Genomic DNA, 567,971 nt, shown 5'->3' on the forward strand with positions numbered 1-567,971 from the left:
AGCTCTGGATGGGAGAACGATCGAGCTGCCCAGGGGCAGGTTTCCACCCAGCATAAGGTCAGCAACCACTGATGGGATGACCAGTCCCCCTAGGGGCCACCTGAGGACCCCTGAGGACCCATGATGTCCTGCCAGGGACACTGCAGAAGGGATTCTTCCACTTTTGGGAAAAGGATGGGTTTGGAGCAGTGGTTTTTTCAACTCTCGCCCTATGAAGGTGCTTTAGGAACTGTTGGGAATGCAAGGTAGGGGGAGGGAAAGCTGACTGGTTAGAGCCTGGGTCCATTTTCTGTATTAGGGTATATTTTTAAAAATAATTCTTCCGGTGACATGGTCAAGAACTCACTGGGTGAACTGATATTAACTTAGCTCTGTTGCACCTGTGCCATGTGCTCTCTTGTGTTCTCAACCCATGTTACTCCTTTTTGTCCTCACAATAGCTGACCAGGTGTAGAGTGACCAGGTGTGCAGTTCCCATTTTCAGTTGAGGAAAAGGGCACAAGAGAGCGTGAGGACCTCGCCCAAGGCCCACAGCTGGGTTTGAAGCCTACTCTGGGCCTCTGCTCTCCCCCACCATGCTCCTGACCCTCCCCACCTCAGAGAACTATGAGGTTGTTTTGTTTTGTTTTGTTTTGCGTAAATTTCCTATTTACAGAGAAGTTACAAAAATTGTAGTACCGAGAATTTCCTATATATCCTGCATGCTATACAAGATGTGATAACTAATGTCTTGCATAATCACACAATTATCAAAACTAGGAAATTAGCCTTGGTACTATGCTATCAATGAAACCACAGAATTCATTCAGATTTCACAAAGTTTTCCACTAATGCCCTTTTCTGTTCCAGGATCCAATTGGATCCACACTGAATTCATCATCTCATGTCCTCGGTTAGACCCAGCCTGTAAGAGCTCCTCTGTCTTCCCTTGTCTTTCATGACCTCGACACTGTTGAAGAAGAGCACTGGCCAGACACTTTGGAGAATTCTTTCTCATGATTTGATTGAGGGTATGCATTATTGGGGAAGGCACCACCTCAGTGATGCACCTTCTCGGTGCATTAGGTCAGGGGCGTATGACATCCACATGTATTCCTGGAGGTGTGCACCTTGATCACTTGGTTAAGGTGGTGTCTGCCAGGATTTTCTGTGGTAAACTCACTATTTTTCTCTCTGTAATTATTAATATTTGGGAAGAAATACTTTGAGATTATGCAAACATCCTGTTTCTGCTGAGGTTTTGCTGTGGTTTGTGTTTGAAACACGTCCCTGCATTGGGCTTCCTAAGTCTGACTATCTCTGACAGCCAGCCCTGCCTGGCTACCCAGCTGAGAAAGTGCACTCACTGCCCCTTCCTTCTGTGTACTGCCCACAGGAACAAAGAAGCCACACTGTTCCCACTGTGGGTGTCATGCTGGTGCCCACCCCTCACCAAAGACCTGAGAATGCTCCAAAGATGTATCCTCTAGAAACAAGACAGCCTGGATGAAAAGGACCTAGAAGGAACTTTTTTTTTTTTTTTTTTTTTTGAGACAGAGTCTCGATTTGTTGCCCAGGCTAGAGTGAGTATCGTGGCGTCAGCCTAGTTTGCAGCAACTTCAAACTCCTGGGCTCAAGCAATCCTTCTGCCTCAGCCTCCCGAGTAGCTGGGACTACAGGCATGCACCACCATGCCTGGCTAATTTTTTCTATATATATTAGTTGGCCAATTAATTTCTTTCTATTTTTAGTAAAGACGGGGTCTCACTCTTGCTCAGGCTGGTTTCAAACTCCTGACCTTGAGCAATCCACCTGCCTTGGCCTCCGAGAGTGCTAAGATCACAGGCACGGGCCACCATGCCTGGCTTAGAAAGAACTTTAAATATGAAGACAAGCTAAATAAGTCAGTCTTCTGCAACCTGGGTAAGCTGGGGTTGGGTATGATAGGGTAAACATGAACTTGTTTGCTTCCTTAAATGCTGGTAAACTGGGGCACAGCGTGGGATAAGGAGAGCTTGAAGCTTGAAGGAACTCAATTTAAAAGTCAAGACAAGATGGGAGGTTCGCTTGAGCCCAGGAGTTTGAGACCAGCCTGGGCAACATAATGAGACCCCATCTCTAAAAAAATCATAAAAAAAGTCAAGCCAAGAAAGTTTGATCCTCTACCGCAGGAAAGACACATATGGAATTTGTTACTCAAGAGGCTACATGTCTGGAGTGTGCTCTGAAGCTCTGCATGCATATCTGAATGGGACCCAGAGTGGGGCAGGCCAGTGTCACACAAACCCAGTGGCCACTCTGTCCAGCAGCAAGGGGGCCAGTATGTATGCTAAACATATGTATGGCCTGGAAGGTCCAAGGGTCCAAGCCAGACCAGTGGTCCTCAAGGATTTGTACGAAGGTGATTGGGACACTGCCAGACTGCCAGATTTGGAAATCTACTGTTCACCCTCCTTGAAACCCTTAGGGAAGGTATCAGAACCACCAACCTGGGCCTGCCTGGTCTTGGCTGTCTGTAGCTGCCATAGCGAATTCCCTACCCCCACGCCACACCCAGCTACGGGCCCATCCAGTCACCCCTTGAGCTCCCATTTTTCATCTTTCCAGGGCTGAATGAAATTAAGGACTCACCCAGCAAGAAATAATTCTATCTCAGGACCAGATTCAGTCTGAAATCTGGTGCCTGTTATTAATTAGCTCCTGGCTGTCTCTAAACTATTTGTGCTTTAGGTGCTTGCCTGCCACGACCACCACAATCTTGTGGCCCATCCCAGCTCTGCTTTGACCTGTGGTTACCTCGCACCTGAAAAGTGATTTCTAGCCCTGATCCCCTGCTTTTTGCCCTGTTTGTGACCATGGAGAACATAGCCTCCCTTAAATTAAACTAATTTGGCCTGAGGATGCTTCCGTACTAGCCTGTAAACTAACCGAAAGCCTAACATACGACTACACTCTTGTAACAAATAACCGAGTTTCAGCCAATCACAGCAGCCAAGCTTCAGTCAATCACAGGCAGCCAAATGATCCGACCATGTTCAAGTGAGGCAAACGCCCCGCACAGCCAATCCAGATATTTCGGTACTTCACTTCCATTTTCTGTCCGTAGATGCTGCCTGCACACACTGGAATGGCGTTCTCTGAACCACTGCTGGCACCGCCGATTTGTGAACTGTCCTTTGCTCAGTTAAACTCTGCTAAATTGAATTTGTGCAAAGTTTATATTAGGTCATTAAATATGATATGTCCGATTTTGAATCAAAAGTTTAGTTTATTACATCTCAAACAAGAAGCAGTACAATTAATCAAAGTTGTGCCTAAACTATCAACGCACTTTTGCCATTTTAGCAGTAGCTCGCTGACGCCAGCAGTGAAGAACCCTGGAGCATGAGTGGTGATGAACAGAATTCTCTGTTGAGAATTGAATACTTCTCCTTGCAAGAAGTGGTCCAAAGCCTGGAAGAAGTGGTTGTCAGTTGGTGCAAGGTCTGGGTGAATACGGTGGATGACAGAGAGTTTCCAAGTCCAGCTTCTGTAGTTTGAGCAGTGTTTGTTTTTGCAACATGTGGTCTTAAAAGAAGATTGGCCTGTCTCTATGAACCAATCTTGGCTGCTTAATCGCAAGCACCCTCATCATTTTGTCCAATGGTTGCAGTAGACACCTGCAATAATCAATTGCCCAGGTTTCATGAAGCTGTAGTGGATAATACCAGTGCTGGACCATCAGACAGACATCTTTAGCTTTTTTTTGATGAATATTTGGTTTTAGACTGTGTTTTGGCACTTCAATTTTATCCAACCATTGTGCCAAATGCTTGCAATTGTCAAAAAGAATTTATTTTCATCACATATAACAATACAGTGTAGAAATGGTTCTCCTTTATGTCATGACAGCAAAGAAAGGCAAGCTTTGAGATAATTTCTCTTCTGATGCTTGTTTAATTCATGTGGAACCCATCTATCCAGCTTCTTTACCTTGCCTATTTGTTTCAAATGCTGCAATATTATTGGAATAGTAACATCAAACCTTGCTGCTAATTCAAACATAGGTTGAAATGGATTCACTTCCACTATAGCTTTCAGCTCATCATTATCCACCTTGGTCTCAAGTCACCCACATGGCTCATTTTCAAGATTAAAATCACTAGAATGGAATTTCTTAAACCATCTATGTATTGTGCATTCATTAGCTGTATCCTTCCCAAACACTTCGTTGATATTTCAAGCTGCATTGGTTTCAGGATGGAACTCATATTCAAAAATAACACAAATTTTTTACTTATCCGTGGTTTCACAAAAATTGCTCTTAAAAAAATAAATTTGAAAGATAATCACAAGCCAAAGTGTGCGTTCAAAAGAATAAGGATGTGCTTTCACGATAAGAAAAACAAAAAACAAAACAAAATTTTAAAAATCCCAAGAAGTGTCAAAGTGAAATGTCAGAGATATCAATTGTCAAACTTAGTACTTAAGGAATTTGGACATTCCATACTTAATAACCTAATGTTATTAATAACTCAGTGTTTTTTGTTTTTGTCCTACCTCATAGGGGTTTGTGAGACATCATTGAAATGGTGCTTACAAAGTGCTAAAAGGCAGGTGGGGAGGGGAGAAGGGAACACAGAGTCAGGACATAGTAGGGACGTGTCCACACGGGGCCTTGGAAGTTGTCTTTGAGAGCTCAACTTTGAGTCTACAGCTTCAGTCTTCCCAAGAATTCTGTAAGTTATTTATTATTTCACTGATGTGATTTTCTTTCTGCTTACACTAGTTATAGGAACTCTTTTTCTGCAACTGAACCCTGATGAGTGCAAGTGAAATACAGAAATGACCAAGGAAGAAAGGAAAGGCATATAATCATAGCTAAAAAGGTATTTTTAAAATCATAAGGAATATGTACAACACTATGCTAATACATTTCAAAAAAAACTGATACATCTAATAGCATCTCAGAATATATAAGGTATTCAAATTTACAGAAAAAGAAAAAGAAACACAAAGAGACAAATAACAATGGAAAGCTTGAAAATGTTATCCAAGAATTACCCTCTGGACATGCACTAGACCCAGATAATTTTATGAGAAAATGATTTCGGAAATAGGATATTTTACTTCACATTAACAGATGTATTCTTCATTAAAATAACTCCCACTTTCTCCTGGTTGCCCAGCAGCCCATTGTTCTCGAAGGCATTCATGGCTCTAAGGATATGGCAGGTCCCGGGTGGAACAAGCTGTCATAGCTTAGCTTGGAGTTTCGAAGCAGGTTGTGCCTTATTGGAGAGACAAAGACTGGATGCCGAAAATCACTTGATTTTCAGGAGCCAGATATTTGAGAAAGAGGTTATTTTTATTTTTGTTTTATATTCTAAATGATTTGACAAATTAAGGGCCACAGACAAAAGCACTGAGAACACAGGGTGTATGGTCAATCACAAAAGGACAGTTTTCTCACCCCAAAATGAAGGAGAGTGACGGGCTGGCAGGAAGAAAGGGGGTTTCAAGGTGATGTTGATAGACCTAAGACAAAGAGTCTCTGAAGAGTGCTCAGCAACTTGACTCTCTCCTGGTGCACACCAAAGGGCAAGACAAGAGATGCTCCTGTAACTTTATGAAGTCCTAGAGCAGAGCCACAGGCTGGCTTTTCATAGCCCAGCAAGTCTTGGTGGGCAGAAAACAAGGATGTTAAAATGGAAATGGTTGAGGGGAACAGCTGGGTAGATGGAATCCTCACCTGCTCCTATGCACCCCTGGACAGTTGAGGGGTAGCAGCCAAGCTCTAGTGGCGCGTGAAAGTGATAGGTGGGCAGGTGATCAAATCTGGAGATTCCTGTCATCAGGACAAAGACATTCAGTGCTCATGGGCCCATTGCAAACTAGAGGCTGGGCTGGGCCCATCTGCCACAGTGCTCTGCAACCTCAAAATCCTGGGCCCAAGTGATCCTCTTGCCTCAACTTCCCAAGTAGCTGGGACTACAGGTGCGCCATCATGCCTGGCTAAGAAATTTTTTGAAAGAGAAAGTTAATGGAGTATAGAGGGGGTGAAAGATCATGCCCTATTAGTAGTTTTCTTGTAAAGCTACACTAATTAAAACATTGTGGGTCAAGTGTGGTGGCTCACGCCTGTAATCCTAGCACTCTGGGAGGCCGAGGCGGGCGAATTGTTTGAGCTCAGGAGTTCAAGACCATCCTGAGCAAGAGCGAGACCTCGTCTCTACCAAAAATAGAAAAAATTAGCAGGGCATGGTGGCGCATGCCTGTAGTCCCAGCTACTCAGGAGGCTGAGGCAGAAGGATCACCTGAGCCCAGGAATTTGAGGTTGCTGTGAGCTAGGCTGACACCACAGCACTCGAGCCTGGGCAACAGAAAAAGACTCTGTCTCAAAAAAAAAAAGTATGGTCTGTCACAACAATAAACCACTCAATGAAACATAATTGAAAGTCTAGGAACAAACCAAGGATGAGTAAATATTTAATATATGATAAAAATGTGATTAATTTAGGGAAGTAAAGATGCTGGGACAATTGAGTATCCAGAAAAAAAAATAAATCCCAGGTAGTTCAAAGAGTTAAACATGAAATATAAAACTATATTTAGCTGTCTATTCTTTCCCATAAAGAAAAAATGAAATTATAAAACAATAAGAAAAATAATATATTTGTATGCTATCAGAGAGAGAAAGATCTTTCTAAGAATAAAAGCATAGACACCAAAAATGAAAAACGGATATATTTTAAGAGACAAAAATCTGAAATGATTGAATGCCAAAAACTGTATGAAAGTCAAGCAATGAACTAAGAAATAATAATAAAAAAAGGTGACAAAAGATTAATAATAATAATATATTAAAACAGCCATTATAAACCAATAAGAAAAAAGTAGCTTTCCACTAGAAAAATGGGTAAAGGTCATGAACCAGCAATCCAGAAAAGAAATAAAAATATGACTAAAACAATATTCCCTCTCACTAGCACTCAAAGAATGCAAATTGACACTAGATACACAGTAGGCCTTCTGGGGCACACAGCAGGGCAGAGAAGGTAGAGTGCAGGGCACACAGAAGACATCTGGCAGAACGATACAAAGTTAAACAATGTAAACAATATCTATAATGTGATGCTCAGCCAGGCACCATGGCTCATGCCTGTAATCCTAGCACTCTGGGAGGCTGAAGCGGGCGGACTGCATGAGGTCAGGAGTTCGAAACCAGCCTAAGCAAGAGTGAGACCCCATCTCTACTATAAATAGAAAGAAACTAATTGGCCAACGAAGATATATAGAAAAAATTAGCCTGGGCATGATGGCGCATGCCTGTAGTCCCAGCCACTCGGGAGGCTGAGGCAGGAGGATTGCTTGAGCCCAGGAGTTGGAGGTTGCTGTGAGCTAGGCTGACGCCACAGTGCTCACTCTAGTCTGGGCAACAAAGCGAGACTCTGTCTCAAAAAGAATAATAATAATAATAATAATGTGATGCTCATTTCTTATACATAGTAGTATACTGGGTTGTAATATTACAGTATGGTTGATTTTTACATAGTGTTTGCCTTTATGTATTTCTTAAACTTCACAGAATAAATATCATTAAAAAATAAAATAAGAATCCCCCCCAATTAGGACATACCAGGGATGGGTCCCAGAAGAAAGACCATGGGAGGACAGAGTGAGCAGGCAGCCGTCTGCAAGCCAAGGAGAGAGACCTCAAGAGAAATCAAACCTGCCAACAACTTGATCCTGGACTCCTAGCCTCCAGAGCTGTGAAATAAATTTCTGTTGTTTAAGTTTTTTAATCCCCCATCTCTCTGTACATATATAGGTTATAGCTTTAAGAAGGTGAAATAAAAAGCCTGGATGGAAAAAAAGTCGCAATATTTACAGGGGTTGCTTTTGGCAGTGAAGCCGTGAGTGGGTTAATTTGGGGGAGCAGTGGTTGTAGCTCTGTCTTTTTGTTTGCCTCTTAATTCTTTTCTTTCTTTCAAAAGGTTCTAAAATAAACACATCTTGTTATCCTAAATCAGAAGATATTAAATAAGTAGACTGAGAGAAGGGAGAGTCGATAGGTACAAAATGCAGAGAAAAGATAAGACTCTTCCCACAGGGCCACAAAGTCCTTCATGGGAGCTGATGTCCCCAGCCCACATATGTATATTTATTTGCAGGTTCTATTCAAGTGTGTCAATTTATATTATGGTTTCTCAAGCTCCTTTTGCTCCAAAATTCCTTTCAAGGAAGAAACACAATTCTTATCTTTCAGACCTTACACTATTTGGTAATAGTTTCGAGACAAGGTAGGCAAACACATGACTTAAGTATGCAAAGTACAAACACATGGCAGCGGAGTTGGGGAGGTCACTTTCCTGCAGGCACCATCATGGCCACTGACGTCTAAAGGTTCCTCTTCCAGCCTCGGGACACGCTGCCCTCTCTGTCTCCTTGTCACTGCCATCTGTTGGCCTCTTGGTCACACCTCTTCATTCCCTGATGCCCTTGGACCTGACTCACTGTCTTCTCCTTTCAGGTCTTAACAGCCTAGGTGGACTCAGCATCCAACAAATCTGAGCCACCCAACACCATGGCTTCTTGGTTCTTTGACTGCCTCACCTGTTAAGAGCTTCACGTCCCCTCCGTCTTTATCACCTGCTCCCCAGGGCACAGCCTAACGTGGACCATCTCCCAGAACCGCTCCACTGCTGCATCTGAATCTCACGCCCCCTCTCAGCCCCACCCCTCCAGCCTCTCCTTCATTCACTTCTTCCCACTACAACCCTGTCTCGACCTCATCAAACCCACCAGTCCTGTACTCTGTGTTCTCCTCTCCTCACTTCCTTCCTTCCAGCCTCGACTCCTCACTCCATCATTTCAACCACCAGCTTAGCACTGTCTTTCGCCTTTGCCCGCATGTCTTTCCTTTAGGAAGTGCCCGAGAGAGCCCCAGCCTGGAAAAAATCCAACTTCTAGCCCCGTCTGTCTCTACACCCGGGCTGTTGAGCTCTGCAGGAGAAAACACACAACTCCACAGATGGCTGCCGCTAAAATGTGGCAGTCTCCACCTTGAATTGGGTCCTCAATGATGTCCAGGTTGATTTATAATTTTCTAGTCATTTGCTGTCTCTAGGAATTAGCTGGCCTTTGGGAGGGGCAGTCTCTCCAGAATCCACAAAGCCCCAGGTGTCAAAGCATCAGAGAACACAGAAAATAGAAAGGGACGATGAGTACATGGGGGTGAAGGCCCAGACTCCTTGCCTTGATCCTGGGACAACTTTGAAGGACCATGCTAGCTCCACAGCTCCCAGAAGGCTCTGCTGAGACCTTCCTTATCACATCATAGCCCGGCTCCTCCCATGGCCCCTCGGGCCTCTCCCACTCTGGAGCGCACCCCAAGAAGCTCCCTGCCTGCAAACGTCCATCTCAGCATGTCTCCCCGGAACCGACCCCACTAACCACCACCCATCCCTCTCCTTTCCTTCGCAGCCAAACCTCTTGGAAGAGCAACCCACACTCACCGCCTCCTCTTCTAGTACAGATGGACTTCTACACCCCACCTGCTCTGAAGGGGCCAGGCCCACACCGCCTTGTTCATCGGGCACTGAAGCCAAAGGACACACTCCACTGCCATGTCCTGGGCTCCTCTGCAGAATTGGACACTGCTGACTGCTCTCCCCTCGAAATGCTCACCTACACTTTTGGGGTTTTCCTTCCACCTCCCTGGTTATTCCTTCCTTTAAATGTCATCGTCCCTCAGGTTTCACCCACTGGATTCTCATTCTCTTACTTCCCACCAGGATGATTTCAGCTCTTCCCTTGCTTCAGCTACCCGCTGTCATGGCAACAACTTGCACATCTGGATCTAAGCTGCGAACCCTGTTATCCAGCTGCCTCTTGGACATCTCCATTTGGATGCTCCTCAGGCACCACAGAATAGATGGTCTCATCGCCGTCAGTGACTCTGCGCCTCCTCTGTATTCTCAGTCTTCACCCAGGCCCCCCGAGCCCAGGTGCTGGCCATTAGCCATGACACCCTCCCTCCTTCCACCCCCGTCCACTCAGGGGCCACATGCCATTGAGCCTGTAGCCTGGGTGTTCAGAGATGACTCATCCACTAGGCACAGCACTAAGGGTTCACGACAAATCGAAGGGCCCACAAAAAATATTTTCATTTCTCTTAAAACCAAAAGAAAAAAATTAACATCGTCCAGCCTGGAGTATATTTCTATTTATAGCAATGCAGTTATCACACATAATTTTTTTTTGAGACAGAGTCTCGCTTTGTTGCCCAGGCATGAGTGCCATGGCATCAGCCTAGCTCACAGCAACCTCAAACTCCTGGGCTCAAGCGATCCTGCTGCCTCAGCCTCCCAAGTAGCTGGGACTATAGGCATGTGCCACCATGCCCGGCTAATTTTTTCTATATATATTAGTTGGCCAATTAATTTCTTTCTATTTTTGGTAGAGACGGGGTCTCGCTCTTGCTCAGGCTGGTTTCAAACTCCTGACCTCGAGCAATCCGCCTGCCTCAGCCTCCCAGAATGCTAGGATTACAGGCGTGCGCCACTGCACGTGGCCTAATTTTTTTTATATATATATTTTTTATGGAGGAAGTGGCTCACAAAGTCAAAAGTGCCCAGAGCCCACCAAAGTCATCTCTGGGCCCTGCAAACATTTCTCGCATCTGGTACTTTGCTCCTTCCCCACTCCCACCACCATGGGTCCTCCCCAGGGCTCTGGGTGCTGCTACACACTCTTCCTGCTCAGCTTGCAGTGTCTCCAAACCTCCAAACCATTTCCACCCCACAACCAGAGAGAGCTTTCTAAGGTGCCCATGCACTTCTCCAGCATAAAAGCCTTTTGCGCAGTGAATCTCAAACATTAGCTTGTCTCAGAGTTGCTTGGAGGGGCTTGTGAAGACACAGATGGCTGGACACCCCCCCTCAGTGTTTCTGAGTCAGCAGATCTGGGGGGGGGTGCGACATGTGCTCTTCTACTCTGCTCCCCGCTGACCGTGCTTTGAGAACCCCCTGCTCTGGCAGCCCTGCAGTTCTGTCGGGATGAAGTCCACACTTCCTTGCAAGGTCCCTCCCCATGTGGCTTCTGTTTACCTTCCCAGCCCCACCCTCATCCTGCCTTTCTGAGTTTGTCACGCAGCCGTTCTGTGACAGTGGTGGCTTCCCAAGGAGCCATGCCCTCCACCTGGCCCCTGGGCCTTTGCACAGGCCATGTTTTCTCTGTCTGGAACCTCTACAGCTCTTACTCGTTTCCCATGGCCTGGCAGGCTCTCTCTGACCTTCCTGTCTGTTCTCAGAAGTCACTTCTTCAGGAAAGGCATCTAGATTGTCCACCTGTCCCCAAGACAGTGCCCCTGCCAGTGGTTTCCACCCCACCGGTGCTGCCTCTCAGGGCCTTCATTACCCTGACCTCTGACTCCCTGCTTACTTTGCTCTCCCCCTTTCTAAACCATGTGACCCTGGGGGGCATGCAGTGGGTCTCACTCCCAGCTGCATCTGCAGTGCCCAGCTCAGGGCCTGGCGCTCCCTGGGCAACCCTGATGAAGGGACAGCTAAATGCATGGGGAAATGAGTAGGGAGGGAGGCCAAATCCCCCTCCTTGCAGAGGCCATAGTGGGTAATATTAGGCCACGGGACCCTCGTTGGGGGACAAGTGGGAAGAGGCAGTGTCTGCAGGAGGAGGGACAGCACAGAGGTGCCCTCCTCCCCAGGCCTCCTCTAGCCCCAAACACCATAGCAGCTCCTGCAGCATGTCCTCAGCCCCCTCGGCCCACCGCCCTCTCCGCCCCCCACGCCCACCACTTGGGTCAGAGGAAACCCACCCCAGGCACCAGCCCTTCCAGAGAGTCACCTGACCACTTCTGGGGCTCCCAGCCAGCTCTGGCAGGAGTCATGTGATCACTTAGGTATGCATGACCAGCTCCCCAGAGGGAGGCTTTGAGGGGTGACCTTGCCGCCCAGAACAGACCCAGCTCCTTCCTTCCCAGTTTGCTGATGTGTGGATGGGCTGATTCCTGGGTCGGGGTGGGGGGACAGCTGGGGAAGAGCAGGGGGGCAGGGGCAGGGACAGGGGCAGGGGCAGACTGGCTTATTCTTTGCAGATATCTGGCCCCGATTGTCAAGCCCGGGTTACATAACACCTGGGAACTAGGCTCCTGTCACCCACACCTTTTCCCTTTCTGTGGAGCATTTCACAACTGCAGCTGCTTCTCAGAGAAGGTCTATTTTGGGAGCTGTTTTCATTTGACCTATATTAAGCACAGTCACAAGGCAGAGGCAAGGTGCGGGGTGCAGGGTGGCCTGCTGGCTCTTTGTGCCTTTTTTAGTGTCTCGGGTGAGAAAACCAGACATGCTGGGGCCCTTGGCCTGGGAGCTGACTTGGGCGGCCTACCTGTAACCATGCAGGCCCGGGACTCTGCCCCATTTCACCATTCTGATTTTCCTCTCCCTAAGGCCCTGCTAAAAGATCATACTTTAGTCGCTGCAGCACTGGTCAGGGAGAAATTTAGGTTCCTTGAAGGCCTAGAAGCTAGAAGGCCAGGCCAGGCCAGGTTGAGTCCTGGGCCTGCAAAATGCGGTTAGTAGAAACAGCTGTAATCCGCTGCCCAGCCCCTCCACTGGGCACTCCCTTACCTGAGCTAATAATTAAATCCCATGACCAGCAGGGGGCAAGCAAGGGCTGCCCGGAGCCACGTGGCTTGGGTATTGTGCCCAAGCAGGTGTAGGGGCAGAGTTCCCACTCTGCACACTGTCAGGGCCGTGAGTAAAATGATAATGGAAATGACTCACTAAATGCCCCTTTTGCCCCTCTTTGGGGTGTCTCCCGGATCGCCACTTTGTCCCTTGAATCCCCTAGACATGGATATCCCTTTCCAGGGTCTAAACGTCTGCCCCACTCATGCTGCTGACCCCAAACCTACATCTCTGGCTCCTCTTCTGTCCTCCTGAGAGTCAAGCCCAAATCTCCAAACAGTTGTCCCTCTGATGCATCACATTCAAAAATCTCAAAACTGAACAGTGTGCTTCCTACACGCTTAAATCAGCCCCCTGCCCTGGGATGCTGCTGTTGGCTGGGCCGGTCCCTCTTCTCCACCCTATTTCTACCTTAGTATAGCAGAACAGGGACTTTTCTTATCAGCTAGGGAGATCCGGCAGTCGCATTCCCTTAGAGCTGCCAGAAAAGACTGCAGGCGTAGGAGACACGCTTTGGTGGGTGGGGCTCGTTGAGTTTGTCCTGCGCCATCATCCCCTGACTCCCACCAGAGCTGGCTGCAAGCACCCCAGGAAGTGTGTTACAGAAGGAATGGCCTGGAAAAATAACAAAAATATTTTCTGTCTCCTTAAAACATTCTCCACTCCTTTCTGAGAACCAAAACCTGCATCCCCATCTCGGGCCAGTGGTTGGGAGGAGCAGGGTAATGTCTTTTGTTCTTTGTGCTACAGGACAGGCTCAGGGCAACTGCCACCCACCTAGACCAGGTGATCCTGAAAGTCCAGGTAGGCCTCCTGGGTGGGCAGAAGTCAGGGGATTGTCTTAGGCGGAGATGGGACGAGATGGGACCATCAGAACCATCAAGTTGCTGTAGTTGAACAGCAGTTGCCTGAAGCGGAATGGCCTCCCTTTAAAAGCTCTGTATTTCTGCTTATTATTAGGACAATGGCATTTTTAGACAGTAGTCTCCATCTTCCTCATTTGCCAGCAAATTAATACACTCCTCTTTCCTTTTCCTCAAACCACTCGAGAGGTGACTCCCCTGGGAATTGGTGCTTGGGGTGGTTTCATATGACAAAAGTGCTGGTGGCTGAGGGGACAAGGTAATGGGAACTAAATGCATAGGTGAGAAGAGATAAAAAGCACTAGAAAACATTAGAGCTAGGCTTGATCTTGAGGGTGGTAATGACCTTGGGGGAGAGGATGGGTAGTGCCTTCTAGGCAGAGACAAAGTTCCCAGGTAAGATTGGGAAAAACATGCCACGTGGGATCCGTAGGGTGGAGGTGGGGAGCATGCCACATGGGTTCTGTGGGGTGCTCGAGAGGGCAACAGTCTTGCAGGAGCAAAAGGTGGGTTAGGAGAGAAAGGTGGAACCAACACCAGGAGGTTTGAATTCAAACCTGTCTTTCCAGCTGGGTGGCCCCTTCCCTTCTGTCTCTTTTCCTATTAGTCACTAAAGACCCAGACTGCAGGGGACTCCCAGGGAGGAGGGCAAGGGTCAAGACTGTAAAATTCTTTCTTTAGGCTGAGATTAGGAGACCCTCTCACTGAAGCAGAGGGCTGAGAATAGCTCAGAGGGTCTCACAGTCTAAGAACAGCTGTCTCCCAGAACTTCCTACTTTTCTCCTGGGAAGTGGGGAAACCCAGACAAAAGAAACTTGAAAGTAGAGCCAAGCAAAGAACTTGAGGGATGTGGGAAGAAAAGTCCTCTTTGGTCTTCAAGGAATAAAGAAAAGGCAGTATCTTTTTTTTTCTCCTTGATGGAGTGCCAACAAGGAAAATGAATGAAGCAATTCTAACATAGGGAGTATTGCCATTTTCAGTTGGGGTAAATGTCAGAGCATTGTTTCTGCTGACATAACATAACCTATAGAACAATTTTTTAAATAATAATATACAAATCAAGAAGCAAGCTCCCACTATTTGACTCAGTTTCCCATTTTAGCTAATTTAGAAATGTTTCAATAAAGAAAAACTGGTCCCTTGTGCACGGACCACATGCTGCACAAAGACAGGGACGATGACTTGAAAGTCACCCTATACTTCTCGGCACCCAGCACTTTGCTGGAACAAGGTGGGAGCTCAACAAATATTTGTTGAAAGAACAAATTTGCAAAGAAACTCCCTGACCATGGCAAACACATTAAATGGTACAATCTAGGAGAATTGGTTAATTCCATCATGGACTAGCCATTGATGGTAATGTTAGGCAACTGTTAAAAAGGTATGAATATTTGGGGACAATTTGGGAAATATGACTATCAACAGAGAAGTAGGTAATATTGAGGCATTTTTATTAATTGTTATTCTTAAGTGTGATGGTGGTTTTGTGGTTATGTAGGAGAGTGCATGTTAAAGTATTTAGGATTAAAGTTACCATGACATCTACAAGGTATTTTGAAAAGTTTAGGCCAACAAAAAAATAAGCATATAAGAAAAACTTAACAATTGTGAATTCTTAAGTCTAGGTAATGGGAATATGGATATTCATTATACTATTTTTTTTAAGTTTTTCTGTATGTTTTGTAAATATCTACAATAAAAATTTAGAAAATATAATGTATTCCATGCAACAGGAAGCTGGAAGAAAGAAAAGGAAAATGTAATCTCTTTTAACATTATAAATTACAAAGTAAAAAAACGTATAGAAGATGTATAACACACAAATAGAAGAACTGAAAATAACTGGCATTCACATGTTGAAATCAAGGAAAATATTTTTATTTTATTTTATTTCAGAGTATTACAGGGGTAAAAATGTTTTGGTTACATAAATTGCTTTTGTACGGTTTGAGTCAAAGTTATAAGTGTGCCCATCACCCAAAGACTATGCATTGTACCCGTTAGGTGTGAATTCACTCATCACCCTCCTCCTAAACTCATGGAAAATATTTTTTACTTAACTTCCTATTAGGTTTATCATTGAAAAGTATGTTTAAAAGTTATTTACAAAGAGCAATTCACTGCCTAACTTCCTTTATGCTATATATTGCCATGATATATGTATATAAAATACATATATGTATATCTTTATTAGAGTCTTTTATAAACCAAGTTATTTAACATATAAAGTTGGAGCTTTGTTTTTCAACGTGGTTACTTTTATCACTGACCTATGGGATGCAATACAACAATTAAAATACCGTTTGTAGGCTTGGTGGCTCACTCCTATAATCCTAGCACTATGGGAGGACAGGTGGTGGAATTGCTTGAGGCTAAGAGTTGGCTACCAGCCTGAGCAAGAATGAGACCCTGTTTCTACAAAATAGAAAAATTAGCCAGGCAAGGTGGCATGCGCCTGTGGTCCTAGCTATGGGGGAGGCTGAGACAGGGGGATCACTTGAACCCAGGACCTTGAGGTTGCAGTGAGCTATGATGTTGTGCCTGCACTCTAGCCAGGGTAACAGAGCAAGACTCTGTCTCAAAAAAAAACTTTGTACCGTAAGAAAAAAATCCATCCACATATGTTGCTTTAATGACATTTTACAACTGGAGACCTGGCAAAATGTTTTTCTTCCTTCTTTCTTTCCTTTCAAAATAATGAATTTGTTTATCATTTTGATAAATAAGTAAATTTGTTCTCCCTTCGATTTAAAGATATTGTATACTTATTGTAAAACTCTGGAAAATATAAAAAATATACAGAAAGAAGAAAATTCAAAGACCCATAATTTCACAATCTAGAGATAACCACTGTTTATATTTTGCAACATTTCTATCTTTTTTCTCATATGTAAATTTTTCTTTAATATTGAGATCATACTGGTAACCGTGTACCCCGCGTGTGCAGTGTGTGTGCGTGCATGCATGTGCCCCACGTATTGCATCTTATGGATGTGCCATTATTTATTTAAAGGGATCCTCAAACTTTTAAAACAGGTGGCCGGTTCACTCTCCCTCAGACCATTGGTGAGTGCGCACTGTGGGCCCGGGACGAGTAGGCTGCTAAGCAGGACAGGCAGCAGCAGCAAAAACACCTGGTGGTCTGTAGTTTGAGAATGCCTGATTTAAACTTTCGCCTATTGTCGGCCAATTTATTTTTGTCTTCATTTTCCCTTCATTATTACTAGTGTTGTGAATATCCTGTATATGAAGCTTTTCCTGATTTCTGATTATTTCCTTTGATTTTGTCATTAGAATTTTCTTGGATTAAAGTATGGAAATTCTTTTATGCCTCCTAACATATATGTAGAGGAGCAAAAAAGACAATTTTTCCTTTACCTTAGTACCTGAAGCCTGTGAATTAAACTGATAAGAGGTTAGCAGGAGAAAAAAAAGATTTATTTGTGTGCACATGTGAGCTGACAAAAGTAGTTGGCTCACTACTACTACTAGTAGTTTGATCATTAAATGGTCAGAGTTAAAAGATCAAATAATCTTTATGCCAACTCTGGATTCCCAGTGGGTCCCCACATATGTCATATGGTTATTTTCCAGATATGTTTAATAAGCATGTTTATAAATAAATATGTTTATTTATACTACCACCAAGCAGAGGGAGTATTATCATTTAAAAAAATCTTTACTGATTTGATAGATTAAAAATTAATCTAATTTTCACCTGTCTTATTACTAAGTAAAATCTTTTAAAAATGTTTGTTTGCATATTTATTTCCTTTTTAATGAATTGTATCTGCATATTCTTTGTCTTTTTTATTTGCTAAAAATAATTTACTAGTATATTAAAATCCTTCTGATTTTAAATGCTCAATTGCTATATTAGAATATTTATGAGGATAAACAGTGAAAAACGTGTATATTTATCTTACCAGTGTGAAGAGAATAAGAATTCATTTAATCACCAAATTCCTTAATAATTTTGAAAAACAAAAGGGTTAGTTCTTTTAATCCCGACAATTTTGATTGTTATGCTAGCGATCTTCAAAGTGAAATTTTGAACTGATGTCCAATACCAAGTTTTTTTAAAAAACAAAGTCTGGATATTTAAAATTAGAGCCCTAAAGTCCAAGGAATCTAATCTTCTAACATCTTTGCATGATGTCCCAAATACTTTAGAAATCCCAATTAAACAACTTTTGTGTTTTAACTTGATTACATTAAATGCAACTCATCCCATAGCTGTGACCTCAAAATAATATTTTTTAATGTGCTCAAATCTCCTATATTTTACTTTCTCTTTCAGCCATAGCTAATCAAAAGAAAATACTAAATTGCTGAGTGCTGTTTCTTCTTCCAAGTGTGATACTTATCTGTGGAGACGAAAGTGAAAGAATTTGCTCACTTTTCCACTTTTAAACCACCGATTTGTCTCTGAAATTTACACATGTATATTTCAGAATTCTACTTCAGTATATACATATATAAAAGTTCTGCTTGTCAGATTACATTTTCTTTTCTTACGATCTCATTGCCTGTTGTAAAGCAAATTGTCAGTGCCTGGCAGGGGGGCCTGCCAGAACTGGTCCATAAATGCTTCCTGGCTGGAGTTGATTCAACCACGACCAGTAAAAGCAAAATGTCTCCTTAACTCTGTTGTGGCAATCATTTTTAAACCTAGGCTAAATTTTATCCCTGATTGACAAAAGAGACCTCTGTGAGTCTGGGGGAGCTAGCCTCACTCAGCTCATTCTTGGTGTGGGACACCCCCGCCCCCACCATAGCCGGGCCCCTACTCTGTTTTGATGAAACCACATTCTCTCACTAGGGCAAGCCCCTGGAGACTTTTCCAAGTAGGCTGGTTTTGAGAGCTGAGTCTTTTGCCAACCAGATTTGTGTGAATAAGCCACCAGGTCCCTGCTGTGCTCTGGAATTCAGGAATTTGCAGCTAGGCTAGTGCAGGCATCTTCTGCAGTGGAGGAGGGCAGGGTCGGAGAAGGGGGCGGGATTCGGAAAGGGGACAGAAGTGGGCATAGTGGGCTGCCCTTTCCTCCTCCTACCTGCCCCTGAAGAACTCAGTCTGCTCTCTGGGGGTTGCAGCAGGAGCAAGACGCCATCTCCCAGCTGGCGCGCTCTTGCAGCAACGTGCCATGGGCCTCGGCTTGGCCCTGAGCCCAGTCAGCTGAGCACAGCTGCAGTGGCGTCTTGCTGCTGCAGCCCAGGCAGCCCCATGTCCGGACCACTTTACACTCAGCTGCAGCTGGCCCCTCTGCCCACCCACCCTTGGTCCCCAGACCTCCTCCCCTGGGATCTCAAAGCCCCCGATGTATAAATGGAGGTGACTGTCACCGGGAGGCTAAGCGCTGGGACCTGCCTGGGTTTCCTGCAGTAGACTAGAAGAGAGAAGCCTCTCTTGTTCGGATGCTCTCCAGCTCTGTCCTCCCACCATTGCAGCTCACCTGAGTGCAGGAAGACTAGGGGGCTACCAGCCCAGGGCCAGCATCCCTATGCCCTCAGGCAGGCCAAGGAGGGCTCTGGGCAAGATAGTGGTGTCTGTTTGGGAACCTCTCCCCCAGACTCCTGGCCTGTCCACCTGTTGTTGGGAGGCTGCTGCTCTGCTATCTCCTTCCAATCACCCACTGTACCCTCTGGCCACTCCTCATGCTCAAGTCTTTCTTTTAAATAGAGATCAGGTCTCCTCTTGCTCAAGCTGGTCTTGAACTCCTGAGCTCAAGTGATCCTCTTGCCTCCACCTCCCAGAATGCTAGGATTACAGGTGTGAGCCACCGTGCCCGGCCCAGAGAAAGTTTTCTTAATCAAGATGTAAAATTTACTAGCCATGAAAGAAAACTTGATAAAAAAAAACTCAACTGCAATATAATTAACAGTTTATGCCCATCAAAAGATACCACAAAGAAAGTCATGTAACAAGCCACATTTCTAGAGAAAATAGTTGTCACAAAAGAGTAGTTCCAGAATATGTAAACAAATCCATATCAGTGATGATTAAGAAAATTAACATCTTACAGAAACAAAGTTTACATCTGAAAAACCAAGTGGAGACATGAATACATGAATGTGCTTTTTTCTTTTTTTTTTTTGAGACAGAGTCTCACTCTGTTGCCTGGGCTAGAGTACCATGGCGTCAGCCTAGCTCACAGCAACCTCAATCTCCTGGGCTCAAGCGATCCTCCTGCCTCAGCCTCCCTATTAGTTGGGACTACAGCCATGTGCCACCATGCCCGGCTAATTTTTTTTTTTACATATATATATATTTTTTAGTTGTCCAGCTAATTTCTTTCTATTTTTTCAGTAGAGACAGAGTCTCGCTCTTGCTCAGGATGGTGCGAATGTACTTTTATAAACTGCTGGTGTTTTAGCTGCTTTGCAAAATACCCGGGCATTCTCCTGTGCAGTTGAGCAGGCGCATACCCTATAATCCTGCAATAACAATTCTAGATATTTACCCAGCGAGGAAATGCTGGAGCGTGTGTACTTGAAGACAAGCACAAGAATGTTCAAAGAGTCCGTTTCCATAATAGCAAAAAAACTGGACAGGAGAATGCTATGCTGTAGCTGTGGGCTCTTCCACTGCAGTGAAAATAAAGCAACTACAGTTACACACATCGGTGTGACCAGATGTTGGTAACATAAGGCTGACTGAAACAAGCCAGTCCAAAAAGATGTTGTACATATCGTATAATACAATTTCTTGAAACTTAAAAACAAGCAAACCTAAACAGTATATTATTTTAGGGTGTCCACATATGTGATTCAAAATATGGTATATCATCAAAAAATGGCAAGCATCGAATACAGAATAGGAGAGGTTGGAGGCAGGGGTAGGACATTATGCAGGTGTAGCTTCAACCATGAAGTACATTTTTTTGTGTTATGCTTTCAAAGTTTCGTAGTTGTCTGGGTCCTAATTATGTTTTATAACTTGGGTATGTGTAATATTATTATGTACCATATATTGTATCATTTTAAAATGTTAATGACTACAGAAGGAAACATGAGGCATATCTAAAACCCGTAAGTGGAACACATTCAGTTTGCACCCAGACAGTCTGACTCGGATTCCAGACTCTTAAACCACGTCATCAGGCTGCAGTGATGTCATTTGAAAAAATTACCCAGTATAGTCATCAGCCTGGGTGTAGAGGCCTAGACCCATTTCCTTACCCCCAAGCCTTACACCTTTGCATCTTCCCAAATGATCATGGTCCCCTGAATGTGGTTGGGAGAGAGGAGAGGTGACATGGAATGCTGAAGGCACACCCTTCCCAGACAGATCTACTCAACCAGAAAGTAGGGTTAGGGTTAGGGTTAGGGTTAGGGTTGGGGTTAGGGGTAGGGGGAGGGGTAGGGCTAGGATTAGGGGTTAGGGTTAGGGTGATATAGACCTGAGGGAGTGTTTTCACAGATGTGCCAACTCGCTTGACCTGGCCAGCAGTTCCTCGCCAGGAAACACTCTGTGGCTGGACTTATAGGGTAAGGGCTTTGTTTCCAGAATCTACTCAGGATCTCCCCTGGCCTTCCTTACCAGTGCACCCACAGGGGCAGCCCAGCAGGGGCTTCAATGCTCAACACAGAGGCTGGAAGATGCAGGAGGAGTCTGGGAGTCCCACAGCCTGGGACACCAGGAGGAAGGAAGAGGTCAAAACAGTTAGGAGAGTGGAGGGAAAGGCAGTGGTCTTCTGGAAGAGTGAGGGTGGGGCAGAACCAGGGGAGCCTCTGTCAGCTACTGGGGGGACCATCAGAGATCCACAGGAGATGCTGCTGTAAGGGGTTTGGGGTCCTCTCTCATTTGATGAGGTACCTGGTAAGTGAAGCCCAAGGTGGCAAATCCAGGTCTTTATCCCAGCCTGGTGCATTGTTATGACAATTTTCCTTCTCCAGAACTCCACCCAGGGCCAGGCAACCGCTCAGAGTATTCTAAATGGGAAGGTAACAGTTCCAGCCAATTGAAGTGCTAGGAGAGACATCCTTAGCATGCAAAATCAGGGGCTACCAACCCTTTAAGACTCAAAAAAGGATAAACTGAGGTCCAGAAATCCATTTCAAGAAGCACAGTGGCCAGTCTAGGTTTTACACCCAGTCGGTCTATCTCCTCGTGTTTCCTGGCCAGCCAGCCAGGGACGTGTGGCCACTACAAGCTGATAGCTGTCCCGTCATTTGTTTTCTACCTGTTTGCAAGTGAGCAGAAGGTGGAACAAAGTCTCTTCCCATTGTCAACCAGCAGCCACCCCACCTTGCCCTCCACTGCCCTCCCTCTCCCCAGCCTCTACGGCTTCTAGCTCAGGTAGCCAGGATTGATAACCGGTGGGGTTGAAGCCGCAGCACTGTTCCCTGGCTCCAGGCCAGAGTCTCAGGATGTGCGTCAGAAAACCCCTGTGAGTGAAATTCCAAAGCAGCATGAGTCACCAGGAGCTCAGAAGGAGGACAGGCTGGGACCTAAGTCGGAATAAAAGCCTGACCGGAGGCAGATCAAAACACGGCCCCAGGGCCAGGGGCTGGGTCAGGAACCAAGAATGCTGACCTGTCCAGAGATGGGACAGGACCTCCTGTCCCCATGGCTTATCTCCCCGGGCTCTGCACAGTCCTGGAGGAGGAGGGCACTGAGCTGGAGGCTGGCCTTCTGGTCACACCCCTGGGTACAGTAACCACGTCCCTCACCTGGCTCCCAGTCCTCCCACTGACCTGGCCCAGGACGCAGCTTCAGGACAGGGAACGGTGACAGGCCAGCCAGGCCTCAGAGAAGAGGCAGCGGGTAAGTCTGCAGTCCCTGGGCCCTTGCTCTGTGCCCAGGGAAGAGAGAAATCTCCAACTCTGGCTGCTCTACCTGTCTCCACCTGGTCACTCCCAGCACTCCGTACAATGTGCAGGTCTCAGAATGAGGGCTCTTCTTGAAGGCAGGATGGGGTGGTGGAGGCATTAAGGAATCAGGAGTCTTACCATCAGGGCCCAGAGCAGATGACATATCACCGCCCCGCACCCCACCAGCCCATTGAATCCTTATCCATCAAATAGGCCACTGGCCGGGATAGAGCGCAGCAACAGTTTAGGGTGCTGGGCCCCCATGCCTGCTATCTCCTGCCCTCCCCATCTCCTGCCCCTAGTCTGAAGGGCCCTTGCCAGCACCTGACTTCTACCAGGGATGCTCTGCTCTCCTGTGTCTCTGTCATCCTGAACTCCACCTCCACCGCCAGACCTTGGATGGCCCTGGGTGGTCCCTTCTTAGCACCTCCTCACGCTGGGAGCTCCCTGATCCTTCAGGCTGTGGGATCTTTCTATCAAAAAAGAAATTGAACAACAGATCCCTAATCCTAATTCTCTCCCTCTCTTGCCTTCAACTCTCACATTTTGTTCCTTTCTCTAGCCATGCCTGGCCAGGGGCGTTCAGACTTGCTGGAGGAATTCCTTCTAGGGCAGCGGGAGCTTCCAACCCCACCCCGCCCCCAGGCTGCTGTCACTTCCTCGCAAATTTGAATGGGGGGCCTCCATGGCTTTAGGAACGGACAAGGGGCTGAAGCTGAGAGATGGGCACAGGCCTTGCAGAGGTGTGGCCAGGCTGGGATGGGCTGAGGTGGGCTCTCGGATGCTCACATTTAAGGATGTTAGGATGTGAACATCTGCTGCCCTTGTTTAGTTAACCTTTGATCTGGGCTCTAAGTTAAAGAATTTTATATCTTTTGCATCTTCCCCCACCTTGAGGGCAAATTTCCTAATCTGCAACTGTTAAGGCCTGTCAGTTCCTCTGATGGCCATCTATATAAATAGGTATATACATTCCTTTAATTGAGTTAAAAGCCTTATGCCCGATGTAGGAAAACACTTCCACATTCTTGACTCCCTGCAGGGCCAGGATTGCAATGGCGCCCTGGGGAGGGCTCTGAGGCTAGCTTCAGTGGGGCCATTCCTGCTTCTCCTCCACTTTCTGCCTCCCAACGGCTGCTGAGCTCCTGTGGACCATACAGTGAGGATTCCAACAAACCTGCCTAGATTCATGCACTCGAAACTGAAGGCCAGAGATAAAATCTTACATCAGGGTCACAGCGCTGGGTCTGACACAGCCACAAACTAGCTATGTGACTTTGCATAAGCTTCAGTTTTCTCACCTATAAGATAAAGAGGGTTATTCTGACTTGAATTAAGAACTCATGAGGGGTGAGGTGGCTCATACTTGTAATCCTAGCACTCTTGGAGGCCAAGATGAGAGGGAGGATCACCTGAGCTCAGGAATGCCAGACCAGCCTGAGCAAGAGCGAGACCCATCTCTACTAAAAGTAGAAAAAATTAGCCAGGCATGGTGATGCCCACCTGTAGTCCCAGCTACTCGGGAGGCTGAGGCAGGAGGATCACTTGAGCCCAGGAGTTTGAGGTTGCTGTAAGCTGGGCTGATCCCACGGCACTCTAGCCTGGGCAACAGAGAGAGACTCTGTCTCAAAAATATAAATAAATGAAAAAGAACTCATGGGAGCCAGGTTTGGTGGCTCATGCCTATAATCCCAGCACTTTGGGAGGCCAAGGTGGGTGGGATTGTTTGAGGCCAGGAGTTTGAGACCAGCCTGGGCAACATAGTGACACCCCATTTCTGAAAAAAACTTTTTTTAATTAGCCAGACTTTCACGCCTGCAGTCCCAGCTACTTGGGAGGCTGAGGTGGGAGGATTCCTTGGTCCCAGGAGTTCGAAGTTACAGTGAGCTATGACCGCACCACTGCACTCCAGGACAGAGCTAGACCCTGTCTCTAAAAAAAAAAAAAACAAAACCAAAAACAAAACAAAACTCATGCTAGGGCAAGAGGCTGGATGGGCCGGAGGCTGTGCGTCTCCCCTGGATGCTCTGAGCCTGCTGCCTGGTGGGAATCCTCACCCACGGGTCTGCTTTGCGACCCTGGCAGGTTATGTCCCCTCTCAAAGTGTCAGTTCCCTCCTCTGCTAAATGGGGAAAAATCCTCTTCACAGGATTGTTTTGAAATTTAAATGAACTAGCAAGTATAGCACAATCCCAGGCATGTCATAAACACTCAACAAATTTTTATTATTATTATTATTGTCATTACACTTAAGCTCCTTGGTGACATGGACAGCATCTTCATAACTCTCTAATCCTCACCATCTCTAGCACAGTGTCGGCACTAGTAGGAACTTAACATGCATTTGATGAAAGAAAAAAAGAATAAATGAAAGAAAGAAGAAATGACCAAATAAGGCCCATGTTTTTGAGAGAAAAGTGAGAGCCGGTCTAAGCAAGGTGACTTAAGTTGCCTGAGCAGGTCAGGTGCCTTCGGCCTGGCGGGCTGTTAGTGCCCTGTGCCACCTCTGCTCCTGACACTGCCACCTCGGGTCAGGACAGCTGGACTACACCTTGGGCTCTGATACGCCCTAGCCTCCCACTCCCATCCTCAGCTCTGCCCTGTAGCGTGTTGGCTGCTCTGAGGCTTCCCTGTCGGGGTGTGGAGATGGCAGTGTGTGAATGTCCTTTCAGAGGCTCTTGGCTTGCACTGATGGTTCAGCTGATGGTTCAGCTCCCCAGAAGGAGGAGGAAGAGGGTAGGTTGGGAGGAAGGTTGTGTGACCCAGAGTGAACTTTGCAGAGCGTGTGGTGAGGCCCGGGCCACCAGACAAAGTTGAGGCATGTGTTTGGTGGCCTTTGGGGCACTGTGTGTCCAGTGGGCACCTCACAGCAGCCTGCGGCCCCGGCCACTGTGCCTGGGCACCTGCATCACAGGCCACCTGGGAATACGCCCACCTGTCCCATGGAAAGCTTCCAACTCAGCACTGCCTCCTTTCCCCCTGGGACCCTGTGTCTGCCCCCTTGTCATTCGTCTGACCTGCCTGCCTTCTCCCCCACTCACTTCATGCCTTGCAGGAGGTGGGGGTGTTAACAAAGCAAACTGGGGTCCTCACCGGGTGGGGTCTCTGCTCCATCTCAGCGGGGTGCTGGGAATGACCACGGCCTGCAGAGCAATGCTTTGTCTGTGACCAGTCGCAGTGGATTCTCGGCATTCTCTGCCAGACCTTCCCCTCCCCTTAGCTTGGAAACCTTCACCCTGGGAGGAGTGGGACTTCTCTGGGTAGCTGGGTGACCACAGAGATGGCTGCTGACTCTGGCTGGCTGGGGCCTGAGAGAGGGTTAGGGGGTCCAGAGAAAGCCAGAGACAAGGCAGCACCTGGTTGGTCCCTCATCACTGCCATCAGCTGGCGACATTCTGGCCAGTGTTCCCTGCCCTCATCCACCCGAGGACCACCTGGGGTTGAGGACTGCCCATCAGGGTCCCTGGTGTCCCTGCTGTTCCCCAACCTGCTCATCTTGTAAGCCGTCCAAGCCAGGGCCATGTGCACTTACTTATTTTTATAGAAATCTCTACTCAGGAAGTCGGGGAAGGATAGGGCAGGCAAACAAGAGTGAGGAGGAGAGGGAAGGAGGGGAAACACACAGGAACCTGTGGGGGGGGTGGAGTGGGTCTTCCCTGGATCCCCGACCTGGGGGGAACATGGAGCTCTGGAGAGCTGGGTGGGGGGAGGTTTTCTACAGACAATAGCAAGTCAGGGCAAGGCTGATCCAAGTGCAGTGCTGTTTACAACAATCGATCACAACCAGTTACAGATTTCTTTGTTCCTTCTCTACTCCCACTGCTTCACACTTGACTAGCCTTTAAAAAAGAAATGAAAAAATTTAGCCGGGTGTGGTGGTTCATGCCTGTAATCCTAGCACTCCGCGAGGCCAAAGTGGGAGAATTGCTTGAGGTCAGGATTTTGAGACCAGCCTGGGCAAAAGCAAGACCCCGTCTCTACTAAAAATAGAAAAATTAGCCAGGCACGGTAGCACGTGCTCATAGTCCCAGCTACTCAGGAGGTTAAGACAGGAGGGTCACTTGAGCCCACGAGTTTGAGGTTGCAGTGAGCTCAACCTTAAGCTAAGATGACGCCACTGCACTCTACCCAGGGTAACAGAGCAAGACTGTCTCAAAAAAAGAAAAAATAAATAAATAAATAAATGAAAAAAGTCAGGTATCATCCAGGCTAACCACCTGTTTTGGGGGATGGGATCCAGTTCCTGACTCCGCTCCAGGGCGTTTTACACCATTCCCCTACTGGCATTATTTGAGGTCTGGGTACCAAGCAGGCTCCCAGGACTGGGCAAAGGGTGCAGGGACGGCTCTGTGGGATGCAGCATGGAGCTCTCCAAGGCACAGGTGAGGATCTCTCAGGGCACAGGTGAGGATCAGATCTCTTCCTGGGTAGCCCCCAACAATCCTTTAATCCCCTGGGTCAGATGCAGCTATAATGTCAAACTCATGTCTGGTTACTGACATCCACAATGCCCAAGGTGGGGTCCAAGTTCAGCTTAAGCTGACCTTGGCAAGAACGCTGAGTCTTCCAAGTGTTTACTGCACAAACCCTGTCCTCCGAGTAGGGCAGCCTGTTTGAAACCAGCCTCCTTGCAATGAGATCGTATGTTAAGATGCCCTCCTCCTCTCTGCCACGCATTCCTTTATCTGGGAGCAGTAAACAAGAGCACACATTCACAGTGGACCAATTCCAAAAGTCAGCCCAAACCTTTCCCATCCCTGACATTGACCAGGATCCCTGTGAGCTCTAGCAGAACCCACTACTGAAGGAGAAAAGTGGGTCGGAGGAGAAGAGACCTGGCTCCTGGACACACACCTGCCCTGCCCCCCTCTAAACACAGCAGCCACGTGAAAACCTGTGGGGAACAGTTGGGGCTTTTTATAATCTTTATTTGTTAACAGTTCAGGCTATTTTTTTTCCATGCTGCAAGAGATGCCAATGCCTCATGAAAAAGTTGTGAAAAAAAACAAGTCTATTTTGGGGTGATCGGCTTCCTCAGAGCTTCTCACTCCCAGCTCTGCAGGGCTCAAGGAACAGGGCCTGCCCTCTCTCAGGAGGTCTGCAGCTTGGGCAGAGCAGAGGATTCTTGGGCCTGGAAGCACAGGCTGCGGTGTGCATTTTTGTGCCCTTTTGTCTTGTACTTCTCTGCTTGTACAACAGGGCAGAAGTGACACCGTCTAGCTTCTTTCTGCTGCAGGCCAGCCTGATGGTGGCTTTGGGACACTGTCCTGAGAAATCAACATCCCAAGAGACTTGGGGTGGATCAGCAACCACCGCTGTGTGTCACACATTCCCTTTGCATGCTGCGTATCATGGCGTTGGTGGTAGCACTTGCAGCTCTTCAAAGATGAAAACCAACAAGAACCCAAATTTCTTTTTCTTGTTTTTGAGACAGAGTCTCCCTCTGTTGCACAGGCTAGAGTGCAGTGGCGTCAGCCTGGCTCACAGCAACCTCAAACTCCTGGGCTCAAGCGATCCTCCTGCCTCAGCCTCCCGAGTAGCTGGGACTACAGGTGCATGTCACCACTCCCAGCTAAATTTTTCTATTTTTAGTAGAGATGGGGTTTCACTCTTGCTCAGTCTGGTCTTGAACTCCTGAGCTCAAGCAATCCTCCCACCTCAGCCTCTCCCCGTGCTAGGATTACAGGTGTGAGCCATCACTCCTGGCCAAGATTTCTCTGCTGAACAAAGAGCTGCTTCAGAGACAACAGTAAATGTTCTTGGAGGCCTCGGCCAGCCATGGTTTCCTGAGAGTTAGGGCCAGGATAGAGGATTGGAAAGTGGGCAAAGGGGTCTGTGTGCCCAGACCCCCACCAGTGGGGACTGGCCGTAGCCTGGCCAGGCCAGACTGGGGGTGGATTCTTCAGCTCATGCTTCGAGCAGCCACGCCAGCTGCACAGCGTGGTTGTAGGGTGGCTGAAAAGGGCTGGCTGGCCTTGCAGATCCTGAGAAAATCTCTCACTCATGTTCCCTGTCCTGTCTCCCGACCTCTTCTTCATTTTCTCAGGACACCCACGAGGCACCAGGGCCATGGTGGGCAAGGGATTTTCCAACTCTGGTGGATGAGATTGTCAGAACTCACCCCCTTGCCCTCTGGGCTGTCTGCTCTCCACATGTGGCCCAGATGGCAGAGGGACAAATGGGAGTTGGGTCCCCCTTTACTTGGGGTGATAGGGCACAGGTCTGCGGGGGAGATGACAGAAGTGGAGGGAGTCAGAGGGATCTCAGTGCTGGAAGGGACAGTGAGAAGGTCACCCAGCCATCCTCTGTCTTCGAGCATGTGATAATGTTCTCCCCAGTAGGAGACCAGAGAAGTTAAGTTTCTTGCCCAAAGTCACACACAGCCAGTTCTGTGATTGGCACCATGGACTGGCACTGTAGCTGCTCCTCTGCTTTGGTTTCTCTTCACTCTGGGGAGCTTCCTCTTCTCTAGTCCTTTTCCTGCCTCGTGGCCCCCCTGCCCCTGGGGGGTTGCCATGGAGATGCCCCTCCATTCTCCCTTAACAACACAGCTGCTTCCAGAGCTGTCTGGTGATCAATTCTTCCTTGATCACTTCCAATCTCTCCTGAAATTCTAGAATTTTCTTTGGCTAAATTGGTGCCGAGATTGTGACTGACCATTTAAGGAAGCTGAAGGTGGAGATGATTGCAAAATTAGATTCTCTTTCTGTCTCTTACCATGTGTCTAATCCTCACTCTCTCTCCAAAAAATACCTCCTCCTTCTTTTCTCAGCCATGGCGGCCATCAGCTGATATTCTGCCGAGTCCCAGTTTGGTTTGGGAGCCGCTCCAAAGAAAAGGACGACCGATAAAATCCACCCCTTCCGCGCTAGGCACCCATGTAGAATATGGGTGCCGGAATGAGGCTTGGAGGTCACCTGACCTGGCCCTTGTCCATGAGAAAGTAATGCCCAGGGAGAAGAGGGAATTGTCCCATGTCACACAGCTTCCCGAGGACAGAATCCAGGCCTCCCGATGGACGACTGATTGCCTTTTTCCAAATTGCCAAACCGGTTCAGAAGGTGCAAATGCTTGCAGGATGGGATGGACCAGGACCGCAGTTTCTGCCTCTCATCTAGTCCCTTGACTCCCTGGGGTGGCCTCTGTCTTGATCCCAGGTTGGGGTCTGAGCCCACTGGGCCTGGACAGCAGGGCCACTCCCCTGCCCTGAGTAAGGCCCTTCGTTGGCGATGACCAACTTTTAGGTAACTTGAAGTGTGCTCACTCCTTTTTTCCCCCACTGCATCCCTGTTCTTGTCTTTCTCAACCAGGAGCCCAGAGGGACACGGCAATGCAAGCCTGAAGAAAAGGCCAGTACAGCCCATGGACGATCCCTCTGAATAGCATGTGAGTAGCCGCCGTGCGGTGTCGTCTTCCTCCCTCTCCACGTCCCCTCAAACATTCATTCATCCATCCAGCATTTATTGAGCATCTATTGAGTGCCTATTGGTGCACTACACTACAGGCACTAGACCAGCATGAAAAATACCCTTTTGAATAAGCATCGCTCCTTCCCTAAGGGAGTTCTCAGTATGGCCTGGGAGAGAGACAGACCCAATTATGGAGTGCTGTGATCGGTGCTATCAGGGGAGCACAGGGGAAGAACAGGAAACCCAGACTTGACAGGGGTGTCCATGGAAGGCTTCCTGGAGGAAGTGGTATCTAGGCTGCCAGATGAAGGATGAATATGCATTTTCCTAGTGAAGAGGGTTGAAAGAGGAAGAATGTTTCAGGCTGAAGGAACTGCCTATGCAAAGTACTAGAAGTTTCCCATCTCCTTGTGGGGACCCAGTGGTCCCCCTAACTTGCAGGCAGGGAGGCCAAGGGACTCTAAGCGTCCCAGATTTGGCTCCTTCACCCTGCCTGGGCTCTGCATCTTGAAATGCCTCTGCTTTTGCACATGGCTGGTTCTGAACTTTGCCCCAAGTACAGGGTGGGGATGCCATGTGCCCCAGACTGCACACTGCTGGGGGCGGGGTGCTGGAGCTATTGTCACGTTGCTCACGGCATGGGCTCAGCACAGGCTCTTATATTCCAGGAGAGGGGTGCAGTGAAAGAGCCCTTTGTAGCCTGCAAAGAGTTGAGGGGCAAACAAAGCTGCCTGGGGAGGAAAGGGAATATGCAGGTTGGAGGAGGGGCTGAGAAGGGTTTGCACAGGTTGGACAGCCACTGCAGAGGGACTCTCAGAGCCGTGGCAAGAGGAGGGTTGGCGAGACTGGCCCGGGAGCCTGCTGTGTGTGTCTTTCCTAAGAACCAGGATGGGGTTTCTCCTTCCCCAGACTGAGCCTCCCGCTGGCAGGCCAGGCATCTGCCCGGCTTCAGGAAAACAGCAGCCTCACATTGGCCTGCAGGAGGGTGGTCATGGGGACGGATGGAGGCGCTGTTTTTCAGGCATTCTGGAATGGAACCTGTCTCCATGCTGCCAGGAGGTCCTCAGGCTGTGCACGCGGCAGGGCACGTGGCAGGGCATCGCCCACATGCACTAGCGGAAGGGTGGCGTGGAAGCCCAGCTAGCTTGTGGTGAGGGGCTCGGTGGTGGGTTCTGAACCATTCCTCAGAATCACGCCAGCGGTTCCAAGCTGCAGCACGCGGGCAGAGGGCTGGTGCATCTTGAGAAGTCACCTAAAGCAAGGAAAACCACTGGGGGGGGGGCTGGGGTGGGAGGGCGCGGTGAGGGGGAGTGGGAGGCTCCCTGTGCCGTGAGGTACTGCCGCTAAGCGCTAAGCCTTGAGAGCTGGGGACAGGGATGGGTGTGGAGCAGGCTACCACCAGCTCCTTGCTTGCAGGTGGGGGAACCTAGCCTTGGGGAGCAGCCCTGTTTTCTGGGGTCTGGCATTGGAGGGCTGGGCAAAGCTGAGGTGAATGGGGTAACAAGTGCTTGGCCCAGAAGCCAGGGGCTTGGGGCTGTCTTGGGTGGCAGGAAGGGTGGAGTGGAGGGCCCAGGGACAGTTTTGGCCAGGGTTGGAGGGGAGAAGCCTGGCATCAGTCACATTGGCCTGGAGGAGGGTGGGGTGGGGAGAAAGCTGGGAGCTGCTGCAGGGGAGTGCAGAGCCACAGGGCTGCCTGACTTGAGGTCTGCAGAAGCCCCCAGAGAGCCAAGGGTACAAGCCTGGGGTGGCTTGACAGTGACAAAGGGTCTGAGGAGGACGGGGTGGGCCCACCGGTTTCTGAGGAGGTGGGGACTTGGAGGCACTCTGCTGCCCCAGAGGACTGAGTGGGGCTCTGACTGGGAAAGCCTGAGAGGTGATCAGGAAGACTTTAGTTTAGAGAAAAGCGGAAAGAGGGAACTGTGCGCAGAAAGCAGGGCTGGCAGTGGAGGCCACCGCCTAGCAAAGCACTGGCTCTGCCTGAAACGGTCTACTGAGAGCTGTTGTGCAACTTCATTCCACACCTGCATCAGTCCAACAAACCCCCACCCCAAACCCTACACCTTGGAATTCCCACAGTCCAGCCTGGCTGGTTAAGCTTTCCAGGCTGAGCCAGCTTTTTCTCCAAAAAGGGAAAGGGCATTGGCTCCATAGTTACAGGCCCAGTAGCTGCCCTTACCCCAACTTCAGGTGGAGAGGGGTTCTGTTTTCCTATTCCATGCTGCACTGGGGCTGTGCCTGCGGCCAGGACGTGTTAAAGGTAATGCCAACAGGCATCTGGCACGCAGGTGGCTCTCTGCAGGTGGGTGGAGGGAACAGGGTGTCTGTGGAGAGGCATGCAGAGATCTCATGCTGTGCTTTTCTCTGGTGCAGTGACTCAGGTACACAGAGTATGGGGTGAGGCTTTTCAATGCACGGTTTAGTTTCTTTCCTAAATATGTATTCAAACCAGTACTTTGTTTTATGGAGGGTGAATTCGAACCAGAAGTGTGAAGTAAGTGCACCTCAGTTATTGTTAACCCCTTTCCCAGCTCTAGGTAGATTCAGAAGGAGGCTGGGGAAAGCATCCTCCAACCAAGTGCTTACTGTGCATCCACCAGGCCAGAAAGCACGGTTATCCCGAACACCTCAATGAGCAACTCAAATTATATGCATTAATAGATGAGAAGCATGCTTTAGAAAAAAAAACTAATTTGTATTTGGCTATTTTGGGCACTAAATTTCTCTTCCTAGTCATATTTTGGATGAACTAATAGTAGAGTGGATTTTCATTCTCAAAGCATGGGTTCAAAGGTTAGGTGGGGGCATGCCAGTACGGGCTTTAAAAATTGTCCAGAGGCCAAGCATGACGGCTGATGCCTATAATCCCAGCACTTTGGGAAGTCAAGATGGGAGGATTGTTTGAGACCAGGAGTTCAAGATCAGCCTGAGCAACATTTCGAGACCCTGTCTCCACAAATAATATAATGAAAAAAAAAAAAATAGCCAGGCGTGGTGGCACATGCTCATAGTCCCATCTACTTAGGAAGTTGAGGCAGGAGGATGGCTTGAGCTCAGGACTCTGAGGTTGCAGTGAGCTGTGATCACAACACTGCACTACAGCCTGGGTGACAGCAAGACCTGTCTCAAAAAAAGAAATTGTCCTGAGGTAACTAACAAGATGGATAAAAACAGACTGAGCCATAATTATTATACTAGCAGGCAAGATCATCACAATAAAACTAGACTTGAATACGGAAACTTCCTTCTGAGGATCACTCACAGTATATGTAGATGCTACCCTTACAATCTCCCTATTTTACAGAAGGGTAAATTGAGACAGAGAGCCCAAAGAGGCCTTAGGGACTGTTTCTGTGGCTAGTGTCTTCAGGGGATTTCTTTGAGTCAGAAGACATTAATTAGTGAGCTTCAGGTGGCAAAAGGATGGGGCTGGGATGGAGGCGGGAGGGCCTAGGTAGGGGGTAGGTAAGGGGGCACAGAAGCTCACTGGGGGCCGTGGCAGTCGGAGGCACAGGCCGTCGCTGCAGGGCTGATCTGGAGGGACGAAAGCCCTCAAGTGCCCAGAGAACTCCCGAGGGGGCAGGGGCAGAGGGCTAGCTCGGAAACGCGTGCTCCCCCAGCGGTGGGGGTCTGGGTTTAAGGGGAAAGACAAGGAAAAGACCTGGCGCCCTCCTCTAACTTAGCGCCTCCCTTCTAGGGCGCCCAGGGATGCCTTTCAGAGTGCCTTCCCAGCCTCCCGAAGGAAAGGGGCAAAGCCCGCGGGAGTCCAGGGAGGTTTTGCGCCTTGCCAGACGGAGGGGCCGGAGCGGGCTGCGGGCTCGCGACCCTCCCCGCGGCTTCCCTCCGGCCTGGGCGAGCGGGGCGGGGCGCAGGGGGCGGAGCGGAGGAGGGGGCGGGCCTAGAAGGGGCGGCCGGGGGCGCTGCGGGGCGGGGCCTCTGGGGCGCCCAATCCCCTTCCTTCCCCGCCCCCCGGCCGCCGTCCACCAACGGGGCGCCGCGGTGGGCGGGGCCCGTCACGGCAGCGGTCGCGGGTGCAGTTTTTTTCTCCCTTTCTTTTTTTTTTTCTCCCCTTTCCATTTTTTGTGAATGAAAAAAGGAGGTCGCGAGCGGCGCCCGGGACTGCAGCGCCAGTCGCCTTCGCCGCGGGCCGAGCGCGTCGCGGCGGCGGCCTCGCCCCTCGCCCCGAGCGCCGCCCGCACCTCCGCCGCCCGAGCCCCGCGGCCCAGGCGCCCGGTCGGGGCGGCCGCGCGCAGCCCGGCCCGGCGCGCCTCCGTGACATTGGGCGCCCGGGGCGCGGGGCGATGCTGATCCAGAAGAGCCAGCGGCCGCAGTGTCGCGCGCGCCGCCGCTCCGGGCCCGCCGTCCGGCCTGGGCTGCTCCGCCCGAGTTTCTGATCCGGCGCGACCCGCCCGCGAGGCCGGAGCCCCGGCGGCGCCGCGGCGCCCCAACTTGCAGGCGCGGAGGGACCCCAGACATTGCACTAAAATGAACGTGCTCAGCAGGAAGAGATGTGCTCCTTACGCTAGAAATCACCCCGTCACATGTGGTGGTGTAAGTAAACGACCGATTTCGGAGATGGCCGGGTCCTCTGCACACGCGCCGCGGCGCCCTCCCGGGCCCTGTCGCGCCCCTGCCAGCGTCCCCTCGGCTGCGCGCTGCCCTCGGCTCCTGCTCGGCCCCTGGCTGCCGAGGGGCGGGGGACTAACCTTTTCCGGGTTTTTCTAGGGAAAGGAAGATGACTCGATTGCCTTGGCGTGTCGTGCCCCTCCCCCGTCCCTATATATTTTTTTCCTGGGTGGCACAGACGGGCTTTTTAGCACATTTAGCCGCGAGCGTCGACCGTGGGGCACCACGGAGGACGGGTGCTTCCCCTCCCCTACTTTGATTTTTGATTTCTATTTTGTGTGTGTGCAGAGCAGCGTATAAGGAAAGAAAAAAAAAAACGGTCCAGAGTGGTGAAAGTGTTTCCGCTTAAAAAAAAAAAAAAAGAGAGAGAAATTGGGTGTTTTGCTCGTGGTTCTGGGGATGTTTCTTTGAACTCAACTCTGTTGCAGTCTGGGCACCTGAGTTCTGACAAAGTACTGGCAGAAATCTTTGGCAGTGTTTGTTGATGTTTCCACATTTTGGGTTGGAGAAGGCTTATCCTGTGTTTAGGCTGGCATTTTTGTTTTTTTTGTTTTTGTTTTTTTTCCACCTAGACATGTCAGCAATAGGCTGGCATTTTTGTTAATATGACCATTCAGGATCCCTTTGGGCCTTGCTTTCCGTCGGATCTGCAAGGACTGATCTCTCCGCCTTCCCGCATATTACAGTGTCAGCGACCCCGGTGGGAGCCTACTTCAATCCGAGTCCACCCTTTCTTTGTTCTTCTCCTCCGGATTCTCCCTTCCTATCTATTGTCTTTGCTTTTTACCTTCATTTTCAGGATTTTCCTCCCTTTCGCGTTTTGTAAGATGTAGGATGTGGGATATTGGTTGCTAGGAGACAAGCCAGGCTCCCAGGGAGATTCTGTTGTTTCCTTGACAACCAGACTAGGGCAGCTACAGATGAACAAGCCTCCTATCAGCTGTGGGAGGGAAAAGGGGCCTTTTCTGAGCCCTGCAAAGAGTGTGTAGGGGTGTGGGGGTGGGAACGGGTGTGTGTGAGATTTGTAGCTAATCTGAGCACACCTTGGGTTTTGGCCTGGACTTTGTAACCCAGAGCTGGGAGAGCAGCGGGCTGTTTTGGGAGATGGGGACAGGGGTCGTGGGACAGGGGTGCAGGGAACACATATCAGTGACTTTGGGGTTATTGTTGGAGTGGAGCAAATTGGGGATTGTGATACCCAGTGCAGGGTGGCAAGGAAGCTGTAGTTTATGGAGGTTAGTTGGAAAGGGAATGAGGCAATTGTGAAGAAAGTCTAGAGTCATTGAAGGAGAGAGTGCCAGAGGGAGAGGGGAAGTTGAGAAGCTCACTGAGTGGGTTGTATCATCATACCTCAGCAGTGATACAGTAAAATAGAAATATTCTAGGGCAAAAATGGTATTACTGTTGGCTCGATCTCTCCAGGACAGGATTCTCATTTGAGACAGCCTCATTAGACTAAAAGTTCTGCTGGCTTAATTGGGCCAGTCTGTATCTTAAAGAGAGATATAATTACACATATAGATATGCAATCTGGCATTATATAATACCACATTACATAAGAAGACAAATACCTCCTTTTAGCCCAGGCTTCCTTGGCATGGATTAACCAAGATTCAGAAGACTTTCTTCCAATGCCTTATACCCATTTTCCAGAGGGGGAGACTGATGCCCAGAAAAGTGAAGCAATTTGCCCTTTCCTAGATTGGACAATGAAGGTTGCCAGTCAGGCAGTTGAGAGAGGGTGGAAGAGTGAGAATGATAAAAATGAGGCACTTGAAGGACAAACAGGGGAAGTGGAAGGGACAGGGGATGGAGGGGCAGGGGTGTTCAGCTTAGGCAGCAATCCAGCAGGTCTGGTGTCTAAACTCACCACACAGTTTGTGGCTCTCCTACTTGTTGGTTGGCTGTCCCACACTTAAACCTAGAGATGACATAACACGAGGTGTGCATGAGTGTTTTAATCATAAAGTAGCTGAACCTGGACCAGCACTGCTCTGCTGATATCTGGGCATTATCCTCACTATGGAGATGCTCCTGGATTTAAGAGCTGACACCTCTGGACCATGCCTCATTCCACCCTTGCAGAGCCACATCTTGCTAGAATTGAAACTTGACAAAGAAGTTCTGTTGGCTAGTGGGATTTGATCTTTATCCTGCAGCTGCATGTGTTTTGTATTTGGGATTCTGTTTTGTTATTCAGTCAATAAAACAGAAACCACAACCCAGATGACTCCTCTTGGGGCCAACACATTCCGCAGCTGGAGACCAGGATCTGTCAAAGTGGGGTTCCCAGTCCTCAGCTCAAGAGAGAGAAGGGGGAGGAGGAAGCTGGTGGTTAGAATAACAGTTCCCTGCTGGGCTGGGGAAGGGCGGGGGAGAGAGAAGGAATGATGCAGACAGTTGCCCTGGAAACCAGGGAGGGAACTGCATGGAGACCCCTTGTTGTTGAAGGGTCTAGATCCTGTAAAATTCCAAGGAGGAGGAGGAGGAGGTTGTCTCATTGAAAAGTCCTTGCTGCACTTTTTGCTTAGCTTGCCGAGATGCATCCACTTGCGCAAATCCCAGTTGCCATCGTTACTTGGATATTTCGGTTCTGCATTCCTGCATGCTGGCATCCAGTTACAGCGGCAGGAATGGAGCCTCTCTGTTGCTGCTGGTGGCATGACTCTCGGCTGGATGGCTCAGCAGCCAGGTTGCCTGGGCAGCCTCCAGGACACCTCTGAGCTCAGCCTTCCTTGGCCTAGGGGGGGTGGTTCCGGGTTGCTCGAACCCTCGGACAACTTTGCATGCACACAGGGAATGTGAGCAGGGCAGGCTGATGACCCTGGAGAAACTAAGCTTCCTAATAACATGTGCCCCACCCCTACTCCCTGCCCATCTCTCTACACCTTCAGGAGCACAGATGCCAACTGGAGGCTGCCAGTGAAAGCCCCCTCGAGCCCAAGGCCTCCTAGTGACAGCTTTTTAAACACTGACATGACATTTTAACTACAGAAGGGCCTTCTGTTTGTTCGTTGGAGCCATCCCTCTCTGTGGGTGGCTTTGCTACTTCTCTCTGCCCAACACTGAGGGCAACTGAGGGAAGCATTTGCACAGAAATTCAGACCCTGGTTTCTGACCCTCTGTTTACTGCAGCAACCCCATCACCGGTGTAGCTAGTGTAGCGAGTATCTCCCAGGAGTGCCAGCTGTTTGGGGTCTTCCAGCCTGAGAATCCTCCCTAGGAATGGGAAGGGCAGAAGAGGGTGGATCTCACTCTCTCTGAGACTGGCTGCAGGATGCTGGGAGGACAGTACCATTGCAGGCCCGTGGTTGCACCCACCCTCAAAGCTGGGCCCGTGGCTGAGCAAGACAGAGCAGAGCAGGGGAGGCCCATGGTCTGTCAGGTGCATCCAGAAGCCTCCCTGTCCCAGAGAGGCTGGGAGAAAAAACTCTGGCATCTGTATAAAGGGGTTGGGGTCTGGGGTTGAAAGACAGACTCAGGCGGGCTGGGACTTGGAAATGCACCACCAAGGAGGGCCAGGGGAAAGGGCGGAGGCCAGGAGAGCTGCCGACTAGGCCTGACAGGTCTATTAAATTTTAAAGTGGCCCTGCCCTGAGGCCTGCTGGGAAGGGGTGGGGACCTGGCTGACTCTGCTTCTCTCAGCTGTTTGTTGTTCTGCTGCCACTGCCCTGCTGGGGAAGGAGGAGGAGAGTGATGATGAGTGCGCTGCCCAGGCAGACTCTTCTCTCTCTGGAGAGTGGGGATAGGGCAGGTCCTGGGCGGGCTCTGCCTGGATTTCTCAAAGGTCTCCTCCATCCACACGCCCAGTTGGATGGCCCATCTGGTGGCACTGCTCCTCTCAGCCTGACCAGGCTCCTGACTCGTCGGGCCCTTGCGGAGCTCTCTGCCAGAACGTTGCCCACTCCCTTCTCCTCCTGTCGGCTCCAGAGCTTGAAGTGGGGGCAGCCCCGCCGAGGAGCTGCGGGCGCTGGCCCTGGCCCGCAGGGAGCTGGCATGCCAGGTCGTCCTGAGCACTTCCCTCCTCTCCTGCAGGTCCCATTTAATGGATTCTGACATGGATTATGAAAGGCCAAACGTAGAGACCATCAAGTGCGTTGTGGTGGGGGACAACGCCGTGGGCAAGACCAGGCTCATCTGTGCCCGTGCCTGCAATGCCACCCTCACCCAGTACCAGCTGCTGGCCACCCACGTGCCCACAGTGTGGGCCATCGACCAGTACCGTGTGTGCCAGGAGGTAAGGCTGGGGGTCCAGCTGCACATCTGGACTTGGGGGGCTTCTTCCCAAGCCACAGCTTGGGGTCTCCAGAGGCCCCTGGGGTTGGAGGGGCAGCTGAAGAGGAAGGAGCCCCTGGAGAGAGGTCTGAAGCTAGCCCACCCTGGGGGGGGTTTCTCTGACCGTTTTTTTATTTCACTGGGGACCCCAGCTGTGTCTTGGGTACTACACCTTGTGCAATCCTAGCCCCAAGTAACAGGGAGCAGTGCGTGGGGCTGGGGCTTGGGAGAGCAAAAGAAGGAAGCTGGCAGCTAATACTAAAAGACCAGAGGCTCGTAAACATCCAATTTGCAGGGAAAGCTGGGAACAAGAGTAGGCTCCGGAAGAGGTCCCTTGCACCCCGTAACCATCTACTCTCTTAGGGTCTCTTTCACTTCCGGTCAGCTTGGAAGCAGCCTTTGTTGATGCTATAGAGATTTCCCGTGGATGAGATGTTGTGTGAGGCACGCAGTGGGCTGCCACGCAGGGGACCCAGGAACTGTTGTGCTTCATTCTCCAGGTGCTGGAACGCTCCCGAGACGTGGTAGATGATGTCAGCGTCTCCCTGCGCCTCTGGGACACCTTTGGAGACCACCATAAAGATCGTCGCTTTGCTTATGGGAGGTAGGGAAGGTCTCCGGCTACCTGCAGGGAACCAGGTGGGTGGGTTTTCCCTACCTTCCCAAGAACTGAGCAACCTTGTGAAATTTCAGTGGGGAGGAAGGAGTGGAGAAAACAGCTCTGGTCCACACTTGCAGGGGCTGGGGCAGCCTGGGGTGGTGAAAGGAGCCAGGGCTCCGTGCCAGGAGGTCTGGTTCAAGTCCCAGCTCTGCCGCCTGATATGATTTTTCTTAGCTGTAAGATGGTAAAAATGGTAATTTCTAATTCACAAGTTAGCTGTAAGTCCAAAAGGAGCCTTTAAGCTCTAAATGCTACATGAATTGGAGGTACTATTATTAGACGTTTTGCGTAAGAGCACATGAAGAGATACCTAAGCCAGGTGTGGGGCTGTAGTGGGGGTTGGGGGAGTGCATGCATGCTGTCCCTTGTTTCAGGGACAGGTGACCTACTGCTAGCCTTCTCTACCCATAACCTTCCTCTCCACCCCCAGATCCGATGTGGTGGTTCTGTGCTTCTCCATTGCCAACCCCAATTCCCTCCACCATGTTAAGACCATGTGGTACCCAGAAATCAAGCACTTCTGTCCCCGAGCACCTGTCATCCTGGTGGGCTGCCAGCTGGACCTGCGCTACGCTGACCTGGAGGCCGTCAATAGGGCCAGGCGACCCTTGGCTAGGTAGGGGGTGCTGGTGCCGAGGGAGGGGCTCCCTCCGTTTGCAGCAAGCTCACGTTGGTAGCCGACCGAATGCTCATCCATTCCTTCCTTCATTCAAGTGTCTATTGCACACTTACTGTGTGGGCAGTGGTGTGCTAATAAGCATCACGAGAAAAGACAGGGAGGAGGAAATGGTGTTTGCACGAAAAGGTCTTGCAGTTTTGCCAAGAGATAAACTAAATATATGAGCAGGTTAAATGCCAGTGTGAAACACTGCATGGTCATTGCCAGAGAGGTAGCTAGTGCTGTCACTTATTTGAACTGGGGAGGTCACTTGGGGCTTGGCATACATAGATAAGTCTTCCTGGAAGAAGAGGGGGTTGGAGGTGGATCTTGAAGGAGCTTGACAGGATTGGCCAGACAGAGGAGAAAGAGCAGGGCAGGGGTGGGGCCGAGGATGCAGATCCCTAGCAGAGTCCCTCCAGCCACCAACGCAAGCTTGGTTTCCCTTCTTGAACGCCCCCAGGCCCATCAAGCCCAACGAGATCCTTCCCCCAGAGAAGGGTCGAGAGGTGGCCAAGGAGCTGGGGATCCCATACTATGAGACCAGCGTGGTGGCCCAGTTTGGCATCAAGGACGTCTTTGACAACGCCATCCGGGCCGCACTCATCTCCCGCCGCCACCTGCAGTTCTGGAAGTCCCACCTCCGCAACGTGCAGCGGCCTCTGCTGCAGGCGCCCTTTCTGCCCCCCAAGCCACCACCCCCCATCATCGTGGTGCCCGACCCCCCCTCCAGCAGCGAGGAGTGCCCCGCCCACCTCCTGGAGGACCCGCTCTGCGCGGACGTCATCTTGGTGCTGCAGGAGCGGGTGCGCATCTTTGCCCACAAGATCTACCTCTCCACCTCCTCCTCCAAGTTCTACGACCTGTTCCTCATGGACCTGAGTGAGGGGGAGCTGGGGGGCCCCTCGGGGCCAGGGGGCACCCGCCCAGAGGACCACCAGGGCCACCCCGACCAACACAGCCACCATCACCACCACCACCACGGGCGGGACTTCCTGCTGCGGGCAGCCAGCTTTGACGTGTGCGAGAGCGTGGACGAGGTGGGGGGCTCTGGTCCCGCTGGCCTCCGTGCCTCGACCAGCGACGGGATCTTACGGGGCAACGGAACGGGGTACCTGCCAGGCAGGGGTCGTGTGCTGTCTTCCTGGAGCCGAGCTTTTGTGAGCATTCAGGAAGAGATGGCAGAAGACCCCCTGACCTACAAATCCCGGCTGATGGTGGTGGTAAAGATGGACAACTCCATCCAGCCGGGGCCCTTCCGGGCTGTTCTCAAGTACCTGTACACGGGGGAGCTGGACGAGAACGAGCGGGACCTCATGCACATCGCCCACATCGCCGAGCTGCTGGAGGTCTTCGATCTGCGCATGATGGTGGCCAACATTCTCAACAACGAGGCCTTCATGAACCAGGAGATCACCAAGGCCTTCCACGTCCGCCGGACCAACCGGGTTAAGGAGTGCTTGGCCAAGGGCACGTTCTCAGGTATGGAGCATGCTTAGAGCAGCTTTCTGCGGAGTCTGGGTGGGTCCCCTTAGCATTCCGAGTCGCTCTCAGCCCTGGCGTCCTGGAATGCGCCCCCCCTGCTCCTGAAGCCTGCTCTCCCCAGGCTGAGAGCTGGGTTGTTCAGTGCGTGGGATGTTTAGTGCTTCCTGTTGTAGTGCTAGAAGGAAGCAGGGCTGTCTGGGCCCCCTGACTCCCCCTGGGGCTGGTTGGCCCGTGTTCCTTCACCACATCCTCCTGTGATGCCTCTTCTCCTCCCGGACAGATGTGACCTTCATCCTGGATGATGGCGCCATCAGCGCCCACAAGCCCCTGCTGATTTCCAGCTGTGACTGGATGGCTGCCATGTTTGGGGGGCCGTTTGTGGAGAGTTCCACCCGGGAGGTGAGGATGAGGATGGAAAGGGGGCGGGGAGGAGAGAGACGCGTACGCCCCTTGCATCTGAGGCACCCACTGTTGAATGGTATTTTCTTCAGCATTGACTATGTGCTGGGCCCAAGAGAACTTTATGAGATGGTTCCTAAACCTTTTACAACATACTAGCAGAGGGAATTGTAGTAAGATCTTAACTTTAGAGTTTGGAAATCACTTTGGATACATTATCCCATTGAAGTCACACGTGACCCTGACACACAGCGCAGCACTCGCAGGGCATGCCTAGCGGAGGGAGCCCTGAGAAGTTAAGTGACTTGTACAAACTTGTGTAAGTAGAAAGGAGAGGTTAGGACTTGAACTCAGGACTTTGATTCCTTAGCTCTTTTCATTATACCCTGCTGCCTCCCTGACTTGAAACAACTAGAAATTTCAGTGTGTCCCAGGCTGAATTTGTCACTGTTTTAAAAGGTAGGTTCCACTATTATTGAGATATGGTGAGGCCAACAGATCAGGACACAACTAGCATTGAGAAGATGGTTTGTTACTCACAGATCCAGGCGGAGGGGGCCATGCACACCACCACGAGGGACCTCATGGAGAAGCACCAGCCCGGGTCAGGAGGCAGAGGGTTTCTGTGGGAAGGAATGGGTGAGGCAGGGTGAGCAGGATCAGCTGGTTCGAATAATTTCAGCAGGTCCTGGGAGGATAAAGGCAGGGAAAGATTGGCCAGGAGTGTGAGAGCTGGACAGCGAGGTGCTGCTGGGGCTGTGGGCTCTGGATGGGTCTGGTTGCATACGAAAGGCAAGCTTGCAGGCGACTCCTTTACTGTCTCTAGGAACTGACTAGCCCTGGGAGAGGCAGTCCCTCTAGGGCCAGCAAGCCTCTAGGTGTCAAAGCATCAAAATACAGAAAATGAAGAGGTTTGCTTAGTACAGTCACCTCTGCCTCTAATCAGCACTCCTCCCATTCACCTGTTCTCTCACTGACACCCCCACTTTCTCAAGCACTCAGACTGGAAGCTTAGGGCTGGAAGGGGTGTGTCAATGAGTCCTTAGAAATATTCTCTTAAGTTTGTTCTCTCTTTTCCATCCCCCCAGCCAAGCAGAGTAGCCCAGGCAATGGTCCTCATTGTTCTCTATCTTCTCTGAATACCTGGTACTTTATTTGCCCATTGCCCAGCCTTGGAGTTAATGAGACACTACTTTGTGCAGATGCTTAAAGTTCTGAGTGTCTACGTGCGGTTTTTCCGACTGTTCTGTAACTGCTTCTGAGTACAGGGACTACTAGGTCTTTGATTTCTCCCAAGTATTCCCCTCTGTGCCCGTCTCTTAGTTAAGTGCTCACCAAACAACTGAATGAAAAACCAAACCAGGAATAATGCTGCATCACGTCCTGCGATGCAGAGTGACTTTCATAAGGCTTCTGGGAAGGGAGTAGTACTGCAAGGCTAAGTGGAAGGGCTGGGATTTGAGCTGGTCTCTGAAGTGGGAACAGGATTTGGATAGACAAAGTGTGAGATTAGGAACTCTCGGAAGCCCCAGGGGCCTACTAGCCCTGAGCACTTCTCAGTACCAGAGATGCCAGCTCTAAAGCACTAACTGATTCCCAGTGCAGCCTGGAGAGCCCGATGAGAAAGCAGTTTTTGTGGTAACGCTGCTCTGAACGGATCCCAGAGGCCCAAAGCAGTGGCCTGAACAGCCAGAGAGAGGCCAGCTGGTGTTCGCTTAGCTCCTTCTAGATCCCACTTCTGCTGCTCCCTGCAGGGACAGGAGGGGATGGGGTGTAGGTTGAGGGACCAAAAGGACTCCTTCTAGCATCCTGTGAGCCAGAGTGGCTTCCAAAGAATGCCAGGTCCCTTTAAAAGTTCTTAGAGCTCGGCCGGGCGCGGTGGCTCACGCCTGTAATCCTAGCTCTCTGGGAGGCCGAGGCGGGCGGATTGTTCGAGGTCAGGAGTTCGAAACCAGCCTGAGCAAGAGCGAGACCCCGTCTCTACTATAAATAGAAACAAATTAATTGGCCAACTAATATATATATAAAAAATTAGCCGGGCATGGTGGTGCATGCCTATAGTCTCAGCTACTTGGGAGGCTGAGGCAGCAGGAATGCTTGAGCCTAGGAGTTTGAGGTTGCTGTGAGCTAGGCTGACGCCACGGCACTCACTCTAGCCTGGGCAACAAAACGAGACTCTGTCTCAAAAAAAAAAAAAAAAAAAAAGTTCTTAGAGCTATTCCCTGGTGCTGCTGGCAGGCTGGGGCCGAGTGCAGGTTGTGGCTCTGGGGGCCAGGCCTTGGCATCTTCCCAGCAAACACGGGCACAGCACAGGGAAGGCTGCGGCCTTGGGGAGACCGGCCGTGGGGGCCAGGGCCTTTTCAGTATCTCAGCGCCGAGATCCTCTTTTCCGCGGCTGGACTTCATTGCTCACTCCTCCCCACCCCAGGTGGTGTTTCCTTACACAAGCAAGAGCTGCATGAGGGCGGTGCTGGAATACCTCTACACTGGCATGTTCACCTCCAGTCCCGACCTGGACGACATGAAGCTCATCATCCTGGCAAACCGCCTCTGCCTGCCACACCTGGTCGCCCTCACAGGTAACCAGCGCGGTGCTCTGGGACCTCCCTGGAGAAGGAGTCAGGGAAGCCCCAAGGAGTGATTATGCGTTCTTCTCGCATCTCCCTCTTCCTGGGGGACAGGTGGTAGCACCAAGGGAATAAGCTTACATCAAATGAAACCTGTCAACACGTACTGAGTTCTGGATGAGGATATAGATGTGAAAGTGTGTGAGAGGCATCCGATGGGGTCACCCGGGAGGCTCTCTCCAAAGGCCCAACAGCATGGTCTCCAGCAGATGACAGTGCTTTGTGTCCTTAGCATGGCTTTACGCAGGCAAGCTTAAGAAGTCAAAAAAGAATAGAACACAATTCCACAATTCTTTCTCCTCTGCCTTTTTTCCCCTTCTCCTTCTTCTCTTGTTCTACCTTTTCTTAAATTTTTCTTTATTATTTTATTGTTTATTATTTTTTAAAGCCAAATTTAGCAGTGGGGGGTTGTCTTCTACTTTTTATTTATTTATTTTTTTTAATATTTTATTCTTTTATTCAATTCTCTTTTCTCTCTCTCTTTTTTTTTTTGTTTCATCTAATAATGCAGAGGAATGTCTTCTTCTACTTTTGATTTCTCCTCTTCCTTCTTCTAAAAACAGAAAGCAAACATTGACCTGCCACTCCTAATTCTCCAATCTCAGGGGCCCTCTGGGGTAGACAAGAACTGGGGTAGCAGTCCAAAGGGCCTGGGGGACAGAAATGGTGCTGCTGGGGTCAGGGGAGTCTGGGGCCAGAGACCTGGGCAGGCAGCTGGCTCCCGTTCACACTGGAGTTGGCAATTGTGTTGTTGTTGGTGGTGTTGGCACTGGTACCAGTGCTGGTGTTGCTATCCAGGTTAACATTCTTGGGCAGCTCAGAGGGGCAGAGAGCAGATCCTCAGATACTGAATTGAGGTTTAGAGAAGGACCCAGTATCAGAGCTTCTGAGGCCCTAGGCAGATGATCAAGATTGGGGCTCAGATATGAGGGAAAACAGCAATCTCACAAAGACAAATGAATTATAAGAGGGGACTTGGTCATGGGAAGAAGGTGGAAATCATTGATCAGATGTAAATCATTGATCAATATCAGGTAGAAATCATTGATCAATATTGGCTGGGCGCGGTGGCTCACGCCTGTAATCCTAGCACTCTGGGAGGCCAAGGCAGGAGGATCGCTCAAGGTCAGGAGTTCGAAACCAGCCTGAGCAAGAGTGAGACCCCATCTGTACTATAAATAGAAGGAAATTAATTGGTCAACTAAAAATATATAGAAAAAAATGAGCTGGCCATGGTGGCACATGCCTGTAGTCCCAGCTACTTGGGAGGCTGAGGCAGAAGGATTGCTTGAGCCCAGGAGTTTGAGGTTGCTGTGAGCTAGAATGATGCCACAGCACTCTACCCCAGGCAGAGACTCTGTCTCAAAAAAAAAAAACAAAAAACACTGGAATATTAAGAGCTGAGCCTGCATAGGGAGTCCAGGCCCCAGCTGGGGGCAAAGGGGACTGTGGGCAGGGAGAAAGAGAGGGTTCTGGAGATGACAGCTATCACAGTACGTCATCCTTTGCTGTCCATGGAAAATGGTGGGGTCTTCCCAGAGCACATAAAACTTCAAATTCTTAGCTGGAATCATTCCACTTTTAAAAGATTTTCTCCAAAGAAATGACCCAAAGGGGAAAAAATATGTACAGGTATAAGTTCATTTCATCATGAAAGGCAATTGGAAGCAACTCAAAGTAGTACCACTGGTTAAGCACACATAGGTAATTTTCACGTGGCAGTCATTAAAAACGTTAAACTGCACTGCTGCATGGGAAGGCTTATAGAGAATTACGCTGGATAATGTTTTCCATGAAATAGTTCATGTGCACCAGAAAACGTGTACAAAAATGTATATATCTACCTTGATAAGGATCAGTGGATGATGCCAAGTTTTGTATAATTGGTGATGCCTTACGTTTTGCAGGATATGCTTCCTATGAAGCTATTAATTCAAATTTAAATTTAAAGTTACCTGTACATAAATACATAAAAGTTAACTATACACAAATACATAAAAGTGCATGAAACAGATGTTCAGTTTAATGAGTTATTATAAAGCAAAATGCCTTTCTACTCATGACTCATGTCAGGAGCTGGAACCTTGCCAGCATCTAGAAGTCATCCACCTCTCGCTGCTCCCTAAGAGGAACCGCTCTGCCCAGCACTCCTTTTTAATGGTACTTTTAATGGACTGACTTCCTTACTCTTACTATAAAACTTAATCGTTTTATCATCCAAGTGTACATCCTCAAACACTACAGCATGGTTTTATTTTTTATATATCTTTTAAGTTTCTTAAACTTAAGTTTCTTTTCCTTGTCCATTAAAACCATTTTTGCTCATGCAATTCATTTGTTGATAAAAAGCCAAACACTGACCCTTTGCTCCTGTAGAGCTGTCCATGATCTAGATATCTGCTGATTGCATTTCTGTAATGCAGTTCAACATATCCCTCTGTCTGCCCTATTTCCTGTAAACCGGTAGTTGGATCTAGAAGCTAGATCAGATGCACATTCAGTTTTCTTTTGGCAAGACAACTTCATGGGTTGTTTCTCTTCTTCATCAAAAGGTATATATAGATTGTCTATTTTTCTTTCTTTTGTGATATTAGCAAACGTTGAGTAGCACTGCCTGGATCCATCAATTTATTAGATATTATAAAATGAAATATTCTAATTCATTCATTCCTTATTTGCATATCTACTGGAATACTTCCAAAAAGAGAGAAACTTCCCCTCATCTACTGTTAGGCTACCCAGTGGCATAGTTCATGTAGGGAAAGGCAGGCAGGTGAATGCTTCTTTTCTTTTTTTTTTTAAATCAGTTTTTAAGATAAATTTGTTTCCTATCATCCTTTGAGGGTGACCCATTAGGTTGGATTGTTTTTTTTTTTGAGACAGAGTCTCACTCTGTTGTCAGGGCTAGAGTGCCACGGCATCAGCCTAGCTCACAGCAACCTCAAACTCCTGGGCTTTAGCAATCCTCCCTCCTCAGCCTCCCAAGTAGCTGGGACTACAGGCATGCGCCATCATGCCCGGGGAATTTTTTCTAAATATTTTTAGTTGGCCAATTAATTCTATTTATAGTAGAAATGGGGTCTCGCTTTTGCTCAGGCTGGTTTTGAACTCCTGACCTTGAGGATTACAGGCGGGAGCCACCCCACCCGGCCTGGATTTTTTTTTTTTTAAGTAGTATTATGAACTCTTAGATTTGAACATACTTGATTGGTTTCAACAAATTGCAGTTATCCTTACTGAAGCTCAAATACTGTACTCTTAGCCAGTAGGAGTCTCTGCAGGCTGCACCGGAGTCTTTGGGCTTCCTTGCTTTCTGGGATGATGCGATGTTCTAGGTCCCTCTTGTATATTTCGTGACCCAGACGTGGAATCAGCTATGTTTCCAAGAAGTCCTGGTTTCTCATAGCTTGAAATGAAAATGGTATTTCTGTGCACTAGGAATGCTCATTGCTCCTGCAATGATTATTGTCTCTAGGTCTCTTCTGTGGACAGAGCTGGGAAACATATTTATCTTTTTAAAGATAAATACCTCATGAGTTTATGCTGATATTTCTAATTGAAATTCAGAACCAAGGGTAGTCTTCAATATAAAAGTTGTAACATAAAATGCAAGGTTAGTACACAATTTGTTACAGAATTTAAATTAAAACAAATAACTATGTTTAACCCATAAACTCACAGTTCTTAGCTTTGTTTCCAAACAATGTGAGGCTTAATCACCCTCTTCCATCTGTATCAATGACTCGATTGAGGACTTCCATCCTGCGTATATCAGACTAAGTGATGGGACACATGCAGTTTGAAAAATCTCAGCTGATTCTAATGTCCTCCTTCACTTCCCATCCACACCCCTCTGAGAAAGTCTTGCTCGCCTCCTGGTCTCCCCCTGGCGGGAGCAGACTGAAATCACCTGCGGCCTTTCCTGGCCTGTCCGGACTTGCCTCTGGCCCTGATTTCTCTGCCCTGCAGTGAGCCCCTGCTGGGGTGTGAGTGCAGGTCCGTTCATGTGATTCTTAAGCTGATTGCTGGCTGTGTGTGTCACAGAGCAGTACACAGTGACCGGGCTGATGGAAGCAACCCAGATGATGGTGGACATCGATGGGGACGTCCTTGTGTTCCTGGAACTAGCTCAGGTATCACGGCAGGGGAAGGAATCTACAGCAGTCCCAACTTTAGGCTCTGCCTGCCCATTGGCGCCAAATGGGGAGGGCTGGGAGGTGGAGGATAGGAAGGGAACCTGCTGTCAGACGCAGATCCCTGACTGGGCAGAGCCTATCTCACCCTCCACGCCAGGAAGCAGCGAGAGAACTCCCTGACATGCCCAGAGGAGAGCTGGCCCTGGGAGGAAAGGGCTGAGACTTCAGGCAACCAGAGGGCTGGGGAGGGAACTCCAGTCTCAGGCCTAGATATTGCTGCCTGCCTGAAGTCATGTAGTAGCAATGAGGACTCTCAATCTGAAGTTAAGTGCCTGGCCCCTCATCCCAAACAGCAAACTCTCCCACACTGACTCCCTCAGTGCCAGAAATACAACCACCAATGATTAGTTTGCAAAGTTAAAGCATAGCTGAGTCAAAGCTTGCAGACACACCTGGGAAAGTCAGCTCTCTGCTCCTGCCTGTCCACACCTCAATGTGGATGGCTTTGGCCCCTGATGGGAAGGGACAGGGTGTCATGCAGGTTAGGGTCTGAGGAGGGCAGATGCAGTAGGAAGCCACCACATAGGGCTCTGGATGTCTGCAGCTGGGGGGACGGTGGGCAGCTGCAGGTGTCCATGCAGACTCCCACCCCTGGGTCCCAAGACAGACACCCTTCCATTCTGCCCGCAGTTCCACTGTGCGTACCAGCTGGCTGACTGGTGTCTCCATCACATCTGCACCAACTACAACAACGTGTGCCGCAAGTTCCCCCGAGACATGAAGGCCATGTCCCCAGGTGAGCGTCTGGGGCCAGCCCTGGCAGCTTTTGCTGCTCTCCTCTTCACGCTCAAGGGGTCTCAACTTGGGTCCACATCTTGGATTTAACCCTACTTTGACCTGGGGGGTGGGGTCAGCCTGCAGAAGAGCCTCCAGCTCAGCAGAGGGCACCCCAGGAAAAGCACTGGCCTGGCGAGAAGCTCGTTCTGCCTCTCTGGGCTTCCATCTCTCAGGGCTATAGAGAGGACGCTGGACTAGAGTTGGTAGTTTTCAGACTTTTCTGGACAGGGCACCACAATAAGAAATACGTTTTATTCTGTGACCCAGTACACACATAGAACAGTACATACTTTTAAAAAAAGGCTGTTCATGACCCACTAAATTGATCTCATAGCCCAGGCATGAGCGTAGTGCACAGCAAGGACCACCCAGCTGGACTCAAAGGGCTCCTGTGGCTGGGTCTCTTCTTAATAATATTTCTCAGGTCTTTGAGCCAGTGGAACTGCATGGGCTCCAGAGAGAGGTGTCTCTGGCAGCCGCAAGGGTCTTCACTGGGCTCCTCCCACTCTGCTGTGACCCTCCTCCCCGCTTCCTCCAGGCTGCAGCACCCTACTCCTCCTCCCACCCAGTTCTCTCCAACCTTTCACGTTGTTACATCCCTTCTAGCATTTTCTTTCTAAAGCACAAGTCCAACTACATCACCTACCTGGTTCCAAGCCTTCTGTGTCTCCCCACACCCTCCAGAATGAGGCCGGCCTTCCCCCAACCCCCAGCCTGACCCGCGTCCTGCCGTGGCCCGACCTCCCGAGTCTGATCGGAACCCTAACCTGGCCGAGCGAGTACCTTCGGCCCACAGCCCAGCTTACCTGTCCGTCCCTGTGCTTCCTCTCTGCCTGTTTTATTCCCAGCACACAGGAAGCCCCGTCTAGGGTTCCCCTCCAGGTCTCCCCTCCGTCTTTCAGGAAGCCACAACCGGAAGGGCCCTTCCTGGTGCTTACTGTCGCCCCTGCTCCCTGGGCACATCTCGACAGTTAGGGGCACCATGGGCCACGGGTGTGGGCGTGGGGGCGGGGCTGGGCGGGGCTCCCACCACAAGGCCACGTGGCAGGGCGGGGCTGGCACCTTCTGGGCACCGCGCAGGTCCTGGGCTCCCCTTGTCCCTCTACTGTCTTTCTAACGGAGCCCCACTGCGCTCCGCTCCAGAAAACCAGGAGTATTTCGAGAAGCACCGGTGGCCGCCCGTCTGGTACCTGAAGGAGGAGGATCACTACCAGCGGGCGCGGAAGGAGCGAGAGAAGGAGGACTACCTGCACCTGAAACGGCAGCCCAAGCGGCGGTGGCTGTTCTGGAACAGTCCCTCCTCTCCGTCCTCCTCGGCGGCCTCCTCAGCATCTCCATCCTCCTCCTCGGCTGTGGTCTGAGATGCTGCCACCCTCCTTTGACCCTGCAGCTGTTGTCCCCACCGCCCAGCCCCTCTGTCCTTCTGCATCTCCCCTCCACCTTACGGGGACAAGGGGATCAAGGGGATCGGCGGGACCAGGACCTTACTAAGGGCGGCGCTGTCCTCACCAGCCAGAGAGTAGCCTCGCCCTGGGGATCAGAACAAGAACCACCTGCAGAGGTCCCCAGATCCGAAGCAGGGTGGAGACAATTGCTGGGGGTGGGACAGGGGAGGAGCTGCAAGCTCTGGCATGTTATCTGGGTCCCAGCACCTTGAAGTCAAAGGGAAAAGCCTCCCCACGTTGGGTCTCTGCTCCGGCCAGGGAGGCAGCTGCCCTCTTGAGCAGAAGTGAGCCGCGAGGGTCCTGCCTCTCTTGGCCATCAATGTCTTTGCCACCAATGGACTTGAGGGGTTGCACATGTTTTGTGGCCATTTCCACATGGAGCTTACTCAAATCCTCACTGGAGAAGTCAGGGTAGAAACGAAGCCTTCGGAGCCCAGCTCAGGGCTTTACATCCTGGGGTGCAGCTGCAAGAGGCCACCAGTGGAAAGGCCTGTGTCCTGCCAGCGTCCCTCCGTCCCAGGGCTGCACCAGTGCAGGCTGATGACAGGGCCAGAGGTTGCTTGGCGTTCCCCAGGGGGGCCGGGAGCAGCACCTCTTGATGCGCTGAGAAACTCCTCCCCCGCCCCTCCTTCACCCCTCAGGTTTGGAGACGGGAACCACAGGCAACAGCTGGGGTAGGCGGAGAAGGGCAGGGTCTGTCCATTCCGTGCTCCTCCGTCCCCTCCTCCTGCCTCTGGGTAGCACTGCTTTTTATAGGGTGGGGCAAAATTAGCAAAAAACAAAACCCAAACGGAAAAGGAAACAAAACAAAATCACCACCAACAAAAACACTCTGTCCTCTGTCCCTTCAAAGAATGAAAACCCGAAAAAGACCCTGCATAGCTTACATTTTTATAAAACCAGAGGCCCCTGTGATGATGAGATGAAGGTTTAGGGTGTAGAATCAACTCCAATGCCTTTCAGGAAAGGACTTGTCACCTTCTCAGACTGAGGATGCCGGGATACTGCTGGCTGGCTCTCAGGACAGCACAGGGTCCCGGCCCTCGAAGTTGGGGCTGGTGGCAGGGAGGGATTTGGTCTCAGCGCTCAGACAGCACTGGGCTCTTGCCTTTGCTCATCTGGAGATTGCAAGCACTCACCCTCACCTTTTAAGGCCCCCCACACCCCCTGCAGGCTCTGCTGTGTGTTGGGTGGGCAGGATAGGAGAGCAGGAGCCCCTGTAATGAAGGGTCACAGGACATAGAGCCTTAGTGCTCGTTTGGGACATAGTGAATTCAACAGGAGATTGTAAGGTTAGTCTAGAGAGGAGGATGCGACTGAGGATTGTGGGGGTTAAAACAGTAGCTCGCAGCCCCCATGGGGCAAAAGCTGGGCCATGGCTGACCCTTTCCTGTTTTCTAACCCTGACCCTGTATTTCATCACCCCACACCCTTTTTAGGTTTAAAAGATGGGGTCCCACTGAGAAGGGGTAGGTCCAGGAGGCCCCTCACCTAAGAAAGATGCTCAGCTGAGAGGGGACCGACTAGGTCCCAGGGACCTGGTTGGGCTCCCCAGCAAAATGCTGGTTGGGTCTGGGATAGAGCACAGGCAGCCTCTGCAGCGGGTGGGTGGTGCCAACTCCTGGAGATCTGAAGTTAAATCCTCATCAACACCTGGAGATCTGAGGTTAAATCCTCATCAACACCTGGAGATCTGAGGTTAAATCCTCATCAACACCTGGAGATCTGAGGTTAAATCCTCATCAAGAGGAAGAACAGGCAGTGGAAGGACAAGCGGGTCTAACAATGGAGTGAATCCATGTTGTCCAAGGCCAGGAGAGTCTGGCTGCCAGGTCCTCTAGGGTGGCTGGCTGGGAAGCCAGGCGTGGACTGCCCTCTACAGGCTGGTTGTCCTTGCAGCTGAGCTCTGGCCAGGGCTTCAAGCGAGGTTGAGGAGGGCAGGGGCAGGAGGGAAGCTTTAGGGGGACAGCCCAGTGCATCCTGCACCTTCCCCTCCGATGAGGGGCACAGTGTGGGCGTGCCTGGACCTCCAGGAACCGTAGGAGAGAGGGACTGTTGGGTCCTCAAGTGCAAGGGCAAGGGGAAATGTTTCTCCCAGGCGCTTGCAGGACTGAGCAAGCTGGGTCTACTGATGAGAATGTCAGCTGAGGGTTGGAGGAGCCCACAGGGGAGTGGCTACAGGACTTCCCCAGCAGCCAGGGCCAGCTCACCCCTCAGGTACCCACCTCCCCTCCCAACAGCTCTCTCAGAGCCAGTGAGCAGTACTCAGCAGCCCCAAGTGCAGCCCAGAGAACCACTCTTGGGGGCCATGGGTGAGGCAGGCCAGCACAGCTGTCTGTCCCTGTGCCCAGAGGGAAGGGCAGGCGGGAGACAGAAGGGAAGGAAGGGCTTTGTTCCAGTCCCCATGAACCTGGCAGTTTAAAACCCAGGGAGTCAGAAGCAGGAAACACCCCTGTGCAGGGCAAAGCCTGAAGGCACAGAGGGGAGGAAAATAGTGAGACACAGTAAGAACGCCCCCTGGACCCATGTCCCCAGGAGCGGATTCAGAGAATGGGGGGATGGGGGCAAAAAAACCCCAAATCAACAGCAAAAACCACACCTCTTTTTATATAAGGTTTCATATTTAATTTGGTCATGAATTCATAAATACATTAATATTTTGTATCTAAATGGCTCCTTTGTATTGCTTAGTTGTCACCAGCACAGATTCCAATGGGGACCTTCTGCCAAGCAGTAGCAGCAAAGGACACCCAACCGCAAAGGAAACACTGTGAAGCGCCTCTCCCGTGGCATGTGCTATTTGGCCTGGGTATTAAACAAAACCAAACCAACAAACAAAAGACCCCAAACGATTTCATGTAGTCACAGTTTATTTTAAAAGGATAAAAAGTATTATAAACACTGATAAAATTAATAAGGAAGTCCTACGAGAAAGGGACCGGGGCTGAAAGCTGGGTGGCTCCCTGAGATATGAGGGCATAGCAGTCTGCACAGAAGGACCCATAAAGCCAAAGACCAGGAGGTGGGACTATCCGATACCTTCCGGTAGTGGGCAGCACATGGAACCCTGGGCGGACGTGGGAGAGGGTTGTGAATGAGAAGCCCAGGGGGGCCACCCTTTCCAAAAATTCCACAGGTTCGATACCCTGAAATGTGCCTACATCTTCAGGCAGTTCCAGCTTGGGCCCTGCCACTGCAGCCCTGGAACAAACATGCAAGGCTTTGAGATGGAAAAGACCAAAACCCCTGAGAACTACAGCCTCCATAAATAGTGCTTCCATGGCTGCAAGACTATGGAGAAGAGTTTGCTGGAAAGAGGACTGAAATGGTTGCTGAGGTTTTTTATAAAAAAGAGAAAGTGGGCCAGGCACACTTGTAATCCTAACACTCTGGGAGGCTGAGGGAGGCAGATCGTTTGAGGTCAGGAGTTCGAGACCAGCCTGAGCAAGAGCGAGTCGCCATCTCTAGTAAAAATAGAAAGAAATTATCTGGACAACTAAAAATACATATAGAAAAAAAAATTATCCGGGCATGGTGGCACATGCCTGTAGTCCCAGCTACTCGGGAGGCTGAGGCAGAAGGATCGCTTGAGCCTAGGAGTTTCAGAATGCCCCAGCATTCTAGCCTGGGCAATAGAGTGAGACTCTGTCTCAAAAAAAAAAAAAAAAAAGAGGGAGAGAGAAAGTGACACAAGGAGAAAGCCTGGGTGTGTCAGCTGTTTTAGGCCCTGTTGCCACAGTGGTAAGAATTGGCATTTCTGTGCTAAGTATTTTATACAGAAGTCAGATGCTTACAGAGGGGCTGAGCTCCTCAAATAGGAATCTGCACCTCAAAATGCAGCTCCAGGGCTCAGTGTCACAGGCCACCAGAAGTCAGAGGGACCAAGGAGTCCTGAGTTGGCAAACATTTCACACTATTCCTGAACACCATCCACGCTTCCTGCCTGGGACCATTGCAGACATTGACAGATCCTTGTCCTCTCTCTCCTAAACCCAAATAAAGCTCAAAGTCACTGCCATTCCCTGGTAATGGGACATGACATAGAACCTATTTGCCACATCTGATCTAACTCATATGCCATCCTTCCCACAAGGGGGATCCAAACATGACTTCCCAGGACATGGGCCAACTCCACATATGGATCCACATGGATATAGTTCTCCTTGAGTCTTTACTCACATCCATAACCTATAAATAAATAAATATTTATCATATAAAACACTACTATATAATATAAAACATTACATAAGTAAATACCTACATACTATTAATAACATGTATGGGTCTTAAAATATAAGATGAGTAAAAAAGTGCAATTTGAAATGAAAAAGTGAAAAAGTGCCATAAGCAGGCCTAGAGTGTTAGCTCACGCCTGTAATCCTACCACTCTGGGAGGTTGAGGCGGGAGGTCGCTTGAAGTCAGGAGTTCGAGACCAGCCTGAGCAAGAGCGAGACCCCATCTCTACTAAAAAAAAAATAGAAAGAAATTAGCTATACAACTAAAAATCTACATATAGAAAAAATTAGCCAGGCATGGTGGCACATGCCTGTAGTCCCAGCTACTCGGGAGGCTGAGGCAGGAGAATTGCTTGAGCCAGGAGTTTAAGGTTGCTGTGAGCTAGGCTGACGCCACGGCACTCTAGCCTGTAGAGGCAAAAAAGGAAGACTCTGTCTGAAAAAAAAAAAAAGTGTCATAAGCAGAAGAAGAATGACATACTTAAATAATACACAACACACACAAACCTAGAACTGTACAAAACAAAGAATTGCTGAAAAAGTTCTAGGACATGAGAGTTTCTTTAAGCACCAATCATGTGAAATTTTGTCTGCTTGCCGTAGGCTTGTTGTCCAACGGTGCTTAAGAAGAAAATGTAAACTAGGGAAGCTCCGGAGAGCTTCTAAGAGAGTCTTTCACAATTAGGACAGAGCAGGGCCTGCCTCATCTTCTAGATAGATGAACTGCCCGGAGTTCACCAGGTGGGCCTCGATGGTCTCCCTTGCAAGTTTTTCTCCCAGACTGCCCAAGGCCTCCAGCAGGGTGTTCACCGAGGCCTTCCGCCCCATCATCCTGAGCCACCGCATGAGCATTTCGTGCAAGGTCTCCTCCGGGCAGGATGCAGAAACTCTGGCCATTTCCATGTCAAGTTCCGTCAGTCGCAGCCGCCTCATGAACCGGTTCCAGGAGTGAAAGGGCACATGTGTGAAGTAGTCGAAGGACTGCCTCAGAGCTAGGTGGAGAAAAGCCACAGAGATAGTCAGGTGAGTGGAGACTCAGTCCAGGAAGGGCAGAGGATCCTGCATCAGGCCTAGAACCCTAGAACTTCCTGAGCTCCCCTGTGGGGGGACCTGCTGCTCCAATGTCCCGACCTGCTCCCCATCCACAAAAACCTCACCTACCCAGCTGGGGCCCCACTTGCACCCAAGGTGCTGGGAGGGGGGGGAATTCAAGGTCACCAGAGAATCCTGCCCTCGGGCAGGGCTGCAGCCCCCTGGGGAGGATGGAGGGACACTGTGGAGGCGTGGGGTACGAGCGGAGGGCGGGGCAGACAGTGGGTGCAGCAGCGACTCAGAGGAGGGAAGCTGCTGGGCTGCACATGTCACGGGAGCTGGTCCCAGGGTGACCGAGCCTGCACCTGCAAAAAGCCCAGGGCCAAGCAGGGCGACAGACTCTAGCAAAAAGTCAACCTTAGAACAAAGCAACCCCACCCAGCCCAAGCCTGTGTGGGGATAATCGAGATATGTGTGCAGAGGCGCTGCACACCGCCGTGTTTTCTAACAGTCTCATTTAAAGGAAATGAAAATAAATAAGTGATATTATTTTAATGTAAGGTACTGACTCAATATATATAAAATATAATTTTAAAATGCAATTAATGTATAAAAATGATCAGTGAGATATTTTCCTTTTTTTTTTTTTGGCATCAAATCTTTGAAATCCCGTCTGCAATTTATACCACTGCAGCTCAGCAAACTGGGCCTGGACACAGGTCGAGTGCTCAGTCACCTCCTGGGGCCAGTGGGTGCTGTGCAGTGCAGCCCTTGGGGGGCTGAACCAGCCCTTGAACAAGGGAGGAGGGAGGAGGCAGGCGAGGGCACAGACAGAGTTGTTAGGGTCCTCCTTAGGGTGCAGAGAGGGTGGGATAGAGTGGGGGTTAGAAGATGTGGCAGAGGGGCATTTAGGGTCCAGTGACAATAGCAAAGGCTCCCCTGCTTCCAGCCTTGAATGCTCTGCAAGAGCCCTATCAGCTGTGGGGACGGCAGTTGGGACACTGTCCCTTTTCCCCGTCCTCCTGCTGCATCACCAGGAACAGAACACTTACCGTCAGTGGGGTCGGCGCCGTTTGCTGGAACCAGCAGCCTCTGCCTGTGAGAACCTTCAGCTCCTGCCTGTCCCGGGAACAGGCTGTGGGGACACCCTGGGTTGGAGTCAGGAATCCTGGGTTCCAGCTCCGCCTGACAGCCAGCCGGCTGTGCCACCAGCAACTTGTCATTTTCAGGGCAAGCATCGTTCTGAAAGTTCTGGCATCAAGACAGGAAAGAAAATCAAGACAGCAAAACTCTTAGAAGAGCCCAACACAATAATCCTTATGTTAGATAGGACTGCATATTTTAAAAAGCCCCAAGGTTTAAACAGCAATACTTAAAAATCTATATGTCCAGATGAACATTAAAACACATAGTAGACACAATAAATTAGAAAATGGAATTACAAAAAGACCCAAAATACAAAGAAACTTTGACAAGGACTAGGAGTGTTTATCTGAAAAAAAAAAAAATTCAAAAATCTTGACTAAGTCATAATACAACACTTGACCTCAAATACTATCTTCTTTGATAAGAGAACTATTAAATATTGAAAAGCTGTCAATCTTCCCTAGATTAATTTATTAAGGTAATATTTTAAAAGTCCAGTGATTTTTTTTGGAGGTGTTGGAGAAAATCTTATAAAATAATTCTAAATTTTCTCTGTGTCAAAATAATTAATTCTGAAAAAGTAAGAAAGGGGTCTTTGCTCTCTTAGGTATTAATACATACTAGAAAGTTTCATTAGGTATTGTATGTGATATACCCTTTTCATGTCAATAAAGCACATGGATATACATCTGCATGTATGTATATAGATGGTATTTGCATAAAAAGTTTGCTCAAGAATCACAGAAAATTGTCTATTGTAGTTACCTGAAATAAAAAAGTCGGGAGCTACAGGAAGAGTTCGGGGGAATCTCGCTATGACAAGTCCCTTTCTGTCCTATGGTGGAAGTGTGGCTATGCTATAACCAATTTTAAAAAATGTTCAAAATAATTAATCCATATGGAAGAATTAATTGCATTTTTTGTTTGTTTCCTTTTTTATATCTCCTCTTTTATATAAAAGCAGTCCTCGCGTTATGGATGAGATATGTTCCTGAGAATGTCTCTGGGTTGGAATTGTCTGTAACTCAGATGCCTTAATACCAGCACATTCTTGATAATAATACTAATAACATTACTATAATGGCTCATATGTGGTAATAATAATGCACTGTAATGCTGTAGTAATAATAATATTAATAATACCCCTGGATGGTAATATTAATAATAAGTTACAGAAACTATTGTGCTTTTTCTTTTAATTCCTAGGCTAATAGGAATTTCATTCTCATTTAGGTCTTCTCACCAAATCAATAATAACCTTTCCACTTCAGTAATTAATCCACTATGCTGTGTAGCAATAACTGATGCTTTCGCTGGGGCACTGCCTTTCACACGTCCCATCATTCTCACTTTATAATTGTCCCAATAGTCTAGCAATGGAAGCCTAATTCTTTCCCTATGAATGATGGTGTCTTGGCCTTGCTCCAAAACGTAATTATTTCTACTTTTGTTTCTGTCGTCATCACCTTTCTCTTTCCTGCAGGCTCACCTGTACTTGCAGTGAGCTTTTGCTTTGGAGCCGTGGGCATCGGGGTAAACAAAGACTCACAAAATCAAGTTAAAAAGACGAAAGAGACGCTGTGCATAGGTGACCAGGTACATAAGACCAGCTGCTATTGTAAAGAGCTGCACCAATGGGCCGCTCATGCCATGCGGGTCTGACATGCGTGGAAGAAACTAGTTCTTCAATTATTAATTTAATTATTTTAATTAAGTTCGTAAGTAAGGAACGCTGTACGACAGGTCATCCCTACCCCAGGGACTGCCTCTATACATATATATTTTCTTTTCTATGGACTTGCATAGAAAAGTAATACCTTCTCTTTATTTAACAAAGAATGCGGTATAGACCCAAGGGAGGAACAGAAAGAAACCGCCTGGGTGGAAGAGATCATGGTCCATGTACACATTTGACAAGCAGCAAGGGAGGCTCCAAAGGCAGAGGGAAATGGAAGAGTCAGTTGCTCAGTGGACTTGGAGCAAGGAGACAGACACTCAGAACAACTTACCACTTCATATCGGATCAAAAACCAAATTCCATCCATTTCCATTGCTTCATGCCAAAAATAAAATTATTAAAAAACAAAACTGTAAGAAACTAGATAATCTCATTTTATGTTGGACGGATTTTCTAAGCTTAAGAAAAATGAAAACTTAAATGTATATACACTGCTTTAACTACTACTCAATATCACATCAAGACTGATGAATTGATATGAACAATAATTGGATGTGTGTGCGTAAGTGTATACAATAAAAAAGCACTTCCAGGAGGGACATGGGAGCTCGTGCCTATAATCCTAGCACTTTGGGAGGCTGAGGCAGGAGGATTGCTTGAGCCTGAGAGTTTGAGAACAGCCTAAGCAAGAGATCCCTTCTCTAGAAAAATAGAAAAAGTAGCCAGGCATGGTGGCTAACAGTCTATAGTCCCCACTACTCAGTAGGGTGAGGCAGGAGGATCACTTGAGCCCAGGAGTTTGAGGTAGCAGAGAGCTATGATGACGCCACTGCACCCTAGCCCAGGGTGACAGAGACTCAAAAAGAAAACAAAAACAAAAAAGAAAGAAAAAGGCACTTCCACACATTGACTCAGAAATTCTACTTCTTGCAAGCCTCCCTACAAACATGATCAGAAATCTGGAAAATAATTTACTTTCAAATACGTTCAATGTATTAATACTCTTGGAGGCAATTTAACACTTCTGCTGTCAGGAGCAAGGGCTCCCCGAGTCTGCTAGGAGCACACGGCTGAGATCAGGCCGCCCTTACTTACTCAGTCATCGACAAACCCCGGGCACCCTTGCTGCCTGCACTGCTCCAGGCTCTGGGGACACAGTCAGAACAGGACAGGGACTTAGAAGAAGGCCCCGCAGAGTGGGTGGTCACCATGTTGGGGCAGCTGCTCTGGCCCATGCTCCCTGTTGCCTACAGTCCCTCTGTCCCTAAGGCTCCGCTTTACCCTGGGTCAGGACAGCCGAGGCACCGTCCTCGCCCTGTACCTACAAAGTCCTGAGCCAGCAGCAGGACTGGGACACAGCACAGCCGACCCCACTCACCAGCAGACGCTCTGACTGCCCTGGAGATGTTACGGGGACACCTGCCCGCACTTCTGGCTCCTCGATTTCCATTTTCTGCTGAGAGTCGATGGAGGAATAAGAGTCTCTGTTGCTCAGCATCTCGTTGTGGGCATTGTCCTCAGCCCCAGGCCCTCCTGGGGACCTCCCGCAGCAGAAGAACTTGGGAGGCAAAGAGCAAACACAGGATTCCACTCAGGGCCCCCACAGCTCCCCCAGAGCACTGCTGATCCTGCCGTCCCCACCCCTCCCAGTGGGGTCGCCCCAGGTGGGCAGAGGCTGAGCACATCCAGCATGTGCTGCTGGCACCACGCCCCTGGTCATACCCATCCCCAGGGAGCAGAGCTGCGGGGTGGGGGTGTCACCCACGCTGCAGGAAGGACAGGGCTGCAGCACGGCCCACTGGGCTGTGGGGTGCCCAAAGCAGCCATGTGCCCTCACGGTCAGCCAGAGCCCCGGCCACTGCAGAGAGCCAGCACAGCGTGCAGGACAGTGGGGACGCCCCACCCAGGGCTCCGTGTGGGCAGGAAGCAGCTCCTGACCACCCGGTACCCCCAGGTCCTGGAGAAACCAACTTACTCTGGCCATGCTCTTGGGGTTCTTGTAGCCACCTGGAAGAGAAGGGGGGTCCCCTTAGCAAGCGGGGAGGGACCCATGCAGCACCCCCTCCCTGAGGGCAGTGTCCGGGCAGGGCTGGGTTGGGGGCTGAGACGCTGGACAAGCAGCCCCGGCCTGGGACAGGAATGGGGCCTTTCCAACTCTGGGGCACCCTCAGGAGGGGCAGGAGGAGAAAATAGAGTAAAAATAAACACATGTGAAATCTCTGTGTGGTTCCATGCTGACCAAAGCCGTATGAACCCCCTGGGCACGTCTGGTCCTGACCCTGGTCCCCAGTGGAGGAGCAGATGCCCTCTCTGCCCTGGCTGGCACTGAAGATGGAAGGGGGAGGGGCCGCCCCGCCCTCCAGACTTGGGAGGGGAGGGCTCCCCAGCCCCGGGAAAGGGACTGATGACATCCTGGTCCTGGGCAGGGCAGGGTGCCCATCAGGTGGGAGATGGAGTGATCACCACAGGGTGACAAGGACTTGGGGGACAGGGGAGGTTGATTCTGCCTGTGGAGCAGGGTGGGGGAGGGGCAGACAGTACCCAGCAGCCCCTCCCTCAGCCAGCACGTACCTGTGCGGGTGCACCAGCAGTAAAGAAGTGCCCCCAGTATGATAACCGCGAGGACAATCAATATCACTATCAAGATGAGGCTTATGTCTGAGGAAGGGAGAAGACAAGTGGAATTCCCCTGGCTGGCAGTCACTGGCCTTCCAGGACTCGGGGCTTCCCCAGACGTCTTAGTACCTGATCCTTTGGGGACACACACAAGGTCACTCCAGGGTGTACAAGTTCTATTCTCGACCATGCCATCAGGGCACCTGGGTACACACAGGGAGGAGACGTGGGATTCCATGAGGGAAAGCTGGCCAGAGGGGATGAAAGAGAAGCCACTCTCCCGCCCACTGTCCCTGAACAGGTGACAGAGGAAGGACAGGCTTCTCGTGTCTCTGGGGGCCCGCTCTCCCTTGCTGAGTCCAGGGAAAGATCTGAGCATGTGAACTTCAGTCTCTTGGGCTCCCTGCTCCGTGGTCAGGGCTGTGGCCGCCAGGAGCCTCCTCTGCTCCGCACACCTGGGGCTTCTCTGGGCTGCAGGGGGCAGGGGCTGAGTTAGCAGGAACCCCCCTCCAGGGCAGGGGGGACACCCTTGTGGCCACAAGCTGAGCCACATCCTCCAGCCAACCCTGATACCACTGAGCTCCCATTCCCCCACCTGTCTGCACGTCCCTCCCCGTCACAGCGAGCAATGGGGTCAGAGAAGAGTCATCACTCTCCATCCCTGAAACCCCAAATAGGAACAAGACAGGTCTTGAGGGACAAGAGGCAGGGTGAGGACAGCTTATTTGGCTCAGGTCAGAGGAATCTAGAAGGAGCTACATCCATGGCCTTATTGGTCTTTGCTTGGATAAAAAAATTATTAAAAATTGCATTGTAGGACTGAATTGGTTTAAGGATAAATATTAATACATCGCAGGCTGGATCCTTCCCACTTATGATTTAAAAAAACATATTTCGTGGGTCCCTAAGGATATCATGGGCCCTAAGTCGTGGGCTCCTGTGCCCAATGGGACACGTGCTGGCGAGGTGGGGGAAGGGGCTGCGGCAGGGGGCTGGGGTGGGGACAGACAGATGGGCCAGGAGGGGCCACTGTAGGCTCAGGACACACCACAGGGTCAGGGATGCCCCAAGAGGGTCGAGACCTCATGGAGTTCAGGGGACAGAAAAGGCACAAGGAAACTCGGGTCTTCTAGGGTCAAGCCTGTCTCACCGAGTGCGGCACTTCTGGCAGAACTCAGGGGAATCTTCTCCCCGGAAGGTGCCTGCTTTGCACTGACACTCTCTGTTTGCGGTCATGGTGCAGGGACTGCTCTCCTCTTCATCTGCAGACAAAGGAAAAGTCTTTGGGGATACGTTTCCTTGGCGTGTCCCTCACCCCTTCCTCACTACCCTGACCCCTTCCCACTCAGCTCAGCTCAGGTCACCAGGGAGCTCTGAGGACCAGTTTCTGTGCCAACCCACTCTGAGCACACAGAGGACAGCCACCCTTCAGCTGTTACCAATAGTCAAAGTCGTACAAAAAGGGACCAACATTCATTATCTCTTACATCAGATTAGGGGAAAAGAATCATTTCAATAACATGGTCAGTAGGTAGCAAGGGACATGCAGGGGTAGAACCTGAGAGACCCTGGCGGGAGAGGAGCCCTTGGGTGATTTCTCCAAAGTCTGGCCCTGCTGGCCAGGAGTAAGGGGCCTGAGGACATGAGGCTGAGAGAGGTGGAGCAGCTGCCTAGAGTCCAAGCTGGGTGGGGCCCGGTTCAGGGCCAGACCTATGTCCTGGCTGAAACCCAGCTCTTTCCCCTGGGCCACGCCTTCCCCATGCTGTAAGTTACTCCCCACGCCCTTGCAACCTATAGTATAAAAGATTTCCCTCCCAGGTGGCATGCATTATAAAAATCATTTCTGTTTTATGTATTTAATGACCCAAATATATAATCATGGAACAATGGGATATAAAGACCAGTGAGACTGGAATCCTGGTTTCATTTATGCTACAAATTCCTATCATGCTGTGTTGAATCTTCAGGCTCTGAGTCCACGTGTACCTGAATTACAAACGGAACAGGGTAGGCAGGAAGGGAGAGCATTCCAATGAGTGGTGTAGTCCACTCCATAACTGCAGGAGGGACAATCTCTACTATCTTCTGACATATGGGTTCCTGGGAGAGGAGACAAAAAGCTGGTAAATGAATCTTCACAGGATTCTTAGAGGCTGGAGTACCTTTTCAGCCATCAGTGGAACCCAAACAGGGAAATCCACTGTACCTGGCTTGGTCAGTTCATCAGTTCTGCATTTATTACATACCTTAGATCAGCAATGCTAACAGAAATATAATACAAGCCACAAATTAAATTTGAATTCATACTCACCACATCAAAAAAGTGAAAGAGGTGAATTCATTTTAATAATGCATTTTAACTTCATATACCCAAACTAATATCACTTAAGTACATAATCAGCGTAAAACATGGAGATATTTTACACTTTTTTAGTATGTTTCAAATCATAGTGTGCATTTCTCACTCTTTGCATGTCTCAGTGTACAGCTGCATATTTCAAGTGATGGACAGTCACATGGGTCTACTGACTACCAACATTGGACAGCACCATCGTACACCCTGGAAACTCACACAAGGACGTCCCAATACCTGTCCTCAGTGAGCTCTCAGTTAGTGGAAAATATAAACAGGAGCAGAAGTAATATGATAATGGGAAAAGCCTTCAAAATTAAAGCTCATGTCATCAGTCATGGAAGGAAAATGGAAGGAAAACATGGGTCTTACTTCTAGAAAGTCAAAGAATGACCCAAATAAATGGAAGCCAAAGCTACCCCAGAAGTGAGAAGCATTTTTGAAATTGGATAGTGTGAGTCCCCCAACTTTGGTTTTCTTTTACAAGATTGTTTTGGTTGATTTCGTTTGTTTTAAATTTCGTATGATTTTGGGGATGGGTTTTTTCATTTTTGAAATAACACTGTTAGGATTTTGATAAGAATTACATCTGTATATCGCTTTGGTTAATTTGTCATCGTCACACTCTTAAGTCTTCCAGTCCATAAACACAGTGTCTCTCTGTTTATTTAGGTTTTTTTTTTTTCATTTCTTTCAGCAATGTTTTATAATTTTCAGTGTAAAAGTCTTTCAGTAGCAAAGAACAGTCCAAAAATGAAATTAAGAAAACAATTTCATTCACTGTGGGTCAAAAAGAATAGAACATTTAGGAATAGATTTAACAAAGAGGCACAAGACTTTTGAAAAAGACTTGTCTACACATCCAAGAAGATAAACAATCTTTAAGCAGGCTAAATTCAAAGAAAATCATAACAAGACACATTAAAGTCAAATGGACAGAAGCCAAACACAAACAGAAAATCTTGAAAGCAGCCAGTAGCCCACTTGGTATGTACTAGGGAACCTCTATGAGGTTATCAACTGATTTCTCATCACAAACCATACTGGCCATGATACAGTAAGTGATGTATTTAAAGTATTGAATAAAAATGTCTTTCAACCAATGAAGTCTACTTACATTATGGGGATATTCTGCTGTATTCAAAGTCTATGATTTAAATATTAATCTTTCTAAATAATATCTCCACAGAAAGGCCTAGAATAATGTTTGACCAAGTATCTGGGTATGGTGGCCTAACCAAGTTGTCACATACAATTAACCATCACAAGTCTCCCCTTGTCAACTCCATATCATACACATGTCCTTAAGATTCATGTAAATGGTCACACAAGGTACAAAGAAGAGGGAAATCAAAACAGTGCACACCAAGAAAACAAGAAAACAACTAAATATATATATTTTTATATATAGGCCGTAATGGAAGAATTGAGGAACAAGATACATATCAGACATAAAGAAAACAAATAACTAAAGAGCAGAAATGAGTCCTTCCTTCTCAGTAATGATGTTAAGCAAAAAATGGTTTGTTTTATTTATTTATTTTTTAAGCGTAACAAACTAGGTTCTTTATTTGAAAAAAAAATTTTTTTTTTTGGTTTTAAAAGGAAAAGCATTAGTTTCAAGATGGGTTTGGTCTCAGATATAGTCGGACAATAACATGAGACAAAAACATAACTTGTTGCCAAAGTCACAAAATGGCATTGTTGAGTATATATTTTTTCCACTTTTTTTTTATGTGTGTGGAAAAAAAAAGCCCTCAGTAATCAATGCTGGAGAAAATATTTTCGAAGAGTAACAGAATATTCATATTGGGGGAAAAATTTTTTTTAGCATATTGCTATGATCTTCAGAAAATATAAAATTACATTTACAAAAAACTGGAAGACCAAGTATAAGCAGTCTGATATTTGCTTCAGTGTCCAGCACTAGAATAATGATCTCGAGCATAAAAGCAAGAAGTTTGGCCGGGCGCGGTGGCTCACGCCTGTAATCCTAGCTCTCTGGGAGGCCGAGGCGGGCGGATTGCTCGAGGTCAGGAGTTCGAAACCAGCCTGAGCAAGAGCGAGACCTCGTCTCTACTATAAAATAGAAAGAAATTAATTGGCCAACTAATATATATACAAAAAATTAGCCGGGCATGGTGGCGAATGCCTGTAGTCCCAGCTACTCGGGAGGCTGAGGCAGGAGGATTGCTTGAGCCAGGAGTTTGAGGTTGCTGTGAGCTAGGCTGACGCCACGGCACTCACTCTAGCCTGGGCAACAAAGCGAGACTCTGTCTCAAAAAAAAATAAAAATAAAAAAATAAATAAATAAAATAAAAGCAAGAAGTTCATGGATCTCAAGTATCTTCAATAACTGCCATTACAACTGTAACTACTGTCCTGGCTTCTTTGAGAGATACCTTTCCCAATATTTGTGATTTAGCTCCAAAAAGTCATCTAATTTTGCTATTTCCTTGAGGCACTGAGTTAATTTTAAAAGTTCTTTGTCTTTATCTCGATTTAAGTGTGCTTTCATAAAAGGTCTTATCTTTAATCCATTCTGCGGGTTCATTAGAAAATTTCTTCCTATATCATCAAACATAATGGTGGGTTTTTTGCTGTAAAACTCCGAAAACTTTCCCCATAGAACACCAAGAGGTTTGACATCTATTAATCCTCTCCTTGGGGTATGCACTGTTATCATAGCAGCACTGTCCAACATGAAGGTAATCTTATAATTTGCATTTGTGCTCACTCCCAGCTCTTTCATTTTAGCTTCAATCCACTTCATATTTGTTGCAGACCAAATAACAATGTCATAATCTTCCTGTGCAGATGTTAGGAATTCATGAAGATATGGCTGCATTAATTCTACCCCAGTCTCTGCACAAGACCTGTGGTCAAATAATGTATAATCAACATCTAGTACCAAAAGCTTTTTCCCTTCCCTGGGAGGATTCAAAATGTCCACTTTGTACTCTTTTACTCTGCGAGAAATTTTCAGTAGGTTCTCTTCCCTATTTTCTACTTCAACTACTTCGTCTTCAATATCAAAGTCGTTAACAACATCATCATTGTCAGGGGGTGGACCTAAGACATCTTCCAAGCTCTCCTCATGAGTTCCCATCATTATGATTTTAGTATTTGGTTTCAATTTGACAGCTCCAAGCTTAACATCATTTTCTGCAGGTTTGCCTTGAACTTTGAGTCCAAGTAACTTCTGGCGTTCTGGCAGCACTCCCGTAAGGGTCTTAAGAAATTGAGATCTAGCACAGTATCATCTTCTGAAAGTGTGGTCATTGAATATTCCTGTCCACCCCACTTTACGATGATAGGGAGAGCCATTCTTGAAGCATAAAAGGATACAGCTTTCCTTCAGAGAAAAATACCTGGAGCGCTGAGTAACCAGCAGCAGCGGACGTCCCCAAAAATGGTTTAAACTCTACAATTGGCCAGGCGTGGTGGCTCACGCCTGAAATCCTAGCACTCTGGGAAGCCAAGGCAGGAGGCTTGCTGAGCCCAGGAGTTGGAGGTTACAGTGAGCTATGATGACACCACTGCATGGTACCCGGGACACAAAGCAAGACTTTGTCTCAAAAAAAACATAGAGCGAAGAAAATCTAACAGAAACAACATACAAATGACATCTGCCTCATGAACAGATGCTCGATCTCATTCACTCTAAGTGAAATGCAAATCTGGAGGCGTATTGGTGTCTGGGTGCTTAGCATGGGCCGTGGTGCCCACTCTCTGCAGAAGGAAGCATCTGCCGCTTCCAGATGCAAGTCACACGGACAGTTCCTTCCCAGCCCTTTCGCTGACCTGTCCCCGGGCCTAGCGTCCCCATGTCCGGTGCCTTGTGCCCCATCCTCTTCAGAACCTACAGTTTCCTTCTCATGAGACTGAGGCTTCACGAGAATCACCTATGTGCTGGGGTCCCCAAATGTGTACTGCTGGCCCTGCCACACACTGTCCCCTCAGAGACTCAATTCCCCCTGAGAAGTTGGGTTTCGTGCCTCACTTGTCCTCGCTCCCTGCATAGAATCCATCCTCGAGTGCCGACAGCAAACCCCAAATAATCCTAAGTCTTCCCTACTGCTTCAGCTCAACCCTGGACTGCAGCGACAGGCACGTTGACAGTTCAGCCTTTGTGAACTTTGGCCTGGGCTCCTCCTTCTCCATGTTCTACCCCTAGACAAGCCCTCCTGCGCACTGAGGGTTTGCCCTCCTGGAAGGGAGGGGCAGCCTCTCCTGTGGTGCCCCGTAATGAAATGCAAATCTGTAACTGGTTTCCAAAAATCACTGCATGCTACTCTTGCCACCTGCAGAAGCCCTTGTGTAGCAGGTGATGTATTTCCACCTCCCATGTGTGTGGAAACAAGTGTGAGACAAACACAGCGGTCAAGCAGCCCTGACAGGCTCAGAGGATGCCATGGAGCTGAGACACCCACCATGTAGCATGCCCAGGGAGCGCCCCCACGAGGCCCTCCACCTGTGTCCTGTCTTGCCTGCCCCCTTCCTTCCAGGAGTGAGCACTAAAAATATGAATGGGATCCTGGCAGCCCTTTGCTGAAACTTTTTGTGAATCGCCCACAAACTAAAACCCAACTCCCTCCATGTGTGATCTGCCCCAACTTGTCCCCTGCCCTCTCCTCCCTCCACTCACCCCAGCTCCTGTCCCCTGAGCACTCACTGCTGTGGGGCCCTCTCAGGAGTGCTCTTCCAGGCTCTAGGCACTGCTGGTCCTGCCAACTTTGAGATGCCCCCCGCTGTCACCATCTCTGGGAGGCATCACCGACCCCATCTCTGCCCCACTCAATGATTCCTGAAGGTTATTCCCAGGCCTCTCTGACCATCACATTCATCCCAGCCCAGAAGGAAGGCTCCAAAGCACATGGCCTCCTGGCCGCACTACACAGCGCCTGACTCACAGAAGGCATCCCATAAACTCCTGTGCAATAACGAGCCAGGAGTTCAGGAGGCAGAGCCTAGAAGCTCGTGGAGGCAGGAGAAGAGGAGAAAGGATCAGAGAATGTACCTGGTGGACACAAACCATCTTCAGGGCTGTGCCTCCATCGCTGGGGGACAGGTATCAGCTGGGGAACCCCGTCCTGCTTGGTGGTGGCAGAGTCAGCTAGGACCTGTGGAGTCAAAGCAGGGACAGACATGAGTGGCTTCCAGACTCTCACCCCTCCCAGGATCCATCTCATCTTCCCTTCACCCCAGGTGCCCAGACTAAACAGAACCTCTGTCTTTCTTGAGCTCTGAACTCTCCAACATTCTTTTGTATTTATGTTTGTCCCTTTACATCTTGGGGTTAGCCATGTAACCTATACTTGCAAAGCTCTTCTTTATCCTTATCTCTCTCTCTTTTTTTTTTTTTTTTTTTTGAGACAGAGTCTCACTCTGTTGCCCAGGCTAGAGTGCCATGGCATCAGCCTAGCTCTCAGCAACTTTAAACTCCTGGGCTCAAGTGATCCTCCTGCCTCAGCCTCTCAAGTAGCTGGGAATACAGGCATATGCCACTATGCCTGGCTAATTTTTTCTATATATTTTTAGTTGTCCAGATAATTTCTTTCTGTTTTTAGTAGAGACAGGGTCTCCCTCTTGCTCAGGCTAGTCTCAAACTTCTGACCTGGAGCAATCCTTCTGCCTCGGCCTGCCAGAGTGCTAGGTCCTTATCTCTTTTTTTTTTGTTTTGAGACAGAATCTGCTTTGTTGCCCAGGCTAGAGTGAGTGCCGTGGCATCAGCCTAGCTCACAGCAACCTCAAACTTCTGGGCTCAAGCAATTCTCCTGCCTCAGCCTCCAGAGTAGCTGGGACTACAGGCGTGCGCCAACATGCCCCGCTAATTTTTTCTATATATATGTTAGTTGGCCAATTAATTTCTTTCTATTTATAGTAGAGACAGGGTCTCGCTCTTGCTCAGACTGGTTTCGAACTCCTGATTTGAGCAATCCGCCCACCTCGGCCTCCCAGAGTGCTAGGATTACAGGCGTGAGCCAGTGCGCCCAGCCCCTTATCTCTTATTATAAAAGAAAACATGTTTATTACAGAAAATGTCCAAGTGAAGCTTCTAGAACAATACAAAAACCACATGTGATATTCTGAACTAGAGATACTAATAGCTTCCATTAATATTTTGTTTCATGTAGTGCCACTGTTTGACCATCTACATGAATAGCCTCCCTTTCTCTCTCTATCTCCAACATACACACAGACACACACATTTTTAAAAGTGAGAGTTCACTGTATGCAAACTTTAAAAAAATTGGGATCTAGGATCAAAAACTAAATAATGAACTTCTGATTTTAAAAAAGGTGCCTGACATGTAAACCAATGGAATAGAAAAGAGGAGCCCAGAAATGGATGTTCACACACAGTCATATCTTGCTTACAGACAGGGACATGCTATGAGAAATGAATCCTTAGGCAATTTTGTGCTTGTGCAAACGTCACAGAGTGCACTTATACAAACCTAGAGGGTATAGCCCTCACACACTGAGGCTATATGGTATAGCCTGTTGCTCCCAGGCTACAAAGTGGTGCAGCATGTAACTGTTCTAAAGACTGTAGACAATTATAACACAACAGTAAGTATATGGGCATCTAAACATAGAAAAGGTACAGTAAAATTATGGCACTATCTTCATATAAGGCCACCATTATATATGTGATCTGTCATTGACCAAAACATGTTGTTATGTGGTGCATGACTGTATATGGTCAAATGATACAACTGTATCATCTTTTTGACAAAGGTACAAAAGCCATTTAATGGGGAAAGGACAATCTTTTCAAATAATCATTTTGGGAAATCCAGATATCGACTCATAAGAAAACAGTAACCTTGTATCCTTGCCTTACATATGTAAAACAATTAACTCAATATTAACTCAAAATGGATAAGAAATCTAAAATAACAGTGAAAACTATAAAACTCTTACAAGAAAACATAGCAATTTTTCATAACCTTGTATTTGGCAATGATTTCTTGACATGACATCAAAAACATAGGCAACATAAAAAAATAGATAAATTGGACTATGTAAAAATACTGAGCATCAAATGACAATCCCCAGAGTGAGAGGGAAACTCACAGAATGGAAAAGACATTGGCAGATTATACACATGATAAAGGTTTATTATCTAGAATATATAACAGATTCCATCTCATCCATCACAATAACAAAAATCAAACAACCTGATTAAAAAATGGGCAAAGGACTTGAATAGACAAGCTTCTGAATGACCAGTGAATTAATGAACAAAATTAAATGGGAAATATTATAAGATCTTAAGAAAATGAAAATGGAAACACAGCATACCAAAACTTATAGGATGCAGCAAAACAAGTTTTAAGAGAAAACTGCAATAAAAGCCTATATTCACCCACATTATCACAGGCATCAATATTTCATCCCTTTTTATTACTGAGCTGTATTGTAGAATTAATATTATAATATTAATGTAAAATATAAAGGACTTGAAATAACAATTATCCATTCATCACCACCACCCACTCTTCTGCTATAATTGTCTTAGGCAGGTGCATGTGTTACAAACCCCACAATGACTATTATATTATTCAATATTGGATATTTTCAAGAAATAAAGAGGAAATAATAGTTCTTTATCTGTGCCTTCGTATTTTCTATTTCTAACAGTATTTCTTCCTTCAGTAAGATTCATGTTTCCATTTTGTGTTATCTCTATTCAGACTGAAATCATCAGTTAGCCTTTTGTGCACCACAGGTCTGCTGGCAAAGACAAGTCCATACTGTCTCCGAAATCACACTCAGATTCCAGATTCCTAATTCTTTTTCTTTTTCTTTCTTTCTTTCTTTCTTTCTTTCTTTCTTTCTTTCTTTCTTTCTTTCTTTCTTTCTTTCTTTCTTTCTTTCTTTCTTTTTTTTTTTGAGACAGAGTCTTGCTCTGTTGTGCTGGCTAGAGTGCAGTGGCATCATCATAGCTCACTGCAGACAAAAACTCCTGGGCTCACGTGATCCTCCTGCTTCAGCCTCCCACATAGCTGGGACTACACGTCCAAACCACTTTGCCCAGTTAATTTTTCTATTTTTTGTAGAGTTTGCTCCAGCTGGTCAGTAACTCCTGAGCTCAAGTTATCCTCCCTTCTTGGCCTCCCAGATTGCTAGGGGTACAGGCAAGAGCACATGGCCCAGATTTTTAATTCTTAAAGCCATTTTATGCCCATTTACTCTTTCTTTTTTGTTAATGGACTCAGACAACTCTCAGATTAGGAAAACTAGAATCTACCCTGAATTGCTTTTCCTCTTCTTGCCAAATCCATTGCATCACCTGCCTGTTTCACCATAATCACTGCCTTCAGACCCATGTTGGCTGCGGCTTCCTTTTTTAGGATGGTGTAAACTGACCACACAACCTAACCACTAGCACACATCGCTGGTGCTGCCCAGGCCACTGCTGAGGTCACCCATCTAATCCACTACACACTGGGCAACCAACTGTCTTTGAAGTACTGATTGGGTCAGGGATGTCCCTGGGGACTCTGGGCCTGGACTGTCCTCGGCATCCTATTCACATCCTCTGCTCCCTCCTCAACCCGCCTGGCATACTTTCCACGTCTCCCATTAAACACACCCTGTGACCGCGATGAGTGACATCTGCCTTAGTGCAGGCCTCCTGGAATCCAAGTTAATCATTCACTAAGGAAGGCACATCTGACATCAGGTGACCACACTGTGCAAGGAATCCTGGAAGATCAGGGACAAGACTCCGCCTTGCCTTTCCTTAGGGCCGTTCCAGTTCCCAGGGAGGTGAGGCCAAAAATCACCTCAAAGTCGATGAAGGCGCAATGAGTCTAGAGGGGCTGCCCAGGAAGAGGTGACAGATGCCAGTGATGGCAGGGGACTGGTGGACATAGAGGGAAAAGGCCACACAGAAAGGGCCCCCAGAGGGATGTGAAGCCAGAGTTGTGGGACAGGGGGGGTGAAGGCAAGTGAGGCTGGACGAGGCTCTGTAGTCTGTGGGCGTCTCTGACTGAGGGAGACTGAGGCTGCAGCCAGAGAGGTGAGGTCGCGTCAGTCCACAGACCTGGCTCAGGGTGGGGTTTCAGAGTGGTTAAGAGATAAGGAAAATGAGACTGGGAAGAACAGAGGCTTATTCCAGTTCTTGTCCTGCCTGGACTCTAAAAAACCTGTCCCCTCCCGGTCCCCAGCAATAGTCATTGACAGGTAAGTTTCCTTGTTGGGTGACTGCCGTATTTGGGCCTCCGCTGTTCTATTCCATCAGTCTGTCCTTCTTTGGTGACTCACCCACCTTTGACTCACGCATAGCTGGTCAGGAACGCCTGAGCAAGATGGAGATCCTGTTCTACAAAGACAGAAAACTTAGCCATGCGTGGCAGCATGCACCTGTAGTCCCAGTTATGTGAGAGGCTGAAGCAAGAGAATTGCGTGAGCCCAGGAGTTGGAGGTTGCAGTGAGCTGTGACCATGCCACTGCACTCTAGCTGGAGCAACAGAGCAAGACTCTGTCTCAAATAACTGAAACAAAACATATTAAAAAAGCGGGCATGGTGGCACATGCCTGTAGTCCCAGCTACTCGGGAAGCTGAGGCAGGAGGATTGCTTGAGCCCAAGAGTCTGAGGTTGCTGTGAGCTAGGCTGACGCTAGGGCACTCTAGCCAGGGCAACAGAGTGAAACTTTGTCTCACAAACAAACAAACAAACAAAAAAACATACCAAAAAAGAAAAAACCGAAGCAATCCCTTTTTTCTTCTATAGATCACCCACACACTCTTACAGCTGCCCTGGATAGTCAAAATTCCTACATAGTCAGGTTGTTGTGAGAATTACATGTGTTAATATGTGTGTGAAGTGCTGAGAACAGGGCGAGAGAAGCACGTGCAGAGATTTGGCACAATCATGGCTCCCAGTGATATTATAACCAGCCACACCTTCCCGGCCAACAGTAACATAACCTGGCGCCTGGAAAGCACACATGCTCCCCTCTGCCAGAGTCAAAAATGGAGGAAGGACATCCCTGGAGTCGTCACAGCCTCTCTGGAGTTGGGGGGAGGCAGGGTGGTGGGATCTCCTGCCTCCTGATTTCATTTAGGTCCCTGGTGTCACCTCCTCCACCAGCTGTGGGCTCCCAGGAAGCAGAATTCCCACAGGGCTCATTTGTCCTCCCCCCACCCCAGGCACAGACTCTCCCAGAGCCAAGGGCTCATCCTCAACTTCACCGGTGAACAACTGTCCCCCAGGACACATGAGGTGAGATGGTGGTAGCCTCAGCTCACAGCCTGAAGACGGGCTCCAGGCTGCAGCACAGGGAGGGGACCACAGGCAGGAGCTCCCAGGGGCGAGTGCAGGACAGAGCCCTGGAGAAGCAGTGGCACAGAGGACTCAGGAGCCCTGCAGAGGGCTCACCCAGTGTCTGCTGAGACCCCTGTGTGCCTGAGAGGAGCCACCAGCGAGGGGAGCCGTCAGACATTAGGGGATGAGTCAGCATCACTGCCCATCCAGGGCTGGGAATTGCTCAAGTTCCCTCACACCTGATGACAGGGTGCTGCCCAGTTGTCATCAGAAGGGAACCACCCTTAGTGGTTTACTAAATTAGTCCCCGAATAAAGCAATGAAGATAAGACAGTGAGTTACAAGTTACTATCAGATGAGCAAACTGATCCCAGTACGCAATACACTTTAAAAGGCAAAAGATTTATATGGCTTAAAGAGAAACCAGAGTATTGTAAAAGAGCACAACTAGGTCAGGTGTGGTGGCTCTTACACCTGTAATCCTAGCACTCTGGGAGACAGAGGTGGGAAGGTTCACTTGAGGTCAGGAGTTCGAGATCAGTCTGAGCAAGAGTTAGATCCTGTCTCTACTAAAAGTAGAAAAATTAGCTGGGCATGGTGGGCGTTGCCTATAGTCTCAGCTACTTCGGAGGATCACTTGTGCCCAGGAGTGTGAGGGAGGTGCTGTGAGTTACAATGACGTCACTGTTCTGTTGCCAGTAATGGTGGCAGGCGAGGAGGGGAGAGGGAGGGGGAATGGGGAGAGGGAGAGGGGGAGGGGGAAGGGGGAGAGGGAGAGGGAGGAGAGGGGGAGAGGGGAAGGAAAGGGGGGAGGGAGGGGGAGAGGGCGAGTTTGTCTCAAAAACAAAACCAAACCACAACTAAAATGCACATGGTGGGGGGGGGCAGGGACAGAGGGATGGAGAGGCGAAGGAGCAGAGGGAGAAAGAGTGGAGACGGGGCAGACCCCCAGGCCGCGGGTCCTGGTGACGTGCTGGGCAGTTCCCGCTGGGCCCAAGGGACCCTCTGTCCTGGAATTCACAGCAAGTCCCGCCCAGACCTCGCTTTTCCTTGGCCGCCCCGCGCCGGACCTGGGCGTCCCGCCCGGACTTGCCCAGCCACAGGTGCCCGGCCAGGCACCCCTCTTTGTGCCCTAATCCCCTGACCCCTTGTAGACCAGGCTTGCTCTGCTCGAGCAACGGACCGCGGCGGGGACTCACCGACAGGACACCGACCACGACGAGCATAGTGGTCTTGAGGTTGCGGAGCAGTGACCCGGGTCCTGGGCCGCGCCCTTCTGGGGCCAGTCCCATGGCGAGAGGGAGCGCTCTTGTCGCGCGCGCGCTGCGAGGACGAACCCCGAAGTAGATGAAACCGTGTTGGCGCTGATTACTGTCCTGGGAGCGGTGCTTCTGCGGACTGAAAGTTCGTGTTCGGGGTAGCGTCTGCGGTGGCAGAGCCAGTGCGGAAATTCCCCAACACTTGGATCAATAAAAGAGCGAGCGAATGAAACACGCCCCAGGGGCGGGGAGGAGGGACAGGGCTCAGCCAGTGGTGCGTCTTGGTTTCTGCGTACTGAGGGCGCGGGACGGGCACCGACGGAAACCGGGGGCGAGTAGCTGGGCGGGGAGTGTGGGGCGAGGGGAGGTGACGCCCCCCCGCCCCCCCGCGGGGTTGCGGCATTGCGGCATTGCAAATGCAACCCAATCCAGACACCTTTACGCCGCAGCTGCTCCTCCTGTTCGCAACCCTGAACTGCTCTGGGACTTCTACCCAAATCTCAGCTTGTCCTGCTCGCCTCTTCTCCCGCCTTCTCAGCGGTGCCAGGAAGTCCCTGCTTCCTGTTCCTTCGCAGCACAGCGATCTGGCAGGGGCTCAGCCCCAGCGGCGCATGTTTTCTTCTCCAGGTTAGATGTCAGTTAAATGTCATTTCCCCTCCACTGCGCCTCCTGTCAGGCAAGCCACAGAAGCCCAATTCAGCCTTTCTTCTGGATTTCCCTTCCACGTTAGATTCTTGAAAGCCGTCGAGAGGCAAGACAGTGTGAGACTACTTGGCACAGGAAACTGAATGGCCCTCGGTGAGGAACCCATGTGGGTCAGGCCTCTCCACGCCCCTCCCCACCCAGCGCCGTGCCAGGCACAGAGTGTAGAGACCCAGCATCCCAAAGGCCACTCGAGTCAAGTTCCTGCCTTCGTGGTGGACACAGGGTGAATTAGGGGCTGTAGAGGGGGTAGGAAAGAAGGGATCCTGGGGTGCCTTTGGTGGTCACCTCACCCGCACCCCAGCAGTTTTGCAGGCCGTCACAGGTGAGGGGGACTGACCTCGTGGGTGCTGGTATTGAGGCCCAGTGAAGGGAAGGAGGCTTGGGAGCGGCTTCCAGAGCTGACCACAGCTCTCTGGACTAACCTGGACCAATTGTCTCACCTTGGGCAACTCCCACCCTTCTCCACAAGGCTTGAACTTGGTTGACCTTGCTGAGTTATTGCCTGCAGCACCCCAAAAGGTTGGAACTGGAGAAGAGGACTGTATGTGACAGTGTGTTGCTGAATGCTGGTGGGACAGGAGATGGGAGAATGCGACATGTGAAGAATCGTCTAGTGTTAAAGCACAACTGTCAGGGCCTGCACACGTCGTTTATGTCACCCTAGAATGCTGTGGCCCTGGGTAGAGGGCAGTGGCATAATCCTAGCTCACTGCAGCTTCAAACTCCTGGGCACAGCAATTCTCCTGCCTCAGCTTTCTGGGTAGCTGGGACTACAGGCACACACCACAATGCCTGGCTAATTTTTTCTATATTTAGTAGAGATGGGGTCTTGCCCTTGCTCGGGCTGGTCTTGAACTCTTGAGCTCAAGCGATCCTCCTGCCTTGGCCTCCCAGAGTGCTAGGATTACAGGTGTGAGTCCCCATGCCTGACCTGACACAGAGAATGTTTTGCAGAGGACCTGCAACCTGGCCTGGGACAGAGTCAGTGCCCAGGGCACACTGTATGCAATGAATTGTCTAGTCACCTACCCTGGGCAGGGACACCCCTTTAACCCTGCCATGCAAGCTCTGAAGAATCTCCAGGCCAAGGTCCAAGTTGAGTATATTTGTTCTAAGCCTACAATCTTCTTCTGCAGACAAAACATATATGACTTTTATTTTTTTTTCATTTTTTAAAAATTTTTGCATATTATAGGGGTACAAGTGTTAAGGTTACGTATATTGCCCATGCCCTCCCCCCTACATATGACATTTAAATATATTCTAAAACCCAGGCCGGGTGCCGTGGCTCACACCTGTAATCCTAGCACTTTGGGAGGGCAAGGCAGGAAGATTGCTTGAGCTTGGTAGTTCAAGACCAGCCAGAGCAAGAGTGAGACCCGGTCTCTACTATAAATAGGAAGAAATTAGCCAAACAACTAAAAATAGAAAAAATTAGCCAGGCCTGGTGGTGAGTGCCTGTAGTCCCAACTTCTCGGGAGGCTGAGGCAGGAGGATTGCTTGAGCCCAGGAGTTTGAGGTTGCTGTGAGCTAGGCTGACGCCACAGCACTCTGGCCCAGGCAACAGAGTGAGACTCTGTCTCAAAATAAAATAAAATAAAATAAAATAAAATAAAATAACCCCCCAGAGCTCTGAAATCTACAACATGTATACTCCATATTCCAACCTGCCCCTCATAATTTAAGTTATTCCAGAATGTTCTCTCAGTATATAGTACAAATGCCTAGAAGACATAAAAAAGGATGGATTCACAGTCATTAAATTTATACTTCAAATTCTTAGCTTTCTTTATTTCACAAAATACCTTGAATACTTTTTCCTGTTTCTCCTTGGAATTCTCTCTAACCCTTGTTAACAGTTGCTCATATTTTCTTCCTGCTGGTTTGGGCTGGGAAAACCTGCAATGGGAGGTTGGGGAGAGACTCAGAAGGGAGAGCTGGTGTTCTCACTGGTAGGTGGCTGTGTCGTGTGGGGCCCCTCTCTCTGGCTCTGTTCTTCATGGCAGACCTGCCCCAGGAAAGGCAGAGATTTTTTAGATATCACCTCACACACCCCCCCCCCTCGCCAAAATAAAGCCATAGGCAAAAAAAAGCAAAAATAGACAATGGGATTATATGGAACTAGAAAGCTTATGAAAAATAAAGGACACAATAACCAGAGGGAAGAGACTATTTACAGGATGGGAGAAAATATTTTTAAACCATACATCAGACAATAGGTTGATTTCCAAAATACAGACGTACCTCAAAGATATTGCAGATTCAGTTCCAAACAACCACGATCTAGTAAATATTAAAATTAAGTGAATCACACATACTTTTGGGTTTCCCAGTGCATGTAAAAGTTATGGGTACACTATAATGTAATTTCTTAAGAACGTAATAGTATTATATCTAAAACATGTATATACCTTAATTTAAAAATACTTTTTTGGTATAAAATGCTAACAATCATCTGACTCTTCAGAGAGTCATAATGTTTTTGCTGGTCGAGGATCTTGCCTCTCAAGTTTCATTCTTCTAACTGTCTGTTTTCAATGTCATACTCTTGTCTCACCTGGGCCTGGTGAGGACGGGACAGTGGGGCCCACCGGTAAGCACAGGCGGTTGAGCCCATCACCAGGCAGGAGCCTTTTGTCTTATTCAGACACCAGCTCACCCTGCCAGTAAGTAAGCCACTTCATGGAATCTTACTGCTGGGGTCACTAGGTGGCACCCCTCCAGGCACAAGGGGAGCTGTGGTTACCTGCCATGGTTGGAGGCCAGTTGCCTGAGGTTAGACAAGTGGTCCGGGTTAACCCCCAGAGTTGGGCTAAGCAGTGAAAGCCACTCTGGGCTCCTCCTTCCCTCCACTGGGCCTCAGTACTACTCCCCATGAGGTCAGCCCAGGAACACCTGTCCCCCGCCAGGCAAAATGATACCAGGGCTATGAGTGGATGCGTCCTGGGGTTCCCTTCCCTCCTACCTGTCCCCTCTACATTCATCCTGTGAGCACCACTAAGGCAAGACTATGGCTTTGGGGACGCTGGATCCCTGAGCCCCGGTCCTGGCACAGCACGGGGTGTGTACGATGGGCTGGAAGAACTTGACCCAAGTTGGGACCCAAGATGGGCCAAGGCCCATCCAGTGTCACGTGCCAGATACTTTCCCACACTTCTGAATCTTAAGAACTTTCAAGCATCTAAGAGGGAAGGAAAATCCAGGTGAAAGGCTGATTTGGGTTCAAAGGGCTTGCTTAACCCCTGGGACCAGTGGGGGGGATGACATTTAACTGGCATCAAATGACTCCAAAAGATGGATGACTCACTTGCAAGGTGGTGATGGCAGGGGTGGGATTGAGTGACCCTATTTTCAGACCCTCCAGTTTGCTGTGTGAGACTGCAGGGTTGAGATGGCCGGGGCTGCTGTGCTCCTGTCCTGCCCTGTGACCCTGCTGTGGCCCCCCGCTCCTTCCTGTAGGACAGGGAGGGGATGAAAGTCTGCAGGGGCTCTGTGCAAACTGCAGTGGGCTGTGCTGGGAGACGTGTGAAGTCGTGCGGGAGGACAGATCTCACCGGCAGGGCTGGAGTCAGCGCTCTGGACTGGGGGCCACAGGGCACATGCTCTGCACCCAGCAGCAGCTGCACCTGCTCCACCTGCGCCTCAGTGCCGGCTCCCTGGGGTAGAGGCAGGAGCTTCTGGATAATGGGGCAGAGAGCCATGGGGAGTAGCCAAATTCCAAATGAGGAAAGCGATGGCACTGCAGGGCCACAGGCCTGGCAAGTGTGCCACCCTTTCAGTTGTCCTTCTGGTGGGTGCCTGGCCCAGGTTGCAGTTTGAAGAATGAGCAGGAAATCGCCCCATCCGTGTGGCTGCAGATGGCAGGTCACCCGGCCTCTGCTGAGAGTCTGCAGTCCCAGTCCTGGTCCTCTGTGCCACACCCAGGTCAGGGGTCGGGAGAGTGGGGCGGTGCCATGCCCTGACCTCCTGCTATTGGGCAGCGGGTGTCCTGCTCTTAGCCAGAGCCATTGCATCTGTGGTTCAGAGCATTTTCCTAACAACCGGGAGATACAAGGGTTGCTTTCCCTGTTGTACAAGTGGAGAAAATCAGGTTTGGCAGGAGTAAGTCTGTGGCATTTTGATTCCGACCTGCTTTGTAATAGCAGCTGCCTTCTGGTCTGGGAAGAGCATCTCCTGCCATTCCTACTCGGGTATTTGTGCTAATGGGGGGAAAGGATCCACCTGGCGGGGAACAGCACGGTGTGCTCAGCGTCTCTCCAACACCTGGGACCATGGCGGGCAGGTGAGAGAATTTCATTATACAGACCAGGAGGCTGCAGCTTGGGGACAGGGGGTGTCTGGGGCAGGACCAAACTCAAGTCTGTACAGAGGGGCTCGTAGGGAGAGGGGAAACTAGGGGCACCTGCTATTAAAAGTAACATGAAGACAATTACAGAGTTAAACTGGAAGAATTTTACTGTCAGTCATGAGAGTTTAGTGGTGATATTATGCAATGCCTGAGATTGAGTTTCTATGTCCCTCGTTCTCCTCTGCCGCCATATTCGTCCTTGGTCTCAGCAGAGAGGAGGGAGGGCACAGCAGTGTCTTCCCAATGTGACATGTGCTTCCTCTCCGTGGAGCAGCCACATGCCACCTGTGTCTAGGCAGCCACACAGCTCCCGTCCCCCAGGAAATTGTCTTGATGAAATATAAAGTCTTTGTTTTTACATAGATCATTTAAAAGGTCAAGAAAAATATTTCATATTTTTTTCATTAAAGCAGGCCAATACTCCCCCAAAAAACTACTTTGTCCTTTTAACAGAGAAAGCCAAATTCTTGTTTTGTATCATCTTAATCTCTATATTAAGGCTCATTTTAAAAATCCTTATAATAGATTCATTCTTTTTTTTTTTTTTTTTTTTTTTTGAGACAGAGTCTCGCTTTGTTGTCCAGGCTAGAGTGAGTGCCGTGGCGTCAGCCTAGCTCACAGCAACCTCAAACTCCTGGGCTGCAGTGATCCTTCTGCCTCAGCCTCCCGAGTAGCTGGGACTACAGGCATGCGCCACCATGCCCGGCTAATTTTTTATATATATATCAGTTGGCCAATTAATTTCTTTCTATTTATAGTAGAGACGGGGTCTCGCTCTTGCTCAGGCTGGTTTTGAACTCCTGACCTTGAGCAATCCACCCGCCTCGGCCTCCCAAGAGCTAGGATTACAGGCGTGAGCCACAGCGCCCGGCCGATTCATTCGTTTTAATCAAAGTGACCACACAGGATTCTCTCTTTTGTTTTCTGTCTTTCAGCTTTTTATTTCTGCTATGGTTTGAACGTGTCCCCCAGAGTTCATGAGTTGGAAAGTGAATACTCAATGCAACAGTGCTGAGAAGGGGGAACCTGAAGAGGTGATTAGTTCATTAGTTGATTTGGGCTCTTCCCTCGTGAATGGATTAATGTCACTATTTCTGGAGTGGATGCCTCATTGCAGAATTGGCTTTGTTAAAACAGGGAATTTGGCATCCTCTTGCACCCTGAGCCCTTACCTGGTCTCTGGCCCTTCCACTTTCTGCCAAGGGATGATGCAGCAAGAAGACCCTCACCACATGCAGGCTTTTTGACCTTGAACTTCCAAGACTTCACAGCAATAAGCAACAAATCTCTATATATTACCAAGTCTCAGGTATATTGTTACAGTAGCACAAAACAGACTACGACAATAGCCATTTGGTCTTTTCTTTATTTAATGATTCATTCAGAAACAATTGAATAACTTTCAAACTAAAACAAAATTACTGTTTAGTTCCAACAAAAGCCATCTTTTACATCTCATTGATAGTATTTTTAAATAAGAAACACATCTTTTTCTCATATTCTGCGCGTACAGAATGGTCCCCTTTGTCTGTTAAACTGTGACACCGTAAATGCATGTTAAACAACTTTAAGAAGGCTTTCATGGGAGATAACAGCATCTCACTGAGAAGGCCAAGAAGGACGCAGACGGGTGGTGACACCTACGGAACAATAACATCTTTATCCCCAACGAAACAGCATACTCCATTGTCTCCCGACATCACAACCTGACTCACTTAGGGAAAACAGCCCTCGCGCAGCTACTCGCCCGGTACTACTATATCGCCAAACTTCCGTCCAGCGCTGCAGCCATCAGCGCTCGCCGCCAGACCTGTGCTAAAAACCTCGCCGCCAGACCTGTGCTAAAAACCTCGCCGCCAGACCTGTGCTAAAAACCTCGCCGCCAGACCTGTGCTAAAAACCTCGCCGCCAGACCTGTGCTAAAAACCTCGCCGCCAGACCTGTGCTAAGAACCACTCCCTGGGGTGCGTCAGGCTGAGACGCACCCCAGGGAGTCAGTACACCAGAACCTCTCCTTTCGAGGATGTAGAAATTGATTTCACAGAAGTAAAACCATGCCGAGGCTATAAATACCTGCCGGTAGTGATATGCACCTTCTCAGGCTGGGTCGAGGCAGTCCCTACCCAGACCACAAAGGCTAGGGAAGTGGCAAAGCTTCTATTGAGACAAAAAATTCCCCCAAGTATGGTCTGCCACTCCTCTTTGGCAGGGACAACAGACCAAGCTTCACTTCGGAGGTCATGCAAACCCTCACCAACACACTAGGAATCAAATAAAAACTATATACAGCCTACAGGCCACAGAGCTCAGGGAAAATAGAACACACGAACTGGAATCTCAAGACCGCTCTAATGAAGCTATGTCAGGAAACACGATTACCCTGGGTAGACAGGCTAAACCTAGCCCTCTTCAGAATCAGGTACACACTGGGGCCCAAGGATATTAACCCTTTGAAATTCTGTTTGGTAGATCTCCCCCACTCATCAAGTGATTAAGGGGAGACATTAGACAACTAGGAAAATTAAATATAAACACACACCTCCAACCCTTAGCCAAAACCATGCGCCATATCCACTACACCATCCTAGAAAAAACTCCTATTGCCCTGGGTCTCCCTGTCTACCCTCACCAACCTAGGGGATCCAGTCTAGGTAAAGGACTAGAAGAGAACACCCCTAGAGCCCACCTGGAAGGGTCCCCATACTGTGATGCTAGTTACTCCCACTGCTGTTAAAGTTGCAGGTATCACTCCGTGGATTCATCACTCTCGGGTGAAAAAGGCTAAACCAGACAACGAAACTGATCTCTAGACTATACATCAGGACCAACAAAATCCACTAAAGATCCAGCTTAACCATCTCCCAATGAGGACAGCCACACCCAGGACGAAACAGGAGTGAATAAGACCACTGGCCCCGGCCCTCATTGGGATTATAGTGACTTTACTGGTGACTCTTCGCAGAGGCTCTGGGAGATTGGACCAGAGTGCAGAGGGCGTCTCTAACTGTGGTATTTTGGCTCATTATAGAATATGTATTCCTGCCTCAGCCCCTACCCTCCTCCTGGTTGGGGCACTCGCCCTAACAACGATGACAGATAAACCCTGCCCTGAGGCTTGTTATGCTAGGTCTTGGATTCCCCCCACTAACGGGATTACTCGAGAATTCTAGGCCATGGGAGGTTTCACAGTCCGCACCTACATGCCAAAGATGTGCTATAGTTAGGCTCAGGTGTGCCACGGTGGGAGAAAAAAAATACTGGACTGGCACCACTACAGGTGATATTCGAATCAGTATAGCCCCAAGGGGCAAAGCAGCTTGTTGGACTTACTACACCCACTGGGAGATGTCTGACAGGGGAGGAGTCCAAGATCAGACTAAAATCCAACAGGCTGAAGACACGAATGCTCAGCTAATTAAGATAGCCTCAGTAACAGAGTCAACTTATAAAAGGCCAGATCTCACTGGCAAATGAAAGATCACTGAAACCCTGGGAACCTCACCCCTAATAACCTGGTTCCTCAATATAACCCTCCAGGCCCTACCCAACCATATTTCATGTGGGGTCTGTTTACCCCTCAAAAAACGAATCTATATTGGGGTCCCTGTGCCTTCAGGCTGAAACTCCAGCACCTTGATCCCAGGCCCCAACAAAACACCCAGTAACACACAATGTCTACTTAGTTGTAACTTCCCACCTAAATATCATTACATTACTAATGCAGAAAAAAATAAAATATTGGGATTCATACTGGGTAAACTATACACAGAAAACCAAACCCTACCCAGTAATACCACTGCCACCTGCTCCTGGGATGACATATTCTTTCTTTGTGGAGACACTGCCTACCTCTGACTCCCAGGAAACTGGACCGGGACTTGCACCCAGGTCTTCCTCACCCCAGATGTTTCCATCTTTAAAACCCAACAACTGAAAGCCACATTAAGCCCCCACCCAAAACCCAGAAAAGACAGGCCTTACTAACATTGATCCTCATAGTGGGAGAAATTGCTGCTGAGATAGGAGCAGGAATAGGTGGCCTAAAAACATCCCTGAACACCCCCCACAAATTATCCCCAAAACTAAATAAACACATAGAACAAATAAGAGATTCCCTACTGTCCCTCCAGAGTCGACTAAACTCACTACCAACAATAACCTTACAAACTAGACAGGCCCCGTATATTTCTAGGAAAAGAGTGCTACTATGTAAACCACTACTTCATTGAGCTAAAAAATAAAAAAAAAAAAAAAAAAAAAAAGAGTGCTACTACTATATAAACCAGGCAGAAATAACAACTACAAAAGTCAGAGAACTACCAAAAAAAAAAAAAAAAAAACCCCAAACAACTAAGACAAACATGGCGTTTCGACTTAAGACAATACACTTCATGGCTACTACCTCTAGCTGGGCAACTGAAAACTATTCTCTTCCTTGTCACTATAGGCCCCTGGATGCTGAGCACAATGATAAAATACAGACAGCTGTAACCCAGAGAGCAACAGCTCACATAATGGCCTTACAAGACTATCACCCACTGGGAAATGATGCCCTATAGTAGACAGATAAGGGCATCAAAGGGGGGATGATAACAAAAACCCCCATCTATTACTTTGCACATCAGCTGCCTGAGACCCCCTACCCCTCGCACCACCCCAACTTAATACTCTTGAGCCTGCCGGCGAATAAACGTTGATTCTCTAACTCTCCAGGCGCCTCCTCTGGCTGTCCCCGGAACCACCCACTGTAACACTTGCTGTAACAACATCACAATTAGATTAATTAATTAATTAGAATTGTGAACTCTTAGTAACTTCAAGTTCCAGCACATACTGGAAAGTAAGAAATCATGAACTGTTTTCTACAAATTCATAAATACATTACTTCATAATTTCTAGAAATATATGCTCCCTCATAGCACAATTCTCCAATGTGGCACAAATCACATTTATTGATAGACCCAAGTATCTTTTGGTGCTCTGGAATAAGAAGCCATAAGTAGATAAGCCTCAACTTAAGTTTGGCAATTAAGGTTTCAGTATTATATCTTTTTTTTTTTTTTTTTTTTTTTTTTTGAGACAGAGTCTCGCTTTGTTGCCCAGGCTAGAGTGAGTGCCATGGCGTCAGCCTAGCTCACAGCAACCTCAAACTCCTGGGCTCGAGTGATCCTTCTGCCTCAGCCTCCCGGGTAGCTGGGACTACAGGCATGCGCCACCATGCCCGGCTAATTTTTTATATATATATCAGTTGGCCAATTAATTTGTTTCTATTTATAGTAGAGACGGGGTCTCGCTCTTGCTCAGGCTGGTTTTGAACTCCTGACCTTGAGCAATCCACCCGCCTCGGCCTCCCAAGAGCTAGGATTACAGGCGTGAGCCACAGCGCCCGGCCTATATCTTTTTTAGAAATTATCTTGACATTCAGGCCAGGCGCAGTGGCTCACACCTGTAATTGTAGCACTCTGGGAGGCCAAGGTGGGAGGATCACTTGAGCTCAGGAATTCGAAAACAGGCTGAGCAAAAGCAAGACCCTGCCTGTACTAAAAATTGTAAAATTAGTTGGCTGTGGTGGCGTGTGCCTGTAGTCCCAGCTACTCAGGAGGTAGAGGAGGCAGGAGGATCGCTTGAGCCCAGGAGACTGAGGTTGCTATGAGCTAGGCTGATGCCATGGCACTCTTGTCCAGGCAACAGAGCAAGACTCTATCTCAAAAAAATAAAAATACAAAAAGGAACAATCTAGATATTCAAAAACTATTGTTGTGTTTCACCTGAAACTCATTTTGAACCTTAGTTGCCAAAGTAACAGTAGTAAGAGGGGGGAGGCGGACAGTAGGACATGATTTGGTCCTAAGGAATTTTCCCGCAAGAACGAATGAACCACTCATGGATGAATGGGTCACCATGGGAGTGGGTTCCTTATCACAAGAGTAAGTTTGTTATAAGAGCCTGTTAGGCTCTCATGTGCCCTCTCCACCAAATGACCCCCTATGCCACCTCAGGATGCTGCAGACAGTCCCCATCAGCAAGAAGGCCCTGACCAGATGGATCATTAAGGCCTCGGACGTCCCAGTATCCAGAACTATAACAAATAAGTTCCTTTTCTTTGTAAATTACCCAGTCTGAGGTATTCAGTTATAGCAACAATAGTAGCCTAAGACAAATATCCATAATTTCATTTACTTAATATAACTTAAAGATTTTAACTTACTAACAAATGAAATATTAACTATAACTTACTTAAAAACAGATCTAAAAATCGTATCAAAAAAGACATATAAAAAAAGACATAAAAAGACCTATAACGTTGACTCCAGTGACAAAGCAGAGCCTGCCCCCCCATCTGGATAGGTAAACTTCCCAGAGCCCACCAGGTGGTCCTCGATGGTCTCTTTTGAGTATCTTTCTCCCAGACTGTCCAGGGCCTCAAGCAGGGTGCGCACCAAGGCCTCCTGCCCGATCCTGCTCACACATGGCAGGAGTGTTTCGTACAAGGAATCTTCCGGGTCCTCGGCACAGGGTCTGGCCATGGGGATGTCACTGTCCATCTGGTTCATCGGATTCTAGGAGTTAAAGGGAAGACATGTGGGAAGTAGTCAAAGAACAGCATCAGAGCTCGGTGGAGAAAAGCCACAGAGACAGTCAGGTGAGCAGGGACTCAGTCCAGTCTCTGTAAAACATGATCAGAAATCTGGACAAAGATTTATGTCCAATATGGTCAATGTAATAATATTTTTGGAGGAAATTTAACATTCCTGCTGTTAAGAGCAAGGGCTCCCTGAGTTCTGTTAGGAGCACATGGTGGAGATCAAGCCACCCCTATTTAGTCATCAGTGGGGCCAATGGAGCCCGGCACTACAGTTCCTCCATCCCCCCAGTCCTCCCGTCCCCACAGTCCCTCTGTCCCCGGCAGTCCATCTGCTCCCTCAGGCTCCACTTTCCCCTGGGTCAGGACAGCCGAGGCGGCACCCTCATACTCTGTCTACAAAGTCCTGGGCGAGCAGCAGGACCAGGACATGGCATGGCCAACCTGACTCACCAGATGCTCTGACTCCCCTGGGGACGTTACAGTGACACGTGTCAGCACTGCCAGCTCGTGACATTCCATTGTCTTCTGAGAGTCCAGGGTGAAACAAGAGTCTATGTTGTTCTGGATCTCATTGCGGGCGTTGTCCTCAGCCTCAAGCCCTCGTGGAGAACTCCGAAACCAGGAGAACTTCAGAGGCAAAGAGCAGACTCAGGAGTCCACTCAGGGCCCCCACAGCTCCCCCGGGCACTGCTGATCCTGCCGTCCCCACCCCTCCCAGTGGGGTCGCCCCAGGTGGGCAGAGGCTGAGCACACCCATCATCTGCTGCTGGCACCACGCCCCTGGTCACACCCATCCCCAGGGAGCAGAGCTGTGGGGTGGGGGTGTCACCTACACTGCAGGAAGGACAGGGCTGCAGCACGGCCCACTGGCCTGTGGGGTGCTTAAAGCAGCCATGTGCCCTCACGGTCAGCCAGAGCCCTGGCCACTGCAGAGAGCCAGCACAGCGTGTAGGACAGTGGGGACGCCCCACCCAGGGCTCTGTGTGGGCAGGAAGCAGCTCCTGAGCACCCGGTACCCCCAGGTCCTGGAGAAACCAACTTACTCTCACCTTGCTCTTGAGGGCCTTGTAGCCACCTGGAAGAGAAGGGGATCCCCTTAGCAAGTGGGGAGGGACCCATGTAGCACCCCCTCCCTGAGGGCAGTGTCCGGGCAGGGCTGGGTTGGGGGCTGAGACACTGGACAAGCAGCCCCAGCCTGGGGACAGGGATGGGGCCTTTCCAACTCTGGGGCACCCTCAGGAGGGGCAGGAGGAGAAAATAGGGTAAAAATAAACACATGTGAAATCTGTGTGGTTCCGTGCTGACCAAAGCCATATGAACCCCCTGGGCACGTCTGGTCCTGACCCTGGTCCCCAGTGGAGGAGCCGACGCCCTCTCTGCCCTGGCTGGCGCTGAAGATGGAAGGGGGAGGGGGCCGCCCCGCTCTCCAGACTTGGGAGGGGAGGGCTCCCCAGCCCCGGGAGAGGGACTGGTGACATCCTGGTCCTGGACATGGCGAGGATGGATGTGAGGTAGGAGACAGAGTGACCACCCCAGGGTGACAAGGACTTGGGAGACGGGGGAGGGCACTTCTGCCTGTGGAGCAGGCCAGGGGAGGAGCAGCGAATGCCCAGCGGCCCCTCCCTCAGCCAGCACTTACCTCTGTGGATGCACAGGTAGTAAAGAAGTGCCCCCAGTAGTAACAAAACTCCGAGGACAATTAACACCTTCTCTAGGAGCCCATTGTTGGAGGAAGGGAGAGGAGAGGTGGAATTGCCTGGGCTAGTGGTCACTGTCCCTCCAGGAGCCAGGGCTTCCCCAGACACATTAGTACCTGATCCTTTGCGGACAGGCCTAAGGTCACTCCAGGGCATACAAGACATGTTCTTGAAGATCCCATCGGAGCACCTGGGTACAAGCAGGGAGGAGACGTGGGAGTCAGTGAGGGAAAGCTGGCCAGATGGGATCAAAGAAGAGCGACTCTCCCGCCCACTGTCCCGGAGCAGGTGACAGAAGAAGGACGGGCTTCTCGTGTCTCTGGGGGCCCGCTCTCCCTTGCTGAGTCCGGGGAAGGATCTGAGCACGTGAACTGCAGCCCCTCGGGCTCCCTGCTCCGGGGTCAGGGCTGCGGCCTCCAGGAGCCTCCTCTGCTCGGGGCACTCGGGGCTTCCCTGGGCTGCAGGGGGGGCGCCTGAGTTAGCAGGAACCTCCCTCCAGGGCAGGGGGAGGCCCATGTGGCCACAAGCTGAGCCACATCCTCCAGCCAACCCTGATAGCACTGAGCTCCTGTTCCCTCCTGTCTGCCCGTCCCTCCCCGTCACAGCGAGCACTGGGGTCAGAGAAGAGTCATAACTGTCGGCCCCTAAAACCCCAAATAGGGACAAAACAGGTCTTGGGGAAAAGGGGCAGGGTGAGGACAGCTGAGTTGGCTCAGGTCAGGGGAATCTACAGGGAGCTACACCCATGGCCTTACTGTGACCTCTGTGTGTCATGGGCACTTTTGTCTGCATGTAACCTCCTTGGATAAAATAATTACTATAAATTACACTTTAGGACTCAATCAAATTAAGGATAAATATTAATATATCCCAGGCTGGATTGTTTGCACTTATGATTTCAAAAAAATATATTTCTGGGTTCCGAAGAATATCATGGGCCCTAAGTCGTGGCCTCCTGTGCCCAGTGGGACACATGCTGGGGAGGTGGGGGAAGGGGCTGCTGCAGGGGGCTGGGGTGGGGACAGGAAGATAGGCCAGGAGGTGCCACTGCAGGCTGAGGACACCCCAGTGGGTCAGGGATGCTCTAACAGGGTTGAGGCCCCATGGAGTTCAGGGGACAGAAAAGGGCACAAGGAAATTCCGGTTGCTGGGGGTTCCTTTGAACTGCAGGGAGCGTCATGCCTCTCATGTCTCACCCAGCGCGGCACTTCCAGTAGAAGTCAGAGTAATATACTTTGCACCAACCGTGTGTTTTTGTGGTCCTATTGCTCCCCTCTTCATCTGCAGCAAAGGAAACGTTTTTGGGGATACGTTTGCTTGGCGTGTCCCACACCCCTTCCTCACCACCCTGACCCCTTCCCACTCAGCTCAGCTCAGGTCACCAAGGAGCTCTGAGGACCAGATTCTGCACCAGCCCTCGGGGCACACAGATGATAGCCAGCCTTCAGCTGTCACCAATAGTCAAAGTCATACAAAACGGACCAACATTCATGACCTCTTCCATTAGATTATGGGAAAAGAATCATTTAGATAACACGGTCGATACTAAGGGAGGCGCAGGGGTCGAACCTGAGAGACCCTGGCAGGAGAGGAGCCCTTGGGTGACTTCCCCAGAGCCTGGCCCTGCTGGTGAGGAGGGAGGGGCCTGAGGACATGAGGATGAGAGAGGCGGAGTCACTGCCAGGAGCCCAGAGCTGGGTTGAGCCAGGCCCAGGACCAGAACTTGGTCATGGCTGAAACCCAGCACTTTGCCCTGGGCCACGCCTTCCCCATGCTGTAAGTTACCCTCCACCCCCTTCCAACTGGTAGTATAAAAGATTTTCCTGCCAGGGGGCATGCATTATAAAAATAATTGGCCTGTATTTTATATTATTGACCTCATACATAATCATGGAACAGGACATGATAAAAACCAAGTGGGACTAGAACTTGGTTCCCAGACTCATGTGGGCTACCACCCCCGCCTTCCCACGCTGCACTGCATCTCTGGGTTGGGTGAGCGTGTTCTATATGTGATTTACAAGACTTACATGGTAAGCAGTGAGGCAGATCGTTCACATGACTGGTGTTATCCTCACCAGGTATACGTTCAAAACAAGTGAAGACAGAGGGGAAACCTGGATGGGAGAGAAAAGCCAGTGAATGAATCACCACAGAATTCCCAGGGGCTGGCAGTGGTGATAGGAAATTTCTCCTTTGGCCATCAGTGGAATCTAAACAGGGAAATCCACCTACCCAGTTTGCTCTGGTCATCGATTTTGCATCTGCTGTACAGCTCCAACCTGCGCAACTGACATATATGTACCAGGAGCCATGCACGACATTTAGATTCATAGTATCCATATGGACACAGAGAAGAGAATGAGGTCAAATTACTTTTAACACTGTATTGGTTGTTCCTAAATATCCACAACATCATCATATCTACATGTAAGCAATAGAAAGCATTGAGATATTTTACTTTATTTTTAATACTAGTCCAGCGTATTTCTCACTCACAACATCTCAATTCAGAATGGATGTGTTTGAAGGATCAATAACCACATGGGCCTAGAGGCCAACACGACATCACCTAGGGCCTCAGACTCACAGGAGAAAGTCCTAATCCTTGCGCCCTGTCCTTGCGCCCAGTGTGCTCCTGGACAGTGAAGACACAAACGGGCACAGAAGTAACACACTAATGAAGGGAAGGCCTTCAGCGACAGCTCACGCCACCCGCCATGGGAAGACTTGGAATGCAAAATGGGTGCTACCTCTGTAGGGTCCAAGAATAATCCAAAGAAAGGGGCCACCTAATGCTGCCCTGGAATGCAGAGGCTGTCTCCAGGTATGGGGAGAAGACCTGCACCAGCCGTTGCTACTGGGGGTTCTGAGCCAAGTTCTGAAGCTTGACCTTCACCTTCAGGTGACCTCACTCTCCCCTACAGGGTCTATTTCTCCCTCCTCTTTGATTCATATTCATCTATATTGAAAGATACTTTTAGAAAACCAAACTTAAATAAAATCCACTTTGCAAAATAATGTGTTCTTGTTGGCAGCCTCTGAGTGGAGGTTGTTCCAGCTTCTTGGTTATTGTTGGGGAAAAGACATTTAGTAAGCAACGTGAACAAAGCAAGCGGCAGCTTTTTTTATTGAAAGGGAAAGTACACTGTCCGGAGCAAGAGAGAGCGGATAAGCTGGAAAAGAACAGCTTCCTGGGAGGAAGTGGTTTTTGGACTTTTGAAATCCTACTAATTGAGGGGAGGAACATTCAAGCCTAAGGGCTTGGCTTTTTTTACTAAGAGTTTAGGTAGTAACTAAGAGAATTGGGCTCCCTCCTGTTTTTGTACAATATACAGTGGTCTCCGAAGTGACGTGGTGATTTCAAGGATGGACGCATTTTTAAACTGTAGTGCAAATGACACTGTAATTAGCCAAAGTTCACGCAAGGTGACAGAGGTAGCTGACAAGCAGTTCCTTGCCTGTGGTTATCAGCCCCTCCACTTAGCTTCTGTCTGAGAGTCGTTTACTTTCACACCTGCATCCACTCTGCAAATCCTGCATCAGGTCTCAGCCCTGTCTCCTGGTCTCCTACTCCTATAGTAGGATGATGACACTTGTTATCAATGATAGAATAAAAATGTGATTATTCTATAATGGTGCTGGGGCAGCTAAGGTGACTGCTGACAAATCATAAAGTTTCTTCGCTATGCTTTCCTTATAAGATAATAAGACAGGTAAATCAACAAGTTAATTGTAAAATATGAAACCACACAAGTAGTACAAAAGCACATGAGACATTTGTTTTATTAATTTGGAGAGGAGAAGGACCTTCACAGTAGGACAAGGAACCATAAAACTTGCATTAAGTTCACAATGTAAAAATTAGAAAGAAATAATTAGCAAGACAAAAACAAACTAGAAGAAAATACTTGCAACACAAATCACACTGAAAAGCATAATTTTCTTTACCTATAGGAATTCATACAAGAAATAGAAAGAAAGATCAATAAGGAAATAGTAGACTCGAACAACACTGTAAACCAACTAGACCTAACAGACATTTATTGAACACTCTACCCAACCACGACAAAATGTATGTCTTTTGGAAGTGCACATAGAACACTCTCCAGAATAAGCCATATGCTAGGCCGCCACAAAGCTTAGTATACTAAAATGAATACAAATAAAACAAAGTATATTCCCCCATTACAAAGAAATCAAGAGAAGGAAGAAATTAGGGAATCTCACAGTTATTTAAAGATTAAAAAACACACTCCTAAATAACCAATTGGTCCAAGAAGAAATCAAAAGAGAAATCAGAAAATACTTTGAGATGAATGAAAATAAAGACACAACATAACAAAACGTATAGGATTCAGCTAAAGTAGCTGAAGTGTACAGGGATATTTATAGCTGTCAAAGCATATATTGAGGGAGTAGGACCACGGGTATTGATAACATAACTTTCCCCCTTAAGATACTGGAAAGAGAATTGATAACATAACTTTCAATCGATAACATAACTTTGATATGTTAACATAACTCTCCCCTTTAAGATACTGGAAAGAGAAAAGCAAACTAAAGATAAAGCACACAGAAGGAAGAAAATTATACAGATTAGAGCAGAAATTAATGAAAGAGAGAATAGAGAAACAATAGAGAAAATTAATGAAACCAAAATCTAGCTCTTTAATAATATCAACAAGTTCAAAACATCTAATTGACCAGAAAAAAAAATTACAGTCATGCACTCCATAACACTGTTCCAGTCAACAATGACCTGCATATATCATGGTGGTCCCATAAGAGTTTAATGGAGCTGAAACATTCCCATTGTCTAGTGACGTCATAACACAATGCATACTCACACATCTGTGGCTACGATGGTGACACCAGCTGCGCTGCCAGTCACATGAAAGCATAGCACATACAGTTATGTTGAGTACATGATACTTGAAAATGAAGTATATGACCATGTGACTGACTTACGTATTTACTATACTATACTTTGTATTGTTATTAATATTTTAGACGATACTCCCTCTACTTACAAATAAAAAGGTAACTAAAGCAGCGTCAGGCAGTTTTCTAGAAGAAGGCATTGTTATCACAGGAGATGACAGCTCCATGCCTGTTAAACTGCTCCTGAAGGCCTTCCTGTGGAATGAGTCGTGGATGTGGAAGACACTGGTATTGATGATCCTGACCCTGTGTAGGACTAGGCTCATGTGCATGTTTGTGTCTTCATTTTTAAGAAAAAAGACAAAATTAAAAAAATATTTTCAAAACCTTGTGGAATAAGGATATAGAGAAAAAATATTTTGCATAGCTATACAATTAGTTTGTGTTTTAAGCTAGGTGTTATTACAAGAGTCAAAATGTTTAGGCAGGGCATCGTGGCTCACCCCTGTAATCCTAGCACTCTGGGAGGCAAAGGCGGGAGGATCGTTTGAGCAAGAGTGAGACCCATCTCTACTAAAAATAGAAAGCAATTAGCTGGACAACTAAAAATATAGAGAAAATTAACTGGGCATGGTGGCGCATGCCTGTAGTCTCAGCTACTCGGGAGGCTGAGGCAGGAGGATGGATTGAGCCCAGGAGTTTGAGGTTGCTGGGAGCTAGGCTGACACCATGGCACTGTAACCTAGGCAATTCAGTAAGACTCTGCCTCAAAGAAACCCCCCCAAAACCAGAAAGAGTCAAAAAGTTAAAAAAAAAAACAACCTATAATGTTTATAAAGTAAAAAACTTACAGCAAGCTAAGGTTCATTTATTACTGAAGAAAATTTAAAAATAAATTTAGTGTAGCCTAAGAGTACAGTGTTTACATAGTCTGCACTAGTGTACGGTACTGTCCTAGGCCTTCACATCCCCTCACTCACTCACTCGCTCATCCAGAGCAAATTCTACTCTGCAAGTTCCATTTATGGTAAGTGTTCTAGACAGATCTTTTGTACTGCTATGCTATATTCTTGTTGTGCCTTTTCTATGTTCATGTATGTTTAGGTATCCAAATATTTCCCATTGTGCTATACTTGTCTACAATATTTAATAACATGCTGTACAGGTGTGTAGCCTAGGTGGGTAGCCTGGGTGTGTGTAAGGCCCCTCCATGATGTTTGCACAACGACACGTTTCTCAGAACATGTTCCCATCATGAGGCAATGGATGACTATTTTAGAATCAGAAATCAGAGAAGGGATATTACTACTGACTCACAGAAATAAAAAGGACTATAAAAGAATACTGTGGTGGCTCACGCCTGTAATCCCAGCACTCTGGGAGACCGAGGCGGGCGGATTGCTCGAGGTCAGGAGTTCGAAACCAGCCTGAGCAAGAGCAAGACCCCGTCTCTACTATAAATAGAAAGAAATTAATTGGCCAACTAATATATATAGAAAAAATTAGCCGGGCATGGTGGCACATGCCTGTAGTCCCAGCTACTCGGGAGGCTGAGGGAGCAGTAGAATTGCTTGAGCCCAAGAGTTTGAGGTTGCTGTGAGCTAGGCTAACACCATGGCACTCACTCTAGCCTGGGCAACAAAGTGAGACTCTGTCTCCAAAAAAAAAAAAAAAAAAAAAGAAAAAGAAAAGAAAAGAAAAAGAAAAAAGAATACTGTGAACCTCTATAGGCCAACAAATTAGGTAACTTAGATGAAAGGTACAAATTACTAGAAAGACACAAACTCCTGAACCTGACTCAAAATGAAATAGACAATATGAATAGACCTAGAACATGTAACGATATTGACTGAGTAGTAAGAATCACCCAAAAAGAAAACCCCAGGCACCGATGGCTTCACCACTGAATTCTACCAAACATTTCAAGAAGAATTAATACCAATTAATCACAAACTTTATAAAAATAGCAGGGGAGGGAGCACATTCCAATTCAATATATGAGGACAGTATTACCTCAATAGGAAAATCAGAATATGACGTCACAAGGAAAGAAAACATGATAAAGAGCATCTACAAAAACCCACAGCTAACATCATACTTACGGTGGAAGACTGAGGATTTTCTCAAAAAAGATGTTTGTTTTCATGCTTTTGTTCAACATTGTACTGCAGGCTCTAGCCAGGGTAATTAGGCAAGAAAAAGAACTAAAAGACATCCAGATTGAACTTGAAGAGGTAAAATTATGTCTGTATGTAAATGACATCATCTTATATAGAGAAAATTCTACTGAAAAAGCATTATGAATGATAAATAAGTCCAACAATGTTATAGAATACAAGATCAATGTACAAAAATCAATTTCATTGTATTTTTATACTCTCACAATAAATCCAAAAATGAAAGTAAGAAAAATAATTCATTTACAATAGCATTAAAAAGCATTAAATATTTAGGAATAAATTTCACAAAATAAATGCAAGATTTGTAGTCTAAAACTATAAGGCATTATTTTGAAATTTAAATATGATCTAAGTGCATAGCAAAACATCTCCTGCTTATGGATGAAAAGACTGAACATTGTTAAGAGAACAGTATTCTCCAGCCTGAGATACAGGTTCAAAATAATCCCAATCAGAAACTCAGCTGTCTTCTTCCTAGAAATTGACAAGCTGATTCTAAAATTCATATGGAATTTCAAGGGACCCATGATAAAATAATTCCAGAAAATGAAAACAAAGTAGGCAAACTCACACACTTCCTGATTTCAAAACTCACTACAAAGCGACAATATTCAAGACAGTGTGGTACTGGCAAGAGGACAGACACAGATCACTGGAATAGAATTAGGATTCCAAAAGTAAACCCATATATGATGGTCAGCTGATTTCCGACAAGGCTGCCGAGGCCATTCAATGCAAAACAATAGTATTTTCAGCCAGTGGTGCTGGGACAACTGCAGCTGGATAGCCACGTGCAAAAGAATCATGTTCGATCCTTATCTGACACCGTATACAACAACTGATTCAAAATAGATCAAATACCTAAATTTAAGAGCTAAAACTACAAAACTCTTAGCAGAAAACATAGGGATATAACGTCAAGACCTCAGATTTAGCAAAGGATCAATAAGTATCTGCAGAATAAAAGAATTAGGAATTGCAGGAACCAGGAGACTGGAAGAACATGGAGACAGGTGGTATGAACGGTTAGAGATCAGTGTTAGAACATACCTGCTAGACATGGCCTTCTTTTGGGGGTGCCCTGGGTGGCAGCTGACCAACACAGTAATGTGATATTTCTGGCTGAGCAAGCTAGGACCTGTGGGGACAAGGCAGGGACTGGCATGAATGGCTTCCAGATCTTATCCATCACAAAATGAATCTCATATTTCTTTGCCTCCAGCCTCCCAAACTAAATAGAACTTTGATCTTTATCCCACTTTTAAAATCATTCATATATGTCTCTTTGCCCCTGTCTCCCCAGCCCTTGGCAAACCACCATTTTAGTTTCTGTTTCCGTGAATTTGACTACTCTAGGAGTCTCGTGTAAGTGGCCCCATATAGTATTTGTCTTTTTTCCATGTGACTGGTATATTTCACTTTGTGTAATATCCTCACGATTCATCCATGTTGTACTGTGTGTTAGAATTTCCTTCCTTTTTTAAGGCTGTTTCATATCCTACTGTATGTATACGACACATTGTGTCTATACATTCATGTATTGATGGACACGTGGGTTGCTTCCACCTTTTAGCTATTGTGAATAATGGTGCTAGAACATGGATGTACAAAATCTCTTTGCAACCCTGCTTTCAATTCTTTAGAATATACCCAGAAGTGAAACGGTTAGATCACCTGGCAATCCTATTTTTAGTTTTTGAAGAACTGGCATACTGTGTTCCATAGTGTCTACACTATTTTATATATCCACTGACTGGGTATAAGGGTCCCAATTTCTCCACATCCTCATTAACACTTACCTTTTCTTTGGCTACAGGTTAAGTGCAATCCCCTAACCTGTAGGATTACAAAATCCCACTGCTAGGATTATAGGTTTGAGCCACCATGCCTGCCCAATATTTTAACGGATGTTAGCTGGAGCGTTTTATACCTCCAGATAAAATGCTAGAGCATTTTATCAGATTGAGGAAGTTCTCTGCCGTTTCTAATATAATGAGAATTTTTATCATGAATGGGTGTCAAATTTTGTCAAATGCTCTTTCTGCTTCAATTAACATATTCATATAGTTTTTCCTTTACCCTGTTAATATCATGAATAACAATGATTAATTTTCAGATATTAATCCAACTCTATTCTTGAAATAGACCCCACTTGCTCATAGGATATTATCTTCCTGCTAAATTCAATTGGCTATTGTTTAAGGATTTTTACATTTATATTCATAACGAACATTGACCAGTATTTTTCTTTTTTTGTAATGTCCATCAGATTTTCGTATCAGGGTCATGCTGGCCTTATAAAACAGTAGAGTAGTGTTCACTCCTTTTGAAACAATTTGTTTAGGATTGGTGTTATTTCCTCTATAAATACTTATAAAATTTGTCAGCCAAATGATAAGGGCCTTCATTCTTGTAAGCTTTTAAATGAATTTCAAATTCATAAATACCTATAGAGTAATTCAAATTATCTGGACATCTTGCGGCTATTTTGCTAAGCATAATGGTATATTTGAAGAAATTTGAGCCAGGCGTGATGGCTCATGACTGTAATCCTAGCACTCTGTGAGGCCAAGGCAGGTGGATCGTTTGAGCTTAGGAGTTCCAGACCAGCCTGAGCAAGAGCGAGACTCCGTTTCTACTAAAAATAGAAATAAATTATATGGACAACTGGAAATATATATATATAAAATTAGCTGGGCATGGTGGCGCATGCCTGTAGTCCCAGCTACTCAGGAGGCTGAGGCAGGAGGATTGCTTGAGCCCAGGAGTTTGAGGTTGCTGTGAGCTAGGCTGATGTCCTGGCACTCTAGCCCAGGCAACAGAGTGAGACTCTGTCTCAAAAAAAAAAAAAATCTGTCCATTTTATCCAAGCTCTCAAATTTATTGCCATAAAGCTTCATAAGATCCCACAATTATCCTTTTAATGGCTGTAGAAGGTGTAATAATATCTCATCATTAATTCCTAATATTGGCATTATGTGTTCTTATTTTTTTTTCTTTTGAAATTTGATTTAATTGCATTTTCTTGATTTTGTTGATCATTTCTGAAAACCAACTCCTGGTTTGTTGATTCCTTTCATTGTTTGTATTTTATTTTATAGATTTCTACTCATTCTTCCCTGTTATTTCCTCTGAGTTTATTTCACACTTATTTTATGGTTGATTAATGTGGACCTTCAGGTCACACATTTTTATACCTTTTTCTTTTTTTCCTCAAGAAGGCTACTGAGATGTAATTCACATATCATAAAATTCACTACTTTAAAGTGAACAACTCAGTGGTTACTAATCTGTTCATAGAGGTGTACAACCAACATTAAAATCAATTTTGGGACATGTTCATCATCACCCCAAAAAGAAACTCCACACCCACTAATAGTCTTAACCATTTTCCCCCAAACCACTATTCTTTTAATAGAAGCATTAAAAGTTGGAATCTCACTCTAAGGACTGGTTTAGCAGCTTCCCACATATGTCCATGTGTTAGATAATGAACATTTATTTTGAAATATTTTTTAATTTCCTTTTGATTTCATCTATGAACCATGAATTATATATATAATGATGTTCTTAGTATCCAAATTTTGGGGTCTTTCTAGATGTTGTTTTTGATTAACAATTTAATTTCATTGACATCAGAGAACATAATCTATATGATTCATTCCTTTCGGGTGCATTCAGATTTGTTTTCTAGACCACACTGTGGTCTATGTTGGTGAAAGTGCCACCCTCACTGGAAGAAAATGGGTCTTCACTAGATGTTGCCTGTGTGCCCTAAATGTCAGCTGGGTCAGGAGGGTTGAGAGTGTTCAGCTGTCATTCCTTTACCATGTTGTCATCTGATTGTTCTGTCAACTGCTGAGAAAGGGGTGGAATGATCCAGTTTTGAACATTTTGATCTTTGTCTCATGTAATATAACGTTCTATTATTAGGAACATATACATTTAGGATTATCATAACTTCTGATGAGTTGGTACTTTTAACACTCTAAATCAGGGGTCCTCAAACTCTGGCCCACCGTCCACATGTGGCCGGCCAAGGACATTTATCCAGCCCGCCAGGTGTTTTTGCCGCCGACTTGTCCTGGGCCCACAGTGTGCACTCTCCAACTGCCTGAGGGACAGTGAACTGGCCCCCTGTTTATCTTATTTTATTTTATTTTTGAGACAGAGTCTCACTTTGTTGCCTGGGCTAGAGTGCCATGGGGTCAGCCTAGCTCACAGCAACCTCAGACTCCTGGGATTAAGCAATCCTTCTGCCTCAGCCTTCCGAGTATCTGGGACTACAAGCATGTGCCACCATGGCCAGCTAATTTTTTACTATATATTTTTGGTTGGCCAATTAATTTCTTTCTATTTTTAGTAGAGACGGAGTCTCGCTCTTGCTTAGGCTGGTTTTGAACTCCTGACCTTGAGCAATCCGCCCGCTTCAGCCTCCCAGAGTCTGGGCCAAACTTCAAAAAGTTTGAAGACACCTGCTCTAAATGGTGCCTTTAAAAAACCTCTCTGGTAACATCTAGTGAAAACTTGACACCTGGCTCCTGGTGACTCTGGATGGGGCAGTTCCTCAGCATTGTCTTTAGACACCTCTGTGCTTGCCCCTCTCACATGAAACACTCTCTGTGACCAGGATGGGGACAGGATATCAGCGCTAGCGTGCACATCCTAGAATCCAAGTTATTCATTCACCCAGGAAGAGCATATCCGGCCTCTGGTGACCACACTGCGCCAGGAATCAAGGAGGGTCAGGGACAGGGCATGGCCCTTCCTTTCTGTAGGACAGTTCCCGTTCACAGGGAGCTCAGGCACAGGCAAAAATAAGTTCAAAGCCGATGAAGGTGCAAAGAGCCTGGCTGCCCAGATGAGGCAACAAATGCCATTGGTGGCAGGGAGACTGGTGGACATAGAGGGAAAAGTCCAAACAGAGGGGACTCCAGGGAGCTGTGAAGTCGGAGAGGGGAATAAAGGCAAGTGAGGCTTGATGAGGCTCTGTAGTCTGTGGGCGTCTCTGATCAAGGGAGACTGAGGCTGCAGCCTGAGAGGTGAGGTCATGTCGGTCCCCAGACCTGGGCTCATGAATGTAGGAAGTAGACAGAGAGACACAGAGACAGAGAGACACAGAGACAGAGAGCAGTGCTTGTTCCAGGTCTTGTCTGCTCAGACTCTGCAAACTCTGCCTCCTCCCCAGTGAGTCATTAACTAGGCAGCAGTCTCCAACATTTTGGGCACCAGGGACTGGTTTCATGGAAGACAACTTTGCCATGGAAGGGGACAGTGCGGTGGGAATCTGACAGGAGGCGGAGCTCGGGCGGTGATGCGAGCCATGGGGAGTGGCTGTAAATACAGATGAGGCTTCCCTCCCTCACCTGCAGCCAGCTCACCTCCGGCTATGCAGCCCGGCTCCTAACACTGGAACCAGTCCTCGGGTTGGGGACCACAGGACTAGGGGATCCCCTTGCTTTGCTTCCCCCACAAGTGCTGCAAGTGTTGGACTGTTTCAGAGCCACGTTTGATACTCAAACCACAATCTCCAAGGCACACAAACGCTAAAAACTGTCTTATTGATCTTCAACTGAGCAGGTGTGATCTCAGTTTTAAAAGACTTGTTCTCAACGTCTTCCTGAAGTCTGAAATTAGCTTCTCAGGTTTTTTTTGTTTTTGTTTGTTGTTTCAGTATAAAATGACTCCTGCATTAAGATTCAAGCCATATTTTTGTCATCTAGGGCCAGCCCCTAAATAGCTTCATGGTTCCGGGGAAGCCACTCCTGTCATCTCTAAATATGTTTTTTTTTTTTTTTTTTTTTTTTTTGAGACAGAGTCACAGTTTGTTGCCTGGGCTAGAGTACCCTGGCATCAGACTAGCTCACAGCAACCTCAAACTCCCAGGCTCAGGCGTTCATCCTGCCTCAGCCTCCCAGGTAGCACAGTTGATCTGAATGTCCCCACATCCTCCTGCCCAACAGTAACATAACCTGGCTCCTCCCAAGCACACAGGCTCCCCTCTGCCAGAGTCAAATTGGAAGAAGGACGTCCCTGGAGTTGTCACAGCCTCTCTGGAGGAGGGGGAGGCAGGGTGGTGGGATCTCCTGCCTCCTGATTTCATTTAGGTCCCTGGTGTCACCTCCTCCACCAGCTGTGGGCTCCCAGGAAGCAGAATTCCCACAGGGCTCATTCGTCCTCCCCCCACCCCAGGCACAGACTCTCCCAGAGCCAAGGGCTCATCCTCAACTTCATGGGTGAACAACTGTCCCCCAGGACACATGAGGTGAGATGGTGGTGACCTCAGCTCACGGCCTGAGGACAGGCTCCAGCACAGGGAGGGGACCACAGGCAGGAGCTCCCAGGGGCGAGTGCAGGGCAGAGCCCTGGAGAAGCAGTGGCACAGAGGACTCAGGAGCCCTGCAGAGGGTTCACCCAGTGTCTGCTGAGACCCCTGTGTGCCTGAGAGGAGCCACCAGGGAGGGGAGATGTCAGACATTAGGGGATGAGTCAGCATCACTGCCCACCCAGGGCTGGGAAGTGCTCAAGTTCCCTTTCCCGTGGTGGACACACCTGATGACAGGGGTGCTGCCCAGTTGCCATCAGAAGGGAACCACTGTACCCTTAGTGTATTACTAAATTAGGCCTTGAATAAGGCAATGAGGATAAGATGAAGTTAAAAGTATGAGATGATCAAACTTATCCCAGTGCACAATACACTTTAAAAGAGCACAACTAGGGTGAGGCACGGTGGCTCCTGCCTGGAATCCTAGCACTCTGGGAGACCCAGGCAGGAAGATGGTTCCAGGGCAGGAGTTCAAGACCAGCCTGACCAGGAAGGAAACCCCCCAATCTACTAAAAAGAGAAAAACTGCCTGGGCTTCCTGGCCCTTGTCTGTAGTCCCAGCTGTGCGGGAGGGTCGCTTGAGCCCAGGACTGTGAGGTTGCAGTGAGCTGGATGACTCACTGTCTTATAGTTTGTCTTGGTGCCAGGGGGTGGGAGGGGCGGTCAGGTGGGGGTGACAGGTAGGTGGGCGTTGGAGAGCTAGCGGGGGAGGAGTCAGTGGCGGCAGGGTGGGAGAAACAAAAACACAACTAAATTAAATATCCAACAAAGTAAAATGCACGGGGGGACTGAGGAAGGAAGAAAGGGACAGAGGGATGGAGAGACGAAAGTGCAGGGGTAAGAAAATGGAGAGACGGGGCAGAACCCCAGGCCACAGGTCCTGGTGACGCGCTCTGTAGTTCCCGCTGGGCCCCGGGACCCTCCCTCGGTCCTGGAATTCGGTGCTAGTCTACCCCGCCCCACCAGAGCGCGCTTCTCCCCGGAGGCCCAGCTCTTCCCCCGACTCTGCCAACAGGTTCGTCCCCCCACCCCACACCCGGACTTGCCCAGCCACAGGTGCCGGGCCAGGCACCCCTCTTTGTGCCCTAATCGCCTGTCTCCTTCTAGCAGGAGGCGCGCCCTGCTCCAGCAAGGGACCGCGGTGGCAACTCAACCTACGGGACACTGAAGACAACAAGGACTAGGGACAACGAACATAGAGGACTTGAGGTTCCGGAGCAGTGACCCGGCTCCTGGGACCCGCCCTGCCGCAGCCAGACCCCTGGCGAGAGGGAGCGCTCCTGTCCCACACCCCGCGGACTGAAACTCCAAAGTGGATCCAAACTTCCCGCGGCGGCCTAAGGCACGGGATTACAAATCTAAGCCGCCAGATTTCTCTGCAGGCTGTGGTGCTCTCGGACACACCCCGCATCGCGTCATCCTGTGGCGGAGGCAGTAAATACCGTGTTTCCCCAAAAATAAGACCTACCGAAAAAATAAGCCCTAGCAGGATGTCTAAGCATTTGCACAATAAAAGCTCTAACCCGAAAATAAGACCTAGCGATGGACGTGGCATCTGCACAACCCATGCATTTCGGCGCAGAGCGGTAAAGACTACGAGCATCTCTTCTCATCTGCCCCATCGTGACAGCCACTATCCCAGAGGTGACAGGAAAGGTGCGGGCAGCCCCACCAACAAGGTCGGCTCCCCCTGTCAGGTCCCGGCCATCCTGTGCGTGCTGCAAGCTGAGGCTTTGAGGGGAAAATACATCTCTGAAAATAAGCCCTAGGGTGTCTTCTTGAGGAAAAATAAATATAAAGACCCTGTCTTATTTTCAGGAAAACACGGTAGATGCCGCCACAGGCGGGAAGTCCAAAAGCAGAAAAGAGAGGGAAATACGGTCTGGGTGCCCCTCCGCCAGGGCCCGGGAGGGGAGGGACAGGCGCTAAGCGGCTGCGCAGCTGGGCACGTGGTTGGTTTCTGTTCTATCCGCACCAGGACCCCACGGACGGAAACTGGGGACCACTGAGGTGGGGCAGGAAGTGGGGGGGACGGGAGGTGTCGCCCACCTGGATTTGGTCCTGCGCTGTGAACAGGGCAGTAGTTCAGAGCCGGGATTGCAGGAGCTGTGGGATCCCACCATGTTCCCACCGCGCCTGTCCCTCCTGTTCTTCAAGCCCGAACTGCTTCCCCTCCTGACTCAGGAATTCTTTTTCTGAGACAGAGTCTCACTCTGTTGATGGGCAACCTCAACTTCTGAGCTCAGGCGATCCTGCTGCCTCAGCCTCCCGAACAGCTAACTACAGGCATGCGCAACCATGCCCGGCGGATTTTTTCTATATATTTTAGTTGGCCAATTAATTTATTTCTTTCCATATTTAGTACAGACGGGTCTCGCTCTTGCTCAGGCTGGTTTCAAAATCGCCCGGCCCACAATACACTTTTAAAAACCACAACTTGGGTCAGGGACAGAGAGTGGCTCCTGTCTGGAATCCTAGCACTCCGGGAAGCCAAGGCAGGAGGACTGCTCCGGGCAGGAGTTCAAGACCAGCCTGACCAGGAAAGAAACCCCCAATCTACTAAAAAGAGAAAAACTGCCTGGGCTTCCTGACCCTTGTCTGTAGTCCCAGCTGTGCGGGAGGGTCGCTTGAGCCCAGGACTGTGAGGTTGCAGTGAGCTGGATGACTCACTGTCTTATAGATTGGCATGGTGCCAGGGGGTGGAGGGGCGGTCAGGCTGGGGTGGGAGGTAGGTGGGGGTTGGAGAGCAAGCGGTGGCTGTGGCGATGGGGGTGGCGGGAGAGGGGGGTGGCGGTGGGGGTGGCGGGGGGCAGAGGCAGCGGGGCAGGAGGAAGAAAACCTCAACTAAATTCAATATCCAAGAAAGTAAAATGCACAGAGGGGACGGAGGGAGGCAGAAAGGGCAGAGGGACCAAGTGGCAAAGGGGCACAAGGCCAGGCCGCAGGTCCTGGTGACGCGCTGGGCAGTTCCGGCTGGGCCGCGGGACCCTCGGTCCTGGAATTCGGTGCAAGTCCCCCCCCTTCCCCCAGAGCGCGCTTCTCCCCGGCGGCCCCGCGCGGGGTCCCCGCTCTTCCCCCGACTCCGCCGACAGGTGCGCCCCGCCCGACTTGCCCAGCCACAGGTGCCCGGCCAGGCACCGCTCTTTGTGCCCGAATCCTCTGTCCCCTTAGAACACCGGGCACGCTCTGCTCGAGCAACGGACCGCGGCGGGGACTCACCAACTGGCCACAGACGACGACGAAGAACATAAGGGTCTGGGGGTTTCCGAGCAGTGACCCGGGTCCTCGGATGCGCCCTGCGCCGGCCAGTCCCATGGCGAGAGGGAGCGGTCCGCTTCCGTAGCGCGCGCCGCGAAATCCAACTCCAAAGTGGATCCAAACTTCCCGCGGCGGCTTAAATACGTCCTCACGTGATTATTTCCGGGGCGGAGCCAGATTATACATTCCGCCACAGGCGGGAATTCCAACCGGAAAAGAGAGGGAAACGCGGTCGGGGAGCGCCTCTGCCACCGGCGGGGAGGGCAGGGACAGGCGCTAGCGGGGCTGCGCCGCTGGGCGCGTGGTTGGTTTCTGGGTCTTGTCCGCGCCAGGACCGGCACGGACCGAAACCCGGACGAGTGAGATTGGGGAAGCTGCGCCATCCCACCATGTTCACACCGCGCCTGTCCCTCCTGTTCTCTAATCTCCAACAGCTTCCCCTCCTGACTCAGGACTTTTTTCTTCTCTCACGCTTTCTTTCTTTTCTTTTCTTTTCTCTTCTTTTCTTTTCTTTTCTTTTCTTTTCTTTTCTTTTCTTTTCTTTTCTTTTCTTTTCTTTTCTTTCTTCTTTCTCTCTCTTTCTTTCTTCTTTCTTTCTTCCTCCCTCCCTCCTTTCGTTCTTTCTTTCTTTCTTCTTTCTTTCTCTTCTTTCTTTCTTTTCTTTCTCTCTCTATCTCTCTTTTCTTTTTCTTTCTTTCTTTTTCTTTCTTTCTTTCTTTCTTTCTTTCTTTCTTTCTTTCTTTCTTTCTTTCTTTCTTTCTTTCTTTCTTTCTTTCTTTCTTTCTTCTTTCCTTTCTTTCGAGTCTCACTCTGTCACCAAGGCTAGAGTGCCGCTGTGTCAGCCTAGCTCACAGCAACCTCCAACTTCTGGGCTCAAGGGATCCTCCTGTCTCAGCCTTCCAAGTAGCTGGGACTACAGGCATGCGCCACCATACCCGGCTAATTTTTTTTCTATATATTTTTAGTTGTCCGGCTAATTTGTTTCTATTTTTAGTATAGACAGGGTCTTGCACTTGCTCAGGCTGTTCTGGAACTCCTGAGTTCAAACCATCTTCCTGCCTCTGCCTTCAGAGTGCTAGGATTACAGGCATGAGTCACTGCCAGGCATTCTTTTTTTTTTTTTTTTTTCCTGTTTTTCTGTGTGAAGACTCAGGACATCTGCCCAAATCTCAGCTTCTCTTCGCCACCGCCTCCCAGGCCTCATGAGCAGCGGCAGAAAGTCCCTGTTTCCTGTTCTTTTGCTGGGGAAGCATCCTGGCAGGGGCTCAGCCCCAGCAGCTCATGTTTTCTTCTCTAGGTTTGATGTCAGTTAAATGGCATTTCCCCTCCACTGGGCCTCCTGTCAGGCAAGCCACAGAAACCCAATTCAGCCTTTCTTCTGGATTTCCCTTCCACGTTAGATTCTTGAAAGCCCTTGGGAGGCAGGACGGTGGGAGGCTACTAGGCACAGGAAACTGAATGGCCCTCGGTGAGGAACCCATGTGGGTCAGGCCTCTCCAGCCGCCCCTCCCCACCCAGCGCCGTGCCAGGCACAGGGTACAGGGACCCAGAATCCCAAAGGCCACTCGAGTCAAGTTCCTGCCTTCGTGGTGGACACAGGGTGAATTAGGGGCTGTAGAGTGGGTAAGAAAGAAGGGATCCTGGGGTGCCTTTGGTGATCACCTTACCCCCACCCCAGCAGTTTTGCAGGCCCGGCACAGGTGAGGGGGACTGACCTTGTGGGTGCTGGTATTGAGGCCCAGTGAAGGGAAGGAGGCTTGGGAGCGGCTTCCAGAGCTGAGCACAGCTCTCTGGGCTAATCAATTGTCTCACCTTGGGCAACTCCCACCCTTCTCCACAAGGCTTGAACTTGGTTGACCTTGCTGAGTTTTTGCCTGCAGCACCCCAAAAGGTTGGAACTGGAGAAGAGGACTGCATGTGTGGGTGTGTTGCTGAATGCAGGTGGGACAGGAGATGGGAGCATGTGATCTTTGAGGAAAAATCCTCTAGTGTTAAAGCACAACTGTCAGGCCATGCACACATCGTTTATGTCACCCTAGGATGCCGTGGCCCTGGGTACAGTGCAATGGCATCAGCCTAGCTCACTGCAGCCTCAAACTCCTGGGCTCAAGCGATCCTGCTGCCTCAGCTTCCCGGGTAGCTGGGTCTACAGGTGCCTGCCGCCAAACCTGCCTAATTTTTTCTATTTTTACTAGAGATACGGTCTTGCTTTTGCTCAAGCTGGTCTTGAAATCTTGGGCTTAAGCGATCCTCCTGCCTTGGCTTCCTGCAGTGCTAGGATTACAGGTGTGAGTCCCCATGCCTGGCCTGACACGGAGAATGTTTTGCAGAGCACCTGCAGCCTGGCCTGGGACAGAGTCAGTGCCCAGGGCATGCTGTATGCAGTGAATTGTCTAGTCACCTACCCTGGGCAGGGACGCCCCTTTAACCCTGGCAAGCAAGCTCTGAAGAATCTCCAGGCCAAGGTTCAAATTGAGTATATTTGTTTTAGGCCTACAGTCTTCTTCTGTAGACAAAGTGCATATGTTTAAATAAACATATTCTAAAACCCAGAGCTCTGAAATTTACAACATGTATACTCCATATTCTAACCTGCCCCTCATAATTTAAGTTCTTCCAGAATGTTCTCTCAGCATATGATACAAATGCCTAGAAGACACAAAAAAAGATGGATTGACAGTCATTAAATTTGTACTTCAACTTCTTAGCTTTCTTTATTTCACAAAATACCTTGAATACTTTTTCCTGTTTCTCCTTGGAATTCTCTGTAATTCCTGTTAACAGTTGCACAGATTTTTTCCTGCTGGGATAGGCTGAGAAAAGCCTGCAATGGGAGGTTTGGGGAGAGATTCAGAAGAGAGAGCTGGTGTTCTCACTGGTGGGAGGCTGTATCGTGTGGGGCCCCTCTCCCTGGCTCTGCTCTTTGTGGCTGACCTGGCCCAGGAAAGGCAAAGATTTTTTAGATATAACTCCTCCCCCCAAAAAACCCCACAAAGAACAAAAGCAAAAACAAACAATGAGTTTACATCAAACTAAAAAGCTTATAAAAAACAAAGGACACCATAAATAGAGGGAAGAGACAATTTACAGGATGGGAGAAAATATTTTTGAACCATACATCAGATAAGGCAGTGATTTCAGAAATACAGGCAAACCTTGAAGATATTGCAGATTCAGTTCCAACTACCACAATCTAGTAAATATTACAATTAAGAGGATCACACATATTTTGGGGCTTCCCAGTGCATGTAAAAGTTATGGGTACACTATACTATAGTCTTTTAAGAATGCAATAGTATCATGCCTAAAAAATGTACATACCTTAATTTAAAAATACTTTATTTATTTTTTGCATTTTGTACAAAGCAGACCAGGTATATCCAATAAAAATACTTTATTGCTATAAAATGCTAATGATCATCTGAGACTTCAGAGAGTCATAATCTTTTTGCTGGTGGAGGCTCTTGCCTCGATGTTGGAATTCATCAAAGTGGTGGTTGCTGAAGGTTGGGGTGGCTGTGGCAATTTCTGAAAATGCTGCAATGAATTTTGCCACACCAATGGACTCTTCCTTTCACAGAAGGTTTCCCTGTAGCACGTGTTGCTATTTGATAGCCTTTTACCCACAGTAGAATCTCTTTCAAAACTGGAGTGAATCCTCTCAAACCCTGCCACTGCTTTATCCATTAAGTTTCTGTAATATTTTAAATCCTTTGTTGTCATTTCCCTGATGTTTGTAGCATTTTAACCAGAATAAAACTCCATCTCAAGAAATCAAGTTCCTTGCTCATGCATAAGAAGCAATTCCTCATTGTTCAAGTTTTATCACAAGACTGTAGCTATTTAGTCATATCTTCAGGCTCTACTTCCAGTTCTAGCTCTCTTGTGCTGTCTCCTCATCTGGAGTTACTTCCTTCACTGAAGTCTTGAACTCCTCCATGTCATCCATATGTCCGAGCAGACAGCTTACCCCACTTTCCAAATATAGCGGGACCCAGGGAAATCAATGTGGCCAGGCTATGATAATGTAGTGCAAATAATTTATCTTACAGATAAGTAACTTAAATCCTGTTTTAGCCTCATGATTCTCTGTTGTTTCATGGCAACAAGGCATGGATTTTATAACCTAAGGATAACATCCATGCAGCAATGCCATACTAATTGTCACCAGACTCAGGGACACTTGTTGAAGTCACCCTGGACTGCCCCATCTCCTTCTGTGTTAGAAGCCAGTGGTTAGCAACTCCTGTCCATCCTACTCCTCACCGTTCCCTGCATCTTCCTCTACTTTCTTTTTTCTTTTCTTTTCTTTTTTTTTTTTTTGAGACAGAGTCTCACTCTGTTGCCCAGGCTAGAGTGAGTGCCGTGGCATCAGCCTAGCTCACAGCAACCTCAAACTCCTGGGCTCAAGCATTCCTTCTGCCTCAGCCTCTCGAGTAGCTGGGACTACAGGCATGCACCACCATGCCCGGCTAATTTTTTCTATATATATTAGTTGGCCAATTAATTTCTTTCTATTTATAGTAGAGACAGGGTCATGCTCTTGCTCAGGCTGGTTTTGAACTCCTGACCTCGAGCAATCCGCCTGCCTCAGCCTCCCAGAATGCTAGGATTACAGGCGTGAGCCACCGCGCCCAGCCCTCTACTTTCTACTGTATCTGCTATATCTAGGTTGGGCCTGGATATCCGAGTGCTGTTCCAACATGTCCCATGTTACCCACGTCCCTCCTCCTTCCCCAGGGAAGGACAGTGGGAAGCAGCCTGTCCAGTGACAGGAACAAACATGGCCAGTGGCTCTCAGAGGGAAAGGCTGGATCCGCCAGTGGCAGCTTCCAAGATGCTGGGCTTTGTGTCCCGCAGAGTGTGTGAGAATGTGACGATACAATGTATGTACAAATACTTTGTTTAAAAAGCTCTGCCAAGAATCTGTTACAGTGCATTTCAGTTTGAGGATGCAAAATCAAAAGAAACTTTATTACTAAAGACTTTTCCATTGAAAGCAAAAATCTATTAGCTAGTGAGCCTGTTTCCCCTGCAGGAATGTTGTCTGGCAGAGACCCTCTTCCAATGTCACCAAAGCAACTGAAAGGGTGCATCTGGTGCCCTGCGTGCTGGGCAGGCGGATGTGTGTTCAACACATGGGGAAGGGGACAGAACAACAGAAAGATGAAGAGGAGAGCTGAGAAACGAACGACTCACAATGAGAGAAAGTGAAACCTGAGTGTGATGCGTCAAAGAAAAAGTTCAAAGAGGACTCTGGACTGAGGTTGACACAATGTCACCTACCACTGTTGCAGCAAATCTATTCAGAAAATGTACTGGAAAGACCAGGATGTGTCCAATCTCAAGATATGGTGAGTTGTCAGTAGAACTCAAAAAAATTTTATAAACGTTTAATGACATCGTTACAGTGGGCGTTTTACATGCAGGCCGTGCAGCCCTAGGCACCCCCACTGTCCCCTTTGCTGCCCGGGCAGCTGTTGGCCTCCCTGACCCTCAGATGTCCTGTCACAAAGTGGCATGGTCATCCATTTTAGCCATGCTTAGTGCTGTGGGGTGAGCTAGGACTGGCTCCTGGCACACGCCAGCTGTCATAGTCCCAGCTGTCTTTCCTGAATGCTGTTCCCACATTCTCAGAGGGAGTTCTGGTTGTCATTCCATAGCCTGGCCTCTTCTGTCACACTGGCTCACTGTAAGGGCACCAAGAGGCTGGTGGCCACACAGTCTGGATCCGTACTGGACTGAAGGGTGGGGTCTGAGACATCGTGTGATCCGTCCATGTACTGGGTGACTGCACCGTCTTCCTTCCTTCCTCTCTCCTTCCCTCCCTCCTTTTCTTCTATTTTTCTTTTTCATATATATATATATATATATATATATATATATATATATATATTTTTTTTTTTTTTTTTTTTAGACAGAGTCTCACTTTGTTGCCTGGGCTAGAGTGCTATGGCATCAGCCTAGCTCACAGCAACCTCAAACTCCTGGGCTCAAGCGATCCTCCTGCCTCAGCCTCCCACATAGCTGGGACTACAGGCATGTGCCACCATGCCTGGCTAAATTTTTATATATATTTCAGTTGTCCAGCTAATTTATTTCTAATTTTAGTAGAGACAGGGTCTCGCTCTTGCTCAGGCTGATCTCAAACTCCTGAGCTCAAATGATCCTCCTCCCTCTGCCTCCCAGAGTGCTAGGATTACAGGCATGAGCCACCACGCCCAGCCGTTATTTTTGTTTGTAGCTTGTAGTTTTCTTTAGACATACCAAAAGGTACAAAAAATAACACAGTGTACTTTAATGTCTTCATCATCTTGCTTAAGAAGTTCAATAAAATAATTACAAATGAAAACACACACATATGTCAATCAGGCTTCCCTTCCTGTAGCTAATGCTTGTGCACTGATGACCTCTCTCGTTTCGGGAGGGAACGAGAATGGTTCCTTGATCAAAGGTAGCAGCACACAGAAGCAGAGCACATGGCACATTTCTAACACCGTATCATTCTTTATATTATGGTAAAGCCGGCACTTCCTGGTCTGTCCTTGAAGACCCTCCTGTGGTCTGATCTCTGCCAGCCCCTCCCATTATACCTTTTCCTTTCCTGTTGCACCAAGACCCTCTCCTAGCTGCCTGTCACACTGGTGCAGCTATTGTTTCTGGCCCATCCCATGACATCTGCTTGTTGCCACCTTCATTATGACCCAGACCTCACTCTCAAAGTGACCATCCTGTTTTATCGCCTCCACTTTTCTTATTGCAGTTACCGTAGGCTACATTCCTTTGTTGATTTCATCCCAAGGTTTCTCCCTCCTTGGAAATACGGCAACTATTACCCCCACTCCTCACTGAACACCAGCATTCAGCACCTTCTATTCTATTTTTGTCTTCAGTTGGCTGACTGTGTATGTTCTCATTTGACAATTCTGTTCAAGTGATAACTTGCTTTTTGGTTTTTGTTTCTTGGTTTGTTTATTTATTATTTTTTTTGGAGACAGACTCTCATGCTGTTGCCTATGATAGAGTGCCGTGGCATCATCGTAGCTCACTGCAGCCTCTAACTCCTGGGCTCAAGTCATCCTCCTGCCTCAGCCCCCCAAGTGACTGGAACTATAGGGACTATCGGTGCTTGCCATGGCCTGTTTTCTTTTACCCATCCTCCTCCTCTTCCTCCTCCTCCTCTTCTTGTTTTTGTCCCTCAAATGTGTCTCCATTTTCCCCATTGTCTTGTGTACATTGTCTAACAGAAAGACTTGCTCAATCATTGTTGTAGATGTTGATCTCATGCAGACACAAGCTTGGCCCTATTTAGTATTTCTTTTCCTGGGATGATGCGACCTTCTCAAATGGCCATGTTATTTCTGGTTGTTGTGGTCCTGATGAAGGTGGCCAAGGCACTGGTGGAGGAGGAGATGGGCTAGCTCTTTCCAGGACAAGCCAGTCCATCATCTTCCTATTTGTTTCTGACAGTCTGACTCACATCCTCCTCTGGTTCCTCCTTTAGGCTATTTGAATGTGAGCCAGGGAGGGTGGTCATCATGTATGGCCAATGTCCTCTACTTTTCTCCTCCTGTTTGAGAAAAGCCGTGATCAATTTCTGACTACCTTTGAAGCTACCTGGGTCCAGGCAACCTGGTGGCCCACAGTAGGGCTAAGGAGGGCTGCCCAATGCCTGTCCTTCTTGGCTGCATCTGACTTGAGTCAGGTTGAAAATCCCTGCCACCCTCGCTCTCTACATGCACATGCCAATAGCGGTGCTGCCACAGGAAGCCATTGAGGGCCTTGGAAAGTCCGCCGTTGGCTTTGTTATTGCCACCTTCTGACCAAGTACCTTGCCTGGAAGGCCACACCCTGAGGACCTGCTGCCCAGGCATCTGTGTAGCAGGGCAGCTCCATCCACACCGTCAAAAGGGATTCTCAGTGTTCTCAGTCCCAGTGGACAGAGCCCAGAACCCCCTGTGACATTGTCTGTGTGTTTTGCTTAGGAATATTCAAAATACTAATGCCTAGAGGCATATAGGCAAAAGATATGCAGTCTGTGCCATAGACTTAGGGATCCAGGTTCTACTGGGTGCCTAATGTTAACCAGACACGGATTTAGAAGCTTTGCATTTATTGTCATATTTAATTCTTACAACAGATCTGGGCAGGGGCATTAGCAGCCAGTTACTGCAGATGAGGGTTCCTGATGCCCTGGAGCCAATGCAGTGTGCCCAAGTAAGGTCCCTTCCTGGCTTTAAACGCTGCAGCTCCACCTGGAACGTCTCCTGTCTGCTTCCAGATTAAGCCCTCCCCGCCTGTCCTCCTGGACAGTGTCAGGCAAGAGGCCATCAGGGCTCCCTTGTGCTCGTTTTCTGGGTCACCAAGACCGTTCTCACCCTAACAACCGTCATGTTCTACCTGTTCGCCTAAGGACATAATCGGATTAGGGAAACATTTATGTACAAAAATGTTACCGGCTTCATTATTTACGATGTCAAAAATGACAAAAGAAATAAAATGTCTCCAACAAAATGCCTAATCAGGAAACATTGGTATGTTCCTTTGCTGTAATATTAGGGATTAATTAAAAGAAATGTAGCAAATGATGAATGACATGGAGACTCCCTCTGTTGTAGTCACCTGTCTAATGAAATGCATGAATATACTGAGGGTGATATATGTAAACGACAGGAAAACCATGGAACACACGCATCCTTGAGAAAAGAATTCTATATGGATTCCTGAGGAAGCAATCACTTAATAGACATTCAGAGCAATTGTTATTCAGCAATAAAGGAATTAATTTATTCAATATTACCATGGACTAAGCATCCTCAAACATCACTTCGATCCTCATATCATACTCTGGTAGGAATTAAGATTAAACCATTGCTGTTTTTACCAGCCCATGAACTTGCCTTGCTCTGCTTCAAAAACAAAACAAAACAAAACAGTAATTTCTGGAGTTTTGCTTTCCTTTATTTTAAAAGAATTGCATGATCATCCATCCCAGCCCCCTGGGTGCTGATGGCATTCATAGGTGAAGGTCACAAAGTATAGCAAACTTGGCTTTAGTCAAAGCACCTGATTTGATTTTCAAGTGTCAATCAGCAGTAAAATGTAAATGTTCTGCTACATTCTGTGGACCTGTCAGAAGCAGGGGATTCCTGATTGCATACTGAAATTCCTAAAAGGCATTTCATTAAAAGGTACGATCTCCCTGGCAGGGAACAGCACAGTGTGCTCAGCACCTCTACAACACCTGGGACCATGTCTGGCAGGTGAGAGAATTTCATTTCACAGACCAGGAGGCAGGAGTCTGGGGCAGGACCAAACTCAAGTCTGTACAGAGGGGCTGGTAGGGAGAGGGGAAACTAGGAGCAACTGCTTTTAAAAGTAACATGAAGACAATTGCAGAGTTAAACTGGAAGAATTTTACTGTCAATCATGGGAGTTTAGTAGCGATATTGTGCACTGCTTGAGAGCGAGTTTCTATGTCCCTCTGCCTCCTCTGCCTGCCATGTTCCTCCTTGGTCTCAGCACTGAGAGGAGGGAGGGCACAGCAGTGTCTTCCCAATGTGACATTGGCTTCCTCTCCATGGAGCAGGCATGCACCACCTATGTCTAGGCAGCCACGCTGCTCCTGTCTCCCAGGAAATTATCTTGATGAAACACAAATCTTTGTTTTTACATAGATCATTTAAAATGTAAAGAAAAATATTTCATAATTTGTTTTTATTAAAGCAGCCAATACTACCTGCCAAAATTTACTTTTTTTTTTTTTTTTTTTGAGACAGAGTCTCGCTTTGTTGTCCAGGCTAGAGTGAGTGCCGTGGCGTCAGCCTCGCTCACAGCAACCTCAAACTCCTGGGCTCAAGCGATCCTCCTGCCTCAGCCTCCCCAAGTAGCTGGGACTACAGGCATGCGCCACCATGCCCGGCTAATTTTTTCTATATATATTAGTTGGCCAATTAATTTCTTTGTATTTATAATAGAGACGGGGTCTCGCTCTTGCTCAGGCTGGTTTCGAACTCCCGACCTCGAGCAATCCGCCCGCCTCAGCCTCCCAGAGAGCTAGGATTACAGGCGTGAGCCACCGCGCCCGGCTCAAAATTTACTTTGTCCTTTTAACAGAGAAGGCCAAATTCTACTTTTGTATCATCTTAATCTCCATATAAGGCTCATTTTAAAAATCCTTAAAATAAATTCATTTTATTTTAATCAAAGTGACCACACAGGATTCACTCTTTTGTTTTCTGTCTTTCAGCTTTTTATTTCTACTATGGTTTGAACGTGTCCCCCAGAGTTCATGAGTTAGAAAGTGAATACCCAATGCAACAGTGTTGACAGGGGGGGATCTTGAAGACATGATTAGTTTATTAGTTCATTTGGGCTCTTCCCTCGTGAATGGATTAATGTCACTATTTCTGGAGTGGATGCCTCATCTCAGAATTGGATTTGTGAACCCTTATCAACTTCAATTTTCCAGCAAACACTGGAAAGTAAGAAATCATGAACTATTTTTTACAAATTTATGAATTCATTATTTCATAATTTCTAGAAATATATGCTTCTTCATGGCACAATTTTCGAATGTGGCACAAATCATGTTTATTGATAGACTCAAATGCCTTTTGTTGCTCTGGAATAAGACAATGTAGATGAGCCTAAACTTACGTTTAGCAATTAATGATTCCATATTATATTCTATTGAGAAATGATCTAGACATTCAAGAAACATTGCTGGCTGGGCGCGGTGGCTCATGCCTGTAATTCTAGCACTCTGGGAGGCTGAGGCGGGTGGATTGCTCGAGGTCAGGAGTTCGAAACTAGCCTGAGCAAGAGCGAGGCCCCATCTCTACTATAAATAGAAAGAAGTTAATTGGCCAACTAATATATATAGAAAAAATTAGCCTGGCATCGTGGTGCATGCCTGTAGTCCCAGCTACTTGGGAGGCTGAGGCAGGAGGACTGCTTGAGCCCAGGAGTTTGAGGTTGCTGTGAGCTAGGCTGATACCACGGCACTCACTCTAGCCTGGGCAACAAAGTGAGACTCTGTTTAAAAAAAAAAAAAAAAGAAAGAAACATTTCCATGGTTTGAATATCTGTTCCCTCTGAAACTCATTTTGAACCTTAATTGCCAAAGTAACAGTAGTAAGGGGTGGGGCCATTAAGACATGATTGGGTCCCAGGGCTCTTCCTGCAAGAAGGAGGAACCACTCATGGATGAATGGGTCACTGTGGGAGTGGGTTCCTCATCACAATAGTAAGTTTGCTAGAACAGCCTGTTTGGCTCTCAGTGTGCCCTTTCCACCAGAGGACCCCCTGTGCCACCTCAGGATGCTTCAGACAGTCCCCATCAGCAAGAAGCCCCTGACCAGATGGATCATTAAGGCCTTAGACTTCCCAGTCTCCAGAACAGCAAAAAATACATTTCTTTTCTTCATAGATTACCCAGTCTCAGGTATTCAGTTACAGGAACAAAAAGAAACTGAGATAAATATGTATAATTTAATTTAACTTAATATAACTTAAAGATTTTAAGTTATCAAAAAGTTAAATATTAACTATAACTTACTTAGATTAAATATAAAAATCAGATCAAAAATTATCTATAAAAATGGCATTAAAAGGCCAGGCGTGGTGGCTCATGTTTGTAATCCTATCACTCTGGGAGGCCGAGGCGGGAGGATTGCTCAAGGTCAGGAATTCAAAACCAGCCTGAGCAAGATCGAGACCCTGTCTCTACTAAAAATAGAAAGAAATTAATTGGCCAACTAAAAACATATAGAAAAAATTAGGTGGGCATAGTGGTGCATGCCTGTAGTCCCAGCTACTCAGGAGGCTGAGGCAGGAGGATTGCTTGAGCCCAGGAGTTTGAGGCTGCTGTCAGCTAGGCTGATGCCACGGCACTCTATCCTGGGTGAGAAAGTGAGACTCTGACTCAAAAAAAAAAAAAAAAAGCATTAACAAGACATATAAAAAAGACATAGAGGCCGGTGCATTGGCTCATGCCTGTAATCCTAACACTCTGAGAGGCTGAGGCAGGAGGATTGCTTCAGCTCAGGAGTTTGAGACCAGCCTGAGCAAGAGTTAGACCCTGTCTCTACTAAAAATAGAAAGAAATTAGCTGGACAACTAAAAATATATAGAAAAATTAGCTGGGCATGGTGGCGTGTGCCTATAGTCCCAGCTACTTGAGAGGTTGAGAGGCAGAAGGATCGCTTGAGCCCAGGAGTCTGAGGTTGCTGTGAGCTAGGCTGATGCCATTGCACTCTAGCCCGGGCAACAGAGTGACAATCTGTCTCCAAAAAAAATTAAATAAATAAATAAAAAAATAAACAGACATAGAAGTATAGAAGTACCTATATCTTTCACACCAATGACATAGCAGACCCTGCATCTAGACAGATGAATGTCCCGGAGCCCACCAGGTGGGCCTCGATGGTCTCCTTTGCATGTCTTTGTCCCAGACTGTCTGAGGCCTCCCGCCCCGTCCTGCTGATACGTCTCACCAGCATTTCATACAAGGTGTCCTCCGGGCACACAGTGCAGGCTCTGCTCACGCGAATGTCATTATTCGTCAGCCTCCTCAGCTTCAGCAGCAGCTTCGGGATCAGGTTCAGGATCAGGTTCAGGAGCAGGTTCGGGAGCAGGTTCGGGAGCAGGTTCAGGAGCAGGTTCGGGAGCAGGTTCGGGAGCAGGTTCGGGAGCAGGTTCAGGAACAGGTTCAGGAACAGGTTCAGCAGCGGGTTCTGGGACTTAAAGGACAAGACATTTGGGAAGTAGTCAAAGAACTGCCTCAGAGCTAGGTGGAGAAGAGCCACAGAGACAGTCAGGTGAGTTGGGACTCAGTTCAGAAAGACAGAGCATCCTGCATCAGGCCTAGAACCCTAGAACCTAGTGAGCTCTCCTGCATGGAGACCTGCCGCTCCAGCGCCCCGACCTGCTCCCCATCCACAGAGCCCCAGCACACACTGCCGGGGCCCCACCTGCAGCCAAGTTGCTCCGGGAGAGTCAAGGTCACCAGAGAATCCTGCCCTCGGGCAGGGCTGCAGCCCCCTGGGGAGGATGGAGGGACACTGTGGAGGCAGACAGCAACGTGGGGTACGAGCCGGAGGGAAGGGCAGACAGTGGGTGCAGCAGCGACTCAGAGGAGGGAAGCTGCTGGGCTGCACATGTCACGGGGGCTGGTCCCAGGGTGACCGAGACTACACCTGCAGAAAGGCCAGGGCCAAGCAGGGTGACAGACTCTAGCAAAAAGTCAACCTTAAAACGGAGGAACCCTACCCAGCCCACCATACTGCGAATGGATTAAATGAGATATGTGCGACGTGCTGCACAGTGCTGTCCTTAGGGACAGAGAATAGCCAGGAACATGAGACTGTGTTTTCTAACAGTCACATTTAAAGAAAATGAAAAGAAGCAAGTAACACTCATTTTAGTAATATATATTACCTAAGTTATGATATGCAAAATATTATTATTCTATCATGTAATCAATATACAAAATATTATTAATGAGACAATTTTGCATTAAGTCTTTTTGCATTAAGTCTTAGGAATACTGTCTGCAGTTTATACTACAGCTCAGCATTTGGGCCAAGTGAGTGCCATGCAGGACAGCCCAGTCTCTCTGGAGGCTCTTGGCCAGGCTGCAGCAGGCCAATATTCTGAACAAGGGAGGATGGAGGAGGTGGGCGAGGGCACGGACAGAGTTGTTAGGGTCCTTGTTAGGGTGCAGAGAAGGTCACGTAGAGTGGGGATTAGAAGAAGTGGGAGAGGGGCATTTAGGGTCCAGTGACAATAGCATAGGCTCCTCTGCTTCCAGCATCGAATGCTCTGGTAGAACCATATCAGCTGTAGGGGATGGCAGTTAGGACACTGTCTCTTTTCCCTGTCCTCCTGCTTCATCACCGGGAACAAAACACTTACCATCAGTGGGCTCAGCGCTCTTGGGAGACCCTTCAGCTTCTGCCTGTGCCTGGAACACATAGTGGGGACACCCTGGGTCAGAGTCAGGAATCTAAGATTCCACTGTGGCCTGACAGCCATCCATCCAGCTATGATAGCTTCGACATATCACTTCCCCTCTGGGTCTCTATGGAGATGAATATAAACCTTCCTTCCTGCGTAGCTCACAGGCTCTGTGTGCTGGTTACTCATTTACTTTCAATAAATGCTCACTTCCTAAGTGTTCCATTCCACGTAGTCACCTGTATGACCATCACCCAACTAAACAGAATATTCAAACCAACTATGAAGTCTCCTTCTGGTCAATTCCCATCCAAACCCAAGAGGAGACAACCAGTCCTCACAGGCTCTATAGGTGGCTCATTAGAGTCTACATATAAGGGCACTTTGCAGTAAGAATTGTCCCATGCAGGCATCCTATGTGCTCTGTCCTTGGTGCAGCCTGCCCTGCCTCCTTGCCTGCGGTCATGGCTGCCCTGGTCCATGTGCATGTGTGCTGCACCCCATGGGCTTGCTCCATCCCCCCCAGGCTCCATGCCCAACAGGCCTGCTCTGCCCTGTGGGCTTATTCCACCCAGCCTGTGTGCAGTGTTCTGTGGGCCTGCCACACCCTGCACAGTGTCACACTCCACATGTGTCTCACCCCACTTGTGTGGCTGGCATTCAGGCTGCCCAGGCCCACATGCATGTACACCAAACTCAGCATACCTGCTCCATCCCAAGTGCATGCCCCATCCTGTGGGCCAGCCCCATGTCCCTTGTGCACCTTGCACCACAGGTTTGTCTTACCACAATGGCCCTGTGACAACCACTGGGGAACCAAGGGGGTGCAGCAGAGCAGCAATGTTAAAGGTTCACAGTGCATCTGCTCCTCTCCTGCCTGCTGAAGTATCCAAGTGGGACCCAAGCACACCATACGGGGACCGTCCCTATCTTCACTGAGCAACAGAGGGTCAAGCAGAGGAGAACAGATGGACCATGTCTACTGTCTGTTTTGAGCTGAGAGAAGAGGCCCCAGATGAGAAGAAACAAGGATAAAAATTCTGGCAACATGAGAAAACAGGTTGTCTCAACACCCCCAAAGGGGCACAATTGCTCTCCATCAATAAACTCCAAACAAAAGGAAATGGCTGAAACGACAGATATGAAATTCAGATTATGGATGTCAAATAAGATGAAAGGAATTGAAGAGATAGTAGAATGCCACCTTAAACAAAGCAAAAAAGAAAAAGAAAAATGAAGACATGGAAGAAAAATCCACTTAAGAGATAGATAACATTACAAAAGAGATAACAGAATTTAAAGAATTGAAACAGTCATTAGGGAATTTGAAAACACAGCAGAAAGCTTTAACAAAGACTAAACCAAGTAGAAGAAATAGTTTCAGGGCTGGAAGATAAGGATTTTGAGGTAACCCAGTCAGTAGAAATTATAGTAAAAACCACAAAGAACGCTAAACAATCACGGAGAGAAGTATGGAATTATGCAAAGTGAGCTAATATGAGAATGATAGGTATCCCTGAGGGAGAAGAAGAAACAAAATAAAAAAAGCATGGAAAACCTATTTCAGAGAATAATTGAGGAAAATTCCCTGGCATGACTAGAGATTTAGCTATCCAGGTAGGTAAGATGTCATCTTCTGGGAATAAAAAAATATTGAATATTAACAAGATTCCAATTCTTCCTAGATTACTTTTTAACATATAAGGTAAATTCCATACAAATTCAAATGATTATTTACAACATGGAGAAAATGTTATGAAACAATTCTAACTTTATCGAAGTAAAATGGTAATTTTGTAAAATTAAGGAGGTATTTGCTCTACTGGATTTTGAAACATATTAGAAAATTGCATTATGTGGAAGTGTATTACATACAATAAAATATCTTTCACATACAGATACACTTATGCTTCAAGATTTGGACAAAGAATCACAAGAGATTATCTCTCAGAGTCATCCCAGGAAAAAGATCCGGGGTTTGGTGTGCAGGGGGGGATTGGAGAATGTTTTCTTCACTCACTCAGTATCTTTCTATACTGTTTAAGTTTTCTCACTGTAAACAGGTATTAACCTCTTTTGAAAAATGTCAAAGCTCTTAATTAAGCAAGAGAGATTAATGACTTTCTAAAAATGTTTTTCATTTTCTATACATTTTCTTTGTTAAATAACAAATGGGTGCTGATGTTAGAAAGGAAGGGTCTAGGTGGCAGTACATCATTGTCTATATTAACATGTCACCAGTTATTAAGGACAGACTGAAAGCAAAAGGAAACCAGAGAATTAGTGGCTAAAGGCAGTTGGAAAAACCAAATAGTAACTGGAACAATTCAGGAAGGACCTCAATTCATATCAAATCACAAAATACATTCCATTTAGATTATAAAGTTCTCTGCAAAAATCAAATCATTGCAAAAATATCTCCATTAGAAATTAGAGACATTCAGCATATGTTGGAGAATGATCTTTCTAAAGCTATAAGCAATGCAAAAGTAAATGTATCTACAGAATTCACTAGTTAAAATTAAAATATGTACACATGAAAATATTAGACCAAAGGAAAGGACAGCAAGAAGTTAGGGATCCATATCTATGACTGAGACAGTGGACAGGAAGGAGAGCACATCTTCTTACAACACTCTGATAGACAAGATGCTGGTCACGTGCAAAAATAGTCAAAACAAAGAAATTCACCTTTAAAACAATGACTGTCTTTCTATAGCAAAAAGAGAGAAGGAACAGCACTCATTTTCACATCAAAATGTATGAACTGATAGAAACCAAAACCAGGTGTGTCTGTGTGTGTACAGTAAACAGCACTTCCACACATTGACTCAAAAATTGTACTGCCAAGATGTCTCTGTAAAGCATGATGAGAAATCTGGACAGAGATTTCTGTCCAATATGTTCAATGTAATAATACTTTTGGAGTAAATTTAACACTCCTGAAGTTCTGAGGAAGGGCTCCCTGAGTTCTGTTAGGAGTACATGGCAGAGATTGAGCCACCCTTAGTCAGTAATCACTGGGGCCCATGGAGCCCCATCCCCTGCAGTGCCTTCCTCCCTCCAGTCCCCTGCCCACTCCCCTTTGTCCTGAAGTCCCTCTGTCCCTGGCAGTCCCTCTGTTCCTGAGGCTCCACCTTCCCCTGGGCCAGGACAGCCGAGGCACAGGCCTCACTCTCTATCAACAAAGTCCTCGACAGGGCAGAACTGACCACACTCACCAGCAGAGGCTGTGTCTCCCCTTGGGATGTTATGTTGACACTGGATTGCACTGGCAGCACCTGGCGTTTTATTGTCTGCTGTCTCTGTCTCTAAATAAATAAATTAATTAATTAAATTACATAAAATTGAAGACATAGCAGAAAAATTCACTTAAGAGATAGATAACATTACAAAAGAGATAACAGAACTTAAGGAAATGAAATAGCCATTAGGGAATTTGAAAACACAGCAGAAAGCTTTAACAACAGACTAAACCAAGCAGAAGAAATAGTTTCAGGGCTGGAAGATAAGGATTTTGAGGTATCACTGTCAGGAGAAAATGTAGTAAAAAGAACAAAGAAGACTGAACAATCACGGAGAGAAGTATGGAATTATGCAAAGTGAGCTAATATGAGAATGATAGGTATCCCTGAGGGAAAAGAAGAAACAAAAACAAAAAAATCATGGAAAACCTATTTGAAAGAATAACTGAGGAAAATTCCCTGGCATGACTAGAGATTTAGCTATCCAGGTAGGTAAAGATGTCATCTTCTGGGAATAAAAAAATATTGAATATTAACAAGATTCCAATTCTTCCTAGATTACTTTTTAACATTTAAGGTAAATTCCATACAAATTTGAATGATTATTTAGGACATGGAGAAAATGTTATGAAACAATTATAACTTTTATCTAAGTAAAATGGTAATTTTGTAAAATTAAGGAGGAGGTATTTGCTCTACTGGATTTTGAAATATATTAGAAAATTAATTGCATTATGTGGAAGTATATTATATACAATAAAATATCTTTCACATACAGATACACTTATGCTTCAAGATTTGGACAAAGAATCACAAGAAATTATCTTTCAGAGTCACCCCAGAAAAAAGATCCAGGGTTCAGGGTGCGGGGGAGTGGAGGATGTTTTCTTCACTCACTTAGTACCTTTCTATACTGTTTAAGTTTTCTCACTTTAACCACTTTGGTACGGTGCTCACCGGCCGCAAAACCTTGCCCATAGCTGGCACTCATATTTGCACAATAGTTTGTGCTGTGCATTGACGACGAATCTGTTTTGCTCTTGTGTGATGAGGAAAGCTTTATTTGTAATGTAAATCAGAATAGATAACATATACATATATGTTTTTATTACGTTATTTTTAAATGTTCACAATTTTATTTTGATAAATGAAAAATTAGAAAAGTCAAGTTTTGTTACTAAGGCTGAAGTTGACGCTCGGCTGTGCACCTTTATATCACGGCTGTTGGCTATAGTCGACACTCAGCTGTGCGTGTTCATCTGTGGCTATCGACTATAGTCGATGCTCATGCTGAAGTGGTTAAGTGAGTATTAACCTCTTTTGAAAAATGCCAAAGCCCCTAATCAAGTGGGAGGGATTAATGACTTTCTAAAAATGTTTTTCTTTGTGTTTACATTTTCTTTGTTAAATAACAAATGGGTGCTGATGTTAGAAAGGAAGGGTCTAGGTGGCAGTACATCATTGTCTATATTAACATGTCACCAGTTATTAAGGACAGACTGAAAGCAAAAGGAAACCAGAGAATTAGTGGCTAAAGGCAGTTGGAAAAACCAAATAGTAACTGGAACAATTCAGGAAGGACCTCAATTCATATCAAATCACAAAATACATTCCATTTAGATTATAAAGTTCTCTGCAAAAATCAAATTATTGCAAAATATCTCTATAAGAAATTAGAGATGTTCAGCATATGTTGGAGAATGATCTTTCTGAAGCTATAAGCAATGCAAAAGTAAATGTATCTACAGAATTCATTAGTTAAAAATAAAAACATGTACACATGAAAATATTAGACCAAAGGAAAGGACAGCAAGAAGTTAGGGATCCATATCTGTGACTGAGACAGTGGACAGGAAGGAGAGCACATCTTATAACACTCTGATAGACAAGATGCTGGTCACATGCAAAAATAGTCAGAACAAAGAAATTCACCTTTAAAACAATGACTGTCTTTCTATAGCAAAAACAGAGAAGGAATAGCACTCACGTTCAGAGCAAAATGTATGAACTGACAGAAACCAAAACCAGGGGTGTGTGTGTGCGTGTGTGTACAATAAACAGCACTTCCACACATTGGCTCAAAAATTCCACTGCTAAGATGTCTCTGATGATCAGAAATCTGGACAAAGATTTACATCCAGCATGTCCTATGTAATAATACTTCTGCAGTAAATTTAATATTCCTGCTGTTATGAGGAAGGGCTCCCTGAGTTCTGTTAGGAGTACATGGCAGAGATCAAGCCACCCTTATTCAGTAAGCAGTGAGGCCCATGGAGCCCCATTCCCTGCAGTCCCTCAATCCCTCCGATGCGCCGCCCATCCCCCACACCCCTTCTCTTGCAGTCCCTCTGACCCAGGCAGTCCCTCTGTTCCCTCAGGCTCCACCTTCCCCTGGGCCATGACAGCCAAGGCAGTGACCTTGTTCTCTATCAACAAAGTCCTGGACACAGCAGAGCTGACCACACTTACCAGCAGAGGCTCTGTCTCCCATGAGGATGTTACACTGACACCTGTCAGCAATGGCAGCTCCTGGCTTTCCATTCTCTGCTCAGAGTCCAGGGTGGAATAAGAGGAGCCTGTGATGTCCCGGATCTCTTTACGGGCATTGTCCTTAGCCTCAGGCCATTGTGGGGACCCACACCACCAGGAAATGACCTTGGGGAGGCAAAGAGCTGACTCAGGAGTCCATTCAGGGCCCCCACAGCTCGCCCGGGCACTGCTGATCCTGCCATCCCCACCCCTCCCAGTGGGGTCGCCCCAGGTGGGCAGAGGCTGAGCACATCCAGCATGTGCTGCTGGCACCACGCCCCTGGTCACACCCATCCCCAGGGAGCAGAGCTGCGGGGTGGGGGTGTCACCCACGCTGCAGGAAGGACAGGGCTGCAGCACGGCCCACTGGCCTGTGGGGTGCTTAAAGCAGCCATGTGCCCTCACAGTCAGCCAGAGCCCCGGCCACTGCAGAGAGCGAGCACAGTGTGCAGGACAGTGGGGACACCCCACCCAGGGCTCCGTGTGGGCAGGAAGCAGCTCATGAGCACTTGGTGCCCCCAGGTCCTGGAGAAACCAACTTACTCTCACCTTGCTCTTAAGGGCCTTGCAGCATTCTGGAAGAGAAGGGGGTCCCCTTAGCAAGTGGGGAGGGGCCCATGCAGCATCCCCTCCCTGAGGGCAGTGTCCAGGCAGGGCTGGGCTGGGGGCTGAGACGCTGGACAAGCAGCCCCGGCCTGGGGACAGGGATGGGGCCTTTCCAACTCTGGGGTACCCTCAGGGGGGGCAGGAGGAGAAAACACAGTAAAAATAAACACATGTGAAATCTCTGTGTGGTTCCGTGCTGACCAAAGCCGTATGAACCCCCTGGGCATGTCTGGTCCTGACCCTGGTCCCCAGTGGAGGAGCCGACGTCCTCTCTGCCCTGGCTGGCCCTGAAGATGGAAGGGGGAGGGGCCGCCCCGCCCTCCAGACCTGGGAGGGGAGGGCTCCCCAGCCCCGGGAGAGGGACTGGTGACATCCTGGTCCTGGGTGGAGCAGGGTGCCCATCAGGTGGGAAATGGAGTGACCACCACAGGGTGACAAGGACTTGGGGGACAGGGGAGGTTGATTCTGCCTGTGGAGCAGGGTGAGGGAGGGGCAACGAGTACCCAGCGGTCTCTCCCTCAGCCAGCACATACCTGTGCGGGTGCACCAGCAAGAAAGACATATCAGCAACAGTAGGAATGTGAAAGGCCCGAAGATACCCAACATCACCTTCACCAGGATCTCATCGTCTGAGGAAGGGTGGTGAGAGGTGGTATTCCCCGGGCCACTGGTCACTAACACTCGAGGAGCCGGGACTGTCACAGATGCCTTAGTAGGTGGTCTTTTGGAAAGGGACGCATTGTAACTCTCAAGAGTACAAGACACGTTATTCAGTATCTCATGGGAGCACCTGGAGGAGACGTGGGATTCTGTGAGGGAAAGCTGGCCAGATGGGATGAAAGAGGAGCCACTCTCCTGCCCACTGTCCCTGAGTAGGTGACAGGGAAAGAAGGGCTTCTCCTGTCTCTGGGGCCCGCTCTCCCTTGCTAAGTCCGGGGAAGGATCTGAGCACGTGAACTGCAGCCCCTCGGGCTCCCTGCTCCGTGGTCAGGGCTGCGGCCTCCAGGAGCCTCCTCTGCTCGGGGCACTCGGGGCTTCCCTGGGCTGCGGGGAAACCCCTAAGTTAGCAGGAACCTCCCTCCAGGGTAGGGGGGAGGCCCATGTGGCCACAAGCTGAGCCACATCCTCCAGCCAACCCCAATAGCCCTGAGCTCCCGTCCCCACCTGTCTGCCCATCCCTCCCCGTCACAGCGAGCACTGGGATCAGAGAAGAGTCATCACTCTCCATCCCTGAAACCCCAAAGAGGGACAAGAAGATCTTGAGGGACCAGGACCTGAGTGAAGATGCCATTGGCTCAGGTTGTCATGGGACTCTAGAAGGAGCTACACCCATGGCCTTATTGTGAACTCTGTGTGTCATGGACACTTTTGTCTGCATGGAACCTTCTTGGATAAAATAATCACTAAAAATTACATTTTAGGACTCTATCAGTTTAAGGATAAATATTAATATATCCCAGGCTGGATTATTTGTCTTGTGATTTCAAAATAAAATATTTCGTGAGTTCCGAAGAATATCATGGGCCCTAAGTCATGGCCTCCTGTGCCCAGTGGGACACGTGCTGGGGAGGTGGGGGAAGGGGCTGCGGCAGGGGCTGGGGTGGGGACAGGAAGATAGGCCAGGAGGTGCCACTGCAGGCTGAGGACACCCCAGTGGGTCAGGGATGCCCTAACAGGGTTGAGGCCCCATGGAGTTCAGGGGACAGAAAAGGGCACAAGGAAACTCTGGTTGCTGGGGGTTCCTTTGAACTGCAGGGAGCGTCATGCCTCTCATGTCTCACCCAGCGCGGCACTTCCAGTAGAAGTCAGAGGAATCTACTTTGCACCAACCGTGTGTTTTTGTGGTCCTATTGCAGAGATTTCTCTCCTCTTCATCTACAGCAAAGGAAAAGTTTTTGGGGATACGTTTGCTTGGCGTGTCCCTCACCCCTTCCTCACCACCCTAACCCCTTCCCACTCAGCTCAGCTCAGGTCACCAAGGAGCTCTGAGGGCCAGATTCTACACCAGCCCACTCGGGGCACACAGAGGACAGCCACCCTTCAGCTGTCACCAATAGTCAAAGTCATATAAAACGGACCAACATTCATGACCTCTTCCATTAGATTATGGGAAAAGAATCATTTAGATAACACGGTCGATACTAAGGGAGGCGCAGGGGTCGAACCTGAGAGACCCTGGCAGGAGAGGAGCCCTTGGGTGACTTCCCCAGAGCCTGGCCCTGCTGGTGAGGAGGGAGGGGCCTGAGGACATGAGGATGAGAGTGGCGGAATCACTGCCAGGAGCCCAGAGCTGGGTTGAGCCAGGCCCAGGACCAGAACTTGGTCATGGCTGAAACCCAGCACTTTGCCCTGGGCCACGCCTTCCCCATGCTGTAAGTTACCCTCCACCCCCTTCCAACTGGTAGTATAAAAGATTTTCCTGCCAGGGGGCATGCATTATAAAAATAATTGGCCTGTATTTTATATTATTGACCTCATACATAATCATGGAACAGGACATGATAAAAACCAAGTGGGACTAGAACTTGGTTCCCAGACTCATGTGGGCTACAACCCCCGCCTTCCCACGCTGCACTGCATCTCTGGGTTGGGTGAGCGTGTTCTATATGTGATTTACAAGACTTACATGGTAAGCAGTGAGGCAGATCGTTCACATGACTGGTGTTATCCTCACCAGGTATATGGTCAAAACAAGTGAAGACAGAGGGGAAATCTGGATGGGAGAGAAAAGCCAGTGAATGAATCACCACAGAATTTCCAGGGGCTGGCAGTGGTGATAGGAAATTTCTCCTTTGGCCATCAGTGGAATCTAAACAGGGAAATCCACCTACCCAGTTTGCTCTGGTCATCGATTTTGCATCTGCTGTACAGCTCCAACCTGCGCTACTGACATATATGTACCAGGAGCCATGCACGACATTTAGATTCATAGTATCCATATGGACACAGAGAAGAGAATGAGGTCAAATTACTTTTAACACTGTATTGGTTGTTCCTAAATATCCACAACATCATCATATCTACATGTAAGCAATAGAAAGCATTGAGATATTTTACTTTATTTTTAATACTAGTCCAGCGTATTTCTCACTCACAACATCTCAATTCAGAATGGATGTGTTTGAAGGATCAATAACCACATGGGCCTAGAGGCCAACACGACATCACCTAGGGCCTCAGACTCACAGGAGAAAGTCCTAATCCTTGCGCCCAATGTGCTCCTGGACAGTAGAAGACACAAATGGGCACAGAAGTAACACACTAATGAAGGGAAGGCCTTCAGCGACAGCTCACGCCACCCGCCATGGGAAGACTTGGAATGCAAAATGGGTGCTACCTCTGTAGGGTCCAAGAATAATCCAAAGAAAGGGGCCACCTAATGCTGCCCTGGAATGCAGAGGCTGTCTCCAGGTATGGGGAGAAGACCTGCACCAGCCGTTGCTACTGGGGGTTCTGAGCCAAGTTCTGAAGCTTGACCTTCACCTTCAGGTGACCTCACTCTCCCCTACAGGGTCTATTTCTCCCTCCTCTTTGATTCATATTCATCTATATTGAAAGATACTTTTAGAAAACCAAACTTAAATAAAATCCACTTTGCAGGCCGGGCGCGGTGGCTCACGCCTGTAATCCTAGCTCTTGGGAGGCCGAGGCGGGTGGATTGCTCAAGGTCAGGAGTTCAAAACCAGCCTGAGCAAGAGCGAGACCCCGTCTCTACTATAAATAGAAATAAATTAATTGGCCAACTGATATATATATAAAAAATTAGCCGGGCATGGTGGCGCATGCCTGTAGTACCAGCTACTCGGGAGGCTGAGGCAGAAGGATCCTTCGAGCCCAGGAGTTTGAGGTTGCTGTGAGCTAGGCTGACGCCACGGCACTCACTCTAGCCTGGACAACAAAGCGAGACTCTGTCTCAAAAAAAAAAAAAAAAAAAAAAAAAATCCACTTTGCAAAATAATGTGTTCTTATTGGCAGCCTCTGAGTGGAGGTTGTTCCAGCTTCTTGGTTATTGTTGGGGAAAAGACATTTAGTAAGCAACATGAACAAAGCAAGCGGCAGCTTTTTTTATTGAAAGGGAAAGTACACTGTCCGGAGCAAGAGAGAGCGGATAAGCTGGAAAAGAACAGCTTCCTGGGAGGAAGTGGTTTTTGGACTTTTGAAATCCTACTAATTGAGGGGAGGAACATTCAAGCCTAAGGGCTTGGCTTTTTTTCACTAAGAATTTAGGTAGTAACTAAAAGAATGGGGCTCCCTCCTGTTTTTGTACATTATACAGTGGTCTCCGAAATGACGTGGTGATTTCAAGGATGGACACATTTTTAAACTGTAGTGCAAATGACACTGTAATTAGCCAAAGTTCATGCAAGGTGACAGAGGTAGCTGACAAGCAGTTCCTTGCCTGTGGTTATCAGACCCTCCACTTAGCTTCTGTCTGAGAGTCATTTACTTTCACACCTGCATCCACTCTGCAAATCCTGCATCAGGTCTCAGCCCTGTCTCCTGGTCTCCTACTCCTATAGTAGGATGATGACACTTGGTATCAATGATAGAATAAAAATGTGATTATTCTATAATGGTGCTGGGGCAGCTAAGGTTACTGCTGACAAATCATAAAGTTTCTTTGTTATGCTTTCCTTATAAGATAATAAGACAGGTAAATCAACAAGTTAATTGTAAAATATGAAACCACACAAGTAGTACAAAAGCACATGAGACATTTGTTTTATTGATTTGGAGAGGAGAAGGACCTTCACAGTAGGACAAGGAACCATAAAACTTGCATTAAGTTCACAATGTAAAAATTAGAAAGAAATCATTAGCAAGACAAAAACAAACTAGAAGAAAATACTTGCAACACAAATCACACTGAAAAGCATAATTTTCTTTACCTATAGGAATTCATACAAGAAATAGAAAGAAAGATCAATAAGGAAATAGTAGACTCGAACAACACTATAAACCAACTAGACCTAACAGACATTTATTGAACACTCTACCCAACCACGACAAAATGTATGTCTTTTGGAAGTGCACATAGAACACTCTCCAGAATAAGCCATATGCTAGGCCGCCACAAAGCTTAGTATACTAAAAAGAATAGAAATAAAACAAAGTATATTCCCCCATTACAAAGAAATCAAGAGAAGGAAGAAATTAGGGAACCTCACAGCTATTTAAAGATTAAAAAACACACTCCTAAATAACCAATTGGTCCAAGAAGAAATCAAAAGAGAAATCAGAAAATACTTTGAGATGAATGAAAATGAAGACACAACATAACAAAACGTATAGGATTCAGCTAAAGTAGCTGAAGTGTACAGGGATATTTATAGCTGTCAAAGCGTATATTGAGGGAGTAGGACCACGGGTATTGATAACATAACTTTCCCCCTTAAGGTACTGAAAAGAGAATTGATAACATAACTTTGATATGTTAACATAACTCTCCCCTTTAAGATACTGGAAAGAGAAAAGCAAACTAAAGATAAAGCACACAGAAGGAAGAAAATTATACAGATTAGAGCAGAAATTAATGAAAGAGAGAATAGAGGCAGGGCGCGGTGGCTCACGCCTGTAATCCTAGCTCTTGGGAGGCCGAGGCGGGCGGATTGCTCAAGGTCAGGAGTTCAAAACCAGCCTGAGCAAGAGCGAGACCCCGTCTCTACTATAAAAATAGGAAGAAATTAATTGGCCAACTAATATATATATATAAAAAAATTAGCTGGGCATGGTGGCGCGTGCCTGTAGTCCCAGCTACATGGGAGGCTGAGACAGAAGGATCGCTTGAGCCCAGGAGATTGAGGTTGCTGTGAGCTAGGCTGACGCCACGGCACTCACTCTAGCCTAGGCAACAAAGCGAGACTCTGTCTCAAAAAAAAAAAAAAAAAAAAAAAAAAAAAAAGAGAGAATAGAGAAACAATAGAGAAAATTAATGAAACCAAAATCTGGCTCTTTAATAATATCAACAAGTTCACAACATCTAATTGACCAGAAAAAAAAATTATAGTCATGCACTCCATAACACTGTTCCAGTCAACAATGACCTGCATATATCATGGTGGTCCCATAAGAGTTTAATGGAGCTGAAACATTCCCATTGTCTAGTGACGTCATAACACAATGCATACTCACACATCTGTGGCTACGATGGTGACACCAGCTGCGCTGCCAGTCGCATGAAAGCATAGCTCATACAGTTATGTTGAGTACATGATACTTGAAAATGAAGTATATGACCATGTGACTGACTTACGTATTTACTATACTATACTTTGTATTGTTATTAATATTTTAGACGATACTCCCTCTACTTACAAATAAAAAGGAAACTAAAGCAGCGTCAGGCAGTTTTCTAGAAGAAGGCATTGTTATCACAGGAGATGACAGCTCCATGCCTGTTAAACTGCTCCTGAAGGCCTTCCTGTGGAATGAGTCGTGGATGTGGAAGACACTGGTATTGATGATCCTGACCCTGTGTAGGACTAGGCTCATGTGCGTGTTTGTGTCTTCATTTTTAAGAAAAAAGACAAAATTAAAAAAATATTTTCAAAACCTTGTGGAATAAGGATATAGAGAAAAAATATTTTGCATAGCTATACAATTAGTTTGTGTTTTAAGCTAGGTGTATTTACAAGAGTCAAAATGTTTAGGCAGGGCATCGTGGCTCACCCCTGTAATCCTAGCACTCTGGGAGGCAAAGGCGGGAGGATCGTTTGAGCAAGAGTGAGACCCATCTCTACTAAAAATAGAAAGCAATTAGCTGGACAACTAAAAATATAGAGAAAATTAACTGGGCATGGTGGCGCATGCCTGTAGTCTCAGCTACTCGGGAGGCTGAGGCAGGAGGATGGATTGAGCCCAGGATTTTGAGGTTGCTGGGAGCTAGGCTGACACCATGGCACTGTAACCTAGGCAATTCAGTAAGACTCTGCCTCAAAGAAACCCCCCCAAAACCAGAAAGAGTCAAAAAGTTAAAAAAAAACACAACAACCTATAATGTTTATAAAGTAAAAAACTTACAGCAAGCTAAGGTTCATTTATTACTGAAGAAAATTTAAAAATAAATTTAGTGTAGCCTAAGAGTACAGCGTTTACACAGTCTGCACTAGTGTACGGTACTGCCTAGGCCTTCACATCCCCTCACTCACTCACTCGCTCATCCAGAGCAAATTCTACTCTGCAAGTTCCATTTATGGTAAGTGTTCTAGACAGATCTTTTGTACTGCTATGCTATATTCTTGTTGTGCCTTTTCTATGTTCATGTATGTTTAGGTATCCAAATATTTCCCATTGTGCTATACTTGTCTACAATATTTAATAACATGCTGTACAGGTGTGTAGCCTAGGTGGGTAGCCTGGGTGTGTGTAAGGCCCCTCCATGATGTTTGCACAACAACACGTTTCTCAGAACATGTTCCCATCATGAGGCAATGGATGACTATTTTAGAATCAGAAATCAGAGAAGGGATATTGCTACTGACTCACAGAAATAAAAAGGACTATAAAAGAATACTGTGGTGGCTCACGCCTGTAATCCCAGAACTCTGGGAGGCCGAGGCGGGCGGATTGCTCGAGGTCAGGAGTTCAAAACCAGCCTGAGCAAGAGCAAGACCCCGTCTCTACTATAAATAGAAAGAAATTAATTGGCCAACTAATATATATAGAAAAAATTAGCCGGGCATGGTGGCACATGCCTGTAGTCCCAGCTACTCGGGAGGCTGAGGGAGCAGTAGAATTGCTTGAGCCCAAGAGTTTGAGGTTGCTGTGAGCTAGGCTAACACCATGGCACTCACTCTAGCCTGGGCAACAAAGTGAGACTCTGTCTCAAAAAAAAAAAAAAAGAAAAAGAAAAAGAAAAGAAAAAGAAAAAAGAATACTGTGAACCTCTATAGGCCAACAAATTAGGTAACTTAGATGAAAGGTACAAATTACTAGAAAGACACAAACTCCTGAACCTGACTCAAAATGAAATAGACAATATGAATAGACCTAGAACATGTAACGATATTGACTGAGTAGTAAGAATCACCCAAAAAGAAAACCCCAGGCACCGATGGCTTCACCACTGAATTCTACCAAACATTTCAAGAAGAATTAATACCAATTAATCACAAACTTTATAAAAATAGCAGGGGAGGGAGCACATTCCAATTCAATATATGAGGACAGTATTACCTCAATAGGAAAATCAGAATATGACGTCACAAGGAAAGAAAACATGATAAAGAGCATCTACAAAAACCCACAGCTAACATCATACTTACGGTGGAAGACTGAGGATTTTCTCAAAAAAGATGTTTGTTTTCACGCTTTTGTTCAACATTGTACTGCAGGCTCTAGCCAGGGTAATTAGGCAAGAAAAAGAACTAAAAGACATCCAGATTGAACTTGAAGAGGTAAAATTATGTCTGTATGTAAATGACATCATCTTATATAGAGAAAATTCTACTGAAAAAGCATTATGAATGATAAATAAGTCCAACAATGTTATAGAATACAAGATCAATGTACAAAAATCAATTTCATTGTATTTTTATACCCTCACAATAAATCCAAAAATGAAAGTAAGAAAAATAATTCATTTACAATAGCATTAAAAAGCATTAAATATTTAGGAATAAATTTCACAAAATAAATGCAAGATTTGTAGTCTAAAACTATAAGGCATTATTTTGAAATTTAAATATGATCTAAGTGCATAGCAAAACATCTCCTGCTTATGGATGAAAAGACTGTACATTGTTAAGAGAACAGTATTCTCCAGCTTGAGATACAGGTTCAAAATAATCCCAATCAGAAACTCAGCTGTCTTCTTCCTAGAAATTGACAAGCTGATTCTAAAATTCATAGGGAATTTCAAGGGACCCATGATAAAATAATTCCAGAAAATGAAAACAAAGTAGGCAAACTCACACAGTTCCTGATTTCAAAACTCACTACAAAGCGACAATATTCAAGACAGTGTGGTACTGGCAAGAGGACAGACACAGATCACTGGAATAGAATTAGGATTCCAAAAGTAAACCCATATATGATGGTCAGCTGATTTCCGACAAGGCTGCCGAGGCCATTCAATGCAAAACAATAGTATTTTCAGCCAGTGGTGCTGGGACAACTGCAGCTGGATAGCCACGTGCAAAAGAATCATGTTCGATCCTTATCTGACACTGTATACAACAACTGATTCAAAATAGATCAAATACCTAAATTTAAGAGCTAAAACTACAAAACTCTTAGAAGAAAACATAGGGATATAACGTCAAGACCTCAGATTTAGCAAAGGATCAATAGGTATCTGCAGAATAAAAGAATTAGGAATTGCAGGAACCAGGAGACTGGAAGAACATGGAGACAGGTGGTATGAACGGTTAGAGATCAGTGTTAGAACATACCTGCTGGACATGGCCTTCTTTTGGGGGTGTCCTGGGTGGCAGCTGACCGATACGGTAATGTGATATTTCCGGCTGAGCGAGCTAGGACCTGTGGGGACAAGGCAGGGACTGGCATGAATGGCTTCCAGATCTTATCCATCACAAAATGTATCTCATATTTCTTTGCCTCCAGCCTCCCAAACTAAATAGAACTTTGATCTTTATCCCACTTTTAAAATCATTCATATATGTCTCTTTGCCCCTGTCTCCCCAGCGCTTGGCAAACCACCATTTTAGTTTCTGTTTCCGTGAATTTGACTACTCTAGGAGTCTCGTGTAAGTGGCCCCATATAGTATTTGTCTTTTTTCCATGTGACTGGTATATTTCACTTTGTGTAATATCCTCACGATTCATCCATGTTGTACTGTGTGTTAGAATTTCCTTCCTTTTTAAGGCTGTTTCATATCCTACTGTATGTATACGACACATTGTGTCTATACATTCATGTATTGATGGACACGTGGGTTGCTTCCACCTTTTAGCTATTGTGAATAATGGTGCTAGAACATGGATGTACAAAATCTCTTTGCAACCCTGCTTTCAATTCTTTAGAATATACCCAGAAGTGAAACAGTTAGATCACCTGGCAATCCTATTTTTAGTTTTTGAAGAACTGGCATACTGTGTTCCATAGTGTCTACACTATTTTATATATCCACTGACTGGGTATAAGGGTCCCAATTTCTCCACATCCTCATTAACACTTACCTTTTCTTTGGCTACAGGTTAAGTGCAATCCCCTAACCTGTAGGATTACAAAATCCCACTGCTAGGATTATAGGTGTGAGCCACCATGCCTGTCCAATATTTTAACGGATGTTAGCTGGAGCGTTTTATACCTCCAGATAAAATGCTAGAGCATTTTATCAGATTAAGGAAGTTCTCTGCCGTTTCTAATATAATGAGAATTTTTATCATGAATGGGTGTCAAATTTTGTCAAATGCTCTTTCTGCTTCAATTAACATATTCATATAGTTTTTCCTTCATCCTGTTAATATCATGAATAACAATGATTAATTTTCAGATATTAATCCAACTCTCTTCTTGAAATAGACCCCACTTGCTCATAGGATATTATCTTCCTGCTAAATTCAACTGGCTATTGTTTAAGGATTTTACATTTATATTCATAACGAACATTGACCAGTATTTTTCTTTTTTTGTAATGTCCATCAGATTTTCGTATCAGGGTCATGCTGGCCTTATAAAACAGTAGAGTAGTGTTCACTCCTTTTGAAACAATTTGTTTAGGATTGGTGTTATTTCCTCTATAAATACTTATAAAATTCATCAGCCAAATGATAAGGGCCTTCATTCTTGTAAGCTTTTAAATGAATTTCAAATTCATAAATACCTATAGAGTAATTCAAATTATCTGGACATCTTGCGGCTATTTTGCTAAGCATAATGGTATATTTGAAGAAATTTGAGCCAGGCGTGATGGCTCATGACTGTAATCCTAGCACTCTGTGAGGCCAAGGCAGGTGGATCGTTTGAGCTTAGGAGTTCCAGACCAGCCTGAGCAAGAGCGAGACTCCGTTTCTACTAAAAATAGAAATAAATTATATGGACAACTGGAAATATATATATATAAAATTAGCTGGGCATGGTGGCGCATGCCTGTAGTCCCAGCTACTCAGGAGGCTGAGGCAGGAGGATTGCTTGAGCCCAGGAGTTTGAGGTTGCTGTGAGCTAGGCTGATGTCCTGGCACTCTAGCCCAGGCAACAGAGTGAGACTCTGTCTCAAAAAAAAAAAAATCTGTCCATTTTATCCAAGCTCTCAAATTTATTGCCATAAAGCTTCATAAGATCCCACAATTATCCTTTTAATGGCTGTAGAAGTTGTAATAATATCTCATCATTAATTCCTAATATTGGCATTATGTGTTCTTATTTTTTTTTCTTTTGAAATTTGATTTAATTGCATTTTCTTAATTTTGTTGACCATTTCTGAAAACCAACTCCTGGTTTGTTGATTCCTTTCATTGTTTGTATTTTATTTTATAGATTTCTACTCATTTTTCCCTGTTATTTCCTCTGAGTTTATTTCACACTTATTTTATGGTTGATTAATGTGGACCTTCAGGTCACACATTTTTATACCTTTTTCTTTTTTTCCTCAAGAAGGCTACTGAGATGTAATTCACATATCATAAAATTCACTACTTTAAAGTGAACAACTCAGTGGTTACTAATATGTTCATAGAGGTGTACAACCAACATTAAAATCAATTTTGGGACATGTTCATCATCACCCCAAAAAGAAACTCCATACCCACTAATAGTCTTAACCATTTTCCCCCAAACCACTATTCTTTTAATAGAAGCATTAAAAGTTGGAATCTCACTCTAAGGACTGATTTAGCAGCTTCCCACATATGTCCATGTGTTAGATAATGAACATTTATTTTGAAATATTTTTGAATTTCCTTTTGATTTCATCTATGAACCATGAATTATATATATAATGATGTTCTTAGTATCCAAATTTTGGGGTCTTTCTAGATATTGTTTTTGATTAACAATTTAATTTCATTGACATCAGAGAACATAATCTATATGATTCATTCCTTTTGGGTGCATTCAGATTTGTTTTCTAGACCACACTGTGGTCTATGTTGGTGAAAGTGCCACCCTCACTGGAAGAAAATGGGTCTTCACTAGATGTTGCCTGTGTGCTCTAAATGTCAGCTGGGTCAGGAGGGTTGAGAGTGTTCAGCTGTCATTCCTTTACCATGTTGTCATCTGATTGTTCTGTCAACTGCTGAGAAAAGGGTGAAATGATCCAGTTTTGAACATTTTGATCTTTGCCTCATGTAATATAACATTCTATTATTAGGAACATATACATTTAGGATTATCATAACTTCTGATGAGTTGGTACTTTTAACACTCTAAATCAGGGGTCCTTAAACTCTGGCCCGCCGGCCACATGTGGTCAGCCAAGGACATTTATCCAGCCCGCCAGGTGTTTTTGCCGCCGACTTGTCCTGGGCCCACAGTGTGCACTCTCCAACTGCCTGAGGGACAGTGAACTGGCCCCCTGTTTATCTTATTTTATTTTATTTTTGAGACAGAGTCTCACTTTGTTGCCTGGGCTAGAGTGCCATGGCGTCAGCCTAGCTCACAGCAACCTCAGACTCCTGGGCTCATGCAATCCTTCTGCCTCAGCCTCCCGAGTATCTGGGACTACAAGCATGTGCCACCATGGCCGGCTAATTTTTTTCTATATATTTTTGGTTGGCCAATTAATTTCTTTCTATTTTTAGTAGAGACGGAATCTCGCTCTTGCTTAGGCTGGTTTTGAACTCCTGACCTTGAGCGATCCGCCCGCTTCAGCCTCCCAGAGTCTGGGCCAAACTTAAAAAAGTTTGAAGACACCTGCTCTAAATGGTGCCTTTAAAAAACCTCTCTGGTAACATCTAGTGAAAACTTGACACCTGGCTCCTGGTGACTCTGGATGGGGCAGTTCCTCAGCATTGTCTTTAGACACCTCTGTGCTTGCCCCTCTCACATGAAACACTCTCTGTGACCAGGATGGGGACGGGATATCAGCGCTAGCGTGCACATCCTAGAATCCAAGTTATTCATTCACCCAGGAAGAGCATATCCGGCCACTGGTGACCACACTGCGCCAGGAATCGAGGAGGGTCAGGGACAGGGCATGGCCCTTCCTTTCTGTAGGACAGTTCCCGTTCATAGGGAGCTCAGGCACAGGCAAAAATAAGCTCAAAGCCGATGAAGGTGCAAAGAGCCTGGCTGCCCAGGAGGTGATAAATGCCATCGGTGGCAGGGAGACTGGTGGACATAGAGGGAAAAGTCCACACAGAGGGGACCCCAGGGAGCTGTGAAGTCAGAGTCATGGGACAGAGGAGTAAAGGCAAGTGAGGCTGGATGAGGCTCTGTAGTCTGTGGGCGTCTCTGATCAAGGGAGACTGAGGCTGCAGCCTGAGAGGTGAGGTCATGTCGGTCCCCAGACCTGGGCTCATGAATGTAGGAGGTAGACAGAGAGACACAGAGACAGAGAGTAGCGCTTGTTCCAGGTCTTGTCCACTCAGACTCTGCAAACCCTGCCCCCTCCCCAGTGAGTCATTAACTAGGCAGTGGTCCCCAACACTTTGGGCACCAGGGACTGGTTTCATGGAAGACAACTTTGCCATGGAAGGGGGCAGTGCGGTGGGATGTGGATCTGACAGGAGGAGCTCAGGCGGTGATGCGAGCCATGGGGAGTGGCTGTAAATACAGATGAGGCTTCCCTCACTCACCTGCAGCCAGCTCACCTCCTGCTATGCAGCCCGGCTCCTAACACTGGTACCAGTCCACGGCCCAGGGTTGGGGACCATAGAACTAGGGGATCCCCTTGCCTTGCTTCCCCCACAAGTGCGGCAAGTGTTAGACTGTTTCAGAGCCACGTTTGATACTCAAACCACAATCTCCAAGGCACACAAACGCTAAAAACTGTCTTATTGATCTTCAACTGAGCAGGTGTGATCTCAGTTTTAAAAGACTTGTTCTCAACGTCTTCCTGAGGTCTGAAATCAGCTTGTTTCTATTTTTAGTAGAGAAAGGGTCTCGCTCTTGCTCAGGCTGGTTTGGAACTCCTGACCTCCAGAGATGCTTCTGCCTTGGCCTCCCAGAGTGCTAGGATCACAGGCATGAGCCACTGCACCCTGTCTCTAAATGTGTTTGACATCTTGAAATAAGAAGTAGCATCAAATAACCTCTCAGAGACACCCCCAGCTGTGATCTTGCTCTAGCTGAGTGAGGGCCTCACAGAGGAGCACTGAATACTCATGGGGAAATGTCAGCAGAACCCCGTGAGCCAGTCCCCAGGCTCCCTCACCCCCGCCCAGCCCTTCCACTGAGTGAATTCTCTGCATCTCTTATTGCTCATCTAAAACAAGGCCAGGGAGGGGCCCTGCACAGTCTGCCTGTTATGAGAATCACATGTGCTAGTATGTAGAAAGTGCTGAGCACAGAGCTTGGCACTGGGCAAGAGCTGCAGTGAGCACATGTTCTGACCAGTACAATCACTATCCTCACAAGTGATCTGAATGTCCCCACATCCTCCTGCCCAACAATAACATAACCTGGCTCCTCCCAAGCACACAGGCTCCCCTCTCCCAGAGTCAAATTGGAGGCAGGATGTCACTGGAGTCGTCACAGCCTCTCTGGAGGAGGGGGAGGCAGGGTGGTGGGATCTCCTACCTCCTGATTTCATTTAGGTCCCTGGTGTCACCTCCTCCACCAGCTGTGGGCTCCCAGGAAGCAGAATTCCCACAGGGCTTATTTGTCCTCCCCCCACCCCAGGCACAGACTCTCCCAGAGCCAAGGGCTCATTGTCAACTTCATGGGTGAACAACTGTCCCCCAGGACACATGAGGTGAGATGGTGGTGGCCTCAGCTCACGGCCTGAGGACAGGCTCCAGGCTGCAGCACAGGGAGGGGACCACAGACAGGAGCTCCCAGGGGCGAGTGCAGGGCAGAGCCCTGGAGAAGCAGTGGCACAGAGGACTCAGGAGCCCTGCAGAGGGCTCACCCAGTGTCTGCTGAGACCCCTGTGTGCCTGAGAGTAGCCACCAGCGAGGGGAGACGTCAGACATTAGAGGATGGGTCAGCCTTGAGGCCCACCCAGGGCTGGGAAGTGCTCAAGTTCCCTTTCCCGTGGTGGACACACCTGATGACAGGGTGCTGCCCAGTTGTCATCAGAAGGGAACCACTGTACCCTTAGTGTATTACTAAATTAGGCCTTTAATAAGGCAATGAGGATAAGACAAAGTTAAAAGTATGAGATGATCAAACTGATCCCAGTGCACAATACACTTTAAAAGAGCACAACTAAGGGTCAGGCATGGGGGCTCCTGCCTGGAATCCTAGCACTCTGGGAGACCCAGGCAGGAAGATTGTTCCAGGGCAGGAGTTCAAGACCAGCCTGACCAGAAGGCAAACGCCCCTCTCTACTAAAAGGAGAAAAATTGGCTGGGCTTGGTGGCCCTTGTCTATAGTCCCGGCTATACTGGAGGATCCCTTGAGCCCAGGACAGTGAGGATGCAATGAGCTAGGATGACGTCACTGTCCTGAACCCCAGCAAGGTAGGGAGGACCGGGTGGGAGGGGCGGGTGGAGAGAAGGCGGCAGAGGGCGGAGGAGGCGTGGCTGCTAGAAGGGGCAGCTGGGGGAGGGGCGGGGAAAGGGTGGCAGTGGAGAGTGGGGAAAAAACCACAACTAAATTCAATATCCAAGAAAGTAAAATGCACAGGGGAGACGGAGGGAGGAAGAAACGGACACAAGGACCAAGTGGCAAAGGGGCACAAGGCCAGGCCGCAGGTCCTGGTGACCCGCTGGGCAGTTCCCACTGGGCCCCCGGGACCCTCGGTCCTGGAATTCGATGCAAGTCCCCCCAGAGCGCGCTTCTCACCGGCCGCCCCGCACTGGGTCCCCGCTCTTCCCGGGACTCCGCCCACAGGTTCGTCCCCCCGAACTTGCCCAGCGACAGGTGCCCGGCCAGGCACCGCTCTTTATGCCCTAATGCCCTGTCCCCTTCTAGACCAGGCGCGCTCTGCTCGAGCAACGGACCGCGGCGCCGACTCACCGACGGGACACCGAGGACCACGAGGACGACGAACATAGAGGACTTGAGGCTCCGGAGCAGCGAGCCGGGTCCTGGGACGCGCCCTGCCGGGGCCAGTCCCATGGCGAGAGGGAGCGCTCCTGTCGCATGTGCAGCGGACTCAAACTCCAACGCGGGTCCAAACACAGTCGGAGGCAGATGTCTCCGCCGGCAGCGCCGCTCTCGGACACACCCCGGATTGCGTCACAAAGGGGCGGAGCCAGGGTGCACAATCCGCCGCACGTGGAAGTCCAAAACCGAAAACGGAGAAACGCGGTCTGGGAGCACCCCCGCCACCCGCGGGGAGGGGAAGCACAGGCGCTGACGGGGCTGCGCCGCTGGGCGCGTGGTTGGTTTCTGGGTCCTGTCCCCTCCGGGACCAGCACGGACGGAAATGGGGGACGAGGGAGCTGGGGCGGGAGTGGGGGCAGGGGGGGAAGACGCCCCCGGGATTGCGTCCTGCGCTGTGAACAGGGCTGTTGTGCAGAGTCAGGATTGCAGGAGTTTCGGGATCCCACCATGTTCTCACCGCGCCTGTCCCTCCTGTTCTTCAACCACTAACGGCTTCCCCTCCCGACTCAGGACTTTTAATTTATTTATTTTTTGAGATAGAGTCTCTGTTGCCCGGGGTAGAGTGCCGCGGCGTCAGCCTAGCTCACAGCAACCTCAGACTCCTGGGCTCAGGTGATCCTCCTGCCTCAGCCTCCCGAGGAGCTGGGACTACAGGCATGCGCCACCATGCCTGGCTAATTTTTTCTATATATATATTTTTAGTTGTCTGGCTAATTTCTTTCTAATTTTAGTAGAGAAAGAGTCTCCCTCTTGCTGAGGCAGGTCTCCAAATCCTGACCTCGAGTGATCCACCCACCCGGGCCTCCCAGAGTGCTAGGATTACAGGTGTGAGCCACCGCGCCCGGCCTCTAAACATGGGGGGAGGTCGAGCGTGGGAGGTGGTGGATGAGCAGTGGCGGGGCGAACGAAACCACAACTAAATTCAATATCCAAGAAAGTAAAATGCACAGGGGGGACGGAGGGAGGAAGAAAGGGACAGACGGACGGAGAGGCGAAGTGGCAGGAGGAGGAAAATGGAAAGACTGGGCACATGGCCAGGCCCCGGTCCTGGTGACGCGCTTGGCAGTTCCCACGGGACTTCGGTCCTGGAATTCGGTGCACGTCCTGCCCGCAGAGCGTTTCTCCTCCGCGGCTCTGCGCGGGGACCCCGCTCTTTCCCCAACTCCGCCGACCGGTTCGTCCCGCCCGGACTTGCCCAGCCACAGGTGCCCGGCCAGGCACCCCTCTTTGTGCCCTAATCCCCTCCCCCCTTCTAGCACGCGGCGTGCTCTGCTCCAGCAACGGACCGCGGTGGGGACTCAACGACAGGACACTGACTACAAGGAACATAAGGGTCTGGAGGTTCCGGAGCAGTGACCCGGGTCCTGGGACATGCCCTGCCGCGACAGTCCCATGGCGGGAGGGAGCGCTGCGGAATCAAACTCCCAAGCGGATCCAAACTTCCCGAGGTGGCCTAAGCGGAGTCGCCACCTGATTTCTCTCCTGGCGACGGGATGCGGGGCGGAGCCTGGATATGGATTCCGCCACTGGCGGGAACTGACCGAAATGGGGGATGAGTGAGCTGGGGCGGGGCGGGGGTGGCGAGGGGAGGTGACGCCCCCGAGATTCCGTCCTGCGCTGTGACAAGGCGGTAGTTCAGAGTCGGGATTCCAGGAGCTGCCAGATCCCACCATGTTCCCACGGTGCCTGTCCCTCCTGTTCTTCAACCGGGAACTGCTTCCCCTCCTGATTCAGTACATTTTTTTTTTTTTTTTTTTGAGACAGAGTCTCACTTTGTTGTCCAGGCTAGAGTGAGTGCCGTGGCGTCAGCCTAGCTCACAGCAACCTCAAACTCCTGGGCTCGAAGGATCCTTCTGCCTCAGCCTCCCGAGTAGCTGGGACTACAGGCATGCGCCACCATGCCCGGCTAATTTTTTATATATATATATCAGTTGGCCAATTAATTTCTTTCTATTTATAGTAGAGACGGGGTCTCGCTCTTGCTCAGGCTGGTTTTGAACTCCTGACCTCGAGCAATCCGCCCGCCTCGGCCTCCCAAGAGCTAGGATTACAGGCGTGAGCCACAGCGCCCGGCCTTTTTTTTTTTTTTTTTTTTTTTTTTTTTTTTTTTTGAGACAGCCTCTCACTCTGTTGGTTGGGCTAGAGTGCCGTGGCGTCAGCCTAGCTCACAGCAACCTCAAACTCCTGGGCTCAAGCGATCCTCCTGCCTCAGCCTTGAAGTAGCTGGGACTACAGGCATGCGTCACCATGCCCGGCTAAGTTTTTCTATATATTTTTAGTTGTCGGGCTAATTTGTTTCTATTTTTAGTATAGGCAGGGTCTCTCTCTTGCTCAGTCAGGGTGGTCTGGACCGCCTGAGCTCAAACCACCCTCCTGCCTTGGCCTCTAGAGTGCTAGGATTACAGGCATGAGTCACCTGTGGCACCCTTTTCTTGGTTTTGTTTTTCTGTTGTTTTTTTGTGTGATGACACAGGACTTCTGAGTCAAATCTCAGCTTCTCCTCCTCACCGCCTCCCAGGCCTCATCAACGGTACCACCAAGTCCCTGCTTCATGTTGCTTTGCAGGGAAGCATTCTGGCAGGGGCTCAGCCCCAGCAGCTCACGTTTTCTTCTCCAGGTTAGATGTCCGTTAAATGTCATTTCCCCTCCACTGCACCTGGTGTCAGGCAAGGCAAAGGAACCCAATCCAACCTTTCTTCTGGATTTTTCTTCCCTGTTGGATTCTTGAAAGCCCTTGGGAGGCAAGACAGTGTGAGCCTACTTGGCACAGGAAACTGAATGGCCCTTGGTGAGGAACCCATGTGGGTCAGGCCTCTCCACGCCCCTCCCCACCCAGCACCGTGCCAGGCACAGGGTGCAGGGACCCAGCATCCCAACGGCCACTGGAGTCAAGTTCCTGCCTTCATGGTGGTCACAGGGTGAATTAGGGGCTGTAGAGTGGGTAGGAAAGAAGGGATCCTGGGGTGCCTTTGGTGGTCACCTCACCCGCACCCCAGCAGTTTTGCAGGCCCGGCACAGGTGAGGGGGACTGACCTCGTGGGTGCTGGTATTGAGGCCCAGTGAAGGGAAGGAGGCTTGGGAGCGGCTTCCAGAGCTGAGCACAGCGCAGGATGGAATCCCTGGGCGTCATCTCCCCCTTGCCCCCACTCCCTGCCCCAGCTCACTGGTCCCCCATTTCGGTCAGTTCCCCACCGGTGGTGGAGGTGCTCCCAGACCGTACTTCCCTCTCTTTTCTGGTTTGGACTTCCTGCCTGTGGCGGAATCCATATCTAGGCTCTGCCCTGCATGAACCAATTGTCTCACCTTTGGCAACTCCTACCCTTCTCCGCAAGGCTTGAACTGGTTGATCTTGCTGAGTTTTTGCCTGTAGCACCTCAGAAGGTTGGAACCCCAGAGGAGGACTGCATGTGAGGGTGGGTTGCTGAATGCTGCTGGGCAGGAGATGTGAGAATGTGATCTTTGAGGAGATATCCTCTAGTGTTAAAGCAGAACTGCCAGGGCTTGCACACATGGTTTGTGTCACCCTAGGATGCCGTGGGCCTGGGTACAGTGCAATGGCATCAGCCTAGCTCACTGCAGCCTCAAACTCCTGGGCACATGCGTTTCTCCTGCCTCAGTTTCACAAGTAGCTGGGACTATAGCTGTGTGCTGCCAAGCCTAGCTCATTTTTTCTATTTTTAGTAGAGACGGAGTCTTGCCCTTGCTCAAGCTGGCTTCGAACTCTTGAGCTCAAGGGATCCTCCTGCCTTGGCCTGCCAGAGGGCTGGGAGTACAGGTGTGAATCCTCATGCCTGGCCTGACACAGGGAATGTTTCGCAGAGCACCTGCAGCCTGGCCTGGGACAGAGTCAGTGCCCAGGGCACGCTGTATGCAGTGAATTGTCTAGTCACCTACCCTGGGCAGGGACGCCCCTTTAACCCTGGCAAGCAAGCTCTGAAGAACCTCCAGGCCCGGGTTCAAGTTCAGTATATTTGTTCTAAGCCTACAGTCTTCTTCTGTAGACGAAGTGCATATGTTTTTATAAACATATTCTAAAACCCTGAGCTCTGAAATGTACAACAAGAATATCCCATAGTTTAACCTGACCCTGATAATTTAAGTTCTTCCAGAATGTTCTCTCAGTATATACTACAAATGCCTAGAAGACACGAAAAAGAATGGATTCGCATTCATGGAATTTATACTTCAAATTGTTAGTTTTTTTTATTTCACAAAATACCTTGAATAAGTTTTCCTGTTTCTCCTTGTAATTCTCTGAAACTCTTGTTAACAGTTGCACAGATTTTCTTCCTGCTGGTTTGGGCTGAGAAAAGCCTGCCATGGGAGGTTGGGGAGAGACTCAGAAGGGAGAGCTGGTTCTCACTAGTGGGAGGCTATGTCATGTGGGGCCCCTCTCCCTGGCTCTGTTCTTCATGGCAGACCTGGCCCAGGAAAGGCAAGCATTTTTTAGATATAACTCCCCCCAAATACCCTAGAGGGAACAAAAGCAAAAAATAGACAATGGGATTACATCCTGCAAGAGCGAGGAACCACTCGTGGATGAATGGGTCACCGTGGGAGTGGATTCCTCATTACAAGAGTAAGTTTGCTAGGACAGCCAGTTTGGCTCTCAGTGTGCCCTTTCCACCAGAGGACCCCCTGTGCCACCTCAGGACGCTACAGACAGTCCCCATCAGCAAGAAGACCCTCACAGGATGGATGGTTGAGGCCTTGGACTTTCTAGTCTCCAGAACAGTAACAAATACATTTCTTTTCTTTATAGATTACCCAGTCGCAGGTATTCAGTTACAGCAACAAAAGTAGACTGAGACAAATATCTATTATTTAATTTAATATAACTTTAAGATTTTTAAGTTATGAAAAGGTTAAATATTAAATGTAACTTACTTAAATATAGTATAAATATCAAACCAAAAATGATCTATAAAAACAAAATTAAAAAGACACATAAAACAGACATATAAGCAACTACATTGTTAATAATTAGGCCACAGCAGAGCCTTCCCCACCATCTAGATAGATCAATGTCCTGGAACCCGCCAGGTGGTCCTCGATGGTCTCCTTTTCGTATCTTTGCTCAGACTGTCCATGGCCTCCAGCAGGCTGCACCAAGGCCTTCCGCCCCATCATGCTGACACATCACACCAGCATTTCATACAAGGCATCCTCCAGGCCCACTGCACAGCCTCTGCCCACATGGATGCCATTGTCCGTCAGTCCCATGAGCCTCATCAGCAGGTTCTAAGAGTTAAAGGGAAGACATGTGGGAAGTAGTGAAAGAACAGCCTCAGAGCTAGGTGGAGAAAAGCCACGGAGATAGGTGAGTGGGCACTCGGTCCAGGGGATGCAGAGGATACTGCATCAGGCCTAGAACCCTAGAACCTAGAGAGCTCCCCTGCGGGGTGACCTACTGCTCCAGTGTCCCGACCTGCTCCCCATCCACAGAGACCCAGTGCACACTGTGTGGACCCAACCTGCACCCAAGGTACTATGGGGGCGTCAAGGTCACCAGAGAATCCAGTACTCGGGAAGGGCTGCAGCCCCCTGGGGAGGATGGAGAAACACTGTGGAGGCAGAAAGCAACGTGGGGTATGAGCTGGAGGGTGGGGCAGACAGTGGGTGCAGCAGTGACTCAGACTAGGGAAGCTACTTGGCTGCACTTGTCACAGGGGGCAAGTCCCAGGGTGGCCACGCCTGCACCTGCAGAAAGCCCAGGGCCTGGGCTGGGAGGGTGTCTAGTTCACACCCAGCTCTGGCTCATTCCCAGGGCCAAGTGAGACGACAGAGTCTAGCAAAAAGTCAACTTTAACATGGAGCAACACCACCCAGGCCAAGCCTGTGTGTGCAGAGGTGCTGCACACTGCTGACCTTAGGGACAGAAGGCAGCCAGAAAACACAGCATCATATTCCTAACAGTCTCATTTAAAGGAAATGAAAGGAAATAAGTGATATTATTTTAATGTAAGGTACTAACTCAGTATATATAAAATATAATTTTGATATGCAATTAATGTATAAAAATGATCACTGAGATATTTTCCTTTCTTTCTTTTTATTTTTTTTTCCATCAAATCTTTGAAATCCTGTCTGCAATTTACACCACTGCAGCTCAGCAAACTGGGCCTGGACACATGTCGAGTGCTTAGTCACCTCCTGGGGCCAGTGGGTGCTGTGCAGGGCAGCCCTTGAACAAGGGAGGAGGGAGGAGGTGGCCGAGGGCGAGGACAGAGTGGTTAGGGTCCTCGTTAGGGTGCAGAGATGGTGGGGTAGAAGATGTGGGAGGGGGCATTTAGGGTCCAGTGACGATAGCAAAGGCTCCCCTGCTTCCAGTGACAATAGCAAAGGCTCCCCTGCTTCCAGCCTTGAATGCTCTGCAAGAGCCCTATCAGCTGTGGGGACGGCAGTTGGGACACTGTCCCTTTTCCCCGTCCTCCTACTGCATCACCAGGAACAGAACACTTACCGTCAGTGGGGTCGGCGCTGTCTGCTGGAACCAGCAGCCTCTGCCTGTGAGAACCTTCAGCTCCTGCCTGTCCCGGGAACAGGCTGTGGGGACACCCTGGGTCGGAGTCAGGAATCCTGGGATCCAGCGCGGCCTGACAGCCAGCCGGCTGTGCCACCTGCAGCATGTCACTTTCAGGGCAAGCATCGTTCTGAAAGTTCTGGCATCAAGACAGGAAAGAAAATCAAGACAGCAAGACTCTTAGAAGAGCCCAACACAATAATCCTTATGTTAGATAGGACTGCATATTTTAAAAAGCCCCAAGGTTTAAACAGCAATACTTAAAAATCACTACATCTAGATGAACATTGAAACACATAGTAGACACAATAAATTAGAAAATGGAATCACAAAAAGACCCAAAATACAAAGAAACTTTGACAGGGACTAGGAATGTTTATCTGAAAAAGAAAATCAAAAATCTTGACTAAGTCATAATACAGCACTTGACTTCAAATACTATCTTCTTTAATAAGAGAACTATTGAATATTGAAAAGCTCTCAATCCTTCTTAGATTAATTTATTAAGGTAATATTTCAAAAGTCCAGTGATTTTTTTTTATTGGAGGTGTTGGAGAAAACCTTATAAAATAATTCTAAATTTTATCTGCACAAAAATAATTAATTCTGAAACAGTAAGAAAGGGATCTTTGCTCTCTTAGATATTAAACCATACTAGAAAGTTTCATTTGTGATATATCCTTTTCATGTCAAGAAAGCACATGGATATACATCTGCATGTATGTATATAGATGGTATTTGCATAAAAAGTTTACCCAAGAATCAAAGGAAATTGTCTATTGGAGTTAGCTGAAATAAAAAAGGTTGGGGGCAGAGGAGGGGATGGGTATATACAAACACAATGAGTGAGATGTGCAACATCTGGGGGATGGTCACACTTGAAGCTCTGACTCGAGGGGGGAGGGGGCATGGGCAATGCATGTAACCTTAACATTTATACCTCCATAATATGCTGAAATAAAAAAAAAGGTCGGGGGCTACAGGAAGAGTTCAGGGGGCTCTCGCTATGACAAGTAACTTTCTGTCCTATGGAGGAAGTGTGGTTATGCTGTAACCACTTTAAAAAGATGTTCTAAGTAATTAATCATCAGGGGAGAATTAGTTGCATTTTTTGTTTGTTTCCTTGTTTATATTGTCTTTTTTATATACAAGCAGTCCTTGGGTTATGGATTTGTTCCTGAGAATGTCTCTAGGTTGGAATTGTCTGTAACTCAGATCCTTGAATACCAGCACATACTCAGTAATAATACTAATAACATTACTATAATGGCTCATTTGTGGTACCGTGTTTCCCCGAAAATAAGACCTATCCATAAAATAAGCCCTAGCAGGATTTCTAAGCATTTGCGCAATAGAAGCCCCACCTTGAAAATAAGACCTAGTGATGGGCGTGGCTGCGCAGAGCATCTGCACAACCCATGCATTTTGTTTCGGAGCAATAAAGAAGGCAAGCAGCCCTTCTTATTTGTCCCATTGTGACAGCTACTATCCCAGAGGTGACCAGAAAGGTGCAAGCAGCCCCACCAACAAGTTCGGCTCCCCTGTCAGGTCCCGGCCATCCTGTGCGTGCTGCAAGCTGAGGCTTTGAGGGCAAAGTCTCCTCAGTGAAGTGAGGAGTGGGACGCTCTGCTTTAGGTATTGTGTGTCCCCAGGGGGAAGAAGGAAAGCTGTGGCTGCCATCTTACTCAGCACTGTGGGCCTCTCTCACCCCCCACAAACACCAGGGGTTAGGGGAAAAGCTAGCAAGCAGTCTCCTACTGAGCCCAGAGATATCATTTCTGCTCCACTGTGCAGATTGGACCCAGTGCTCACTGGATCTCTGATAAATAAACCAGCCCTTACACATCAGCTTTGCTGGCCTATCTATGCTTTTCCTGAGTATCTGTATCCCCAGACAAGATGAGTGCAAAAAGAAAGAGCTATTCTGTTGAGTACAAGAAAGAAATTGTGGAGGTCTGCAAGGGCAAGAATCTTACAGCTTTCTGCAAAGAGAAGGTGGATATCCAAATGGTCCAAAAATGGCGGGCAGAATATGATAACCTCAGTCTACATGTGGATAGAGGAAATGCTAAGAAGCACAAGTGTGGTTCAGGTCGGCAACCTTTATTTCCCGAGCTAGAAGACATGATTGGTGAATGGATTGCTGACAGGAGAGCAAAGGCTTTGGTTGTGCGCAGGGCTGATATTCAAAGATTTGCCCTTGCAATGGCAATTAGAAATATCCCCAGAAGATTTCAAAGCATCACAACACTAGCTGGATGCCTTCCTTCAGCGATATGAACTGTCTCTAAGAAAATCGACGACACTGTTTAATTTGGAAGATGCTGAAGTTATTAAGCAAGCACTTGCATTCAAGTCCTTTGTTGATAGCATCGACTTTTCTAAATACCAACTTTGCAACATGATTGCTACGGATGAAACTGAAGTGTTTATGGGTCAAGGAGCCCAAACAACAATTGAACAGAGGGGTGCCTCCTCAATCTACGTTCCCTCCATTGGTCATGAAACTTCACGCGTTACCTGTATTTTGGCAATCCGTATGGATGGAAAGAAAGTCACACATCTTGTCATCACTAAGGGCAAGAAAGATAAGATTGAACGTGTTTCCAACACGTTCTGTTCCAACACGTTATGTTCTTGAAACCGAAAAAGGCTGGTGCACACAAGCAGTTATGAGGAAGTGGCTTGATTTAATGCTGCCACTTGTTTTGCAAGGTGGCCAAAGATGTCTGCTAGTCTAGGATTCAGCCAGCACTCACTGTTCAAAAGACATGAAGAACTTCCTTGCAGAGAGAAGAATAGATCAAATAATGATTCCTGCGGGAATGACTGCCTATCTGCAGACCCTTGATATTGCAATAAACAAGTCATTCAAAGACCATTTGCGCATGGAAATTAATGACTACATTGAAAATAGAATGACAAGAAATCAGTGTGGAAACTTTGTGAAGCCTAGCCTGCAAGAGGTCTTGATTTAGGTGAAGAAGTCATGGGATAAAATCACTGATAGTGTTGTTACCAACGCACTCCGAGCAGGTTACATGGATAAGAGCTGCTCATTTACTGAAAGCTCTATTGCTCGACATGAGAGATTGGGGCCAATGGTTCTAAAGGAAATAGAGTCGAAAGAAATTCAGGATGGTAGAAGTAATTTAAAATGTTCAAAAAATAAAAAAAAAATAAAAAAATAAAAAGAAATTCAGGATGGAATTTGGGGTTTGGAGAGTTATGATGATGTTCCAGAAGACGACAACCCAACTATATTTGAATAAATGTAGATGGTTGTACCGTACTTAAAAAAAAATAACACATCCCTGAAAATAAGCCCTAGGGTGTCTTCTTGAGGAAAAAGAAATATAAGACCCTGTCTTATCTTCAGGGAAAAATGGTAGTAATAATGCACTGTAATACTGTAGTAATAATAATGTTAATAGTACCCCTGTATGGTAATATTAATAATAAGTTACAGAAACTGTTGTGCTCTTTCTTTTAATTCCTAGGCTAATAGGAATGTTACTCTTATTTTAGTCTTCTCACCAAATCAATAATAACCTTTCCACTTCAGTAATTAATCCACTATGCTGTGTAGCAATAACTGATGCTTTCACTGGGGCACTGCCTTTCACACGTCCCATCATTCTCACTTTATCCTTTATAATTGTCCCGATAGTCTAGTGACGGAAGCCTAATGCTTTCCCTAATAAATGATGGTGTCTTGGCCTTGCTCCGAACACTTAATTATTTCTACTTTCATTTCTGTTGTCATTACATATCTCTTCCCTGCAGCCTCACCTGGACTTGCAGTGAGCTTTTGCTTTGGAGCCGTGGGCATCGAGGTAAACAAAGACTCACAAAATCAAATTGAAAAGTTAAGACGAAAGAGACGCTATGCGTACATGACTGTGTACATAAGACCAGCTACTACTGTAAAGAGCTGCACCAACGGGCTGGTTATGCCCCATGTGGGTCTGACATGCGTGGAGGACACTAGTTCCTGAATTATTAATTTAATTATTTTAATTAAATTCATAAGTAAGGAACACTGTACGTTGGGTTGTCCCTACCCCAGGCACTGCTTCTATACATATATATTTTCTTTTCTATGGACTTGCATAGAAAACCTTCTCTTTATTTAACAAAGAATGCGGTATAGACCCAAGGGAGGAACAGAAAGAAACCGCCTGGGTGGAAGAGATCATGGTCCACGTACACATTTGACATGTGGCAAGGGAGGTTACAAAGGCAGAGGGACATGGAAGAGTCAGTTGCTTGGTGGGCTTGGAACAAAGAGACATACACTCAGAACAATTCCTCACTTCATATTGGATCAAAAAACAAATTCCATTTCTATTGCTCCATGCCAAAAATCAAATCGTTAAAAAGTAAAACTGTAAGAAACTAGATAATCTCATTTTATGTTGGACGGAAAGACTTTCTAAGCTTAAGAAAAATGAAAACTTAAATGTATACACTGCTTTAACTACTACTACTCAATATCACATCAAAACTGATTAATTGGTATGAACAGTAATTGGATGTGTGTGCATATGTGTATATAATAAAAAAGGACTTCCAGGCTGGGCACAGGAGTCACACCTATAATCCTAGCACATTGGGAGGCTGGGGCAAGAGGATTGCTTGAGCCTGGGAGTTCGAGACCAGCCTGAGCAAGAGTGAAACCCTTTCTCTAAAAAATTTAGCCAGGCGTGGTGGCTAACAGTCTATAGTCCAAGCTACTCAGTAGGGTGAGGCAGGAGGATCACTTGAGCCCAGGAGTTTGAGGTTGCAGAGAGCTATGATGACACCACTGCACCCTAGCCCAGGGTGACAGAGACTCAAAAAGAAAACAAAAACAAAAAAGAAAGAAAAAGGCACTTCCACACATTGACTCAGAAATTCTACTTCCTTTTGGAAGCCTCCCTACAAACATGATTAGAAATCTGGAAAAGGATTTACTTTCAAATATGTTCAATGTACTAATACTCTTGGAGGAAATTTAATGCTTCTGCTGTCAGGAGCAAGGGCTCCCTAGGTTCTGCTAGGAGCACACGGCTGAGATCAGGCCGCCCTTACTCAGCCATCGACAAACCCTGGGCACCCTCTCTGCCTGCACCGCTCCAGGCTCTGGGGACACAGTCAGCACAGGATAGGGATTAGAAGAAGGCCCCGCAGAGTGGGTGGTCACCATGTTGGGGCAGCTGCTCTGGCCCATGCTCCCTGTTGCCTACAGTCCCTCTGTCCCTAAGGCTCCACTTTACCCTGGGTCAGGACAGCCGAGGCACCGTCCTCGCCCTGTACCTACAAAGTCCTGAGCCAGAAGCAGGACCGGGACACGGAATGGCTGACCCCACTCACCAGCAGACCCTCTGACTTCCCTGGAGATGTTACAATGACACCTGCCAGCACTTCTGGCTCCTGGCATTCCATTGTCTGCTGAGAGTCCATGGTGGAACAAGAGTCTCTGTTGCTCAGGATCTCGTTGCAGGAATTGTCCTCATCCTCAGCCCCTCCTGGGGACCTCCCGTAGCAGGAGAACTTGGGGAGGCAAAGAGCAGACTCAGGAGTCCACTCAGGGCCCCCACAGCTCCCCCGGGCACTGCTGCTTCTGCCGTCCCTACCCCTCCCAGTGGGGTCACCCCAGGTGGGCAGAGGCTGAGCACATCCAGCATGTGCTGCTGGCACCACGCCGCTGGTCACACCCATCCCCAGGGAGCAGAGCTGCGGGGTGGGGGTGTCACCCACGCTGCAGGAAGGACAGGGCTGCAGCACGGCCCACTGGGCTGTGGGGTGCCCAAAGCAGCCATGTGCCCTCACGGTCAGCCAGAGCCCCGGCCACTGCAGAGAGCCAGCACAGCATGCAGGACAGTGGGGACACCCCACCCAGGGCTCCGTGTGGGCAGGAAGCAGCTCCTGAGCACCCGGTACCCCCAGGTCCTAGAGAAACCAACTCACTCTCACCTTCCTCTTGAGGGCCTTGCAGCATCCTGGAAGAGAAAAGGGGTCTCCTAGCAAGGGGGAGGGGCCCATGTAGCACCCCCTCCCTGAGGGCAGTGTCCGGGCAGGGCTGGGCTAGTGGCTGAGACACTGGACAAGCAGCCCCGGCCTGGGGACAGGGATGGGACCTTTCCAACTCTGGGGCACCCTCAGGAGGGGCAGGAGGAGAAAATAGAGTAAAAATAAACACATGTGAAATCTGTGTGGTTCCGCGCTGACCAAAGCCTTATGAACCCCCTGGGCACGTCTGGTCCTGACCCTGGTCCCCAGTGGAGGAGCCGACGTCCTCTCTGCCCTGGCTGGCCCTGAGATGGAAGGGGGAGGGGCCGCCCCGCCCTCCAGACTTGGAAGAGGAGGGCTCCCCAGCCCCGGGAGAGGGACTGATGACATCCTGGTCTTGGATGGGGCGGGGGTGCACATCAGGTGGGAGACAGAGGGACCACCACAGGGTGACAAGGACTTGGGGGACAGGGGAGGATGCTTCTGCCTGTGAAGCAGAGTGGGGGAGGGGCAAAGAGTACCTAGCAGCCCCTCCCTCAGCCAGCACATACCTGTGCAGGTGCACCAGCAAGAAAGACCTATCAGCACCAGCGATAACACCAAAACTCCGACCACAATAACAATAGCTTCGCTCTTTCCTGGCTGGAGCCCACTGCCTGAGGAAGAGAAGGGAGAGGTGGAATTGTCCGAGCTGGTGGTCACTGACCCTCTAGGACTCGGGGCTTCCCCAGACGTCTTAGTACCTGATCCTTTGGGGACACACACAAGGTCACTCCAGGGTGTACAAGTTCTATTCTCGACCATGCCATCAGGGCACCTGGGTACACACAGGGAGGAGACGTGGGATTCCATGAGGGAAAGCTGGCCAGATGAGATGAAAGAGGAGCCACTCTGCCATCCACTGTCCTTGAGCAGATGACAGAGATAAGACGGGCTTCTCCTGTCTCTGGGATCCCCCTCTCCCTTGCTGAGTCCAGGGAAAAAGCTGAGCACGTGAACTGCAGCCCCTCAGGCTCACTGCTCCGTGGTCAGGGCTGCGGCCTCCAGGAGCCTCCTCTGCTTGGCACACTCGGGGCTTCCCTGGGCCGCAGCGGGCGGGGGGTCCTGAGTTAGCAGGACCCTCCCTCCAGGGCAGGGGGAGGCCCGCGTGGCCACAAGCTGAGCCACATCCTTCAGCCAACCCTAATACCACTGAGCTCCCGTCCCTACCTGTCTGCACGTCCCTCCCAGTCACAGCAAACACTGGGGTCAGAGAAGAGTCATAACTGTTGGCCCCTAAAGCCCCAAATAGGGACAAGACAGTTCTTGAGGGACAAGGGGCAGGGTGAGGACAGCTCAGTTGGCTCAGGTCAGGGAAATCTAGAAGGAGCTACACCCATGGCCTTATTATGAACTCTGTGGGCCACTGGCACTTTTGTCTGCATGATCCCTGCTTGGATAAAATAATTATTAAAAATTGCATTTTAGGACTGAATTGGTTTAAGGATAAATATTAATACATCCCAGGCTGGATCCTTTGTACGTAAGATTTCAAAATAAAATATTTCATAGACCCCTAAGGATATCATAGGCCCTAAGTCGTGCCCTCCTGTGCCCAGTGGGACACGTGCCAGGGAAGTGTGGGCAGGGGCTGCGGCAGCGGGCTGGGGTGGGGACAGGCAGATGGGCCAGGATGGGCCACTTCAGTCTCAGGACACACCACAGGGTCAGGGATGCCCCAAGAGGGTCAAGACCCCATGGAGTTCAGGGGACAGAAAAGGCTACAGGGAAATGGGTCTTTTGGGGTCAAGCCTGCCTGTCCTGTCTCACCGAGTGTGGCACTTCTGGCAGAACTCAGGGGAATCTTCTCCCCGGAAGGTGCCTGCTTTGCACTGACACTCTCTGTTTGCGGTCATGGTGCAGGGACTGCTCTCCTCTTCATCTGCAGACAAAGGAAAAGTCTTTGGGGATACGTTTCCTTGCTGTGTCCCTCACCCCTTCCTCACCACCCTGACCCCTTTCCACTCAGCTCAGCTCAGGTCACCAAGGAGCTCTGAGGGCCAGTTTCTGCACCAATGCACTCGGGGCACACAGAGGACAGCCACCCTTCAGCTGTCACCAATAGTCAAAGTCATACAAAAGGCATCAACATTCATTATCTCTTGCATCAGGTTAGGGGAAAAAATTGTTTAGATAATATGGTCCGTAGGTAATAAGGGACATGCAGGTATGGAACCTGAGAGACCCTGGCAGGACAGGAGCCCTTGGGTGACTTCCCTAAAGCCTGGCCCGTTGGTGAGGAGGAAGGGGCCTGAGGAGATGAGGTTGAAAGAGGCGGAGCCACCTCCAGGAGCCAGGAGCTGGGTGGAGGCCCGCCCAGGGCCATAATTTGGTCATGGCTGAAACCCAGCCCTTTCCCCTGGGCCACATCTTCCCCATGCTTTAAGTTACCCTTCGCCCTCTTGCAAGGGTAAAAGACTTCCCTCCCAGGTGGCATGCATCATAAAAATAATTTCTGTTTTATGTATTTAATGACCCAAAGATATAATCATGGAACAACTGGGTATGAAGACCAAGTGGGACTGGAATCCAGGTCTCCTGGTTTATTTATGCTACAAATTTCTTATCATCCTGCTGCGTTCCATGTTCAGGCTTGGGGTCTACATCTACCTGAATTACAAATGGAACAAAGTAGGCAGGAAGGGAGGGCATTCCGATGAGTGGTGTAGTCTACTCCATAAATGCAGGAGGGACAATCTCTACTATCTTCCGACATATGGGTTCCTGGGAGGGGAGAGAAAAAGCTGATGAATGAATCTTGACAGTTCAGCCTTTGTGAACTTTGGCCTGGGCTCCTCCTTCTCCGTGTTCTACCCCTAGACAAGCCCTCCTGAGCACTGAGGGTTTGCCCTCTTGAAAGGGAGGGGCAGCCCCTCCTGTGGTGCCCCGTAATGAAATCCAAATCTATAAATGGTTCTAAAAATCACTGCATGCTACTCTTGCCACCTGTAGAAGCCCTTGGGCAGCAGGCGATGTATTTCCATCTCCCACTGTGTAGAAACAAGTGTGAGACAAACAGTACTCAAGCAGCCTGGACAGGCACAGCTGCCACTCCTGGGGCTAGAGGACCCCACAGAGCTGAGACACCCGCTGCCTTCATAGCATGCCTAGGGAGTGCCCCCATAAGGTCTTCCATCTGTGTCCTGTCTTGCCTGCCCCCTTCCATGAAGGAGTGAGCACTAAAAATACCAATTGGTTCTTGGCAACCCTTTGCTGAAAACTTCCAACAATATGAATCACCCACAAAATAAAACCCAACTCCCTCCATGTGTAATCTGCCCAAACTTGTTCCCTGCCCTCTCCTCCCTCCACTCACCCCAGCTCCTGTCCCCTGAGCACTCACTGCTGTCGGGCCCTCTCAGGAGTGCTCTTCCAGGCTCTAGGCACTGCTGGTCCTACCAACTTTGAGATGCCAGCTCAGTGTCACCATCCCTGGGAGGCCTCACCAACCCCATCTCTGCCCCACTCAATGAATCCTCAAGGTTCCTGCCAGGCCTCTCTGACTGTCATGTTCATCCCTTCCCAGAAGGGATCCCATCCTCCTGGCCGCACTACACAGCGCTTGACTCACCGAAAGCATCCCATAAACCCCTGTGCAATAACGAGCCAGGAGTTCAGGAGGCAGAGCCTGGAAGCTTGTGGAGCAGGAGAAGAGGAGAAAGGATCATAGAATGTACCTGGTGGACACAAACCGTCCTCGGGGCTGTGCCTCCATCGCTGGGGGGCAGGTGTCAGCTGGGGAACCCCATCCTGCTTGGTGGTGGCAGAGTCAGCTAGGACCTGTGGGGTCAAAGCAGGGACAGACATGAGTGGCTTCCAGACTCTCACCCCTCCCAGGATCCATCTCACCTTCCCTTCACCCCAGGTGCACAAACTAAACAGAACCTCTGTCTTTCTTGAGCTCTGAACTCTCCAACATTCTTTTATATTTATGTTTGTCCCTTCACATCCCAGGACTGGCCACATAACCTCCACTAGCAAAGCTCTTCTTTATCCTTATCTCTTATTATAATAGAAAACATGTTTATTCCAGAAAATGTGCAAGTAAAGTTTTTAGAATAATACAAAAACCACAAGTGAGATTCTCAACTAGAGCTATTAATAGCATCAATATTTTATGTCATGTAGTTCCACTGTTTGACCATCTATATCAATAGGCTCCCTCTTTCTCTCATTCTCCAACATACACACACACACAAACACACACATGTTCTTAAAACTGGAGGTTCACTGTATGCAAACTTAAAAAAAATTGGGATCTAGGATCAAATATTAAATAGTGAGCTTCTGATTTTAAAAAAAGCACCTAACATATAGAGCAGTGGAATAGAACAGAGGAACCCAGAAAGAATGCTCACACACAGTCATATATTGCTTACAGACAGGGACATGCTATGAGAAATGAATCCTTAAGCAATTTTGTCCTTGTGCAAATGTTATAGCGTGCACTTACACAAACCTAGAGGGTATAGCCTGCTATACACTGAGGCTATATGGTATAGCCTGTAGCTCCCAGGTTACAAAGTGGTGCAGCATTGTCACTGTCCTGAAGACTGTAGACAATTATAATACAACGGTAAGTATATGGGCATCTAAACATAGAAAAGGTACAGTAAAATTATGGCATTATATTCATAAAAGGCCACCATTATATATGTGATCCGTCATTGACCAAAACATGTTGTTATGTGATGCATGACTGTATATGGTCAAATTATACCTTTGTATTAACTTTTTGACAAAGGTACAAAAGTCATTTAATGGGGAAAGGACAATCTTTTCAAATAATCATTTTGGGAAATCCGGATATTGACTCATAAGAAAACAGTAAGCTTGTATCTTTGCCTTACATATATACAACAATTAACTCAAAATTAACTCAAAATGGATCAAAAATCTAACTATAACAGTGAAAACTATAAAACTCTTAGAAGAAAACACAGGCAATTCTTCATGACCTTCGATTTGGCGATGATTTTTTTGAATATTACATCAAAAACATAGGCAACATAAGAAAAAAATAGATAAATTCGGACTATGTAAAAATATAAAAATTTTGGGCATCAAATGACAATCACCAGAGTGAAAGGGAAACCCACAGAATGGGAAAGACATTGGCAGATTATATATCTGATAAGGGTTTATTATCTAGAATATATAACGGATTCCATCTCATCCATCACAACAAAAATCAAACAATCTGATTAAAAAATGGGCAAAGGACTTGAATAGACAAGCTTCTGAATGACCGATGAGTCAAGAACAAAATTAAATGGGAAATTGTAAAATATCTTAAGAAAATGAAAATGAAAACACAGCATACCAAAACTTATAGGATGCAGCAAAACAAGTTTTAAGAGAAAACTGCAATAAAAGCCTATATTCACCCACATTATCACAGGTATCAATATTTCATCCCTTTTTATTACTGAGCTGTATTGTGGAATTAGTATTATAATATTAATGTAAAATATAAAGTACTTGAAATAATAAATATCCATTCATCACCACCACCCACTCTTCTGCTGTAATTGCCTTAGGTACGTGAATGTGTTACAAACCCCACAAGCACTGTTATATTATTTGACAATGTATCTTTTCAAGAAATAAGGAGGAAATAATACTTCTTTATCTGTGCTTTCATATTTCTATTTCTAACAATATTCCTCCCTTCCATAAGATTCATGTTTCCATTTTGTGTTATCTCTATTTAGACTGAAATCATCACTTAGCCTTTTGTGCACCGCAGGTCTGCTGGCAACGAAAAGTCCATACCGTCTCAGAAATCACACTCAGATTTCAGATTCCTAATGCTTCTTATTTTTGTATTTTTTTTGAGACAGGGCCTTGCTCTGCTGCTGCAGCTAGAGTAGAGTGGCATCATCATGGCTCACTGCAACCTCAAACTCCTGGGCTTAGCCTCCACATAGCTGGGACTACAGGTGCATGCCACTTGGCCCAGCTAATTTTTCTATTTTTTGCAGAGATGGGATCTTGCTCTTGCTCAGGCTGGTCAGGAATTCCTGAACTCAAGCCATCCTCCCTTCTTGGCCTCCCAGATTGCTAGGGGTACAGGCAATAGACACTGCACATGGCCCAGATTTTTAATTCTTAATTCCATTTTATGCCCATTTACTCTTTTTTGTTAATGACCTGAGACAACTCTCAGATTAGGAAAACTAGAATCCACCCTGAATTGCTTTTCCTCTGGCCAAATCCATTGCATCACTTGCCTGTTTTACCATGATCGCTGCCCCCAGACCCATGTTGGCTGCGGCTTCCTCCTTCAGGATGGTGTAAACTGACCACACAACCTAACCACTAGCACACATCGCTGGTGCTGCCCGGGCCACTGCTGAGGTCACCCATCTAATCCACTACACACTGGGCAACCAACTGTCTTTGAAGTACTGATTGGGTCAGGGATGTCCCTGGGGACTCTGGGTCTGGACTGTCCTCAGCATCCTATTCACATCCTCTGCTCCCTCCTCAACCCGCCTGGCATACTTTCCACCTCTCCCATTAAACACACCCTGTGACCGCGATGAGTGACATCTGCCTTAGTGCAGGCCTCCTGGAATCCAAGTTAATCATTCACTAAGGAAGGCACATCTGACATCTGGTGACCACACTGTGCAAGGAATCCTGGAAGATCAGGGACAAGACTCCGCCTTGCCTTTCCTTAGGGCTGTTCCAGTTCCCAGGGAGGTGAGGCCAAAAATCACCTCAAAGTCGATGAAGGCGCAATGAGTCTAGAGGGGCTGCCCAGGAAGAGGTGACAGATGCCAGTGATGGCAGGGGACTGGTGGACATAGAGGGAAAAGGCCACACAGAAAGGGCCCCAGAGGAATGTGAAGCCAGAGTTGTGGGACGGGGGGGTGAAGGCAAGTGAGGCTGGACGAGGCTCTGTAGTCTGTGGGCGTCTCTGACTGAGGGAGACTGAGGCTGCAGCCAGAGAGGTGAGGTCGCGTCAGTCCACAGACCTGGCTCAGGGTGGGGTTTCAGAGTGGTTAAGAGATAAGGAAAATGAGACTGGGAAGAACAGAGGCTTATTCCAGTTCTTGTCCTGCCTGGACTCTAGAAAACCTGTCCCCTCCCGGTCCCCGGCAATAGTAATTGACAGGTAAGTTTCCTTGTTGGGTGACTGCCGTAGTTGGGCCTCCGCTGTTCTATTCCATCGGTCTGTCCTTCTTTGGTGACTCACCCACTTATGACTCACGCATGACTGGTCAGGAACGCCGAAGCAAAATGGAGACCCCATCTCTACAAAAATAGAACACTTAGCCAGGCATAGTGGCACACACCTATAGTCCCAGTTATGTGGGAGGCTGAAGCAAGAGGATCTCGTGAGCCCAGGAGTTGGAGGTTGCAGTGAGCTATGACCATGCTGCTGCACTCCAGCTGGGGCAACAGAGAGAGACTCTATCTCAAAAAACCCAAACAAAACAAAACAAAAACCAAAAAACCGAAGTAATCTCTTTTTTCTTCTCTAGATCATCCACACACTCTTATAGCTGCCCTGGATGGTCAAAGTTCCTACATAGTCAGGTTGTTGTGAGAATTATATGTGTTAATATGTGTGTAAAGTGCTGAGAACAGGGCACGAGAAGCACGTGCAGTGATTAGGCACAATCATGGCTCCCAATGATATTATAATCAGCCACACCCTCCTGGCCAACAGTAACATAACCTGGCGCCTGGAAAGCACACAGGCTCCCCTCTGCCAGAGTCAAAATGGAGGAAGGACATCCCTGGAGTCGTCATAGCCTCTCTGGAGGTAAGGGGAGGCAGGGTGGTGGGATTTCCTGCCTCCTGATTCATTTAGGTCCCTGGTGGGCCTGGCGTGGTGGCTCACACCTGTAATCCTAGCACTCTGGGAGGCCGGCGGATTGCTCGAGGTCAGGAGTTCAAAACCAGCCTGAGCAAGAGTGAGACCCTGTCTCTACTATAAATAGAAAGAAATTAATTGGCCAACTAATATATATAGAAAAAAAATTCGCCGTGCATGGTGGCGCATGCCTGTAGTCCCAGCTACTCAGGAGGCTGAAGCAGGAAGATTGCTTGAGCCCAGGAGTTTGAGGTTGCTGTGAGCTAGGCTGATGCCACGACACTCTAGCATGGGCAACAAAGCAAGACTCTGTCTCAAAAAAAAAAAAAAAAATAGGTCCCTGGTGTCACCTCCTCCACCAGCTGTGGGCCCCCAGAAAGCAGAATTCCCACAGGGTTCATTTGTCCTCCCCCCACCCCAGGCACAGACTCTCCCAGAGCCAAGGGCTCATCCTCAACTTCATGGGTGAACAACTGTCCCTCAGGAAACATGAGGTGAGACTGGTGGTGGCCTCAGTTCATGGCCTAATGACAGGCTCCAGGCTGCAGCACAGGGAGGGGACCACAGACAGGAGCTCCCAGAGGTGAGTGCAGGGCAGAGCCCTGGAGAAGCAGCAGCACAGAGGACTCAGGAGCCCTGCAGAGGGCTCACCCAGTGCCTGCTGAGACCCCTGTGTGCCTGAGGGGAGCCAGAAGGCGGGCAGAGACATCAGACATTAGGGGATGGCCAGCATGGAGGCTCACCCAGGGCTGGGAAGTGCTCAAGTTCCCTTTCCCGTGGTGGACACACCTGATGACAGGGTGCTGCCCAGTTGCCATCAGAAGGGAACCACTGTACCCTTAGTGGTTTACTAAATTAGTCCCTGAATAAGGCAATGAAGATAAGACAGTAAGTTACAAGTTACTATCAGATGATCAAACTGATCCCAGTACGCAATACACTTTAAAAGGCAAAAGATCTATACGGTTTAAATAGAAACCAGAGTATTTTAAAAGAACACAACTAGGCTCAGGTGTGGTGGCTCACAGCTGTAATCCTAGCACTCTGGGAGACCAAGGTGGGAGGATGGCTTGAGCTCAGGAGTGGGAGACCAGCCTGAGTATGAAACCCTCCCCCGCTAAAAATAGAAATATTAGCTGGGCCTGGTGGGCCTTGAGTGTGAGTGAGGTTGCAGCGAGCTGTGATGACAGTTACTGTACTCCAGCCCGGTGCAGTGGCAGCGGTGGGGAGGCTCCAGGTGTGTGTGTGTGGGGGGGGCAGCGATAGTTTGTAAACAAAATAAAAACGTAGCTAAATTCAATACCCAAGAAGTAAAATAATGCAGGGGTGGGGGAGCGTAGGGAAGAAAGAGAGAAAGGAACGGAGAGGTGAAGGAGCAGAGGGAGCAAAAATGGAGTGAAGAGGCAGACCCCCAGGCTGCGGGTCCTGGTGACATGCTGGGCAGTTCCCACTGGGCCAACAGAAACCTGGGTCCTGAATTCACTGCAAGCTCGCTTCTTCCTGGCGCGCGGGACTTGGCGCTTCCACGGACTCCGCCAACAGGTTCGTCCCGCCCGGACTTGCCCAGCCACATGTGCTCGAGCAGCACCCCTCTTTTTGCCCTCATCCTCTGTCCCCTTCTAGCACCAGGCGCGCTCTATTCCAGCAACGAACCCCGGTGGGGACTCACCGATGGGACACCGACGACCAGGAGGACAAACATAAGGGTCTTGAGGTTCCAGAGCAGTGACCCGGGTTCTGGGACGCGCCCTGCCCGGGCCAGTCCCATGGCGAGAAGGAGCTCTCCCGTCGCGCGCGCAAGCGCTGCAAGGAGGAACTCCGAAGTGATGGAAGCTGTGTTGGCGCTGATTACTGTCCTCCCGGCATTGCATCTCAGGACTGTACGTTCACACAGCCGTGATGTTCACCCGGACTGAGACAAAGCGAAAATTTCCCAACACTTGGATGCCAATAGAGAGAGAGAGCGCGCGAATGAAACACGCCCAGGGGCGGGGAGGGGAGGGACAGGCAATCTTCATTTTTAACAAAAATGTTTTAACAAAAAAGAAAAAAACAAAATAAAAAATATAAAAATATTTAGAATCCCTTATAGAATAAGAATATAAAGAAAGAAAATATTTTGTACAGCTGTACAATGAGTTTGTGTTTTTAGCTAGGTGCTATTATAAGAGTCAAAAAGTTAAGGCCTGGAGGGGTGGCTCATTCCTGTAATCCTAGCACTCTGGGAAGCCCAGGAGGGAGGATCCTTTGATATACAGATATAGATAGATAGATAGATGATAGATAGATAGATAGATAGATAGATAGATAGATAGATAGATAGATAGATTAGCCGGGCATAGTGGCGCATGCCTGTAGTCCCAGCTACTCAGGAGGCTGAGGCAGGAGGATCACTTGAGCCCAGGAGTTTGAGGTTTCTATGAGCTGGGCTGATGCCACGGCACTCTACTGTAGGCAACAGAGCGAGACTCTGTATTTTTACAGCAACATGAAATGGACTAAGACAGTGTCACATTCCCAAAATCATCAAATTCAGATTTCTGACCTTGTCAACACAGGTGACCCCTTCCTTCACCTGGAGATACACTGACCTGACAAACATAAGCTATTTAATAAGCTTACTAAAAATAAGCAGCATTAAACGCGGGTCCACCTAATATTACATAAACTGTTGTTTAAAAAATTAATTCTGTAATTATTTTGAGATGACAAAATGTTACTGGTTTCCTGAGTTTAGTATTAATTTGTTAAATGAAAACACTTAAAATTGCATGACACCTGTAATATCAATTTGTCCCTTGGGTATTTGGCGCTTTTTTCCCCTTATGGTATAAAGAAACTAGAAGGCTTTCCCCCCTCTTACCACATAAGGAAAGTATCATAATAATAGAAGAGTACAATTGGCAGGAGCCTCAATCAACTCAGAAAACTGGCAGCACTTTTTTTTTCCATGCTGAGTTACCACTTCAGAAGCACCCTTCCTGAGGGAAAGGCGAGCCCGTCCCAGCTAGGCCCTTCCTAGCTGCGCGATTCATTTCTACACAGCCCTGAACCTGTTGATTCGCAAGCGACTGGCAGGAAACTGCTCCCAGGCGACACTCAGGAGAGAGGAGCTCAAAGGAACAGACAACAGCGGAGGGCAAGTTACTTTTCGCTGGCTGCGTGTTTAATCGATTTGGTTAAGACAAGAAGGAAGGAGTGGGAGAGGAGATGAGGGAGGGAGGAGGAGAGTGGTGTGGGGTGGAGAGAGGAAAATACTCCCCTCCGGCTCCCTCGCCATCGCTCCCCTGCAGCGAATCAGTGTGGCTCCCGGAGTTTAGCCCCAAGCCTGCTCCCCAGTGTCGTGCCATAATCCTGAGAAGTAGAGAGGAGAGTGCCGCGACATTGAAGTCCCCGCTCCGTCCCCTGAGCCCAAGGCTTCTGTCCCTCGCGGCCCCGTCGGTCCTGCGGGGGCCAGGGAACCCCAGTCTCCTCCCGACTCCGACGACGGGTTCGTCCTGCCCGGACATGCTCAGTTGCAGGTGACGCAGGTCAGGTGCCCCCTTTATCCCCTATTCCCCTCGCCCCCTCCCGGACTCAGGTGCGCTCGCTCGGAGCCCGGGACTGCGGCGGAGACTCACCGATGGCAGGACACCAACAATGACGAACACAGGGAACATAAGTGTCTCGGGGACCTGGAGACCAGGCCTGGCTCCCCGCGCCAGCCTGGAGTCTGGGGCGCACCCTGCTAGGGCCCCCGAGCCTGCCGGTGAGCTCTGTTTCTGCTGTCCCATGGCGTTAGGGAGCGCTTCTGTCCTCGGCCCCCGCAGGGCCAATCCTCAGCGCAGAAACGTCCCTGCACTTTGCCGGGTGTGTGGCACTTGTGCCCCGCACGCTGCTCTTGTGTTCCCACGCGCTGCTCTACCGGAATTCGTTGTGATTGCCCAGCATTCGAGGTCTCGCCTACTTTCTCTTTTTTTTTTTCTTCCGTAAATGACGGTCCTCGAGTCCGCCCAGTTTTGCACCAAGAGTTGCGCAATCCGCAAGGGTGCAATTCTGAACAGCTCGCGCTCTGTCATAAACAGGAAAACTAGGTTCAAGAGGCAGTATTCGAGGCGCGACCTCATCCCGTCCCCTTTTCGGGGCACCTTCTGCTCCTGTTCAGGAAACTAAATTGTCTTGCCTCCTCTCTCGCTGCCTCCCACCCCCTCCCAGCTTTTGTTTCCCCCCTTCCTCAATGACCCGGTACTGGGTAAAGTCACTGTGTTTGGAGTCGCTTTGCCACTCTGGTCCCGCGCAAGACTTCCGGGGCAGGCGTTGATTTTAGCATCTCAGTAGCCGGATGCTGGCACTGAGCAGGGGCTCAAAGAACGAATGGGTGGATGGAAGAAGGACGCAGAGGCCGTGACCGCGAGGTCTGAACCCAGAGTCACTCAGACTCCCACGCCCTACTGCCATCACCACCTTGCGAGTAAATCATCTTGCTTTTGGTTTCAGGTTTTTGTTCATTTGTTTGTGACAGTGTGTTGTTCTGCCTCCCGCGCTAGAGTGCAGGGGCATGATCATAGCTCACCGCAATCTCCAACTCCTGGGCTCAAGTGATCTGTCTCAGCCTCCCTAGTAGTTGAAACTACAGGCGCTTGCTACTACACCGGGCTAATTTTTCTATTTTTTGTAGAGAAGGGGTCTCAACTTGCTCTAATGCAGGCTGGTCTCGAACTCCTGGCCTCAGGGTTCCCAGAGTGCTAGGATTGCAGGCATGAGCCAGAGGGTCCCGCCTGGTTTCAGGTTTTTAGGTCAATTCAATGTCACTTCAACCCTACTATCCTGGTGTCAGGCAAGCCCAAAGAACCCAATTCTATATTTCTTCTGGACTTTCCATCCACTTAGATCCTTGAAAGCCCAGTAGCAAGAGAACTGCGGGAGACAATCTGACTCATGACAGGCACAGGTCCCCACATGGGTCAGTCCTTCCAGCGGCCCCTCCACACCCAGTACTGTTCCAGGCCCAGGGCGCATGAAATCCAGCCTCTCGAAAGCCACTCCAGGCTAGGTCCTGCCTTGGTGATGCTCACAGGGCAATTTAGGGGGTGGGGAGTGGGTAGGAGGGAAGGGAACCCCAGGGCGCCTCCAGCCTCAAACTTTTTATCAGCTTTGCCTTATATGGGTTGAGGGTCATTTTTTCCATATTTTATAGTTGTTTGGATATCATTTGTTGCACAGACTTTCTTTCTGCACTGAACAGCCTTACCGCATTTGTTGAAATTCAATCGTCCATATACACATGTGGGTCCATTTCTGGACTCTTCTGTTGATTTTTATAAATATTTGTCTATTCTCATGCCAATAGCACATTGTCTAGATGACTGTAGTTTTATAGTCGGTCTTGAAATTAGGCAGTTTAAGTCCTCCCACTGTTTCCCCCTCCCCAAAATAGTTTGTATTTTCACATACACTTTGTATAGAATAAAATTTTCAATTAAAAAAAAAAACTTGCTGGGATTTTCACTAGGATTGCACTGAATGTATTGATCAATGGGAAAAATTGACATTTTAACAATATCGTGTCTTCTGATCCATGAAATGATTTATATATTTAGATCTTTACTTAAACTTGACAATATTTGTCAAGGTTTCAGCATACAGATCTTGCACATCTCCTGTAAATATATTTATAAATATTTTTGATGCTATTGTTAGTGGAATTGGTTTAGATTCTTTTATTTTCAAGTTGTGTATTGCTTCTACATAGGAATACAATTGATTTGGGGACATTGGCCTTGTATACTATGATACTGCTTGTCGTGGCCCATTTGCAGGACGGAGGATGAACACAGAACATAAAACGCAAATGCGCAGAACACAGAGAAAAACACAGACACACGTACAAACGGTTGACTAGAGTAATAATACACCAGGTCCGTTTTATTTTTATACTCTAAAAGATTAAAGTTAGTTCCTTGTACATAACCGCCCAGGCATTGCAGCAATGGCCATAAATTCTGGAATACATAGCCTTAGGGAAGCAGATATCCCCTGGCTCAAGGTTTCCAGGTGGTTGCTCTAGGCACTAGGCATAGATAAAGGACTGAGATTAGCAAGGATGGGCAAGGTGAGCCACAGGGGGCATTTCTCATCTCCAGCTTCTCTTAAGGTAACCCCCTAAGATCTTCGGCTGAACCCTGGCGACTGTGCCTGGCTTAGGTCACCCCTCCCTTGAGGAGTCTTACCCGTCATTGACTAACCAGCCATCTTATGGGGTGTACGTAGCAATCACAGGGATAATATGTTTATTGTGTGGCCTCCAGATCCCCAATGCCATGGGGTGGGGCCGCTCTTGCTACTCCCAGCTCAGGTCCTTTGTTATGCCTCTAGACAACACCTTTGTTTATCACAGGGAGCCTGTCTGGAACAGATTACTTTCAAATACTCTGGGCAGAACACTTACATTACTCACTAACTTTAATTCTTAAACTAGGAAAATATATGTCAGTTCCCTACAACTGCTAAATTTATATAATATTTCTAGCTGCTATTTTATAGATTATTTGGGATTTTCTATGTAAGCGATCATATTGTCTGTAACTAAAAACAGTCTTTGTTCTTCCTTTCCAATCTTTATGCCTTTTATTCATCTTTCTTGCTTATTCACCCCATCTAGGACTTCCATTACAGTGCTAAATAGAAAGCAGACATGCTTGCCTTATTCCCTGTCTTAGAGGAAAAGCATCCAATGTATCACCCTTTGATATGATGTTAGTTGTAGTTTCTTCAGAGATGCCTGCTCTGGTTTGAATGTTCCCTCCAAAACTCATGTTCAAATTTAATTGCCAGTGTAAGGGTATTGGGAAGTGGGGCCTTTAAGAAGTGATTAGGTTATGAAGGCTCAATCCTCATGAAAGAATCAATGCCTGTTACGTTAGGGTTATGGTGGGTTAATTATCATGGGAGGGTGCTTAATAAAAAGAATATGTTTTGGCTGGGTGTGGCAGCTCACACCTGTAATTCTAGCACTTTGGAAGGCTGAGTTGGGAGCATCGCTTGAGGCCAAGAGTTCAAGACCAGCCTGAGCAACATAAAGAGACCCTGTCTCTACCAAAAACAGAAAAATTAGCTGAGCATGGTGGTGTTCACCTGTTGTCCTACCTAAATGGAAGGCTGAAGCAGGAGGATCACTTGAGCCCAGGACTTGGAGGTGGAAGTGAGCTATAATGACACCACTGCACTCCAGCCTGGGCAATAGACCGAGATCTTATCTCAACAAACAATAATGATAAATTAAAAAGAATGAGTTTGGCTTCATTTCCTCTCTGTTACCTGAGTTAGAAACACCTGCCTTTCTGTCACGGGATGACTGTCACCAGATGCTGGCTCCATGCTCTTGTACTTTCCAGTCTCCAGAACTGTCAAAAATAAATTTCTTTTCTTTATAAATGATGCAGTCTGTGGTATTCTGTTAAAGCAGCAAGAAATAGAAAAAAAAGGAATGCACTTTATGAAATTCATTTCTATTCCTAGTTTGCTGTGAATATTTATCATAATGGATGTAGAAATTTGTCAATGATAGTTTTGGCATCTACTGAGATTATTATGTGGTTTTTCTCCTTTATGCTATTAAAATGATTAATCAAATTGACTTTCAAATGTCACACCTACCTTGAATTCCTGGGCTGAATTTCACTTGTCATAATTTATTACCTTTTTTACATATTGCTAGATTTGGTTTGCTAATACTTTCTTAAGGATATTTTTGTCTCTATATTCATAAGGGGTATTGGTCTGTCATTTTCTTTTTCTGTTATGTTTTCATAAGTTTTGACAATATAATAGTGTGGGGAAAAAATACTTAGGAATGAACTTCACCAAGGAAGCAAAAGACTTATATACTGAAAACTACAAAATATTTAAAGAAATTAAAGAAAACATCAATAAATGGAAGTATATCCTTTGTTCATGAAATGGAAAACTTAAGATTGTTAAGATGTCAGTAATACTCAAAGCAATCTATAGATTCAATTTGATTGCTATCACAGTTCCAAGAATGATTCTTTGCAGAACTAGAAAAACTCATCCTAAAATTTATATGGAATCTCAAAAATTCCAAATAGCCAAAACAACCCAAAAAAGAACAAAGTTGGAGGACTCATACTTCCTGGTTTTTAAACTTACTACAAAGCTACAGAAATCAAACTAGTGTGGTACTGGTAGAGAGACACACATAAACCAATGGAATAGTATGAAGAGCCCCAAAGTAAACCCTCCCATATATGGTCAAATGATTTTTGACCCACGGTCCCATGACCATTCAATGGGGAAAGGATAGTCTTTTCAACAAATGGTAGGGGGAATACTGGATATTGGATATCCACTTGCTAAAGAATAAAGTTGGACTGTTAATTTATACCATACACAAAAATTAATTCTAAATGGGTCAAAGACTTAAGTGTAAGAACTAAAACTGTAACACTTTTATAAAAAAAAAAAAAACAGGCAAAAATCTTTATGGCATTCGATTCGATGACAATTTCTTGGTTATGACACCAAGAACACAGATGACAAAAGAGAAATAGGTAAATTGGGCTTCATCATAATTAAAAACTTTTGTGCAACAAAGGACACTATCAACAGAATGAAACTGCAGTCCACAGAATGGGAGAAAATATTTTCAAACCATATATCTGGTAAGGGGTTAATAGAGTGCAAGGAACTCCTACAACTCACTGTGGTGCCTGAACAGAATATAAACACACTGGGCTTCTTCCCCTATAGTTGCCATAGACTATGAATAATGTAATTTTGTCATTCCTCTTTTAGCTAAGTCCTAAAGGCTGTGAATCCTAGAGATAAATACTAGAAATAACTAGATAAGACAACAGGGCTTGCATATCTCTACAAAAATGATGAGGCATCCTGAATAAGCAGGAAAGACGACTTGGAGCATCAGTACAGAGGTGTCAGTGTTTGACACCACTGTGACGTCTGCAGATTATGGCTAGAGTGCGGTGTTTGGGTGTCTAACCAAAAACATATTGGAGCATCAGTAAACAAATATCACTGCCACAGTATGGTGACATTTAGGTGAAATTTTGTTCTTCAGGCACACTGGAACTATTAACAAAAACCTTTTGTAATCACTCCCACTTCTATAGATACTACATTTAGAATCAGGAAGTGTATGTTAGGAAAAGCCCTCAAGATCACAGCTTGACGCACCTATAATTCACAGAAGAGGAATCTGAGAGGAAACCTACTTGCCTGAGATCATACAGCTATTTACCAACAGAGATGAAACCAGAATGCAGGTCTAGGTAATTTCTTTATTTATTCATTTAAAAAATATTGAATGATATCTAAATGTCAGGCTCTGTACTGGATACAAGAGTACAAATTATATACTCACTGATACTTTCCTACTGTCCTCTCACCTGACCCCCTGCCCAAATATTATATAGTTTTACCCACAAATACTTTAGCTGGATCTCCAAATATAAATATTTTTAATAAAACATAACCATCATATCATTGCCCTGAAAATAATTCACTAATATCATTAAGCACCCAGTTAATACTGAAATTATCTAATTGTCTCATAGATGAGGGTTTTTTGTTTGTTTGTTTGTTTTGAGACAGGGTCTTGCTCTGTCGCCCCAGCTAGAGTGCAGTGGCATCATCATAGCTCACTGCAAACTCAAACTCCTGAGCTCAACCTCGAACTCCTGCCTCAGCTTCCTGAGTAGCTGGGACTACAGGTGTGCACCACCATGACTGGCTAATTTTTCTAGTTTTTGTAGAGATAGAGTCTCACTATGTTGCTTAAGCTGGTTTTCAACTCCTAAATTCCCAAAGTGCTAGGCTTATAGGCATGAGCCAATGGGCCCTGCCTCATAGATGAGTTTTTATGATTCATTATGCAAATAGGATCCAATAAGGTACACAATTTCACATTAAAAGTCTCTTTGTTGGCCCCGCATAGTGGCTTATACCCGTAATACTAGCACTCTAGGAGGCTGAGGCGGGAGGATTGCTTGAGCTCAAGAGGTGGAGATCAGCCTACACAAGAGCAATATTACCATCTCTACTAAAAATATAAAAAAAAAAAATAGCAGGGCAAAATTGCATGCGCCTGTAGTCCCATTTGTCCCAGTTACTCAGGAGGCTGAGGTAGAAGGATTGCTTGAGCCTGAGACATGGAGGTTGCAGTGAGCTATGATGATGTCACTGAACTCTACCCAGGGCGACAGAGCAAGACACTGTCTAAAAAAAAAAAAAAAGTCTTTTTTGTTGACAAGGCCATTATTAAGTAGTATTTCCCACAGTCTGGATGTTGCTGACTGCAACTTCAGTTTTCACTTACCATGTTCCTCTACCTTCTGATTTTTTTACCCCCATGAATTAGTACTTAGGTCTAGTGGCTTCATCAGATTCAATTTTTTGACAAAATACTTCATAGGTGGTTCTGTGTACTTCCTGTGGTATTACTTCAGGAGGCACATAAATGTCTTGTTGTCATTCTTTTTGCAATATTAAGATTAATCAGCAGGTGTTGTCAAACTGACCCATCTGTTCTAACATCCCAAGGGTGCTATTTTAGATAAGATGTTCAACAAGGCTTTTCTGAGTAGGTGATATTTAAACTGTGAACTAAAGGATAAAAACAAGCCAGTCATGCAGAGTGGAGGAAGAGTATAGTGGGTGGAAGCCCTGAGGTGAGAAAGAACTTGCCAGATGCCCCATATCCCTTCTTAGGATTAGCAGAGCTTTATCCATTCCCTGTCACTCCCAGGAACTCTTTCAGTCTCCAAAAGGTGAAAGTGGAGAGCTTTCTGCCTGGATGTCTCAGGAAACAGTGGCTCTTTCAGGCCCAGGCAGCCTCAGGTACATAACTTTACTCTCCTGAAATATGCTTAGGTGCAGGACTCATCAGACCCAGAGACCAAGGTAAGAAAACAACCTAGTCTCTCTTATGACATGAACCAACCAGCCATTTTATTGGACATGACAGCATGTCAGAATTGTGCTTTTTAGAGTACAACTTCTTTGCTCACATCCTATACTATTCTTTCCTAGAATGTTCTCCACCGGACTTAAAATAGTTGTGCTTCAAATTTCTCTTCTGTAAAATGGAGACAGAAACAACACTTTACAGAGTTGTTATGAGTATTAAATGAGTACTGACTGTGAAAGTGCTTGGAGAAATCTGACAGAATACACACGTATCGGTGAATATGCATATTTGTATACCCAATCATATATCTCTTTTCCTCCTTCAAAATGCTCATTAAAATTCTTTCTTACCCTGAGTTCCAACTACTATACACCATGAAACTCAGTAATAATGCCTAGTAGACTATGTGCTTTTACACACACTTTACACACAATCATAACATTTCCTTCAAACAACCCTATTTGGAAATATTATTTCACATAAGAGGAAACAGGCTCAGAAAGGTGAGGTACTTGATCAAGGTTGAGTGGCAGAGGCCAGGTGCATATTTAACGGTGGCAATTGTTACTTGGTTTCATCAAACAGGAAACTCCTTTCACTTTATAAATGGGTGAGTTAAGAAGAAAATCAATTTACTCCCAACACACCAGACAGCTTCACTGCTCCTAAAATTCTTTGTGAGAATCTCATCTATATGAGCTCATTTCACCTGCCCTTAAGGAAGGAGGGAAGGCACAGAAGACAGAATAGTAAATGCTAAACTCTGTAGTCCAAGAGAGAGATTAACAATGAGTCAGTCAGTCGAAGAAGGTTTTAGGGAAAAGTTATTTAGAATCGCGCCGGGCCTTAAAGGATCAGTAGGATATTCAGACTCAGAAGGAAACACATCAGGGCAGAAGGTGCGGAGCAAGAGTAGTAGAAGCTTATATATCTCTAAAAATAAGCGTGTGCACTGTCACCAAGCTTGAGTGACGGACTGTTCTTTTTATCGGCTGACATTATCTTAAAAGAAAGATATCTTGGAAGTTTAAATGTCTGAAGTAAGGACGTCTGGTCTAGGAGCGGTAAACCTTGAGAGAAGACCCCTCAGGGAGGTTCTGGAGCTGCTCGAGCCCCTTAGTGGGGACTTTCCAGTCCCACGGTCTGAAACCACAAATTAGAGGCGTAACCGTTTGCCTTTCTACAATGCTTTGCCGGACTCTATGATTCCTACAGGGGCGCAATGTGCATCTACCTGCTGAGCACGCGCGAAGCTCTTCTTTCCTCACAAAGACCGTGGGAGGAGGGGTCGCTCTGAAACAACGTCATCATTCCGCCTCCTGGTAAGGCAAACGCAGTTGACGCATGCGTCTTGAGGACTTCCAGGATTTATTTCACGCTGAGGGTGGCGGTGACGTGATGACAGAGAAGGAGGTGGTCCGGGAACGGAAGCCGGGAGGGAACTAGGGCGGAAGAGGACCAGGGCCAGGGTTGTGTTCGGGTCCTTGCCGGGGCTGGGGTTCCGATGTGGTCCCCGGAGCGGGAGGCCGAGGCCCTGGCCGGGGCAGACTCGGCAGGCCTACTGCCCCCCGAGTGGGAGGAGGATGAGGAGCGCATGTCCTTCCTGTTCTCCGCCTTCAAGAGGAGTCGCGAGGTGAACAGCACCGACTGGGACAGCAAGATGGGCTTCTGGGCGCCGTTGGTGCTGAGCCACAGCCGCCGCCAGGGGGTGGTGCGCCTGCGTCTGCGGGACTTGCAGGAGGCCTTTCAGCGCAAGGGTAGCGTCCCGCTGGGGCTGGCCACCGTGCTGCAGGACCTGCTGCGGTGAGGGGCGGGCCGGGGCCGGGCGGGTGGGGCGGGACCCGGTCCTGTTCCTTGACCGTGCACTGCGCCCAGCCCAGGAGTCTGGGTCAGAGTAGGCGTCCAGTGTTCGTTCAGTGAGCGAAAAAGGAAGAAGATAAGAAAGAGGCTGGGGGACAGAGGGGGGACCTGGGAGGAGATTGAGGGCCAGGATAGTCCGATCAGATGTATTCCGGACAGTGAAATGAGAAGCCAGCCTGGCAGAGGTGAGAATGATTTGTCTGAACTAGAATCCCGTTATGTAGTTATTTGTAAGGGCCTCCAAATTTGAATTACTCTTGGAGCAGAAGGTCTACTAGATAGGATTTAGTGAACTAAGGAAGGTCAGAGCTAGGAAGAGGACAGTCGTAGGGAAGAGGCTTGTGAGCTCTTGCATCAACCCATGGCACAGGTCATGCGTCTGGCTTGTCCTTGGCACAGGCTGTTTGGAGCACAGAGGACATGAAGGGGAGGAGGAAAGCTTTACTGAGTATCTTGGTGCCTTAAAAAGGTCTGTAGGTGGTATCGTGTGCTACAGGTGCAGTGTTTTGGAGGTACCTAAGGAGGTAACATTGATATCTAATATTTGTACACACTTCACAGTATGCAGATACCTTGCATACACCATTGTGTCTAACCCTCTCAGTACCTTATGGAGAGGTTATAGAGTTATCCTCAGCAGACAGAAGAGGAAACTGAATCTCAGAGAGGTCAAGTGACTTACTCAGGGTTACACAGCTAGTTAGAGGTAATGCCAGGACTGGACCACTGGCCCTCAGATTCTAAGTCATTTGCACTTCACACTGTACATTATCACTGAGATCAGCTTAGCCTGGTACCTCCCTCAGTGAAGGAAGGAGAAAATCGACTCTGATGTGTTTTTTTGTTTTTTGTTTTCGCTTGCCGCTCTTGCTGATTAAGAGGTCTACCTTCTCTACTTTTGTTCCCAGTACTTTTTCATTGTTTGACATTGATGTGACAAGCCTTTCTGAACTTCTCCTTTCTGAGAAAGTGTACTGTGGAAAAAGTTTTAATTCATGCCTGAAGTGGGGGGCAGGGGAAACAGTAGCTGAAGAAGTCAGTAAGGGACAAGACCAGAATGAGCCTCCTTATTGCAGAAGGAGATCGTCTTCCATTCCCAATCCAGAGACCTGCAACTGCTCTATATCTCCTCTCCTGACTGCTGGCACTCTACTGAAGCTTCCTGGTGCTGGCCTGGATCTGGCACCTGAAGGGTTTATTATATGGGGAGATATTTCTCCATGGAAGCAGCAGAGCATCATGGTTAATAGCTTTCTTGGTGGCCAACCAGCCTGGAACCAAAACTTGGCTCTGCCATTTGCTAAATTATGTGGGCCTGGACAAATTGTATGCTGTCTTTAATAAGCCTCAGTTTGACTAATTATAAAATGGTGATAATTGAACCTAGGTTTATTGTGAAGATTTGAAGAGATATTCCTTATATAGCCCTTAGCATAGTGACTGGCCCGTGGTAAAAGCAGTTAATAAGTTTAGCTGCTATTTTTACTACTGTGCAAAACTTAAATCTCATCCCCACCCTAGCTTAGGAATAGCAGAGAGCCCTTCCTCTGTATGTCTCTGTATCTTTCTTATGTTTTATACTTGACAATGATCCATTATTTTCTCTTTATTGTTTTGAGCTCCGTTTTTCAAAGGAAATCTCAATGTGGGTCTGGTAGCCTCCTGTGCCTCTGTACAGTCTGAGTGGAGCGCTTGTATTTTGCAGCCTGGCAAATCCTGGTTTAGATTTGGCCTCTCTCCTTCCTTTCTCAGTCCCTCAGTTGTCTCATTAGTTAAAATGCTGATAACACCACCTATCTTACAGAAAGAATTATTGTGAGGCTTAAGGCTATAGTATAAACCATGCTGTGTATCATATAGCTGGCACAGCGTAGGTTCCTAATAAATAATAGTGATGATGATGGTGATGGTAAAATTCCTCTCTTGGAGTTGGGAGGTGGGGTGGGGGAGGGGGCTAGAATGGGACATTGCATTAAGTGCTGCTAGATGCCCTTTTCTTTCTTTCCCCCGCAGCCGAGGAGAGCTGCAGCGGGAGTCAGACTTCATGGCCAGTGTAGACAGCAGCTGGATCTCCTGGGGGGTTGGGGTCTTCCTGCTGAAGCCTCTCAAGTGGACTCTTTCTAACGTGCTGGGGGAGAATAAGGTCCCAGCTGAGGAGGTGCTTGTGGCTGTGGAGCTGCTCAAGGTGGGTGCTCAGAAGGGGGTGTCGGGGTGTGTTCTGGTGTGATAGCAAGGCCCTTCACGTTCCTGTGTACATTTTTAGAAAAAGACTATCTCTTTTACATAGTGACATAGTTGATACCTGAGTTTATCTGACCTCTCTTCTACTATGCTTTGTTGCATTATTTACTTGTTAGACTTTGACATTTCAAGGGGGATCCTTTGTCTGGGAATTGTCAGTAACAAGCAATTAATTATTTGCTAGTATTTGTTGGGATTAATGATAAGCTATAGTTGAGGAAGTGCATTGCCTTCTGTGGTTTACTGATAAAAATTTTGCAGGATTTCTGAGGACCTTGTGGCTTTCAGCTTTGCCTGCCCCTAAATCAGCAAACTGGGCCCAGCTTTCTACTTTCTGACTATACACTTTCTGCTTCCAGCTTACTGATGGCCTGCCTGCCACTGTCCTTGCTCTTCTGCCTTGAAGAGGCCACCAGGGCCTTGGTCCCTTCATACTGTGCTGGTCAGTCAGCTTCCTCCTGGCCTGGCCTCCCCTTCCCGCCCAGCCCAGATTGCTTGGCCCATTGCTTGGCTGACTTTCCTTCACATGTCCCTTGGTTGATGCCAGGAGATGCCCAGCAGATCCACAGCCTTAGATCAGCTGCACGGTCTGCCATCCCTGCTGGAGAAAATCACCGTCACCCAGACTGAGGCCCCCTTGGTGGCCCCCAACTGTAGAAGACCCTGAGAGCCACTCAGCAGCCCAGCTTTCTTGTCCTCTCCCGTTCCTACACACTTGTTCCATTCTTTGTCCTCTTTACTGCCTGTGGGCACTTCACAGAGAGGGTAGACTCTCCTGAGTCAGGCCTGCAGTTTTCTATCGCTCACCCAGCCTAACCTCCTCCGCCCCCCTCCCCCACACTCAGGTTGCCTGTCCTTTGTCCCATCAGCTTGCCTCTGCCCTGCCTGTCAATCTCCCTCTCTTGATGCCCTCCTTCTTCAGCCTCCAAACCCACCCAAGCTTTTCCTATCACACATTGTCTCCTGCAGTACCTGGGCCCTGCCTGGTATCTGCTATCACCTTATTGATCAAGCTTTGTCGTCACTGCTTCCTCACCTCCGATTCACTCTGTCACCCGGTGCAGACCTGCTTCAGCCACCATTGCACCAAAACCGCTACAGCTGGGGTTGTGGGAACCTTTCTGTGTGTGTGTGTTTACGACATGGACTGAACACTGAGTGGCAGAAGTGTATTGTAGACTCACAGACCGAGCCTGACCTCAGGGCCCTTGCATAGCCCCAAAAGCTTCCACATGGCTGGACCAGTTCATGATTCCCACCCCCACCCCAAGAAAAGCACTGGTTTCTCCTCACCTCGACAGACCCCAGCACACTCTGCCTCAGATTAAAGCGACCATTCTCTCTCTGTCCCCCAGGATGTTTGAACAGACCACATTTTCATCAGGGAGACCCCCTTCTTCCCATCTACACTCCATCTCCCCACACAGGTGGTTAGTCCCCCTACCCAGTACCCGGAGCTCCGGGGCTCAGTCAGGGTCCCCGCAGAGACTGCAGTGTGGTTTGCGTGGTTCTGGGCCAAGCTCAGGTCCTCTTTTGCAGTCCTTTTGCAGCATTTGCAGTATTGCCCATGGGCGGAGAAACAGAGCAGGCAGAATTGGGAGGGAATTCAAATGCCATCTCATCTACCCTCCTTGGTTTGTGACAGGGTTACTTAGGACCAGTGGTGGTGACTGGTCGCATTGGCCAGGCTGGAAATCAGGCCTTATCTCTAGCTCACAGCTCCTTCTGCTACACCTGCAGTTCCTTGGGGAACCAAGGCCAGGGAGAGGTAGAAACGTGAAGTCCCAGATCAAAGTGCAAGCTAAGAGCCGGCTAGCTCCCCACGAGTCACGTGCCTCGTTTCATACACAATCACTCAACTTTCCTCCAAGGTTTTAAAAAACATAAGTCCTTTTTCTTTTTTAAAAAGCCACTACTTTAGGGAGGTTGGGGTCAGTGTGTCCCTGCTCTTACCTTGTGTGATCACAGTTTTGAAGCTCAGGGTCAGGGCTCAGTGTGTCCCACGGTGGTGACCAGGGCCCGTAAGCCTATTTTGCCTCTCCTGCAGGAAAAGGCGGAGGAGGTGTATCGTCTGTATCAGAGCTCCCCTCTCTCCTCCCACCCTGTGGTGGCCCTTTCGGAGCTGAGCGCCCTCTGTGCCAACTCCTGCCCAGACGAGAGGACCTTCTACTTGGTGTTGCTGCAGCTGCAGAAGGAGAAGAGAGTCACGGTCCTGGAGCAGAATGGGGAGAAGGTATGGAAGTTCATCTGTTCATTCACTGACTCAGTAGTGACTTATTAAGTGTATACAGTAGTCCCCCCTTGGCCAAGGTTTTGCTTTCCAAGATTTCAGTTATCTGTGGTCAACCACAGTCCAAAAATATTAAATGGTAAATTCCAAACATAAACATAAGATTTCAATTGCATATCATTCTGAGTAACAGGATGAAATCTCACAATATCCTGCTCTATCTTGCCCAGGACATGAATTGTCCCTTTGTCCATTGTATCCACGCTGTAGACACTCTCTGCCCAAGAGTTACTTAGTGGCTGTCTTGGTTATCAGATCAACTGTCTTGGAATCACAGTGCTTATGTTTAAATAACCCTTATTATATGAGTAATGGCCCCAAGGCACAAGAGTAGTGATGCTGGCAGTTTGGATATGCCAAAGAGAAGCCAGAAAGTGCTTCTTTTAAATGAAAATGTGAAAGTTCTCGACCTAATAACAAAAGAAAAAGAATCACATGCTGAGCTTGCTAAAATCTATGGTAAGAACGAATCTTCTACTGGAAAAATTGTGAAGAAGGAAAAAAAAAACCTCATGCATAATATGTATATATAGAATTCAGTCCTATCTGAGGTTTCAGGCATCTGCCGGGAGTCTTGGGATGTGTCCCCCACAAATAAGCGGAGACAGTTGTACCTACATGCCCACCAGCACTCTTGCTTGGAAATTTCTCAGCTTTTATGGTAGGGACAGCAGTAATTTGTCCCTGTCCCTCAGATTGTGAAGTTTGCCCGGGGCCCACATGCCAAGGTGTCTCCTGTCAACGACGTGGATGTCGGGGTGTACCAGCTGATGCAGAGTGAGCAGATTCTCTCGCGCAAAGTGGAGTCCTTATCCCAGGAGGCAGAGAGGTAACTTTTACCCCTGTGCTGGGCCCCCCACCCCCCACCTTACCTGGCCCTCAGAGCCAGCAAAACATTGGTTATCTGTAGACTCTTAAAAAAAAAAAAAGGTTGTTGTTAGTAGTAAAAGTATTAACTGTTCAATGCAGAAATCATGGAAAACACAATATCACAAAGGACAAAAAAATGAGTCTTAATGCCCCCCCAATGAGATTACGACTGTGTGTTATGTTTATGCTCTTCTGTGCCAGTATTCATTGGACCATCAGCCAGGCATTGTCTCTGGGACTCAGGGTACAACAGTGAACAAGACAGGTCTCTGCCTTCACAAGTCTTTGTGGGGACTCCTCTTCCCTTCAGGTGACTGTACCAGGGATCCCTGTCAGGGCGCACGAACACTCGGAAAGGAAGACGTAGACACTGGATTAGAAAGTGTTCACTCTATCTTAAAATGGGAGAGATCCAGCTTAGTTGGAAGGCAAAGGGATATGTCCAAGGTCATTGTTAGTGTTAGCAATCGATTTCCTGTCTCCCAAAATGCGAAAATGTATGTGAGGTGCCCTGTTTTCGTGTTCTCTCCCTGTGGATTGAAACAGCTCCTCCTTAGTCGGTTTGCCTTCCCTCAAGCCTGAGCCGTGTCTTGACTTGCTGCAAGAGTTTGGCAGTGGGCTGATGGGCATCATTTCCCTTGCTGTTGGCTAGAGTGGGTTTGGTCTTCAGATTTCAAACCACCTTAACTAAGTGCTGTTCTCAGGGACCCTTGAGGACCCTGCCACTCCCATCCTGTGGCACTGTCATCTCCATCTGTCCCTTTGTTTCACAGGTGTAAAGAAGAAGCCCGCCGGGCATGCCGAGAAGGAAAGAAGCAACTGGTGAGTTCTCGTCCCCTCCGCCATGTAGCAGTGTCTTGGGCCGCAGGGAGAGGTGCCCAGCAGTTCAGAGAGCAGCCTGCAGCGGGCTCGAGGGGACAGAGTCTGCAGGTGGTCCAGGCACCCCAGCTGATTTTACAAATGAGAGGGTAGGAGGCGTGGGGTGGACTTACTGTCTGGGAAGGGCTGTCTTCCTTTTGCCCTCTGGCTTGTGCAATCCAGCCCTGACCTAAGTCTCCATGCCCCCTAGGCACTGAGGTCTCTCAAGGCCAAGCAACGGACGGAGAAGCGCATTGAGGCCCTGCATGCCAAGCTGGACACTGTTCAAGGCATTCTGGACCGGATCTGCGCCTCCCAGACAGATCAGATGGTAGCTGCTCCCTCCCCTCCAGCATGGGCTGGTCTCTCCAGCATACACCGCTCAGCCCTATGACTGTGGCTTTGCTGTTTGGAGGGCACCTGGGTTCTTTCAGGATGTGGTGGGGTTGCCTTTGCCTTTCCTGGTGGGAAGTTTGGCCCCAGTGCTCGTGGGGTGAATTGAACTTCGGTTACAGAAAAACCCCAAAGCTATCTGTTGGAGCTGAAACTATATATATATATATAAAATCTCCAAGCGTTTATAGCCAAATGTTTGTCATTTGCACTAATAACTTTGCTTTCTCTTTAGGTATTTAATGCCTACCAGGCTGGGGTAGGAGCACTCAAACTCTCCATGAAGGATGTCACAGTGGAGAAGGCAGAGAGCCTTGTGGATCAGATCCAAGAGGTACAGGAAGGAGCCAGGGAGGGGCACACACAGAAGGAAGTTATAGGGGACAGATTTGACTTTGTTACATGTCCTCTTTTCCCAAACTTGACATGTTACCTTGTGAACTGAGGGAAGCTTTCCTTGATTCTCAGATGGGGCGGTCTTGCTTTGTAACCCTAGACATTGAGATGCTCGGAGCCCCCATTCCTAGTTCCAGGGCTTGTACTTGTCTCTTACAGCTCTGTGACACCCAGGATGAAGTTTCTCAGACTCTGGCTGGTGGGGTAACCAATGGCTTAGGTGAGTGAGTTGATGAGATAGATGATGCTCGCTCTCTTTCTTCCTTTCTTTCTAAGAGGACATCGCTTCCCTGTTCTGTGGTTTCATCATGGATTTGCTTCTCCTGGTGCAGGGAGGCTCCTCCCGGCAGAGCTGACCAGGGGCTTTTCTGTAGGAGCAGTAGGAGGGAATTGCCATTTCCTCCTCAAGAGGCTGTGCTAGTGACTCCGGGGTTTCTTATTCACAAGGCTTCTGACCAGAAGATCCTTCTTGAAGGGCGAGGGGAGGCAGTGTCCGTTCCATGGGGTTAGCAGAGCACACCTCCTTGATGACTTAGCTCTATAAGGAAAAAGAGTATCTGCTTGAAGGCACCCTCTGTCTCCTGACTTGCATGATATTCTTAACCTGCAAGGACGCTTGGCATTTTTTGTAAAGCTCAGTGGATTTGGTAACCTTAGTCTTGGACTCATTAATGCGTTTCCTCCTGGAGTTTGTGTGTTCTGATGTCATCTCTTCTATCCAGATTTTGACAGTGAGGAACTGGAGAAGGAGTTGGACATCCTCCTTCAGGACACCACCAAAGAACCTTTGGATCTGCCCGACAACCCCCATCAGACGTTTTATACCAACAGTGTGCCTAACCCTAGGATCTCAGATGCTGAACTTGAAGCTGAACTTGAGAAGCTGTCTTTATCAGAAGGAGGTATGGAGCTGCTTTCCACGGTTGCCGGTGTGCAGGTGGCCTTCTAGCTAACAGAGCCTGTGGGTCCCAGCCCAATGACTCGATTTGCTGGGGTACCAAAGCCCTGTAAGGGAATTGGGGGTTTGTTACTTATTTTAAAACTCAGTCCCTTAAACACTAGGATGCTTTCATCTTAAAGATTTTCTTGTTGTAGTGTTCAGTCATTTCTTCTTTCTGCAGGTTCCATCCCAAGCAGTAAATCTCCGAAAAGGCAATTGGAACCGACTCTCTAAAGCCATTGTAGGGACCCTCATGTGAAGGACCCTCATGTAAAAGAAAGACCAGGCTTGTGTGTGTATATAGTCATTTAAATGAGAAGCTCTTCACAGTTCGTGGGGAAGAGGAGGAAGGAGAACCACTCTGATTTATCTGGATGCTACTACCACCTACTACAGGACAGATAGGATCTCTGGAAGCGTTGCCCCGCAGGCGTGCTCCCAGCTGGTGTCATGGACCTGCCTTCTCATCTTACTAGTGCCACACTTTATACAGTTGTGTGTTTGACCCGTCGTCTCTCATAGCCTGCAGTTCTTGTCATTGGCTCAGTTAGGTTTGTCTTCACCCACCAGCTTTGTTCCAGCCCACGAAGGTGAAAGATTTGCAGCTTTGTCAAATCAAAATCAGTCCCCCTACCAGCAACCCCCATGGTCTTTTAGAGGGGTTTATTCTGTCCGTAATGTCAGTTAAATTACTTACTCCTGTCCCACCTGATTTATACTGGTAATGAGAAGAATGAGACTCAAATACTTAAAAGTTTTGTTTGAGGGGACTTAATAGCTGCTATTTTATGGAGAAACATACAATGTAAAAGATTTTTCTCTAGGGTTACCAAAATCTCCAAGTGTTCAGAAAAAAAGGTCACCCAGAGTGGCTCAGAGGTGTGACAGCTGGGAGGGGGCTCACGTGGTTGGTGGACACCGCCTCTTCCATCTTATGCAGAATGAGATCTGCTGATGGGGAAGGGGTTATTCTGGGTCTTTTGCACTTGGGTGGGGAGAGGCCCAGGTGACTCTAGGGCCCCCAAGATGTCCAAATCCTATATGCTTTTTTAAAGAGGCGAAATTTTTGCCTTGGCCCCATCATGAGTAACTTAAATTTAAAAGTATGTATTTATTTTCCAGAATGAGCCACACAACACTACACCTCCCCTTCTTGAGCCTGGCACACAACAACAGGATCTTGGTTTGAATCTAGAAAACATTTTGCTTTTAGCCCACTGCTCAGGGCAGGGGGTCTGCGCCAGGATGTGCAATAGACCGGGAGGTCGTGCCCTTCTGCAGGGTCCGCGTGTGCTTCCCCTGCCGGCTGTGCACCGCCCCTGCCTCCTGCAGTCCCACCTTTCTGCTTCCTTTGAGGAACTGGGGAGAGTATGGTGGGAGGACAGGCAGTAGAGGGTCATGACAGCCACACTGCCACTCTGCCGCCCAGGAGCAAGGATATCTGCCTGGAGCCCTTTGCCCTGTCCCTCCCTCCTACCCCAGGTGGGTAGAGCAGAGGAGAAGAATTTGCTCCAGGCCAGGAGCACAAATCACCGGTCTGGTCAATGAATTTCTCTCCCACTGGACCTTGGGAAACGGAAATGTTGGGGGTGAAGAGAAACAATCACTATTTTTTCTTTTTTACCTGGTAAATAATTAAATGAAAAAAAAAAAAACAAACCAAAAACCGAGCACTTGTCCTTGTCTCTTCTTTAGGTTAGGATTAGTTTCTTGTTCCTTCGTGCCTTTCCCTACCTCAACCTCCAGCTTATAAACTCCTTGGTTCTTTCTCTTAAGGCCACAGGAGAATGGAGAAAATATCTCCAGATCTTTTCTACATTTACGTACAATCCATAATATAGTTTCACAGTATATAAATTAAAGATAGAATACAAAGAGAAATTGACAAATCACAATAACAGTGGGGAATTTTAATACATTGTATTCTAATAGTGTGATATCAACTCATAGATCAAGTAGACCAAAAATTAGAAGGATATGGAAGACTTGAACCACATAATTAACAAACTTGATTCTCCCTGAAATATCTTCAACTCTCTAACAGACTAGTCACTTTTTTTTTTTTTTTTTTTGTGCAGCATGAACTAGTTTACAGACTAGTCACTTTTTAAGCATATATAAAATAATTACAAAAGTTGGCCACGTATAATACTAGGACACAAGGCAAGTCTCAACAAATACTAAAAGATTAATAATTGTGTTATGCATGTTCTTTGGTCATCATTCAATTAAGCTAGAGACTACAGGAATGGGGTAACAAACAAAACGTTTGGAATTATAAAAACAATTCTAAATTACTTGGGTCTGTCTCAAAAAAAAAGGGCAAATTTATATCCTTACATGCTACTATAAAAAAAAAGAGGGGGGATAGATTGAAAATTAATATGCTATTAAAAATTTTAGGAAACCTATTAGCAAAGTAAAAATTTTTTTTTGAGACAGTCTCATTCTGTTGCCCGGGCTAGAGTGCCATGGCATCAGCCTAGCTCACAGCAACCTCAAACTCCTGGGCTCAAGCAATCTTCCTGCCTCAGCCTCCCAAGTAGCTGGGACTACAGGCATATGCCACCATGCTCGGCTAATTTTTTTTTCTTTTTTTTTAAACAGCCCACAATTTTATTACTATCACACGAATTGACTGATTTGTCATAGGATCTGGAAATCACCAGTATCAGCATCAAGGTCGCTGTCCTCAAACTGTAATTTTTTTTTCTATATAGTTTTAGTTGGCCAATTAATTTCTTTCTATTTTTAGTAGAGACAGGGTCTTACTCTTGCTCAGGCTGGTGTTGAACTCATGACCTTGAGCGATCCACCTGCCTCAACCTCCCAGCGTGCTGGGATTACAGGCGTGAGCCACCACGCCTGGCAGCAAAGTATCTTTTTAAGTAATTCCTGCATTATCAAGTTTGGTTTATCCTTGTTTATCCAGGGTGGTTTAATATCAGAAAATCCCCTCATGTCATTGACAACCAAGCCACCAGCTACGGTCATGTGGGTTGTCAGCTGAGCTGCCAGGTGTCAAGGTCGTCCATTAAGACAAGGAGCCAGGCTGGGAGGAGCAGTGGAGTCTTCACTTTCTCAGGGCAGTAGCATAGGCAAGAGACTGCACAAGAAAGGATGCCAGCTCCCCACTGTCCCATTCTCCCCCATGGAACCGCTCAGTGAGGGGCAGATGAGCCAGCCAAGAGGAGGAAGAATCCTGAACAAAAAGCTCTTATGGGCTCTCGATGTGGACCTGTGGGCCTCGGGGAAGGGGCTGAAGGCTTAGAGGTGGTAAAGTACTAAGTGGGATTGGAGAGAAGTGTTTTTAATTCCCACCCCTATCCCCACCAGTGATCTCAGAAGAACCTTCCTTCCCCATAAGCAGCCTTGTGAATAGAGGAGCCCTGGCCAGGAATTCAGATGCTGCTGGTACTCGGGAGAGCATGGCCAGGCGGGGCTTCGGCTGAGCCCTTGCCAGCCCGCAACTCCCCCAGACTGTAGCTGCTGGCTGTGTGTCCAGTCTCCTGCAGGGAGGGCAGCCTCCACCGCCAGGGCTGCCGGGCAAAGCCTTTGTAATTGCCTCTGGTCAGGCCTGGAAAATCCACACATGGGGTTTTGGCCTAGAGCCAGACTCCTCGCAAATTCTAACACATTCTAATTTCACAGATTCTAACCTGCATATGGGCATCTTGCTAAAGGATTGCATGGGACTGAAATCCAATTCAAGTTTTGCTGCCAAGCTGTGGACCCTGGCACGGGGCTGCGTCTGCCTGGAGGAAGGAACGCTTTTGTCTAATTTCACACAAAGGTACCGTGTGGGCTGCCGATGGCCCTGTTCACATCAACAGATGAAAGAATAACTATCTTACCCAGTCCTCGATCAGTGCAGAAGAGCATTGATAAAATTCAATGCCCATTATGGTTTAATAAGAGAAATCAATAAACTAGGTCTAGAAGAGAATCTTAACCTAATAAAGCATATCTAATATAAATCTCCAGCAAACACCATAAAGAAGAGACAAGGCTTAATGTTCATTTTTTTTTTTGAGACAGAGTCTCACTCTGTTGCCCAGGCTAGAGTGCCATAGCGTCAGCCTAGCTCACAGCAACCTCAAACTCCTGGGCTCAAGCAATCCTTTTGACTCAGCCTCCCGAGTAGCTGGGACTACAGGCATGCACTACCATGCCCGGCTAATTTTTTCTATATATTTTTAGTTGGCCAATTAATTTCTTTTCTATTTTTAGTAGACATGGAGTCTCACTCTTGCTCAGGCTGGTTTTGAACTCCTGACCTTGAGCAATCCCACCTCGGCCTCTCAGAGTGCTAGGATTACAGGTGTGAGCCACCATGCCCGGCCTTAATGTTCATTTTTAATCATTTTCCCTCTGGCCCCTTAGACCCCACTGGGGCCACAGGCTGTCATTTGCGGTTGGCACTTGAACTTGGGAAATAAAATCTGGGTTTGGAGGTAGCGTCCAAATGCCTGCAAAGTCATGTCGCTGTAAGGGGACATTGGTGGAAGCCTGGGAGCTGAGATGAGGACAGTCCTGAGCCCCGAAGCCCATTGGGGAGACCCCGCTCACCCAATCTGGGTTCCCAATGCTCTGGCCCTTTAAGAAGGGCTAGAACTCGGGAGGGGCTGGGGCCCTGGTCTCCTGGGAACTGAGGGACAACAAAAGCAGCAGAGATTTGGGGAGTGTGGTGGGGACCCTCCCCAGCTGGGGTGACACACAAGACAACGACTAAGGCCAATCAGGTACAGCAGAGGCTGGGATGGATGGCACAGTCCCCTCTTAATGGCCTGGCCACCTCTGTCACCTCCCCTTCTCTCTTTTCTTGGCCCCGCTCTGCTCTCTGCCACTCCCGCCACCTTGGCTCCACTTATGGACACGGTTCTTGCTTATAAGGGTTTCTTAGTTGATTTCCTTGACTTTGTGGGTTAAAAAACAAATCAAATATTCTGCAAACAATGATAATTTGATCTCATCAAATTTCTAAGCTTTCCAGATTTTATGTCTTTTGGTCAACTGGCTTTTGCTAAAACCTCTAGAAAAATCGCACATGCTAGAGGTGCTGGGAGATAGCCTTGTCTCTTCCTGAATATAATGTGGGACATCTTCTTCGACCATGAATGTCAAAGCATAACCCAGAAACAGTTAGTTCGTGGGGTAACCAACTCACAAGTACCCTAAGGAGGCAGCCATTCAATTCTTATCAAGGAAACAGGCAAAAATCAATCAATCAATCAACTAATCAATCAATCAAGGAGGGAAGGAGGGAGGGAGGATTTATAGGGGGAAAGGGTGCCAGCCTAGGAAGACTGAATGTTGGTTTTCTAATTAAGGTGATTAGTTGGAGGCTGTCAAAGAGGCCAATCTGGGCAATTTGTTCTGGAATAGATTGACTAGATCATTAGAGGGGGGAAAATTCAGTTATATATGGATTTTACAGTCTTGAGAGTGCAGGACACATGACAGGCTGGCTCCAAACAGTGGCTGTCAGTCCAACACTTGGCATCTCCCCCCCAGGATCACCCATTTGTCTGGGCAGAATTTCTATGAGAGATAGACTTCCATTGTCACTGCTAGTTTGAGAATATTTATCATTGCCATTACAGTTTATAGAATTTTCTTGTCTTAACATTTGCCCTTTAGGATTCTACAGATATTGTTCCATTGTCTCCTGGCATTGAGTTGCTAGGAAATTCTGCAAGATACATAATTTTTTCCCTTTGTATTCTGCCTAAATAATGATAGTAGTCTTTTTTTTTTTTTAATCCCTGGGGAAAATAAGCTTACCATAATCTGTATCTGCCTTTTATTTATTTATTTATCTTCTAGAACACCATTTTACTTTGCTAAGCCATTCTAATCTGTAGGTTCACATTTTCTTTTGTGGCATTTTAATTTTTTTTTCCTGTTCCAACAATTTTGTTTTCCGCCTCAGGTATACCAATTATCCATATATTAGATCTCCAATGCAGGTTTCTGTATTTATATTTTTCTTGAACTGCTTCAATCTCTCTGGCTTTTAAAAGAAATTCCATGTAAGGCCGGGTGCGGTGGCTCACACCTGTAATCCTAGCACTCTGGGAGGCCGAGGCGGAAGGATTACTCAAGGTCAGGAGATTGAAACCAGCCTGAGCAAGATTGAGACCCCATCTCTACTAAAAAAAAAATAGAAAGAAATTAATTGGCTAACTAAAAATATATAGAAAAAATTAGCGGGCATGGTGGCGCATGCCTGTAGTCCCAGCTACTCGGGAGGCTGAGGCAGGAGGATCGCTTGAGCCGAGGAGCTTGAGGTTGCTGTGAGCTAGGCTGATGCCATGGCACTCTAGCTTGGGCAACAAAGTGAGATTCTGTCTCAAAGAAAAGAAGCTCCATGTAGTTTTCTATGTGGAGTTTTTCATGTCTGAGAGTAGCTTTTATTCACAAATGACTTCTTATAGTTATTTAGATGTTGTTGTTTTATAAAAATAATAAATTTAAATACCTAATTTTCATTAGGTTTTACATTTCAATGTATAAATATTATGCTTTTGTTTATATATAATATATTATATATTATTATATTATCTATATATTATATATAAATTATGTATTAGATATATATTATATATAAATGAGTACAACTTAGGTAAACTCAAGATGATAGAGCAAATTTTACTTAAACATTTGGTCCCAGTTTTATTTATATTTAGTAAGTTATTAAACATTTCACCTGCACTTATAAATTTCATATATCTGATTTTCTTTTTTTTTTGAGACATAGTCTCAGTCTGTTGCCCAGGCTAGAGTGCTGTGGCATCAGCCTAGCTCTCAGCAACCTCAAACTCCTGGGCTCAAGCAATCCTGCTGCCTCAGCCTCCCGAGTAGCTGGGACTGCAGGCATGCGCCACCATGCCTGGCTAATTTTTTCTATATATATTAGTTGGCCAATTAATGTCTTTCTATTTATAGTAGAGACGGGGTCTTGCTTTTGCTCAGGCTGGGTTCGAACTCCTGACCTTGAGCGATCTGCCTGCCTCGGCCTCTCAGAGTGCTAGAATTACAGGCGTGAGCCACTGCACCCCGCCTGATATTCCTTTTTTTAATTGAAATTTTTATTGAGAAAGTTATAGGGCCCCCTGCAATTGTGAGAAATAACATGGAGAGATCCCGTGTACACTTTACCCGGTTTCCCCCAAAGGTAACATCCTGCAAGCTGTAGTACAATATCACAACCTAGAATCGACATTAGTACAATCTACTAATCTTAATCAAATGTTTCCAGTTTTACTTACACTCGTGTGTGTGCATATCTAGTTCAATATAATTTTATCCCATTTGTAGGTTCATGTGTCAACCACTGCTATTTAAGATACTGAACACAAGGATCTTTCCCAACTCTTTTAGTCACCTTCCCACCCCTCCTTCCTTTGGCATCTGAAGTGGGAGCTCCTCCTTTCTGCGGGGTGGGGGAAGAGTTCTGGGTCCCCAAGAGACCTCTGCAGACATTGTCCTGGCTGGGAGGGGAGGAAGTGCCCAGTGGCTGCTCCTAGTGTTTCATGGATACCAGTGCTTCATGGATACCAGGAGGATGGAGTGGCCTCACCATCTCTAGGTGGGGTGAAAACCCTGCTGTCCACGAGGCCTCCTCTGACACCACCCCCATAGAGAAGGGGAGGGGGTGCCTCTTTAACGCCAGGGACAGGTGCAAGTCCAGGTTCCCCATGGGTCTCTACTGACATCGCAAGGAAGGGGGCTCCTTACTGCCTAGAGGGACAGACCTCCAGCTTCCTGCTTGGCCTTCTCTGACATCATCTTGGCGGAAAGGTTGCAGTGCTCGCTACAACCTGGTGAGGGCGACAGTCTAGGCGTCCCTCTTGGCCTTTGCCTGTGTGGGTGAGGACGCTGTGTGTTTGGGGTACGGCAGTCATTGTTGCAATGTCTTCTGTCCTGCTAGGCTGCCCCTTTCCTGGCTCTCTGCCTAGAGAAAAAGGGATTTTGTTGGAGTTTTGCTTTTTTTTGTGGTTTTGTGGTTTTTTTTTTTTTTTATTATTTCGGCATATTATGGGGGTACAGATTTTAAGGTTTCAATAAATGCCCATTTCCCCCCCCCAGTTTTGTGGGTTTTTGTAAGTCCATATCTCTTGGTGTTGATGAGTTTGTGGCTTTAAGTTCCAGGTCTGGGGGTCTGAGGCATAAAAAACCTAGGGGACTTCGCATTTTGTCGTTCCTTGGATGCTGAGGGCCCTAGCTGGACTGCTTTCTTTCAGGATCTTATGTTTGTTTTATATATAACATCCAGGATTTTAGTTGTATTAAGTGGAAAGCATAGAAAAAGCATGTTTACTTCATCTTCCCAGAAGTCCTGATTTTCTTTTTAAGCACATCAAACGAATCACCCAGCAGCTTTGAAGCAAAACCTTCCTACGTGCTGTACTAATAAACAACTGTCATTGATCTAAAATATTGTAAAACCAGTTCTCTTTAATATTATAACACTGTTTACAAACTTAGTCCAGTTCTCTTACATCTGCCCATTTAAAATTGTAAGTCTGATATCCATTTTACCTTTTTTTTTTTTAAGACAGAGTCTCACTTTGACACCCGGGATAGAGTGCTGTGGCATCAGCCTAGTTCACAGCAACCTCAAACTCCTGGGCTCAAGCGATCTTACTGCCTCAGCCTCCCGAGTAGCTGGGACTACAGGCATGCGCCACCATGCCCAGCTAATTTTTTCTATATATTTTTAGTTGGCCAATTAATTTCTTTTCTATTTTTAGTAGAGACGGGGGCCGGGGGGGTTCTCACTCTTGCTCAGGCTGGTTTCAAAATCCTGACCTTGAACGATCCTCCTGCCTCAGCCTCCCAGATTGTTAGGATTACAGGTGTGAACCACCGTGCCCGGCCATTTTACCTTTTAAATTAACCTAATGCTTTAGAGCAGGCATCCTCAAACTACGGTCTGCGGGTGTTTTTGCCCATTTGTTTTTTACTTCAAAATAAGATATGTGCAGTGTGCATAAGAATTTGTTCCTAGTATTTTTTAAACTATAGTCCGGCCCTCCAATGGTCTAAGGGACAGTGAACTGGCCCCCTGTTTAAAAAGTTTGAGGACCCCTGCATTAGAGTCTCTAATATGCCAAAACCACGTGAACATTACAATGACTTTAAATAACAAACATAAATGGGACATTCTTAAGCTTTACCCTTCTGGGATGGAAAGACGCTTAAACATGAAGAGAACAATTGTCATCTCAAGCAAGCTGAGGTTATTGGGCAGACAATTCAATCCTGTATTACCTTCTCTGGTGGGTTACAGCTGCTTAGAGTGAGATGTGAGACCAGGACACAGACTCTAAGGATGCAGTTGCCCAAGGTGATCTTGCGCATGGCAAAGAGAGTTGCACTCGGTCGTTATTTAGGGTCACTGGCTGCAGGGAACTCCAGGTCTACCCCTTCAGCTGGGACTGTTTGCAACCCCACATCCCCTGGCTTCAGTGCTTTCACCATCTTTCAATCACGCCTCCCATTCTGGGTGATATTCAATAGCACACATCCGGGCTGCTTTTCCCCCAATTGGCTCCAACTAATTTATTTAATTCCTGACTTCTGTGTCTGGCTATTAACCATGGGATTTTTTTTTTTTTTTGAGACAGAGTCTCACTCTGTTGCCCAGGCTACAGTGAGTGCCATGGCATCAGCCTAGTTCACAGCAACCCCAGACTCCCTGGGCTCAAGCGATCCTCCTGCCTCAGCCTCCCGAGTAGCTGGGACTACAGACATGCGCCATCATGCCTGGCTAATTTTTTCTATCTATTTTTAGTTGGCCAATTAATATCTTTCTAGAGATGAGGTCTCGCTCTTGCTCAGGCTGGTCTCGAACTCCTGAGCTCAAACGATCCGCCCACCTCGGCCTCCCAGAGTGCTAGGATTACAGGCGTGAGCCACCACTCCTGGCCTGGCCACGGGATTAAGACAATTCTAATGACATTCTACAGATAGAGAGTCTTAATCTCATTTCAGAGCAGGGGCTGCCTGGCAGTCAGATTAGGGTCCCAACCCTACACTTCTTAGCTGGGCGACCCGGGGCCAAACCTCATTTTATCTCCCTACAACATGGGCAATAATTTTCATCTGAAAGGGCTGCTGCCAAGATGAAAATGCAGTTTGTTTGGCAAGCTTTATGCAAATAGTAATTATCTTGGTTTTCGTAAGCCTTTACTCCGTGTGGCTGATATGTTCTCAGCATTGTTGGCGCTAGTTTTTGCTGTTCCCGTGATTGCTTCTTTCACGACTTTCCTGACAGTTCCCTTTCATCTCAACCCATTATCTATCCATTGAACATGGAAATCAGGCTTTCTTTGACTTCTTTGAGAGTGTGAAGCACTTGTTAACTGAAATTTTCTTCTGTTTTCTCAACAGTCTTCCAAGATATTCTTATCCTGTGTCTTTTTTCCTGATGTGCTCTTTCTTCTTCTTTTCTGTAGCAATTCTGCCTGTCCTCTATATTGCTTTTGTTGTGTCTACTTGCCTTTTAATTGGGACCATTCTACCCCCACCTGCTATTTACCCCCAAATAATGTGGACAGATGTGCTTCTAATTCCTTCCCCCCATTTACCTGGCATCCCTAGATAACCTTCATCCACCGCGTGGGCCTGGGTGCTGGAACCTTTTTATCCTGTTTGGCCTCTGAGTTACCTAAAGAGGGTGTGGCAGAAACTAGATTCCTGGGCAGCCTTCCTGTGAGGGCTCATCTCTCTGAATTTGCCGAACACCTGTATGTTGAACCAGCTCTCAAGAGGCAGGGGCTTGGATTTTCTTCCTGGGTTTTGGGTTTGTTCCTCCATTTTGGGGAGAAACAGTCACTCTGTTACCAAAGCTGGGCCTTTGTTTTCTGGGCCAGCATGTGTTTTTCTCCCAGGTCATATCTGGTCATCTCTGGCCCATAGGTGCTAAGTGGACTTGCCTCTCAACCTCCTACCTCCGAGCAAGGGAGCCTGGTCAGATAAAACAATGCCACTGCGCCAGCCCCCACTTCCATTCAGCCAGCGTGGGGAGCGGGTGGGGCTGGCAAAATGTGTCTTATCTTTTTCTCCATTTCTCTGTCCCCAGTTGACTTTTTGAGGGACAGCCCTTCCTCCCTCATCCTGCCTGTGTCTTACTGCTGGACCCACTGAGACTGCCCCGCCCCTGTACCAAAACCTGTGTCGTAAGTGCCCTTAGCTCAGGGCCCGGCTTTGCTGTGAGCTGCTCTGGGCTTCTGGATTCAGGATGGCCAAAGGCTTACATTTAACATTTTTCAGGGAACAGGAGAATTTCAGCCATGGTCTCCTAGAGTACACATAATATCCCACCCAACAGACTGTCCGATGGCAAGAATTTCAGGCTCCATTTAAGGTGGATGCTGGCATTATCCCATGACAGTGCCTGCCTGACCCAGTTACCCACAAGCCATCACACCTTGTCAGTGACCTTGCCGTGTGAACTAAGACGTCTTTACAGGCTCCATCAGTGAGGGAGGAAGGAAGAAGGAAGGGCAGTGATGGGCAGAGGGTGCCGAATACTTGGTGTTTGGAAACTTCCTTCCTCCTCATTCCTCTGTTAAGTCCCTGGGGAGGTGAGTGGGAAAATCTAGCACTGCCACTACCTAGCATGTAGTATTTAATGGCTGCTCAGAAGTGCTTGCTTAACTTAAATGATCCTAGAAGACAGTGTGCCGTCACTGGGGGAAAAACGCAGAGCTGACCTTGGAATCCGACGCACCTTTGCTCAAAGCAAGACTCTAGAATTTAGTATCTATGCAACTTTGGACAAGTTATTTCACCTTTCTGGGGCTTGGTTTTGCAGGGAATGTAATACCTAGTCGCGTCGCTGTGGGAGAAGCGGTGACGTTTGTGTTAGTGGCAGGTGCACCCAACCCCCCTCCACCCCCATAGATGACAAGCACGCGCCCCTCTCCCGTTTCTGCAATAACTCCCCCAGGCCGCGCGGTGGCGCTGTGCCTCGCAGAGCCCCGGGCCTCTCTCGGGCGCGCTGGCCCCCGGGGACCCTGCGGGCGGCTGCGACGCGCAGGCGGCCGCGGTGAGCGCGGCGGGCTTGGGGCGCTCGCCTGGGCCCCTGGCTCCCGGCTGGGGAGGGGCGGCTGGGCGGCGCAGGGCAGGTCCCCGAGAGCCCGTGGGCGCCGGGGCGGGTGCGAGGCCACCCCCCGCGGCACTTCCCCGGGCGGGTCGCTGAGTAGGAGCCCCCGGGCCATCGACTGGCGGGGGGCCCGGGCACGTCACTTCCCCGCCGCGGAGCCTGCCTCCTCACTTGCCAAAGGAGGGACCTTGGACCAAGAGGTCTCCAGGGCCCTTTCGGCACCGGCTTGCGGGGTCATGGCGGGTGCAGGGTCTGTGCCCTGATCTGCGGCCCTGCCCGCCTCCCCTGCAGGCTCTCCCACCTGTCACCCTGGCCCTTCTCTGCCTGGACGGTGTCTTCCTCTCCTCAGCCGAGAATGACTTTGTCCACGGGATCCAGGAGGAGTTGGACCGCTTCCTGCTGCAGAAGCAGCTGTCGAAGTAGGCTGGTGTGAGGGCGCCCGCCCTGCTGGGAGGGGCAGGGTCTCTGGAGCCACCTGTGCCCCTCCCCCTGGTAGTGCATCCCAGGGAACTGGCTGGCAGCTGGCCCTGACCTTGCTGCATCTTTCCTTTGTAATTCCCAGCACCCCCCCCCCCACCCCAGATGGAGGGGCCCGACTTGGGGATGGGGATGAACCAGTGGCTCCCTGTGACCACTCTTGCCCAGCTCTTCTGCAGTCCACCCGGGACCCAACGGGGCAGGAGGAGCCTGCTGTTAAGCCACAATTAACCTGGGAGTGGACCTGGTAGAAGTCCGGCCTCAGGGGCTAGACCCGGACCCCGGCTCAGCGCTCCTTCCCATCCCTTCCCAGGGTTCTTCTTTTTCCCCCACTCTCCAGTCGCCTCCGGTACCTGATCCACAGAACAGCAGAGAATTTTGATCTCCTGAGCAGCTTCTCTGTTGGGGAGGGCTGGAAGAGGAGGACGGTCATCTGTCACCTCGACATCAGGTGTGTAGCCTACCGCCATGGATGGCCCTCAGCAGGTGCGTGTGGCTGGTTGGGCCAGCTGGTCAGCCCCTGGGAGGGCAGAGCTTGGCAGGAACCAGGGCTGATGCCTCTGTCCCCAGCCCCAGCTGCCTAAAGTCAATGCTGCCCTTTGCTTCCGCAGTGGCGTAGACAGACATTGTGGTACTCGCTCGGCAAACTCAGCTATACGTATTGGGCCAAAAGAGAGAAAGAGAGCAGTTTCAGTCAGGGGAGGGGGGGCGTCTGCCCAGCAATCCCAGAGAGATCAGGGCAGCGGAGAATCCCCTGCTGGGCGTTTAGTCATCTCTGTTCCCATGTGCGTCTCTCAGGATGAGCATCTTATGGCAATGACTTGGATTATAGTGCTTAAAGTTACTTGTTTTTCTAATAGCATAGCTCCTACCTGCAAGTATTTACCTCATCACCTGGTGCGTGACCGGAGGTCTAGCCATCTCTAATTGGGGTTACAGAGATGGCATTCAGCCTCCACCATGACGCCTGCCTAAGGGATTTTTGAGGATCCTTTGGGCTTTGGCTTCTGCCTAATGCTGACTTGAGTGTCACACCTGAATAACAGGTGGCTCCAGTAAACCATTTTCCTTGGGTCTCCAACACACTCTGACCACCTCTTTCTGTTCCTGCTCCAGGGTACCCAGTTCAGATGGCCTCTCTGGCCCCTGCCGCCCTCTTGCGTCCCACCCTGGCAAGTACCGTGGTCCTCGGCCTACCTCAAACCAGGGAGTGACTGCTGGTGCCCGCGGTGCACGGGCTGGCCGGTGGCATGGACGCAGGCCGGACCAGCCTTTGTATGTGCCCCGCGTGCTGCGCAGACAAGAAGACTGGGCGCTGAGCTCTACCCCGGGGCTCAAGGGAGAGCCCCCAGCTGGTGGGGTCCCAGAAGAGCCTAGAGAAGTTGGTGCTGGGGACCCCAACTCTGATCAGGGACTCCCTGTGTTGGTGACTCAGGGAACAGAGGACTTAAAGGGCCCAGGCCAAAGTTGCAAGAATGAGCCACGGCTGGACCTGGTTGGTCCTGAGCCGCCAGGGTATAAGAGTCCCTCAGGGAAGGGAGACATGGTGGAGAAGGCCACACAGCTTGTGTCCAGCCTGCAGCTGGGCCTGGAAGCAGGACAAGAGAGTCAGCTGGAGAAGACTATGGTGGCAGAGGAGGGAGAGGAAGAAGAAGTGGAAGAGGAGGGGCCTGGCAGCTGCTCGGAGGACGATCACAGTGAGCTGCTGCAGGAGGTGATGGTGCTCTTGAGCCCAGAAAAGGGAGGGCGGAAGTGAGGTGGGTGTGGCCATGGGCGGACGGGCACCAAGGGAGGGTGGGGTTGGGGTGCAGGGCTGGGTGTTGGGTGATAGGGTCCCTTAGGAAACATGGGGGTGTGGATTTGGGTCTCAGCTCGAGTGTTTAGGAGCTGGTTGACCCTGGGCAAGTCATTTTGCTTTCCTTAGTCTCAGTTTCCTCGTCTGGAAACAAACATGATAATACATGTTTCTTGAGGTAACATAGATAGAATGTGCAACTGCTTAGTCACGTGCAAAAATTGGTCACAGAAATTACTCTTCTGCTGGAAGCCTTGTCTTACAAATCTTCTTTCCTTGGAACCATGTGTCTGCCCCTCAGACTGGCTGTAGATTTGGTTGGGAGGGTGGGCATCTTTTATTGTCATTTTATTTGTGAAGAACGCAGACTAGAAAGACTTGCTCAATATCACTTCGTTCACCAGGGAAGGGAACATCTCGGACTTGCCCAGCTCTGTCTCTTACTGACTGTGCAACTTTGGCCAAAATTGCTTAACTCTTGGACCTTAGTTTCTCCATCTGTAAAGCAGGGATATAGAATATAGTTTTCAGGATTATATGAAACATGTGTGTAAATGCCGGTCACCCAGTGGGGACTGCATATTAAGTAAGTGGCCTCCCCTGAAACCCAGGCTTCTTGACCTTCCAGCCCAGACTCCCTGCGGAGCTCAGAGTGTGGTTTAGTTGCTTGGAGTGCTGTGTGTCAGGGTCCCTTGCTAAAAGGTCTGATCTCTGCAGATCATGGACAACCTGACTGAGAAGGAGATTCAGATAGAGAAGGTCCACGTGGACCTGTCCTCCTTCGTGGAGGAGCTGCCCGTAGAGAAGGACTTTGCCCACGTGGTGGAGATCTACGACTTTGAGCCAGCACTCAAGACTGAGGACCTGCTGGCCACATTTTCTGAGTTCCAGTGAGTGGTGGCCGGGGAGGCGGGGTGCTTAGGTTTTGGGGAGGAGCAGAAACGGGGTGTGTTGCCTGGACGCTGTACTCCTGGGCAGCCTGCTGTCCTGACTGGGGAGGGGAAAGCTGCATTTTTGGTTATAGACACATTGTGGAGGCCCTAGACCTGGGCCGGTCCCCCTGCACGGCCACATGCCTGCCAGGACCCCGTGAGACCCTCCGTCAGTCTCAAGGGACAGGGCAGCCCACTCGCCTCCCCGAGCCCCACCTCCTTGCAGGCTGTGGGCCAGCTCGGTGCAGGGACGGATTCTGGGATGACCTGAGCCACCCTGCAGGGCGGCGTGGAGGTCAGGATGGAGGCCAGAGGGCCGTGTTGAGACCGACTTCCCTTGTCTTCAGCATCCCCAGATTCCTTTGGCTCCGCCTTCCTGTCTTCTCTCCTTTTTTCTTTTGCTTTTTTAAAAATTCTCATTTTCCTTTCTCCACTTTCCCTTTCTTTTCCTGCTTTGGCTTTTTAAACTCTCTTTCTGCATCCTGACCCTGTTTCCCAAAACCCTCCCTTATACTCCGTGCCTGAGCTGGAGGGAAGCCGGGGGCAGCCAGGTGGGGCATGGCTTGCTCTTCTGTGGCTGAGCCAGGCCCCGGTGACTTCCTCAGCCAGGGTGGCCAGTGCCGCCATAGCAACTGGGTGGGCCCACACTGTCTTTAGCTTCTAACAGGCCCCGGGGTCTTTGACGTGCTTACTTGAAGTTCTGTCCCCGTCCCTGACCACAGAGACTCCTGCATCCCCAGCCTCAGACCCCACGCCTTTGGCCTGCCTGTGACCGGGCCCGTGGGGACCCGCCTAACACATTAACAGGGGTGCCTTTGTCTTTCTGAAGCTGACCACATGGGCTCCAGAGAAAGTTTGCTGTGAATGGTTGTCTCCTTCCCAGGGGAAATGGGACCCGGCCTTGGGCTCCTGGTGCTTGAGGACAGGAGGTGGGAGGGGACTTGCCTGTAGGATTCGGAGGGGAAAGGGTTTGACCACTTGCTTTCCTAAGTGCTCTGTCGCCTCCCCACACAGAGAGAAGGGGTTCAAGATTCAGTGGGTGGATGACACGCACGCTCTCGGCATCTTTCCCTGCCTGGCCTCAGGTAATGCAGCTCTCAGTGGGCTCGGCCCTTTTGCTTTTTCCTGTTGGGAGGGGAAGGACCCCTGGTTCCCCAGGTGGAGGTCACCTGTCTCACAGGTGCAGGCCTGAGCCAGTGGACTCCCAGGCGCTGCTTTCAACCAGTCCAGCCCAAAGTCCTGGGGAGCCGAGGGGACCTGGCCCAGAAGGTCTGTAGTGACGTCTTAAGTAACAAGCCTCCTTCTTGTGTTAGTGCTTCCTGTTGTGTTAGTGCTTTCAATGCAAAGGCTTCAGACTCAGGTAACATTTACTGCACAGGTGTTGCAGGCCAAGGCCTAGGGACGTTCCCATATTAAATGAAACCATAGAAAAGTACTGTTTTATAGATCAGAAGTATGCAAATACTGGTAATTTCATATGTTCATGCAGGTGCATTCTCATTTGGTTTTCACTTCAGCCTTAAGGTGTAGGTTGGGTTTACTTCCAATTTCTAGAGGGGGAGACTGAGGGTCCGAGAACATCAGGGCCCACTCCAGGTCACAGAGCCTCCACGTTAAAGCTGGGGATGCCACGCAGCCTCCTGGCTGTGGCTCCGGTGCGCCTGTCCCCCTCAGCCACTTTCCTTCACTGCCCTACCAGCACTGCTCACTCTGGGTGTGATGTATAAGTAGCCAACACCCCCTACCCAGGCTGGGTATCCCAGACTAAGGCCTTCTGAACGCCAGCGCTGTCGCTGGCGGGGCCCAGTCCTCACGAGAGCCTGAATGGTCAGGGAGGGGCGGTGTTCAGGGAGGGGACGGAGTGGGGTGAGGACTCCAACTCCAAGGAGGGAGCTGCTGAGAGGAAGGGAGGCAGGGCGGGAGGCTGAGAGGCCGCCGGTGCCATGGAAGGATGAGCTCTGGCTGGGGATGTCTGTGGCCATCTTTTGGATTCTGCCACAAACTGTGTGGCATAAGCAGGTCGTGTCCTGGCCTCAGTTTCCTCATCTATAGAATAGTGGGCAGCTCGGACCCGGAGCCCTCCCAGCTCTGGCCTGCTGTGCTCTGTAAATATCCGGGGGGGCTCCATGGCCAGGCCTGACTTGGGGCAATGTGTGCATGTTCCCAGGAGGGTCTTAGTTGTGTAAAGGACTGTTTTAATCGCCAGGCAGGAATCTGCCTCTCTGACATCAGGATCACAGCCTCACTGGGGTGGCTCCTGACCGGCCGGGGTGTCCTCTGCATGTGGGCGTCCCCGTGCAGGCCTGCAGGTCTGGGGGACAAGACAAGCAGGTGGCAGTTGTCTCCTGCCCAGCCAGGATGGTGTCATAGCAGCCCTGCCCTGGGCTTTGAAGGGCTGCACGGTGCTCCTGCAGCAGCTCCAGGCGCTGCTGGGTCATGGGGCCTCTCCCGGGGGGGTGGGGTGGCTCCAGATGTGCTTTCCTTCCACAGCTGCCGAAGCCCTGACCAGGGAGTTCTCAGCGCTCAAGATCCGGCCCCTCACGCAGGGAACCAAGCAGTCCAAACTCAAAGCCTTACAGAGGCCAAGTAAGGAAGTGGCTGACCTTGGCGGGAAGCTGCGGGGGCGAGTGCGAGTGGCTGGGGCGGGGTGGGGGCTTCCCCTCTGTTCCTTCCCCTGCCTTCACTTCTCTGCTCCTTAGCAGCCCCGGGCTAAGACAGCTAGTGGAGCTGTGCCCCCCTCCCCAGAGGGTGCCGAGGGCGGGAGACCCCCTCTGAGTGGCATCTTCTGCTCCCCCGGGGAAAACTTGGTCTTCCTTCTGGAGGGAAACCATGTCCTGCAGGGGAAACAGGAGCCTGGGCTCTGAGGTCAGCCCTGGGTGTGATCCCAGCTCTGTTACTTATTTGAGTTGACCTTGAGCAAATCACTTGATGTGTGAGTTGGTTTCTTCTCTGTAAAGGAAGCTGATCATGCCTGGAGCCCTAAAGGCACACAGAAGGTGCCAAATAGGTGTTAGTTCCTCCACTTCCCTTTTCTCTCCAAAAAGCTTGGGGGTGTTTAGAGGCCAGTTTTCCATGACTGGGAAGTAATAAACAGGCTGGGGAGAGGCCTGCTGAGGCCACCCCTGCTCTCTGGGCTGGTTACCTGGCCCCTGTCCCCGGCTTCTTGAAACAACCAATATCCTGTCTGTGGGTCCAAGAGCTCCAAGTGTCCCATCTGGACTTGCTTTCCCTCGCAAAGGGCCCTGTAAAGCAAGGAGGTGGCAGTGTTAACTCTCCCACCCTACTGTAGACATAGAGAAACAAGGGGGCCAGAGGTGACAGGTTGGGTCGGGACCCCTCAGGGAGCCCTACGCAGGCCCCTCGTGTGAGCATCTGGCCACTGTGGGCACAGCTGGCCCCAGCCAGGGGACATTAGAGGTTGGCTCAGGTGGCCTGAGGCTGCTGTCGCTGGGGGAGAGGTGGCCTTGAGTTCAGCTCCCCACCGTGGGGCTTCCCTTCTAGAACTCCTGCGTCTGGCGAAGGAGAGGCCACAGACAAACACGGCCGTGGCCCGGAGGCTGGTGGCCCGGGCCCTGGGGCTCCAACACAAGAAGAAAGAGCGGCCTACTGTCCAGACTCTCCTGTCGCCCTGAGGCCCCAGAGGCCCAGCCGGACTGGATCCCGCTGGGGCTGAGCTGGGCCCCAACACCACAAGCCTTTACAGACACCGGAGCAGCCCAGCGTCACCGTGGGAGCCTCCCCATGGGGCGTGGTGGGCTTTAGCTTCGTCTAGTCCCAGAAATTGAGAAAAAATAAAAACTTAAGTTGTTCTAGTGCAATTGCTTCAAAATGTAATGGTCCACGGTGTGACACTAGGGGGTGCTGTCCTGCTTCCCACCGCAGGCCGTGGCTGCTGAAAGAAGAGGCCACTCAGGAACCTGGCCCGGAGGATCCCAGCTGGCCTCGAGGGCCATTGTGCATAGTTGGCCTGTTTTGGAGCGTGGGTTGCACCTGCCCTGTGATACCTGCCCAGATCCCCCAACAATTCAGGTGTCCCAGCCCGCCGGCGTGTGCTGCAGGGCAGCTCTGGGACACCTGGGCTGGCCCCAGTGGTGCCTGTCGCTGTGGGTTACACCAAGCACTTGCAGAAATAAACACCAAGCCAGGCGGTGAGATGAGCCCGTGCCAAGTTTGCCTGCTGGGAACGGGTGTGAGGCATCTTTGTCAGGGTGGCGCCCTCATTTCTTCTGGTTTGGGTGGAGGTGGTGCCAAGGTGCCCCTACCTGGACCTTTGAGGTCACTGTGGACGCTCTGACTTGCCAGGCCCCAGCGTGCTGGCAACACAAGCGGGAGACCCGTGTCAGGGTGAGAGGAGTCTGGGGCCGACCACCCCACTGCCGCCAGCCAGGAAGAGCTTGGAGCCCCCGGTCTGCTGACTGTTTCAGTCTAGGTGTCCCATCTGCTGCTCACACTACGGGACCACCTGGCAATTTCCAGTACAAAACAGCAGGAGTTCAAGAAAGGTTACAACTCGTGTTCTTATTGATTTTTGTGATCTCCTTAGACTGCAGCTCCCAGAGGTTGCACCTTTTCTACCGAAGGAAGCCACGCAGCCACACAGGACTGCAGGGCACGTGGGAACCCATCTCCATGGGAGGGAAACTGGAAATGTATCCAAGCTCCGTTTTGGGCAAGTGAACACAGGAATTCTGCTAATCAGGGCCCTGTGCAGTAGTTCAAATGAAACACGCGTATCATATATACATCATACATTTTTTTTTTTTTTGGAGACAGTCTTGCTCTGTTGCATGGGCTAGAGTGAGTGCCGTGGCATCAGCCTAGCTCACAGCAGCCTCAAACTCCTGGGCTCAAGTGATCCTCCTGCCTCAGCTTCCCGAGTAGCTGGGACTACAGGCATGTGCCACCATGCCTGGCTAATTCTTTTATTTTTAGTGGAGACAGGGTCTCACTCTTGTTCAGCCTGGTCTCAAACTCCTAACCTCAAGCCATCCTCCCACCTCGGCCTCTCAGAGTGCTAGGATTACAGGCATGAGCCACTGCACGCAGCCTATTATACATGTTTTATTGCAATTTTCAAGTATGTGTAAGTGTCGCTGATGACAGATGGTGTTCGGTGAGCGTCCTGTCACCCAGCACCCTGGGGATAGCACCGCTGAATCAACAACCAACAGAACTGGAACAGTAGAAACAGGAGTCACTTACACAGGTGGGCTGGTTTTTCTTCTGAGCTGTATTTCCAAAAGTCCAGATGCCTACTATTAAATGCCACTAAATTTCTTTGTGTTTCAAAGTCTGTGAAAATATAATAATGGTATCTTGAAAAATATAAGGTGGTGGAGAGAAAAGCATCAACAATGAGCTCATGTAATCAGGAAGCATGGCGGCATCATTTATATATGTGACAATGCGAGAGAAGCACCAGCTCTGAGCTCATTTAACACATTGACTGCCATGTGAGTTGTATTTAACTCAGGCTAGTTTTGACCTGAGTGTCATGAAGCAAAACCCTACAGCTGGCTCCTGAAAATCTTACTTATTGATGTTCTTATTGTTACTACTAATATGGTAACAATATGCTTCAAATAATATTGCAACAATGTTTTGATAATTTTGCAACAATGAATGTTGCAAATAATACTATAATTTGATTCTAAAAACATGGATTGCATTACATAATAACTCATGCACAGAAAACAGTAAAAATTAACAAACTAGAAAGGATCATTTTGTTTTAATAAAACACCGTGGCTCCAGGGGAAAAAATTTTTTTTCTAGTACGGCAGTCAAGGTGTCAGTCAGAAAGTGTGGCTGCATGATGTATATATGTGTGTATATAATAACAGGCTAAGTAGAGGCAGTTGGTTTAGTTGGAAGAGAGGTCCAGGTATTCAAGTTTGCTGGAAATAACTTAGGAGACATGGAGTTCAGCCTGTTCACCTCTAGGGTTGATAAGCTCACATCTTCCCACAGGTAACTTGAGAACTGCCCCGTGTTACCTGTGTTGAGCGGGGTGGCTGCGCTGGGACAGGCTGGTGGCCGCCTGTGTGTGGGCCTGGGGTCCTGGGCAAGGCTGGCTCTTGGTGCTGCTCCCATAGCCTGTGGACAAGCCCCAGGCCCCGAGGCCTCCCCAGGCCTTACAGGTCAGGCAGCAGCCCCGGTGGATGATGGGACTGTCCTCTTCTTCCTGAGCCTCCTCGGGGTCTGGATGGGGCGACTGGTCGGACTTAGTTGTTGGGAGGAGTCCCAGGGAAGATGTGGTGTGGCCCGAAGACAGGAGCTGACCATGGAGGCTGCTTTTCTTTTCACTCTTTCTCTTTCCTTTTTTTTTTTTTTTTGAGACAGGGTCTTGCTCTGGGCACAAGTGATCCTTCTGCTTCAGCCTCCTAAGCAGCTGGGACCACACACTGCTAATTTTTTTAAAAAATATTTTTGTAGAGATGAGGTCTTGCTGTTGCCCAGGCTGGTCTCGAACTTGTGGCCTCAAGTGATGCTCCCGTCTTGACCTCCCAAAGTGCTGGGATCACAGGCGTGAGCCAGAACCCAGCCCACAGTGGCGTCTTTACTGTGGGGAGAGCTGGTTATTTATGAGTCCGCTGAAATGCTCAAACTTCTTTTCTGTCTCTTCGCTGAAGGAGCCGCCTGCAGAGCAGGAATTGGAGAAAGAGTTGGTGCAAATCAGAAGCTTGGCCCTCTCCTGAGCAGGGAGTTGGCCCCGGGGCTCTGCTGGGCCACCTCTGTGACCCCACGGGGGCAGGGACTGGGTGCCAGCCATCTCCAGGAGCAGGCACGTAGCAGGTGCTGTGTCATGGCTGAGTGAATGCACACAGTGCCTTTACTTTTTACCTTCACCAAGAGTGAGGGCTGTCACTTTTCCTGCAGAGGAGAAAGCTCTTTCCCTCTCCTTCCCTAAGTCTCATGATCCAGGGAAACTGTCTTTATTGGACACGAGAAGTGACAGTGGTTTGCTGGCTTCTAGTTCGTGATTGGGAAACCTGATACACAGAGCCCACAAATTGCTACACCCACATTTTTGAGGCCACGTGCATAATGAGTTAGTGGCCTCAGCTCCAGCCCTTAAATAGCCTTGGGGTCTGCCCTGGGCTGGCCTGGTTCGGTGCCACCCTTCCTCTGTGGCCAGAGCTGGCTGTAAAAGCTCAGTCTCCACCCAGGCCTATGTGTCTATGGCATCCTTCCTGAGCGTGGACATGTGACACCGGCTCTATGCCCCAAGCTCTTTTCCCAAATTAGGAAGCTGCCTCTGCTTCCTCAAGAAAGTAGGGCAGCGCTGGCCTGTTTCCCCGAGGGTGGGCCGACAGCCCTGGGCAGGGAGGGGCGGCCGGGGCTTACCTATGTGGCAGTTGTACATCCAGATTCGGTGGCCGTCGTAGCGGCTCCTGCACTTCATGATGTTGTTGGAGTAATCGGACTCCGCAACCTCGAAGTTGGGGTTAATGACAACCTGGAGGAGAAGGCAGAGGAAGCCGTTGGTCCCCCGCTTGGCCATTTCCACCCCAGGCCTGGGGCCCTGCAAGACCAGCCTGGTGGCTAGAGCTGGTGACCTCAGGGAAGGGCAGGTGCTGGGATCCAAGAGCCGAGGGAGAGACAGCCCAGACGGGTCTGTGGGTTCTGGCAGAGCCCTTGGGGCAGAGATGAGCTCAGGGAGGCAGAGGGAGTGTGGCCTGGAGGAGGGAGACCTCACGCCCCTCTGTCTTTCTCAGTTTTGAGTCACACTTACCCCCCTCCACCAAGGCCGTCAGAAAGGGGTCACCCCCTCCTGGAGCTCTGGGAGATGCCGCAGAGCAAGACACTGGAAAGGCATAGAAGGGTGAAGGTGCCAAGATGGGTGGGGAGCAGGGAGATGGGACGAGTCCCAGCTGCGTGACTGTGGACACGTCCCTTCCTCTCTCTGGGCCTTGGCCGGCTCTGCAGAGCAGTGGGTTGGGCTAGGCCATCGAGCCCCTGCCTGCCCTGCGGGTCCAGGGCCTGTGCTGGGGCTGCTGGTGGAGACTGGCCCCCGCCCCCGTCCCTCCACGTCTCCCCAGCTCAGCGGACATAGCCCAGAGAGCAGGAATAGGAAGGGCTGTCATTCCAAGAGCGGGCTGTGACAAGCCAGAAAAGGGGAGATCTGGGGTGAGGAACTGAGGAGAAAAGAGCAAGAGGAGGGCGGTGGAGGGTCACGGGGCAAAAGCTGTGCCTGGCACAGTGGATGAAGGTGCATAGGACTAGAGGGTCCTGCATATTGGAGGGCTGTGACCTCGGCGGGCAGGTTGCTTGCTAAGGAACATTCTCTAGATTTGGGGCCCCAGAAGGGCCAGGACAGACCGCTGGGACTGCCCAAAGGGATGCGGTGGAAACCAAGGTCAGCACGGCACCCACCCGTGTCCCGGCCCCGGGTGGGGAGACCTTTCTGTCCTACACAGCAGGTGCTGCGTCCAGCGGCTCCCCAGGCCGGGGCTTTCCATGCCTGAGCTCCGTGTTGGTCCCAAGGGACATTTTCTTTTTGATGAATCCATATTACCATGCCCCTAACGAGCCCATTTGCTAAGTGCATAGTTTGGGGATGGACAACACTAAATACAGAGCAGGTGTGCCCGAGTCCGCCTGCCTGGGACATGAGCACAGTAGCGATGCCCCTTCCTTGGTGAAGAAATGAGACAAGTCATTTGCCAGGTCTGGGCAATCGATAGCAGTCATTAAATAGATGGCATCTGTCAGAATACATGACGGTACGCAGTCACTTGGCAGAGTGACAGCAAACCTCAAAGCCACGCCGACAGGCGCCACACTGGATACGTGCACGTAGCCACAGACAATCATATTTTAAGTAAACAGCGCTCTGCTCTTTGGCTGGGCCTCTCCTCGCCTGTGCTCTGGGCTCGTGGGCGGAAAGTGCTTGGCTGTCTGATTCCAGCCTCAGAAACTGCCCTGGAAACCTCTCAAAGCCCCTCTGTGGTCACCTCTCTGCAGGTGTTGTTTCTGTGAGGGCCGTCTGTCGGCCCTGGGCTGGCGGAATGCCCCCTCGGGAACGCTTTCAAGGCAGAATGACACATTGCTGGTCATCAGCTTTGCCACCCGCAGGAACGCGAGACGGGTGGAGTCATGGGAGGGAAAGAGCGGGTGGACGGACACCAGAGGGAGGCGCTGGGATACAGCCCCGTCTGCCCCACTGGCGAGGGGCCTGGTCAGAGCTTAGGGCTCTTTGCAGGGAAGTGGGGGGCCAAGGCCCCTGGTTCCTCCTCAGGGCTGGCCTTCCACCTGGGCAGAGTCCCCACAAAACAGTGCCCTGGCCGGCTGTATCCAGTGTTTGACAATCTACTATTATAGATTCATTTCTTTGCATTGAGAACGGCCCCTCTGCAGATCTTCTTTCATGAGGCAGATGTTTCTGGGAGAGGGAAGTCATATGCACTTGAGAGGCTGCTTTCCGCCTCGACAGCAGGGGCCGAGGCAGGGTTAGGGCACTGGGACGGAGGGGAGGGTATCTCAGTAGGACGTGAGGGTTAGAGTCTGGGGGACAGATCCCGGCCTGCAGACACATTTTGGTTGGCAAGCACCAGGCGCTGACTACATCTGATTTGAGTGTCTCGGGCATCTCTGGTCCCCAGCCCCTGCACGTGCCCTTTTCCCCAAGCCCTCGGGCTTTCCATGCTTGGGTTACCCAAGGACTATGATGGCCTCTGGGTGTTGGTCACATCCTACAGTTTAGACACCCTGGCCTGCACGCAGCCTCCCTTCCTGCCCCGAGCAAGGCTGGAACCCTTTCCCGCCGGGCTCACCTGGAACAGGTAATCTCCAGGGGGTACATCGGTAATGTCGATCCACTGGCAGTCGATGTCATGGCGGTACATGTCCCAGCAGCCCATGGTGATGCCCTGCTCGCCAAAGTTGGCACACTCATAGCTCTTCTGGATGTCTGCAGGCGGGGCGGAGAGGGACCTGTCACCAGGCACACATGGCCTGTGGCTGCACCTCTCTTCCTGGCCCCAATCCCCCACCATGTGGGCTCAGGGTCCCTGCCCCACTCTATGGGTTTCTGATCTGTTCTCATTTCTGTGAACCTCCCACTCAATTCCCTCCCACATCCCACCCCTCCCTTCAGGCCAGGCTCAAGGCCTCCTCCTCCACGAAGCCCTCCCTGGCCACTCTGGTTCACTCTGGCCTTTCTGTGAATCCCTCAGCCTAGGGGTGGATGGCATGTTTGTCAGGGAAATCTCTGGGATTCACTGTTGAGCTTAATGTAGGGGTAGTCTTGTCTCTCCCCACTTGAGTGTCAGTGATGCAGGTGCAGGTGCAGCTACGGATGCCTCTCTGACCCTTACGTGTTGTCTGCACGTGGCAGGTGCTCAAAACCTGTTTGCTGGGAGAGTCCCCGTCATGCCGGTGGCAGACTGCTTCAATGAGTAGCGAATGACACACTGTCTTTGAAGAGGCCACCATGTCTGGAGACTACTCTAGGCAGCAGGTTGAGTGGGAAGAACTGACGAGTCTCACCATGAAGAGCCCCGAGGGGGCAGGTGCACTAACGGGCAATCACAGGGCAGGTGTGGTGACTCAGGGGCAGGAGCAGAGTGCTGCCCTGGCTGGGGGAGGCAGGGGGACCTCAGAGGGGGTTGTTTGAGCTTGGACATGAAGGGTGAGAGCCTGGTGGGGTGGGGGTGCTTGGTGTTGGGGCACATGGGAAGAAAGGTTTGTGGCAGCCAGAGTGGGCATGTGGGTCCAGGCCCAAAGGTCTGGACCTTGCCCGGGAGGCCCTGTGGACCTACCAGTGCCCATTGGCACAGACATGGGGGGGGAGGTCCAGGTGCCTTTGGAGCCAGGTCCTGCCCATGCTCCTTAGCACCACGCTGCAGCCAAAGGCCCAGGCTGGAGAAAGGCAGCAGGGGTGAGGGTGACACAGGGTCTAGTGTCCAGCCTGGGCTCCTGCCTAGTGGCTGTGGGGGTGGGAGCATTCAGGACCCCCAGAAACCCCCACCTGCCCCCACATAAAGGTACCTCCTTCGCATTCTGTGTCCTCCAAGCAGAAGCTGGCCTTGTGGCCCTCTGCCACCTTGGTGCCATTGAGATTCAGCAGGTCATAGTGGGTGAACACCTCCATGCTGTGGTAGTGCCTGCAAGTGAGAGAGGGGCCAGGAGATCAGTTTCTGGGGCAGCTGCTGCCTGCGAGCAGAGGCCCAGCTGGCGACCTGGCTTTGGGAATGCCCCACAGCACGGTCCACGGGGTGGCTGGGCTGGACGACACATGGGTGACAGGGACACAGGAAGGAAGACAGAAGAGCGAGCCAGGAATCGTGGTGCTTCAGAGAGAGCCTGAGGGCTCTGGAGTAGACAACCCGGCGGCCTTGCCGAGCCTCGGTCCTCATGTCAGCTAAAGGGGGTCACAGTGTGCGGCTCACGCTCGGCACAGCCCGGCACAGGCTGCGCTCTGTCACGTACGGTATCGGTTTTAACAAGCAGGGGCCTTCCTGAGCACTCCACTGGCTCTCACAGCCCATTCCTTTTCGGTGCACATTCTCTAGACTGAGAAAAAAAATCCCATTTTGATGTCTTTTGAAAACTTTTGAAAGTAGGAATACGGTAGGGAGGGAAAGAATGAAAGAGGGGAGGGTAGTGAGTCAGGGGAGAGGTGGCAAAGAAGAGGCACTAAGAAGTAGGACGTGTGTCCTACATGGGACATGATCGTGCCCAGTGACATGAGTACTTCAGACCAGGAGGGGCGGGCCTGCGGCCCTGCCTGGGGCCATGGGGACGTCAGCTGCAGCAATCTGGGCTCCTTGCATGGAGCAGATGAAACAAGGAGGGGAAGGAAGACAGCCGGGGGGGCCTGTGGGAAGGGGGCAGGGGAAGAGCTTGTCCCCTGGGCTGACAGTTTACATGACGACTTCCTTCTGTCCACTTGGGAGTGATTGAGAACAGATGCGGCGTGTTGGGAAGTGATGTGCTTGGTTCAGAAGAAACACGGGAGACATGGCTGCCGCGTGCTGCCGGGGCCTTCCTGACGCCCTCGCTGCCCGGCTGTCACCATCCCGACCCCAACACACAACGGTGCATCATTGCACACACCTGCAACTATGCCCATACGCCTGTCTCTGCCATTACAGGGACATTTGGAAAATTGGGAAACTAAGGACTGAGGTGCCCGGGCACGGGGAGCAGAGTTACTCGCTTCATCTGACCCGAGGGAGGGATGACCTTACCCACTCTCTGGGCTGGCGTTGGGACTGAATCAGGTAACTGTTGTAAAATGCCCAGCACGAGGCTGGTAACAGGTGAGCACCCAGCACCTGTTGGCTTCTCATGGTTCCTCCTACTGTAGCTGCATCGCCATTGCCACCCTGTCACTCCCTGTCACTCCTGTCACTGCAGGCTAACAGGGGCTGGCCTCAGGTTCCCTCCGCCATGTAGGGACAGAGGAGGGCAGACAGCAATGAAAAGGGTGGGTTTTCTGAGAGGAAATGGGAGGCTCCTTTTCCCTTCCTCCTGCGTTTGCTTGTGCTAAAAATAATGTCCGGAGTTGCTAAGTCGGTCTTCCTGGTCACTCTCGCTCCGGGGCACGGCGGTGCTGAGCTGGGGGCCCGAGGAGAACATGCACAAGGACGCGTTCTGTGGCGGCTGCAGCGATGACTTTGAAAGAGTCTATTTTGGCTTCCTGAGGGAGCAGGATGAGACATGAGGTCTGACTCACTGCCTAAAAAATGTCTGCGTCGCTCAGAGAGGGGCTTATGTGCCCATGTTTACCGGGCTGGAAAGACTGAGGAGAAGGAGTTTATGTTCCGTTGTCTAAACAGAATTCAGACAGAGTCCACAGACGGACTCTTGTAAGGCTGACCCCGCCGGCCCGCTCCGCGGCTTCCTGCAGACTTGATTTAAGAGGCTTCCCCAGCTGCAGTTTCTCCCCTGCAGACACTCGGCAGGGAGCGCTGGTTTCGCAGCCTACCAGCGAGGGCTGGCTCTGTCCTGGAGCATCTCTGCTTTACCTGTCGGCGTACGTGTGCATCCCTCCCCCGCCCCGGGCCACGTCACCCTGCCAGCTGCCTGGAGTACAGTCTAGAACACTCCCCACTATTCCGCCCTACTCCCAGGAGACACAGAGCGGGACACGGGGCAGGTGGAGGGCGAGGAAGGCTCTCTTCCTCTTTCCAGGTTGAGCTGTCAAGACCCTTGGACCTCTAGGAGGAGCCTGATCCCTGGGGTAGAGATAGGGACACGCAGACTTGGAAGGAAATTCTAGAACTCTAAGAGAGGGAACAGCCTGATGCCTGATGGAGGTCATTGCGGTCTGGACAAAAGGAAGGACAGCCTTCCACGTCACACTCCAGAGCTCAGGGTTTTAAGACGTGGAACTAGTTGGGGCAGGAGGTGCTGGATGAATGAATACATGGATGACACATAAAGCTGGTTCAGAGAAAGGCGGGAGGTTCGGCTACGTTCTTCGATATTCTAGGTTGTTGGTGGCCCCAGTAAAACTCTATCAGAGCCTCGGTGCAGATGTTTGAACTCTGTGGCTCTTCCCAGGCCAGCCATGTGCCCTTGGCACCTGCAGAATGGACAGTCCTGGTGGTTCCCTCCCACGGTTGGGGCAATGCTCCTGTCCTCATCTCATGAACACGGAGGGTGTTTCCCAGTCCCAGGAGGTGCTGCCACAAAGGCTCGTCCCACCTCGCCATCCCCATGTGCCAGGTAGCCCCGCAGGTGTGATGAGGGCCTGAGACTGGCCCCTAGAGGCCACGTCACCTTTGAGGACTTTGTCCCTCTGTGGGGGAGGCAGTGAACAGAAGTGTCCCCTTTGCAGCAAAGCCACCCATGACCCGAAGGGCTGGCACCTGTGCTGGGGGAACATACGCTGAGCCAGCACGTCCTTCCCTCTTCTCCCTCCCAAACCATTGACGGGAACATCTGCAGGCAAAGACATAAAACAGACCACAAGAAAACGGGGGCAGTCTGAGTTCCCAGGGCTCCAGATCAGAAGAACACTTCCAGGATGTTACCATGGGATTATTCTTAGAGACCGATTCCTTGCAGAGTAAGTATACGGCGCAGAGACTCCTGCCACGTAACCTCTGGGCGGGCCGCCATATGCAGGGCTGGGATGCAATTACCGTCCACTTATAGACCCATAGGCAGCGGCAGTCCCCGCTGCCCAGGCCTCCCACCCACATGTTCCCTGAAGGAGACCAGGCACCGAGACTGTCATGACTTTAGCTCTCCCCTTTCACTTCCACCCTGGAGAACGCTGACATGCTTCTGTACAGAGACCAGAAATTCTTTGGCTAATTGGCAGAGTGCAAGCTTTGGAATGAGACAGCCTCGAGCTGGGACCCTTGCTCTCTGCTTCATCTTGAGCAAGAGACATAACTCCGAGCCTCTGTTTTCATACCTATGAGAATGAGGAATCAGGGGGCCTGGCCCTTAAAAGGGGACCAGTACATGCTAGTCCTCCTCTCCCATCAGTGATCACACATAGAGCCGGGAGGCAGCCTCAGCCTCATGTAGACAAGGGCTTCCCATTCTCCGGTGTGCGCACTGTCACCTGGGAGTCCTGTTAAACCCAGATTCTGACACGTGGGTCCAAGACTCTCAGGTGGTGGCAGATACTGCTGGTCCAGGGACCTCCCTGCGAGAATCAGGGCTCTAGTGCAAAGGCTTTGTTTCGTAGACGAGATATCTGGGCATCGAGAAGGGCAATGACAAGGCCAAAGTCTGGAGCCCTCAAGGGGGTCCCTGCTGTGTTGGGTGGCTGAGGCCTCCCTCCCTCCCTTGTCAGTAGTGCACTTGCTCCTGTTCCTTCTACCTGCCCAGCTCGGATCTGAGCAGGGAAATCCCCGGACAAGCAGGTTCTGGAGTAGATTAAGAGCCAATGTGAAAAAAGAAATAAAGAGAGAAAAGAAAGAGAGAGAGAGAGAGAGAGAGAGAGAGAGAGAGAGAGAGAGAAGAGAGAGAGAGAGAGAGAGAGAGAGAGAGAGAGAGAAAGAAAGAAAGAAAGAAAGAAAGAAAGAAAGAAAGAAAGAAAGAAAGAAAGAAAGAAAGGCAAGGCAGGAGGAAGAACAGGTGGCTTCTGTGGGCCCCAGCGAGGGCTGGCTGTAGGATTTCACCCTATTCTGTTCTCGCCTGGGATTTATAGCACTGCAGACAAACAGAGCTGAAAGGGACATCCCAGGCGATATGGCCCAGCTGGCCCAGCTGGCCCGACATCATGCAGCTGGTCGGAGGCTTGGCTGGGTTTAGAGGCCAAGTCTAGTGACACCTGGACCTAGAACTCTCGCCTCCACACCCACTGTCTTCCTCGAGATATTAAAAGTATCCACCAGTATGTGCAATATATTTCTAGAGCCCATTTCTGGAGCTCAGAGTCCAACGATGCAGAGCGCAGAGCACCCTGCAGCGCACAGGCCTGCCGTGGGCACGCATGGAAACCACAACTGACGGCCAAGGAAGAGGGCGCGGCCACTCAGACATCTGCGTCCTGCAGATGTCAGCCGAGCAGCTTGGCAGGGAGGGAGGAGAGAGCCCACCTGTGGCAGTCGTGCCAGATCCACGCGTGGCGGCCCTTCTTGGGCCGGAAGTCAGCCTGGCCGTTGTTGTGGATCTGGGAGGAGAAGCGCAGGAGCCGGCGGTAGCCCGTGGTGGGGTCGGTCTTGGCCGCCGAGGCCGAGAGGCAGTTCTCCTCCATGGCGCACTGGAGCATGAACATGGGCCGGTCCTCCAGGTAGGTGGTCTGCTGCACTATCTCAGCGTTGAGCACCAGGTCAGGCGCGGCTGGGGAGGAGGACACCGTGGTCACCAAGACAAGAGACCCCTCCCCGAGGGTTCCACTTCTGACTCCTGAGCTGGGACAAACCCCTACCGCTACCTGCCACTGCCTTCTGGGATGGGCACAAGGACTCCCCAAGGTTACCTGCCTTGTTTAAGAAGACCCCAAATTATTGCTGCCCTCTGCTAAGAGTTCTCTTTGGCATCCCTTTGGTTATCAGGGCACTAGGGCAAGATGTTGATAAGTGTTGAATCTGGGCACATGAGGGTTCATTATATTATTCTACTTCCAAGTGGCTTTAAATTTTCCATAATAAAAAGCAAGAAACAATAATGATGTGATTGTACTACAGAGAGAAAATGCTGCTAATCACTTGGTCTGATTTTTCTGGGAATGACATATTTTCCAATGTGTATAATGTTATGTGTAGATTTATAGTCTGCTGATATACTCCTCCCTTTAAAATACATCTTGAGATATTTCCATGTTAATACATATCCATTGCAACATTCATTTCATGATCACATAATAGTTAATTCATAACCCTATCTATCTCATATTTTTAGATACATTGGTTGTTTTGAATTTTTCAGTTAAAAGCTGTGCTAAACATCCTGTAGTAAATCTATGCATATAACTTTAATATATTTCTGTAAGTGAACTCTCTGGGAGAAAGGTTCGCCTATTTTTGAGGCTGACGTGGATTGCCAAATTGCCTTCGGTTTCCATCCGTATACACTGCTGTCCCCAGGTGCCTGTCTTCTAAAAAAGCTTAATGAGTGCACTGCACATAGCAGGTGTTAAAAGAATGACCGATGGCTACAATCTAGTTAACTAAACAATTGTGTTAGGAAGCTTAGCTTCTTTGCCAATGGATTCACTGTCAATTTCCCCTTAAAAGTGAGCTTTCAGGGAGCATTTCTAAGTACACTTCAATTCAGAAAAATGTCACCCATGAATTATTTATGAGAACCTGCCATCTTTTATTTTGACAAGTTGCTTGTAAATTTCTCTAGCGAGTGTAGTCTGTGAGCCTTGCGTCCCTCAAGTTCACCAGCACCTGGGGGGCGTGGGGAGGGCTGTGTCTCCCCCTCCCACCACCCCCCAACCAGGTACTACAGGCTTTCAGTAAACACAGAACTCACTGGCGCCCTCTAGAGAGCAGATCCACCTGCAAGCATTGGATGTGGAACTGAGGGGCGGTGAAAGGGGCAGGAAGACAGGATGGGGTGGGTAGAGGATGGAAGACATTAATCAGGAGGCTCCCCTTTGCTGACGAGTGTTTGCTCTTGGAGGGTGTGCGGGGATGCAGCATTCCTCAGCCCTGAGTCTTCTGGGCACATTAATTTTTATAATAGTGTTGCATGAGTCTCTTATTAGTTGCTGGCACCCACTGGGTAGCCCCTCTGCAACCCTCTGAGCTGAGCATGGGCTGTGCTGTGGGAGTGGCCTGAAAGGAGGCTGGACAACTGGAGCCCTGAGCCGGCTCCTTGGTTCTCGAGAGTGTGGTGGGAGTCTTGTGTGAGATTTGAGCAGCGGAGGTGTGAGTGGGAGGTGGCTTTGGCTCTGGCCTGGGGAGGGGGAGCCATTGTGGGGCCACATGTCCCAGTGGGGACCCCAGAGAGTGGCCTCTGCAGTGATGCAGTGTGCAAGATTGTCATGGATGCAGGCAGTGACAGTGGGAAGGAAGGGCAGGGAGGGAGTCAAGAACATCAGGAGGGACTGGACATGGGGCATGGTAGGAAGAGAGCTATTGAGGCGTGCAGATTTCAGGTGTGTGTAATTGGTTGGATGAAAAAAAGTAGTCATAAAGGGTTGCCTGGAGAATTGCTTTCTTTTCCTAAATATTCTAATTTGCATTTAGCCAGACCAGCCAAGACCTATGTTCCTGGTCCAAACGGCTGTTGCGCCCCCTGCAGACACACTCTGAGTGATGCCTTCAGCCTCAGCTGAGGAACTCTGTGAGCAGTAGACCTATGAAACTCATTTTGGAATATCCTATGAGGATATTAAAAGCATTATTCATCTCCTAATACCCAGTTGTCATAGAAATTCCCTTTAATCTCAGTACAGTATCTAGAGTTGTGGGCTTCTCTTGACTCATGGGTTTGTTTCCATCTCATACATACTGTAAATTATATTAATGACCAGTTTTCTCTCTTTTCTTTGGCTGCTAGAAAGCTCACTGTGAAATTAATGACCTGCTCATAGTAAGCGTATAGAACTCCATAGTACAGCTTTTAAAAAAATAATTATCCTCTCTTCTGGCTCCATTTTGAGCTGCTACCTTTTTGACAGCACCTGTCTTTCATCTGTTTCATCACATCTGTGATGTATGCCCAGAGAAACTCACATTGGAGGCTGAGCATCCTGTTTTACAAGGGTTAGAAGATGCCTGTGAGTCTACCAGGGGTTGGTGGGCGTATGTAACTATGGAGCTCAGGTTTACTCTGCTCCCTCATCCTCTGTGATGGTGTAAAATGACAGTGCCTCGTTAATTAAGCATGTGCATACATTCATTGTCACATTGGAGTTCCAATTTCTAGGAACAACAAAACAACTGCAGATCACAGTGGTTAACTAACTTTGCAAAGTTCAGATAATAAGGCAGGGTCTGGTCCCAAGTTCTCTAGCCAGTTCCACGCATGGGTTTATAAGGCCAGCATGGGGACAGCGGGCTTGGGCTCAGGAGAACAAGTTGCCACAGGCTGGTCCTCTCCATCTCGGTGTGCAAGGGAGCCTTCAGGATCTGGGTCATTCCAAATTCTGGCTGGGGTCCCCTTCCATATGCCTAATCTCTCTAGGACTCCCGGGAGTCACCAGGTAGCTAAGTTACCTCCAGGGTCTGCAAACATGAAATGACCTACAGAGGAGGTGGAAAGAAGGAAGATGTTCTCATTTAACCTGAATGAACAGGAGCCCCTGGTTGGTGATCTGCCCCAGGTCACTGAAACAGTCGGCAGTGGCCCTGCAATTTGAACCCACGGCTACCAGACTCCCAAGTCCCTCCCTCAAATGTTCCTCTCCTCTATGTCATGGGCAAGGATCTGCAGTTGGGGTACAACCCCCAGGAGCTCTCACTTTCTGAGCAGGCGACTCCTGCCCCGTACTGCACCCCGCCCTGGGGGCAGGTCACGTACTCCTCGTCATCGTGGTGGCAGTGCGCCAGGGACAGCTCCGTTCCCGAGCACTTTACTCCACTCATGACCACTTTGTTGTCGAAGACATTTCCGTGCCAATACCAGGTCTCCTGGATGAATCAACAAAAGAAACGGCCAGTGTGTCACCTCCAATTTCACTTTCTCATATTCTATCCACTTGCAGCCTCACAACAGCCCCCGGGTTTTAAAAAATCTCACTTTTCACAGGGAGACAGCAGAGGCACAGAGAGCCACTTACCCCAGCCACGCAGTTGGTTGGTGGCAGAGCGAGTGAGGATCGAGGTCTCCTGATCCTAGCACTTGAGTTCCATCACTCTCCCCCTCAGGAGATTAAGGTTGAGTAAAACATCTTTTACTCAATGAGCTAAGGTTGCAGTAAAACATTTGTGCAATGGTGCATGTCACGAATGGCAGGTGCCTGCAACTCCTGGTGCCCACTCCCTACCCCAGAGCCAGGGCAGACATTGCTAATCAATCACAGCACTCTCTCCTCTAAGCCGAAATGTGATCTCAGAAGACAAGACCAATTGATGGGCATCGGCAAATGTCAATAATGAGATTTGTCATAAAGACTAACTTCTGGATTTAGAATTTTCCCTGGTTTAAAAAGTAATTAATAGAGTAGTTCTGCAAAGAGGTTGAGGATACCCCGGGTTTATGATGCTGAGATTTACTGGGCCCCATTGCTCTCTGGGGCTTTAAAGTACTGTTAGGATGTACTCTCACATTTCAGACAAGTTCCCAGCAGGGAAAAATGAGGAACTGAAGGGGACAGTCAGGCGCAAAGCTGGGATGGAGACACAAGGGCCTGTGTCTCTTGGGCTTGAAGTCTGAAGCAGGGTTAGGGTTCAGGGCAGTCTTCTCTGGGTCCTCAGAGAGAGAGAGACCACCAAGACAGGAAGGGCCTTGGAAGTATCGCATCTGAACCCTCCTGTGATGGCTAACTTTATATGTCAACCTGGCTAGGTCACAGTACCCAGATGTTTGGTCAAATACTATTCTAGATGTTTCTGTGTAGTAGTTTTAGATGAGATTAACATTTAAATCAGTAGACTTTGAGTAAAGCAGATTACCCCCTATAATGTGGGGGCCTCATCCCATCAGCTGAAGATCTTAAGAGGTCAAAAGACTGAGGTCCCCAAGGAAGAGGGAATTCTGACAGCACACTGCCTCATCTGGGAGTTGCACACTAGCGCCTCCCTGGTCTCCACCTGCTGGTCTACACTACAGATTTCAGACTTGCCAGACTCCATAATCATGTGAACCCATTCCTTAAAATAAGCCTCCTTCCCTACACACACACACACACACACACACACACACACACACACACACACACACACACTCATACATTCTACTGGCTCTGTTTCTCCAGAGAACCTGACCAATAACCCCCTCATTCTCCAGATGAGAAAACTGAGGCCTTACCAAGAGACAGGGCTTGGAGTTGGTGGCAGATTTGGGACTGAGGTCAGGCCCAGGCCTGTCTCACGACCCCAGCTGAGGCCTAGGTGTCTTAGGAATGAGTTGATGGGAAACAAAAGTCGCTGGACAGTGGCTCTGTTGAAATGTGGCCGTTTTCCCACTCTCCTTGGAGAACTGCCCGTTTCTGTGCCCTGGCTTGTCGGGAATGTTATCAGCAGAAACACCGCACTGCCCTGGGAAGCCGAGCCCCCAGAGGGCGTGGGCAGCTGTATCGGAGAACTGTCCCTTCTGGGTGCTGGGGTGACGAGCCACAGGGCAGGGACCAGGGCAGCTGCTCAGGGCTCAGCACCTCCTGTCAGAGCCACCGGGGCCCTGGCCAGCCTGTGGGGGCAGGCTCAGCCAGGACACTGGCGTCTTCCTCTTCCCTCCCTAAGAAACCCCTTTCTAAGGCCCCAAGAAGGGCCACTTGGGAAGGAGAGCTGAAGTCACAGTTAACAAAACAGGATGAGGATCTCAGCATTTTCCTGTTGTGTAAATGCTTCATGAAAATGTTTAGAGCCAGGTTACGGGGAGGACACTGAGGCATGGGAGGGTGGCTGCTTTGCCACAGACCGTTCATATCGCCGGGAGAACTCGGGAGGCTGGGACGACAGCTGGGAAATGTTTTGGTCAGAGTGGGCTTTCACGGGAGCAAGCGAGGGGACGTGGGGGCTGGGCCTTGGGCTGTGGGGGTCATCACTGCCCTGGGGAACTGAGTTGCTTCCTTCTGCAAAAGGCACATCAGGGCCCTGCCCGGGACCAGCCGTCAGCCCAGGGTGAACCCCAGCGTGCAGAGGGAAAGCCCCCACAGAAACACAGCCCAGCCCCCTCGGTCTGCAGCAGGGAGACAGGGGCAGAGGCTGAGAGTGACCTGCCCAGGGACTCAGGGCTGTAAGGGGCAGGGTGCCGTTTCCTGCCTCTGTCCGGGTCCAGTGTCCTTTGCCCCGTCCCTCCCGTTCAGCGGGGGAAGGTTTGAAGCAGAGGGGTGCGGAAGGCAGGTGGGCACGTCAGATCGCACGGGGGGCGGAGGTGGGTCTGCGGCCAGGGCTTCTCACCTGGAAGGCGTTGCTGGCGAAGCCCAGGCCCAGCTGCCGGCAAACCACCATGGCCTCCACGATGCCCCAGTTCTCACCGCACACCGTCCCCCAGACCAGGGACCCGTTCCTCTCCACCAGCACCTCCACCCGGCCCTCGTAGGGATTGCGGCCTCCACTCAGGCGCACCTGTGGAGAAGAAGGCATGGTCACCAAGGGGGACAGAGGGGAGCTTCCCCACCATGCTGCCATCGGCCCCAATTTCCCCAACCCCGAAGCCAGGTGGTCTTGCCCAGGACACGCCCAGACTCAGCAGCATCCGAGACAGCCCCCTGTGTGGGGGTGGCGGGGACAGCTTGGTCTTCAGCGAGGTCCCCACCCCAGGCTTCCTGGGGCCCTAGAGGCCTCAGCAGCTGGGGGCCCACTGACCCCCACGGAGCACCATGGCAGCCACTGATGCTGCTCCCAGGAGCTATTGGTGGGGGCTGCTCTCCCATGCAGGCATCTGGAAGGATGCGCTCAAGGGGCCTTGAAGTGTCACAGTTCTCTGAGGCCCCTCCCTGGCCCCTTTCTCCTCGCCACAGCGCCTGCCTGGCTGGGTCCAGCTCCCGCTCTCGGCTTGTCCTGAGGCTCCCGGCTGAGACCCTCCCAGCTGCCTGTTTGACAGTTCTACTTGGCATCTGGGAGGAGATCCCAAATCCAAACTTGTCATCTTTTCCCTCTCCCCATAAATGACTGGGCATGGCTATGTTTGTTCCAATAAAACTTTATTTACAAAGACAGGCCTAAGGGATAGATTTGGCTTGCAGGCTGTAGCTTGCTGGGGTCCTGAATCTATCCTGTTATTCAAGCCAGAAATGGAGGAACAACCCTCGACACCCCGTCCTCTTCCCTCTAGTCCTCCTCATGCTCCCTCGCCTCTTGCCTGGGCCTCCTGCCGTCACAGATCCATTCTCTACTCAGAGGCCAGAGTCATGTTTTAGAGACACCTGCTCATGCTCTCCTCCCGCTTGCTTGCAGTTTCCATGGCTGCCAGACTTTCTCGGCTGTGTCACATGGTAAGCGACACATTTCATGGTGGAGCCCACTGCACACACGTGCCCTTCGGCCTGGCTGCTCTCTGTTCCTCTTTCAGACTCCACACCAGTGAGACCTCCCTCCGACCAGGGTCAGCCCCTAGCTACGCACCCTGTGACTCCCTACAGGTCTCCTTCCCAGCACCCATGGCAATTCTGATCAAGCTAATGTACAAGTAGTTTAACATCGGTCCCCAGTGGCAGCAGCTGGGACAGACGGCTCCCTTCCCCACCCCTGACATCTGCCACTGCCTCACAAAAACTGACTTCACTTTGTCACCCCAGGTCAGTGGAAGATGAGGGTGGAGGAGCCTGGAGGACCCCCATTCTCATGGTGGCTAAGTCTGTGTGACGGCTCCTGTCTCTAGGGCTCTCTCCCCTTGTCCACTGCCACCTGTGTGGCCCTCCCCCGAGTTGGCTGGCCGGGGAGCAGTGTCCTTGTCCTAGGTCCTGAAGCCAAGGCAAGTCCCAGATGCTCTGGCTGCATGCAAAATGTGGCTGGCTGCCACAGTGACTCTGGGGCCAGGAAAACGTGGTCACCAAGGGCACTTGCCAAGGCTCCAAGATGTTGCCGTGGTTCTCCAAGGTTGACCAGGCCTGGAGAGGCCTGTGTGACAGGGAGCAGGCTTCAGTTGTTCTAGAAGTCATCTGGGCACTTCATGCATGGTGACGGATTGGGGGTGGGGGGTTTCTTATTTTCTAGAGAAGACCAGAATGCACAGAGTGGCTGGCCGTGAGGCTCAAACTTGGCACAAGACACGTCTCACCATTCCCAGGGGCCCAACCCAGGCACCGGCGTCACCCAGCTTCCTGACGAAGGTGGTCTGACCTCGCCAGTGACAATGGAATCCCGAGAGGCCTGGGGTCAGCGGGAGCCTCTGGCCTCACCCGTCCACCTCGCCACCCAATGAGGGTGCCTGGGAAGGTCAATCCTTACAGTCTCTTAAAATAGTCTGGCCTTTCCCTTTTCCTGTTCCTTTGGTCCTTAGTGGTAGCAGCGTGGGCTTTTAGAGATGGGAGGTGCAGGGAGCTCAATTTTTCCGCGCACAGACAGACAAACAGACAAAACAGCATCTCCAGCCAGGGGAGGGCGGCAGGGCTGTGGGTGTTTTGATAATGTGTGGCTGGCTGCCCGCACCTATTTCTGGAGGGGTGGGGCAGAGGAGAGGTAACACGACCCAGATGTTGGCACGGAAGGGGGCAGGGGCCTTTCCGACTCACATTCCACACAAGGGCTCCGGCCTGGCAGGCCGAGGTTCAGAGGTGAACTGGAGGCCATCGAGGGTGTGGCCTTGGATGGATTAGCTCACCGCAAACCCACCTGCCACTCCCAGGCCTCCCGCCTCGGCACCGCTCCAGGCGAGGAAGGAAATGGCTTGGCTGGGAGAGTAAGACCACTTGGTTTCAAGTCTGCCGCCTTTACGGGCCACTCAGGAGAAAAGCCCAGCTCCTGCCGACCCAGGTCAGGGCGACCCTCACCTATTCCAGTGGAGACTGAAGACCCCTTCAGGGGATTAATTAGCTAATCAACCAGTGAGTGAGTGTCATGGACTGAACTGGGTCCCCCTCCCCAATCCCTAAGTTGAAGCCCGAACCCCGCTGCCGCTATATTTGGAGCTAAGGCCTTCAAAGAGGTGATCCAGGTCAGACGAGATCGGAAGGGGGAGCCCTAATCTAATCTGATCTTGGTGTCCTCTAAATAGAGGAAGACACCAGGATGCACATGCACAGAGGAGAGACCCTGTGAGGGCACAGCAGGAAGGTGGCGGCTGCCGCAAGCCTGGGAGAAACCCACCCTGCCGACACCTTCGTCTTGGACTTCCAGCCTCTAGAACCTCGAGGAAACAAATTTCTCCTGCCTAAGCCACCCAGGCTGTGGCATGTAGTTAAGAGACCAGGTTTTGGTGCTGCCCAGTGCCGATATCCTCTGTGGCACCACGCAGAAGCTGGCCGCCACCGCCGCAGGACAACTGGTGCAGCCCCACAGGAGTGCCTTTCATGGGTGGCTTTCCCCATTTCCTTCCCGGGGAATAGAGTCCACAAATCCAGATGTAAAAGCCCTCCCATCCTATGCTTGAGCACACTGAACACCTCCTGGAGCCTGGAGCCCCGGGGAAGGGCGAAGGTGGTTTGTGTTGGGAGGGTGGCATTTCTGCGGCAGGACAGGGTGCCTGGCCCGGCTCAGCTCTACCGACCATCAAACAGTTCTGGGAAACGTCACTTTCTTTGGCCGAGGTATTTCATTCAGTTCAACTTGGCTCTGTCGGAAGTGCAGAGTCCCCAGCGTACTGGGGCTCGTGTCGTCACAGCAAAGGCACAGCTCAGCCGAGTGCTGCTGGGGGACGAATCGCGCGAGACATACTGCGGCCGACTGGTTCAGTGGCGCCTTTGGCTTGCTGGTGCCACGGTCAAGAACTGCTGTCAGAGCAGGGGCTCCGTGGGGAGCCATCCTGAACCCTGTGTGTCCTCATTTGCTTATTTTAAAGACAAGCCTGCAGCGTGCCAGCCCTGTGCCGGATGTCGCACAGATTCGACCAAATTCGTAGTGCAGGGAAGAGCATTCAGTAGGAGCATGAAGCACTTGTTGGGCCTGTGTGTAGGACTTGACAGACCTCACACACAGCAAGAAGACTCCGTCTTGTTGGCTGTCCCTGTGGGCAAGGTCACCCCAGCCAGGACACAGAGTGTGGGCTTTTAGATCCCCTGTTTCAGGGAGGGAGGTGTGTGTCTATGGTCTTAATGCTGCTAGGATTTCCTTCTCCTTCCCTCTGGTTACCGAACACTCCTGTATTGTGCTCACGTCTGCATTCCTCTGGGAAAGGGTCCGCACACCCCCAACCCAGGGCCCTGTGTCATAGGTACTACGGACTTAGCATCGCCCACAGAAATGACCGAGTTGCCATCACTACGTATGTCCAGTCCCAGAGCAGGGCACAGCACACAGCGAGTACCCAGCATCTGCCACCTAGGAGGGTGGTACTTACATGGATGTGTCCTCACTGGGCACATTTGCAAATGCTATCATTGGTGACAGTGCCATCAGCATGCGCACACTCTCTGAGTCCCTCTCAGAGCCTAATATCCTCTTTAGACTCCTTCGGAGTGAGGCCGGCTGGTCCGCACTTCCTGGGCCCTCAGCGCCAGTCCCCTCCAGGCGTCCGGACTCACCTTTTTCTGAAAGCCCATGGCCGGGATGTTACATCTCACGCCAGCGTCTTCCTCGTGGTTGCAGCCCTGAGACTCGGCATTGAATTTGCAGTCTATGAGGGACTTCTCGTTCCCTGTGCACTCGATCTCGTTCAGGTGGATGGGGCCCATCCCTGGTGGGGGAACAGACACGTGCTATGAAAGCTTCTGAAGGTTTTCTCCAATTGGAAAGAAAGTCCTGGACAGTAAGAACATGCCTCTCCCAGTCTCAAAACTCTCCCAACCACCTCTCAAAGTCAGCTTGGTGACCTAGGCCTCTTCCCCCTGAGAGCACACTGCTAATTGTCTTGGGGTTCACTTCTCCCAAAAGAGCCTAAGTGTGTTACTCACTTGCTGTGTGACCCTGGCCAGATCCCTCAGCCTCTCTGAATACTGGTTTTCTTACATAAATAAAGCAGTTGGACTAGAAGATGTCTAAGTTTCCCTCCCCACTTGAATATTCTGTGCCTTTATGAATCTGAAAGGGGTGACCATTTCTCTATCAGTCCGGGTCTTTGCAGGAAACAGCTAGCATAAACAAATTAGACGATCTGAGTTAGGAGAAGGGGATTATAAAGTAAAGGCATGGATAGAACATAGGGAAATCACAAAGGATAGTCTAGTACCGAGGGCTGTTAACACTGGGGCGCAGATGCCACCCCTGCGAGTGAGGAGAAGCAACCAGAACCGACCCAGGAGAGGCAAAGAGCTGTCACCCCTGGTGGGGGGCACAGCACCTGTGGGGACCCCGCAGGGTGAATAAACACACTGGCCCCTTTCCTCTGCCCATTCCCGCCGGTGCTCCTTGTTGGCCAAGCCCCACCCTGTCTTGGGAGCCCTGGACACTGTGGGCCAGACGGAACAACGACATCCAACACATGATGGTGACAGTGTCAGGAGGCCTCGCTACAGGCACTGAGAAGGCGAGAGGGAGCCTCCCGCTGCGGGCGAGAGCAGCCAGGCTGCCCCGCTGTCTTTCACTCCAGCTCACGAAGCTAACTCTGCTCCGTCCAGTCCGTCAGGGGGGGAGGGTCCAGTCCTGCCTGGGGGCTCTGGGGTGCGTCCACTGCCACCTCTGGGCCTCCACTCGGCCGCTGATGGCCCTGCTCTGCTGGTCCTCCCCGTCCTCCTCCTGCTGGGTCCTGACCTTCCACACCCCAACACGCTCCAAAACCCCCACCCTTACCATGTCCCACCCTTGACCACCCCCTTTCCCTTTTAGGGTGAACTTGTTGGAAGAGGCACCCGCTTTTGTTCTCCTTCCAGGGCCAGCAGTGGGATCTCTCCAGTCTGTTCTCTGCCAGCCCACCCTATCTCAGGAAAGGGCACCTCTGACCCCCCCCCCCAATCTGTTTTTCTTACCAAAACTCTGGGACCACCTCTTCCCTCCCGACAACCAGCCCAACCCCATGTTCTGCTCACTCCCCCCAAATCTGGGTGCTTTCCCCCCATTTCTCCACGACACTAACTATCAGTTCCCACTTGGACTAAGGCGGCAGCCTGGGTCCCCTGCCCTTCCTTATGTGTGTGCCAATCTATTCACCCCACAACGGCCCAGATCTTTAATGCCTATTGAATCTCGTCACTGCCCATCTGAAAACCCTCCCATGGCTTCTCACTGCACGCCGGGAAAAGTGCATGGGACCTACTATTGCCAGATGGCCCCAGGGCCCTGCGTGGTCAGTCTCTGCCCGGCCCTGCCCGCTCCTCCCACCTCAGCCACACAGGGCTCCTTTGGCTCCTCCGTTGAGCCACGCTGCCCCCTCCGCCTGGACTCTCTCCCTCCCTGCTCCCTGTGCACCCTGCAGGGACCCCGCCCCAGTCTCAGCTGGGCTCCCTCATGGTGGGGGCTATTTGTGGAATGTCTGTCTCCCCCCACTGGGCTGGAGGACCCTGTCTGCACGTGGTAGACAGGAAATGACCACGTGGGATGCTGCGAAATGACCACGTGAAATGACCATGTGAAATGACCACACGGATGCTGGCGACTTCCTGAGCACCTTTGGAGGGTCAGCCTCCATGCTAGGTGCTGGGGACCCAAGGTGGGCAAGGCAGGCCCTGCCCTGAGGAGCTTCCAGGCCCTGGGGAGGCAGAACTTACACAAAGACTTGTCAATAATAAAGGTGATAGTCACAGCAGGTGCTTTGGAGCCCAGAGGAGGGGCCCTCAGCCCTGTTGGGGGCTCTGGAGACAGCCAACATGTTGGCTTACTGAGGTAAGTTAAAATTAACTTCTGAGAGAGCACCGAATCCTAACCACTAGACCACCAGGGAAGGTTAAAAATTAACTTCTGGATCAACCCATATGAGGAAGTTAAGAGCCAAGTTTCTATTTCCTTGGAAATTCATAAATGATGAAGCTTCCAATTCCTTGGAATTTTATAAAATGGATAAAAACACATCAGTGACGATGGCTGGAAGTAACCAAGGACTAAGAGTGGAAAGGCTGGGAAAAAGTCCAGATCCTAAACAGGGCCCTGGAAGCCAGCCAGGACCTCTGCTCGTGGGTCACAGAACCAGGCAGCAACCTGGGGCCCAGTCAGATCAGGAGCTTGTCTGGTGACTGCGAGGATGATGATGATAACTCTCACTTAATTGAGCACTTACTATGTACTGGATTCTGCCCTAAGCACTTGCTTATATTAACTCATTTAATCATCACAGCAACCCCCCCCCAAAAAAAATGAGGGACCAAAGATTAAGTGGCCCAATGGGGGAACCAGGATTCAAACCAGGCAGGCTGCCCCAGCACATGACCTTGCTAAGTTTCTGAGGCCCATTCAGGAGAGAAAACCGTATGTTGGAAAAGAAGGTTTTGCCTGGGAAAGAGCTGGGCTGACCTGGTCCAAACGCCCATGTGCTCCCTCCTCTGGGGAAGCTCTTCCTGTCCCTGCCTCATGTCTAACAAGCCTGGCTTCAAGGAAAACCTCAAATCTGTCCTCCGAGGTGTGATCTGAATGACCTCACCCCATCCAAACCTACTTGGCATTTACTTTTCACACCTCTTACTCAGTGGGCACTGAGCCGGGCAGTCAGCCTGAGACTGGAGTCAGTCTCACGACTGAAGACTGTGGGCGACGCATCCTTAGGAAGCGATGAAACCTTTCCGAAGTCCACTTTCCTCATCCACGGAGGGAAACTGTAATCTCTGTTTTGCAGGGTCGGGATTGTGAGGAATGAGACTGAGTATGTCAGGTGACCACAGACCCAGTAGGTGGTGGGCATTAAATCAGCATTATTTCTTATTCCTCATCACCTATGTGTTCGTGTACATTGCCCTTGAGCCAGGGTACTGCTTGTTTCTCCCACTTGAAGTGAGCCCCTGCCATGCAGAAACCAGAACCATCCACACTTTTGAAATCAATGAATTCTTCCATCCTCAGATCCAGCCCCAAAGCACTCAATCAGCGTTTGTGGATTGTGAGATCACAGCGCAGGACAGGACATGACAGGACAGGACAGGGTAACCCAAGTGCTTAACATGGTTTTAAAGATTTTAAAGGAGCTGCTCTGTGCAATACAGTAGCCACCAGCCACATGTGTCTAGCGAGCCTTGAAATGCAGCCAGTCCAAACCGAGATGTCTGTAGGTGTAAAATACATGCTGGATTTCAAAGATTGAGCACAAAAAATGCAAACAGTCCCATTAATAGCATTTATACTGATTGCATGTTGAAATCACAATATTTTGGACGTACTGGGAAAATGTATTATTAAAATTAATTTCACCTGTTTCTTTTTTTTTTTTAATGTGGCTACTAGAAAATGCAAAATGGCACATGTGGCTCATGCAATCTTTCTATTGGACAGCACTGGTCTAGCATTGGAACTTCTTCACCAAGTGCTCATTTAGCTGACCCTACTTATTCAACTGGGATGCATTCATTCATTCATTTCTTCCTTCTTTACAATATGAACATCTCTGGAGCACTATGTGCTGGGCAGACTTGGCACTGAGGACACAGAGATAAAAGACACAATGGCTTTTGGTCTTGGGGGGCGAATGATGTGCCACCAGGCAGCTGAGCCCTGGTGAGACTGCAGCCAGATAGAACCTCGGGCACCATTAATCCAGCCACCTCATTTTACAGTGAAGAACTGAGGCCCAGAAGGTTGCTCAAGGTGACCAAGCAAGTAGGAGGCCCCGTCAGGCCAAGGACTCAGATTGCCTGACGCCCAGCCCTTGCCCTTTCCCTCTCCCTGGCTGTGAGTGTGGTCACTTGGTCCGTCAGCGGGAGCCAGGACGGAAGGCCTGACCCTGTCTGCTCTGTGACCCGACAGTGAATGTGTTACTTTTCCCTTCCTGCCCACTGCAGTTGGTCCTGCCCAGTATGGCAGCAGGCAGCTGCAGTTCTTTCAAGGACAGCATCAAAAATGCCAAATGCCTCTTTCTCCCAGAGTTCCGTGGGCCCTTGGAAACCTTTGGCTGCTCTGGGCAGTGAAATAATTAGGTCACACAGCACACACCCATGATAAATGGAATGTCTATGTCATCGAGGGCTTGTTTATCCCGCAGAGTGAGTGGTCTTTGTCCTGCAGGCCTTGAGAGAACACAGCCACACGTCGGTCTATCAGTAAAATGGATTTGGGGACCCTGAGGAGCTTGGTGACCAGGGGAAGAAGACAGCCCTGTGGCATAATGGAAGCTGCCAGGTGACACTAATGTCTACTCCTGAGCCCCACACTTGAGTGCACACCCAGGAAGCTTGCACGGATTAGAGAACGGAGGTAGAGAGACATTCTGGTGTCAACAGGACTGGGCCAAGCTGGGTCCAAGGAAGAAGCCCAAATCTAAGAGTCGGAAGACAGGTTTCAGTCTTAGACTGCCACCAACTATTGGGGTGACCTCAGACTTGTTCTCCTGAGCCTCAAATTCTTCATCTGTTGGACTAAGGACCTGAGGTCCTCCCTGGAAGCACCATCTAGGATTCCAGGACTCTCTCTCCAGGCTACAGGAAAGCCAGACTCCTTCCAACCTCAGGAGCCATTTAAGAGCTACCCTGCTGTGGGCTGGGGCATGGGTGTGGGAGAGGAAGAGCCAACCAATGGCACTAGACCGATGAGCTCCACTTCTAGACGTGTGAGAGCTCCAGGCTCTTCAGTTCAACTGGGGGTTAAGTTCAACACAGGATCCTGGAGTCTTGCACAAGGAAACCATTGCATGGGGTATCAGGCCCTGGGCGACTGAGGACTATTATTTCCTCCAGGCTGTGATTGGTGACCTCACCACATTCCTTTCTGTGGGGTGATGGCCCCATGTCTGACAGTGTGGAAACCTCCCCTCCCCACAGGATACACACCCACCCGTCCGCAGCCCATTCTCCTCCCCGCCCCCTCCCAGCCACAGCCCACGCTCCCCATGTCCGCAGTGGCCTCCCTGCTGGTCTGTGCTGAAAAGATTCCAGGAAATGACTACGGCTTCCCTTGCCCAAACCAAACCACAGCTCTCCAGGGGAGGGCTGGGCTCTCACTGCATTGCAGAGTCTGTTTGGGGCGGAGACTCCTCCTCCTCCTGCAGGGCTTGCAAGTGGGAGAGGTCTTCGTGGGGCTCACCGGGGAAGGGAAGCGATCTATTCTGTGTCTCGTGGTCACAACCCTGCTTTCAACAAAGTGACCCACTTGAAAGCCCCCTGTGCTTCTGTTCTTTGTGCACATGAGAGATTTGTTCAGGACACTTAATGAGAACCAGGCCCTTTCTCAATTAGTGTCTGATGACATCCTGTTCCCTCTCTCTGCTGTCAGGCAGAGGGTGTTTGCAGGGTTGCACCAGGATGGAAAAGGAAGATGATATTTGGGTCCGTGTCCAGGGTGGTTTAGCCTCAGATCCTCCTCTGGAGAAAGGGCCTGAGACCCCTGGCTTTCCCTGGGGCAGCAGACAGCATGGGGTTAAGAGCCGGGGCACCTATGTTGGAGTATTCATTGGCTGCTACTATGTTGTCCCACCTTGGCCATTTTCTCCCTTCTCTGGGCCTCTGCTTCCAAATCCATAAAAACGAGGATTCAGTGTTCTCTAAGGCCCCTTCCAGCTCTGGCTGTCTGGCGAGAGGCCTGGGATTCTCGCCCCGGCAGCAGCTGCTGAAGGGAGGAGGGACAGCAGAAAGAGCCCTGGGTGCTCACGGCACCCTCCAGGGCTGGGCTCATGGCGCTGAGCTCCCCGTGACAAGAGGCCACCAACAGCCTCCTCGTTCCTTACCTTGCCCCAGCCGGGAGCCAGTGACGGCCTCTTTGGCACTCCCAAAGCCCAGCTCTCTGCAGACCACACTGGCTGTCACCAGGTCCCACTTGTCGTCACAGACGGTTCCCCATTCTCCGTTCTTCAGCACCTCCACGCGGCCCTCCCCGATGCTGGCGCCGCCTCGCAGTCGCACCAGGGGTTGCTGAAGAGACACACGGTCCTGCTGAGTGCAGAAGCTGATGCACATTCAGCTGGCATTGTCACTGTGCCCCCGTCCCTTCCCCACCACCCCACCCCAGGCCAGGCACTCGGTCTGGGAGCTGAGCTGTGCTTGCCTGGCACTTGTCTGTGGGGTCAGCGGGGGCTCTACTGAGTCAGCTCTGGTGCGAGCTCCCTTTGCAGCCCCCACGTGGAGATTTTGTCCTGGACTGCTGGGAAGCCCATGAGGGGCCCTCAGCACCCATCACCCCAAGCCATGCTTGGCTCAAAGATCCTACATAGCACTTCCCTCCACCCCTCACTCCAGAGCTTCCAGCCTTACTTAGAGCTGCAGAAAGAAGCTCCTTCCCCACAAAGCCTGCAGATTCCAAATGGCTCATAACTCTCCCTTGTGTATGCAGAGCGCTGCAGTCTAATGCTGCAGGGAGACCCCACAGCGCTAAGCAGACCACACTGCGGTGGCTCTGTGGGACACAGCAAAGAGAGGAGGGGGGAGCAGACAGGAGAACGGGAGGCCAGGGAGCTGGACAGCCAGCCCTAACATGGCCGTGACTCAGAGGACAGATGCCGTAGGGAGGGGAGCCTCACTCTGGTCTGTCCCAGAGCTAGGTGCACGCCCAGCCACCCCCGGATTCTTCCAAGTCCAAACTGGCTGACTCTTGAGAAGATACAGCCCCACCAGATGTGCAGAGAGGGTGGAATATTACAATTTTGATACCCCTAATGCCCACACATGGCCTGGAAGCCTTAATCTCCTTATGGCGTGTGCTGAAGTCCACAGGAGTAAGACCCCAGTGGATCGTGTCTTGCAAGATGGGAGCTGGATCACTTGACTCCATTTGTCCACATTCCCAAGTTTGCATCAGTTTTTGTGCATGTCTGCATGCATGTGTGCACATGCGTGTGCGTGTGCGTGTGCGTGTGTGTGTGTGTGTGTGTGTGTGTTGGTGTAGGCCCAGAAGCTTGTAAGGCTTTGAGTTGTTGCCGACCCTCATTCAACTCCATACCGAGGGAGTGAGGGCGACTGTGCAACTTTTCTACGTGTGCTGGATCAGACCAGAGTCACTGCCTACGCTGGCCTGGCTGTCCTCAGCCCACGGCTCCCTTTACCCCACCGCCGATGGCCAGGACAAGGCGGTGTTTTCAAGCACTCATGTCCACTGGCCACACAAGGCGTCAAACGAGAGCCCATCTCTCCACCCTCAGCCAATCTCCCTCCCCCACCACCTGCACTTTGGGAAGGCCACGGCAGGACGAGGTGCTGGGACAGCACCCTGATGCACAGATCCCAGGGGCTGCTCTGACCCTGGCACTAGGGAGAGCAGCGGGTGCAACACCCAGTGGCTGCAGGAACTTTTAGTCTAGCTTGAAAACAAAATGAGTAAAACTGTTGGCTGCGGCCTCTGGTTTTGTAGAACTGTGACCTCTCTTCGCAAGCTGTCTAGCCGATGCCAGGGCCCCTTCCCATGGAGCTGACTGTCCATGACCCAGCTTAACGTAGGCGGAGTGTCAAATAGCCTTGCCCCAGCCCAGCAGTGGCCAGGCAGAGTCAGCTGGCCCCGGGGGAAGACAGAAACCAAAGGAAAATGTGACGTAAGGCAGGCTCGCTCTTTTCTAACTGGTTTGGTATGAACTTGATTGCTTTGCTCTAAACCGCACAGTAGAGGAATTCCAAAACAGTAGGTCTCGTATTCTGGATGACACATGAGGGAAGCTCAGAGGCCCAGGCTAGGCTGCAGAGAGGATGTGGCCATCAGATCACACGGCAGGGGGCAAGCGAGGGTGTGCTGGCGGGGCAGAGGCTGGTTAATAGAGGGCCCGGAAGTGGCGCTGGCCAGGCATGCCCTGTGTACACAAGTATGAAGGTATGGTCATCTCCGTGCACTTGGGAGGCCCCTGAGGGGACTGAGGAGGGTCGGCCTTGCCAGGAAGTCTCTCCAAATAGTTCTCACATCCTCTGGTTGAGGAAGGCTGGGTTCAAGGCATCCATTTCACTCCTTTCACTTAAGGCTTTGACTTGTGTCCAAATACACCCCAGCCTGGGAAGGGGCACCCAGTGTGGCTTATCTGGTGCTCGCCCTAGTTCCATTTTCTCACGGGAGGACTGTGATGACACCTTGTCCAAGAGCAGGTCTGCAGGTTGGTGGGAGGGGAGATTGGGGAGGGCAGAGGGTTAAGATGGGAGGGGAGGAAGGAAGGGGGACACAAGGGGTGGCTGGTGGGGATGGGCAGCTCAGCCCCTGCTACTTCTGCCCCACTGCCTGGACCTGGCCGGTATGCCAGGCTAGCACACCTGGCTGGCACACACCTGCCCCAGGGCCATTCTCCCTCCTCCGCTCCCTCTCACCCGTGACTTGGTTGGGGTGACAGCCGACTTAGAACGCACTCCTGCCAAGGTGAGGATTACTAAGTACTGAGGTTTTAGTGGTGGGCTACCTTTCCTACCTCTCCCCTCCTCTTCCCACACGCTGTTCCCCCCCACGGGCTGGATGTTAGCAGTTTCCAGAACATACAGATCCCAGAGAGCTTTTGGTGGATATATGAAAAAAGAGGCATATATAGAAAAAGAAAAGCTAAGCGAGGGAGGACAGAATAGGGTGTTTTGTCTTTTTCAGAGGGTGGGCCAAGCCTGCTGTGGTTGGGATAATTCCTTTGTCTGAAGACATCAGTCAGTTGAAATGTACATCTAAGTCTCTCCACACACTCCTCCTCCACTCCTACACCTCCACGCACACGCACGGGGTGCTGGTTTATATACATACAATGTGACTAATGTACCAAAGACTTAGACATGATAATGGCAGGTTTTCTACATTGGTAAAAATTTTTAAAAATTGTCCTGTTGCAAAAGAAACCCAAACGTATTTGAAGACTTTCGTAGCTGATCTCCTGTGCTTTTGACCGTTGCACTGCATTTCCAAGTGTCCTTCGGGAATTGTGCAGGGGCATGAGGGCCCTGTCCCGCCACCCCTGAGTCATCTGCTCATGCGGGGTCAGCAGACAGTGCACGAAGAGCCCGTGATGACGGATAACCGGCGCCTCTCCCCTCGGCGTTCCTCCCCCACAGAGTGACTCTGGTGTCAGAGTGGAGCAGCGAGGGTGGCCTCAGCTGGGCTGGCTCTCCTCACTCTCCTGGGGGGCCCTGATTGCTCATTCACTACCCTGTCACCCACAACAGGTGCCAAGTGGCCACACCTGCCCCGTCCTCACCTCTGGCTTGTAGGCTTTCCGGAATCTCGATGGTCCATCCTGGCTGAAGACCTGGCCAGGCACACAACTCACCACAGCCGGCAGCCCGTTCGCACAGGTGCTGTTCTTCATGGGGCCCTGCGACACCGGGGGGCCCAGCTTGCAGCTGGAGATGTGGGCTTCCGTGCCCGTGCAGTCCATGGAGTACCGCCAGTAGCGCTGCTTCTTCCGAGAGGCGTACATCCTGCAGAGGGCGGGAGGGGACAGCTGACCAGGGCATCCTGGCACCCGCCCCTGATTCCTGCTGCAATGAGGCAGGGCAAGACGGACTGTCCCTGCTCCTGGAGCTCAGCCCTGCCTCACAGGCGAGGACCCTGCTGGGCACCACGCCGGGCACTGGGGAAGGACCCCCGGCGTGGCCATGGCCTCCTGCCTTCAGGCAGCTTCCATTCCGGGAGAGAAAAGATGACCTCAGTGTCATGAAATAATGACATCTATAAATACAAAATGCAAAAAGGGATCTCTGGTCCCAGAAAACCTGTAAGTCCCTGGCAAACCAGAATGGTTGGTCACCCTGATCTTCAAATAATTTCAACACGGTTTGCTGTTATCTGGTAGCTCTATTTCCTTTGTCAATGAGCAGTACGAGTTGATGGCTAACCTCTCCCAATGAGATATGCACAAGATTAAAGGTGTAAATACAACAAGAAGCCATGAGAACAGTCGCAAATGACTCTACCTGCTGAATCAAAGTACCGTTTGCTGAGTGGTGGGAACTACCACAGTAACGAAACTCTGGCCCAGACCCTGGCACCTGGAAAATCAATGAGTTTGGGGTTGTCGCCAAAGTACTTCCTAGGGAAACTCTTAGCCTGTATTTCTGGCACTTGCAAAGCATTCCTTTTGATGTTTGTTTGTTTTTTTTTTCCTCAAGGCAGAATATAGATCAAGGTAATGCAAAGTTTGTTTTTTGTTTGTAAAACAATAACCAACCAATAAGTAATACATCAATTAACGGGAAGGTTACTGTGCCTCAGTTTCCTCAGGCCCAAATCAGAGGCAGTTACAGTGTCTACTTCGTAAGATGACACTGTCCCCAGACAGGGCAGGCGCAGTGTTTCGACCCTGCTGCTCGGGCAGCCCTGGGTTCTCGGATCCAATAGGATGTGAACACAGAGAAGAGACTAATGCTACAGACGCCACCGTCACCTTTCCTTAGCCCAAAACTGGACACTTAAAAGGATTCTTGTGTCCCTGGGATTGCAGGGGGTGCGTGTTCACCATGGTGGCAGCCCGGAGCAGAGAACTGCACAGGAGGACTATTAACAATTCCAGGAGCCACTGCCGGCCCTCCCCACTTCTTGCAAGGCCCCTGAACTGGGAAATCCAAAGCTTGTTCCCCTCGATGTCCCCACATGGATCCGGACATCGATCGGGAGAACACGCTGGGGGAACATTGGCTGCCTGAGGATTGGTCAGACCTTCTGCCTGCCTTGGCTCAGGAAAACCCTTCTGCTTCCAGCTGTCAATGAATGCCACCCCCTCTCCAGGAACAGACGTACTGCGCTCTGAATAGAAAGCACAGCGCCCACAGCAAACACAGGCTCCGGGCCTGCCGTCCCCAGGCTGCCAGGACCTCTCTTACATCAGCCCCCAGGAATGTGCTACAGCCCACCCACCCCCATCCCATCGAGATCCAGGGCTGTCTACTGCCCTCTGCAGACCCGGACATTAGAGGGATGACCCAAGTTAGGGAAGCCTGCTTGCTAGAGGTGTCAAGGCCTGCAGCTGGGCAGCAGGAAGAATGCTGAGCTGGACTCATTCAACTGAGAATGCAAAGTCCTGCTGGCTCTCCCCCAGCCACGGCCAGATTTTGTGGGATATTGCCAGCTGCTGAGTACGCCTATTCCCAAGATGATCTCCCGAACTGGGGAGATCACCACAGGATGGGTTTGGGGACCCACTGGGCCCACTGTGAAATGGACGTGAACTAAAACTCCACAAGTCCCTGCCCTGACGGTGGGCTACAGTGATGTTTTGGGTCTCCTGGAATTAGGCTGTGCCCCGGCTGAGCCCGCTGCCCTCCAGGTCTTGTCTCCTCCTGTGTAGCCCCAGGGCCTGGGCTGGTGGCCTCTGAGCCTGGTCACACCTGGGAGTCCTGGCTCTTTGCTGCCAGATCCCTCCTGCTCGCTGCCACCTTGGCCCCTGGCAGCTCCACCAAGGCATGAATGTCTTCCTAGCACCTTTCTCTCTGGGGCACATGTAGGCCCAACTGTCAACTGGGTCGCAGAGACCACCCCAAAACTACAGGGACAAGGCAAGGAGGCTTCCCACTCTCCTGCCCCTGTGCCAGGCAGGCAGCCCCTTGTCTCCAGCTAGAGGTCTGCAGGAGGGGCTGGTTTCTAGCAGCTTCTGCCGATCATCTCCCCTCTCACAAAGAGCCCCACCCATGACCAGCGCTGTGGCTGCCTCCCATCCGTGGGAGCTTTTTCCTCCCCACATTTGAAAAGTCAAAACCACAGATATGGGGCCTGGGGGAGCGGGTGTTCAAATCCAGCGGGTGAGAGGATTAGCCAGGGCTCAGCTGCCCAAACTGGCCTGAGATCACCCCCTTAAAGGCAGAGAAGGACTCTGCATGGGCCAATGCTACTGGAAGCCACCGATGGCTTTCAAATGCCATCTGAACAGGTGTGTGGTGCGGCCAGGAGGGGGACACCAGTGGGGCCAGCCAGGTGGGAAGCATGACAGGGGAGGGCTTTGTTTCTCTTGGCTCCAATTGGTAGGAAAAGCTAAGAAGGTGTCCCCAGGGAGGGAGTTAGCTGGTGGGACTTCCCCGAAGTACTCAGTGGACAGGGACTCCTGGTGCCAGCAGGCAGGTCAAGTCTGTGCCATGTTTGGGGGTGGTGGGGTGACAATCACCATGGAGGTCACCCCAGAGGTGTTGCGATCCCACCAGCTGGGCAGCTCTGTGGCCACACTCACCTCCCCCCCCCCCCCCCCCGGGATGGGCTGAAGGCTTGGACCAACATATGGCCCACCTTGGCCAAACCAGGCCCAGGGAGGACGCGGACTGAGGCTTGCAGCCAGCCTCCTGACTCGGAAGCCACCTCTCTCTTTTCTCTGATTTGGAAGGAACAAGGCAGTGTGTGAGTCTATACCCTGTAGGAGTGTAGACCCTCTAGCTAGACATTGTCCTGGAGGCCTGGACCTGCTACTTCCTACTTTATTACCTTTCTTCAGCTTCCTCAACTCAAAACCAGGCCTCGATTTCCCAGTGGTGTTGCAAAGATTAAATGACCAAGAAGAGTGCCCGGCAGGTAGGAAGCACTCAGTAAGCAGAAGCTGGTATTCCCACCATGATGAAGGGAGACAGAAAGCCCCCACTACCAGTCAAGCACACCCCAGCCACCAGCTTTCAGGGTGCCAGAATCCTTTCACTGGACACCCCTCAGGCCAGATGTCTTAAGTCCCCCTCACTGTCTACTTCTTTTCCCTGGGAGATATTAACCTTACAGACCATAAAAGCATCATTAGATTTAACTGGGATTGGATGACGTGAACTGAATGAATCAGTTTATCAATTATCTAACAGTTGCTGCAGTTTGCAGATTTCTCAGAATAATCGTTTGCTCAGGGCAAGTAAACACATCTTCTTAAGTTGGTGTTGTCTTTGTGCCCTGCCTGGGTGCTGCGGGCCCTTGTTCGGCCCACATGGTCCCTGAACTGGGCGTCAGCACCCAAGGTGGGGTGTCCTGGGCAGGGAGCACCTCGCGCCTCATTTCTCTTGCAAACCTCCCCCCCACCCCCGCATGCTCCAGGGTTTAGGTCTGTCTTCTGCAGGAGTGTGAGGTCCCCAAAGGTAAGGATGGCACATGGTACCCTTGAACTCAGGCCTGGCCCAGCACAGGGGCTCCGCGCAGGCTCGCCGACAGGCCACCACCAAGGCTGACTCTTTTGACAAGGCAGCGGGGACAGGGGCCCAGGAAGCCACCCGCCTGGCGTGGTGCCCTTACTTGTACACTTTGGCGTTGTACGTCTTCTCGGCGGGGAAGCCGAACATGCCGCAGACCACGCGGGAGTTCTTCGCTGTCCAGTGCTTGTCGCAGAGCTGCTTCCAGTGCTTGCCGTCCTTCACCTCCACGTAGCCCTCCGTCACCGGGGCTCGGTTGCGGAAGGCCGAGAGGATGGCGCGGATGCGGATGTCCTCCACCTGGATGTTCAGGCTCTGGGAAGAAGGAGGAGGCACAGGAGAGGGTTACCTTCCTGGGCTGGCCTTGGGGAGGTGCCAGGCAACCAGTCCTCCTTGGGTGACTGCAGGCCAGGCACCCTGCTGTCCTGCCTCCACCCCAGGCTCTGCCATAGGCTAAGGGCACTCCTGGGGGCTTGGCCCAGGCACAGTTATAAAGCGCTAGGCATGGGAGGAAGTGAGGCTGCAGTGGCCCGAAGTGGGAGCACGGTGACCTGAAAGAGTCAGAAAAGACTTGGAGGACCCCAGGAGCCCCTCCCGCAGCCTGCAGAAGAGCCCAGAGAATGGGAGGCAGCAGCCTCCTCCCACACACAGCTCAAAATAAAAGCACGAGAGAGAAAGTGTTCTTTGAATTCAGTTTGCATCTTACTTCTGAGCATGTGCGTGCCTGAGTGTGTCTCTCCCACTAATCGTTCAGTAAAACTGGAGTTTCAGACAGATGAACCCCAGATAGTCTGGAGCAGGCGGTGCCACCTTGCGTACTAGTTCATACCCCAGCAGTCGGCGTTCATCTGCTCCAAAGTCCCCAGAGAGGCCAGGGAGAAGGGGCAGGGCTTGGAGAGAAAGGAGGCGAGGCTCCCAGTGTTGAGCACGTGTGCAGGCACATGCACCTGCCTAGCAGCTGACGGTGGCTTGGGGACCAGGGAGAGAGGGAGGGGGACAACTATTTGGCTGTGGCAAGGAAATAACAGTTTCCAAGCACCTTGAGCCTCTTGGAAAGCCCCCTTCCCACACCCACGCCACCCCTGTTTCTGTGGCAGTGAGCAGTGAGGGAAGGAGACGTGAGTGTCAGGACTCACAGGCGGGACCCCTGGGAAGTGCAGGAAGGCTGGGGGAGTTGGTGGAAGGGAGGAAGGCCCAGCCTCCCTGCCATGTGAGCTCTCTTCCTCCCTCAGCAGGGGGCTGGAATGTCCCTGAGTCCCTGGGTTTGGCAGGAGAGGGGGCCTCAAGAGGCCTAGCTGGGCAAGAGAGACAGGGAGTGTGTGGGGGGGTCCCTGGAGTTACAGCGACACTTCCTGTGCTTTCCTATGCCACGCCACAGCAGTCTCCAAGTATCTGGATGCTCCCTCCGGAATCTCTCACACCAGCCCTTCCTCTTTCTGCCCCTGTCCCTGCCCGAGTGGGGCCATTACCAGCTCTTGCAACGGTCCCAGACGGAGTCCCTGCCGCCATCCATCGGCCGCAGGGCCAGCCACCCGAGAGCTCTTTCTGCAACACAGATCCACCCTGTCCCTTGTCTGCTTCCTCGCTGCCTGTGTAACAGCCAGTACTTAGTGAGATGCCCCCGCCCTGCAGGACCGATTCCACCTGTGCTCCCGCCCCCTTGCCGTCCCCAGCTTGAAGTGGACCCTCGGACACCCTGTGCTGCAGAGTGAGATAGTGACAGTTGCCGCAGAGCATTACCAGGTGCCGAGGCTGTGCAAAGTGCCTTCTGTCCGTCTCTAACTTACTCCTCAAATGCTCTACTGCGGTGGTTTATGGCTACTGTCATCCCCATTTTACAGATGAGAAAACCAGTTGACTCCAGTTTCCTCCTGGGGACCACCGTGCGGTGCAGTAGGAGACACACTCTGAGCTGGGCCAGGCAGGGGCCCAGCAGGGCTGGAGGGAGGAGCCCAGCGACCGGAGTGGCCTGTCCCTGTCCAGCCAGGATGCAAATGAACCACCAGGTTGAACAGAGCCATTCTTTGGGAGCCCAGGGATTCACACCTCTTCGCCACTGGCTTCAGGGTCCCACGCCAGGCACCGCCTCACAAGCCCTGCCAGGCGGTGGAAAGTATGTGGCCTGGAGGGCTGGCATCTGGCTCCACTTCCTTTCCACGCAGGGCAAAAGGAAAGCTGCCAATGGCAGGATTATGTCTTCCAGCCTGGATCCTGGATCCTTGACAGCCCTCATTCAGGCCGCAGGACTCGTGCCACCAAGGCACGTGGACATGGACGAGCCAAGAAGGGGCCTGAGGTCTCGGCCCGGCCCATGGCCAGCCCCCTCCTGCCCCTCTCCACCTCGGGAGCCGGGCTGGGCTCCAGCCCTCGACTGTAATGCCAGAGGAATGCAGCCACCGCAGCACCGGCCACGCGGCTTCACAGGCGAGCAGGTTCCCCGACCTTGTTCATTCGCAGACCCTGCCCCTGCTGGGGGGCGGCAGTGCAGGCTCACTAAAGAGGGGAGGTGACCTCGGCTCCTGCTGCCACAGAAGGAGCAAGGCCCAGCTGGGGGTGCTCAGCAGACCCGGCAGAGAAAGGCCACATTGACCACGGGGCCTGAGGCCAACCTGATGGCCAAAGGAGCCTGATGCGGGACAGGCCCCTCAGCAGAAATATGACAAGGGGGCTCCAGGGTGGGGGCAATGCAGCCTGGAAAAGAGAAAGGGCTAGAGCCAGGTGTCACTGTCTGCATTCCTCCACTGATTCAGTGTGTGTGTGTGTGTGTGTGTGTGTTCGCGCCCGCGCGCGATGGTGTGTGTATGTGCATCTCTGTTTCTGTATGTGTGCATGGTGGTGTGTGCATGATGGTGTGTGTTTGTGTCTATGTGTCATGTGAGCTTCTGTATGTATCTATATATGTATGTGCGTCTCTGGGATTGTGTGTCTTGCATGTACTTGTGTACATGGCGATGTGTGTGCATGTATGTCATCTGGGTCTCTGTGTATGTGTCTGTGTGTTTGTGCATGGTGGTGTGTGTGTCTGTCTATGTCTCTACATCCTATGGGTATGAATGGAGTGTATGTTTATGTCAGTGTGTGTCTGTGTGTGTCAGTGTGTATCTCTGTAAGTGTGTGTCTGTGGGAGTGTGTGTCTGTACAGTGTGTGTCTGTGGGAATGTGTGTCTGTAGTGTGTGTGTCTATAGAGTGCGTGTCCGTGGCAGTGTGTGTCTGTACAGTGTGTGTCTGGGGGAGTATGTGTCTGTAGAGTGTGTGTCCGTGGGAGTGTGTGCCTGTAGAGTGTGTGTCCGTGGGAGTGTGTGTCTGTACAGTGTGTGTCTGTACAGTGTGTGTCGGGGGGAGTATGTGTCTGTAGAGTGTGTGTCCCTGGGAGTGTGTGTCTGTAGAGTGTGTGTCCGTGGAAGTGTGTATCTGTAAAGTGTGTGTCTGTAGAGTGTGTGTCCGTGGGAGTGTGTGTCTGTAGAGTGTGTGTCCGTGGGAGTGTGTGTCTGTAGAGTGTGTGTCTGTAGAGAGTGTGTAAGTGGGAGTGTGTGTCTGTACAGTGTATGTCCGTGGGAGTGTGTGTCTGTAGAGTGTGTGTCCGTGGGAGTGTGTGTCTGTAGAGTGTGTGTCCGTGGGAGTGTGTGTCTGTAGAGTGTGTGTCTGTAGAGTGTGTGTCCGTGGGAGTGTGTGTCCGTGGAAGTGTGTGTCTGTAGAGTGTGTGTCTGTAGAGTGTGTGTCCGTGGGAGTGTGTGTCTGTAGAGTGTGTGTCCGTGGGAGTGTGTGTCCGTGGAAGTGTGTGTCTGTAGAGTGTGTGTCCGTGGGAGTGTGTGTCTATAGAGTGTGTATCTGTAGAGTGTGTGTCCGTGGGAGTGTGTCTTGTAGTGGAGGAAACATCAAAAGGGTCTTGTTTCCTCCAACGCCTTAAGAAATCTGTCAGGACAGGCTTTGCTCTTGTTCTTTCTAACTGGAATTTCTCGTCTTCTCCCTCTAAGGAACCAACTCCTTCCCAGTCTGTAAGGCTTGAATCCACCTCGTACATCATTCATTCAACAACATACAGCCCCCATGGACCTTGCTGGCTTCCTCCCCACACCCAACCATAGCGCCGGTCTCCTCTTTGAATAATGCCCACGATGCATGTCACCCACTAAATACCAATTCGCTGCCCGCTTGGTTCCGTGCACAGAGCTCCACGTCCATTCCCTCCCTCACTTTCCGCGAGGACCTTCACGACGGCAAATGTTATACCATTTATGGTGAAAGCACGAGACAGCTTGGCGAGCTTTTGCAACGTATCCTCATGCACACAGCCAAAGGGTAGCTAAGGAAGGACGAAAACTGGGTTCTGACTCCCAGCCTGTGCTCCAGGCGCACAGTGGCCACTGGTCTGCGGGCAGCTCCTGCCCTCACACTGTGCCCCATACACTGCCTGGTACTGGGGGTGACCCACAGGGGGCAGGACCTGGCGCCGTGCACACCGGACGTCCAGGGCCCCACCCCAGGGAGCCGCGAGTGAGACGGGATTGTGTACGTGAGGGGAGCCGGGCTCCCAGCGCTCTTGTCCTCAGGCCAGCTGGCGCGGGCACGGAAACCCTCCCGGGCACACATCCAGCGCTCACGCCAGAGACCCAGCGCAGAGGCTGCTCGGAGACCTCTCGGAAAACACATGCGTGCAGGCATAATTCCTCCCTTACTTCACTGCTGTGGAATCCCTTCCATAACCACAAGCCTTCGGAGTTTTTTCCCAGGAGTTTAGTCCCGAAAGAGAAGAGAAGGTTTGAAATGCTAAAGTATACGCGTTCTTCTTTTTTAACAAGCGGCTCTCTAGGCTTGCTAGTTTAATATTCCAGAAGCTGGCCGAGCGTCCTACACATTTTAAAATTCAAACTTAAACCTGAATGTTGTCCCTCTCGCCAGAGACAACAGTGCACCCAGGCCGTCAGAGGGCTTCCCTCCAAGGGAGTCACAGACACCCCTAGACATGTGGTCCTCTCAGAACTCATCCCGCCCTAAGGGGGGCCTGAGGTCCTGGGAGTGACTGCCACCCGCTTCTAGAAGGGCAAACAGAAGGACTTGCCCACGTCAGCCCATAGGCTGCTAGGGGACAGAGCACGGGGCTCGGACTCCCAGGCTTATGCCTGGATGACATTTAATATCTGCAGCATCTGCCAGTGACTTGTAAATCCCAGAATGTGATAGTCTGGGGCTGTGGCCAGTAAGGAAAAAAACCACCCGTTTGGAAAGTCCAGCTGGACGTTGCATCAGGAAAGATGCAAAGACGCGCGAGGCAGGCGAGCCGGCAGGAATCGCCTCACACTCGTTCACTAGCTCTGCACTGGGCCTACTGCCTCCCGGAAGGCACCTTGGCAAGGCCAGATCTTAGCCCAATTAGTTCCTTCCTTCCCTCTCTTCTAGAAGTCATAGTTTAATATCAGCCCAGACCTTCCCACCTGAGCAGTCATCTTCGGGGTGGCATTGGGTGGGAGCGCCACGTTGGGGAGACGCACCATCACACCAATGTCCCAGCTAAACCGGTCAGCTCTAGGCCAGCTCTGCTCACCGAGCGAGCTGCCTCCTGCTCCCACTAACCAGCTCCTGCATCTTGCTCTCACAGCCCTCAGCTTTCTTTATTTGGCTATTTAAAAACAAACCAAAAAAACAGTGGCCTTCCAGATAACAGACCCAGTTCTCAACTGCAAGCTTGGCCCCTTCCTCAGCACCAAACCAAACACGCCCAAGATGCCCTCAACTCTTCCTCCTTGCACGGAGCCATTGAGGGGGCTCCTGCCCTCCAGCTCTGCAGACCGCAAGCCTGCAAGCCTGCCTCGCTCCCTCTCTTCCCGATCTCGAAGCCCACTGGGCTGCAGCAATACCTTTTCTGCCTTCCATTCCTGTTACTTCTATTTCCCAGCCCGGTGTGCAGTGAGAATCATGCAAACATAAGAAGGGCTTTATAATTCTGTCATCTCACTCAGGCACTTTTCGCTGTCCTCAGCTCTGGTTTCATTGCAGATCTAATCCTCTGACACCTTCATCCACTTTACCATCGGTGTCCTGCTCAGATCTTCCTGGTTCCCCATCCTGTGCCGTAGGCTGGAGCCACTCCCAGCCACTCTCTGTCCTTTCCCCCTACCTGTCAGATCCCTGCCAACCCTCAGGGACAATGTTAATCATTCTTTCATTCAGAAATATTAGGCGGGGTGCAGTGGCTCATGCCTGTAATCCCAGCACTCTGAGGCTCGAGGATCGTTAGAGTTCAAGAGCTTCCTGAGCAAGAGCGGGACGCCGGCTCTACTAAAAATAGAAAAATTAGCTGGGCACAATGGTGTGTGCCTGTAGTTCCAGCTAACTGGGGGGGCTGAGGCGGGAGGATCGCTTGAGCCCAGCAGTTTGAGGTTGCTGTGAGCTACGCTGATGCCACGGCACTCTACTCAGGGCAATAGGGTAAGACTCTGTCTCAAAAAAAATTTTTTTTTTGTTAAGTGCTACTATGTCCCTGCTGAGCACTGCATGCGACCCTGGGACACACAGGTAAACCAGATAGGCCAGGTCCTTGCTGTCACGAGGTTCCTAATCCAGAGGGGAAGAGACAGCACCACTGTCTCCATAAAGCCCCCTCCCCTGCCCCGAATATCTCATCCACATACATTTGATTTCTTCTTTATTCCTCTAACGTTTGCGTTCTGAGTGACTAATTTAGTTCTTGGCTCCCACTAGTACTTCTTCCTGGACATTTTTGCCACTCAGTTGGACTGTGAATCCTCCCCACACCCCCAAGAGCAAAGCTGTGCGATGTTCATTTTTGTATTGCCCACAGCTCCCAGTGCCAGACACATAGTGGGTCCTCAAACATTTTTGGAATGAGCCAGTAATAACTTTCAAAAAATCTAACGACAGGAGTTCAGCTTAGCTAGACATGCTCGGTGCCCAAGCCAAAAAATTTTATTAAAGACTCCCTTTATCCTTTGTTTAATGCAAAATAAATAGCTAGTCTGTCCTTGCCTCTCTTATGTAAACACTACCGGTGTGGCTCATGGATAGACGTGGAGAACATCTGCATTTTGTCAGGTCTCTCTCTTGTCACCTGAGCTCTTCTCCCTTGAGATCTGATACTAATGAATAGTTACAGGACTGAGCCAAAAGCCGATCTGATCCTTAGCACACGGTTTGCAGGGTTAGCTCATGCACACGGCATGAGGCATGCTGTATTAGCGGAGTCTGGCTACACTGTAATTATCCCCTTTGATGATCCAATCGGGAATCCTTAGTTTAAGAAGCTGCCCAAACATTCTCTACCCGGTGACTTCCGACTGGAGGGAAGGCATCACAGTGATTTCTATTCCTCAGCTCTAGACGCTGGAGGCCAGTGGGGGTGGGGCAGGCGACAGGGAGGGGGTGGCGTGGAGAGCTGAAGTCAACCTGACACCACCACAGGAGCAAAAACCCTGCAGTCCGTCCGTTAGGGCCCTCCTCCTATAACTCAAGAGTGTTGCAATGCTGCTGGAAAATTGAATGCTCTCGGCTTCACTTTCCAAGCTGGAAGCACTTGGGTGCGTAACAGAGGCTGCTTCTCTGGAGAACAGGCAAGCCCTGCTGCCCAGCTTCCTGCGGGACATCTGCCCCAGCAGTTCCTTTGGCCCCCGCGGGGGAGGTGAGAGGGGCCGAGAGGCCACAAACCAGGCAATCCTGGGCGGTGCCAGACCACTGTCCACCTCACACCTGAACCTGGGGGTTCTCCTCTCAGCACCACCACCATGGTAACACAGTAATGATGCTTGACCTCGTCTTTCTCCACTGCTGGATGGTAAGATCAGAGCAGGCAAGATGGTCCATTTCATCAGCCCCTTTATTCTCATGCTTAGCACAGGGTCTGGTGCTGAATTAAGGTGTTTATCAAGTGAATGAACGGACACATCCTTGGCACTAGCCTCCTGGGCATGGGGTGGAGGATTCCTTGGCATGGACCACCCAGCCTGGCTGAGGTGACTCAAATAAGCCCATAGCAGAGCAAGGCTGGACACTGGCCACACCGCCCTATCATGTCACCAGACTGCCCTGCACAGCGGATCTGCTCAACCGGGCCAGGAAGAGGCTTCCTCTCGCCTGGCTTGAGGGTCCGACTCCTCCAGGCAGCAGTTCTTCCACTGGTCTCTCCTCACGCATCTTTCTCTTCTCCAAACTGCCACACAATTTCCCATCCACACTGTTCCAAGTTTGAGTACATACTGATCATCCATTTATTTCATCTAAAACAAATTATAAGGTTCTTCATTCATTTGTATAATCTAACAACTCAGTATAATGTTACTTGTTTGTTTCATCTCACAAATAATTACAACAGTATTTGCACTTTTCAAAGGGTTGTAAGTGTAATCCAGGTTCCTGGATTTGTTGGGATGTGCACAAGTTCAAATAATTTGTTCTGTTATCCACATAAGCGCCCTTTTGCATTTCAGATGCTGCGACCTATTTTTAGTTGGGAAAATAGGTCATCTTGGAGCTACTTCTCTGTCCCTTGTGGTGGCTGGCAGGCCCTGGTCACACACAGGCTCTCAGCAAACAGAATCACAGAATGTGAACACGGACAGAGTCTCACACATCCTACTGCCCAGGCTCCCTGTGAAGTGGGAGAGACGAAATCCAAGAGAGCTACGTCTGACTGCTCAGCCAGACAGTTCGGCAAGATGGGGATCAGAGGCTGTGGGCTTCCCTGTGGCTCTTCCCTCCCTTGCCGAACAGTCTGGTACAAACTGCCTGCTTGCTACCATTTCACTTCCTACCACAGAGGGAGGCCCCTTTCCAGAGAAAAGGGGTCTATATTTAGGCTTGGAGGGACCACCACCTACCTTCTAAGCTGCACAGAGATGAAAACAGACTCCCTTTCTTTCCTAAGCCACCCAGTGCGACCGGTCCCATCTACTCCCTATTGAGGGAAGTGTAGGGGAGGTACAAGACTCCTGGCTAGGAAGTGCTCAGACTTTTCTGGAAGTCTTTCTAGAGACCTTTCCCTTTTGGGCTCCAGGCCTCCGCCCCCTGGGGCCCCCAGATGACACAGATAAAGTTGTTGCTAAGAGGCAATGGCTGAAATATTTGGCAGCTGACCGTAACTAATAAAAACCTGGACTCCTGGAATTTAAAAAATTCACAGCAGTCACAGTCCCTGTTGGTTAAGAGGCGGAAAAAAAGGATTTTTTCAGGTCTCAGCATCCTGGCAGGAGAATGTGAGCCAGCAGAGGGCAAGGGACCAGATTCTCCCCTCTGCTGAATACGAATGGCCTTCTCCTGGCTCTGTCCTTGTCATCCCTCTGTTGGCCCCTCCGAAGTCCCCTAGGGGATAGACAGCACTGAAGTCTAACGGCCTGGGGATTTCTAACCAAGTCTGGTAAATCAATTGCTTTTTGCAAAACAGCCTTTAAAATCGAGTAGGGAAGAAGATGAGGCTGGGGGTGGGTGAAGAAAAGAGACCCGAATGCTCCCTGATCTAACAACACGTGGCCCTGGCCACGCACGAGCCTCCCAGGAGCACATGACAGAGCAACGTGCGGAGCTGCCGGGGAGCAGAGGTTTGCTGAGCAGGGCGTCTGGATTTGTCATCTCTCCTTATCGAATGGTTTTTCCAACTTGTCCACCCGGCACAGACAGGAAACACAGCCTCTCGATTTAAGAGCCTCTGAACTCCTGGGAGGTTTGTTTAGGGCTCCGCTTTCTGGGTTTAAAAGAGATTTATTGGTTCATTTGGAACCAACAGTATTTCATATTTCATTATTTGCTCCCACTTACCTCCTTTGCTTTCTATGCAGCCAAACTTCTGTTTTACAGCTTGGTGTCCAGCAACTCAAGAAGGGTCGGTCACTGGAGACACATAGCTGCAAGTTCCAGTGTCCGGTGGGACTGGAACCCAGGGGCCCTGCCTTCACTTCTGGGGTCCAAAACTGAGAATACACAGCAAGATATGGCAGAAAAGGGGAGAGCCGAGACTCTGCTGGGTGAATTTCCTGGATGAAATGAACCAAGGTTGGTGAATCAGTGGTAGGGCTAACCTAGCGCAGCACTTCATAGTCTGTGAAGCACTTTTACAGAAATCATCTGATTTTTTTTTAAAAGCACTTTTATAGAAATCATCTGTTTTTCTCCCCTACAGAATTTCTAAGACGACCTTATAAATGACGAGTGCAGGTTGTGTCATTCTGATGGAGAAACCATCGCTACTGCGGATTACAGACTGTCATAGCTGGAAAGGATTGAATTCAACCCGCTCAACTCTTGCCCAGTTTAATTCAGCACTTGCCCAGTGTTCTGGCTGCTGCTTTACAGGGAGCTTAGGGGCCCAGCCTGCGAACTTTCCTTGGTTTTTGTGAAGAAGGTGCGATTCTTTCCCTCGTCAAGAGGGGAATTTACAAAGTGCCAAGGAGCCCCCCAGGGATACCCCGAGCAGATGTAGAAGGCTTCCGGAAAGCACAGTTAGCTCATTAAGTGAAATTCCATCAGCCAGGCTCCAGGGCTTAGTGACTCACACCTTTGGCATCCCAGAGTAGGATGAACTTGGTCTAGACTGATGCCATTTTCTTCCCCTCTCTGCTTAGAGAATTCCAGTGTGCTCTGGAGGAGGCACAAGCCTGGGAGGGCTATCTGCAATGGTCTGTGATCTGTCTCTAATCTCCAGGAGTCAATAAGGGTGAATGTTATACAGCTCGGCCACAGCCCGGCAGAGCAGGCATGGGAAGGGGCAGCAATGTCCTCATCCCTTTTATCAGCCTGGTGGCTTACAGCTGGCGTCACAGGACACGGAGAGAGCATTCACTGACACTTCCTTCCTGGCTCCTTTGAACTCGCAGACCCCAGACCGGGGGAAGTCAAGGGAGAGCTTTAACTCTCATACTTTGGTGTGGAAGAATGAAGGGCGCAAAGCCTGCATCTGGTTTCAAGGCCAAGGTCATGAGGGGCCAGAGAAGAGGCAGAGAGAGAGCCCGAGCACACAACACACGCGCCAGCAGGCATCCCCCTTCTCCGTGTGTGTGTGTGTGTGTGTGTGTGTGTGTGTGTGTGTGTGAGATGCCAATTTATTCACTGGCAGTGGTGCACACTGCCAATATCCAAATAGGGCTCACCCACTACAGGGATGATGCATTTTCATAGGCACGAGGGATCTTAGAATTTGGCAATCACTTTAATCCCACTTCCTTTCCCTTGTAGGCACCAGACCACAATATTCTGGCAGGAGGCTGTCCAGGTCCTTCTTGAACTCCTCCAGTGACGAGGCGCTCACTACCTGTTGTGGGCTTCCACTGAGCTGAGATCTACTTCCTATTACTTTCCCCTCTGTCTTAGCTCTGGGAGTTGGAATAAATGATAAACACTCTTCTGCACAATAGTGCCTCAAATAGTTGAAGAGAACCACCACATCTCCCCCCATATCTCTTTTCTTGATGGACAGTCTTCAATTCCTCATATGACGTGGTTTCCAGACATGCCTCCATCCTGCCGGCCCCTCCTCTGGGTGACGTGGTTAAGAGCTGGACCCAGAACTGAATCCTGCACTCAGTCAGGCATTAGTCCAAAAAGCAGAATTTAGGGAAAGAATTCCATCAGGAAAGCAGTTTGTATTCACTTTCTTAGCAGCCACACCATACTCTTGGCTTATATGGAGCTTTTAGTCAATCATTGCCCTCTCAGAGATTTGGGTGTGGTTTTTTTTTCAATAATCAATGATTTTTTAAGTCACTTTCCATAAAACCTGAACTCTGTGGCTGATTTTTTTCCCCATGAACATTGATCTAGGACCTTATATTCATCCCTAATATGTTACAGCTTGGGCCTATTATTTCAGCCTACTGCAGTTTTTCCGAATCTTGATTCTATGATTTTTTATTCCAGCAATTCCTACTGGTTTTGTATATCTTATAAATGTTATCAGCATGCATTTTAATCTCCATGAAAATTCCTGATAATGGGGAGGCAGGAGCAGGGCCCCAGGGCCCACTATTAGAGGCCATCCTCCGTGTTTGCACTCGTTAGTCACCAATTCGCCCTGCGGTGCCACCACTCAGCATGCTGTGACTCGTCTAACTGCACGTCCACCAAGGCTGCGTCTCTTCCTCTTGTCCACAAAAACTTAATAGGCAGCATTTCTTGAGCTGAGCGGAATGATTCCGTGACTTCAGCTACTGACACAGCCTATTCCATGAGGTATTTCGGAGAAATGTCTCCGTATCCCACAAACAACCCCTGTAGGTGGTCTGGGCGGCTCCCTGCCCATCAGCCCAGCACTGCCAGGAAGCATGAGCCTTAGCCGCAGAGCCCTGAATGCAAGAACCTTCTGGCAACTCACAAAGGTTCTCCTTAGACATCTTGTGGTCTAGGCCCTTTCATGACCTACTTTTAGCAGCTACCAAAGGGAAGAAGTGACAGGGCACCAATCATCAATGAGAGTTCCTCAGTGTCTGTGGTTGGGCAAGAAAGCTCCACCCTGGCTTGTGGGAACCAGTCTGATCTGTGGGACAGCAAGAGGGAGGGAGGCCTTCTAGGAAAATGCAGAGTATGGAAGGTCCTTTAAACCAGACATCTCTCACGCTGCCCTATTTTGGGTTTCTGTAAATCCACCAGGGAACATGCTCCTTGCCTTGGTATGATCTCCTCACTCCACCCCACTATCCCCAAGGCAAACATCTTGTCTTTGCACGTTCTGAGGTCTGGAGAACAAGGGCCATGTTTTCCATATCCCAGACCACGGTGCGTGTGCAGCAGGCACTCAACAAACATCCAGAATAAAGGTAGATGCTAAGCTTTCCTATCACGGAATCCCAGCCTTTCCAGGTAAGAAAGTTCTCTCCAACATAGATTCTTCAGCCTTGTCTATGCTTATTCCACCCGCTTAAGGTCCTGCTTTTGACATGACCCATCTTATATCCCCTTCAAATGCGAAGCGTTGGAACTGGTGCATAGTAGGTACTCAATAAACATTTATCTAGTGAAATGCCACTCCCAGAGTCCTTTTTCCAAAAATCACTTTTTTTTCTAGTGGTAAATGAGTCTTCTCATTTTCTCAGCCTAAAACCCAAAACTAGCGTTTTGGCCCTCCTTCCTTTTACTCAAGCCATTAATGACTCTCTTGTGCCAAGAAGCTGGCGTATTCACTTGATACTCCAAGTGGATTACCCTGAGGTTCTGTGTTGAACAGAAGTCCATGAAAGATGTTGTAATTAAGCTCCTTGTCCTATGAGGCAGAACAATGCTATGAAGGAATGATTTACTCCTATGTGCTTTTCATTGCTGTTTAGTTTAATATTTTATCCTGGGAGATTCTCCACCTAAGAGGATAATGACCTCTGGTTTGCATTTCTGGAGAGAAGAAAATCTTAGAGCTGGAGATATTGTTCCTACTAGGTCCCTACAGTTTATCTATTAGATAAAATGATGGATAAGGTATAGCCCCTGCCTACTCTCCAGGAGCTTCCAATCTCATGGGAGAGATGAGATACATACAAGAGGGTGCTAATTATTCTATTATATGAGATTAAAAAGAGTTGGAGATAGGAAGTTTTGTAAAACTGGGTTGGACAAGCCCACCCTCTAAATCATAAACTTTGTGGTCAAGCAAAGCTGTCATCAGTGATTAGAACACTAAATGAAGTCCATCGACTGTATAACAATCTCTCTAGTGATCACCAATAAAATAGCTGATTTGAATATTTCAACCAGAAGTGGTCTTATCCTTTCAGCTGAGCTAAGGCTGGAAAGCCGTTCCATGCTATAATTAATGCAGGCGCGGACGAGTTCCCAGCATGCTTGCTGTGCTCTGGGAGCATATGAGAAAAGAGCAGGACAGTGTGAGTCACGAGAGTAAAGACCACAGTCTGGGCAGAACTTCCTCTGCAGCCCAGGTAGGGCAATTTCAAGTCACCTTTCCTCCCTCGGAGCTGGGGTCACCTGGAGGCCAAATCACAGTGTTAGCTCTGGGCCTGGCTTCTTAGCAGATCCTGCAGTCACTTGGGGTGACACCCAGCATGTTCCTTGAGGACTGGAGTCTCGTCTGCTGAGTCCTCCTGCCCTGAGACCCACATGTTTTGCACATAAGAGTAGTGCAATAAGTGCTTATTAATGTAGTTGTTTGGGCAAAGAAAAGCTAAACCTCAGATTTAGCCATAAATGTAGAAGAAGAGTCATTGGATTGGGATCATCTGGGAAAGTTTAAGAAAAATAATCTCGCCCCCTAACAGAATATTCTGAGTCAGCAGGTCAAGGGTGAGGCCCCAGAACCTGCATTTTTAAAGTGATTCTGATCCCCAGCTAGATTTGGAAACTGTCCAGTGGTAGCCACCTTCCAAGATGACTCCCAGCAACCCCACGTTCTGTATTCACACCCTTGAGTGCTCTCCTCCCACACCTTAGCAGGGCTGGTCTGTGTGATCAGTAGAATACAGCAGAAATGAGGGTGTATCACTTTCAAGCTTAGGTTACGAAACACTGTGGCTTCCATCTCATGTTCTTTCTTTCACTCTTCTTTGTACCACTCACTCTAGGGGAAGACAACCACCGTGTCTTGAGGCCCCTCACGTAGCCCAGAGAGAGGCCATGCAGAGAGGGATGGGGGCTCCAGTCTGCAGCCAGCAAAACTAAAGCCTGATGGGTCGGCGCGGGAGAGACTCCTCCAGCCCTTGCGACGGCCTGACCACAACTAGCAGAACCAAGGAGCTCAGCTGCTCCTTGGTTCCCAACCTTCAGAAACTATGTGACCATTATAAATGTTCATTGTTTTAAGCTACAAAATCTGGGGGGAAATTTGTTACGCAACAATTGATAACTGCTACATTTTCCCAGCCCAAAGGGCAAGCTCCTGAACATGGCACAAAAGGTGTTTCATGCCTGTCTTTCTAGCTTCAGTTCACACTCTCTGCTTAACCCCAGCCTGCACCCTCACATCTCTGTGCCTTTGCCCAAGCTGTTCCCCATGCCTGGAATGCCCTTTCCCCACTGGTGGGATCGTGTTTTCCAGAAACCCTTCCCTAAACTGCCCTTCCACCAAATCCTGTTGAATTGGGTCCCTCTCCTTAGTGTTCACACACACTTCTTGCAATCAGTAGGCAAGAAGTACGTTCCATGGAAGAAGAAAAATGCCCACATGAAGTGGTCATCAAGAGAATATGACTTACCTCTACTTGGTTGATCAATGAATTATCAAATTTGAACCCAGGAATCCTTTTTTCACTGCACACAACACCGACATCTTCCGTGTGCTTGCAGTCGGTGACGCCCCAGCCGTTGGAGGAGCAGGCCGCGAGGGTCGCCTCCTTGCCGGTGCAGTGGATGTTGTCCAACCAGATGGGCCCTGAAGGAAGCAGAGAAGAGAGAAACCAAGCGCCACATCAGTGTAGGTTTGAGTCTTTGGGGTACCAGGTTCTTACATGGAAAGAGAATTCTTTTCTAATTTAGGCAGCCGTGTGTGGCCATCAATTGATTTTTTATTATGTTATGGTATCCCATATAATTCCAGACCATCTGGATCCCCTTGCCAGAGTAAGCAGCTGATATGATTTGAGGATTGGTAGACTGAACACGATTAGGACAGGAATCAAACGTAAGCCTGCAAGTCACACGGCACAGTGCAACAAGCTTTTGGCTTTGGGTATAAGCTTGGTTCTACCACTTAGCCATATGACCTTGGTCAAAGCCCTTTTTTTCATCAGTAAAGTAGGTTAACCCTTTGAACTCTTGAACTGCAGAGGTGTGTGCAGATTAGAGATGATGCGTGGCATGTGTCTTGCTTATTGCTGGCCATAATACTCAAACATGGTAACGATGATGATGATGATGATTTAGTGACGTGACTACGGCATAAGCCAGCCTCATTCCCACCTATAGCAGAGGCTGAACTCTGACACCTCAGGGAAAAGCTAAGCTATTCTGCAATTGAGGATTTGAAGTTACAAAGGCATTTTCACGTGCTACCTCCTTGCTCTTTCCATCCATCAGGGAAGAGGACGAGATGGCGTGATCATTCCCATCACCCCCTAAGCACAGAAGCTGGATCTTTGCTGCCCGTCCATTGCTCTTCTCACTGCCTGGCATTTCCCAGCGCTGATTCAGAGACAGCCTAGCTGGGCTCACCCACATGGCCACTTCTTCATGTCCCCAAAGGCCGCCATGCAACTCGACTCCCTTCCTGTTCTTTTACCTCACTTACATGAAGTAGAAGATTCAGTGTGCAAAGGCTAGAGGATTAACCACAATGAGGTATCACTTCATACCCTTTGAATGTCTACTATAAAAAAAAAAAAACCAGAAAATAACAGTGCTGGCGAAGATGTGGAGAAACTAGAACTCTTGTGCACTGCTGGTGGGAATGTAAAATGCGCAGCTGCTATGGAAAATAGTATGGCGCCTCCTCAAAAAAATTAAAACTCAAATCACCATATGAGCTGGAAATTCCACTTCTGGCTATATATATACCCAAAAGAATCAAAAGCAGGGTCTCTGAAAGATGTTTGCACACCCTTGTTCCTGGCAGCATTATTCACAATAGCCAAATGGTGGAAGCAACTCAAGTATCCATGGACAAATTGTGTTCTCTCCAGGCAATGGAATATCATTCAGCCTTAGAAAGGAAGAAAACTCTGACACATACTACAGCACAGATGAAGTGTAAAGACATTATGCTAAGTGAAATAAGCCAGTCACAAAAGACAAATACTGCAGTAATCAAACCACGAAAGCAAAAGTTAGAATGGTGCAGCCAGGGCCTGGGGTGAGAGGGAAATGGGGAGTAGTTGCTTAATGAGGACAGAGTTTCAGTTGTGCAAGATGAAAAAGTTCTGGAGACGGATGGTGGTGACGGCTGTACAGCAATGTAAGTGTACTTAACCCCACTCAACTGTGCACTTGAAAATGGTTAAGGTGGTAAACTTTATGTTATGTGTATTTTGCAATAATTAAAAATAAAAATTTTATAAAGTGGCCGGGCGCTGTGGCTCACGCCTGTAATCCTAGCTCTTGGGAGGCCGAGGCGGGCGGATTGCTCAAGGTCAGGAGTTCAAAACCAGCCTGAGCGAGACCCCGTCTCTACTATAAATAGAAAGAAATTAATTGGCCAACTGATATATATATAAAAAATTAGCCGGGCATGGTGGCGCATGCCTGTAGTCCCAGCTACTCGGGAGGCTGAGGCAGAAGGATCACTCGAGCCCAGGAGTTTGAGGTTGCTGTGAGCTAGGCTGACGCCACGGCACTCACTCTAGCCTGGACAACAAAGCGAGACTCTGTCTCAAAAAAAAAAAAAAAAAAATTTTATAAAGTGCTAGAGGGTTTTCAAGTCGTGATTTTGTTATAAGTGCCACTCCAAAATGAAAGAAAACAAAAGCAAACCTCTCATTCTTTTAGCAGCTCCTGTTAGGAGTCTGTAGACTCCTAGCAGAATCTAACAGACCTGGGCTCAAATTGCCTCTGCTTAACCAAGGCTGGTTCCCATTTCCAGCCATGATGTCCAACAAACGGGTTGCCACGGAGGAAAGTAATGTATGTGCCCAGCACACTTTCAACCTCCTTGTCCCCTTCCTTTTTCCAGATGGTCAGAAAAGCGCTGAATTCTGCTTCCAGGACGCAAGGAAGAAGCAGATAAAAACACTCCCATTGTAGAGATTAGAAAACCAAGGAGAGAAACCGAGGCTCTTCGAGGTCAGGGAGGACACGCGTCCGGTATCCTGACTTCCAGGCCCTGCTGAAACGTGTCTGCTCCAAGGGCTGCTGGTCGGGGCTCCAACGAGAGCTCCTCGGACGCTTTGTGAGGAACAAAGAGCTGATTGAAAACATCTGGGCTGAGGCTTTCCAACTGGTTTCTCAGTTTGGCCAGGTCTCCAAGCCGTCAAGCTCCACTGAAACATATGCTCCCTAATCGATTGGTGTCTCAACAACAAACCGATGTTTGTTTTGCTAAGTACTAGCAACGGAAAAGACCCTCCGCCTCTTTAAGCAGGGCCTCTTCCTTGGAACATTCTGCAGTTAAGCTGCTGAAGCCACAGAGATGGTGAGAGACAGCAGCACGCTGTTCCCTCTGCAATGAGAGATGCCCCCTCACTAAGGCCTGGAAGCAGCCAGCCCACAGTTAGAGATACCACAGGGCCTGCCCCAAAGAGCTGCTCTCTTACCATGGGCCCCCAGTAATCTACCCTCTGCACATGCTTGGTCAAGGATTTTCTTCTTAGACGGCAGATAAACTCAGGAGTTTTTTTTACAGAAGACAGGAAATGGGCCCTGAAGCCCATCATGTGCTAACTCATCTTTGACGATCTGTCTCTCATTGCTGCCGTAGAACCCAGAGTGAGCTTCAGAGAACATTTGACTGACCCTGCGTGCAGCCTCTTGATCCGGTTACTTCAAAAGGAAATGTTCAATTGTGGAGGGGAGAGGTGCATGAGATGCATGACAGTTGTCAATTTCAGCGACCCCCAAACCTGGCACCATATGCAATCCCTTTCTCGGCTTCCGAAAGCCACAGAGCCTAGGGTTCCAGCCCTGACCTTTTAAACCAGGTTATCATGGGTTGAGAGCTGAGATAGTCTGTGTTTTTAAGCCCTCTCTTAAGGTGATTCTTAAGCAGTCAGTGTGGCATTAACCCTTTTGTCCAGGATGGGGGTGTGGGCAGCTCTGCTTCAGTCTGGCGGCCAGGCCCAAGCTGGGGCCTGTGCCGGGGCTCAGCCAGGTGCAGTAGCTGCCTTGGCTTCACCAGCCTGGGGATGGGGAATTCTTAGCTCCTGGAAAAAAATTAAAAAAAAAAATAATAATGCCCTTCACTCTCATCTGCTTTCCTGTTTGGGAATATGGACTATCAGAGTTTCAAGTATTCTTAGAGACCCCAACTTCTAGATAGGGAAACTGAGGCAAAAGTGGCTGTGTGTCTTTCTGCAAAGCATATGGTTAGTTGGGTCAGCACCATGACTGAGTTCAGGCTTGGGGCTCCAAGACCCACCTTCCTCAAGGTGCCTAGAATTGAATAAATAAATGGATTCGAACCTAACAAGGGAGGGAAGAATAACCCGTCCAGAGGTGAAAACCCAAAGCAACTCTGTTCCAGTCATTCCCGAGCCCACAACAGCATGTGAGGATTAAAACGATGAACTCGCCGGGGGCAGGAAGGTGGGAGAGGCAGGGAACTCCCATGCCAGCGAGTGGGAGCCCCTGTGAGGAAGACCCGGAGGCTCTCCTTCGAGGGAGGGATTTTGGAGTGAGGCGCAACCTCAGCTGGGCGGGGCCTGTGCCTTGGAGAGAGAAGCACAGGCTGGTCTCACCCCCAACCTCAGGCCACCCGTCACCCTAGTTTGCCGGGGACTGGGAGGCTTTTTTTTTTAAGACGTGAGACTTTCCATGCTAAAACCAGGACAGTCCCAGGCCAATCGGGATGGTCACTCCACCCGTCCCCACACCTCCCTCCCACCGCCTTCCTGCAGGGCACAGCCTATGTGGGCACAGGAGGGTGGCACCCCCAGGTGGCATTTACGCTTCCTGGTGATTACAGGCCCTTCACTAGGCTGACCTCACAGAAGGCTGCTCCCCGGCCCTGCTGGGTGACGCGGCACTCGGTTCCCAAGCGCAGAGCAGCTCACCTTCCCCCTTGCCGTAGGAGGCGCTGGCAGTCCAGGACTTGGCCTCCACGTAGCCCAGCTCCCGGCACACGACGTGGGCGGCGTGGATGGAGAAGTCGTCGTCGCACACGGTGCCCCACTGGCCGTCGTAGTACACCTCCACGCGGCCCTCGTTGTGCTTCCTCTTCTGCCCAGCTAGGCGCAGCTGGATCTTCACCACGTCGGCAGGCACCTGAGGCTGGTGGTACTCGGGGGCCGGCTGCTGGAAGTACTCGGGGTAGTAGGGCCAGCCGTCATACTGTGCCAGGCTCGGGCAGGGCAGGAGGGCCAGCACAGCCACACACAGGCACAGGCCGGAGCCCAGAAGCTTCTTCATCCTGTCTCAGCCGAGGATGCCACCAGGGCAGTGAGGAAGGGCAGGTGAGGCCAGGCAGCAGGAGTGTCCTGGAAGAGAGGGGAGATGCGGGAGGGTCAGACATAGGGTGACAGGGGCCTGAGAAACACCCAGTCTTCTTCCAGTCCTTGGCTTCACACCAAAAGGTCTTCCGTTCTGGACGCCATCCCAGCTCTGCCCCACCTCGTGTTTCCACTGTACAAGTCCAGGAGGACTTTCTTAGAAAGACCATGGAGATGCAAGCAGAATTCAGGGGATCTAACAAAGGCCAGTGTCACACCCCAGGGCTGGCAACACAGGGGAGCTGTGTTGGGGACCTGAAGGGCCCCCCTCCAGAGGAAGGAGTGGGTACCAGAACCAGCTTTGGGGGCCACCTCTTAGGGGCTGTGGTCGTCACTGGAGGGTCTCAGCACCAACCCACAGCAACTGTAGGGGAAGGGGAGGTAGAGTAAGTACCTGACTCACTCTCCTCCTGGCCTCGAATTTCTTCCTGGAGCCGCCTACTGGGCAAACCTAACCACAGCCAACCTGAAGCCACAGGTGAGAGGACCCACATTGAGGGACCCACGTGGGCCAGCCTCCTGGGGCACAGGGGCCGGTGGGGGAGGGCAGCAGGTCTAAATGGGTGGGCACAGGATGTTGGGTTTAGGTCAGCGGCAGAGACCCCTTACACAGCTCTCGGACAGGGCTGGTCTTCAGTGGAGCTGTGTTTCTGCAGGCGGCAGCCTCAGAGAGCCAGCTGTGTCTCACCCTCAGAGAAGCCAAGGATGTCCTGGTGACAATTCTTTTCCTTCTCATGGTGTCTGTCCCTGAGGGGTGCCAGGCGCTGAGACCAGCCTGCTGGCTGCTCGAGAGTGGCCTAGCAGCCAGTCATCAGGCCAGGGAGGGTAGGCCAGCAGAGTGGGGATAGTCTGAGTTTGGATCCTCATTCTGTGCACTATCTGTGCACCTCTGGGAAATATACTTAACTTCTCTGTGCTACCATCAAGGGAGACTGGATAACTTTCTCATAGTCAGAGCTGTCCTGGGCTGCCCATAGAGGGATGATCTGCCTTGGACAGAGGCAGTCCCATGTCCACCAGGTGATCATCAGTGCCCACTGCCCCAAGGTAGATGCTGGGGTGGAGGTGCCAACGTGTGGGGGACAGTGGGAACCAAGGTCTTTGGAAGGCTCATCACCGGAGAGCCAGCCATCCTCATCCTGTGACTTACAAGCAAGGCCAGAAAGTGGTGGGGGAGTCCAGCCATAGCTCCCTCCAGACTACAGACTGACCAACCAGCAACGTGGCTCTGCAGGGAAACAGTGTCCCGGCCACATTCACTCCCATCAAAGCACCTGTGCATCCACAAGCTCAGCTATGTCTCACTAGAGCCTTGGTGGGTAGAGGCAGGTGTGATTAGGATTCCTAATTTGCAAGGGAGAAAGTCACGACCCAGAGAGGATTAGGGACTTTGCCAGAGTTGCACAGTTAGTGCGGGCAGTGCCAGAGCGGGTCACTCCCAACTACCATCGCACGTGAAAACCATGCACCTTCAGTCTGGGATACAAAAGCCTTTGCAAAGTGTCACACACCTACATCGTCGGCTTCAGTCCCAGTGACGGCATCTCCCTTCCCTCACCCCAGGCCTCCCACAGCACACGTCCAATCCTATCAGCCTTTGCTGGGCTTCAGTTTCCCCACCTACAGCAATGTTCCTCCCTCCAAATGGCATTGGTCACAGTCCTTCGCAGGTTCTCCTAATCATATCGAATGTTTTCTGATTCCCTTTCAAATCGCATTCTGCTCATGCTTCACACTGTTGTCATGCCTGGCTCTGCCACCAGACCCCCAGCCCCAAGGGACAGAAATCATCTCTTTGTCATTTCTGCACAGCGACGCATCTGTTTCTGGGTATGGCCGACTAGCTTGTATCAGGTAAGGCTTCCTGCCAAGAACGGCTAGTAAAGGTAGATAAAATACTAGAAACAAGTTTGAACACGTGGGAAACCTCTGAGGCAGCAGGGACTCAAGGAGCCAAGAATTCAAAGTCACGGCAGGGCATGGGGGAGAGGGAGGGGGAGGGCTCACACTTGTCTCTGCACGTGCCCATTCCCTCGCAGTCAGTGGTCAGCAGGCTGAGCGCTGAGCAAAGCTTTAGGCAGCCTCCAGGGACTGAGGCCACCCGAATTGTAGTTCAAAGCCTGCTAAGCCTGCTAAGGATGAAGGGACCTGTTAAACAAACAGCCCCAAGCCTTCCTGTGGGTCCCTGAAGGCTACGGTCCAGAAGTCAGGGCAGGGAGTTGTTAGAAGGTCTGACATCCACATAACTGGAATCCCAAGAGAGGATATGCAGAAGGAATATTTGAAGAACTAATGGCCAAGAATTTTCCAGAACTGAAAAAGATAGCAAGCCCAAGCAGTATAGTTTACAAAGAAAACCACATCTGGGCACATCGAAATCCAACTGTGAAGAATCCAAGACAAAAAGAAAATCTTAAATGCAGCCAAAACGTAAAAAGCGCATTGCCTTCGAAAGCAACAGAAAGACGAACAGCTGGCTTTGCAACAACCATAAGGAGAGGAGAGGATAACGGAGTAACATTTTCAGAGGGCTGAAAAAAACAACAGTCAGCCTAGAATCTGTACCCACTGAACAGAGTGAAGGTGAAACGAGGACAATTCAGACAAACAAAAATGGAGAGAGTTTGTCCCTAGAAGATCCACAAGATGGAAATACTAAAGGGTGTTCTTCAGGCTAAAGGAAAAATAATCCCAGATGTTAGCATGGAGGTTTGGGAAGGAATGAGCGCATAGAACAGGAGGCTGTAGGTAAATCTAAATGAAGATCAACGTGTAAAACAATAACAGTGTCTTGTGGCTTTCAAATACATGCATTATTAAAATGCAAAGCACAATGGCACAAAGGGCAAGAGGGGATTAAATGGAGTTAAAGTGTTTTAAGATTCTTGTGTTGTCTGGGAGTGGTAAGAGTATCATATACTATCTTCTGCTAGACTTCAGCAAGTCTAATAGATGCATGTTGTCACCTAATTTACAGTAATCACTATACAAACAATAAACAAACAATGAAAAATAGTACAACCAACAGGTTAATAAAGGGGGAAAATGATGGACTTATAAAAAAATATGTTATTAGTCCAAAATTGAAGCAATAAAGCAACAAAGAACCATTGTCACAAATAGGAAAAAACAGTAAAAGGGTGGATTTAAATTCTATCAATAATTACATTAGAAGACATAAATATTCTAATAAAAAGGCAAACATCATCAGAACGGATTTAACAAAACCACCCAGCGTTATGTTTCTTACACGAGACACAAAGGTTTAGTGTAAGAAGATGGGAAAAGATACAGCGTGCACACATCAGTTACAAGAAAACTGGTACAATGTCAGATCATGTCGACTTTGGGACAAGAAACATTACTAGAGACAGAAAGGGACTGTTTATGATAATGAAAGTGTCAGTCCACCAGGAAGACATAACTCTTCTAAATTTGTACAAATAGACTCAATGTGTACAAAATAAAATATTGACAGAACTACAAGGAAAAAATACACAAATCCATAACCATAGTGGGAGATTTTATATGCCTGTCAGTAACTAATAGAAGACAGAAACAAAAAAATCCTGGCCCCAAAGATGTGAATGACATGATTAACAAACTTGACCCAATTCACAGGTTTCCATAAACTGTCCTCAACTACTATAGAAGACAGGTTTGCTTCGAGGACACATGGACCTTAATTTGGGTTATAAATCTAGTCTCAACACATTCAATGACATCATACAAAACGTGTTGTCTACCCACAGTAGAATTAAGCCAACAATAAAAGAATGGCTAGAACATCCGCAAATATTTGGAAATGATGGATAAGGAAATAAATCTATTATGACTAATCTCCATCTAGCTCACAGTACCAAATTGATTACTCATTCAACAAGCGTTCCCTGAGATACTACTACACATCAGGTCCTACTGGGAGTGGAACAGAAGTGCTCTTTCCCTTGCGTTGACGGGAAGCTGGCAGTCTAGCTGGGGTTCACCTACTGGACGTCATGGATGGGACTACCTGCGCCTAGGCGACCTGGCTTTGGATTCAGGAAGGTCTTCCTCTTCTACACCACCTCTTTGTCCTCATCTCACAGAAATTAAAGACAGAAAGAAAGTCAATGACTTGCCAAAGGTCACACACGGTGATTCACAAACAGCAAATATTATAAAGCACGCCCTGTGTGCGGGCACTGTTCCCAATACAGTGCTCTAGTGTTCTAATCCCCTTGATGCGGTAGGCACTGTTGTTATCCTCAGGAGGAAACTGAGGCACAGAGAGGTTCAGTAAGTTGGCTAAGGCTGCACGGATGGTAAGTGCAAGCCAGGATCTGAATGTGGGTGGCAGGTGATGCTCTGCTGTGTCCTCTACCACATTGCTCTGCTGCTCCAGCCCAAGCACTTGCCTACCTTTCCCTCCTCCCATCCCCCCTCACAAGGGCTTCAGAGTCTTCTAGAGCCTCTAATCCTGTCCCAGAAAGAAAGAAAAGAAAAAGTGCAGTCTTGAAAAATTTTTTAATCTTAATCTCTGGATTTGTATATCTATAAACTATTCCACCCATCTTCCTGGCTTCTCCAAACTGTGGGAATGGCCAGTGTTCAACTCTTAAATCTTTCCTAGAGAAGACCTCCTGAATTTTTTTACTTCTTTTGTGGGGCCTTCTACTCTGTCCTCTGGGAGATTGTAACATATTAAACTCAGCTGCTTCTCTCTCTTTTTAAAAATAACTTTTAAGGTTTTTATATCCCTTATTGCAAAAGCTATGCAAGCAGATGATAAAAGTCAGGAAAATGCAAACAAATACAAGGAAGAAAATAACTTGCAATACCACCATCCAGAGTAACCATCATCAAAATCGTGTTGTATATCCCTGCTGTCTTTTCTGTGCACATATTTCCTTTTAAAAAATTAAATCATTTTCTACATATTGCTTTGTAAACTGCTTTTTACATTGAACAGTATACTGCAAACGTTATGCCTCACTAAGTATTCTTTTATAATATTTTTATTATTTACTTAATAGTCAATCTTATGGATAAACAATAATCACAATTCTAAATTTTTGACTGCTACTAAACATTGTTAAAATGAATACTCTTGCAGCTGAGATTTTGCACAATGTTGGGCTAATTGTGAAATTGCTGGGCCAAAGGCTATATAAAAAGTGGACACTTTTCCAAAACTGTATTAACTACCTCCCAGAAAGATGGAGCCTATTTGTACCTTTGCCAGCAGTACGTAGGTTTCCCCCAAATCTAAAAAATTCTGTCTATGACCATGTTTTCAAGCTTTCCTCCAACTGATAAGCAAAAAAGGGTATTTTGTTTGAATGAACATTCCTTTTGCTACAAGAGAGGTCAAAGCTCCTCCCTTCCCCCATGCTTACTGGCCATGGTATTACTTTCCTTTTGGAGATTATGACTTCCTGCCTTTTACCCTTTTTTCTATTAAGGTTTTTCCATATTGCTTTGGAAGATTCATTGTTCACATTGGTATCCACTCAACCTCAGGAGGGAAAAACTGCCAAGCATTCTGGGTGACCAGACCCCACACAGCTGGGACCACTCTGCCTCACTGGCCTCAGCTTTCCTGCCCAGCCCCAGCCTGAAGGTCAGGAAGGGGCCGGAGAGGCTGTGCCAGGCTTCCTGGCAGCTGAAGTCTCCTCTCTGTTCTGCTCACATTGCTCACACGGAGAGGGATGCTCTAGGTGAATGGGCACCCAACTGAGCTCCCAAGTCTAGCACAGTGCCTGGCCCATATTAGGTGCTTATTTAAAACAGGCAGGATAATAAGAGAGTCAGAGAAGACCCCTCATTCCTGGGCAAGGCCCAATTGATGGTGGATAGAGCCACAGTGTTATTTCTAAACTGAGAGCTCACAGAGGCACCAGAAAGGAGTACCAGGCAGGAGTTCTGAGGTTATAGTTCAGTTGGCACAATGGGTGGGCTCTATTACAGCCAGAAAATCATTTTCCCCTTCTTTGGCTTTTGTCTCTATGGAATAGACACTTCCATTCTGACCTGCGTTAAATGTAAGTGGCGAATGAAAACAAAGCCGAGGAGAAACTTTATGACCCTATGCGAAGTCCCGTCTTGGCCCGTGCTGGCTTCATCATACAGAGCAATCACTTGGATCTGCTGTGGGGGCCTTGTGTCACCGCTCAGTTGTGAGAGTTCAGAGAGGAGAAGGGGCAATGGTCTGTCGCCAGAGCTCAAACAAGAGAGAAACCATAACACTAAATGGTTATGGTTTAAATAAACATTATGGTTTAAACCATATGGTTTAAACCAAATATTTAAACCATATGGTTTAAATACCCAAACAATAAATAAAGATAAAGTTATCTGCTTTTGCCATAACACTAAATAATGTGCTGTTTTATACACTGCTTTTTCCAGGAAGGATCCTCTTAAGACAGTCTAAAGAGGATGAAAGATGACATTTTTTTCATTGAACAATTGCAGGGTTGTTGACCAGATTTTGGTTGCCCCTAGGATAAAAGTTCCCTCTGTGGATTTAGCTTCCCAGGAAGCGCAGTGGAGAGGGAACTTCGGCTCCCTCATCTTTCATGGTGTGGACCCTCCTGCCCCTTGAGACCCTCCTGGTAATTATTGGCACTTCTGCTTCCCTGGAGAGGTGATGTGGGTGTCTCAGAAACAGAACACAGGGTCTGAATCCGCCTTCCCCACTTCCTAGCTCTATTAATTTGGGAGCAATTTCCTGCTAGAGCCTTGATTTCATCTTCTGAATATGGAAATAATCTTCATTACCCGGGTATGTGTGATGATTAAATGAGATGACATGAAAATCCACAGCATACTGCATAGACTCATTCATGTGATTAATAGTTTTCTTCTTTCCTTCCTTGGAACCCAGAACCTCTGGTTGTGGGGGGTCTGTGCTTTGTACCCTGTAAATATTTACTCAGCGAATAAACATAAATTTCTATTCAAATCTTCACATCCTACCAAAACTGCCTTTTTCCTCTGACCTAATTGGAAAGCAAGCTGATAAATCCCCTCCAAGTGAATTTATTAAGAAATTTAAGGCATTAAGGAATAAATTAGTTATTTTTAAGGAGAGGGCACTTTTACATTTTCAACAAGGAACTTCCAGATAGGAATTTCCACTGGTGGAATTTGAACTGTTGTGCAATGCTGGGAGTAAGGATGACGGGATTTTTCCTGAGTAGGCGGACCTTTCCCACGCCCTTCAAGTCAGCTTGCCTAGGTGTCTGCTGGCCTCGGAAAATCACTCTAAGTAGCAAAGGTGGTAAGGGGATGTTGGGGTAATTTATGGGAAACCAAGATCTCCCGGATCAGAAAATCTCACCCCAGCAGATAATCTGGGTTTGTGTCCAGATGAGAATCATAGGTTGTAAGTTTGGACCTACGAGAGGCAGAGCAAGATACCACTGGTTTCCAAGGAAACGTGCCAACTCAGCTGCACACACCTGTTTGCCCTGAAGGGAACCCACTCTTAAACACGTGCTGGCACTGACATCTCTTAAGAGGCTGTCAAGGCTGGAGACAGCGAACACTGCTGACATTCAGAGGAGCGAACAGGGAGCCTGCGATTGCTTCTGCAAGGCCCACGGGGAACAGCAATTTCTCCAAGAAGTCCACTAGGCTTACCTCCAACAACACCTGTGTCTGGGCTCAGGAGGCTTTAGGGGGTCAGGCATCATCTCCTGTTCTAAGAGTAGCAGGCACCCCAAGCATACTCCATTTCCAAACTGGGGCCTCAGGAATGCAGAAGGAAGGAGTAACAGAACAGGCTCCAGTTTTCATTATGAACAGTATATTAGAAGGTACTGAGAGGCAATGTGTTAAATTTAACCTTTAGAGGTCTGGTAATTTTATCATGCAAAGATTGGACTGAGCACTCCTGCAGTAGTTCCCCCAGCTATAAATATAAAGACCTTCTTATTCTCTGACTATTTTATGTATTTATTTACTGCCCACTGTTTTAAAAAGATGACATCTACTTTTATACAGCAACCTAGACACCATGTGGGCTGGTGTTGACAGTGGGATTGTCTTAAAGAGCAAGTTGGATTTTAAAAAAGAAAACAAAACCAATATTTATTGATTACCCATCAATATCAATCTGTATTTGGTCAGTATCAATCCCCATGTGAAATGTGTTTGACAGGTATTAATTCATTTCCTCCTACAGTCCAGATGAGCACTGCCCAGTAGAAACATGATGTGAACCATAGGTGTAATTTTAAACTTTCTAGTAACCACATACAAAAAGTACAATGAAACAGGTGAGATTGATGTTAATGATACATTTTATTTGATGCAATATATCTCTAATATTATCATTTCAATATGCAATCAATATAAAAATTATTAACGAGAAATTTTAAATTTTTTTATATAAAGTCTGTCTAGCACATTGCAAGTGCTTGGTGGCCCCATGTGGTGGTGGCTGCCATATTGCAAAACACAGCTTCATGGCCGGGCGCTGTGGCTCACGCCTGTAATCCTAGCTCTTGGGAGGCCGAGGCGGGCGGATTGCTCAAGGTCAGGAGTTCAAAACCAGCCTGAGCAAGAGCGAGACCCCCGTCTCTACTATAAACAGAAAGAAATTAATTGGCCAACTGATATATATATATAAAAAAAAAATTAGCCGGGCATAGTGGCGCATGCCTGTAGTCCCAGCTACTCGGGAGGCTGAGGCAGAAGGATCACTCGAGCCCAGGAGTTTGAGGTTGCTGTGAGCTAGGCTGACGCCACGGCACTCACTCTAGCCTGGACAACAAAGTGAGACTCTGTCTCAAAAAAAAAAAAAAAAACAAAAACAAAAAAAAAAACACAGCTTCAGACAGCCCTCTGAGCACAGAACCATAGCATCCCTATTTCCTTGAGGAAAAAGCAAGGGACAGAAAGGTACATGATTTTCCTATGGTCACAGGGCTAAAAAGTGTGCAGCCAGCCAGCCAACAGGGCAGACACCTTTTTTCATCAATCATTATTACCCTGTCCCTGAGACAAGTGCACTCCGTATTGAGCATTGCCCAGCAGCCAATTTACCTGAAAAGGTTGCCTTGGGTTAAAAGATTTGAACTTCACTAAGAAATTTACTAGGATCCAAATGATTAAAAACAAAGATTGAATTTTAATTTGAATAAAACAAAAGAAAGAAAACAAAACAGAAATGCTATATGTCTCTTACCTTTTCTAATGCCTAAACATAAACAAATATGATACGTTCTCTATCTACCCTTCCAGACATTTTACGATGTTTAGAGTGATGGAAGACACATTTCTCTTTTTCATACCTGCTCTATCTCAAGTCGATCAGAGATCTTTATTTCAGAAAAGGAATACAAAAGCCTGGTAAGACACCTCTCTGATCCCATAGTTGGGAGAGTTTTTAGATGATGACAGGAAGATCTATTCTTGGCATTCACCTTGGAAGACCTCCAAGGGTGTCTCAACATCGGCAGCCCAAGAAGAGTCTATACCAGCAAGGTTGCATCAGCACACATGGAAATTTCGGGAACATCCTCTACCCTGAATCCAGGCAGAAAGCAGTCTGCTAGCTAGATCAGTGGGAACAAAGGGGACATATGCCGAGAATTTCAGTGGCTCACGTCACACATACCAAACCAGGCTCAGGTTTCACAGGCACCAGGGGCATGGTCTGCAAGAGGAAGGCCCACCTTAGAGAGTACTATGTTCAAATCTCATCCGAGTGAAGTCTGGGAATTGTTGTAGCAGATGGTCTTAATTATTCACACAGTTGAGCCCAGGAGTGGGTTATAATCAGAGAACCCAGGGCAAGGTGCCTATTTGACACAAAGGAAAGCCACAAAGGAGTGCCAGAAAGGAGTTGGCTGCGACTGGCCCATCAGAAAGGGGGAAATTATTTTCCCAATATTTTCTCACTAGGCTTTTGACTAAGTGGCTGAGGACATTCTTACATTCAATTCAATGCATTTAAGGATACAATGTTGACACGGTTGATACTAGTATAAGCTTTGCTAACAAGATGTACTCTGTCTGAGACCGATGAGGAAAGACACTTCGATGGCATCACTGGGACTCAGGGTCTGAGGTATTCCTGACAAACACCAGCTGGGATCAGCTCACCTTGCCCAGGGCCTTGAGCAGTGATCCATGCAGACAACCACATACGCTTCCTCCAAGAACAGGCTGAATGCTCTGCCGCCTTGCCGCTGAAGTAAGCAGCATGGACCAGTGGCTTCAAGTCACGCAGAACTGGATTCAATCTCATTTCTACCACTTAGTAGCTCTGTGACCTCAAGCCCATTGAGATTTTCTAAGTCTCAGTATTTCATCTATAAAATAGAAAACTTTAAAAACAACCCTCTTAAGGAAAACCAGAGAACATCTGCTTTTCAGGACTGCTGTAAAACTCAAAGATCATGTTTATTAAGTTCCTGGCCCATAGCAGGTGGTCAAAAAAATATCAGCTAATGTATCTTTGTTCAAAAAGACGCTGCCTGCTAGATTTGGGTGAAGTTATTCAAGTGCCAACTACAGTTCTGATTGATACTAAGCTGCATATTGCAGTTGGTTGGATTTGATTTTGATCTTCAACGTCCCCAAGTGTTATTTGGGTAACTGGGCACTCCCCAAGACCAAGCCTAGGTGGTTCCTTCTGGGTCCTGCTCCTTACAACAACGTACTTGAAAACTAGAAATGTACATTTGCTCCAAAGAATACACAATATTGGCAAAAAACTTCTTTTCACATGTGCTGCATAAACTAGGTAGATGCAAAATTGTGCCAGGTCTGCAAATAAGACTTTCGAGCAGGGCTCCTGTCAACCAATGCTCACTGGTCTTTGCTGGGAGTTGGGGAGCAGGGTCTGGTCAGAGGGAGAGAAAGAGGTTCTAAACCTTGATCTTGCTCAAGGTTCTGAGTGGATCATGAACAGTGCTATTTCTGTTGTCCAACACACATCACTCGTTGGAGGACCTCTTTAAGCCCTGAAGCATCCTGTCACCCTAGAAACTTTCCAGCACATTCCAGAATCCCTGATTTCTATGATTCTAGGAGTGGTGCTGTACTGATAGTGGATGAGTATTTGAAAATCTTTTATGATGATTACTTAATTTTGCTCCAACAGAGCTATAGGAGGAAAAGGATATAACATAAAACTGGAATTTCCGGGGTCCTTTCCTTAGGCCACTGTCCTGACAGCGTGTGAAGCAGTGTGCCCAGGAAGGAATGTGAAAGGCCTACTCCATACAACACACTGAGTATCAGGGTCTTCCTGGAGGCTACTCAAATTTTTTTCTTCCTCCAAAAGCAGTCCCTTCCGAATCACTTCATCAACTACCCAAACAATGCATTCTGTGTTGCAGAACTCACCTGCCTACTGACACTTTCTGAAGTGGCCATGGGCTTCCTTAGCGCATTCTTAAACAACAGGACAAACCGAAACCATGGCCTCTGATCACTGACACCTAACGCTGTGGCACTCAGTCCAATAATGCCCCATGTGAGCAAATGATTCCTAGTCACTAGCAATAATAATTCCTAGTCACACACAGGTAAGGGGCAAAACACATTGGAAGAATTATACACTGTATTTGGACATCGTACTTTCAGTTCTTCAAACTGCCCTACACAACCGGATCCTCATAATTGTGCCTCCCCCAACATGAACATCTGGCTGGCAGAGGACTCTCCTAATGCAGGCTTCCATCGGGCCCACTTTGCATGACTGGCCCAGCTGCTACCAAGGCCCCCGGTAGGTGGGGAAATGATTCATCCCATCCCAGCACTTGCTCCACATCTTATGTCCCGGAGCTCCCAGCGACAGCCCTGTCTGCCCCAAATGTCCAAATGTGAAGCATCACGCAGACAACCTTACCCTTCCCTGCCAGGAGCAGTGGCCCACACTGCCAAGGGCACTTGCTTAAGGCAGTACAGCCCAGAGCTCAGCTGAATTTTTTTACCCAGAAAGAATGCTCCGCTTGACATCTTTGTCAGATGTCTGCATTCAGATTTGGGGTCAGAGAATGGGGTGGGGGCTCTTTCCTCCATGGGACTCCCCCTCCCCCACCCTTCCAGCCTGAGATTCCCGCTGGGACCAACAGGAGTGATGAATGGTCCTCATTCATGGCCCGGAGTGCCTGCAGGGTGGTGATCCCAGCTGTGGTCCCAGCTGTGGTCTCGGTGCTGCTTCTGGCCCCACATGGAACACATTCCTTTGTGCGAAGAGGCTATTTTGGGAATGGGGTGTGCTTAAAGAATGAGAGGAGTGGGTGGGGGGACCAGGGGACCCTTTCAAATCACCTTAGAGAAGAATGGAGACTTTGACACCAGGCTTGGCCAGGGCTGGCTGGTCTATTTGGCCCCTGGCCAAAGATTCTATTTCTGGCTACGGAGCAGGAATGTTGAGGGCACAGCGAGATGGGGAGAAGGTAAGCAAACACAACGGAATCTTTTCCAGCCTCCAAAAAGAGGCCTTTGTCGGCATAATTTGTTGTGACCAATTGGGGTCCCCCACAGTCCACCGCTGGCTCCCGGTGGAATCTCATTTTGACTAGGCTGTTTCCTGGGGAGGTGAAGGCACAGTTTCAGACACTTAAAAATGTGCCTACTGGAGACTCTCAGATTGGATCGGAGTAAAAGGTGAATAAATATATGGTATCTATATGAGGCACATGTCATCTCTTTAGCATAGCCTGTAAAAAAGAGCAGGGAAAAAATGCAAAATTGATGATTCTGATTAAAGGCAATTTGGAAACTGATTGAGACAGGGGTACCCACTGGGTTCAAATTGTCCAACCCCTACTCTCTAAAAAAATGCAGATATGGTTTGACTGCAGGATGCGCATAATAATTGGAAGAACATGGTACCAGCACCCGAGTGGTCCTGCATTCAAATATGGCCTCTGCCAATGGAGAAGAGTCTTAGGATCTTGACAAGACGAATAAGAAGTAAAGAGTGCCCAATGCAGTGACCGGTTCATAGTCAATGCTCAGTGATTATAATCATAAAATCAGCAACCATCTGCACAAAATCCAAGAGGGGTATCACTGCGCCCATCATCCTCTCTTAAAATGCCACTTGGGGAATAGGTTTTCACCATCCTCCACCCACCCTCACACTGTCAGACACCAGAGCTAATAATCTATAGCCAAATTGGTCATTTCCCTGCCACTTTGAGGGAGATGTTAAAGTCCACAGCAGGCAGGCAGGGGAGGAGAACAGAAGGCAGATCCAGAATGGCATGCGACCTTGGTAAGCAATCCAATCCTGCAAATGAGTCCGGGCTTTCCAGGGATGGAGTCCACTGCACGCACATTCCCAGAGGGGGAGTGCTGAGGTCGGGAGGGGCCCAGACTGCTGGAGATAAGAAGAGTGCACTGGATGAAAGATGGTGGGAGCCCTGGGCTAGAAAGAGTGCGCAAGCCACTTTTTCTCAGAGATGACCCATCAAAAGTGGTCAGGAAGGCACTTCCTGAGCTCAGTCCCCAAGTGACATTCTCCCCAAACCCTCCCTGTTTAGCTGGCTGTGGGCTCCTTGAGGCAGGCCCCGCCCTTGGCTTCGTGCACCTTTTGTATCTCCAGAAGCTGCCAGGCCACGCTCATCCAAGCAATGCAACCTGGGCCAAGAGTCAATGCTCCAGGCCTGTGCTTGTCCCATGGCAGCCAAACCCAGGGAGCCCAGTGAAGGAGGGGGCAGCTGGTACAGAGATCACAACCACATCTTCAGGTTGTCTGGAAGTGCCTGGTGACATCGGGGTGTCAGGTAGGAGTGCGGTTCTAAAGTTCATTAAGAGCCCATGCTCTGGGACTTCACCGCCTGTCCCAGCACTGGCTCCCACCCAGGAGCCCAGGGAGCATAACCCCAGGCACCAACTGCCACATCTTGGAGACTGGCCAGGCCCGGCTGCACAGTGCCAGCTGGCGCTGGGTCACCAGTGAGCATGCATCAAGGTAATGGCATCCACAGCGTAGTGCCATATACACAGAGACCTGCAAGTTCTTGCTCTTACTGAAGGGCATAGACTTTCTTAGTTACCTTTGGAGCTGATCAGTGCCATTGGTGCTGATCACAAGCCTCTTCTGGACCTCCTCCTAAGAATGATTCTAATATTCTCATTGCACCTGCAGATGCAGTTCCCACTACCAGCTACGAGAGGCTGCCATTCTCTTTAGCATGACACGAATTAGCTTCCTGAGTTCTAGCCACACTGACCTGTGTGGACGTGGTTCCATTGCTTTCACACCTCCCTACCTTTGGACTTGCCACTCCCTATTCTAGAACACCACATATCCACCTTATAGACACTTGGTAATGTACAGCCGGGTTCCTAACGCCTGGGCTCAAACAATCCTCCCACCTCAGCCTCCCAAGTAGATAGGATTACAGGTACATGCTGCCAAACCCAGCTGATTTTTAAATTTTTTGTAGAGATAGGGTCTCACTATGTTGCCCAGGCTGGTCTTGAATTCCTGTCCTCAAGCGATTCTCCCACCTCAGCCTCCCAAAGTGCTGTCATTACAGGCACCACACCCGTCCCTATGTATGCTATTCTTGAAAAAAAAAAGCTTACTTTAAAGATGTGCTTTACTCAAGTTTACATTTGTATTTGTTTTAGAAAGATATTTAGAAAAATATCTTTCTTACTAGATGTTAGCACCATGCAAGAACTCTGAAAACCTGTGATGTGTTTACTCTGGTATACCAGTGGTATGTCAGGACAAGGCTAGGGGGCAGAAGAAGTTCATGGATCCAAGTTCAAGAAGGATATTATAAAGAACTTGCAAATGAAGCTGTTCACAAGTCATCAATGTAAGTTATCTTGCCACAAAGTGTATATTTTATAGGCTAGCAGCATTTTTTTTTGCAGGAAATCCTCTTAGCATTATGTTGACTTCAAGGGGACATATAAGAACCGTTGCTACAGGACATCCACAGGACCAGCTGAATCTGTTTGTCTGACATGGATTACAGCAATAGAAAAACTAAAAAGAAAACATCAGCCGGGAGCAGTGGCTCACGCCTATAATCCCCGTATTTTGGAAGGCTGAAGTAGGAAGATCACTTGAGGCCAGGAGTTTGAGACCAGCCTGGGCAACATAGTGAGACCTGCCTCCATCTCTACAAAAAAGAAAAAAAAGAAAATATTGCCATTTTGCATATAATAATTAAATCTAATACTAAAAGTATCCCAAGTGAAGGGATCAAAAAGCCCTGAACAAGAAGCACTTACTGATCATATCCTCATTATCTGCTGAGTTCTTGCTCTAACATCCTCATCTCCTATACACACCACTTGCCTGGTAATACTGTTTCTGCCAAGGAAAGTGCAAAAGATTTTTTAAAACTCTGGATAGAAATCTTACCTAACCTGGCCCTATCATGCTCTATCAGCCTCGCACAAGAAGCTATGCTAAAAAGGGGGTCCTGCTGCCTAGAGGCTTCTCTGACACAGGCCATGGGAAAAGGAGAGCCCACACGTTTGGCCAGGTCGTAGTACTTGCTGAACACATGTTGTACTCCACAGCAGGGGTGCCTCAGTGGAATTACTTGGGCAAGACATTTCTGAAGACTCACTTCCAACTGGACAAGGCTGAAGACTTAGAAGATCCAGTTGTGTATTACAGCCCCTGCATCTCCGTGGCTAGCTTCGTGGCTCTACCTTTTCTAGCCCACAACTGCTAGTTTTGCTGGTTCCGTGTGCCTGGAGCGGGGTAGGCTCCGGCCACTTCATCTGAGGCCTCATGGCCCACCCAGGGTGGGACCACCAGACAGACTGACCATGAAGGCCTTTCTCCAGAGAGAAATGAACAATGGTAATTACAAGCTGCTCTTCTAAAGCCAGGCAGCCCCTAGGAATGGGGAACAATGTCACCTGCTGTGGCATGAATATTTATCCCCTCCAAAACTCATGTTGAAATTTAATCCCCATGGTAAAGGCAGTATTGAGAGGTGAGGCCTTTAAGAGGTGATTAAGCCTTGGGGGCTCTGCCCTCATAAGTGGATTAATCCATTCATGGGAGGGGAACTGGTGGCTTTATAAGAAGAGGAAGAGACCTGAGGTAGCACAATCAGCCTTCTTGCCATGTGATGCCCTGTGCCACCTGGGGACTCTGCAGAGAGTCCCCACTAACAAGAAGGCTTTCACCATATGTAACCCCTCAACCTTGGACTTCTCTGCCTTCATAACTGTAAAGAAACAAATTCCTTTTCTTTATAAATTACCCAGTTTCCAGGATTCTGTTACAAGTAACAGAAAATGGACCAAGGTAGCTCCTAAGTCTTCCCAAACTGTAAATGAAGGAAGCAATCATGCTTTTGCAACTGCAACTGCTGCCATGGAATCACCTGGAAATGCTACCCCTATGGAGATAGCCTATTAGTCAAAGAAGAATTTGTGGCTGCCAGAAGACTCTGTGGTTTAAGGTTAATGTTTTGCCCCTTTTGAGTTCCTCCAGTTGAATAATGGGATTGGATCAACCAGGTTCTCTGCCCCTAACTGGCTTCTTTAGGGAAGGTCTGTTTATTCCCTGTCTATGTCAGATCAATGGACACAACAGCAGAAAACCTAGGAGTCCAGCAACAAGAGATTCCTTCTCCTCACATGGCCTACTTAAGAAGGAGAATTCCAACTCATGAGTCTCATTAATAAGGTATAAACATTTCTTCATTATCCCATTTCAAAAGCAAATAGACATAAGTAATGAAAATGCTAATAGCCAAAAAGCTCTGCTATTGTAGATCTTCATCAGATACAGGTAGGACTTCAGTGGGAAGCCTATCTACTCCTGCCCCTCTTCTCTGTTAGAAGATTTAGGGGTTCCAGCATGAAGGTGCCAGCTGCCAAATACTCAGGTGATAATCAAAGATGGGTGGCTATTCCCTATCAGATTTCCTTCTGGGCACTGTTTCTTCCAGGAATTCCAGCTACATTCATTTCACTCATTCTACTTTCAGACCTAGAAACCAGAGAATGAGGAAGCGTAATGCTCTCTAGATCAGCAAGGGCAGCCCTGAGCCCTTGTGAGGTAAGTTGCTTTCTGACAGCTTTACAATAAACTAGGAAACAAACCCATGCTTCCTGTCTTTGAACTTCATTTATCTTAGTCAAGCACCAAGTAGTCAATTACTAAATATATATAGCAGGTGTATAGGAAGTGATCGGCCCAGGATGAAGCCTGAGCCAAGATGACCTCCTCAGAGAGCAACTGATATTCCACGAGCAGCAGGAGGGAACTAGGACCACAGGTCCCAGCAGTGAGGAGCCTGGGTGCGGCCCTGGCTCCACCCATTTCCAGCTGTGCCATCTGGACAGCTCATCTGTTTGCCAGTTTCCTCAGCCATAAAATGAATCGTAAAATACCCACCCCACTCTTTAGTGGGACTTTGTTAAGAATCAAATGACATGGTAGATAGAAAAGTGGTTTGAAAGGAGTAACATACAACAGGAATGTAACAAGTTATACAAATAACAGAACTCAGATCAACTATTAAAAAAAACATTCTGGGGAAAACTGGGAATGTTTTAATACAGACTGGGTATTAGATGATGCCAAAGAATTTTTGTTAGTTTTCTTAGTAATGATGGCATCATAGGTACTTAATATCTTCAGAGATCACACTGAAATATGGAGGGATAAAATGACATGATGTCTGGGATTTGCTTTAAAATACTTCAATTAAAAAAAGGAAAAAGGGACAGAGGAAGTATGTGTGGCAAGATGTTGGCAACTGTCAGAGCTCAGTGAGAAGCATATGAGGCTTCAATATACCCTTCTCTCTACTTTTGTGCATATTTCTCAGAATAAAAACATTTAAAATAAACAATGCAGAATTCTCTGGGACATTAGAAAACTTTGCTGATGGTTATGGCCAGAACACAGAAAATCTGCTTCCTTTACAAGGCCCTTCCACATCCAGAGGTCAGAGGACAAGGACTTGGGAAGGGGGGGGGGAGGCAAGGAGCACAGCTGGAAATGAGGTCATAAGAAGTATCTTTGCAGAATCTGTCTGATGCCAAAATGTCAGCCAGCCAATGTGTAAAGTCAACTGCAAGTTTTGTCTTCAGACCGGAGTTTCATACTCAGCTTTGCTACTCAATGGCCAAGAGACTTTAAACCAAGTCATTTTTTAACACAAAGTCCAATGGAAACAAACAGATGCACAGACACTCCCATACACAGACTTCTGTGACCCAGTTCCTTTAGGGGGAGCCCTGAAAGCCACCAGGTTGTGCACAATTTGTCGTGGGTTTGATGGTCAGTTAAGGGGCAGAAACTAGGGACCAGGAAGAGGAGCAGGACAAAGGTGAAGTGGGAGATTATTAATTTGGACAAGGCAGGGTCCCATGCTGCGGTCCTCAACCGGCGGCAGAACTCCGCCCTTCCCCCACCCCACCCCCCAGCCCCTGTCTTTGGAAAACTGTATTCCATGAAACCGGTCCCTGGTGCGGAAAAACGTTGGGGACTGTTCCAGCGAGTCAGTCATTTATCTGGAAACTGACCAAGAAAATTAACTCTTTCATCTTCCTGGCCCAGCCCCATTCCTGCCCATTAAGTGCACAATACACTATAAATAACTAATTCCACTAAAGATGACAAATGGGCTTTTGGGTTTCCCGGGCAGACAGGCCAGCGGCGGTGTAGGGGAGGGGCCTGGAGTAAGAGGTATGGGTTTCAGTCCCTAAACGGACTAACTCATCGGCCTTGATTTCAGCACGTCTCCTCTTTTGAAAATCGGAACAACTCTACCGCTTTTAAGATCTCCACAGTTCCAAGATTTTAGGGGATGGAACTAATGTGGGCATGTTTCTGTCATGCAGATCTTTCCTCTCATCAGGATTTGGGGTCTCCTGCCTCGCGGCGTGCCGCACCCGAACTCCTGCTGTTTTTTGGCGGTCTTTCCCTGGCCGCGGTGGGAGTGATGGAGAGGAAGGAACCTCGCTTGTTTCTTACGATTACTTCTATTCTGGTGCTGATTACAGCGACATCTGGGGCAAGCAGCTACTCTCGGAGGGATCCCAGATTTTGGCTGGGTAGTGTGGGGAGCGCCGTGGGCAAAGCGCCTGCGTAAAAGTTGTAAGCACTGAGGACCGCGGGCCTAACCGCGCAAAATTGGGATCAGCTCTACCCGTAGGTTCGCGGTGCCGGTTCTTTCCCACTCTAGGGTCTCTCGTTGATAACAGCGGGAGAGGTTCCCCGTCCCCGGAGAGCCACGGTGACTTGGGAGTGAATACTTGAGGTGGGACCTCACCTCTCCTCCCGCTGAGCCCAGGGCGCTCCCCCGAGCCTTTCTGGCGGACTCGAAAAGAACCCAATTCCAGGCAGTGGGCGCTGAAGGTCTGGGCGCAGCCCCAGTGGTCCCCAGCCCCGTGCGCTCCACATCCCCAAGACACAGTTCCCGGGGCACTCCCTGGTGTCTGCGCGCCCCACTCCTCAAAAGCCAAGAATTCCGGCCACAGGCACAGCCCCCATGTGCTCGGTGCCCAGCTGCACCCTCCAAGACACAGCGCGCACTCAGGCTCGACTGGCACTGTCCCGCCCGGCCACGGGCGCTCCGAGCGAGTAAGGGACCAAGGGACTGAGCGCCCTGCTCCCCGCGCGCGCCGGCTGCAGCGCCTCGCCCCGCCGGGACGAGATGGGGCTGAGCTGGGCCGCCCGAGGCTGCAGGGGGACTTGTCAGCCGGCACGTCTCCGCATCGCGCCCAGCGGGAAGCCTTCGGGAACCCCCAGCGTGGCCAGAGGCCAGCCCACCGAGGGCGAAGCCTGCAGCCCCAACTCTCCCGCTTTCCCGCGGCGGGCAGGGGTGGCGCTCTTACTTGGCAGCAGGGGTCCGCAGTATCTGGGCTGGGACCCGGCTCTCCACGGTCGCCCCTCTCCGCGCCTGTCGCCGCTCCTTCCCGGAGCAGAAGGAGCGGCCGAGTTCTCCAATCGTTCAAGAAAACCCGAAGTTTAGGAAGCCGCGCACCGGAGTGGCCGGTTCATTCTTTTCTCCTTACTTTTAAGAGAGTCAGACGGCAAACTCCTCCCCAGACCCACCCCTTCCCTGAGCCTCCTGCCCCCTTTTGTTGTAATTGGAGAGGGGCCGCTCCCTTGCCCGGCAGAGGGGCTCCGCGGGGTGGCGGCCGCGGGGCAGTCCCTCCAGAGCTCCGGAAACCGCTGGAGGCCGGCGAAACCCGGGAGGGAACTTTTCTTCCGGGAGACTCCTCTACCCGCTCCCCGCAGCGCTCCCAGAATTTAACCCTTCGGTGTACTTGGCCGCCAGCCCTGGGGGCCGTGCGAGTCCATCTCCGCATTCCGAAAACCCTAGCCCTGCCTGGCGCACAGTAGACGCTCAATAAAAATTGACAAATCAAAGAGTTCAGAAACATGCATCCTTGTCGCCTGGGTTTCGCCTTCCTTCTGTGGGGGCGAAGCAGATCCTGAACATGAGAACAAACACAGCCCCCTTTCCCCTTGGCCAAGCCTCCCGGCCCCCCGCACCCCCCCCCCCCCCCCCGCCGAGAGGACCAGTTATCTCCTTTGTAAATTAAATGCTTTGCATTCCATGACCTCTGGGGTCCCTCTGGGATTAAGGAGCCCTGAATCCCTGCAAAGGCGTGGGCATTGTGCAGGACTTTCCCTGTCTGGCTCTGAGGCGCGCAAAACAAAGCGGCCTGGCTGGGTGGGGTGGGAGAGCTCTTGTGCAGAAGCGGACTGTCAACTAACTGCTCTTGGGCAAGCAAGCCCCAAACTTAACACCCCATCTCACAGCCCACCCCAAATCCTTGTGATCTCTCCCAGGCAGAAACAGGGTCTTCTGGGGGGGGGGCCCAATCCTCCCCACTGGATCAATTACTGGCTCTGTTGGGCAGTGGCACCCAGGGGAGAGATCCTTGTGGTGTTGGAACCATTCCATACCCTGAGTGTGGTGGTGGGTACAAGAAACTACACAGGTGACAAAATTGCATAGAACTTAAGACACGCCAGAAAAATTCAATTGAAAAGAAAAATCCTGAAGTGGCCCCAGGGACCTCAGAATAGTACTCTGAACCCCCTTGACAAAGCTGACAGGGCCCAACAGGGCATCCAGCCTGCCCATCTCCCAGCTCCTTTCCTCCCCTCCCCTCCCCTCCCTTCCCCTTCCCTCCCCTCCTCCGTAGGCCTCCCTTGCCCTTTTCCTATGTGGCCAGAACCTTTGAACATGCCATTCCTTTGCCTTATCTGCCCAGTAATACCTCATTTTTTGAGATCTCACTCAGTCATCACAGTAAGCCCCTTATACAGTGCCTGGACATAGCAGATGTTTAATAAACTCGGCTGAAACTGAGCCCTTCTCTTCCCTCTCCTCTTTCTACCTCCCCTGTTTCTCTGCTTCTAGTCCCAGTCACTCCTGCTACAGCATTAGCCAAAAAGGTAGAAAATAAAAGGAAGCCCACTTTGTAAACAATGTTTTTCTTTGGTTATGAAGAAAAGCAAAATTTTGATCATTCAGAAAGTAGGAAAAAGTATAATTAAGAAATTGTCACCCTGTTGTCCTAACACTCACAGATTAACACTTAATATTTTGGAGTATTTCCTTCAGGATATTTTTTTCAACCAAATTGTAGATTCAGTTTTTGTATTCTGATTTTTCCTTTACTATATCATTTTGTGTTAATTTTTCAATGTAATTTTTAATGGCTTTAGACAATTCTAGTGTCTAAAACTATCATGTCGTGGAGCCATTTCTCCATTATCAGACATTAAGTTGTTCACAGCTTTGTGCTAGTATAAATGATACCATGACAATTATCTTTATGAAAGTGGTATTTATTGAGCAGCTGCAAATGTGGTTCCTGCTAATTGTCACAGATGTGAATGCCCAGGCTCAGAGCAGAGAAGTTATTTTCCCATAGTCACAGAGCCAGTGAGCTGGGAGAATTAAAGGGTGCCTGACCCCTCCCGTGAGTACTAAGTGGCCCACCCTGGAGGTAGTTAAGTCCATTTCTACCTTGCCATGCTGCCACTCCCAAGAGAACATGAGTATTTGAAGCACACACAGAATGGTTTATTGATGCACTTTTGTTGAATCAAAATCAAGACCTGGGAGACCATTTCCAGGTGGCAGTAGACCCTTGTTCTCAATGAAACAAAATGATGACTGGTGCCTTCTGTCTGTCCGGGTGCACCACCCTGCCCGCACCCCCACCCCCAGGTCCTGTAGGGCTGCAGAGGCAGAGCCATACAATGGATTCGGGGCACAAACAAACAAACGCTGGTCCAGCATTTGGGAACATAATTTAGAAATATGATCACGTGCTACATAATGACGTTTCAGTCAATGACCGGCTGCATATACAATGGGGTCCCATGAGATTATAATGGAGCTGAAAAGTTCCTATTGCATATTGATGTCATAGCTGTTGTGATGTCATAGTGAGGCGAATTACTCATATTTGTAATGACACTGGCATAAACAAACCTACTGCACTGCCAGTCACTTAAAAGTATAGCACATTATGTACAGTACATAATAATTGATAATGGCAATAAACAACTATGTTACTGGTTTCTGTCTTTACTGTGCTTTTTATTGTTACTTTAGAGTGTACTACTTCTACTTATTTTTTTTTTTTTAAGTTAACTGTAAAACGACCTCAGGCAGGTCCTCCAAGACGTCTTGCAGAAGAAGGCATTGTCACCACAGGAGATGACAGCTCTCCGAGTGTTATTACATCTCACACAGCAAGGAGCGCCTGCTCTCTTCAGGACCAAGTTATAAAAATACAGGATTTTAGCGCCACCAGGATATTTAAGAGAATTTATGGTTCAAGAATCTCATGTACAGACACAAAGCCAGAGGCCCAGGGAGCTGTCAACCTAAGCATGGTGCCAGGGGACAGTTTAGCAGCAGAACTAAGACCAGAGCCAGACCCAGGTCAGTTAAGCCCCACGGAGCCCCAAATCTTAAAAATCACAACTGTAAACTGCACCACGTGTGTACCCACGAGTGATTAGGAGGCATCCACCTTTCCTAGAGGAAATACAATGCTTTTACATTGAAAAGTGTAATTTCATGTATATAATAATCCTATTTTCTAGGATGTGAGATCATTCTTGGTCACACACTGTGGACCAAACTTCCTCCATCTCTTTTCTTTGCTTAGCTTATTATTAACAATCATCATTAACAGCATGTTTGAGAGTACAAAACAGTTGACTTGGAGAGCTTCAAGCTTTGCATAGCCTTCTCTAATGAAGAAAGCAAGGCAGGCCAATCCTGCGTTATTTAGCAAGGAAGGAAATTAAGTCAGGGAAAGAGAAGCCTTCCGTGAGTTCGGGTTCCATGACTAACCTGCCCTTTCCATCCTGAGCTCGGGCTGGCAGCAATTCGGCTCCTCCGGTGACTCCCTGTGCTTGGAGCCCATCTGGGGTCCAGCTCAGTCTGAGGTCACCTAGTGCCTCCCCTGCTTTGAAGATAGACCATGGTAAGTACAATTCAATCAGCCTGGGAAGGTCCCACTCCTAAATAAAGGTGTGTTTTCCTCTCCAGGGGATCATCATATCTGAAATCCTGCCAATTAGAAATTAGTTCCTTTGAGTGAACTGATACACGCGACAGTGTCTTAGTCCATTTTATGTTGCTATAAGAGAATACCGTCCACTAGGTAATTTATAATGTCTAGAAATGTATTTAGCTGTGGTTTTGGAGGCTGGGAAGTCCAGGAGCATGGCGATGGCATCTGATGAGGGCCTTTGTCACTCCCACAACAACTAACCCACTCCCACGATAATGACATTAATTCATCCATGAGGGCAAATCCCTCACACCCTCGTCTCCTCCTATTGGGCCTCGCTTCTCAACACTGTTGCAGTGGGGATGAAGGTTCCAACTGTGAACTTTGAGGGACGCATTCAAACCAGGACACATAGCAAACAGGATGGATGAGTCTCAAAAATATTAGGCTGAGCCCCCTGCCCCTCCAAAAAAGGCCAGCCACAAAGCAGTGACCTATTATATGATTCCATTCATAAGAAGCTCTGGAAAAGCCAAAACTAAACTGTCATGAGTGAAAGCAGATCTGTGGTGGCCTGAGCCGGGGTGGAGGGGGCGTGGCCTGGGAAGGAGCAGGAGGGAACTTTCTGGGGTGATGGAAATGCCTGTTTCTTGACTGTGGTGGTGTTTATAGTAGTAGATGTGTTTGTCCAAAATTCATGAAACTGAACACTCAAAATGGGTGATTTTATTTTAGGTGAATTATTCCATGGTACAGTTGATTTTTAAAAAATTAGTCCTTTTGTAGGCCATCCCTCAACCCCCTCCCCACCTACCCTGTATATTTTCTTTTAAAATGAAAAGTTTGGGGAAGAGTAACACAGAGTAAAGTGTAGTTAAGGCACAGTAGCCAGAGCCCTGCAAACTAAAATAAAATCTTAAGCCCCCCAGCTGACTGAATGGGCCCCCTCTTGGCTGAGGGGGGCCATGAGGAGCAGAGATGTCAGACATGCCTAGTTGTGCCCTGTGCCTTTTGGAGTTATTCCTTGTAACAATAAGATACATTAACAGGCTTGAGGTCATGTAAGACAAAGGTTAAACCACACCAGCAGCTTATCAATTTACTTAACAGATCACTTGAATCTCGTTCTGGTGGCCTGTCTCTGATGAAAAGACTTCCTTATCTTAACTTAAAACATTCCAAGCCTTTAGACAAAGCTTCATTTCTTTAATCAATTGCAAATCAAAGAATCTTTAAATCCACCTATAACCTATAAGGCCATGAGTCTAGATGTCCTGCTGTTTTGGGCCAAACCAAGTTACACCTTCCGTGTATTGATTTATGACTGTGTAATTCCTGTCTCCCTAAAATATATAAAACCAAACTGTCACCAAACCATGACAAGACCACTTGCTCTAGGCTTCTTGGGTGTAGTCCTCTTTGGGCTGTTGTTGAACAGCTTCCACTCAGAATAAACCTCTTTAAATTATTTTATAGAGTTTGGGTTGTTAACCGTTGACACCATGCTGCCTGGGTTTGAATCCTAGCTCCACTATTTACTAGCCACATGAACTGAGCGACCCATTTAACTTCTCTGGGCCTAAATTACCTCACCTGTAAAATGGGGAAATAACTCACAGGATTCTTGTAAGGCTGAAATGAGTTCATACATGTGAAGTGCTTAGAGCCCAGTATCTGGCATCCGGCAAGTGACATTAGGTTTTAAACTAATTTACATGGATGTAACTTGTTAGACATAGACTCACTTCACACTGACAGCTTTTTATCTGGTTATGATTCCTTTTAATTTTGTAGAGCAGTTTTACAGAAAAACTAGCAGATTACAGAGAGCTGTCATATACCCCCTTTTATACAGCAAGTTTCCCCTGTTATTTACATTTTGCATGTGGGTGGTGCATTTGCATTAGTTATAATTGATGAACAAATGTTGACACATTGTTATTAACTAAATCCCATAGTTTACTTTATGGCTCATTCTTTGTGTTGCACAATGAGTTTTGACAAATGTACAATGTATCCATCAGAGCATCCTGCAGAGAAGTTTCAGTGCCCTAAAAATCCTCCGTGCTGTACCCATTCATTCTTCTCTCACCCCTAACCCTGGCAGCCACTGACTTTTATCACTCTCGATAGTTTTGCCTTCTCCAGAATGTCATATAGTTGGACTCACACAGTATGTAGCTTTTCTGGAGTGGCTTCTTTCATGTAGTAATATGCATTTAAAATTCTTCCATGCCTTTCATGGCTTGGTAACTGTTTTTTTTTCCTGAATAATATTCCATTCTCTGGATGTAGCACAGTTTATCCATTCACCTATTGAAATGCATCTTGGTTGCTTCCAAGTTTTTGGTGGTTATAAAGATTTTTTTTTTTTTTTTTTTTTTTTTTTTAGAGACAGGGTCTGGCTCTATTGCCCAGGCTGGAGTGAAGTGGTGTGATCATATCTCACTGCAACCTCAACCTCCTGGGCTCAAGTGATCCTCCTCCCTTCAGTCTCCCCAGTAGCTGGAACTACAGGTGTGAACCACCATGCCTGGCTGAATAAAGCTATTATAAACATTCACATGCAGGGTTTTGTGTGGACCTAAGTTTTTAACTCCTGTAAGAAAATGCCAAGGAGCACAATTACTGGATCTTGTGGGAAAAGTATGTTTTGTTTTGTAAGAAACTGCCCAACTGTCTGCTGAAGTGACTATCATTTTGCATTCCCACCTGCAATGGATTAGAGTTCCTGTTACTCCACACCTTTGCTGGCATTTGTTGTTGTCACTGTTTCAGATTTAGCCACGGTAACAGATGTGCAGTGGCATCCCATGGCTGGTTTAATCTGCAATTCTGATGACATATACTGCAGAGTACCTTTCTGATATGTATTTATAAGTATTTGCCATCGGTGTGTCTTCTTTGGTGAGGTGTCTGTTCAGATCTTTGTCCATTCTTTTTTTTTTAATTGGGTGTTGAGTTTCAAGAGTTCTTTGTATATTTTGGACACAAGGCCTTTATTAGATATGTGTTTTGCAGAATTTTCTCTTAATCTGTGGCTTGTCTTTTCATTCCCCAAAGCACCCAGAATGCCATTGCACCTCCCTGTCTGGGGTGGGGGAGGGGTGTGTAGGGCCAGATGGGCAACATTTGGAAGTGGGAGGGTCTTAGGCATGAATAGCACTTGGTACAGTCCTCAAGGGGCTTACTTCTGATTTGGGAGAGAAGATTACATAGATACTAAATAACAAGAAAAAGCAATATGAGATTCAGTGCAAAATGCCTGGCACCCTTCAGGGAAGGGAGAGTGGGGAGTGAGTCTGAGAGGGGTGTGCACGTGCAGGGGAGAGGACTGACAAGAGCATAGGAAGTAGACAGCCTGGGAAAAAGGGGCAATGCATGCCAGGCTGGGGTGGATGGTGGATGGCATGATAGAGACACAGACCTGGGAAACCAGCTTTATCCTTCCTCCTAGAGGCGGCTCAGGACAGCTGGGAAACAGGGCAAATGGGCTGGGGATAGAGTGGACCCTGGCACTCTCTTTGGAAAAGGCACAGAACATGGCGTGACAGGTTCTGAAGACAAGTGTGGCCAACGTCATAATTTTCCTGCTCCACCTAACTTCCCACTTGCCCCCTCCACAAAGAAAGTTTCCTGCTAGGAGAAGAGGGAGACTGTCACCTAGTACAGTCATTGAGAAGAAAAAAAAGTGGAAAAAAAAAGTCTCATTCCCAGACACCTGGCTTCTGCCAACTCTGACCACCTTGTCTTGAAGATGCAGCTGAAGCAGGGGAGGGAGCGCCAGACACAAACAGCGGCCTTGCTGCAGAGAGATAGGCTGGTACTTGGCGAGGTCCACGCTCTGGGCTGCAGTCCACCAAAAACCTTGCAGGTCTTGGAGAAAGCATCCCAGTTGCCTGCCCAGGTCGCTCAGGGTTGGCTGAGGACACAGCCTGACTCTTCCATTCCAGCCACTGGTATTTAGGAGGCTCCTGGGAGCCCAGGTCTGCACAATAGGGGAGGTAGGCGTGGGGCAGATCCTGCTTCCTGCTGGGGATGGGGAAGGCTCTATAAACCCACTCGCAGCTGGAAAGGATGGGAGGTTCAAAGGAAGGGAAAAGGCCCCCAAACTTCAACAGCGTTGGTCACCGAAATAGTAGTAACACTGCCATGGACTAAATGGCAATGGGATGCTATTTGGTGATGGGGCTTTAGGGAGGTGATTAGGGTTAGACAGATCATGAGGAGGGGCCCTTGTGATGGAATTAGGAGCTTCACCGCAAAGAGACAGTGAAAAAATGGCTGTCTATGATCAAAGATGTGGTCCCTTACCAGGAAACGAATGGGCTGGCACCTTGACCTTGGTCTTACTTTTTAGTCTCCGGAATTGTGAGAAATCACTGTCTGTTGTTTTAGCCACTCAGTCTGGGGTGTTTTGCTACACAGCTGAGCTGACGCAGACACACGAGAGCTGCTCCCTTCCCAACCTCCAGCCACAGCCAGCTGTGGACAGTATTGTGGCCCTAGGAACTTTGCTTCTCTGCCCACTACCCTCTACAGCTTACCTCACCCCCTTGCTTTTGTGCTAACGGGAGATCTCAAAGTGTGGTCCAGGACCACTGGGAGTCACCAAGACCCTTTCAGGGGGTCCACTGGGTCAAACTATTTTTGTAATAAAACTAAGATCTTATTTGCCTTTTTATTCTCCTTCTCTGGAGAGAGATGGCCACGTGTCAGGAGCAGCCAGAGCCACTTCCTCCAGACTGATGGACCAGATAGTGTTCTCCCTGGGAAGAGCCCCAGGGATATTAGGCAACTTGGATTCCAGTCCCAGGGTTTCCCCTGAGGAAACAAGGAGTTGATTTAGATAACAAAGTTTCCCCCTAGCTATGGAAATGGCATTGTTCTATTTTCTCTGAATCCTGGTTTTCTTTTCTGTAGATTGAAAATCATTTTCTCTCCCCCACACACCTCACAGAGTTGTTATAAGAATGCCAAAACAAATTAAATGTCAATGTGTTCTAAAGAGGGGAAACTGCTCCTTGGTTATGACGTATGATTGCTAAGAGAGGAAAAATCAGCAGTTGGCACCCAGTCTAGTCAGGGGCCCGACCCCGCTACACCTCCCTTTGTTGCTAGGAGACATCAAGGGATCCTCCATCCAATGCAGCATCAGTCTTTGAACACTGTCCCCCTCTTCCATGCACTTTCAGGTTGGGAATTGGGATCATTTTCCCTTAAAGAACCCCTGAAGGGCCCTGAGCTGTAGTTAATAATTAATATAAAAATAAAGCAATGACAATGCAGCTTCCTGTGGGCCAACATAAATAGTTTCTGGCAATTCAGTCTCATTTTCCTAGTTGTCTCCCTTTCAAAATTAGGAAATATAACCTACATATACAAAAAGCAAATAAAACATAAACATAAGCATCATGGACTAATATCAAATACCCACAAAATTACCAACCAGCCCAAAAACTAGAATATTACAGGCATGCCATAGACACTCTCACAACCCACATTCTCCTTCCCCAAATTGCCTCCCTGCCCTGAAGGTAAACTTTTTTTTTTTTTTTAATGGCAATGAATTCCTTGTTTTTTCTCTCCTTGACCTCTTAATGTCTGGGGCTCCAGGGCTCAAGGCTGGGTGATCTCATCCTGGCTCCTGGCTCTAAATACTTCCTAAATGCTGCCAATTCCCAAATGTATATCTCCAGCCTGGGCCTCTCTAAAAGCCTTCAGACTCCTGTATCCAACTTGAGGCTTAACCTTGTCCTTGTGTTATGTCTGAAACTACATGCCAGATCCTCTGCCCCAGTCTGCCTCACTGCACTCTCCCTGTGGGGAAAGCGAAGGCATCCTTCCTCCTGCTTGATTCCTTGACTTTTAACCCCTCAGTTCCACTCCACATAGCATCTCTGGAATCCCACTGCTCCCCTCCTGGCTTATCCTCTCTCACCTGGATGATTGAAATCGCCCAACTGATCATGTTGCTTCTTCCTGGGCCCCAACAGTCAATTTCAGGACCATAGCCGAGTAATTCTTTTAAAATAGCTGTTGGATGATGTCACTCCTCTGGTGGCCTGGGAAACCCTGGGCTTGCAGCTGGTGTCTAAAGTAGGGCAGTCATGGGGTTGGGAGGGGACACTGTGCCCTTCACCTGCAAAGTGTGGCCTAATTCTAGGAAATTGGTGCCAGAATTGCATTGCAAGAGAGGTGTGAAGGGGGACCTCTGTAGTCATCAGTGTTTTCTCAATTGAAAGTGCAAATCACACAAGCTCACCAACTTGAGCAAAAGAGAGTATCCTGACTCATGAAACGGGGGAGGCCATGGGTGGACTGAATTGAAGCATGGATGGATCTAGGGACTCAAATGACGTGGCGAGGCAGGGCTGCCCACTGCACAGCCTTGGGGGTACTGCTGATGTAGAATACCTTATCAGCTCTGCTTCCTCTGGGTTGGCTTCTCTTCCAGAGTCTTCTGCACGAGTCTAGGGAAGATAGCTCCTGGAAGTTCCAACCTAATATGATCCCAGCTCAGCAAATCCAACTGAAAGAGCACCTCTCTCCCCAGCATCTTCATCAACTCCAGGGAGGACCAGAATTGGCTTGGCTTGACTTGCAGCCCTATCCCTGAGCTAGCCATTGTGGCCAAAAAATGAGATTCTCTGATTGGCTAGACTCAACATATGCCTACCCTGTGGCCCAGAAGAAGGGGAACGGGAAGATATGAAGGACAAGCCAAAAGGAAACCCTGCCTGGCACTGCTGCAGGCACCCTGAGTGATTCATCCAGGTCATGCATTTCTTGGGTGCATCCTTTTTGTGATCCTGTACTTGGATTTTCTCATCAGGTTAAGGAACCAAGGAGGTTGGACAGATCCAAGGTCCCCTCTAGTTTAGACATATATGAGTCTATAAATCAAAACCTAGAACAAAGCCCAGGGCTGTTGATCATGGTGCTTTGTCTAGTTGTTGAGTTTATTTTTTATGGGTATTTTGAAACTGACCAGAGGGGGGAGTCCTGCAGGCCAGGCACAGAGGTGACCCAGAGGAATGACTGGTCATATTACCACTTCTCCATAGCTACCCTCAAACAGGTGAGCTGAAGTGAGAGGTGGCAGAAAGCTTCATATTTATAGGTTCCATCACTTTGTACAGTTCACCCAACATATCTGGACTTCCAGCTATAAAATGAGTACTTTTAGCTTGTGACTACAGTGCAAAAGATGCATGGGCAGTTCACGGTCTCAGGGAGGTCGGGAGGGGCCACCAGGTGGCGATGTCTCTCTGTGGCAGGCAGTGGGCTGCCCTCAACCAGGTTTGGGCTTGCTGGCTGGTCCCCGGCCAGACTCTGAGGGGAAGCGTCTAGACAAGAGGACCGAGGCTGTGGGTGAGCCTCAGAGTCAGGGAACATGGGCTGGGAAATAAAACCCAGGGCTGGAAAAGAATGAATACACTACCCCTACATGCACTGATGGCCGTCTGTGGCTCTGAAGAGCATTCATCACACACATTAGCTTATTTGAGCCCCTCAACCCCTCTGTGAGGAACATATGATGGCAGATTTTATTCACATTTTATAGGAGAGGAAACTGAAGTCCAGAAAAGTAAAATGGCTCATTGGAGGTCACATTTGAAGTGACAGAGGCGGGTCTGCGAGGGGCCTTCTGAGCGCTAAGCTTCTTTTGCCAGACGCTTAACTACAAATGATGCAGGATGTGGGGCCATGGGGACACGGGAATAAGAAGGACCCGTGCTCCCTGCGCTTAAAGAGCTCACAGTCTTGCAGGTGGGATAGAGGGTGGGATAACGAGCATGTAAACAGATGCATCCAATGACGAGTACTGTGAAAAGATGCCAGGGGGCAGAGAGAATGGCCTGAACTCAGCCACACAAGACTTCCAATTCAGGTGCCAACTCTGACACTTCTGAACGTGACCGTGTTTGGATATAGCATCTTTGCTAATGTAATCACGTTGAATTATGAGGACGGATCCCAATCCAGCATGACACGTAGTCCTTACAAGAAGAGGAAAATGCCACGTGAGCAGAGAGGCAGAGATGGAAGTGATGCAGCCGCAAGCCAAGGATCGCCAAGGATCGATGGCCACCACAGGACACTAGGAGGATTCTACAGTCTCACAGTGGGTGTGGCCCTGCCGACACCTTGATTCCAGACTTCTAGTCTGCACAACTGTGAGAGAATAAACTTCTGTAGTTTTAAGCCACCTAGCTTGTGGTCCTTTGTTACGATGGCCCCAAGAAAGAAATATACATCCCAAAACAGGTAACACTTGAGCTAAATGTTAAAGGCTGAGTAGCTTTCTGAGTGGACCATGTAGGAAAAACACTGGAAGCCAAAGTAACAGCCTTAATACACCTGGCAAAGCACAGCGCATGCAGGAACCCCCAATAACTGAGTATGGCTGGACAAAGGTGAGGGTGCGTGTGTGGCTGCAGAGGCAGGGAAACGATCAGACTACAAGGGGCTGCCATAAAGGAGTTCTTGTTATGCAGGTCAGTGTCACAGTAACAGTCCTCAGGGAGAGCAGGTGGTAAATGTTTTTATTCAGACCCTTATGGGTGTTAGACTCTTAGCAAACCTTTCTCAGATCTAACAGGCAGGGCCTGGCTGCATGTAAACAGCACCCCCCTGGCTTACCCCCCAAAATAATGTAGCATTATTCCTGTTTGCCCACAGCCATCTCAAATATGTCAAAGAAATGTATTCTGGGGTAAAATACTTCTGATTTCTTTCAGCCCTAAAAAAAAAAAACCCTTCAAGATATACAGCCCCTATAAAACAAGTGCATGTCAATTATAATCATAGGACTGTAGCCCAAATAAACTCTTAAATGTCGATCAGGAGTTTATCTTCACAGATGCAAACCAAGGACAGGATAAGATCAATCACACTTCCACCCACCCCAAGAAGATCACAACATTGACTATTTCCTCTATCCCCTTTTTGATTGTTCATCTTATGTAGATTTACTGAGCATGGAATAGAACTTCACAAGAATGCCACTAGCTGTCTCACTGCTCACCTCCTTCATCACTCCCACATTTTTCTGTATTCTTTTTTTCCTTTTAATGTGAAATCCTTAAACCCTTTTGCAGAGATCCCAGGCCACAACAGTTGCTTTGTGGGCTGTGCTTTTCCAGGGTCTGTCCTCACATCTTGGCTTCATAAACTTCAATTGAGTGTGACTCTCATTTTTTTTTAGTCACTTACTATTTAAATTAACACTACCTAATTCTGGTAATTCTGGGATTTCTTTTTCCTTTTTGCGAGTCCAGACAGGTAAGAAGGAAGGAAACCACTTGAAGTAAATTTGGTTTGCATAAGTTTTTCTAAATACAGCTTTACAATGCCACACTCCCTTAGCAAACTTTGTGGTGGAGGGAAGTGAACAGATGGCTAAGAAAGCCTGTGGTTCCATCTCACCCTCCACAGCACATTGCAGACGGTTTTAAAACCATACAAAACTCTGCAATCTGCAAAGAACAACAAAGATGGAGAATAAGAGATTTTTTAAAGATTTATTTTACAGATTCTAGAAACCTAAAGGTGATTTGACCAAGAAACTAGATTTTTTTTTTCCTTTTTGAGACAGAGGCTCACTCTGTTGCCCGGGCGAGAGTGCCATGGCGTCAGCCTAGCTCACAGCAACCTCAAACTTCTGTGATCAAGTGATCCTTCTGCCTCAGCCTCCCGAGTAGCTGGGACTACAGGCACGTGCCACCATGCCCGGCTTATTTTTTCTATATATTTTTAGTTGTCCAGATAATTTTTCTATTTTTAGTAGAGATGGGGGCCTCGCTCTTACTGAGGCTGGTCTCAAGCTCCTGACCTCAAGTGATCCTCCCACCTCGGCCTCCCAAAGTGCTGGGATTACAGACGTGAGCCACCACGCCCAGCTTAAGAAACCAGATTTTGATTAGATTACAAATATTTATGAAACACTACGTACAAGTTGTTTTATTTAGTTATAAATACAGAAATGAAGCAAGTAGACACAGGACCCATCACGACCCTTGTTTGAGGAAGTTCAGGGATGAAGCCAATGCACTGAGGAACAATAGCACCATGGAAGGCTGAAGAGAATTTTTTAAGAGTAATTTAAACATTATAAAGAATGAGGAAGTTCCAAAAAATTCTATTGTGCTGCCATGACCAGAATAAAAGGACTTTACAAAGCTGAGCAGAATCTGTTAAAACGTTTAAGTGTCTCAACCTCTTAAAATCTAAAATCTGTGCCAGATGGAGAAGGTGAAATCTAGAGAGAACAAAGTGCTGTGCGTGGCTCCTCGAGTTTCAGTCCTGTGTCAGCAGAGGCAAGAACAGGATGGTCACTCTTTCCAGAACTGCCCACTTGGAACGCTGGTTAGCACGAAGGCAACAAAGGGTGAGAGGTGGAATTCACACTACCAGGTATGGACCTGAGAGGACAGCAAGATCCCGCACGGGTACTTTTCAGAAACTACACAATCAAAATTAGTCTCATGCTGGAATGGGAAAGGTGCTCCTTTTTCTCTGGGGACCTTGCTACAGACTGACTTCTCCCCTTCCACTCAAACAGGGGCCAATGAAATCCCAGTCCCCCCGCCCACCACTCCCAGACAAAACAACACAAGATGCCTGAGATGTTTATTTGATGATTTAACAGGAGGAAAAAAAAAATCTCTTCTTGCTTCCATTTACTGAAGTTATGTGTATACAGAAGCCTGTCTATGTGCCTATCCCCTTAGGTCCTGTGATGAGCTTTCAGTACTTTTCTCAGGGCAGACAAGCCAAGGCCCGGTCTTCTTGTCTGGGTCTCGTACACACAACAGACTCAGGCTGTTGACAGAAATGTTTAAGTGGCTGTGAAGTCTGGAGCCCGGATGTCATTCACCTGCCAAACAGGATCAAGGGTGAAGGGCAAAGATCTAAGGCCAAAGTGCCCACTGGTTTCCCCTGCAGCAGGTCTTTCTCAACCTTAATGGATGCATTAATAGAAAGAGGCAAGACTACACAGGGGAGGGGAACTAACCTTGCTAAAAGCAAAAGAAAACACATCAACAGATAAACTCTTCGCCTGTTAAGAGGAGCTGGGGTCAGGAGCTGAGGTCAACAGGCTCCCAGACAAGGTGGGGCCCAGTCTGCCAAGATGTGTTTGGGGTTAGCAGGCATCCCTTTGTGTCTTGATGACCTTTCCAAAAGAAGACAGTCTGACACTAGCAGAGGTGACCTGCACTTCTCTGTCCTCAGACCAGTGTGGGGCAGCCTACAGCAACCCCCTCTGTATAAACCATTAGCATTTCAGGATCTCAAAGGAAAAAAAGAAAAAACACCCAGAGTGCATTCCAAATTCATGAGACAGATGGAAACAAACTAAAAACAAACACAAAACCAGAACCAGGCCTTTCGGATCTGCTGTTGGAAATAAGGACGCACTTCTCTTCCACCAAGTGGAATAAACATTTAGATGTCTTCTGCCATCTTAATGTACTGTCCTCAGGCAAAAAGACCTGTATTTATTGCACTGCCTCAAAAATCATTTAAGAAAGTTCTATGTTAAAATTATTAACCTGTTCTTCTGGTGGGCAATGGCTTTAGCACCTCACTTTATTTTTTTGTTGTTCCTAACAGCTGGTCCCCTTCCCTTTCCATCTGTCATCTACTTTCAGGTATGGCTAAGGCCTACCTTCCTCTCTAGGACAACCACTATATATTCTTGAACAGCTGAAAAGGTGCCTTGCTTCTAATTTGATCTTCTCTATCAGTTACTAGTAACATTCATAATGAGATTCATAATTCTCTGGAAATAAGCCAAAGGCTTTAAGCTTAGCTCGAACTGCAAGTGGTGTAGTTTAAAGTCAGCATTTGCTGTTATTATTTCTAAGAGTAAATACATAAAAGTTGGTTAATTTTCTTATTCTTGTCTATACATAAATAGGTACTCTAAAATGACCTTATAAATAGCTGTCTCAGTTTGGCAATTATTGTTGATGAATGTCACAGGTTGGCCAATATTTCTCCTTGTGAAATATTTGGTTCCTGTGCTGCGGAGTGCACAGACTCCTCCCTCTACAACCCGCACAGCTGTGCTTCAGAGCATATACATCCAATGCAACAAATGCAAACAGAGTGGGCAGTCAGACTCAATTTATTTTACTGAATTTAGACTCAAGTTCAACTAATCAATCTAATGAGTAAGAAGATCCAAACACCAGAGAGAAATCTATCTAAATCACAAGCAAGCAAGCTCACACATCCCCAGGCCATCAGATGAACTTTCATTTTATTGATTTTCAACAACCACCCGTGTGCAAATGTAGCAATGTGAGGCTGCCACATACAGAAAGTGACAGGCACCACAATGACCTTTCAAGAGAATCATTCTTATTTCCAGTTGGAAACATCACTTAAACAAAAAAATTTTCAATGCTCCCTTAGTTCTTGTCATTCCTAACTGTAAAATACAATTTTAGCAACAGAACGAAGAATTCTCCTTGAATGATCACATCATTCATTATTCAAAGGGAAACTTAATGTCATAAGAAACAAAATACTGAAATAAATAATTTACTTTAAGGTAATTCTGCTGCATTGCACATTACTGCACAGAATTCTAAAGCTGATGTTTTTTTAAAGCTTGGAAAACTCATCGGCCTCTTTTAGTTTCTTGCTAAGTGACACATGCTCGTTATAAGGAAGACTGTTCCATGTTGGCCTGAGTTTAAGATGTAAATATCTGTGCACTGAGACTTGGTCACTCTAGAGTGCACAGGTGTGGAAAAAGGTGGTGAAAGAGTGCTCGGCTTTCAGGTTGGCCAGGCAGAGTCCCCAGGTCACTGGTCTTGGCCACCAGCAGCATCCTCACTCTACCTCCAGGCCGGGAAGCACTGCCTAACACTAGCAGTACAGGGGTGAAAGCAGGCAAAAACTACTGGTACAAATCCAGGTGTCTGTCTTTCCCTGTAATGTCCCTAAAGGAACTGTGACATCTTTGAGAATATTCCCTGGAGGTTTAAAAAGGAGAAGTACATGATATGCCTAAAGAACATAAGAATTTACTGTTGGATTATTTCTACTGAGATTTAACACAGAATGTTTTGCTTTGACAATGCTTTCAGCAAGTTCCCAGTCCTATTTCTCTTGCTTTTTATTATAAGTACACAGAGTTTACCGCCTCTGTGGTCAGCGCTAGAGATGAATCCTTTTCCTCTCGAATTAAGCTCCTCCCTGCCTGTCTCTCGCCCACCTCTGCATCACTCGGAGACAGCACCTGGCCACCTTCCCCTGTGTGGCATGTACAGAGCTCTGAGAAATTACACAGACCTTCTTTGGAACGTGATATGCTGTGACTGCAGACATCTCAATACAACATAATGAGCTCCCTTAAATAATAGCACTTTTAAAATTTTACTTTGAGGAGGCCAGGTCTCCTGGTTAGAAAACTCATCTTGAAAATCATCTAGAATCAAAAATAAGAGGTGAAATTCTGCTGCATAAACAAATATTTTAAGGTTGAAGTTTGGTTACTTCTCTTGCCCATCTTTTTGTGTCCACAAATGGTAATTGCGTTCTTGAATTAAGAGGATGTTATTGTCTATATTCTTTCTTGAACTGGATTGCTCTTGCAGGGCCAGTGAACTTTTTCTGTAATATTTTAAGCTTTATAGGCCACATACGGTGTTTCTTGCAAATTCTTCAACTTTTCTTTAAAACTGGAAAATCTACCACTCCCTCTCAGCTGAAGCAGTGAGGTTTTTCTCAGCCCATTTCAGGACCTTGATGTGTGTGCTTTGAGACTTCTTTATGCCCAGACCCAGAAGAGGTGTTCCCTCCCAACTCCTTTGGGTCCCCATCTGCCCTCTCTGCCCCTTTGCAGCCCCTTTCTTTCCTTCCTTCTATCCTGCTGCTGGCCTCTTGTGGTTTGGTCCCCAGCTCCCTGCAGTATCTGCCAAAGAGCCATGGCTCCAGCTGGGAATGGGGGGAGTTGGGTGGCCAAGATCAACTTGTTATGGAGCCAGAAGCTCACCCCCTTTCTTACGACTTGGACCGTGAGGTGCAAATATGATGCAAATGAGATCAAACAGGCAGAACCCACCCTTCAAGGAGACTGATAACCTGTACGATCACAAGGTCCTGCAGCTCTCCAAGGCATTACTTGAGAAGAACTGGCTCTGGCTGGACTACTTTGCCTGTGACAAGTCTCTGCCTGGGACCCTTGGCTGTTCACAATGTCTGCTGAAATCTAGGTGGAGGGAGTCATGCCCCCACAGCTCTTGTCTGCAGAAGCAGGAGCCTTAGACACCACCAAGCTTTATGACTTGTACCTTCTGAAGTGGCAGGTCAAGCTGCACCTGGGGCAGACGTCCCCTAGTCTTTTCTTCTGAGCCCTCACCAGAATCACTCTTAACAATCAGTTCACAGCAAAACAGGCTTTTTCCAGCCTGTGCATTCACACTCTTCTTGTCTCTGCCCATTGCCTGGTTCCAAAGCTGCTTCCACAGTTTCTAGGTATCTGTTATAGCAGTGACCCCACTTCTGGGTACTAATTTGGTACCAAGTATGTGAATTTAATTGCTTTGGAGTTAGGAAATAGCACATGTATACATACATGTGCACACACGCAGACACATGCAAAGAACTTCATCTAAAAAAAACTATGTATGAGAATCACCAAAACTTCTAAACTAAATGAATAGGTGAAAAACAACCAATCTCACATATGCCAATTCAGTAGTTCTTTTCAGTTTTTTGCTGAAAATGTCAGATTTGTTTTCTTCAAAATGTGAGTTTATTTCTTATATTAGATTCAGACTCTTCCCTTAGTCTGGATTAAGAGAGGCACTGCCAGCCACAGCCTCGGCTATAGTAGTAATAAAGAGAACTTGCTAAGCTACGCATGGGGTCTCCCAAATGAAACTGCTGAGACAACATTTAATCAAGAGGCCGGGGGAGATGGAATACCACTTGGAAGTTGGGAGAGATTGGCGCACAGTTAAACAAGCAAAAATGTACTGCTAAGAAACTGTGAAGTGACTGGGAGTACCAACCAGCTCTAGTTCTAATAAAATCAGTGAGACTTGATGCATTTTCCAATTCTTTCAAAAACAAAGTAGTCTAAGGCCACTGAAATATGGGATAACATAAGTAATTACCTGTGGTCAGGAAAAGATGACAAGACAGTAACAAGGATTTTTCTAAATACAATGAAATAGTAAATTCTGAAGTGTGTTTTTAAAGGAACCAGCACTGTATTCCCTCATTCAGGTTCATTAGCATTCCGCCCCCACATCAACACACAAAGCTCTAGTCAATAGTTCACATTTTTCACATCTCTTCACTATAAATTTTTAAAATGGTTACCTCTGGGTGCCTGTATTTCTTTATTTTGGAAATAAATGGTTTTAAATTTTTAAAACTGCAAAGAAAACATATACAGTGATAAACATGAACAATAAATAAAAATTAAACATCAACCTCTTTAGAGTTTTCAAGATAGAGGAAAAAATTATAATTTCAGTCAATATGTTTTTTGGTTCTCTTAAAAGTATCACTCTTCTGTTCTGTCGCCACAGACAGATCGCACCATTTCCATGTCCCTCCAATATCAAAGTGCATTATTTAAAATGTAACATACCTTAAAGAAAACCCCCAAATCATGTTAGTTTTTGGCAGATGTCCCACGCAGCAAAAATCAAGTGAATTTCCCTTTTCCCTGTTCCTCAATTTAAAGCTGTAATGGACAGCAAGGCTTACAAACACTGGATTTTGCTTTTGTTTTAAGGAACAAAAAGGGAAAGGAAAAACAGAACCGTAGGAAAATAAAGAGGAGAAACCCTGAGGCAAAAATGGCTTTTCCTTGAGAGTCTTCCTGGAGCATCTAACAGTGGTTCATAAGGTGCCCGCAGCCTTCTGGGAGGGGAGGCCTTCCTCCATCCAGAGTGCCGCAGCGGAGCTGGGGCGCAGAGTGCGCCTGTGGATGCGCCGGAGCCGCAGCAGGTAGAGCAGGATGGCCAGCAGGACCACCAGGAAGCAGCCAGAGAACAGGTAGTGATTGTACACAAAGGAGACGCCCCGCCAGTGAGCGTGACTGGCCCGGAAAGCCTCCTGCTGGATGTCTCTGCCCATGTGGAGACCAAACAACAGAAACAAACGGCACAGGTGAGTGAGGGAATGGCGGAAACAGTGTATAGAGGATGGGGTGAGAGGGCCTGGTGTGTGGGTCCCCCCTCTGCGGACTGAAACCTGACCCTGGTGGCTGAGACTCATTTTCCTTACTTGTGGAGGACAGTATAGCCCCATGTGGGGTACCTGTAAGTATTAAGGCAGTCACACGTGAAACTGTACTCAGAAGTCCACAGCAGGTACCATCACTATAACCTGGTTAGCAAAAACCAGAGAAATCTAGAAGCACTGTGAGGGTTTCTAATACACAGGAGTCAGTGTAGAATCAAACCACAAATCTGTGACCTGTAGTACCCACTCTCACAATTTTTATAGTTAGCCTGGCTGGAGAAGAGCTAATTATGGCATTTATCAGTTAACCAGGGTCCTTGGCACAGGGTCAATTGGCAGCCAGGTCTGCAGACTCGAATGGTGAACTTGAAAGGTCTTTATTTAACCAGTCTCTCACTGAAATTTAGCATTTTGTTTGATTGTAAACATAGGCACTGCAGTACTGACAGGACATGTGACTCAGTTCCTAACTAAAACCACGGATTGTTCACATCACACATGGTGTCATCGAAACCTCCACGTGTCATTCATTACTACACTGCACTCACAAAGAGTGCTAGTTCTGCTGTCAGATCTTGCTACTTAATGTGTTAATAAAGAACATAAAAGACTGTGTACCACACATTAGTTTTCTGTAGTACTTTGATAAATGCATCGCAACACAATGTTTCCTCTGTAATCCTACGTACTCATACATTTAAAAACAGTATTATGAGAAGGGGTTCAAAGCCGCAAAGGTTAAAGACCCCTGAATTAACCCTCATGCAGGGTTGGGAAGCAGACAGTTGAAAATAATCAAACATAGGACAGCAGCACAAAGGTGCTACTGTAGTATGGGATGGGCAGGGTGGGTAGGAAGTGCTTGTGGGAAAATGTGGAGACCGGAGGCAAGCGCAGCTGACTTCTCCATTCTGCCACCAAGGCAGGTCTCACACCAAGAACCCAAATACCCACAAGCCCTAGTCGCCGTGAGGCACTGTCACTGCAGAAAAGCAGCTTTTTTTTTTTGAGACAGAGTCTCACTTTGTTGCCCAGGCTAGAGTGCCGTGGCATCAGCCTAGCTCATAGCAACCTCAAACTCCTGGGCTTAAGCAATCCTTCTGCCTCAGCCTCCCGAGTAGCTGGGACTACAGGCATGAACCACCATGCCTGGCTAATTTTTTCTGTATATTTTTAAAAGAAGCTTTTTGATTCTCATTACCAAACTCATAGCCCTACCTTAAGGGTAAAAAGCGGGTCCTGTAAAGGATGGCTCCCAGGGTCCACTGAACCTCCTTGTCGTAAACTTGCAAGGCGGTCTTTAAGTTTTTATAGTTGACAGGAAACGAAAAACCCCTATGGAACACCTCAAACATCCAGGCGGATTTGAAGCACTGATACCTACGAACAGCAAGCACAAACACACGTCAGGCTGAGTCACTTGTCCAAAAGGCACCATGGAGATGGTCTTTCCCTCTGTGACCAGCGCTGGTGCACAGGCTTCCTTAGGCCAGCTCTGCAGGCAGCCACACCAACTGTGTGTGCTTCACACTGATGTACTCGGTGCGTGTCCCCCGTCCCACCACACCAAGCAGTTCACCTGCCTAAATCAATGAGCTCACGAAATTTGGTCTTGGTATAATTTAGTATGTTACCATGACAGATTTTCCCCCTCAGGCATTCTGTCATTTCTTCACTGAATAAATACTAAGCAAGTCCCAACCTCTTTGTACTGCAGTTTCTTTGTTATATAAAATGAGAAGGTATGAAGGTCCTTTTCAGCTCTGATATTATACGATTCTAAATATTTATTAGGGGCTTATTTTTTTACAAAGCATTGTGTTAAGCAAATAATAAGTACAATAATTTACAAGATACAGTCTCTACACTTAAGTGACTTATAATATCAGGGATTTTTAAAAAGCAGCAAATAACTATAAAACAAAGCAGAACATGATAAATGCAGGAGAGAGGGGTATGAGTGCTCTAGAGACTCAAAGAAAGAGGGGTGGAGTCTGGGCAGAGGAAGACTGGAAAAGGGCAGCTTGACCTGCCTGATGTCGGGATGTCTGGACAGGACTTGAACAAGCAAAGGTATCAACTCATGAATTTCAGGGGTAAGGGACAGCAAAAGTGAGGAGGGGGGAAAAGAAGGTTATGTCTGGGCACAAGTATTTGTCCCATTGGAAAGGAGCAAAGGTACATGAGATGGAACAGTGACAAGGGAGGATAAGGAGGTAGACTGAGGCCAGGGCGTGGCAAGCTAATAGTGAATTAATGTTTTCTTAGGAACACCCAGGCCTTGGCCTTGTAGTACTTACTTAAGCCTATGGAGGTCAGCGTGAGAGGCATACAGTCCTCGGTCAAAGCGTTCCCGCAAGATTGACCACTTTGTTGCACAATAATCCTGAAAGAATTTCCAATACCAAAATACATCATTAGTAAAAGATTAATAAAAACTTTTCAACTTATAAATCGTTTACCAAACTCATATTCATAACAAGTACATCCTTCCAATTCAGAAACACATAGGCTTAACTTATATAATGAATGCAAGACAAAGAGATATGCTCAGTGAATACTTACTGATTAGCAAATACAATGCTGTTCTTTACCTTAAAATTACGCCGAGGGTATTGTTAAAGAGCACTTCACTGCCCACAACCAACCTCTCCAAAACTGTTTAGGTTCTCCCTCCGTGATTGCCTGGTACAGGCATGAAGTTTTGGAAAAGTGAAGCAGTATTTTAGCTAGTTGAACCTAAGTACCTATGTCTGTGGAGGACGCTGTGCAAAGTACTGGGAAGACAGTGATGATTACGAAAGGCTTTGTCTTTAAGAGAAGGGGAAGATGTGCCACCTTTTCCTGAAGATGTGTGTAATAATATTAATAGCTAGTATTTACTGAGCATTGTGTAAGTGCTTCTGAATGTAATACCAAACTCCTCGGCATGGCTACTGTCCTGACCTCTATTTAAAGGATGAAGAAACTGAGGCTAAAAGAGCAGTGAAACTTGCCCGGGTGTGCGACAGGGATACAAGGGAACATGGTGCAGCTGTGGTGAGGGGTCAGCACAGGCATTTCAGGCAGAGGACACACCATGAACCAAGATACAGACAAGAAGTAGCAAAGAATGTGAGGGAAACTAACAGCTGCTTGATATGATTGGAGTATAAAGCGCTCTAGACTCTGAGGTGGGTTTGAAACATATTTGTGAGATAAACTATCACGCTTGAGGATGGATTATAAGGGGGTATATAGGGAGGGAAGAATGAGAGACAGGGAGAAGTGCATAAATCCTAGGTTCCAGGCAGAGGGACTGGATGGTTGATAATGCCATTAACCAAGACAGCACAATGGGAACAGAATGGGGAGAAATGGGGAGTTTGCTTGGAGTGTGAAATCCAGCAGGCAACTGGGCAGGGTGAGGCCTGGAGCTGCTTCTTGAGAGGCAGTGGCAAAGCACGAACATGGGTGACATCACCCAAGAACTGAAGATCAGGGGCCAAGGGTGCGAGTCTGACATCCGCAAGGCTTAAGGGTTATCAGGAAGGCAGACAGAATAAGAGAACAGGAGTGTCCTGGCAGCTCGGGATGTGGAAATGCAGCAGGAGCTGTCAGATGCAATGAAGCAGAACGACAACAGGAAAGACTATAATCTGGAGGTCACAGGTAACCACAGTAGCTAAGGCAGTGGTGGGCACAAGTGAGCTGACAGTACATTTTTCACTTCTGCTAAGACCATTTAACTTCCTCTCAACCAAAGGGAACATGCTCTGAATGTGGAGGACATAGCTGTCACCATCCACACTGGTCCCTCAAAAGCATGCAGTAGCAGATGGTTTCTTTGAAGGTTACCTTTGCAGCTTTAGTAAATTTAGCAGCATTGTAGTCTCCGCCCATGCGTAGCACATCCTCGGTGCAGTAGTAGAATTCAGAAAAGCCATAGAATTCACTGTTCTGGAAGTGAATTGGGGGCTGGTAGACCCCATTGAGGGAAGTCTGTGTCTCATTTGTTTTATTCATGAATGGCTGGATAGTTTCTCGACAAAGGTCAAAGTCTCCAGTCCCTCGTAGGTATATGGTCTGTCCATTTTGCTGGATTTCATCTTTAATGTCTAGGGGTAGGCAGGGGTCCAGGTATGGAGCATCAGGCGTCAGACCAGTCTGTTTACCCAGGAGCCTATGGCACAAAGAGAGACTTTATCATGAATCCTACAGGAAACTGTTCCAAAGAAGTGGCTGCAAGCCAGTGTTTAAGTCTGTTCTGTGGATCACAAGTCCTGCAGGGAACACACAAGCATTCCAGGATAATTAAGTTAGGAAAATACACTATTGCATGTACTAGAGGCTCTGAGAAGTACTGTAGAGAAGAAACATTAACTTTGCTCACTGAAATTCACCAGGCTTATTACTTCCAGTGAAATTTCTGGGAATTAATATCTGTCATCTCACTGTGTGTACATACTTTCAAGCAACTGAGAAACATAAAAGAGCTTACAAAAACTGAAATGATGTTGGTGTTGGATACCATAAAGTCACATGGGCCTAAGAGGTGTTTAACTGCTAGAGTTATATCGCCAGAATTCTAGATGCATCACTGACAGTAAGTCAGGTTTTTACTTTCCACTCAACTGACAACTCGTATATTCCTCAGGGTTACTCATAATGCACTTAGATGTAATAAATTAAGGTCTTTACCATAAAATGTTTGTTTAACTTAAAAAAATCAATCACCACCATGAATGGCAAGGAAATAAATTGCATTTCAAGGGTCGATTCATGATGTATGAAACATTTATAATTATTATAAAAGTCCAAGAGTAGTCAAAGATATACTTCATGCAACTATTTTTACTTATCTTACATCTAAATTAAGAAGTACCACTGAACTGTTCAGTATACAAAGCTTTTTGACATTAAAACCAATTAGTAAAAATCAGGGTTTCAAAAGAAGGTGTTCCATGAATACCTTCTTCCACCTTCTGAAAAAATGATTAAAATGTCATTTATAAAATATCTCTATTTTATAACTATTATAAAACTATTATAAAAGGTATTATTAAGATTATATTGATCAAGGAAATATACCATCATTTCACTCTATGAATTAGTATTTTTCTCCTCAGAACTGTTTCATCAAAACACATAAAACAGTCACGAATAGGATTATCTTTCACAACCCTAGATTCAGATTCTTTTATTCATCCAAATAGCTCTTCTGTTCTTATGGACTAATCGCAAATAAATAATTGCTATATACTTAAACTTATAAATTTAAACTGCTTTTGTTTTACATATTTTCTATCCCAGAATTCTGTATATGCTTGTTTCTTAAAGTTTCACTTCTAAAAATATTTAAAAACCACTAACTCTGACTTCTTGCTCTTGTAACTCCCTTCACCAAGGTTCCTATCTACTGTATAGCGGCACGGGCTGGTTATCTGCAGAGTCTCCAGAACATGACATATTTCAGTCTTCTCAGCAATGACAACTGCACAGGCTAGCTGCAGGACACCAGTAGTGCCCCACATACTGAGTTTCCCAAGGACTCTGCAATCATGAACAGCATTATCCAGGGCTCAAAACTATTCTACAGTCTGATGGTGAGATTCCTAATTCATCAGGTAAGATGCACGTCTGAGAGAAATAGAGAGAGCAAGACTCCTTTAGAGCATGGCAGGACGGAGCACAGGAAGCAGGACCCGGTGTGCTCTCATTCCTTCTCCCTGCTCAGCCAGTGGGGAATAAAAAGCTCACAGTGCCAACACGTGTTTGCTGACTGAGTTCTCCCTGCTGTGCCCGGATTTGTTTTTACAAGGAGAGATCTAGGTTTGCAAGTGACTGTTGAGCAGTGGAAGGCGCTTTACCTGTTCTTTTGAATTGTGTTGGCAAATATTCTGTCTTCGTACCTCTGCCGAGCAGCGTTGCCACCAAACCCAAGGAATGTGGCCACATAGACTCGGTACACATGCTCAGTTTGGTGAACATCACATCCCAAGTTAAATTCGGCTAGCAAGTTCTTAGCTACTTCCTCCTGCAGACATATGGATAACAAACTTTAATATTTTAAGCAACTTTAAACCTCCTGTTAAAAAGAAGGGTCTAAAAAAAGTCTCATCTAAGAGGGGCAAAAATTTCTGTTTTTCATTTCCTCAAGGATCATTCTAAACATCTTTCATAACAATATGACAATTCTGACTTAGGAAATTTCGGATGTCCTGCACATTTGTAAAACCGTTATGATTTTCAGAAAAGGAATTCAGCAATATAGTTCATAACATTTGACCTAGTAAATCTATTTATGGGCTCTTATGCTATGGACATAAACCTAAACACAGAAAAGTATCTATATACAAAGATGTCCTTTGTAATTCTATGACATAAAAACCTGGATGTCATGTAAATACCAAAGTTTAAGTTAATTATGGTAATCAATAAGGAACATGCTCACGTACTATTAAAGGACATAAAATCATATAAAAGTAAAATTATAACAACTATATTTTTAAAAACTATAATTAAAAAAGAACGAAAAGAAATTCACCAAAACACTAACAATGGTTTTTATGGATGAGTCCATGGAGATTTTTAATTTGGCTATATTGGTCTTTCCCAAACATCTTTCATGTATTTATTTTTATTTTATGTTGAAGGGGGAAAACATAATGTTTTACAAAGAGTATAATAGTTTCTAGAGGCATGTCTGGAATGGGAAGTAGGAAACAAAAATTGTAATACTTGAATTTACAATGCATTTTTCCAAGAAGCTTAATTAAGGCCTCAATAATACTTACTACCAGGACATTAGATATAGTATATGCATTGCCTCACTTAAACCTTATAATAACCCATGTTGTAGGTATATTCATTCAGATTCACAGATGAAGCAACTGGCTCACAGAAGTTCCGTGATTTGCATAAGGTCCCACAACTAGTAAGGACAGGAAAATGATGCAACCTAGGGTTGTTCAGGTCCAGGGCCTCACTTGTAACCATCACATGACACTGCCTCCCCAACTTCTGGGGAAAATGCAGGGGGCAGGGCATTGGTGTTAATTTATGGCTGAACAGAAACAGAGTAATACAGACATGTAGCAGTGCAGGAACCCAACTGGAAGCTGTGCTGTGGTTCTCTGGATAGGGCCACCCAGCCTACTGAGAAACTTCCAGGCAGCGACTGAGAGAGCAGTGAAGGAGTGGAGAAAATATCGAGAGAACCACAAGTTCAGAAACATGGAGGGAGTGGACACAGAACCTTAATCCTCCCCAGGAAAGTTCAAAAGCTGTCTGAGCCATTAAACAAAGGACTGTCCCCAATTATAACTTCAAAAATCTGATGCTATTATATTACGATTTATAAAACCTGTTGAGAAAAGAAGTGATTCAAGGGAAAATATAAACAAAAACGCGAGCATGTGACTACATATATACCAAAGGAAACCTCTTAAGTACAGCAAACAAACCAGCTGATCTCAATGAACAAACACAACAGCTCAGCTGAGGTCTGCCTTGTTCCTCCTGTCTTTCTCCTGAGCTGAGAAGGTGGAGCCTCAGCAAGCACAGGAAAGGTGTGTTCAGACTCAGAAAACAAAACAAAAACGGATGGAGACATGTTAAATGAAAACCAAACCAAACAGAAGGAAATTTGTACAGATAATGACCTGCTGTGAGGAGGCAAAGCTTACAGTTTTGGGGACTTCGTACGCTATCTGAGTTGACACGCCTCCCATGTCAAGAATGCCCGCTGTTCTTTTACGGACAATGGCTTCGCTGCTTTCACTACCAGGAATGTTAACTTCCACAACTGCCTCATCGTCTGGAAACAACAGAAAATGTTTACTGGAATAGAACAAAGCCAGAGAACTGGGATCTTCTCAAGAGTCACCTTGTTTTCATGGTATTATACATTTCAGGCATTTTTAGGCAAACCCAGCCTATTCCTCCCAACTGAAACCAAGTTTAACTGTGTTAAACTGCAGCATCTCTCATTCTACTCCCACACGCTCAGCAGTGTCACAAAACTTAGTTCCTTTTTCAGCCTTGGGATTAAACAGAAAAGTCCTAATTTCCAGTTAGACACATTAGTTGGAAACATGACACTTACCATCTTCAATATGTTCAAATCGTCCAAGTACAAAATTAATGCCAATCCAAGCATAGACACCTATAGGCATTTCACAGGGTGAAGAGAAGAATAAAGTTTTAAGATATTTTATGTAACTCTTATTAATGCACTCTGTGCAAACATCTCATTTATTTTACTCCTCTATGAAATCATCTTAACATATATCTACTGATGTTTTTTATCTTTTCTTAATGCTTTACCAAGAACTCTCAACTTTTGACATAGTTTTATATCATTTACATAGGTTGAAATATAATTCCCCAGGTGCTAGTTTTCCTTTGAAATTTATGGGTTATTTCAAAATACCAGAATTAACTTTTTATAAAGTTAAACCCATTGACCACAAGGTTTTTTAAAATTCAAGGTATTCATTTAAGGTATTCATTCATTCAAGGTATTCATTTCATTTATTCTTCTCATTCATTCAGTTGCCAAAACTGATTCTATTTTCTAATCATTTCCTACCTCCTATCTTTACCCAGTTTCATCACCACTTAAATTAAAGCCATTACAGAGGGAAGTGGTGACGGCCCATCCACTTCATCTTCCTGCCTGTTCCTCCCCTGCAGCCTGCTCTGTCTCCTGCTACTGCTCTCAACTACAGTGTTGTGTAGTTGTCAGTCCACACCCCTGGACTGACAATTCAAGACCCATTCAACTTTTAACATTACTACCGCCTTTCAAAAGAGCCATCATCCAATCAAACTAAAACATTTTTTGTTCCTCTGTCCACAGTGCGTCCTTTCCAACCTGTCTTGACTCAAATCCTTTCTTGTGGTTGGAATGTGTTTCGTATCCCTCCCCCAGAGCACTCCCCTTAGCGTGCTAAAGCCTGTTCTATTTAGAACTATCCTTTGAGGCATGGTTCAAATGTTACTTTCCCCATGAGAACCCTAGCTGGAAAAAAAAAAATGCCTCTTTTGAACTCCTGTGATATTTTTTCTTTATCTTTCTCTAGCATCCAAAGCTACCTCGTACAGCAGCAAATTGTGTATCTCACTTATCTGTAAGCAGCTCTATGGCAACATGTGAGTTTCACCCAGTTTTGTACTCTACAGCACCTTTCACCTAAGAAGTATAAGCTGAAATGATAGGTGACTTTGAAATAAATACTTTTTTTTGGTCTCCGTTTCTAAGCCCAAATTGTTTCACTGACTTGTCATTTCATTCTTAACTAGAATAATTTATTTGAAAATAGAACAAATACTTTAAGTGCATCAAAGTCAAGAAGAATTTCCCCTTCCTAGCAAGTAAATCAGGAGGTTCCAACAGCTCAATAATTCTCATAATGCTAGGCAAGGAACACAAATCTTTTCTATCAAAATGAGTTCCAAATATGTTTCCTAAATGTGGTGAAGACAAACTGAGATAGTTTTTAATGGTTTAACATTTGGGTAATAGAGACCAGTCATGTAAGAAACTTATATTCAGTCATTTAAAAATTATGATATTTCAAGGCTATGATTTCCAAAATTTGAAGATATTAGGAGTAATTTAATAAAGTGTACACTGGGGAAAAATGGGGAGGACTTAAAGGAACAGCTTCAAGATTTAAGTTGAAGACCAATATACTAACCTTCTTGTTTCCCTGAAATTACTTCTGCATGAGAATCAGAAAACAGGAAGTCAAAGTGCACAGGGATATCGGTCAGAAGATCTTCCAGAATGGCCTTCTGCTGGCTGTAAGGCAACCCAAACATTTACATTATCAAAATATTACAGCCTGAATTTTTCCGTTTTGAAAAGAAAAAACTCCATGACTCTGGTATATCCTATATGAAACAGTTAATTTTAAAACCAAAGCAATTTGTTGAAAACATTGTTTATTTTAGGAAAGCTTTCTCAAAATGAACAAGTTATGTGAATTATGTGATTCCTAGATGTAAAATTACCACTGTGAACATTCCTTAAGTAAATTAAATAGATTAGTTTTTTAAAAATGACAGCTTTAGAGTTAACTATTTATAGTCATAAGCAAGTAAATTAAAAGATATTTGGTGGGTTCTGGCTAAGGGAATACTTCAGATACTACTCAAGATTTGAAGAATTTTGAATGTCTTCCTTTTGATGATGATGATGAAGGAGGAAGGAGGAAGCAGGGAGGAAAGAGAACCACCCCCCTCAACAAGCGCCCTCCACCCCCCCAGAGCAGGATCACCTTTCCGGAAGGATTCTCATTCCGGCTGTGCAGAGAATGTAGAGTGGTGTCTCTTTGTGTTTTGCCCGTGGCACATGCTCCGCAGCAAAGTTCAAAAGTGGAGAAATGTAATCACTGACTTTCTCTGGAGAGGTAGCAAATTCTGAAATGCCTAGAGAAATAGGACACTCCAGTTAACAAGTGGATATTTTAGGTAACATGTTTCCTCCATGTAGCTAATTTTAGAGAAATCCAAGCTATGCACTATACTCTTTAGTCTTCCCTATCCCTCTAGTAACTGCTTCTGTCTCTCTCTACCTTATATGTTGGTGGCACTAAATATTCAGTTCTGTGCCCTCTTCTCCATCATCAAAGCACACAGACCTGATGGAGCATCTGCTATGTGCCAGTGCCACACACAAGGGCTCATTTCTGCCCTCGAGAAACACAGTCCCCCTTCCTCGGGCCAGCTCACACACTCCCACAGCTGCCATCACCATCAACACGGAGCCCACATCATATCAGCAACCACCCCAGCTTGTCACGGTCTCCAGGTCAGTGTGTGGTGACTGTCCCCTGGACATTGCCCTTGTCTTTGGCCACCCCAAATGCAGCAGGTCCAGATCTGAACTCCACTGTCACTACCAGCCTGTCCCTAATGCCTGTTACCTCCCTTGGTGACCATCAGCACTAGGCAGCCAGCGGCCCAAGCCAGTATCCTGGATTAAATCCGTCTCTCTCATGCTGGTTTCGTGCACCCTGGTTTCAAAGATCACGTTTCCTTGATTCCTATCAAGGAATCAATTTGGGGAAGCCAAATGCTATTTCAATGGCCACCAAGGCCCAAACTAGCCAGAATCTATTAAAGAAATTTCGAGAATCTTCCTGTATGCTACACATGGGGGACCATGCTTTAAGAGAAGTGCTATAAAAAGGTATTTTGATTTCCATTTCAAACACTTTGTATGGAGTGAGAGAGAAACATGTTAAACCTGATTTTAGTAAGATATACTATCTGGTATATACTGTGGGATAATGTTGTAGCTGTCCCTTCATTCTCAAAGGACAACTCCAAGGCATGGTAGTTTCATATTATTCAAAAAAACCAGCTTAATCACTGACAGAACCTGGTATGTTAAGCCAGACAAAATGTGAAGTGCTTTATTCTTTTATTTTGTAGCCTTCTTGTGAATTTTTTATTTGATCAATATTACTTTAACCCTGAAAATGTTTCTAAAATTAGGGACACATAAAAATTTAATGAGTAGGAAAATAGAAAACTAAAATTTAAAAGGCATTCACTAAGATTTAAAGAAAAATTAACCTTTGTTCATGGAAATGTACTCTAACAACAAAATAATGCTTATATATAGACTCAGATTAGGTTCTCTCTCTTTGAACTGAAAAATAAGGTAGAGATTTTGAATTTTTTGGGTAATATGCTAGTAGTAGTCAGCTGCAAACATGAAAGAGCAATCAATCAGCTTGTTGAGGGTTGCCTAAAGAAGGAGGTGGGGTCTGAACTACTCAGTGAAGAATGATAGGCTCAAGGAGTCCACATTTCATGTCGTTTTATGAAGACATTTATTTGATCATGTTAAACTGAATATCCCTTTTACTCGTGTTTCTGAAATGGGGATAATAAACTATGAGAATTATTATTTATCAGTATTATCTAATATTTTAAAAGATAAATTTCTTGTATTATTTGGATTTAATATTTTACTATTTAATACATTAGTAAAATGAAATTAAATTGCTGTATCTCTATTAAGATCTATGGTACACTGATTGAAATCAGTGATTACCAACTATCAAGATATATGAAGCTTGTGTCAAGGTGCTCCTGGTATCTTCCGTTCCCAATGCTCCTGTGATGATACAGAAAGAGGCTGAGAACCACTACTTTAAGCTATCTACTGGGGAAGCCAAATCTCAATTCATACATCACACACTGACTTAGAAATTGTAACAGCTTTATAAACTGGAATAATTATCTTAGCTGTAGGTTCTAGGATCACCCTTATTAAATAATCTATATGATTAGAAATATATTTGGGCAGCAATTTTTAAAAATTACTCCCAATATATCAAAGTACAGATTTTCAGGGGTTATCTGAAATTACCTCGGCATTAAAAAGAGACCAGTGGCTACTAAACAGGAAAATCTCTCCCTGCTGAAGGTCACCTAGCAAACACTTGAGTAAGGCACTATGACAAATGCTATCAGAGACAAAAAGATAAGGTTTCTGGATGTTTTATCAAGGTGCTAGTCACCCTATGCCAAACAGACAGAAAAGGGAAAAGAAAGTGACACAAGGAGATCCAACAGGTCATGGCCTGAGCTTGAAGGAGAGTGATGACAATGATGAAGGAGAAGGGTGTGTAGGACACCACAGAGAGTGACAGGACACAGCCTAGTCACAGGCAGATGTTCTCATTTACATACCGGGTTTTATTTTCATGACCACTGGCTTTCGGTTTTTATCCCTCATTTGCCTGATATCCAGCAGATCATGTGGATTGCCGTTATGCCTGGGCCAGCAGTAGACAAATATTCGAGACCCACTGCTACCACAGTCTACCACAATCCCGTAGTTTACATTGGGGTTATTGGTGTCTGTAGCTTCAATGTCAGTAACTCGTGCCAGGTACCTTGTGTGGAAAAACATATATGTTTTTATTTAGAGAATATCATCCTAAATCTAACAGAGATAATTCAATAAACAAATAACAAATCAGTGATTTCTAAGCTGTGTGGTAGCAACACTATAACATTTTTTTTTTTTTTTGAGACAGAGTCTCGCTTTGTTGCCCAGGCTAGAGTGAGTGCCGTGGCGTCAGCCTAGCTCACAGCAACCTCAAACTCCTGGCTCAAGCAATCCTCCTGCCTCAGCCTCCCAAGTAGCTGGGACTACAGGCATTCGCCACCATGCCCAGCTAATTTTTTGTATATATTAGTTGGCCAATTAATTTCTTTCTATTTATAGTAGAGACGGGGTCTCGCTCTTGCTCAGGCTGGTTTCGAACTCTTGACCTCGAGCAATCCGCCCACCTCGGCCTCCCAGAGAGCTAGGATTACAGGCGTGAGCCACCGCGCCCGGCCTATAACATTTTTATAACTGCCAAATGAATAAAGAGTCAAAAGAACACAAAACAAATGATGGTGATAAGGTTCATCTTCAGATACATACACACTTGTTATTCATTTACAGAAGTTCAGACAAGTTCCAAAAAGCAAACCTCTATTTCCAAACTACCAATATTAACTAAAAATCAGCTTAAAACATATTACGGGAGAAGCTTATGTGTAAATAATTATTCCAGAGCCTCTTATGATATGAATTTGGTGGTCAGTAGTTAACTAGTTTGAAACAGTTAAATTTTTCATGCCATGTTGCACACAGTACAGAATCCAGTTCCTACAGTCACATGCTCCTTAAATTCCAACTTGGCCCTAAATGTCTTGAAGCCATCAAAGGAAAGTACTCTGGTCTGAAAGTTTGTGTCCCTCCAAAAATCACTGTTGAGGATGTAATCACCTATGTGATGCTATTAGGAGGTGAGGGCCTCTGGGGTTGATTAGATTGTGAGGACAGAGACTTCAGAGAGCTTCCTCGCACCTTTCCAGCCAGTGAGGACACAGTGAAAAAGATGCCATCTATGAAACAGGAAACAGGCCCTCACCAGACACAAAATCTTGCCAGCACTTGACTTCCCAACCTCTAGAACTGTGAGAAATAAATTTCTATTGTTTATAAGCCACTCAGTCTATGGTATTCTGTTATAGCAGCCTGAATCAGATAAATCAGAAGGTATGGCATCTCATCTAGAAAAGAAATGTTTTTATTTCTTACCTTTGAAATTTCTTGTCTCTGGATAGCCGCCCATACTTATTTCGGATTATGACAACAGAAAAGTATAAAAGTGAAACAGCAGCAGCCAGAACACTAATGACAATAATTTGGCGTAAATTGGTATTCAGAATTCGAGGACACCCCACTGGAGAGATGCTAAAATGCCAAGAAGCAGGAAAAAGACACGAGATGCCGATCCTGAAATTCCAAAAAAACAGATTTTTAAAGCGATCTGTTCCAAAGAGGCCTCCCCTCACCTAAACTGATCCTATAATAAGATATTCAGCTGGAGCTACCCCTATTCCCTCCCTATAAGTATTTGTATACCAGCATCTTTCATATTACACTACTTATTTTGCTACAGAATCCATTATTATAAAATTATATGAATGAGAATTAGGCCCTGATGGCTAGGGCACTCCTGTGTTTTCTAGTTTTCCTGAGAGCATTATGTAGATTTTTATTTTACCCTGCTTTGTCCTAAAAAGAATTATTTTTTTATTTTTTATTTTTTTATTTTTTATTTATTTATTTATTTTTTATTAATCAAAGGAGAATGCATAGAATTAGAGACAGCTTATGAGAATAAGTTCAATAAGGTAAATATATAAATTGATAATAAAATCAGGTTTAAGAATGATGAAACCAAAAGAAAACTTGGTATGTGGAAATGCATGCTGAAAAGTAGGCTTGCAAATACCATTGAGCACCATGGAGGCTAAAACATTGTCTATCACTTTAGAAACCTATGAAGAGCTCAGGACGAGTAAATCTTCCTAACACTGAATTCCAAGGTACATTTCTTCCAGACAACAGGAGAAAATAGTATCTTTAACAACATCTCCATAACAAAGTCAATAAATGCATTTAGTATTAGTATGTTGTGTTTTTTAGAAATATTCCTATGAAATATTTTTTACAAATAACAGAAATCTTTCTTTTGTTTATGTCAAGAATGGGAGGCTCATTCTAGAACTATTATTAGGCTTTTAAAAAAAACCTTAATGCCTTTGGGATGAATTTTATTGTTTTATAGTTAACTTCTAGAGTGCTTCCTAGACTAAAATACTTCACCAAAGGTGAAGGTATCTTGCTAACTCAATGGAAAATTCTACTTGTAGTTTCTAGCCTCCATAGGGGTTCTTAAACCATTCCACATGGCATTTAGGCATTTATGCTCCTCCTCCCCACACCTCAGAGACTACCATTATTCTGTGCTTAATATAACCGCCCTGCAGAACCCAGCATGCATGCCTTCACTATAAACTACACTAACCCCTGAAGAAACCCCTGGGCCCTGGCAGAATAAAAGTGTTAAACAGAAGTGTAGTACAACTTCAAACACTTTTCCCTTGGGAGTTAGATTTCTTTTTCCTCCCAAGATCTGTTTTTGCAGCACCAAATCTCAGGTTTTACCATGCCAGTGACTGGGCTCATCACTCACCTCCCCATACTGAAAGGTCAGGGACCAAGCAATGTCCTGGGAGTCAGTCCTTCTCACACACAATTACAGAAACAATGCAGGGGTCCTCAAGGAGTTAGAGTCCTCCTGTTTCAGTGAGAAAAATCACAAAGTGAGAAAAATCTCAAAGACAGCACAAAGAAAATGTCTATCTTCTTTTTTATTTGAGACAGCATTTTACTCAGGCTAGAGTGCAGTAGTATCATCACAGCTCACTGCAACCTCCAACTCCTGGACTCAAGCAATCCTCCTGCCTCAGCCTCCCAGAGTCCCACCTGTAGCTGGGACTACAGGTGTGCACCATGAAGCCTGGCTAAGTTATCTATTTTCAGTTGAGATGGAGTCTCACTCTTGCTCAGCCTGGCCTCGAACTCCTGAGTTCAAGTGATCCTCCTGCCTTGGCCTCCCACAGTGCTGGGATTACAGGCGTGAGCCACCACACCTGGCCAACTGTTCTATTTTTTTGTAGAGATGGGGTCTATGTTCCCAGGCTGGTCTCAAACTCCTGGCCTCAAGCAATCCTCCCAAAGTGCTAGGATTATAGGCATGAGCCACTGCCACTGCCTGGCCAATGTTATCAAGTGTGCTTGCTTAAACCCACCCACACAATCTGGTACATGATCCTTGTGCTGAAACTGTTGGAAGAGTTTATTTTGAGCAACACACTTGTAAGTTAACTTCATGCTGTCAGAGATATAGACCTAAATCAAAAGAGATGATAATAGTCCGGCACTAGTTAGTGCTCTCCAACCAAAAGCATATCAGTGATCCCAAAATATCAGGATGTCAAACAGGCCTTAGATGCATTATGGTACAGGGAAGATTTAGAGTGGAGGTCAGAGGCAGACAGAATGATTAGCTGAATGGGAATTTTAAATACCCATGCATTTGACAAATACCTACTGGACTTCTCTTTTATATTCAAAATATCATGCAAAGCCCTATGTCTCTAGTTAGTTCTCTGTCCCCTTCACCATTATCGCTCCTCTTCCAGCCTCCAGACCTCAAATCTTGGAGAAGACAGAGGCCCTACAACCAGGAACTGCTTCATTTTCTTTTTTTCTGAGACACAGTCTCGCTTTGTTGCCCAGGCTAGATTGAGTGCCGTGTGGCATCAGCTTAGCTCACAGCAACCTCAAACTCCTGAGCTCAAGCAATCCTGCTGCCTCAGCCTCCCGAGTACCTGGGACTACAGGCACGCGCCACCATGCCCGGTTAATTTTTTTCTATATATGTTAGTTGGCCAATTAATTTCTTTCTATTTATAGTAGACACGGGCTCACTCTTGCTCAGGCTGGTTTCGAACTCCTGATCTCAAGCAATCCGCCTGCTTTGGCCTCCCAGAGTGCTAGGATTACAGGTGTGAGCCACCGCGTCCGGCCCAGGAACTGCTTCTGACCTGCCAGAGCCAAAGGATGAATGGTCTCTCTCTTTCCCAGGTCTCGGGAGCTGCTTTACCTCTCAAGACAGCTGTCGCCTCTAGTCTTCTTATTCGCTCAGGAACTACTCCTCTCAGAATCCTTTGAGACTCCTTGCTCTCTGCCAACCCCAACTGCTCGTATGTTCTCTCTGTCGAGGCTCATTCCCTCTAAGTGCAGTCACTGTTTCTGGTCAGCCTCATTACTGTGTCCATTAACAGATAACTCAAAAACTTCTTTCCCCACCCCAGGCTTCTGAGCTACAATGTGCATTTTCAACCGCCTATGAGATATTCTCCATCTGGATGTTACGTAGGACCATGAGAAACATTTCTAAAACTGAACTCCTAAGCTGCAACCCTCACCTGCTCTTCTCCCAGCCTGCTCCCCTGCAGTCCCAATCTGGATTCCACAAAGCAGCTCAAATCAGAAACTAGAGTCATGCCTGACTCCTCCTGTAATCTTCCATAGCCAATTTCTTAGGATTTCTTCTATATTTGTTGAACCTTGGCTTACTTATCTAAAAGCTGTCCCTTTCTTTCTCATCTTTGTCTAAGGTCAGGTTCTTATTTCTTGCCTGCTTTATCAAAACAGCAGCCTAACCAGTCTTCTTCCTATAGTCTCAACCCAATGCTCCCTCCACCACCCACAGGCACAGACTCTTCCTGGGAAGTTGCCACCCACCACCTCCCCACTCGGGACCCTGACTGCATTACTCCTGCAAGCAAAACCCTCCAAAGGCTCCACTCTGACCTACGCAGTCCTATAGGATTTGGCACCTGTTAAGTTTCCAACCTCACTGTCTACTCTACACTTTCATGGCACTCCAGCCACACTGACATCCCTCGTGGTCCTCAAACATGCCAGGTACTCTCTGGTCTCAGGGTCTCTGAGCTTGCTGCTCCCTCTCCCTGGAAGTAATCTGTATGGCTCCCTTTTTCATTCCCTTAGGTCTTTACTCAAGTGTCACCTTGTCTGGCCACCCAATCAATTGCAAAGATCCCCTTTCTATAGCACCCTTCCCTGAGTTATTTTCTCTCCTTGGCATTTACTTTTTTAAATTAAATACTTATAGAGTGTTCATTATATGCCAGGCCCCAAATGCTTTACAAATAATTAGTTCTCCTAACAACCTACTATGTAGGTACTATTATCATAACACTTTACAGATGAGGCAGAGAGGTTAAGCAACCTGTCTAAGGTCACACAGCTAATAAAGGGTAAAGATGGGATTCAAACATGAGAATCCACGCTCTTATCCTTGCCTTCTAACATACTGGGTGTGTTTGTATTTCACTAGTGTGTCTCTTCCTCCAGGACATGAGCTCCAAGAGGCTCACTGGCATTGCAGACCCAGGAAAGGGGCTGGCAAGAAGTCAAGTTTCAGAATTCTGGGTGGGACCCCAAAGGTTAAGAACCTCTATCTTAGAGTGATCTGCCCAAAACAAACAGGAGTCATGGCAACTCCCCACTCCCAATCTTCCTCTTTTACTCAGGAAAAAGCTCTAACTACTCAGGATGTAAAAGAGGTCCCCCATAATCCAGTCCTGAACTGTGCAGTGTGGTAGCCATCTGCCACATGTGGCTATTTAAAGTAGTTAAAATTAAATAAAATTAGGCTGGGCACAGTGGCTCACACATATAATTCCAGCACTTTGGGAGGCCAAGGCAGGAGGAGTGCTTGCAGCCAGGAGTTTGAGACCAGCCTGGGCAACATAGTGAGACCCTGTCTCTATAAAAAATAAAAAATTAACCAGGTATGGTGGTGCGCACCTATAGTCCCAGCTACTTGGAAGACTGAGGCAGGAGGATCGCTTGAGCCCGGGAGTTTGAGGCTATAGTGAGCTGTGATCACATCACTGCACTCCAGCCTGGGCAACAGAGAGAGAACCTGTCTCAAAAAAATAAATAAATAAATAAATAAAATTAAACATTGAATTCCTTGGTTGCACTGGCCACATTTCAAGTGTTCAACTACTACATGTAGCTTCTGCATTAACCAGTGCAGACATTAACACTGACAACATCACAGAAAGTTCTCTGGACAGCATTGATCTAGTGCCTATTCTTCTAGTCTCATCCCATGATAGAGCCCTATATATACTCTGAGCTCCAGACATACTAAACACAAGATGCAGACTGCTGAAACGCCTTGCATTCCTCAGCATTTGCAGAATGAACCTCCCTCCGAGGGGTCCACTGGTTGTATTCCCAAGTATTCCTTGTGACACAGATGAAGCATGAGTCCTCAGTGAAAGCTTCCCCAATGCTCATATCCCCAGATCATTTGCTTATCACAGCAGTGGGCTGCAGTATATACTGTGATTCACTTTTTCCTTACATGGCCAGCCCCACAGGGCAGGAACAGCCTCTTATCCTTCTGTCTCCCTACCGACCAGTGCCTGCCACAAAAGTGATAAGCAACCACTGTTTATTTCACAGATGGCTAGAAATGGGGGATATGAAGATGAACCAGATATGGACCAGCCCTTAAAGAATTTATAATCCAGCAGAGGGAATAAAACACACACACAAAGAAATTATACATTAAAAAGTATTAGTAATGCCTACCTGAAAAGGGGGGAAAATCACTTTAATTAGTTCAAGTTTTAATATGGTGTCCATATTATAACAAAATGTTAACAGTGATTTTTTATTTCTGAGTAATGAGGTTATAGACCATCTTTATTTTCTTGCCTAGACATGCCTATATTTTTCAAAGGGCAGTTATTAATTTTATTGTCAGAAGAAATAATTAGAACTACTGTTAACAAGCTACGTTTGTAGTTTTTTGTTTTTTTTTTTTTTTGAGACAGAGTCTCACTTTGTTGCCTTGGCTAGAGTGCCATGGCGTCAGCCTAGCTCACAGCAACCTCAAACTCCTGGGCTCAAGCAATCTTTCTGCCTCAGCCTCTCAAGTTTCTGGGACCAAAGGAATGCGCCACCATGCTCGGCTAATTTTTTTCTATTCATTTTTAGCTGTCTAATTAACATCTTACTATTTTTGGTAGAGACGGAGTCTCGCTCCTGCTCAGGCTGATCTCGAACTCCTGACCTCGAACAGTCCACTTGCCTCGGCCTCCCAGAGTGCTAGGATTACAGGCGTGAGCCACCACATCTGGCCAACAAGCCACCTTAGACTGATGATATCTTCAATTTCCAGCATCAAATCCTCTTCTGGATATATTGAGAAAGCCTAATTTAAAAACTCATGACACAGGAATTCCAATCCGAACACTTAAAAGAATCAACGATAGTTATGTGATAGCTGAACTTATCACCAAAGAAAAGAAAGTTTTAGTAAATGGCTTAAAGTCACTGTTAAAGGCAAACTTGTCCTTGGAGAAGAAAGGCTTTTAAAATGATTCAGTGATCAGTACTATGAAGATGACAGAAGGAATAACAAAAGCCCAACTCCAAATGTCATGGAGTTTGCCAATTGCTAGAGAGAAGATATTAATACTAATACCTAGGAAACAGTCAAGAGAATAACTAAAGGCACTGTTAAATTACCTGGACTCATGCTGCAAGAGCTCAGAGAAGAGTACAGTGAAGGCTGGCATTAACAGGAAAAGATTCCTGGAAGGGGGAGGTGGACTTCAGGACAAGGGTGAGAAAGAAGGTGAGAAAGATCACAACACACTTAGTAAACTTTACTTCATCTGGTGTTTGTTTCAGGATTTTTGAGATCTGTGAGGATTTTGACCAAAAGGATAATAAATATTAGTATAAGTGACAAAACTTTTGTTTAAAGGCAAGGAGAAAAACAGGAGAGCATGTAAATTCCTGAAGCATTGTAATTATTTTTACTTCTGATGAAAGTATGGCCAATTATTGCCCAGCAGTCAACGACACAGTAATTTGATCTTAAAATGTAAACTCCAATTGTCCTTGAGGCTAAGACTCTTGGCACCAGAGCTCTGGGAGGCAAATTCAGTACTACACAAAACTGCCACATTTTTAAAAGGCCTAAATTGTATTAGATCTATCACCAGAGAGATGCATTAACTCTGACGATTTCAGCTAGCAGGGCCCTCCTTGGCAGAACATTCTTTAGTGGAGTAAAAGCCCATGTGGTCATGGGTCAATGTCTTTGTCAGTCTCTCACCGCAGTCCTAAGGACAACAGTGAAAACGATGCAAATCAACCACAAAGGGAAATGGTTCCTCTGGTGAAAAAAGCAGGATTCAAGCAAACAGACATTAGTGAACTGGAGAATCACATGCAGACAAAAATCATAGACAAGTGAGGACTCTGAATAAGAAAAGGTAAAATGATCTAAAGGGCACTTCAGAAAAAAATGATTTGAATATCAAAGGACTACAAAGAGGACCTGAAAAAACTAGAGATGCCCTCAACCACGCTGGTAGAGGTTTATAAGAAATGACTGTTCTTCTGAGAGGGAAAGGGAGAGGTGAAGTCTGCTACGTGGCACAATTACTCATTCAGCTGTGGCAAGACACATTAAAATAACTTGATTCTTTCTTTGTTTTAAGATGGATGCATGTAGTGGCATTTATGATCTACATTTTTTAAATATTTATTTAAAAATTTTAAATTTTATTTTTCAGTATCAATCTTTTTCCCACCTCTCACTATTCATTTTGCAAAATTCTGGTCCCCATTTTAAATGGTTTTTTTTCCTGGTCATTTTTCTCGCATCACCTATGCAGTCTCCCAAATCTCCAACTCTCACTTTCCTCAAGGTCCAGTCCCACATCCTGAGCTTATCGAAACCCTGTTAGCACAAGCTCAAAGAGTACAAGTCTGGGGTTGCAATCTTTTGATGCAAACGAACAGCACCTTCCAAATTCTTCAGGTCTCAGAGGGGTGTCACCAATCACTGTTCACCAGGATTACCTGGTTCTCAGCTTTTTTTACCTCCTCCTGTGCTGACATATTCTCTCACTCATCAAGTCCTGTCAATGCTTCCCCAAATATCCCACACATCTAAGATGACCACAGCAGACATTACCAGCTCAAAACAGATCTCCTGATGGCTCACCCACCTCCTGCCTTCTCTGTGCACATCACTGCAAACACCTCTTTGTAAAACATGGCTTTCAAAATACGACCAGCTGAAGAGCCTTTTGGACACCTATGGATCAAAACCAACTTTCCTGTGTGGCACCTGAAACCTTACATCCACCAACTGGTGCCACCTTATCTCACCAGCCTGTTCTCTCATCAGTCCCAGATAACATCTTTTCGCTCCAGTGCCGTGGGTCTCCTTCCTCTCTCCCACCCAAGCTGTCCTCATGCCTTTACTAATGTCACCTCCTCCTACCAGGACATCCTTCTCTCAACAGCACACTTCTTTCAAGGTACTGGTTAATATTTTTCTTTGTCAAGGTTTAACCTGTTATACACCCTAATGTTTGAATCTTCTCTTTTTCATGGGTAGTCTATATTAAAATAAACATGCTGAATAAATAATGCAGAGAATATAAATCGTAAGATCAACTTTCATTTTTGTCTCTCCTTCTTAGATGATACACACAAGGGCTGAGATCATACATTTCCCATTAGGGCTAGAAAAATGTAAACCACAGATTCAACATGCAACAAATACAAGTGGCAAATCAATGTTAAGGTAAATAGAGGAATAATTAAACTACTTGTACAAATGAGTATTCCATTTTACAACTCTGCTAGCATCACACAGAAGTATTAATAACAAAGACAAGATAACATGAAATGTAAGATAACACAAAGAATATGATTCTAAATTCTAGGTCTCTCCAACGCTGGTCAGTTAGGTATTTTCATCACACACAAAGCAGAAGACAATAAAAACTGCAGTGTGAAATTAAACTGGGATTTGAGTCTCTAATTTAGAATTCTTTAGTAACCTCTAGTTTACCCTCCGGCATGAAAGTGAGTTATAAAGCATCTCTTTTGCCTCCTTCATGACAAATGTTCTCTGAAAATGCTCTGCATCAGTGTTCACCTAAATGGGGTCTGGGGACCCTTGCGCATTCTGGGGCATATTCTAAATAATAAGAGAATTGTCCCTTTAGAAGGAGACTGTGCATTGCTCAAGTTGAGAAACACGGCTGTCTGTGATCATCACTTTATCGCCCAACTAGCTCCATTTTTTTCAAGGGGAAATCTACCATGAAACTTGGGAGAAGCAGAGCGATGCAAAGATGATGCTGAACGTGTCAGTGTCATAATTTAAAGCGGCAGCAGGCCCAGCGGGGTCCTGGATGTAGCAGCCCTTCTCCGCGGCCCGGTTCCGCCCACACCGCGAGCTGCAGGGAAAATCTAGCGCGGTCACTGGAGGAGGCGAGACAGCAGGACCGCCAGGTTTTTCCTGCCGGGGGCTCGGGAACGAACACCTGTCACCCCGGGTCACAGAGGCGAGCACCTGCCACCCCGGGTCACAGGAGCCGACCGCGGGGCTCCCGGATGTCGCCGCAAGGCCCGGGCGGCTGGGAACGGTCCGCGCGCGAGGCCGAGCGGGCAGCGGCGGAGGCCGGGTCGCGCGGAGGGTCCCCGGGCGAGTCTGCGGGAGCCCGGGCAGGTGCGCCGGTCTGCGGCCCGCTCGCTACCCCCGGGTCCCCCACGCCTCAACTGTCCCCGCCGGCACCGGCCGCCCGCCACCCCTCGCCCGCGACGGAAGGCGGCCTCACCTGCTCGGCAGGCTGGGGCTCCCGGGAGCGGGGCGCCGCGAGCGGGCGGCATCCCGGCCACGGCGGCGAGGCGGCGAGGGGTCCCCCGGCTTCCTGGAGGTTCCGCTCCTTTCCGGGAGCCGCATCCGCGCCCGGCCCCCGCCGGCGTCGCGTCTCAGCCCGGAGCGCGCACGCTGGTGTCGGGAGCGCGCACGGCGAGGGGCGGGGCCTTGCCAAAATGATTGGCGTTCCATGGCTGGGCTCCTCCGCCCGCCCACCCGGGCACCGCTCAGCCTCAGGGTCGCGAGCTGTGGAAGTGGCGTAGCCAGAGTACCCCGTACTGTGTCGTGTTTCCCGCTGGCCCGAGCCCGTCTGCTTGACAGCGAGCCTCAGCGTGCGTATGATACCTCAGTTTATCTTTCCGTCGTGCGCCTGAGGGTGATGGAAAAGAACACTTGAAAACCTGACAAGGACGAGGCGTTGTTGCTCGGCTCTTGACAGAATTACAACTTTGCCAGTAACTATCCCTATTTCACAGATGAGGAAGGGGAAGCTCGAACTTATTCAGTGACTGTTGAAGTGAACATAATTCGCGAGAGAAAGACAGGATTTCATTCTCGCCCCCAAATTGCATGTATTAGAGACTATTCTGAGGAAAACAGCGTTGCCGTCGCCCCCAGACACACACGCAACGATTATGAGAAGAAATAACGTGAGGAGCCCAGTTCCCGAGATTGACCCCATGGCCTGCACTGAGCTCAAGGCCCCTCTCTCTAGCTTAGCAGTGAACCGCCTTGTAGTCACAGCTTTGTACGCTAGACAGCCGAAGGGACCTTGGGAATCGCAGATCTCGTCCTTCTCTGTTTTATATAGGTGAGTACACTGTGGCCCAGCGATCGGAAGTGACCAGCTCCTTTTTAAAACAAGATCCCAAGAAGCATCTACTCCATTCCATCTGCCAAGTAAATCAAGCTCAGATAGAACTGGCAGTTCTACATTTTAAGGCAGAATCCTTCTTGGTCCAGCACCAACGTGACCTCCTCCTCCTGCTACTGCTACACCCCTGGATTCAGCTATGGTTCATGCAAGAAATTGTGAAGCCACAGAAGGTTAGAGCCAAAGAGACGGTAGAAACTGTCTCGTCCCAAGGACCCGCTTTTACAGTTAGGGAGCCTGGAACCCGGAGAGGTTGAGTGACCTGGTCAAGACCCTCTGGAGACAGAGGGGGGAGCAGAACCAGAGTTTCTGACTTGTACATCAGGACTCTGTTTTGGAAATCCGTTGCTACAAAAGAAAAATACCAGTTTGGATAATTTACACATTAAAAAACCCTGTGACCCAAGGCCACCATTGAGAAGCATAATTGGCCTTGACATGCTGTGATTTGGGGGCCAGGCTTCCTCAAAATTATCTGTCTGTCAAAATCCTCACTATTTGAGATACTGGTTTGGATCATGGTAGTCTCTTTTAAGGAAGCCTCTAGTAAAATGCTAGACTAGTATGTGTTATTCTGCCACCCATTTTCCTGATAATTCATGTGTAATAATTTTCTGATAAGAGCTAGGAAAGAAAAATACAGGAACATATGAAAACATGCAGCATGATGTATTAGTTTCTTAGAGCTGCTGTAACAATTTTCCTAAACGAGGTGGCTTAAAGCAAGAGAAATGTATTGCCTTCCAGTTGTATAGTTTAGAAGCCTGAAGTCAAGGTGCCAGAGGGCCATGCTCTCCCTAAAGACTCTAGGGAAGGAGACTTCTTTGTCTCTTCTTAGCTTCTAGTGGTTGCCAGCAATCCTTGGCCTTCCTCGGCTTGTAGGTGCATCACTGTAATCTCTGCCTCTGTTGTCTCATGATGTTATCTCTGTGTGTCTGTGTGTCTGTGCCCACATTTCTCTCTTTTTATAAGAACATCAGTCATATTGGATTTAAGGCCCATCCTAATCCAGTATGATCGGCTCTTAACTTGATTACATCTGCAAAGACCCTATTTCTAGATAAGGTCACAGTCACAGGTTCTGGTTAGACATGAACTTTTAGGGGACACTATTCAACCCAGTACATGAAGAGGACCATCCTGGTCTGTGTCATTAGGGAAAGCTTCTTTGAGGAAGTGATGGATAAAATAGGATAAATGGGAATTTACTAGAAGGATGAAATCTGGGCTTCTATGAAGGAGAAATTTCAGTCAGTGGGAACAACAAAGAGGCTATGAAGGGACTACATTCACTTATGAATGAGAGAAGCAAAAACCAGAGCTAACAGGAGGTAACACTTACTATGTACTCTATGTCAGCCATAGCTCTAAGAGTATTAGAAAACATTTCAAACAGAATGATGATGAAAATACATAAAAACTTGTGGAATGCAGCTAAAGTACTTAGCAAGAAATGTATAGCTTTAAAAGCTTATTTTAGTAAAGGAAAAAGATTTAAAATAAGTTATCTAAATTTCTACTTTACAAAATTAGAATAAGAAAGCAAATTAAAGCCAAAGTGAAGAAAAAATAATAAAAAGTAATGTTAGACAACAATAACAAAGCCACAAGTTTGTTCTTTGAAAATATTAATAAAATTGATAAAACTGCTAGTGAGATCAGTCAGGAAAAAAGAAAACACAAATAACTAAATATCAAGAATAAAAGAGGAACACCCTTACAGATTTATGTAAGTTGAAAGAGTAATAAGAAAACATATTGAACAATTTTATGCTGATAATTTCAATAATTTATATGAAATGGAAAAAATCCTTAAAATACAACTTCCCTGGAACAAGAGGAAATAAAACATCAGAATAGCCCCATATCTTTAAGGTCCCAAAATGAAAACTCGAGGCCCAGGTGGCTTCACTAGTAAACCTCTGCAATCATTTAAGAAAGAAATAATATCAATCACACATAAACTCTTTAGGAGAAACGAAGGATAAAGGAACACTTTCAAATTCATGATATAAAGTCAGAATAAGCTTGATACCATGAAATTAAAAGAAAAAAACCCACATGCCAACATTCCTTACGAACACAAATGCAAAATTTCTAACAAAATATAGGCAGATCAAATCCAGTAATTTTTTTCTTTTGAGAAATGCAATGTCATTCACTACATAAACAGAATAAAGGAGAAAATTCATATGATTCATATGATCTCAGGCAATGCAGAAAAGACATTTGGAAAAATTCAACATCCATTCATAATTTTTTTAAAGCCTTCATCAACTATAAAAGAGAATAATCTTCCTTAGTTTGATAAGGTATCTACAAAAGAACTCTAGCTAACTAACATGGTTGCAAGATCAAAGTACCTCATCACAGGTCTGGGACTTGAAAATGAAATATTGCAAAAGGTTGTAACAGCTGGAACTACAGAAGCTGTCTTGCAACCATGAGGCAACAGTCACAGAGATACATGCCAACTTTAAATATGATGGAATAGAAAGATAAGAGTTGTTTGAGTCCATCATGGTATCATGAAACCACTGAATTAACACCAGTTACTGTGCTTAACTTCTTGTTATGAGAGAAAAATAAATGTTTGCGCAAACATTTATAAAAATAAATGTTTGTGTAGCAAACATTTATTATTTAAAATTTAAATTGTCTGTTTAAATTTAAAATGTCTGTTTAAATTTCTTTTGGATGGATATTTCATTACTTATTTTTAGGTCTTTAAAAATATGTGTTGGCTAGTTGAGTGACTTGCACAAGATCATAAAACCAAATGGGAATCAGGATGATTGAATGTGAAAAGAATCAAACTAGGAAGCAGGAAACCTGAATCCTAGCATCTGTTATGCTACTAATTGACAGTGTAAGCTTAGAAAATGCAGTTTACCTCACTGGTCCTCACCACCCATCTATAATTTTTAAAAGGAAGAGGGGTGGGGAGAGGTGGTTAAGCTGAACTCTAAGGTCCAACCAAGGTTTAAAATCCATGATTCCTAAGAGGCAAAAGATTAGACTGGAAACAAATTCCTCTGCTTTCTCTCTCCTTCATTCCCTCTCTTCTGTAGTCTGAATGTGTCCCTCAGAATTCATGTGTGGAAACTTAATGGCCAGTGTGATAGTATTGAGAAGTGGGCCTTTTAGGAGGTGACTGAGTCATGAGGATGAAGCACTCGTTGATGGGATTAGGGCCCTTCTCAAAGAGCTGGAGGGAGTGGGTTCACTCTCCTGCTCTTCCACATGTGAGGACAGAGCATCCGTCCCCTTTGTGCCCTTCCGCCCCTTCTGCCATGGCGCCATCTATGAGGAGCAAGCCTTCACCACACACCAGATCTGCTGGCACCTTGATCTTGGACTTCCCAGCCTCCAAAATTGTTGGAAAATAAATTTACGTTCTTTACTAATTATCCAGCCAGGCACGGTGGCTCATACCTAATCCTAGCACTTTGGGAGGCCGAGGCAAGAAGATGGCTTGAGGCCAGGATTTTGAGACCCCCTGTATCTGCAAAAAATAGAACAATTACCTGGGTATGGTGCATACACCTGTAGCCCCAGCTACTCAGGAGGCTGAGGCAGGAGGATCACTTGAACCTAGGGGCTTGAGGTTCAATGAACTATGATAATGCCACTGCAATCTAGCCCAAGTGAAACTTTGTTTCAAAAAAAAAAAATTACCCAGACTGTGCTATTTTGTTATAGTAGCATAGACAGACCAAGACACTCTCCTCTTCCTCCTTCTTTTTATAAAACCAAACATAAGATAGAAAAGCCCTTTCCTTTTTATACTGAACTCTAGGTTTCTTTAAAATGGTGTATGTGGGAACCTCAATGAATGTATTAGAGCAAATGAGCCATCATCAATATTTAAAACCCAAACATGACTTCTTTTGAATTATCTTTCTGGAAAACTCTCCAACATGGCAATTGCTTGGAATTCTGCTCCCCAAATGTTTTAACTTATCACTCCAGGGAGCCTAACCTGACTGAATTGTCCTTGCTAGCAGTGTTCGAGTGCTGGGAGGAGGTAACCGTGAGTTGCCAGAAGTTTTGAAACAAAGAAATCATGTGGCCCTTGGAAATGACGAGTCCTGTTGCCCTTCCTCAGCCCTGTTTGTCTTCCAATGCATTCATGCACAGACTAGTTTTGAGTGGCTTGGCTCATAATCCTATATATTTATACGGCATTTGTCTTTAGGGAGATCATAGCATTTTATGGATGTGATCTCATTTATGAGCCCAGCATTCCTAAGGCAGGGAATGGCCAAGAGAATTTTTCTTATTTTATGGTGTTTTGTTATGGAGAGGAAGCACTTGAGATCCAAAATGAGAAAGAGACTTGTTCAAAGCAACATGAAAATCCAGGGTTTTCTTCAAACTTTTCTCATAAGAGCAAAGTGATCAAGCTGACCTATAAAGGAATCACATAAGACATGAAGTATTAATATTAAACATTCTTATTATGGGATTAATCAGGACCTTTAAAAGCTCTGTATTTCTGCTCAGAGGCAGAACATTGGTACTTTGAGACAGGAGTCTATCAACCTCCTCATTTGCCAGCATATTAATAAACTACTTTTTCCTTCTCCTTAAACCACTTGTTCTCATTCGTCTAATGTGGCCAGGGGGACAAGTACTGAACTTTCAGTAACAGAATTTGGCATCCCTGGGTGGACGTTCTGCTTCTGAGCAGAAATACAGAACTTTTAAAGGGGATGGTTGTGACTAATCCCTTCTTAGGCCAAGACAATCTCGTGAACTCCACCCAGACAATTCCCTTGAGCCTTTTCCTCTGGCACCAAGAACAAAGGACACTCTTCAGCCCTTTCCAACCACTGGCCTGAAGGAGGGATATAGTTTTTAGTTCTCAAAAAGGGAAAGGGAGTTTTGAAGAGACAGAAAACATTTTTACCCCTTTTAGTCCATGTTCTCTGATACAACAGGATGGCCTCACACTCACCTCCTTAGCATGACACCCCAAGGCCTTGACTAAGCCATTTTCAACTTTCAAGCCCCATGTTCTTTGCCTGTGTTCTAACCTGTTTAACATCTCACTTGTTCCCAGATTGTGAATTATTGTCATGCCTCTGTGCATTTACACATGTTTCCCATGACTGGAATAAATTCCCCTCCTCCAGCTGTCTAGAAAACTCCTCCTCATCCTTCAATTGCCCCTTAGAAGCTGTACTATCCACAGCTGTACTATCCTAACCTCTCCAGGCAAGAAAGTCTGTCTCCTTTATCTCTATCTCTAGCCTGGAGCAAACATGAGTCCAACAAACATGTTTTGTGTGCCTGGGCTGTGTTGCTTCCATGCCCTGCAGGACTCAAAACACTCTAGCTCCCTCACCCTGCACAGGCAGGCATAGGTTTCACTCTTCTGCAGAGATCCTTCTACTTTTGTCCTGTCTCCAAACTACTTCCTGCTTGAAATCCATGTTGTATTTTTTAGCATAGAGGCTCAATAATGTCTACTTGAACTGAATTGAATTGAATTATATTTTGTCTTGTTCAAGTGAAGCTAGTAGCCTCATCTGTCAGAGTCTTTGGAATTTATATTTCATTATCCAGCAAACTCATTATCCTTCTTAGCTTTGAATAAGAGTTATTGGTGTACATCTTACCTCCCTTATCATCTCTCCCTTTAGACTCTAAGTTCTCTCTTTGAAACAGGGACTATGTATTCAACTCTGTACCCTCCACAGTGCTTAGCACAAAGGTTGGCAGATAGGAGGTACTTGGAGCATGTTTGCTAAGTGATTGGTAAATGAATGAATGAATGAATGAATGAATGAATGATATTACTTTCTTTTTGGATCAGAGGGAGATTTCTATGAAGATTGATGGAGCTTGGTGAAAGAAGTCATTTCCTGGCTTCCTCCACCCTTCAAAGCCACTGAAAATTGGGAACAGAAAAGGGAGAGAAAGCAGTGGGAGATCCAGAGGTAAGCTTTATCTTTCCTCACAATATTCTGATCCCAAGTGACTTGTGTGACTAGCAGGAAATACTTGAGAGTTTTTCGAATTGGCCGGCACATTTTCCACATGGATACTGCAGGTTGAACCTTATTTTTGCGTTTTCCCGTCATTTCAGTTAGAATTGGGGAAGGGGGAGTCCAATGTGGCCTCTCCATACAACATCTTTCTCTGTGATATCTTCTGTGATCCCCACTTGTTTAAAATCGCAAGCTGTCCCCTTTGATCCCAAACCATAGGCACATTCTCTGGGTCTGGGCCCCATTCTATGCTTTGTTTTTTCCCTGTATTGCATATCACCATCTTACATACTATATATTTTACTTATTTAGTTAGTTTACTGTTTGTTCCAAGACCGTGCATTACTTTCATACCTGTGTGCATTGACACATCAGTTGGGAGGCAAACAGCCTATAGGTTATTTGAACAGGGAAAATTTAATTTGAAGACTTGTTAACTAGTAGAAGTAAAAGCAGTAAAAGAGTTTCACTAAGGGGTTTAGAAGAAGCAGGTGCAGGAAAGCAGCTGCTACCCCAGGGTGCGGGAGAGGAGACCTGAAGAGACTGAGGACCGGGAGAGCATCCCTCAACCCCGTCCTGCCCCACCCCCAGCCTGAGACTCACACATCTCCCAAGAGTACATGACTACCTAGGACCAGCTACACAACTTGCCGGCTCAGTGCAAAACGAAAACTTGAGACTCCCTGTTCAAAAATTATTGAGAATTTCAAGACAGTAACAGCAGAGTACTAAACCAAACACGGGGCTTTTCTAAATGCCAGCCATCTGTGATGGCTGTGCAGGTCCTGTGCCCTTGAAGCAGCCATGTAGCTACTGCAAGAATGGTGGCCTTGACCTGTGGAAGCCTCTGCTGTGGCTTGATGGTGTGGGCTGGCCCCAGAGCTCAGTAGAAAAGGCTAGAGGTGAGGTGGTGGTGGTGGTGGAGAGTGTGGCTTAAGGACAGAGAGCTTTAGGGACTAGCAAACTCAGACTTCCCTTGTTAACACAGGAAAATGGGGGCCCAGTGTATGTGGCTCGCCCATACAGGCAGCAGCATCATAACAATGAGTGTAATGCATCTGCTTTCACAGTTAACCTCTCAGTGCCTGGGGAGACAGGTAGAGACAGGTGTTGCTGTCCCTCAGGGCAATGTTTAGCCCAGTGACAGTTTACAAATACACAGTGGGTGTTAGTTTAGGCTCAAAAGTGGCCTCCCAAACTGACCCTACCTGGGAGTGACCTGTGTGTACAGCTGGCTTCCTGCTCCCTGCTAGGGAAGTGGCTGTTGTTGGTCATGTTTCTAAACAATACATTCAGTCCCTGCTTCCTTAGCAAGGAGACTGCTGCCACCTGTTCTGTCTCATGACTTGGATCAAGAGGTTTATGTTTCTTCCTGCTCTATACTTTCTAAGTGAAAAGGTAAGAAAGTTAAGTGGAATATTTATCATGCCCTAACAAAACGACTTGCTTCTTTTTTTGGTATATCACCTACTACATGAATAGATCAATTTACATTTTTGCCATCACAGACAGCGGGTCTATCTATTTTGGCACACTTGCATCACTTGGTGCTTAATACAATACCTGATATGTAGCATGTGGGCAATAAATGATTATCAATTGAATGCTATTTTATAATATGCTGTTTTCTTTTAGCATAATAGGAACATTTCTCTATGTTTCCATAGGATAAACAATGGTATTTTTTAATGTTTCTATAAAGGCACAGAATCATAATTTATTAAAAATTTCCTTTAGTTGGATTTTGACTGTTGCTTTGTTGTTTTTATTGTTGTAGGTAATATTATCATAAAAATGTCCATGCATATGTCAATTAGCACCTTTGCAATTAGTTTCTTAGAATAACTTCCCAAGAATGAAATTACTGCATTAAGTAGGTGTGGGTAACTTTATGGTTCAGTGTGTATTTCTTAGGGGTGTGCCCTTTCTGCACAACATATTCATGCATCTCTCTCTTCAATGTGTCCACATTAATCATAAGGGGCATAGAAGCTGTCTCCAAAAGCCTAAGGGCTCAGAACTCTTTGAAGAGCCTAAAGATATGCATTGGTGGCCAGAGAACTACAACTAACCCCATTAGATCAACAGAGTAGGTCTTTTGGTTTCTGACATAACTTATTCTGGTGACCAGTGCACTGAAAGCCCTGACTTCAGTATGACACAATTTATAAACTAACAAAAAATACTTGTACCCCCTAAATTTTTTGGAAAAAAATAAGCAAAATAAATTATTAGCAGAAACTATGCCTTTCCTCCAGGTCCTGAAACAAAAAAATATGACCCCTATCAGAATGCAGTCTTTGAATCTAGGCAGTTCTTGCTTTGATGTTAAATGAGACTTTGTGATCTTAAAGCCTAAGGGAGACCTCTATTAATAGCTTTTATTGCATCTCTAACAAACTGTTGCAGATTTATTGCCTTAAAGCAATGCAAATTTATTATCTTCCAGTTCTGTAGACATGGTCCTACTATGGTCTCACTAGTAATAGAGCTGCATTCTTTTCTAAAAGCTCTTGGGGTGGGAGGATCTGTTTCCTTGACACTTTTAGCTTTCAGAGGCCACCCACATTTCTTGGTTCATGCATAGCCCCCCCCCCAAAGCCACCAATATCAAATCTCTCTTTGACCAGAGTCTGATGTTAAAGGACTAATGTGATTACATCAGGCCCACCTGGATAATCCAAGCTAATCTGGCCATCTCAAGGTCCTTAACCTTAATCCCATCTGTAAAATCCCTTTTGCTATATAAGGTAACGTATTCACAGATTGCAGGGAAAAGGACATGGACATCTTTGGGGGTGAATAGAAGGATTATTCTGGCTCCCACAAACCCTAAAATGGAAATATATTTTTAATTAAAAGTATGTGTATCCACAGAATAGATAATGAATGACTTATATAATGAATGACTTAATTGGGTGACTCAAGTACAAAAAGTCAGTATGAGCTCGGAGAACTCTTCAGCCTGCAGTTGTATTCAGAGAAGGTTCTCTGGGATGCTATGCAGGCTCTCTGTCACCTCTGACCCTGAAGCCCAGCCTGCATTTCTGGACTGTGGAAGCCACCTGCTTCCCTTCTTCCACTTCTGCACAACTGCCTGCTGCTGTTGGAAGGTGGGGCCAGAGGTGTGACAGGTGGTGGCACCAGGCAAAGAGAGAGGGAGGAGAGCTGGAGGGAGGCCCTAAAGGTGGACCTTGAACCCCCTGAAACTGCTAAGGATGCCCCCGTGTCCTAGGCTCTGTTTGTAGGCCTTCCTTTTGCAAGGAGAGCATTTTTCTCCTTGGTGACCCTCCCCACTTGCCTTCCCAGGATGTTGGATTTTGCCCACTTAGATCTTGTATTTAGGAGAAGTTCCCCTGGAGAGGCTCTGTAATGAATGACCCTACCAATAGATGTGGGGTGTGTGTGTGTTGGAGCTGCAAGATTTGATTCGGTGAGGTTTTTTTTTTTTTTTTTCCCTCCACTTGTAACTAACATGAATGGAAATACAAAAGAGAGTAAGGAGGGGCATTCAAGTATCTCCTGGAAGTATGGAAGGTGAGGAGATAGGCTGAGAGAGGCCACTGAGCTCAGGGATAGGGATCTGAGGGCAACACGGATGGCAAGTGAATGTCTTTTGGGATGCTATGATGGTTCTGGCCTGGGATTCAGAACGCACTGCATCTGACTCTGAATCCTGGGTCTCTGTGGATCATGAAGGCATGCTGCCACCAAATCATTTTTGAACCCTGTTGTAAAGCTGGAGATATGCCACTAGATGGCGTCTGAGCTTGTGGCTCTCCACCACAGCACAGCAAGGTGGGCCACAAGCTGTCCAGAGGCACCTCTGTGGGGTTGGTCCTATTTCACATCTGGACAGGGATGTGACTTAGACAGAGTTCTACCTGATAAGACACAACCACTCCTGCCTTAGTTTTGCCTAATTCCATTGTGGTATCCACCAGGACTAAACTAGGGAGTTTTTGCTCTATTCTCTGAATTAATCATAAGGGAAAACATCATCCTTTTGTTCTGAGGACTCCCAAAAGGACAAGTGTATCTTCTCCAATGAAAACTGACTTGTTTTGTAATTGTATTTTGTTTACTTGTTTATAGGCAAAATGGGGGCAGAAAGATTGGGTTTGAGTTTCGGCTTTTATTTTCTAGGGAAAGGCCTCTCTGGGCCTAAGTTTTCTTATAAAATGAAACTAATAATCCTTACCTTATAGGATTGTCTGGGAGTAAAATGCAATAATGATGAAATGTGTGTAGCACAGTTTTTGGTCCTTAGTAGGTGCTCTCTATCTCCTTTCTATTCCACATGGATCAGGGTTCTATTTATTAACTTTCGTGCCCTGTCAGCTATCATAGTGCCTGGCACACAGACATCCTTTCTACCTGGAACAAAGTGGTCCACCAATGGAGCTTGTGCACATTGATCTTAATCAACTATTTTTCTATTACTGAAATACTAAATTTTGTAAAGGAAACAAAAAAATATATCATAAAACTCCTACCTGCGGGTTTTAACAATCTGATTGAAGGAGATGAGGTTAATTAAGATACATTTAAGAGTGAACATAACCAGCCTGAGCAAGAGCGAACCCTGTCTCTACAAATAATAGCAAAAACGTTGGCCGGGCGTGGTGGTGCACACCTGTGGTCCCAGCTACTTGGGAGGCTGAGGCAGGAGGATCACTTGAGCCCAGGGAGCTTGAGTTTGCAGTGAGCTATGATGATGGCCTTGCACTCTAGCCTGGGTGACACAGTGAGACTCAAGTAAAAAAAAAAGGAGTGAACACAGAAGGTAATGAAGAATGATTTAAAATGTATGATACAGACTATCTATAATTAAATGTATACTTCCTCAAACAAGGGTCAATTTCTCAAATTCTGACATTCAAAGATGAGTTCACATCTAGATTGTTTGTTGATAGTAGACTGTTTGTCAGATCCTGGAAATTTTGATGGGGAAGAAGAGGATTAATTTTGCAGCAGGGATATTATGTCTGGAAGGCAGACCTGGGAACCAGTTGGTGTCATGAAGCATCGAGCTCCAGGGATAGGATGGAAGCGCCTGGAATAAAAAAAGGAGTCAAAAAAGGGAAGTGAGAGGACATCACAGATGACATTTAGCTGCTGCACCAATTGGCTGATGATGTATTCCTCTTTCAGGGTGAGGATAAAGGCACAGAATTTAAACTACCTTAAACGTAGCTTTGATTTCACACCCAATAAGGGGATTTTTATAAAATATCTCCAATCAGAGGCATCCAAATCACAGCTTTTAAAGACTTTTAGGGACAGGAACTCACTACCTTGGAAGAAAGCCCACTTCTTAATGAGAACGTTCTAACTGTAATTATTAACCCAAAAGTTTCTTCCAGCTTCCACACATTGGAGTTGGTTCTGTGAGTTTGATCCTTCTTTCAGAGGTCAGTTCTTCAAATTTCCAAGAGCTGGTTTCATATCTTCCTTAACTTTTTCTCCCCAAACTGCTCCACTACCTTCAAACATTTGCCAAATCACTTCTTGCCTCTCTTAGGCCACCAACCAGGCTGGAGCCAAAGGAGTGCTTTATGGCAGCTGCCCTGTGCTGTGGCCTCTGGGCTGTGTCATGACACGGCAGTAGATGGCGCTATGGCCACCACTCCATTCTGGTGTTCCAGGTACTCGGCACTAACTTGAAGATCGGCCATGTCTCCTATGAAGCTGTCAGTGCCGACCTCATCATGCCTCATATCCTGTTTTCCTTAGTGACCACCAGAAGCCCAAATCCAGCCTCTGGAGTGATTCAGTATCCCCCCAACCCTCATCCCCGCCCTGCTCTGTGTGTGTCTGATGTGGACATCTAATGTCATTCCTATCCAGTACTTGCCCTCCTCTTGATGGCAGCAAAGCAGTTTTCCTTTGAAGAACCACTTCCCGACTTGCCAACATGTGGTTCTACGCACCAGGGGTGGCCACTTAGAGGTGTTTCTACACTGATCACAGTGATGGCTCAGGCTGGGATTTCACAGGTGCAATAAGGGAGAGGCAGGCCTGAGGACCAGGCACTCCTGGAGCTGTAGGGCAGCACCTCCTGCTGTGTGGGGAGAGGTTGCCCAAAAGTGTGGCCAGCACAGATGAGAAAAGAGCAGGGAGATGGGAGGAGAGCCCCCTGAGAACATGGTAGGGTCCCTGAGCTGATTGGCACTGAAGCCAGCAGCCCCACTAGACTTCTAGGTAGATGAGCAAATTCTCTTTTCTTTTGCTGAATCTAGTTAGAGTTGAATTTCTGACATTTGAAACTGAAAAACCTAATGTAATCCCTAACCTGACGCTACCTCCCACACCTCCCAGTGTGGGCAGGGGGGTGATTTCATTGTGCCCTCTTGGAACACTTGCAGAGTGACCGGCACATGGTCTTGTCTTCTCATGCTCCTCCCTGAATACACCTTTCACCTCCTTTCATTACCTGAATTCTGCTCTCCCATTAGCACACTGGTTCCCCTGCAGCTCTCTCAGAAGATGGTTGACTTTTTCCCCCATCACCTTCAGGTACCGCAGGGCCAAGCTCTCTCCACCCATTCTCACTGCAGTATTGACAATGTGTTGGTCACTGTCCCATGCTCCCTGAAGACTTCAGCACGAGGCTGACTGACTTGCTCTGTGCCCAGTCCTAGCCACTGTTCTCAGCTGCTTAAACATCCACAGGGATGATTCTCCCAACACCCTGGTTTCCCTCACCTCAGCTGCCTTCACTTCTTACCATAGGCTACGACATCACATCCAAGATCTTGCATGCAAACATTCCACTTTCTGACCATCATCTGTTATCTTGGCAGCTTGCCTACTCTACCACCCCAAGAGCAGCAGTTCTTTGACTTTGAGATTACCAATGTATGTGATCTCTACATTCTGCATCCTCTGGTCCCTCATTATAGTCACTCCCCTGAAAATACCATACATTTCTTTTGTCTGTAGTTTTCTCCATTATATAATACTCACCATGCCATGTTTTCCTGTTGATTTATTTACCCTGGGAACTATATTTCCCAGATCCCTTTGTCTGAATGGTTCAGGGTTAGCCTTGGCCAAAAGTGAAGTTGTGCAAGATTTGGGAGGCAAAGTACAACACATGCCCATTCGTTCTCCAGTGTGGGGCTGGTTGGTGGCTTTTCTCTGATCCTTCCTCTCCATGTTTGGACTTTTACCTCCCCAGCTCCTGCTACGATTGTGTAAGGTCTAATTACTAAAAAGAGCTCCTTATTCCACAGTACTCACCCAGTTCAATCTTAATGATACACTTTCTTTGAGCTTGCTCCAGAGAGGCTGAACATTGCTGGAGAAAACACAACCCTGCTGACTGATTACACTTTAATTCATGACTACATGGGGGTCATCTGATTTTGTCTTTCCAGAATATTTTTCCTTTCCTTTGAGTAATAGCATCCCCATTTTGCTGATGGGGATGAAGTGTCCATACCCCACTGAACACAGTCTTGGTGAGACTTTCAATCAAATCATTTTCCTCATTTGGCTCAATCTGGCCAAGAGGATGCTCTCTCCTTGGTATCTGTGTGTGGAGGGATGCAACTCATTCACCCCAGTGGCTGCAGTCTCAGACTGCTGTCCATGAGTTCCTGCTGCTGAGATCTCTGGTCCTTCAGCTTTTTCTGTGATCACGTGAACCACTCTCCATTCTTCCAATAGATTTATTGTTTAATTTAGCCAGAGCCGAAGTCTATAGCTTTCCTGCCTTGTCCATTGTCATCAAAATGCTGGGCAGGACAGAGTCAAGGGTAGAGACCTGGGACACACCAATAAAGACCTTCCCTTCCCTCAGGCTGGTACTGAATAAAGGATCAATCCTTTGTAGGCTGCTCTTACTGTATTATCATCTCATGCACTCCTAACTCTCAAAATACTCAAAACAACCAGGCATGTTTCAGAATAAAAATGATCTCATTGGATCATGTGGGGAAGGAGGATTGGACCCAACACATTTCAGTTCTTAACTTTGATACTTCCAGACCTATGAACTTGCACAAGCCACTCAAATTCTCTTATGTGCACGATACCCCATCTGTAAAATGAGTATATAGTCACCCTTTAGGTTAGTTGCAGAGTGCTGGATGAATCTCTTGAGGTACATAAGTGCTCAAGATCTATAATTCTGTGACTCCCACTTAGGTCCTCATCATAAATATAGGTGGCTTTTTAGCATCCACCTTAGCGTTATTTATAATAGTTCAAAATTGGGGGGAAATCCCAATAACCATCAATTAGAGAAAAATTATGATATACACACACAGTGGGCCATTTTTCAGTAATTAAAAATGTTCCTGGATTCTTAATGAGGTAGAAAAATAAGTGAAAATTATAATTTTTATATAAAAAGTGATGCCAGAACAGTGTGGAAGAAAGGGAATATATGAAAAGTATCAAAGTGGTTATTTGGGGCTGGTAAGATTTTTAATCATTTTTTCCATTCCTTTTACTTGTCTCTATGTTTTAACATTTTACAATAAGTATATTACATATATATGTATATATGTAAAAAAATTGGAAAACATTTTGAGATGCCTGATATATGTATTATAAATTATATGCCTTATAAATGTTCAAGCCCTTTTACTATATGAATTCCATTTTGGAGATTTACTCTAAGGAAATCATTCAAGTTATAGAACATGCTGTAATAACAAAGATCTTAAAGTGATGTTATATATGATAGGGTAAAATTGGCAATAGTCTAACAATGCAGAAATAATTAGAGAAGAGAATAATTACAGAAGAATACAACATCTAATTAAAATCAAAGGCAGACTTTTAAAATTGTGTATATAAAGTCTGTAGTAAAAAAGAAAGCTCATGAAGTAATGTTAAATGAGAAACATAGAATAAAATTATATTCTGATTATAAGTATATTGTTTTAAACAGACAAAAAAGAATACATTAAAAATAATCTGGAATACAGAAAGGTGATTGTTTTGGGTCGTGAGGCTTAAAGTAATTATAAGATGTTATTTTGACTTTTCTATACTTTCTAAATATAATCGTTTATTTGCATAAATAGGAAAATATGTACAATTATTTAAAAAATAATAAGTATCTGCACTATGGGAGAGAGACTGATGAGTTGAGCTTATCTCTTTCTGGAGACCTTTCTGGAGTTGGGCGGAGACAAAACTGATAAACTGCTGTCCTTATTCAAGGGCCTCAGGGCCCCACCCCCAGAGCAGGGGCTGCCACCCGCCTTGTCACCTTGTCGCAGAGAACACACTCCCTTCCAGCCAGATGCAGCTCAGCATGCAGGTCTCTCACAGGGGTGCTGGAATTCTCCAGAGAAACAGGGAGGGGCTTTTCTATCAGCATGTTCTCTCCCAGCCTGCCCTGAATATGAAAAGCCCTTGTTACATTTATTATTACCTGCTCCCACTCCTCCCCCATGGGTGTTTTTGTCAGGGGCACTTCTTCTGACAGTGATGATGATGATGGATGATAATGGCTTATGAAGTTCCTGTGACAGGCCAGTCACATCACAGAGAGCATTTCCATGAATCTTCACAACAGGAGGTCAGTACACACCTTACAAGATCTCTACGGTTATCCTCATTCTATGGAGGAGGAAGCTGAGAGAGATTTAGAGATCAAGTGATTTTCCTCAAGATCACATAGCTAGTTAATGGTACATCCAACTGACTAACCCCAAGTCCTTGAACTTAACCATGATCTTAATGTAGGTTGAGTGCTCAGCCCACATTCTAGGCTGTAGTGCTTTCTCCTTCTCCCGCAGCTCCCGGCCCATTATGTAAACTGGCCATGGCTTTCCTACATCATTCCCCAGCCACCCTTCCCCTCCATCCCCCGAGATCTGGGGCAGCAGTTTCAGTACCATGTGTGCATGTACACCTATACATACCATACATATAATACGTACACACACATGAACCATAGCTTCCCATTACCCACTGAATGGCATTTACATGGTGAAACTGAAGCTATGTAGATAAAAGTCACAAGGTCCAGTGTATAAAATACAAACTCTGAGAGTGTTCTATAGACTTGTTGTTGTCTGTGTAGGTGTCCTGTGGTGGGGAAGATTGTGCCTGACTTTCCCTGTACCAGCCTATAGCACCTCCTACAGTGGCACAGTGCCTGGCCCGTCCTGTGGATTCAAAACATTTTCTGAATAAATGAATAAAAGGAAAGACAAATCAATGTTTTAATGACATTAAAATCTTAAAGTTTTGATTTCTTCTTCTGTAGAACAGATATGAGTATATTTTCCTTATGGGTGGGAAATGCACTGTATTTATTGCCACAGTCCTAGCACCTAGAACATCGCTTGGTAGATAGGATATACTCAGTCAAGGTCAGCCGGCAAAAGTGAAGGCCCCTAAACTCCTATTCTGAGAATGGGAGAAGCAAGGTCTAGAGCATTCCCTGCACATTTCTCAGAGAAGGACATTTTGGCATTAAATTGGTGAAATGGATTTTATTATCTGCCACCTCGTTGCAAAGTCCCATGTGCAAAGTCCACAGGCCAGTGGACCCTGCTGAGGGTTGGCAGCATTCCCTGTTCTCAGGTAATCCCAGGCCAGCCGCTTGGGGAGCCAAAGAGCAGGGGAAACCAGCCAGCAACTCCACTCCCCTGGGGCCAGGGCTCAGAGTTGGGCTTCGAGACCCTACAAAGCTTGGTCAGACTTGGATCCAGCTTCCTTCACGGAAGCAATGCCTGGCAGCCGCCCTCACCATCTGCTGCCATTTACTGAGCACCTACTAAGTGTCAGGAATTGGAGTGGGTGGCTTTGCTTTTCAAGCAAGCACTACTTAAATTACTTTCATGAACACTTTGGGTTAAGGAAAGCCTGGAAGGTGAACACCACCTGACTCCAGAGGTTTCCCATACAGCCTCAGATGAGATTTCCCTGGGGAAGTCTCACCTGCCTTCCCACCTGCCTGGGAACCTAGTGCACTGAAAATTCTACCAAACATCCTATCCAGCTCTCTTTACCTCCTTCACCTTCTCATGTGTCCTCCTTCTCCTCCCCCGTTTCCTTCCTCTCCCCCATCTTCTGTCTCCTGTATCCACTGCAGTACCCACAGAGTCAACTCCCAGACAGCATTTCCGAGTGAAAGACTGAATGAGCGCCCCCTTTCCTCCTTCTCTGGCGCCTTCCCCCTCCTGCTGTCCTGTACTCTCTCTCCCGCTGTCACCTCTGCACACCCTTCTTCTACCCTCCGCACACCAACAGCAGCAGCCACAGGAAGCCAGGAGAGTCATTATCTTTCTTTGCTTGCCCATTCAGGGAACCCTGAAGGCTAAAGCATGCAGGCCCTCGGAGTGATGGAGTGATTGGGTAGCACAGGAAGGTAGCTTGAAGTCAGGAGTTTGAGACCAGCCTGAGCATAAGCTAGACCCCATCTCTACTAAAAATAGAAAAATTAGGTGGGTGTCATGGCACACACCTGTAGTCTCAGCTACTCTCGAGGCTGAGGCGGGAGCATTGCTTGAGCCCAGGAGTTTGAGGTTGCTGTGAGCTTTGGTGACACCACTGCATGCTACCCAGGGCGACACAGAAAGATTCTGTCTCAAAAAAAAAAGAAAAAAAAAGGCAAATCCCTCTGGTTTGATTGTTACCTCACTGCTTCATTATCAGGGAAAAGCAGGAATATTTCACAGCATTGACACCTGGGAGAAGGCCTGCTTCAGAAGTTGGAAAAACCACCTGCCAAACCTTACCTGGCAGTCAGGGCCACTCGGCCAGAAACTTTCCAAGCTAACTTAGGGTTTAGTGTCTCCATTGTTGACCCCTGGGAAGAGATTTTCTAAAAGTACCTTGCAACCAATCTATCTCCCTGCCATTATTTTTTTCCAGGGGTGAGAGGCAAATTCTGCCCCCCATAGCTTCTCAATTCCCTTTGGCTTGAAGCCTGCCTTCCCAGCTGTTCACATGGCCCTTCTTATCTCCGTGGCTCAGCTGAACCTTGGTGTGCCTTGTGCTGGGGAGGCACCGGCTGAAGAGGCCATTGCCAGAGAGCATCAGTTTCTAGGAGGGGTATGTGGCCCAGGGAAGTCGCATGTAGAGGTACACAAGTGAAGCCAGGTCAACATGAACACTGAGTACCGCCTTGGAGTTGTCTGAAAGGGTACCCACTGCCGGAGGATGCCTGTGGAAACAAGGAGAGGAGCCCCACACATTTCACCTGGGTGGTGGGGTGGGGCTCACGAACTAACTACAGGTGTATGAGCCTGAGGTCTGTGTTGTGTCCTTTCCCCTACTCCGCCCGGCCTTCTCCCCGGTCTTACTGCAGTCCTGCAGCGATCTGCAATCTCAGGGGCAGCAGCAAGGGACTGGTTTCCCAGGGCTTTAGCACATCTTTCCTAGAAAGGTGGAAAAGGTCACAAGCATCATTTCATCCCTAGGAGGTGGGCAGGAAGGGAAAACAGAGTATGGAGGGGTGCATGGGTGGGAGGTGACCACTTATGCTGCCAGACACTTTCCATACAGTAACCCTGGGAGGTGCTATTACTCCCTAGATGAGTTAAGCAACTTTCCTAAGGTTGCTCAGTTAATATGTCAGAACTAGGATTTCAGGACAGGTCCATCTGCTCTTAACCACTACACCCTGCTAAAGTGGTGGCAGAGCAGGGCTTGAACTCACACCTCCTTGTTGTCCATCCAGCACTTTCTTCAACCCTGGGACCTCCAGTCTGAAGTTTACCTTTGTGCCATCTCTAAAAGAAGGCCCTTGTCAATGCACAGGGTAAATAAGACCAGATGAGTGTTGGGGTAGGCTCCCAAAGATGTGCTCATCTGAATCCCTGGAACCTGTGAATGTTACTTTATATGATAATAGAGACCCATGGATATGATTGAATTAAAACATCTTGAGATAGAGGGGTTATCCTGGATGATCTGTGTGGGCCCTAAAGGTAATCACAAGGGTCCTTATAAGAAGAAGATGAAGGAGGAAATAGGAGATGTGAGGCAGGCAAGGAATTGACTGTCCCCAGACCCTTCAGAAGCAATCACCTGACCCAACACCTTGACTTTAGCCCAGTGAAACTGACTTCAAACGTTTGGCTTCCAGAATTCCAGTCAGACAATCAGTGTTGTTTTAAGCCACCAATTTGTGGTAATTTGTTAGTGCAGCCATAGGAAACTAATATAAGTACTGTTTACCTACTTAAGAGAATAAACTATTTAAAGCATTTAAAGGTACCCTTTTATGTGTAAATAATCTCCAGCAATGCACTGTAAACAGAGGCCATAATTGCTCAGGCTGGCTCTTGGATATCTGAATTAAAAATCATTTTAAGTTACTCATTAAAGTCAAAACTATGCTAGACCTAATTTTGATTTGAAAAACTTCCCAAGCCTAATTTTGTATTGGAGATATGGAACTTTTGTTCATGTATAGTATTTGAAAGTACATTTGAAAATCTGTATATCAGACTTCTAATACTCAACATATTATGAAGGGAGTATAATATATTTAGTCAATACAACAAAGACTAATATTTTTAGCAAGGTGGAAAGAGTTTGTAAATTAATTGGTATTGCCATTGTGTTCACTTCCCTTCTGATGAAGAATTATTTGCTTGGTAATATATTTCTATCTTGGATGGAGATGTCTACATAGAAATATATATCTTTTTGGCACATAATATAATTTATCAACTTCATATATATGATATAGCTTATACTTCTAAATTTTGTAATAAGGCAAACATATCAACTATTAGCTTTATGATGGGGTATGTAAATAGGAAGAAAATTTATGTTTTGCTTATTATTCTTTTCCTAGAAAGAACTAGCATGTGGGTTTCAGACCTGAAACATTTCTTGGATGTATTTGTGCTTTTTGTGTAATTTTTGTTCACAAAGATGATGTTCATTACACATTATCTTATTGAAATGACCACTGACTATACAAGTTATTATTTGTAATAATTGTTTTAATTGCAATCCTTTTGCTGATAAACATATGCCAAAAATCTAATTGGCACAGGCTAAGGTAGAAGTCATGGCTATCATTAGGTATTGATCCACCTGCTTTCCAAAGCAGCTATAAAACTGTTCACTGGAGTTCACTTATTAATAATTAATAATAGTGGGTTAAGCAACAGAGTCCAATCCCTGGATGGTAAGAATGCTGTTCACCATTATTTTTCTGGTGACAGGGTTGTCAAACTTTGTTGAGGCTCCGTGGTGGGACTTAAAGAAGCGTAGGCTGCCATACCCTCTGGAACGATGACATATACAGAATGGAAACATAAACGTGAAATATAGAATATAAATCATTAATGAGTTTTCATTTAATAACACTGACTTGAATTAGAGGAGCTATTAGAGACATCAGTAATGTGGAAGTAGAAACAGTGAGGCTTGAACTGGACATTTAAAAGAGAGAAAAAAACCTTAAGGTATTTAAGATAATACACTCCCCAAATGAGGGGTAGATCCTCGGGTCAATCTGAGGCTGCTATTGGGCCCTGCCAGAAGCCACATGGATGCCACTGAAGTTAATTTTGAGTCCAAGTAAATATCTTCTCTCCTCTTTATTATCCTCTGAGTAGGACACATACAGACATGCCAGATACATTTTTAAAAGGCCTTTGTGCTGTCATTTATAGGTCAATATTAATGAACTTCCAGAGTGCCCAGGCTTGGTACGAAGTGGTCACCCTATAGGTCTTGCATTCTTCGGCAAAGGGCCACTCCTACAACACATTTATTATCAGCCCAGCTGGTAAGAACAGACTCGGGGTGCATTTTAGGACTCAGTTTATATGTTTTGTTTGGGGTTGGTGTTAAATGTACTTTAAATGGTATTAAATGTAAATGTTGGTGTTAAATATAATTTAAAATAAATGTACTCATGGACTGTGTCACGTAATTGAGTTCAGAATCTGTTTCCTGACTTGTTCTGTCACCCCCTCTGGATTTGGGAACAAGACTATGTCTTATTTTTCTGTCGTTTCCTTCTCCAGAGCTAGGCCCAGAGGGGTGCATCCTAAACCTGAATCAACCCACAAAGCCCAATGGATGCCAGTGGAAGGGCTTGGTGGGATTTTAATAGCAACCTACAAAGGAAAACTTCAGAAGATAGTGAATAAGGGCGAATTATTCTTTCCTACTATCGAAATTTTCAGTATTGCTCTCATTCCGTATTCTTGCCTTGAAATCACTGCTAGAGACTACTTTTGTCCAAAGACAGGTAATTACCTTCAAACGAACTGGGGACATTTTTAGAGCTTCCAGGGCTATATATGAAATTTTAATTGCAATAAGCCACTGATACTTTCTTTGGTTATATCTCACCTAGGGAAAAAGAGAGCCTCAAAGTTCCTTTTACTCCAAGGTCTATGAATGTCCCCCTGGTGGTATGGGCCTGTGGAAGGGCCAGTTATGGGTGACTGAGCCACTCAGAGCCAACTGTATCCAAGTCTAGGCCTGGTCTGTTCCCATGCACAGGGGACAGGACAGAGACAGCTGACCCAGCCTGGAGCCTTGCTGTGTGACATTGCTGGGCTGGGGACTATTTCTTCACCTGCAGATCTGGATGCAGTGAGTCTGGCGATGGCAGCAGTCTGCCCTGCCATCGGATCCAAATGGAGAGGAAGGCCTAACCAACCACTCCTTCCTGTGGTCATTGGGCAGAGGTGCTGGTAGCTCCCCTCCCAGGAGCAAGGAACCCTTCTTACCCTTTTTGTCACATTTGCCTTTCACAGAGGGGCACTGCCCTAGGAAGGTGTCACGCCTTGGGTCATATAGTCATGGGCCATGGATGAAACAGGGACCCTTGACCCATGACTTCTAAGCCATGGCTTTGTGCATTGGACCATCTGACCTCCCTGTGCCCTTCTCCTGGGTTACCAATCAAATCCAACTGTCTTACCTAGAAAATACTTTTATTTTCCCTTTTTCCTTTTTTTCCCTCGTTTCTGTTTTTGTTTCTGTTTTATTTTGTTCCAGACACCCTTGCCAGGGAAGTAGATCAGGGAGGTCCAAGAGATGTGGACTGGGTGGGCTGCTATCACTTATGGACACATCTGCCTCCAGGTCTCCTCCCTAACAGCTGGCCTCTGGAGCCGGGAGATGGTTGCTGTACCACAGTCTGCAGAGGCAGATTATGTTGTTATGTGTGAGTCACAGCCCCAAGCCTTAAGTCACATCAGAGAAGAACCCAAAGGTGGGGTGTCTCTGGGGATGATGTCCTGGTTCTTTCAAGGCAGGGTAGGCAGAGGTGTGTGTCTGCAGCCAGAGAGCCTTCCTGCTTACCTACTGTGGTCTCAGTTTCCACATCAGAACCATCTTCATAAAAACAACTTATAGCTCTCAGAGTAGAAAATCTGGAAACACCCGAAAAATACAAAGAAAAAAATTATTCACATTTCTCCCATTAACATTTTGCTGTTTTCATATTTTTTATGTAAATGAGTCACACTGCATATACAATTGTGTATCCTATTTTTCAACAATAACCTTTCCCTATTTTAAAAGTAATACATGTCCATTATGTAACATCAAGAAAATTCAAACACAAAGAAGTAAAGAAAAATGACTTCATATTGCTCCATTAATAAATAACAAACATTAACATTTTGATGTGTATCTTGCTGGGTTTTTTTAACAAGCATAATATACCAAAAGAAAGAAAAAGCACAGTAGATTCATACTTCATTTACTTTCTTGCAACTTTCCTTTTTCACAGGACTCAGCATGAATAATTTTTAGATCATTAAATGTTCTTTTGCCTCAATTATGATGACAGCAACAGATAGATGTACTATATATTATATAACCAATCTCCTATCACTAGACCTTTGGTTCTAATTTCTCCCCATCCTAGCAGGGCTAATTGCAGCTAAATCTTTGCCTTTCTCTTGTTCTGTTTCTGAATGCCCCAGGGCTGATGCCTCATAGATTATGGCCAGATTGTGCCAGATACTGTGCATGAAAGTGCTTTGAGAAATACATGCATATTGCCATGCATGTGTCAGGGGTTATCCTTGTTTGGCAGCTAATTCAGGGACTTGGTTGGATTGGTAGAAATGATATATGTATTAATATTAAGCTAATAATAATAAGAACAAGCACTACATGGTACTTCCTATATACTTGGCAGTGTTCTAACTGCTTCATATTATTATTATTATTATTATTATTTATTTTTTTTTTTTTTTGAGACAGAGTCTCACTTTGTTGTCCAGGCTAGAGTGAGTGCCGTGGCGTCAGCCTAGCTCACAGCAACCTCAAACTCCTGGGCTTGAGTGATCCTTCTGCCTCAGCCTCCCGAGTAGCTGGGACTACAGGCATGCGCCACCATGCCCGGCTAATTTTTTTTTTATATATATATCAGTTGGCCAATTAATTTTTTTCTATTTATAGTAGAGACGAGGTCTCGCTCTTGCTCAGGCTGGTTTTGAACTCCTGACCTTGAGCAATCCGCCCGCCTCGGCCTCCCAAGAGCTAGGATTACAGGCGTGAGCCACAGCGCCCGGCCTTATTATTATTATTTTTAATGGATTTTATTTTTTATTAGACAGTTTTGGGTTTACAGCAAAATTGAGCAGAAGGTAGAGAAAGTTCCCATCTATATCTGCCCCCACACAGGTCTATACAGCCTCCTCCATTATCAACATCCCCCCACAGTGGTCCATTTGTAAAATCAATGAACCTACATCAATACTTCATTATCACCCCAAATTTGTAGTTTACATTGGGGTTCACTCTCAGCGTTGTACATTCTGTGGGTTTGGACAAATGCGTAATGACTTGTATCCACTATTGTAGTATCCTATAGAGTATCCTAAAAATCCTCTGTGTTCTATCTATTCATCCCTCCCTCCCCCAACCCCTGGCAACCCCTGATCTTTTTACTGTCTCTAATGTTTGGTCTTTTCCAGAATGTCATATGGTTGGAATCATATAGTCTATAGCCTTTTTGGATTGGCTTCTTTCACTTAGTAACATGCACTTAAGTTTCCTTCATATTTTATTCATGGCTTGGTAGCTCATTTCTTTTCAGCTCATGTCTGGATGTTCTACTGCTTCATAGTAATATATTTTCATCCTACAACAACCCAGTGAGTAAGTACTATGAATTAGCATTTAGATGAGAAACTAGAGCATGGAGAGGTTAAGCCTCTTGCTCAAGGTCACAGAGCCAGGAAGTAGTGGAGCTCAGATTTTAAACCAGTCTGTCTTCAGAGTTTATGCCTCTCTTAAGAAGCCAGTACCCCTGAGGGCAGGCTCCTGGGACATGAGGAGGCAGGGAGCAGAAGGGTGTGAAGCAAGATTTCCCTGTCCCACGAAGTGAATGTAGTGACAGAGGGCTGACAGGCATATCATTTTTGTTGTTGTTGTTTAAATGAGTGGATTTATTTGCGTTAAATATTTCTGTACAAAATGCACGTACACTGTAAGTGCAACTATTTTGAACCATGCACGTGGGAAGTTGCAAGCAAAAATAAAGAAGATTTGTTAGTTATGATCTTTACATGTTTTAAAAAATATATAATGTTTATATAGCTACTGCATTACCTTTTTCCAAAAAGAATGTAAAGAAGAATTTATTTCACATGACATGGAAAGAAAGGGACTCAGGTTTCTGTGGTTTCTGCCCAATAGGTGTACACTTTTTGCAGGTGAGAAATCCCCAGACTAGATAGGTAAGAAATGACCCCAGGTCACATACCTGAGTCAGTGTGGAATGACCAATAAGAGTCTCCCTCATTATGGTAAATAATTCTTTTTTTTACTGATCCCTAGTGTTGCAAAATAACCAATCCTAGTAACTCGGAAATCTGTTTCTCATCTTTTTCTCTGCTTCTTCATGAAAACCACAGTTGGCCAACAAAGGACCATTATTGATCTTTTTCCTCCTTTGATTTTTACACTTAAACATGATTCTGTGGCTGGACCCCCCACCCCACAAGGCTTCTGTAGGCATCTATACAAGGAGCTCAGCTGCTTTGAGGCTCTATTTCAAAGGTCAGAGTACCCTGATAATGGCATGGAGGTGATTATTTAAAGTGAAAGTCATTATCTTTTAGAGATACACACTGTATATTTAGGGATAAAATGCCACCATGCATTTTGTTTGCTTTCACATAATCCTTGGTGGAGGAGCAGTAATGAATGGAGTAAAATTGATGCAAAATTAGCCATCAGTTGAATTTGTTGAAGCTGTATGGTGGATGTACGGAGGCTTTCTCTTCTCTTCTCTTGTATTCGTCTGAAATTTTCTGTGCTAAAATGTTAAGAAAAAGAAAAGAAAAGAAAAGAAAAGTGGGACAAAATATCTTAAATCATTGGATAGTTTACAAATGCCCTTTGTGGGGCTATTTCAACCTAGAGTGTAGGTCAGAAAGACAAACCCAACTCTATTGCAGCTTTCTACAAAGCTTTGCCAGTTTCAGTTTGCTCCTCCTAAGGAAGCTGTAGAGTGATTTGTATAGGTTTGCTCATTCATTCAAGAATGATCATTCCCCTCCCCCCTTTTTTGTGGTTCTATAACTTTATCTGATGCTTTGCAGTTAGTTCTCATTCACATTGACTGTAGTTTTTTGTTTGTTTGTTTGTTTTTGAGACAAGAGTCTCTCACTGTGGCCTTGGGTAGAGGGCAATTGCATCGTTGTAGCTCACTGAAACCTCAAACTCTTGGGCTCAAGTGATCCTCTTGCCTCAGCCTTCCAAATAGCTGGGACTACAAGTGCTCCCCACTATGCCCAGCTAATTTTTCTGTTTTTAGTAGAGATGGGATCTTGCTCTTGCTCAGGCTGTTCTCAAACTCCTGAGCTCAAGCCATCCTCCTGCCTCAACCTCCCAGAGTGTTGGGATTACAGGTGTGAGCCACTGCGTCCAGCCTGTCTGTGAATTTTTGAAAGTGGTAACAGGTACATAGGTAACCAAAGTATAGAGTTTGTTTGGTGAATCTTCACCCTCATTGTGTTTTAACAGAATATAGATCGGACACAGGAAATGCCTTATTACGTAGGCCCAAACAGCTTCGCTGAGCCTGGTATCTGGAGTCCCGAAGTCCTTCGTGGCAAATTTCCCTAGCTCTTTGAATGCTGGAGGGGGACACTTCTTGAGCCCACTCTGTGGTTGTGCTTGTCAATGCTGGGTGGTGTATTCTTGGGTCACCAGCTGTTGGTGGCAGAACACCTCTTCTTCTCGGCACCATTCTTTGTGGGAGCCATGCTGCCGGCCCAAGACGGAAAAAAGAACATGTTGGATTGTGTATTTTTCATCTTGAGCCTAGGGATGAGCTTCGAGAGATGTAGCTGAGTTTTGGGAGGGAAGATAAACAGGTGAAAGAAAAGTAAACTAACAATAAGGTAGCAGTTCACAGCTGTCCCAAACCTTAGCATAGGCTAAGGGGGGGACAGAGGCATTGGGCTGTGTCTGGTTTCCCCTCTGCCCCCTGCCCAGGGCTCCACAGAGTTAGTTCCAAAGGGAGGGAGGAGGGAGGGGGTGTGCAGAGCGGATCTCTTCCCCCCTGCCATATGCTTTGCGTCTGGGCTCACTACCGCCCCGCTTGAGTGACAGGCTGGACGCAGGGTGCTGCCATTTTCCCTGCTGAACCAAAGGGAGAGAAAGCATCTCTCCAACCTTCTCTCTGCCTTATTTGGTAGCAAAAGTTAAGACAAACCAGGCCATTTTGTATTTCTTCCGGGACTGAATTTGCCAGGAAGAACAGCAGTGTAAGGAGAGGTATGCAATCTACCCTGAAGTGGTTTTTACATTCTAAGAGAGAAATTTAGAGAAAGCAAGCCCCACCCCCACCCCACCAAGAAAGGTTGGAGGGGGCTGTGTGCTGAGTCCAATGACAATGAACTAGTTGAAGAAACTTGTATGTTCCTGTGGACTATCCTGGCACTGTTAGGATCACGTGCTCCTGTCCTACCAATAGAAGCTCCATGAGCTGCCATCCTTCCCCTCCCTACCTGCCTCCTCCCTCCTGTTAAAACCAGTGTTTTTTTCCTGACTTAGTGCCCTGTGATCTATGTCTGGATGTAGGGTAAAAGAAAAAATTGAGATAGCTTTGTAAGTAGGCCTTCTTGTGGATTACAAGTAGGGCTGATTTGCTAATATTCTTGATCTTTCTGGCCTGGGGGCAGCAGGAGAGGCCTGAAGCTGCCAATTTCTTGATCTGCTTGCACGTGCACAGCCTGCCTGTGTGCATGTGGCATTTAGTCAGTGGGGGAGGAGTTAGGCTCTCTGTTCTGTGGATTAGAGAAAAGCTGCCAGGGGGACTCGAGGATAAGAGACATGGAGCAACTGGGGTTCTGAGTGTTAATTTCCAGTTTGCATGGTTGGGCACACACACTTGCACAGGCAAGACAGAAATTTAAGCAGTTTAAGCTCTCATTGCTCCCAGTTAATCCTGTGAAAGAGGAAGCAAGACTGAAAAGGGCAGGGGCACTCATATCAAATGCTTCTGCCCATGCAGAGACCAGGAACTGCAGCAAGGCACTCTCTGAGGGACACATCCACGGGTTTCTTCAGCGATGAGCGGGCACCCGCCTTCCCTGGACATAGGAAACTTTCATAGCACCCGTAAATCCATAACCTGGATTCTTCAGTTTTACATGGAAGAGCTTTTCCTTTCTTAGCCTTGGCTTTGAAGACTTCTCCCATACGATTTCTTCACCAAAGCAAGTTAGGAGTTCATTTTCACCTGTGAAATTCATTCTCTAGTTCATGTGAAAAGGGCCTAAGCTATTTTGTTTATGACAAGGCTAAACAGTAGCTAAAGCCTAAGTCTGTTATCTTAAAAGCAAATGCCACCTTAGATGCATTCATTAAAAAAACAAAACAAAGCAAAAAGAAAACAAAAAATAAACGAGGAAGGAATGAGATTTTCCTAATTTACTGCACAGGTCAGATATAATCTTGAGAATTATGTTACCTTCTGGGTTTCACCTTTAAAGAAATATTGGCTTATTTTGCAAAATTTCCAGAAAAGAGACCAGGATGTTGAGAAGTCTAGAACTATGTCTTAAAAGGGATCGATAGCAATAAGCCTGTTAAAAATAAAACTGAATGGGGTGGTAAGAGTCACCTTCAAATCAGTGAAGGCCGATGTTGCCTCTGAAAGGTAGAAACAGGGCTAAGGGAGGTGGGGGGATAACGGGAGAGAGATTTTGACTTTATAGTAGCAAGAACTTTGTAATAATTAGAATCTTAAAACATAAAAAGAATTAAATGAGGTGGTGAGTCAGGCCTTCTCAGGCAGTGCCAAGCAGAGCCGCCCCAAAGAGAAGTGCTGCAGGGGATTCCTGCATTGGGCAAGAGATGAACTCTAAAATTCTGTTATTCTGCAAATCTTGAAAATGCAAGCTCTACATACCCTAAATTAGACAGGGGATATACTAACAATTTTCAGTGTCTTCTTAGAAACATGTTTATAGAAATGAAAAATGAATGACAGTAAAAAATGAGAACCATGGATGGGTTTCTAGGTTACTTCAGGCATTTTATTATTTTTCTTTTTCCTAGCCTGCCCCTCCCCCATTCTTTAGGCATTTTAATTTTATGAGTCTTTGTGTTCCTCTTAATTTCAGACCCTGTGTTCTTTCTTTTACTTCTAAGAATATATCATTGTATCCCACCTACCCCACCACCCCTACTTTCACACAGGGGGTTTTCATTTGTGCCTTGGGCGGTAGGGCTTTGGAACACATTGGAGGAGATATTTGTAAAATGGATAGAGTAAAAAAATCTATAATATCTAGTCTGGTATGTATTTATTTATACATTTATTTCTTCACCAATCATTACCTTCTGGTCAAGTTTGGCTTGACCATATTTGCATTTAAGAAAAAATGTTAATGATATGGAAAATTCTCACAATATTACAAGTAAAAAAATAAGTAGACTTTTCAGAATGATTCTGGAGGAATGAACATGCAAGTATAATCAAACGAATGTTGAAACCAAATTTTTAAAAAAAAGGAAGGAAAAGAAATAATGAGAACTTTCCATGATATTAGAAATGACATATGTCATAATTATAATAATTAATATAATGCTGGCAAAAGAATATACATCAATTAAAAAAGAAGAAAGCCCAGAAACACACTCAATTCAGTACATAATTAAAGTCCCACTTAAAATCAGTGAGAAAAAAAGATGGCTATTCATGAAATGGTGAACTCTTTGTTGAAAACAAAGAGAGGCCCACCTAAGCCTCCAGACTAGAATAAATTTCAAAAATAAAACCATGGAAGTATTGGGGTAAAGTATAGGTGAACATTTATGTCATCTTTGGGGGAAAGACTTTTTAAAAAACCCTGAAAACAGTATCTGAAATGAAAAACATTGATATATTTAACTTTAAAAATCTCTATGTCAAAACCACAATACATGTAAATTCAACTAGCAAAACCAAAAAAAATTAACAACATACATGAAAAAACAGTTAATATAATATATAAGAAGCTCTTAGTACTCATACAGAAAGGGGAATGCCTCATAGAAGGAAGACCAAAGCACATAAATAGTAAATCAACCAAGAAGAAATATAAGAGTTCAATTAACATACAGCAATTTAGCTTATGACTGATGAAAAATTAAAGTTACAAGATACTATCGTTAATATCTATACAATGAACAGCATATTTTTGTTTAATGTAAACATTTACAATAATATTGGCTTCAGTTTGAGGAAGCAGACAGTCTCATATACTGATGAGTATGTGTGAATTGACACAACCTATTTGGAGGCATATTTAGCAATATATCTCAGAAACTTTGAAAATATTCAGACTCTTTGACAAGGGAAGTCCACTTATGGGAAAATTTTTCCCAAAGAAATGAATAATTAGGGGTGTGTGTCAGGGTTTAGCCATAACAATGTTTGCTACAGCATTGCTTATAATGAGTAGAAACTGGAACCAATCTAAATGTCTAAGAGTAGTGGTGGCTTAAATCAATTTTGGCATGTCCACACAATGTAGTACTGTGTAGCTATTAAAAATGCTGTGGAAGAATATTTCATCACATGCAAAGGTGTCCACAGTATGTATTTCTGTTGCTGTTGTTGGAATAACTGTCATTTATTTATTTTTTCCTACTTGGATTGTTGTTTTTTTAAAAAAATGGTGTAAGATTTGAATAAAAGAAGTGAGACTTAGTCAGGAAGGTTAAAGAACAGGAGCAAAATTGGGGCTCCAGGGTACTTTGGGACTCCTTGACTTAACCCCAAAGCACTCAGCCTTTGGCCTGGGGAACTTGTCTGGACAAGCTCTGGGCTCTGCAGACTCTTCGTTAGTGTCCTACCAGGCCTAGAAGCATTGGCTGAGGTGTGTGCAGTGTAGCAGTGGCACTCCTGGGAGCTGGTCACTGGCAGGTGGCTTCTGTTCCATCTCCTCCAGGTCTGGTGCTGTGCAAGGTACTGAACTGTAATCAAGTCGAATATGATTGCTGTCCCACCCTTGAGTCCACAGTAAACATATGTTCCAGGCACAAATGCCCAAGAGCTGGCCAGTGATGTCACACAGGCATTGAGAAGAAGCTAGCAGTCTTTTGGAGCACATGCTTTATTTTCTTCTCTTCTCCCCCTCCTTGTTTTCCTCCCCTCCCCTCCCCTATCCACCTACATATAGGCCTGAACCTAACACAATTTTCAGAAGGAATGCTTCTTTTAAGAAAAAAAAGAATCCAAAATTAAGAAGTTAAGTTTAAGTACAGGACCAGAAAGGGATCATGTAAGTGAGGGGTCTGAGCTTAAGCTTCATAAAGCTTTGCAGTAAATCTACCTTTAATCTTGAATTTGGTTTCTATCATTTGCATGACTTTCCTTTTAGATTGTTTTTACATATATGTTCTCAAACTATATTAAATATTTTTTTACATAGTTTTAAGCTCTACATAAATGGTACTCACCATGACATTTTTACGCAACTTGTTTTTTTCATTCAACACTTTATTTGGGAAAATTATCCATATTGACAGATGTAGATTTAGTTTCTTTTAATTGCTATATAGTATTCCATTGTATGACTACCAGGGTTTATCTATTCTCCTGTGGCAGTTTTCAGTAAAAACAGCAGGTTGTAAAACAATAGTAGGTTATAAACACACACATGCACACACACATACACACACACACACCCTATTGCAGAGCAGTTGAATTAGTCTCATTTTGTTGTAAGATCAGAATAGAAATTAGGTCAATAAAACATGATTTAAAAAAAATCCAGAAACATTACTAGTGAATTTGAATATGATGTAGGCAACATTTCAAATCAGTGGGGAAAATGGACTGTTTAATAAATGGTAAATTCCTTCACCTGTCTAGTGACTAAAGAAAAAAAAAGGAAAAAAAATTAATGGTATTGAGGGAATTGGCTGTATGTAGACAAAATGAATAAAACTCATTCTCTACCTTATGTGATGCACAAAATTATACTCTAGATGAATGAAAATTCTAGCCCCCCAACATAAACATCTTAAATTATTAGATAAAAGGTATGAGAAAATATCATTAGGATCCCAGGGAAATGGAGACCTTATATAAATAAATTACAGAAAGTAAAACTCATACAGTAAAAGGCTGAAAAGTTTAATTAAGTCAGTGAATAAATGTCATTTAAATTGCAAAAAAAGAGAACTGTATAACAAGATACCGCAAACAATATTAAAGACAAGGTGAAGACTAGGAGGAAATTTTGCAACGTATGTAACAAAAAATGAGCATAACACATATATGAGAAAAAAACAAATGCTATTTAGAAAAATGAGCTAAGGCCAGGAGAGGTGATTAGGGCCTGTAGTCCCAGCTACTCGGGAGACTGAAGTGGGAGGATCACTGGAGCCCAAGAGTTTGAGGCTGTAGTGTGCTATATTGGTGCCTGTGAATAGCCACTGCATTCCAGCCTGGACAACATAGCAAGACACTGTCTCTAGAAAATAAAAATAAGCTAAGGATATGAATAAGCAATTCACAAAAGGGAAAATACAAATGGCCACAAACATATAAGAAGATGCTCCAACACATTTTTATCAGGCAAATACTAATTAAAACAATGATGAGATACTGTTTTATACTTATTGCACGGACCACATGGAAAGGTCTGGCAGGTGAAGAGTTGTCATACTTTCATACTCTGCTTTCATACTTAAAATGGTGAGGACAATTTGGCTATATCTCTGACCCACAGTTTCCTCTAGTAGGAATTTAGAACAGAGAGATATGGGGAAAACACATATAAGATGTTTAATGCAGCATTATTTGTGGTGCTGAAAAATTGTTAATGAACCCAAGTGTCCACTGAAAGGGACATATCCACACAATATGTGGATATATGGTATATCCACACAATAGAATGCTAGTCAACAGGCAAAATACATATATATATAATTATTCCTATGTGAAATTATATACTATATATATATGAAGTTTTGGAAGGAAATACATCAAACTCCCAAGAGTGGTTGGTCACTTGGATAGGGGTAAGGGTTTGGGATTATTGGAAGTAGTCAGTGGATAATTTAGTTGTAAAAATGATGTCTAATTTTTTTTAAAGGTACATGCATTTATGTATCTCTTGCTCAATTAAAAATAATTTAAAATATAAAAGATTGGAAGGATGCCTTGCATATTCATAGTCCTATATTTTGGGAATAAAATTATCTGTGATTTTTAGTTTGTTCTTTTTTCTTATCTGTATTTTCTAAAATTTCCACAATGTTGGTCTACCACATTCCTAATAAGAAAAGTTATTTATTTATTTATTTTTTTTGAGACAGAGTCTCACTTTGTTGCCCAGGCTAGAGTGGATGCCATGGCATCAGCCTAGCTCACAGCAACCTCAAACTCCTGGGCTTAAGCAATCCTACTGCCTCAGCCTCCCGAGTAGCTGGGACTACAGGCATGTGCCACCATGCCCGGCTAATTTTTTTCTGTATATATTAGTTGGCCAATTAATTTCTTTCTATTTATAGTAGAGACGGGGTCTTGCTCTTGCTCAGGTTGGTTTCGAACTCCTGAACTCAAACGATCCGCCCGGCTCAGCCTCCCAGAGAGCTAGGATTATAGGCGTGAGCCACCGCGCCCGGCCAAGAAAAGTTATTTTTAAAGGATTGCAGAAAGTTTCAAAAATTCTCAAAAAGTGAGTTTTAGGCCACCTTAAATGTACTACCACTCCCTCATCCACCACCTAGATTAGACAGGAGAGGAGTGGCAGGTTTTACTGCAAAATTAGATAACTCCCCAAAGTTCGGGAGTATAGAAAAAAGTTCCAATATTCACTTAATCCCAAGGCTGGTCAGGAAGTTCTAGGTAAATGACTCTTCCACTATACTCACAATTGTCCTACTAACCAGCACATTGTAGGGATTTGACTTACTGATTTATGATAAATATTTAACTTTGGTTTAACTCAGCTACTTTCCGGGAATGAGCCTTCTCAGATAGCTGAGGGTTTATCCTTTTAACTTCTTAAACATTTTTACATTATAATGATTTGGAGAAGAAATATTTCTAGAATATTTTGCCCGCTTTCCTCACTTCTTAAACAGCACGCAGAGGATCTACAGACATTCTAGCTTTCCCAGCTTTGCCATTTCTAAAGGCTGTCAGGTGTTCACACCATCAGTACCTGCCTCTGGCACCCTCTTTCCTTCTAAACCACCTAGGTTTAGAAGTTAACTTTTTGGAATTGTTAATACAATACTCAATGTGATGGCTCAGGCCAAGAGGCTTCCCGAAGACAAAAGAACTCTCAAACTTTATGGAACCTATCTTGACTGTTTCACAGCCTTTTTTGTTTGTGTGTTTGTTTTACTGCTTTCTGGTTTTCAGTGGTGTTCCGAAGTGCTGGCTACAAGTCTGGGAGGTTGTACAAGGTACAGAGGGAAGAGCGGTTTCATTGCTTGCTAACTGTGACCTCTGTAAGGCCAAGGGCTTTGCCATAGGCACAGAGCTCTTGCCACAGGAATGAGTTGCCAATAGGTGAAATGTGTGAATAGCCTCATATTGAAACAGAAACCAGAGTCATGACGTCTCTGTTATAAGATTTTGTGATTTTATACAAGAATTTCCCAAGATAGAGCAAGTGATTATTAATAGCTTCTGCCAGCGGTGACCCTATACAGCTGAGACAGCGGGAGCCAGTGGAGCTAGGGCTGTAGTCCTAGGCCTGCTGTTTTCCAAATCAGAAGGGGGAAGTGAAGGGAGAGTGTGAAACTGGCATCAAAGCTCAAGACTCACAAATAAAGACTTTTCTTCTTTGTATGTCCCTGTTCTCTGCTGTTCTTCATACTACAGCAACCAGGCAGTGACTCCAAGGGGTGGTGATTCACAACTGAATTCCAAGCCTCTGAGTCCAGGAAGTTACTGCTCAGTAGATGTTATCAGTTAGCTGGGGTGGTGATGACAAGATCCAATAGAAATACAAGGATCAAAGCTCTGAATCCTTTTAGAAGGAGAACTCTTATCCTAAAGAACACAGGGCCCATGCAAATTGCCCTTATGACATGTACATACAGCAAAAACTAGTGCAGAATGCCAAGGGAAAGATGGTTGGCCTGTTTATAGTAAGTCCAAGGGGCTCTGCCATTCGTCTCTGGCGGATGACAGTTCCCAGTAAGTCAGGGTTTTTGTTGTGAAGATACTGCGAGGAAGGAGACTTTGGGACAAAGGGCAGGAGTCAGGGAGAAGGGCTGCCCATCTCTCTGTGCCTCAGTGTCCCTTCAACAAATGGGAAGTTTCGCCCTTAGCTCGGCCTGAAGGCAAAAATAAATGACTATGCTTGTGGAAGTACTTGGATTTATTTGGGGAAGAAAGGGATTGTGTTAGATTGGAGGACGCATTGTCTCTCCTGAGAGGCCTACTTCTGAATAAGGGAGTCAGGTCAGCCTGACTTACTCTCTTTGGTTCAATCTGGGGCTGGCTGCCACAGTGGGAGATGTGGAACACCTTCAGCTTTGAGAGGGCATCATGAATGTGCCTGGACTCTTGTGATGTTGGTTCTGGGAAGGGCCTTAAGGATCAATTCCCTCATTTCATAGACAGAGAAATGGAGGCCCAGAGAGGTGGAAGGACAGACCCAAGGTTACACAGCTACTCCCAAATCTAGGCCTTCAGACGGAAAGGCCAGCACCCTTTCCGCTGACTTTCTCAAAGTGGGTCCTCTGATATTTCATTTTGGAATCAGCCAGTGTGTGTATGGGGATGGGGGGGGGGTAGTAGCGGTGAGGGAAGTTACTAACATTTAGATTCCTGAGTCCTACCCTGGACCTACTGACTCAGAATCTTTTGGAGTGATCCCTGGGAATCTGTATTTTAGAATTGAGTGAGTCTTAATGCACTTCTGCTTTATTTTAACAACACCTGGAAGTGTTTGCTTCTAAACGATCTATGTAGAGTAGCTACCATGGATAACATGGTAGAACATGAGAACCATGCAGAACATGAGAAGAATATATACTATTAGTAGTTCCAATGCCATGCCCTCAATTAGCCACAGTGTATGACAATTAGCTTAATGTCCTTTAAGCCAAAACTGTACAGTTGAATGTTCTGAACAATCAAAGCAAACTTGAGAAACAAACATGCCCATGTTGCTCCTTTAAGAACCTCTCCTCCCCTGGGTTCTAGCAAAGGCGTGCTCCTGGGATGGGTCACTCCCAGCTTATCCTACCGTGCCTGCCACCTCTCTGAGACATCTAGAGCTGTACATGTGTCTCTGGCCTGACAGCAGATGGTTTCTGATACAAGACTGAACCCACCCTCCCCCTAATCAATCAAAAAGAACCCAGTGAGTCTCTGGGAGATAAACATAGCTGAGCTCTCCCCAGAGGAGCCTCTAGGGAGGTTAAATATGGCATGTGAAGAAGTGACAGATCAGCAGCTTCCTCCTAATGCCCCTTGAAGGCCATTTTCACAACTCGGCTAGTATGCAACTGTGCTGGACACTCCCAGAACTGAAATGACAGAACTGAAATGACAGATAAACCCTCTGAAGAGAGATGCATTCCTGCTACTCCATAATGGCCAGACCCTGTGGAGGATTTGTCTCTTGGGCACCCATGCACCTGACAGCCCCCACCTCCCTCTCAGCCTGTCCTCACTTGACTTGGGAGGGTCCCTCTGAGTCAGAGCTTTTGACACTCTCTCTTGCTCCTCTGTCCAGGTAGCTCAAAGCAAAGACAGACCGGATTTTAAGAAGGGCCCCATTGGAAAAACCAGTCGTTTAAAGACAACCTTCCTGCCAGAAAATCCTCAAGCTTGTGAAGGGGTAGGAGGGAGCTATTCTAATTTCTCTGAAAGTTACAGTAGAAAACAAAACCGGGGACACAAAGGAGCAATCTCCATACCTGGCCCAGTGTCTACCACTTAAAAGGTGCTCAAATATCATTTGTCAAATGCATCAGCTGCTTCATGGGTGTATCCCCTGGGGGCATGGCTGCTTGCTGCTGGGTGGCATTCGTGAACACCTTTGGTGGCTGCACAGGCACAGTCCAGGGTGTGGGCCCAAGACTTCCAGACCCAGAAACCTGCTCTTGTTGGTGCCCTGAGAGTACTTTGATTTCTCAGGGGCTGGTTCATGTTTATCAAATTCACAAGATTAATATGCGGAATGAGAATGCTAAACTATCCGTGAATTTACAGTGAGAAATAAATATCCAAAGTCCAGAGCCTTGACACATTCCTTTTCTGTAGGGCAATCCTTGTGGAAACCAAAGGGTGACTTGGTTGGATACCTGGTGAGCCTAAAGCCAGGATCAGGGGAACTAGATAAATGAAACATTTCACGGCAGAGAGATACTACACAGCAGGACTCTATATACCATCCAGCCAAAGGCCCTTGACAACACTGATGTGTCACTGGCACTCACAACTCCTATGTGTCTCAGCCCCAGGGAGGTTGTCAGAGGATGGTCCAACATCAAGGCCTTGCAGAGGCTGCCTCCTTCCCTGTCCCTGCATGGACAGCACTGCCGAGGTCTCTAGGTGTGACTCTCCTTTTACTCCCAGACTTCAGAACCCTTCCCTGCTAACCCATTCTTTTTTCTCTCTCTGATTGAAGCATTGCTACTTGCGATCCATTATCAGTTGGACTATACAGGCCTGGTCATCCTGCTCTCTCTTCCGGGTGGCTGCGCAGCTCTGATGCGCTGTGTGTAGACTGTCCACTTTAATGCTCAGAGGAGAGCCACATTTCCCTCCTTGCCAGAGTTGTGAGGCACACCCATAAATCAGGCTTCTAGGGATGGAGGCTGGAGGGGTCTTTGTTGCGTTTACCTTTTTTGCCCCTGCACACTCAGTGCCGTGGTGTACAGTACACAGGGCTCAGACGGATGTCAGCCAGAACCCCCAAACGTGAGCCAAGGACGCCACTGTACCGAGTATATGGCTGAGTGGAAAAGTGTCGTGGGCACAGCTCTGGCCCATCTTGTTAATGATCATTCCCTCTCCTTCCTTTCTCTGTCACTAGCCGGGACTTCAGTGACAAGCTGCCTGCCCGAGCAGACTCTAGTTTCATTTGGGAACAGTAAATTTCAGCCTGTGAGATCCAGCCTGTAGTAGCAGAGAAATCACCACCCGGAAGTCACATGGAACACAAAACATTAGAATCAGAAGGAAGTGACAATCAGATAGTACCTAGAACAGTGTGTTGTGCTTATTAAGCACTTCATATTTATAGAATGACTGACTGAAGGAATGATGCAATGAATGAATGAATACCCGAACAGTCTGACCATTTCATTTTACAAAAAGGAATCTGGAGCCATAGGGGGAAATTGATCTGCCCTGAATCTCACGGTTGCACAATGGCACCTGGGGTGAGCTTATAGGTGACATAAGTCCCCGCTCTTTGGTGTGATTTCACCATGATGGCAACTGGATATATGGAGGAGGCAGGTGGAGAGACAGGAATAGGGTGAACACTAGGAATGACAAAAGAGTAATATGATTTTACGTGGTTATAGAAGAAGAACCTAACCAGCCCCAGAGCTTGTCCTTGTCTTGGTCCTTGATAACAGCCCTGCACTCTTTCTGCCCCCACACACACCCTCAAGCTTCTTTAGGAGGAGTCACCATTATTTATTTCCTTCCTTTTCTGTCTTTAGCTCCTTAGTCGACATGTATGATCAGCATCTCATACTAAGTAAATCTTTCACTAGATCTAGCTCTCTGCGAAACACAATCTTATTTTCCCTTTGATGTGTCACCATCAAACTCCTTGAGGAAAACAGTCTAGACCTGCATTGTTCCACATGGTAGTCACTGGCTCCATGTGGCTATTGAGCACTGGAAAAGTGGCTGGGCTGAATTGAGTATTAAGTATGCACTGCTTTCAAAGACAGTATGAAAAAAAATGCAAAGTATCTCACTGATATTATTTTGGATGCATTGGGCTAAATAAAAAATATATTACTAACATTCATTTCGCCTGTTGCCTTTTACATTTTTAATGCGACTACTAGAAAATTTAACATGACACATGTGGCTTGCATTCTATTTCTGTTGTCTAGACTCCACTTCAAAGCACTTAAAGGCATACAAAGCACAGTGTTTGTAAGATTAAAATGAGCATTGCTGCTTTTTAAATGAGGGAATATGGAGATTTTGACATGGAAATCTTGATGGAAATAACAAGGTAACTTGCTTGTTAACTAGGAAAATTGATCCTGAAAGGACAGTAAGATGCTGCCAATGTTGGCTCAGGCTTTATGTCTCTCCTAAGACACCCTGGCCATAGTAATGTCCTCGGAAGCTGGGTATGTGCCTTCCTGAGGACAGATGAGAGCTTCTGTGACTGAACAGGAATGTCCACTTGGAGCAGTGGATGCCCAGAATGGAGGGGGAAAGAATGGGAGGTAGTCTGGAGACACTGGGGGTCACCAGGTGGCTTGGGAAGACCTGAGCCCCAACAGTGGCTCTACATGACCTGGGTAAGGCACAGGACCCTGTAGGTTTCCTCATTGTAGGTGAGGTTCCTGTCATTTTTCCTTAGACTGAGAACCTGGAAGGCCTTGAGCAAATTAGTTGAGGTCCCTAAGTCTCAGTTTCCTCATTTGTGAAATGGAGACCATGATAGTGATGTCTTATGGAGCAGGGGAGAGTTGGTGAGATGCTCTGTGTTTAACACAGTTACTGACAGTGAGGGCTCAATTAATGTTGGAAACAAACAAATAAAAACTCAAGAATTAAAAGGGCCCTTAAGGGCTCACTCACACCCAAATTCATGAATGCCCCGACATTTCTCCCAAGATCCGGCATCTGCTTGTTTGTCACCTATGGTGGAAAGCTCACTATCTCATAGGGCAGACCATTGTTTGTTTATTTTTTACTAAAATTTTTAATTTAAAAAATTTTAAACTTTGTATTGTAGTAAAATATGCATAACATAAAATTTACCATATTAACCATTTTAAAACCAATTCAGTGATATTAAGTACATTCACATTGTTGTTCAACCATCACTACCATCCATCTCCAGAACTTTTTCATCTTTTCAAACTGAAACTCTGTACCCCTTAAACACTAAGTCCCCATTTCCCTCTCCCTCCAGCCCCTGGGAGCCTCCATTCTATTTTCTGTCTCTATGAATCAGACTCCTCTAGGTACCCCATGTAAGTGCAATCACACAATATTTGTTCTTTTGTGACTACCTTATTTCACTTACCATAATGTCCTCAAAGGTCATCCATGCTGTGGCATGGGCCAGAATTTCCTTCCTTTTTAAGGCTGAATAATATTCTATTATATGTGCAGACCATAGTCTGCTTATCCATTCATCTGTTGATGGACTCTTAGTTTTTGAATATTTCTAACCACAAGTTCCTTCCCCTAGTGAACTGAAATCTGCCTTCTTGTGACTTACTGCCACCCTTCAGCTCTGCCCTCCAGGCCCTACAGCATCAGACAAGTTCTCTTCCCACAGGAATCCCTAGGTTTGAAGAGCTGTCCTGAATTCCCACACAAACACTTCAAAGGCTGAGAAGTTTCATTAACTATTTCCTAAGTTCCAGACCCATTGCCATTGTGGTTTAGGTTTAGACCTACTTCCATTGACAGATCTCTTTTTGAAAAGGAATTACCCTAAACTGAGCTGACCTATACCCTACTCTGAGCCTGCAACTTCTCTTAACACTTTACTAACCAATACTGCTTAAAAATGCATTCCCTTTTTTTTTGGCAGCCATATCTCATTGATTCATTCATTGAACACTTTTTATTGAGTATCTCGTGAAGGTGAGGAGATTAGGTGTAGTAGTTTAGAACTTGAGCCCTGGGGCCAGACTTCCTAGGTCAGAATCCAAGATACACTCCTTGCTATGTGCCATGGTGCTCATTTCCTAACATTCCAGGGCCCCGGTTTCCTTATGTGTAAAATAGGGATAATAATAGTACCCATCTCATTGGGTCGTGGTGAGGATTAAATGAATTAGTGTGCATAAAACATAGAAGAGTGCCTGGTACCCAATAAATGTACCCTTTCTCTGCACAGGCCACTGCCCCAAGGTGCTGGGGGTGCAGCAGTCGGCCGGGCTGACCAGCTATGGGCTCTTTGTGGTTTGCAGTCTAGTGAAATGATCGGACCAGTAAACCATTACATGACAACTAGAATTTATTAATGGGCAAACATATAATTAAAAGCTAGGTTTTTATGTAGAAACAAACCTCAGTCAATTTACAGCACAATGTATAAGGTCTTACGATGAGATAATTACAGGGTAATGTGGGAGCACAAAAGTGGGGCACAAAACTCACTCTCATTTATTTATTTATTAAAAATAAATACTAAATACTAACTAAATACTAATACGAGGTTCCTACCATGTGGTAGATACTATTGCAGACTCTGGGAAAGTATCAGTGAACAAATCAAAGTTCTCTCTCCTGAGAAGCTTACATTTAATTGAGGCAAGAAAGACAGCAAACAATAGACATAAACGAGCACAATAAACAAAACTATCATCAAATTATATTATACATTAAGAAAGAATAAATACAACTGTATTGTATTTGGAAAGCAATCCTTTGGAGGTAGAGCTGGCATGATTCTTGATAGACAATAGATGAAGCTTGTTGTTCTGTTGTGAATGACAGTGAAGATTTAGGGTAATTCCAGGGTTTTTGGCTTGAGCAGCTAGCTACAAGCAAACCTGTGAGGTCAGGACAGTTTCCCAGAGGAGGTGACATGCATCAGAATGGGGACTGGTAGGGCAATCAGCAGCTATCCATGTGAAGAGAGCCGGGAAGAACATTCTAGGAGCTGGATCTCGTATGAAGTTCTTGGGCAAGGAGGGTGTCATGTGAAGTCTTACTAGTTCTGGAATTCTCTCTTCTGCCTATTGTATCCTATGTTTGGGATTTAAGGGTAAAATTTTATAGTTTTAAAGATTTAAAAAACTTGACTTTTAATATTCCAAGAAGCTACTTTTCCTAGCACGTGTCTTCTAAGAGATTGATACGTCTGCATTCCATGACTTTTTCTAGTAGCTTATAAAAAAAAAATAGTTGAACTGAACCTGGTCAAGGACAGAGCCCTGTATCAGTGAAGAAGGACAGAGTCCTCCTTCCTGCTGATATTGTCACCATTAATCAACCCTCTTAGGGTGCAGCTACAAATGGACCCAACCATCATATAAAATTACATGGCCTGCATTTCTCCAGCATACTCCTTAATAACAGCTCTAAGAAGCAAATGAGATAAGATATGTGAAAGTGCTTGAAAGTTATCAAGTTGCCATTATTTAGTGCGACTTGGCCACCAGCTTCTGGGAACAGAGAGACATGGGGACTAAGTGAGTTCCTAGGACAGATGACTGAAGGACAGAGGGAAATACAGCAACCCTGCAAGAAGGCACTCTGTATCTCCAGCTGTATACACACACTAGATTGTAATGTCCTTGTTCCTGGAAAAGTGCACAAGTCTTTTAAGAGAAATTTGGTTTACTTTCACCAAACTGATCAGTTTCTAGAGACTGCTGATGTCCTTTAAGTAATTTTTCTGGATGTGACACAGAAGCTGAATTGGTCTACATATTAAAATTAAGTCTATTAAACTTAGCAAATCATGTTCATGCCTTGATTTTAGGTACTTATGTTTATCAAAAATATTTTGATTTGGGGGGAAAAAAGTGGATACTTAAAAAGCAGAATTAACTGCTGATTAAGAGATAGATCTTTGATGAACATGAGTATTCTAAGAAAAATGACTATGCCTAAAGTGGCTAAAGTAAAGGCTGAAAAATATTTGTGAAAAACCCATATATATCGCTAATATATGTATTACATTTAATATATGTAACACCTATATATATAATATATATAATGTATATAATGTATATATAATAGCACTAATATATACCAGGTGCTTTATGTAACTTCTCTTTTAATTCTGCAATGTTGGAATTCCTGTGCCCATTTTATAATTGAGAAACTAGGCTCAGAGATGAAAAGTAATTTTTCTAAGGACATACAGCTAGGTAGTATGTTGTAAGTCATAAATTCTGACCTCAAAGTTTTCTACTATGCTCTGCTTCATCCTAAATTGATAAAACAAATGTTTATTAATTTTCCTTCCAAAATATATATTTTCTACATTTATAGTTATATATTATAAAAAGTGTAGAAATCATAAATGTCAATGAATTTCCACCAAATGAACACCCCAGTGTAAGCAGTACTCAGGTAAAGAAATAGAACACAACCAGAATCCCAGGAAGTTCCTTGCCGCCACAAAGGTGATTACTGTCCTGTTGTCCAGCACCATCAATTAGTTCTTTCTGGTTGTGAACTTTCCATAAAAAGAATCATGTTGTCTATTATTTTGTGTCTGGCTTCTTTTGTTCAACGTTGTGTTTGTGAAGTTGATCCATGCTGCCCAAGGGTGGGTATGATTGATTTTATTGCTGTGTAACATTTCATTGTGTGAACATAACTACAGTTCATTTATCCATTCTGCTACTGATGGACATTTGGGTTGTTTCCAGTTTAGGGCTATTGTGAATTGTGCTGCTATGAGCATTTTTGTCTATGTCTCTTGGCACACAAGGTATGCATTTCTGCTGGGTATATATTAGAAGTGGAATTACTGAGTCATAGGTCATGTGTATGTTCAGCTTTAGTAGATACTGCCACACAGTTTTCCAAATTGGTTGTATCAGTACTGGTTAGTTTTAATAACTAGACTAAAAATGCTGATCATGTTCACAAAATGCCCTGATTTTTGGTAATCTGTCCTGGGTAGGCAGATTTCTTGGGAAAAACTGCTACATAGCATATAGATACATAGACAGATTTTGTGAATTACCATATTTGGGCTCAACTAAGAAGGATGTATTTATTATATCAAGTGGGACTCTCATAATTACAAAGCAGAATTAAGAACTTGACATTTTGTGTGTGTGGCTGGATTTTCCTGGAGCCTGGAACTTATATGTAGGGAAAAGGTATCATTTTGCTCATTCTAGCACAGCCAGGTTGGGAGCCTCAGATACTGGTGCTCCATCTACCAACACAATATCTGAGGAATTCAATCTAGGAGCTAGAGAGAAGGAAGAAGTTCTGGCCGGCTGTTCTCTGAGGCCACTTACAACCCTGCTACCCTAATGTATGTAAGTTTGTTTGATTACTTTCTTTCCTTCCTTCCTTCCTTTTCTCTCTTTCTCTTTTTTTCTTGATTCAGGGTCTTGCTTTGTTGCTTAGGCTGGAGTGCAATGGTGTGATCGTGGCTCACTGCAGCCTTGAATTCCTGTGCTCAAGTGATCCTTCCAACTCAGGCTCCTGAGCAACGGGGACTACAGGCATGCACCACCATGCTCACTTAATTAAAATTTGTGTGTGTGTGTGTGTGTGTGTGTGTGTGTGTGTGTGTAGAGATAGGATCTCACTATTTTGTCTAGACTGGTCTTGAACTCCTGGCTCAAGTGATCCTCCCACCTTGGCCTCCCAAAGTTCTGGGATTACGGCATGAGCTACTGCACCTGGCCAACCCTACATTTCTGAAGGGGACAGTGGAGATGGACAGTCAAGTGCTTATCCTTGGTAACACTTCTCTCTCATCTGAGAGACTCCTGGTGCTAACTTGGCCCCTGGTTTGTTAGATGGCAACCCAGTCACCTTTGTGTGCTTTCCACCTGCAAATTCACAATTGCTCCGCAATGGCCTCCCAACAGCAGCTAGGCCCAGACTTGAGAGACACAGGTGACTAAAGTCAGGAGAGACATGCCATGAATAACTGGATGCTGTAGACAGAGAAGACAAACATGAAACCCAAATGGAAAATCACAATGGTTGGCGCTTCAAATTGCAAACAAGCTATTAATACTTCTCACAAATGCAACCCTTAGAAGCAGTGGGTATTTATTTATTTAATCCTAGTCTGTCTCCAAAGCATATGCTTTTTGTTTTTATCCTATATCACCTCCATTTCCTATAGAGTGCCTTTTCTCTGCTCAGTAGTCTATGGGGGCACCAGAAATGCAGCAACTCTGCTGCCTGCAGGATGGTGATCAAGCGAACTGTCTTATTTACCACGCTGAGAGCTCGGTGCAGAACTCACCCTGGGAACTTGGCAAACGTGGCTGCATGCTAATGTGCTGTGTCAGGTGAACCTGGCCAGAGTGGAGAATGGATGACTATTGATTTTTACAGAGCAGGTATCTGAGATATGACTAATGACAGCAATGAAGGAGTCTTATCAGCCTCAGAGTTTATTTCAAAGGTGGGTGAGTGAAAGAGTACTGAATGACACACACCTGTGGTTTGATCCTAGCTGTGCCACCAACTACGTTTGTGTCCTTGGGCAAGTTACTTTACGTTGGATCTCTTTTGCTCACCTGTAAGAAGGGACTTATAGACTATATCATATTGTAGGTCTCTTCCAGGTCCCCAGCTTTGGAACTCCATGTTATGTATGCTAAGAAGGCACCCTAATTTACTGTTTGGAATATATACTTTGGAAGAAAAGAAAATGGCACTTTTTTTCTCTCTTTTCCACAAACTATGTTCAGAACCTCTGGATCTGAGGTGCAACATATTTTTTAATTTCCTGGAAATCATAGATAACTGCAATACTTCAATAGCATATATAGGAATATAGAGCTCTTTTCCAAAGATACTCTTACTCATTTAATAATATGTACAGAGTGTCTACTCAGTGTATGTCCTCAAGGAACTTGGATGTAATGGAGTGGCAAACCATGGTTTCTGGAACTGTAATATCAAGGGGCAGGTCATGAGAGCTCCAGGGTTCATCTCACTTTTTAGGGGTCAGAGAAGGCTTTGTGGATGGTGATGCATCTAACCTGAGAAGTGGACGTTGAGCCCCATTTCAACAGTGAAGACACAGAGGGTCTGCCCTTTAAGAGGATGTAAGGAAAGAAAAGTGCCACAGATTTAGGGAGATGGTTTTGGGAGACAACAAACAGGGGCTAACTATAATCAGTGTGACCATATGTCCTGGTGTACTTATTAACAGTGACCCTTTTCACTTTCAAAAAGTGTCCCAGTTTGAAGGATAAATTATTTAGTCACTGTAGGTATAAGGGATGCTGTGCCAGATGCCAAATCTACACATGGCTAATAGGATCCAAGAGGTAGAAAAAGAGAGTCAGAAATGACTCTAAGCTTGCCAGAGGGTTGGGTGGTAAAAAGAAGGTACAATGCAGGGGGTGGGAAATGACATTAGAAGGAGTTGGTGATTGTGAGGAAAGATTATGTGTGTATTTTTATTTTTTAACTTTTTAAATATTTTTAATTATTATGGATACTAGCACGCTGGGAGGCTGAGGCAGGAGGATCACTTAAGCCCAGAAGTTTGAGGTTGCAGTGAGCAAGGCTAATGCCACGGCACTCTAGCCCAGGCAACAGAGCGAGACTCTGTTTAAAAATATTATTGTGGGTAAATAATAGTTGTAGTGAATTTAGTTTTAGATTAGAAAGACAGAGCTGGAGGGAGCCCTGCAGACCACGGAGTCCAATCCAGACCATCATTTCACAGATAAAGGAATGAGGGCAAGAAATACTGGGACTAGAACCCAGGCCTCTTAGAGCTCTTGCCTCCATCTCACTGTACTGAGCTGAACAGTGTACCCCCCAAATTCACGTCCTCCCCAGAACTGCGAGACAATACATTTCTGTTGTGTTAAGCCACTCAGTTTGTGGTATTAGTATTTTATTACAGCAGCCCCAGAACACGGGTACCGTATACTTCCTGAGCTTCAGGTCTGCAGAGTAATCGGGTAGAACCGTCTGGGAGGCACATGCACAGGGCGACTGCAGCTCCAAGGAGCTGGGCTTGGTAACTGGGGCATGGGAATGGGGAGATGACCAATGGGAAGAGAGGAAAGAGAGGGAGCAGGCAGAAGGGCAGGAAGAAAGAGAGCGGAAGTGAGAAAGGAATTCCAGAGGAGGCGGAGGTGGAGAGGTTTGCTGGGAGGAGCAGTGATTGGGCATTGAGGTCACTGGTGACCTTTGTAGGGTTCCGGTAGAAAATCGCTGGGGTTAGAAACCATCACGCAAAGGGTTAACAACTGAGTGCACTGCAAGGAGAGAGGGCGGTAGAGATTCCTCTTCCAAGGGCTTTAGGATGGAGGAGGGACAGAGGGAAGGAGCTTAAGGTGTGGGGCACGGAAGGGAGATTTTATTAGGTGATGGAGGCGCTGAGTATATTTGTGGAAATAGGTGAGGAGAGGGAGGGAAGAAGGAAAGATGTGAGCTCTTGTGGTGGCCTAGCCACGTCACACAGCACGATTACTAGTGGACTCAAGCAGGAGCCTCAGAGGACACCAGCGCACAGGCAGGCTCTTGGGAGGTAGAGCGGATCACCCTGGTACCACACCACCTGGTGCCTGCAGTTACTTTGCAGTGGCAAGGGGCCTTCTCTCTGGCGCATGGCAGAGGAGTGCTGGAACCCCAGGGCCAGACCCAGCATTGGTTAAATTCTGGGTAGGGTGGTATTGTATCTGTGTGTCGCACGGGTGGGCAGGCAGATGTCAGGGTCACAGTAATTATTGTGAAAAAAGCAGAATTTTGGAGAAAACCTGGGCCTCTTCCCTCTGCACCCCTGACTTTCTGTACTCTTTCCTCCCAACACCCCCAAATTATGTATATTTCACCATGAGCTTTCATTTTATTTTTCTGTATTTCGTTCACCATGGGGTAGGGAGCGATGACCACAGTCTGCAGAGGAGGAAATGCACCAGCTAAATAGGGGAACACCTGGTGGGAGAGGGCAGCATTCCAGACACCATACCCCAAACGCAGCTAGTCACTGGTGGCACCAGGGTTTGCACAGGTATGTGACTCCAAGCCAGGTGTTCTGCACCCCACACGCTCTATAGCTTCCCCTTTCTAAGTTGAGCTGGGCTCCCAGTTGGGCTAAGGCAGCATGATGACATCTTCAGAACTTCAACATTCGGGAACTTTACGTAAGACTCTGGTAGAAGCAGCAAGTCATTCTGAGTCTCCTAGCCTGCACCATGGGAAAGGATCAATTTAGCTGCCACTCCTCTGCTCCTGGGTCCTCATGTTCTTGCCTTTCAAAGACAGAACTGCTCCCTCTTTGCTGGTGGTGTGGCCCAAGCACTGGGGTACGGTGTCTGGAATGCTGCCCTCTCTCAGCAGGGCGTCCCCAGAGGGCTAGGAGCAGGGTTGGCTGCTGCATTCTGACATCTGGGATGGTGCCTTCATCACTATGCCCTTTGCTGCTACACACAGTATTGTGGGGAGGGGTGGAGGCGCAGATCCATGCTACCAAACTGGCTTCCCAAGGGAGTGGCTACCTCTGCCATGGCCTCGAAGGTTAGGAATCAGAAGGCCACCAACTGAAGCCATGGCACAAGGACCAGGAGGCTACCATCATTACTGTCACCCCACTGCCACAGATGACTCTCAACACCCACGAATCTGGTGACCAGACACTGCAATGCTGATGTGTCAGAGAAGCCACTGCCCACAGCAACTGTTCCTACCTCAAGTGCCTCTGACCTTGCTAGGCAGCAGAAAACATCAAAGCAGAAGGAAGGGAACCTCATGTCACTTCTACCTTCCAGATCTTGACAGTTCATTTATTGGCACAATATAATTCACAGCTAGATCCCTGGCTGCAAGGGAGTCTGGGAAATGTGGCTTTAAATGTTCTAGCCACAGCAGTCGAAAAAGGAACATAAGGAACTCAGTGCCAAACCACCGTGTTTACCAGATATGGGGAGAAAAAAATATTGAATACTTATAGTAAATATTCCAAAGAATTTCAATTGGTTCTGACTTTACATTTATTTAATAAAAATTTTAAAAATCATGTCTCTGAAGATTACAACATATTCATATTTTCCAAGAACCCTCTAAAACATCCAAAATGTCATTTCTTTCCATCAATGTCACCACTGCAAAGTTTAGAGGGTTTCTCATCCATTAGGAAGTGTATATAACACACATGCACATCTATATAGGATATACAGTATATATATAGTGGAGGGTATGTATATACTATATATGGCATATATATCCTAAAAATGATTCATTCGTCTAATTTTTAAATTATAGAAAAATACAAGTATTAAAGTCTTAAAAACAGAGAAATAGTTGCCTATAATCAATCCTCCATCTCTATAATAATAACTACTTCACTTTTTTCCTGTGAATATTTACATCTTTGTGAGAGTAATGGTTATAGAATTTTGTTTTGCTTTTTCACTTAACATTACATTATAATCATTTCCCATGTTGTTGCATAATATAGTCACAATTTTTAATGGCTGCATAATATTTCACTAATACATGCGTCATAATTTCCTTAGCCATTCCCTTCTGGTTGAACATGGAGCTTGTTTCCAATTATTTGCTACTATAAACAATGCTTTGAAAAAGAGCTTTATGCACATTTAGGTTTTTGTGTCACATACCCAGAAGTGGGACAGTGGGTTCTTACATACTGGTTAAAGGGCATCCATTTTTAAAATGAGTATCAGCAGCTTTTAATCAACATTTCTTAAAAAATCACCTTTGACCAAAGTACAGAATTTTTTCTCTAGCTATTACTAAACACAGAGCCTGTCTCTACCTATCACATTTCCTTAGCATCCATTTTGGGAGCTACTATCTGAAGCTATCAAATATGAGGAAACAGTAGCCTTGGTCCTCATGCCTCTACTGATTCTCACATCCCTAAAAGCTGCCTGGGATGCTATGACCTGAACTTTGGGACCAGTATGAGGGCAGAGAGCAGGTGCAGCATCTTTAGGGTCCCCTCCATTCTTTCGTATCTCAAGGCCCAGCCTCCCTGACCAGAAGCCTCATCCAGATAAGGCAGAGAGGGCCTACTGCCAAAGAAGCTGATGGATCAACTCCAGTCGTCTTGAGCCTTGGAACACGCACATTTCGGTAGCAGACATTCCATAAGTAGACATACAGGTCTTTATCCTATTTTTTGACTTCTCTCCCTTTCCCCAGATGGAGCAAGACAACGTTAAGTTAAAACAGCCTGGATTACAATTTATTGAAGAAGCCAGTTAAGGATGACGTTAAAAACTAGTAGAGCAGAAATTATAAGACAGACAGAGGCAAGGCTGTAAGATTTTACTCTCAGCCACTTGGCACTCCTACTGTGAGACCAGGCCTCTAAAGACCTTCAGGGCATCTCAAACGCAAAATTTGCTAGAAGTGCCTGCTTAGAGGGGCGCCATCCTGGTTACTACTCCCAGTCTAGTTCAACCTAGGGCAGGATGGATTTGGCCTCTTTGTGAGAACAAAAGGAGGAACAAATTTAGCTATGTATTATGCGTTTTCAGCAAGAGAATAAATTTTGAACAAAGCAGTCTAGAACGGGATGTTGAGTTTTAACTTCAGGCCTTAGGAATGCCAAAGCTTGCTGAGCAATACCGTATGCAAAGCCACCAGCCCTGGGGGCGGATTTTCCCTGAGCCACAGATCTCCAGCTCTGGGCATATCCTCCTGCGGCCAGGCCGACCCTCCTGGGTGACCTCGCTTGCCTGCCCCTAGCGGACCCGCACCATCCTCAAGGTACAACTTCCCCGGACTCCCCAACGTCTCCCCTCGCCCCCGTCCGGTTGCTGGGAAATGTGCACTGGACAGTGACGTCACACAGGGAGGCGGGCCCCCGCGTCCCGCACACCAATGGCGCGGCGGCGGCCGGCCGCTTCTTTTCCAGTGATTGGAGGCGCGGGCCGCTCCGCTCCACCCCAGCCCGCCATGGCGTCAGGCGCCGCAGCCCCGGGGAGGTGGTTCCCACTTTAAGAAGTGAAGTTTTTCGCCCCCTCCCCCTCCCTGCCCACCTCCTGCAGCCTCCCGCGCCCCGCGGAGCCGGCGGATGGAGCTCCGCAGCGGCGGCGTGGGGAGCCAGGCTGTGGGGTGCAGGATGGATGGGGACGGCCGAGATGGCGGCGGCGGCAAGGACGCCGCCGGGCCGGAGGACTATGAGAACCTGCCGACCAGCGCCTCCGTATCCACCCACATGACAGCCGGAGCGATGGCCGGGATCCTGGAGCACTCAGTCATGTACCCGGTGGACTCGGTGAAGGTGAGGCGCGGGGAGACGCCGGGCTCCGAGCGAGCCGAGCAGGGGCGCGCGCGCGCGTTTGCATCCCGCGCGCGTCAGCGCCCCGAAACCACGCTGTCCCGGGGGCCGCGGCTGGCCAGGGTCTCCCCGGGAACAGACGCGCGCAGCCCGGGCTCTGGGGAGCGCGCCGCTCCGCTCCTTCCGCCTACCCCGCGAGGGTGCCGGGTCCCGGGTGCTGGCGGCGCTGCGGCGGGGGAGGCGAAGGGGGCTGGCCTCCGTGGCGGTGGCGGGGCTCCCGGGGAGGCGATCGCTGCAGCTTTGCACAGTCCCTTCGCGCCGGGCGTGCGGGCTGGCCCGGGCTGCCCTCACGTGCGCGGTTTCCGCGGCGCTCCCCGCGGGGAAGCGCTCACACGCTCGCGCTGGGAAACGTGGCCCCGGCCCGGCCGCGCGCCCTCTGGCCCTGGCGTGTGGCTGTGGCTCCCCAGGTTGTCTGGAGAGCTTTCGGGTCTTGGCACCTCTTTCCAGAGTACCGGTTCGGCGACGTTCTGTGTGATCCCCTTTTCTCAGGGTTCCTGCACCTCTTCCCCGGAGTTGGGGCAGCGGAGCCGCTAGGAGACAGTGAAACCCGCAGTGACGTTTGTCTTCTTTTGCTTTCGGGGAGGCAGGCCGGTGGGCAGCCAGGCAGAGCTTGTCCCATGGAGCCCTTACTATGGGTTGTGTAATAGGCACTCAGTTTGTCCTTTAAACCTGGTCCGGTTCCTTGCCTAGGTAGTTTTCAATTCGTTTCTGTAAGGAGGCAGCTTTAGCAGGGGGATTTTGCCTGTTAGAAAGCTGCCTTCTGTCAGCTTGCCCAGAACACCGATGGCCAGGGGGACAGAGTGGTACAGGAAGTGCTACTAGTATAGACTGTTACACGCTGCACTTTGATAGGTATAACTCATCTAATTCATGTAGCAACCCCAGGGGGTTAACAGATGAAGAAACTGAGGCACAGACAGTTGAACTGATTAACCTGAGCAGACTCCTAGCCACCTGAATCCTCAGGCTGCAGCTCCAGTGTGCTTTGGGGAATTCTGAGACCTCCCTAGGTGGCAGTTGTCTCCCAAGGCTGGGCCCACAGAGCCACCTACCAGCAGCTGTCTCTTGTGGCTGGTGCTGGCCCCATGTGAGCAGGTGTGCAGGCCAAAATGTCTAACTCAGAGGGTTTTCCCGTCTCTGGGCAGCTCTCTTGGAGCTGGCAGTCAGCAGCTGGACAGGCGCAAGTCCAGTGAGAAAAGGCCTGGGCTTCCAGTGTGCCTCTGGGTCTGTGCCATCACTTGGCTGTCCCTCCAGAGTCCCAGTGGGGAATTAGAGGAATGGTCCTTGCCTGCCACTGTTCCTTGCCAGGATCAGGGAGATCCTTGTCCCTTAGCTTTTCAAAGCTCCTCTAGGAAAGACCCTTGACAGATACCACGTAGCATGTGTATAAGAGAGAAACCCTCACGTGTAATAGAATTCCTCATAGTTGAAGCTGTTTTCTCAAGTGCCCTGGGCAGATTGTGGGGAATGTTGGGAGCAGGAGATGTTCAGCAGGCTCTAGACCCGCTGGTGTCTCTAGATGAACATCCCCTCAAGGAACGCCACGACTTCTGAGGCCCCAAGCTTCTTTGCTGTGAGTTTGGTTCAGAGAATCATTTTAGCTTATTTTTAGGATTAGAGATAATTAGTCATGTCTTTTGAGCTCTCTTTGACACTCTCAAGAAGCATTTGTCTTACCTATTCAAAGTGTGTGATCTGTGTTTAGTTCCCTGTTCCTCCTGTGGTCCTGGAGACATTGGTACGTTTTGATTGGGACGTCACCTGTGTACTTAGTATTACTTTCTGTAGCAGTTTTCACCTATGGACAGCTTAACATGGTGCCTACAGTCTGACTTTCCTAGACAAGTCACTGTCCTCATGGGGCTTGTCTGTAAAATGAGGCTTGGGATGGCTAATCAGTGAGGTCTTCTAGGTTATGGGATTCTAATTCTGACCCCAAATAATGACCCTTGGGGGGCTCTTCTGTTCTTAAGTGTGCAGGATTTGTTTTAAAGCATCTCTTGTTTTTTCTACAACTTTCTTGGAAGGGGTAGCAAGGATTGTTTTGTTCAATTTTTAGCTGAGATGAAAGGCACAGAGAGAGTCGAGTGGCTGGAGCCCAGGTTGCATGACCTGGGGAGACTGTCACAGAGTGCTGAGATCTGCCAAGACCAGCATAGTTGTCTGTGCCCAGCAGAGGGTCGGGGACGCACCTGTGCCTCAGTCATGGAAATGCGTCACTTGGGGAGACCACTACTGTGTTCCTCTTAAATATTTTGAGTGATGGAGGAACCCATGAATAATTGAGCCAAGAGACCTGGGTTGGGTTTCAAGCCCTTCCCCTAACTTGCTTCATGCCTCAGGCACTGTTCTGTGCCTTACTTGTGTCCCTCATAAATTAGGGGCTGTAAAATGGGGGCTGTTCAGTGTTTCTCCACATTTCGTGTCTCCTGTCTCTGCATCCATTGCCCTCTTTTATGCTCCTTGAAATTTCAAAATCATTATTACAACTGAAACCAAATCCATGTAAGTTATATCTCAAAAGAAAAGTTTTCTGAATTTTGAAAGGCATACATTTTTAACTTTCTTGAAATGTTAGATGAGAGTGTTGAGTTGGCTAGCTTTTCCCCAGTTTTTCTACCAGTGCTGGTCACTTTGCACTCGGAGCCTGGTGCTGCTTGTTTTGTGGTACTAAGTGCAGAAAGCCAGCCTCATGAATGCTTACAATTGTATAATAATATTAAATGTGCTTGTTCATGAAGTTCCATCCCCCCGCGTCACTTTAATGACTGGTGTTTTTTAAACTGTGAGTCGTGACCCATTAGTAAAGTCATCATTTTAAAAAGTATTGGTGAGAGTACAAAATATAAGTGTGCACAGCATGCAGCAGGAGAAATGTTGGTTGTTGAAACTCTGAGTTATACGTGTATACCCCAGGTGGCGGTGTCAAATGCATTTCTGGCTGGAGGTTATGGTCAGTATGAAAACCACAGAACCTGAGGCTCCCCAATGTCTCTGGAGCTCTAGCCGGCAAAGGCCTGAGATTATTAAATGGTTATTTGGAAGACCTTTGGCAATGCTTCTGCTCCGTCCTGCATCTTCCTCTTTCGCTTAGTCCCACTGTGCGATGGGTGCTCTTTCATCGAACCTCTGGCTGCCCCCAGGCTTAGAGTGGGCAGCAAAGGTGTACAAAGGCAGGAGCACAGGGTCTCTGCAGGGCTCTCACCAAACGGTAGCTTCTTTCCATCTGGGGCTTGGCAGCACGTTTTTCATGAACCTCTTCCTGGTGTCTCAAAGTGACAAGTGGCACTTGGGGTGGCTGTGAGAACCCCTGGTCTGGTCAGGAGTGCTGAAGACTGTGGGGAGCATGCCAGGTGGGTGGAGGAGGAAATTCCAAGTAGATTAGGCACACCGCTTGGAGACCACGCTGGGTCCCGCCGTGGTGAAAGCAGGGGCAAAAGGAAACAGGAAAGATTTGAAGCCGTGGGACTTCCGCTGACCCTTTCACGGCCCTTCTTTTGCTTTGCTTGTCAGGGAGACCCTGCTTTTGACTCTACTGGGGTGAACCCTCCTTCCCAGTGCATGTGGTGAGGCATCCGCTATAGGAGCCCGTGGGTGCTGTCCTCGGGCTGGCCTCAGGGACATCCACAGCCAGCCCTGCAGCCCTGAGTGAGCCAGGTGCCTGGACAGCGTGGTCCAGTGTCCCTCAACTTCTGAGTTTTCTCCTCGTGCCTCCTCCCTGCAGGCTGGCTTGGTTGGTGGGAAGGGTGCTGGTGGGTGGGGAGGGGGAGCAGGCAGCTGCCAGAGTCTCCTCCCACCCACTCCAGTGCTTTCGAAACAAAGTGCAGTGCAGTAGATGCCATTGAGCTTCAAAAGGGCGTGAAATCCCAAATTGCTCTAGTTCCTGGAACAAAATTATAGTGATTTTTCTCTCTCCCTTCCCATTTCTCTCCTTCCCATCCACCCCACCCCTGCTGCTTTTCTGTCCTCCAATGAGAGGTACTTTTGTAAAAGGTGAGTTTGGAGGGGTGAGTAACAAAAGGGGTACTCTTGAGCCAAGGTCCTGTTCCTTGTTTCTGGAACTCCCAGGCTGCATGCTGACACCTGCAACCAAGATCTGTACCCCTCGGGCCTGCCACAGAGGAGAGGGCAAGTGGCCCTGGGGCTCCCACATGGCCACTTTCCTCTCCCCTGAAATGGGGAAGGGGCAGACTGGAGTGTGGGTTGCAGGGGTGCCCGGGAGTATGGTGGGCAGCAAAGGGGGTGTTGGCTTTTTAGTGGGGAGAGCTATTTGGGGACAATTGGGGGGAATTTAGTGTCTGCTTAAACCATGCAGGACAGTGTATATGTGGGTTGGGGACACGTGTGCACCCTGGAGGGGAAGGGTGTGCTTCCCAAACCTTTTCCTGGCTTCCATGAGGGCATGTTTCAGCTCCCTGCAGCCATCTCATTGAAGAGGGCTTTTGTCCCATCTGCTCTTTGGGGCGGTGGCTGATCTCAGGGCTTCTGTCTTGATTTCGTTGTTTTATAATCATGGGCTCGTGATCCCTTCAGACTTTGGGGATTGCCCTTCCCTGATTCATTGTGTAAACTCACTTGCTTGTGTGGAAGCTTTTGTCATTCTCTCTTGAACCCCAGAGCTTCTGGCTCTTTCCTGTCTGTGTTAGTACTGAACCTTGCCTCCTCAAAGAATTCCTGTTTTTGTTTTTGTTTGTTTTCAATCTGAAGCTTTTGAGCCCCTTTCGTGTTGGCTGCAGACATACTCTGAGGGTCGTGGTGTTGGCTGGACCATCCAGAAGGCATGCTTTGCCTGGGCCTGCTGCCCCACCCACCTGGAGTGCTTACCGCTGATATTTTTCACAAGAGGGGTGTGTCCACTCACTTTCTCTTTTTTGAGCTGTAAACCTTCCCTCAAGTTCCTGCTGAGCTGGGTTTCTCAGAGAACTGGCTTTGACTTACTGGTTGGGCAGGACACTTGGCATCTCTGAGTTTGTTTCCTGACATGGGGATACTAATTTTCTTCTTGCTTTCGATTTCTGGGCTCAACTTCCCGTTACTTCTTTCCTTCTCCCCTTATTTTTCCACTGGGCCCTGGGGAAGTTTCTTGTTAACAAGCTCCTTATACTTTCCCCTCTTCACCAAACTTCCTTCCATCTCCCTGTGCTTATGGAAATCAGCTCCATTTCCTAACCCTTAGGAAGTGGACCCTTGAGCCTGACTGCCTGGAACTGGGTTCCAGTTCCCACTTAGGTGTGACCTTGGGCAAGTTTCTTAATCTCTCTGTTTCCCATCTGTAAAAAGGGGAAGATGACTCTGATCTCTTGGGTGTGTGTGTGAGGGTTAAGCCCTAATGCACTTTGTGCAGTGCCTGATACAGATAGTATGGTGGATGCTCTCTTGGTGTTAGCACTCATCTTCATTGTCATCATTACCAACATGACTGCAGTCACATTCCCTCGTTTTCTGAGGTCTGTGGCCTCTGACGCACAGACTGCCTCTCCACTCCAGACGACATCATCAACCAGAGGACAGCCCCTCAGTCACCGCCAACTCACCTCCAAGTCTCTGCATTCTCTGTGCCTCTGAGGTCAATGGCCTTTGCTTCCATGGGGCCTTGACCTAAGTTAGAATCTCCTGCTGCTGAAATCTTAAATCCAGATGTCTCATAGCCTGGACCCCGAGCTTCATCGCTACCGCTGCTCTTGGGCCCTCAGTTTCTCTGCTTGTGGTTCTTCCAACCCTGGCCTGCCCCACCCTGGTCCTAGATAGCCATCTGTTCCTTGGGCAGCCGAGCAGCCCTTCCTCCTCCTTGGCGTCCTGCGTGTGTGCTCCCCGGCCTCGCGGGCCCCCTAGCGCTGCAGTCCTGTGTTCCACGTGTTCCATGTGTTCCAGGAGGACACAGGCAACAGCCTGTGTCCTCCTGCTCCTCAGCCCTCCTGCTCCACCATTTTCAGCCTCAGTGTGGCATCTCGTATCCTAATTCATAGAGAAACCAGGGCCCCAGTGAAACCTGTCTTCCTGTCACTGTCTTTCCAAATGCTCTTACCTTCCGCCCCCACCATAGGTAACAGGTGTCCTTCGCTTGTCTAGGTTGAATCCACAGCAGCAGGGAAGGGTGATGTGTATGGACCATACAGACACACCTGGGTTCGAATCCTGGCTCTACACCTGGGCACATCACCTGACCTCTGTAAGCTCAGAGTTCCTTCTCTGCAAAATGGGAATATTAGTACCAAGACCTGTTTTATAGGGTTGTGGACGGTGTGAAATGGGGCAGCATACGTGAGGCTCTCGCCACAGGAAATGGTGATAGTGGAGGTCACTTTTGTTCCCTGGCTCTTGAGTGACACAGTTCCAGGACCTCCAGGCTGCCCTCTCTGTTAAGTCCTTCTCAGAAGCGTTCTACAGGTGCAAGCCAGCCCATCCGAAACAAACCCAGACTTCTCGCCTTGACCCCACGCGCTGAGTGCCACCCTAACCCTCCAACAAACAAACTCTATTGCCCTTTTTTTCTCCTTAAAATAACAAATGTTATGAAAGGACTGTTGACACTTGGTCTCTGTGTACTCACCTCTCACCCTGCCCCCTGGCTTTTGTGTCCCCAGCTCCACCAAAGCCTCACAGAGACGGCTGGTCAGTCATCGTCTCCCCGGTCCACCTGCTGCCCCTGACCTGCCGAGGGCGCCCTGCGAGGGCTCTGCCATGACCCCAACACACCTCGCAATCCTTGTTTCCCTCCCTGAGTCTGGCTCCTGCCTCCACCCTCATCTGTCCCCAGCACATGTAGCTCAGTTTCTGCCTGGGCCCTGATAGCTCCCAGATCACTATCTCGGGCCCAGGCTCTTGGGAGCCGAATCTCCAGTTGCCTTGTGACCTCCTCAGCCTCGGCGTGTCCAGAGTGTATGTCCTGGCCTTCCTGTGGGCCAGCCCTTCTACCTGCGTCCCTCCCTCAGTCCTCTGGGCACCATCTCTGGCTTCTTTCCAGCTGCTGCCCCATGTGCATGGGAAACCTGCCCACCTGTGTCCGCGTAATACCCCTCGAATTTGTTTCCTTCTTCTCCCCTCCACTCCTCACTGCCTTGCTTCAGGGGACTCAGTGGCTCCCCTCCTTTTCGGATCCCCTCACTTCCTGACTGCCCATCCCTGCTTTGTTCTTCTCCACAGCATTTGTCATGCCTCCCTTGCAGGTCTGCTTACTACATTTAGTTAGAAAATACAGCCAGGTGTGCAGGGAACATAGTGTGAAAAAGATAGAGCTGTCTGCAGTGTTAGGTCACAGTGTTTATTCCCAATCTGGGATTCTGTGTAAGGTTGGGTCAGCTGATTGGAGTGGAAAATTCAGCCCATTGTCCATGGTGCAGCAGAGCCTGCCAAGGGGCTAAGGATCAGCCATATCTCTATGCAGTTTGCGTTTGGCATCTCTCCCCACCTTATAGTCGTTCAGCTGTTCCGGTTGCCTTGCAAATAAAGTGCACGGAGACTGATAGGCTTTCACCTGCAGTCTTCCTCCGATTGGCCCTCCAGAGTGTAACAAGTAGAGGTATTCTATGAACATTGGTTGAATGAAGGAAGGCATGGCTGTTCTAAAGAGATGTAAAAAACAAAAACAAAAACCTGCTATTAAATAAACACCAGTTTTTGTTTTGTCATGTCCTCTTTTTCTGCAGTAGAACCCAGCAAGCAACAGCTACACCCCATGAGGCTGTGCCTTTGGCCACTCGTTTCATTCTGCATTTCCTGAGTGTCCTCTTCACCAGACACTGTGCTAGACACTGGGCCACAAAAATTAGAATGCCTGGCTCTTGCTCCCGCAGCAAGCATGCTCTCTATAATTAGACCTGAGCTTAGGGGACAGAACTGACTCCCTTTGGAGAGAAGAATCACTTGTCCTGATGTGTACTTTCAAATGGGCTAAAAACACGGTCTGGGCTGTCTGGGCTCTGGGCTGCTCCAGCTGCTGCCATCTTGGGGTCTGAAGCCTGCAGTGGCGCATCCTTCTGGTATCTCTGACGGGCACTCTTGAATTGGTTCCTTCTGCTGTAGGAGACAATGGTCCTCAGTTGTACTACCCCCTCCCATCCTCTTCCTCACTCCTGTGGCCGTTAGTCATTCTGGAAACTCAAGTTAGCTCATGCAAGATACTTTTGGCAACATCCCTCACCTTCCTCGTAATCCCGGACAGTCCAGGAGGACCATTATCTGGTCACTAATAGGTGTTAAGGTTTCACATTCCTGCTTTCTCTCTGAAGAGAAAGCAAAACATGTTGAAATAGGGAGAAATCCCAGCAGCAGTGTGGTTGAAGCAAGAGTTGCATAACAGGTTTAGGAAATGTCTGGCCATTGTGGGCCAAGTTGAGTGACTGCAGCTTTCTGTCACCAAGAGGACTTCCTCTGGGTCCACTGAGCCTCTGGATCCATCACATACATCCAGTGAGAGACTCAGAAAGCTCTGGAACCCTGAGGTTTGGATGGCCACATGGTCTGTGGTGCCTTCTGCTTGGTGAAAGCCTCTGACCCCATCTGCCTCTTCTTGAGCCAAAAGCTTTTGTTCCCTGGCATGGCCAGAAAGGGGAATTTGAGATGCTGCTATGGGTGGGGCCTTGGGAGGGGCATGTGCTTGTCAGAATTATGCTGGTGTTGAAGCCCCTGGAGAGGCCACCAAACTAGGGGGCAGGCCCCATGAATTTAAGTCCCTGCCAGTAACCAGCTCGGGAAACTTTGGGCAAATCATTTCTCTGGGCTGGTTTTCTCCTCATGAAACTAGACTGATATCATTTACTTTACCTTTTGGACAGGACTGTTGGGAAGCTTAGATGAGATCACATTTGCAAATGGCTTTTGTAAACCGTAACATGCTAAGCGAATGACAGGTTGTATCAGAGGCAATATGCTTAATGATTAGGGCTGTTCAGGTTAACAGCACAAGCCCTGGGGCCAGACTGCCTGGAGTCGCACCTGGTCAAGTTACTGAAACCTTTCTGTGCCTTATTTTTCTCATCTGTAAAATGGGATAATAACAGTACCCACATCAAGAATGTTACTATGAGAATTAATTGAGATGATACACCTAGAATGTTAAGAATAGTGCCAGGCACTTGGAAAGCACTCAGTTAATATTAGCTTCTATTATTATTTCTAAAAGTATTATTATTTGAATGCTTGCATATGTTTGTATATTGCCATTGCAATTGTATATTTTTGTATTATTTTAACTTCTGTTTGGTCATTTGATCCTCCTAGCTATCCTTTGAAGGCGAGAAAAGGCACATTTTTTTTTTTTTTTTTTTGAGACAGAGTCTCACTTTGTTGTCCAGGCTAGAGTGAGTGCCGTGGCGTCAGCCTAGCTCACAGCAACCTCAAACTCCTGGGCTCGAGCGATCCTTCTGCCTCAGCCTCCCAAGTAGCTGGGACTACAGGCATGAGCCACCATGCCCGGCTAATTTTTTTATATATATATCAGTTGGCCAATTAATTTCTTTCTATTTATAGTAGAGACAGGGTCTCGCTCTTGCTCAGGCTGGTTTTGAACTCCTGACCTTGAGCAATCCGCCCGCCTCGGCCTCCCAAGAGCTAGGATTACAGGCGTGAGCCACCGCGCCCGGCCGAAAAGGCACATTTTGCTTCTCATTTCATATTTGAGAACACCGAGCTTCAGAGAAATATCAGGCCGCAGACCTCAGGCCTTTTTCTGCTACAGAGCTGGAGTGGGAGAAGTGAGGATGGGAACGAGGCAGGAGCAAGTAGGTGGCTTAATGGCAGCTGAGTCTTTGAGCTGGGTTCTGGGAGATGGAGGAGAAAGGGCTGTGATTGGGGGTGAGTCCCACCTGCAGTCTTGGGAGGGAAGAACTGGAGTCCAGAGAGCACCAGCAGGTAATTGTTACACCTGAAAATATGGCACAGAATGCAGGGCGCTAGCGTATAGTTAGGAGTTCTTCAGGCAAATATGTCCGTAAAGAGGAGATGATGACAAATGGTTATTGCCACAGGATATTTTTGGCTCTGTCTGGCTTCCCTCTCTGGAACAAATTGCAGCTGCTCTGGCGCTTTCTCATTTCGGCAGGGAGTTGGAGGTGCACTCAGCATAGTGAATTCAGACTGGTCTGAGCATTCCTTTCCAGATCACAGTGTAAAAGTGACCTAGTGGGAAGAGCACTATATCATAGTTCCTTGGTCCACTAGGGCTGCAGTTTTCTCCTCTGACAGTACCCACATCAAGAATGTTACTATGAGAATTAATTGAGATGATACACCTAGAATGTTAAGAATAGTGCCAGGCACTTGGAAAGCACTCAGTTAATATTAGCTTCTATTATTATTTCTAAAAGTATTATTATTTGGGGGAAGAGTTATAGTGCCCATCCTGCCTCCCTTTCAGACCCACTTACTGCATCTAGTAAGAACATACAGCTAGGTTTGCAGGGAACACAGTTTAGAAAGTATAAAGCTCTCTGCAGGTGCCAGGCCATGGTATTTATTATCAAACTGGGATCCTGTTAGAGGGGTAGAGTTAGCTCATTGGAATGGAAAATCCAGGCTCTCATTCCAGCATGACCGAGGATTCACTGCAGCTGCGTGGCCTTGGGCACTTAACCTCTCTCCTTACACAGTGTCTCCCATCTGTTGAGCAAAGATGGGGTGGCTGTCTGCTGCCGCCTCTTTGGCTGGCTTAATGAGGAAGAGCCAAGTCCTACCCAGTGTGCTCAGACGTACATTTTAAATTGGTAATGTAGGATGGGCGATGATAGCAGCTGTGTGCAGCAGTAACCAGCAGGCTAGGGAAGGACGAGGCCACCTTCGGGGAGGGCAGTGGCATGCCCAGGGCTTAGGGATTCTCGCTTCATATGCCCACTCTTGTTTTTCAGGGGAGTCTGTCTCTTTGAGCACCAGGCAGATGAGTCTGGGGACATTGTGGGGAGGGGCGGGAAGGTGACTCATCACCCTGGAGCATGGCTATGTGTGTTTGCTGACGCCTGGGTTCTTTCCCACCTCAGTCTTTCCCGGCTCTGTTTTCCTTGCTTGCTCAAGAGAAGGAGGGAACACACAGGTGCCTTTGTCTCAGGGTCCCCACGATGCCCATGTTGAGGGTTTTGCGGGCGCCTTGCCTTCCCTTGTCCAGGGCCTGGCTTTAGAAGCGTAACATGGAGGGTTGCAGCCTGCAGGAAGCTGGCCAGCCAGGCTTGCCGGGCAGCGGGACCTGCCGGGCACTGCCTCTGACTCACGACGTGTCCTCCCCTCCCTGCCTTCTCTGCCCTAATGTGGATCACTGTGTCCCAGGGCTGTCAGGAACCTGGATTAAAGTTACTGGGTGGCTGATTGATAATTAGATCTGAGGGGTCAGACCAGAGAGGCAGGGAAGCCCTCAAAGGAAAGAAGATGTGGCCAATGCGTGTATATATGTACGAGAGTGGAATGGGTGAACTGAGGGTGTGTCTTGAACTGAAGAATCAAGAAAGTTCCTTTCCTTAGTCACTGACTCTGTGGTTGGCTTGCCAATTGCTGGCTTGCCTTAGGCTGATTCCTATTCATGTTGCTACCTAGGAAGATTCAAAAGGCATTTGTGAAAGTGTAACTTTATCCCCTGCTAGAAGTAAGCATTGCATAATGATGTTTCGGTCAACAATGGACCCCATATACGACAGTAGCCCTATGAGAATATAATGGAGCTGAGAAATTCCTATTGCCTAGTGGTGTCCTAGCAGTCTGTAATGTCACAGCACACACATTACTCTCGTGTTTGCGGTGATGCTCGTGTAAACAAAACTACACCGCCTGTCGTATAAAAGTCTAGCACATGCAATTATGCCCAGCATATAATGCTTGAAAATGGTAATAAATGACTGTGATACTGTTTTATGTATTTACTACTCTATATCTTTTACCATTATTTTAGATTGTACTCCTTCTGCTTATTAAAAAACAGTTAACTGTAAAACAGACTCAGGCAGGTCCTTCAGGAGGTGTTACAGAAGAATCCAGAAGCAGGCATTGTTCTCACAGGAGATGACAGCTCCATGCATGTTACTGGCCCCGAAGACCTTCCAGTGGGACAAGATGTGGAGGTGGAAGATAGTGATATTGATGATCGTGACCCTGTGTAGGCCTAGGCTAATTAATGCATGTGTTTGTGCCTTAATTTTTAACAAAAAAGTTTAAAAGTAAAAAATTTTAAAAATGGAAGAAAGCTTATAGAATCAGGATATAAAGAAAGAATTTTTGTGTAGCTGTATAGTGTGTTTGTGTTTTAAGCTCCGTGTTATTACAAAAGAGTCAAAAAGTTAAAAAAAATAAAAAGCTTATAAAGTAAAAACGTTATAGTAAGCTAAGGCTAATTTAACATTGAAGAGAGAATTTTTTTTTTATAAGTTTAAAGTAGCAAGTGTACTTTGTACAGGACAGTAGTGCACAAAAATGTCCTAGGCCTTAATGTTCGCTCACCACTCACTCACTGACTCACCCAGAGCAACTTCCAGGCCTGCAAGCCCATTCATATTAAGTGCCCTATACTGGTGTACCATTTAAAAATGTTATCCTTTATACAGTATTTCCATTGTACCTTTTCTATATTTAGATTCCTCTAGGTGCACAAATACCATTGCACTGTAGTTGCCTACGGTAACATGCTGTGCAGGTGTGTAGCCTAGGAGCGATGTGCTGTGCCATGTAGCTTAGGTGTGTAGTAAGCCGTACTATGTAGGCTTGTGTAAGTGTGCTCTATGATGTTCACACGACAGTGACATAATCACCTAATGACGCGTTTCTCAGAATGCTTCTCTGTTGTTAAGCAACGCGGGCTATAATTAAGGGTGCCTATGGGGTAAAACCGTGTGTGGGAGGGAGGCAGGAGGCTCGACTCAGCCCAGGTCTCTCCCCACCTGAGTCCTCAGCTGGCAGGGAGGACAGATGCCCATGATGTCTAGATGACTCATTCCTCTAAGGGGTGGCGAACTGTCCTCAGGGATCCTGAACCTCATGGAGAGGAGTCAGGAAGGGCCCCCTGAAGAAGTCATATCTCAGTATCTGTATCTAGACCTGGATGTTACAACAAAGCTATTCGCTCTGTCCCCTAGAACATCACAGCCTGTTCCCAAGGTGCCTGGCCATCTCCAGGATGCCTGCACCCTGCTGACACTCCGATTTGAGCCATGCAACCACCAAATCAGCTGAGAAAGTGTCCGAGGTTTGGAGTCACCAGGCCGGGGAGCCTCCAGGCAGGACCATTTTCAGCAGCTCCTGTTTTCCTACCTGTTCTGAAATTTTGGTTTTCCCGAAGGACAGCCCAGCCTTCTCCCTGGGTGGCAACTTTCACTGCAGAGCTAAAGACCCGAAAAAGGCGGAAACAGGAGGAGGAAGGGAGGATAAGCGGTCCTATCAAGACATTTGTGCTCAAAATTGGTTCATAATTAATGGGTGGCAGTCGGGGCCAGTGGAGCGGCAACCAGATAAGTGGCTAAAGATTAAGTACAGTCATGGGTTATATGAAGATTTAGGGTTTGGCTGGGTGGCCTTTTCCGGCTAGGTCACAACTTGTAGGGTAAAGAGACTTGTCATTGTAGGTGACAAGGAGCCTCGCAGCACTGGGGCCTGCTCTAGACACTCCGATTTGCGCATCATTCCTTGTCACTTTTTAAAGCTAACTGGAGGCCAGGTGTGGTAGGACCTGCCTGTAGTCCCAGGTGCTCAGGATGCTGAGGCAGGAGAATTACTTGAGCCCAGGAGTCAGAGGTTGCAATGAGCTGTGATCAAGCCACTGCACTCCAGTCTGGGTGACAAAGGATGAATGAATGACTGAATGAAAGTAACTGGATAACTAGACATTTTTTCCTGTCCTCTCTCTTCCCTTTTAGCCCTCCTCTCTTAGAGGTGGATCCTCCTATAAAATGCCAAGTGCTCAGTTAGCTGGGTTTGATGAAGGACCCAGGACAGAGTTGGAGGACTTGCCTCCTAGTGTTTATCCACGTGTAGACAGAAGCTCCCGGATCTTGCAGCTTCTGGAAGCTGAGTCCTGTTTCTCTAAGAGGCCAGTGCAGCGACACAGGCACCAGCCTGCTAACCCAGTGCCACCTCTGTTTCTGTGTCCATGGATTCCTCGACATAGGAAGTCTTTGTTGCTAGATCTGTTTGCTGGGTGTTTTGAAGGAGGACATGTGTGGACCTTTTTCAGTGTCCTTAGACAATGCAGAGCTGTCACTCAGAAGAAACGATTGCAAAGATTGGACGGGGTTACTGTGGAGACTTAGAAAATGCCCTGTGGGGGAGAAGGGCTGTCTGCAAAAGGGTTAAAACCCTAAAGTGTATGTGAGCCTGGATGTCTCTCTGTTAATGGATTTTTTTCCCCCTGAATCTGGCTTCTTAGGCAATAACTGAATTTTAATGTACATATATTTATGTAGGCCAGGAAGAGTGTAGTGTTAAATTCACTTACTTAGAAAATTACCGAAGATTTATATTTAGACCTTAGGGCTTCAAGAATATCAGCTCAGAAATGTTTAATTTAAAAACAATATAACAATAAAGAATATATTTACAAGTTGAAATGAACTCTCGGCTACTTATTTTCTTCCCCCCAAAGTCAAGTTTCAGAAGGAGGTGGAGAAGGAGTTGAAGCAGCGGTTTGCCATTATGGGATGCATGTTAGTACAACCGTGGGTGGTAGCAGGCTCCGTTTACCCTTGGAATTAGTGCGTTTCCCTCTGTCGCTGGCTTTTGAGAGTGGGCTGGCTGGTGACGCTTTGCCTGACCTTGGGTAAGAATTCTTGTTTTTCAGCTTCTGTTGAGTGTCTGTCTCTTTCAAGGATCTTTTGCATTTTCTGATCATCCAAACATAAGAAAGTTTCTGAAATTCTCTTTCAGACCCTAAAAACCAAGCTGGGCTTCTACTAGAAGGCGCTTTAAATTGGAAACAGATTTCTGATCTCTGAGCAGCCAGAGTTTAAGGGGCAGGGAGAACCCAGGGAGTGTTTGTCCATCTGGAGCTGGCCATTCGCAGTTGGCTGGAGGGCGTGGAACAGGGATGGGAGAAGGAAGGCAAAGGCACGTCTTCCCGTATAGACACACATAGAATGTTTATGTTAATATTTGCGTTTTAGAGTGAATTGTAATTAGCTTGAAATGACCAGCCTCCCACCAACCAAGCGACCCTGGGAAAAATACTTAACTCGTCTGAGTCTTGGTTTCTTCGTCTGTGAAATGGCAAGATTGAGCTAAAGCTTAAATGGTCTCTTGGGCATTTTCCAGTTCTAAAATTTTCACTCCTGATTTACATGGGGCAGTACAACTTGTGGCTCCTTATTTTGACTTTGCTTGTAAAATACAGACTCACAAGCACTTTTGCTTTGAAGAGGAATCCAAGAAGACCCTGCATTGGAATTTGGCCAGAGGACCGAGGGGCAGGGAGGAGCCAGCCGCCCATGTACCATTTCAGGGTCCTGCTTGCCTCCACATTCCACTGTGCCTGCCTAGAAATGATATTTGATTTAATCTACTTGAAACCTCCAATGACAACACTTTAAGACTGCAAACCGTTCACCCAGGCAATTCCAGAAATGCTGAATTGCCAGAGCCCTCCCTGGGTTCAAGGAGAGAAGTGTGGCAGATGCGTCTGGAAGGCCCTGTTTATAGCTCTCTGACTCCTTCCTGCCGGGACCTTTCACAAGTTCACTACCAGGAAGCTGAGTCATCCAGGGGTCAGCTGGCCTGGCCAAGGTCGCCCGGCACTGCCAGAGGCACAGACGGGGTGAGCCCAGACAGTCCGTTCATTCCGGGGAGCGTCTGTGGGACCGGTAGGGTTGGGGAGCTGGGGAGTCTCCCTGCGGCATTTCCCCAGCATGGAGCTCCCAGTAGATGTCACAGGGAAAAACCTGCTCTTGCTTCATTCACTCCATTTCTTCCCTCCCATTCTTCTCCTTCATTCCTGAGTCCAAGGCAGGAAGGCAGGAGTTCAGGACTGAACAGATGGGTAAAATGCCCTGTTTACACTGGTGTTCAGGGCTCAGCAGGGGCTCTGTGTCCCTATGTCTTGCCTTCTGGGGTGCAGCAGGCCTCAGGTGACACCGGCCTCCTCAGGGCCTCTGTCCCCATCCCACTGGCCCTACCTGTGCCCCAAGTCCCTCTTGCCTGAGCTTCACCTACTGACCCCCCTCCAGCCTTTAGTAGCCACTCCCAGGACCCCTCCCCAAATTGAAATCAGCTCCCCTGCATTTGTCCTCATGACACCTTCTACTTTTGCTTCATGACATTCAAACCTTGGAATTTTTTATTTGTAGGATTTTTAGTTTACTTTTTCCTTCCCCAACAACACTGTAAACTCCTCGAAGGCCAAGATGACACCTGCTTCCTCGTCCAGCAGCCCCTGGTGGCAGGCTGCCATTTAGGTGCGGGATAGAACTTTCTGGTAGGATGATCCTGGCGTTTTACTGGCTAAGACTTCTGCAGTCTGGGGTCTCACTCTCATCCGAGGTGGCAGTGTCCTCCTCCCACTTCTGGAGTCCCGGCTCATCAGATGGTGCTGGTTTAAATGGGAGCCCCTGAGCTCCTTGTTTCCAGGGAGAGGGTTTCCATCCGCATAAAAGCTAATCCGTGATTGAGGGTTTCTGTCGTTCCCTTTGGCATCCAGTAAAACTTCCAAAAGCTTAGGCAATAATTTGTACATATTGTCTAGCTTAAATTTAGCAAGTGGGTCCTGGGCACTGAAAGTTGCATCTGCCAGTTGTTACCTCTGGGCTCCTTCCTCCATACCCTTAGAGCAGCAAGACTGGCATTTCGTGCATCCTGCCATCTTTTCTCGTAAGAAAGGGGAAGGGCGTGTGAAGAAAGAAGGAGAACATCCCCTCCAGCTGTGACTTGGCACCAACCTGGTGCCAACTACATGTAAATCATCCCGTGTTACAGAGATAATTTGATAGTGTTTGCGTAACATCTGGGGAATTTACCCTGCGCCCCTACTTTGGTCCGTAGCATCCCTGGACGCTGCAGCCGGCCCTGGTGGGGCTCACATTCTCAGCTAGCACCCTGCGCAGGGGGCCCCAGACCGTGGCCAGGTGCATTGCGCTGGGGGACCCAGATCTACTGCAAACAGAATTTGGGGCTTAAAAACCTGCTTTGTACCTGGCCATGGGTGAAATTTAGTTCGGCTCTGCGTCGTTGGCAGTTGTTCATTGAGCATGTGTTTTGGTGAGCATGGTGCTGGGTGCCAAGATGACATCCATGAACGGCAGGCACTGCCCTTTCTTCACGCTTCTCTCCAGCTTTCCTGGGAGTTGGACACACAGACGCACCACCTGATGTAATTTTAAGTGGAGGAATGAGCAAGAGAAGGCTGGCGACAGCGCTGCTATAAAAATCCTTTCTTCTGTGCATAATGGGCTAATAGTGGGGCGTGCTTTGGAGGGTGTGGTCACCACCAAGGGCGTGGAAGCTGGACTTGTACAAGCTGGCAGGGCCACACCTGACTTGGGAGAGGAACATGGGGCTTCTTGGGTGCCCAGCTCCCTGAACTGTCCGGCGTGGACAGTTGATATCCAGATAGGTGAAGTGATTGCACAGAGTTCCTTAGGGATTTGGTGGCAGAGCTGGACAGGAATTGAGGTCTTCCAACTCTTCGAACAGGGCTCTCTCCATTTTATCATGCTCACACATAGATGCACAGTTTGGAGGATTGCCCTGTTTGGTAAAGTAAGACACACTCAGTGTGAACATTGGTGCCCTGTAGCACCCAGAATTGGAGAGACCAGAAAGCCTGCCCACACCCATGGGCTGGGGAGGCCTGAGTCCTCCAGGGCAACCGTGTAGCATGGGAGAGGGGGCAGAATCCACCAAGGGCTTCCCTGCGCCTAGTCCAGCAGCTGAAGTTGGCTGGCATCTGGCTGTTGCCCTGGGGTGAGTCTCCCACAGTTCAGAGGGTAGCGAAGCTTGAGCAGGGGGAGGGCCTTTGCCCTGCCCAGCCTTGGCCCCGGACTTTAGCACTGGTCAAAGGCCCCTAGACTTTGGCCTTGGCTCTGAGGAGCCAGACTAGGTGAGTGAGCACTTCTGTTTGGGACTCTCTAGGTCTGTGTAAACTGATAATAGTGATTCTCCCTGCATAATCCCTGCCAGCTAGCTATCCAAGTCTCCTTTGCTACGTGATCAGGATTAATTTAAGCAGGCCGGTCTGCTTATTTAGAAATGGTTAGTGAAGAAAGGTGCACGTATGGGGCTCAGAGCCCCTTACGAGGCTGCCATGGACACATCCCCTTGCTCTGCCAGGCCTTGGTTTCCCTTCTGTTAAGAGGGGCCTCAGGAGGGAAGGGCCGCTCAGGTGGTCATGCCGCACTCCGGTGTCCGGGTGTGGTGATTGCGGTGAGTCTGCCCTGCCAGGGCTGATCCTGGAGGGCGTCCTCCTGCACAATGGGAATCTTCTGACGGAATCAGCAAAAATGACATCCTTCTAGGAATTGGCTGTTTATCCAAAAAAAACAGAAATAAAATCAACAGGCAGATGCACGCCAGACCCCATGCCAAGAGCTTTTCATTGTTTGCTGTAACCCTCACGGAGACTTGTGGAGTTTGGGGCCATCATGAGCCCTACTGGCAGATAGGGAAACAGGGTCCTAGAAGCAGTAACTTGCCCAAAGACACAGGTCGTCTGGGAGGAAGCTGCAGAGCTGGGATTTAGATGTGGGGGAGGCCCCAGAGCCTGTTCTGCCGGCCTTGGGCCTTCCTGGGGCCGTGTGTTCATTCCAGAGGCCGCCTCCCCTTTGTCAAGCTGTGCTGGTCAGAAGGGATCAGGTAGGGTTTCATTTCTGTCTCGTCACTGGGAGGATGCAGGGACTGTGGCCTGGGGTTCCCAACACCAGTGTTCTGTGGCTGGTAGCTTCCTTTGGGGACCCTGAGGTCTATTGTGAGGTTTATGGTCATTTTGTTCTGTACTCTAATGCTGCAGTCCCCAATCCCCAGGACATAGCCCGGTACCGCGTACCAGTCCGTGGCCTGCTAGGAAACGGGAATTGCATCACCACCTGAGCTCTGCCCACCCCCATGACCCCTCCCAGGCCCTCCCCCATCCATGGAAAAATTGTCTTCCATGAAACTGGTCCCCGGTGCCAAAAAGGTTGGGGACTGCTGGTCTAATGGGATTCAATTCAAACCTGCAATGAAATCCTTTGTGCCAAACAACCATTTATCAGCAAGCAGAAAAAAAACACCCATGCCTTCCAAGCAAGACTAAGCTAGTTTTGGCTACAGTGGTTCTTAATGAGAACGCAGCCGTTTGTATTAACGTAGGTGGTGGTTTTCTTCGTGCCAGGTAGGAACACACTGCAGCCTTTCTAAAAATATTTACAGTGAAGATAAACATCTATTGAGCACCTACTTACTGTGCTGCACTAGGTGATTGATGCACTTAAGTTTTCTCCTTTATTCATCTCAGGAAGCAAGTGAGGAGGAGGATTTTACGGATGAGGGGACTAAAGTTTAGGGAAATAAAGTGACTCATCCCAGTTCATGCAGCTGTAAAATACAATAGGATTTCGATGGGGAGGTGGGTGAGGACAGGGCCATCTTTGTGTCCTCAGGTATGTGAGTGAATGGATAGACTTCAGACTGGATCTTGCAGGCTTCCCTGATGCCCCAGGGCATGTGCCCAGAAGGGTGGCTGCCCCACTTGCTGGGAGGTCCCTTCAGCCCAACCCAGCCCCCTCCCAGTGGTGGCACTTGGCTCTCTCATTAGTCTAGTTTTCCTAACCAGAATGTAAGTGAGTGTTTGAGGGGTGGTGGTGTTGAACTAGGTTTCCTTGAGATTCTGTGACTGGGATTTTCTGCAAAATATGGTGGAAGGCTGGTCACAGTGTCAAGGTCTGGGAATTGGAGGCTGGAACCTGGGCAAGTATTAACTGTTGACTCATTAGCAAAACAAAGTGGGGGGCGCTGGATGGGTGGCAGAGCTCTGAAGTTAAGGGAAAACTTGCTGGGGCTGAGACCCCGGTGCTACCAGGGTGCAGTGGACAGTCCAGTGGGGAATTGGTGAGCATGAGACAGGTGCCTGGATTCTGTCCCTCCGTCACCCGGCACACAGTGTGTGTCCTGTTTTGGGGTGGGCTGATGTGCTTCTGTAGTACCTCGATGTGGACTCAGGTGTTGCATTTGTTCTCCCATGTGGCCTTTCAATGCTTTGGCAACTTCACCTATAGGCCTCTTCCTTTGAGGAAGAGGCGTTTCTCAGGTCTGCCTCTGACGTCCTGTCCTTACTTGTCAGTGGGGTGTTTCTAAGCCAGTGATATGGACAAGGAGGCCCTGGGTAGTCCAGGGGACTAGCAGTGGTTAAACTCCCTCCTTAAAGCAGGCTGGCTATTAGAGTATTTCAGTCTGAGCCTTTGAATACTGACAAGCGCCAGGCTTTTGTCTGTCAAGATGCCTCCCTGCTTGTGACCTTAGCTGGTGAGTCTTCAAACTCTGTTCCAGGACAGAGGATGGGTTTGTATGGAACCAGCCACTACTGCTCAGTCCTGAAGGGACCAGTGGCCGAGCCGATGGCCAGGGCTGTGGAACAGAGTGAGTCGTATGCCCTCCATGGGGCTGGGCTGTTGACTGTGCCGATGAGTGTACTGCTTGCAGCCTGGGGCTATGTGGACATTAATTAACAAGGGAGGATTTCCCCAAGGATGGGCACATAGGAGGTGGCATATGTGTGACTTCATGCGGTCGTGGAAGCAGAGCTATTGGGGACAGGCGGGAAGCTGGAGCTCATCTGTGAGCCCTTAGCAACTACAGGAGAGGTCGTGGAGCCTGTCCACCTGGCTTCCAATCCTGCTTTTGTATTTTGTGACCTTGGGGAAAGTTGCTTGTCCCCTCTGTGCCTCAGTTTCCCCACTTGTAAAATGAGGCTTCCTAGCTGCAAATATTACCATTTTTATTATTATAATTATTTGTAAATAGAGGCATTGGGGGCTCAGAGAAGCAAGTTGATTTACCCAAGGCCACACAGTTGATTAGTGCGGGATGTGGGACTAGAAAGAACTGTGACCCAGCCTCTGCCCCTCCAGCCCAGTGCTCTCCCCTCCCTTTCTGTCTCCCAGTGAGGCCACTATTGTAGCCATGAAATCCCAGCCCTGTTACCTGGCATCTTGGGAATTTGCCCCACCTGTATGGCAGAGAGAATTTAATCCTTTTGGGCGGGCCACAAGTGGATGTTCTGAGTGTGTGCTGGGTACATTTCACCTGTCCAGGCATGGCTCCTTTCAGCCCTCCCTCCTCCTGCTGTGGGACTGTTTAGAGAAGGGGAGAAGACCAGATTTGGCTCCTAGGGTCAAGGAATGTGGGAATGGCGTCCTTTGGGCCACTGGTAAGGTGGTGAGCTGCTGCCTGTGGGCAGAGGGGGAAACCTAAGTGGTGTGTAATGTTATGGTGGCCTTGCAAGTGACTGCAGCTTTGGAGAGAGCAGCCAGCATGTCCAGTGGCCCAGTGTGTGGGGGGGCTTCTGTTGCAGAGGCCTGCTGCCTTCTGTATCTGGGGGAGCCCATTTGTCTTACTTGCTGTGTGGCGTTGCATAGCTCCTATTCAATCACTGTTGTGTGCAGCACAGCTGACTATAAAGTAAATTGCAAACTCTTTAGCAAGGTGCTCAGAGCCTTCCATAGCCCCAACCTGCCTTTCTTCCAGCAAACATCTGCTGACCATCCAATGTTACAGTTGTTCTTTTGCCACTGGGGCTGCCTCTCTGCCCATATCTCACTATTGTCTTTTTCTTTTCCAGTCAAAGTAATATGTATGCATAGTCACAAAATCAAATAGCACAGAAGGGATTGTTGTTACAGCTCTATTTCTTATGGCTTGACATCTGGTCCCTCTTTCTAGGTGCCACCTAGCTGGCCCCTCTTCTGGCTGGACGTGATCTAGGGTATGGACTTTGATGTTGCAGCATGCCCTCCTGCAGCCTGTCCCAAGGAGAAGCTGGGTTTGGTGCTGTGGCTTCTTCCCTTGGAGGCTGAGGAACTTGGTTATCTCTGTCTTGGTGGAATTGGTATTTTCCACTGAATGCATGATGGAAACTCTTCACGGAGTCCTTTGTCCCTAGAAACAGCAGTGCCCCCTGATGCATGCCCCAGTGGGTCCTGAAGGTTCCAGGATATGTCTGGAGAGCATGAGTGACAGGTGGCATGAATCCTTTGTGGTCCAGGCCCTGTACTTCAGAGGTGGCAGGTAACCAGGAGATTGGATTGTGATTGGTCTGTTCAGGACAAATGTGACCTTCTAAAAATTGGGACCTCCGTGGGATGTAAGTGAAAGGGCAGAAGAGCCTTTATGGTTTGTTCTCACATGTATGAACCCACTCCCCCCACCCCAGCATCAGGGTGACCAAGTGCTGCAGGAAGCCTGGCCTTCCTCTAGGTGAGGCAGGGAAGTCTGAGAAGACTTGATCTAGCTGGAGGAGTGTTTCCCGCCAGGTCTCAGCTCTCTGTTTTGACTTGGTGTACCTTTTCTGACTGATTTCTCAGAGAGGCAGCCTCTTTGCTTGCTTCAAAATAGGGGTTCTTAGCGGGGGCTTTTTAGAATGAGCTGGAAGCTTTTCTCAGAACGTATATACCTGGAACTCCCTTGCACCACCCCACCGTGGGACAGTAATATGTGATCATGCTTCCCCATCCCCCCCTTTTTTAAGGGGGGGCAATGACCAGTTTTGGAGGAATCATTTTTGTCTTGCTGGTTTATACACTTTAAGAGGACCAAATTTTCCTTTTGATAGAATATACATATATATGAATTTATATATATGTATGTATATTCTCTGTGTGTGTATTTTTGCCAATTGGGAGATGTACAAAAAAAAGACATGATTTAGGATTTTGAACTTGTGAATCAGCTTCTCGTGCTTCAGAGCGCTGTGAATGTTGTAGTTCCCCTCAAGGACTATTTGCCCTGCTCCACTCTTGGCTCGTGGCGGGTGGGAATGATGCTGGGTGATGTCTTAACATGGGTTTTCAGAGGGCCAGGGTGTGATTGTCACAAGCCTGATTACGAGTCTGTCTTCCATAGAGGAGCACAGGCAGGGAGCAGGTTCCTCCTGGGAGTGGCGACAGTTTTACTGTGCGTGGTGCTCCTTGATGTGGTCTGGGTTTCTGCACTTGCAGCGTGTGCCTCCTGAGGATTCTGGAAGGTGAGACAGGGCTTTCCAAGCCTGGATGGGGTTTGTGGCTTTACTCTGGAAGACAATCCTTTCCAGAAAGCACTGTGCCAAAAAGCCTGTTCCTCCTGGTCTCCTGCCTAGGGGTTTCAGTGGAGAAGGACTCTGTAGGAACCAGCTCCTGGCTGTGGATGGGAGTTGGCCTTGTGTCTCGAGAGGGTCACCAGCACAGTACCGCAGTGGCTGATGGGGGAGTGGGAGAGGTGCTGGCCAGAGAGGGCTGTAGGATGAAGCTTGGAAAACGGGGAGGGGGTGCTGGGCTTGGCCCCACACTCTGGCTGAGGCATTCTACCATGGTTTGATTTAGCTTGGGAACGATTGGCAGACAGGATAAAAAACTTGCCAATTTAGTTTCTAATTGTGAGGCAGACACTGGATGGCAGAGGCTAACATCATTTGGCATTTTTCTAGCACCTTCTAGGTGCCTGAACCATATTCCTTTCTCTGGGAGAAATTCTAGAATGGCGATTGCTGGGCAACCTCTGGAGCTCAGCCCTGGTCCCCTGTGCTGTTTGTCTGCTGCCTGGGGCCCCAATACACATGGTTCAGAGGGGACGTACAGCAAATGCTTTGGGATGAACAAAGGAGTAGATTTCTCATGGTCTTCTGATTCTTAAAAGTGCCGTGTGTACTTTGAACGTGGGAAGCTTTTTCTTTTTAAGAAATCAACAAAGGATGGTTGGAAATCAGCAGCAGCCCCAACATCAGGCAGGGAGTTGGTGGCCGAGTGACAGGTGCTGCAGGGCTGGCTGGCATGTCCTCTTCAGGCTCCCCACTAGGCCTCACCTGCCCGCTTCTCTCTGCTTTTCTGGCCCTAGGCCTGGGTCCCAGGCTCCTGCTGGGGCCTCAGGTCCCCATGTGAAAAGGCAGGGCTGGGCTGGGCTGGGTGCATTCTCTCCCCAGGGCCTGGTGTCCGTTACATGATCCTGCCCTAGCTCACCTGGGACAGAACACACATTTTCCACTGTCCCTCCTCCCTCCTCCTCTCCCTGAGAGAACTGACCAGCAAGGCAAGCCTTTCCTGTTCTGTCATCTTCTTGGAGAATTTGAGTAAGGAGCTGACCCCTTGCTCCATCTGGCCTTGTTGGGAGTTTGTGGAGTGTCCCTGCCTTGGAGTTCCCCTTATAGAGTGGTAGCTCTGGAGCTGGAGGGGACTCGCAAGTGGCAGGGCCAGGCCAGAGACCCAGGTCTCCTGGTTTCTGGGCCAGAACATTTTCTACTGTAGGTAGGCATGGAGGATGCCTGTCTCCTGGCTTGCCTCAGGCTGCTCCCTGCTAACAGTTCTCTGCGTGGAGCGAGGGGTGTGTCTCCCTGACACCGGGATGTTCTCTGTATTTCCTGCTTCAAAGGCCCAGGTGCCCTTTGACTACAGCTGTGTTCTCACAAGTGTGTCTTGCAAGGTGTAACTGATTATCAAGTGAAAAAAGGCTTGCATCCAACACAAACTACAGACAGCTAAGAAGTGCCTTGTAAAACCAAGTTAAAGAGGTCTCTTTCCTGAAGGACTTCCCAGAGCCTTTAACTTGCTTATGTGTGTTATGAATTTCCAGGTAAAATGCAAACAGAGAAACTGATTGTCAGGAAAAAGAAAGAGTGGTACAGCTCAGTCTTGGGCAGGAACTGAAACCCAGACAGGAAAAGTGATTTGTGAAATTGTGTCTCCATTTTCTTCTGTGCTCCTGTGTGTGTGTGTGTGTGTGTTTATTTTTAATCTCTGCCCCCACTCTGTGCATCCTGATTCATTCATTTCCTTTTTCTTCCTTTCCACCCTCACTTCCTTTTTTTTGTATTTTAAAAACTGTAGTAAAGTATACGTAACAAAATTTGCCATCTTAAACATTTTTAACTGTACAGTTCAGCGGCATGAAGTACGTTTTTACTGTTAATGCAGCCGTCAATACCATCTGTCCACAGAACTCCTTCCACTAAACCCAAACTCCCGTTCCCATTAAACACTAACTCTCCATCCGTCCCTCCTCGCCCAGCCCCTGCCAACCCTCATCCCACGCTGCCTCCCCCAGAGCCTCACAGCAGTGGGATCACACAGCATTTGTCTTTTGTCGCCGGCTCATTTCACTTGGCACAGGGTCTGCAAGGTTGATCCGTGCTGTAGCCTGTGTCAAATTTCTCTTCCTTTTTAAAGGCTTCATAATAGTCCCTGTGTGGACAGACAACATTGTGTGTATGTCTTCGCTTGGCGATGGACACTCAGGTTGCTTCCACTCACCCCTGGCTTTTTTTCCCCTCTCTGATCCACAAGGTGGATAGGGAACGCCCAGCCTTCATTTTTACATGTTACTGGAAGAGTCACCAAAAATTTTGAAAAAGAGACTAAATTGATTCTGGACACTCCAGCTTTGGCCACTTCTGCCTCATTTCTTAGCTGCGCACCTTTTGCCCTGTTGCTTCACCCCCAAGGATGCTGCTGGACTGATCCCTCCTGGTCTCTTCTCTGTACTCCGTTTCGGTGCCCTGGGTGGTCTGTGCCACCCCCTCTTATCACACACTTTCCCATTTCCCCCATTCTCTTTTCCCCTCTGTGTGCTGGTGCCCACCCCAAGTGGGTGCTCCGAGAAGGCATGTGGAGGAAATGAAGGCGCCGCAGGACAGTTGAGGCCCTGGCCCGAAACTTGGCCTGTCTGGCTGTGGTGGGCCTAGTGGGGGCCTGACTGGGTCACTTGCCCCTGTCCAGAGTGCACATCATTAAATAGCCTAGAGGGTGTGAGGGTGCCCAGTTTTCCTTGTCATTTCCATAGAAGGTGGTGCACTCTGGTTCAGTAATTTGTACTCCAGTTGCTGCATCCCTAATTAAAATGGTAGAGGAGGTTGAGAAATCAATCCTAAATTTCACTTTCAGTCTTGGGTGTGGTGCCAGTCTCCAGCTGGCACATGTGCATAGGTTTGTAAAGGAGAGACCCACCTGATGATGTCACATATAGCAAGGGGTTGGGGTGGGGACAATCATTGTTGACACCAGTCCTGCCAGTTGTTCCCCAATGGCTCCTTGGGAGCTTATTCCAGCCGAGGATGGCTACACCCCAAGGTTAAGGAATTCACACCAGGGGCCTGCCCTGCTCTGCTTGTGGCCCAGCAGATCACACCCAGGCTTGAGAAAGGGAGTGACACGTGGACTTGAACTTGACTTCATACTGACAGGGAAGATCTACATCAGGGTGATGGCAAGGACAGCTAAGTTCTGGAAAGCGTGGCACACATTTAGAGGAGGTGGGCTGAGAGATACTCTGCCCCTTCACCCAGTTGGTATCCTAAGTTGGGTGTGTTCATCCATCATGCCTTCAACAGATACTTCCTGGGCCCCCAGGATGAGTCCATCGTGTTCTGCATTGGCGATCTGCTGTAAGAGACACGACCCGCCTCTGCAGGGCTTAGACCCTGGAAGGTCAGATACTAGAAATGTGTTACTTTGGCCTCTCAATGAATCACCTTCATGTAGCTCCTCGGTGAAGCCTTTATTCAATAATGATGGCTTTAGACACATATTGTCTCATTTAATGTTCTCAGCCGTCTCTCAAATGAGGAAACTCAAGCTTAGATGAATAACTCCCTTGCCCAGGGGCCCCCTGTGAGTGATGGAGTCTGAATTCAGTCCCAGTTCTCTTGGATTCCTGGGCTTGGGATTTTGACCACCACGTCATACCACCTGCTGCATCATGCCCTTGCTTTGTATCAGGGCAATGATAAGAGAAAAGCCTGTGAAATACAAAACTATATTTGCTCTAAAACTTAAGTGATTTCAAATATCCTGAAGGAGCAGTTTCGCTGCCTCTTTCCCACTATGAGCGCTGTGTGTTGTGTACCCTTCTTCATTTGTTCTGGCCAGCGGGCCATTCAGGAGCTAAGTGGAGGTGTCGTGACCACTATTCAGGTGCCCTCTTGATTCAGGTACCCTCTCAATTGGTGCGTTCACTTGCTTCTCTTGCCTTTGGTCTTGTTTGCTTATAATGTATCCTCTTATTAAATTGCATCAAATCCCTTTTGAAAAGTGTTAGACTAGCAATCAATGAATAAAACAAAAAAGTACAGGGACTCTGACCCTGTCCATTCCCAGAGGTTACCCCCTCCCAGGACCCTGGAGCCCATGTGTCCAGCGGCTGCCCTGGGTAAGGCCAGAGGACGCTGTCACCACCCTGGGTAGGAAAAAAGGGGAAAAGTGGTAAGTTATTAATGAAGCTAAATCTAACTTAAAGAACAGCTTTATAATCAGAGGTAGTCTTTTATTTCAAGCATTAAAAATGCCCTTTCTTTTAGGAAATGATTGTAAGAGAGGGCGGTGGTGATTGTTGCTTGTATTGTTATTGTTTTTGTGTCCTTTCTTGGCAAAATAAAAAGTTGGCAACAGTGTGCCTATTTTCTGGTGGTTTTAATAGCTGGTGAAATCTGGAATCTGAAAATGACCACGAATTCAGGTCCTTGGTTTCACACTGTTCCTTTGATCCCTGGGGTACCTGGGGGTCTCTGCCCTGGGGAGTGAGAGGGAGCCCTATGGGTGGTGGGAGGAGGGCTCTTCGACCATTTTCATTCGGAGACCTTCTTCCTTTTTAGTCACAGTATTAGTCACAGTTTTCCGTATGATTTTCTTTGAAGATAAAAGGATTTCCTTGCCAAAAGTTGGAGAGAGCCTCTCCTCTAGACTGTGTGTTGGGGAGCAGGGGAGTAGAAGAAGGAAGGAAGAAAGGGAGGGAGGAAGGGGAGGCAGGGAGAGAGGAAGGGGAGGAAGGGAGGAAGAGGATGAAGGAGAGGGGAGGAAGGGAGGGAAGAAGACCAGCAGGAAGGCTGCTGCTGTGGTAGGACTGAGCCAATGTGGGTTTTCTACTCGGCAGAGAATTAGAGCTAGTATGGTGTGTGTGTGTGGAGAGAGAGAGAGAGAGAGAGAGAGAGAGAGAGAGAGAGAGAGAGAGAGAGAGAGAGAGAGAGAGAGAGAGAGATCTCAAGCTCTATGTAACCAGATGGCTATATCTAAATCTGTCTGTCTTTCAAGTGATTGAGAGACTTTGAGGAGTCAGCCCACATGATCATGGGGACCAAGTCCAGGAAGTGCAGGACAGGGGGGCAGGCCGGAGACCTAGGGAAGAGCTGATGTCACAGTTCAAGCCTAAGGCAGTCTGGAAACAATTCCTCCTTCCTTGGGGGACCTCAGGTTTTCTTCCTCTGCGGTCATCAACTGATTAGACACATCCCACCCACCCAATGTTTATTGGAACAATGTGCTTTCCTCAGAGTCTGCTGATTTAAATGTTCTTCTCATCTAAAAATACCAATACCTTCACAGAAATATCCAGACTGGTTTTTGATCAAATACCAGAACTGTGGACCAGCCCGACTGACCCATAAAAATAACCGTCACACTGCTCAAGTGCCTTTTGCACCTGGAATCACAGCAGGGGAAGTCAGGTCTCTGCCTTAAGGAGACAAGACTGCACTTGGGAAGAAATTGGGAGCAAGACCATTTATATTTAACCGTGAACTTATAAAAACAAAACATAAAACATATTTAGGGGTGATGAGGCAGGTGAGGGCTGGAGGATTCGGGAAGATTTCATGGCAGGGACTGAACAGGCGCTTTCAGAGCACAGAGGTTTCGGGTAAGCGAGGACACAGAAGACTCCAGAACCTGAGTGGTAACTGTAGGATAATCACGTGTCTATGTATCTAGGACTCCAAGTTATAGGGTTTTCACATGTGTTTGCTGCTTGCAACAGCCCCATTTTTTCTGAATTGAAGGTCCAGAGGCCCAGAGAAGTTAAGGGATTTGTCAGTGGCCACACAGCTTGCCAGTGGCAGGGCAGGGTCTCCCTACCTGCTCTCTCCCTTTCCTGGACATGATGAAATCTATGTGAATGCGTGTGTCTGGGTGGGAGGGGGCAGAGAGGGACTGGGGACTTATTCCAGGAGGCAGAGAAGACATATGTTGTGTTTTGTTTTGTTTTTTTACCAGGAGATCATGTGAAATTGTGAAAATCGACCATTTTCTCTCTCTCTCTCTTTCTGGGTCTTTTCCCTCTTTACTGTCCCCATTAACTGCCATGTTTTGTTTTCTCTTCTTACCCGCCCCCAGACGCGAATGCAGAGCTTGAATCCCGATCCCAAAGCCCAGTACACAAGCATCTATGGAGCGCTCAAGAAGATCATGCGGACTGAAGGCTTCTGGAGGCCTCTGCGGGGCCTCAACGTGATGATGATGGGTGCGGGGCCGGCCCACGCCATGTATTTTGCCTGCTACGAAAACATGAAAAGGACTTTAAATGATGTTTTCAACCACCAGGGAAACAGCCACCTAGCCAACGGTATTTTGAAAGCGTTTGTCTGGAGTTAGAAAGTTCTCTTCTTCAACACGTCCTTCCCCGGGGTGTTCCTCCCTGTGACCCAGCGGCCTTAACGCCTCGTCTTCGCCACGCTCGCTCACGAATAAAGAACTCTAGAGTCGTGTGTGCACACACACACCCAGACACACGCACACAGGCTCACACACACGCTTGTTTTTTTTTTTTCCGTCCCCACTTCGCTTTCTGAAGCCTGGGGACAGATCGGTGACAGAGGTGTTTTGGTTGTCATTGCTGTGTGGGTTTTCCTTTGCTCTTTTGTTTTTAAACTTTCAAAAACAATTAATGATCAGACATAGGAAAAACCCTGAATAGAAAGAAAACTTTTGAATGCTGGATTGCAAAAAAAAAAAAAAAGTTATCTGGACAGCTTCTTTGAGACTATTTAAAAACTGGTACAACAGGTCTCTACAACGCCAAGATCTAACTAAGCTTTAAAAGGTCAAGAAGTTTTATGGCTGACAAAGGACTCGCACCAGCGCAGAAGGCCCTTCCTTCCCACCTTAAGCTTCTGGGGATTTGGGAGTTTTGCCCCCACTCTCTTGCGTTTGTCTGAGTTGCATCTCTCTGCGAGCAAGGGCTGAAATCGTTTTTTGTTTGGTTGTTTTGAGGGAGAGAGGCAGGGTGGGGGTGCAAGTTGGCCAGCAGCTCTTGTGTAAGGCATGTTCTACTGAGCCAGGGCTGAACACTTCTGTCCTCCTCTCGGGTGGGGTTGGCTTTTGTTGCTTTTTGTTTGGGTATGGAATGGGAAAGTGTACTTAGTTTGGCCAAATTCAGTTTTCAACATTGGAGAGGTTAGATGTGATCAGCTCTAACTTTTTCCCTTCTCTTTTGGTTCTACTCAAAAAGCATCCTTCCCATCAACAAACCTCGGTAAATAAGTGCACCTGGCTGGCATGCAGACATTTGTTTTGCTTTTAAAAAATTGCCCATGAGTGGCATTTATGGAGACGGTCATTAAGAGCCACACCCCGATGCTGCCTCTCAGTCCTCGGTGCTGGGGCCCTCCTTTTGTTGAGACTATCTCATGTAATGGTTTAGCCCCTTGAAGGGGCGTTGACAGAACCCATTTTATGCCAAACTCTTCCCAGCGCTGTTTCAGCAGCATTGTGGTGTATGCTGAGGTTTCGTTTTGATCTTTCTGGGAATAATTACAAGTGTGCAGCGGGAGGGGGATATTGTATGCATTTCTGAAGAGTCACCCTGGCGTTCCCACCTCCCAGTGGCAATTTTAATTACCAGGCAGTGTCACCGCAGAGGGAGGAAAGCCAAAGCCAAAAGCAAAATTCTAGGTCCGATTCCTGCTTTTGAAGTTCCTGGTTCTTGAAGCCAGGCCTCACAAGACCCCCGGAAAGGGCCAGTCGTCCCCCAGTTGAATCAGAGCTTTGCACACTGACCCTGGAAATCTACCAGATTCAGATCTTCCCGACTTCCTCTTCTTTTGCCCATTTTCTTAAAAATGCCTGGATTTGAACCAAGGAATTTTCTTAAAGATTTCTTTTTTCCCCCATGCCAGCTGTATATAGGCTATTATCTCCTTCAGTTGCTCCAGCTTAAGGTCAGAGTGAGTTAATGTGTAGACAATGGCAAAGGACAAGAGAATAAAAATCTAGACAGTGGAAAAAGCCACGAAGCGTGGTTTCTGGGAACCACCCAGTGTTCGCAAGTCTAGCTTTTTTTTCCCAGGGTTGACTATAAGAAAGAAAAAGAGGTTTCTGCAAGATTAAGATGCGGATGACTGTGCCATTGTTCATCTTCCCCATTTTTATCCATTATTTCCCTGATCACTTTAGGGTTTTAAGAGTCCATATTCACCTGGGTGGAGCTGGTAGTACGTTTTGCTTCTTAGAAAGCTAAGTCCTAGGTCCCGTCTGATTTTAGGTTCCAGGAACTTCCTGAGAACACCTGGTTTGAGAGGGTAATTTTCTGGAGTTTGTTTTGCAGGGATAGCTGGGAGTATGGCCACCCTGCTCCACGATGCAGTAATGAATCCAGCAGAAGGTAACGTTTCATGGTTCCAGGGAGGGGCAGTAGGGGACGGGCAGAGGGGCAGAAAAACAGTGGGAGGACAGGGTGACTGCTGGCCCCCCTCAGAGCAAACAGATTTGAATTCTTTACTGTGTTATTTAAGGCCTCAAGAAGGGACATGAACATCTGAGCTTTATGGTATTTCTGTTCTTGGAAACAGCTTCTGGAAGTGTGGTACACAGACCAGCAGCATCAGCATCTCATCTCCTGGGAGGTGTTAGAAATGCTAATTCTCAGCCCCCCCCCACAGGCCTGCTGGGTCAGAATCCTGGGGGTAGGGACCAGGAATCTGTTTTAACAAGCTTTCCTGGGGATTCTTTTGCATTCTTTTGCACTACTCTGAAACCTATGTGTGCACGTTTGCATGTACACACATACATACACATACACACCCCTGGCTCTTGTTAACCTTTATCAACTCTAGACAAATTTGGGGGGGAACCCATCCAAGGCCGTTTATTAAGGCTTGTGCTCAATTTGGTTTTTAAAAAAAATATTTGGAAGATTATGGAAAACTTCAAACATTTGCGAAGGCAGAGAGAATATTATTATGAACCGTTGTGTATCCATCACTCTGCTTCAGAAATTAACATTGGGCCATTTTGTTTTAGCTGTCTTCCCATATTATCTTTTATTTTTTTCTTTTGAATTTTGGGAGTATTATAAAGCAAACTTCAGCTGTGCAGACAAGTTCTGTTAGCTTTCTGTATATCCCAGCATCTTTAGCTTACTTGGATGTGACTAGTGAGCCCTTTGGGGGCTGGTATGGGGTATGCCATCAGATGGGCTGTCCAATACCTGGCAGTGGATTTTGGTGAGGTGTGGATCTCTTTGTGCCTTTTTCCCCTGTCCAAAAATGGTCCCTTGCCAGAAGGGAGAATTAGAGAGAAAAGTTTCAACATTTTAAATCTTGTGTTATTTAAGTTTGTCTATTTTTGCCTTTGAAGGCTAAACCTTCTTGTTTGCTGTCAGCTACCTCCCATGTCCTAGCAGACAGGGGACTTGTTCTGGCCTTCAGGGTCCTGATGGATCTGATTGGAGGTGGGGAGGGAGTCTCTGTTGCCTGGGTGCTGAGGTTTCCCAGATGGACAGGTGGAGCCAGGCACTCTGTCCCACCCACTTGGGTTTCCTTATTGCGTGTGGCGTGAGATACGCTGGGGGGTGGGGTGCAAACCCCATTCCCCAGCGTTTTCATTTTTTATTTAGAAAGTAGAGAGGTCAGAAAGACAGCCTGTGATCTGTTTTATTTTACACACAGTATCCTTCTCAAGAGATGTGATGTCCTTATTAGTAAACTTACCTGCCTTCATGGCTTGTCCTGTAATGAACAAGGACACTGTATGTGTTCTGGGCAGAGTGCTCTTTGGGGCAGAGAAGTTCTTAGGTAGTCAGGGAGAGAGGAGAGAGAGACCCTTATAGGAAGTATTTCAGTGAAAAACCTGAAATCCCTAAATAAATATTCACTTACATAATATTATATATCTTGGGATTCTTTTTTTATTCTTCTTAAAAAATTTTTTGGCAATTCATACAGGCACTTGGTCAGTGACTAGTTCATTAGCCCTGTTAATCAAGCAAGGGTTTAGTTTGTATTTTTTAAAGAGAGAAACATGAGGCTTAACTCTTCTCTCTCTCCCTTTTCGTTACTGTTGGTTTAAGGCCCTTGTTTCTCTAAAAGTAATGCACACTGTATGTATTCATTTGGCGATATGTGGGGACCATTAACCACAGTAAGCTCATTTGCCTCTTGTGCTGTGAACCCTCAGTTACTTTTGCATTCACAGAGCCAGGGTTTGCATGGGAGATTGTCGTTGAACTTGGGCAGACATAATTCTGTTCTAGTTGTACCATGACACAGAAGCTAAAACCACTGTCAGAGGCACAGACCCCAAGGACAGAGAGGGGACTCGCTTCCAGTAGATGTGCTGGGGATGGCAGGGCAGGGGACAGGGTTCAGATTTGTGGTGGGTGTCGAAGTTTCCTGCCAGGGGCAGCCAGGAGCTGGGAGATCAGATCAGCTAATCTAGCTCAAAGTGGCTGCCTGGCTTGGGGGCGCTTTTGCGAGATTCCGACAGGAGAAACTTAAGGAAATAGCCACCTTCCTGGCACTGGGTCCTGGAGATAAAAATGGAATTTTAACATGGGACTGGCTGGAGCTGGCCCCTTGTGGCTTCTCGGGCTGGGGCTGTGTGTGCTCATTCCTTGTGGCCTGTGACCAGCATGTCTAACTTGCTTGTTTTCCTTTATGGCTCGGCTTCCCACCTCACTCCGATCTGGGGTGGGGCCAAACCCAACCCACTGCCCACTGCTCGCCCGCCTGGCCTGCTCTTCCCTGCGGCCCCGACAACAGTCGTGAAGCAGCGATTGCAGATGTACAACTCACAGCACCGGTCAGCCCTCAGCTGCATCCGGACGGTGTGGAGGACCGAGGGTTTGGGGGCCTTCTACCGGAGTTACACCACGCAGCTGACCATGAACATTCCCTTCCAGTCCATCCACTTCATCACCTATGAGTTCCTGCAAGAGCAGGTCAACCCCCACCGGGGCTACAACCCGCAGTCCCACATCATCTCAGGCGGGCTGGCCGGGGCCCTCGCCGCGGCCGCCACGACCCCACTGGACGTCTGCAAGACCCTGCTCAACACTCAGGAGAACATGGCACTCTCCCTGGCCAACATCAGTGGCCGGCTGTCGGGCATGGCCAATGCTTTCCGGACGGTGTACCAGCTCAACGGCCTGGCCGGCTACTTCAAGGGCATTCAGGCACGCGTCATCTACCAGATGCCCTCCACGGCCATCTCCTGGTCTGTCTATGAGTTCTTCAAGTACTTCCTCACGAAGCACCAGCTGGAGAATCGAACTCCATACTAAAGCAACAGGCTATGGGAAGCGATTCCAGAATCTTTTATTCTTAACAGGCTTTCTGTGCCTGCTTCCGCTCTCTCACCCACACACCTAGGTCATTTTTTGCAGGGTGCTACCTGCGGGCCTTGTGTCCCCTGCTGCCTTAGAGGAGAGGGCGGGGTGGCCGCTCACCAGGAGGCCGTCCGCAGGGACATCCGAGGTGGCGGTGGACAGGCAGGACTTGGGAAGGGGAGCGAGAAAGTGCTTTTTCTCTTCCTCCCCGGGCGGAATGTAGCTTTTTCTGCTTCACTGTGGCAATCTCCTCCCTAGATCCTTAGATCACACAGGAGGGAAGAAAATATGCAGTGACTGCAAACGTGAAAGAAAAAAAAATTTTATGTATATAAAAGTTCCATTACACAGTATAAAATAGATGGATAATGTTTATCCTTTATTTTTCTATGGAGAAGTTTTTGAATTTGTGTGTGTGCTTGTTCGTGTCTACACATAGTATTACAGCTGGGACTCTCAAGCTGTTTTTAAAAAATGAGAGGGTTGAATTCTTCCATCAGGTTAAGCTAAAAAGGCACCAAAGTACTAAAGCTCAGCTGAATGTGGCCTACAACCGTGTTTAGCCCCCTCCAGATGGAAGTCTCACTTGAATGTAAAATAATAAATATTAAGTTTATATTTTGAATTTCTCTTTTTATGGGGGAAAAAAAGGTACGTTGAAAAATCAAAATAATGATATATTATTTGCAGCTACTTTTTTTTTTTTAATTCAATTCAATCAGTCACCTTCATGTGCCTTTTTTCCCATTGTCTTTCCTGAAAATTCCAGAACCAAAGTCCAGCCCTGGCATGTTTTCTCCTGCTGTGTACACACAGGCACACGTACTGGGTGGCAGGATCTGTCGCCCCGTAGGATGGTAGAATTAGGATGACTTGTCTTAACCTACCGAGACCCTTTCCTCCACTGTTGTGACATGACCGTATGCCTCCCTGGGCCAGCACTTAGAAGCCCTGTATACGCCAACCCTTGGCTACTTGTGGGCCAGTCATGGGGATAAATCCTGCCTTTATCCTTTTTTCCACATCCACCTTTTAACTCAGGCACTACAGGTAACTTGGTCTATGTATGTTTTGATTAAATCTAATCTCCTCCTGTGTTTCCTGGTGCAGTGCAGGGAGTCTAAAAAACCCAGCAAGCATACCTCTGGCATTTGTCCCCACTGCCCTGTCCCAACCATTAATTCCCCCACTCCCTGCCACCCCTGAGTCAGGAGCTGCTTCTCCAGAGCCATTCTGCAGTCTTGTCAGGTCTGTGTCACCTGAGAACATGAGGCCTCAAATCCTTGTTTTTGGAAATGGTGCGTTACTGAGTCAGACCGTGGCTGGGAGAAAACACAAGCCTGTGCCCCCTAGCTGCACCATTCGATGTGCTGCCAGACCTCTGTCCCAGGAAGACTGACGAGGTTCCCAGTTTCCTTTTCTGAGCCTGCAGCAGAGCCCGTCTCTACCAGTGAGCAGGAAGTACGTGTGTGTGCTCGTTTTGGTGCACCCAGTCCTGACCTGCTTCCTGCCGCACACAATGGTCACCGCGGCACATCTCACTGGGGAGGCGCAGGCCCTGGCATCTTTGGATGGTGTTGCTGCCTGGGAAGGACTTGAGGTGCACATGGAGCATTTTTATCTTGGGATAATGCACACAATGCCTCTGGGAATCGGTTTTTGTCCTAATAGCTATGAGAAGTTTTATAATAAAACAATCAATTGACTTCCTTTTTTTAGATGAGGGTAGGAAAGAGCCACGTTGGGTGCCCCCCACGTGTCCCCCTTGAGAAGCTCCCTGCTGCCAGCTGTCCCACCTTGGTGGGGGTGGGGTGGTGGGGGGAGTCTCTCCCTTCCCCACCCACAAAACTGGTTGCAGCCAGCTTCCCTCCCACGTGGAGATGCAGAAAGCCACGTAGGCCATGCTGCCACTGAGAATGTTTACACCTGCTCTCTAAACCTGCCTTGGGTTAAATAGTGTTCAGTTCTGTGAATGGAGGAAAAAAATCAAATTCCAAAGCAGAATTTAAATCAAATTCTAAAAAGAATTATCCTACCCACCCCTTTTTGCCCACTTAGGATATGCCACACAGCTGCAAGATATTTCTTATTTCCTGTAGGATTTGCTTTTGGTGGTCTTTAGAAATGAAACTGTTGGCTTCTCTGGGAACGCTCCTTTGGTTAGGGGGATGCAAGGAGAGGTAGGGACTGGATTTGAGAGCCCGGTGGGTGTGATGAGGGACAGATTGGCTGGTAGTAGCCACCTGTCTGTCCTGCCTGCCCAACCTGGTCGTCAAGAGGTCGGGTAAAGCATTGAGAGTCATGAAGCACTGAACAAATAAAAATGTTTGTTAATTTTGTAGGAATTAATTTTCTCCTTTGGCCTTTATCTCCAAGGTTGGTATTGTTATCCTTTGCAGACTGCTGTCGGGTTTTCAATTGTGACTTGGACATTACAAAGTGCTAAATAGGAAAATGTCTCCCCACCCTTCACCCCCACCTAGTGACCTGCTTAATCATGGCACATACTCTGTCACCGGCATCTTTGGGGTTATATCTGCAGCTGTGCAATGCCACTGGAATAAAATACTCATACTTTCATACAGGGTGTTGTGTGCGAATTAGCTCTTCTGCTCAAAGCATGATTTGATGTTCAATCACTTGTAGATCAGAGTTTTACCTTTCATTTAGACTAAAAAATTGATTTTTTTTCCAAATGAGTGAAATCTTCAATTCATGACTATTTTTTTTTAACTTTTGTTTTCTTATTTATTAATTTTTTAAGTGGTGGAGTCTCACTATGTTGTCCAGGCTGGTCTCCAACTCCAAGGCTCAGGTGATCCTCCCATCTCAGCCTCCCGAGTAGCTGGGATTACAGGTGTGCACCCCTGTACCCTATGGCGTTTTTCTTAACTTTCAATTGAATCTAGCTATTTACTTGCCTATATTCTATGTGTGGTTTCTTTCTTTTTTTAATGCTAATATCTTATTCCAAGCAACATTCTCAAAAGTGCCCCTAAGGCTGCATCTCCAACCCATTGTTATGCCAACAAGGTTTTATTTAATTTTATTTAAGGATGGTTGTGTCTGTGAACTGCAAATGTACTGCTGCTTCCTACCTGCAAGATGCACAATGTATGGTCTATGGGTGAGCAAGTGTTATTTCTTAAATTTCTCAAATGCCTGTAGTAAATATTGTTTCTGCCTCTCAATTGTTGCCAGGTCTTTGAAGAAGGGGAGAAATGTGTGTTTACGTGTGGGGATGTTTCTGATATGCTGCTATAGTTGTAACACTGGAGCCAGAGAAAATAAAGCATTGATCTTTGAAGTGGTGTGGGCTCTGTGCTGGAAATGCCGAAATGAGAGGAGAGTGGATGGCCGGAGGGAGCTCCTTCATGGGGCCGTGCCTGTTCTAGTCTCGGGTGTTAAGGACCAGGGTCTATAGGAACTGTCCCTGAAGCCCTCTTCCCTAAATGGAAACATAATAGCATACCATTCGCATTGTCTGGCCAGGGCAGGAACTGGGATCCTCCTGCTGGGTTGGCTCACCATGCTGGGGACGGTGGCAGCTTTTGTTAGTGTGGAAGCGTGAGTGTGGCAAGCTGCAAGTGGTTCCCTGGAACATGCCTCTTTTCTCTCATGCACGTCCCTTTTCAGAGTGTCAGCCCTGTGGGTGACCAGAGTCCACACTCCCTATAGGCTACAGCTTAAGCCAGAGAACATAATTTTTTCTGGAGATAGTGGGGTGGAAGGGAGGTCTTGGACCCCTTTGGGAAGCCAGGGGCAACTCTTGACACTTCCCACAGTTTTGAAGGTCACAGCACCTGCTTTCAGCACAACCATTGAAGCCCTTAGCAATGTGCAGGGTCAGAATTGAGATCAGGCCTGAAACCCGGCCGGAAGGGTGCCAGGAGATTGGGATAAACTTTCTGCTTTATAGTTCTACCAGTGGCCAACCCTGTACTACTCAAAATTCACTGTGGCTTGTAGTTGCTTCCACTCCTCTGGGGTGGGTGGCAGGTATAGCCTGTTTTTCAGCCTCTCCTTGCCCCGTAAAATCCATCAGCACACACCTGCAATGCTTCCTGTGGACGGAGCCTCATGCAGGTGCTGGAGGTTGGGGCAGAGTAAAGGAAGGGTGAGGTATGGTCCCTGCCCTCGAAGGCCTTACCACCTACTAGAACAATACCGGAAGACACAGTCTCCTTAAGACAAACCATGACCCACTGTGATGGTAGTGAAGCCTGCTGTGGAAGCAAAACAGCATCATGCCCCTTAGAGCAGGCATGAGATAGTGGTCTTGCCTGTCTCTGTCCCTGCTTTATCCCCAGCCAGTGGTGTGTGGGGCTGGCTCTGCCCCAGCTCTCTGGGGCATATGATGCACATTTCTTCCCAGCTTCATGTTCACTAATACCTGTTGGTAGCTTGAATTGGCAACAGTGGGAACATTTACACCATAGCAATAGGCAAAAATGCCACAAATCAGGGCTTTTGCTTTTGCAAGAGCCAGCTTACCAGCACACCATTGCTGGCACATAGCACGGGGCTGGGAATGTGCTTGGTGTTCAGTGAAGTTTTACTGAGAGGAAGAGAGATGATAGGTAGAGCTCATCTTCAACCTAGGGGGGCCCCTTTGGTGCTGCCCCACTTAGTTCCTGGCCTGCCTCCTTATGGCAGACACCATCTTTGTCACTCAAGAGCCTTCCACAGTGGGTCCACATTCAAATCCCAGCCCTAGGCCTGGTGCGGTGGCTCACACCTGTAATCCTAGCACTCTGGGAGGCAGAGGCGGGCGGATCGTTTGAACTCAGGAGTTGGAGACCAGCCTGAGCAAGAGCGAGACCCTGTCCCTACTAAAAATAGAAAGAAATTAATTGGCCAACTAAAAATATATAGAAAAAATTATCCAGGCATGGTGGTGCATGCCTGTAGTCCCAGCTACTCGGGAGGCTGAGGCAGGAGGATCGCTTGAGCCCAGGAGGTTGAGGTTGCTGTGAGCTGGGCTGATGCCACGGCACTCTAGCCTAGGCAACAGAGTGAGACTCTGCCTCAGAAAAACAAAACAAAACAAAAACAAATCCCAGCCCTAGAAAGGCCATGAGAGGAAGGTGTTCCCTTTCCTCCTGGGCTGAGGTCTCCTGTTGTCTGAGTTCCCAGGCCTTCTAGTCAATCAGTCACCTCTTCCAGCAGAGACGTCTGCATCTACCCACAGGAGTGGGCTTAATGTGACATCTCAGAGCAGGCACAATAAGCTCAATGTACGAGAGAGAGACACAGCCACTGGGAGGGAGTGGTGGTGGGTTATTACTGCTTACAGGGGAACAGTGTTGTCTCTGAGTTAAGGCTAAATGCAGGAAATGGCCCAAGAGTGAAGAGTGTAATTTGGGAGAACAGAGCTTGGTTTGCAGCCATAAGGGTTTTGTAGGTGATTCCCCCGTGGTGAGCTGCCAGTAGGAGCTCGGACTGCTGTTGTAATAAGTTTGACTTTTAAGCCGCAGGTAATGGGGAATCTCGAAGAATCTTTTTAGCAGGGTGAGAGCCTGGCTCTAGGAAAAGTCATTGGTGGAAGGGTTGCACAGGACTATGTGGAGAAGGAAGATGGAAGAGGCGAGGAGAGGGTCCCAGTTTGGTGTCACAGTGAAACTGTCCAGACGGGGAGTGACTAAAAGCAAGGCAAGGGAGATTGGGACGGAATGGGAGGGTCCAAGTGCTGAGAGTATAGAAGTAGAAGCAGCAGAGGCCTGGGATGCAGGGCTTCCGGGCTTGCTGAGAATGGCAGGTGGTAGCATCAAGACCCCTCATTTCCAAGCCCATCCAAGCCTCATTTCCAAGCCCAGGGAGAGCCCAGGGTCTCTCCCTGGTCCTCTTCCTCCCTGGGCATGTGCAACATTTGAGAGCTCCCTTGTTAGTTCCCCAGCTTGGCTCTCACTCCTGGCCTCCCCCAGGCCTCCCCTTCTCTGGCCCCCTGCCAGCCTCAGCTCCTTTCTGGGCCACCTAAGTATGGCTGCTTGGCGAGCTTCTGCCACCAGGTCTCTCCACACCCCCTTGGCACTGATCTGTCCTCTTCTGGGAAGATGATTCCCAAATGTGGGGCTGGAACACCCCCAACTCTTCTCCTGAACTCCAGATATAAGTGACCAGTGGCCTGCTGTGCTCTCCCAGAGCTCAGCTTGTCCCTCCACTCTCTGCTGGCAGAGGTCTGCCATGTTACTCAGCTGCTCAGAACCTCCAAGGGCTCCTCATTGCTTTGAATTTAAGAATAGGCTCCCCTACATACAGTAGTACCGACTGAACTTCACGTGTGAGAGAATAGAGAGAAACAGAGCAGGATGGGTGTATAAGACCCTTAAGTCTTAGTCTCCTGAACAGGGTGGTGCTGCGTTCTTTCCAGAACTTTTGTTTTCACTGGAATGTCTTCCTCCCACTCCTTCCTACTTTCTACCTCCCCTCTTTGCCCATCAAATTCCTATCTTTTTTTTTTTTTTTTTTGAGACAGGGTCTTGCTCTGCTACCTAGGCTGGAGTGCAGTGGTATCATCATAGCTCACTGCAACCTCAAACTCCTGGGTTCAAGTGATCCTCCTGCCTCAGCCTCCTGAGTAGCTGCACATGCACACACCTGCACGCCCGGCTAATTTTTCTATTTTTGGAGAGATGAAGTCTCCCTTTTGTTCAGGCTGGTCTCAAACTCCAGGCCTCAAGCAATCCTCCTGCCTCAGCCTCCCAAAGTGCTGGGATTACAGGCCTGAGGCACTGCACCAGGCTTTCAAAGCCCTAGCTTTAAGGCTGCCCTGAAGATGGCATTTGCTACCCCATTGTGGGGCTCATCCTTATTTTTATATCGGACATGATCTCGCTCTCCTCTTAGCCACTGGCCTGCAGCCTGCTGTGGCTGACCTCACTTTGAAGTTTTGCTGCTTTCTGCCCAAAATGCACGCCCAGGGAGGACAGAGACTGTAATGTATACACTCTTGTTTTCTCCATAGCCCCCTAGCCTATTTCCCCCATTCTGCATAAGAGCAATAATCACTGGTCATTATATTTAGCAAACTTCAGAAGGCCTGCTGAGTTTGAAACACCCATGGGACATCCAGGTGAGACCTCTGGGAGGAAATACAGTGTTGATGCTCAGGAAAAAGGCTGGAGCTGGAGTGAAGGATTTGGCAGTGATCTCAAGGGGTGTGATGGCCAAAGCCAGAGCATAGATGAAAGTCCCCCAAAGAGAAAAAGAGTCTTGTAGAAGGCTTACATTTAATAGTGGAAAGAGAAATGGGAAGCAGGAGAGGCTGGAGAATTAGGAAGATAGCCCATGCTCAGGTGTAAAGTAAAAGCAACCCACATCATTTACAAAATCCCTAGATTATCTCCTTGCTCTTGTCTTCTTTGTGACTGGTTTGTTTTTCTGTCCCCCTACTCTCTTGCCTTTTCAGATTCCCTTTTAAATCCCACCTTTACCAAGTTTGGCTGCTCACCCGCCCTGAACTCAGCACCATTCCTAATAAATATATTTGGCATAATAGTCCAAAGGCTGCCTAAAGGCAATAATTGGGCAAGTACTCAAAAGTGCACATCCCAGGGTTATTCCTAAAAGTGAAAAGCTGGAAAACAAACTACATATCTATCAAGAAGTTAAATGATCTGTAGAACATCCACGCTGTCCTGCTATTTTTGTGAGAAGGGCATTTCATCAAGGGTCCCCAGCCAGGCACCCGTGTTTAAAATCTAGACTCCCCACAACATTCATCAAGTTCAAGAATACTTGCAAGCTTCCCATTTCTCCAGCCTTGCCTCCTAAAGGCAATATTACTTTGAGGAGCATGTGAGCTCTTTTATGTGAAAGCATGGATATAACACTCCAGAATTACAGGTTCCTGCTAACATCTCTTCTTTAAAAGGCTCTTCTCAACTTGTGTTCTTATTTACTACCCATGGTGGTCATGATGTTTTACTTTCCATACTAAATGGGACATCTGGACAGGGCCACCAGCACTTCTGCTAAGAGGACACAAGGACCACCTTAGCAGGGACAGACAGCTAAATAAATCAAGATCAAAAGGCAGTTGAGGCCGGGCGCGGTGGCTCACGCCTGTAATCCTAGCTCTCTGGGAGTCTGAGGCAGGCGGATTGCTCGAGGTCGGGAGTTTGAAACCAGCCTGAGCAAGAGCGAGACCCCCTCTCTACTATAAATAGAAAGAAACTAATTGGCCAACTAATATATATAGAAAAAATTAGCCGGGCATGGTGGCTCATGCCTGTAGTCCCAGCTACTTGGGAGGCTGAGACAGAAGGATTGCTTAAGCCCAGGAGTTTGAGGTTGCTGTGAGCTAGGCTGACACCATGGCACTCACTCTAGCCTGGGCAACAAAGCGAGACTCTATCTCAAAAAAAAAAAAAAAAAAAAAAAAAAGGCAGTTGAAGCATGAGCATTGCCTTATAGTCCTCCTGCATTTCTGTTGTTGTCAAGGACTCTCAAGGTTGAAAGTGCACCTGGCTGAAACCCAGAGCTACAGAAAGAGGCATCGTGGACATCTGGATTCTCCATTGTCATCATTCTGGCCCTTATGGTGGCTGCCTTTAAGGAAAGATGTGGTTTAAAATGAACAAATGGAGAGTAGTGCTGGGGGGGTGTGTTCTCACCAGCGTGTGAATCAGTGGAGGTGGTTCTCACTGCTCACTGAATACTGAAAATGTTCTCTTGGTGGAAGCCTTTAGCTTGTGTTGACAGTTGACACATACATATCCCAGGATTCATATTTTGAGCCTAATACAACGAGTTGGTGCAAGATTGCAGTGTATCCTCTCCCCAGACTGCATCTGTGTGAAGTTTGGAATAAAATCGTGTGCAAATTTTAATGTAAATAATTATGGATGGCCGTGATGCCTTCTGTCTATAGCTCTGGGCTTCATGAGGTTTTAGCATATGCTGCTTCTATAAGCACTCTTAACATTGAGAGTTTTTGCCAACAATAGAAATAACTTGAGTGCTCAAGGCCAATGCCCAAACTCCAACAGCCTTGATCTAAGACTAAAAGAACATTAGCAGCCTGGAAACAAGTAATACCCAAGTGCTAGGAACTTCCTTTGGTTCTTGCTCATTCTCTGGCACTTACAGTGATCTGCCCAGGGTTTAGTGTATGTCCATAACAATGAATCTCTAGGGTAATTTCACAATCTTTAGGCAGGGTCCAGCGACTTAGGACAAATTGTCAGGTAGGACTCCCTCTCCCATTTCCCCTCAAGCTCATGATATGAGTGGACTATGGATAAATTACACATTAAAGGGATCATGATTAATGGGAGTGAGAGGCAATCACACTAGGATTGGCAGTGAGGAGAAAAGGATGTTTTAGATGGAAAGAGTGAACCAAACCCTGAGCCTATTATTTATCACAGTAGAGGAACTTCCTCTGCATGGACTGGAACAGGAGTCTCTCAGCCTCCTCCATGGCATTCCCGTGAGTGCAGGTTGCCAGGAGCACTCATTCAACAAATGTTCTTAGATTCCCACTGCCACGCTTCATCTGATCCAGCTTCCTATTTTGAGGAGATAATTTGGGCTCATTTTGACTTGGATCACAATCTTTATTTATTGATGCTATCTTGAATTTCCACCTTAGCCTCTATAACTCTTTTGTGTTTTAAGATAAGCAAGTTTCTAAAAGCCACATTTGAAAAGCATACCTTGGAGTGAATTCTAATGTGAGGATAATTTTTTGTTGATATAATAAAGTAATGTATTTGTTCTGGTCCATTTTAACCATTGAGCATGTAACAGATGGGGCAGTGTGTCCAGAGGCCCAGACCCTAGTCTGGGAGGTCACTAAACTGGTTGGGTGATCTTGGGTGACTTTGGGTTTATCACTTAATCTCTCTGGTCCACAGTTTCCACAACTGCAAAATCAAAGGGTCAGGCCAGATGAGATGTAATAGCTCCTCCAGTGGCTCTAGCTGTGATAATGATATAAAAACAGGCTCTGTCCAGTCTCCAGGTCTATAATTAAAATATGATTGCATGCTTTCCATATGAGATTAGAAGGAAAATCTCACAGGCCTTTTAGCCTACCTGTTATGAAGAATCATTAATTATCATTTTGCTTTACTTCTTACTTCCCTCTTCCTAAACTACTTGACGAATATCATAAAAGTCCAGGAACTTGGAGAACGATGGATGTATTTCACATCTCTTTCTTTCTTTTGAAACAACCAGATATAGTGTATTAAAATACATTCATTATAAACAATTTTGCCTCAGTTTTTAAAAATCGCACATCCTTTTCTCTAATATGTTTTTAATTATGACATTTCTGTGCAATTGTGATTAAATAATTTACTTGCCTTTCTGAACTCTGAGTGAGGACTGTTGATTTCTGGTGAACGCCAAGCCTCTAGCACAGCACCTGAAACAAGATAGGTCATGTTGAGTGCCTGCCACTCGGGGAATGTGTTAGCCTTATTTTCCTATAGCCCATTACTATAGGAAGACACAATTTGGTTTTCTCATATCATTTTTTATTATAGGGTCTATATGTCTAAATGTTTTTTGACAAAAATAGAGTTTATTTTTTAGAGCAGTTTTAAGTTGACAGCAAAATTGAGGAGAAGGTATGGAGGTTGTTTTTTTTTCTATCTACCTCCTGGCCTCACATATGTGCAGCCTCCCACTATTGACACCAGAGTGCTGCATTTGTTGCAATCAATGAACCTACATTGACACATCATTATCACTCAAAGTCCATGTTTTACACTAGGGTCCAATCTTGGTGCTTTACATTTTATGGGTTTGGACAAAAGTATGATGACATGTATCCACCATTATAGCATCATACAGAGTAGTTTCACTATCCTAAAAACCCTCTGTGCTCAGCCTGTTCATCCCTCCCTCCCTGCAAGGCCCACCAACCACTGATCACTTAATGACTCTATAATTTTGCAATTCCATGGTAATATACTTGGAATCATACAGGATGTAGCTTTCTCAGATTGGCTTCTTTCACTTAGCAATATGCATTTAAAATTTCTCCATGCCTCTTTATGTCTTGATAGCTCATTTGTTTTTTTAGTGATGAGTAATATTCTGTGGTCTGAATATTCCACAGTTCATTTAACCATTCATCTACCAAAGAGTATCTTGGTTGCTTGCAAGTTTTGGCAATTATAAATAAAGCTGCTATAAACATCTGTGTGCAGGTCCTTGTGTGGACACAAGTTTTCAGTGTCTTTGGGAAATACCAAGGAGTGCAACTGTTGGATCATATGGTAAGATCGTGTTTAGTTTGGTAAGAAAGTGCCAAACTGTTTTCCAAAGTGGCTGTACCATTTTGCATTCCCACCAACAATGAATGAGAGTTCCTGTTGCTTCACATCCTCACCAGCATCTGATGTCACCAGTGTTCTGGATGATGGCCATTCTAATAGGTATGTAGAGATATCTCATTGCTGTTTTATCTGTATTTCCCTGATGACATATGATGTGGAGCATCTTTTCATATGCTTATTTGCCATCTCTATATCTGCTTGCTGAAGTGTCTGTTCAGATCTTTGGCCAGTTTTTTAATTGGGTTGTTTGTTTTCTTATTGCTGAGTTTTAAAGGTTCTTTGTATATTTTGGATAATGGGCCTTTATCAGGTATGTTTTTGCAAGTATTTTCTCCTAATCTGTGGTTTTTCTTTTCATTCTCTTGATATGTCTTTTGCAGAAAAGAAAATTATTTATTTATTTAGACAGAGTCTCACTCTGTTGCCCAGGCTAAAGTGCTGTGGCGTCAGCCTATCTCACAGCAACCTCAAACTCCTGGACTATGGCGATCCTCCTGCCTTCAGCCTCTCAAGTAGCTGGGACTACAGGCATGTGCCACCATACCCAGCTAAATTTTCTATTTTTAGTAGAGATGGGGTCTCACTCTTGCTCATGCTGGTCTCAAACTCCTGACTTCAAGTGATCCTCCTGCCTCAGCCTCCCAGAGTGCCAGGATTATAGGTGTGAGCCACCGTGCCCAGCCAGAAAATTTTAATTTTAATGAAGTCCAGCTTATTATTTCTTTCTTTCTTGAATCATGCCTTGGGTTTGTATCCAAGGTCATCTAGATTTTCTTCTATGTTATCTTCTAGGCATTTTATTGTTTTTCATATTACCTTTAAAACTGTAATCCATTCTGAATTAATTTTTGTGAAGGGAGTAAAGTTCATGTCTAGATTTAGATTTTTGCATATGGATGTCCAGTTGTTCCACACCATTTATTGAGAAGACTATCTTTTTTCCATTGCATTGCCTTTGCTCCTTTATCCAAGATTAGTTGACCATACAGGCATATCCCCAGCCTAATCCCTGCATGGGGAGTGCAGGCCAGGTAAGGGCAGCTGGGGCATGTGGGCCTCACAGTGGAGCATGAAGTGAGCACACGCTGTTGGAAAAATGGCACCAATAGACTTACTTGATGCAGGGTTGCTATAAACCTTCAATTTGTAAAAACATGCAACATCTGTGAGGTGCAATAAAATGTAGTGCAATAAAATGAGGTATTCCCGTATTTATGTGGCTCTACTTCTGGGCTCTCTATACTGTTCCATTGACCTATTTGTTTATTCTTTCACCAATATCACACTGTCTTGATTACTGTGGCTTTAGAGTAAGTCTTGAATTCAGGTAGTGTTAGTCCTCTGACTTTGGTATTTTCTTTAATATTGAGCTGGGTATCCTGGATTTTTTGCCTCTCCGTATAAACTTTAGAATCAGTTTGCTGATATCCACAAAGTAACTTTCTGAGATTTTGAATGGAGTTGCATTGACTCTGTAGATCAATTTGTGAAGAACTGACATTCTGATAATATTCAATCTTCCTATCTGTGAACATGAACTATCTCTCCATTTATTTAGTTCTTTTTTGATTTCTTTCATCATGGTTTTATAGTTCTCCTCAGATAAACTTTGTTTGTATTTTGTTAGATTTATACCAATGTGCTTCATTTTGGGGGTGGGGTGGCTAATGTAAATGGTATTGTGTTTTTAGTTTCAAATTCCACTTGTTTATTGCCGGTAAACAGGAATATGATTTACTTTTGCATATTAGCCTTATATTTTGCAAACTTGCTATAATCACTTATTTGTTCCAGCTTTTGGTCAATTCTTTTTGGATTTTTTTCCATAAACAATTATGTGATCTGTATGTCTTCCTTCCACATCAATATAGCTTTTGTTTCCTTTTCTCCTTTTACTGCATTAGGTGGGACTTCCAGTATACTGTTGAAAACGAGTGGTGAAAGGGAGCATTCTTTTTTTTTCTTTTTAAAAAAATTTTAAAATTTTAGCGTATGACGGGGTACAAATGTTTGGGTTACATATATTGCCTTTGCTTCACCCAAGTCAGAGCTTCAAGCGTGTCCATCGCCCAGACGGCGCGCGCCGCCCCCATGAGGTGTGAATATACCCATCCCCCCTCTGAGAGGAGGGGCATTCTTGCCTTGTTCCTGATCTTATTGGGAAAGCTGCTAGTTTCTCACCTTAAAATAAGAAGTTAGGTCTTAGCCTGGAGAGTGCCCGGCACCGCGGCCCCAACCCAGAGGCCGCCTCAGCTCGCTGAACTCTGAGGCGCGGGGGCTCCCGCGCGGCCTGGGCGGCGGCTCCACGTGCCCCGCCCCCACCACGCACGGGCCGGCCGGGCGTCGTCTCCTCAGGTGCAGCGCGGGCCCGGCGAGGGCAAGAAGGTGGGCCTCACCCCGGAGCATGGAGACCCACCGCCTCAAGAACGTGACGTGACGCAGCGGCTGCAGGAGCTGAGGGAGCCCTGCTGTGGCCTCGACGACGACGACGACGACGACGACGACGACAGGCAGAATGGGCGCAAGCTGGCGCGCGAGGGCCAGCGCTTCGGCCCGGCGCCGCGTGGCATGAGGTGGCCCGCACGCAGCAGAAGCTTCGCGAACTCGGAGCGCGCCTTGCTGCGCGAGAACCTGGAGCTTAGGGAGCTGGTGCCGCTGCTGCGTGAGGCGCGCGGCGCGGGCGGGCAGCTCCATCAACAGGCCAGGCCAGCCTGACAGGGCCGCTGGTGGGTGGCGCGGCAGGCGCAGGGCCTCGCAACGTGGGCGACGGCAGCAGCACGCCCGGCGCTGGCAGCCCGACGGCCACCTCCGCGTCCCACCCCCGCTACTGCCCCCATTCTGCGCAAGGCCCCGACAGCAAGGCCGGACCACGCACCGAATCCTGGACCACCTGTGGCGCCACCGAACCACTCCAGTGTCCCCGGCGACCATCAAGGCCACGGCCTTTCCTATCTGGGGACTCGGTTACCGCGGAACCATGAAGGAAGCAGTTGGCCCAGAAACGAGTGAGTGACACAGTCTAATCTCCTTGGGGACCCGGGAGGGGCAGAGCTGGCTGGGAGCCTTGGAAGAGTACTCTTGGCTTAGAGCTCTCTAAGGGCCATCCCATAGGGGCATGGAATAAATCCACGAACCCTGAAAAAAAAATGATGTTAGCTGTGGGTTTTCTGTTGGTTTTCTTCATCAGGTTGAGAAAGTTCTCCTCAATTCCTAGTTTACCGAGAATTTTTATCATGAATAGTTGTAATGTTGTCAAATACTGTTTCTATGATATATGGTCCTGTGATTTTTCTTCTTCAGGTTTTGATATAATCAAGTACATTAATTGATTTTTGAAAGTTGAACCAGCCTTGCCTACCTGGGATAAATCCACTTGGTCGTGACCTTTCGTGGTGAATATTTCTTGTGGGCTTGATAAAATGTGTATTGTGCTGCTGTTGAGCGAAGTAGTCTAGAGATGTCCTTTATATCTAGTTGAACAGTGGTGGTGTGGAGTTCAACTATGTCCTTATTGATTTTCTGCCTGCTGGATCTGTCTATTTCTGATAAAGAGGAGTAGAGTCTCCACCTTGTTTTGAAGTCTGCAGTTCTGAGATTAATATAGCTACTTCTTTCTATTTATTAGTGTTAGCATGGTATATCTTTCTCCACCCCTTTACTTTTAATGTATATGTTTTTATGTATTTAAAGTAAGTTTACCATAGAAAATGTTATTGGGTACTGTGTTTTGTTCTACTCTGACAATCTTTATCTTTGAATTGGTGCACACCTAAACTTTTAAAAAAGCATCCATCTAAATAATATTTGCAATAAGGCATGATTATGTTTATATTGGCCTTTTCTATTGAATAACTCTTAGTTTGAGAGAAATCCTGAACTTTTCAGTACTATCAAAAGTGGTCACTTACATGTGACTATAAAATATTAGTGGCTGGGAATGATGGCCAATGCCTGTAATCCCAGCACTCGGGAGGCCAAGGCAGTAGGATGGCTTGAACCCAGGAGTTTGATGCCAGCCTAGGCAACATAGTGAGACCCTATCTCCACAAAAAATAATTAAAAAATTAGCCACGTGTGGTGGCATGTGCCTGTAGTTACAGCTACTTGGGAGGCTGAGGCAGGAGGATTACCTGGGCCTGGGAGGTTGAGGTTGTAGTGAGCTACCCTAGTGTCACTGCATTGTAGCCTGGGCTACAGAGCAAGACCATGTCTCAAAAATAAATAAACAAATAAGATTAATATAAGATAAAATATTGGTTAAAAATTACTTTGTATAGTCAACCTTTTGAAAAATATTAATTCCCTTGTCACTGAGATTTTATTTGCTCATGAAATAAATTGTGTTTCATTTAATTTTCTTGAAAATATCTGCAATGTCATCTGTGCTCTTCATAGATCAGAATTTCCCTGAGGGTTTGTCAGGGGTAAATAAACACTGGATTTAAACTGAGGTGACAAGTCCTGCAGATTAGAGCAGGGCTTTAGAAGGCTTGTAAATGTTGTATGTGTATGTGTGCAAATTAAGGTTTATGGTTGTAAAGAGGTCACAGAGTAGAGCGAAGAAGTGTTTTGGTGGTTAATGTGGGAATACACTGTCCTCACTAGGATGGAATGTGTTATTTGTGTAATGTAATATATTTGATTCTCACAGCGATCAATTCTGTTGCCCACCGAAACCCTTGAATTTATATTTCTGGCCACACGGTGGCATCTGATTTTCATTAATACAGAAGTCACACATTTCTCATCTCTCAAGCTGGAAACCGCATCTGTCTCAGCTGCTGAACCCTTATACCAAATATTTTTCCCCCAAATGGTAGCATTGTAAAGGAAATTGCATTAACTTATATTTGTGTAGGACCCTTGAACTAAACTTTCTTGTATCTGGTTAAGTTATATTTGTGTCAAATATACATACATACATTTTGAATGTTTTTGCTTGATCATTGTGTTGAATACCTATCATAATCAATTCCTCCCATGTATTTCTTTGCCATACAGCCAAGAGTGGAGAAATGGGCTGGGCATAGTGGCTCACACCTGTAATCCTAGCACTTTGGGAGGCTGAGACAGGAGGATTGCTTGAGGTCAGGAGTTTGAGACTAGCCTGAGCAAGAGTGAGACTCTGTCTCTACTAAAAATAGAAAAATAGCTGGGTGTCATGGCATGTGTACCTGTAGTCCCAGCTACTCAGGAGGCTGAGGCAGGAGGATCACTTGAGCCCCAGAGTTTGAGGCTGCAGTGAACTATGATGATGCCACTGTACTTTACCCAGGGTGACAGAGTAAGACTGTCTCAAAAAAAAAAAAAAAGAAAAGAAAAGAAAAGAAAAAAGAAATTGAAATCCCCTCTCACTCCCCCTTCATCCATCCATCTATCTATCTATCTATCTATCTATCTATCTATCTATCTAATTATTTTTTTTTAAATAGTGTAGGAAGGAAGGTACTATTTTTACATATGCCTATCATATGCCACATACTGCTTTACTTTTGACTAGGAAGGTACAAAAGAGCCCCACTCAAAGATCTAGCTTTCAAGCTGGTAACACACAGGTACATACATAAAATAGCCATAAAGGAAAAACTCACAAGGCATATTGTCTAAGTCCCAGACCAGTATTATTAGTAAGGTCTCTAGATCCATGATGGCTTACCATTGTGCCCCTGGCACCTTGCACAGTACTGGCACATAGTAGATGCTCAAAAAATAATACTTATGGAATGCATGGGTGAAGAGGTCTAAGAAGGGTTTCATGGGAGATTGGGGTGAAGCTGACTCTAAAATGATGGGTGTGAATTGGATGGAGAAAGTCAAGCGGGGAGGTGTTGCAACTTGCAGAGTTGAAGAGAAGGGAGCAGTATGAGGAGGCCAGAGCACACAAGAGGAGAGCAGTGTGGCCCATGCTGTGTAGCCAGGTTTCTACCTGTGCAGGGCTGAGGTGCACTTTCTCCAGGGAGAATCTGAGAACCATTCTTAGGGACTGTAAAACCACAAAGTACAAGACCTGGTGGTCAGTGGGAGATACCAAAAAAATACAAGGTGTCTATGGAAATGACAATTCGAGGCAGTATGGGACACGTGTCCTTAGGTGACAGAAAACTTGATTTGGATCTTTCAGAGAAGAAAGCCATCCATCTGGTGTGGCCGACCAGGGCTTGCTGCAGGGCAAGGTGGACCCTGAGCAGGCCTGCTATAACAACGGTGGATATTTGAGTGGCCTTTGCAGTTTACAAAGCCTTCTTAAACACTAGCTTATTTAAAGCTCACAATATCCTTATGGTGTCAGCACAGTTATTGTCTCTGCTTTACAGATGGGGAATTGAGACTCAGAGAGGTTAAATGACTCGGCTAGACCAAGGTCGGTCTGGCATTCTCGTCTGACCTCGCTCATTAAGGGACAGGTACAACGGGGCTCTGCAAAGGATGTGATAGGCAAATAAGACTTTCCTGTCTTTTCTTTCTGAATATGATTACAGCCCAGAGACAGGGATAGACACAGTCACTAACACAATGAACCCCAGGAATTGTTTTTCTTGTATTATTTCCTCATATAATGTTTTTGCCATATGATAGTATGACGGTCTTATTTTTTAATGAGAACATAAATGTAAAGGATTGATAAAATGCCATCAAGTTACAACAACAAAAGGCAAACTATCTCAAGGTTTTGGCCCAAATCATGTTAAATTACAGCCTGGTTTTCTTTCTCCTTTTATGGTCTTTGCACTCCAGGAGCTTATGGTCTAGGTGCAAAGAGAAAGCACGTGTGTGCTCACTGTAGCAAATCTTGGGGTGGCTTGTGGGGGCATCAAGCTAATCCCCTCCAGTTTGCTGCTGAGGGACTTTCTCTGAAGCCGAAGGTGTGTCACACTGAAGAGGTGACATACTCAGTGTGTCAGGTGACCCTAACCGTGGGGCAGGGCTCCTTGGCCATATGCCCCAGCCTCTGCTCTTCAGTTAGGACGATTCCCTGCACAGTTTGTGTGGTTTCTCAGAGGAGCCCAGTGGGGTTGAGGCCCAGATGCTGAAGATATAAATCAGTGTGCACTGCATCCCTGGTCAGCTCTCCTTCCTTCCCCCACCGTGTGCTTCTGCCATCATCTTCCAAATAAACTACCTGCACTCAAGTCCTTGACTCAGGCTCTGCTCTTGGGGGAAACTCAAACTAAAAACATGCACACATTTGCTCACTCGTGCTTCTAGAAAAGCTCGCTCTACAAGCGATGCATGCATCAAGTCCTCTGTGATCGCAGAGGAGTGGGGCATTCCAGGGTGCTGGGGTGGGCGGAGCAGGCTTTGCGTGGGAGGAGAGACTCGAGCAGTGGTCAAGTGCAGACACTCTGGCTTTGAAAGGGCAGTGCCGAGGGAGGCCATTCTAAGAGAGTGAACTGTTGTATGCAAAAGATGTTATGTATGTGTGTGCGCGGTGGGGGGCAGGTGTTGGAAAAGAGCTAAGAGAATGAAGAGGGCTGCTGGGCAGAGTGAGTATTATCCTGAGGAACAGGGAGTAGGGTTTAGATTTGAGTTTTGAGAGCTCAGGTGGCTCTCTTGCTTGGGGTTCTATTATAGGTAGTGGCTTTGTTTCTATTTTCAGCCACGCTGTGGGAGGAATTCCTTTTCCCTTGCAAACATTTTCCCAGTGAATTGGTAAGCCCAGATTTACTAGTGGAGAAGCATCAATGTTTCCCTCCTGCCCCTTCCTGCTGAGCTTGGATCTTCCTTCCCTCTGGGTCTCTCCTCAGCCTCAGCTTCCTCCAGAAGCTTTCACTGTGCTTTAGCTCATCCTACCCTGACGATTCTTCACCATTCTTGACCATTCTTCACCTTGACAATGTGGGGCTTTAAGAAGAGTTTGGCAAAGTGCCTTCATTGTGTACAGGTATCTGTGTTTACACCTGTGATGTTTTGGTAAGGTAAGAGCTGAGAGTAGGGCACGTATTAGTGGAGACTTCTTGGCTCCTTAATAGTAAGGCAATTAATCATTTCAATCTGACTTATGCTTAACTTTATTTTTAAAATATAGCAGCATTCATTGATCTTTTCTGATTGCAGTGAGAGCTCTGGAGAATGAACTCTAGTGGTAGTTTGGCAATAGGAGAGGACATAGATATTACCACTTAACAATCTTTTCTTATTTACTGAATCATACTTTATTTAAGTATGTCATCCTCTTGTGTTGAGTTATAGCACCACCTTCTCCCTCTGTGAAAGATGCAACCTGTGTGTGGGGAGTGCTGGATGGAGCTGTTGGGAGTGCTGGGTAGAAAAGAAGCCATAGCACTTCCTGGAATAGAAGGAAGAGGAAAGACTTATGTCAAGAGCTTGGGGCTCCCAGAAGTGGTTTTGATATGCAGCAATTAAGTTCAAACTTATGTCTCTCAGAATCACTGGATTAAGCATAGGTAATTTTAAGGGACCCAGGGCATTACTAGAATGTCCACTAGACAAAGAAACTGCTGTGTGCCAATGTGGTCAGTAGCTAGAGAAATATACAAGTGTGTGTGTGCGCATATGCATGGGGTCAGCAGAGGGGTGGGCTTCCCTCCTTCATTAAAGGAGATGTCAATTTGTGGAAGGAACCACACTGGTCTTGCTTTATAAGGAACTTCCTTAGGCATTTATTATGGTCCTGTGATTGATAACAATGAGATCGGCATCCATTGTTTCTTCAGGAAGTTACTGAGCAAAGTGAGGAACCCTTTCCTAGGAGGGGCACAGGCAGAGTTGTCTGTGAGTTTTTGAAAGACTACTGAACCTGAAACACAGCTTGGGAAAGTGAGGCCTAAGGAAATGTGACCAGGATGTGCAAACTAGCTGAAGGGAGCACCTGAGCTAACTGTGAGACTCAAAAGAAGCCAAGAACAAGGAGCGTGAAGTTTACCTGGCTTATTGAACAGGTGTCATCTCTGACATACATCGCTAAGCACGAAGCTGAGACAAAGGCGACTTCCTCCTTCTCATGCTGTTGCTGTTTGCACTTGACATCAGGGCGTTCTGTGGCCAGCAGGGTGAGAGAGGGATGTGGCTAGGATCCGGCTCACTGGAGCTCACTTCATCTGCAAGCGCAGTCTGAAAAAGGGCGAGTCACAGCACACCTGGGCTTCCCAGCCCCATCTCCCGATATCCTTTTCCCTAAGTCAGAAAATGTTGAGTTTCTTCAATGGCAGGTCCTGGGGGACTTGAAGTGCCCTGCAGGGCTCCCATTCTTTTTCTTCCAGTTGTGGCATCTCACTTTAAACAAATGATGAAATGCCAAACTCCAGTTAACATAGATAATAGCAAGTATCAGATGCACTAACCGAGTTTACTTTGCAAAAGAGTTCACACGAAGATTCTTTTTAAAATCAAGCTCCCTTGGTGAATTTTCAAATATTTAAATTCATAAGAGTTCAATGTACCTTCAGCTTTCAGGTATTGTATATATTGACTTAAGGGAGGAACACGTGAAGTTGGAAATTTAACAGACTGCTAAAGTTTTAAGAATATATAAACTTACATGAAGAATAATTCAATTTTGGGGGGAGTTCGGTTCTGAATTTTGAGAAATACATAGAGCCAAGTAATCACTACAGGAGTCAAGATACAGAATGTTTGCATCACTCCTGCAAATTTCCTTTTGCTGCCCTTTGGTAACTCCTCCCTCTGTCCCTACCCTTTGACAAATTGTTCTCCATCTCTACAGTTTTTGCCTTTTCCAGGATGTCATAGAAGTTGTAAACTGTTGTTTATTGTATGGATATACTATAGCTGTTTATCCATGCAGCAATCAAAGGGCATTTGGATTGTTTCTAGTTTTTGGTGATTATAAATAAAGCTGCTCTAATCATCTGCAGTCCCGTTGTGCCCTCTTAGAATATCTCTAGCCTCTATGTCTCTGGCCTCTTCTTACAATGTTCCTTTTACCTCCTTGTCTTAATTAAAACCTGGTTCTTATCCTGAGGAAACTTATTTATCTATAGTCCTCCCAAGAAAAGGCTGCTCATTCATTCATCTCACCTACACCCATGGACCATCGCATGGGAATACCTTCTGCTCCCTACCACCCCACATCCTGCTTCTCTGCACCCCCCTTGGTCATTCCTTCTTGCTTCAGTGGAAAGAGGAGTTTCTTTCCCTTTTAGGGTGAGGCCCCTCTTTGCCCACCTCCTCATTTTTAGCCAGTGCAACAAAGTAAGGACCTAAAACAAGAGCAATAGATATTTTAAGAAGAAACAAAAATTACCCTTGTTAGAAAACATAATGCAAATAGAATGATTTACCTAGAAATCTAAGAAAATCAGCTGAAAAACCAACAAACATATAATGAGTTCATTAAATTATTAAATTGTCCCTCAAACACCAATAGCTAGAAGCCAGATCAATTTAACAGAATAGTGAGCCCACAGAGAGACTCAAGTATAAATATAAACTTAGTGTATAGTAAAGGCAGAGTACATATCAGGAGAGAAGGGAAGAAATATTTAATGAAAAACACGAGGATAATTGGAAATTTTCATTACAATTTTTTAATTAAATTACATCATTATTTCACACCTCATGCCATGTACCCAAGTCAATTCATATGAATTAAATAACTAAATGTAAAAGATAAAACCAAAACAATAAACAAAAATAATGGACTTTTTTCTGCAAAGGTAGAAACTACAAAGCAAAAATGCATAGCTTTAACTACATAAAAATTTTTGATGTCTGTATATCAAAAAAATATACAGTATCAAAATGGGTATATAGGAACTCTACATTATATTTGCAACTTTTCTGTAAGTCTAAATTATTCCAAAACAAAATCATACACACACACACACACACAATACCTACAAAAATTACAAAATCTATTATCTTCCAGATATACTTGCACATGTGCAAAATGAGCATATGGCAGCTTCTGCAGGCTCCACCCTTGCCAGGTTATTTATAACAGTAAACACTATATACAGTCTAAATGATAATAAAGGACTGGTTTAAGAAATCATGATATATTAATATAATGGAACACCATCCAGCTAGTTTAAATAATAGGAAAACTTCTGATAGGGGAGGGTGTCAGACTTTGCATGTCTATAACCAAACTATGAAGTTAGCTCTATGACTTTTGAACCATGTGAATACATTGTCTATCTCAATCATCAAATTGAAAATTAAAGTCAAGAGTATCTAGAAACAACCCTCCACCCAGCAGAATACTCCAAGATGCCACGAACAGCATCACAGGCCAGCAGAGTGGACCCACGTGGCAGGATTGCAGGCAGGGAGACACTATTCTAAGTTCTGAGACTTTCCCTCACACTCAGAACCCCTGATCATGTCAACACCTGTTTACTCAGCCTTCCCGAGGGCTCTGGTTTTCCCTTCAGGATCAGGCTGGTTATTCCAGATGCCATCAAGACTGGAAACTCCAGGAGGGGAAAATCAGTGAAATCCTCTCCAAGCTTTGCTCCCAGGATGAGCCAGTTGGCTACTTCTCTCTCCAATGCCTAGGAAACCACCCACAATGTAAGTAGTCAGCAGTGGGGTTTCCAGCTGTCCAGATGTGGCTATGTCCTCTTGGTGAACTCAGTCAATTCAGTCATCCGCACACACACCCATATTTCCCAAGAATAACCATCTGGTGTTGGGATGTACAGCAGAGTCATAGTATTTCCAACAAAACAGTGTTTCTTTGACTTAATCTTCTCCTTACAACTTTGGGCATTCCAACCTGTTGCTCTTTTCTCTAGTTCTTCAGACTTCTTGGGTCTCCTATTGGCTCGAGAGTAGCCATCTGGACTTGCCCATCTTGTACTGCTCCTCCATGATCCTGACCTCAGCAGGTGGCTTTCCTGGTCTCTGCAGTAATCCCCTCCCAAGAACTCTGCAAGGATGTTTGGTCTCCTGGTTGTGAAGTGTTGCTGATGGTCTCTGCAGTCTGGTGGCCTCATTATACCTCCATTCTGTGCTCTGCTAGGTGAATACAAAAGTACTGAAACTGCCTTCTACCTTTGCAACCTTCAGTCGTGTTGGGACTGCAAAGCTTTGCATGCCACATGAGTGTTAACACTCTGAGCAACCCTGGGCCTCCAGCGGCAATCACTGGAGACTGGGAGAGAACAATGCACACCTCACTGTATTTAAAATGACCTCAGCTCCCTTTCCAGCCACTTCCCCAGACAGCACTGTGATCTCAGACTCATCATGCCCCTGCCCCCATAAGTTCCTTTTTTTATCCATTTGCCTTTCAGGTGAGCAAAGGGGAGGTTCTTGTTATAGAATAGTTAAGAGTCTTGGTCCTGGGACCTGGGAGTCAGACTGGAGGAGACATTGAGTGGTTTCCTGGGGGTATCTGGACTCCACTGGATTTATAGTGAGAACATAACATAGGACTTCCTTCTGATGTTGCAGTACACACACACACACATACACACACACACACACACACACACAAGCAGGCAACAGTTGTACACATACAGAACTTGCAAAAATGCAAACATTTTTGGATAGTTTTAGTTGCCCTAATGGGGTGACACATCTCTGGCATTTAGAATATCTCTCTTATTTTTTCCCCTTATTGTTTATCTCTAGATTTAGCACTGAATTGGGCACCCAGAGCAGGCTAATGAGTTGACATCCTTTTAAACTAATATTCTTTAAATGGTTTTTCATTGTTTATTTAGGGGAGTGGCTGATGGTTGCATAGTTGGGGGGAAACTCAGAGAATCAAAAAAGAAGGATAGCAATGGCAGGGGTAGCCCCCAGTCTACTTAATATCCTCAACAACCAGCTCTCACCCCAAACCTGCATTTCCCTAGCCCTACCTCTTCAAAAGGAAGCCTAGTGGCCATGTGTTATTATTAATATTTGAGCACACGCCTTTGGGATTTCCCCTACCCCAGTAGGCTTGTCAGAATTTCACTTCCAATCACAACTAATACCATCCTTGAGAGAAGTATGGGCACACACAATCACACCATTATCCATGTGCTTATATTTCTGTTGATACTTAGTGGATCTTATAGATGGGCAGTCTAGGCAACTGGCCATATTTCCTTTCTCTTAATCTGGTCTTGGTTCTTTGTGATGACTCTCCTACACAGCAGATCATGTTTCTCTCTCTATGCTGTGCATCACTACCTTACTAAAGTGCCACCTCCTTGGTAACGGATGCCTTTCCCAGGAACCCAATACCACAGTGACCTTGTCTTGCTCTGAACTCCTCTATCCTCCTCGTAGATGATAACTCTGTAGTCCATTTTCCACCTGTCTATCTATTGCAAAGACCGCTCCAAGAACCAGGGTTGCTGCTGGGGTCTGAAAATACTCAAATAAATGAGGCAGTGTGTCTACCTTCAAGAAGTTTATAATCGATAATCTGTGCTATCCTGCAATTATTTCTGTGAGTGCATTTGATCTTTCTACCTAAATTCAGCCCTGGAATCATAGATCTCATCTTTTGTTCCTTTGGGCAGGGTTGCAGGTTGAGTTCCCCAGCAGCAGATGATGCAATGGTTAATGTGCAGAGGTTTGAGTCAACAGAAGGGAGAAAGAAACACAATTGAGCAGAGGGAAACACTAACCTGTGATACAGTCCCCACAGAAGTGGTCACCAGCCCCATGGGGAGTTCTGAACTAGGGTGACCCTTCAGAGCCATTCTCAGTTGGGGACAACTGGTTTGGGGGCATTTCCCATGCAACTTTTCAAGCATTCATGCTGAATGGAAATCCGGTCCAATGAGGCTCACTTCTTGATGGATTCAGACTGGGGTAAGGGTTGTCTGAAAGTGCTGCCTCATGGCCTCCAAGTCACCCTGAGTCCACTCAGCCTTATCAGGCACGGCTTTGGGTAACGCATGCACATCTCTCAGCCTTCCATCAGCAGGCTCAGCCTTGAATCCACATTTGGAAGCCTCCTGTGGACTCTGTGCTCAGCAGATCAGGAAATCTACTTGTCAAGTCTGGGATGCTGGAATTACCTAGTATCTTCTGCAGTGGAATGTCTTAGCCTTATCCCTAATATCACTATAATCATTTCTGTTATTGTCTCAATTCTCTATCTATTTAAATCCTACTAATTTTTTGAGGCCCAACTAAACTCCACTTTAATCAAATAATACTGAGCGCATACTGGCTGAGTAGAACAAAAAGTGGAGGAAGTTTCAATTTGCTCTCTCTTCTTGAGCTGGGACATCCATCCTCTCCTGACTCTCAGGCCTTTGTACTCTGACCAGGACTTACTCCACCCATTGCCCTCTCCCCTACCCACTTCTCAGGCCTTGGGGCTTGACCTGAGACTTACATCATTGGCTCCCCAGGGTGCCAGGCCTTCAACCTTGGATTGAGACCCCACCAACCCCTTTCCTGGGCCTCCAGCTTGCAGATGACAAATCATGGGACTTCTCGGTCTCCATAATTATGTGAGCCAAGTCCTCATAATAAATCTCTTTCTGTTTATCTCTATATAGCTTATTGGTTCTGCTTGTCTGGAGAGTGTTAATATGGAGATCTTTTGTCTTAGCTCGGTCTGCCATAACTAAATACCATAGGCTAGGTGACTTAAACCACTGACATTTAATCCTTACAGTTCTGGAGGCTGGGGAGTCCAAGATAGAAGTATTGGCAGATTTGAGTTCTTTCTCTGGCTTGTAGATATCTGCTTCTCACAGTGTTCTCACATGGGGGATAGAGAGAGAGTGAGCGCACGAGAGAAAGAAACTGTAGTCTCTCTTCCTCTTCTTCTAAGGATACTAATTAGTAATCCTTTCATGGGGCCTCCTATGGTTTGAATTTGTTCTCCAAAATTCAGGTGTTGCCAATGCAATGCTATTAAAAGGTGGGGCCTCTAAGAGATCATTAGGCCATGAGGGTTTGTTCCTTCTGAATGGGATTAGGAACCCTTATAAAGTACTTGACAGAAAACTCTTCCCTTTCGCTCTTCCACCTTCTGCCATGTGAGGACACAGCGTTCCTTCTCTTTGGAGGGCAGAGCATTCAAGGCACTGTCTTGGAAGCAGAGACTAGGCCCTCACCAGACAACAAACCTACTGACACCTTGATCTTGGACTTCCTGGCCTCCAGAACTGTGAGCAATGAATTTCTATTCTGTATAAATTACCCAGTCTCAGGTATTCTTCAGAGAAACACAGGGACCCATCCTCATAAGCTCATCTAAATCTAATCCTCTCACAAAGGTCCCACTTCCTAACACCATCACACTAGGGGGTAAGCCTTCAATATATAAATTTTAAGGGGGATACAGAGATTCAGTCCATGACACCTTGGAATTCCTTTTAGCCTTATATCCGTCACTTACTGGAGGGAGCCAAGCAGCCAGGATGACGTTTCTGGGAGTGTTATGTTTCCTCTGTGTGCTCCCTCCTCTTTTAAAAAGAACCCTAAATGGAATAATTAAAATTAATCCCCATCTTTAAGCGTGCCTCTTAATTGTACCAGAACACACTTTAAAATGGGCAAGTCTTATCCGTGGAATGTACGTTTTGGATTAGGATCAGTTTTAGGCATGTCGTTTCTCTGGCTAAAGTGAAGGGAAAACAAATTTTATTTGATCTTCCTAAGATCTTTCCTCAGTGTCTTACTTCTCCTGCCATCAAATTCTTGCCTTGACCGAAAAACCATGTTAAGCGTAAGGCAAATTCTTTACCTCTTTGCACAGAGACTAACAATCTCTGGTTGCTGAGAGTATTAAGAGACTGAGCTCTGCCACTGCTATTAGAAAAGTTGCTCTCCTTTCTGGGTTTCAGGCCTGCAGCTCTACAATTATAGGTGATCTTCATTGTTGGGTACAAAATCTACTTGAAATTGGAAGCGCATGTCCAAATTAAAAAACAATGGAGACCATATCTTGAAGAATCCTAAAATAAATTTTTATTTTGAATATAAAATATATGCTTTTAAACTGAAACTCTGTTTTATTCTTAGAACGAACAAAGAATGACATAAATAGTCATTCTGTTTGGGGTTGTGTGATTTTCTGGCAAAAGTATATGCTAGCATTATACAATAGCCTCCACTTTTTGTTTGAGTTTCATACTGCAAAGATAATCATTTTTGGAAAAATATTCAAAAACTTCATCAATTTTCTCAAAGGGCTCTTTTAATTCAAGGATATCAGGCCATTCTTTTTTGAAGCAACTTATGCCACTATCCTTGCAACTTCCTCTTCCTCCGTTGATTATTTTAATTCTAGCTCTTCATTTATGAGCAGCTTTGCCTGTGATTGAACAGTGCTTTAAGGTCAATGTGATTGGCCTTATGGATTCTTATTGCAAAATTTTAAATTTTACTTTAAAACCAGTTGGCTTTGTATTGGCGTGTCTAATAATTAGGGAAGGACTGACCAACAACGCCACTATTGACCCAAAAGGTGGAACTAAACACCAGATCTGCGTTTGAAAGGGAACTAATTTTAAAGTTCATTTGGTGAACATTTTCATATTAAAAACACTTTGGCTTCTATACATAGCCTCATAGCTTGGATGCCTGGATAATGAGGATCTTTTTTAGTGGGAGGACTGAAGAAAACCTGCAGTGCTTTCTAGTTCTTCCATTCTAGGTCTTAGGATTTGAAGCACATCACAGCCATACTCCTTATTAACACATTGGCTGCCACGTGAGTTGTATTTAACTCAGGCTGGTTTTGACCCCAGGGCATCGTGAAGCAAAACCCTGCAGTTGGTTTGTGAAAATCCAACTTGTGATGTTCTCATTTTCACATAATATTGACAATTTAAAATCTAAAAACATGGATTGCATTGCATATAATTCACACATAAAAAACAATAAAAATAATAAATTAGAAAGGACCGTTTTGTTTTAATAAAACACCGTGGCCCCAGAGAAAAAAATTTTTTTTTCTAGTGTGGCAGTCAGTGTGCTAAATTGAGTTGGTTAAGACAAAGTGGGAGTTATCTGGAAAGCAAATCTTGTTTTTGTTTTTTTAAAATCAAAAATGTATTGAATGCTAAATATTTAATATTTTTCTAATATCTATTAGCAGTCCGTACCGATTGTTCTTAAGTTCTTAAGCTCCTTGAGAGGTTTTCCATCTTGGTAAATCCAGAGGCAAGAACATGCAAGTTTCTATATAGGCAACATACTCAACAAATGTCAGTTGAATGCCCATGAAAGTGGAAGCATGCTGTAGGGATTTTTCCACTAATTATGTTGTCTTAATAATCCCTTAATCTCTCAAAATCTTGACTGGGAAATGAAGAAATGAGATTGAATAATCTCCAAGACTCATGTACAGCTCTGATATTCTATGACTCCGTTCCATCTCAGGTATTTAGAGAAAACCACTTTTTACTGAATTTTCTAATAATTTCAGGGTAAGTCATATTTGTGATTTGGAAAGATTCTTAGATTTATGAATAGGCCACTGAATTAGCAACATTAGAGTGGACATTTGTTAACTTGTTTATTTTTAACTTAATTTTGAATGATTAAAATAATATTGAAATTTCATGGAATTTTGCTTTTCCCCAAACTGGAGACCACAGGTATATATGGAAAGATCTTGACCATGACGAATTCTTGTGCTTGGAACAAAAAGCAGCCCCCTCCCCCCCAACATTTCACAAAGAGGATGCTACATAGCATTTAGGTGGGAACAGTTTTCATTCATGGTGGAGATTTGTTCTGTACAGATAAAATACAGAGTTTAAGAATTTCCCAGCACAAATATGCATGACTGCTTGCTTTTCTCAGCCCATAGTTTGTTCTGGGAGAATGATGAAGACTTGACTGGCTGGAGTGTTTTAGTCTATGCCCACGTATTTAGACCCAATGTCGAGTTTGTTCTGGCCATGATTTTGTGCCAGTGTTGAGCTGTATCTAGCAGGGGCATAATGGGATTAAAGCTGCACAAAAACCTCCCATAACCCAGATTGTGTGAAGGTTAAGTTGCATCACAGTCGATGGGCTCAGAATCCCATTGTCCCCCAGCTGTTCAGTGAGTGTGACTGGGACCAGGAACATTTCCTCAATGCTTGTCATTCAACTAGCAGGTCACTGGAAGACAGAGTTTTGTTTTTTGGTCATTTTCTCATACTTTGGGTATAGTTTCTTGAGGCTCTTTTGGAGGCAAACATTCTATGGGCTCTATTTTCCTTGTAAATGCTCTACTTAGTACTTGGTTACACATGGTCTCACTTGGTTTTCTAATGATATCGAGTGTGTGGCTCTTGCATCCTCCCACCAGGATTTAAAAATCATTCAGGACACAGACTGTGTTTTCTACCCAGGCACGGTACCCAGTTAGCACTTCTAAAGTCTACACAAATGGTCTTGTTAGGGTGGTGGAAATATGGGTAATTTTTTCTTATTTATTTTCCAAGATTAAAAATGTGTTTTATTATATTTATACTAAGACAAACTAAGTACATGCAATGCTTTTGTTGTGCTATTGAATTCTTTCACTTTGGCACCCTCCAGCTCACATGACCCCCTGTTAGCTGTATGAGAAGTACACAATGGGCTCCTTGGCCTTTTCCACAATGTTCAGGAAGAGTTAACCACAAATTAATACTCTCCTTTTCCCACTTTAACATGTTTTGTTGTTGGAAAGCACCCAATGAAAACATTCCTTTGGAAGTGTTTGAATCCTTGAATCCTAATTCACATTTCTTAAGGTATTTTTAAGCACCTAATTGCATATAGGAAACTAAAAAAAAAATTACAAAGACACATACTACCAAGACACTAAAAATATATAATTTAAGACAACCATATGGATGGGAACACAGAAGGAGAAAAGAGAAAATGTAAATATTATACCCAATCTGTAAATGATTCATGTCAAACACGAATCAGAGCTCAGAGAAATTTTGAGAGTGAGGAACAAGAACATTTTGAGGGCAGAATGGGGACAAAGGCCGTGGGAGTTTGCAAGCTACCCTTCGTGGGATTGAAGAGAAGCCATCAGTCCTTTTCAGGATGATCACAAAAATCTTTGGGAATTTGCAGGATTTCAGAGATTATTTCATTTATTTAGAGAGAAAGATGAGTACATTGTTTGGAGAAAAAGGACAGCATCCAAGTATATAATGTAGCTAAGACAAAGGGATTCCAACAGCAGTAATAAATCAGGTACTTCTTGAACTGCACAACACACTGAGATCATTCATTTGACTGCCATTAGCTGAGCACCAGCTGTGTGCCAGGTACATTAATTCAGCACTAGCTGTGTGCCCTACACACTCTTGTTCTTTGCCTAAACTATGCTCACGTGAGGGTGGTGTTTTAGTTTCATGGTACAGGTGACGCAATGATTGTATCAGGAGTTACAGAGAAGTACATGACCTGGCCTTCCCCTAAGGGAGCTTCTGTATAATTGAGAACACAGTATTTATACACATGAAACAGCTGCTAAATAAAACATACTATAGAAAACTTCAGCTTTTTGGAATAGTCACAGATTGCATCATTCCGCAGAGTTGAGTTTTCTGAACATCTGAGAAGCTGTCACTTAAAAGGTAAGATAGTAGCATTAATGGAAATCAGTAATCATACTTAACTCCAACACAGTAGTTCCCTGAGGACCTACTGAAGTATGTGTATAGGACAATTTACTTTCTACACTAGAATTATTTGTATCTTATTTCACCTGTATTTTATGAGTTTTTAAATCTTCATCCTTGTAATTAGTTTGTCAATGAACCTTTTAATTTGTTGATGATTATCTATCATGGGCTTGAGAGCAAACTAATTATCTCATTAGGTTTGGATGTAAAATACCCAATATTAACCCATAGTAAGTCCAAGGGTTTCTCCTTTTAAGAAAATGCTCAAACTGGTAAATAGACTACTCATAATCCTTCATCCTTGTTTTAAAGCTTATTTCTTGACCCTTGGTTGTATTCCAAAGAATTAAGAAATGAAGAGAACTGAATGCTAGATGGATGAGGTATTAGTGTACTAATCTGAATGTCATTGAGCCCTAAAATATTACAGACACAATATTTGAAGTTACTAATAGAAAGCAGACGAACAATTTTAAGTGACAATTTGAGAAAAGAGGCATTGTGTAGGAGTCCTTCCTCTAGAAAGTGAGGGATCTGATTTTATTGGAAGCACTTTAGGAATTACCGAGCCTCGTTTTATGCAGGTGGCATTGAAGCTAGGAGAGACTAAGCTGCTTGCTCACTTCTTCAGTGTCTCAGAACCAGTTTTAAAGATCTGGTCTTTTGACTCCTAAGTTTAGTTCTTCGTGTATTTATCACTGATAAAGGACTAGATGTTTCTGAACTGAACCAAAGAAAGTATGTCAGGAGGCCCAGCCTGAAACATTTACATGCATGACGAAGGAAGGAAGGAAAGGAGAGAACCCAACCATCACAGTCACCACCTCGCCAGTCCCCCACCATCCTACCAAAGAGGCCTGGAGGCCTCACTCTGACCCTCTCTAGGAGACCCTCCATTGAGCAAATCAATAACTGACTCCCACTCTTGGTAGTGGCATGCCAGGGCATTGGGACCAACTATCCAGAGCTGACATTGCACTAAGGTATTCCTGGGGTAGCAAAGGAAGGGAAAGAGAGGGCCTAGAGAAATAAGAGGGTTGTGGCAGCTGCTTTTACCATGAGGGCATTTGCTGATTTGGGCCAACATCTTTTAAAATCAGCTTTAAAGGTATAATTTACATTCATTGGAAATCACCCATTTTAAATGTTCAGTTTGAGAAATTTTGACAAATGTTTCATATGTTTTGTCCAATTTTCTAATTGCCAATTCCTATAGCAGCTAATCCTCAATTTGGAAAAATTTAAACTTTGATATTGCCTACCACACTTTGGTAGTTTACCAAGGGAGGTTACCAGGGAAAGTGACTGTCCAGTTTCTATCTTCTGTCCTGCTGTCTTTGTCAGGGACAGTGATCTTCCTACATCAAGAGTAATGATTACTCTTCCTACTGTAAGAGTAATTGAAATTGAAGAAGAGGAGGAACTAGAGATACCTGTTCTCCCTGGCTGCAAGTCTTTTGTCCCTAAAAGAAGACATGTGTGCCACGTGGAGAACTTGTGGCTGAGAATGCCCAGATGTTGTTGCTGGTGGTATTTGAAGGGTCGTGGACAATGACAGTGGTATCAGAAGTTTGGAGGTAAACAGCTGTGGCTCTAAAGTTTGAAACAATGAAGATGGTATGTTGATGAGGGTGATGTTGATGTTAGGAAGGTTCTTGAGTACATTATTAAAGAAACTATTTCTGAGAACCTAGAAAAAGAGTTATTCATACGAGGCTTCAGCTTGGGTTCCAAAAAAACAAGTCATACCAGGCTGAACACATGCACAGTGTCTGGCACATGACAGAAACTCAGAAAATTATTAAATGAGTGATAAGTGACTGACTAAGCAAATAAATCCTGACAAAACCCATAGTTCAGGAAAGCAAAGCAGAGAGTATAGCTGGCTCTCAGCAAAAGTCTGCACTGTGCAGTTCAGCTATATATTGAGTGCCTACTGTGGACCAGCCATTCTGCCAGTTTTTGGAGATGCAAACAGGACTAGTACATGGTCCCTACAATTTAGATTTAGATTTAGAAAGAGATAATATTAATAAGATAAGGATGCATTGAGAACTCAGACAACAAAGAGACACCTGGCTCAGCTTAGGCGAGTGATGGGAAAGCTTTCTAGAGGAGGTGACCCCTAAATCGAGTCTTGAATGGTAATAAGATTATCTGCAGCATCAATTCTGCTGTTGACCTCCTCTAGTGTGGGTTTCACTTCTGGTGCTTTGCATTTGAAGTTCTTTATCATCCTGGGTAGGTTTTTCCTTCACTTTGATTTCATCTGCCTTATCTAGTGGAGATTCCTCCCAGATTTTGCCATTAGAGTGCCAATCAGCAATAGTTTTCATTGCTATATTTTTATGAATCACCTTGTATATTTTCATGGGAAATTAATAGAGCCAGAATTAGAGACTGTATCCAGGTGCTAAGTGACTATCATTATTATATTAGGATTACAGTGCTTTACAGGACTTGATATTCCTTTGTGGTTTTAGATACTGTGTCAACATGTTATAAACAAGAAAATCTTGGGAGAAAAAAGAAAACAAACCAGTGATTCCCAACATTTTCAACACCAATGACCCCTTTTATTTTTTTCTCCCTTGGACAAACAAGGCTTTAAGAGATAGCTCATAAATAAATTATATTTAATAACTAATGAAAATTGATTTGAGACACATGCCATTGCCAAGCAGAGTTTCTGATTAACTTAATATATCTAGTTGGAATTCATGTAATTTAGCTAAAAGCAACAAGTCTTGATAAGCACTTATTTAAAACTCAGTCTGCCAAGCACTGACCTGAGTGCCTTCCCTGCTTCAGATCAGGTAAGCCTCACAGCCATCCTATGACGCAGGTACTGTTATCATCCCTATTTTACCGATGAGGAAACCGAGGTTCAGAGAGGTTGAGTAAACTGGATGAGGTTTCACAACTAGTGAGCTGTGATGCTGAATTGAAATTCAGACAGCCTGGCTCCAAACTGTAAACTCTTAACCTTAATAATGCATAATTGACACTTGAGTTAGACCATGTGGTTACTCGAGTGCAAAATGAATGATTTCTGTTACACTTTCTGAAACAATGAAAATAGCACACAGACCTCATTCCTACCTTTGGGGCCACCTAAGTAGAAGCCTCTGCTCTAAAACTAGATTACTGTTGAGTATCCTGAGCCTTGCATTGTACAAATGTTACATTCTCATTAGCGAGCCCAAAGAATGCTAATACTTTATCTGATACAACCATGGTATGTTAATTGGTAAAACACAAGTAGGGACAGACCTATTTAGGGGGCTTATAAACTAACTAGAGATTCATTTTTAAAAGTTGGGCCTATTTAAAAGAGAAACACCTCACCCAATTGCCTATTACCCTGCAAATATGTATTTAGGAACATTTGAAATTGTTCTATTTACCTAATCATTACTAATGGCTACTTTGGATCTTTGACAGCTGTATGTGTAAATATGGCTCTTAGATCTTTCTTAAAGTATGCTACTGGTCCAATAGACCATAACAGCTTCTTCAGAGAACAGGATTTCCTTGTAGGTGAATCTGTGGAGTATCAAACAGAGCTCACAGTGCTTTAAGAGTTGCTTATGAGATCATTTCAAACTACTCAGAACTCCAAGTCAAAAATTACTAGGACATTTGGGTACCGCTAAGGTCTAAATGTCCATAAACGTGAAAGCCAAACGTTGATGTTTTAAAAATGAGAACAGGGTCAGCATGATTCTTCATGGGCAATAAACAGATAATAGGTAAGGAGAAGTAATTTAAGAAGAGTTTGTGCAGCCAAACCAAATATACCAGGCAGCAAAGCTATGATGATATTGGTCGACTATATAGTAAAGTAGAAATTGCTGATCTTATCTGGAGAGAACTCTGATATTATTCCAATAGATTACGGCACATTGAGAAATGATTAACTTCAGTGGAGAAGCTTACCTCTCATGAGGATAGAACATCACCTGAAGAGTCACCTCTGTTCTGCTATGCCTGGGGGATATTCCCACAGCACAGCTTTCAATTCCCATGTTAGATTCCTGGGACTGCTATAACATGTCACAAACTAGGTAGTTTAAAATGACAGACATTTATTCTCTCACAGTTCTGGAAGCCAGGAGCCCAGAATCAAGGTGTTACAGGGCCATCCATGCTCTCTCTGAAACCAGGAGTGGAGCATCCTTCCCTAATTTTTCTAACTTCTGGTGGTTTGCTGGCAGTCCTTGACTTTCCTCAGCTTGCACCTTGACTTTCCTCAGCTTGCAGCTGCAGCTTTGGAAATCTCTGCCTCTGTCATCGTCACATGGTATTCTTTGTGGGCATGTCTTCAGGTGGCATTCTCTTCCCTGTATTTATCTCTACCCTCCACCAGTTATGTTAGACTACACACCCACCTTAATCTAGTAGAGTCTTATCTTAACTATATCTGCAAGGACCCTATTTCCAAATAAGGTCACATTCTGTGGTACTAGGGCTTAGGTCTCTAGCATAACTTTTTGGGAGATACAATCCAACCTATAACAGCTCTTATCTCTTCAGGGTGACCTTTCTAATTCATTCTTTGGTCTACATTTGTACAATTTGTAGATCTTTAGCCACTTCTCTGTGCCTACACCGCTCATGTGGCCCACACCATATGTCATCTTTTTATCTATGATTGTGTGCTCCATGTCTGGCCTCCCTAATTTTATTATAAACTCTTTGGTTGGTAAAGAATTCTTATTCATTGCTTCTTGGCCTTTTGGCTAAGATCAAGTGAAGAATTCTTATTCAAACTTATTTCTCACAAAATCATGATTTGATGTCAATAGCATCTTCTATTTTCAGAGCAATTCTGTCCTTTTAAAAACTCTTTAATGTGCCTTATCTGATGTGCTTCTTTCCATATCCCTGTGTGGTAGATTGGATTGCTGGCATTATCCTAATTTTACATCAGAGGGAATTAAGATTCAGAGGGGTGAAGTGACATGCCAAAATACTGAGACAAGTGGCTTAGGCTAGTCCCAGCGCCTTTGATTGAAAAAGTTCTCCTTCCTTCTCTCATTGTTTATAACTTTATTATTAATCAGTCAAGAGTCCTTCTGAGAAAATAAAACAAACAACCTTTCTTACTCTCAAGGCAAAGTAAATGGGAAGAGAGAGGCAAATGTGTATGAGTGCAAAGTCCGCCTTTCCTAGGAGCACGAGCAGGCGGGAAGAAAGTCACAAACCACCCAGCCCTCCCTTTCCCTTGGTCAGTTCTTGCTTTTTTCTTCCAGTAGAACAATGAAAAACCTTTACTTTTCTTAAGCTTCCAGCCCCATCACCTACTCCCTAAGAAGATGGCTGCTTCTACTTCGCTTTTTGTTTTTGTAAAGAGCATCTGGTAAAGACTCTTTCAACATCCTTCTACCTACTTGACAAAAGGCAGGGGAGGGGAAAGGGATGAATGTGAACAGGGACAGAAGTCAGTGGCTTCCTGACCATGGGCCAGCTGACCAGGACTGCATCAGCTGGAGAGATTGTGTAGCTTCATCATGCACAAGCAGTGAGGGTCCCCTGCCCCAGGAGGGGACAGAGGCAGCCTGCTTTGAGCAGGAAGGTGGCAGGAGGAGGAGCCCCTGTTGGAGAAAAGGCTCTCATACTGTGACGTGCTGTGAATACCTCTTTCCACTATCTTTTTAAAAAAATTGTCGAATGACATTTTTATTCTATTTTTTTAATTTCAGAATATTATGGGGCTACAAATGTTTTGGTCACATGAATTGCTTTTGTGCAGTTTGTTTCCACTATCTATCTTTCTTTCCTGAGACTCATGAAGAAGAGCTTGGAAAATCATGATTAGTTTGGAGAAGATAAAAAAGGCCCTCCCTGGTAGAAGGGGGGGGTAGAAGGAGGTTGAGATTGAGGGGGAGAGAATGCACAGAATGAAAGAGATAATGCTAAGGAGGACAACTTAGCAGTTTGTGTGAGCAGTGATAATCTGACAGTTACAGTGTGAGGCAATAGCTGCTACTCCAAATGGATGCATTGTAACCAGGCTCTCTGACTCTGAATTCTCTCCCTGATCATCTCTAGACTTTCTGTGTATTCTACAGACTGAGCATTACCTAGCAGGGACTATTAAGATGATTTAAAGATTTAATTTGAGGGAGAGGGAGAGAGATGGTATCAACATTAGTGGAACAACTTAAGTTGAAAAGCACTCCAAATCTAGAAGTATAATCTGTTTGTATAAATGAGGAGTGCAAGGAAACTTTGGGGGCAGATTCTTTGGGACTTTATGACAAGCTAAGCTGGTGGTTTGGGCTCTAAGAAGAATACTAAAACCCTAAACAAAAAGACAGGTAGCAGAAGTATGAGATTTGCATGCAGTACATTTCTATCTGCCCTACATACCTGCCCTCCCCTCACATGTGTGCAGTCTCTGTGACACACACACAGAGTCCAGGCTTCTTTAACACTCCCAGACCTGGGGTTCAGCTAGACTCTAAGGACTGGAATTCTAAGCAGGGTCAAGGCAGGGGCAACTCTGCTGCTCTGGGTCAGATATAATCCAAGGATCCCCATTCAAAAGTGAACAGGGGGTCTTGAAAAAATACATCTCAAATCTTGAGGATTCCAGGAGGCTTAGGACTCCAAAAGCAATACGGGAGTCAGGCCATGTGTCCTTGTGCTGCTATGATCAAATAGATTAGTGGTAATAAAAGGTTATCAGTCTGGAAAAGCCAGTAAAGGGCTGGAACCCAGGAGGTCTAAGTGCAACCCCAACCTCTTCTCTAAACAAAGCACTTTCATGTATCAGTTTTCCCTTCCGCAAAGAGCAAAATATTCTCCTGTGCTTTAGGGCAGAGTTTCTCAAACTGTAATGGAGCATACAAGTCATCTGGGATGTTGTTAATGGGGAGATTCTGATTCAGTAATCCTGGGATGGGCCTTGAGAATCTAGGTTTGTAATAAGATCCTAGGCTGCCAGTAGCCTACATAACACCTTTGCCTGAATTAGAAAAAGGTTCCCTACCCTTGCCCCCAGATGCAGCCCTGCAGGAGCCCTTGTAAAAGAAATCTGTTCCCCACACAGTTTGGCTAGTAATGTGCAAGATGAATCTTGGCCCCTACACACCTTCAGACAGTGCCTTTGAGCAGTGCACAAGCTGGCCAACTGTATAGGACAGTCCTGATCATGTAGGCAGCTGTGTCTTGGGCTATTGCTAAGACAGCCTTGCTTCTGATCCATCAGAGATGTTCTGCTACTCTCCCCATTCACTGCACAACTCAACCAAGCCCATTAAGGCATTCTTTCTAACTCTCTTTTTTTCCAAAGGAATACCTGGGTTTTCCCCCCTTCATTTTATTTGTTTATTAATTTTTCTGAGACTGCCAGAATGACATATAGGCATGAACTCATTTCTTCTCTACTTAAAGAAGAGAGCTTGGCCCCGGGTTCCTCACTCTCCAACATCTCCCTTCTCAGCCTAGAGCTCTATGAAGGGGCTGCCTGGCTTTTCCTCTCCACTCTTGTGCTGGAGTCCTTGCCTTTGGAGTTTTATACCTCACATCATTTATTAATACAGGATCTAAACAATTAGGCTCCTGTATCTAGTCTCAGTACGTGACTATTATGTGGTTTTCTCAAATCTTTTGCTTCCCATCAAATTTGACTCCTCCTTTATAGGGGATGAGACAAAAAGGAAAATAGCCAAGTGCCCGAAATTTCACTAAGCTGTATGTTTACCTTGGATGGTGGCATTCAGCACAGTATCCGACTCTGAAAAGTTTTCTTAGCCACACCTCTTCTCCGGGCTGCTCTGTTCTGTCTATCACTGGGGAGAAATCCAAAATATTTGTTTGTCTACCCAGTGTTGCTGAATTCTTTCCTTTATAGGAGCTTAAGGTCAAGGTTTGGAGAACAATGGACCCAGTTAGGACAAACACCCACAGCAAAACTTTGAGGTCAGCTGTCCTGCGCTTTCTTCGAAGAGTTTGGTGCTAGCTGTTCACATATCTCCTGAAAAGAAACTTTCGGCCAAGGACAGAAAATTCTGGTTTCTCTAAGTAGCAGATTAAAAGGAGCAACAAAGTATCATAGGCAGATCACTGTGCTAGTAATCTGAATATATAGGGTCTATTAACTAAGACTGCTTGCCTTGATTTCTCTTAGTTATAGCTATACAGTGAAGCAATAGAATTAAATAATTTGGAAAATTCCTTCCAGCTTTAAAATTGTAGGACTCTGTGAAATTTGGTGGCTTTAACGATATATTTTCTTTTTTGTGAAGTTAAGTTTATGGAGTTAAAAAAAAACCTTCATGTTAAAACAATGGACTTTGTAATCTAATTTATTCAACTCAGGGCCTCTTTGTAAAAGTTAATTACATTGTATTTTAGTTCAGAAACAATGGGTTTGGGACTTTAACAAGTCTTAATTCTGTTGCCATTTAGTCCCCAAATTTAGATGTTGGATTCCTATAATAAAAAGACCAAGAACTCAATAGAAATAGGATATAAACACACTGCTTGCAGAAATAAACATACAATTGGTTCTTGAACACATGAGAAGATGTTTGATTTCATTTATAAGATAAGTGCAAAATAAAACTATCCTGAATCACCATTTATCACCTATAAGGTTAGCAAGGATCAGAAAGTTTGATAACACAACCTAAATTATCTATCAATAGGAATTGTTTAAATAAATTATGGTACATCAATAAAATGAAATAATATGCAGATGTAAACAAAAACCAAAAAGAAACCAAAAAACATCCAAAGAATACATATGCTTTTCTACGTACTAAGATGAAAAAATTTTTAGAACTAGGGTAAAATATAGGGTAAAAAAGCAATGTACAGAATGATGTGTATAGCACATCATTTTTTGGTTTGTATTAATATAAATACTTGGCAGGGGTTTTTTCTTTCAGTTACATACATCTGACTTCTCTCTGGGCTTCTTGCTGAGAGTGGCACGTGTCATCTGCCAGTGTTTTCTTCCTGGTGTAGGTGCAGTGCAGGCAAAATGAGGAAGGCTGTTCTCTGGTGTGATGGACATTTGTATATTTCCATCTTCAAAGGAGACCCCTTCTTTCTTTTTTCTTCCATGTCTGCTGTGATGGGTGGTATAGGTGAGAGCCCTTTGAAATGCTACCCTGCTACTCTCTTGGTCTCTCCCTCCACTGCTCTTAGAGGACAATTACATTCTAGACATAAAGGATGCCAAGAGGTGATGGACATGGGGCTGTGGGTGGCAAGAGCTTAACTGGCATAGTTATTCCAGAAAGAACTCCAAAGCTAGATTTGCTATTCAAAGGAGAGCAGAGATTTAGCAAGAAAAATATGTATCACTGATAAAAATATGGGGAAATACATTACAAGGAACCTGTCAGCTTTCTGGGTCAATTGAAATAAAAAAAACTAGTTAATTCTCTTTCATTATGTACCCCGATAACTGCCCCAATGGCTCACAGTGTCTCTTCCTGTTTGCCCCATGCTTGGAGCTTCTCTGATACTCTCTGGGAAAGGATTGCACTTGCTTCTGGCATTTTGTTCTGTGACTTCCCTGCTCTGCTTTCTCTGACCCATACAATCCCATTTAAAAATTTTTCCAACACTATCATTGTGTTGGTCTTTCAAAAATATATTTTCTGACCTTTCAATGGGGATTTGGGGAGGGAGGAGGGTTATGATTCAAAGAACTCTTTCTGGCATAATTGTGAGTCTTGAGAGTTTGAAGTGCAGAGGGACACAGGTTCGGGTATTACTTTCCTTGGCTCTCTCTCTGATGGGTTGCCAAGAGCTGGCTGAAGCCTCCTGAAATGTGAGAGAACAAATTTCTATAGTTTTAAGCCACCCAGTTTGTAATACTTTGTTACAGCTGTCCTAGGAAACTAACATAGGTTCCAACTCTGTTTTGTGCAAGCTTGACAAGCTCATCATAAAAATCCTATTGAGGAATAAAAGACCAAAAATAAACAAGAGGGGGGAAGAGAAGGAGTGTTTGCTGTACTGAATGTCAAGACTTGCTGTAAGGCTATGGTTATTGAAACAGTTTTGATGTTGATATAGGGATATTGGTGTTGACATGGTTTCTAGGATAAGTGACCTAGAAAACAGACTTCCGAATATGTAGGGACTTGGAATATGACAGAAGAGGCATTAAAATTAACAGAAGAGGATGAATTAGTCAATGGTGCTGAAACATTGGTTATAAATGGGTCTATAAAATTAGATCCTTAAATAACACACAAAAGACAACTCTGTATGGATTAAATATTTAAATGTGAAAAGCAAAACTGAACTACGTAGAAGAAAATAGAGAAGAATATCTAACTTCAGATAGGTAAATATTGAATAAATAACAAAAAACAATTATGATGAAATTAATAAATTAGACCATATTAAAATTTAAAATCCCTATGCAATATAAGATAGCATAAATAAAGTACAAAGAAAATCCACAGATCAGGAGAGGAAATTTGTAATCCTTATCACTAGGATATAAACAGATCTTCTAAAACTCAATAAGGCACAGCAAAAAAAAATTGAATAGAAAAATGGACAAATGATACTGAGAGGCAATTCTCAGAAGAGGAAACTGTAATACCTAAAAAACTTATAAAATTATCCTCAACCTTACAATAATCTGGAAAGAGAAAATTAAAATAAGTGAGATTTATTCTATAGCTATAAGATGAAAAAATTTTGAAAGTCTGATAAAACATTACAGGAGGATGTATGGAAAAAGGAACTCTTATTCCTTGCTGGTGGGTGAATAAACGGAAGAACCACTTTGGAGAACAATTTGGCAACACCTGATAAAGCTGACTAATGTCATTGCTCTGACTCAGCAATGACATCTCTTGGAATCTCAAAGAAACTCTCAAATGTGCACGTATGTGAGGGTGGTCATCCCTTTAGTGGAATGAATATGCGACGTAGTGGGATTCTATAGGGTAGTTAAAATCACCAAAGTAGATCTCATTATTTATAAATATATCTTAAAAACATAATATCAAATGAGGAAGAAAGAGATTGCAAGAGGGGACGGACAGTGTGATCCCACTGAAAATCCAGCTGAGGCTGGGTGGACTAAGATGGATCGTTCACATATCTGGTGGTCATTGCTGGCTGTTGGCTGCTTGGTCTGGAAGGTCTTCTTGGGATGACTCATCTCCACTCCATGTGGTCTCTCATCCTCAAGTAGGGTAGACTGGGCTTCTTCATAAGGCACCTGTTCCAAGGGGGTGGGATTAGAAGCTGAAGGCTTCTTGAGACTTAGGCTTGAAAGTCCCACAGTGTCACCTATGCTGCATTCTATGCAAGTCACGAGGCTCTTCCAGATTCAAGAGATGGGGAAATAGCCTTTACCTCTTGGTGGCCTAAGCAGCAAAGTCACACTGCAAAGAGGCATGGACATAAGAATAGAGGAAAAAATGTGGCCTTGTGTGTGTGTGCGTGTGCGTGTGTGTGTGATCTTCCTCAATGTGCAAAATTGAACTCCTAACTTTCCCCCTAAAAATTTACTCAGTCCATGGTCTTCCCCATCTAAATTGATAGGAATTTGAGCTTTCTGGTTGCTCAGGGGAAGAAGCTTAGATTTATCCTTGACTTCTCTCTTTCCATCATATCCCACATCCTACCCATAATGAGATGTTGGCACCATCTAAGAAATATATCCAGTGTCTTACACTTTTTACCACCCCACTGATATGGACCTGGTGTGAGTCGCCATAAATATAACTGGATGGTTGGATTAGCTCCCTTAATTGCTTTCCTTACTTCTACTCTCACAAAAATCCTTTATAAAAATACTCAATTATATGCCTTGTGACAGGCTGAATAATGCCCCCTCAAAAAAGTCTATATCCGAATCCCTGGAACCTGTGAATATGTTCCTTATATGGCAGAAGGAACTTTGCAGATGTGATTTCAAGATGGGAATGTGTCTCGATGGGCCCACTGTGATCACAAGGGGTCCCTTTAAGAGGGAGGTAGTAGAGAGAGACTCAGAGAAGAAGATATGATGATGAAAAAGGATCTAAAGATGCTACATAGATGGCTTTGAAGATGGAGGAAGGAAGGACCAAGGAATGGGGACTGCCCTTAGGAGTTAGAAAAGGCAAGGAAATAGATCCCCCTCTCCAGCCTCCAGAAGGCACCACCTCTGACAAATTAACTTTAGCTCAGGGAGACTGATTTTGAGCATCTGATCTCTTGAACTGTAGGATAATAAATCTGAATATTTTTTAAAGCCACTAAGTTATAGCAGCAATAGGAAACCAATATGTCAATCTTTTGCTCAAATCCCTTCCATAACCTGTAGTAAGGACAAATTCTTTCCACAAGTATGGTAGGAGCCCAGAGCTGAATTTGCTTCCCTTCTCAATTTTGTATCTGTGTCCTCATAAGCTGGAACATATTAATTCTGCATTGATCATCTATGAAATGTTTTTGTCCTCTTTTTTGACTGGTCCTCCCAAGCCCCGGAGAGAAGGGCAGGACACTGCACAGTGAGGGAACAGAGCTCCCATGGGGTGGGTCATGTGACTCCTGGGCCAAGGGCTGTCCCACCTGGCCACACTGACTCTCTTTAAATCAGTATGAGGCAGTCCTAACCAATGGTGGGACTAAGCCATAATGCCCTGAACTGATTTTGATTCGAAGGGGACCACAGCCCCAAATGTTTGTTGTAGGCAGCCTCCTAAGTGAGCAGATTCATATGTTGATATGTGCATGGCCTATTTGTACCCCTATACTTTAGTGTGTCAGCAGAAAGTCAGGAAGATGGCAGTGATTTACACACATCTGATCTTCCATTGTCATCTTCATGCGGGCTAGACAGATTGAGTTTCCCAATTGAGAGGGGACTCCCCTTAGATGATTAGTCTGACCGAGTAGGTCTTCCAAGGCCCAGAGATAGGTACCATTCTCATCTCTTATGGAAAATTAAGTGCTCAGGGGAAGGTGTATTCCTTAAGAAATAACAAGAGCAGTTTTGATTGCAGTGTATGGTTTCAAAGTCACAGTTCCAGCCAATAACATACTATTCATTATCATCTCTCCATTTGGGTTTGTTTTCATTCTACTTAAAGTCCTCCTCTCCTGTGTTCCTTTGAAAAGGGGTTTATATGCACAGTGGCTGTGCTTTCAATGCCCTGGGACTGCTGTGCAAATAAGACACTCCATCTCAGTGTGTTCACCTGGAGAAAGATTTTATTAGGTAAATAAAGCAATAAGTCACCTTTTCATCAGAATAAATACAAAGACCTTCAGCCTTTTGTCATTTCTCCTCCTCTGCCAAAGGAAATGACCCACTCACCTTACTGAGTTGTTCCTTATGTGGATTTGTGGGAGGCAAAATGTTGTTAGCAGGAGAAGATGTGGCATTTGCTTAGCTAGGACATTTCTGTTCTGGCTGGGGTTTCTGGTTTTAATCTTGTCAACCAGAGCAGGCAGCATTTCTTGGATTTTAAAACTGGGTAAACTTACAGATATCCTCTTAAGGAATAAAATGCCTTTGACCCTGACACACACAGATGGCTGCTGAGATGACAAAGTCACCACCAGGAGGAAAAAAAAATATATCGGGCTCCAATGTTGATAATGAATTTGTAACCAACCAAATATATCAACGAGTTAAAGTGAATGGTCTGTCTTTTCTCATTTCCATGCACTTCTCTTGAGCTGTTTGTTTTGATTATTTTTCCCCTTTGAAACTTCACTGGAAGCTCATGGAACATGGTTTCCCTTAAATAAAAATATTATGGAGAATCAGATAGCAGGACATGATTCATTTTTGACCCTGGAGTCTCTTGGGACAAATATCCAGGCAAATATCTGCACTGTCTCCCTGCCCGTAGGGTTATCAGAGCCAATGGGGAAAGATGGAGTCTCTTCTGAAGGTAGGTGCTGACATAGAAGACTTATGCTAAGATGTCTTGTGGCTGGTTGTTTCGGAAGTGAGTATTCGAGTCATGAAAATAGTAGTCCAAAGGAAGAGGGAAGTGCTAAATGGGCATGGTGGCTTGTACCTGTAGTCCTAGTTACTTGGGAGGCTGAGGCAGGCGGATCCCTTGAGCCATCCCTGACCCCAGGGAGTTTGGGACAAGCCTGGGCAATATAACAAGATCCCATGTCTTAAAAAAAATGTGTAAGGGAAATTTTCAGGCCTGGAGAGGAGCTGTAAAAACTTCCATAGTCCTCGTTCCCGCAGGCCAGCAGCTGGCTACTGTTGCGTAGGGGCTGGAGGAAGGTGTCATTTGTGAAACTAAGCTCAAAGTCCGTCCACGCTTTCTCACAAAGGTGAAAGAACTCCAGAGAATACCCATAATTTCCAATAGCCAAGCTGTTGGCAAAAAAATTTCCCTATTGGTTTGCCTTAGTTGCTTTTCTCATTAAATGTTTCCTCTTTTTTGTTTCAAAAGCGCAAACATGAACACTCCTTTCTTCCTTGTAGCCTGCAAAGGGTTGGTGTCATTGAGAAGATATTACTGTTTGGAGAGACTTTTTCTGGAAAGGGCCAGACAGTGAATATTTTAGGTTTTGAGGGCCATCTAGACTCAATGCTGTTAGAGCCTGAAGCCATGAGTGTGGCTGTGTTCCAATAAAACTTTATTATTTGAACTTCATATCCATTATATGTGTCATGAAAATAGTATTCTTCTTTTGATATTTTTCTGCCATTTAAAAATGTCAAAACCATTCTTAGCTCGCAGACCATACACATGCATGTGGCAGGCTGGGTTTACCCTGTGCTCCATAGTTTGTTGCACTCTGGTCTAAGGTAATGGAAGTCAGTATTTTTAAGTAAGAGAAACACTTTAAAAGTCAACTGCATTGAGGTGTACTTTGCATATAATGTACTCATTTTAAATGTGTATTTCAGTAAGTATTAACAATCATGCAGTCATGTAACCACTTCCACAAACAAGATATAGGACATTTCTATCACCCCATAAAGCTCCTTCGTGTTTCTTCACAATCAATCTTATCCCCACCTTAACCTCCATATGAATTTTAGAATCAGCCTGTGAATTATTACAAAGAAGTCAGCTGAGATTTTGATAGGGATTGTGTTGAATCTGTAGATCAATTTAGGAAGTATTGACATCTTAACACATTAAGTCTTCCACTTCATGAACAGAGGATGTTTATCCATTTATTTGTGTCATCTTTAATTTTTTTAACAATGTTTTATGGTTTTTAGAGTATAACTTTTGCACTTCTTTTGTTAATTATTTGTATTTTATTCTTTTTGATACTACTAGAAATGGAAATGTTATTAACCCTTCGCACTCGCTTGCTTTTTTCTCATTATCCACTCGACATAATCACACTCGACATCCGAGTGCAAAGAGTTAATTTTCCAACTGTTCATTGCAAGAATATAGAAATACAATTAATTTTTGTACATTGATCTAGTATCCTCCAAACATGCTGATTTTGTTTATTAGCTCCAATAGGTTTTTTTTAGTGGATTCTTTCAAATTTTCTATGTATAAGATCATGTCATCTGCAAATAGAGGTTGGTGTACTTCCTTTCCAATGTATTGCTTTTTCTTGTCTATTATAATTACCCTGTCTAGAACAGATGTCCTTATCTTCTTCCTTATCTTATCTTCTTCCTAATCCATTAAGTCTTTCACCATTAAGTATGATGTTAGCTGTGGATTTTTCATAGATGCCTTTTATTGGATTGAGAATTTCCTTCTATTCCTATTTATTTAGTGGGGTTTTTTAATCATGAAAAAGTGTAGATTTTTGTTAAATGCTTTTTCTGCACTTTTTGAGCTGATTATATAATTTTTGTTTTTCACTCACTTTAAGAAAATTGTGTTACTATTAATACAATGACACCTGCATGCTCAAGAAACATTATTTATTCATTATTCAGATTGCTTGATTTGTAATGGGATTGTTGGTTATTCTGAAATGATACTGGACACCTCAAGTTCAGAACCATGGGTCTAGCAACTTGCTGCCTGCATAATAAGGTGGAGCGCACACTGCTTTAATCTGTGAAATGGGTTCTTATGTCAGTTTCCATGGTGTTTTGGAATCCTAGCAGTAGAAGAGGCTTAATTGTTTAAGTTTCTGACCTTCTGCCTGATGCAGGAATCCCTTCCACAGTATCCATAATAGGTGGTCATTAGCTTGGAATTCACTCTTGGGAACTAAAGCAGGCCTTTCAGAAAGGGAGCAGGGACACTCTCATAAAGTTTCCGTATCGTTTTTCACAAAGACATAGACTAGATTTTCTGTTTTTAGTTATTTGTTAGACTAAGGGTGAAGAATCCAGAGTTTCAACCCTGACTTTGCCAGCCATGTAAACACAGCCAATTTCCAGCCCCAGTGAACTTTAGTTTCCTTCTGTGTTAAATGGCAATAATAATAATGATAGATTATTGATATTATCTGTCCTAGCTTCTTCACAGATATTGAAGAGCTCACAAAGATAGTTTATATAAAGATAATTAAAAATATAGCATTATTTTATAAATTCCAATTATTATCATCAGATTAACTTGGTATTATTTGTAGCTCAAGTACTAAGAATTAATACCTTAAAAAGAATAGGCATTTTAATATTTATGTTAGTTCCTTAAAAATTCAGAAAAACATAGCTCAGGGATTTTATCTGTTGGTATAAATGGAAAGTTCAGTAGTTAACTTGGGTTAGACTTGAAACTCAACTAAGCCAGTTACTTGGGTTTAGTTGAAGAGCTTAAGGGTAAGAGAGTTGTATAGAGCAGATGCAAGACCCCAAACTCCATTCCAGGGTAGAGTTCATCTCTGAAATTTGGATTATGTGTTCTTCACTCCTAACATGTGGCAGTACACTAAAGAAAAACCATCTCCGCAAAACACTCACACTGGCAACATTACTTTGGCTGCTGCACTTAAAGTCTTGAGGGAGGATTATAAATAACAACTTCACACTAATAGAGAGTGGTTTTGAAGACCAGCTTTGTGGCTAGTGACTTTAGAGATTATTTATCTCTGTACTGACTGACCGTCCCAAGAAGGTGATAAGGAGTAGAGGTGGAACCCACTCCTCCAAGAGCCTGAGGCTTTGCAATTTTCTTGTTCTTCTAGATCGGAAGGCTTTCATGTGTTGGCATCTTCTCTGCAGGAAAAGTGAGAGTTATTGCAATACTTGTGTTTCAGCACACCAGACTATAAGCCTTCAAGACGTTTATTTTTCCAGTTCCCCTTTATTTCTATTCAAAAGATTCCCAAATCTGAGTCCTCGTGGGCTCTAAAAAAAGAAAAACTATTTTACATGTACATACAACACTTCTGACACCAAATATATGGGTTTTCCCATGCCAAGCAATTCTCTGAGTCTCTGAGGTCACAAACTGGGTGTCCAGTAATTCAATTCAATTCTGACATCATCTATCTGGAATTACTGCAGACTCCACAGGTCAAAGGCTCATTCCAACATGACTGCCCCCACTCCAGATGCCAATCGCAAGTCCCAAGCTAACACCTGTATTTCTGGGTTTACCTCCGTATGTTCACCAACCCGGAAGCTCCCCAAATCCCATAGTTTAGGGGTTTTATGGAGGCTACATTATGTAAGCATTTTTTATTAAATCCCTGGCCACTGGTGATTGAACTTGACCTCCCACCTTCTCCCCTCTCCAGAGGTCCAGGGTGGGGGTGAAAGTTCTGACCCCGTAATCACGTGATTGGCTCCTTTGTCATCCAACTCCCATTCTTCGGGAATCACGTCATTAGCATAAACTCAGGTATGATTGAAAGGGGCTTATGATGAATCACACAAGGTATTCCTTTCTCCCCATCCTTCAGGAAATTTCAAAGGTTTTAAGAGCTCTGTGTTAGGAACCAGGGGTAAGAGACCAAATACATATTTCTTACGATGTCTCAATGTCACAGGTTCTCATCCAATGTAGACTTTAGGCGTGTCTCTGTGGAGTCATGGGAACACTTGAGCTAAAATCTTCCAGGCAGGATTGAACATCATTGCAGAATTCACTTGGTTTCCCCTTTTAGGTCCTGTAGTTTGATTTGGATAGCATCTGAAATTAGATCTGAAGTTCTTCCTGAGAACTGCTCTGCTCTTCCAGGGCAGAAGGAAGTTTTATGGGAGCCTTTTCCTGCCCTGGAAAATGACTTCTTTGGGAAGAACAGGTCAGCAGAGTGTCTGTCCGTCTTCTTGGCCCATGGCAGCAGGTCCTGGTTTGGGAAAGAGCAAAACAGTAACTGTTGCTGAATTGGTCATGTCAGCTGGAACCCTCACTCCCCTGAGGAGCTGAGGTTAGCAGCTGCCTTTGTTACTCTGTTGCTGCCCAGGGCTGCTGGAGAACAGTTCAGCATTATAAGGACCTGGGTACCTGAGAACTGAGTGCTCTTGACAGGTGCTATAATTATTAATAAAAGGGGACTCTGTTAAAACCAGAGCATATCCCTGCGCATCCATGAGTCCTTTGCCAGGGGTGACAGGTTGCTCCGTCTGCACTTTGCTACTTAACTCTGGTGGTGGTTTGGCAGTGTCTGGGGCCATGGGATGTATAGAGCCTCATAAATGTGATGTTTGCTTGAGAGCCCCAAGTGCTGCTGAGGTTCTATTTCTGCTTTGGCTTGGTTTAGGGACCAAGCTGGAGATGGTGGCTTGATTTCCTTTCTCCAACACTCCGGGACTGGTGAGGACTCTTCAAATAGTGTATGTATCTAAAATCTTACTAGAATCTCCTCACTCTGACTGGTTAGCTCAGCTGGTTGGAAGCATGCATTAACAAAGGCAAACGTATGGGCTTTTTTTTTTAGTGGGCCCATTAGCTTTGTTCAGTTTCATGGTCATGGGCTGCATCCTTACCTCCAATCTGGTAAAATGTCATGGGTAAATTAATGTCCCCATAGGATACAACTCATAGTAGGTATTTAATCTGTGTTTGCTCCATGAATGAACGAATGCAAATCATTTAAGAATCATAGAATGACCACAATAAAAATGATTTTAGAGACTGTCCGATGTATCCCTTTACAGCATTATTTGTTAGAGGAAAAACGCATTCTGAGTCTCATTTGACTATTTATAGTTACTATTTAACTTTTCTCAATTGAAGGGCAAGGATTGCATTTTATTTATCGTTTTATCCTTTCCCAGCACCCAGGGCCCTGCCTGGTAGTTAACGGGAACTCAAATGGTAGTGCTCAACATCTTTATCTCAGACAGTGGTTGTTCCAAATGGTCTCCCTGTGCAAGCACGATGCTGGGTGCATAAGCTGTCCTGATTACAGGTTATTGAGTAGGAAGCCTATAATCCAGGGAAGAATTCTCCCAGAGCCATCCCTCCTCCCCCAGGGAAGGAAGCCCTTGTGGATACCTTGGTGCTTAGAGAAGGCCTGTGCTCTGGGGCTGCTGTTGAGAAGGTCCTGGTGGGCTGTGGAGCAGACTTGGGCTATATGTGGCTTGGGCTATATATCAACTTGTTAGTGAGGAGAAGGGGAAAACTAAAGACAAACTGTTCTTCTTCCATTTAGGCCCGAGACTGAGGAGGAGCAATGGATGTGTAGTCAAATGATGTTTCAGATGAGTCATGGGGGAAAGGCCATCTGACTTCATAGATGAATTGACTTTATAGAGCGACACAAACTAAGCAAAGCCTTTTTCCAGAGAAGGATCCTTTAGATAGATCTAATGAATAGATAAGAACACTTGACTCTCTAAATTGCAGAGGAGTGGTCTTTGGAACACATAGGAAACTGTTTCTTTTGTGAAGAAACAGAATGCTGGGCTAGAATCTGAAGTCAAGGCAAGGAGGCAAGGGGTGCTTGGTGGCTCAAATACAGTTGTGCAGAGTCAGGTTCTGGTAGGTTGAGGAATGGGGATGTTACATCCAGGTTACATACTATCAATGTGATTTATGACTGTTGGTAGTGACTTTGATCACGTAGATGAAGTAGTGTTTGTCACATTTATGTACTATAAAGTTTCTCCCTTTCCCTGCCTTTCCAAACTGCACTTTTCACTTATCAGTATGCATTTAAGTTTCCTCCATTTCTTCAAAAGTAAAATAGACATAATTAAATGTAGAGTCATAGAGCTGGAAGAGATCTCAGAGAATACTTTACAAATGAGGAAGCTTAGGATAGAGAAGTGAATAACTTTCCAACATCATATTAATACAGCCTTTGAGCAGTGGCTTCAATGGAGTGATTAAAAGTGAACATCTTCTTTTCCTTGCTAGGGGAATTTCTGCCATGGGCCACCCCTCTAACAATACTCAAGGATCTAACTTTGCCTTGGAAAGACCTCCAGCTCAAGAATGTTTATGTATTTGGATCCTTTGGATTTCTTTTACAAAAGAATGCTGGAGAAAAAATTAAAAAGTCCACATAGTCAGCAAACACTGAACTTCAGCTTTTTCTGAAGCCCTCTCTCTAGTCCAAATATTGGGAGACTTTAAGTGGATGAGATAGTGGCAAAGAGCAGGCAGGTTGGTGGCTCAGGCTTTTTCCTACTTCATACCTCTCCCAGGACTGGGATAGTCAGCTGAAAACCAGCCAATATATGTTTCATTTTTGTTTCCTATATAAATAGTTGTCTTATCTGAAATGACCTTTTTCCAAGAGCTAATAGCAATAAATTTTTGCTGCTGTACATGTTTAGAAATATCTCATAGCTATTTTTGTTGATTTATTTTCTTTGTATTTGTATAATCCAGCTTTGGGCATGGAAGCAAGCAGCTCTGGTCTCTGGTCCTTCACCTCCAGTGATATAAACTCAGGGGACATAATCCCTCTCCTAATGGAAAGGCCCCCTATGGAATCTCATGGAGTTACAGCTCAGCCCAGGAGAAATTGCCATATCTTGGAGACACATCTTCATTTCCCTTTGTGGCAACTTTTTCTGTGTTTTGTGCATTTCCGCCTGAGCCTGTCTTGAAATCTATTAATATTTATATATTTACCTTTCTACCTACAACTTCCATGTCCAATAATGTGGTTATATATTACAGAATATTAACTCCCTGGCATATTAAGTGGCCACAGAAATGCAAATGCAAATACTATTTGCTGTGTAGCTTTATGGAAAAGCATATATAAAATACGTTAAGTGACCATTCCATATATCTGTATATAATTAAGTAGCATGCAAAATTTATGTATGCATTTGGATAAAGTTTAGACATTTTCTCAAAAACAGGAAAGTGAGCTGGCAATTCTTTTTTTTTTTATTTCAGCATATTATGGGAGTACAGATTTTAAGGTTTCAATAAATGCCCTCCCCCCCCACACACACAAGTCTGAGTTTCCAGCATGACCATCCCCCAGATGGTGCACATCTCATTCATTATGTATGTATATACCCACCCCTACCCCCTCCCACCTGCCCAATATCCTATTACTGTAGTGCCTATGTGTCCACTTAGGTGCTACTCAGTTAATACCAGTTTGCTGGTGACTATATGTGGTGCTTGTTTTTCCATTCTCGGGATACTTCACTTAGTAGTATGGGTTCCAGCTCTAACCAGGAAAATATAAGATGTGCTATATCTCCGTTGTTTATGAGAGCTGAATAGTACTCCATGGTATACATATACCACATTTTATTAATCCATTCTTGGATTGATGGGCACTTGGACTGTTTCCACAGCCTTGCAATTATGAATTGTGCTGCTATAAACATTCAAGTGCAGGTGTCTTTTTTGTAGAGTGTCATTGGATCTTTTGGGTAGATGCCCAGTAATGGGATTGCTGGATGAAATGGTAGATTCACTTGTATCGCTTTAAGGTATCTCCATATTGCTTTCCACAGAGGTTGAACTAGTTTGCAGTCCCACCAGCAGTGTAGGAGTGTTCCTCTCTCTCTGCATCCACGCCAGCATTTATTGTTTGGAGACTTTTTGATAAAGGCCATTCTCACTGGAGTTAAGTGATATCTTATTGTGGTTTTGATTTGCATTTCCCTGATGATTAGAGATGTTGAGCATTTTTTCATATGCTTGTTGGCCATTCTTCTGTCTTCTTTAGAAAAGTTTCTGTTCAAGTCCTTTGTCCACTTTTTAATAGGGTTATTTGATTTTTTTCTTGCTGATTTTCATGAGTTCTAAGTATATTCTAGTTATCAGCCCCTTATCGGATGCCTAGGATGCAAAAATTTTCTCCCATTCTGTAGGTTGTCTGTTTACTTTCATGACTGTTTCTTTGGCTGTGCAGAAGCTTTTTAGTTTGATCATGTCCCATTTATTTATTTTTGTTGCTGCTGTGATTGCCTTTGGGGAGTTCTTCATAAACTCTTTGCCTAGGCCGATGTCTAGGAGAGTGTTTCCAATATTTTCCTCTAGAATTCTAATAGTTTCATACCTTAGGTTTAAGTCTGTTATCCAGCGTGAGTTGATTTTTGTGAGAGGTGAAAGGTGTGGGTCCTGCTTTAGCCTTCTACAAGTGGCTATCCAGTTTTCCCAGCACCATTTATTGAAAAGGGATTCTTTTCCCCAGCGTATGTTTTTGTCTGCTTTGTCAAAGATTAGATGGCTATATGAGGATGGTTTTATATCAGGATTCTCACATCTGTTCCACTGGTCAATATTCCTATTTTTGTGCCAATACCAGATTGATTTAATTACTACAGCTTTGTAGTATAGTTTGATATCTGGCATATTAATATGTCCCATTTTGTTTTTGTTGCCTAGAATTGCTTTTGATATTCGGGGTCTTCTTAGGTTCCATATGAAGCGTAAAATTTTTTTTTCTATATCTGTGAAGAATGATGATGGGATTTTAATAGGTATTACATTGAATCTGTAGATCAGTTTGGGTAGTATAGACATTTTGATGATGTTGAGTCTGCCGATCCATGAGCATGGTATGGATTTCCATCTGTTTACATCCTCTGCTATTTCCTTCCTCAGTGTTTCATAGTTCTCCCTGTAGAAGTCTTTTACCTTCTTGGTTAAGTATATTCCTAGGTACTCTAATTTCTTTGTTGCTATTGTGAAGGGAAGTGAGTCTTTGATTTGGTTCTCAATTTGATTGTTATTGGCATATATGAATGCCTCTGATTTCTGTGTATTGATTTTGTATCCTGAGACTTTACTAAATTCATTTATCAGTTCCAGGAGTATCTTGGTTGAATCTTCGGGGTTTTCTAAATATAATATCATATCATCAGCAAACAGTGAAAGTTTGATCTCTTCTGCCCTTATTTGGATACCTTTAATTCCACTTTCCTGTCTGATTGCTGTAGCCAGGACTTCCAGCACTATGTTGAATAGAAGTGGAGATAGTGGGCAGCCTTGTCTGATTCCAGTTCTAAGTGGGAATGCTTTCAATTTTTCCCCATTCAGTATGATGTTGGCTATGGGTTGAGCTGGCAATTCTTGATGACCTAATATATGCTGGATTTATCTTGTTTAGTCCTTAGAACAACCCTATAAAATAAAGCACTGTTACCTCCATTTGAAGATGAAGAATCTGAGTCTCATGGATCAAATGACTTGTCTAAGGTTGCACAGCTAGCTAATATAAAGCTACAATGAGGGCTCTGGGTTGGTCTTGAAGCTAGAATTTATGCTTTTTCTGTTATGCCATGCTACATTTAGAGAAACCTAAGCAATTATTGACTTAGGTAAAGGGCTTAGGGTGATGGAATTTGAGGTTAAAAATAAAATAAAGATATTTTTGTCCCCTCCATATTCACTGAATTAATAATTTCTGGGTTGGAGGAAAGGAAACATGAATAGAGATAAATCATTATCCCTGTCTGTCTTTTTGCTTCTAGAACAGTGTTGTTACCTCTCTGTGGATATCCATTTTCTGGGCAACAATATATGTTTTAAGGTCTAAAGTCAAAAGGATTCCAAGAAAAGAAGGCAATAGTTTTAAGCTCAGAATGTAAGACTAAACAATAAAACACTCAGAATTATCTGACTTATAGGCAGAGCTAAACTTAGATGAAATTTAGAAATACAAATATAAGTGTATTTATTTTTTTTCTTCTCAGGCCTCCAGTATGCTTTCCCCTCTCTTTTATACTGATATATTTTCTGTATCACATGCTGCCTCTGTTGAAATTAATAAACTTATTCACATTAGGGATAAAGAATTCATTATGTTTAATTCATTACTTCTCCCAGGAATATTCATATCTTAATGGGAGATAAATTCTCAAGGTTCAGTCTCTAAGGGTGGAATCTCAGATATCAATCAACAGATACCAGTCAAGCAATAGATATCCACTGTGCCTGAAATCACACAGTTGTTTCCCTTATGAATCAAAGATGGGACCTGTAGAGCTGATTGGATTCAGTGAACCACTAGAATAATCAATAATCTCCATTTAACAGAGGAGTAGGTAAAACTCAGAGGAGTTGGGCTGATTGATTCTCATCTCACAGTCAGTAGGTGGTAAATAGGTTGAAACCCAACACTTCTCTCGAGAACTGTAGAACTAGAGGTTCTACAGCTGGCAAGGGTAGTAGAGCTGTGCCATGCATATCCAACCTTCTTAGGACCTCACCCGATAGTTATCAGTCTCAAGGCACCTCGCCAGGGACAGAGAACCCTCATCAGCCCAATGACCTTTCAGACATTGCTGATCTCAGCCCTGTGTCCTTTTGAAGGACATAAAAAGTCTAGCCACAAAAAGTCTAGTTTAGACACAAAAAGTCTAATCCTTTTTCTCTTCCCTGACCAGCTCTCCTCCAAGCAAAGTTACAAGCATTTGCAGCTCCGCATGTATGTGTGCCTCAAATCTTCAAGTTCTGGCTGTTTGTGGTTGTTAGCTATGTTCCTGCAGTCCCTCCCTGCCCACCACTTGCTCCTGCCACCCCTCTTTCTCCACCCATAGGGACCATCCTCCTGCCTGTGTCTGCTGCCTGCAGATTTGCTCCCTGCCTAACACTATCCAAGATCAGATGAGTTCTGGTTTCTAGGGGTCTATGGTCAGCTAGCTCTCTGGAGTCTTTCTCCATGGCCTCCTGGTGTGGCATGTGCCTCGTTCTCCACCAAGCTGCTCCTCTGTGTGCAAAGTTGGCCCTATCTATGTGCTATCCTGCTACTGTGGGGTGTGTGCCTGCACAGGATTTTATAAAATACCTTTTCTCAGATCCCAGTCCAGCCTTTGTTCCTTCATGATGCCAAAGTTGACATGCCCCCGGTCTGTCTCTGTAATAAAAACTAAGCTCCAGGATGTGGGGCTATTTCTCTGCTCAGGAGTCAATCGGACGCTAACAAGAGCGGTCATGAGCTCACAAGTGTACAAAGATGCTTCTACAGCCGGTGGAAAACTACCAGTCCAGTTCTCCCCACTCTGTTTGGACTCTGTCGTCCCTCCTCCCCCACCTTTACTCCTCCCATGCAGTTGAACTGGCGCAGAAGGTACACAACTGATGTCAGGGCCTAAAAGACATTTCTGGAATCAGATTGTGGAGATTGGAGGCTGCAGAACTCTCTCTAGTCTATACTGCTGATGTCTTTAATGTGTCTTTCCTTGTTCCTGCCACTAACCCCTCACCCCATTCACTTCTTTTTATTTTTTTATTTTAGTGTATTATGGGGGTACAAGTGTTAAGGTCCGTTCACTTCTTTTATTTAAAAAATTGCTTCCACCAGGATTTTGTGACACAGTTTTCAGATTTACAGAAGACTTCTCTACCCCTTTTACAGACAAAGAAAATTCAAAACCCAAAGAAATCATTTGTGGGAGTCACCCTGAGGACTCTGAGACCTTTGTTCTTGGCATCCATCATCAAATGCCACTTTATGCATTTCTCTAAGGGAGAAATTAAAGGAAATTGTGCAGGCTCTGTCTCTCTAATTTAATTCCAAACTCTCTCATGCTGATATCTCCATTGTGTTGCTTCTTTCACAGGAAGGAGATTTGGAGCACCTAGAGCTTTGCTAAAGCAAAATAAGCACCCTCTGTGATTTTCTACTCATGGTAATCCTCCATACCTGCTCCACACACTCACTCCCTGTCCAAGTCTTAGCCAGGCACAAAAACCTGCCAGTATTAGCTTTTGATGAGTTGGAGCTTCCTTCAAGGGAAAGAACATCATCAAGAATCTAAGTATAAACCAGCTCCCAGCATGGAGTGAAGGAGAGATTCCAAACTTTTCCAGGAGACAATGCCATCTCCTCCCCACCCTCACGTTCATGTTGTGAATATTGCTTGCATTCTTCTCAATAAAAGAGCTCAGCAGAGCTAATTCATTTCCACCACTCCTGTTTTCAGATGTCATTTGGGTCAAGTTTAAGCTTTTCTGGCTTTGGGCTAGAGTTCTAATGCCAGCTGTGCACTTATTGCATGCACATTTTAGTAAAAACTGTGTTGCCACAAGGCATATCACTTCCTGCCTTGAGCCACCCTCCACTCTCATCTATCTCTGTACACAGGCTCTTTTTTTTAAAAAAAGTTTAGTATTACTGATTTGGCAGAAGGAATTATAAATGTTATGTCAACCTTAAACTATTTAATCTTGATAGATGAGTTGTCAGGGCAGTGTGACACTGATTGACAGATGTTAAATGGCACCTGCTGTTCCAAGCGATGCACAAACAGGACTCTGTGGTTCCAGGCAGGTGAAAACTCAACAACTGGGGATGGAGCTGTCTTTTCTGTCTTCCATGGAGCAGTCAAAGAGAGTGTGGTCAGTCTGTATCGGCCTGGGTTGGAAACGGGTCATATTATAAATGCTTCTGGATTACCAGGTCAGCAAAAGCACCTACATAGTTTGGGTCCCTTAAACTTCAAGTGAGAGATTAACCAGAGTGACCTGGGCTTCTCTGGATTACACAGGGCATTCGATGATGTCAGAGATTCTAAGCGGAGGAGGCTTGGGAAGAAAGTAGGAAAAGTTGAACATCTGTTCTCTGTAAAAAGAAAGAACAAGTCAAAACAAAAAAGAAAACCCACCCCAACTCCTCCCTTCCTGGTGGGCACCTCCGGATGTCTTTCTCTCATCCTGGCACTGGTAAGATTGAGAGGCCGAGTAGACAAACCAGTTGAAAGTGGCTAAGCAAGGGGTTTGTAACCTTGGACATTGGTATATTTGAAAAACACTGATGCCTGAACCCTACTTCCTGAGACTGTAGTAGAGTTGATGTTAAATGGGGCTGGACCTCCATATGCTTTTCTGAAGACCCCCCAGGGGATTCTAATGTGCAGCCAATGTTGACAACTTGAGGGCTTGGGTATCCCGCAAACCAATTGAGACTAAATACTGCTGGACTTCCACCTTTAAGAGAGCAAAATCAGTGTTTATTTCCCATGCACCACCATGGATTTTTAGGCTTAAAAAAAAAAAAAATCCTATTCGTGTCCCACAGTCAGGCCAGTGAGAAAATGGGACTTCACTCTGTGCATCACCCCTTCCTTTCTATCGCATTACAACCCCCAACCCCTACAACATGGGCTCCCCCAGGACTGAACTGGCTGGAAACAGGTGGAGATTGCCCAGGGAGAAGAGGCCACCCAGGGGGTCTGTCCTAATTCTCTACCCTAAATCTACCCTAAACCCTGTATCAGACCCAGGGCAAGCGCAGGAAATAAGGCTGGGTCTGAAGCCTTTGCAGAGGTGAAGGGAGAACATTCTAGGGAAACTGGGATTTTTCTTCTGTCCCTTGCAGACTTTAGATAACCCTTTTCTCAGGGTAATCTGTCTGGGAAAGTCTGCATGGAGGCCAAGTCTAGGCTAAACTAGGAGCTCTTCATGTCCCAAGGCTATCATTCGTGCTCTTTTTCTTGAGCAGTAAATAACTCTTGGCTTTGAAAAACATGCCCTGGTGACACGTTCATCATGGCCATGGGAGGAGCAGAGTCTGGATGTCTGAGTGCAGAACTTGGAGCTCCATGCCTAGTCTGACCCTCTCGACATAGATTCATTCCCTCATTGTGAAAAATGTTGGTGCCCGTGGCCTTGAGAGTGACCAAGGAAAGGACTCTTTGTCTTATAGTGGATTCCATGTGCTCCATCGAGTCCCCCTGTGCAGAGTTGATGCACCTGCCACCAGCTGCTGGGAATATTGGTATACTGACTTGTAGCCAGGTCCCTCAATGGCCATCGCCTTACACAGAAAGGAGCTGCATTGCCCAAGGTCACTTCCACTTTCTGGAGGCAGCCGATGGTGGGATACAAACACCCAGCCTACTTTCCTCAATTTGGGACACGATGGCTTTAGAACCTCTTGAAGTATTGGGCAAGGCCTCAGTTGCAGCTGTGGTGTGGGTCAGCTTCTCCCTGTCCTCCACCCTCCCTCCCTCATTTCCTTCCATGTGCATCTCTTAAATGCAGTCTCTAGAAAGCTTTGCATATATCTCATATAACTAACTCCCCATCACAGGGGCTATTTCCAGGGCATATAACCTAGGTGACTTTGTCTTCATGGCCACCACTCCCTTCAAGATCAGGTTTGAGATGCATGATGTTAGCATCACCCTAGAAAAGTGATTTGCTTTGTGGGTAGAAGGAAAACATGTTTGTTAGGTGTAAGTCTGTGATGTACATTTTCCCTCCTGGCAGCTACAATCTTCCCAAGGCAGCTTTGGGAGGACCAGTGGGACCACCAAGGACAAAGCAACAGTGGCTCTAGAAACGTACTCAGGGAGTAACTTGAGAGAAGATGGAAGAGGAATTCCAAATACCATGAAATGTGGCATGCTAAGGCTGCTGGAAGAAGATGGGTGTGAGATTAGCAGAGATATTGAGGGAAAGTTGGAAAAGGGACAAAAAGAGGATGACTTTCTTAAGAGATGAGAGATTTTTATTTAATTTCCTGGAATAGTTACTTTTAAACAGTTTACTAAAAAAATCTACCTCTGTTACTGCAAGAGCCTTTGTAATTTGAGAGCTGATGGCTTTTCAGGGGATGGGAGGGTGGCTGCAGATTTGTGCAGAGTTAAATCTCATGATGTGAGCATGCTACGAGAAGCCCCACCTGTGTGTACAATGTGCTTAAAGGATTAGAGCAAACTTTGAAATTATGATATGTTTTATCTAGACTAAGCACCTTACTCTTTAAGCTTCTATTTCCTTGAAGAAGGGGGGGAAGAAAACCATCAGTTCTCTTGGTAATCAGGTGCATAAGACACTCTGCCTGTGGGACTGAATGAAGGTTTAAGTGCAAGGGGATGACGGATGTGTTGTTTATATATTTTAACACATTAACAAAACATATTTTCCATACTTCTGATTCCAATTCAAAGTTGTCGCTTGCAAAGGTCTATTGTTCTGGATGAAGGTGACATTTTGGGGGAGATGCAGGAGCCAGAGGGCCCAGGGGAGTTGTAGTATGAGGGGCTAGTGGGACGTGAAAAGGGAATTTTTAAAGAAGTATTGCCATGGTTTCTGTGTTCCCTTCACGAAATGTCAGCAAGAAGACTCAAACTTGTGGGGGGAGGGAGGGAATGGGCATTTATTGAAACCTTAAAATCTGTACCCCCATAATATGCCGAAATAAAAAAAAGAAAAGAAATGTCAGCAAAACCAGGTGCACTAGTTCACTAGTTCACAAAACCAGGTGCACTAATCTCTGCACTTTGGGAGGCTGAGGCAGGAGGATTGCTTGAGGCCAGGAGTTTGAGACCACTCCAAGTAACCGTCTCTACTCCCCAAAATAAATAAAATTAGCTGAGCATGGTGGTGCACACCTGTAGTTTCAGTTACTTGGGAGGCTAGGTATGAGGATCACTTCAGCACAGGAGTTTGAAGTTTCAGTGAGCTATGATCATGCCACTGTACTCCAGTCAGGGAGACAGAGCAAGATTCTGTCTCTACAGGAAAAAAAAAGAAAGCAAAGAAAAGAAAGAAAGGAAAGAAAAGAAAAAGGAAAGAAAGAAAGGTATCCCTGGGATGGAGTAGGTAATTATCAAACTGAAGACAGAAGAAAAATCTTTTCCCTTCCCCATGTTTTACCAGGAATGGAGGACCGTGCACTTATGAAAGAGTGACCATCACTGGCTGCTGGCAAAACTGCTGCTTTTGATCATTTGGTCATCAGAGGTTTTCAGGTGGATTGAGGGTGAGGGACATGGTAACTAGAAATATGTAAGTTAGTTAACATGCATTTTTAGGAAACTGAACATCACACTCAGGTCTGATAAAGACATAGATACTTTATTTTAAAAACACTCATATGTTGCAAAAAATACATAGAAAAATAAAGTTTGGTGGGGGCACTTTACTAAACTTCAAGTCACAGGCTTTTATGTACAGATCCAAGCAGGGTTGGTTATGCATGGTGAGAACTCAGATTAATTTATCAGACGGGACAGAAACAGGCTGTCTGGGTGAAATGGTTCAGTGCACTGTCCAGTTCATCTGTCAGATATAGGCTATTTCTTCAAATGGTTTTAGATATAGGTTCAGATATAGGTCAATGAGTGTTCCAACGGGGGAAAGCAAGATGGATTTACAAACCAAATAAATTTAAACAAAGACCTTTTTTTTTGGCAACACAATCTACATCACAGTAAAATGTTTAATTCTTACAGAATTGCAGATTGAAAGAATTAAATTCAGAGGTGGAGAAAGAAAAAGTACTGAGTAGAGACTGAGCACTGAACATTTATTTTAAAAGATGTGTAAAAAGGAGAAAGCAATTTAGGACACTCTGCCTTTTGTACTATCTAGTACTGTGGTGGGTGTCAGCAGCATGAGACATTGAACAGTAATTCAACACAGAGCCCAAACCATAGAAAAATGGGGTGAAAATGGCCAACTTTCTATTGACTGACCTTGGCAGTTTTGCCACCAACAGTAAATTTGCCCTTTTACTAGGAGAAAATTGGAAAGTTTCTCACTAAACAGAATTAAGCAGTGGGATCAAGAGACTTCCAGTCCTCGGGCTATCCCATTAGTAATTTTTTTGTTGCTGTTGTCTCCCCTCGACCAGGTCACCTGAGATAATAGAATGGACTTGGAAGGACAGCCAGATGTCTTCTTTGCTCTCTGCTCATTCTGATTGGGGACCCCTGATAGGCATGAAACACAGTTCCTGAAACATTTAGATAGTTTTTTGCTTTATTTTCTGATGGAAACCACGGTAATGTTGTGTTTTGAAACCATTTTCCTTTTCCTGTGAGCCTCTTCCTGAAAAGTGCTGTCAGCCCCTTCACTTGAACTAGGTAAGGCCTGGGCTGCGTTTTCTTCCCTGCCCATGCCCCAAGCCCTCTACTTCCACTAGAGACAGCTTAGTGACACCGGCCCTTCATTTGCACTGTGTTCTCCCTTCTATGTGAAAACCCCACACCTCTTACCTCCTCTGCCTGTCTGCAGAGATTCTCAAAGGTTGCCAGACTTTGATTGTAACAACAGAGCCACCAGAAAGTCGTATAAAAGCAGCAGTGACCTTCTGGAGCTGTCAGGTCTTTAAATAGGATTTGAGATTTAATGCCGTATATTTTTAAAGGAAAGAAATAAGAGTTGCTAGTTTGAAAAATGTGTGTCTTTTAGCCAATTCAGAATCTGCCCCCCTAATTTTTTTTTAACCTAGGAAAGATAAAGCTTTGGAGGAAAGAAAAAAAAGGGAAGACCAGATCTCAGGCTAAATAAGGAAGGTGAATATTAGGTGTAGCCAGACAAAAAGTCTTGACTGACATGAAGCCCTTTAGTGGGTGATTAATGTAGGAAAAAAAATAAATTAAAAATAAAAATAAAAGGGAAGGAAGAACCCATGGTAGAGAATTAAGTTATCTGTCATGATATAGTATGAATTATAGAGTATGGAATTATAGAGTATGAATTATGGAATATGAAACTCCAGGAAACGTTTGATTCTAAATTCTTCAGCCTAGGACACAACAAACAGTTCAGAAGAGGCCATTCTACCTTTTGCTAATTAAAATTGCAGTGGCCCCCAGCATTAGTGTGGAGACTCTAGTTAGGCCCCTGTCTTGCACATACAGAGATTCTTCTGGCATGACCCCACCTGTTGCAGTAGAGTTCTGTTTATACAGCTTGTCTTAAAACCACAGTGAGTGCATCTTGTTCTATTCGGGCCACCCTGTGAATACTTAAATTGGCATACTATTTTCAAAGGAAGCTGATATTTTCATCTCCTCCCACCCTGCTCTATCTCCCATGGCAATCTGTACCGAGCATAAGGGCTTCCTCTTTGAGACCCTCTGTTTCCCCTCTTTTACAGGGACAGAAAGAAACCTTGGCCATATTTCAAGGCCAATAAAAAGTTTAACTCAGCAGGTGACATCTGAGTCTTGGCTGTCCTTTCTCCCTCTAAGTTTGCCCTCTCAGAGTTGCTGCTCAGGTCTCCTAGAGGATGGAGCGCAGAAAAAGGATCCTCAGGAGCTGTTGGACCACTCATCCACAATCATACAGAGTGCTGGAGATGGCACTTGATTTTCTCTCCCTTCAAACAGGTAGCCGAAAGCAAAAATGATCTACAGTATGCATCGGGGGAACTATTTAGATATTAAAACATTCACTGTCCTAGATCTGACATTGGCCCACTAGTGAGGACTCTGGGATTTCCACGCAAACCACCAACGGCTTTGGTCTGCACACCTCTGGCTCCCTGTTGCTACCTGATCTTGGCCCCTTTTCCTTTGTAGAGAGACCCCCTGTGCAAGGCAGTTTTTGATCATACGTGGTTGTCATCTGAGCTGGCATTACCAGAAAGCTGGGTTCCAGCTGCCCACACAGTAAAGGTAGGGGTAATAGGGGTAGCTGTTATACATGGTGACCAGGGAGGCTCGGGAGAAGCCCTCCTCTTTCAGGCCTGGCAAGGAGGGGTGCTGTTCCAAGTCTCCCAGATCAGAAGTGAGCTGCTTTCGCTTCGTCTTATAGCGTCTATTTTGGAACCATATTTTCACTTGGGTTTCAGTGAGCTTAAGGTTCTTGGCCAGGTGAGCCCTTTCCGGGGCTGATAGGTACTTCTGATGGCTGAACTTCCTCTCTAACTCGATCACCTGAGTGTGGGAGAAGGCAGCTCGGGAGCGCTTCTGCGGCTGCTTGGGGGTCTGGGGAAGGCTTGGTAAGGCGCCTGGAGTGTCTTCACAGTCCAATAGATAAGTCCCAAAGTGCCTATCTGTAAAGGAGAAGGAAGAAGGAGGGTTGGGAAGAAAAAAGTTACATGTTAGTGGGGAAGAGAGCAGAATTCAGTCCACCCTTATCTCTTTAGTGAGTGAACAAACAGCCCACTGTCATCTTGGATACATTTCACTTTTTTCACATGACTAAGGGACTCTCTGGAGTGAGCTAGGAGTAAATGTGTATGTGATGTATTCATTTTTCTAATAATCAGCAAGAACCCAAAGTTATAAGCGTTTAGTGGTTGAGCTTTCTGCCATATTACCCGGTAGAATTAAATGGAAACTGTATGTGTTTCCCCGAAAATAAGACCTACCCATAAAATAAGCCCTAGCAGGATTTCTGAGCATTTGTACAATAATAATCCCTACCCGGAAAATAAGACCTAGTGATGGGCGTAGCTACTCGTATCTGCACAACCCATGCATTTCCTCACTGAGTGGTAAAGAAGATGAGCAGCCCTTCTCATCTGCCCCATGAGAGCTCTATTGCTCAACATGAGAGATTGGGGCCAATGGTTCTAAAGAAAATAGAGTCGCAAGATATTCAGGATGGAATTCGGGGTTTGGAGAGTTATGATGATGTTCCAGAAGAAGACGACTTAACTATATTTGAATAAATGTAGATTGTTGTACCATACTTAAAACAAATAACACATCCCCTGAAAATAAGCCCTTTTATTTTCAGAGTGTCTTCTTGAGGAAAAATATAAGACCCTGTCTTATTTTCGGGGAAACACCGTAGATGTGTGTGCTGAGCAGAGGTGGCAGAAGGGCAGCAGGGAAGACACGGAGGAACGAGGTACCTGGCAGAGGCATCCGGTGTTAGCATCTGGGTAGGCAAGAGGCGGCTTGTGCCATGGGCGAGGCAAAGCCAAGCTTATGCCCAGCTTTAATCCCCCTTTCTCTAAACGAGGCATTAGGTTGCCTCATAAGAAGTGACAGGAAAGAAAATAAGGCTATACTAACTGTTCCTACGGTGTCATAGCTCCCCAACACCGAGGGGAACACCCAGATTCACTGTTTTACTGCCCATGGGATTGGGAAGCAAAAGGAAGTCTGCTGGTCAAACTAATTTGTTCGTATTAATGAGCTGTTATCAGTCCTGGCGACCGCGGACAGATGACGTGGGCTGGTGCAATGGAGGGTGGCCGGGGGTCGGGATTTTCATCTAGGCACAGTGAGAGACCCGGCTGCGCGCCGGCGTGGGAGCCCCGCGGAGCAGAGCGCACGGAGCTGGGCGGGTCACGCCGGTGTCACATCCTGCGCCGCCCTGACGCCGGAGCTCTGGAGAATCCTTGAGGCGCTCCGGTGACGGCGGGGGCGGGGAGGTCCCTCCGCCTGTCGCCGCGGGGCCCCGCGTCCCCGCATCCCGGCTCTGGGAGGCCCGCCTGGGACCCGTGCCATCCTCGGGCCCATCGCCCCTCCCGCGGAACCCAGCCCGGCCCGACCTCCCCGGCTCACCTGGCTCGGTCTCTGCCGGCATGTCGGCCTCCCCGGGCGCGGCGCGGGTCCCGGAGCTCAGCTCGTCCGTTGGCGTCCGGGCGCGGCCTCCTCCTTCGCCTGACTCTGGCTCTGGGTCGCACCTCGGATCAGGCTGGCGCGGGGGCCCCGGGTCCCGCAGGATGTCCTGGATGAGGAAGGAGGTGAGCGGCTTGGACTGGAGCGGCGGCGCGGCCCCGGGGCTGCCGCCGGCCGCCTCCGCCTCCCCGGGCCGCGGCTCAGGGACCCTGAGCATCCCGGCTGCTGTGCCCGCCGCGCCCGCATCACTTTCACTTTCCGCCGGCGGGCCACTTATAGCCCCGGGGGAGCGCGCCGCGCCGCCTTCCCATTGGCCGCGGGGACCCGGCCCGCGCCGCGGATTGGCCGCCCAGCGCTCCAGGTGACCCGGCGGACAAGGCGCGTCCTTGGCACTGTCCGCGCGGCTCTCCTGCAGAGGATTCCTTCCCCGATTCCTCCTTGTCCTGTGGCTCGCCTCCCTGCGCCCTAAGCGTTTTCCCAGGCCGGGAGCGGAAACCGCAGCGGATCTCCGGAGCTCCAACCAACCCGCGGTAGAAGTGGAGACGCTTCTTCGGAATAATGATGCGGAAGAGAACTACTCCATTTAGCTCTTAAAGACTGTCAGAGAGCCTTTACTCACAGAGAAGCAGGCCAACCACTACCACCGCACCTTACAAATGAGACTTTTGGGTGCCCGGGATGAGGAGAGGTGGGTGGCACAGAGCTACTAAACCTGAGGCGCTCAGAGGCATGGATACTAGGTGCGGGGCTTGACCCTCAGCTGGATTCTGTACCGGACGTTACTGGGACAGCTAACAAAACTGGAACAGGGACAATGAGTCAATGTTAAATCACTAAACATTGCACTGTGATTGCGTATGAGAATATGCTTGGGACACAAACGCCGAAGTATGTAGGGGCAAAGGCATGTGATGTGTGTAACTTACCTCCAAGAATGATATAGAAAAAATGATATTAGATTGATAAAGTGAATGGGTTGAATGTTAATTAGTAATCTGGAAAAAGTATATCCTATCCCTGCCAATGGGCCTCTTTCCCTCTGTTCCAAGACCTTTTATAAAGGTCTGACTCCCCCCACTCCAGCCCTGCATGCCAGCTTTCCCTGTAGGCCTCTCTGCTAGGCCAAGGAACTCAGGGCTTGGGAAACTTCGGTAGCAGATGATATCACTCAACCTCCTTCGGCCCCTCACCAATGCTTATCACCCAAGGAAAGCCATTGGGGAGATTTATTGGGCAATAGGCACTCAAGAGTATTTTGCTAAGGATGCCCTGATCACCTCCCCTCCATCCCCTCCATGGTTGCCGATTTCTAGAGCGCCCCAGGCTGCAGGGGGCTGCATCTGCAGAAGTTTTCCTGCCCTCTAACTGGGTGGCCACTGTCCTTCAGAGCCTGGTCTGCTCAACAGCTTAACAGGGGCTCTCGCCTGGGAGACACATTGGGGACTGTTTGTCTAGGGGAGGAGGCTCTGACCTTCCCACCCTGCCCTGAATGCCAGAAACAATTTGAGACCTTCCCTAGAGCCTGCTGTAAAGCTGAGCAGGTTGTTGTAGGCTCGTGGTGCCCCACAATGGTGATATCCAGGGTGGATGATCATCTGAGAAGGTGGCAGAGCCAATTTCTAGGCACAGGGTGGGTGCAGACCCCTGTGAGGTGATGGGCAAGGCGCTGGGACTCTGCCTGTTCTTCCAGAGGGTTCTCCTGACCCCTGAGACTAGATGGGGCCTGGAGACCCAGAGAGCCTGGCTCACAGAGAAACTGCTTTCTCCCAGGACTACTGACTAGGGCTCCTTTATTTGGGACAGCACAGCTGTGAACCACTTGGGGGGGGGCAGTAAGTCAGCTCAAAGAGGAGTTTATATTTGGCCTGAGGCAGGTCCTGCCCCTGTGGCTCCTGGGCAGGCAGGGCCCTCCTGATGTTTTCAGAGCTCATAAGGGAGAAGGGAGGGCAGACCCTCTGGACCACCCTGCAGTAGTGCCCCTCTGCTGCCTGCAGTGCTTTGGGCAGGGACAAACCTTTCATCTGGTCATATACTTCTCCAGGCTCCCTTCCCCTCTGAAAGGGCTCCGGGGAGGAAAGAAGGGAGACTGAGAACAAACTGGAAGGTGTGGAACAAGGTATGGTGGAGAGAGGGCAGTGTCTAGAAACAGAGACATTGTGGCATTCCCACTTAAAAATTCATAGAATCAGATGGTATGAGGCCTTAGGCATCATTTTAGAAGTGGGAAAAACTAAGGTTCAGAGAATCTCAGTGGCTCATTTAAAATTACACGTTAGGGACCAAGTCAGAATGTTGGCCCATGTCTCTCAATGTGTAGGCCAGTTTGATTTTTGCCTTTTTTTTTTTTTACTACAAAATATTTTAAATATATCCCCCATCAAAGCCAGCAGTCAGCTGATTGGTACCAGGAAAACTGACAGCGTGGCAGGTCTAGCATGGTAGTGCTTCCTCCCAGACCTCTGGACAGAATCAGGCTGGCTGGAGAGGGCTGGGGAAAGCTGGGGTGAGCGGGTGGCAGGGAGTGGTCCGGCCTAAGCAGGTGGTCTTGGGGATGAGGCTGGGGCTGGGGGGCCCAGACTCCAACTGCTGAGCTTGGCTTAAGGCCCCTGAGAAACCAGGGCCCAAGGGCATAGTAGGCCCAGCACATTCCCAATGGCCTCCTCCACTCAATGTGAGGATAGAAGCTGTTTGGTGTCATCTGAGATCTGAGCAGGAGGAAATGAGTGAGCAGGAGAAAGGAGAAAGGAGAAAAGACACCTGGCTGGTCTCCATGGACAGACTCTCCTACCCCTCTAGAGAGGGCTCAGTGTCGGCAGGAGGCTGGCCCATTTCTTGTCCAACTGTTTTAGGGTGACCTGAGCTAGCATTGCACTCAGATTATGTGAAATAGGTCTGTCTAAACTAATGAAATCCAGCAATACTGAAATCCTCAGCATGGCACTAAAACAATAGTAGCTAATACTTACCTAATGCTTAGAATGTGTTGTTCAAAGCACTGTACTTGTACTAATTGATAGTATCAATTGATATATTAATTGATAGTATCATATCAGTTGATTATATTAATATCCATATTGATTGTATGTGCTGAAACTGTTGTCAGGGGACTACTGCAAACTGGAGGCTGGTGTGAGGCTGTTGCTGCCCTTGAGACAGTGAGAGAGAGAGAGAGAGAGAGAGAGAGAAAGAGTGTGTGCAGGGACTGGTAGTTATGAACTGGATTTCATGCACGGCATCCTCTGAGTATTTTGACTTTTCTGGGTAGAGCCAAGTCCTTCTCCTCTTACTGCCCCTCTGTGTCACTGCCCAGGTGTCACAGCTTGCAGTCCTGGGAGCAAGCCAACAACTGCATCCCACCTGGCCTGGCCTGCCCTATAGATAAGGCAAATTTTACATCAGGAGCATTTTACTCCATAGGGTAATGAAGCACAGAGGCCCCAAAGCTGCCCTGCCTCCCTTCTTCAGTGGATAAAAGATGCTGCTATGCTCTGGTTTCAGTCATCCGAAGTCTCCTCCACCTTAAGCCTTCTGCTATTTAGCTGGGTGGGCTAAGAAATTGTCTTGAATTTTTTGCTCATGCTGGTGTGAGTTGGGCTCCTGTTACTGCCAGAAAGTCTCATTGATAACAGTTGGTTTAACTAATTCCATTTTATCCACGATGAAATTGAAGCAGGAAGAGATGAAGTAACTTGCCCTCCATCATGAAGCTGGTCAGGGGTGGAGCTAAGCCAGAATCTAACAGATTCACTGAAGTCCTCAGCTCTGGATCAGCTAGGAGCCTCTGCTCTGGGTCAAGAACAGTTCAACATGAAGGGGCTGACCAGATCACTTTCCCTTCCAGGTGTTTGAGAGATCAGATGGAGGTAAAAAGGAAGGCAGAGTCACAGGCTAATCTATTAGCAATATTTGTTTCACCAGCTCTTCAGGCTTGGTTTCTAAACACAGTTATATTTTAGATACACAAATTCAACCCTGGACAGAGGATGTGTAAACAGGATTAGTGGGTTTCTATTCTGACTCTGATTTACAAACTGGGTGACCTAGGGTAAGTCCCTCAGTTTCCCTAGTTTCTTTAGCTGTGTGATAATATTTTCTCATATGGCAATTAAATGAGACAGTATTTATAAAGGACATTTGTGCATTGTAAAGCACCCCACTGATCTTGTAGCCACCTGCATCACCCATTGCCAACAAGAGTTGTTGTCTTTGGAGCCTTAATCTAACAATTCAGTGTCTTCTGTTCATTTTCAACTGTCAATATCCAGACGGGATGGTAAAGGGCTTGACCTGCAAAAGAACCTGAAACATTGCTCAAAGTCAAATGCAAAGGCTTTTGGTGGAATATCAAAGAATCTTGAGGAATTCCCTCTTGCCCACAGCGGGGAAACTGGAGGCAATGGTGTCCCCTGGTGGGACGTTTAAGTTCTGCAAGGAATGGCTGCCGGTTGCTCCCTAGGAGCTTCAGCACTAATGTTCTTGGCATTATGTGTGATACTTCTATGTCATGAGTTCACAGGACTGATTTTGAATGTAGATGTCCCTGGGTGGAGATCAGAGCACATGGATGTCCCTTAGATCTTAACCATCTCAAACATCTGAAGGTGCTTTTTGGGCCAGACATATTCCTGAAAGCAGATGTTGGGTGCTGAATCATTAGCAGATATAGCCGCATGTTTAGGTAGTTAAAATAACATTAAGGAGCGGCAGCTGTAATGATTAGAAAATGACAACGGAATATAATGAAAAGCAAATGGATTTTGGAGGCTCAACTTCTTCCTCTACCCTTAATGCTGGTGATTCTGCATACGCTTCTTAATCTCTCTGAGCCTCAGTTTCCTTATCTGGGAACTTACTATGCTCCATTGGACCTTAGCATTTAGAGAGTGACTATGGCAATTAAATGATATAATACATATCAAGAACCAAGCACTAAGCATGGGCTCAATAAACATTGTTTTTGTCTACCCACTGACTAGACACCTCTGCAATCTAATTTCCCACTGCTTCTCTAATGGTTCAACTCCACTATATCATGATACAGATATTGATGGAACTCTCACTGCCTGTCTGTATTGCCCTGTTCTGAGCAAGAAAGTGGACAAAGGGAGAAGCAAAAAGACAACTGACAAGGGGTGGTGAGAAGGTAGAGCAACCAGAGCTTTTAAATATCCCTAGTGGGAATGTGAATTAACACAGCTGCTTTGGATAAATAGTTGAATCTCCTAAGCCTGGCCATTTGCATATCCCAGGAAACAGAATTCCCATAGCTAGTACATACCTCACAGAACTGTGCTCCTATGTTCACCAAAAGACATGCACAAGAATGTTCCTACAACACTAATGATAATAGTCCCAAACTGGAAACAGACCAAATGCCCATCCATAGTAAAATAGATCTATACATTGCAATATATTCATACAATGGAAAACTATAACGATAAGCCATAAGAAGAATGAACTGCAACTACTCACAACAATGTGGAATGAAGGAAACTAGACAAAAGAGTATGCACCATATGATTCCATTTATATGATTATACCATATGATTCTATTTATGTTTACTTTTGCCTGTTTCAAAAACAGGGAAAACTGATCTACGGTGTTAGAAGTCAAGACAGTAGTTTCCTCTGGGGGGTGGTGATGGCAAGGGAGGTATAAGAGAGTGTATAAGGGGGAGGGTGTTAATGTTGTGTTTCATGACATAGGTGCTGATTATGTGGGAAGTTCATTTTGTGAGGCTTCATCTGATGTATGTGCATCATTTGTGTACTTTTCTCTTTATTTGTTATATGTCAATAAAAATTTATAAAAATAAAGAAAATTGGCCCAAACTCATTTCTTCAATCAAGTGGCTTATTGAGGAGAAATTAAGGAAACTATCAACTACAATCTGAGAGTGAATGATGAGCTACTACAGGGAATAAATCATGAGGTGTTAGAACTTGGAAAACCCTGACCACAGTCCTTGACAGGGTAGCTCAGGGAAGATGTCCTTAAAGGGGTGGCATTGCAGCTGGACCTCAGAGACCAAAAGGGAAGGCATGCCTAATGCATTTAGGAGAGCCAGGGGATTTGCTGATTGCAATAGAAAGCATGCAGGAATTTGGCAGGAAATGAGATGAAATGTAGATAAAAGTCAGATAATGGAGGCTTTTGAGTGTCAGGTGAAAGAATGTGGACTGTATTTTGAAAGTTTCTTCATACACACACACACACACACACACACACACACATGCACATACAGATGTATACTTTTTTGTACAGATGGGACCTTGCTATTTTACCCAGGCTGTTCTTGATCTCCTAGCCTCGAGCAATCTTCCCACCTTGACCTCCCAAAGTGCTGTGAATACAGGTGTGAGCCACCATGCCTGGGCTATATATATATATACATACATATGTCATAATCCAAGATACCTGCTATTGCTCCCACCATTTCATCTGTATTCCAGCCAGCAGCAGGAAGAGAAGGGAAGTGGAGGCTATGGGGGGAAGATGCCCCCATTGCTTTTGTTTATATATCTTTGGCCTAAACTTCGTTACTTGGCCGCCCCAGCTGCAGAGGAATCTGGGAAATATAACATTTAGCTAGAAGACCATGTGCTTAACTAAAACTCTAGGATTCAATTACTAAGTAAAAGGGAAAAATGGATATTGGATGTTAGATGTTTCTGCCACAGGTCTCTCATTCTAAGCATCTTCTGGGTAGGAATCATAATGTAGGCATTCAATTAATTGAATGAGTGGTTGACCCTGGTCAGAATAAATTGTTCTCTTCTCTGTTCCCCCATGGGATATATTTATTATATAATGTACCTTTCCTAGTTTTTCCTAGTAGGCTGTAGAGGCTATCTCACCTGCTAGTTTATAATCTTCCTGAGAACAGGAACTCTGTTTTGTGCATCCACGTGTTTCTCTTCCTTTCCCCAGTGCATAGAAGAGTGTTTTACACTTGGTAGTAGATCTCTCATAAATACTTTTAATGATACTGGTCTTATATCCCCTCACAATGCTCAGCCTAATATTCCTTAATACTTGCCAATTTATGTTAAATCTACCTACAGGAGAATGGCTGGAGGAATCAAACAAGGAACTTCCTTTTTCTCAGTAGTGGTAACCCCTGGCCAACAGAAATCCTTAGGGTTCCTGTTATCGGGGCTTAGACAACCCCAGCCAGGTGCTAGATCGTATCTACACAGAGAAGGGGTTTCTTCCAGGGTATCTGACTATGGAGGAGCCAGCTCAGAGCCTGGGTCTTGAATGCAGACTGCGTGGGTCATGCCAGGAAACCAAACAGCACCCACTCACTTGTTTGATCGTTTGATCAATCAAGAGATGATATGTGGCCCCTACTCTATGATAGGCACAAGGTACATTGGAAATACACAGGATAGACAGGAGGCTGATTGTTTAGAAAAGACAACAGACAAGGAGAGTCACTGCATTACGATGGGGACATCCAAGGTGCTACAGGAGCACATACCAAGCGGTACAGGCTTCCCCAGGGCATGTCCAGGAGAGGCACCGGGGGGCTCAGGATGGACTGGAGATAGGAGCCTGAAGGGAAAGGTTCCCCTGAGGACCATGGAATTCCTCACTTAGGAATCCAATCCTGGGCCCTAGAGTTTCAGGCAATTAAACAGGGCTGGTGACAGGAGGAGGTAGGAGTCATTGAGGCACAGATGGGGAGGAGGCAGGTTTGACTGAGACCAACTTATGAGGACAGCCCCGTGGGGACTGAGTTAGAAAGTGCTCTGGGGTTTGTGGTTGGGCTCCTGGCTGCTGGGCATATCTTTGCTTTTCTTATGGTGGAATCTGGACTGTGTCACTAAGACCACATCTTTCTTTTGGGTTGAAGGCGGGAGCTTGCTGGATGAGTTTAATTACAGAGTTAGTGAGGAAGGCAGAGCGACTTCCCACGAAGCTCTCTCTCCCCCTGCTACTGAGTAGGGGGAGGTAGAAGTGAGGAGGGGAAATGGCTTAGGGAATGAATGTTGCCACTCTCAAGAGTTGGCCATTTGAAAGCAAAAATCAGTGTCCTCAGGGGTTCAAAGTGCAGAGGAAACTACAGACAAAAATGGGCAAGGGGAATGCAGAAGCCAGAGTCTTAAAATATTCTGTTTGCCCACAGGCATCGAAAGATGTACTTGTATCTCTCCCTCCCACCCCTCTCCTAGTCTGGCATCCAGTGCCAGACACAATATAACAGTGAAAAAGAGCAATCTAAAGCTACAAGCAACAGCATGGACACATCTCAGAAACATCAACTAGAATAAAAGAAGCAAGTCACAAAATAATACATGCAGTATGATTCTACTTACAGAATGTTCAAAATCTGGCAAAATTAAACCAAATTGTTAAGAGATGTGTCCATAGAGGTAAATCCATAAAAAGAAGGCTGCAGATTATTATCACAGGAGTCAGAATAGCTGGTAGCTCCTTTGGGTGAAGACTGGGGAAATGGGTTTGTATTCTGGAAGGGGGTGTGGGGAGATGGCTGCTAGGGGCTTGACATCCCATTTTTTTTTACCTTGAGTGGGAATCTCATCTTTGTTCACTTTACAGGAATTCTTAAAATTGTACATATATGTTTATATAGTCTTCTGTATATATGATTTGTCTCATAATTTTAAAAATTAAAGGTATCTGATATCAATAGGGAGCTACTGAAAATTAGAATAATAGCCTCAGAGATCCATCTTCTCGATTTTATAGATGCAGAGACTGAAGCCCAGAGAGGTTAGGGGCCTTACTCAAGGTCACAGAGCATGCTCTTAGTCAAACTGGTACTAGAACAAGACAATTTCTAACTCAGGGCTCCTCCACCACCTCCATGTCTCTGGCAAGGCCTGCTCCTTAGGGGAAGGGAAGGGAGGGGCATAGCTTCCATGCCTGGGAGTTCCCTTGTTTTGTGAAAAAGAAAAAGGACCAGTTGTTGAGCTGATATAATAATAAAAAGTTGGCATAAACACTGATGATTTTAAATACTTTTCAAATGGAATTATAAAAGATTTCAATATGCCCCCCTGAAAATGATGATGATGATGATGATGATGGGAATCATAAAAATGATAACATTACAAAAAAATAAGTACCAGAAATCTCTGGCAAGTCTTCAATCTGGAGTTAGACTCCTACTCTGTTTGATTTGCAGATGGTATCAGGATGGGGCTGGCTTGGAGCAGGGCTGGGCCGGGAGAGGAAGGACAGGGAGTCAGGAAGTCTGCAATTTTATTGACTTATCCACCTGGCCTAGGTGAGACCCTTAGCCCTGGGACAGTCAGGAAAGGAACCTCTGCTATCTCTCTGAGAGCTTTTTTGTTTTGTTTAGAGGTCAATTACTTCCCATTTGGGGAACTTGTGAACATTAAGAGGTGACTGGAGTGATGGGACCCAACGATGCAGATAAGAGGCTGATTGCTTACAGAGCAGCTCCCTGGTAAAAGCCCTGCCAAGGATAAACCGTTGCAGGGAATGGACACACAAAAGGGGGCAGCTTTCAGTGCAAAGGCGAGATTACAGAGATGGAAGACAGGCAGCTGGGGGTGGGCTTGATGAGCTGGGAGAAGGATTTGTTCTAAATTGATCTTGACAGGCTGAGAGTGGGGAGATGGGGGAGGAGAATTTTCCTTCACTTTCTTTTCCTTTAGGAAAGAAATCTTTGGTGTCATGTGAATCTCAAATGTCCTTGCTGTGCTCTGAAGAAAATGCCAGATGGATGGCACACGGACAAAATTGTTTTATATATATATATATATATATATATATATATATAACAAAATATAATATATATAGTTAAGGCCAGCCCAATATGGATACCACAGTGATGTTGGCAGCATGACAAACAATGTAACAGACAAATGGAACATCTAAGGGATCTTGGATGTGCATGTTAGCCACACTCCCTCCCCCCTCCCACACCCTTTCAGCTCACCCAATGCAGTTTGCAAATTCCCAGAAGCTAGCTTGAATTGAATCTCAAACTATAAAGTATGGCTCTGGTTTTGGCATGTACCCATTTACTTGTCTCCATTGCAAAGTCCAAGAGCTTTCCTGGAGCCTCTGTCAGCAAGTGTCATTCCTGAGCTAATCACCAGGCTTACCCCCCCAACCCCCCACCCCCGCTCTGTGCAGCTTTTTCTAAGCAGCCAGCATGCACAGGATTTTCTTTCTCTCTAGAGAGAAAGCTTAATGCCTGTCCTATTTGACATGCAGTATATACCACCTTATATTTTTAGATACCTTTCTCACATTGGTCTTTGCTATCCCAATTAGATAATAAATTCCTTAAGGGCAACAGCCAGATCTTATTTTCTCTTGTGTCCCTTCCAGGAATGTTCAGTGATGTCTGAGTTACTGGTGATTGAGCCTCTTTCTTCCCCAGTCACTTGTAGCCTTGCCCACAACTGTCACTGGTCTTCCTGTGCATCTCCCTGTGGTCACAAAGGTGTGGAGGGGGCATGGGAGTCACTCACTCTCCCTCACTGAATAGGCAAGGCCTATTCAGAACATCACAGATCTGGCAACTTCTTCTCTTACTTTTCTATGTTAGAGAGTGAAAGAGTGTGAAAGAGTGAAGGAAAGAACATTTATTAATTTCCTACTTTGTGCCAAGTACTTTGTCCATACATTCTACAATGACCTACATTTCTGAGGTAGGGATCTCACCCAAAAGATTTTTTTAAATTAACATATAGTGTTTTAGAATCTGACATTAGAACAATTGAATACAACTTACTTAAGAACTAAGGGCTAGACAGGTCATAACACAGTAGCAACATTGGACTGAAACTTATTTGACAGGAATCTAAGATCGGTGTCCGACTTCTCCCTTTGTAAGGAATAACTTCCAAAGTGAAAGAATGGTAACACTGTATGACAATTCTCTCATGATGGAGATTTTAACTAATCTCTATCTTTTTTCTTAGTATTGTTGACAGAGAAATACTTACTGAGATTTCCAAATTTAAAGTACACATACTCACGTTTTAATCCCAGAGGCACAACACTAACTATAATTTAAAGACACTGTGAAGTGTTTCTAAATACACTTTTATTAGCAGTGAAAATGGAGAAATAAAAGGGAGAAGCAATGAAAACCAAAAGGAAAGAAAATGTAAGGAAATAGTAGGAAAAAAATGAACAATAACATTTTTTAAAAAGTTTAAACATGTAAACTTTAAGGGATACAAGCTATCAATAGTCAGGTATAGTTTACATAGACTCAAGCAGACTGTTTCCCACTTTAACAAAAACAACCAGGACATATTCAGAAATGAGAGAATTCAGGAAAAGTACATTTTAAAAGAGAATTTATTAAATAAGAGAATTTAACCTTTGATATGTGGGGGTGTAGGGGAGTGAAGAATCAGAGTTTTCATTGTCTAAAAAATGTAATCCAAGAGGAAAAAAGACAGATTTACTAACTAAATTTCCCACTAAATTTGTCCTGCCAAAGACAAATTTTCTATTTGAGCCCACGTCTTAATAAAATGAGTTTGTTTTCACTCTTTAAATTTACACCACCTCAGACATATTGGGGGTGGAGATGTCAAATTTCATAATTTTAGGAAGCCTAAAGTTTAGGCTTCTTACCCATATTTTTAGGACTTATGGCCACCTAGGGGCCTCCTTCCCTAAAGTAGAATTTAGAAGCTGATGATAGTCAGAAAGAAAACCTACAAAGAGGAAGAGGAAGGCGGGAGAGGAAAAATTAGGTAAACTACCTCCAGCCTTGAATGAGTTTTGTCTCCTTTGAACTTCTGGGCTTAATTTTTGTTTGAATTGGAAGTTGTTTAGAGGTAACCGAGAATAGGTTCTAACAGCATACACACACCATACACGCACGCACACAAACTCCTTTAGATGGATGCTGTACATAAGAGAGACGATGCAGTGACAGTGAGTAGAGAACCGGAATCTCGAGGCTATGTCCTAGGAAGCCATTTTGCGCAGGAAAGAGCACTCTCGGGATTGTAGAGTCCCCAGGAACGCAGCGTGGGAGGCATGCTGAGATCCGATAGGAGCCAACTCCACACAATAGTCCCTCTTCTTGAACCTTCGGGTCCTCTCCTCTCTTCTGGCTCTTGGTCTAGTTCCCGCGCTTCTCTACTCTCCTCAGTCTTCAAACCCCAGGAGTTGCCTTTACTTGGAGGATTGAGGCCTTATAGACCTCCCATTCACTCCCTAGTGCCCCAGGGCTGCCACATACAAATTAAAGAGCCTCTCAGCCCCTGGGGCTGAGGCCCCAAAAGCCACCTGCCTCAGTACTGCTGCGAAATCCAAAACTGCCAGCCGCCTTTGGTTTTCTTTCCTCCCTGTGCGGCTGCGTGGGCGGCTGGCTGTTGTCCCCTGTTATATCTCCTGGGGGAAGAACGTCCCCAGGAACTTCAGCTAAATGGTACAGTTAGCAGTCCCAGAGATGGCTCAGGAAGAATGCTGGGGAGAAGTGCCCTTCGGTGGCCGCTTCCCTCCACCGCAGGGGCCCCTCATCCTGGCAGCGTACCGCAGATGGAGGGAAGGGACCGAGCACCTGGCCCTAGTGGGTGTAGCAGAGCTGAGGCGCCTCACCAGGCTCTGACGCCCTGCAGCGTGGCAGCCAGGTGGCCCTGTGCGGTGGCTTTCAGGCCGCCAGGGCCAACGCCAGCGCTGGCCAGTGGTGTGGGTGCCGCGGGGCCCGAGGGCGCACTGGCGTAGCCGCCACTGTAGCCTGCGCAGTAGGTGGCATCGGTGTAGCGGCCGCAGCAAGAATAGGGCGATTCGGGGGCGCTGTAGGGGCTGGGGAAGGAGGGAGCGCTAGGGCCCAGGCAGGGCTTGCCATCCCGTACCAGCACTGGCACCGCCACCCGGCGCGGCGCTAGAGAGTGGCCGGCTAGTTCCAGCGACTTGTCCTGGCGCTGCCTCTTGCACTTGTAGCGCCGGTTCTGGAACCAGATTTTGACCTGCGTGGACGTGAGCTGCAGCGCGCTGGCCAGGTGCTCGCGCTCGGGCGCAGACAGGTACCGCTGCTGCTTGAAGCGCCGCTCCAAGGCCAGCACCTGCGCCTGCGAGAAGAGTACGCGCGGCTTCCGCCGCTGCCGCGTCTTGGGCTGCTCTGGGCCGCCACTGCGCATGCAGTGGCCGCTGTCGCCAACACTGAGCTCCGGCACCCTGGTCCTGCCGCCGAGGGGCGAGGCCTCCCTCAGGCCAAGCTCTAGAAGGACAGGAAGGGACACCATCAGCGCCCAGCCTAAGGCTCACCTGAGCGATGTTTACATTGTTTTCAAGAAGCCTCCCTCTCCCTGGCAGCCTTCACTCCGCACCCCCTTCTCCTGCCTCCTGCTACGCCTCAACTCTGTCCCAAGCTGTCTGAACGAATGTTCCTTTTCTCTAAGCTCACCCCTTTTGTACCTGCTAGAACATAAATAAATTGAGACACTCTGTACATGTCATTTTCCCAAAAGGTAGACTCTTGATCAAGAGTCTAAGGCAGCTCTATTTTCTTCTTAGAGTGTGTGTATGATGGTTCAGGTTGGGGGAAAGTTTACCATGAAGATCAGGTGTGAGTGTGTAGGCCTATCCAATTGGTGCCGACTTGACTTCGGGCTGTCCTTGGAAGTAAAGGGAAGAAGAGGAGGAGAGAGAGCCCTCCAGGGCTCAAGGAAGCCAAAACTCAGTGACATGCTCTCAGGAGGCTCCTGTCTGCCTCCAGATGCGACCCAGCCCTGAGAGTATCCCATGGAACTCAGCTCCCAGTCCAGGAGGGGGAATCTTGAGTGTCTCCTACCTTCACTCAACTGTTCCACACACCTTTGTCTTTGTGGTCATCAAATACTCGGCCAGCACCAGCGTCCCAGCTTTGTAGTCCGAATTAACAAAATTCGATAAAAGCAAAGTATTTCCTGGATCCTGACTCTTTGCTTGGAAACCTAGAGATGTATGAAGTTGAGGTCTATACTGGCTTTAAAAAGCAGCCTCCCCATCCTTGGAGGTCTTTTTGGCAGGTGAGGGTGCTGGCTTCATCCTGAAGTCCCCTTTCCCCAGAGGACTCCTAACTGCAGACGTCAAGATGTAGCGTTTTCTTCCCTTCTCACCTCTCTCTGGTCTCTACTTAAGCTCTGTTTTACCCCAAGGGTGGGTAGTGAGGAAACGCTGATTTTTTTAAGGGAAACTCAGCCCAGGAAAAAAACAGGAGAGTGGAGGGGCTGCAAGTTCTCAGCGGGGTGGGGCAGGACTCGCCTACTTAGAGCCGGCACGCTCTGGGACCCGACTTCTAATCCCCTGCAATGCTGGCACAGTCTGGGGGGGGGTGCAGCTGTTTGGTATTTAAAATTTAAGGAAAGAAAAACTTCCTTCAAAGATGCCTGTGCAAAGAGAAACTAAGGCCATCTCCCCTTGAAAAGAGGAAAAATACTGACTAGGGCTTGTTTTATTAGTACCGTTAAAAGATAACCTACCTTCAGCAACAGGGTGGCGCAAGCAAAACCACATTTGAAAGTCACTGACCACCGGGCTGAGGGCTGCGCAGCACCCCGGGCCTGTGCCAGCACCCTGTGCCCTCCAGGTCACAATCAGAGATCCTCAGCCCAGCGTCCTTGAAGGTAAGGTAGGTTGGTGGGGGACTGACCGGTTGCTGGAAGCCCACCAGGAAGCCCCCCGCCTCGTGGAGGGCCACTGTGGCCCTGAGCTCAGTTCCTGGAGCCAGGTTCCGTCTGCCCCGGGGCTTGGTTTCCAGCAGAGAAGGGACACACAGCGCAGGCCTTTGGCTGAGGCAACTGTGGGGGTCCGAGGAGAGGGACTGTTTGTCAGCAAATCCAAAATGTTTGCGGAGTTGGCCCAGCCCAGCGGCGCTGAGGGACTTTAGTGTTTAGAGTCCACTACAGAAAACCCACCCCCTTCTTCGGGAACACAGCAAAGTTCATGTTCTCCAGGCTTCTGAAGTTAGAGAATAACCAGCCTACAAGTAAGCCAATAGCTCCGATCTGGCCTCTATTTTATTTGGCTAGTTTGCACCTAGCCAAACTAGCCATGGCACAGAGGTGCCATGGCACAGCCTGGCAGAGGAGGCCTGCTCTGCGCTGGGAATGCCCACCCAGGTGCAGAGGTTTGGTGAGAGGAAGGTGGCTTTTTCATTCCTTGGAATATCCAACCTCTCTTGCCGAAGTTTCCCTAGGTTCGCGGAGCAGACGCAACACAACTCCCAGCCAGCCCCTTCCCGTCCTGAGTACTGGACGCAGATGCTAGGGCCTTGGAGACCAGGCGCAGGACGCGGCCCGAGTCGCCTCCCAGGGCAGCGACAACCCGGGCTGCCTTTAAGACGCTCCTGATGCGAGAATCTGGCACCAGCGCTCATAGGGGCTTCCACTTCTGGAGGCTCAAAAACACCCAGTCCCCATCTCCCGTGTTCCAGATGAGGAACCTGTGAGAAGGGACCGGGAGATGGCCAGGGAGCTCAGTCCCGGGAAAGGGCCCGGCCACGATGGACAGCAGGCTGGCTCCTCTTTTAGATGATTCAGAGTAGGGAGAGACTAGGAGATGGCAGGGAAGGGCAGTGGTGGTGGAGCACAGTGAAGACACTGTTTCACAGAGGAGATGCGGAGCTTGAGGTTGGGGAACCGGGAGGTGCTTGTGTGGGAATGAGAGGGGCGGCTTCGAGCAGAGCGAACCCTAAGATTCGGGACCTCATTTTCCTTAGGGGCGCGGGAAGCACACAGGGTGTCGGAAGGCGGTGGGAGTGGGGGCTCAGGGGCCTGTCTTTTGGACTCCTCAAATGAGGGAAGTGGGGAGAGGACATGCGACCCCCGGACACTGGGAGATGCGTTTTCCTCCACTCACCTATAATCCCTCTCAATATCCCCCGTAGATAGCAAGACCTGAACCCTTACTCACGTGGCTCCTCCACCCTTTCCGCATCCATCTCCACGACCACCTCACAGGAACCCCTACGTGGCTCCGATCGGTCTTGTCTTCTGTCGCCACCGGCGCTGTGAATCTCTGACCCTTGCGGCTCTGAGTCCATTCGCAGGTATGGAGAGTTTTCCTGGCTCCCCCGCACCCCACAGTGTGGCGAAGCCGCCGGGCCGCTCTGTTCCCGCTGCAGCCGCTGCAGCCGCAGGATGTCATTGACGGAGAAGGGGGTGGAGGTGACCCGGCCCAGCAGCATCCCGAAGGCGGAGGGGGCGGGGCCGAAGAGTTCCCAGTCCCCACCGAGCACGGAGTCCCGAACTTCCCGTCTTGTCGCTGCAGGCCCCGCACTCATACCCAAGCTCTGGGACAGACACCCAGCGTCCAGAACCGCGCCTTCCTCTGGGCCATCCGGGCGGGCCGGGGGACGAGACCGCCGCGCCCCATTGGTTCTCGCAGAAACCACGTGCGTGCTAACCCCCACCTTCCTCGCCAAATGCTTTCTTCCTGCGCCCTCCCCACTGCCCAGTCACCCTCCTGGGAGGTTTGGTTCCTACTGACGGTTCTCAAAAGCAAAGAAAACGTGGAGAGATGGTGCTGCGCGCGGCTCGTACCTGCGTCCATACGGTACAAACGGGATCTCCTTAGGTCAAACCAGGGTCCGCGGGGATCCTCTCCCACCCCAAGCCCCACCCGCACCAGAGGACGTGCGAGGCTGGGGGGTGGTCCTCGCTGTGCAACCCGAGCCCGTCCACCCGGCTGGATCTTAGCTCAATTGTCCACTCTCACGGCGTGGGGGAAACCGATGTAGAGACAGCTGGGCACTCGGGGCATGGTCTTAGTGCACGCAGAGGCAGGACAACTGAAGACGAGCGAGTCTCGACCCGTCAGGGCCTGTATTGAGGTGGAAATGTCACACTTTGCACAGAGTCCAGGTCTGCGGAGCCCATATTTGCCACTTCCCAGGAACAGCGGTCTCAGCCCTGGGAGGGAAGAATGGACTTGGAGCTGCACTGGGGGGTAGGGGAAGGCGGGCCTCGGCCTCTTCTCTTCCTCCCTGAAGCTGATTGCCCTGAGCGAGTGTGCCTGCAGTAGATAGATCTCCAGGAAAACAGTTTGGTCACAGCTGGCACCGAGTAAACGGTGGCAGTGTTGTACAATGGTAAGGAAGATAGAGTCAACAGATCCAGCCCTTGCTCCAGAACATAACTGAGGGTCTTGGGGCAAAATATTAACCTCACTAAGCTTCACATGTCCATCAGAGGATGATTGGGAGAATTAAGTGATATAATGTGTCTGAAATTGTCAACGAATGTCCACTGTTGGTATTATTCAGGCTACATGGATTAAGAAACGTGACTTGGTGTCATCAGTCCCAGCACAGGATCAAAGGGGTTTTAATTTTTAAAAAATCAAAACAGGAATCTTACTACAGTTCTTGTAGAGACTTCAGATCAAATGTTTCTTAAACATTTTTAATGGGAATTCAATGCTACAACAGCTTTTTGGATGTTATTTCCTGAAGTCCAGTTAAACTGAACTCATCTCCCCAGGCTAGTGGGGAAAAGTCGCCTGCAAAAACTCATGCAAAGTTTCAGCAAAATTGATCATTCAGCCACCAAGTAATTATTTCTTATACATGGTATCGTTTAATCTTTACATCAAAGCTATACCCTGAATATTCCCTGCTTCTTTTTTCAGCGAGGAGTCCAGATTAGAGAGGTTAAGTAAATTCCAAGGTGGTCCAGCTCTCATTAATAGGAGAGCACACCCATCTGGCAAAAACAACAAACTTTTCTCTTTTTTTTTTTTTGAAATAGACATCATTTGCCCTCAGAGATCTCAAAATGTTGTGATAACCCACACTTTCTTTAAATTTTATTTTATTTTTCTGATTATGAAAGTCATCATGCACACCCGGAAAAAATGGAGAAAAGTTAAGAAGAAAATGTAACATTTATCCAAAGATAACATTTTAGTACACTTCCTTCTCTGTTTGTGCAAATTTGAGCTAATAGGGCATATGCTGGTTTGTATATGTTTAAATTTACATCATAAGCATGTCCAGCACTTAGAGGTTTTTTTACAGAAGTGTGATTTAAAATAGCAATCTAGTATTTCATGTTATGGATGGGCCATAACAGATGGTTTATGCTTTTAGATAATATCTATTTTTTTCATTACTGTAATAAGGCTTTATTTTTATGCCTTTAATCTTTGTGCCTGCATCCTTGTCAGTATTTTAGATTATTTCCTCAGAATACATATGTAGAAGAAACATTAATGAATCAAATATTTTAATGCTGATAAAATATACCATCCCACAACTTGCTAGAAAACTAGTATTTTCATATCCTTTCCCCAGAGGTGCAGGGGAATGTCTGGTTGATAGGTACGTACAGCCACTACTGGACACCACCCAGCGACTGTGAACTGAGAATATTTCATTCATAGGACTACAGGCAAACGCTCAGCCCCTTCACTCTGCAAAAGAATCTCAGCTAGGTACCCGCCTTCCAAGTACTGGGGGCAGGAGGTGGGGCAGCCCACACAGATAAAATCCTAAAGCCATAAAACTACCAGAGCTTTATCTTATGGTGGAATTCTCTGGGCGGACGGTCGGGCTCTAGCAAGTTGCAGAAGAAAAGACGTCTTGAGCGGGACCTGGAGTCCAAAGCCCTGAGTTCAAACCCTAGCCTTTCTTGGTTTGCCTCAAGGATCAAATGAGATTTTTGGACAGGAAAATGCTGCCTAGCCTGTCTCTAGTGGTGCAACAAGGAGACCTTGTTATTGAAAGGGCTGCCTCAGTTCTGGATGGGGCGCACCCTACACCCTACGGAAACCTGGGGAGCGGTGTCACACTCACTCAATCCCTGCAGAGAGAGAGAGAGACTATTCTTGTGTTGCACAGCACTGTGTGTTCTGGTTTCGGTTGTCTTGGGTCTCTTCATTTCTGAGTCACCTCTCTGAGGAGCCTGGTGTGTCCCTTCCTCCTCCCTCTCCAGCGCCAGGGAGCATTGAGAGCCACCTACGGGAGAGTGGAACCAATAACTCTAATCTCGCCCATTCTGGGTCAGTTGGGGGTGCATTAGCCACTGCCCCACAAGGGGGATGTGAGTGACTTGGTCATCTGCCCAAGTTCCAGGAACCGGCGAGGGGCAAGGAGTAAGCAAAGCCTGGGAGTTGCAGGGCTCTTAGGCAGGGCACCAACAGTGTGGTGTGAGGAGGGATGTGTGTGTGTGTGTGTGTGTGTGTGTGTGTGTGTCTGTCTGTCTGTCTGCCTGTCTGTCTGTCTCCCCCTTGCACCTGAGTGGACACATTATCACCTCTGTTCTTAAAATGAGATGGAGCCCCTTTGCTAGCAGTGTGATTGCATCTGCCTTGCTTCACTCAGATCTACCAAGTGTTTTAAGTGCCTGCTATGGTCCAGCTCCGCCTAACCTCTGGGAATATTGAGAAAATGAGGGGTCTCAGGGGTCTCCAAACTTGTATTCTTCCACGGAAGACAGACTTCTAAATGATTCTGATGTAGTGTGATATCTTGCACAATCATATGGAATTTGTACATGATATTTATTAAACCTCTTCTCACCTGTGATTAACAGAAGTATCTCCTATTTCTTTCAAACTTTCCTCAAATGAAAGGATTCCCTCTTTAAAGTGCTATATACTACAGGCAATTATGGGCACTTAGTCTGGCACTTAGTGGACCCCCTGGGCTTATAGGCAATCAGCCATCCTTAACTGGAGTGCAGGATTCCTATTAGACTAGAATAGACTAGATAGACTTGAGCTCTGGGTCTGTTGTCACAGCTGTGTCCCCAGGGCCTAGACTAGCAACTGGCATGTAGTAGGCCTTTACCAGATATTTGCTGGAGGAAAGTATTTGCCTTGTTTGGTTGGGAATAGTCCCAAGGATATTTTCTGAGTGCCTAGTACATAAGGAAAGGGTAATCATATAATCTGTCATACCAGCTAGGACATTTTTAGGTGGAAAGGCAACACTAATTGGATGGGATGCCAGGCCTAAACCAAAACTGTCCCAGGCAAATCAAGTCATACAGTCACCCTATGTAGAAGGTACAAAGATAAGTAGCACACAGGGGGATCCTCCAGGAGTATCCAGTTCAGTGAGGGAGAGGGTGTGGTGGGATGGAGGTGTGTGAGGGTGGGCGGTGGGTGGAAGGGAAGACAGTTGAACTTTTATTGTAGAATGTCACCCATACACTTTTATCTGCTGCACTGGCATTTATGTGCCTAATTTCACCCACTTGATGAAGAATAGCATTTTTATGTATAATGATAATTTTATCATCAAAATCTATGATGTGAATCTAGTTATCACATGTAAGAGCCGGTTGACCACTGGTGCATCCTTTTTCTGCTGCCACAAGGCAGGTACACCTGCTGTTGCACACACCTGAAGCTGCCTCCCTAGCATAGGCCCCTCCTCCCCAGAACACGGACTGCTCCCAGAACTCATTCATTCCTGCAGATTCTCTTTTGCAATTTGCTTTTTTCACTTTAAAAAAGCATACCCTGGAAATCACACCACGTTGGTTCAAAGAGACAGTCCTTATTCTTGTCTGGGTTGCCTACTGCTCCATTGCATGACACTATCATATTCAACCACTGTCTTATGAATGAGCATTTAGATTTTTCTAGTATTTTACAATAGCAAACAATAATGAGATTGTGTTTTTCTGTTGTTAGAGGTGTATCTTCAGAGTATATTCTTAGAAGTGGGGCTGTGGGTCAAAAGTAAATGAGTATATAATTTTTTTAGGTGTCATCCCCTCCAGAATGGTTGTACAGGTTTGCATCCCACCAGTATTATATGAGAATGTCTGCCTCCTAGGCAGCATGGACAACACAATGCATGATCATGCCTCTTAATTTTCACCAATCTAATAGGTGAGAATCAGTATCTTGGTGTTGTTTTTAATTTGTATTTCTCTAATTATGAGTGAGGTGGAACATCTTTTTGTATGTTTAAGGCATATATACATATGTGTAAGTATCTAAACATATACATGTATAATATACATATATATTAACAAAAATATATACACATAAATGCACTAATGTAAATTGTCTCTTTCAACCATTTTTCAATCGATTTTTAAGTTTTCTGTATCAGTGATTTGGGGTATGTGTGCTATATGTTTATATATATATATATACATATATATATATATATATAGTCTTCCTGTTTGCGAGTTATTTTTTGACTTCTTATATAGTGCTTTTTGCCATGCATTTTTTATGTAGTCACTTGCATTTTTCTTTTCTTCTATTGCCTCCAGATTTGAGTCATAAAAATCTTTCCTACACAGAGGTTAAAAAATTCACCCATACTTTCTTCTAGTATCTGTATGGTTTCTTTGTTTCCATTCGAGTGTATGATGTGAGTTAAGGATCTAATATTATCTTTTTCCAAATGGCTTTGCTGGGACCATTTTGTCGGCTTGTTAACAGTCACTTTCAGAAGTGCTCTCCACGAACCTCTGAAAATCAGTGCAGATTTCTCAGGGTTAGGGGAGGAGCATGGCCGGAGAGATTTCTTTTATTAATTGTTTTGTTTTGTTTTTTTAAAAAACTCAATCAATTAAAGAAAAAAAATCTGCTTGTACTTTACCGCTTGGTGGGCTTCTCAATTTCTCCGCGTTGCCTCCCAACATCCCCTCCCCAGCTTTCGGGCTTTGGGTGGAGGAGACGGCTTAGCCTTTGGGACAGATGAGGGGCCACGCATGGTGCTGCCCCAGTAGTGCGCCCTCCACACCTTCAGAGTGCAGAGTGGGGGAGGCAGTGTCAGTGGCCGAGGTGATAACCAGGGCTTCCCTCTGCAGAGCCTTCCCTGCCCCGTTTGGGGAGCTGCGGACAGGGCGGGCAGGGACACTGCCAGGCAGCACTTATCTGAGCCTTGCCTCCAGCTCCGCCTCAATTAACATTCCAGCGCCCTGCTGCCTTGTTTCTGATAGCGCCCAACCACCAACTTACGAAGTCCTAACCAACCCCTGGAAAAATAAACTCAAGACCCCAGCAGCTGTATGTGTGTGTAGGGCGGGCAGAGACTCAGATCAAATAAACGGCCGCCCAGAGATACCAAGCAGAGGGTTGTGGGTAGCCAAGGAGTCATCTACCCACTCCAGGTTTGCGCTGGGCTGTAGCTCTCCCTCCTGCATCACTGAGAAGGTAGCTTCTCTTTTAATTAACTGACAATTGGTGGGTCTTGCTGAGCTCCCAATGTCCCCCAAGCCTGGGGTGCGATCAAGCACATTGCTGGGTCCCCAGAGCCCTCAAGGGGAGTTTCACACACATTCCCTGACCTTAGGGGTCAGACAGACCCTTTCTAGGCTATTTGTATAATAGTATCTGATGTATCACTCAGCTTGGGCTTCTATGATCTCACTGATGTCCCTAGGAGATAAGTAGGGCTGATGTCATTCTTTCAATTTCAGGGATGGGACGTTGAGGTGCAGAGGGGTCCCTAACTTGTTTATAGCCATTTGCCTGGGGAGGGGGAAACCACAGGTCTGCTGCTCACGGTTTCTGGGGCTCAGTGCCTGGCTCCAAGTTGCACCTTCCTTAAGAGGTTACCAACCTGCAAATTGCTATTAATGAATTTCTAGTATCATTATTGTCATTCTCCACCAATGTAAAAGACAACAGCACATTTTTGTCCACAGATTGGATATAGGCCACCTCTTAACTGGCTGTATGTGAGGGGTGTCCACAGTGGATTCCATTCTATATGGAATCTTTCTTCAAAAAAAAAAAAGCCACCTTAACAAAAAACATCAGAAACCTCTTTAATTTCCTTCTTTAACATAATTGCAAGTTGCCCTAAAATTGTTCCTGCCTGAACTCACCACCCAGGGGCCTTCTATGGCTTGCTAGAGCTATCCTAGTCTTCTTAATTTGTTTTTCTAACTGAAAACTTTTTTTGTTATAATACAAATAAGTTCATTGTGTTTTGTCAGTTTAATTTTTAAAAGAAAATTTAAGCACACCCTTTAGGCAGTCTAGAAATCCACTAGGGTGAGGAGGATCAGGAGAGAACAGAAGCAGTTGTGAGAGTGTTGGAAGCAACTGTGAAGTGAGCTTCCTAATTAAATACCATCCATCCCAGCTTCAGGGGCTCCTTACATTGGAAGTGTGAATGGGTGCCACACCACCATTCAGAGTATTTTGCTTCTACACAGCACTGTTGAGTTCTGGGGCACTCAGAGTGGTCCATTGCCCTCCCAAGGCAACAACCAAGTCCACAGCCATCTGTGGGACCACCCATCCCTGGAGGGTGGCTTGCATAGCAAGAATTTAATTTGTCATGTAGTCACAGGTTTCCAAGTTTCTTAACCCTGGAAGGATGCTAGGGAAAGTGGAAACTCTTCTGAGATCCTCCCCCCACCCCACCCAGGGAACTTGTGGATGCTTCCCTCAACATACAGGGAGAAGGCCACATGGTTAGTATGCTGAGGGAGAGCCCAGGGCTGAGGCAGTTGCTCTTTTCCCAGTAGCCAGTCTCCATACATATGTGGCAGTGGCAAGCTGGGAGCAGGGGAGCAACTTCATGGACAAAGACGGAACACAGGCAGACCCAGCCGGCATGCTGACATGCTGACATTTTTTGTCATGTAGATAAATTATCCTGATAACCAAGTGCGTTTCCCCTGCCACCTCTTCCCCAGACAGTCTGACGCTGGTGGAAACATTAGAGAGTAGGATGGGTCATTTAAAAGCCAACCCAGGGAAGGTCTCATGTTTTGAGCAGGTCAACTTTACATAGAATTAGGCCCAAAGGCTCTTACTGTGCCAAAGAGCCTCTCATCTCACCCAGCTTCCTTGGGCAGGACTTCTTCAGGCTTGAGCTGTCACTGTCATGTGGGTTTCTCTCCAGGGCCTGTGTGCTACAGGCTGCCCAGCTTGCCTGGACCAGGCTTGGGTGGACCTGTGGCCAGTGGGCCCTGGGTATGATTTGGCTATCACAGAGGGCAGGAGGGGAACACCCCAAGAGAAGCTGTTAATCCATTCTCCTTCCCCAAATCCTGGCAATCTGGAGAGATTAAGGAACAAGGAGTATAAGAAAAGGGTACCGCATGTTTGACTCATGTTAACTGTCAAATATCCGAATCTTCAAAATTTCACCTTATATTTCCTTTTGATCTCTCTGAGAGTCTGGAAACAGAGACAGGAAGGGAGGAGCTGAAACTGTACTGGTTTAAATACACAGGAGAGTGTCAAACCCAGTTTACACAGAGCACAAAGCTACCAGTCCTAACGATAATTGTTACCTTCTGTCTAATTCCCAGGTGTGTCCCTATATCAAAAGCTAATATTTGGCTATTAATTTACCCAAATTTAGGCATTATTTTTAATCAACTATCCCCCTCATTTTGGCAGACAGCCCTAGAGAAATCAAATAATGTGGCTGAAAGCTCATCCTTAGATGCAGAGGGGTTTTGCGTGGCTGGAGATGCCAGATTCCTCGCTGGGAATCCTAGGCAGGAGTTAGGTGTCTCTAGGGTATCAGTTTTTGGCATTTCCTGCCTTATCTAGTGCTTCCCAGCCCGTTAGCTTTTAATAAATGTAGTTGGCTTAATAATAAACCATTCATTACAATTCAGAGCATCACCTTTCCACTTTGAATAAAGCAGTGAGCTAACTATTAATAGTAGGCAATACTTATTCAGCACTTACCAGGTGCTGTGCTTCCCATGTACTTCTCTCATGTGTTTGTACAATTCATTACCTGTAGCATTGTCTCCTTCCAGATGTCCCAATGGCTCCTTCAAGTCTTTGCTCTGTCACCTTGATTTCTGCCCTCAGGGAGCTTACATGGGGTGGGGAAGGGGCAGAAAATAAACAATAAATATAACATGTAGGTAAATTGCATAGCATGTGACACAGGATAGGGAGTAGGGGTAAGGGGGTCAGGCAGGTGTGTGCCTGCCCGCATATGTGTGTGCACATAGGTGGGGAATTGCAATTTTTATGAAGGGAGGTTAGGACTGGCCTCTTTGAGAAGATGCCACTTGAGCAAGGACCCAAGGGAGGTGGGGCAGTGAGCCATGTGGGTGTCCGGAGGGAGTGCAGACAGACAGTGCAAAGGCTGGAAGGCGGCTTGTTCCTGAATCAGAGAGTAGAGGGGGTGGAGTGATGGGGGTGGGGTGGGGAGGAAAGGCCCAGAAGGAGGTGAGGTCAGAGGGGTAAGGGGGCCTTGGGAGCTAGAAAAGGTCTTTGGTTTTTACTTGTGGGGAAACTGAGCACATGGGAAGGTTTTGAGCAGAGGAGTATATAATATACAAGGTGACTTAAGTTTGTGAAAGCCCTCCCTGATTTCTGTGTTAGAATAGTTGCAGGAGAGCAGAGATGGGGGAAGGAGACTTGTCTGGAGGCTACCACAATAATCTAGACAGCAGAGCCAGAGTGGAAGCAGTGGAGTGGGGAAAAGTGGTAAGGTTCTGTGTGTCGTCTGAAGGGTAAGTGAGTAGGGTGTCCAGACAGACTGAACCTAGAGGGTAAGACAAAAATGATGAGTCAAGGCAAATGGAAAGGTGGAGTTGCCATCAATTGAGAAGGGAAAGACTACAGGCAGAAGACGTTTTGAAAAGAAGACCAAAAGTTTAGTTTCAAAATTTATGCTGTTTATGAAACACCAGGCAGAGATCACCATTAAGCACTTGGAGTCAGGAGTTTAGGAGGCAGGCTGAGGCTGAGAACATATATTTGAGAGTGGGTGGCCACTCTCAATGATATTTAAAGCCATGATCTCAGATGAGATCACCAAGAGAGTGAGTCCAAAGAAGTCCAAAACCAAATTCCCAGGTAGCCCAAAGGTTAAGAGCTCAGGGATTCAGAATAGGAGACATTCACAAACCAACTGGTTTGAAAAAGGTCAATGTCATTTAAAAAAAGTGCTGGTCTAGGTTCAAAGAAACCAAAGAGACATTACCACCAAATACATTTTGTGAACCTGGATTGGATACTGGCAAAAAAAAAAAAAAAAAAAAAAAAAAGAAGAAGAAGCTATAAAAGACACTTTTGGAACAATTAGTGAAAATTAAATTTGAATAGATATAAGATGATATAATAGTATCAGTGTTAATTTTCTTAGATGTGATAGGAGTAGAGTGGTTTTGTTGAAAGTGTCTGGGGACTGAGAGTCATGATGTATCAGCTTTCAAATGGTTCAACAAATATATATGGAGAGAGAAAAAATGTGGCAAAATGGCCATAGTTAGTGAATGATTAGGTGAATAGTTAGATGAAGGATATACAAATATTCATTATACTGTTCTTTCAGCTATGCTATAGTTTGAAAATTTCAAAATAAAACAGAGGGAAAAAGTTTGGGGAAAGAGGAGGAAGCTGTAAAGAAGATTCCAGAAAGGAGCAGAAAAACTGGAGAGGGTAATGGGTGACCTGGAAACTAAGTAAAGAAGCATCTAAAACAGGAAGGAATAACACCAATGTAAAACAAGTCAAATAAGATGAAGGTGAAATGAGTCATGGATTTAAAAACAGAGACAGTGGTGATGTTGGCAGAACAATTGAGCACAGTGGTAGGTGACAGTGTCCTCTGAGGCTAAGACCAAAGGATGGGCATGCTGACTTCCAAAAGCCTGTGTGAGAGTGTGTGGTGGTCACTCATTTTTGTGCGGGAACAGTGGTGAATAACACTGGGCAGCTGCACTGGAGTGGGAGGGAGGGCTCTCCAGTTTGGCAGCACAGATTGGCATTTTCTCTGGCAGTGCTCTGGGCAGTTTACACAAACACTGGACTTGACTTATTTGGCAGGAAGTGGATTTATTCCAATGGAGAAGGACACACAGGAAAAACAAAATAACTATAATAAGGAATGTAATTATTTTATTCCTTCATTTTTACCACTCTTGGGCAGCAGCCAGTTAAATGTGGATTGAAAGTGATAGCCTTGTGGTGAGATTTGGACAATTAGGATTAGAAAAGCAAATTCCAGTCTTCTCAAAACAACAAACAGCAGGGGTCCCCTCCACCCCTTGAATTACCTTGCCTCAACTCTGAGTTTTCTGGGAATGCAGACCTGGTCTCAGAGTTGGGAATGCAGAAACCCGCCTTGATGACAGATCTGCCCTCACCTCAAGGAGCCTAGAAACAGTTTTAGAAATGTCATGAATCAATTTCAATCCAATCTCTCTTTTTTCTTCTTTCTCCTCTTCTTTTTCATTCAAAATTATTCTTTTGAATGAAAGTAGCATACATTCATTGAAAACAAGGGAAAACACCGAAAAACACCAAATTAAAACCTAATCCTACTACCTAGAAAAACATTTCAGTACCCATTTATTCTTTTTTTTTCAGATATGTAAAATTAATTCCTTTTAAAGAAAAAAGAATTGGATATATGGATTTCCAACCACTATTTTTCCTTAATGATATATTATGAAAAATTGTGCATATCATATGTGCATATCATAAAAAAATCTTACATAACACCATTTTGAATCATTATATGATATTTTATCCTATGGATTGATAGAATTTTAAAAGCTAGAGTTCTTTTGTAGGATGTTTAGGTTTCTTCCAAATTTTCCGTTTTATAAGTAACATTGCTATTGTCAGAAGACATAAAATTGCACCAAATTTGGTTATAGATGTAATTGGCTTTTAGTCATGATTAGTGAATGGGCAGCTTCTGGGCTCAAGCGACCCTCCCCCCTTGGCTGCCCAGAGTGCTAAGATTACAGGTGCGAGCCACGTGCCCGGTACCTGCCGAGAATCTTGTACTTTAACCCTTGATAATAGGTGCCAGGCACTGTTACAGGTTTTTATAGATGTAGACTCATTTAATCCTCGCCCCTACGGTTTGAGCTGGGTACCCCACATTATGGCCGGCCAGGACAGTTGGGCAGCTGGTTTCAGAGGCTGAATTCTTAACACCGCAGGGCACCACCTATCAGCTGCCACGCCCCCGGGCTGCGACTCAACGACTCAACTCCGCAGATTTCTTTCTTTCTTTTTTTTTTTTGAGACAGAGTCTCGCTTTGTTGCGCAGGCTAGAGTGAGTGCCATGGCTTCAGCCTAGCTCACAGCAACCTCAAACTCCTGGGCTCAAGCGATCCTCCTGCCTCAGCCTCCCGAGTAGCTGGGACTACAGGCATGCGCCACCACGCCCGGCTAATTTTTTCTATAAGTTGGCCAATTAATTTCTTTCTATTTATAGTAGAGATAGGGTCTCGCTCTTGCTCAGGCTGGTTTCGAACTCCTGACCTCGAGCAATCCGCCCGCCTCGGACTACACGGATTTTTAAATAGACTCTGTGAAGTTAAGGTGGCCCAGATATGGGCCACAGACCTGCAGGGGAGCGGGTGCCTACGGCGTGATGGCAAAACTGCGACAAAGGCGAACACTATTTGGACACTATTATTTAACACACTATTTGGAATGATACATAAAACAAATTCAGGGACGGCTTTGAAATCTTGGCCACTTCGCTAAGCGTTACTTTTGGACTCCCTCTCCCGGACCGGGTTGGGGTACCGGTCCCGTCTCGGTGTTGCCTCCGCTGTCAGTCTCGCTCTGCTCCAAGCCCTGTAACACCGCAGGCGGTGGGGTTGTTTTCGTTTGGCCCAGGGGACGTCATTGTCATTCAAACAGCCTCCCGGTGTGGCCCAAACACTGTCCGCAACCTGACACCTAGCGCTGTTGACGGTGCTAGTCCGCCGGCGCCAGCGCAGGTAGCGGAGCACAGCGCGGGCGCCAGAGGTGGGGGTGGGGGTGGAGCGGACCCAGGCTGGGCAGGGGCGGCGTGTAGAGCCCAAACCGAGCTGCGCCTCTTGGAGTGGAGACCTCGAGCCCTCACGAGACCAGTTGCCCTGTCCAGCCTTTCCGGACTCCGAAGGTGGGGAGCCAGTGGGGATCGCGCGCTCTCCTTGGTCACTTAACTGTGCGCTGGCCAAGGTTCCTTCCGCACCGCCTTGCCCTCCATGCTATTATTTACTTAATAGTGTATGTTGATTTGACTCACTTTTAGAAAACGTAAGTATTTATTTTAATTTAAATCTAGATAATAGTATCAGTTAAAGCACAGGTTTGAAGTGTTATATATATTAATACTTAATATAATGCCAATACACATTCATTGCATTATAACCATAAATTGCAAAAATGTTAGTCCGTCTCTTCTCCTTATCTTTCACATCATCTGTGATCTTAGTACCATGCTCTGAGAGAGGTTGCTTTATCCTAGTCTGTCTCTCTAACCTCCAATAGCCCCATTTTACAGATGAGTGAGATGAGGTGCATAGGTACCTTCCCTTGAGTACCTGCCCTGCATCAGGCTGCATGTGCTTTTCCAGCTTAGATCCTTAGCAAGGTGATGCTCTGGTCCTGATGTGGCTGTAGGAGATTTTCAACATTAGTTTCCTAGTCCATGGCCCCTAACTGAGCATCTACTGCCCCACCAGCCTGGAAATGAGACAGTCTACCTGTCATCTGCCTACACCAGGCAGGGGGAGAAAGATTTTGTAGCCAAACAGAAAGGAAGCAATTCCTTGCTCTGTGGTGGTGCCCCACCCCACTCCCCTACCTCAGGCCATTCAAGAGCTTTCCCACTACAGCTGTCCCCTAGAGCTCCCCTGTTGGAACATGCATGCCCATTGAGGCTTTCAGGCATGACATGCCTCTTTGGAAAAATAAAACAAACACACCCCCCTCCCCAACTAAACAAACCAACCAAAACAAACGGACAAAAAAACAACCTAATCAGCAAATTTAATGGCAATGTCTGGTTCAATCTGCTTCTTAATTTCCCATGTTCAATTGATGGAGGGACAGTTCCAGCTGGAGACTATGTCTTATCCCAAAGGGCTGCTTGTCTGTACCAGGATTTCTCAGACTTTAAAGTGCCTATAAATTACTGGGGCCCTTGTCAAAAATGCAGGTACTGACTCACTAGTGTGGGGACTGAGATTTTTGCATCTCCTACAAGCTGCTGGTCCTCAGACCACACTTTGAATAATAGCAAATGTCTACAGGATTCAGATTTTGGGGCTGGCTCAAGGGACAGGAATTTTAGGGCAGTTGCTCTTCCCTACATCCATCAGGTTCCATCACCTTCCTTTTGCCTTTTTAGATTGCCTTCTTTCACTTTAGCAATATGCATTTAAGCCTCTTCGTGACTATCTGATAGCTCATTTTTTATCACGAATTAATATTCCATTATTTGAGTGTACCACAGGTTATGGATCCATTCACTCATTGAAGGTCATCTTGATTGCTTCCAGTCTTATAGCAATTTTGAATAATGTGCTGTAAACATCAGTGTGCAGCTTTTTGTGTGTACATAAGTGTTTACCTCATCAGTGTAAATAGGAGCTCAGTTGCCAGATTGTTTGGTAAGAATATGTTTAGTTTTGTCAGAAACTGCCAAACTGTCTTTCAAAGTAGTTGTATCATTTTGCATTCTCACCAGCAATGAGAGAGCATTCCTGTTGCTCTGCATCCTCACCAACATCTGGTATTGTCAGTGTTTTACATATTAGCCATTCTAATAATATCTCATTCTAGTCAATGAACCATTCGAGCAATAATGAGGTATCTACAAATAAATGAGGTATTTACAATTTTGATAATGACAAATGACTTGAGTATCTTTTCATTTGCTTATTTTCCATATGCATATCTTCTTTGGTGAGTTGTTTATTCAGATCGTTTGCCCATTTATAAGTTGGGTTGTTTATTTTCCTATTGAGAGGAGTACTTTGTATCTTTTATCAGATATATATTTTATAAATATTTTCTCTCAATCTGTGGTTTGTCTTTTCTTTTCCCTAACAGTATCTTTCATAGAGCAGTTTGTAATTTTATTGAAGTCCAGTTTATCAGTTCTTCTTTCATGGGTTGTGCTATGGTGTTGCATCTAAAAAAAAAACATTGCCTGGTCTACACTGTATTTTAAAGACGTTCGAGTTTAAGCCCATGATTAAAAAGGGGAAATATTAAAAAACAAATCTGACATTGGACAAACACAAATTGAGGGATATTTTATAAAATAACAGGTTTAATTCTGGTTATTACTATTAAGGCAGAGCTAGTTCATCTTTCCCAGTCTTTACCGCCCCTGCTCTCTTAGCTCCTGCAAGCCAGCCTGAGCCTCCAGGCAGAAGAACCAGCTGAGGCTTCAAGAGAATTCCATGCCTCAAAGCTACTGGGTGGGTCCCTCCTCCACAGTAGATCCCAAGTTCAGAAAGAGAGAGGAAAAAAAATGCAGTTGGCATTTACTTCTTACTCAAATATCCCAGAATCCAAACAAAATAAAAACAAAACAAAAACCAAACAAAATTTTTAGATTTGTTCAGGAGTTTGTAAGACTGAAAGGACCCTGCTCTTGGTTTTCCAAGTAACATTTCCCCATTGTCACATGGGGGGATGCTGCACGCTCTGTTAGGGAAGAGCCTGAGCCTTGATCCCTGCTAGAGACAACACATGCTGACTCTTTGGGACTCAGTTTCCTCTTCTGATAGAAGAAGATGGTAGCTGAGCTCTGAGGCCCTTGTAACTTTAAAGGTCTAAGAAACTCCCAGATGTCAAGGAAAAGATACAGTGGAATGATGTTGAGTTTGAACTAAAACATATTTTCAAAGGAGCCTCATCCCACATGGGGATGTAAGTGAGGATTTTATAATGCATTTCTGAGACCAGTTTCTCTCTCATAGGAAAGTCATTTGATAAATCTGGATAAAATATTTAAAAAAATTTAAATATGCTGGCCATCTGTGATGAAAATATGGAATTCTCAGCAATAAATAAACAAAAAATGAAGCAAAACAGCAACAACAGAATAACCCAAACCAGTGAAAGTTGGAACCCAGAGAGGTAGTTAGAATGTTGAAGGCAACTTTCATCCAAAAGTTATTGCTAAATCCTTGTGAACTTGAGTTTCAGTTTTGCTGGCACCAGAGACAGGAGGGAAAGCCTCAGGGTGACTGGGAATAAGCTAACAGGAGACTTTCTACGTAAAGCTGGGATCCCAGGCTGTGACATGCTCTGTGCAAGGGTGGGTTAGAAAAGCGGATACAGCAAGTTAATTTGACGACTATGGCAGAGAATAAAAAAACATATAATCTGAAAGCTCAGGCTTACAGCTGGCACCCACACAGGTTTGCAGCCCAAATTCACCTTATCAGGAGGGTCTAACATCAAGCTGATACTTGAGTTAAACATGCTTATAGACTGGTAGTGCCCTCCAGGTCCTGGTGGAAGCACACGCAGATATTCTCTGGACTCAGCATTCACACAGGGAAAACCTCACAGAATATGAAACCAAAGGCAGAAGTCAAAACACTGTACACAGACACACAAAGCACCATTGAATAGGGCAAGTGGAAACAACGGGTAGCAAAATTAGGTCCACAAAAATTTCAGATATTGAAATAATCAGACTCAGAATATGCAGGGAACATGTTGCATGTGTCTAAAGATATTTAAAAAAGGCCTAAACATTAAAAAAAAAATAAAAGACTATTGAGAAAGTGAAAAGCAGCCCCTGATACCTGAGAGAGGACCTGACCCTCAGTGCTGAGTTATGTTGTTTTTCTGTTGAATATAGATGATTTCACAGAACATCAACCTCAGACAAGGCCAGTCTGTGATCATTATGGGTCTAGGTAAAACACAAGTCACAATTGCAAAGATGTGGAAATAACCCTAGTGCCCATCAATACATGAGTGGATTAATAAAATGTTGTATATGTATACCATGGAGTTCTACTCAGCCACATAAAACAGTGGTGATTTAGCACCTCTTTATTATCCTGGATAGAGCTGGAACCCATTCTACTAAGTGAAATATGACAAGAATGGAAAAACAAGCACCACGTGTACTCACCATCAAATTGGTATTAACTGATCAACACGTAAGTGCACATATAGTAATAACATTCATTAGGTATCGGGCAGGAGGGGATGGGTATATACATACCTAATGGGTGTGGTGAGCACCATCTGGAGGATGGACATGCTTGAAGCTCTGACTCAGGTGGGGCAAAGGCAATATATGTAACCAGAACATTTGTACCCCCATAATATGCTGAAATTAAAAAAATTTTAAAAGGGGGGGGGAACCCCAGACCACTCCACTGTCATGTCTGACAAAATATGAACATTGTCCTAATAGCAAAAATGAGCAAACAGCCCCCTATCTTGGATAATATGAGTGACTGCAACTGTAGCATTAGTTTTGCTCTGGTCTTTCCTTCTTTTAGTTAAGATGTATAGATACCAAATCATAGAATTATTCCTGCTTTCTGATAGCCTCCAACACAAATCTAAGGCCTGCTTTCTAAAACCCCCTCTCAAATCACCCAGCCAAAGTTCAAATCTTACAATAGGCCCTTTCTACCACCCGCTTACTGAAATGACAGTGTGTATATTTTCCCTTGATGCCATAAGTTATAAACTCAGCTTGTTCAACCACACATGTGTTCCTGGTGCCTTTGTCTGGAGAGCATTGACAATATAAAAATCAAGACAGTTAAAAAAGCTAAATGGTACTTCTAGAAGTAAGAAATATAAATTAGAAACTCATTGGACACATTTAACAGCAGCTTGGATACTAGAGAGAAAATTAGTGAGCTAGATGAAACATCTAAAGAACTTACTGATTATGCACCAATAAAGACAAAGAGATAGAAGCCATGAAGGGTAGGATAGAGCAAAAAGTCTAACATATATTTCACCTGAGTTCCAGAAGGTCCTCAAAGCAAGCAGAGTGGGAATGGGGCCAAGGTAATATTGGAGGGGAATGGGCTGACAGTTTTCTCCAAATGTTAAAGACATCAATTCTCAGACTCCAGAGTTCCAACAAATCCGGATCATGAAATATAGATATCCACACCTAGATACGTCAGAGGAAGCTGCGAAATGCAGGAAAAATCTAAAGCAGACAAAAATGAAAGACATATCACCCCAAAGGAGCAATGATTAGACAAGGGCTGGCTCATCAATGGAGTTCTCAATGCAACCATGGAAGCCATAATGTGGAATAAGATCTTCAGTGTGCCAATTGTAAATATGATAACCTAAAACTGTGTATCCAAGAAAGATATTATCAGACTAACAAAGAGCCTTTTCACCAGTAAATCTTAATCAATGCACTTTAGATGCAAGGGAAGTAATTCCAGAAAGGAAGTTTGAGATACAAAAAAAAGGAATGGTAAACAAAAAAGGCGGTAAATGGTAGTTGAAACTAAACAAAATCATGAATGTGTATAACAGTCATAAAAGTAATGTTTTATGGGGATTAGAGGAAATAACCAAAGTAGAAAAGAGCAAAAATAGCATATTAAGAGGATGGATAACCCTAGGTAAAATATCCCATAGTCCCTAAGTTGTTCAGGAGGGAAGTAATAATAATAAGTATTGACTTTGAAAAGTTGGATATGCATGTTATAATTTTTTGGGTAGTGTATTAGTTTCCTAGGGATGCCATCACAAAGTACTACAAACCTGGTGGCTTAAAACAAGGGAAATTTATTGTTTTCACAGTTCTAGAGGATAGAAGTCCATAATCAAGGTGCCAGCAGTGTTGGTTCCTTTATAGGGGCTCTGAGGGAGAATCTGTTCCATGCCTCTCTCCTGTCTTCCAGTGACAGCTGTCAATCCATAGTGTTCCTTGCCTTGCAGATGCACCTGTCCAGTTTCTGCCTCCATCTTCACGTAGTGTTCTTCCTGTATGTCTATCTTTATAGAAGAACACCAGACATATTGGTGACTTACACATACTACAGTATGACCTCATTTTAAATTAACTACATCTGTACCAACCCTATTTAAATAAAGTCACATTCTGAGGTTCTGAGTGTTAGGACTTCAACATATCTTTTTTGAGGGACACAATACAGCCCATAACAGATGACGCTTTTCCTACTCACTCATCAAGCCTCAAGACCCCTAAACTTCTGGGGCCTTTATGTCCAGGTCTTGCAAAGTGTGTGTGCAGGATCCCTGGCCCCTTCAAATGTGATATGTACTGAGAATGTCCCTAGATCACCATTTTGCTATCTTGTACCTTAAAAAGTTCTTATTATATTAATGGGGAAAGCCACACTGCCTTCAGCGATGTGTAGACATTTTGGAGAAGTGGGTGGAATCGTTTTATCTTGAGATTAATTCATTTTGAATTAAAAAATTAAAATTAAAAATGGATTAAAAAAATCCAGGCATTGTGTTCTTCCTGCTTATAAAGTACCTCTGTCTGCAGATTATCATGTATCTTGATGCCTTGTCATCCAGACAGATCATTTTGGGGAGCAGTGGAAGGACATTATGGGGCTGCTTAAAAAATTCTCAGCCTAGCCAGTAGAGACACTGGCTACCCCATTAGGCATTTTGCCACTTGCCTCCCAAGATGCAGTCAATCAAAACAACACTGTTTCTCCCATCAGGCATAATTATTCTCCTTCGGGCATAAATTATTCTCCTTTGGACATAATTTAGACAGATCATCAGCATAACTGTCTCTTACACCCAGACATGGATAACCATTCTTCATGATTCTGGGAGGGGAGTGATGCCTCTCATTTTGTAAGCTGTTTGGAAGAGTCACCTTTGTCTCATCCTTTATTCCTTACCTGCCTCATAGCAGCCAATTTATACTCCCTTCCCATTGCATCTTCAGCTTTTGAGCTTTGGTTTTAATCTCATATTATTTTTTTGCTGTAGTGACAGGTATCTGTTTCTAGTTGACCAGATATTCTTGACTTTTAAAAAGTTTATATACAAGAGAAATAGTTAAAATTAACATTTACAGCACAATGATGAAAAAACTGATTAAGGAGTCATCTAAATTTTCTCCTGCTTCTTGTGTACTGTATTTTTAAAATTTTCTCCTTTTGTAACTCTCTAATATCAAAAGGCAGGAACTTAGGTTTCAGTGAACCAGCTGAAGTCATGTATCATAGCTGCAGGATTGAACAGTGTGGGATTGAGCCATGAGGTAGGAAGTATTAATACTTGCAGCTCCAGTAGCTGAAGAAGAGAGAAAATGGTTGTGGTTTTCTCCAGGAAAACCTGAAATCCAGACCTTTAGAAAGAGGCCAAACTGGCTTTTATTGCCCACGAGGCTTCCTGCCACCCACTACTCAATCTTTAATTTTGCAAAATCCAGTATCATTTTTTATTTTTGTGTAATTTTGAATTTGCTTAGATGCTGAACAATATTTCATAAACACTTTTTCATGATTTATTTTCCTCTCCAAATTATGCACTTGCGTTCTGCTTTTGCTTTGTGATGCCTGCCTCTAGCACTAGAAGTTCCAAGGGAAGGCACTGAGGGTTTTCAATTCTCAATGTCCTGAGTTCTCAGGCCTTTTTTGGTCTTTCACCTGTTTGCCCTGGAGATCATGGCATCACTTCCAAAGGCTTTTTAAACAGAGGGTCCCCATCCCCTCTGTTAACACATCCAGTTTCTTTTGTTTCACATTGGGAACTCACTAAAGCTTATCACTTGGTTACCACCTGATCTGATAATAACTCAGCTTCCAAGTGTGGCATGAGAAATGGGTGCAGTTTAACCAAATTATCCCTTTTCTGCTAATCAGAACAGGAGCTGGGAGGAAATCAAAAAGGCTAGGCCTCCAAAAGCAGGAGTCTTTTTCTGGTTTGCAATTTTTAACAGATATAATCCCAGCACCACGGTGCAACTAGGAATCTGTTTATTTGCTTCTCTGACTTTGTCTATAAGGAGTTTAACAGAAATATAAATATGGTCAGGTGTGGTAACTCATGCCTGTAATCCTAGCACTCTGGGAGGCCAAGATTGGAGGATCGCTTGAGATCAGGAGTTCAAGACCAGTCTGAGCAAGAGTGAGACCCCATCTCTACTAAAGAAAACCAACCAACCAAACAAACAAACAAAAAAAACAGAAAACATTAACCAGGCAACTAAAAAAAAATTAGCTGGGTGTGGTGGCATGAGTCTGTAGTCCCAGCTACTCGAGAGGCTGAAGCAGGAGGATTGCTTGAGCCTAGGAGTTTGATGTTGCTACGAACTAGGCTGATGCCACTGCACTCTAGCCTGGGCAACAGAGCAAGACTCTGTCTGAAAAAAAAAGATATAAATATGCATTATTTTTTATGCCTGTTGTAAGACACAAAAGACAACACAAACACATTTTTAAATGATGAAATAGATGTGCAGTATATTTTGAACAATACTCTTGTATCCATGGTTTAGTGACTGCAAAAACATCCTGTCTCAAAATACTTGTAATTGGAAAAATAACAAACCAATTGTATAACAACTACCACAGAAAGATCATTAGGAACAAGTTAGAAAGGATACAAATCAAATGATAACAGTCACTAACTTTGAGAGGTGAGATTACTTTATATAATTAAAACAAGTGATGAGACTATGGGTAATTTTTGGTATCTGTTTTTTATTACTAAAAAACAAAAACAAACAAAAAAACAACCCTAAAACAATGCTGGTAGATAAGGAGGGAAAGCCAGAGAGCTATGTGGAGAAACTTTGAGTCAACACTGCACTCTGCTGGAAATGTTGTGACATGCACTGGCTTGGTTTGCCTCGGGTCTTAGCAGTTGAGGTCCCTCTGCACAGGTCAGTTGTAACGGCCAAATAAGATAATTGATGTAGAACACCTAGCCCTGGTACCTACCACCTGATGTATATTTGCTTTTCTTTTTTATAATGCAATATGGCAACATTGAGTGGTTAGGAGGTATAAGTCACACCTGGGGCCTTGATAGGCAAAGGCAGCAATGCCTTTATGAGCCCAGTACATTTCAGAGATGCTCTGGGCATACAAATATCTGTTTAAGCCCAAGAAAACTCTCTGGATATAGGGAAGGACATAAAAAAATGAAAGCACTATAAAAACCCCACAACATAAAATATTTTCTATTCACATTAAAATATTTTCTATTTTCAATGTTTTAAAACATTTTTCCTAAGAAATCAAAAATTTCTTCCCTGTTTCCTCTTCTGTCTTTGCATCAAAAATTAAATCTCGGCCGGGCGCTGTGGCTCACGCCTGTAATCCTAGCTCTTGGGAGGCCGAGGCGGGCGGATTGCTCAAGGTCAGGAGTTCAAAACCAGCCTGAGCAAGAGCGAGACCCCGTCTCTACTATAAATAGAAAGAAATTAATTGGCCAACTGATATATATATAAAAAAAATTAGCCGGGCATGGTGGCGCATGCCTGTAGTCCCAGCTACTCGGGAGGCTGAGGCAGAAGGATCACTCAAGCCCAGGAGTTTGAGGTTGCTGTGAGCTAGGCTGACGCCACGGCACTCACTCTAGCCTGGACAACAAAGTGAGACTCTGTCTCAAAAAAAAAAAAAAAAAAAAAAAAAAAAATTAAATCTCCCCAGAATGAGTATTTTATGAGAAAACTAATTTATGGTCAGTATATTTCTAAAGTAACAAAGTAATTTTACACCCTCAATGAGTATCAAAGTATTGAAAGTGTCCAAATACTTCCCAAACCTCATTTCTGCATGCTTCATAATTACCAGATATTTATAACATATCTATGAGCAGGGCTCTTTTTGCAACACAGATGTTGGAAGGGATTTATTTTGATGGGGCAGAATATTGGGTATGGGACAGTGTTTTACAGAAACCAGAATGAGGTGAAGAGGTGTTTGTATTTGGGATTTGGTGCCCACGTACTACGTAATGGGAGATGCAGAGCAGGGAGGGTGCCTGGCTTGCAAGAGGGGAGAGGGAACTGAGAGCAGGTGTTCTAGGGCTAGGCAGGGACCATATGGGAAACAACTGTCTCCAGCAAAGGTTTCCAAATTTTGCTACACATTAGAACCACTGTAGCAGGTTGAAAGTGGCATCCAGACACATTAGGTCCTAATTCTTAGAACCTACAAGTGTTACCTTCTTTGGAGAAAGGGTCTTTGTAGATGTGATTAAAGTTAGTTAATGATCTTGAGATAGGAGGTGATTCTACATTATCCAGGTGCGCCTCAGATGTCATCATAAGTGTCCTTACAGAGGTGTAAGAAGATTAGACACTCCCCCCGCCCCCCCCCCCCACATACACACACAGAGGAGAGAAGGTGGAGACAGAGGCAGAGAGTGGAGTGATGCAGCCACCAATCAAAGACAGCCAGGGGCCACCAAAGCTGGAAGAGGAAAGAACTGCATTTTCACCTGGAGCCTGCAGGAGCGCTCAGCTCTGCCAACACCTTAATTTCTGCCTTGTGATACTGATTTTGGACACCTGGCCTCCAGAACTTTGAAAAAGTAAATTTCTTTTATCTTAAATCACCAAGTTTGTGGCAATTTGTTACAGAAGCCACAGGAAATCCAACCACCCAGGAAGATTCAAGAAGTCCAAATGGCCCATCACACCCCAGACCAATCAATTAAATTAGAGAGTCTGGGAGTAAGTGTAGTCAACAGTATTTATTAAAGATCCTCAGTTGACTTCACATTCAAAATTTGGAGACCATTGGCCTACGTGAAGATCCTTTCTCCTCATTTAAAAATCTGCCCCATCTGCCTCCCTTGAAGCTGATATTCCACAAATCAGGGACCAGTTGCTTGGTGTTCCTGCACCTGTTGCTTCACCCAATTTGCAGTTGTACCTGGGGCAAGATGTGCTCTGGTTATGGCCTCACTGCAAATGGTAACCCAGACATTTTCCTAGCCGGGTCACACTAGTTAGCCTAGAAGATAGGGTAGGGATAGAGTGGATGTCTCCCAGATTTTAAAGAAGAGGCTTTATGTTTTTAGCTTACCAAGTAGTAAATGAACTTTGACTTCAGTGATAAACTTCTAATGAGCTATTCTTGGATTGTAAACTCATATTAACAGCAGGTGCGGTCAGCCTTGGAGAAGATGTCACAGAAGGCAAAATGAGTCTGTGGTGCCTCTTTTCCAGGGGTCTTCTCTTAGGGAGCCCCCGGGAGAGGCATCCCACTGCCCACCCTCTCACCACCTTCCTCATCCTCCCTTCCCTGGTGGTGAGTCCTCGGGCCTCAAAGAAGTTAGTTCTCTGACCCACACCTCCGAGTCAGCTCTACAGAAATGGCACCTCACTAATAAGACAAAATGCAGACTCTCCAGGGCTTGTCCATGAAGGGAAAATGTCCTAGTGACCAGAAGGCACTGGCCAAGCAATTTTGACTTTGCCCTTTAAATTTTGGTAGCGATCTTAGGTTAGGACCTCCAGTCTCAAGAGTTTGCTTCTCCACCCTTTAAAGTCTTTCTTCTCATAGCTAAGATCTGCTGGGAATTTAAAGAAATAGGGTATTTTGCTACACAGAAAAAGGGAATTAAGCAGAGAATGTAAAGAATTTGAAAGATGTGGCTTGCAAAGTGGATCCCACTGTAACTAGCTTGCTGTCTGGGACTTCTGGAGGGAAGTCCCAGACAGCAAACTAGTTACAGTTACATGGGACCTTTGGAGGGAAAAGAGGAACCTGCTAAGGAATTCTCTCTTTTAACCTTCAATATCCTCCTTTTCCTTTTTGAGACAGGCTCATGCATGTGCGGCTGATTCATGTATGTATGTGTGTGTGTACCTGTGTGCATGTGTCTTGAGGTGTATTTGCAGGAGGCAGAAGGGTGACTTACACAGGTACCTCTCTGATGACGTCACACTGAGTAGAGTCATACAAGTACAGTGTCATGGGTACAGGTGTCTCTCAAATTCCTGCTGATTGAAATCAAATGTTCTTCCAAACTGAAGATGGTGATATAGGTTTAGGAATTGAGAAGGGAGAGAGTCGGTTCTTTTTGCTGCAAGGCGTGAGGATAGGAAAAAATGGCTTTGGACGGACAGCGTGCTCCAGAACAGTCAAGCCTGAAGACGTTCTAATCTCCTGATGCTTTCAGAAGCATAAACTACTAGCATTTTTTTTGCTTACCCCACCAGCTACCTTCCCTCTGCCAATCCTAACCCTAATCCTGCCCTAACCCTAATCCAACCCTAACCCAACCCTAATCCTGTCCCATTTCCCCTGCTATTGTGTTTCTGCAGGGCAGGCTGCTGACTCATCTCCCCCTGCAGGGTCAGCTTCTGCACTGGTTTTCAGACCAATTTTGACTAGAGGGAAGAGTAGTCTACACTGCCACAGCTCTGTGACAGTTCCCCTATTTCCAGACCTGAATCCACACACCCACACACACAACAGTGGGGGCATAGCATTGAGTCACTCTTATTTGCTGCTATAGCCATAGACTTCTGCCTTGTTATTTCCCCAGCTCACTCTGCACTCTGATATATGATATATGACCTTGGCCTTATAACAGGGCTGTTTTTCCTAGTTCCATAGCCAGAACCTTTGCTATGCATCCAATATATTTTTGTCATTTGTTCCTGTATTCATTCCATGTTCGCTGAATCCCTGCTCAGGCCTGGTGCTGGTTGCCAGGGATTTGTACCTGCACAAGGAGCTCACTCCCCTCCAAGTTCCTATTTGGACTACCTGGTGGGTTCTGCCATATCTGTCTCACTCTTGCCAATGCCTCACCTGTCTAGGTGGTAGAGTCCTGTGGCTCACACCTGCACCTTCTGGATGATGCCTGCCTGTGTGTCTGCACCTGAGTCCTTCCCCCTGGGGCTGGGGCTTGTTCCTTGTGGGAAGGAACATCCTGTTACAGATACTGTATCCCTGATGCTAACTAACCCTTCCCTTGAGCTGTGATGGGGGAAGCCTGGCTGAGCCTCTATAGGCAGCTTTTCCTGGTGGCCAGAAACCCTGTCCAGCCCCAGAGGGAATGTGGAGAGCTGACTGCTGCCCATTTCATGTGGTTGGCATCACTGTGTGCCAATTAGCCAAGTCTTAGAAAGCAATCTATTGTGTGAGCCCCACATGGGTGAAGTGGGATCATATCACATGCACAAAACTATACTGTTATTGGAAGAGTACAAATAAGTTCCTTAAAAAAGAACGTTTTGAGCTTGGAAATGGAGGAGGATGCAGATGAGATGTGGGCGGGGCTGGAGGGGCTGAAAGAGGCTGTGAAAGAGAACTGGGTCGAGGGTCCAGAGTCCTGTCTGTCTGTCTGCAACTAAACCCACTGTGAGACTGGTGTACTAGCTGTGTGTTTTTGAGGCTTTGACATCTGGGGCCTTGCCAGGGCTGCAGGGACTGCCCCACCCAGGGCTAGCCAGTTCCTAGAGGTAGTAAAAGACCTGCCTTCCACATGCAGACTCATCTACCCTGAGCCCTTTCCTTCCACCACTTGCTTTATTGGGTGCTCACACTCAGGGCCACTATTCCCCTGCCCTGATCACTCCAGGGCCAGGTACTGGACACCTAGGGAAAGCCCTTATGCCCCAGAGCCTGATGAAATTATTCAAACCAGCTAACCCCATGCCTGCTCACCCTGCTGTGCCAGATCTTTCCCACAGGAACCCTCTGCTTCCTAAGCCAACCCCGATGCTTCCCTGTGTGGCCCTCCAGGGCTTGGTGTATCCCCTGCCTCTTGGGAACTTTGAGTAACAAAGTATCTTTTTTTATAGACTGTTTTAAAGAGTAGGTTAGGATCACAGCAGATTTCCCATATCCTGCCTGTCCCCACACAGGCACAGCTTCCCCCACTGTCAACAGTTATAATGAATGAACCTACATCCATACATCATTGTCACCCAGAATCTATAGTTTACATTAGTAGTCACTCTTGGTGTTGGATATTCTGTGGATTTGGACAAATGTGCCCACCATTGTACTATCACACAGAGGAGCTTCTCTGCCCTAAAAATCCTCTGTGCTCCACCCATTCATCCCTCCCTCTAACCCTGGCGACAACTGATCTTTGTACTGTCTCTATGGTTTTCCAGAATGTCATATAATTGGAGTAATATAGTACATAGTCTTCTTGGACTGGCTTCTTTCACTTAGTAATATGCATTTAAGTTTCCTCCATGTTAAAAGACTCAAGACCGTGTTTATTTTTAGCACTGAATAACATGCCATTATCTTGAGGTGCCACAGTGTACCTGCTCACCTACTGAAGGAGACCTTAGTTGCTTCCAAATTTTGGCAATTATGAATACAGCGGCTATAAACATTAGCATGCAGGTGTTTGTGTGCACATTGGTTTTCACCTCCTTGGAGTAAACACTAAGAAGCATGATTGCTGGATTGTATGGTAAGAGCATGTTTAGTTTCATAAGAAGCTGCCCAAGTGTCTTCCAAAGTGGCTGCACTGTCTTGTGTGTCCACCAGCAATGAATGAGAGTTCCTGTCGCTCCACGTCCTTGGTGGCATTTTGTGTGGTCAGTGTTCTGATTCTGGCCATTCTAATAGGTGTGGAATGATATCTCGTTGTTGTTTTAGCAAATCATCTTTTCCATGGCAGTGGTCTCCCGATCTGTTGGCTTCCCCATACCTGAATAATAACAAAACCACCTTTAAACACACATAGGGAAGTCTAAGTCTGTTTTTCTTATCACTAAAATCAGAGGTTGGATTAAATGAACTTTTTTTGGAGTCGCCTTTTAATGACCCCGATAGGCTTGAGAGGTAGTGAGTGTGTCACTTGCTTCTCTGCTAACTCCCTCAGGACCCCAACCTTGTGGACCCTTCCCCTCCCTGCTGCTCAGAGTGCTGAAGAAAGGGACCTCGCTGTGCTGGGTGGCTTCCTGCTCACTGCTGGTGGGGATAATTCCTTGCAATCTCAATGAAAGAACCCTGCCTCCTACTGGTGGGGATTGGAACCCAGAAATAAAGTCAGATCATGCTAATATTGACATCCTTTGAAAACCTATAAAAAGATAATAGTTCAAAAGAAAACACTGAATTCAATTGCTTGAATGTAGACTATTAGTCACTCTAATTAAAAATCTTCATTTATGAAGACTTGGAAACATGAATATTATTTTGCTTTCCCAGCATCATAAAAGTGTCCTTAGAGACATTCCTCCTCCTCTCCCTCTCTCCAAACAGGGATCCCCTCTGCAGTACCTCCGAATAGCTCTCTGAGCTGTGGTTGTGGCAACTTGTTAGCAGATACCTAGACCTGGGTGTGGGGCTTCAGGTGTGGCTGCCCCGCTCGAGTTGCAGGAGGTCACACACATCTTAGATCCGGGCATCCTAGATCCTGCTCATGTGGCCCCAGACAGAGGACAGCCCTTAGCTCTCAGTGTTGGAGAACACGCCTGGCTCAGTTGTTTGCTTGAAGAAAAGTTTTACCTTGTAAGTCCCCTAGATGGTGCTACTTGTCAAGTGTGAATGCTTCTTTTCTTTCTGTCTTTTTTTTTTTTTTTCTCTCTCTCTTTCTTTTGAAGCTGCTGGCATCTCACATTGTCCCCCAAGGCCTAAGTTAGCTGCCATTGTCTCAGTGGAAAGTTACGGTTGTCAGACTCGGTGAGTGACGTCAGAGATGATTTCTGCTGGAAATAATCCTCACCTCTGGGTATTTCACAATGGTTTACAATAGGAATGTGATGTGTGACTTATTTATGTGTGTGGCACGTGGCTCTCATTCTTTGTTGCGTGACAGTAATTTGGTGTGCATGGAGGGTCTTAGCAGTGGGTGGCTGATGTTCACGTTAATACAACTGGGGTGGGTCTGGGGAGGAGTGAGATGTCGGAGTTTAGGGAGAATCTCTACCCTTTCCTTTTTCATTTCTCTCCCTGGCTCAACTTTTCTTTGGATAACACAAAAGTCTGGAGATTCTGATCTAACACAAGCCTTCAAACATCTCCTTTCTCTGTTCTCTGTTCTACCTAAAAGACCACCAGGACACATTAATTTCTTTGGGTCACAGGGAGACTTCTCATCAAATAGATACTCATTCACACCCATAGCTAGCTGGAGTCACCCTGACATGGGAATTAGAATTTTAATCTTTTTTATTTTTCCTTCCCGCTGTATAATTGACAAATAATTATATATATTTGTGGTATACAATATGGTGTTGTGATACATGTGTATGATATGAAATGATTAACACAATCAAGGTAATTAACACATCATCACCTTACCTGTTACCACCCCCTTTTGTGGTGAGCACACTTAAGGATCCATTCTCTTAGCAAATTGCAAATATACAATGCAGTATTATTAACTATAGTCACCATGCTTGTACATTAAGTCCCCAGAACTTGTGGAATCAGAATTTTAATAGTGGTGATGAAAGGACAATTTAGGGATGTAGGGAAACTTTTTATGATGGGACCCAGAAAATGTAAATGGAGGTTATTCTGGTGTCATGAAAGGCACATGAAGACCTGGATGTGGGTTGGGGGTGTCAGGCAGCAGAAGGAAGCCATGGCCCCAGCAATGGTGGGAGGGACCCACAGACATATTGGCCAGGTGATGCCGAGGACTGTTGGCTGCCTGTTTGGATGGGCCATACCTGATCCAGCAGGGATGCCCTCGGGGCAACCTCTCAGCAGAGGAGAGGCCCTCTACACTTTCCCAGGGCCCCTGATCCACGTGTGCGTATACTCTAACCAACTCATGAGCACCTCATGTGTTTCCAGGAATTACTTTATACTGAGGAAGTCACTGTAGATTGGACTCAGAGTCTTCGGAGGAGAAAAGTTGGATTGCCCATTGGTGAAAGAAAGTGTCCAGACTGGGTTGTGGCTCTTGGTATAGTATTCTAGGTATCATTGGTGACAGTGTGTGGCATTGCCTCATCCTCTGGGGCTGTAGGAGGTCATCTGTTGGTGAGGCAGGTTGCTGGAGGAACTGTGAGGCCAGAGCAGGTCAGATTTCCGGTGACCCTGGGTTTTGGAGGAGTGGGATGTGACATGAGGGGACTGATGGTCAGAAAAGGAACAGCAGGTATTCAAGTAATGAGGTGACCTAGAGCAGCAGTTCCCAGTTCTCTCTCTGCTGTTAATTGCTGTATTGTAGTCTGAAGTTGGGCTTCTCTCCTGGCTGTCTTTGTTCTCCTTAATCTCCCTACCTGAGGGGTGAATCCAGTGAAAGTACTTAATAGCCCACTAATCTGGAGATGCAAACAATGTCTTGAGGAAGGAAAGGCAGGAGCAATGAAGAGGGCTGATAAATGAGCAGAGCCCCTTGGCATCCCAGCATGTGTCCTGCCCCTGGCTTGCAGGTACACAACCTTAGCTACTGTCCTCTGCTTCTCTGTAAAGAGGTGGCAGTGTCTGCTTTAGAAGATGGGAACATATAATCTTTGCAGTTTATCTGACATCATAGATGGACCCAGGGTTCTAATCTGCCTTACTTGTACACAGGATCAACTTCTACTAAGATGTTGGCTCATAATGGCTTAAAATATCACATGTCCCCAGGGATTTTTGCACCTTTGCATTTTTTTGCATCGGAAATTCTTGAGTGAAATCCAAACTCCTTAGCTTTGAAGTCAATGTCCTCTGCGCTCAGCTCCTGGTCCTACATTTCTAGACATGTTCCTCTTCCAACACCTTTCAAGCTAGCCAGGCTATTGAATGAAAAGCTCTTCCGAGGCAGGTGTGTGTAGTACTCATGGTAGGCACCCAGCGAATCATGCTTACTGAATCACACCTGTATGTCCCCACCATCATTGCATCTGAGTGACCTTATGACTTGCTAGGATGAATAAAACATGGTGGAAGCGATGTGTGCAAGTTCTGGGCCTAGGCTGGAAGACACTTGTAGTTTTTGCTTTTCCTCTCTTGATGTCTTGAGATGGCATGCAAGAAAGCCTGAGCCAGCTTCCTTGAGGATGCGAGTTCTTGGGGGAGAGAAAGGCCCTGGCGTATGAAAGGCTATAAGGACAGGGAGAGGGATGTCCAGCTTCTAGGTAGGTGCAGTCGTCTTGGCTGAGGTGCCACACTGTGAACACCAGACTGGATTTTCCACCTTGGGATAACTATGTGCTGATTGTGTAGTGGAGATAAACCCTCCCCCCTCCCCCCGCCCCAGCCCAGTGTAGATCGCATAATTGCAAACAAATAAATGGATGCTATTGTCCTAAGCCGTTAAGTTTGGGTGTGTTTATTACACAGCAATAGATAACTGATACAGAATTGTTAGTCATCTTTATGTCTGCGTGCCAAACAGGGTTTTATTAGTTGGCTATTTCTTGGGCGTACTTCATACATTCATACCTTCTCCTGAACCCATACTTCTAGTCCTCTATCCTGGAAATTCAACCTGGAAAAATTGATTTTTCCCTTTTATCTATCAATATACAACCCATCCTACCTTCTCTGACACTCCAGCTGGAGCTGATTCTTCTCCTTTTGGAACTTCTTTGGTGCTTCTTGCTATTTGGTGTATCCTATTTTTTTGCATATGTGTTCTTATTACAGCTATATTTCAAACTCCAGAATGGGCCCTATTTTTTTTTCAAATCTTTATTGAGATATAATGAACATACCAACAAAATCAGCCATTTGAAGTATACAGCTCAGGGGGTTTTGGTATAGTCACAGAGTTGTGCAACCGTCACTGCAATCTAAGTTTAGAACACTTTCATCACTCCAAAAGGAAACCCCACACCCATTAGTAGTCCCTCCTCATTCCACCCAACCCTCAGCACTAAGCAACCACTAATCTACTTCCAGTCTCTACAGATTTACGATCTATATATCTTTTTTGTCAGGTAACAGAAGCCCAATTACTCTGTGTTGATGCAGTGAACGAAACTTCTAGAACCTCTGTAAGACCCTGGGAATGACTATTTGGTGGTACAGTTTCAGATGCAGAGGTTTCAGGAGCAGAGAAAGACTCCCACTGAGGAAGGTGTCCCCTGGCATCTCATACAGCACCCCGTTTGTGTCTGCAACTCTTTTCCTTTGTCTTCAGAGGCGACAGGGCAAACTGGAGAAAGAGCATGTCGGGACCTTGGGCCAAACCTTGCCGCTGCCGATTACTCGTCGTGAGGTCTAGGACTGGTTACGCAGCTCTATGAGCTTTGGTTTCTGTAGTGATAATACCATGCAGGGTTAGCATGGGGACCAAATTTGGTCATGCAGGGGAAGCACCTCCCATTGCAACAACAATGCCACTGCCCTCTCCCCCTCCTCATGCTTGTCCGGTGGAGCCTTTTCACTGCCCAGCCCTGTCTTCCAGACCTTCCTCCATCTCAGCTGCCACCCCAACTCTGTCTGAATAAAGGATGGGCAGATCAAGGTATATTGGTCGGGGGTCCTGGAGAACTGGGGGCAGTTGCCAGCGGCAGACAATGGGAGACCCCAGGACCAGCACATTCCCAGACTCCCTGGACAGACTGTTCATCAAGCCTTTCCAAATCCAAGACTTTGCACATGACTCTTCCTTTTCCAGTCCCCTCTACAGTGACTCTTGGGGCACACATTTAGAGTATAAACTTTAGTTTCTGTGCCAAAAAAATCCCAGGGACCCCAAGATTTGCTGCTTGGGTTAGTTGCAGATTGTCAGTCTCGTTAGCGAGGTTGGCTGGCACGGGTTTGCTCACACAGGAGGCTGGCTGAGCATCGTGGTGCTTTGGTTTCCCCTTGAAGAGAAAGACAAATGTGGGCAAACACAAGGGCCAGCAGACCTGCTGCGATCTGATCTCCAGGTCTATCAGCTTTCACAGCATGTACAGTTGGAGCCGCATGTTTCATCCCAAAGTCCCCTGGAGAGAGCAGATGGGGAGCAGTGCACGTGGAGTGTCGAGCCCCAGCAACTTCCTTCCAGATGCATCACCAGGCACTCTCTGCTGGGGCTCCCACACCTGGAGGATCTGGGGGTGGAGGACAAGACTGTACAAACAGAGCAACTTCCAAACAGAGTCAGAGTCCTTGGGAGGAAGGAGCTTGTTGTTGTGGTGGAGGGAGAGGTGGGGGGGGGACCCTGGCAAACACTGGAAGGTGATGTTTCTCCTCTGCTCGGCAGATGGGCACATTCACCTGGCCCAGGTTCCCACTTTGGGAGGGGAGGACCAAGAAGGGCCTTTTGGTCCTCAGTTTCCCCCTAGTCCTGTAGTCACAGTAGACCTAGCTCTGTGGTCTGTCCCCTACCCTCCCCAAAACCTGCTGCCACCCATTCTGGTGACGTTCTGGATACTTCGTCTTTGCTCTGTGCCAGGCTGCTGGCTGCCTGCTGTGCTGTGCCACCTCTACCCCGTCCAGGGGTGAAGTGGGGATGGTGGGGGCTGACCCGGCTCTAGGAGAGGGTAAGGAGTTCGGAGATTTAGGATTCTGCTTCGTTCTGCTGGCTGTGCAGAGGGTTCCAATCACCAGCACATTGGCTTCTGCAGGACTGAGGGCACCTGCCTTTGGTCAGAATGATTCAAAATGAGCTCTGCCGGCTTCTCTCTTCTTAGTCTGAGCCCGAGGGGTACAGAGAGGAGGCCTGTCTCAGGTGATGCCCCTACGTGTGTGCAGGCACAGGGCTGGCTGGGGATGTGGGGATGTGAGCAAAGACGTGCATGAGCCCCTGTCCTATCCCACTGGCCGTTTTCCTCCCCCTCCCACTCTCATACCACGCTCGTAAAGATAGGAAGAGATGTCATCACTTGTGTGCAGCTCCCCTTTGTGCGTCGCCTCTGGGTCACCACTTCCTGTCTCTGAGTCATCAGGAAGGTAATTTCCCCCCATGCTCAACATCCCCAGGGATGCTGTGATCGCTCGGCATCCACACAGTTTTCCCCTCTCCCATTCCTTCCATAAAAATAACAACAAAAAAATTCCTCTCTCCCCCAATAAAACATCCTAAACTAAACACCGTCCAGCTGTTGGTGTGAGCTGCATGGTGGGTCATGGCCTCCAGCCTCTGTCTGAAAGGATGGCTGAGTGCCTGGCTTTACTTGGATAGTTAAATACAGGTGAAGATGATTCCTGCGTGCACATGGGTCTTTGTGCAACAAGGTCTGTGCTAGACTCTACCTACTAAGGGAAGTGTGGAGGTACTTAGCTGCCTCCCTCCCCAACCCCCCCCCCAGAATAAAGAATAAGTCAAACTTCCAGGCCAGGACACTTCAGGAGGCACGAGATGTCACTGGAAGAATTTGTGTTACAGTAAAACAAAGCAAAACTCTAAGGAGCCAGCTCTGCAGACAGCCTAGTACCTGCCTTTTCTTCTCTTCTCCCCCTTCCTTCCTCCCTCCCTGTTTCTTTCTTCCTCCTTAACACATTAACTGCCTCCTAAGTTGTATATAACTCACGCTGGTTTTGAGCCTGGGGCCTCATGAAGTGTATGTAACGCATGTCTCTTCACCTGGGGAGCAAAGTGAACTATTTTTCAAATTGCATATAACTCATGCACAGAATACAATAAAAAATGACAAATCTTTCATTGAATTGTTATAGAAAGGATTGGTTTATTTTCAAAGCTTTTATTCTATTTTTGTAATAAAACACCATGGCTCCAAGGAAAACTTTTTTTTTCTGGTGTGGCAGTCAAATGTATTAAACCGTGTACTGCACTTGCTCTCTGCCTGTTTTTTTCTTTTTTAATCAGACGTTCACAAGAAGGAAGGGACTAGTGGGAAGAGAGAAAGGAACCGAGTGCTTGGGGCTCAGGAATTCATTTAACAAACATTAATCGAGTGTCTGCCACGTGCCAAGCGTTGCGCTGGGTGTCAGAGCTCAGGGATGTGGAAGATACAGTGGATGAAGCATCACCCAAATGGGTGAAGGTTGGAGAGTGTGGGAAGTCACGTTGGGGAGGTAACCCTGGGGGCTTGTGGCAACACGGAAAACAGGCCTCATGAAGTCTGGGGGTTCAGGGAACACTTCCTGGGGAGAGGTTTTAAATGATTTCTTTTCGTGAAGTTTTTTAAATTGTGGTAAAATATACATAAAATTTACATTTTTAAGTGTACAGTTCCATGGCAGTGAGAACCTTCACATTGTTGCACAACCATCACCACCATCCATCTCCAGAACGTTTTCATCTTTTCAAACTGAGATTCTGTATCCATAAAACACTAACTCCCTATTTCCCCCTCCCAAGCCTGGGCAACCCCGTTCTACTTTCTATCTTTATACAGCCACCTCCTCTGGGGACCTGAGTAGGACAAATCAGTATCTGTCTTTTTGTGACCAGCTTGTATCATGTAGCATCATGTCCTCAAGGTTCATGCATGCTGTCATTTGTCAGGATTTCCTTCCTTTTTAAGGCTGAATAATATTCCACTGTATGTATAGATCCCATTTTGTTTATCCACTCGTCTGTCAATAGACACTTGGAATGTCAAATGATGTTTTTGAATAAAACATGGGGCTGAGACAGTCAGGTAGAATTAAACACTGGAGGGGCCAAAGAAGCCTCGGCTCAGGAGAGCATTTCCAGTGACACTGCCTGGATGAGGGAAGGGGTGTTCATCCCACTAAGGCTGATGCAGGAAAACCAGGGGCAGCATTAGGAGGATGTTAGTGGGCTGTGGGGAAAGGGCCCTGGACCCAAGGGAGGTCCTGTCCCAGAGCCTCCATCTTCTTGGCAGTTGCAGGAGTGGAGGGCTAGCAGGACAGGAAGCTGGAGTGTGAGGAGCCAGGTTTCGAGTCCGCTGGGGGCTGAAAGCAATGCCCACAGCTCGTCTGGGGGAGCTGAGGGTGGCTGCAGGAGGGACACCTGCAGCCAGCTGCACTGGCTCCCACTCTACTCACAGCTTCCCCTTTGTTTTCTCTGATCTCTGAGCTGTTAAGTTGGAGTTGGGACTAGAATTGGCTGACTTTAAAATCAGTGCCATGGAGAATTTGAAACAGGGATGAACCCAAAGACCCTCTTCACGGTAGCCACTCTCTCCAGAGCACTCCCTTACCTTCCTCTGGAGTCCAGCACCTCCAGCCCGGCTTGCACATGCAACGTCTGCCTTAATGACAGCTGGCGGCCACTTAGTGGCTGGGAGCCACGCTTTAAGGTAGATGACGGTTGGATCCTGGTGTAGTATTGACGGGCTGTGTGGACTGGGCTGGCTGTTGAGAAGGCCTGAGCCCCACCAGGAAGATATGATGATAGGGGTTGTGGAGTAGGGTTGTGGTGGCATAAATGAGGGTGAAGCAGGTGAAGTACATGACGCAGGTGATGTACGTGATGCAGGCAGTGTGCATGAAGCAGGTGACATGCATGAGGCAGGTGAAATGCATGATGCAGGTGAAATGCATGATGCAGGGGAAGCATATAACACAGGTCCCCGCCCCTGGCTCGGGTTCAGTGTGTTTGCAGTGCAACTGGCTGCAGGGCTCAGCCCTGGTGAGACTGCTTTCCTCTCGTCTCGTCACAGTGCAGCCTCGTGCGCTTGAGTTGCCCTCTGTCCCTCTAATCTGAATCCCTTTCTAATCTGCCTGCGGTGGTGAGAAGATATCAAGTGTCCACAGCCTGGTCTGTTGAGTACCTCTCCCCATTCTGTATTCGTCTCTGGGCACTGCAGGCCTGATACAATTTCACGTATTCTTTGGGTTCATTCATTGGGGTTATTCTGGAAGTACGGCTTTGTGAGGCTTCTGGGAGCTTGGCTGGGCGTTATGCAACTGCTTCAGTCTGGTGCACTGAAGCCACTGCCTCTTGTAGCAAATGGCCCTAAGCTGGCAGAAAATTTGTTGGGAAAGCTGGTGAAGTTGAACTTCATAAATTCCCAGCAGATAGAGAAAGTGAGTTAGTTTAGAGGCTCTCTGTCCTCCTCTGAGAACTCACTGACCTTGGCTGCAAGCTCATGAGAGGGGGGTGGGGAGTAGACAAAGGTGGGCTTTCTTCATCCTGAGTCCCAGCGCTGGGGACAGGAGGTCTCAGAGGCCACGACCTCACAGAAGCGCGGGGGGGGGGGGCGCTAGGCACAGGCGGAAGAAGGAAATGAGAGGAGGGTGTGTGTGACAGAGAAGCGGGGTTGGCAGAAACAGGCCACTGGAAAGTATACGTTGAGTGGCTTTATTTTGCTTCTGCCGGCCCTGCCTCCCACAGCAGCACATTTTCCCTCCTGAGGTTATTTTGTCTTTTCCCCTTCAGGTGCTTTTTGGGGACCAAAACTTGTCCTCCTATGGGGTCTGAAGGTGTGATTTCCTATAGTAGAATTTCTAAGAGAAAGAACTTTGGGAGGAAAGGGGTGACAAGAAAAGGTAAGCTTGTGGGGTGGTTCCACTGAGGCTTTGCTTTCCTTCTACAAGGACAGGTGTCAGTGGCCCTGCAGTCCCTGTCCCACTGCAGGCCAGTCTGTAGCCTCTACAGATGCCCTACAGCTTTATTAAGGGTCTGTTGTGCGCTAGATCTCATCTAGTGCATCCTTGTTTTTAATACTTAATTCAGGCCTTCAAGGTAGGTATTGTTACTCCCATGTACAGGTGAGGGGCCTGTGGCTTGGAGGGCTTAAGTAGCATGTTCCAGCTCAGCTGGCTGTTCAGTGGCAGAGCCAGTTCTCAGCCCCAGTTCTGCTGGGCTCTGAAGCCATTCCTCATGATATCTCGTGCAACCCAAATGTTCTGTTGATTCTGTCTCCAAAATACATCTCAAGGCTGTCTACCTCCTTTTGTGCCCACTGTGAGGGGTCCAGGCCAGGCTGCCATCATATCTTGTAACTGGCAGTTTGCAACAGTCTGTTCTCTTGTCTCTCTCCTGTGGGCTGTCCACAGAGCTGCTGGGGAAATCGTCTTAAAAGGTAAATTGGCTCATGTCATGCCTACATGTAGAACTAAGCACTTCTCAGCACACACGGACTAAAACCTAGACTTCTCTGCATGGCCTGCAGGATCTGTGAGAGCTGGGCTCCCTTGCTTGGAGGGTCTGAAGTGGATTACGCAGCCTCCTTGGTACTGCTGTCCTCACCACCTAGCAGGTTCCGGTCATGCCTGGCGTTCAGTTCCTTTCTGTCTCAGGACCGTAGCAGTTGCTGCTTTCTTAGAATGGAATGATGTTACCTCCACTCCTTATCTGGCTAATTCTTCTCATCTTTTGAGTCTAAGCTTAAAAATCACTTCCTTATAGAGGAGAAACTTTTCCTGAACTTCTAACCTCAATTAAACCCTCTTTGTGCTTGGAGATTCTTGTATGCAAAGGAATGCGGTGAGTTGCAGAAATCATCAGGAAGGAGAGGGAATGCTAGCTCTTCCTGGTGAGAGTTTTGTTTGGCCATGAAGAAAAACTTCCTTCCAGGGCCTTCTATAGGAATCGTAGGCCAATGTAAATGAGATCGTCCTCAGAAAAAACTCATTAAGGATGGACAGAAAATGCTAAAAGTTCCCAGGAAGTGGCTGTGGGAAGGGTTGGCCAGGGAAGGCCCCACAGAGGAGGCAAGAACTTGCCTGGCTGATGGGGGAGGATTTGGAATAGCTTGAGGGGAAAACAGAGTGGACAGAGCTTGGTTAAGTGTGAGAATCATGAAAGATCTAACATGTTGCCTAGTGTGTAGGAGGTGCACAGCCTATCCTGGTTTAGTTTTTTCCTAGTCCCTGAAGGTTACCGTTTGCCTCCTAATGATGCATCCACTGTGCTATCCAGCGTGGTTTTTGGGCAAGTCTACAATGGGGCTAATCTCTGCCCACACCTTCCATGTTCCCCCACCCCCACCAAACTTTTAGCAAGTCTGTGGCAGGGCTGGGACCCAGAGAGCACCTGCTTAAGTGTCCCACCCTAGGTGCAACTCCATCCCAGGACCCTAACTCACACTGGTCAGCGTCTGACCTTAGCCTGTTGGGTTAGCATCCATTTATGCTGAAAAGGAGCCTAGGAAGCCTGCCCATGAGCTGTGAGGAGGAAGGGGAGAGTGGCAATAGGAAGAGAGGAGACTCCAGACACAGTCGTTCAAACATCCTTTCCAAGAATAGCTGACTTAGTTTCTTTACATTGTCAAGGAGGTTTTTAAAGAGCAGCTGCCTGTTATTAATCCCGTTTGGGCTGGTCCTTTCCCGCCAGCCTCTCGCTCGGGCTGTGCCAGCATAAACGGCCCGGTGGAAGCGGAGGACACGCTGAGTGACGTCAGTGGCTGGGTCTGAGCGTCAGATCTCAGCCCAAGCAGCTGAGAACACAGTGCCCTGGTTCCCTTCCAATGAGAATATAAAATACTCTACCCACTGCCTGAGAAGGCTCAAGAGGCTTGGGGGGCATCTGGGAGACGGAAGGGCTTCCAGAGCCAAACCCAGGTGTGAATGATCTTGCATGAAGGGAGGATGTAGGTTGCCAGAGTCCTGTGACTTGAGGTGGCCAGTAGCTCTCAGGAACTACTCTATCCTTGCTGGGGGAAAGGAGGCAGGTTCCTGGGAGCCACAGAGCCCCGAGTTTGGTGCGGGCATTTGCAATTTGTGTGACCTTGGATAAGCTAATGAGTATCACTGAGCAGCGTTGCCTCAGTAGTATGATGTGAGTAATGCTACTATAGTCACCTCAGAGGTGGCTGTTGGGATTACAGTGTTTCTTTATGTGAGGAACCCATCAGAGTTCGGTGCATGATAGATATTCAATGAATCTCCCTGCCTCTTTCCTTTCCACCCCCCTTCCTTCTTCTCTTCCCTCAGGTCATACTCCTCCTTTAGAGAAAGCTAACACAACTGTGTGTGGGGGTGGTGTTGGTAAAATCAATAAGGAACAAGCCCATTCTTATACAAACCCTGAAAAGCTTAGGAATTGGGCACCAGGGCTCTGAAGGTGGAGGCCCAAGGAAGGGGCAGAAGCGGACAGGCTGGTGGAGAGTTGTGTAAGGAGCTGTGAGACACCCATATGTGCTGTCCCATCTTGTGCAACCAAGCAACTGCTCCTCTGCCTGCCACCGCTCCCCAGATGCCTGGAATTCTGAATTCTGGTGTTCAGGTGAAAGCAGGGGGACTTAGTAACACTTTGGACGCTACACAGTGAGGTTACCTTGGCCCTGTCTGTTGTGGGGCCTGCTCCACACAGGCAGCCAGGTGAGGTGAGACTTGACGGTGTTCTGGGGAAGTTGGCCTGCCTCAGACACGAGACCTGGCAGAGTGGTTGGATTCTCCCTCAAACTCTGGAGAAGCTCGTGAGGTGATAAACTCTGCCCATGCATGAGGAGCCTCTAATAAATGTTGAGTGTCCAATCAGCAGGTAAGAAAAGAAGCTAGGAATCACCAAAATTGGAGGCATGCTAGAAAGATGGAGATGCTGACAGATAATGAATGCAAGAAAGAGACAATGGAGGGGGTGTAATAGAAATTCAAAATATGAGATATAAGGAAATGAGAATAGGATGTTATATAAAGAAACATTCAGAGAACAGGAAAGGGCCTTTGAAAATCAAAATGACTTTGGTAACTGGCTCACAAGCTCTGTCCTCACCATAAGCACTGCCCTGACGACAGCCCTCCCTGGTCTTTGTCCCAAGATCAACTGTCCACACTACAACTGACCAAGTCTGATGAGTGTAGGGATCAAGGTGTGAATAATAGTGCGGTTGAGCCAGATATTGTGGAGGCCAGGTGGGGAGGTACTTTTACACAAACAGTGGAAAGCTGGGAGGATATGCCAGCTCTAGTACTTGGGGGCCCAAGAAAGCATTCACCATTGCATGGGGTGGTAAAAGGAAGTTATATTGGGGAAGGGTGAGCTTTAGACAAAGCAAGTTGTCGGAGGCAACTCCTTTCGGAGGTGAGGGTGGGTTTTGGAGTCAACAGGGGAAGAAGGGCATGTGCTGTGCACTGAGATATGGATGGGGTTAGAGCCATGGACCTAATTGGTTGTAAGGGTTTGATTGAAAAGCTTCACAGAAATGTTCTTTTACTGGAAGAGAAATAGACCTCAAAAGAATTTGCAAAATAAGGATGGAGGTGGGTACTCTAATTTCAGTGTAATCTCTCCACCACTTTAAAACCAAGCTCACTTTACCGTGGCAGACAACACAACTGAGGCTTATTTGAAGAAAGTCTAATCCTCCTCCTGGCGTGATTTGACCTAGCCTGTTGCAAAACAATGACATCTACCGTTAGCGTTAAACAGTGGGTACAACACGTGCTCTTAAACTCTGGCCAGCTGGTAGCAGGTTTAATAAGATTTCTCATAGTTTAAAAATGCCCCTTCCATGGAATGGAGCAGGAGGGGAGTTCAGCTTAATTTTGACACATACAGTTATCCACTGATGTGTCTGTATTGCAGCGTAGATTGGGAGCTTCTTGCCAGTAGGGGTGATATCTTGCTCATCCTAGTACTTGGTCTGTCTCTCAGTGCCTGCCTCAAAGTAGGCTTTCAATACATGCTTGTTGACTATGAATGAATCTCAAAATTTGAGAATTTTCTAACCTTTTTTTTTTTTCATCATTGGTGTAAGTTTGGGGCATAGATTTACAGGGGCTTTTCCCTAGCTCAGCTCTCACCTCCCTGGCAGGTTCAGGGAGCTTTTGGAATTTCATATTGATAGAACATTTCAAAAGGTGGTTGGCTATTGATGTTCACTGATTCAAAGTATTTACTGAGGTCCTACTATGTGCTTGCCAATGTGTTAGGTGCTGGGGCCATAGGGAGTGAAGAGAGACCATTTTGCTAAAATTCACAACTTTGCTCTAAATTTTTAATGGTTAGGTAATTGGGCAAAATGAGTTTGAAGGAAAGGAGAGAAACATGGTGTGATTCAGAGGAATTCTCCCTTGCTCCAGACTGACATTCAAAATAGACTGCAGAGTTGCATTATTTATCACTTCAATGTCTTTTATATATAACCCAGTGGACGGATAATATCTACTAGTATTTAACACACATATGAAAAGATTTGAGAGCAGGCTTGGATTTGGAAGGAGGGAAGGTAATGAGTCTCTATGGCTACTGCCTAAAAAGGGGATGCTACTAGTGGGGGACAAGAGAGGATGAAGGATCTGGGGCCTCTGACTCGGGGCAGGGCAATGCCATGTGGAGTTGCAGCAATTGGGACCTCAGCTCTGCTACTCAAGTGGGTTAACCTCCGGCAACATCCCTAAAATTCTCATTTAACTTTTCATTTGATAACATGAAGATTATAACACTCACTGTTATAAACTCAACACTGTTGAGTTTTTCACCTCAACAGTTTGTCTAGATCTGTGTGTCCTGGGTGTCTGGCCTATCAGGGATGCTATCTGTGGCAAATTGGACTAAGTGACTCAAGTTCTCTTCTGAGTCCAAATAGTTAACCAATTGCATTGAGTTCAATGAAACTTAGACCAAATTGTTATTTAAAATACTTAAAAATCTAGATATAAAATATATATGCATTATGAAGCATTTGGGAAGTAAAAATATAAAGGAGTAAAAAATGATTGCTCATAATCCTACCAAATAGTAACAACTACAGTCAGCCCGCCACATCTGGGTTCCACCCATCTGCAAGCTCAACCATGGATGGGGAATATTTAAAAACAAAACAAATAACAATATAATAATAAAAATATAACAACTATTCATGTAAAAATAATAGAAATATAAAAACCATACAGTTATGACTAAAAAGTGTAACAACTAGTTAGCATTTATATTAGGTATTATAAGTTAGTTATCCAGAGATGACCTGAAGTACACAGGAAGATATGTATGGGTTATATGTCAACATTACACCATTTCATCTTGGGGACTTGAGCATCAGTGGATTTTGATATCCATGGGAAGTCATAAAACTGATCCCCTGCACACACCAAGGGACGGTGGTACTAATATTTTGACATACTTATTTTCAGTCTTTTTCTCCACACTGTAGGGCACATTGAGCAGCGGATGAAATCCATGTTTGGCACGTGGTCCTGACTCCTCTCTTGGTTCCTTTCTGCCCTTCCTTTCTGCTCATCCTTCACCTTTGTGATTTTATGAGAAATTGCAATGTTTGGTGGGTGGTTGGCTCTCAGGTCAGGAAAGGAACAAATATCTATTTTGTTTCTCCAACATGGGTGATTCAGAGAGTATGGGTGTCTCCATTTCCATTGTGATCTCAGAGCAGGTCTGGTGAAACTTGTTTAAGGTAAGAAAAGTGGCAAATTTAAGAATTACTTGACATGCAGAGTGAGGCCAAAATTGACACCTCATTTCATCATCATGGACACAGACGGATTCCTGTCTCTGGTTCATTGTTTACAAGTGTTACACAAGTTGATTCCTGTTTATCTTAAGGCACAAACTGTCCGTGTTTACATTTCTGGGCTCCTTCGTGGCCTTTCCCCTATTTCTTCCCTGCTTCCCTCTCTCCCTACCCATCTATCAGAAAAAAATCCCCCAAAGTCTCTACAAATACAGAAAGCAAGTCCCTTCCCCCACAAACAAAAGAACCCTTGACATATATGTTTGCATTATCTCTCTAAAGTGACTTTCTGCTAAGGAGTCAGACTGGATGCTAGGCTTTGAAAGTTTATATAAAGGATGAAAGTAATGATTCTGAAATAGGAAGTATTCCCCTCCCCACTCCTATATCTCACTTCGGGTGAGCCCAGATTTCCCTGGACTGATATGGAAGGGTTAATGAGCTGTTAGAAAGTCTTTTTGGATGGGGCCAAACTGCTTCTGCCGCCTTGGTTGGCTGTTGGGGTATTGGTCCTTTGAGAATTGTTACAACCGGGACAAGGCCACTGGGAATTAGAGGTGATTGGGAGATGATAAAACATCTGTAGGCACCCCAGCCAGCATGCTGTTAGGCTTAGCAAAGCAGTGTTCCAGGGTCGCTGTCCCTAATAGGGGTCAGGTCAATGGAAGGCAAGGTACACTTTTAGGTCTGTTTCTCTAGAATTTTCTGGCATAACTCCAAGCTTTCCCTGGAGTTGTTTCTTTAGGGTTATTTTGCTGTCTAACAAACGATGCAAGGATTGATTGAAGGCTGGAAGACCTAGGTATGTCCCTTTGAAATCAGCTGCTCCATCATTCTGATTGAGTGTCCATTTCCTGCATGGATGTGATATGGCACAAAAAGCACCTGATGAGGAGCCTAGGAATCTGGCTTTATTACTACCACATTTGCTTCATCTGTAAAATTGCAGACTTAGACTAGTAAATGGCATTTAGCTCGGGCTCTAAGATGCTTACAGGTGTATGAGATCCTTTCAATATTTAATAATGATGCCTAGAAATCATGATATACCTGTGATGTGGTCATACGGGCTACATAAAGCAAAAAGGTTTTTTGCTATTGGCTGAATTGGGTCACAATCATATAGTAGTGTAGTAACACACTGTGCAGAAGCTGTGACTGGCTGTCAGGGACATCGTTTCCAGAACTTACCTGGTGAGTCAAACCTATGTTACCTATTAGATTATTATGCTGTATGATTTAAAATACTATTATGACTACTATTGCTAGTGACAATGGCATCCTTTGTCGTTATCTGTGAGGCATCTTGTAGTTTTGACGTTCTATTAATTTCTAAGTAGAGAGGAAGGAAGAGGCGGCCGCAGGGAGAATCTTCTTGAATGAGTATGGCTATGTGGTATTGGTGCATCTAACTATGAAGTAGGAAAGCTTATTTCCAGCAACACCTTGCCCCTCTACTCCTGTCTGAGGCCTTTCATCAGCAAGACTTCCTGCTCAAGCAGGATCATCATATGTTGGCAACTCTATCACCTGGCAGGTATTCCATGTTCCTAGGATGTTTCTCTTTTCCTCACCCCCTCCTGTGGACACTTACCCCTTAATCTGCCAGGTAACAGTGGACTCTTTAAATAATGTGTCTGAATTTACTCTGTATAAACTAGCTAAAGGGAGATATTAATATAGTACTATATCAGGAAGGCTAAAAATTCATAAATCTTCTGTGGGCTGATGGTTTACTCATCTACTCAGATAACCTTGAGTGTTCACTAAAAAAAAGTGTGTTGAAATAAATGGTATGAATGCAATTTGGATTGCTAGTCAAAGCTAATTTCCAAATTATTCAGGAAGAATTTAGATATTTAAAGGGTCTGCAGAGTTGGTTTCTTAGCAAATCCATTCTTCATGGAGAATCTGGACAAATATTAGAAAAAGACTGAAAAAAGAAAGCGTAAGACATCCAAGCAGAAAAACTGCTCTTGGGTTCACTGAAGTACTTTGAGAGCTTGCTTTTACTTGGTAATTTCTGGATTTCATATTTGATCTTTAAAGAAGTGTGGTGTTATCACCATGTCCACCATCACCAAAAAAAAAAAAAAAGGAAGGAAATGGAACAAATGTAGTTTTGGATTTTGCTACGCAGAAGTGGTGGTATCTTAGACATAATTGTGGAACTCAGAAGAACAGGCATAGGATATTTGAGAAGTGGACAACTCTTTCCTGTTTAAAAATCTAATGTATTCAACATATCAATAGCTATTCTTGCAGATGTTTTAATGACACATACTTAAGTATGTCCTGGAACAGCTTTTAATCAGACATGTAACAGCAGCTAACTTATGTTAAATGCTTACTATGTTCCGGGCACTATCTTAAGCATTTTATATGTGCTAAGTACATTTAATCTTCAGAGTCTGTCAATATGGTAGGTACTGGGTTTTCTTTTATTTTTTTGAGATGGGGTCTTGCTCTGTTGCCCAGGCTGGAGTACAGTGGCAGGATCATAGCTCGGTATAGCCTTGAATTCCTACCTCAAGTGATCTTCTCGCCGAAGCCTCCAGAGCAGCTGGGACTACAGATGTGTATCACCACACCCGGCTGGTTGTTTTTACAGATGAGAAAAATAAGGCTCAGTGTGGTGGACTAACTTGCTTTAAAGTTCTGTATCTAGATAGCTGTAGAGCTAGATAACTTGAATTCAGGCCTCTGAATTCTAAAGCCTATGCTCCTAATTCATCACCATTGTTTATTGAATGTGAATTGGCACTTCCTCACCAAAGCTTTTCTGATATATTTTTAATAATGTACTACACACCTCTACTCTGCAACTCTACCTGACTCTCTTCTTTTGGAAGCACAAGCTGCCTTCAGCTTTTAGGAATGGATGGTATGATCCAAGGATTGAGTAGATGAAGTGGGTTTGCAAGAGCAATGGCAGAGAACCTATTTAGAATTATCAAAGAGTTGCCAAGGAACATTGGAAGCTTCATGCTCTTCTTGAGTTAGAAATGTGTACCATGTTTAGTTATAGTCAGAGGTGAGTTGCAGAAGGTATTCTATGTGATCTTGCTATGTGATTCTATGTGATCTTGTTTGTCTTAATTCTGGCTCTGAGGACTTTGCATTGAATTCAGTCTTTGTATTGACTCTGGTCACATTTTGAACAGTCTACTCCTAGAATAATGGACCAGTACTGGTAGTTTCTGCAGTATGACCTTTCTTTCTCCTCCTCTCTCACACACAGAAAAGGAAGAATAAGAGAACAGTGGATAGAAAGTCTCTAGTTATCAGAAACATAGACTTCATCTTATTCTTTTGAAAAGTAGATTCCATGGTGACTGTTAAAAAGAAAAGTAAAACATTTCCGAATTCTTCAGATTGGGAATTTATGGAAATACTTTTTAGACCTTGTGCTTAATTAAGTTAAATAGCTTTAGCACTCCTTAGCAACCAAAAAGTTTTATAGACATCTCAGGAAGGTGTCTGGAAAGTATTTCCTTATGTGTGACACAGAGCAGAATAAATATAAATATAAATATAGAGTTTTAAAACTGAGATTAAACTAATGTCATGATACATAGTTTGCACATAAGCAACTGGTATAATACTTTAAAAACATTTCCCTTTAATTTTTCAAAGCAGATGGCCTAAAGGCATCTGTTTTTGTTTATTTTTTTTCAATGAGACACTTAAAACACCCTCAACAAAACAAACTTAGAAGTACAAAAAATTATAAAGGGTCAGAATTAAAGATCTTAAAACCCTCCATCAGAGAGGCAATTACTATTAACATTTCCTTCCAATCTTTTTTCTATCCATGTTTTCAGTAGTTGCTGTGACACATGATATCAGTCAGACAGGCTTGGTTGTGATGTAATAATTCCCTCCAAGTTTGGGTTGTGTAAAAGTACAGATGTTTATTTCTGTCTCACGCTACACATCCATCACAGGTTGATGGGAGATACTGTCCCCAAGTCATTGTTGCCTTCCCTTAGAGTGATCACAATCTGGAACATTTGTGGTAACCAGAGTGGAAAAAGTGCACTGAAAATTACATCCTTGTACAGAAAATTACACCTATAACTTGTGCTCACAAGTCAATAACAGGAACTGATCACATGGCCTAATCCAACCACAGGCCACTGTTATATCATGCATACTTTACTAAATAATACAACTGTTAATACTTTTAAAGCATAGTTGAGTTCATGAAAATATCTTTTTAAAATTAGTCTGTAGTTCAGACTTTCAACTAATTCTTGTTGGATTGTCAAGGGTGTGTATGACTTGGTTACATTGATCATATTTGGTGTTGGAAAGGAATGTTTTTTCCCCAGTTTAGATGTTTCCTTTTGCTAATGGGGTTCCATCAGCTTAACAGTCTTGTCTTCTAGTGACTTAATTTGGTGAGTTTGGAAGGAGAAATTGGGCACATGGCTGGATCCTTCCTCTCTCTTCTTTCTTGAGGGGAAGCTGCCCATGAGTGCAATCTGCTCTTCTCAGCCATGCTGTTGGGGCCCTCTGTCCTGGTCCAGCTGGGTGACTCATGATCCAACTTTGCCCAGGACTGAGGGATTTCTTGGGACATGGGGCTTTCAGTGCTAAAATGGGGAGAGTGTTTTCTTACAACTGCCTGGTAATCTGGAAGATCCTGGAATCCAAGAGTAAGAAGTCCATTTGTTCCATATATAAGCCACATTCTCTATCACATTTATCAGTAATAAAGGTGATAATTTAGTCTCCCATGAAAGAGAGGTTTTGGTCTCATTTCTGTTGGTCCAGAACCCAGGCCAGTAAGAGATACTCTTTATGGGGCGGGGCCTCTTGAGCCTCAACCCTGAGATTATCACTGTCCCCATTTGCCCTCTTCCCCTACAGATCTTACCATGGGACCGATCTGGCAGCCTCCACACATAACGATTCCAGATCTGAAGTTGCACTTATCCAAGATAAACATCCCCATGGGGCTAATAAGCTTGATCTAGTTGAGGTTTAAGATCAGAGTTTATTTATCTATTTGGCTTCTGTAGTGTAATTTCTGCAAAGCCCAATAATGTTTAGATAAACAGACCCGTGGTGATTGGGGGTGGGCAGATCAAAGTAGGGGCAGAAGATCAGGATGAGAGGAAATCAGTCAAGAGTGTGAGGAGGAGAATGGGCTCTTGGACAGCTACTTCACCCCGAGAGAAGGGTCTAGGTGGTGGGCAGGACACAATTTCTGATTCCTGAGTGAGTGAGGAAGCCTCAGCACTGTGGCTGGCTTCATTAGAACCTAGAGAACACAGGGAAGCTGCCAATAGACCACTGGGTTCGTTCCTGCTTTGTAGACAGAAATACTTTCATATATGCAACTTTCTTCTAGCCATACATCACCAAATATTTCAGTTAAAGCAAGAATAGCAAGAAACAAAACCCCATTCAAACGTTTAGGTAGCTTCCTAACAGGTGCATGTTCATTTACCTGTCAGTGTTACAATTATGGGTCCCTAAATATTTTTAGCCTCCCTATGGCTGGTGTTCAGCTTTTACTGTATCCTTGCAATGCGACATGCATGATGTATAACAACTGACACAGCATAGGCTCTGGACAATGAGAACAAATACTAGACATAAACCATTGTCTTGGTCACACAAGCTGCAAACCAGCCCTGTATATATGGGAATATGTGAATTATCTTATTAACACCTCTGTGCAGGTAACTTGGATCCCTAAATTTTCTATTTGAGATTCTCCTAACTTATCCTACTTTTTGGAACACTAATCCTCCCTGTCTTATTTTTCCCTTTTCTAGTGTAAGATTTCTCAAAGAGTAGTGTTCTGGAGACCTTGAATAGTTCAAGACCTGTTGAGTTGGAAACCCTGGGCTGGGGCCTGGGTGTCTGCCTCTTAACAAGCTCTTCAGGTGATTCTGTTGCAGCTCTCCAAGGTGGGAGGGATCATTTCCTCATAGCTTTCTCTATTTCTAAAAGGATACTTTAATGTGACAGCATTTACTGCCAATTCTTTCTCTTCTCCCCCCACCTTTCATTTTATAATCTCTCTTAAAGGTTGACCCTTAATTGTTTGATGTTTGAGACCATTGAACTTAATCTGGGTGATCATCCTTTTCATCATCTCACATGCAGTTGGAGTTGGGCTTTTGGAAAGCAAACACAAGCCTTTTCCAAAGATAAGATACAAGGACACAGTCTTTGGTCTCACTTTCTTGTCTGCAGAAGAGATTTCTTTTTCTTTTGAGAATCTACAGATTTTAAAAAAAAAGTCAGCTCCCAATACCTTTTCCCCCTTTCTTGATGGGAAGGTGGGAACAAGGCACTAATTCTCAGGAAGAGAAAAGGCAGGTCTTAGTTTCTAATGGTCAATAAGTTTATGCACATATTTATTCTATTTTAGGCAAAGGCTGTCAAGAGAGCTGGTGGTTTCTGTAATAGTTAATCACTGTCTAGTTTTGAAGGAGGTTTTAGGATCTTCTGGTAGTTCATGGGGTTGGAATGACATTAGCTACATATATGCTTATGCTCTCGGATGTGGAAAGTGCCCTCTGTGTTTTCTAAAACAGATCCCACGTGGGCCTGTGGAAGTACTTCAGACAGGGATCTCTGCCAACTGACAAAGCCAGACGTGAGCACCATTCTAGTGGACGAGCAGCCCCACGGCGTTTCTAAACTGTCTGTATTATACCAGTGCTCTGGGGGGCTGTGAGATGGCTAGAAACTGGCTCTTGACGTTTTGGTATAACTGAGAAGTGATCAGCCTGCACGAAGTGAAAGAGAAGCAATACAAGGCAGCGTAAGGTTGTATCACCCATACCATAGGTGCTGGAGGAGCTCAAACATGAGAGAAACACTAGGTGATAGGGTGGGTTAGGCAAAGCTGCTTGGAGAAGATGAACTTCAACTTAAAGGATGTGGGAGGGCAGAGGAGAAAAGGGAGGACACTGCAGATCTGAGAAGGACCCCAGCCAGGGTGGGCTGTGTGTGGATGAGCCTGCCAACAGCCAGGCGGGGAATAGGCCGAGAGGACCCCGAAAGGAGAGAAGCTCAAAACCAAACAGGAAATAGAAGCTGCATGCTTCTGAATGGGGTGATGTTTCTAGAAGAGCTTTTGTGGTTTAGTGGAAATTACTTTATGACCCAGAATTTTGCTGCAGTTCAATGGTTTAGCAGAGACCTTGCTGAGCTTTGAGGAGCTGTGATTTGGCTCAGAGCTGCATGTGTCTTCCTCTTAGACTTTATTTTCTGACTTTTTGTAGCCCTTCCCTGTGTCCAGGCTTCAACCAATCAGAAAGGATGTGGCGTTGTATTGGAGCAGGTATCTAAGGGCTGGCCCAGGTGCTGACCCTGTAGTTGCTGGATCACAGTGAGTGTGGGTGCCTCTGGGAGGAAGTTTGGGAAAGGGTCATCAGAGGAAGTTGGTTTTCATTAAGCTTTTAATAAACCTAACTGTGAGGGATGTACATAAGTATTTTAACAGCCAGTACAGCTTTACTGGAAAAGACTGGATAGTTCTCATTGATACTTAGTTCTTGGTGCTACGTTTGCCTCAATTTATAACTGAAAGTAGACTGTGGAGAGGCTAAATGATGGGTTTTAAATCATACCACAAGGAGGGGGGGGGAAGAAATCATGGTTCTGTATTAGATTTATCTTTTGGTCACTAGCTTCTGTTTTTATCTTGGTAAAGATTTTCTGAATTTTAAGACCTTTTCAGAAAAAGGTTGAATGAGGGAGGGGAATAGAGCCGGAAAGAAGAGTATTACAGAGCAATCCTATAATTAAACATTCTCAATCTACAACTAATTGCAAAGCAGAAAGCGGATGACTCCAGGTCTGCTGGGAAGCCGAGCCCGCTGGGAGCGGGTGTCTGTACTGATAAAGATCTATTCCAGCAGCTTCTTGCTGGATGGATGAGTGAACACTGAGTGGGGGGGGGGGGAAGAAGGGAAGGGGATGGGGGAGTCCTGAGACCAAGTTCTAGCTCCAGCTCTGCTACCTGGCAGCTGTGCAACCAGGGGCAAATTTATCTTTCTGGAACTTCCTTGGGGATAATTATTCCCAAGTGGGAATAATTATTTCTGCAGCCCCAGGGGATTGTGGGATCAGATGAGATGGTGCTGTGTGTGTCCTTGAGCACTGAAGCTTGAGGCAAAAAAGTTCTTTGTGTCCTTCCGCTGGAGCTTGCTTTGCGACTTTGTGTTTTCCTGATGATCAGAGTCCAGGTGATATTCAGCCAGTGGAACTGCCTGTTTTCTTTCAAGTAGATCTTTTCTTCTATGAAAAAGAAGTTGAAATGGGTGTCTGCTCTCTGTCCTAGCTCTGTTTCCTATTGAGGTCAGTGGGCCTTTGTGGGGGAGGGGAGTTCCTGGGGTGTCTCCAAGACCCTTGGTCTCCATGGCCTGTAGGGGCTTCTTGGGCAGGTGTCTCTAGTGCCATCCTGCAAGCAGGTGCTCCCTGGGGTCTTGGTTGCATGGAAACCTGGAAAAACAGACTGTTGAACACAAGAAGCTTAAGGCATCTGACCAATAGCTAGGAGCCTTGGTTTCTAGCAGGCAGATGGTCCCTGGTAACCTGAACAAGCTGGGATTGTTAAGGGCTGGGTATTAGCAGGGGCATCCCACTAAGATTGAGTCAATGAACGGTCTGAATGTTCTCCTGTCTGAGGGCTAGATGTGACCTAGGGTCAGGATTGTTCTGACATCAGTTTCCTTTACTTTCCTAATCATTTCCTGGTAGTCCTCACCCTGACATGAGAAATACCAGCTTCTGTTTATGGAACTTAATGGGCCAACTTAGGTCTTGGGGTCCTAATGCTCTCTGCAGAGGGAAATCACGTTGGTGACACCCAACCAAGAACCTTTGTGAGTGCCAAACAAATAGTAGAGAAACTTGGATATGGAACTGGAACATCTAAGTTCAAGTTCTGGCTGCAACACTCTGTACCTGTGATGTTGGGCAAGCCGCTTAAAACTTTATGAGCTGTAGTTTCCTCATCTTAGAATGGGAATGATAATCCTTGACCTTTCAATGGGATACTGGGTGTTTGAGGAAGTACTTTCAAATCAAGTTGTCAAGAATGGTGCAAGATAAGGTGTTCCTTTCTTTACTGAGACCTGAGGGGCACATTTGGGGAAAGCAATATCCCAATAATTTCACAACTTTTGGGATATTCCCAGAGCCCCTAGTATATGAGTAGGTCAGCTTTGCTGTCCCGCAAAGCTCTGGGAATTACTCTCTGTTGGATGACAAAGGGTTCCTTGGGGTGAGAGAGAATGAAGTAGACTAAGTAGTGTGGTTTTTTTTAGACATGTGGGGATTATTCATGTTGCCAGGCCAAGGGCTGGGGGCTGATTTCCCTTTTCCCTTTGCAGGCCAGCCTCACTGGTGTGCAGGCATTTCTTTTAGGGCTAGTGTGATAGAGTAGTGGTGAGAACATGCACAGACACTCCATGGTGTGTGTGCTCTCTGTGTTCCAGTCTAGAGGTAGCCAACACTGGCTTTGAAGGGGGGAAGCCAGTCCCTGTGTTCCTGCCCTTTTACCTGCCCTGCTACCATTTCCAGAAAAAGCAAAATTATTCTACTCCCAGAAACTGCCAGAGAGGTGCTGTCTCCTGGCTTGGTTCAGGGTTGTCTCAACTGGCAACTTTTGTAGAGCTAAGTTGGGGCCAAAATCTACTTTGCCATATCCCCTTTCCTTTGTGTGCTCAAAGGAATATGAAAGCCATGTTTGAGGCCTGTTAACACTCATTCATCGTGGACCATTTGGCAAAAGTTCTCATCCCAGAATGATTTCCTGCCCATGCGAGAGAGCCATCCAGGGCAGTTTTCTTCTTCATTCTGCTCTTGTCTTGTTGGGCAACCTGGGCTAAATCACCCATCTTTCCCATTACCCATATCTTCAGCCCTAAGAGATGATGTCCTTTTAATTTTAAAAGCAAAACCAAACAAAACCCCCAAACCACTAATTTTTCAAAACAACAACAAAACATATGCCTTTTGAAAAGAGGAAATTGCTTTTTATTAGGTGTCAAAACCAACAAAAAAGCTCTCAACATCTCCAAAGACCTGGGAGTTGCTATGAACCGTTGACCCCGTTCTGTTAGGTTGGCAAATAGCCTCCCCAAACCCGCCATCCAAACAAAACGGTGAGCTTGACTTGTGCCACGGAACAGCCTTTCCTCACATGGAGAGATGTTTTTACATCCTCTGGAGGGTGCCAACATAGTCTTGATACATGCTTTTTTGTAAGGGACATTCATCTGTAGATCCAGACATATGCTGAAGTGACCTTGGAGGATGGTAGCAGAATCACATCATTTGAGAAATGAGGAAACTGCAGCTCAGAAAAGGAGTCATTTGACCAAGTCCTGTGGATTCATGGAGGATCCAGGGACTGGAACCTCATCCTTCAGAACAATATTCTTTCCATCAAGTCCCCAGAGACTTGAGCAGGACATTCCTGGTGGCAGTTGTAGTCACTGCTCACCAAAAGTTCCACGTACTCCCCGACATTCCCTAGTGGTAAGGTCAAGGATGCATGACCAGACCTGGCCCAATGGTATCCCAGCAGAAGGGAACAAGAAAGTAAACCTTTGTGTTAAGCCACTGAGATTTTGGAGGTATTTTTGTTAGTGCAGCATAACCTAACTTACCCATGTCTAAACAGAAACCAAGTTTGCAAGGCCATCCCAGAAAAGCTGACTTTTGGCAGGTAGTATGATGTCTCACCTAAGGGGTGATGTCTTCTGTTGAATAGTGGGAAGGATAGCATAGTAGTTTTGAGATGAACTTTTCTTTCTATAAGCTTGGAAGAGTCTGGCTGCTAAGGTGCTGATCTCACATCTACCACTATTAGCTATATGATTTTTGAGCCATTGACTTAAACTCTTGGGCATCAGTTCCTCATCTATAAAGTGGAAATAACAATGATGACTATCACTGACTTTGGAGGATTAGATGTACTAATACAGGAAAGCCCTTATCCCAGTGCCCAGTGCAGAGTTAGCTTTCAGTATGTTAGCACATGTTATTTACTGCACCTACACGCCCTGTAAAAGGCATCACGCCAGCCTGCTTAGATGGTTTAGGAATGAATTGATCTGAACTCTATCTTCAAGGTGTACTTGTCACGTGTTACAAGGCAGCAGCTAGATACATACTCATGTAAGACAAACTCCAATTTATAGGTACTAAATATGGAACCACATTTGGAAGAACTGCATCAGGGAGCCCCAAGTTTCAACCTCTTCATGTGACAGCTTCTCCCAAGCTCCTGGAGTCTCCAGAATGGTGTTGGAGTGTGCCTCAGAGAAACAAATTCAATCTTAGTGCTCACAATTATTTGCTCTTACATAAAGATTGGTATTCAAACTTAGATTATGTGATGGCCAATGTGAGTAGAAGATTTCAACATACCTAAGGGCCATGGTTGAAATTAACAAGTATTCTTCTCGCGGGGGCGGGGGGGATCTTACAAGGGAAAAATAATAAAACACCACATAAAACTCTGGTTCCAAGTAAATGGATCACATATCCTGGCTCTACTAAATGCCTAGAGAAATATTTATTTATTGAAAAACATCAACTACTCTACTGCTGTGAGGCTGATGTTGGTCTGGGGAGGGTGGGGGACCGGGACGCAGGGCTTAGGAGTGCCAGGTCCATGTATCTTGCATGTCATCTGAAACAGCCTGTACTTGGTCCTCTAGCATTGTCCCTGGCTCCACACACCCATCAGAATGACTCGTAGGAATTTTTACTTTTGAATTCAGTTGTTTTCTATTCACTAAAAAGGAAGGAAAAAACAAAATGTCATCAGAAATGCCCAGGCCCTTAATTTCTGGGATGGGGATTGTGACTGGCAGTGCACTTTCCTTTGTTTCTGTTAAGTTCTATCACAACCTTAGAAGCAGCTCAAAAGTAAAGAATGAGTTTGCCGAACCTCTTAAATGTGGGGTGATTTTAAAAAAATTTTTATTATAGGAAAGGCAGGTTGTGACTAATGATCCACACAGGATAATTCCTCCCATGTTCCCCGGCAATATCCTCTGTCGTGAGAACCAACTTGTCAAAAATACAACCTGGGCATTTCCATCAGATAAAAAACGACCTATCTATGATGTGCACCTTGCATGTATCTTCCTGCCTCCATTTCTTCTTGGGAGCTTTTCTTAAAACTAGAAAAAAAATCACTACCTTTTGAAATAGGTTATTAGAAGATAAATCCGAGATGGAAAAAGTGTCATAACAATTAAAAAAAATAGTTTTTTCTACTTTTCAGAGCACTTTAATGGTGTCATTTGATTTTTCCATACATCTCTCTGGGGTGTGCTGAATTGATATTTTAATCCTGATTTTCCAGAAGAGGGAGGGTGCAGCAAGGAGAGCCTCAGGAACAGAGGAAATCAATTGCAAAGGTGGGACTCAAACCTAATGCAATGTCTCCAAGTAGTATCAGGGAACAAATAGCTTTGTTAGTACCTCAGGAGACATATGGTTGACTTTTTATCTGCCACTAAATATGGGTGTGATCTTTAACAGATCACTCAAACTCTGTAAACCTCATTTCTCACTTGCACAGTGACAGGACTGGATGAATGCTCTTTAAAATTCCAGCTCCCCGTGGTCCTGTCCATGTGGCCTATGATGTGGTCACACTGAGGTACATGTGTAGGGGTCGGGGGCACCTCCCAGGGGAAGGGAAAAAGGCTCATTATCATGTGTGCACTTGTTTGGGGCCTGCCTCTTCTGTCCTTCCAAGGTGTGCTTGGCCTCCAAGAGAGGTGCCCCACATCTGACACAAGGCAATGCTCAACAACAAAGAAAGGGGAGCTATGCCTTTGCATCTTGTCTCTGAGCATGACACACCAAAATGCCAGAGCTGGGTGGCTGAAAGGTGCCACCAGAAGCAGGTATTCTTTAAAAAGAGTTGACTTGGCTCAGAGACCAAAACCCAAAAAAGAATCTGTGTTCATCATAAGGAAATCAGACCACCACCCTGTTCCCAGAGAGGAAGCAAACATTGAGGGACTTATTTATATTTTTTTCCCCTTAATAATGCTAACATTTATCTAGTTGGCAAAAATTTATCCTTCCCTGGATTGCCTTGAGCCTTTGGAAATTATTGAGATAGGACAACAAAGGACACAGCCCTCAGTAGATAAGTGTCTGCTTTTTAATAAAGAACTGCTGTCAGGTAAAATGGCTTAATGAAAGTAACACAAAAGGGTCCAAAAGGAAGGTTTGCCTTTTGTTTTGGGTGACATGCTGGAGCCTGCCAGGGTGGGGCTTGGGAGATCCAAAGGGACTGAATGAAAGGACCCCGGGCCGTGGCAATCCTGGCTCACGTGTCCATCTGCCATTTATGGCCCCATGGCTGGGTGAACTGGGACATATCACTTCTCTCCAAGCCTCAGCTTCCAAGTGAAAGGGATTGGAGAGAAATCTTAATTCCAATGTGGCCACTTGAAGTTGCTGCTGGTTTTTGGCAGATACTCCTTCCAAAGATTGGTCTCTTGAGGTGAGCTTAACACCTGTCAGAACAGCTTCCCAAGAGAGTCCAGGTAATTTTTCCCGGACAGCTCTGAAAAATGGGGTGAATTCTCCTTCACCTCTGATGGTTAAGTAAGTCCCTGCTTGCAAAAGGGAGTGGCCGAAATCTGTGGTTCTCAGACACCCATGAGAGCTTCAGAAGCATCCGAATCACCCCATTTGTGGTAAAACAAAACAAAACTGACACCTGGGTCCACACCCTCATCCCATGGAACCTCTAGGGGTGGTCTCTGAAATCTCTACAGTTGATCAAATTCCTGCCAGTTTAAATAATCTCTTGGGTCCTCTTCTGGCACTTTGAGCACAAGGACATTATTATCAGAACTCCCACCAGTGAGTTGTGAGGTGGGTTAGCCAGATGGCTGACCCATGGAACAGACTTGAGCCACGCTGCTGCTCCCTGCAGGTTGAATTTACTATATCCGTGCTCATTCTTTCGGCCTCTGTGCTCCTGCTTTCCTCCACATCTCTTGCACCTTCTAAATTCATCTGTTCTCTGTAGTCAGGTTCAAATCCCTCTTCTATGACCATTTCTACCTGTTTGTGCAGGCAAAATTTATTGTCCCTTCCGCCCACACCCATCCTGCAGTGACTCACATGCTGTCTTACGTTGTGCCTTGGTGAGCTCAGGCTTGTATAGCTTGGCCTTCTGGGGTGTGAGCTCCTTCCTACAAGGCAGGTGGCCAGGGATAAGCCTTCCTCTCATATCCTCCCTGGTGTTGAGCACAGTGCCCATCATAGGAGCATCCTGGGGGGCCATGCTCTTGGGGTCTGCTGATCCTGCTTCAGGATCAGGTGTCAGAGTTGTAGGGAGGCTGTTGGGGCTGGAGGGTGTCAGGTAGAGACAGCTAGGGAGGTGAGCCACACGCCATCAGTGCCTGGAGGAGAGCCTCGGTGGGCATGTGTTTCCTTTCTGGCAACTTCAGGCTGTGCCCTTCTCATACATGCTCCTTATAGCCTCATGATGACTCTCTTCCCCTTTAAGCATGATGTCAGTGTCAATTGTAATTTGATTTCCCATCCACTAAAAAAATGGTGATGGTGTTGACCTTCCATGCTGTCATTTGCCGTTTGGCAAATGATTAAGTACATTGGTTCTATGTCTGTCTAGATCACTGTCCAATAGAGTAGCTGCTAGCAACAAATGAGTTAAATTGAAGTAAAATTAGAGTTTTAAAATCCAGCTTTTCATTTGCACCAATCACATCCCAAGTGCTTAGTAACTATGTAGGATTAGAGGCTACCCTATTGCACAGTGTAGTTAGAGAACATTGCAGTCATTGCAGGAAGTTCCATTGGTGGGTGGCACCAGTTTAGACGGTTTGGGTTCAAATTGGGCCCTCCTCCCTTATTTTCTGGGTGACCTTGAATCATTTAGTGTTTTTCGGTCTGTTTCCTTGTTCATAAAAATGAAGAAAATAATAGCACCTACCTGGCAGAATTGTTGAAGTTCAAATAAGATAATCCAAGTAAGGTGAATGCCAGAACACAGGGAGAACTCAAGGTTAGCTGTAACAACTTATGCTATGTTACTGGCCCTGTTGGAACTGAATCCTATCTTCCCACCACAAAGAACAGCTCTGGCACCAAACACAAGGTTGGCCTCTGAGCCAGATGCTTGTTAAATGTATGAGCTGAATTGAAAGGGACTTAGGAGTCACTTGACACGGGAAGCTTTGCTGGGCCAGGGCTGAGTTTTTCTCTGTGTACGTGCAGCTAGTTGGATCTGCCGGTGAACCAGAGGACATTTCATGCTTTTACCTTTTCTGAAAGGACAGAGATTTCCCTGATTGTGGGCTGTCAGCCAAGGGTGAGCACGTATTGACCCTCTCTGGTTCTCCCTCTCTTTTTTTCCCACACTGAAAGCATATTCCCTCTTAAGAGGAAGTTTGTTTGCTGTGTCCTGGAAATGTCAGGCTCCCCAGAGGGCGGGAGGGTGGATCTGTCTCAGTCAAATGTCTCTTCCTCTGATGCAGTGGGTGACCCCCCTGCTTTTTTGAATGACATCAGCTGAGCCGTAATCAAAGTACTCACGCCTGACTCACCGCAGGCTGTGGAGAATGGACTTCCAGCATAGCAGGGTGGGAGTGAGGGTGGAGGAAATGACCCTTGGCATGTGAATGACTTCTTGACTTTTGACTCAGACTGCTTCAATTGTGGTCAGGCCTCGGTATTGCTTTGCTCTCTCTGAGCATCTGTTCATTACTCTGAAGCTTCTTGACTTAATTCTTTGCCAGTTTATGGCAAACCTGAGCACTATAAGCCACCCTAGGCTTCACAGGACGCTGCAGAAGGAGTCAGGAGGACTGAGTTGCATCAAGAGGGAGCTGGAATACTTTGCCAAATGTGCCCAGATGCTGGTCTCTGAATTGTAAATTCCCATCAACATACAGGAGCTGGAATGCATGCATTGATATGTTTCAGCATTTAGTGATGACTTGAGGTGAGGGGAGAAGGCAGTATTTGAGGTTTTGGGAGCCAACCAACATAGCATTCTGGAACTAACCTTGAATTGCTCTCAGAAGCAGAGAGATGTCAGCTGTTTCCCAGCCTCTCAGCCATCTCGTCTCCCTTGTAATTATAACTCATTGTTCCACTGACTTCCTTTTCCATCGGACAGTGTCTCAAGGGTGGACCTGTCTCAGGGCAGGGCTTCCAGAAGCAGTCTTAGCCAGGGTTCCAACATGTTGCTCTGGGATGCTGGGATTTTCCCAGAGCTCCTTAAAGTCTGACAGACAAGTTGTCGGAGAGCCAACCCCAGCCTAGCAAAAGTGAAAATTCGTTTACCATCGGGGCTGTTTCCTCCTGAAACAACTGATAAAGCTCATCACCTCATCTATCATGTGCAACTCGGCACTCAAAGATTATTTTCCTCCTGCTTCCTACTGCATGGCGGGATAGACCTTTCTACTCTTCCTAGACGTTAACTTTAGTAGATAGCTTGGAGGCGCTGTGCCTTTTTACTTCTAAATACTTTATATTGCTTAAGAATAAGAATATTCTTCTCTTACGTAACTATAGTGCAGTTACTAGAGACTGAGCTTTATATGGAGGCAATAACACTGAGACTGCATCAAGCTTTTGAAAAAAATGTTCTTTATACCTTTTATGAAGAGCATGTTATTGCAAAAGTAAAAACTCCACACATGTATTAAGGGCTCACTCTGTATCCAGTGCCATGCTTGGAGTTGTGCCTCAAATGAGGAAAATATGAGAAATGTTTTTTTCCATCTGTGGAAATAAGATAAAAACATGTAAAAAGTTAAAAATCAATGACAGGTTTAAAAAGAGCGTATGAATTGGTTAAATATGAGTTCCTTGGGGAAAATAATTTGAAATATACTTGCAACAACCACCATAAATTATAAATTCAGTATTGAAATAATTGCTCAAACTTTTAGGCTGTTAAATTCCTTGGCCAATCATAAAATTGTAGCAAGATTTTTAAGTTAATTGGCAGTAAAGTTTGAATTTTTTGGAACTTTGGTCAAGTCAGGGTATGGAGCAAGAAATGATTTGTTTTATTAGACAAAGCCTTCGATTCCAAAAGCACAGGAAACTCGAGCTAAAACTCATTTGTAGTGGTTGAGTCTAAAGGATTAGTGAAAAGCTAGACTGTGTCATGTTCATTTTGTACCCCACTCCTCCCAAGCACAGTGCCAGGCACATGCTAGATGCTTGATACTCTCTTTTTCATGGAAAAGCAATGGACTGTATTTTGAGGAAGAGACATGGAGCCTGAATGTATATCGTGGGGTGCAAGACTTTGGGATCATTTCTCTTAATCTTCATCCCCAGAAGAAAAGGTGCAGTGAAACTCTATATATCATTTTGCTTTTTTTTTGTTCTTGAGCCTTCTCCCTGTTTGGTGAGAATGCAAAGAACAGACAAGTGTCTGGAACATGGTGCACACTCACCCTGGCCTTGAACCATGTGCTGAGTGGATCGGTCCTCCTGAAGAACTGAAAATGGGTATTGAGAATGTATTACATGAAGTTTAAGTATGCTCCACCATAGGGAGCGGTTGTGCACATTCAAAAACAAGACAACTGGCAGAAGTACACGGAAGAAATACAAGGGAGAGACATAGAATGGGAAGCCTGAAATAGTAATTAGGATTTCAAGGATAGAGTAAAGGGACTGACGGTCTAAAGAGTGAAAGAACATCTGGGTGAGTCTGAGTATGTATGACAGGGCACAGTATGTGCCTATTGTATATTCACAGTGTGTCTTCATGGGTAGGCTTGAGCCACTTCAGGTACAGAATGGAGTGGACACATAGAAGTTGATAAATGTCCCCTGAAACAAAAGACAGCAACCCAGTACCTTATTTATTTACATCATTATCCACCAAACAACCTCTGAAATGAAGATATTGCCAATGAAGATGTAATCTGCAAGGATTTGTAAGCTACCCCCCAACCCCTCATAAGTGTACAGGGTTTACCATAGATTGGGTAAAACAGCTATGTCTGCCCTGAATTTATAAATTCAGGATCCTAAAGGTCACAGACATGAAATGCAAGGATGTTATCCCACATGGTGGGTGTTAACTGCTGACTTTCTGCTTTTCTTCATTACTTTTGGTTACTTTAACCCAAATGGGTCCTGTCTCCTCACTTCTTTGAGCTCTTTGTGTTATTTTGTTCTCCACCCATTCTTGGTCACTCATTCCCCTAGTTATATTCACAACCTTGTCATCACCAATAACTACACCTCCAGAATCTCAATCTCATGCCTCCCTCTCTTTGACCAACACCTCTGTGCTTCTACTTCACTCTTAGAAGCTCCAGACCAATCTTTCTGTCCCACCAGACCATCAGTTCATTAGTCCTACCATGTTTTTCCCCTACCATTCATCTTCTTGCTATCTTGTCTGCTTCTTCACCACAATTAAATTCTGTATTGAATTATAACCCTTGCATATACCTTGATTCCTTTTCCATTCTCTCACTTTCATTGTATTCATGTTGACAAACTGCAACCTTGATTAAATCCAAGTTTTAGCACCTGTATCCGTGCTTAGAGAAATGTAGTTGGAGGAGAAGATATAATTACACTGGTTAGTCTCACTTTAAAATCCATAACCTTGAATCTAAAGTGAAATTTTGAATGCCAAGGAGCTCTTCACCCCTGGTCAATTCACACTCTTATTTTTCTAGAATTGCTTCACAATCTGTCACAAATAGTCTCATTCCACACATACCCTCGCACACACCTTATTTTTTAATTGAATTTTGTCAAAGTAAAACATGGAGGTAGTAGTTTAAAAACTCAACAGATAAGTATGTAATGAACGAACTAGTTCTTTGCCAAATTTCATTTCTAATTCCCATGTTATTGAGATAATACTTCCAGTTCTTTTATTTTTGTTGTTTTGCCCCCAAAGACCATGATTATACTATTATTTTTTCCTCAGTAGTATAGTGCCTTCACACACACTTTCTCTCATAGTTACTCTTCCCATTGTACTCTCATTTTCCCATATGGTTTTCTCAATTCTCGAAGTCATTCCTCAATATTTATATTACTATGTAATTAATATTCACAGCTGAACTACAAAGTATACTAGGGCAATATTTTTCTTCTTAAAAGAATAACATTTTTTTTCTCCCTAGAGAAAAAATTGACACCTTTTTATTTGCTAAGTTTTCTTTGCACCTGTTGCTAAATCTCTCAAATTTTCCTCTGGGACAGATCAGAAAGTCTTCTGTGAGTTTGTTTATACATGCTAGGTATTCCATCACTTTCATTTTCATCTTGACTGTCTCCTTTAGAAGCCTCCTTCATGTGTCCCAGTAAAGCTGATTATTCTCTAGAAAGAAATCTAAAAAGATTTCTAGGTTTTCCTAACTAAAACTGCTATGCTGGGACTTCTCTTCATTCTCACTCATTGGATTCCTTCATGTGTCTTGTGTTGGAGCCTTGTCACCTGGATCCCATGTCATCTTCCTTCCTGCTTAGCTTTTCACTGTGGAGGACTGGATCATTCAGTAGCTTCCTGGGAAAGGTAGCTGGGAAGACAAATATTAGGCATATTGAAAGTCTAAAATATCTTTATTTCACCCATATACTTGACTGATAATTTACCTGGGTACAGAATTTTAGATTGGCATCAGTTTTTTCTCATATTTTGATGGTATGGTTACATTGTTTTCTAGTTACCAGTATTGCTAATAAGAATTTTAAGGACGTTGATACATCTTTTGTAAATGAAATATCTTTTCCTATCCATGTAATTTTAGGCACTTTGTCCCTGGTATTTAGAAATAAATCACATGAGGAACCTTTATATGGGATAGTTTTTCATCTATTGCACTGCTTTTTTTTTTTTTTTTTTTTTTTGAGGCAGAGTCTCGCTTTGTTGTCCAGGCTAGAGTAAGTGCCGTGGCGTCAGCCTAGCTCACAGCAACCTCAAACTCCTGGGCTCGAGCGATCCTCCTGCCTCAGCCTCCCGAGTAGCTGGGACTACAGGCATGCGCCACCATGCCCGGCTAGTTTTTTCTATATATATTAGTTGGTCAATTGATTTCTTTCTATTTATAGTAGAGACGGGGTCTCGCTCTTGCTCAGGCTGGTTTTGAACTCCTGACCTTGAGCAATCCGCCCGCCTCGGCCTCCCAGAGAGCTAGGATTACAGGCGTGAGCCACTGCGCCTGGCTATTGCACTGCTTTTTCAGGGGGCCCTTCCAATCTGAAAACTCATATTTTTTAGTTCTGGAGCTTAGTACTATTACCATCTCATAATTGTTGCTCTCTATTTTTTCAATTTTTTTTCTAGAACTCCTATTTAGTGGCTGTTGTATATCCTAGATCAATCCTCTAATTTCCTTACCTCATAAATTTTCTTTTTTCTACTTCCTGGGATGTTTCCTCAATATTTTTAAATACTTCTGTTGAATTTAAAACTTTTATATTTTTATTTTTCAAATTCTTTTTTTTGTAACAGAAATGCTTTTATTTTTAACTTTTAAAAATTGACACAAACTATATTGTATACAATGTTTTGAAATATATGTACATTGTGGAATGGCTAAATTGAGCTGATTAACATGCATTATTTCACATACTTTTTTCCTGGTAACACAAATTGATAAGAGTAGATTTTAAGAATACAATACGTTGTTGTTAGCTATAGTTACCATGTTGTATCAAGAACTTTCTCTTATATTCTGAATGTTTCTCCTTTTGTAGTATCATGTTCTTCTTCCATGGATTTCTTTCATTTGTTCTTAATTTTTGAAGGATATCATAAAATACTGCAATTAGTCCTGGGCATGACATGCAAACATGCAAGAATAAATTTGTTAAAGAACATCTGAATGCTTCTGTCCCTTGAGATTTGGTGCATGAGATGTAACTTAAACATTTGTTCTTATGACTAACTCCAGGGAAATATTTCTTTACAACTCCTTCTCTCAGTCTTAAAACTGGAATTGTCTTTATTTTATCTTAAAAATTTTTTGCCCAGGCTGGTCTCCAACTCCTGGCCTCAAGCAATCCTCCCACTTAGACCTCCCAGAGTGCTGGGATTACAGGCCTGAGCCACCATGCCTGACTGGAATTGTCTTTAAGTGCCGAGAAAATTTGTGAGTTGTCACTAGGACATGAGAGGACACTGCTTAGGTGAGTGGCGAGATATGAGAAGTGACAGCATTTACGTAAATGTCAAAAATATTTTAAATTAACTTGTCAGATCCTTTTCTGAGATAGCATGAATGCAATAGGTCTTTGCATAATGAAATATCATTTTCAAATAGTACCCAGTATCCATTTCTTGCTTCTTTTGGTTTTAATTGTGGTTTCAGAGTTATTCACGAATTAGCATAATATTTACGACAGTTGCTTATGACAGCTGACGAACATTTTGCAATTTTAAACAGAAATACTCTTAATTTTGTATATGTATGGCTCCAGATGTAATATTATGAAATGTGATACCAATTATTCATTGGCAACTAGGTGGACATTGAATTGGGAATAAGTTTATTTTTATAAAATAACGTAGTAACACGTAATCAAAAAAATTCAGCTTTAGTTAAATTTTGTTTTAAACTTTATTATAAATAGTAATTTAAAATTTGTCTGAATTTTAATCATTTTGCATGCCTGGGAAGAAATAACTTTAAGAATCATGTATTATGAAAACAGACTTTTTTGAAATTTATATTTTTGTTAAATATAATTTTTATAAACCTTGATACAATCATATTTTATTTTAAAACTCATTACTGTCAAGAGAATCCAAAATGTGAAAAATTCTCAATTATAACAGTGATTTTGCTGAAATGAAGGCAAGGAAAAGAAAATTTGTGTAATAACTATGGACTTTGTGTGACTTTATTACTGATCTAAACATTGCTAGCCCAGCAATAGAACACCAGACAAGGGTGCTAATAATCACATATAGTAATTGTTGATGTTTTTCTGACTTTTAGTCATTATACATACTCTTCAATTTTATTGTGAAGTTATACTCATGAAGGTAAGAGGAGATGGCATATTTTATTTAACAATTTGTTAGCTTGATTTATGACTTCTGAATATTTAAACATATGCTACATGGGCCTCTATGTATACTCCTGCTCTAGGAGATGTGGAGTCCTGGTTATTCTTTTAGGTTTAGGCCTAGAATTGAAGGCTGCTGAGATTGTTACCTGAGCCTTTCACTGTTTTCCCATCTTTCTTCCCCTGTCACTCACCCCTCCTCTAAATTAGAATAGGGAGGCAGAGATTACGAAGGGGTAACATACAATTTATTTTCTAACACTCCATTGTGGAGGTAGAGAGTAACAAGACATTTTTTACATAATCAAGTGCTTATGGTAAGATGAAATGTCCCAGTGTCTTTGAGAAAGGGACCCATGAAAATTACTAGCTCCTTGATGATGGAAGCTATGTAGAATTAATCTTTTTCTTTAAAATAGTGCCTAGGAGAATACTTTGCAAATTGAGGAGTCTTTTTGGAAAGAGTGAAACTTGGCAAGGTCTGGAGGATGAGTAGGATTTACAGAGTTAGAAGCATCTGGGCTGGGAATGCAATTGTGAGCAAGGTACAAAGGTGTACATATATGTGCACATGTGTTTATGTGCATGTAAGGTGGGGGCCAAGGGTTGGGGAAAGGGGGACAGAGATTAATTTTTAGCTCGGGTATGCTGCAGAAAGTGAGGAATAAGATGGGATAAAATAGGGCCCCAACTGATGCAAGACCTTAGAAGAAAACGTTATTCTCAGGTAACATTAGGAATATGTGGAACAGAGAGGATGGTGCTGCTGTTGGAAAAAGGCAATTTAATGGGTAATCGTGAATTGCAATTACTTCCAATCAAGCAAAACAAAGGGGAATGATTAAGATAGTGCTCACTTGTAAGAAATTAGAGTTTTAATATCTGGAAAGCTCCAGAGTGAGCAGGAAGCAAAGCACATTACCTACCTTAAACCCCAAGCTCTCTTTCTAAAGACATTTTTAAGAGCCAATTTTTTGAGTGTCTTTGCTTAACTATAAAGAAAGCAAAAGAGAAGCAGGAAGGGTGAGGGCCAGGAAAATTTGAGATGATTTTTCCCTTGTTACATAATGAAACTTAAAAAAAAAAAAGGCAGATAAGAGCATCAATCAGTTTCTTTGATTTTGGGCCAAGTCGAAATGTCCTCTGTTCTGTTTGCTCATTTCTAAAGAGCTTTATGTTAACAAACTCTAATCCATTTAAGTTTTCCTTTTGGAAGGACATTTGTGCTCATAAGAAAATGTAACACCTGTCAAAATCTTATGAGATTGAGAAGATAAGCAGTTTATTAAAATGAATACAGAAAAAAAAAAAAACAAAAAAAAACTGGGGCAAATTTATCTCCAGTATACTGTCCTAACCTTGAGAAAGGGCATTGGAGGATCTTCTGGGGGAAGAGCTGGCCCCAAACCCTTTTTACAAAATACAATCACAGACCCTGCAGCTTGGGAATTACTCTGTAAATGAAAGTGAAAGAGTTCCATTGCTGGCCATGTTATCAATTGGCTCTGTGACTTTGGGGGACACGTGTCACCTTTTTGTGCCTTCATTTTTTTTGCAGAGCAGATTTGTGCCTGGGTCTTAATTTATAGAGGTGACTGACAGCACAAGTCAATGCTATTGAGAGAGAAGTTTAATGTCATAGACAATTCCCCTAAAATGATAGGCATGGCATGCATGCGGGGCCACAGGAGCAGCATTAGTGTCATATGGGAGGCAGAAAGGAGGGAGGGGAAGGCACAGGTCACAGACTTCATAGGGGTTTCTATGGGAAAGGCAAGGTAGGGTAGGGTCAACAGCTCAGAATTAGCTTCAGTAGGCTTTGGGGGATGGGAGTTGTCCCTAGTTGTCTGGGGCCCGGCCCTGGGTTGCTTTAGCGTGGGGGGAATATTGACTTGGTGTGTGAGAATTAGATAAAAGAAGTAGTTGAGGGTATGGACTGTAGATTTTTTGGTTTATATATGAAAGGTAGAATCACTGAAAAGTTGTTTACTGTCTCTGGGAATTATCTACCCCTGGGAAGGCAGTCTCTCCCCCAGCAGCAAGGCCCTCCCAAAGATGTCAAAACATATACAAAATATAAAGTGTGACTAATACACAGATGTCTTTAATTTAGATGAAGTCCAATTTATCAGTTTAATCTTTTACATAGTATCTTCTTTGTCATTGTAGATAAGAAATCTTTGAGTGTCAAAGATGTTCTATGATTTTTGTCTATAAGTTTTATAGCTTTAGGTTTTATATTTTAAATCTGTGACCCATCTTGAGTTTACTTTTGTATATGTTTCAGAGTTCTTGTTTTTTCTGCTTATGGATACATAATTACTCTAGCACCATTTGTTGAAATGGCTATCCTTGCCTTTCTTGATTTGCTTTTGTACCTATGCCAAAATTTAATTGTCCACGTATTTTATGGGTCTATTTCTTGACTTGTGTCTTATTGGTCTGTCTATCTTTGCATTAATGCACTGTTTTATTAGCAGTAGCCTTATATTAAGTCTCAGCATCATTGGGTTTTGTCCTCCGACTTTGTTCATGATTTTCAAATTGGTTCCTAGAGAAGATAAATAAAATCACTGAAGTGCTAGTCAGACTGATCAGGAAAAAAATGAAGCAGGCACAAAACTACCAATATAAAGTGTGGAAAGAGTTGACTCTACAGATATTAAATTCGACCATTTAGAGGAAATGGACATATTTCTTGAAAGACACAAACTGCCACTGCTCACTCAAGAAGAAATAGCCTGAAGAGCTCCACATCTCACAAAGAAATTTAATTTGTGATCAAATACTTTCTCAACAAGAAAAGTCCAGAGTATTTCGGCTATTCTACTCTAGGTAATTTGCATTGCTGTATAAATGTTTGAGCCAGTTTATCAATTTCAACAAAAATCTGCTAGAATTTTGACTGAAGTTTCATTGACTCTATAGAAAATTTAGGGCAAATCCATAGCTTAACAATATTGAGTCCTGTGACCCACAGACATGGTATAGCTCTCCATTGATTTAGATCTTCTCTCTCATCCATATTTTGTAGTTTTTAGTGGACAGACCTTTTGCATATCTTTGTCAGATAGTTCTCCAGTATTTTCATAATTTCTGTGCCATTGTGAAAGATATTTGTGCTTTTTCTGTTTCCAATTATTCCTTGCTATTATATAGAAGTAGAATTCATTTTTGTATGTTGATCTTGTATCCCAAAACCTCACTAAACTCACTTTTTAGTTGTCACTTTTTTATAGTTACCGTCAAATTTTCTACATAAATGATTATGATGTCTGCAAATAAAGAGTCTTGTCTCTTCCCTTTCCAATCTGGCTTTTTGGGTTTTTTTTCTTGCCTGATCAGACTGCCTGGAATCTTCTACATGGTGTTGAATAGAAATGGTGAGAGTAGAATTCTTTGCCTTGTTCTTGATTTTTACATATAAAGTATTTAGTCTTTCACTGTTAAGTATGATGTTAGTTATAGGCATTTTCATAGATGGCCCTTATCAGGGTTTTTCTAATCCTAGTGTTTTAAGACTTTTTCCCCCCAGGAATTGATGTTGAATTTTGACAAGCATTTTTTCTGTGTCTATTGAGATCATCCTATAATCTTTATTTTTTACTTTGTAAATATAGCTAATTAAATTGATTTTTGAATGTTAAAAACCCTGATTGATCATGATGTATTAACCTTTTTATATATTGTTGAATATTATTGGATTAAATTTTTTTAGTTTTGCATCAGTGTTCATCAGGGATATTGATTTGTAGATTTCTATTGTAATGTTTTTGTCTGGCTTTGGTATTAGGATTACACAGCCTCATAGAATGCATTGGAAAGTAGTCTCTTTTCTTGAATTTTCTGTAAGAGTTTGTGTAGAAGTGGTATTATTTCTTTAAATATTTGGTAGAGTTAAACAGTGTAGCCATTTGGGTCTAAAAACTTCTTTTTGAGAAGGTTTTAAATTACAAATTAAATTTCTTTATCAAAGAAATGGCTATTGAGATTATTTCTTAGTAAATGTTGATAGCTTGTGTCTTTTGAGGAATGTGTTCATTCCATCTTTGTTGTCAAATTTAATGTCTGTAGAATCAACTCTCACACCTGATATTGGTAATTTTATATCTCCTCCATTTTTATCCCGATCAGTCTGGCTAGAGTTTTTATCAATTTTATAGATCCTCTCAAAGAATCAGCTGTTTTATTGATTTGGTATAAGAGTTCTATTGTTTTCTGCTTTGATTTTTATTATCTTTTTTCTGCCTCCTTTGCATTTAATTTACTCTTTCTGGGTTCCTTAAGGTTTTTAGTGATATAAATTTCGACTTAAGAGTGGTGTCAGGGGAGATGGTGGGATAGAAAGTGCCAGGACCCTGTCTCTCCACCTGCACAATAATAGTACTGGCAGAAACTGTCAGAAGTAAATACTTTTAAACTCTAGAGCAGGGGTCCTCAAACTTTTTAAACAGGGGGCCAGTTCCCTGTCCCACAGGCCATTGGAGAGTGTACACAGTAGGCCTGGGATGAGTCGGCTGCTAAGCAGGACAGGCAGCTGCGGCAAAACCACCCAGTGAGCCAGATAAATGTCCTAGGCAGGTGGCATGTGGCCTGCGGGCCATAGTTTGAGGACGCCTGCTCTAGAGTTTACCTGAATGCTTGAAACTTCTGGGGGACAGCTTGGCTGGTAAATTGAAGTATATTTTGATGAATTTCAGCCATCAGTACAGTGGTAGCTACCCATTTTCTACCCCCTACCACCCTGTGGCAGGCAGCTGTGGGGAAGGCAATTTGTGTTTTTGGTGCTGCTTGATGTAGTCAGGGTAGGTAATAAGGACCTTGTCCCCCAAATGTTGGGATTCTGGTTTTTGATTACTGCTCTAATGGATGAAGCATGGGTATGAAGGCTATGTTATTGTTTTAACCTCCATGAGCTGACATGTTTTCCAGGATACTTAAAGGTCTCAGCCTGTTCTTTAGACATTCACAAACAACTATGTATATGGGACACTTTGGAAAGCCACTGTTTATGCCCAAAGAAATAGACTCAGAAAAGACTAGAGAAAGGGCTTAAGCTTTCGCTTCAACATGATCCTGGCATGAAGACACCCTATAATCATCAGAAAAACCCTGGGGGAGGAGAATCTGATTTCCATACTTATCACCGTGTAAGATTCAAATGTACAGTTTACCATGAAAACATCAAAAGGCTTACGAAGAAATGAGGTATGGTCTATTTAAAGAAACAGAATAAATGGACAGAAACATACCTGAGAAAGCCTTAGATATTGGATTTACCAGAAAAAAAAATTAAAACAACTGCATTAAAGATGTTCAAAGAGATAAAGGAGAATTCAAAGAGATAAAGGAGAACATAAAAACAGGAAAATAATGTATGAACAAAATGAGAGACTGTCAACAAAGATAGAAATTATACAAGGAACCAAAAAGAAATCCTGGAGCTCAAAAGCATAATAAATTACATGAAAGTACACTAAAGGGGGCCCCAAAGCAGATACGAGCAAACAAAAGAATTAGTGAACTTAAAGATAGGAGAATTGAAATGATCATGATCAGACTGTCATAAGCCAAAAAGAATCTTGAAATGGGCAAAAGAGAAGCACACCAGCAAATACAAGGTTCCTCAATGAGATTATCGGCCAAATTCTCATCAGAAAACTTGGAGGCCAGAAGGTAGTGGGTTGAGATATGTTCAAGTGTTGAAAGAAAAAATAACGTAACCAAGAACTCTATAACTGGCAACATCATCCTTCAAAAATGAGAGAGCTATTCCCAGATAAACAAAAGCTGAAGGAGTTTGTCACTACTAGACCTTCCTTGCAAGCAACTTTAAAGGAAATTTTAGATTGATATGAACGGAGACTAGACAGTAACTTGAAGCTATATAAAGAAATAGCTCTAGTAAAAGTAAAGATATAACGAGCAATTACAAAAGCTGGTATTAATATAACTTTATTTTGTAACCTCATTTTTTATTTTCTACATGATTTAAAAAGTAAAATATTAATCTGTTACTGAGCACACAATGTATAATCTGTGATGTCAATAACAAATGGATGTGTACCAGGGGTCCTCAAACTTTTTAAACAGGAGGGCCAGTTCACTGTCCCTCAGACTGTTGGAGGGCTGGACTATAGTTTAAAAAAAACTATGAACAAATTTGTATGCACACTGCACATATCTTATTTTGAAGTATAAAAACGAATAGGCAAAAACACCTGCATGCAGCCCGAGGGCCGTAGTTTGAGGGCGTCTGGGGTAGACAGAACTGCATAGGCAGTTTTTTATGCTGTTGAAATTAAGTTGGTACAAATTCCAATTAGGTGGTTATAACTTGACAATGTTAAGTATAATTTCCAGGGCAACTAAAAAGAAAATACTGGGAACAAAAACATTTCACCACAAAAAATCAACATAAAAAAAGGCAGTACTGGAAGAAATGAGAGACAAAATGTTATAAGGCATATAGTACATATGTAGCAAAATGGCAGAAGTCTTTCATTATCAGTATTACTTTAAATGTCTTTAAATCAAAAGACAGACTAGCAGAATGGATAAATTAAAATGATGCTGTTTATGAGAGACATACTTCAGATCCAAATATAAAAATAGGTTGAAAGCAAATAGAAAAAATATTCCATACAAATAGTAACCAAAAGAGGACTGGAGTGGCTGTACTGATATCAGATAAAATATGCTTTAAATCCAAAAAGGTTCAGGGGACTTTAAATATTAATAAAATATATAATAAAACAATATAATTTAAAATATTTATGTACCCAATAACATCCTCCAAATATATCAAGCTCAAATTATTATTGTTGAGTATGCTTTTGGTATATCCCTGGACTTTTTGCCAAATTCAATGTCATAAAGATTTTCTCCAGTGCCTTCTAAGAATTTTATAGTTTTAATAAATCAAATGTTTAAACAGGCTAATATTCTGAGTTAACTTTTTGTATATGGTGTAAGGCAAGAGTCCAATTTTATTTTCTTACATGTGGATATCCTGTTTCCCAGCACCATTTGTTGAAAAGATTGTTCGTTCCCCACTGAATAGTCATGGTATCTTTGCCAAAAATCAACTGACCATCTATGTGAGGGTTTACTTCTGGACTCCTTACTTTATTCCATTGGTCTTTGTGTCTGTCTTTATGCCAGTACTATGCCGTCTTAATTACCATGGCATTATTGATAATGTTGTTCAAATTTTCTGTATACTTTCTGATTTTCTACTTGTTCAATCAGTGATTGAGAAAGGAATACTGAAAGATACAGTGATAATTACAGATTTATATCTCCTTGCCATTCTATTTGCTTTTGCTTCATGCATTTTTAGGCTCTGTTAGGAAGCTTAAAAAGAGCTTAAAGCTCTGTTAGGAAGTGCATAAACATTTAGTACTGTTACATTATCTTGATGAATTGACTAATTTACCATTGTGAAATAACCCTCTTCTTCATGGGTGATAATACTTTTTACTCTAAAATCTTTTTCTAATATTAATATAGTCATTGTTTTAATTAATGTTCTCATAGTTTAATCTTTTAATTTGAATCTATTTGTATCTTTAAGTTGCATTTCTTATAGGTGGCATATAGTTGAACCATTTAAGAAAATCTAATTAGACATTTTTGTTTTTAATTGGAGTGTTTAGACCATTTACAGTCAATGTGATTGTCGATATGGTAAATTTATGTCCATTATTTTGCTATGTATTTTGTATTTGCCCCATCTGTTCCTTTTTTCTTTAGCTGCCTTTTGGGTTGAGTGTTCGATTTACTTTTGTATTCTTTGTTAACTTATAACTTGTTACTGTGTTATTTTAGTGTTTATTGTAGGGTTTATAGTAAGCATCTTTAACTTATCACAATCTATCTTCAAGTAGTAATATACCACATCATGTACTCTATAAGAGCCTTACATAGTATCATTTAATTCTCCTCTAGACTTTATGCTATTATTATTAAATGTTTTAATCATGCACACATTTTTTCCTTTAAAATTAAAAAAATTAACCAATAAAAATTACATAGGTATGGTGTACAATGTGATATTTAGTGCATATATTCCTAAGCCCATAATGTACTTATAATGTTATAATTTCAACTTAAACAATTACCTTTATATTTTTTAAGTAATAGGAAAAAACTTATATTTACATATAATTATCATTTCTGTTGCTCTTTATTTCCTCTGTTTAGATCCATATTTCCATCTGGTTTCTTTTTCCTTTGACTGAAGGATTTCTTTTAACATTTACTGTAATGTGGGTCTTGTAGTGATGAATTATTTTAACCTTACAGTGTTTGAAAAAGTCTTTAATTTACCTTTGGTTTGAAAGAAACTTTTGCTGGGTTATAGAATTCTAAGAGGACAACAATTTCCAGCTTTTTAAAGAGGTAGTTGTTTTATTGCTGGTATTGTTTCCAAAGATAAATCTACTCTATTACTACTACTCTGTTTATTTTAGAGTAGTTATACAGATTTACAGAAAAACTTTAAAAATAGTACAGTAACTTCCCATATACCCCACAACCAGGTTCCCTTGTTAATATCTAATGTGAGTATGGTAACTTTGTTGAAATTAATGAAACCATATTGATATATTAACTAAAGCCCATATTTCTTGTACCTTTTTAGCTTTTACCTAGTGTTTTCTGTTCCAGGGTTCTATCTAGGATACTACTTTATGTTCAATTGTCACATTTACTTAGGCTCCTCTTGAATTTCTGAGATTTTGATCTTGTCAGTTTTGAGTACTTGCCAGATATTTGGTAGACTGTCCCTCAGTTGGAATTTGTATGAGGGTTTTCTCATGGTTAGACTGGGATTATGTGTTTTTGGGAGGAAGAGACCATAGAGTTAATGTGCCTTTTCATCACATCAGGTCAAGAATATATACTATCAACATGACTTCTCACTGTTCATGTTAACCTTGGTCACCTGGTTGAAGTAGCATGTGTTAGGGGTCTCTGCTATAAAGTTAGGCTCTTGTCCTTTAAAATATAGTATGCTTTTAAGAAAGTAACTATGTGTGCAGCATATGTTTAAGGACTGGGGAGTTATGTTTTATCCCCCTGAGATCAGAGTAGCTCCATAAATTGAGATTTTTCTCTGATTATTAACTATTTATACAGTTTATATGAACTATATATTTATACAGTTTATATGAACTATAATATGAACTCATGGGTATTTTATAATTTGGGTTATAAACCAATGATACCTAACTTATTTTTGCTCAAAACAACAAATTTTTTTTTTTTTTTTTTGAGACAGAGTCTCACTCTGTTGCCCAGGCTAGAGTGAGTGCCATGGCGTCAGCCTAGCTCACAGCAACCTCAAACTCCTGGGCTCGAGCGATCCCCCTGCCTCAGCCTCCCGAGTAGCTGGGACTACAGGCATGCACCACCATGCCCGGCTAATTTTTTCTATATATATTAGTTAGCCAATTAATTTCTTTCTATTTATAGTAGAGACGGGGTCTCGCTCTTGCTCAGGCTGGTTTTGAACTCCTGACCTTGAGCGATCCTCCCGCCTCGGCCTCCCACAGTGCTAGGATTACAGGCGTGAGCCACCGTGCCCAGCCAATAACAAACTTTTATTGACAAAATACTTTAAAAATATGTGTATCAGTCCAATTAAACTTGTCAATTAGTGCTTCTTCCTTTCTTCCTCTGCTTTTTTGTATAGTTTTCTATTGCTATGTCTTCAACTTCTCTTCTGCAATATTTGATCTGCCATTAATCCCACATTATTTTACAATCTGACATTGTAGTTTTAATATGTAAACATTACATCTGTGTCCTTTTTATAGCTTTCATATCTCTAGTTACATTTTTGAACATATGGAATACTATATTTTTAATGTCCTTGTCTGTTAATCATAACATCTATGTCAGTTCTGGGTTGGTTTCTATTGATTGAATTTTCTCCTTATAAGCATATTTTTTGCTTCTTTCATGTCTGGTGATTTTTGAGTAGATTTCAGGCATTGTGAATTTTACTTTTTGGATGCTGGATATTTTTGTATTCTTACAAATATTTTTGACCTTTGTTCAGGCACATATTTGAGACGTAAATATTTTGATTCATTTGGTGTAGTGCTTTTAAGATTTGTTAAGTGGTGCAAAAATGGTATTTGGTTTAGAGCTGCTAATTTCATACTTCTGAGGTAAGACCTTTCTGGGTACTGTACCCAATGTTCTGTGAATTATGAGGTTTTCCAGTTTAGCTGTTGAAAATAAGCAATATTCTTGGCTTTATGTGCATGCTGGGAACTTTTTTCCTCATCCTTTTGGATAATTCTTTCCTTGGCCTCAGGTGCTAACTAGCATTCTGCTGCATACTCAACAGGGACTCTCTGCAGATATCTGAAGTTCTCTCCCAATGCAGCTCTGCCCTTTCTAATCTTTGGTGCTATGAATTCTAACCACCTTGGTCTTTCAGCTCAGTTTCCTAATTCAGGGATGCCTTTGGAGCCTCCCTCCTACACATGGCCTGAAAACCCTCTCAAGGCATTATACCAGGGCAATGGTAGGGTTCACCTCATTTGTTTGCCATCTTTCGAGGATCATTGTCCTTCACTAGGTGATGTGAAGTTTCTTGGAAAATTTTGTTGCATGTTTTTGTCTTGGGTTGTTTCAGGCAGGAGGGTAAATCTGGTCCTTATTACTATTAATATATCTTGGATAGAAGTTGAGCATCATCTTTTAAATGTTGGCACATGATACAAAATTTTAACAGATATATTGCAGGCAAACAAAAAACATCTGGGGTTGCACTTAGCCCTTAGGTCATCAGTTTATGATCTCGGAGGTAGTAGATCACATGGACAGGCAGAAATGGCACTTTTTATATAATGTAGTAAGAGCCACGATAAAAGTTGCAATGGGAGCTGAAAAGTGAGGCTCTAAACCCATGCTGGGGTATTGAATTATGCCTTTTTTGGACACTCAAGCCTTGAGTGTCCTTGAGCCTTGAAAACTCAGAAGATATTAATAAAGGCAGGATGGTCGGAGAAGATGATAGTTCAGGTCAGAGGTTCACCATGAGTGAAAACACATTAGTGTTGGGTCCTATGGCACAAGGTGGGAGCTACAAGCAGTTTGATTCTTACCAAAGTGTAATAGGCAAGGTAGAAATGATGGAGTCTGGAGGAATAGGCAGCCAACTCATGAAAATCTTCATATCAGGCTAAAACATTTAGCCTTTGTCTTGTAAGCCATGGAGAACCTCTGAAGGTTCCCCTTTAAAGTTAGGGAAGTATTATCAGAAAGATCTTTCTGGTGGCAGTATGTGGAAGATAAGTAAATACTCTAGGAAAACAAGAGGTTGTTATGCTAGCCCAGGGAAGGGATGGTTGGACCTTAGCTATGATGTGGGGTTAGGGATGGACATGTGAGGGGAGATAGGAGATATTACTCAGAATGTAAAATGTCAGGATGTCTTAACTTTGTGTGAGAAAGTAAGGGAGAGGGTGTGGACATAAAATAAGCCCCAGACCTCTGGCTAGAATTGCAACATGAAAAATGCTGGAATGGACTGTTAGGAGCTGTGGTGGGGCAGGGAAAGTTCAGGAAATGCTGAGCTGGAGGTGGCTATGAGAAGAGGCTGTCTCTGAATCTCATTCTCTCATACATGCCTTCTGAAGGTCCAGCCTGCTCTAGTGGTGGGACAAAAATCATGTGAAGATTTCCTACCTGGTTCAGGAGACTGTCTCAAAATCAGACTCCCATTCACAAACCTCTGATTACAGGTTCTTTTATCAACAGTCTCTGATACTTCAGGGGAAGCAGTTTAGAGCTGCCTTATTAGGTTGCACAGATTGTCTATGGCTCTACTCAAGAGCCCCCATTCATATCGTAATACAATGAATTATGCCTCCTGGAATTGGACAGCACATGCCCTAATCAGCTGTATGTGGTGGTGCATTGTGGTGTTCTAGAAAGAGGTTGATCGTGACTCCAACAGGACAGGACCACTTACACATTGGGTGGTCTAAGTCAAGTCACCTAACTTTCAGGACCTTCAGTTTCCTTATTTGAACTGTGAGCGTGATACTTATAGAGCTGGCTCTGAGGATTAAATGTGTTAGAATTTTTAAAAGTATTATTCATATTTTACCCCATATTTTAAATCTCTTTGCTAATATTGAGAAAATTAGATCATAGGCTTTGGATGTGACATATTTGCTCTATGGCCAAAGTAAAGTAGAAGAAAGACCAAATCCAGATTTGGAACTTGAGGACTGACAGGTGAAACCAGATCTTACTTCTTCCTGCTGTTGTCATACCTTTCCCCAGCTGCCTGTTCCTTATCTTCACAAAGCTTCCTAGGGGGCTTGGGCTGGGTATAGAAAGGAGAGATGAAGGATCAGGCTGTGGTTATCAACCTTGGATGCACATTAGCATCACATGGGGAGGTTTAAAAATATTGATGTCTAAAAGCTGCCCCAAGTGATTGTGGTGGCCTGTGGTACAATTGGCCTGGGGTATGACCTGAGCTTTTGAATTTTCTAATGCTCCCTTGATTCTAATACACATCCAGGGTTGATGAACCCCTGCCCTTAGCCTTTGCATTCTACTGATTTAATGGAAGCAAGAATTAAAGTTGGAGTAAGAGTTTTCTTTTTGTTTTGAGATTAGTGTTTGCTCTTTGGGGAGGCTGAGCTGGAACATAACATGGGTATAAAGATTTGGAGGGACCTGGGGAAATAAGCTTTTTAATCTGAGCTTTTAGTTTTTACAGTCTGTATGAGAAAAATGTTGAAACATATTTATGAAATAAACACATGAATAAAAAACTCTTTTCAGATGAAAATTGGCAGCTAATGTCTCCTTTTCTGCTGTAACAGTGACTAAACGCATTACTATACTGAAAATCATTGGGTTCAGGAGGGGGCAAGAGGTCAGTATGTGGATTAAATAGCATTGTTATATTTTGCAAATAAAGACACAACACATTTGAACTTAAAGAAACAGTTTTAGTATATTTCTGTCCCATGCATAATGTGGAAAAAACATATACTAAATTATTTGAAATTCAAATGTAACTGGATGTCTTTTTTTTTCCTGGCAACCCCAGGGTAAAATTACTCAGTGAAGCTGGGAGAAGAACCCTGGAGCAAGTCAGAGTGAGCTGCTCTAGGAATCAAAAGTCATGTTTTGACTATAATCATAAATGGGTTGCCATTGGCTTAGGTTCTTGGGATTAGTCTGGCTTTGAAAGAAAGAACTGAAAACTAAGTAGCCCACAAAGCTGTTTTAATAATATGCTGTCTTACACTGATATAACACATGCTTTTCTAAAGTGCTTTCACAATGCATTCTCTCACTTTATCCTCCAAACCACTAGAAGTTTAACTCATATTAGCTGCAGTTTGATGTGGAAATACAAACCAAGGGCTAGAGAAAGAGACTGCTCTGAAGTCTTCAATTAAATCAAGACCTAGGATCTATTTTTTCCCCCTACTTCTCCATAGTCATCTCTAGATGTGGACTTAACCTTTTAAAACGTGCCTAGGTGTTCAGACTGTGTGTGCGTGTGTGTACCATCAATAGTGGAACAAGTAGTCATGAATGTGTTAACTGTCCTAGTAAGGGAGTAAGAGGTTAATCTACTTAATATGTGCCTAAACCTGTGAGTTCAACCCAGGCCCTTCACCCCATTCCCCCTTCACAGCTGAAGTAGAACAGAAATCGCCTTGGGCACCACAGCCCAAGCTGGAGGCAGGTTCATTGGTCATGCTAACGTCACTTCCTTTCTTCTGTTACTGCCTCTTTGCCTCTTAGCTTTTGATTTTATCTCCCACATCTGACTCCACAAAGATAGATTTTGAGTTCTCAGGTTTCATTGTGGTCCTTCTCTGGAAGCAACTTGATGTATTCTTCCCCTCCAGTTCTTCCTGTTCTTGCCATCCCTACTGAACTCCAGCCCCTGGGTCTCCAGCCTGCTCCCTAACGACACCACATTATTCTAAAGCTATCCTAAAACTTCCAAAAATTTTAGAAGAAAATGTACTGTTTAATGTCAATTGTTTAAATTGACAATTTAATGTCAATTTAAATTGTTTAAATGTCAATTAACTTAGTTGGGTAGGGCATTGAAGACTGAGATGATGAATTAGAGTCAGGACAAAACTCAGTGCCCCTGGGCTTTATGATAATCTGTTACAATATACTTTTTTTCATTTGCCGAAATTTTCATTTCACTCTGAGGCTGAGGAGTTTTAGAATAATGTGTGGCATGGTTAGATGGGTTGGAAATACCCTGGCTAAAAGACTAGCTCTCTCTCCCAGTTAAGACAGGGCTAATCCAGCACAGGGTAGAGTCCAAACTACTTAGCTTGTCATTGAAGGTCCCTGCTGGTCCCTGCCTGCTTTTCTACCTTTATTCTCATGCGTGTCATCTGCTTACTCCTGCCCACTGAACACTCATATATTACCTTCTCTGAGTTCATTCCTGTTTCTGGAATGGGCTCCTCCTCATGCTATCGATACCCTAAAACCTCCCCCCTACTTTTTTTTTTGTTTACCTAGGGAGAATGATAGGGCTTCTCCCCTTCCCTGCATTACACACTTCCTGGCTGAGCAGAGAGATGGAGGCTGCAGGTGGCTGAGAGGAGCCCCAGTGGTCTCAGGCTTAGCTCCTGAGGCTGAAAAGGGAGGATTCTGCCTCTCCCCTGAAAGGCTGGCTCAACCCAGCTCCACTTCTATGGCTCGGGGTATTGGGTGGGTCTCTTGTCTGCTTCTGGGCTTTAGGCAGCATCTTGAGAACTCCATGGCTGAGAGAGGAAACAGGTGGACACCACATGAACTGGAGGAAGCTCAGGGTCACCAACCCACCCTGGAGCCAGGAGGCAATTGCTCCCTTAGGAGAATGGTGTATTAATCATCAGACCACTGAGATGTCAGGCAGCAGAGTGGAAAGTTGGAGTCAGGGCGTGCTAGGTTTGCTATGAGGAACCGATTTAGCACTGGTTTGAGTCACTTTTCAGCACTACTTCTCAGCAATGAGTTGGATATTGGAAAGAATTGAATGTGCTAATTTATGGCAGGTGAATTACAGTGTACTCTTTGCTTCTGAGGAGTTTTCCTGGAGTCATGGAACTTTATAGCTGGAAGAGACTGGTCCAGTGCCTGATGGT

At 46.3% G+C, this 567,971-nt stretch overlaps 11 protein-coding genes and 1 pseudogene across 26 annotated transcripts; 4 read left to right on the forward strand and 8 right to left on the reverse strand.

Moving 5' to 3' along the window:
* Positions 1-9,189: 9,189 nt before the first annotated feature.
* Positions 9,190-202,232, forward strand: R3HCC1 (R3H domain and coiled-coil containing 1). 3 transcript variants are annotated; one of them, XM_075997206.1, is made up of 9 exons: positions 9,190-9,195; positions 195,124-195,153; positions 195,502-195,629; positions 196,001-196,138; positions 196,804-197,401; positions 198,200-198,372; positions 199,429-199,499; positions 200,905-201,000; positions 201,916-202,232. In XM_075997206.1, exons 1-9 carry the CDS (start codon positions 9,190-9,192, stop codon positions 202,044-202,046), a joined length of 1,371 nt encoding a protein of 456 aa, XP_075853321.1. In that variant the 3' UTR covers positions 202,047-202,232. The 3 variants fall into 3 exon arrangements, with proteins under 3 accessions (XP_075853321.1, XP_075853322.1, XP_075853323.1); XM_075997207.1 differs by having other exon boundaries at positions 196,028-196,138; XM_075997208.1 differs by lacking the exon at positions 199,429-199,499.
* RHOBTB2 (Rho related BTB domain containing 2) lies at positions 29,650-53,570 on the forward strand. Of its 2 annotated transcripts, none has more exons than XM_020282668.2 (10): positions 29,650-29,731; positions 38,413-38,614; positions 39,153-39,256; positions 39,744-39,929; positions 40,435-41,453; positions 41,737-41,855; positions 44,284-44,434; positions 48,527-48,615; positions 49,309-49,414; positions 50,599-53,570. In XM_020282668.2, coding segments are annotated over exons 1-10 (2,196 nt in total). In that variant the 5' UTR covers positions 29,650-29,729; the 3' UTR covers positions 50,817-53,570. The 2 variants fall into 2 exon arrangements, with proteins under 2 accessions (XP_020138257.1, XP_020138258.1); XM_020282669.2 differs by lacking the exon at positions 29,650-29,731 and adding an exon at positions 33,979-34,302.
* LOC105857162 (tumor necrosis factor receptor superfamily member 10A-like) lies at positions 53,753-75,722 on the reverse strand. Its single transcript, XM_012739339.3, has 10 exons — positions 75,444-75,722; positions 68,982-69,084; positions 63,595-63,708; positions 62,759-62,870; positions 61,738-61,811; positions 61,564-61,650; positions 60,968-60,999; positions 60,371-60,550; positions 57,221-57,419; positions 53,753-56,128 (listed from the first exon to the last, which is right to left on the reverse strand). Exons 1-10 carry the CDS (start codon positions 75,534-75,536, stop codon positions 55,818-55,820), a joined length of 1,305 nt encoding a protein of 434 aa, XP_012594793.2. The 5' UTR covers positions 75,537-75,722; the 3' UTR covers positions 53,753-55,817.
* Positions 63,715-68,972, reverse strand: LOC105857163 (ubiquitin-like domain-containing CTD phosphatase 1 pseudogene; annotated as a pseudogene).
* Positions 117,943-142,028, reverse strand: LOC105857164 (tumor necrosis factor receptor superfamily member 10A-like). The gene is made up of 10 exons (XM_012739342.3): positions 141,850-142,028; positions 135,218-135,305; positions 128,452-128,538; positions 127,607-127,700; positions 126,359-126,615; positions 125,769-125,794; positions 125,160-125,345; positions 122,667-122,756; positions 119,404-119,452; positions 117,943-118,229 (listed from the first exon to the last, which is right to left on the reverse strand). Exons 1-10 carry the CDS (start codon positions 141,949-141,951, stop codon positions 118,045-118,047), a joined length of 1,164 nt encoding a protein of 387 aa, XP_012594796.2. The 5' UTR covers positions 141,952-142,028; the 3' UTR covers positions 117,943-118,044.
* On the reverse strand, positions 146,756-174,549 carry LOC105857120 (tumor necrosis factor receptor superfamily member 10B-like). Of its 4 annotated transcripts, XM_075997213.1 has the most exons (11): positions 174,482-174,549; positions 169,620-169,755; positions 158,173-158,275; positions 157,106-157,219; positions 156,266-156,377; positions 155,200-155,273; positions 155,008-155,112; positions 154,421-154,446; positions 153,818-153,997; positions 148,403-148,601; positions 146,756-147,180 (listed from the first exon to the last, which is right to left on the reverse strand). In XM_075997213.1, exons 2-11 carry the CDS (start codon positions 169,677-169,679, stop codon positions 147,092-147,094), a joined length of 1,062 nt encoding a protein of 353 aa, XP_075853328.1. In that variant the 5' UTR covers positions 169,680-169,755; positions 174,482-174,549; the 3' UTR covers positions 146,756-147,091. The 4 variants fall into 4 exon arrangements, with proteins under 4 accessions (XP_075853328.1, XP_075853325.1, XP_075853326.1 ...); XM_075997210.1 differs by lacking the exons at positions 169,620-169,755; positions 174,482-174,549 and adding an exon at positions 165,944-166,268; XM_075997211.1 differs by lacking the exons at positions 169,620-169,755; positions 174,482-174,549 and adding an exon at positions 163,993-164,119.
* CHMP7 (charged multivesicular body protein 7) lies at positions 174,659-183,605 on the forward strand. 3 transcript variants are annotated; one of them, XM_012739343.3, is made up of 10 exons: positions 174,659-175,050; positions 177,121-177,292; positions 179,396-179,581; positions 180,334-180,467; positions 181,282-181,330; positions 181,578-181,697; positions 181,995-182,093; positions 182,315-182,375; positions 182,878-183,057; positions 183,277-183,605. In XM_012739343.3, the coding sequence occupies exons 1-10, from the start codon at positions 174,752-174,754 to the stop codon at positions 183,327-183,329; spliced, it is 1,353 nt and encodes a 450-aa protein (XP_012594797.2). In that variant the 5' UTR covers positions 174,659-174,751; the 3' UTR covers positions 183,330-183,605. The 3 variants fall into 3 exon arrangements, with proteins under 3 accessions (XP_012594797.2, XP_075853324.1, XP_012594798.2); XM_012739344.3 differs by having other exon boundaries at positions 174,733-174,880; XM_075997209.1 differs by lacking the exon at positions 182,315-182,375.
* A 2,490-nt stretch (positions 202,233-204,722) lies between the features above and the next one.
* Positions 204,723-277,604, reverse strand: LOXL2 (lysyl oxidase like 2). 3 transcript variants are annotated; one of them, XM_012739346.3, is made up of 14 exons: positions 277,373-277,604; positions 257,150-257,572; positions 252,707-252,882; positions 237,678-237,889; positions 233,686-233,908; positions 230,275-230,476; positions 224,066-224,217; positions 219,843-220,010; positions 217,244-217,412; positions 213,924-214,167; positions 209,407-209,522; positions 208,191-208,327; positions 205,762-205,873; positions 204,723-205,053 (listed from the first exon to the last, which is right to left on the reverse strand). In XM_012739346.3, the coding sequence occupies exons 2-14, from the start codon at positions 257,502-257,504 to the stop codon at positions 204,974-204,976; spliced, it is 2,346 nt and encodes a 781-aa protein (XP_012594800.2). In that variant the 5' UTR covers positions 257,505-257,572; positions 277,373-277,604; the 3' UTR covers positions 204,723-204,973. The 3 variants fall into 3 exon arrangements, with proteins under 3 accessions (XP_012594800.2, XP_020138421.2, XP_012594801.2); XM_020282832.2 differs by having other exon boundaries at positions 230,275-230,479; XM_012739347.3 differs by having other exon boundaries at positions 230,275-230,458; positions 277,373-277,602.
* Positions 277,605-293,150: 15,546 nt separating this feature from the next.
* Positions 293,151-321,045, reverse strand: ENTPD4 (ectonucleoside triphosphate diphosphohydrolase 4). 5 transcript variants are annotated; one of them, XM_012739351.2, is made up of 13 exons: positions 320,870-321,045; positions 312,799-312,903; positions 311,355-311,552; positions 309,947-310,152; positions 307,519-307,669; positions 306,937-307,040; positions 305,340-305,399; positions 304,921-305,051; positions 303,103-303,269; positions 301,091-301,415; positions 299,554-299,639; positions 298,472-298,633; positions 293,151-297,137 (listed from the first exon to the last, which is right to left on the reverse strand). In XM_012739351.2, exons 2-13 carry the CDS (start codon positions 312,804-312,806, stop codon positions 296,909-296,911), a joined length of 1,827 nt encoding a protein of 608 aa, XP_012594805.1. In that variant the 5' UTR covers positions 312,807-312,903; positions 320,870-321,045; the 3' UTR covers positions 293,151-296,908. The 5 variants fall into 5 exon arrangements, with proteins under 5 accessions (XP_012594805.1, XP_012594802.1, XP_012594803.1 ...); XM_012739348.2 differs by having other exon boundaries at positions 304,897-305,051; XM_012739349.2 differs by lacking the exon at positions 320,870-321,045 and adding an exon at positions 320,351-320,693 and having other exon boundaries at positions 304,897-305,051.
* A 50,851-nt stretch (positions 321,046-371,896) lies between these two features.
* SLC25A37 (solute carrier family 25 member 37) lies at positions 371,897-410,052 on the forward strand. 2 transcript variants are annotated; one of them, XM_012739352.2, is made up of 4 exons: positions 371,897-372,272; positions 401,537-401,765; positions 403,746-403,802; positions 406,180-410,052. In XM_012739352.2, the coding sequence occupies exons 1-4, from the start codon at positions 372,063-372,065 to the stop codon at positions 406,698-406,700; spliced, it is 1,017 nt and encodes a 338-aa protein (XP_012594806.1). In that variant the 5' UTR covers positions 371,897-372,062; the 3' UTR covers positions 406,701-410,052. The 2 variants fall into 2 exon arrangements, with proteins under 2 accessions (XP_012594806.1, XP_020138221.1); XM_020282632.2 differs by lacking the exons at positions 371,897-372,272; positions 401,537-401,765 and adding an exon at positions 401,791-402,242.
* A 57,544-nt stretch (positions 410,053-467,596) lies between these two features.
* Positions 467,597-472,307, reverse strand: NKX3-1 (NK3 homeobox 1). Its single transcript, XM_012739353.2, has 2 exons — positions 472,010-472,307; positions 467,597-470,544 (listed from the first exon to the last, which is right to left on the reverse strand). Exons 1-2 carry the CDS (start codon positions 472,281-472,283, stop codon positions 470,126-470,128), a joined length of 693 nt encoding a protein of 230 aa, XP_012594807.1. The 5' UTR covers positions 472,284-472,307; the 3' UTR covers positions 467,597-470,125.
* Positions 472,308-484,633: 12,326 nt separating this feature from the next.
* Positions 484,634-488,208, reverse strand: NKX2-6 (NK2 homeobox 6). Its single transcript, XM_012739355.2, has 2 exons — positions 487,935-488,208; positions 484,634-485,259 (listed from the first exon to the last, which is right to left on the reverse strand). The coding sequence occupies exons 1-2, from the start codon at positions 488,206-488,208 to the stop codon at positions 484,634-484,636; spliced, it is 900 nt and encodes a 299-aa protein (XP_012594809.2).
* Positions 488,209-567,971: the final 79,763 nt, after the last annotated feature.

This window comes from Microcebus murinus, chromosome 24 (assembly GCF_040939455.1).
Source record: "Microcebus murinus isolate Inina chromosome 24, M.murinus_Inina_mat1.0, whole genome shotgun sequence".
Classification (NCBI taxonomy): domain Eukaryota; kingdom Metazoa; phylum Chordata; class Mammalia; order Primates; family Cheirogaleidae; genus Microcebus; species Microcebus murinus.

Bases quoted from the DNA above. Each gene is read 5' to 3' on its own strand.
- LOXL2 (XM_020282832.2), bottom strand. From the start codon at position 257,504: ATGAAGAAGCTTCTGGGCTCCGGCCTGTGCCTGTGTGTGGCTGTGCTG. The intron at 217,413-219,842 runs GTGAGAAGCCCT...TGATTCATCCAG, and splicing joins TCGCCAGCAACGCCTTCCAG to GAGACCTGGTATTGGCACGG. The intron at 214,168-217,243 runs GTGAGAGCTCCT...CCTCCTCCCCAG, and splicing joins AGGAGTCGCCTGCTCAGAAA to CCGCGCCTGACCTGGTGCTC.
- CHMP7 (XM_012739343.3), top strand. From the start codon at position 174,752: ATGTGGTCCCCGGAGCGGGAGGCCGAGGCCCTGGCCGGGGCAGACTCG. The intron at 175,051-177,120 runs GTGAGGGGCGGG...TTTCCCCCGCAG, and splicing joins GTGCTGCAGGACCTGCTGCG to CCGAGGAGAGCTGCAGCGGG. The intron at 179,582-180,333 runs GTATGGAAGTTC...CCTGTCCCTCAG, and splicing joins TGGAGCAGAATGGGGAGAAG to ATTGTGAAGTTTGCCCGGGG.
- ENTPD4 (XM_012739348.2), bottom strand. The intron at 305,052-305,339 runs GTAAGTGTCATG...TGTTGTTTCCAG, and splicing joins ATTTGAACATATTGAAGATG to ACGATGAGGCAGTTGTGGAA. The intron at 303,270-304,896 runs GTCATTATCTGT...ATATGTCTGCAG, and splicing joins GCTTTGCCTCCTCACAGCAG to GAGGAAGTAGCTAAGAACTT.
- LOC105857120 (XM_075997210.1), bottom strand. From the start codon at position 166,096: ATGGGACAGCAGAAACAGAGCTCACCGGCAGGCTCGGGGGCCCTAGCA. The intron at 154,447-155,007 runs GTATGTGCTGGC...TTTCTCTTCCAG, and splicing joins TTGCTGGTGCACCTGCACAG to GATGCTGCAAGGCCCTCAAG. The intron at 153,998-154,420 runs GTGAGAGTGAGT...TGCCTCCCCAAG, and splicing joins GCAAGGCCCTCAAGAGGAAG to TTCTCCTGCTACGGGAGGTC.
- NKX3-1 (XM_012739353.2), bottom strand. From the start codon at position 472,283: ATGCTCAGGGTCCCTGAGCCGCGGCCCGGGGAGGCGGAGGCGGCCGGC. The intron at 470,545-472,009 runs GTGAGCCGGGGA...TCTCCTTTACAG, and splicing joins GCCGGCAGAGACCGAGCCAG to ATAGGCACTTTGGGACTTAT.
- SLC25A37 (XM_012739352.2), top strand. From the start codon at position 372,063: ATGGAGCTCCGCAGCGGCGGCGTGGGGAGCCAGGCTGTGGGGTGCAGG. The intron at 372,273-401,536 runs GTGAGGCGCGGG...ACCCGCCCCCAG, and splicing joins ACCCGGTGGACTCGGTGAAG to ACGCGAATGCAGAGCTTGAA. The intron at 403,803-406,179 runs GTAACGTTTCAT...CCCCGACAACAG, and splicing joins AGTAATGAATCCAGCAGAAG to TCGTGAAGCAGCGATTGCAG.
- LOC105857164 (XM_012739342.3), bottom strand. From the start codon at position 141,951: ATGGGACTGGCCCCGGCAGGGCGCGTCCCAGGACCCGGCTCGCTGCTC. The intron at 128,539-135,217 runs GTATGTTCTAAC...TCTCCCATCCAG, and splicing joins AAGAAGGCCATGTCCAGCAG to ATTTCCCCTCTGTCTTCACT. The intron at 125,795-126,358 runs GTATGTGCTGGC...CTTCTCTTCCAG, and splicing joins TTGCTGGTGCACCCGCACAG to AATGCTGCAAGGCCCTTAAG.
- LOC105857162 (XM_012739339.3), bottom strand. From the start codon at position 75,536: ATGGGACTGGCCCCAGAAGGGCGCGGCCCAGGACCCGGGTCACTGCTC. The intron at 69,085-75,443 runs GTGAGTCCCCGC...TTGACTCCACAG, and splicing joins TCGTGGTCGGTGTCCTGTCG to GTCCTAGCTGACTCTGCCAC. The intron at 63,709-68,981 runs GTACATTCTCTG...CTCCTCTCCCAG, and splicing joins AGATGGTTTGTGTCCACCAG to GAACCCATATGTCAGAAGAT.
- R3HCC1 (XM_075997206.1), top strand. The intron at 195,154-195,501 runs GTGAGCGCGGCG...CCTCCCCTGCAG, and splicing joins GCGACGCGCAGGCGGCCGCG to GCTCTCCCACCTGTCACCCT. The intron at 199,500-200,904 runs GTAATGCAGCTC...TTCCTTCCACAG, and splicing joins CTTTCCCTGCCTGGCCTCAG to CTGCCGAAGCCCTGACCAGG.
- NKX2-6 (XM_012739355.2), bottom strand. From the start codon at position 488,208: ATGCTGCTGGGCCGGGTCACCTCCACCCCCTTCTCCGTCAATGACATC. The intron at 485,260-487,934 runs GTGAGTAAGGGT...CTGTCCTTCTAG, and splicing joins GGAAAGGGTGGAGGAGCCAC to AGCTTGGCCTGAGGGAGGCC.
- RHOBTB2 (XM_020282668.2), top strand. The intron at 39,257-39,743 runs GTAGGGAAGGTC...CTCCACCCCCAG, and splicing joins CGTCGCTTTGCTTATGGGAG to ATCCGATGTGGTGGTTCTGT. The intron at 41,856-44,283 runs GTGAGGATGAGG...TCCCCACCCCAG, and splicing joins TGGAGAGTTCCACCCGGGAG to GTGGTGTTTCCTTACACAAG.